The 416513-nt window shown below is 41.3% G+C and overlaps 1 protein-coding gene across 1 annotated transcript; it reads left to right on the top strand.

Annotated features, from left to right (window-relative positions):
• Positions 1-47671: 47671 nt before the first annotated feature.
• On the top strand, positions 47672-324597 carry ANO2 (anoctamin 2). Its single transcript, XM_089669916.1, has 24 exons — positions 47672-47686; positions 48137-48586; positions 121935-122033; positions 139841-139995; positions 142299-142353; positions 145963-146014; positions 155640-155695; positions 157725-157766; positions 163890-163954; positions 168390-168524; positions 169954-170114; positions 177746-177828; positions 187153-187224; positions 212187-212258; positions 213352-213553; positions 218502-218613; positions 222157-222214; positions 222962-223062; positions 257048-257196; positions 289726-289878; positions 290756-290808; positions 296441-296622; positions 313401-313506; positions 323331-324597. The coding sequence occupies exons 1-24, from the start codon at positions 47672-47674 to the stop codon at positions 323610-323612; spliced, it is 2910 nt and encodes a 969-aa protein (XP_089526042.1). The 3' UTR covers positions 323613-324597.
• The last annotated feature ends 91916 nt before the right edge of the window (positions 324598-416513 follow it).

Here is a 416513-nt window from a genome sequence, read left to right as displayed (position 1 = left end):
GCTTTCACTTTTTAATACTTGGTTGCAAATCCTTTGCAGTCAATTACAGCCTGAAGTCTGGAACACATAGACATCACCAGATGCTGGGTTTCATCCCTGGTGATGCTCTGCCAGGCCTCTACTGCAACTGTCTTCAGTTCCTGCTTGTTCTTGGGGCATTTTCCCTTCAGTTTTGTCTTCAGCAAGTGAAATGCATGCCCAATCGGATTCAGGTCAGGTGATTGACTTGGCCATTGCATAGCATTCCACTTCTTTCCCTTAAAAAAGTCTCTGGTTGCTTTTGCAGTATGCTTTGGGTCATTGTCCATCCACACTGTGAAGCGGCGTCCAATGAGTTCTGAAGCATTTGGCTGAATATGAGCAGATAATATTGCCCGAAATACTTCAGAATTCATCCTGTCAGCAGTCACATCATCAATAAATACAAGAGAACCAGTTCCATTGGCAGCCATACATGCCCACGCCATGACACTACCACCACCATGCTTCACTGATGAGGTGGTATGCTTAGGATCATGAGCAGTTTCTTTCCTTCTCCATACTCTTCTCTTTCCATCACTCTGGTACAAGTTGATCTTGGTCTCATCTGTCCATAGGATGTTGTTCCAGAACTGTGAAGGCTTTTTTAGATGTCGTTTGGCAAACTCTAATCTGGCCTTCCTGTTTTTGAGGCTCACCAATGGTTTACATCTTGTGGTGAACTCTCTGTATTCACTCTGGTGAAGTCTTCTCTTGATTGTTGACTTTGACACACATACACCTACCTCCTGGAGAGTGTTCTTGATCTGGCCAACTGATGTGAAGGGTGTTTTCTTCACCAGGGAAAGAATTCTTCGGTCATCCACCACAGTTGTTTTCCGTGGTCTTCCGGGTCTTTTGGTGTTGCTGAGCTCACCGGTGCGTTCTTTCTTTTTAAGAATGTTCCAAACAGTTGTTTTGGCCACGCCTAATGTTTTTGCTATCTTTCTGATGGGTTTGTTTTGTTTTTTCAGCCTAATGATGGCTTGCTTCACTGATAGTAACAGCTCTTTGGATCTCATCTTGAGAGTTGACAGCAACAGATTCCAAATGCAAATAGCACACTTGAAATGAACTCTGGACCTTTTATCTGCTCATTGTAATTGGGATAATGAGGGAATAGCACACACCTGGCCATGGAACAGCTGAGAAGCCAATTGTCCCATTACTTTTGGTCCCTTAACAAGTGGGAGGCACATATGCAAACTGTTGTAATTCCTACACTGTTCACCTGATGTGGATGTAAATACCCTCAAATTAAAGCTGACATTCTGCAGTTAAAGCACATCTTGTTCGTTTCATTTCAAATCCATTATGGTGGTGTATAGAGCCAAAAATGTTAGAATTGTGTCGATATCCCAATATTTATGGACCTGACTATAGATAGATAGATAGACTATATGAACAAAAGTTTGGGGACACCTGATAATCTCATGTACTATATGGCAAAAATTACTGTATGTAACGCCCCCTCCTAATTTTTGAGTGCAGGTGTTTCCAATGAAGGTTCTTGTTAATGTTACAGCATACAAAGAAATATTAAACAACTGTGTGTTTCCAACCTTGTGATGACAGTTTTAGGACGTGACTGTGCCCAAAAGTCAGGTCCAAAATGATATGATTTGATGAGCTTGTTGTGGAGGAACCTGAGTTGCCTTCACAGAGCCTTGACCTCAACCTGATTGAAAATCTTTGAGAGATACTCGAATGCCTATTGCGTGCCAGACCTTCTTGTTCAATCTCAGTGTTAGATCTCACAAATGCTTTTTTTTACTAAATGGGCCAAATTTCCACATACATGCTTTCCAGTGGAAACTGTTATAGCCCCAACGTCTTGTTCAGTTGTGTATCAATGCTTATGGTTTTGGAATGGCATATTTAACAAACTCATATATTGTAGATGTGATGGTCAGGTATCCACAAACTCTTGCTCATATAGTATAGATAGATAGATAGATAGATAGATAGATAGATAGATAGATTGAAAGTGTTCTATTTGAATGATAAATCCAAAAAATACCTGCTAATTCTACAAGAAATCTAGTTAACTCCCTGTGCTCTCTGCTTGTGCTGCATTCTTACCAGTTAAATTGAGTAACCAGTTAGTATGAAGTACAGAACATCTCCCCTATGTTTTTGAGAAGGGGAGAGGGTGAGGTGTTCCGTAGTCCTTACACACTTCCTGACGTCGGGTGACAACATTGTACCTCCATAGGAACAGCACAGTGAGTGAGCATAATTCAAGGGAAAAAAATAAAATAAAAACGAATTTAGCCACCAACTCTGCAATATATTGCTTTTTTGTTCTTGGGTTTAGATGCCTATCTGTGGACAGGCATATGCTTATTCCAACCAATTTTAATGTCTATTTACAGTTTCCACAGGGATAAATGTAAATACTTAGACAGGTTGAGCAATGCTGTTTATGTGCACCTGCCAGATAGTAGCTCTTGAGCGTGGTTGGATTAGATCTACACATCCAACTGCCCTCCTATGCTCCTATGTATATAAACACCTTTACTGTTCACCTCTCATAAGCCGGCCATACACTACTTAAATTTCATCCATTTACTGCTGGCTTGGCTGACATTCGATCAGTGTACAGTTGCAAGAAAAATTATGTGAACCCCTTGGGATTACGTGGAGTTTTGCATGAATTGGGCATAAAATGTGCTCTGAACGTCATCTAAGTCACAATAGAAGAACACAGTCTGCTGAACATAATACTACACAAACATTAGATGTTGCCATGGTTTAATTGCACATAACATGTAAACATTCACAGTGCAGGGAGGAAAAAGTATGTGAACATTTGGACTTAATAACTGGTTGACCCTCCTTTGGCAGCAATAACCTCAACCAAACATTTCCTGTAGTTGCAGATCAGACCTGCACAATGATCTGGAGTAATTCTGGACCACTCCTCTTCACAAAACTGTTTCAGTGTAGCAATATTCTTTGGATGTCTGGTGTGAATCGCTCTCTTAAGGTCATGCCACAGCATTTCAATCGGGTTGAGGTCAGGACTCTGACTGGGCCACTTCAGAAGGCGTATTCTGTGCTGTTGCAGCCATTGTTTTGTTGAATTACTTGTATGCTTTGGGTCATTGTCCTGTTGCATCACCCATCCTCTGCGGAACTTCAGTTGGCGGACAGATGGTCGTGCATTTTCCTGCAAAATGTCTTGATAAACTCTGGAATTCATTTTCCCATCAATGACAACAATCCGTCAGGCCCTGAGGCAGCAAAGCAGCCCCAAACCATGATGCTCCCTCTGCCATGTTTTACAGTGGGGATGAGGTTTTGATGTTGGTGTGCTGTGCCTTTTTTTCTCCACACATAGTGTTGTGTGTTCTTCCCAAACAACTCAATCTTGGTTTCATCTGTCCACAGTATATTTTGCCAGTAGTGCTGTGGAACATCCAGGTGCTCTTTTGCAAACTTCAAACATGCTGCAATATTCTTTTTGGACAGCAATGGCTTCCTCCGTGGTGTCCTCCCATGTACTCCATTCTTGTTTAATGTTTTCCTTATTGTAGATGTGTTAACAAAAATGTTAGCATGTGCCAGAGATTTCTGTAGGTCTTTAGCTGACACTCTGGGATTCTTCTTTACCTCATGCAGCATTCTGCGTGGTGCTCTTGCAGTCATTTTTACAGGACGACCACGCCTAGGGAGAGTAGCAACAGTGCTAAACTTTCTCCATTTGTAGACAGTCTGTCTTACCGTGGACACATGAACATCAAGGCTTTTGGAGATACTTTTGTAACCCTTTCCAGCTTCATGCAAGTCAACAATTCTTGATCGTAGGTCTTCTGAGAGCTCTTTTCTGCGAGGCATGATTCACATCAGACAGTGCTTCTTGAAAGCAGTAAACCCAAAACAGGTGTGTGTTTTTTAAGGGCAGAACAGCTGTCAGCAACACATCCAATCATCACACTGATTGGAGTCAAGGTTGGCTCACTCCTGGCTCCAATTAGCTCTGGGAGAAGTCATTAAGCTAGGACCTCACATACTTTTTCCTCCCTGCACTGTGAATGTTTACATGTTATGTGCAATTAAACCATGGCAACATCTAATGTTTGTGTAGTATTATGTTTAGCAGACTGTGTTCTTCTATTGTTGTGACATAGATGACTTTCAGAGCACATTTTATGCCCAATTCATGCAAAACTCCACGTAATCCCAAGGGGTTCACATACTTTTTCTTGCAACTGTATGGCCAGAACTGCTCCATTTTTTAGAAGGAGCCTTTGGAAAATCCAGTCAGATACAAGCACTGTACAGGTATGTGGGCATCTGATGCTGTCAAAGATTTGGGTGGTGTATTGTACAGCATGTTAACCTCTTTCCCGCCATCCTATAGTATAACTATTGCTACAGGGCGTCAGGGTTGCACAAAATCACGTATATATACCTGATTTGCATTTTGCGGGTAGGGGGGGCGGCCGCCTCCCTAACCGCACCGCCATAAGTGGCTACAGATGTCAATCACCAGATCCCAGATGGAGATTCCCATCTGGCACCCGGTGATCGCTAAGTAACATTGACAGGGGAGAGGCCTGTGTGTAAACACAGCAGAGAAATACACAGCAGCATGATTCCCTAGTAAAACACACACAGCAAATTTTGTTAAACAGCACACAGTTAACCCTTTTATTATCAAAGATGTTAACCCCTTCCTGCCCAGTGTCATTAGTACAGTGTCAGTGCTTTTTATTAACACTGATTACTGTATTAGTGTTAATGGAATGTCAATGGCAGTTAGTCAGTCCCCACCCAGTGTCAGAATGCCCACCACAGTCCCGCTATAAGTTGCTGATTGCTGCCATTACTAGTATTGAAAAAAAAAAAATTTCCAGCATATATACCGCCATTTGTAGACGCTATAACTTTCACATAAACCAATTAATTTACATGTATTGTACAAAGACGTAGCAGAATACATTTTGACCTACATTTATGATGAAATTTGATTCAGGTTATGAACATTTATATTAAGCAGTAATAGGTTTTATATTAAGCAATAAAAATTTTAAAATAAGCCTTCGGACCTCTGTGGCTGCTATGTAAAGGCTTTAATGTCTGTCTAGCCACAGGTTTACTTTAACTGCCTCCCGTCTGGCCACTGTACATAAATGGCTGAACGGGAGCAGCGACAATGCTTGTGGATATACCAGGGGCGGATTGACCATTTGGAAACTCGGACACTGCCCGAAGGCCCGGGGTCAGTAGGGGGCCCCATGAGATGCCCCTGGTACCTTTTTCATAGGCTTTTTTGGGTTTGGGCAAGGACACAGGGGCCCCATGATCCCCTATTGCCCGGGGCCCCATGAGTTGTCAGTCCGCCCCTGGGATGTACCCATTCATTCTCTTGCATTGGCCGCTTATGTACGCTGTCTAGAGCGCACAGCAGTGCAATCACCGATTATTGTACAGGGCCACTGTGAGCAGCCCTGGTACCACGTGATTGCTGTGACCAATCACAGCGATCACAGTTACAGTAGTAAGCAAGGCTGTCATTCATGAAATCTTGACTACTTCTGTGTGATCTCTGGGATTGGTCACAGCAATCACATGGTACCAGTGCCAATATCCACAGCCCTGTACCATGTGATAGCTGTGACCAATCACAGCTTCACTGTAGCAAGCAAAGGTTTCATGGATTAAACCTTTGAAGAGTTTTACAGATTGCCTATACAGTAATCGTCACTGTAATAAGCAAAGTGTAAAAAAAAAATCCATGATACATACTATCAGCAGTCAGTGTCCCTGATCACCGCCACACCAGTCATATTGTCCCTAATCACCGCCACACAAGTTAGTGACCCTGATCACCATCACACCAGTTACAGTGTCCCTGATCACCCCCACACCAGTCACAGTGCCCTTGATCAGCACCACACCTTACAGTGTCCTTGATTACGAGCACACCAGTCACAGTGTCCCTGATCACCACCACACCAGTGGACAATCCCTGATTGCTGCTTGTGCTGACCCTGGTCTGTTTACTGACCACATTTCTGCCTGTTGCCTGGTCTGATCCTTTGCCTGTTTGCAGACCATGTCTCTGCCAGTGCCTGAACTGAAAACCAAAATGAAAAATGAAAATAGGCTACACACCTATAAGGCTTCCCTCAAACCAATATTTATTGTATAACAATATAACATAAATTGCAAAAGCTTATGACATCGGGGATACAAAAACTGCTCCTGACCATGTCACCCCCCGCCCACACAGGAGGGAACCTCCCAAGATGAGCACCCCTAAGATGGCAAACAGGGAAGGTGCCTAATTCACCCTGGTGCAAGGACGCAGCAACCGCACTGCACTGGGGGGTTGGTTTGGAACGGTGGTGCGGGAAATCTTCCCTGTTTTCCATCTTGGGGGATGCTCATCCCGGAGGTTCCGTCCTGTGTGGGTGGGGGATGATGGGGAGTGACATGGTTGGGATCAGTTTCTGTATCTCTGATGCAATGTGTTTTTCTATTTATGTTATATTGTTATAAAATAAATATTGGTTTGAGGGAAGCCTTCTAGTTGTGTAGCCTATTTTCTTTTTCTTTTAGTTTTCTTGAATTGTTTTTAGGCAACATCCTACCAGGTACATCTGGTGGCACCTCATTATATTTTATATTTTTGGTGGACTCCTGGCCTCTTTTTCTTTTTGTACAGTGCCTGATCTGACCCTTCTAAATGTCCAACTGACAATTTCCTGTGAGACATCAGTCCAAGCATTCCCCTGCAGCCAACTGCACTTCTGAAACCACAGAAACTCTTTTGTTCTTCCTTTCTTTAGCCTACTGTATATCCTGGCCACAGGCAGCCACATACCAGTAGGCTAGGCTTGCTTTACTTATAAGAACTGCTACATGGGATGCCAGGGCTCAAAGTATCAAGTCCTGAGCTACTAGCCAGGGCTTAAGAGTTATTCGCCACCAGTTGCCCCACCCAACCCCTACCCTGCCTCACCCCTAATTCTGCCCCTAAACATGCCCTCGTAAATTACAGGTACACAAATTAATATTAACAACAACAACTTTAACAATATCAACATAAAGCAATGTAAGCATAAAAGGAAAATAAGTGCTTTACATCAATAGGGAAACAAAATGACGGTGGTGTGTATTTTAGTGTTGTGATGCATAGTTTAGAGAGAGGAAGGAAGGAAGGAAGAGAGGGAGGGAGGGAGGAAGGGAGTGTGACGGGAGTCACTTTGGGTGGGTGGCCCATGGAACCCAGCTTACTTTGGAGAGGTGGGAAGACCCTGTCTCAGCTCCCCATATCCCTCTTAGGTGGAAATCATCCTGTGCCTGTTAGGGGTACAGGGTGATCTTTCCTAATATTGAGGTGGGGGGGTTGTTGATTGTTTAATATTATGTGGCTGCATCCCATTTTTCTATTGGCTTGGGAGCAAACTATTATGGGATGTATCTGTTTAGTGTATTAGCTTAGTGGGGGGGGAGGGAGGTCTCCAGCCGTCCTCCCTCCTGATGGGACTGTCTGCTGGTGTGAAGTTTAAATACCTGTGTGTCTCTTCTTACTAAATGTAGATTGCCCCGCCCTGTGTCATTATGCAGGGAGGGGGATTGTCCCCTGAGTGTATATATCTTGTATCTGTGTTCAAATAAAGTAGTCTACTCTGGTTTACTTCACGGCTGGTGTTGTCTAGTCTTGTATGGTCGGCTGTGGTGTCTGTTGTTGGCATTCGGACGGGGAAGCGGTAGTCTAACGGAAGTACTCAAGCACAGTCTGGGTCGGTTCTGTTACATTGGGAAGCGGTAGTCTAACAGAAGTACTCAAGAGCAGTCTGGGTCGGTTCTGTAACATTGGTGGCAAGCAGTGGGATTGTGCTTTCTGGCTGTGAACGCGTCCAAACCACCACCGGGATTCAAGATCAGGAAACTAGACGTCGATCACCCCAGTGGAGATATGGACCTGGCATCAAAGTTCCCGGGGCTGCTGTGGATTGTTCTTGCAACATACCCCAGGACTGTGTCTGCGGTTGAGTACCTGGAGCTCAGGCAGCGGATTCGGGTGGTGCTGTGGAGTGGAGCTCTCCAGGTTGCTGGTATGTACAAGGGCAAGTGCTATCCAACCCCAGGGGAATGGGCCAGGGACCAATGGAAGTTACGGATGCCATTCCTGGGAGAGCAACCCCAGGAGCAATGGGTGACTGAGTTGGACAGGCTGGTCCAGCAGGAGATAGAGCTGGACAACCGATATTGGCCTCTGCAATGGCACACAGAGCAGAAATATTTAGGGGTGACAACAGAATGCTCTCTGGAGGGATATGACTTTGGTGGCCCTGGATTGCTGTGGAAAAGCCTTACAGATCATTTTGTGTTTGGAGATGAAGGAGAACCTATCCTTGAGGACCTGCGAGAAGACAGAGAGGCTATGTTTGGTCTCACAGGGGTCTCAGAGCTTGAATCAGATCTGGAATACCTGCTGATGAAAGAACAGCATCTGGAAAGGGCATACAGGCAACTGCTAAAATATGTTCAGCAGCATGCCCAAGAATCGGCAGTGGAAATTCCAGAGATTGCCGTCCCCAAACCTTAAGTGCTAACAAAAGGGCAGAGCTCTGCTAGCCTCTGCCCAGCACTGGTAACATCTTCTGGGTTCCACGGACAGGAGATGGTGAACTCTATCCCCAGACACCAGTTCCAGAGACTGGGGATTTGATTGACGTCTCTGCTGAGGAGGAACCAGCCGGTGTGCCTCCAGCAGAAGAGCTGGCATCAGGGCATGGCGTTGTTAACCTCTGCCCACAACAAACAGCACCGCAGGAGCTAAAGGAAGAGGATGCAATCAGCACCTCACAACTGCAGCTTGAGCTGATGTCCGTAGATGGGACTTCGATCTCCACTGACCTTGAATTGTTTTTAGGCAACATCCTACCAGGTACATCTGGTGGCACCTCATTATATTTTATATTTTTGGTGGACTCCTGGCCTCTTTTTCTTTTTGTACAGTGCCTGATCTGACCCTTCTAAATGTCCAACTGACAATTTCCTGTGAGACATCAGTCCAAGCATTCCCCTGCAGCCAACTGCACTTCTGAAACCACAGAAACTCTTTTGTTCTTCCTTTCTTTAGCCTACTGTATATCCTGGCCACAGGCAGCCACATACCAGTAGGCTAGGCTTGCTTTACTTATAAGAACTGCTACATGGGATGCCAGGGCTCAAAGCATCAAGTCCTGAGCTACTAGCCAGGGCTTAAGAGTTACTCGCCACCAGTTGCCTCACCCAACCCCTACCCTGCCTCACCCCTAATTCTGCCCCTAAACATGCCCTCGTAAATTACAGGTACACAAATTAATATTAACAACAACAACTTTAACAATATCAACATAAAGCAATGTAAGCATAAAAGGAAAATAAGTGCTTTACATCAATAGGGAAACAAAATGACGGTGGTGTGTATTTTAGTGTTGTGATGCATAGTTTAGAGAGAGGAAGGAAGGAAGGAAGAGAGGGAGGGAGGGAGTTAGGGAAGGAAGGGAGTGTGACGGGAGTCACTTTGGGTGGGTGGCCCATGGAACCCAGCTTACTTTGGAGAGGTGGGGAGACCCTGTCTCAGCTCCCCATATAACTCTTAGGTGGAAATCACCCTGTGCCTGTTAGGGGTACAGGGTGATCTTTCCTAATATTGAGGTGGGGGGTTGTTGATTGTTTAATATTATGTGGCTGCATCCCATTTTTCTATTGGCTTGGGAGCAAACTATTATGGGATGTATCTGTTTAGTGTATTAGCTTAGTGGGGGGGGGAGGGAGGTCTCCAGCCGTCCTCCCTCCTGATGGGACTGTCTGCTGGTGTGAAGTTTAAATACCTGTGTGTCTCTTCTTACTAAATGTAGATTGCCCCGCCCTGTGTCATTATGCAGGGAGGGGGATTGTCCCCTGAGTGTATATATCTTGTATCTGTGTTCAAATAAAGTAGTCTACTCTGGTTTACTTCAAGGCTGGTGTCAGCACCTCACAACTGCAGCTTGAGCTGATGTCCGTAGATGGGACTTCGATCTCCACTGACACAACCCCAGAAAAGGGTCTGGCATTGGGACAGAAGGATGTCAGCCTTAATTTGCGAACACTGGGGGATGTCCATCAAGTCAAAGAGGATAAGACTACTGTCACCACCTGGATACCCCAGGGATTCTGGGCAGTCGGCCCAGATCCCTAACAGCATGATGGAGTCGGCCCAGCCACCCTGTCTTCTCTCCAGCGGCTGAGAGGACTTCAGAGAGAAGGACCAGTCTGTACTTCTCCCCAGTGGCGGGTTTGTTCTACAATAGAGGCAGAGGTTGGCTGGGTGAGTAATGTTTTGTGTGCGACAATTTGCTTGGGGTTCTGTGTGGGTGCTGGCATTGGGGGACTGGAAGTGCAGACTAACTTCGGAGTCAACCCGTTTGGGGTCTCCTCCTATGTTAGTCCCCTGCCGAAAGGGAGTCACTTTGGGTGTGGGGCCCATGGAACCCAGCTTACTTTGGAGAGGTGGGGAGACCCCTTTCTCAGCTCCCCATATCCCTCTCATATTTAAATCACTCTGTGCTTGTTAGGGGTACAGGGTGATCTATCCTAATATTGGGGTGGGGGGTTGTTGATTGTTTAATGTTATGTGGCTGCATCTCATTGTTCTATTGTCTGTCTGGCTTGGGAGCAAACGATTATGGGATGTATGTGTTTATATGTATTAGCTTAGTGGGGGGGTGTCTCTAGCAGCCCTCTCTCCTGATGAGACTGTCTGCTGGTGTGAAGTTTGAATATCTGTGTGTCTCTTGTTACTAAATGTAGATTGCCCCGCCCTGTGTCATTATGCAGGGAGGGGGGATTGTCCCCTGAGTGTATATATTTTGTATCTGTGTTCAAAGTCTTGTATGGTCGGCTGTTTTGTCTGTTGTCAGTGTTTGGATTTTGAAAGCGGTAGTCTAATGGAAGTACTCAAGAGCAGTTTGGGTCAGTTCCGTTACATTGGGAAGCGGTAGTCTAATGGAAGTACTCAAGCGCAGTCTGGGTCGGTTCCATTGCAGGAAGGAAGAGAGGGAGGGAAGGAAGCAAAGGAAGGAAGTAAGAGAGGAAGGAAGGGAGGGGCTGAAGGAAGGGTGGGGAAAAAGAAAGGGAGGAGAGGAAGAGAGAAAGAGAGGGGAGGAAGGAAGGAAGGTGAGACTCACATAGATGGTTCCAGTCTTACTGGCTCAATCAGAAGCATCACAGAGCAACCAGCTGCTCTGTATAAAATTTGCCACCCTCATATCCCCTTCTGATAAGCTGCACAGACTGGAGTCTGGGCGGGCACAGGGGGAGGCAGAGCAGATCTAGCCTTTCTCCTTCCCTGTGTGTTTTGGAGTGTAATTCTAAGTATGTCTAAGCTGTGTATCTTACTAAATTGACACATTTTTGTGAAAAAAAAAATTACTTGAATTTTAATTCTTTATTTTCCAAAAACTTGTGACAAAAAAATGAAGTCTTCAAAAGACTCACTATGCCTTTTAGAAAATACCTTTGCGCGATTGCTTTCAAAAAATGTGGTCATTTTGTGGGTTTTTACACTTTCCTGGTGCTCCAAGGCCTCCAAAAATGTGACAGGTAATTAGGAAATTAGATGTACAATTTATGCCCTTGGATTTTGGTCCCTTCTGTGTGACTGTGTGACCCTCTGTGGCTGTGAAAATCTTGGAAGGAGGAGCGGAATTCTAAGTATGTCTATGATAACTGTTAGAAATATCATTAATTGACAGGTTTGTGTAAAAAAATACATTTTCATTTTCTTTCCTGCATTTTCCAAAAACCTGTGGCAAAAAATGACATTTTCAAATGACTCACTATGCCTACAAAATATGTTGGAGTATTTGCTTTCCAGAATGGGGTCATTTTGTGGATGTTTCCAATGTACTGGTGGTCCAGGACCTCCAAAAATGTTATTATTTAATTTCTTAATTTCCCCAAAAGTGACAAAAATTATAACTTCAAAAAAACTCACCATGCCTTGGAGTCTTTCAGGGGTATTTGTACTCTTTTGGAGTTTTAAAGCCTCAAAAATGAGACAGGCCGTCAGTAAATCAAGATTGATCAGTTTTTAAATATATATTACCATAGTTTGTATACATTATTTTTGCCAAAGAAATGTGCAAAATGCATTTTGGCTTACATTTATAAAGAAAGATTATTTATTTGCAGAATTCTGTAACAGAGACTAAGAAAAATCTATTTTTTCAAAATATTTTGTATTTTTTGTTTATATAACAAAAAAATAAAAAAACCCCAATGGTGACTAAATACCACCAAAAGAAAGCTTTATCTGTCTTAAAAAATGATAAAAATCTCATTTGGGTACAGTGTTGCATGACTGAGTAACTGTTATTCAAATTGTCACGGCGATGAAAATTGAAAAATAGTCTGGACAGGAAGGGGTTAAAAGTGTCTGGACTTCAAGTGGTTAAACAGTTCACCAGGCCAAAATAATAAAAGCTTTCAAAGACTGCAATTTAAGTATTTTGGATGGACAACCCTAAGTCGATTTTTCCTGTGTTTAAGAATAGAATGGTTTCATCAGCCCTGCATGAGCAGGTGATTACAAGGTAAGCCGTTTAATATTTAAAAAAGGTATGCGTCTTTGTATACCAAGTGTAACCTGAGAATTAAAAAAAAAACAACTGCGCCTTAAAAGGCTTCTCTCTTTATACTCTATAGTAGATACTCTCTTATGAATTACGGAGAGCATTGTTCTCAAATCAACAATACCCTTGCATACAGGGAGCAGGAATTGAGCATTCATGCTTATTGGATTACTTTGTCCTGTGGATTTTCCATCCTATTTTCTTTTTGTGTATTTTTGCCTATGAAATGGCTTTTTATGTGATGTCTGACAATTGTTCCCCTTTATGGTCAAGTCTTCAAAAATGTTTTGCTCCTGATTGTCAATAGGTGCCATAAGTGCTGTTTTTTATGTCAGTGGTCTTTTTTTTTTTTTTTTTAACTGTTATTGTTCCACGTTGATTACGTAGCAGAAGGCCTGGCTAATTACTTTTTCTACTGAAATGAGTTTCAGGCTCAGATGGATTTAGCAGCCAGCACCATTGGAAAATTAAGACGGGTTAGGAGCAGGAGCAGATTGTACACTGTAACAGCACATCCCCATCATCCTATTAGCTTTGTCTCCACTTCAAACCTGCAAATCCCTTCGAGCAATATGGAAGCTCCCTCTCCACAACTAACTGGTGAGTTTACCCTTCCTAAAGTATTGATTATAGGTATTTTTTTTTCTTTCCTTCATAGAAGATACTTCTAGAGATCCTTCCTGATGAGAAGGTTTCATAACTGTTGCTTGTTGATCCAACAAATGATATCTCTTTGGAATTCTGCAGCAGGTGCAACAAGTATATAAGATATTACTAATTTACTAAGACTCTGAAGGTAGATATCAGACTGTAAAATGTTTATTCCTTTAGTCTTGGCACAAAGACTTAAAAAAAAAAGATTTACATTTTTTTAAACACATTTTAATGTGTCAATATAATATTTTATATCAACAGGCTTAATATTTCTGTGAACAGGGGCAAAGACTATGTTTATATTAAACACAATATAATCTTTGTGGTACTGTAGATAATGCTCTGTATTTATATACTATAAATTATGTGTAAATGTATGAAATAACTCTTTGTGAAGGCCAAAACTTAAAATGCAAAAAAAAAAAAAAGAATATTTGACCAAGGGTGATTCTTACCTTAAAGTTCTAACTTTAATAAATAACAATCCATGAAAAACAGATAATAGGCAGATTTAAAGCAAGATGTTTTCTGCAGCAGGTGGTTAATAAAAGGCTGTTTCTTTCATAATTAATGGGGATGGATTTTTGTATGTGCTTACAATGGCTGAGGATAATGTTATGGTTGTGTCTCCTGACCTGAAGGAATTGTTTAAAGCTATTAGAGGTATTGCATCGTAAAAGAGCTTCAATTTCAGTTCAAATTTCAGGATTTAGGCATATATGTTAAAAATTGCTTTAAAGCCTTAGAAGAAAGTTATAATTCAATAAAGTGTTTTCTAAAAAATCTATATATCATGTATAATTAGTGGACTATAGACTATATGTAAGTATGTGAAACATGTGCCTGAATGTCTTTAATCCCAGTCAATTTCCCCAATATCACCCCTAATCTTTGATACCTGTGCAGGGTTCTATGGAACACTAAGGTTCCTTCAGAGATTTTCATGGGTAGGGGTTTCCTTAATCCTTGGCTGATTTACCTCTCATGTGACGGTGCCTGCAAAGTTCCAGGACCAATGTTACTTGGCAGAGCCAACTGCAAGAAGGCAATGATCTTTTTATCTGTCTGTAAGTGTGGCAATCTGACCATCACAATAAGAGGGGTGTAAATCCCAATGGCCACCAATTCAAAGGGGATTTTTGCCACTGACCTTCGATAAATTGGAGTTTAGAATAATTTTTATCAGGGGTTCCCCTAGACCTAAAAATTATTTTTCCCTAGACCCAAATATCATTTACAATAGCCCTTACTAATCAAGCATGCCAAGAAAAAAATTATTGCATTTTATAAAAGGTTGTATTTCAGTGCTTCTCTTTTAACCTTGTGTATAATGATGTTGCCTGAAAAAGAAATGATGCCTGAAAAAGTCGAATGTCCCAAAAGCTTGCATCCTTATGAAATCCAGGCAAATACAAAAGAAAAAAATTAATGCAGTTCTGTATTATTTAATGCATCAATAAATGTATTATTTTTTAAGACAAGCAGTGTAAGTACATAAATATGATTTGATATCAGTGTTGTGCAGCCCTTGTACAGCAGATCACAGAATGAAGACGGGAAAAAACATAGAGTCAATCAGCTGTGCTGTAATGAAAGGAACATGCTGTTAGGATGAGAGAGCAGAGTTACAGATGAGATCATCAACCTGCTTCTTTCACTGTCCAATCACAGGCTGAGTGAGGGACAAGACTTGTAAGTGTTACTTAATTATAGTAGAGGAAAATAAGGTCTCTTGCTTACCTAGACTAGGTTGTGCTGGGTAACAGAACAGTGTAAATCTCAGGACTGGACAGTCAGAATAAAAAAAAATAACTGATAGGTAAAACAGCTTCCTTACATGGGCTCCATCTGTGTATTTAGCTGTTTGCCTGGAGTTCAGCTTTAACTTAAGTTAGCCCTAATGGGTATTCTAGTATCTAAAGGCACAATTTTTGGAGCTTTAACTGCAGTGTGTTAGAACCCCTGTCGGGTTTTATTGCCGTATATGTCCCTTATTATTTACCCTCTCTTTTAGTCATTTTGAGAGCTGTCACCAGGAGTGAAAGTAAACCTTTGAGCTGTCATCAGAACAGAAATAGAGTAAAATCTTCCAATGAGGACACTTGGATTGGTGACAGGAAGTGAAGGAAAATCTCTTAATTGGGACACAGACAAAAAAAAGAGGTTTTAACCATTTCCTTAACTATACAAAATTTGAAAGCATGTTTTGGTTTTTGACATTTTTTACAAGAAAATGTAGGACAGCCATTTTTTGCTAAAAAACATTTTGTGGTTTATTTATCCTACAAAACATTTGTGATTTATTTTTTTCTTAAATTGTTTTAAATTAATATATGCAGTGTAAAAATTGTGCACAAGTAGCCTTGCAGTGCTACACAACAATGACAATGTAGATGTAACAAATACTATATGTAAAAAGGGCAATTATACACTTTAGAAGTATTTGCAAACTAAACTTTGGGCAAATAGACATGGGCAATTATCATAAAACTGTGGTGCTCAAAAAATAAAAAATTTAAAAAAATATTTTATCTAAAAAACAAATTTATCATCTGTTTGTATGTTTTAATAATGTTCATTTCAATGCATTTGTTTTTTTATTTTAATCCATTTTAATAAATTAATTTGTACAATCTGTACCACTAGAGAATGTTTTGATTTTTTCGGGGGATATGTATATCATCCTTTGTATGACATGATTCCTGTAGAACATGGTGGTTGGAGCTCCTATATCCCGGTATAGGTTTAGTACCATATAAAAGTGATTTATGACCTCTAGCAACAGGGGTCCATAATTCTGGTAAGCCTTGATCCACATAGGATGACATTGCTTGTACTGTGTATTGTGTGTACTGTGGACTATATTGTGGAATTTAACAACCCATATCGAAAAGACCTCTGGAACACTGTGTTCTAATACTTGGAGAGTCATTTGTGAACACATGTGATGAATATCACTTGGTGAACAAGAATTTATATATTTTTGCATGAAATAATTTTTAATTTTTTTTGAGAGATGCAGTCTTTATGAGAAGTTATATACAGTAGATGTTTCACACATATGAATTGAACATGAAGGAACTGTGATTTTCAGCACTTTGATTGTTGCTTAAAACTATTTTGTTATATTGTATATCAGTGGATGTGGGAGTAAACATTGCAGTTTGAGCGGCAACATCATTTTATATATAATCACAACAAGTTTTATATATAATTGTTTTTCTTTAGCACATTTTGGAGTTGCACAGAGAACTCTATATAGACTCTGTATAGACAGACTCTATATACAGTTGTGTATACCCCTGGAGAACTGGTAATATACAGTACCATTTTTAAAGAAAACATAAGTGAGTAGGTAAACATATTTCTTTTATTTCTATATTAGGGTGTAGCACTACAATATACCTCCCCCACTTATTTTAGTAAAGATGATTCCCAATATTATGTTAATGTTGTGAAAAGAATTCTTCTGTTTCTCCTACTGCTATTTTCTTTTACTCTATATGTGTTGTATACCATATACTATTAAACACCTCCCCTCTTGTGACCGTTAATTATATGTGATTATTGCACCTTCCTCAATATATTACTGGCTATACTGTGTGTACACTTTAAATAAACAATAAATATTCACAATCACCAATAAATTAAACAAAGTGCTTTGGAACAGTGCAATCCTTAAAAAAGTAGTGCAGTCTTTTTTATTAAATGCTTCAATGTTAAAGTGCCATATCCAAAGTTTTGTGACTCTCTTGCTCCCCTTCTTTTGGACCCCACTCACCGAAAATCCAGGACCCCTTAGCAAAAAGTGGGTCATTAGCTATTTACAACTACCTCTCTCCTCCAAACAAGTGTGCTCCACCAATGTTGTATTCTCTCATTACTCCTCTTCTCCACCGTGGAAATATATAGAAGGAACCAGAGAATATATGCCCATAACGTTAAACCACTTATTAAAATTCACATAAAAGTAAAACTTTCACTTACAATATACAAAGGCTTACTAAAAAACGTGGAGGAGGTGTATTGTAGGCCTATGCCCTAATATAGAAATTGATATAATTTATATCCCTGTGATAGGGAAATAAAAGTTGGTGTTTCAACAGCTGCCCCTTTATAGACCTGGGTATTTCCATCAGCGTGATATATAGCACTAATTTTGCATTTCTTTTATTTCTCATGGGATTCATATTCAACTGTAGGTCATAAAAGAATGGCACAATCACACTCATATAAAAATGTCAACAAATAAACAAATTAAATGACCCTTGTTCAAAAGTCTGCATACCCTTAATTCTGAATATTGTGTATTTGCCCCCTTTAGCATCATTTTCAGCATGCAGACCTTGATGACCACTCCAGAACCTTCACCTTTTCCTGCTGTAACCACCGGAGGGTCAATTTGGCCTTGTGCTTAGGGTCATTGTCAGGCTGGAAAGTCCAAGTGCGTTCCATGTGCAGCTTTTGTACAGAAGGATGCAAGTTATCTGCCAGTAATTTCTGATAACATGCTGGATTCATCTTGTGACCAATTGTCACAAGATTCCCTGTGCCTTTAGAGCTCACATACCCCCAAACCACTGTGAACCCCTCTCCAAACATAGCGCTTATGGTTGTGACCATAAAGCTCTATTTTGGTCTCATCACTCCAGATTACAGTGTGCCAGAAGCTGTGAAGCATGTCAAGGTATTGTCAGTCATATTGTAACCGTACATTTTTGTGGCATGGGAGCAGTAAAGACTTCTTTCTGGCAACTCAACTATGCAGCTCCTTTTTGTTCAAATATTGTTGTGCTGCTTGAAACAACCACATCATCTTTTTCCAGAGTAGCCTGTATTTTTTCCAAGGTTACATGTGGGTTTTTCTTTGTATCCTGAACAATTCTTCTTCAGGCAGTTGTGGCTGCAATCTCTTTTGGTCCACTTGACCTTGGCTTGGTATCAAGAGATCCCCAAATTTTCCACTTCTTAAAAGACAAGTATGGGCTTTCTTTTTTTCCCCCAGTTATACTTACATAGGTGGATGCAGCATCGGTCTGATGCTGCCTCTGTCCCCTGCCGGCTGTAAGTGTGAGAACTCAGCAATCATATGACCGCTGATTGCTGAGTTCTCACAGCCAATCTGAGCAGAGAGTGGTGACGGTCAGTCACCACTGTCTGCTCTGTGCTGGGCTGTGCTGTGGAGGGGGAGTGAGCCGTTGAGAGGCTGAGCCAGGTGCCGCTCCAGACTCTGGAGTGGATCCCGACTTTAGAGTCAGGATCCTTCCCCAGCGTGGACCGACTGAGTGACATCAGTCGACAGCATGCTTCAGCCCGCTGTCAGCTGAAAATGGGTCACAGGAGTGCAGAGCAGACAGCAGTGACTGACACTCTCTGCTCAGAGCGGCTGTGAGAACTCAGCAATCAGCGGTCATGTGATTTGGCTATTCTTCTCATTTATTAAGTGATTAACAGTACTGACTGGCATGTTCAAGGCTTTGGATATCTTCTCATATCCTTTTCCATCTTTATAAAGTTCCATTACCTTGTTACGGAGGTCTTTTGACAGATCATTTCTCACCCTATGGCTCTGGATCTAGCCTGCTAAGTACGTCCACATGAGAGCTAACAAACTCATTGGCTACGTATTTATATACAGACACTAATTGCAATTGAAAAAGCCACATATGTGGGAAATTAACCTTTAATTGCTATTTTAACCTGTGTGTGTGTCACCTTGTGTCTGTACCAAAGCCAAACATTCCAGGGTATGGTATCTTTTGATCAGGACCATTTGGGTGATTTCTGTTATCATTATGATGCTATGCTTCATATAATCACTATCCTTAAATAAAAGACAATGCTTTTGCATGATCAGTCATATTTTCAATTTCAATGCTAAAATTTCCTGATTTCTGCCACGGTATGCAAACTTTTGAGCACAACTGTAACAGTCAACCTGCAAGCCGCTGGATTATTTGTGTTGTTTTAGGTGTGTTACAGAGCAGATATTTGTGTTTGTTGTCAATATGCGTTGACAGTTTATAATTTTACCTAAGCATCAAGTTCATCATAGCTTTCTGGAGGATCTCTAACTTCAGCTCCTGTTTGGGAGTCTGAGACAATATTGATCTGAAAGGGTCACCGTGGCTTCTTGTATCTCCTGGGGACTCTAGTAAGTGGTAAGGACTTTCTACTAATATTCCTGGCTCTGTTCCCACTCTTCGTGGGGTATTGCCACTCTTAAGCAGCAGTTTCCATATTATAAAATAGCTTAAAAATTAGATACCAAGACTGGGACTTCTAAATCAAACACAACAGGTGGCCTAGAAATTCAAGCAGGCAGATCTCATTGCGGAAGTCACTAAGGCAAATACAAAACTGTTAAAGTAGATGTAAATGAAATGAATGATGCATATTTTGCTAAAGCCTGGTGAATCATACATAACTGCCATTTTTTAAAACTTTACCTTTTTTCACAGAAATCAAAACACTGACTGAAAAAAGTAGAATGAAACATTTAAAGTGTAATAAAGGCAATTTGTTTTTTTGTTTTAGATAGGGTGGAGAGGGAAGACAACACAGATTTTTATTGATATATGTACCGGCACTAGAAAGATTCACCCTCTCTATATGTCCTGTTCACAGTTTTAATTGAAAATGAAAGTAAAAGTAAATTCCAAATTTGGGGTTGTCGCCAGAACAGTAATAGAGGAAAAATCCTCCAATGAGGAGACTTGTTTTGGTGACAACCAAAGATTCCCTCACTTTCGAGACTTTTCCTCTCACGTCTTGTTTTGGCTATGAGGCAGGAAATTAAGAGAAATTTCGTCATTGGGACAGGGATGACAAAAAAAAAGCTGATGGGCTATTACCTTCCCTTACTCTATCTAAAATGAAGAAAAAAAGATTTGCCTTTAGTTTTACTTTATTGCAAATAATGATCAATACACATAAAGAAATAAACTAAAAATGCCCTAAATACAAAACGACCCCTAACTATAGAAGGAAGAAAAGCAAATTGTGCCCAAATTAGTGAAATTGTTCCCCTTGGGTATTTTTTGCAGTAAAATCTGTTTCTTATAAATAGTTTTTCTACTCTCTAGGCATGACACTAGACCACGGGTCTCCAAGCTGTCCCACCAGCTTTCGAAGTACTACAAGTCCCATCATGTCTCTGCCTTTGGGAGTGTTGCAAGGCCTCACGGGACTTCCTCAGTTCCTCAACACCTGGAGGGCCATAGTGTGTAGGCAGGTGCAGTTAGCCATTTTGCTACTAGGTGACTCTGTACCAGAGTAGTGTCTGGTTACAGCAGACAGTGTCATAGGTGCTAGGCCCCTTTTAGGTAAAGTCCTCTTATAGTGATGTCAGGGGTGAGTCAGCACCCATAAATATGTCAGGGAGTGAGGAGCAGTTTCTTGGCTCATGGGAACTAAACACCACACACCTATGTGGATGTAGCCAGCACATGTAGACCCTGGACACAGCAGGAGGCCTGGTGGAGTGGACATGTATGCAGGAGGAGCTGCCTGTAGTCTTTCTGTCCTTTATGGAGATTGGGGCTGGAGTGGATTGCAAAAGGCCTTTTAGGCCAGGTCGGCGAACCCTACATGAGGCTGCTTCCCTGGAGGGTCCCCAGAAGAAATGTACCTAGCAAGGAGGTGACTACAGAGATCACAGTCATGTGGGTACTAATGACCCTGGGCAGAGGAGAGACTGTAAGGGAGATGGCTGCTGAGATGTGGCATATGCTTTCAATTGTGAACAATGTGGACCTTCCACTACATGTTATTGACTGTGTAAAGTTAAGTTATTGCAAAATGTATGTCCTTGTGATGTGACTGTAATGCCATTTCCTGAACAACATCAGAATGTGGACATTTCTTCTTTGGGGATACAAAGGTCTATGGCTGGGAATGCCAAGTTGGAGACCTATGGTAAGGAACAGGGTACAAGATGGCAAAGGGTTTGGCCTCAGCAGGAGGGACAGTGTTCTTCCAGGGATGGAGTGGGGGTAGGGACTTGTGCTTTGGCACCAAATTCAGCAAACCACAAAGCCCCTCTTACAAATGTCTCTCCTTGAGCATTTTTGGGCATAGGACAGTAATCTATAGCCACCCATACTTATATTTTACATTAGGCCAGAAAAAAATTAGATACAAATAGACGAAGGAATCATGGATCCAGACACCACAGAGAAACAAACCTTACTCAAAATTCATATTATCAAAAACTATTAGATCAAAATAAAGAATTTCATGCAATGTATAGAAAAAAACACACCCTTCCCAAACTCATTAAAAATCATACATTGTTGTTCCCCACTTAAAATGTCCCATCCTCTCCCAGTTCTGACTACCTAACTTTGCTGATAAGTTATTTTCTCCTGCCTAACCGAGTTACTTCTAATAATATTGGGCTACTCTGTATCAAAAATCAATGAAAAATGAAGCGTAGCTAGAAAAGCTGCAGTTGCTTGCAATCCAAACTTCCAAAGGTATTTAAAATACATTTAAACTATACTGTGAATTAAAACAGGCACTTGAAGTCTCCATCAGAAGTCTTTGTTACAGGATGACAAGCACAATTGGTAAACAAGGACATTGTCACCCCGTAACAGGTGTAGCCTCTCTTACTTCTTCCCCCGCTGTTTGAGCAGAGCAGGCTGTGTTCTGCTCACCCGTCACTTCCCTGCTGTATGAGCTGAATCATATGTGTGCATTTCAACACTGAAACAATTAATGCAATAGAGACTGCTCCTTACTTTTCACACACTTAAAGGGACAGCTTCATGTGCACCACCTCACAGAAGGGCCCCAACATCAGCCGGCTTAACATTTCAAACCAGACGCCAGGTATCTCTGCAGAGTGCACTCCAGTACACTTTCTTTGAATTTATTAATATAGAATACTGTGAGACTTCATTTACTGCTGTTACATACTTCACTATTTATGTGGTTCCTTATTAATGCCATGGAATCCATGTTAGTTTGGTTTAGCATTAATGTAGTCTAAGCCAGTGTTTCTCAACTTTTTTTCGGTCAAGGTACCCTTTGAAGTTATGAACAATCTTGAGGCTCCCTTTAAAATTGTGGACAGTCTGAAGGCAACCCATTCTAAAATGTAAAAATCTATTCAAATAGTTTTACCTAATGCAGCAACACCCACACATGTAAGCCACCCAACGTTATAGAGGGTTTATTCTTACAAATCAAATACACGTTTGCACACATCTTTCAAACCACTGATGGCATCATTGGTGGTTAGGAGGCTGGCAGCTAGATGGTTATAATAATAGTAAAACCTCCTGCGCTTATATGGATGTGCCTAAATCCAAGCTGCTCTCACCCAACCTGACCCAATTGGTATGTTCAAATCAATATAAATGAAAATGGTGAAGTGCTATATAATAAATAAATGACAAAGATAAACCATAAACATACTATATTCCACAAACAGTGCTCTGATCCAATCTGGATTCAATCGGTGAATATTCAGGTGCAAAATGGTGAAAAAACAGGAATGACCTGTTAGCATACACACTTAAAAAGTGACTCAAAATAAATATGTATATATAAATATATATACTCTACCCCCCCGTCCCAATAATGGGACTATTCAAAACCAAAAAACACAGTGTACCAAGTGAATCTCCTCCCGAGGTAAAATCAATGATAGTGATGAGTGCCACTCATAATAAATAACAAAGAAACCCTCTAATAAATCATCCTCAAAAAAAAAAAATATATAAAATGTATATCACAAATGTAAATAAATCATAAATAATGTCCAAAACATATAGCCGTGATCTTCAAACAATTCGTGCAGGTGATGAAGTGAAATACATGATCTCCACTCTTGTGAACAAATCCTCGAATAGCAGAAATGGCCCCTCACCTCCAAACCATAACCACAAGGGCCAGCTCACTTTTTAGGATCACCTCACGATCCTTATGGATGTTATCTCATCACAGGAGAAAGATGTCACATAAGCTCCCTTCAGCAATACCACTTACTCCTCTAAGGTCCCTCCAGGTTCAAGTACCGCAATACAGCTCACTCCCCACCAGGGGCGGACTGACAACTCATGGGGCCCCTGGGCAATAGGGGATCATGGGGCCCCTGTGTCCTTGCCCAAACTGAAAAGGGTACCAGGGGCATCTCATGGGGCCCCCTACTGACCTCGGGCCCTTGGGCAGTGCCCGAGTTTCCAAATGGTCAGTCCGCCCCTGCTCCCCACTCAGGATCATATTAATAAGACAGAAAAAAGATCCTCCATGGTGGAATAACGTTTATTAATCAATTAATCTCATAAAAAACAAATTGCCCACTCACATTTTCTCCATAGATATAAAGCCTCTAAACTTCATGCTGTGGGTGTACTGCATGGGTTTGTTGGGTGTACCAAAATGGTGCCCACGCCTGGAAGTGCATCACCACGTCACCGGTTTTGCGTATCAACGCGTTGCGTCACGTTGTCACGTGACTTCACCGGGGTATATGACGCATCACTCATCACTATCATTGATTTTCCCCGAGAGGGGATTCACTTGGTACACTGTGTTTTTTGGTTTTGAATAGTCCCATTATTGGGACGGGGGGGGGGGGGGGGGTAGGGTATATATATTTATATATATATTTATTTTGAGTCACTTTTTAAGTGTGTATGCTAACAGGTCATTCCTGTTTTTTCACCATTGTGCACCTGAATATTCACAGATTGGATCCAGATTGGATCAGAGCACTGTTTGTGGATTATAGTATGTTTATGGTTTATCTTTGTCATTTATTTATTGTATAGCGCTTCACCATTTTCATTTATATAGATGGTTATAATGGCGCACAATGAAAACCTATGGCTTTGTGTAACTAAAAGGCAGGCTTGATCCACCTACTGGCTTGTATACAATTTTTAGGCAATTTTTAGGCATATTGCCAAGGTACCCTTCAAAACACTTCAAGGCACCCGGGTTAAAAAAAGGCTGGTCTAAGCTAATTGCCATACCTATAGCTAGTATTCAAATTAGTTAGCCTAATGTATTCTAATGGGATCATTTCTCATTTATTGGTTTGAGCCTCTTGTTACCTAGCCTTGCCTTAATTCATTGTGAGTGGCAGCATACTGTCGCTTAAGTTACACAGGTGCGAAAAGCCTCCAATTTACAAACCAGGTGTGTCAGTGGGGGCCAAGTTGTGGCAAAACAAAGAACCCATCATGTCCAGCAGCTCCTGCGGGGGCAGGGGCGGACTGACCATTTGAAAACTCGGGCACTGCCCGAGGGCCCAGGGTCAGTAGGGGGCCCCATGAGATGCCCCTGGTACCTTTTTTATAGGCTTTTTTGAGTTTGGGTAAGAACACAGGGGCCCCATGATCCCCTATTGCCCGGGGGCCCCATGAGTTGTCAGTCCACCCCTGTGCGGGGGTAAGCTCTTTGCAGGAAATGCCTAAACAAGACCCCCCATGATAGGATCATCAAGATTATTTCAATGAGTGTTGCAGAATTAAAAAGATTGGAAATGACTTTTGAAGTAGCATTAACATGCCAAAGCTTATATGAGATTTTGGTGTTAGGTCTTACTTCTACTTTAATATTTCCACTGTGTTTGTTTTGCAGAGATTCCGTTATCTGCGACTCAGCTAAACAATGGCCAACAACAGAAAACAGCCGTTGGTAATACCTCTACTACACAGAAAGCTAAATATCTTACTGTTAATCAGTACCTACCCAGCACCTACCCACACCAAGGAAACATCAATGGAGCGTTTGATTCCTCTTGTGTGGACAGCCACAGTAACTCAGTAAGTCATACTTTATGTTCTGGTATAATCATTATACTGTTTGGATTTTCATCTGTTGTCTGATATCTGCAATATCAACAGAAGTCTACTATTGCCATGTTTATGGAGGAAAAATTGCCTACAACTGACTTCAGAAGAGTTTGGACGTCTATCACACAATGCACGCTATGGGGGGAATTCATAAACAGTGTCTATAGCCAGCCATATATGGATTGCATTTCGGCCAGTTCAGCAGGGGCCAGTCGAATTTCGATCCATGTATGGGGACAGTGGCTGTACAGAAGTCGAGCCCCTTGCCATATTTCACATACAGAAAAAAAACACAGTATGCTGTGGTCAGGTGGGTGGTAAAATAGGTAGTTGAGCTGTTGTTTTACGACCTTCTCAACCCAGAACAGCGCTGAAAGGGGTTGAAAGGGGTTGTACAAGTAATGTGGCAGAAATGATACCCCCTGTCACATTTCTTGAGCAGTATGGCTGCCATATGCAACCCATTCAAGTGAATAGAACCTTGCAGCACGGTTGTGCAGCTTTTTCGGGGTTGAAAACAGGCAGTGAGGGGGCAACATAATGCCTGTCAACTGCCCTCTGATTGGTGATCAGTGATGAAACAGTACGTAAGCACAGCAGGTGAATCTGAAGTTTTCACTTCCTGAATATTTATTGACAATTTTTATAATTTGCAGAACAGCACACAATTTTTGATACATGATTGCCCGGATTTCCGGAACTAAGTGCATCTTATAATGTTATTGAAATTTGAATGTAAATAATTTAGTGAATTTAATGTATGGGGTTATTAAAAACATGTCATTCACCACTCTCTGCCCATCCAGGGCTCACTGGGCCGCCAGGTTTGAGAGGGGCGGGTGCGGCTGGCTTCGGCTCTCAGCCACCCGATGAGAGCTAGAGCTAGCTGCCAATCAGGCGGCGAAATGGACAATATGGTTGGGATCCATTCAGTGCCTGGTGATGTCAGCCGACATTGGGTTTTTGCATGCTGTCAGTTGTCAGTTGATCCTGGGTCACAGGAGTAAACAAGCAAGTGCACTCATGTGATCTACCAGAGAAAAATACCAAAAAAGCTTTGGCCATTCTTCTCTTTTAATAGAATGGCCTTCTTTACAAAGTACTGTGTTTGCTGGATTCTAGTAGAAGTTCATGGATTGATTTCACTTTTTGCCTCGAATTGCTTGCTAATGCCACTCCCCCCGTGTCAAGAATAAAAAATTTAAGCTGGACACAGATCTAGATATACACAATATTGCCAAAATTATTGGGATGCCTGCCTTTACATGCACATAAACTTTATTGGCATCCCAGTCTTAGTCCACAGGGTTCAACATAGAGTTGGCCCACCCTTTGCAGCTATAACAGCTTCAACTCTTCTGGGAAGGCTGCCCACAAGGTTTAGGAGGGTGTCTATGGGAATGTTGACTATTCTTCCAGAAGCACATTCGTGAGGTCAGGCACTGATGTTGGACGAGAAGGCCTGGCTCTCAGTCTTCGCTCTAATTCATCCCAAAGGTGTTCTATCGGGTTGAGGTCAGGACTCTGCAGGCCAGTCAAGTTGCTCCACTTCAAACTTGCCCATCCATGTCTTTATGAACCTTGTTATTATGTGCACTAGGGTTTATTACTAAAATGGTCAAAATGATGCAATTAAAATATTTACAGAAAAGGATGTTACAAAGAAATAAAGAGAACAATAAAGCAACAGAGAAATAAAAGGAAGGAGTTAAGAAAGCAGAATACTTGCAAAGTCCTTGGTTTTAGCAGAGTCCAATTGTCTGAGCAAAAATGTTGCCTTGGCTCTCAAGTCCATTAGATGTTTTTTGATTGATGTTAAACGAGAGCACTCTTACTAAATCCGGTCAGTCCCTTTTATATGATATCTAAGGGGTGTCGTCTGAGAACAACTGACCAATTATCTGGTTTAGGGGATGGGTGCTAGGAGGTCACCAAACTTATAGAGGTCACCAACTACATTTTCATGCTAATATTAATAACTTCCCGTATGCGCAGGTGGTATTCTGGCAGATTAATATTCAGAATTATATTTCAAACCCAGGGATACCAAACACAGCATACCTTTGTCACCCAGGATCCCCTTTCCTATGTACTAACATATTCATGTATGACCTTGATTTGTTCGGTATGATATACCCTATTCAAATATATACCTACTATTAATTTGCCCTGTTCCTGTTGAATTCTATGAATTGTATGTGGAATTGTTACATGTGGAATAGATGTTTTATGGCACGCTCTGCATTCCTATAGCCTTTATGGCCTCACAGGTCATTTTTGACTGCTTGACCGAGTTATTATTGTTTTATGATAGGGTAGAGGAAAGTGTTTTTCATGGTTCCTGAAAACAGACATCCTGCCAAGACTAATTAGTTGTTTACAGCTCTGGAGCTGGCCTCTTTTTGTGTTCTAATTAAGATAAGAGGCTCTTTTGAAGTTCATTACAACTTACAGCTACAAATATCAGTTTCAGGAGGAGGGAGAAGGGAAGGAAGATTACTGTTCATGAAAAACAAAAATGGCTGAGACCTTAACAAGATGGTGTACAGCTTCCATGTCTATATTGCGCCGAATTGTTACAGGGGCCATCCCCAAACTGTTCCCATAAAGTTGGGAACATGAAATTGTCCAAAATGTCTTGGTATGCTGATGCCTTAAGAGTTCCCTCCACTGGAACTAAGGGGCCAGGGCCAACCCCTGAAAAACATCCCCACACCATAATCCCCCCTCCACCAAAATTTACACATGGCACAATGCAGTCAGGCAAGAACCGTTCTCTTGGCAGTCGCCAAACCCAGACACGTCCATTAGATTGCCAGACAGAGAAGCGTGATTCATCATCAGATTGCTAGACAGGGAAACGTGATTCGTCACTCCTGAGAACACATCTCCACTGCTCTAGAGTCCAGTGGCAGCGTGCTTTAGACCACTGAATCCAATGCTTTGCATTGCACTTGGTGATGTAAGACTTGGATGCAGCTGCTCGGCCATGGAAACCCATTCCATGAAGCTCTCTACAGACTGTTGCTGTGCTAATCTGAAGACCGCATAAAGTTTGGAGGTATTTAGCTATTGACTCTGCAGACAGTTGGTGATTTCTGCACACTGTGTGCTTCAGCATGCGCTGACCCCGCTCTGTCATTTTATGTGGCCAACCACTTTGTGGCTGAGTTCCCAGTTGTTACAATACCACTAACAGTTGACCGTGGAATATTTAGTAGCAAGGAAATTTCACAGATGGACTTATTGCACAGGTGGCAACCTATCACGGTACCATGCTTGAATTCACGGAGCTCCTGAGAGTGCCCATTCTTCCACAAATGTTTGTAAAAGCAGTCTGCATGCCAAGGTGCTTGATTTTATATGCCTGTGGCCATGGAGGTGAATTAAACACCAATGATTTGCAGGGTTGTCCCAATACTTTTGGCAACAATAGTGTATCTCTATAACCACCATAAGGTCCATAAAGTACATTTTATGTAAGAGAAATCTTGGGGCAGTTGTTCTTCTTATCAGGGATTCAGTGAGGATTCAGTGTCAGTAGGTACTGTAATGCCTAGTACACACAATGACAATATCGGATGAATGATCATCCATTTTTGTTTTTTTTTTGCATGCTAGTCTCATATCTAAAAAGAATAGGTTACCAGATTTACGAAAATTCCCATAACACAGAATACAACTTCCCACGATGATGTAAAGTATTGCATTGCATCGTATCACAATGTATTCTTTGGTTTCCGAGCATGTGTGATCTTGGTTATTCAATTTGTATACATACAGTTGCAAGAAAAAGTATGTGAACCCCTTGGGATTACGTGGAGTTTTGCATGAATTGGGCATAAAATGTGCTCTGAACGTCATCTAAGTCACAACAATAGAAGAACACAGTCTGCTGAACATAATACTACACAAACATTAGATGTTGCCATGGTTTAATTGCACATAACATGTAAACATTCACAGTGCAGGGAGGAAAAAGTATGTGAGGTCTTAGCTTAATGACTTCTCCCAGAGCTAATTGGAGCCAGGAGTGAGCCAACCTTGACTCCAATCAGTGTGATGATATTGGATGTGTTGCTGACAGCTGTCCTGCCCTTAAAAAGCACACACCTGTTTTGGGTTTACTGCTTTCAAGAAGCACTGTCTGATGTGAACCATTCCTCGCAGAAAAGAGCTCTCAGAAGACCTACGATCAAGAATTGTTGACTTGCATGAAGCTGGAAAGGGTTACAAAAGTATCTCCAAAAGCCTTGATGTTCATGTGTCCACGGTAAGACAGACTGTCTACAAATGGAGAAAGTTTAGCACTGTTGCTACTCTCCCTAGGCGTGGTCGTCCTGTAAAAATGACTGCAAGAGCACCACGCAGAATGCTGCATGAGGTAAAGAAGAATCCCAGAGTGTCAGCTAAAGACCAACAGAAATCTCTGGCACATGCTAACATTTTTGTTAACACATCTACAATAAGGAAAACATTAAACAAGAATGGAGTACATGGGAGGACACCACGGAGGAAGCCATTGCTGTCCAAAAAGAATATTGCAGCACGTTTGAAGTTTGCAAAAGAGCACCTGGATGTTCCACAGCACTACTGGCAAAATATACTGTGGACAGATGAAACCAAGATTGAGTTGTTTGGGAAGAACACACAACACTATGTATGGAGAAAAAAAGGCACAGCACACCAACATCAAAACCTCATCCCCACTGTAAAACATGGCAGAGGGAGCATCATGGATTGGGGCTGCTTCAGGGCCTGGACGGATTGTTGTCATTGATGGGAAAATGAATTCCAGAGTTTATCAAGACATTTTGCAGAAAAACGTACGACCGTCTGTCCGCCAACTGAAGCTCCGCAGAGGATGGGTGATGCAACAGGACAATGACCCAAAGCATACAAGTAATTCAACAAAACAATGGCTGCAACAGCACAGAATACACCTTCTGGAGTGGCCCAGTCAGAGTCCTGACCTCAACCCGATTGAAATGCTGTGGCATGACCTTAAGAGAGCGATTCACACCAGACATCCCAAGAATATTGCTACAGTAAAACAGTTTTGTGAAGAGGAGTGGTCCAAAATTACTCCAGATCGTTGTGCAGGTCCGATCTGCAACTACAGGAAACGTTTGGTTGAGGTTATTGCTGCCAAAGGAGGGTCAACCAGTTACTAATTCCAAAGGTTCACATACTTTTTCCTCCCTGCACTGTGAATGTTTACATGTAATGTGCAATTAAACCATGGCAACATCTAATGTTTGTGTAGTATTATGTTCAGCAGACTGTGTTCTTCTATTGTTGTGACTTAGATGACGTTCAGAGCACATTTTATGCCCAATTCATGCAAAACTCCACGTAATCCCAAGGGGTTCACATACTTTTTCTTTAAACTGTACGAATACTGTACAGAATAAACAAAATTCCCTTGGTCTGTTATCTTACAAGAAACATTTTTGTGCTTCTTCTTTCGGATAATTTTGTATGAACTGTAGTGATTGGCTCTCAAAAGCTATGTACTAACGATCAGATTACTGGGTGATTGCTCCGAAAATGTTTTTTGTCCAGTATTCGCATTGTGTGTATTAGGCATAAGTCTGGCATCTAGTGGCCAAGGTTAGAGATAGAGAATGGTGTTAGAGTTAAGACTTAGGTGAAAAAGTGTTAGACTAACTGTTAGGGTTAAGTGAAAGGTTAAGGACATGTTGAGTGTTAAGGTTAGAATGAATATTAAGAAGTTGTAGGGTTGAAGTTGAATCAAATATTAAGTAAAGATTAGGTGTTAAGGGTTAATTTTAGGGGTTAGTTACATTTTAGAGTTTAGTTGAAGTGGGACTAAGCATTAGGCTAAAGGTAGGTTAAGGGTAAAGGCATATAGAGTTGTGTTTTTTTTTCACATTTTTGAAAGCCTGTGCCAAATACTACCAGTGCCAGGTACTCAGCAGTGAAAACCAATGCAGAAGGGAAATCCCCCTTTATCTGTCTGCAAACACCCAAATACCCTTCCAGCTATGTAGAAAGCAGACCATGTCCTTCCCCATCCTACAGTTTAGTACCTAGTGTTTGAGTGGCCGATCACCAGGTCTCAGAGTCATTAGAAGTATGTGGAAGGTCCATGCATACACCAGAAGTTATTGTTTGCATTGGAAATTTTGTGGGGTCCAATGGCTCAATCAATGGATGGATCTTCTCTAATGTCTGTTACCCTGCACTTTTTCAAAGTAGAAATGAAGGCAAAACTTTTATTCATTTTGTATAGAGTAAGGGAGTGTTTTAACCCTGCCAGTTTTTTTTTTTTTTGCAGCCTTTTCCCATTGGGGAGATTCCCTTAACTTCCTGTCCTGTAGCCAAAACAGGAAGTAAGAGGAAATCCCTCCAAAGTGGGGAAAATCCCAGATAATCACCAGAACTAGTGTATCTGTTGGCAGATTTCACCTCTATTCCTGTTCTGGTGAATACTCAAAATTTGGGATTTTCTTTTACTTTTACTTTCAGTGATTATGGTCTCTAGGACAAATAGAGAGAGAGAATCTCCCCAGTGGGGATCCAGACAATAATAAAAACCTGATAGGTAGTCTAATCCTTCTTCACATTTTCTAAGACTAAAAAATGGTTTTCCCTTCACTTATGCTTTACTTATTTCTTTACTCCCTATACAAATTGATTTTAAAAGTGAACCTGTACTCTATGTGGAGCAAAGTAACAAGGGTTGGTAAGCATATTGCATTTACCTTTCCGACACTCTTCCACTGCCAGGCCACCTGAGATGCTTGAGTAAGTTCTTCCATAGGGCTATGCACACTTCCCACTTCCACCACCTCCATGTAGATTGGCTAGTCAGGTACTGAGCTCTGGACAGGAATCTTTCCATGTGGTGGCCTTCTGCTGAATTTACTTCCATTACCTTAGCAAATTCCACTTCATTACACAATTGAAACATGGCCCTGCACTTATTTCAGTTTTATTTATGAGGGATAACATTATGAGCAGTGAGCTCTTTTTTTAATTATTTCTAAATGAAGGTGGAAGTGATACTGTTCTACTTGAGCAGTATACCTACCTGGGCTCTGTTGGAGAAATCGAAAAACTTTATAGTCAAGTTTTATGTTTCAGTTATTTAAAGGTACAAGAGGCAGGTTATATAGTACATCTATAGATAAAATTGATATTTTTATTTTTTTTCACAGGAGGTTTGCCTAAGAAAGACAAAAGGCACTCCCCCTTTCCCTGAATTCTTGACACCCTCATACTCAGCCTGTGTTTCCATCACTGCCACTTATCACAAATTGATCGCACAATGAAACCGACACAGATGTCCATCCTGTGCAGAGTTTCTCTAGACTTATTATCACATTGGTCTCTTGTGTTTGTTTCTGTTGTGTTGTGGAGTTATAAAACCTCAGCTGCCTGGAGAGGCTCGATCCTTTCTCCAGCTTAATAATCACTTCTCAGGTAAGATTGTCTCCATTCCCAGGCCTCATACCCCTGGGAGCTAAGAGCTGCTTCATGTTCTCAGTGTCTCTATGGAGATAGCTTTACCTGGGAAGATTAGGTGCCAAGGCAATGAGCGAACATCGCCCAGATTTACACTTCTTCAACACAGAAGAGAAGACCTTTGGCTGATCAGTTACAGCAGAGCACATCCTGCCATTGATGGTTACCAACTTCCACAGCAAGCTGAAACTGCCAGGATCCTGTTTCATCTGACAATGGATCTCGTTTCATGGGTTCCATCTCTGGTAAAACCGAGAGGATGACACAGGCTGAACTCCCTGTGCAATTGTTTTGCTGATTCTCTTTCGGAGGAGGGTGGGAGGAGATATTGCCTGTTTGAATTTCGATTCTAAAATGGATCCGGAAAGTCTACAAGGACTTCCAGTAAGTATAGGGGGTGAGAGGAAAGGAGATGCTTTGGAATAATTTATAACGGCGAACCAAACAGATGTAGAAAAACAATGTATAATTATTGGCTTAGCCTAATTTCCTAAATACGAATTCTCTCTATGTTAAAAATAGTTTCAAGAGTGCATTGAAGGTTCTGGATTGGAACTTGGTTCATCTGTACTAATTCTGTACAAAATAAATTCAATCTATGTGCCAATAGCATATCTGTTCAATGCCAATTTATGGTCAAGGTGCGAGGTGCGTAAAGGCTGTAGTGAATTTTATGAAGACACTGACAAGAGCACAGAATTTGTACCCTTCAAAATTAATGTTTTCAGAAATAGCTGTTGGCTAAGCCACAACTGCCAGATTGCCAGTCATGGCCTGAGTCTTATTAATAAGGTCTTAATACAACTAAATACAATACTAGGCTTATTTAAAGTAATTTCTAAACCCTAACTAGAAGACAATTAGTTTGAAACGCTGCGTATTAAAGAAAAATTCCCATTTATTTAGTAAAAATATTTTATTGACCTTTATTCATCCTTCCGTGCATCCCAGTGCTGCTGATCTTCTTCAGCTTCTTTCAGTCACCTCCTGTCTACATGCGCTGTTTCCAGTGTTGACTTCCCATCATTGCTTTGGACCAATTTCCTGACAGGGACAACAGTGGACCATGTCTGCACAATGCGTGTCATACTGTATGTCAGCATGGCTACTTGTTGTCTCCTTCAGGGGTACATGTGACAAGGTGACAATGAAAGTCAAAGCATATATTGCAAGCACACCAGTCGAAAGTGTAATAAAGTGATAACATCACAACAGAGGATTGCAATGTTTGGGAACCACGCATTAATCGGGCATGTGATGCGCGATGAAGGGCTCCTGCGTGACCCTGAAATGCCGCAATCATCTGCTGTAATGTGATCACTTTAATAAACTTTTAAATACTATTATGATGGTCCATTGTGTTCTGACGATATACTCTTTGACTTGATACTGGTTCCCAGCTGGTAAAAGTCCTTTCCCTCTAGATAAAAGCCTTTTCCAGGAAAATGTGCAATGGGAGTATTCTACTTGAGGGTGACAACACAGAAGCACATTTGATAAACAATTGTCACTAAATAGTAGGAAGTGCCTGAACAAGGCCCTTCATGGCAGGATCACCAGTTATTCTTTAAAGTAAGTTGCAGATTTGAAAAGATTGCGAACCTTGCTAAAGTTTATATGAGATTTTATTGATTGGTTTTATACTTTATTAATCTTATTCATAAAACAGTGTGTGTATGTATATCCCAGGTAACTATCCTAACCAATCACACTTTTCTTTACTGTAGTCAGTAACAATAGAAAAGGCCTATAAATTAAAGGATAAGTTCATCTTCGGGAAGATGTTACATATTCCACTCGTTTTTGTGCAACATGTTCCTTCTGCTGAAGCAGCTCGGTGATCTGAGCATTTGCGTGTGACAGCAGTATGGAGAGAAGTTCCCAGAAGAAGTCACTTTTGAAAAGAGCGCGGCTGTGCAGGGCTCCGCCCACACGGTCGCGCCATTCATTTACTGAGTTCTATGAATGAATCAACTACAAGTACTGACATCCTTTGTGGATGTCGGCTTGTAGTTCTCAATGAACTGCCACAATGCTGTTGAGCGCTATGGTAGTTCATTGATTCTTCCTGTCAGTGCAAAACTGCCTGCCCATACGATGTAGACAGCTTACACTGACAGTCTGCAGGAGTTATGCATGGCACCGCAATCTGCTGATTCCTGGTGCCTTGCTTTCCAGGCTCCTACAAAAAAAATAGTAAATGCACATTTTTTTTACCTGCAAAACAATATGCATTTATTATTTTTTTTTAAAGGTGACCTTATCCTAAAGGACATTTGTATGAGAGTTACCCTACCTACCAAATTCTTATAATCCTCATAATTTATTCTGTCCACATTATGTAACCTGGAGATGACATGCTGTTGAAACCCCTTTAGCTCTGCATCTCCCTGTTTCACATACCTGCCTCCAGTCTGTTTAAGGGACTAAGGTCCCCAACTAGCTCCCAGGGCCTGAAACATGTAAAGATACCAGTATTTTCAGTTCAGTAAGGACATGCTTGTCTTGATTCAGGTGTACAAGGGACTGTGGGAATTTAATATAAGGATATATTTTGGGTAATTATATTTGCTGTATCAAATTCTGTCATTTTTTTAACTCTTTAATTAGAATATGCATGGAAATCTTTAAGATGGGACACAACAGAAACAAAACAAAACTTAACAGAAATTCTAACTATTTGCTACACTATACAAGACTAAAAAACATTTTTTTTGGTTGGAGATTTACGTTAGATCAGGGCTCTCCAATCTTTTTTTAACAAAGGGCCAGTTTACGGTCATTCAGACTTTGAGGGGGCCAGACTGTGGCCAGTGTAAAAAGAAAATACTCTGGTGTCAATGAGAGTATAAAATGCCTCATAATTAGTGGGAAAAATCATGCTCCATCTTTTGTATCAGTGGGAGGAATGGTGCCCCATCATTGGTATCAGTGTGAGGAATAATGTCCCATCATTGGTGTCAGTGAAAGGAATAGTGCCCCATTATTGTTATCAGTGGGAGGAATGGTGCCCTGTCATTGGCATCAGTGGGAGGAATGGTACCCCATCATTGGTATCAGTGGGGAAAAAAAGTGCCCCACCATTGATGTCAGTGGAACGAATAGTGCCCCATCTTTGGTATCAGTGGAAGGAATGGTGCCCCATCATTGGCATCAGTGGGAGGAATAGTGCCCCATCATTGGCATCATTGGGAGGAATGGTGCCCCATCATTGGCATCAGTGGAAGGAATAGTGCCCCATCATTGGAATCAGTGGAAGGAATAGTGCCCCATCATTGGCATCATTGGGAGGAATGGTGCCCCATCATTGGCATCAGTGGAAGGAATAGTGCCCCATTATTGGCATCAGTGGAAGGAATAGTGCCCCATCATTGGCATCATTGGGAGGAATGGTGCCCCATCATTGGCATCAGTGGAAGGAATAGTGCCCCATCATTGAAATCAGTGGGAGGAATAGTACTCCATCATTGGTATCAGTGGGGAAAAAGGTGCCCCATCATTGGTGTCAGTGGAAGGAATAGTGACCCATCACTGGTATCAGTGGGAGGAGTAATGCCCCAAGGGCCAGATATAAGCAAGGAGAGGGCCACATCCGGCCCCCCGGGCCACAGTTTGGAGACTGCTGCTTTAAATAATGCCCATCTTATGTAAATAACTAAATTAATAAGCGTATCATTGCAAAAAATGTATATTAGCTTTTTAGGAAAGTGTGTGCATTGTTTTAATATGTCAGTTCATTTGAAATGGAAGCAAAATCAAAACATCTTTCATGATTTGGGAAGAGAATTTCAAAGAGAGATTGCTCCTCTTCCTCAGGATTATGGAGGAAGCTCCACAAGTTGCTGTAATACAATGTACAATTCATCTCTTTTACAATGGATGTCTCATAGTACGAAACAGTAATGTTTAGAATTTTGTGTTCTAAGTGAGTTGTAGTTACACCACCATTTTAAGCCAAGCTGTGTCACATGGTCTGTTGTTCCAATGCTGTTCCAGTGTTTCCTTATGCTGTGGTCTTTCAATAGTTAAAACAGGTGTCCAGGAGGCCACATATCGCCTCTGAGCTGCCTGTCAAATCCACCATGAATTGCGTTTCAAAGGGAAGGCAATGACAGCCTCAGGAGTAAACAGACTTGAGACTTGAAAAATCATGCTGTTGAAACCCCTTTAGCGCTGCATCTTCCTGTTTCACATCTCTGCCTCCAAGTCTGTTTATAGGACTAAGGTCCCCAACTAGCTCCCAGGGCCTGAAACATGTCAATATACCAGTATTTTCAGTTTAGTAAGGACCTGGTTGTCTTGATTCTGGTGTGCAAAAGATTGTGGGAATTTAATAAAAGGATATATTTTAAGTAATTATATTTGCTGTATCAAAACCTTTGATTCATTTTTTTAGACTCTTTAATTAGAATATGCATGGACATCTTTCAGATGGAACACAACAGAAACAAATCAAAACATAACAGAAACTCTAACTATTTGCTACACTACACAAAACTAAAAAGCATTTTTTTGGCTTGAGACTTACTTTTAATAATGTCCATCATATGTAAATAACTACATTTCTAAGCTTAGCATTGCAAATCTGCAGCCAGAGAGTTTGTCATGCATCACCGATTCCTCACTGGTGAAAAGCTGTAATTGGACTCCTAATATTTAGTTCATTATTGGGTTCCCTTTATGCCATATGCCCACCCGTTTGATGTGAAAAATGTATACTAGCCTTTTAGGAAAGTCTAGTTTTTGACATTGCTCAAGGCAGAGTATCCCACCCCGTAATTGCCTGTATATACAGTGAAGGAAATAAGCATTTGATCCCCTGCTGATTTTGAATGTTTGCCCACTCACAAAGAAATGATCAGTCTAAAAATCGGATGGTAGGTGTATTGTAACACTGAGAGACAGAATAGCAATTTACTAGAAATGCATGTCTAACAAATGATGCACTGATTTGCATGTTCATGAGGGAAATAAGTATTTGCTCCCCTTCACAAAACATGACTTAGTACTTGGTGGCAAATCCCTTGTTGGCAATCACAGAGGTCTGACGTTTCCTGTAGTTGGCCACCAGGTTTGCACACATCTCAGGAGGGATTTTGGCCCACTCCTCTTGGCTGATCCTCTCCAAGTTATTAAGGTTTGGTGGCTGGCTGACATTTGGCAACTCGAACTTTCAGCTCCCTCCACAGATTTTCTATTGGATTAAGGTCTGGAGACTGGCTAGGCCACTCTGGACCTTAATGTGCTTCTTCTTGAGCCACTCCCTTGTTGCCTTGGCCGTGTGTTTTGGGTCATTGTCATTCTGGAACACCCATCCATGACCCATTTTCAATGCCCTGGCTGAGGGAAGAAGGTTCTCACCCAAGATTTGACGGTACATTGCCCCGTCCATCGTCCCTTTGATGCAGTGCAGTTGTCCTATCCCCTTAGCAGAAAAACACCCCCAAAGCAGAATATTTCCACCACCATGTTTGACAGTTGGGATGGTGTTCTTGGGGTCATAGGCAGCATTCGTCGTCCTCCAAACACAGCGAGTTGTGTTAATGTCAAAGAGCTCAATTTTGGTCTCATCTGACTACAACACTTTCAACCAGTCCTCCTCTGCATCATGTTCAGTGGTAAACTTCAGACGGGCCTGGACATGTGCTTTCTTGAGCAGAGGGACCTTGCGGACACTGCAGGATTTCAATCCTTGTCGGCGTAGTGTGTTACCAATTGTTTTCTTGGTGATTGTGGTGCCAGCTGCCTAGAGATCATTGACAAGATCCTCCATTCTTCCATTTGCGAATGATTGCACCAACTGTTGTCACCTTCTCACCAAGCTGCTTGGCGATAGTTTTGTAGCCCAGTCCGGCATTGTGTAGGTCTACAATCTTGACCCTGACATCCTTGGACAGCTCTTTGGCCTTTGCCATGGTGGAGAGTTTGGAATCTGATTGTTTGATTGCTCCTTTGGACAGGTGTCTTTTATACAGGTAACAAAATTAGATTAGCAGCACTTATTTCCCTCATGAACATGCAATTCAGTGCATAATTTGTTAGACCTGCATTTCTTTTGAATTTTTTTGTTGCTATTCTGTCTCTCAGAGTTACAATACACCTACCATTCAATTTTTAGACTGATCATTTCTTTGTGAGTGGGCAAACATTCGAAATCAGCAGGGGATCAAATACTTATTTCCTTCACTGTAAGTAAATACGGGATCGTCATTTGATCCTGCTCACTTGCTGATCAGTGATACCCCTTTCCTTGTTCACTATACACCAGAAGGACTGTAGATTTTGACCAAGCACAGCAATATTTCCTCATCACTATTAGCATCTAAAGTGATCTCAACAGAGCATAACTCCAAGATAGTTTAACCACTTCAAGTCCGGACACTTTTACCCCCTTCCTGTCCAGGCCAATTTTCAGCTTTCAGTGCTATCACACTTTGAATGACAATTGCGCGGTCATGCCACACTGTACCCTTATGAATCTTTTAGCATTGTTTTGAGACAGATAAAACTTTATTTTGGTGGTATTTATTCACCACTGGGATTTTTATTGTTTTGCTATATAAATGAAAAAGTCCAAACATTTTGAAAAATGTTCCTTATAAACTTTTTGCAAATAAATAATCTTTCTTCATAAATCTTTGGCAAAATGTATTCAGCTATCTTTTTAGTAAAAAAAAATAACCCAAATTAATTTATAGCCAAAAATTATAATTTTTCAAAAACATTTTTTCAATTTTTCATTTTTTTTAATATTATTATTTATGGGTTTTTTTTTTAACAGACTGTCACCCTAGCAGTACAGGGTCACCATAGTGATACTGTACTACTTGTGGGGGGGTGATGAAGATTTTTTATTTTTTTTTACACTGATTGATTGCTTTTACACCCATAAAGGCTGTAAAAGCAATAATTTCTCCTTTTCTCTGGCTGCATTCTTGCATCCATTGAGGAATACTGTGAGAGCTGTGTTTGGTCACAGCTTCTCACATGGTACAAGGCTGTTGTGAATAGTCTTGTACCATGTGACCTCTGTGATCCTTCACAGATTTCACTAGTAGTAAGCAATAATGTCAGGAAGTGTTATCTTGCTTACTACTATTCACGTAATCACTGATTGGCCATGGGAGCGCGCACAGGCAGGGAAGCAGGAGGATGTTTATAAACAGCCACCCGCTCCTGCACTGCACCCTCCGGCCGTTTATATACATGGGCCGGACGGGAAGTGGTTAAGATAAAAAAAATCCCTGTCTGTGGCAGTTTGGAATTTTTATGGCTTTAATAAGGAAGCAAATGCATGAGTGGCTTTGGGAAATCATTGGCAGTTGATCCACGGTTTTACTTCCCTGACCACCCAGCCACAAATAAACATGTTTGTACACACTCTACAGTGGCTGCAGTGTGGCACTGCAACAAAATTATAGCACATCCCAGGTTTGGCAGGCAGTACCACCACCAAACACGGCCCAGTGAATGAATCAGACCACACTGTCACTATCCTGCAACTGCGTGTAATGCATACGGTTCCTGCTCTGTGCTGTGGGATTTCAAGGGTTAAAACAGGTGTCCAAGAGCCCACATACTGCCTTTGAGCTGCCTGTCAAGACCACCCTGAATTGCTTTTCAAAGGGGAGGCAATGACAGCCACAAGTGTAAACATACTTGAGGAACATTTTTTAAAAATGAGGGCCTGACCATTGCAATGTTTTAAAATGTCAGTTCATTTGAAATGGACGCAAAATCAAAACATCTTTCATGATTTAGGAAGAGCATTTCAAGGAGAGATCGCTCCTCTTTCTCAAGACTATGGAGGAAGCTCCACAAGTTGCTATAATACAATGTACAATTCATCTCTTTTACAGAAGACATCTCATAGTACAAAACAGTAATGTTTAGAATTTTGTGTTCTAAGTGAGTTGTTGTTATACTACCATTTTAAGCAAAACTGTGTCACATTATTATTTATTTATTTATGGTACTTATATAGTGCTGTCAATTTATGCAGCGCTTTACATATATATATTATACATTCACATCAGTCCCTAACCTTCAAGGGGTGTACAATCTAAGGTCCCTAACTTACATTCATACATACACATACTAGGGCCAATTTAGACAGGAGCCAATTAACCTACCAGCATGTCTTTGGAGTGTGGGAGGACACCGGAATACCCGGAGGAAACCCACGCAGGCACAGGGAGAACATGCCAACTCCAGGTAGGTGATGCCGTGGCTGGGATTCGAACCAACGACCCTAGTGCTGCCAGGCGGAAGTGCTAATCATTTAGCCACTGTGCTGCCCCATGCAGGGGTGTCCCTAGGGTTGGTGTCACTTGGTGCGGTAACACTTGGTGTCACCCCTCTGACGAACCCCACAGGATGGACCGGACCTGCAGATTGAGCATAATGGATCGGAGGCGGATCCATTATGCTCCCCAATCCGCAGATCCGATTCTTCCTGCGAGGATCGTCGGCTTGCAACCTATATGGGGTTAACTGATCTCTCCATGAGCTCCACGAAAAGGAAAGTTTTAAAGAAAGCCGACGATTCCCGCAAGGTCGATCAGATCTACAGATTGGGGAGCATAATGGATCAGACTGCGCTCCATTATGCTCAATCCGCAAGATCCGATCTATCCTGCGGGGATCGTCGGAGAGGTGACACCAAGTGTTACAGCACCGGGTGACACCAACCCTAGGGACGCCCCTGCATGTGACAGAGTTTTGCTAAAAATGGTAGTATAACAACAACTCACTTAGAACACAAAATTCTAAACATTACTGTTTCGTACTATGAGACATCTTCTGTAAAAGAGATGAATTGTACATTGTATTATAGCAACTTGTGGAGCTTCCTCCATAGTCTTGTGGGGATCGTCGGCTTGCTTAAAAACTTTCCATTTTGTGGAGCTCGTGGGAGGGTCCAGTGTCACACAGTGCGATAGGTGTCACCCGGTACGGCGTGCACCCCCTGCACCTGCCTAAAAATTTGGACATTTTCCCTTAGGGGTTTACTCACTTTTGTTGCCAGCGGTTTAGACATTAATGGCTGTGTGTTGAGTTATTTTGAGGGGACAGCAAATTTACATGTTATACAATCTGTACACTCACTACTTTACATTATAGCAAAGTGTCATTTTTTCAGTATTGTCATTTGAAAAGAGAGGATAAAATATTTACAAAAATGTGAGGGGTGTACTCACTTGTGTGAGATACTGTGTATATGTTTATTTCAGGTACTTATATAGCGCCGTCAATTCAAGCAGTGCTTTACATATATATTGTACATTCACATCAGTCCCTAACCCTCAAGGGGTGTACAATCTAAGGTCCTTAACTCACATTCATACATACACATACTAGGGACAATTTAGACAGGATCCAATTAACCTACCAATATTTCTTTGGAGTGTGGGAGGAAACCGGAGTACCCAGAGGAAAATATATATATACGGGATTCTGCGCTGCCTGGTTAAGGGGGCTCACGCAGAAGCCAATCAGCGTGTGCCAACCAATGGATGACCACCGGCACACACAGATCGGCGAGGAGAGAGACAGAACATGGCTCTGCCTATGTAAACAAGGCAGAGCTGTGTCCTGTTAGTGGCAATGTGCCGGATTTTGTTTCCCTGCAAATAAAATCCAGCGCATCCCCTTGTAAAAACACAGGAAAATAAACACAAAATCACTGGTTAGGCACACAATAAACTCTTTGATATCTCTAGGTGTTTAACCCCTTCCCAGCCAGTGTCATTAGTACAATGGGAGTGTATATTTGTAGCACCAATCACTGTATTAGTGTCACTGGTTCCCGCAAAGTGTCAGTGTCAGATTGTCCACTATAATATCACAGTCCTGCTATAAGTCGCTGATCGCCACCATTACTTATATTAAAAAATAGAAAATTCCAGTATATATACCATAGTTTGTAGATGCCACAACATTTGCACAAACCAATCAATATATGCTTATTGGGATTTTTTTTACCAAAAATATGTAGCAGAATACATTTTGGCCTACATTTATGAAGAAATTAGATTTTTTAAATTTTTTATTTGGATATGTTTTATAGCAGAAAGTCAAAATTTTTTTTTCAGAATTGTTGGTCTTTTTTTGTTTATATCACAAAAAATATTAAACTAAGTGGTGATCAATACCACTAAAAGAAAACTCTATTTGTGGGGAAAAATGACATAAATTAAATTTATGTACAGCATTGCATGACAGCGCAATTGTCAGTTAAAGTAACACAGTGTTATATAGCAAAAAATGGCCTGGTCATTGCGGGGGTGGAGTGGGGGGTAAATCTTCCGCAGGTTGAGTGGTTAAGCAAAACTGTGCTGTTCCGGTGTTTCCTGCTGCACTAATGGACCATAATGCTCATGTTTCCATTTACTGGAAACCCACACAAGCACAGGGAAAAAAGCAAACTCCATGCAGATAGTATCCTTTTAGTGGTTTATTTTTATTTAGGTAAATATTAAATATTATTTTGAAAAAGCAGGAGTGCTGAGAGAAGGCACACTGAGGCTAAGCACACAGGATCTAATGTGCAGGGCAAATAATGAGGGGATTTCATCCTGCAAGAGGACAGGAGGGATCAGGATGGAAGGGACACATATACAGTAACAACTGTTTGTTAGAGTTCCCATAATTCATAAAATAGGAATCCAGGGGTGCAATCTGGTATTCCATTGCCAGCAATAACCATGCTCATGTTAGTTGTAGCTCTTACCCCTGAAGGAGTTGCTGCAGTTTGGATTCCCTGACTCTGGATGTTAATGAGATTCCTGGCAATGTTAGACCCTCTGGCATAACAAGGCTGTAGGTAACAATACACTGCTCAAAAAAAATTAAAGAAACCCTTTTAAATCAGAGTATGGCATCAAGTCAGTTAAACTCCTGGGATATTGATCCAGTCAGTTGAGTAGCAGAGGAGGCTGTTAATCAGTTTCAGCTGCTTTGGTGTTAATGAAATTAACAGGCGCATTAGATGGGCAACAATGAGACGACCCCCAAAACAGATATGGTTTTACAGGTGGAGGCCACTTACAATTTTCCTTACTCATCTTTTCTGACTGTTTTACATTAGTTTTGCATTTGGCTAGGGTCAGTGTCACTACTGGTAGCATGAGTCTGTTTAGCATGGATCCTACAGAGGTTGCATAGGCACTCCAACTCCTTCAGGATGGCACATCAATACATGCCATTGCCAGAAGGTTTGCTGTGTCTCCCAGCACAGTCTCAAGAGCATGGAGGGGATTCCAGGAGACAGGCAGTTACTGTCTGCACAGGGCTGAAGAAGGTCTTTAACCCATCAGTATCTGCTCCTTTGAGCAAGGAGGAACAGAGTGAGCACTGCCAGAGCCCTACAAAATGACCTCCAGCAGGCTACTGGTGTGAATGTCTCTGACCAAACAATCAGAAACAGACTTCATGAGGGTGGCCTGAGGGCCCAACATCCTCTAGTGGGCCCTGTGCTTACTGCCCTGCCCCATTGAGCTCGATTGGCATTGAACACCCGAATTGGCAGATCTGCCACTGGCTCCCTGTGCTTTTCACAGATGAGAACAAGTTCACCCTGAGCATGTGACAGACGTGAAAGGGTCTAGAGAAGCCGTGGAGAATGTTATGTTGCCTGTAACATCGTTCAGCATGACCGTTTTGGTGGTGGGTCAGTGATGGTCTGGGGAGGCATATCCATGGAGGGACGCACAGACATCTACAGGCTAGACAATGGCACCCTGACTGCCATTAGGTATCGGAATGAAATGTTTGGACCCACTATCAGACCCTACACTAGTGCAGTGGGTCCTGGGTTGCACGACAATGACCGGCCTCATGTGGGGAGAGTATGTAGGCAGTTCTTAGAGGATGAAGGAATTGATACCATTGAATGGCCCCTATGCTGACCTAAATCCAATAGAACACCTCTGGGATATCATGTTTCGGTATTTCTGATGCCGCCAGGTTGCATCGCAGACTGTCCAGGAGCTCAGTGATGCCCTGGTCCAGATCTGGGAGGAAATACCCCAGGACACCATCCGTCGTCTCATTAGGAGCATGCCTCTATGTTGTCAGACATGCATACAAGCACATGGGGGTCATACAAACTACTGAGTACCATTCTGAGTTGCTGCAATGAAATTTCAGTCAAATGGACTAGCCTGCTGCATCATTCTTTCACTTCGATTTTCGGGATGGCTTTGAATTCAGTCCTCTGTAGGTTGATAATTTTCATTTCCATCAAACGATGGGGCATCCTTACATTCCTAACACATTACCCAGTCCATATCACTATAGATATCCAGCATGGTATTTTTCCCCAATTTAAGTCTGATGTGTTTTCAAAGTGTTCCTTTAATTTTTTTGAGCAGTGTATTTATTTGTGCAAAACACAGTAAGAGCCAGTTCACACCATAGCATAGATCAGAAAACCCACGTTCCATGAACGTTTCCTGTACCACGTTCAAAATGCACTGCACTTTTGATCGGCCGCAGGTGTCAGTGTTAACTTAAAGTGGACCTTCAGTCATTTTTTAAAATCTTTATTGCTATTAAATCTTCTGTCCTTGCTGTGTTAACTTTGGGAGTGGAGTAGGGCTGAGGTAAGTCACAGGAAAGCCGAGGAGGGCTGTGGGGCTGGAGAGGATCAGATGATTGCAGAGATAGGAGTAATGCCTCCTGGTCATGCATGAGTAGTAAGCAGAGCACTTCCAATCTGATGTGTACAGGTTAATAAAGCAGCTGCTGCTATATCAAAATGTAAAACACATTGGACCAGATTGGATTACTGCGCATGCGCGACTGGGAGGCATTATACTGTAGTACTGTAGTACTTGTAGTGTGCGGTATGAGAAAGGAGCAGTAAGATTTAAAACAATATCATTCCACACTGCACCTGAAACACATGTGAATTGCACAGGAACACACAGTGCATTTCTATGCAATCCATGGTGTGAACTGGCCCTTAATAACCAAATATTGGAAAAGTAGTAATAAACACTTAAAGAAGTACACAGAAACAGGTACAAAATAATTTGTGAGTAAATACCAAGGGGACCAGTGACATTACCCCAACCCGTACATTAAGGGGGTTGCTGAATTAAGGATAATGCAAAAATTGTGGTCCTACAGTCTCTGGCAAACTCTTTCCTCCTGGCCAGTGCATTGGGGCCCAAATTGGGTGTTGGAGTACTCCAATGTGAGTTCCACAAACCAGGGTGTAAGTTCCTAAAGAGTGTCCCAAGAGGGAATACTGTTCCTTTAAATAATATGCAGAGGGTACAGCCAGTGGCCTCTCACCAACACACAGGATGATAATTTGTCTCCTCCCGCTTTCTGTCTGGGTCTCAGCAATGCCAACTGCTATGACATCCTCCCCTCAACCAGATAGTGACACCAGACTTAACTATGTATGGTGTTCCACAGACCAAAGGATGTTAGTAAATCTGCCTCTCTGTGTCCCCAATTCTGCAGCAAATCATCCTATCAGCAGCCTGCTGTACGATGTGTGCTGTACAATGTCCCTCCAGGGATTGCCTTGGAACAGTCCTTCCTTACCTCCCTCTGCAGAGCTCTGGTAATGCTGGGATCTGTAGTTCCAAAACACTCTGTAGCACCAGCTAAAATTTCTCTGGGAGCAACATCTCCCAGCATTGTTTGCTCCTCCTGGCAGGCTTGGTCCTTTTCCCAGGCTGCACAGCATTGCAATGTCCTTTGTTTTCCCAGGTGGTTGGCAGGGCTTCCCAATGTAGTCAGGTGCATGGCTACAACAAAACGGGAAAGAGACATAAGGGTCAATTCACTATTTTAACAAATGTGTGGTATTTCTGAAAAATTTGTCATGTGACCTTCGTGAATTGACCCCAATGCTCTTTATTTGCCTCCCTCTCTCTTCTGAGATACTGATGTTGTGCTGCACCATTCTCTTCTAGCCAACAGGGGGTGAGCAGGAGCCAAGCATGCTCATAAACTTTATTGCAGGTGACCTGGAACACTGGGAGTTGTAGTCCAACGTGGCAGCCATGTAATACAGGAACTAAATTTCTGAACTACAGATTTCAGTATGTCCTGGGCAGCAGGAGGAGTTAGCAAAGGATTTTTAAAAAATTAAACTGCCTGGGAAAGTGGGCTGTCTTGGGGGTAAGGAAAACAAGAGGAGCACAGCTGCTGCAGGCTTAAAAACTGATGAGAGGCCATACTGGCGGGGACTGAGCCTGAGACCCAGGGAGAGACACCTGGGGCTGCGCAGCATAGACCACAGCAGTCAAACGTGTACCATTACAACAGGGAGACCAGAGTGTACTCTCACCCACTTCTTCCCACTGCTGATTTTCTGAGGCATCTGAGAGAGAGGGGTCCCCTTCAACAGGGAGAGTTCACAGCTGCATCACAGGGACTGCTGAGAGGGTTCATTACTCATCATGCACACTGTTAGCAGAAACTGAGTCACTGGAGACATGGCATTAAAGTACAACTAAAGACACATTTGTTTAAAGTTTTGGGCAGAGTGGAGAGTGATTAGAAGCACATGCACCCTTGCACCTGTGCCAAGACTATACCTACACTGTACGTATGCTGCATGCATGTTAACTGGGGCTTTTGTTAAGTGCACTGATGCTCTTAAAGGCCCCCAACGATAACGGGCAGAAGGACATCAAACAAAGGACTGCCCCTTCCATAATAATTATTCTTCAAGCCCCTTTTTGTTCCCCTGCTCCCTCCACCACCATCCTCCTTTTCTTTTGAACAGTGCATACCCAGTCAGTCTATGCCTATCATTGGCACCATAAATGTGTTCTGGCAGTATAGATCCAGCACTCAGCAGATTAAACTTTACTGCTGGTCACTGCTGCACTTGAGGGGGCTTTGCTACTGTTTATGCTGATCTGGGCAACCAAAGTCTCACTTTCGCAGCATGTGAACAGCCCTGTCGGGCTGTAATGTTAGCATTTGGGTACGCGGCCAGGGGGTAGTGAAACCACAGCTCAATCACCTGTTTTTACCACCCACTGAGTACCTGTATAGACACATCCCTTCCTTTCCTAGGAAAGACTGGACCTGTCTGAATAGCCAATGTGTATTGAGGAAGTACTGGTTTTCCTTATTAGAAAACCTAGCTCTACAAATTAAGTTTGATGAAGGCACCCTATACAGTTGTATTTGTATAATAAACATTCTATACAAATAATGAACAAATTATATAGAACGTGAGTTTATAAACACACATTTAACAAACATATAATAAAAATTGTCCAGAAACCATTATATCTTCTCTTTAGGATAGAGATGATTTAAATCATAGTCTTACTGAATAGTTATCATTTACTACCAATATGTTACCTTTTCTTATTTTGGCTGGACACAGTTACAGTTTTTGTCCCATAGGCTTAGTGTTAATAGGAATGTAGAATGTGATTTGGATTCTGTTTGTTTATTGGCTTCTTTTTAGTCACCCAGGTAATATTCTGGATCACTTTTCTGTTTGTGCATTTTGCTCTCGAGAGGCTTTACTCATTAATTTTTTCTTCTTCTTTGCAGGTTGTTAACAATTATGTGGCTGAAAATCAGGAGATTGCAACTAGTGGCATGCATTTTAGTGATGGCAAAAGGAAAGTTGATTACGTCCTTGTCTATCATTATCGACATCGGTCAACACAACACAATGGATCCCCCACCAACCCCCGGCCTCCAGCAGTTATTGTTTCCAATGGGAATTCAGTGACCCCAGAGGAAATAGGGAAGACACCTCCGGAACAGCCTCTTCCTGGGGAATCACACAATCAGCAACAAAAACTTAAAGAACATAGTCAACAAAAACAACAGGACCATCAGCCTGCTAGAAATGGTAACTCATCATGTCATCCACACGAGGTGGTGGTGGTAGAGATGAGCCCCCAGGATGCACTAGAAGGGGAGAAGAAGTGTCAACGGGATGAGTTTGAGCGTGGTCTTATAGAAGCTGGACTGGAGCTGGAAAAAGATATCGAGGTGAGTGGGGTCTTGCCTGCAAGATATACTGAAGTGCCCTTTATTTTTTTTAAGTTACATAAGAAGTCTACCATGATAAATCAGTAAAGACAATGGAAAATACAACAAGCAAGTTCTCTTGGATACATTACTTGTTCATGATGGGTTCATAGATCAGTATCAGTCTGTTTAATGGGAACCTTTGCAACTTATTTATTGTAAGGAATTTTGTTGGAATTGCAATATTGTTGATTGGCTATAAGATGATGACATGTTATCAAGGACAACCCAGACATAAAGGTAGTGGCGTAATAATTGTTATACCTTTGTCTCACGTTCTTAGCTTTTGCTTAAACTTTGGTTTACAGTGTTGATGGTTTAAGCTTGCAGCACGTGGTTTCTCTTTTTGTGCCCTAGTGCATGAGGTCTGCACTATTCCAAGTATTCTTCCCTTGGCTCATCCCAGCTGAACACTCCACTCCACACAAACAAGAAAAAAAGAAACACTCCAGAATACGATCACTCAGTAAAACTTTTTTGAAGAGTCAATACAAAGCCTGCTTAGACTCCTGCTGTTGACACACTCATTCAGAGATTAATTGATTAAGCCTTGAGTAGTGAAATGCAAGTGCGGGCTTCATTCTTGTTTGCTTAAAAAATATATGTTCTTTGGTTCATAACTTATGTATTAGAGAATATTCCTGGAGAATTTGGAGATTATTTGTGGAGATTATTAATGGGGGCAATGATTCCTCTTGTTGATGCACATCACTCACTCAGAGCTTAATCGATTAAGCCTTCAATAGTGAGATGTGACAGCGGGAGGAGCCTATGCAAGCTTTGTATGCACTTTCAATTCAATAAAGCTTTACTGTGGGAAAGTATTCTGGAGTACAACTGCCATTCCTGTTTGCATAAAAAAAATATAATATATCAAAATTCTTTAGTTCATATTTTATGTACTGGAGATTATTATTGGGGATATTTGACAGGGAGAATGCAACATGTTATCTTGTGAATTTGTTTTAAAATAAGGATTAATAAATTATCAGGTTGGATTATCCACCACAGATTGTTGGCATTTAGTAAATTCTTAAAGATATCCTTGGACCCCTGACCAGTATTCATTCATTCCTGTCCCACTTTCTGTTTTTGAGTACAGGTTCCTCTCTGGCTTGTGCTCAGGACAAGGGGTAAAAGTTGTAGTCTCGTTTTAAAGTGAACATATCAAACCCAACCCCTATGGTCGGTACTGGTCTGATTGTTAGCACCCTATATCTACCTATTAGCCCTCATCACATTACAGCCAAGTAGCGTTGTCAGCCGTGCATGAGTTCTCCCTGATGGACTAGAGAACACTTCCCTCTAATATTACAGAGATTAAAAAAGTGAGAGGTGTTCTGTAGGTCTCCTTCCCACAACCTTGGCCTGGTGCTTTTGGGGGTCTGGGGGTGGGAAGTTTATGAGAATCTGGAAGCCCCCTTCAACAATAAGGGGACCCAAAAATACCACTTCCCCCATCTATGTGAATGATTATGTGGTACAAAATATCCCTATTCATTTAAAAAAAAATGTAACAGTAAAAAAAAAAACACAGTTTTTGACAAGTTCTTTAAAAAGGTCACATCATGTAAGTTGACCATCAGTCGCATTGTCCAACTATATAGATCCACATCAGTCACAATGAACAGCATCCACCTAAATAAAAATATCCCACTGACCAACAGACAGGTCAGATACCATTGCTAGCTGGAACCAAATTACATCTCCTGGGGCTCCATGGGTGTTAAAACTTGTGTTTGAACCAAATCCTGAGCTCATCCCTGTTGGGCAGAGTTGGCGTTTATGTGAAGGGGGAAGATACTGCTTTTTTATCTTTTTTGGGGGGCATTGGTCCCACATTGCATTCCCACACTTGCTATACCTTTTGTTTGACATTAACTTGCTTATTATCCCTACAAATGGCTAGAATAGAAGAAGAATAAACTGTTGGTGAACCAATTATGGACAGATTCACCTATACTTAATCACATACAAAAGAGGGAGGGTTGTGAAGGAAAGAAGGACAGAGGTAATAGGATTGAAAAGAGGGACTGTGTTAAAATAGGGACATTTGGTAGCTTTGACAAATACTAAATCCAAGAGTCAAAGTCTTATTGACATATGCACAAAGTGCTCATACGATGTATAATGAAATGTTACTTACGTGCATTCTCAAAGATTGACACAAAAAGTAGAAAAGATTAAAAAACATGAAACAGTATACTAGCCATCTTAAAATGAGAGAATATCTAAATCCAAGAACAAAAATGTAGTGCATTGCAGCTTCCTAGGATGTGGTGGCTGCATTAGTTCTCATTTTTCAGGTTTTTCCCTTTATTTTTCCTGATGATCTTCACAGTAACACACTTCCTGTCCTGAGGTGCCAACGCTCAAACATTCCACTGTATCTATAGAGGAGCAGCATGCATTGTCACCATAGGACAGGCCTACAGAACAGCCTTCCCTTTCTCTATAACATAGGTAAGGCAGTTCTGGGAGAGAGGGGAAGGAAAGGTTAATAATATTGAGATGAGATTAGTGTACAGAAAGTTACAAGGACCCTGGAATAATAGTGGGGTCAATAGGTTTTGTTCTGTACTTGCAAAAAATGTATTTAGCCTTACAAAAAGAAAACTAATGCAATCACCACACTGGTAATCTGCAATATATTACATTTTTGTTTTTAAGTTTAGATATACTTTAATAATAGATAAATATAGTGTAAAATGCAGGGAACAACCTGTTTGTCAGCCAGGATATGGGTGTGTTTTGGTGAAATAAGTGATTGAAGAACATAAAGCCCTGGAATAGCAGAGTTATCTCATAAAGAGAAACCTTTCACCTTCACATTTGTAGGATGTCTCCCATTTACTGTAAATAATGTTGCAGACACTGTATAGTCAGCGATCTTCTCAGGGAGTGCTTGCATCAAAGCTCGGCTCGCTGGGTCTCAGCTGCGCACAGTGTTTCTCCACTGACTGTCACGTGACTTTGCTGTAATTTCCACAACATGCAAAATACATGGCAGTAAATGTGTATTATTATGACCCGGATGGCCTCTCCAAATAATGATCAGCATAACCATTTTGTTGACAATCTGTGGCTCTTCAGATGAAGCTCCATGGCTAAGCCAGGGCATTTTTACATCTGGTGTGGAACATAGTTATTAAAGAATAAGCCCAAACAAATGCATGGAGAACTGGTATGTTGCAGTCTGCTAAATGCCTCTTTAAGCCTGCTTAATGCCTTGGTTAAAGCTACAGCCAGCTCTCCCATTAACGAATAAGCACAAGCAAAAGCATACCGCCACACTATGCTGAAGTCTGCTAAACACCTCCTAAAGTTTAGTAAATGCTTTGTCAAAGCAATAGCCAGCTCTCCTATTAGGGTAGGTTCACAATACACGCAGAGAAAAATGTTGCGTTTTTATCTGGAGGTAGTGATCGAAGGTGCCGTCAGAGGAGGGGGGGTGGTGCCTCTTTCATTTTTACATCACCGTTTCCCTTTTTCCCTGAACGTTGTTGGAATGTCACAAGGTGACATTCCATTCTTTTGTATGTGCGTTTTCACATAAAAACGCAGGTGACAGTTGCGGGGAAGTGTGAACAGGGCACACAGAAAAGCATTCTTTTCTGTGTGCCCTTGCAAAGAGCTGCGTTTAGTTTTAAGAAGGAAAATGCAGCTCTCTGCTGGAGTGTGAACGGGCCCTAAAAGAACAGACCTAACAAACGAATACTAAGACACTATGAGGTTGATTTACTAAAACTGGAGAGTGCAAAACCTGGTGCAGCTCTGCATGGTAGCCAATCAGCTTCTAACTTCAGCTTGTTTAATTAAGCTTTGACTAAAAATACTGGAAGATGATTGGTTTCTAGAGCTACACCAGATCTTGTACTTTCCAGTTTTAGTAAATCAACCCTTATATTGCAAGTGCCTCTGATTCACACGTGTGGTGCGGATGGAAGCTCAGGTCTTACTGCTAATTGACACAGTAGTTGTTCAGCGGTTCAGGTCAGGTTTACATCAGGTTTAGATCAGGTTCAGGTCAGGTTTACATCAGGTTCAGGACAGGTTTAGATCAGCTTCAGGACATGTTTAGATCAGGTTCAGGTCAGGTTTACATCAGGTTCAGGACAGGTTTAGATCAGCTTCAGGACATGTTTAGATCAAGTTCAGGTCAGGTTTACATCAGGTTCAGGGCAGATTTAGATCAGTTTCAGGACAGCTTTAGATCAGTTTCAGGACAAGTTTAGATCAGGTACAGTGCAGGTTTACATCAGGTTCAGGGCAAGTTTAGATCAGGTTCAGGACAGGTTTAGATCAGGTACAGTTCAGGTTTACATCAGGTTCTGGGCATATTTAGATCAGGTTCAGGACAAGTTTACATCAGGTCCAGGTCAAGATTGTATTCTGTTCACAACTGATGACATATGCGGTTCAGAAACGGTTCCCATAGAAGTCAATAATCTGTAATCCACACCGGAACCAGACCACACTGCTCAGAAACTGGACAGGACTCTTTTTCAATCTGCACTAAATCCACACTGAATATGCACTGGATATACTGTATGTGAACAGGCACCATAGAAAGCAATATTATTTCACATGTCATGCGGATTGGATGTGGTTCAAGCCACATATATGTGAACCGGCATTTAAAAGTTTAATAAATACTTGGTTAAAGCTAAAGCCAGCTATCCCACTAGGATCTGTTTTCAGAGCTCTTAGGCCTTATTCAAAATTCCTATATCAGCCATGGTGCAGCAAGTATTCTACAGATACCTGTGGCCAAGAAGCCAGATTTACCAATCAGTGGTGGCTGCTCTGCATGTACAACTCAGTGACAGGCTAAAAGGAGCCGGGGACATTTACAGCTGTAAGCAGGTATCCATATGTATCTGCACCAGGGGCGGACTGACCATTTGGAAACTCGGGCAGTAGGGGGCCCCATGAGATGCCCCTGGTACCTTTTTCATAGGCTTTTTTGAGTTTGGGCAAGGACACAGGGGCCCATGATCCCCTATTGCCTGGGGGCCCCATGAGTTGTCAGTCCACCCCTGATCTGCACATACAGCAGTTAGGGACAGATGTCCAACCCTGGATGCAGACAGAATATATTCAGGGCCAAACATCTGTCCTTAACTGCAGGTAGTTGCTGCATGTGCAGAAACATGTGGATGCATGCTTACACCCTCAGACAGCCCCAGCAACATTCAGCCTGTCACCGAATTGTACAGGCTCAGTGGTCAATACTCTTTGCAACACCTAAACACAGCTGCACGTATCCAAAGTAAACTTGATGCACCACAGTCAATTTAGGATGAATAAATGAGGCCTTAGGCTAGAGATAAAAAATATAAGCCCTCAAAAAACATTTATTTGTTTTATCTCACATCTATTAAGAATATTGTGGTATACATATTTTCTGATTACAGGTCCCACAAACTTTGTATCTTAAGCTAAGCCTAATAAGACTTTTAGTCTTATTAGGCTTAGCTTAAGATACAAAAGAAATTCCAGTAACCAGTAAACCCTAACAAGATGGCATGTAGTTTGCTAAAGCATTATGTATCATAAATAACAGCCTTTTTTTTACATAAAATACTGTTTCAACTTTTAAAATCATTTTCCTCATCTCAGTGCTGCTGATCTCTTCCAAACGTATTAGGTTTACTCCTGTCTACATGCACTCACTCCAACGATTACACGATTGCTCTGGATATGCTCTGTGGTGAGATAATGGTGATCTTTACCTATACAATGTATTTGGGGACAGCCTCTTGTAGTCTCCATCAGGGGCGGACTGACAACTCATGGGGCCCCTGGGCAATAGGGGATCATGGGGTCCCTGTGTCCTCGCCCATGCTCAAACCACACCCAAAAAAGCCTATGAAAGGTACCAGGGGCATCTCATGGGGCCCCCTACTGACCCCAGGCCCTCGGGCAGTGCCCAAGTTCCTGAATGGTCAGTCCACCCCTGGTCTCCATCATAGGACAGGATGACAATGCAGTAGTACAATTGTGAGACAGTTTTCAACTCTAAGGCTCCATGCACACTAGCGTTTTTTTAGACGCTATTATCAACATATGTTTTTTCTGCTCCTAGAAGCTAAATAGTGTTATCCTATATCAGGGGTCCCCAAGCTTCCTAAATAAAGGGCCAGTTTACTGTCTTTCAGACTTTAGGGGGGCTGGACTGTGGCCAGCAGGAGTATCAATTTTCCTGGCATCAGTGGGAGTAAACATCACCACATTTGGTGGAATAGTGCTCCATTGTTGGTGTCAGTGGAGAAAAATGGTACCTCATCGTTGGTGTCAGTGGGAGGAATAGTGCCCCTTTGCTGGTGTCAGTGGAAGAAATTGTGTGGTGCCCCATCATTGGTGTCACTGGAATGAATAATACCCCATCATTGGCATCAGTGGAAGGAGCAGTGCCCCATCATTGGTGTCAGTGGCAGAAATGGTGTCCCAATGTTGATGTCAGTTGGCAGAATCATTTCTAGTATCAATGAGAGGAGTATTGCCCCAAGGGCCAGGTAAAGGCAAGCAAAGGGCCGCATCTGGCCCCCAGGCCACAGTTTGGAGACCACTATCCTTTATGTCCATGCATACTAATTTTGGCTATTAGCATTTTTTGAGCTTCAGAGTCTAGAAGAAAAAAAAATAGTTTTTAGCTTTTGGATAATTTTTCCAGCAGAACAAAATGCTAAACACTACTAAAATGTTCCTAACAGCTTTTTTCTAGCTTTTTTCCCTCTACATGTAGTGTAAAGATGCTAATAAAACGCTAATGCTTCTAAACGCTTCTGAACGCTACTACAACACCACTAAAAATGATATTACCAGCATTTTTATCCAGCGTTTTTCCCAGCGTTTTCTTGAGCTGGAAAAAAAATGCTAGAGTGCATGAAGCCTCAATATGAAATTCGTTAAAAACAACTTTTGAAATTGCATGGTAAAGCTTAGTGAGATTTTAGTGATTTGGTTTAGATTTACTTTAAATGGTTGACTGATAATGGGTTTATGAAAATCTTCATGTAAAGTGTTAGAAACTGACTTAAACCAGACTTTAGAGATTTTATTGTGGTGTTTGAGGATCTATGAGAATTAATTGCTTCCTTGTACAAGCAGCTAGAGAGGTCAGTGAATGTTTGTTTTGAAGCTTTTTTACTGCTTGTTATGTGTCATTAACCCCTGACTTTGAAAAACTCTCATTATAATACTACAGTGTATATTAGAGTGTGATACTCACAAAGCCACTAGCATTTATTTTGTGTACAGTGAATTATACCTGGCTGATCCTTCCTTCAGCTGTCCTTCCCGTTTTCTCTGTGTCCCTATTGCAGGCTGATATTGTGCAGACCAGCTGGTGTCCTCTGCTCAGCATGCTCAGTTCTATATTTTTTGTTTCCTCCTTCTTCATATCTGTGCTACCCTTGTGTCACACATGTGGGTGTAAAAAAAATGTTGGTAAATGACACTCCCCTCCCTCCACTCCTCCTCTATGTCATCCTATTGCCAAACACTATGGGGGTGGGATATAGTATCCTGAGTGATTACATTCACTAAGAAACTCACAAAAAAAAATTAGGTTTAATATAAAGTACATCAGTAGTAAATATATCAAATATAATTTCTAATACCTGTAAATTTAAAAAACAGCCTTGGATGCAGAACAAAATGAAAGCTAGTGTCGGTCATCTTTGACTCTGCATACACCATATAAATGCACAAAAGTACACATCTGATGTTCAATAAAGATTTATTGAGAGCTATAAAACAGTTTTTTTTAAATTTAATTCTTTTTTTAAACTTTTTTTTCTATTACAAAAGCACAGCAAAACATAATTTACATCCAAAATACAAACATTCCCCTAAATTTTGCAATCCCACCTCCCTGCTACCCCTGCTCACCCAAATCCCCTAACGATTTACCGCTGTCCATATAGCTCTTCCCTTCTCTTTCCAACTTTGCATTTTATACCTATGATATTTCTCAATCCTCGCTTCCAACTCTTCCTTTTTCTTACTTATCTTTCTTTCCCTCCAACCTTTCTTTTCCCTTCTCCTATTTCTGCTACTGCCTTTTAAAACATTCCCTTTATTCTCCTACCTCCAATCAGATCCCTGGGCCTCCCACTACTTCCGTATATTTTCCAGATATCTTGAAGTCAGACCATCTTCCCCAATCCTTTCTAAATTTACCCATATTACCTTCATCTATATGGTATAACGCCTCCATCCTATTTATATATTCCACCTTGTCTAACCAGTCCCTCATTGTTGGAGGCTCCTGTAACTGCTAAAATTTTGGAAAAAGCCCTTTAGCCGCACTGATACACTGTTTTTATACTGCTTCACTGGTGCTTCTGTTCTATAAAGCAAACACACCAACGGATCCTTCTGTATAGCTGTCCCCAAAATCTCTTGTATGAGCTGCATTACATCTTGCCAAAACCCCTGTATTTTGGGACAATCCCACCATATATTTGCCATTGTTTCCTTAGATCCACATCCTCTCCAACATAACGGTGAGACTTCTAGTCATTGTTTATGTACAACACTCAGTGTCAAATACCATCTCGTTAAACATTTATAATTTCAACAAGTGTTCATGTTAATCAACCCATGTGTTAATTTAAACATTTTATTTTTCTGTGATTCATACATTTTTGTTCCCAGTTCCCTTTCCCATTTCTATAAGAACAGTGGAGAACTTGCCCCCCCAATTCAACAAGAATTTTATATATCCCAGAAGTAACATGCTTTGGCGCCATCCTGGAGCCCAAAATCTTTTCAAACGGGAGCATGTCCTCAGTGGTTGGGGCCACTTTGCAACAAAATGTCTTAACTGACAATATTTCAATTCATCTAAAGACACAAATAACTCTTTTTTAATATTTAAATCTTGAAACGTACCCAACTTCCCTTTAACTACTATATGCCCCAAACGTGCATCTACATCTTTGAACCATTTCCCAGAAACGTTATCCTTCCCCGACAGCAAAAAATCGGTACCCACCAGGGGAATCAACAGTGAATTATACTTCCAGTCCATTTCATTATGAATTCTTTCCCATACTCTTAATACCTTGTGTGTCAATGCACTACTAGTCTCATCCATAGTACGAAACTTTCGTGGTATCGAGATAATCCTCTCTAATCGTGTATTACCTAATATACCTTCTATTTTAATTCCAACTCTTCCCCTGTGAATTATATGTCCAATCTACAATTCGTGACAATATCACCGCAGTGTAATGGTTCTTAATATTGGGCAGGCTTAACCCTCCTTTCTTTTTCTTATTATGCAGAACTTCATACCTAATTCACGGTTTCTTATTAGCCCATATATATTTAAGTATTAGCTTTTTTATTATCCCAAAGAAGGATCCTGAGATATGGACTGCAAGCATGTAAAATTTATATAAGATTTTTGGGACTATCACCACCTTAACCAGGTTTATACATTTGATACAAGAGACCCTTCCCCTTGAGAGTCTTCTCAGCTCATCCTTTATTTCATTTATTAATGGAATATAATTTGCCCGGTATATATTATTTATAGAAGGAGTCAACTTTATGCCTAGGTAACCTAATTCCTTCTCCCTCCATGAAAATGGGAAGTCTTTTTCGTAAAGTCTGCATCCCATTCTTTGAAACACTGATGTTCAAGATTTCTGATTTTAAGGGGTTTATTTTTAAACTTGAAAGCTCTCCGTACCCTTTTAGTAATCCCAATAGGTTAGGCACAATTAACCAAGGGTTCACAATATAAAACAACATATCATCAGCATGTGTCGCTACCTTATGCTCTATCTCCCCTATCTTAATTCCTCTTATATCTACACTCTTTCTTACCGTCGTCAGCAAAGGTTCTAGGGGTTATTACAAGTAATAATAGGGATAAGGGCCATCCTTGCCTTGTACCGTTGTGCATCTTAAAAGACCTCAAGAGGGACCCATTCACCTCGGCGGACGGGCCATTATAGAGCTCCTTTATCTAACTCATCATCTTAGTTTCTATTCCCAAGACCTCTAGGGTATTTATCATAAATCCCCAATCTACTCTGTCAAAAGCTTTCTCTGCATCGATCGACAATAAAATTGTTGGTAACTTTTCTCTCTTTGCCTTCTGTAAAACAAGCAGTGTTCTCAAACCATTATCCCTCCCTTCCCTTCCCAGGACAAAACCCACTGGATCCGAATGTATCAATTCCGGCTCAACTCTTTTAACCTCACAGCTAGCACCTTCGCAAACAGTTTTGTGTCTGTATTTAATAGTGATATAGGTGTATAGCTAGCGCATTGTGAACTATCCTTTCCTTCTTTTAGGATGATTGTTATATACGCTTGCAGCGATTCTGCACTTATTCCCATTCCCTCTCCTAAGGTGTTCATATATGTACATAATTTAGGGACCAATAAGTCTCCAAATTTCTTATAATAACCCACTATATACCCATCTGGTCCTGGACTTTTCCCTCCTGCTGTATTCTTCAGGGTCGTATTAATTTCTTCTTGGGAGATCGCTTGTTCTAACATTACTAATTTTTCTTTTGATATTTTTGGGAGGTCTGCTGCCTTTAAAAATTCCTGCCATTTCCCCCTTTTTTCTTCCTCTGAAACTTTCGTATTCCTAGGTTTTACATCATACAACCTACTATAAAATTTTTGGAACATTTCAGCAATATCAGTGGTAGAGTATACCAGTTCTCCTTTTTCATCTTTAATGTTTTCAATATAATTCTTTGATTTCTTCTCCTTAAGTCATTTCAGCAAATATTTTTCCGGCTTATTCCCCCCCTGATATTTTTCCTTTGAATCCCTATTGAAGATCTTCCTTGATTCCTGTTCCAATAGGTCTGTTAACTTTTCTCTTTTAACCGTTTCAATACCGTGCAATTTTACACCTTCCTGCCCAGGCCATTTTTCAGGTTTCAGCGCTCTCACACTTTGAATGACAATTGCGCGGTCATACAACATTGTACCCAAACTAAAATTTTATAATTTTCTTCACACAACTAGAGCTTTCTTTTGGTGGTATTTAATCACCGCTGGGGTTTTTATTTTTTGCTAAATTAACAAAAAAAGACCAAAAATTTTGAAAAAGAAACACATTTTTCTTTGTTTCTGTTATAAAAGTTTACAAATAAATAATTGTTCTTCATAAATTTAGGCCGAGATGTATTCTGCTACATGTCTTTGGTGAAAATAACCCAAATTAGGATGTATTTTTTAGTTTGTAGGAATGTTATAGAGTTCACAAACTATGGTATAGATCTGAATATTGATCAATCCTGAAGTACTGACGGCCAATCTAATTTCTTGAGGTCCAAGAATGTCAGAACAGTACAGATATCCCCCAAATGACCCCTTTTTGCAGAGTAGACAGTCTGACGTACTTCATAAGAGGCATGGCGAGTTTTTTGAAGTTGTATTTTTTTGTCATAATTTTTCAGAAAATGAAAAAATTAAAAAAATTATTTTCACTATTTTTTTTTTACATACTGTCACCAGTGCAGTACAGCGTCATCATATAACTGGCATGGCGGTGAACAGCGACACTGACTGGTGACAGTATGAAAAAAAAATATATATATTTTTAAATTTTTTTAAATTTTTTTATTATATTTAATTTTTTATTAAATTTTTTTTATTTTTTTTAAGATTTTTTTTCATATTTTACTATGACCAAAATAGTACAATGTTACCATAGTAACACTGTACTACTTTGGGGAAGTGATCAGTATTTTTTTTTTTTTTTTTACACAATTTGCTTATAGCAAAGAATTACTTTGCTATAAGCAAGCATTTACCTGAATGAAATCGATTCATTCAGCTTTTTTTTTTTTTTTTTTTGTGCTTAGCTGTGATTTGGTCACAGCTAATCACATGACATGTGCATGTGATTAGCTGTGGCCATTCACAGCTAGGCACTAGTATACAATGGATGGCATCATGAATGAAGCCATCCATTGTATACAACTGTCATGTGACCTGCTGTGATTGGTCACAGCAGGTCACATGGAACTGGCAACGGGAGCCGGTACTCGGATCTGTCATCAGCCATGTCCGAAGTGCACGGGCGGTGACAGATCGCACTGCTGCGTCGCTCTGCAACCGCGCAAACCGCGCATGTGCGGGAGCACGCCAAATGGCGTGCACCCGGAATACAGGAGCACATTTGAAGCCGCCAAACGGCCATTGGCCGGGCGGCTAATGGTTAAGTATGATCTTCGAATAAACCTCTATATCCTGTCTATTTTTATGTGCCTGTTCTAACCTATATAACTCCTCCGCCACCTCCTTTATTTTGCTCTCCCGATCTTTTTTTTTTTTTTTTAGATCCTGCGGCTATCAGGATTCCCCTCACATATGCGTTATGCACTTCTCAAATGGTGGCTATAGAGACTTCCTCAGTTTAATTCAGCAGAAAAAATTGCTCTATTTCCTCCCTTAACCTCCTCTCTACTTCAGGGTCCTGTATAAGCATCTCATTCAATCTCCACATTACCCTTTTGTTCCCTTCTTCTCCTATCTTTAATCTTGCCATGACAGGAGCATGATCTGAGATAGACATAACATCTATATTGGATTTAACCAGTGAGTCCAGTTGTCTATGCTCGATCATAATATGATCCAGCAATGATAATGATCTATGCGCCAGGGAGAAGGTTTAATCTCTTACTCTGGGATGCTTCACCTTCCATACGTCCATTAACTGACTTTGATGTAACCTCTTTTTCAACATTCTTAATTTTTTACCTCCTCCTCTCTGCGCACTCGAACACGTATCCATCCATGGATAAAGACAAAAATTAAAATCTCCTGCCAAGACCAGAATTCCCCTTTTAAATTCCGTAATTTTCCCCAACACTTTCTTTAGAAATACCTCTGGATTTTGATTCTGGCAGTAAATATTAACCAAGGTATAGCTTTGTCCCTGCATTTTTCCTCTTAAACATAGAAACCGTCCCTCTGGGTCCACCAATCTCTCCTCCACATCAAAACCCACCTTTTTTGAGAACTCGATTGCTACTCCTTTAGCCTTCCTTATTGGTAAGTCCGCATAATACCGAGCTGGGTAGTAACTTGAGTGTAATTTCACATTAGTATCATATAATATGTGTGTCTCTTGTAAGAACACAACGTCTGCGGAGAGTTGATGAACTTCCCTAAGTATCTTATGTCTTTTGGTAGGAGAATTTAAACCTTTCACATTATATCTCATTAAATTAATCAGGCTCATAGCTGTCTAATATTTCCCCTCTCTTTCTTGTTCAAAGGGAAAACGGTATAGACTATCCATCTCATGGACCTTCTTCCAATCCCGCCCCTCCCACATCTCCTCCCTCCTCTCACCCCTCCCCCTCTTCTCTTTCTCTTCTCTTTCTATTTTCTTGGTCCTCCAATTTGTATGACAACTTCTAGTGTTCCCTTTGCATCTCTTCCAACTGCGTTTCCAGGTTACATATCTGCTGGGCCTGTGTCTCCATTTTCTCATCCACTTCTTCCACCCTTGATAACATTTGTCCAAGATCCTTATGGATCACCGCCATTTCCTTTTTCATAGAAAATTCCAGTTTTGCAAACATTTCCTCCATCTCTATTTTTGTGGGGATTTGTGATATGGCTCCCTGTTGTTCAGGGGTGTTTTCATCGTTTATACTGTCAATATTTATAGATTCATTAGTCTGATTTTCCCAAACTCCAAATGACAGTATGGACTGCTCCCCATCATGTTTTCTTCCTCCTTCCTGTTGTTTCTCCGAACATTGTATCTCTGGGCTTTTTTCCTGTACTGGCAAGTATTTCTTTATTGTGCTAGTATTTGCGCTGGATTGCAGTGTTTTTCCTCCCCCACCTTTCGTGGATCTACTCCTCATGTTAACTACACTTGGTCGCAAATATTCTATTCAATGTTCACAGTACAGTATTCTTACACCTCCAGTGGAGCCCATCTCCAGACATTTTTGCAGTCCCAAATATCATTTATAGCGCATACATTATTAGTAGCAATGCTTGGCCCCTGAGATACCCCAACTCCTTAATCTTCTAACCGTCCAGCTCCACAACTCAGGTATACAAATTACTTAGCAACAGAGAACAGTAACAGCTTTAAATTTCTTGCTGTTGCCCATGGCAACTCACCATCCCTTCCGAGCCTGAAGTTCCGGGTCCGTCTGTCTGTCTCTGTGTTATGCTTCTGTCCCCATTGGGTCTTGTGTCCCAGATTGTGGTATCACCTGTGAGGGGGTCTGGGCGGGAGCTCAGGGTGTCCTGTATCCAGGTGTATCCCATGTCCTCTGGTATCTCCTGGCCTCTGGATCTCTGCAGTGTACCTTCCAGCCAGCCTGCCCAGAGCAGGCCCTGTACGGACAGCCTCCTCTGTTGTCCTTCTCCACTCAAGCACTTCCTCCTCTCTTCTCCCAGGGCCTCCTATGCTCCGGGACACTCTCCCGGCAGCCGGCGACTGCTACTCTGAGGGCTCCGGGATCTGAGCCTCCCGATCCCTCCGGCAGGGCTCACCACCGCAGCTGGCCACCAAGTGACCAGCACGTGGGACACACGCATGGCTCCGACCAGGAGGCAACAGCCGGCCAGGTAAGCTTGCGGGGTGCGGGGCAGTATGGTAAGGGTCAGGCCGCAGGCAGCTTGTTCCTGGTGGGTGTCGGGAGCTCCTGCACCTATGAGTCTCCCAGCACCATGATCAGGCTACTCCCTCAAAACATAAAACAGTTTTTGATATTTATAATTTAATCTGAATTGCTCTTCTGCAACAGGTTTTTTATAGTCATGTGACTGGCACAGAACCAATCAGGGTTGTGCAGACAAACTCATACTGTAGTAATAGAAGCCCCTCCCAAGGATCTTTGCCTGCAGATGCCAAAGAACAGGGAAAGATCATGTGACCACACAACAGTGCTGCAGGAATAAGGTACTTAGAGGATTGTTTTTATAAAAAAAAAACAAAAACAAAATACAGTGGCATGATATACAGTATATGGTATATGTGACTTAATTATGGCAATTCACACTACTCTGCTTTGTATCACTTTAAGAATACAGAAATACTTTAAAGTAGAACTTTACCCATAACAATTTGATAACAATGTTATTTAACAGAACATTCCACATTAATAATATATGCTATCAGAATTAGTGTGTGCTGTAAATTGCCTCCAGCTTTGCTCCTGTTTCTTCTTGCTGGAGGCCATCATTTTGTTGAAGCCCAGAGCAGTCACTTCCGTATTGGAAACTCTCTCCCTCTCCTTGGTCTCAAAATTTCTATGCCAATTTCTGTGATTACAATATGCACATTTCCAACCTTGCTTGTATGTCTTGGCTTAGCTAGAGAGGAAGGCTGACAGAAGCTTTACAATGGTGAAGTTGCAGATTTGCTGAGGGAGAATGGAAAGCATATCGGATAGATAAGACACTATTCTTGTAAGTTTAACTCTTTTGTGACTCCCTGGCAGCAAAGTTTGTTGTGTCAACTCTCCTGCTTTTCTCTTCTCCCTCCCATGTCTATGTTCCCTCCATACAGTCTGCGTTATTCCTGTTGCTTTCTTCCCCCTTCAGCAGTAGAACAGCTGTGAGCTGATTAGCCTCTAGTGACTCTGATTTTAGGCACAGTGCCGATAAGAGATGGCAACTGAGCATGTGCAGACCGGGGCATGCCTTACTGATATGTAAACAGTATAGTCACTTATTTTTAATGTTTTTACATAGCAATACCTGCGGAAGTGACAAGCCTGAAGTTCATTTTCTGACTAAAGCACTTTAATGTCCATGGTCTTGGCACAGGTGCATTTTAAACCATTGGCCTCTACCCTTAAAAAGTTAGATGACAAAACTGCAGCAATACAATGATACTGGTGGAGGACTGGAGGTTGATGTGTTTCCTTAATTTATCCCTTAAGGGCCAGCAGGGTCAGGAATGGTTAAGTCTTTTTCTGACTGTGGAGCTAAATCTATGGCGCTAATGATGCAGGTCGTGTTTTGTTCCATCATTTGAGAAATATCTCACCTGCAGTCTAATTATTCCAGCATCTTACTGACTGCCATTCGTCTAGTTGCTTTCCCTTTGTTTAAATGGATAGTTATCTTCTGTCTCAGGAGACCCCTTTGCATGGCAGGATAGGCTTTTGATTCAGGATTACTGCTTTTCTGTTTGTACCACAAGAATACAACAGTATGATTGACATAAGATGTCAACTGTCTGTGTTGCAAGAAGCAACAAATCAAATGTTTAAACATCAGACTATAATTTATTTTTCAATATTCTCTGACCACCAATATGAACTAAATGTATGGTAACTGCTAAACCCTGTACAATTGTATTACTTTCCGCATGTATAGGGCGGTCAATCCAAAATGTACTTTATTTGGTTGCATAGTACGCTGATCATAGTGATTTGAATAGTAATGGGATTATTCTGGGCTGTTTACCATTGCTGACCAAACAGAAACATAGAGCATGCAGATCATCATGTGGTGTACACTCACCAGCCACTTTATTAGGTACACCTGTTCAATTGCTTGGTAACACAAATGGCTAATCAACCAATCACATGGCAGCAACTTTAGGCATGTAGACATGGTGAATACAACTTGCTGAAGTTCAAACCGAGCATCAGAATGGGGAAGAAAGAGGATTTAAGTGACTTTGAGCGTGGCATGCTTGTTGGTGCCAGACTGATGGTCTAAGCATTTCAAAAACTGCTGATCTACCGGGATTTTCACAACCATCTCTAGGGAAATAAAGACTCATCAGACCAGGCAACATTTTTTTGCAATCTTCTATTGTCCAATTTTGGTGAGCCTGTGTGAATTGTAGCCTCCTTTTCCTGTTCTTAGTGACAGGAGTGACACCCAGTGTGGTCTTCTGCTGCTGTAGCCCATCTGCTTCAAGGTTCGACATGTTGTGTGTTCAGAGATGGTATTCTGCATACCTTGGTTGTAACGAGTGGTTATTTGAGTTACTGTTGCCTTTCTATCATCTCAAACCCGTCTGCCCATTCTCCTCTGACCTCCGTCATCAACAAGACATTTTCGCCCACTGCTGCTCACCGGATATTTTCTCTTTTTCGGACCAATCTCTGTAAACCCTAGAGATGGTTGTGCGTGAAAACCCCAGTAGATCAGCAGTTTTTGAAATACGCAGACCAGCCCCTTTGACACCAACAACCATGCCATGTTCAAAGCCACTTAAATCCCCTTTCCTCCCCATTCTGATGCTCAGTTGTCTTCACCACATCGTCTTCAACATGTCTAGATGCCGAAACGCATTGAGTTGCTGCATGCGATTGGCTGATTATCAATTTTGTTACCAAGCAATTGAACAGGTATACTTAATAAAGTAGCCGGTGAGCGTATATTAGGATGATCATTGTGACGAGGATAGTGTGCAAGGAATTGGAATGGATACTATTGCACATTGTAGCTATTTTGTGTAATGATTGCTTTAACTATACAATGTTTTTAATGCTTAATTGTGCATTAAGCTAGTCATTGTGACTGTAAAGCGTGATGTGCCGGTCAACCTGAATGGTATCCCAAATGTGGTACGATTTTGCCGTCCATGTCACTCAACAAAACTCACAAGAAACATGAGTCTAAAAATCCTGGCTCAGATGCCCGGTCCGAACCTGACTGCCCAAAGAGCAGAGCAGGCTCAGTCTGTGTCTGCTCTGCATAAACTCAGCGGGCACAGACCTGTCATCTGCCTACTCTGCTGTGCTCAGCAAGGGATCACCGGGCAGATCCCCTTCTGATCATAATGTAGCCCACCCTGTATGAAAGGGGCCTAGAGCCTAAGTTTAGATAAAACTAAAAACATAAAAACCAGCACAAGGGACATAACTTACAGTTAGTATGATGTGCTCCTTGTGTTGATTCTTCTACTTTCAGTAGAAATTGTTATCTATCAAGATCTCTGAATGGAGAATGGGTAGATGATTGATAGCTCCATTCACTCCATTCAGATATTCTATGTCATTCATAAAAGTTGTAGTACAACTTCTATGAATGGTGAGACAAGAAAGAGCGGGCATAGTCAACCTCTCTTGATGAGAGCTCCTGACGGCCCTTTAGCTGTATTAACCCCAGTGGCACCAAAAATATTGTGGCAAAAGATAGGACAGATGAAGATTTCTACTGAAAGAATAAGAATCAACACAAGGGGCACATTATATTAACTGTGAGTTATGTCCCTTGTACTGTTTTTTCTGCTTTTAGCTTTAGCTAAACTTCGGACAAAACCCTCACACTAACCCTCCTTATAAACTTACATCAAACCTCCCTGTAACCCTTACACCAGCCATACACTAATCCTTCCTTTAACCCTAACATTAACCCTTCCTGTAACCCTAACACTACCACTCCTTATATGCACAACGCTAATCCTCTCTATAATGCTAAAAGGAACCCTCCCTGTAACCGTACCACCACTCTGATGCTAACACCAGCCTACCCTGTAACCCGAACACTAACCCTCACTCACTGTAACTCTAACTCTACCATTAACTCTACACCGTGTGCACAATTATTAGGTAGTTGAATATTTTGACCAAATGATCATTTTTATTGTCAACATATTGTCCAAGCTGTATAAACTTGAATGCTTATTGGATTTAAAGCGGAGTTCCAGCTGAAAAAAAAAATAAAAGTCACTTATCTGTCCCTCGGTCCAGCGGTGTCATCACGGCTGCTTTCACTGGCTATCTTCTCTCCCTGGCGCTGGCATCTTCAGTGTGGGCACCCGGCTGTGACAGCTTGTGGCTTCACAGCCAGGTGCCCCCTACGCATGCGAAAAAGTGCTGCGCTTTGTGAATGGCCCTGTAGTCTTCTGGGACCTGTCACGTGTCCCAGAAGACTATGGGGAGGGAGGGGGGAGGACAACATCCGCTTCCGCAGCGGAAGTGGGAGTGGGTACCTGTCAAATTTGGGTACCCGCTCCCCCCCACTCCCGAAAGGTGCCAATCCTTAATGGGGAGTGAGGGACAAAGACTTAAAGCGGAAATTCCCCTTTTGGGTGGAGCTCCACTTTAAGCATATCAGGTGATGTGTATTTGTGTAATGAGGGAGGGGGTGGCCTAAGGATATCAGCTTAATTTCCTCAGGCAAAATGGGCCAAAAAATTTAGAGATTTAACTGACCCTGAAAAGTCTATTAAAGAGATGCAGCACTCTTGAAATTGCTAAGATATTGGGGCGTAATCACAGAGCCATTAAATGTTGTGGTGCAAATAGTCAACAGGGTCGCAAGAAATGTGTTGAGAAAAAAAAATACACAATGTAACTGCCAAATAATTGAGAAGAATAAAATGTGAAGCTACCAGGAACACATTATCCTCCAGTGCTGTCATATTCCAGAACTGCAACCTACATGGAGTGCCCAGAAGTACAAAGTGTGTTCAGTGCTCAGAGACATGGCTAAGGTAAGAAAGGTAGAAACCTGACCACCTCTGAACAAGACACATACATTGAAATGTCAAGACTGGGCCAAGAAATATCTGAAGTCAGATTTTTCAAAGGTTTTATGGACTGATGAGATGAGAGTGACTTTTGAAGGACCGGGCCGATGGGTCCATGGCTGGGGCTGGATCAGTAACGGGCACAGAGCTCTGCTTTGACTCAGACAGCAGCAAGGTGGAGGTGGGGTACTGATATGAGCACGTATTATTAAAGATGAGCTAGTTGGACCTTTTCGGGTTGAAGATGGACTCAAAATCAACTCCCAAACCTACTGCCAGTTTTTAGAAGACCCTTTCTTCAAGCAGTGGTACAGGAAAAAGTCTGCATATTTCAGGAAGACCATGCTTGATTGCATCCATCGAAGTACTCCACTAAGTAAAGGCCTTAAAGTGGTTGTAAAGGCTCAAGGTTTAGGTAAAAAACCTTCTGTGTGCATTAGTGCCCCCAGCCCCCTCATTATCCCCATCATGATCCATCGATGTGCACAACAGCCTCAGCTGTCAAGGGTCTCTGCCTCCTCATTGGCTGAAACAGAAAGGCTCCCTCTGCTGTCAATCATAGCCAGTCAGCCTATGAGGAGAGATACACACAGAGTAGAGGCTTGGGAACAGCCTGCTCGGGTGCCCCATAGCTAGCTGCTTGCTATGGGGGCACCCGGCAGAAAGGTAGAGCGCTGGTGGGAGATGCGAGAAGAGGAGGATCCAGCCTGCACTGTGCAAAACCACTGCACACAGCAGGTAAGTATAACAGGTTTGTTATTTTACAAAACAAACAATGAACCTTTAGAATCGCTTTACAGATTAAATAATATTGACATGGCCCCCTTCCTCACCTGACCTAAGCCCTTTTGAAAACTTGTGGGCGCTTCTTAAATGGGATATTTACGTTAAAGGAAAAGAGTACACCTCTCTGAACAGAGTGTGGGAGGATGTGGTTGCTGCTGCACAAAAAGTTGATCATCAACAGACCAAGAAACTGACAGACTCCATGAGTGGAAGGCTTATGACTGTTATTGAAAAGAATGGAAGCTATATTGGTAACTGATTTTTTTTTTAATGTAAGAAATATTTATTTGTTTATTATTCTCACAACAAATGAAAATAAACAAAACCTCACTTTTACTTTCTTAAATATTTAGGTTTGAGGTTTATTAACATTTTGGATTGACTGAAAAGCACTATTGTTGTTCAATTATGAAATTAATCCTCAAAAATACAACTTGCCTAACAATTGCTAACAGTGTAATCCTTACAATAACCCTTCGTGTAACCCTACCACTATCCTTTATAATAACCCTTCCAATAACCCTCACACCAACCCATTATGTAACAGTAACTCTCCTTGTAACCATAACCTTTGAAATAAACCCCATAAACCCTTTCTGTAACCCTTAAAGTGTTATTAAACCCACAACAGTACAATCAGTCTGTATATGCAGTAAAGCATGCTTGTTATACTCATTGTGGAACCTAAGGTGTTAATCCTCTACCTTGTGTAAAAAAGCTGTTTAATCCTGACTTCTCTAATCCTTCTCTAAGACATACCGTGTGGAGTCACTCTGCACATGCTCAGTTAGGTGTGTATTGCTAGAGAAGTTTTTTTCTTTCTTGGGAGAGTACATGTGATCACTAGACACAGATAGAAGTCACAAGACTGCTTTAACTGCTGATGAGAAAAAGTATTTAGCAGTTCATATTTACTAAATAAATTGCACTTCCATGTAGTGTGTACTGTGGGATACCAGATATAGGGAATGCAGGGTCCTGGGTTTAGTAACACTTTAACTTGGCAGTAGACTGTAATATACCACTTGATTCCCACATCAGTGATAAATGATCTGGATGGACCAATATCGCCTACTGGCTATTGTATCCGGAGGGGTGACAACTGTGGCTATCAGAATACCCGAACTGTGGCTGCATCTCATTGCATGCAACTGTCGTTAGGCTGACAATTTCCTGCCTGGCTCCACTGATTTTCAGATTGCAGCATGTTGCGCGGATGCCAACAGAGCCATCCATAGCTCAAATTTCGATGGTTCATCAGAAACTGTCAAAAGATTTCTCTTGTATGGCCAGCGTTACAATGACTTTGACCCTCTATAACCCTAACACCAACCCTCCCTGTGACCTTAACACTAACCCTCTCCATGACATTAGCACTATCCCTTCCTATATACCTATAACTAACCCTCCCTGCAATCTTAACTCTCTAACACTCACAGCAACCTTTCCTCTAACTCTAACACTAACTCTCCTGATAACATTAACACTAGCCCTCTCTGTATTCCTGGCCCTAAATGCCACACTAACCCTCATTATAACTTTAAGGTTCCCTTTACTTCTAACCCTGACAATAAACCTCCCTGTAACTCTACCACTAGCCTTTATAATACCCCTTCCTATAACCCTAACACTAACCTTTTAGGTAACACTAACTCTCCTTTTAACCCTAACCTTCAAAATCAACCTACCTGAGTTATTGAATTATCATTTACACTAACACCAACCCTCTCTGTAACCTCAACACTAACCCTCGGTATAACCCTAACACTAACCCTCTGTATAATCCTAACACTAACCCTCTGTATAACCCTAACAATAACCCTCTGTATAACCCTAACAATAACCCTCTCTGTAAACTCAACACTAACCCTCTCTGTAACCCTAACACTCACCCTCTCTGTAACCCTAACCCTCTATATAATCCTAACACCAACCCTCTGTATAACCCTAACACTAACCCTCTGTATAACCCTAACACTAACCCTCTGTATAACCCTAACACTAACCCTCTGTATAACCCTAACACTAACCCTCTGTATAACCCTAACACTAAACCTCTGTATAACCCTAACAATAACCCTCTGTATAACCCTAACAATAAACCTCTGTATAACCCTAACAATAACCCTCTCTGTAACCCTAACATTAACTCTCTGTATAACCCTAACACTACCCCTCGGTATAACCCTAACACTAACCCTCTGTATAACCCTAACATTAACTCTCTGTATAACCCTAACACTAACCCTCTGTATAACCCTAACACCAACCCTCTCTGTAACCTTAACACTAACCCTCGGTATAACCTTAACACTAACCCTCTGTATAACCCTAACATTAACTCTCTGTATAACCCTAACACTAACCCTCTGTATAACCCTAACACTAACCCTCTGTATAACCCTAACACTAACCCTCTGTATAACCCTAACATTAACTCTCTGTATAACCCTAACACTAACCCTCTGTATAACCCTAACACTAACCCTCTGTATAACCCTAACACTAACCCTCTGTATAACCCTAACAATAACCCTAACAATAAAGCACCCTGTAACCATAACACTAACCCTCTGTATAACCCTAACAATTTGCATTACATTTGCAAACTGCATTTGGGGTTTTGTGAACTGCGTTTGGGGTGTTGTTAAGTTAACATGGACACCTACTGCAGATCGTAAGTGTCGGAGTATCCCATACCTATTGCCCTCCCCAGTTACAAGCTATTTAGCAATAAACTTCAAAAAGTCATCTCCTAGAAAAAAGTCATGTGATCGCTGAATTTGGCGGGGGACAGATGCAGCATTACCATCTAGGTAAGTTATAATTGGAAAAAAAAAAGTCCATACTTCTCTTTTAAACTATCCTATGATCCAAACCTTAACCTAAGGGCCCATTCACACTGCTCTGGACTGCTACCGCACACTAAACTGCAGCTGTTTTGGCTGCAATGAGCTGGTGTTAGGGGGTAGTGTGATGTGTGTTTTTAGCACATCACAAAGTTCCCTTTTTTGTGTTGACTTTATTTGAAGTGCACAAAGTGACACTTCATTCTTGTCACTGTACAGCAGTGCAATGCATAGCGCTGCCTTACAGTGACATGTGATCTTGTTCTGTACGCTGTGATAAAATGCAGCATGTCTGCATTTTTTTGCAGCTCACTGTACTGCACGTCCGGGTTGTGCTGCAGTGTGAATAGGATACAGAGAAAACTATTATTTTATGTGTGTCCTAACAGTGACCTGCATTCATTCAGTGCAGTAAAACGCCAGTCACTGCCAGTACTTGAATAAGTTCTAACTGTTTAATTATATATACTTCCCTCCCAGCTTTAGAACTTGAGAATGAGGGACAGTTCAGGGAGCTAGTGACCTGTAGCCGTAGCAGAAAAGTGGGTGTGAAAAAACTTAACAGTGGGAGGGGCTTAATGGCATGGTTAAACAAAACTCGAGTTTCCTTGTTCCTTTAAAATATTATTTGATTGCTGTGCCAGAAACAAGAGTTTGACTGACACAAACAATATAGAAAGAAATTACGCTGGTAAAAATAAAAACTGTTCTCTTTAAACTGTACTGGCCAATGGCAAATGACTGAACCCTGAAAGATGTATCCCAAAAAAGTCATGCAGAGGGCAAAGGACTAGTAACCATTATTGACTCTAGCCTCCCTGTAGCTAATCTTCCACATATGCTGACTTACAGTGCCTTGTTCTGCAAAGTCTCTTTGTATGGAGGCAGTCATCTTGGTAAAGGCAGGGCTTTGCTTCCTCTTGACAGAGCCTTCAGCAAGGAGAACAATGAGCAGCACAGTAGTGTAATCACCAAATGTGACTATAATTCTCCTGAGACTAGTGATTAGAGGCAACAGTGTCTTAGATCTCACAACGCAGATATACAGCTATGAGTCTGTATGCACAGGAGAGTCTAGGCACGCTCACATACCAGGAAGTGCACTGCTTTATTTTAGGAGGAATTCCAGACAAAAGGTACAAGTTTTAGGGCACTGCTTAAGCACAATTAACATTTTTAAATTTCCCCTATAATATACAAAATGTTCACTTTTTAAGATCAGTTGCAATTCATGAACTTCAAACAGATACATTTCCATGTAGAAATATGAAAATTTTCCTACCTGCCAAAAGAAGGGTAATTCTGTTCAGTAAGTCTTGTGATCCAGCCACCCCTGCCAGACAGCATAGCCACATTAGTGACTTCACTTTCTCCACAGCAGTTAATCAATACAGCTTTGTCACTGGCCTGCCTCCAACCTAAAATATGGTCGGCAAGCTTTCAGTATTAAATTGGCACCACCTTGCAAAGCAAAAGAGCCCTAGCTGAGAGGGTTGCTCTATCATCTCCTAATCTACAACTCTATATTACCTTACTGGCAGCTTATATGAAGGAACTTTCACTAGATTTATTTAAAATATATTTATTTTATACTCAATTTAATTAAACTGTGTTTTCTTTATGTACTGTATATGTATTATAATTAATAATAATACCATTATTATGGAACTTTAAATCCCAGGAGACTATTCTTATAAGAACAGTTGTAATTTTTGTTAGTACTGGTATGATTGTTTCCCTTGTGTTTTCCCCCCTATTATAATTCAGTTCTTCAAGACCCTGAACTGCTTAATATTTCTCCTAATGTTTTAGACTGCTATTAGATGTCAGTGCATAATACATTCACTTGGTCATTGTCTTTAATACCCCAATATCCTTTTATTGAATAAAAATCTCAGTTTATAAGAAAAAAAAATGTAAATGCTCCGTTTTCTTCTATGTGCCCTGTGTAATAAAAGGAGTATTGCCATTAAAAATAATATCTGCATAAATACTTAAAAGTCAACTTATGATGTAACTCAAAAGTGCTCAGATGAAATTACCTTTCTGAATGATTGTTTTGGGGTCAGTCTTTGTTTTATATATGGAACAGAATGAAAGTTGTAAAGACAAAGGTTGTTGTGAATAACCCTAGGTTCACATTAGGGCCATTTTGCAGGCTGCAGCACTACAGCCTATTTATCTGAATGGACTGCTGTGCCTCACAAAACGCAGGGAAATGGTCCCTGCACCTTTCCAGAAATGCAGTTCCCAGTGTGGGTGCAATTTCCAGTGGGTCTTGCATTTTGTGTGCGGGTGGTGGCAGCTGCGGGACGAAGCGTGGGTCCTGCAGTGGCTTCCACCCGCACTAGTGTGAACCAAGCCTAAAGGTTTACACAGTATTTCCAACATGCAAAAAGGTAATTGCGTAAAGCTAAATGCTAGGCTGATATAAAACACACACATTTATGTAGCTTTATATTCATTACTGTATCACTAAATGTACACTTTGAATGTAAGCAACATGAGGACCACAGTATATGGAAGGTGGTCCTGGTGTTGCTGACACATTTTTTTCTGACAATCAACCATTCACTATGCTCATGTGATGTTGTGGTTGGAAGGCGTTAGTTGCAGTTGCTTGGTGTGCATGCAGTATGCTCCAGTGGCTACATTTTGGGGCTGAAATTGGCCTGTGAGGCAACATCCCATTGTGGGGTTGAGAGCTGGCTGCTACATCCAAATTACCACAGATATTCTGAGATTCATCTCCTGAAGAAGAGGCATGTATTGACTGTGAAATGCGTAGTGACAAGACAATTGATGAATAACCCTTCTGTGTCTTCTCACATATTGAGGAATCTATCTGCAATAGTGAATGTCAAAACTCATGTGCAGGGATTACCAGTTGATTATCCTATGTATGATATATAGTACTTAGGATAGAGGGTTGGAGGCTTTGATTTATGTGCATCAATATTATATGTTTCAGAATGTTATATGTTTATCTGTTTTATATGTCTCAAATTCTCTCTCATTATATAGTTTTATTGTGTGTCTAAAAAAAGGACATTTTAAGGTGTTAAAAATGTCTCTGTATCTTGTGCCATCAAAACCCATGTGCGCTTTTTGATTTGTTATACACAATTAATTAGATATTAGAATGTGGCATCTTTTCTTCTGCCCTTATTTGATCTCATTGTAAATACCTAATTTTGACTTGGTATTAGTCTCTTGCAAATCCTCCAGTAGAGTGCAGACTGGGAGAGGGACAAGCACCATAAGGAGCCAGTCAGTTGTGTTACAGTGAAGAAGCTACATGCTGACAGTAGCAGAGCGCAAAGTGACAGAGGGATTAGTTCATCAGTGTACTGCTTCTCCTTTTACTGTCCAATCACAGCCTGTGGCAAGAACAAGGCCTGTAATTGTTACTTAACTGCAGCCGAGATAGCTCATGCCTGCAGCCAGGGCTGTGCTGTGAGACAGAGCTGTGTATATTTCTGGAGTGGGTGTGAAAAAATCAAATCCTTTTTCAGAGGTAAAGCAGAATTTTATCGATGAATTTAGCTGTTTGCCTAGAATTGATTTTTAAAAGATATGTGTACTTTTAAAGTAGTTATCCTTTTTGTCTACCCCTTCCCCTGCACCAAATGTTTGCTTACATGAATCAGACGCCCTGCAGGAATCTTCAGAGCTTCCTATCAAAATCTTCTGAGTCTCTGGCCGTGAATGCACATTTGATCCCCATAGACTTCTCTAAAGAAAAAAAATCCTATGCAGAACATATACACAAAACAGATAATATTTATCAGTTAACGCTTTTGATAATACTTTTGCAGCTGGTGCATCAAAATAGTGAATAGTTGTATTGCAAAATCCATGAATAATATTTGTTATACCAGATATAGCATACCCCCAAAACAGAGCGAAACAACGTAGGCAAACTATATACGTAAACATTTCTCTCATTCAGCCCAGTGGACTGAACAAAAGAAATCAATAGATTCCCACATCAAAGTTAAAGTGGTTGTAAAGGCTCCAGGTTTTATACCTTCATGTATTTGAGCCCCCTTTGGTTCAGCAATGTGCACAAGACCAGTGGCTCTCCAGGGACTCTTTCTCCGAATTGGCTGAGACAGCAGCAGTAGCCATTGGCTCCCGCTAACATAAATCACAGCCAGCGAGCCAATAGGGAGAAAGTGGAGCAGAATTGCGCTAGTGTGTGAATGCACACACAGAGCAGAAGCTCGGGAGCAAGCCTGCTCGGGTGCCTCCATAGCAAGCTTCTTTTTCTGGGGCACTTGGCAGGAGGGAGCACTGGCAGGGGACCCAAAAAGAGGAGAAGCGGGGCTGCTCTGTGCAAAACCACTGCACAGAGCAAGTAAGTATAACATGTTTGTTATTTTTTGTTTGTTTGTTTGTTTTAAATTTGCCTTTAATATCACTTTAAACAGTGTGGATATAGGAATCTCCACTGCTGGCTATTATATTTTGACAGCCTCTGATTCTGTGGCTGCCACAATACTCAAACAGGTACTGCATCTGTTTGGCTATAGTCATTGCTCTGCTGAGAATTTTCTGCCCCGTTCCTTTGATTTTCAGATCAAAGTTTGTTGAGTCAGGTAATGCCAACAAGATCACCCACAGCTCGAATTTCAGCTAATGCAGCAAGAATTGTAAGAAATTCAGTCTGCATATGGCCAGTAATACTAATTTAGCCAGCATGAATTTGTAAAAGGCATACTACTTTTATAATTCTTCAACTGCCAATACAGCTTTTTGCCCACGATACCCTCTTGATGTTTTAGACTGTAATTTTATGCTGGTTTTAGCAAGATAAGAATGCTTGTCTATTCTGTATAATATTTTAAAGTATAAGTAAAGGCAAATGTATTTTTTTTTTAGTATTGTATAGAGTGGAGATGGATTACAACACCTAGTAGGTTTTTATTGCTGTCTGTGCCCCCATAAGGGAGATTCACTCTCTCTGTTTGCCCTGTTTACCATTATCATTGAAAGGGAAAGTAAAGAAAACCCCACATTTTTTGAGTTTTCCCCAGAAAAGTAATACAGGGGAAATTTTCCAATGGGGACAATAGTTCTGGTAACCTGGGGGCCCCCAAGGAATTCCCTTAATTTGCGGAGATTAACTCTCACATCCCGTTTTGGCTATGGGGCAGGAAGTGAAGGTAAAGCTCTCCAATGGGACACAGATGTCAAAAAACAAACCAGCAGGGGTTATAATCCTCCCTTATTCTATCCAAAATGAAAAAAAAGTTTTGCCTTTAGTTCTACTTTAATTCTCTCAGATTTCTTTTTTTTTTCAAAGTTCAGTCACTAAACTACAGCCTGGAAGAATTGTATTTCCAATTCCCTTTAATAAATTTACAGCTAAACTCTAACTTGAAGAGCTCTCCAACTTTACACTGTCATTCTTGGCCAACAATGGCACTTTGTATTTTACACACTTACTTAAGTGACCTGCCGAGTTTGTGAACTCTGACCTTGTTTGACTGTTGTCCCGCTTCCAGGTGGAATCTGTACAAAGCTTGAGATCTGCAAACTGTTTCATGGCTTCTAATCTTACTGTAATCACCAATTCTGAGATTCATGTTGTGTCTGGAAAATGAAGATGAGATATTTAGTTGGAACAAAGAACAAGCGCAATTTATTAGGGAAGAAAGGAAATTTTCTGCTGAGATACAGAAATGAGAGAGGTTTGACCACAAGCATATGGAAACGTGATTATTAATTTCTTTCAAGTCTGACCTACAGAGAGAATACTTCTGGACACTGGTCTTGAGAGTGATAAAGCAAGACATAACATGTTAAAGTGTCCACTAAGTATCTCATACCGGAGCAGATGGGTGAAAAAAGTTGAGAATAGTGCTATAGTAACCTCTCCAGCAGTTTATGTCTCCTAGCTTTCCTCTATTTCAGTGATGCAGCCTATATAAACCTCTTTGGTGCTGTGAATACATCCTCTAACTCCTAAGATCCTACAGGAGTAAGCAGTTACCTAGGGGGTTGGAGGATAGAGAGGGGCACAGGCATCTGACACTGGCAGAAGCATCAAATAATGAAGCGGTTTACTGAGGCTACAGTGCTGGGACAAAGAGAAGGTAGAAGGCATAAACTGATGAAAAGGCAAATCTATAAGCTTCTCTTCCAACATGACCAATCACTCAAATTTGATGGCAGCACGAAAATCAGCCTATGCTGCAGTCCACTAATGGTGTGAAGATTCTTAAATACAATTTTTGAAAGAAAATTCTTTTAGAATTTGACCCATGTATGGTGGCTTAAGAGGATCCATCATCAACCAAGATAAACCCAATTCTGTAATGGACTAACCATTCAAAATGTGGGACTAACTGATACATGAGTAATCAAGGTTGAATGTCCAAACTATCCTGTGTACCAAGAGGAGAGGTAAAGTGGGAGATAGGAAAGAAAGGAGTAATAAAGCAAACAAAAGGCATGTAGGGGGAGGAAAGGATGTAGGAGGATAAAGAGAGAGAGGAAGGGATATAATACACAAAAATTAATAAAGAAAAAACTGAGACCAGTGGATGAAAAATGCCGCCCAAACGCTTCCTGAAAGGGCATCGCCCAAATGCACCGTCAACAAGATTACCTACTTGTTGGTACTGATAGGGCACTGCTGCTATGAGTGCGAAGCGATGACCACAAGAAAAAACAGGATTGAGATGTAAAAGACAGCCCAATATGGGTCAATGTACCAGGTCTATCCAAGGAAGCATGTTTGATGGCAGGTCATCAACACTTTCTCAAGCAAATTCCTTGTGGTCATCGCTTCGCATTCATAGTAGCACTGCCCTATCAGTACCAACCAGCAGGTAATCTTGTTGACGTCGCATTTGGGCAGGGCCCCTTCAGGAAGCGTTTGGGTGACATTTTTCATCCACTGGTCTCAGTTTTTTCTTTATTAATTTTAGTTTCATAATTTTTGCCTGAGATATATGAGAAATGCATGGCTGTTCAACCATAACAATTTGTTCTTAATAATTCCTGGTGGTTTTTACCTCACATGGAATCATACGTCATGCCTTCTTGAGCACTTCTGAAGAAGAGATTTTTGTTGATCTCGAAATGCGTCAAGTGCGAACCATGAATGATCCATGATTACATTTGCAATACCATCTCTGATGACACCGTCGCAATATGTACTGTAGCTTTATATTTATTTTTGAAGATTGTAAAAAATAAAATTTCATACTGTTTTTATAAAAAATCTCTTTTGAATTGTTGAAATTTATCATACAAGTAAATTGTGCCGGTAAAGTCCCACCAAAAAAGATGACTTTTAACCCCTTTTAGGGGGAAAAAGAGAGGAAGGGCAGCCACGGAGAGGGGTAGCAACAAAGCCTGGTTTATGGGGTAGTGATCAGAAACTTATTAGAAGGTTTGTGAAGTGTTTAGAACTCAGGTACACAATCCAGATACCCCAGGTGAAGATATTTTGCTCAAATTTTTGTGTAACTGAGCTGTCAATTCCTCCATGTTCTGCAGATGAGTCATTTTTGGGATCAACAAGAAAAAATACAAAAGATCCTTTATATAGTATATTGATATATAGTCTTACTTTTAGTTTTCAGTTATTAGTATTATTCGTCAACCACAGCTGGATTGGTGGCGAAGGGTTTACCAGACAGGTCACCAAGTCTGTGCGGTAGTTGAGGCATAGGCTACACATAGAAGTCATTAAAGGATCAGAAGATGTGGACCAAGTCCTCAAGTTAAATCAACTACAGTATATAGCATTGGGAACACGTATTGAACCAAAAACATGCTGTATCTCCAGACAGCATAGCCATTTTAATTACTTTCCTTTTTCTACCCTTCTGTCCTGCTGTTAACCAATAAAGCTTGCCCACAGATATATCATCACTATACTAATTGAGGTAGTCACTTGCGCTCTTTCAAGCACCAGGCTTCCAATCCTTGCCTAAAGTGTTACTATACCCAGGACTCTCTATTCACTATATTCGGTCTCCCACAGTACACAGAATATGGAAATGCAATTATTTTAGTAACTATAAACTGCTAAATACCTTTTCTCATCAGCGGTATATAGCAGTCTTGTGACTTCTCTTAGTGTCTGGCTGAGCACTGGTTAATCTGTTAGGAAGTGTTTTCATTATCTTCTGACTGTCCTATGAGGCTACATGAACCTCTGTCTGGACAGCGCTGATTCGCTCTGCTGATCGCACGCACCTTCCACCCCCGAAAAAAAACTTTCTAGCAATACACACCAAACTGAGCATGTGCAGAGTGTCTCCTAGGGCTCTGAACTATCAGCAGATGAATTGGGGACAATGGAAGAAGGGGATGATCAGAGAAGACAGGATAAAGTAGCATTTTTACATAATGTAGAGGATTAACCCCTTAGGTTCCACAGTGAGTATAACAATAATGCTTTGCTGCATATACAGACTGATTTTACTGTTGAGGGTTCAGTCAAAGTTTAATATCTCTGCAGTAAAACCTTGACTGAATCATAAAACCTTGACTGAATCATAATGGTGATTCTTAAGTTGGTCTTATAGTTATAGATTTCTTTTTTTCAGCCTGCAGACTGAATAAAGGAAATCTAACCAATTCCTCCATCTATGTAACAGCACCAATGGAAAAATTCTCCCTGCTGGGCTATTGTATAATAACAACTGTTAATGCCACTTGTCAAAACACTCAAACAGTGCCTGCATGTGGTTGGATGCCGACAATTTTCTGCCCAACTCCTTTGAATTTTCAATCAAAGCTTGTCAGACGGAGAATTGCCGAGAACGTCATCCACTGATCGAATTTCATCTGATTAATTAGGAAGGAGTTTATTACAGGAGGTGACAGAAAGATAACATAAGACAGGTTCAGGTAATTATACTAACTGAGCTTTAACAAAATGATGAATTTTGTAGCATATAACTTGAATAATGTGCATCTTTTATAATGTGTTTAGCTTTAAAATCTGCCTGAAAAGAAATTTCTCTCTTTGACAGCTGATCACAAAAGGCACTTAAGGACTGTGCGGTCGGAGTAGAAGGAAACACAATCTGTGTTTCATTAAGTAAATAAACCAGACCAATTTTGTTATGCGGTTTCAGTGGAGCACAACTGGTGCTCTGATAGCCTGAGACTTGCTGAACTTCTGGGTAATAGATACCAAAAACCCTGATCATTATGCGGAAGTGATAGTTTTCTGGATCTAGCTTGTCAGGGCAAAGGTTAACACATTGACATCAATAATTCATTGTAATGTTTGTAAAAGCATGAAGCCTCACACTATTCAGTAAATGTAGCCTGCAGATAAACTCAAGCATTTGTAGCAAGTGCTTAACTGTACATTTTGAATGGAAAACCTCTTCTTGGTGCCAAATGTACAGTCCGTGTATACACCACAGCTTTAAAAGAAAATAGGAACACAGATAAAGAAATGTAGGCTATTCCTATTGTATTTCCAAATTAAAATTAGGCTGATATCTAAAGTGGACCTAAACTTAAATATAGAAGATTTGGTATCCTTTTTTTTTTTTTTTTTTTTTTTTTTTTTAATTTAAATATTTATTAATTTTTCATATTATTACAAAAATCCATAAGAAGAGACACAATACATATAAATATCCATACATTTCTACTCTGTCCCTTCTATTTACCTCTTTTCTATTCCCTTCCCTCCCTCCCCACCATTTCCCCTCTTCTCCCCCCCCCTACCCTCTGCAAGATCTCAAACCTCTCTAGGCCCAGTAACTTCGGATAACTTCCTAGATTAGAGTTTTCTATATTTCTCTTTCATTTCCGATTTTTCCCATTTTTCCCATCGTGAATAGTATATTTTCATCCTATCTTCCTGAATATGATAAGATTTTTCCATTCTGCTAATCTGGTTTACCCTATTGATCCAATCCTCCTCCGTTGGTATCTCAACCTTCCGCCAATACTTGGGGATCAACCCTTTTGCAGCACTTAAATAGTGCCATATACCTGATTCCTTATATTTATTCACTGTTGTTTCAACACTATGTAGGAGACAAATGGTTGGGTCTAGTCCTATGTCATTTCCAGTTATTTTTTCTATTAATTTGACTATTGTCTTCCAGTAAACCTGAATTTTTGGACATTGCCACCATATGTGAAACATCGTGCCCTCTTCCCCACATCCTCTCCAACACATGTTTGAATTCTCCCCCCTCATCCTGTGCTCAGTGCTCGGTGTAATATGCCATCGTGTCAAACATTTATAGTTAATCTCAACATCTCTCATACTAACATTCTCGTGAACCAGTCTAAATATCTTATTCTGTTGATCTTCATCTATCACCACCTCCATATCTCTTTCCCAATTTGTTATAAAAATTAACTTTGTGTCTGTGTCTAGTTCTGTGAGTATTCTATACATTTTTGTAACTCCGTGTTTTCCGTCTCTACGTGTTTCTAATAGCCTTTCAAACATGTTCCATTCCTTTTTTAATCTCAAGGGTTTTGGGAGAGTTCCTATAAAACATTTTAATTGATGATATTTCCACTCATCTATTTTACTAAACATATCTCCTACCATCTCTTTTAATTCTCTAAATGTTCTCAATTCCCCCTCTACCAATACATCTCTCAGTTGGATATCTTCCTTTTTAATCCATCTCCCTGATATCTCATCTTTTCCCGGAGGGAAGAATTCCGTGTTTGCAAGAGGCATTAATATAGAGTTGAATTCCCATTTCATGTGTTTATGTAAGTTGTCCCATATCCTTAAGACAGTTAAAGTGTAAGTGCTTGTGCCCTCTTTGGTTCTCCTATAGTGTGCTGGAACCCATATCATCTTGCTCAGATTAATTCCACTCATATCATTCTCTATTTTTACCCAACTTTTCCCCTTATGATTAAAAGTCCAATCATAAATTCTTGCTAACATTACTGCTTTATAATATCTCTTGACATCAGGTAGTCCCATCCCCCCTTTCTCTTTAGTCCTACTTAGTGTTTCATATGATACTCTTGGTTTTTTATTCCTCCAAATATATCTTGTTAACATTTTTCTCATTATCTTAAAAAACACCTCTGGGAGTTTGATCGGGATCATTTGAAATCTATAGAGTATTTTAGGTATAATTACCATTTTAATTAGGTTCATACGTCCTAACCATGATGGATTTCCTCCTTCTAATCTTTTTAGTTCGTCCTTAATCTCATTTATCAGAGAAATATAGTTTAATCTATACAGTTGTTTATATGAGGTAGCGAGTTTTATGCCTAGGTATTTTATATCTTTTTCTCTCCAAATAAAGGGGAATTCTTTTTGTAGCCTTTCTTTTTCGCTCTTTGGTATATTAATATTCAAAATCTCAGTTTTTGTTGGATTAATTTTTAGATTAGATAATTCCCCATATTCCTTCAGAATCTTCATTATATTTGGTAATGTTATTCGGGGGTTGCCTACATAAAACAGTAGGTCGTCCGCAAAGGCCGCTACTTTATGTTCTATATTTTCTATCTGGATTCCCTTTACCGCTCCACTATTCCTTATTATTGACAGCAGGGGTTCCAATGTCAATACATACAGCAAGGGGGACAATGGACATCCCTGTCTTGTTCCATTGGACATCCCAATGGATTCCGACCTCTCCCCATTTACCGTAATGATTGCGGTGGGCTCCTTATATAGTTTACCTATCCATTCTCGCATTCTCTCTCCAATCCCCAACCCTTCCAAGTTGTCTATCATAAAGCCCCAGTCCACTCTATCAAACGCCTTTTCGGCATCGATCGACAAGAGCACCACCGGGGCTTTCCCTTTTCTACTTTTCTGGATAAGCATCAGAGTTCTCAAACCATTGTCTCTACCCTCTCTCCCCTGGACAAAGCCCACCTGGTCTCCATGGATCCAATCGGGCATTAGATCTTTCAGCCTGTTTGCTAGGACCTTTGCGTACAACTTAGTATCTGTGTTTAATAGGGAAATGGGTCTGTAGCTAGAGCACTGAGAGGGATCTTTTCCCTCCTTGTGGATGAGAACTACATGGGCCTGAAGGGATTCCCTCCTCACCTCCATCCCGTCTCCCAAGTCATTCATATATTTCTTTAACTTTGGTAACAGTACTTCACTAAATTTTTTATAATACTTAACGGTATAACCATCCGGGCCTGGGCTTTTCCCTCCCCCTGTACTTCTCAATGCCACTTCTATTTCTTCCTGAGAGATTTCTACCTCCAGGGAGTTCAGTTGTGTTTCACTAAGCTTTGGCAATCCCGCATTTTTTAAATATATCCTCCTTTTTTCATTAATACCTTCTCTAATTTCTTTTGATGTTCCTTGGGGGCTGATGTTATACAACTTTCTATAATACTCCGTGAATACTTTTATGATTTCTTTAGTTGAGTGGGCTATCTCCCCCTTAGGGCTTTTTATCTTTTCTATATAATTTCTGTTTTTTTTCTTATTCAGGGCTCTCATTAAGTATTTTCCTGGTCTATCACCCCATCTATATCTTTCACTTAATACTTTATTATATACTCTTCTCCTCTCCTCATCCATCAATCTCTCTAATTCATCTTTTTTATCCCTTAACTTCTGTCTTGTTTCTATTGTTATTTTTTTCTTGTGTATATACTCCAATTCCAGGATTTCCTTTAAGAGTCCACTAACCCTCTCTCTTCTTTCCTTTTTTTTCCTTGCTCCCATCGCAATCAGGATTCCTCTTATATATACCTTATGACTTTCCCATACTGTAGCTGTCGATACTTCCTGCGTTTCATTCTCCTGGAAGTATACCTTAATCTCTTCACTGATCCTCTGCACAATATCCTCATCAAAGAGTAAAGCCTCATTTAACCTCCAACCTAAACCTCCCGTCCACCTTTTTCCCCATCCCATTTTCATCACAACTGGGGCATGGTCCGAAAAAGTTCTTGTCTCTATTTCTATTTTAACCAACATTTCAATGAGTTGATGATCTATTAAGATGTAATCCAGTCTCGAATACATCTCGTGTGCATTAGAGAAGAAGGTATAGTCTCTGTCCTTCATATGCATTATTCTCCAGGTGTCCACCAGTTGGTATTCGTGGATCACCTTCCTCAAAGCTCTCAGGGACCTACCCCCTTCTCTCTGCACAAGGGAGGTTACATCCATCTGTGGGTCCATACAGAGGTTTAAATCTCCTGCTATTATCAAACGCCATTTTTTAAAATCGATCAATTTTTTTAACAGACCCTTTAGAAAGATCTCAGGTTTCTTATTGGGGCAATATATATTGGCTAGTGTGCATTCCATTCCCTGTAGTTTACCTTTCAAAAACAGGAATCTCCCTTCCGGGTCAGTCCTTCTATCTTCCAGCTCAAACCTCATATTTTTTGCCAATCCTATTGCCACCCCCTTTGCTCTTTTAGTTGGAGAGTCGGCATAATACCATGTAGGATAATATTTGGATTTTAGTTTCACATTAGATTCTATCTCAAAGTGTGTCTCCTGCAAAAATACCACTGACGTTGCCCTATGATGTAGCTCTTTAAACAACTTGAATCTTTTCCCAGGGCAATTTAACCCATTCACATTATATGTTATAAACTGTATTTCATCCATCCTTCTTAATTTTTATTATCTCTCTTCTAATTCGTCTCCTCCTATTAGGCCCAAATGACTTGCAGAATATTAGCCCCACCCCCCCCTTCCCCCCTCCTACCACCCCTCCCACCCTCTCTTTTTTTTCCCCTTCCCATTTTTAGGCGTATAAGCTGCCTACAAATCATTTGTGGATCCATTTCCACCATTGATTAAAATTTAGGGCGTAAGCTCCACCTATGTACGGCTCACCTCATCTCCGAGCCACCCGATTCCCTCTCTCTATAGTCTAGACTCAGCGAGAGTCTTTACTCTTTACCTCCCACCCTTAACCGTATCCTCTAAGCGGTTCACGACCTCCTGAGGAGGAAGGCCAGTGGCGAGAGAGTGGAGAGAGAAAAAAAAAAAAAAAAAAACTCAGTCTCTACTTAATTCTCCCTCCCCCCTTCCCCCCACGTGCTGCCAGTCCTCTTTTCTTGCATTAGTTATATTTCCTTTGTCTTCTTTTTCTTCTTCCCACCCAGCTATCTCCATTCTATGCAAGTCCAGTCTATCGCAAAAATCTCTTAAATCTTCCGGAAATCGCAAATACGCTGTAACCCCATTTTTCCAGCCAGTTAGAAATGCTGAGGAACCCCATCTATACTGCACATTCTGTTTTCTCATCTGCTCCAACAGGGGTTTCAGGGATCTCCTTCTCCTTAGGGTCTCTACTGTTAAGTCCGCATAAATTTGGATACTCAAGTCTCCGAACTTAATTAATGATCTTCCCTTGGTCTTCTTCCAGATCTCCTCTTTGACCCCAAATTTTTGGAACTGGACAATTATGTCCCTCGGTCTTTCCTTCTCGGTAGCCTGATTGAACTTTCCTATTCTAAATACTCCGTCTAACTTGATCCCATCTGTTTCAGGTCTATCTCTTATGGAGTTTAGAATTTTTTTAACTAGTTCGTATAATGTTTCCCCTTTAGCAGTCTCTGGGATTCCTCGTAATCTAAGATTACACCTTCTTTCTTTATTTTCTTGAACTTCCATCCTATAGATCATTTTTTTCTGGTTATTTTCTAATTGGCTTATTTTTTTCCTTAGATTATCTATGTTCTGGGCCTGGGTTTTAACTTTCTCCTCCGTTTCTTCCATTCTTGCTAGCAGATGTCCTAAATCGTTTCGAATAGCTGTCATTTCATGTTTTATCGTTTTTTCCAGATTTTGAAACATTTCAGTCATCTCCTTCTTATTTGGTACCTGTAGTTCACCTTCAGATCCTTTCCTTCCCAGGCCATCCACTATTTGTTGGCTACTGCTGCTATTCAAGCCCATTGATAATCTAGGACTACTTCCTGAACTAGTGTCCATTTCCCCCTTTGTACCTTGGGCCCTTTCTGGCGTAGTATTTCCATATGATGTATATTTCTTTATTGTTCCTGTTTGGGACCCTTTGGGCCCTGCTCCCTTGGGACCTTTATTCTTCATATCCTTTAAATATCTTGGTAGACTTGCAATTTTTCCTATAACCTTTACTCTCCTAGGGCACCTGGGCCTCCTCTCTTCTTATCTTCAAACCCCTGGGAATCCTCCCCCTCCTTCACCCCTTAGTAGCCTAAATCACTCAGGGGTTCACCACACAATAAGCTCCCAGCATTTTTCACTCACCCTTCCCTTCTCAGGACGGTGACTCCATACTTGTGTGGGAGGTCTTCACTGCTGCTCAGTCCTGGGGGGGGATTCCTCAGGGTTTCCGATACTGTTTTTCTTTCTTTCCTCCTCCTTTCTCGGTCCTTAGAAGTCGACTCAGGGAAGGAGGGTGGTTCGTCTGGTATTTATGGGTCTCCCTGCCCCAGGGTCAAACAGCCGTCCAGGGGGTACAGGCAGCTATACGCCGGCAACACCCTGTCACATCAGGGCGCCAGCCAGCATCCACTTTCCCTCCAGGGGTCCTCCGTAGCTGGCCCCTTACTCCTGCAGCATCTCTCCTCCTCTAGCCGCACGGGTTTTCACTCATGTGGTGCCAGGGGAGCCGACCTGTCACTACCTCTCCACGAGGGGACCGGCCGGCGTCTCTACTTCCCAGTCGTCCTTTGCGGCTCACGCCTCCCAGCTTCGTTTCCACGGCAACCCGGCATCTGCGCTGGATCTCCCCAGCAAGTTCACCTCCCGGATGTCCGTACACGCTCCGCTCTCTGCTTCTGCCGCTCGCTCCCCAGGTCCCTCCACAATCAGGTAGGGCTTCACTTCATGAGGGTCTCGGGGTGGTCGGGAATGAGATTATCGGAGAGCACTCACATCGTGCTCTCCGACGCCGCCATGTCTAGGCTCCGCCCCACGCATGTCTAGGCTCCGCCCCACAGAAGATTTGGTATCCTATGAAGAACATTTGGAAATTCTAATTTGGTCCTAAGCAGAACTATGCAAAATCTACCTTTTGTCTAGTGTTCATACTGAAAAATAGCAATGAACCTCCTTTGCCTAGGCTCTCTTGTTCTGTAATCTCATACCTGTACATCTACAGTACGAGATCACCTAAGTCACTGCTGCCTTTGACTAGTCTCACCAAATTTGAAGTGAGATTTGGTGATGTCACTATTGTGATATCAGCTCCCTGTTTCCGCTTTATTCAGTCTTTAAATATTTGCTTCCTGCACCTCTCCTGTTGCTCCCTATCTTTCCAGTCATTAGATCACCATTCACGGGGGAAGCTGAGGCATAAAAAAATAATCTGCTCCTCTACCAAGATATCTACCTCCACATAGAGATTCAGTGCAGGACAAAGCAAGGTAATTCAGTATTGGGGAATAAATTAGCTGCAGGAAAGCTACAGACAATACAAGCGACAAGGGAAGAGGGAATCATGGAGAAGATCTCATCAATGTTCTTGTTCTTTTTTGTCCTATTACTGGCCATAGAAGGAGAGGGGACCAGGCAACCAGCACTTCAATAGCCATTTTTTTCCTTTAGTCACCTAAGAGGTAGATGAGTATCACTACCATTATGAAGGAAATGTTGGGAGTACACTTTAACCTCTGGTAATAAAATTTATATGCTGTGCATATATATAGATAGGGTAATAGGATGTCTTGCCTATTACTAGGAACAACAAAAAAAACCCTTTAACATACATATTATTGGCTGCCCTACACCCCAAAAAGAAAGTCATCCTTATCCTCTTCCTGTTTGAATTGAAGCTTTTTTAGGGGGGTGAGGAGTGGCTATCATTTTTGTTGGTACTTGCTCCTACTTCCTCATCCCTCACTAAAGTGAGGAGGATGTCACCTCATCTGTACTCCCTTCCATCCTTCCCCATGCCCGAAGCCTCCTGCCACAATGTCACACATCCTGGAAAGCTGCAGGGTCAGTCTAACTATGCCTGTTGATCCCACACATATGCACAGTGGGGAGCCAGCTATAAATCATCACAATGTACTTCTAACTAAGGGAGACCATAATAGAGGGAGTTAGAATAATTTAATCTACAGTGCATTCATAAAGTATTCAGACCCCCTTCATTTTTTTGAGTTTTGTTATGTTGCAGCCTGCTACTACAGTTGTTTAAATTAATTTTTTTCCATTAATCTACTCTCAGTAGTCCATAATGACAAAGTAAAAACAGAATTTTAGAAATGTCTGTGAATTTATTAAAAAGAAATAAACTGAAATATCACATGTACTTAAGTAATCAGACCCTTTACTTTTGTTGAATCACCTTTGGTAGCAATTACAGCCTTGAGTTTTTTTTGGGTATGACGTGACAAGCTTTGCACACCTGGATTGGGGGATTTCCTGTAATTTTTTGGACATCCTCTCAAGCTCAGTCAGGTTGGATGAGGACCATCGGCGGACAGTCATTTTTAGGTCTCTCCAGAGATGTTCAATAGGGTTCTAGTCAGGGCTCTGGCTGGGACACTCTAGGACATTCACAGAGTTGTCCCTAAGCTGCTTCTGTGCTGTCTTGGTTGTGTGCTTAGGATAGTTGTCATGTTGGAAGGTGAACCTTTGGCCCAGTCTGAGGTCCTGAGCACTGTAGAACAGGTTTTCATTGAGGATATCTCTGTACTTTCCTGCATTCCACTTTTCCTCAACCCTGACAAGTCTCCCAGACCCTGCTGCTGAAAAACACTCCCACAGCATGATGCTGCCACCACCATGTTTCACTGTTGGGATGGAATTGGGCAGGTGATCACCGATGCCTGGTTTCCTCCAGACATAACTTTTAGAATTGAGGCCACACAGTTCAATCTTGGTTTCATCAGACATAGAATCTTGTCCCTCAGGTGCTTTTTTGCAAACTGCAAACGGGCCTTCATGTGTTTTGCTCTGAAGAGAGGTTTTCATCTAGGAACTTTGTCCCATCTCCACACAGGATCTTTGGAGCTCAGTCAGAGTGACCATTTGGTTCTTCGTCACCTCTTTTATTAAGGCCTTCTCCCCTGATTGCTCAATTTGGCTGGGCAACTAGCTCTTGGAAGAGTCCTGGTTGTGCCAAACTGCTTCCATTTGAGATTTATGGAGACCACTGTGCTTTGGGAACCTTCAATGCAGCAGAATTTTTTGTAGCCTTTCCCAGGAGGCCTTGTCTTGCAATAATTGTAGGCAGTTCCTCATGTCCAATCAATTTAATTTACCACAGGTGGACTCCAGTCAAGGTGTAGAAACATCTCAGCAATGATCAAGAGAAATGGGAGGCACCTGAGCTAAATTTCAAGTGTTGTTGCAAAGGGTCTGAATACTTAAGCCAATGTGATATTTCAGTTTTTCCTTTTAAATAAATTCACAGACATGTCTAAAATTCTGTTTTCACTTTGTCATTATGGGGTACTGAGTGTAGATTCATGAGAAAAAAAAATGAATTGAAACAATTGTAGTTTTAGGCTGCAACATAACAAAATTTTAAAAAAGTAAAGGGGGTATGAATAGTTTATGAATGCACTGTAGTTGTTCCAAAAGCATTGATTAATTTTGATATATCCTCTGCTGGAACCTGATTGATTCTTCATGATATGGAAGAAGAAGGGCTTGATGACAGCTAATACCTGTTGCTTAATTAATAGGTCAGAGTCAAGGATCAAGTACAGGCTGTGCACATAGAGAACCTAAAGTTTTTATTCCTAAGACTTTAAAGAGAAGTATTGCCAAAGCTTTCTTGCTCATACCTGTCTTTAGGGTCACAGGAGTGCACTTGCTTTTGCTCTCCTATGACCCAGAAGCAGCTAATAGCAGGCGTTTCTGGTATCAGCTGACATCACAGAGCCACTCAAGGCTCTGAAAGGATCCAGACTGTGGGGATTGTGACGATCGCGCGTCAGACCCCAGTCCTTCTCATCAAACTCGTGACCGAAAGACTAGCCAATCTAAAACTGCGATGTTACGTGCGAACAATGCCACGCCCAACTGAACTCTGCACAACGATTTTCCAGCTAATGGACCACAAATCGATGTATCGGCAGCCTGGGAGCGACTGTTACTGGGTCAGGTTAATTAAGCAATTAACCCTTCACACTGCCACCACCTCCTTTTTGTACAGAGAAAGAGTAAACTCGGCAATATCAGCAATAACACTATGATGGTTGAGATAATCATTTGTATAGCACTGTCACCGCAGACAGGTTATACAGAAGGTTAAACACACACAGTAGCGCTCTTTTAGAGGCAGGAATTCGTAAGTTGCAATAAGGAGCTTTAGAAACAGTTCAACACTTTCAGAAAGAAAGATTTATTACTAAAAGGTCAAAAGGGTGCAATAAAAATATTTACAGAGAAAAGATGTAACCAATATATATATAAATATACAGAGAATAACAGCACAGCAAAGAGGTAACAGAAAGGAGGTTAAAGGGTTAAAGTACTTGCCAATCAGCCTTGGGTTAAGCAGATCAAGTTTTAGAGCAAAAGGGCTCCCAAGCTGGTTCTGATGTTAAACGGGAGAATTCTCCAACTTCTTCTCTTAGGCCTGACAGCCTATTTTGTAGTCCACTAGCAGGGGGTGTCTCTGAAGCCAAGGACCAATGCCTCATTTGGGGAGGGATTGTCTGGGCGGAGACCCAAACTAGAACCAAAATCTCTCATAGCTCATATTTTGGCTCATAACTTTTCCTAGGCACAAGTACCATTCCACCCACGGGTAGATTAATATGCAGACGCATCCGAGAAATGGTTAGATATGAAATATATAATACAGACTTGAATGGTTCCAGAGATGTAATTGTCTGCTTTCCTATGTATTCCAGTCAGGGAGTGTGACATATCAAATGATTTGTCTGATCGTAAGCAATCTGAAGATATGCCTGGTTTTTATGTAAGTCTCTCATATTCCGAGATATGAGACATAGGGGAAAAATGGATTTTAAAAGTGTTTTCTAGTTTCTTACTCCTCTGGAATGTCTTTGAACTCAGGGGAAGGCTTGGGTTATCTTTTTACGAGGTGCCAGATTGCTCAGCTTCCCAGCCAGCCCGGCACACAGCTCAGAGATGGTTTATAGCTCGGAGCTACCTGCTGTGCCCTGGCTGGCCTGTGACACTTCCAACACACACACACTGACCAAATGTCACTGTGACTCTCAGAGAGGGAGGGGGAGAATGAGGGGAGATACGTTTGAACAAGATGGATGATCCTTTGCCAAGATGTAGGTTGGAGCAAAAATGGTTGAACCGTGTCCATCTCTGTGGCATGATTGCTACAGGGACCCACACAGGTGCCTGCTTGATAGCTGGCTCCAGGTGTCAAGGTTTGGCTGAGAGCTGAAGCCAGCTGCACCTGTCCCCTCATCAGCCTGGCAATCCAGTACAAACTGCAGAGGCAGAGCTGAGAGCAGTGACTGACAGTTACGTCTCTCCACTCAGAGCTGACTGAGAACTGATCAATCATTAAGTTCTAGGGCTTAAAGATGGCAGGGCACAGCTGCAGCATGAGAAGATATGCTGCTTCATGGAGGTGAGTATGTATGTTGGTTTTTTTTACATAGCCGAAACTTCTCCTTTAAACCAGCCCTGCGTGTTTGCTGCCACTTTGTTAGCCTCTGTCCTCTAATTACAAGCACTTCTGTCTTGTGTAGGTTCATTTACAGCCATTTACAGTTCATCTACTGTGTATGCCAATAAGACACCTGCTGATCTTGGTCACAAGGTCACTGGTGTCTAGTTTGAAGGATAGGTAGAGTTGTGTGTCATCTGCATAGCAATGGTAGCTAAGACCATGGTATTGGATGATCTTTCCCAGTGCAGTCATGTATATGGCAAATAAGGCTGCTGACAGAATGGAGCCCTGTGGCACCCTTTAATGTAATGAAAGTGAAGGGGATGAGTGTATCCCTCCTGTGACTGTTTGTGATATCCCTGACAAGAAAGATTTGATGGAGCTGAGCACTATACCCTCTATGCTACAGAGCAGCTGAATACATATATGTGGTTAAGGGATGGCATAACAGTTGCTTGTCTTATTAATAAATACTGGTCTCTCTTGCTCTCCTTTTCTCTATGTATAGGGGGGTCATTAATTGAATGTGTGCTCCTTTCCACTAAATATAATGTTCTATGGCTAGAGAAACTTATCCTCCAGTCTATCCAAAGGACACTGCTGAGAGGGAGAAGACCTGTGACTGAGAAGTGAGTCTCTTTTCCTTGGGGAACATGGAAACATGTCAGTATGTTCCCACAGGAGTAACTAAGAGATGGAAGAAGGAGATGTGAGAGACTGTTATGAAGACAGTGTGTACCTACTTTTATCTCAGGCTAAGAAAATAAGTGTACCTCTTGTTAGTTGTGGTAAAATTATGATGGCCTTAAAAGAAAGTACTCCTGCTGTTGCCACCATTTATGATACAAGATTGTCATAGTTCTTGATGTTTGTGCTGTTGAAAGTAAAGAGCAGTTATCTTGTTTAATGATTGAAAGGTGTGAGGACTCATAAAACAATGGAAGTAATGCAGGAAAGAAAGGGGCTTAACCAAAAGGTATAGAGAGGATACAAATGTAGCTATGGCCATGACTACTTGAGAGATAGTTTGGGCCAGAGAACCTGGGTGTAATCTGACAGCATTAAAACCTTCATGTTGGGGAAGTGCACAGAAAGAGAATTATTAATCTGTGGCTTGTGTTGTTGAGGCACCAGTGGGATGCCCATAAACCCGATTCCGAGAGATGTCCTGTCCATTACAATCTTGGAGGAACTAAAGGAACTGTGCTGTCACATGCAACCTATTTTATTGTTGCTTATTGTTATGTTTTGTGCCTTGCTACATTCCACTGTTTATCCCTCCTGTTATGCATTAGTCAAACTAGCCTGTTATTTGCGACTTCCTACTTCTCCATACTCTACTTTTGTTTTTGTCCTCATGGAGAAATAATCTCCTTCCATAGAGTTAGAAGGTATATTGTTCCACGATGCTCTTTCAACATTAGAAATGCTCAGAAAACATGCCTGTAGCTTCCAAAGTCTAGAATAAGCTATATTAGATTTTGGTGAATTGATACTGTGGATTTCTTGTCAGGTCAGCAAGTTGTCATACTGTTTGCACAGACTGGGCATCAGGAGGTATGTTCAACTGCATAAAGTAGCGTTTGGAACAGAACAATAAGAACCTAGTAAGGTCCTGCCTATAGTAAAGGAAAACATGTAGAGCTGGGCACACCTAGAGGGGTTTTGGCCCAAGAGTTTGTTAGAGCCCTTTTGAAAAGCTGCACCATGCGGTGTTTGCGGAAAAACATCTAGAGAAAAATTCACACTCTTCTGTAGCATGATCACTACCTAAAGGACCTTTACTATGTTCTATGTGCCCACCCCCCCAGGTGAAACACTATTTTGTCAAAAGTATGTGGACAGCTCTCCAAATGAATAATTGCAGGTGGTCCCAATGAAGGACTTGTTAATGCTACAGCATACAAAGACATTTAGACAATTGTGTGCTTCCAACCTTGTAATGACAGTTTGGGGAAGACTATTCTCTGTTCCAGCTTGACTGTGTGCACAAACCCAGGTGCATAAACACATGGTTTGATGGGTTTGGTTTGAAGGAAATGAATGGTTAACACACAGCCCTGACCTCAACCCTATTAAACACCTTTTCAATGGATTGACTGTGAGCCACATTAATGCTTACTGTTTTGTAATGAATGTCTCATAAACCTATATACAGTAGGTGTGATGATCAGATGTGTTCCTTTAGTCATTCAATGTGTGTTTTAGATTGGCCTTGCCATTGTGTGCAAGTAGGAAAATAGGGACACAGGTTTCACATGAATGCTGAGTATGGGGCTCTGAAAAATTGATTTTGGGTAGTATTCTCTGTTTTGGTATTTGCAGATTGGGTTCTGGAGTTAGGGACTTTGAAGAGCTTTAGGACAGAAGAAATCTCCAACCCAGTGTATAGGTGCACACAGCCCTTATAATGTCAGGCATGGACATAGTTCTGCTCAAGAGACAGCACTCCATGCTGAAGACAGGAGGTTCTGAGTTTGGAAGACCCTAGATGTCTCAGAGGACTAAGAGAGCCCCGGGTGCCCTAATCAAGAGGCAAAGGGCATGGACTGTCCAAAAGGGAGCTGTGACTAAAAAGACTGAGAGAGCCAGGAAAGCTGGGTGAGCTAAGAGAGGGGCACAGGAACACAGAGGTACTGTATGGCAGTCTGAGGGACAAGCTAAAAGCCAAAGGCCAGGGTTTAAGGCCTAAACAGGGATATTGCTGAAGAGTTGAAGCCAGGAGGCTTTAGGTTATTTACACAGTTCCTGTTTTGATGATGAACAACCCCTGCATAGGCAACTACTTTTTGTTGGACTTACAAGCCTCCCGACACCTCTGACACTCTGGGTTCAGACATACAGTATTTCAATAATAGAGAATAATAACAAGGGAGACACAATTCTTTAGTACCACCTCAATATTATTGCTTGCTCAAAAGATCTCAAAAGTGTAGACTAAAGGAATAATAGGATTTTGTATGCACAACCTCAGTTAATGCAGGAAAGCAGAAACACTAGTACAATAGGAACAGTCAATTAGCAAAGTTTAACAAATTATACAGTTATGTGAAGTAAGCTTCGACCATTTAAATGCAACCCCGGCAGTAAGAGGGGGAAGAGAAGGCTTTTTTGCTTATCAGCTCCCTCTGGGCCACCAGCATTATAAGGAGCATGCAGAGAATCCTATATAAATGTATACTCCTGCATAAGTATATTATAGGTACCCTTGTTTGAGTAACAATGGCTTTAGAAAGGAAGAAGTCCCTCTAACTAGAAACTGCAGCTTGAATCCTGTGATGCTAAAAGTTCCCAATATGGCGTCTTTTGCTAGCAATGGTTGGGCCCATAAACATTATTGAAAACTGGTAATTCAATGACGTTAAACAGATAAGTTGTGGTACTGCTCAAAGTAAAGGTCTCCTGGTCACTGAGGTGTAAAGATGTCTGCATGCAGTATTTCTAGAGTGATGACAGAAAGAGCCTGGGCATCCACCAATCCTGTTGATAGCACAGCGTCCTAGGAACAGAGAATTAAGGATCAGGCTCTTGAATGTCTGCAGAGATGTGAAGAGTGGCTGCCTGACAGCCTATTGGCACAGTGAACAGCAGTGTCTGTGTGTGGCCAGACAGTGGCAATCCTTGTACAGAGAAAGACAGACTGATATGATTCCAGTGTGGCGATCGGCATCACAGCAATGAAGATCTGCTGCCCAAAGTCCCACAGCCGCAGGCCCACAGTCTTTCTTTCTTGAGAGGAATGACAGTCTCCCTGCATCCAGCTCTGAATCCTACACCAAGAGAGTGAGTCTGACCCTTGCAGTAGAATATATCTGCTCTCTCAGAATCCTTCTGGTTCGCCAGCTCTCTGGTATGTGTAGTACAGACAGCACTCAGGAATACAGTATGCATTGCCTGTAGGACTACAGGTCCCAAGATCTTCTACTGCCAGGAGAATTGGCTCTACTCTGCTAACAGGAAGTGATAGGAATCATAGTCCCATCTGTAAGTGTCCCTGAACTGCTAGTGATAGAGCCATCACTTGGCTACATCTCTCTCTCTCTCTCTCTCTCTCTCTCTCTCTCTCTCTCTATATATCTATCAATCTATCTATCTTTTTTTAACAGCAATCATCCTTTGCTCACCATCCAAAATATTAATTCAGCCATAGAACAGGAGTTTGCTGCACCAGCTGTTGAACTGGGCGTTAAAAACATGCAGAAGCTGCGGTGGTAAATATTTACTCAAAGTAACAATTGGATCTCAGAGAATTAGTTTTAAAGTACAAGGTAAGGAAGCCATATTGCATAGGAGACAAATGACTACACAGAAAAAGAAAATATATTTCAGGTAGTAAGTGACGTAATTGGCTGATGGAAAATATTTTTACTTATTTCACTAAAGTGTCTTCTTCCAGCGAACACAGAAATATATTGCAGGGAAAGCCACAGCTCCCGATCTGTGCTGGTGGGGGGAGTATATTTATAAATAGCAGGTTCTTTTTCTTTTGTTCAGGTTGGGAGATTTCATGGCACATCAGGAATGAATTTGCAGCTGTTGACAGCAGTTCTGTCTAGCCAGCTCCATGTCATCATAAGAATTTTCACTGCAATGCTAAAGGTCTGAAAGCCATTGTGGCTGCACCATGGTCTGCCTCTGAGACATACAATAAACGCCTAGACTGGCCTTTCTCAACCTTTTTTTTATTGTGGAGGAATCCATGAAATAATTTTCAGATCTCTGGGAAGTCCTGTTAGAAATGGGCAGCACAGTTGCTAAGTGGTTATCACTTCCACCTAGTAGCACTGTGGATGTCGGTTTGTTTCCCAACCATGACACTACCTAGACTGGACTTTCTCAACCTTTTGTATTGTGGAGGAATCCATGAAATAATTTTCAGATCTCTGGGAACTCCTGTTAGAAATGGGCAGCACAGTTGCTAAATGGGTAGCACTTCCACCTAGTAGCACTGTGGTTGTCAGTTTGTTTCCCAACCATGGCACTTCCTGCCTGGAGTTTGCATGTTCTCCCTGTGCCTGTATGGGTTTCCGCCCATATTCTTGAAATTAATAAATTATTCCCATAGCTCATGCAACATTTGCATGTCCCATAATTTGAAGAAAGTTTTAAATAAAAGAATATGATGTACTTAGAGTACATGACACCACTTGCTTTATGCCACAAAATTGTTTTCAGCAATAATCCTGAAATTCAGTGAATAATGGTATGAAAAGGAAATACAGATGGTGAAAATGGTGGTGTCCACTAGCATTAGTTATTAGTGTAGAAATCACCTTTTACATTGGTAGTCAGTGGAAAATTTAAATCTTCCATTGCTGGTCAGTGTAGATAGGAGATCAGTTCATCATCTGGCCTAGCCTATTCAGGGTTTCACAAGTTGGGAGTTTGATTGCTTCCCCCTGCTTCTGGAAGAGGCTTCCTGATCTTAGAGCAGGAGATTTAAAATGACCAGCCTGAATATTTATATGGTTCCACCCAATCCCTAGGGAGGAATGTCCAGAAAGGGGTGGAATGGTGATAAATAGTATAAAGCACTGGGGAGCGGGGTTCCTCCCCCAGTAAAATGCTGTTGTCTAAAGGTATCTCTGTTGCTCCTCCATAGAATGGAGTCATCCTAAGACAGGAAATGTGTTACTGGCCAGATCACTGGGTGAAAATAAAGTAAAAAAAGCTAAACAATAAAACTAATGGAGCCACCATATTTAAGAATTGGTAAGCTGCAATATTTGTTTTTGGGTTTAATATCGCTTTAATGACCTCTAGTGATCATCTCATAATCAAATAACAATATTCTGATTTCTTGTTTATTACTGAGTTGGGGGAGGTGGTATCCGCAGTCCCCTCTAGGAGGGCACTACATTTGCCCCTGTGTTTACCCAGCACCAGGTGTATGTTACATTGCTCAAGGCTGGCAATCGTCTGACAGAGCACTCTGGGCACCCGAGGGTTTTGTGCTGCAGTTTTATGCATTGTGCTGACGAGACATTTGCCTGTAAGATGATTTCAAGCAATGTTTTTAATTGCTGGGGAATTCTAAGCCTTCCTGACGTCAATTCTAGGTTTTTCCAGTCTGGATCCATCCTTGGGGATGTTTTACATTTATATATTATTTTTTTTTAACAGGATCTGAACTATAGGAGGAACCCTGCTACTGTATTACTAACTAGCTAACCTAAACATACTATTCAGATCAAATTTGAAGATATTGCATTGTAAATTTACCTGTATTAATAATAGTATAACATTAATACTTGAAGTGGTTCTAAAGGCTCAAGGGTTTTATCTTCATGTATTCTATGCATTAAGGTAAAAAGCCTTCTGTGTGCAGCATTAACCCCAGCCGCCCCCCCCCCCCCCCCCAATACTCACCTAACTCTTGATCCAGCGAAGTGCACTGGAGTCTTGCTTATCCCGAGACTCCCTCTTCTCATTGGCTGAGACAGAAGCAGGAGCCATTAGCTCCCACTGCTGTCAATCACAGCCAGTGAGCCAATGAGAAGCGAGAGGGGGTGGGGCCGAGCAACAGCTCTGTGTGTGAATGGACACATGGAGCAGTGGGTGCCCCCATAGCAAGCTGCTTACTGTGGCAGCACCTGACAATAGGAAGGGGACAGGAGAGCCTGCGGTGGACCTAAGAAGAGGAGGATCCGGGCTGCTCTGTGCAAAGTCACTGCACACAGCAGGTAAGTATCTATTTCAGGTACTTCTATACTGCTGTCAATTTACGCAGCGCTTTATGTACATATTGTACATTCAAATCCGTCCCTAACCCTCAAGGGGCGTACAATCTAAGGTAGTATAGACATGTTTGTTATTTTTTCTTTAAAAAAAATAAGCCTTTAGCAACACCTTAAAACTGAAGTTTAATAGTTTCCAATTTCATTACATACATTTTACACTCAATGATGTCATCACTGGGTCTCTGAGCTTTTCTAAGCAATCCAGGTGGATTGTGGCTGGTGGAAGGGGCTGGCAGGATTCTGTATATAACTTCCTGAAAACACCACAGCTCCCTGCCTCAATACACCTCTCAAGAGCCCTCAGTCCTGATGCAGGAAGCGGGCTGACTCTTGGGAAGTTATGCAAATATCAAAATGCTTTGATGGAAGTCAGTCTGGAGGGGAGGGTGTTCCTAGGCAGGCTGCATTTGCATGCAGTTATGTAGTAGTAGTTCACGTTGTAAAGAGCTGCGCAAACTGTCGGTGCTATATAAATCCTGTATAATAATGATAATAGTAAATGACCACAGTCTGATGTCGAGTGTCCATGATTTGGGACTTGTTTTCACAATGTGCATTAAGCTGGGTTGATCTGGATTGATTAACACTCAATTCAAGGATGCTGAAAATACAATGGTTCTCTAGGTGCCCTGTTCACGTCATACAAGTGAGCTGGTGTGCAATGTAAAAAAATGTTTTGTTTTTTTTTATGCAATGCAACGCACCAAAACTAAATGCAATGTGCATCAACACAATCTACCTATCATCATTTCAAAAAAAGATCATAATTTCAAAAACAGCGTTGTTGCGGCTTATACATAAAACAACAGTTCAAAGCACAGAAAAACAAAGTGCACTCATTACAAAAAGACATGTAAAAGTATTTGACACAGTCGACCACCCGCTCCTCCTTAGTAAACTCCACTCCATTGGCCTCCATGACTCTGTTCTCTCCTGGTTCTTCTCTTACCTTTCTCAGCACGCTTTCAGTGTCACATACAACTCCTCCTCCTCCGTTCCTCTTCCTCTTTCTGTTGGGGTACCCCAATGTTCTGTTCTTGGGCCCCTCCTTTTCTCTCTCTATACCTCCTCCCTGGGCCAACTGATAACCTCCCATGGCTTCCAATACCTCCTCTATGCTGATGACACCCAGATCTATCTCTCCACTCCCCAGCTCACCACCTCAATCTCCTCACGTATCACAAATCTACTAAGCGACATATCAGAATGGATGTCACATCACTACCTCAAACTCAATCTTTAAAAAACTGAGCTTGTAATATTTCCTCCTCCCTGATCCCCCACTCATGACTTTACCATTAAGATCAACAGCACAACCATTGGTCCTTCCATTGGTCCTTCCCCTTATGCCAGGGTGCTAGGCGTAATCATAGACTCTGACCTCTCCTTTGGGCCCCACATCCACTCACTGGCTAAATCCTGCCACCTCAATCTCCTGAACATTTCCAAAATCTGCCCCTTCCTGACCAATGACACCACAAAACAACTTATCCACGCCTTGGTTATATCCCACCTCGATTACTGCAACTCCCTCCTCACTGGTCTACTGTTACGCAGGCTATCCCCCCTTCAGTCTATTATGAATGCTGCTGCCATACTCATACACCGTACCAACCGATCAACGACTGCTGCCCCTCTCTGCCAATCCCTCCACTGGCTTCCACTAACCCAACGTATAAAATTCAAAATACTAACCACAGCTTATAAAGCCATCCACAACACTGCCCCTAGCTACATCACCAACCTCATCCACAGATACCGCCCAAATCGCCTACTCTGCTCCTCCCATGATATCCTCCTCTCTAGCTCCCTCATTGCCTCCTCCCACGCTCGCCTCCAGGACTTCTCCAGAGTCTCTCCCATCCTCTGGAACTCCCTATCACAGCATGTCTGGTCAGCCCCCACCCTGTTTGCCTTTAGGCGATCTTTGAAAACTCACTTCTTCAGGGAAGCCTACCCCACCTCCACCTAAGAACTGTACTTGAATCACCTCCACCAGATCATCCCCCGCAGCTATCACCTTTTGTATCACCTCCCCCTTCCTTTAGATTGTAAGCTCCATGAGCAGGGCCCTCCTATTCCTTCTGTACTGAAATGTATTGTAATTGTACTGTATCCCTTATATTGTAAAGTGCTGCGCAAACTGTTGGCGTTATATAAATCCTGTATAATAATAATAATAATCAACACACATGCACTTTCTGTGTACATTGTGGGGTGAAGGAGCCCTAAAAGAACTGAAATCTGATGAATGAAAGGGATGGGCCAGTTACAGTCAGGGTGGAGAGGAAAGGACTAGAGAATGCTGAACTCCAGCCAGGAAATGAGGCTGGCTTTATCTGCCCTGCTGCAGCTTCTAATGCACATTGTGAGAAGTTCACAGTATGCAGTGAAATCAGAGTAAGCAATTTCATTACTGGAGAGGAGCCAGTACAACTGTGCAAGACTGGAGTTCAGCTTTAATACTTAAAAGCTGATTCTGTGACATATACAGTAAGTTGTCTTTATACCAGTCCCATCCAAAATATGCTGAAAGTTTCTGAAAATAAAAAGATTACAGCAAAACTAAACAATATCTGAGCACCACAAACTGAAAATGCTATTTAATTCGTTTTTAATATTCAAAGCAAACTCACCAATCCATCTGTTGGTTATGTGTTAGAGAAGACACTGGTAGCTTGTGATGAGGCAGAACTTGGTTTACTTGTGTGGCTTAAGTTGCAAATATACAGAACACTTCAGTAATGTGTAACAGCAGACATCTTGGTTTTGAAGAGAGAGAGAGAGAAGAGAGAGAACCAACAAGTTTTCAGATAAGCACAACTGGTAACCTTAGTGTACAGTGCCATCTACTGGTCAAGTGATATTAACACACAATACTGTATATAGTACATGCTGTTGTATTCCCAACACCATCCATGTCTCCATGTTTTATTTTGCTGAGAAATCACTTTGGAAAATGCCTTCCCAGCTTTTCGATAGGGGCCATCTTGAGTAAGGGCAGATAATTCATGATGTATTTACTTCCTGGAATCCAGGGCCGGATCTAGCATGTCTGATGTGTGGGTGCAGTAAAAAATGTCAGGGGGGCAGAGGATGCAATGTCAGTGGGGCAGTGTATAGGAGTCTGCTGGACAGAGGACAGGGGGTTAGTAGGGAAGTGTACAGGGGTCAGCAGAATGGAGAACAGGGTGTCAGCAGGATGGAGGACAGGGGGTCAGCAGGATGAATGTCAGGGGGTCAGCAGGACAGAGATCAGGGGGTCAGCAGGGCAGTGGACAGGGGTTTACCATGGCAGTTTACAGGGGTCATCAGGATGGAGGACCAGAGGATCAGCAGGATGGAGAACCAGGGGGTCAGCAGGGTGTAAAACAAGGAGGTCAGCAGGACAGGGTACAGGGGGTCAAATCCCCCCCATTCCCTCTCTTAACCAATGTCCCACCAGCCTCTCCTAGCACAAATTACCCCCCCCATTTCTCCATGTAGCTGCACAAACCCAACCCCCCCAAAACAAATTGCCATACCCAGCACAAATAGCCCCCCCATCCCTCCTCCTCCACAATCCTTTTAATTGAACCCAAGCTGGTCCCAGTACAATTCCCAACCTGTATGTTCCAACCCCCCTCCAAAAAAAAATTACAATAAGGGAAAACGCTATAGAGCCGAAGGAGGTGTGCTACGCTGGGCTGTACTCTCCTCCTCCTGTAAGAACAGCGATTCTCCATGTAGCAGATGATGCAGGGATAGCTCTTCATCAGGCTGTACACACAGGTGCTTGCCATCAGATAGATAGTATAGCCAGGCCCTCCATCACTCTCTCCTTGTAGTATGCACAAAATCTCCCTTTAAGGGAGACATCTGCCATTAAACACAATATTGCAAGTTCTGTTTGTGTGAGTTTTATTTTGAGGTCAATAACCTCTTTTTTTATCTGTAGAGCATTACATGGTCCTCTTATATCTTTTCATTATCAAGCAAGGAGACGCCTCCCTAAAAGGAGGATATTATGCATCAGTTGGCATTCTGCAAGGAGAGTGTGATGGAGGGCCTGGCTATAATATCTATTTGATAGCAAGCATTTATTGACCTTCTATGCATATATATAGGGGTCAAATCCTGACGCCAGTGCATTTTTTATATATATACACACTATCACACTATATTGCCAAAGGTATTGGGACGCTTGCCTTTACATACACATGAACTTTGATGGCATACCAATCTTAGTCCATAGGGTTCAATATTGAGTTGGCCCACCCTTTGCAGCTATAACAGCTTCAACTCTTCTGGGAAGGCTGTCCACAAGGGTTAGGAGGGTGTCTATGGGAATGTTTGACCATTCTTCCAGAAGCGCATTTGTGAGGTCAGGCATTGATGTCGGATGAGAAGTCTTGGCTCACAGTCTCTACTCTAATTCATCCCAAAAGTGTTCTATCGGGTTGAGGTCAGGACTCTGTGCAGGCTAGTCAAGTTCCTCCACCCCAAACTCTCTCATCCATGTCTTTATGGACCTTGCTTTGTGCACTGGTGCGCAATCATGTTGGAACAGGAAGGGGCCATCCGCAAACTCTTCCCACAAAGTTGGGAGCATGAAATTGTTCAATGTCTTGGTATGCTGACACCTTAAGAGTTCCCTTCACTGGAACTAAGGGACCAAGCCCAACCCCTGAAAAACAACCCCACACCATAATCCCCCCTCCACCAAACTTTACATTTAGCACAATGCAGTCAGGCAAGTACCGTTCTCCTAGCAACCGCCAAAACCAGACATGTCCATCAGATTGCCAGACAGAGAAGTGTGATTTGTCACTCCAGAGAACACGTCTCCACTGCTCTAGAGTCCAGTGGTGGCGTGCTTTACACCACTGCATCCGCATTGCACTTGGTGATGTAAGGTTTGGATGCAGCTGCTCAGCCATGGGAACCCCTTCCATGAAGCTCTCTACACACTGTTGTGCTAATCTGAAGGCCACACAAAGTTTGGAAGTGTTTAGCTATTGACTCTGCAGACAGTTGGTGACTTCTGCACACTGTGCGCTTCAACATGCACTGACCCCGCTCTGTTATTTTACGTGGCCTAGCACTTTGTGGCTAAGTTGCTGTTGACCGTTTTGGTGGTGGGTCAGTGATGGCCTGGGGAGGCATATCCATGGAAGGACGCACAGACCTCTACAGGCTAGACAATGGCACCCTGACTGCCATTAGGTATCGGGATGAAATCCTTGGACCCATTGTCAGACCCTACACTGGTGCTGTGGGTCCTGGACTCCTCCTGGTGCACAACAATGGCCGGCCTCATGTGGCGACAGTATGCAGGCAGTTCCTGAAGGATGAAGGAATTGATACCACCTAATGGCCCCCATGTTCACCTGACCTAAATCCAATAGAACACCTCTGGGGTATCATGTTTTGGTCCATCCGACACCGCCAGGATGCACCTCAGACTGTCTAGGAGCTCAGTGATGCCCTGTTCCAGATCTGGGTGGAAATACCCCAGGATACCATCCGTCGTCTCATTAGGAGCATGCCCCGATGTCGTCAGACATGCATACAAGCACATGGGGGACATACAAACTACTGAGTACCGTTTTGAGTCGCTGCAATGAAATTTCAGCAAAATGGACTAGCCTGCTGCATAATTTTTTTACTTTGATTTTTGAAGTGTCTTGGAATTCAGTCCTCTGTAGGTTGATAATTTTCATTTCCATCAAATGGAGCATCCTTACGTTTCTAACACATTACCCAGTCCATATCAGTATAGATATCCAGCATGATATTTTTCCCCATTGAGATCTGATCATTTTTGTATGATGAAATAAATATTCTACGTCCAGAAACCCTTCGAACTTCGAAAATGCATGTATACACTGTAACCATATTTTTAACTAATGTTAAGGGAATGTGTATCACTAATAATTTTTCTATACTAGTACATTTTACTATTGCACACATCCAAATACATTCCAATGCACTTATGAAGCATGATCTTGACTGTCATGCGTTATTATTCTCTTGGCACAGTACTTCCCTCCTTTATTGCACTAGATATCAATGAACTTATTTCCTGAGCCATTTATTTGGTGCAAATTGTATGACTTTTGTCACACTTTGGGAGTTTATTTTATATTTGGTGCATCCTACTTAGTCGCATCCTACTTTCCAAACCCTTCAGCTTTTGATAATTCAGTTTTTTGTGCACCATATACGTACTTGAGGCACCATTATTATCAGACCGGGTATATTTTGAAATGCTTCTCTGAATGGGGTTAGTGTGAATGCTAAATGGTTCCCGGTCTCTTAGCTTAGCTGATAATGTTTTTTGTTTTGCTGCTATTAGTGCTGTTTGTTTATGTTGGCTGCAACTTTCGTAAGACCCTATTATGTGTTGTGATGGTTTAATGTGACATCGGTATTGTCAGTGGTCCACAGCCCTAATGACATCTTTTTCATTGTGGAGTACAGGATGATCATGCTACCAAGCCAATAACACCTTTCATGGCTTCACTGGATGCTTTTGAATGGGGAAACCTGATACCGGTCTATTTATAGATCGCTTCATTAGAACCTGCATCAAATGGGTCAGAAAAATATAGAGATCAAGTCACACTTGTCAAGATATACTTTATGAAATGCAAAGGTGGACATTTCAGTGAGTTTGTATTTTGTTTTATTATTTTATATTACACCTGAAAGTAATATTAATGCGTTTTTTTTGGCTGGACCATATATTCACAATATTTTAAGTATTGATGTGAGTGCATTCATTTTTGTGGTTATGATTATGTCCAACAGTGCAATGACTGCTTTGTTAAACTACAACCACAATAAAATCACTTAATGCAATGTGTATTCAATGCATCATTTGGGTCTGGGCAGAACAAAAGGACATAATTTAAGTAGAAGGTTTACTCAAATGGATGCTGATCCTTGGCAAATGCTTAAGAAGTGCCTTTCATTGTATATGAGAAAGAAAAAAACTTTACAAAATAAACAAAGTAAATGTGTTTATATACAAATAATTTCAGTTTTTAAAGAGACACTGGAGGGGATTTACTAAAACTGGAGCACTCATAATCTGGTACACTGTGCATGGTAGGCGATCAGCTCCTAACTTCAGCTTGTTCAATTAAGCTTTGGTAGTTAACCACATGCCTACCGGGCACTTATACCCTCTTCCTGCCCAGGCCGATTTTCAGCTTTCAGCGCTGTCACACTTTGAATGACAATTGCGCGGTCATGCAACATTGTACCCATATGAAATTGTTATAATTATTTTCACACAAATAGAGCTTTCTTTTGGTGGCATATACTCACCGCTGGGTGTTTTATTGTTTGCGTTATAAATAAAAAAAGAGCAAAAATGTTTTTAAAAAGTTTTTCTTTGTTTCTATTATAAAATTTAGCAAACAGGTAATTTTTTTTCCTTCACTGATGTGCGTTGATGAGGCTGAACTGATAGGCAGCACTGATAGGCAGCACTGATAGGCACTGATGGGCATTGATAGGTGGCACTGATGAGGTGTCACTGATAGGTGGCACTGATGAGATGACACTGATAGTCAGCAGTGATAGGCGGCACTGATGGGCACTGATAGGCATCACTGATAGGCAGCACTGATGAGCTGGCAGCAATATGCAACTATGATGGGCAATGATAGGAGGTACTGATGGCACTGATAGGCTGCACTGAGGGGCAGCACTGATGGGAACTGATGGGTGGCACTGATTGGTGGCACTGCTGAGCACTGATTGGTGGCACTGCTGGGCTGCACTGATGGGTGGCACTGATGGGCACAGGTCAGTGGCACTGATGGGCACAGGTGGGTGGCACTGCTGGGCACAGATGGGCGGCACTGGTGGGTGGCACTGATCAACCGATCCGCCCTCTGACAATTGCCGGTTATCGGCAGTACTTTCCTCACGCTGTGACAGTGTGGGGAAAGTGCAGCCGATAACTGGCAACTGCATTTACCGGTGATCTGCTGTGTCATTGGACACGGCTGATCATGTTTTAAAAGGCTGCTGTGATTGGCCTTTTACCACATAGTGTGATCAGCTGTGTCTGTAGGACACAGCGATCATGGAGATCACTGGGTGCGCGCCCCCGGGGGCGTGCTGGAGGGCGTGTTCTGGGAGGACTTTATATGATGGCCTCCCGGAACTGGCCAGCTGCGGTGAAGCCGTCATTCAGCTATCTGCGTTCACCAAGTGGTTAAACTGGAAGCTGATTGGTTTCTCTGCAGAGCTGCACCAGATTTTGCACTCTCCAGTTTTACTAAATAACCCCCACTGTCACCTTGCCAATTTATGACAAAATGAAGGTATTTTTATATAGGGCCCAAAACCTCTATTATAATTAATTCATTAGATATCTAATTAATAAATATTTATCTTGCCAGTGCTCCCTCGTTGCTCCAGCCTTCATCACAGCAATAAAATCCTTGCTTTTGACTGGTGTCAGAAGCTGAAGGGAGTGGTGACATTATTGTCCCTGGTCATGTGATATTGCTCAAATGGCTGCTAGACCTGAATCCTATCACATGACCAGAAATCCCACGGTTTTCCATGCTCAAAAGTATTGGCAAAAGCTGTGACAAAGTATGAGGAGTGCTGGCATGAGAGTAAGGGAGATTCGGGTGCAGGGGGGGGAGCCCCTTAACCTCCCTGGAGGTATTCCCGAGTGTAGCTCGGGGTAATGTTTCAGCACCACTCGGGAATACCTTGCAGCCTTGCTCCGGGATCTCTTCACTTACCTTGTCCTTCACTCCCGCGATGTCCCCCCTGCAGCATCCCCGGCAACGTCCTCCGTCCGATGCCAGCAACTGTCTTCTGGGTTCCGTTCCCTGCGACGATTTAAAAATGTCAAAAAGTGACATTCACTAAATACACTAAAATCACATAGTAAAACATTACTGTATCAAACCATTTCACATACATTTTGTCCCGAGTGCTTTGTCCTGTGCCCTGCCTGCATTTTTACTGTTCTTTCTGCCTTGAAACTTAGAAATGTCCATGGCGTCCAAAAAGCGTCCCTTTATGTCAAAAGCGGTTTTAGACCAGCTAGAGAACAGCGATAGTAAATCAGAACCACTTGCAGAATTGAGTGATAATGATTCGTGGGGAAATTCGTCATCAGACACTGAAAGCGATTTTGTGACTTTGCTCAGTGATGTGTGAACTTGGCGCTATATTTCAAATTTCAGTGTTTTTGGTTTGATTATATTATTGAATTACATTTATTATTATATTATTATTTTTTATGATTATTTATTATATTATAATTTATGATTTCGTGTTTCAAATTTTAACATACCCGGGATGTTTACTAGACCAGGGGCGGACTGACCATTTGGAAACTTGGGCACTGCCCGAGGGCCCGGGGTCAGAAGGGGGCCCCATGAGATGCCCCTAGTACCTTTTTCATAGGCTTTGGGCAAAGACACAGGGGCCCCATGATCCCCTATTGCCCAGGGGCCCCATGAGTTGTCAGTCCGCCCCTGTACTAGACAATTGTTCGGACAGATTTCAGTGAGTTATTCCTAAAAATTACAGGCCTACACTAAAAAAACAACATATTTCCATGCAAAAAAATATACCGCTTTGAGCACAGAAATACTGACATAATCAGACCGCTAGGGAGGTTAAAAAGATACTGTCACTTTGCCCTGAATTAGCTTTGGATATAATTTGGTGGCACTAAATATTTATTGCTGTCTATGGCCACATTGCTGATATTCACACTCTCTAAAGTTCCAAATTTTTGAGTTGCCACAGGTGATTGTAGCCATATTAGTGCACTTGCGACATAAACAATTGAGTACTGATGTGATACTTTTTTTATTTGCACTAACATATAATTTTGAGGACAAGCTTTCAGGGTATGTCCCCTTCTTCAAGGTTCAGGACTTTGAAGAAGGGGACATTCCCCGAAAGCTTGTCCTGAAAATTATATGTTCATGCAAATACAAAAAGTATCACATCAGTACTCAATTGTTTCAGTTGCCACAGAAACAGGAAAAATGGGAAAATCTTCCATTGTCCATCCATCCAACTGTGTCTAACAGGGTATTACTCTCACTTCGGAGAGATCCCCCTCTTACTTCCTGTTTTGTCTCTGGAGCAGGAAGTGTAGGGAAATTTCCCTAAAGAGACACAGACAAAAGACAAAATAGACAGGGGCCTAAAGCCTTCACTAAACCCTGAGCCTGGGTTCATACTTCTGCAGTGCGGCATATTGCATGTGATTCCCTCAGGAACCGTACCACATTCCTGTGCAAATCACATGCGAATTCTGTGCTATGCATTTTGAGCCATACATTTGGTATGGCTCAAATCGCACCACATCTGCACCAAACAGGTGCAGGACCCTTTTTTTTGGTCCGCACTAGAATTGGATCACATGGGTATTCACACCTATGCATTCCTGTGCAAATCACATGCGAATTCTGTGTGGCGCGATTTGAGCTATTCATTTTGTATAGCTCAAATCTCACAGCATCCGAACCAAAAAGATGCAGGACCCTTTTTTTGGTTCCCACTAGAATTGGATTGCATGGGTATTCTCATCTATGGGATCCTATTCTGCACATTGCACTGCGTTTTGCAGACGGATTTCGGGGTGTTGTTAACTTAACATACACACCCGCAGAGGTTCTCATGAACGGGGTGCGATTATGATGCGGTGCGGATATCGCACAGTAACCGCTGCAAATTCCACATGCATTAGTGTGAACCCAGGCTTAAGGGAAGGGAAAACGTATCATTTTTTTACTGTTTGCCCTGACCTAAAATAACTTCCCCTCCCCCTGCACAGATGCATAGTTACCTAGATCCCCCATTCCCAGGCCAAAATCGAGTGCTGCTCAGCCATCCAATGGATCTTAGTATTTTATCAATGAATACAAGGCTTCTCATGAATGGCTGAATAGCACCAACTCCATTTTGTGGTGGGGAGTCCCAGTACTGCTGCCAGAACACAGTGCTGTGTATTTAATGGAACTGATGCTACATACAGTTCATACCAGGGGCGGACTGACAACTCATGGGGCCCCCGGGCAATAGGGGATCATGGGGCCCCTGTGTCCTTGCCCAAACTCAAAAAAGCCTATGAAAAAGGTACCAGGGGCATCTCATGGGGCCCACTACTGACCCGGGGCCCTCGGGCAGTGCCTGAGTTTCCAAATAGTCAGTCCGTCCCTGGTTCATACACTGCTGAAAGAAGCCGCATGTATTAATAAAGGAAATACTATAGTTCGTCTGGACCAAGTGATAGCAAAAGTGGACTCTAACCTCTTCACGCCGTCCGAACGCAAATGTGCGGCCTCCCGGCGTCTGGTCCACCAATGCAAAAACGCTTTAAAAAGCTGAAAAACTCAGGTTTTTAACGTGACTTTACACAGCTAACATTACCAGTGTTATCAAAACGTATGTGTGTATGTGTGCATGAGGGCTTACTGGATTATAAACAGTAGAGGAACTAATTTTTAATGTTTTACATAGCTATACCTGCAATAGGGGCCAGCCTGAAGTGATCTAGCAGGACTTAAAGTGTTATTAAACCCCGGACCCTGCATTCACTATATCTGGTCTCCCACAGTACACACAACATGGAAATGCATTTATTTTAGTAAACATAAACTGCTAAATACCTTTTCACGTCAGCGGTATAAAGCAGTCTTGTGACTTCTATCAGTGTCTGACAGAGCACTGGTTAATATTGTAAGAGAATTTTTCATTGTCCTCTGACTGTCCTATCAGGCGTCATGACTCCTGACTCTCTGGAAAGTTCGGATTGGCTATGTGCTGATCACATGCACTCTCCCCAAAGAAAAACTCTCTAGCAATACACACCAATCTGAGCATGTACAGCGTGTCTTCTAGGATTCTGTACGATCAGCAGATGGATTGGGGACTGTGGAAGAAGGGGAGGATCAGAGAAGACAGAATCAAACAGCCTTTTTACATTATGCAGAGGATTAACCCCAAGCATGCTTTACTGCATATACAAATTTATTTTACTGTTGTGGATTTAGTAATACTTAAATTTTCTGACTAAAGTTCCACTTTAAGCCCACCATACACATATACAGTAGAGTTTAACCATTCGACCTGTAAGCTGAACAGAAAAAATCTAACAGATTTCTCTTGGTACACAGCACAGATGGATAAATCTTTCTAAGTGGCTATTGCATTTTGACAACTGGCTGTCAAAATACCCGAACAACTGCTGCTCCTGGGCGGATACAAGTGCAGTTTGGTCAACATTTTTCTGCCTGACTCTTTTGATTTTCAGTCAAGGGATGTTGGGCAGTAGCTGGCCACCAGGGCCACTCATTGATCAAATTTTTACGAAGTTATTAGGAACTGGGCAAAATTCGAACAGTGTATGACCAGCTTTAGGAGCTGAGGGTATTGAGAAACATCAGACACATCCATCATAGAGAAGAATCATAAGCACAGGTAAGGGAATGTGCTTTAACCGTTCAGACATTGTTACAGGTGAAATATATGAACAATCTGTAAAATACTGCAGAATATGGTAGAGCTGTACAAAATACAGGAAGTAACAAAAGAACTGTGAACTTTTACTTTAAGTTTCACAGCCACTGAAGAAATAGTAAATGAAAAGGAAGATGAAATCTGAACATACAGTTGGCTCATTAATAGCAGTATTTCTGTGGCACTTTAGCAGTAAAATGTTATCCAAAACACTTCGTTTTATCGACAGAGTGAATTTTATTAGACCGAAAATAAACCGTAATTGTTCTGGAAGCAGAATGGTGCCTTGGAACGCATGGAATATAATAAAAATATACGACCCTTTTTATGCTTCATTTTATTCCTTAAATCTGCACATACCAGCATACTCTCCCAATATAAATATTATGGATTTGTTGGTCAGAACGTGTAGAATATGAAGCTTCATATGGTAGAAAATAGAAAATGCCTGTTAAAACATGTTAGCTACAGGCCTTGTTGTATAGTTCCATCTACCTTGGGTATTAATGTAAAATTTCACCTTTAAAAAAAATAAAATAAAACCTAGATGGTTTCCATTAAAGTATATTAAATCCAATACCTTTTTTTGTTTTGGATAGAGTAAGGAAGGGTTATAACCCTTTCCATATTTCCCCACAGATTTTCTATAATTTTCTGTTTTTGGAGATCCAACAGGAAGTGGGTAGAAATCTTCCAAAGTGAGCAGAAATCCCCTCTTGGACAGTTGCCACTGAAACAGGTGTCTCCATTAGAAGATCTCCTCTCATCTCCTCAACTGTAATATGTTGGAATCTCACTGTCTGTACTGGAGACAATGGGCACTAGGACAAATTAAAAGGCTAAATTTCCCCAACAACCTCTCACCACTCTATCCAAAACAAAAGAAAAATCACTGATTACCGACTTGAATTCATTTGAGTCTTATATTTGACTAGAGCAGGGGCAGACTGACAACTCATGGGGCCCCCGGGCAATAGGGGATCATGGGGCCCCTGTGTAGTTGCCCAAACTCAAAAAAAGCCTATGAAAAAGGTACCAGGGGCATCTCATGGGGACCCCTACCGACCCCGGGCCCTCGGGCAGTGCTTGAGTTTCCAAATGGTCAGTCCGCCCCTGGACTAGAGTTCAGTTTTAAGAAGGAAAAAAGAAAAACTCTACTTTTTCAAGAAAGTACATATTTTATAAAATTGTTGTAAAGCAAATAGGAATATGGAATGAAGTGTTCTTAAGTAGAGTTAGTCATGAAAAACTTCTAAATGCATTTCAGTCCTGTTAGTATAGCAACCTGTTCTTTTTAGACCCCCTATAGTCCTGAGCAGTAAAGTTAGGCTAGGTTCATACTACTGAGATCTGACTTTGATTGACTTTCAGTTCGGTTATATAGTGCTACCTGGATGCAACTTGAATGCAACTTTATCTAGCTTTGTATATTCAAAAGGGTCAAAATTGCTCTGCAATCAAATTAAAGTAGTATAGGAACCTTTTCTCTTGTTCCATGCTGATTCACATTGATGTGAACAGACACCATTGAAAACAATGTGATTACCTTTGTCATGCGATTATGTGTGACTCAAGTTGCATCTGAGATTACACTAGTGTGCACCAGGCTTAAAGGCAAAAAGTGTGTGGTGATGCACATTGGCACAGCCACACTCCACAGGACCTCAGAAGTGTCCTCATTTTTAGACCATGGAGCAGCTGGTAAGTGATACAGCTAGTTCAAAAAATTCCTGTGATGCCACTTGGGAAACCCAGCCTCTTTTTTTATGTTTTCTGTTCCACCCTGTCATTCGCACCCAAGCAGTTGTTGGGATCAGATTGTGTTGGCAGTCGGGAGATTTTGTTTCTTTTGGCAGGAGGTTGGCGGGTGTCGTTCATTGTGATTGGTGTAGATCTGCATCACTGGATGATGTGATACATGATTGATTTATACCATGGGACTTTTTTTTACCTAAAATATTTTTTTTTACTTGATTTTTACTTTGGGTTCCACTTTAAAATCTATACCAGACCTGAAAAGTCTGGTATAGAATTTTTGGAGACCCCATAATGTTTTTGGGTTTTTCTTCCAGCCAGGGATTCTCTCATTCCTGTTCTTTAGGGTATTTTCTCTTGTGAGCAAATGTTCCTAAAGTAGAATTCCAGGCAAACCATAACTTGTCTCAAAAATGTTTCTCCCCACCTCCTAACATTCAAGCTGAATAACCTGTGTAAGAAAAACGTATATACTGTACTTACCTATTTTCAGCTCGCTCTGGTCCAATCATGTGATCTGGCTCCCCTGTGTCAGCCAGTAGAGGCTGCTAGAGCAAAGAGGGAGTACTGACAATGGATGGGCCATAGGAAACTTATGGGTTACGTCATGCTCCCAGGCATAACTAGCTCTCTCATCTCTGCAGCCGTCGCTGGCTCACACAAGGGAGAACATATGACTGGACAAGAATGGGTAGAATATTTTCTCTTCTGATGTAATATCCCACATGGAAGAAAAATATATTTTAAATATATGTTAAAAATATTCTTCCCAAATATATTGACATATATTTGAAACACTGTAATTTTGGCCATATTCAATATATTTAAAAAAAAAATGTATTATTATTATTATTTTTATAAATACATTTTCAAATATACTGTGTGTCTTTAAAAATACATTTAATCTACATTTTTGGAATGCATTTACAAATATATGTAAAAGCATATGTTAAAATTACTTTTTTATATGTAAAAAAAAAATCTGAAGAATATATTTAAATAATATTTTTTTAAAAACTTTTTCATATATATACTATATAAATAATAATAATGTATAAATATATAAAAAACGCATTTCAACATACAATATATATATATATATATATATATATATATATATATATATATATAAATATATTTTGAAATATATTGAATATGGCCAAAATTGTAGTATTTCAAATATATGTCAATATATTTGGGAAGAATATTTAGAATATATTTTTATTCCATGTGGGACACCTTGTGTATTATCTCTTATGATCAAATGTTCTTAAAGAGGAACTATACCCTCCAATACTTTTCAGCCAAGGAAGTTGCCATCTTAGCCTCTGTTTGATCTGCAGCTGTTATGGTGCTGCACTTGTGATTAGTTATGACTCCAACCATTTGATGGTTTGACAATTTGGTTGAGAACACAAGAAAATGTAACAATTAGCATTCGCTGCACATGCCGGAAATGTAACTGTTCTTTTTTTAAATTTTTAAATCGATGGGTTTAGTTCCACATTAAAGCAGAACTAAACCTAATGATTTAAAGGTCTCCCCAAAACAGTTACACTTAAAGCTGTATTAAACTCTGAACCAATAATCCCCGGCAATCATAAGGCTATTATGTATAACATATATAAATGTACCGCCATGCTAATTAGCCTCATGGTGTCTTTCTTATGCCTAGTTCACACCATAAGTGCAGAAAAACTGATGGAAACTTATGCGCAGATTTCACTTGTACAGACATCAGTTTGTATCAGTTTTCATGCACGCTCCAATGAGTTTTATACACGTTGCAGATCGTCGTGCAGAAAAAAATCTGCACATGATACTAGTGTTTTGGTGTGAACAGGGCACATAGAGAACAATTATTTGATTACTTAACGCGAGCAGAAAATTGACGTCTCTCCCCTATGGTGTGAACGATCCCTTACTTTTTCTGCAGCTTGGTTTCCTATTTATCTGCTGCAGCTGAAGCCAGCACCATCTTTGCAGTTGCCTCCCGATTCCATCTCCAGCTGAACTTTTGCCCTTTCTACTCATCATAGCCATAATCTTGTGCATGCGCAGCAAACATCAACCAAGCCTCATTTTCGTTGATTGATACCATGGCAACATTGCCCCACGTAACCAATAAGAATACACAAATATTCGGCACACTCCCGGAGTTGATCATGAACGTCATTGTACACAGCCCCTGTGAGGTAACTAGTCACATGGGGTGTTTCATGAAATCTTCAATGGATCAGCAATCTCTGATTGAGGGTGATGTGGCAACAGGATGTATTGACTGACGGCACACTGTGCGTACCATGAGTGGGAGGCAAAATGCCATGTGCCGGTTGTAGCAATCATGCACAGAGGGATGGATGCGAACCTCCATTTTGCTAAAGGATCTTCCATCTTGTATCATGTCTACTCCCAAATCAGGCTTCCTCCTCCAATTTCCCCCCTCCCTCAGGAATGTGGTCTGTGTTAAAAAGGCAACAGGCCCCAGTGGGAGAGCTCCAGGGCTATAAAATTCCAACCGAGCCGGGGCCTAGATGTCTGTTAACTTCTCAATCTGGGATATCATAAAGCCATAAACCAAGTCCTTCACTGAGCTCAAAGACATTCCAGATAAACAGTAAACCAGACACCACATTCAACATCCATTTTCACCTATGATTACATATCTTGGATTATGAAAGACTTACACAAACATGGAGCACATATTCAGATGGCTCACTTTAATACAAATCGGTTGATATATTACATCCCCTAGCTGAGATCAACAGGAGAGCAGAAAATAATATCTCCTTCACCATCCCAGCAGGTATGACATATTTCATATGTAGACATTCAGCAGACGATTCTGCGTATTAATCTACCCGTGGGTAGAATGTTACATGTACCTAGGAAAAGTTATTGACCAATGTATAATTTCTGAGGGCTTTGGTCAGAGCCTGAGCTCCCCGCCTACAACTCCCTCCCCAAATGAGGTGATTGGTTCTGTGCTTCAAGGAGACACCCTGCTGAGTTGCTAGAAAAGCTGTTATCCTTGGAGCAGAAAGCTAAGCTGAGTTGAGCAAAGTTGAAGATTCTCCCTTTTAATATCAGAACTAACTTGGGAGATAAGGCATCCTTTTGGCTCTGAAACCTGATCTGCTTAAACCAGGTCGTTTGGCAAGTACTTTACCTCCCTAAATTCCTTTCTGTTATCTCTTTGCTGTGTTATTGCTCTTTGTATTTATATATATATATTGGCTACATCTTTTTCTGTAAATATTTTTATTGCACCCTTTTGACCTTTTAGTAATAAATCTTACTTTCTGAAAGTGTTGAACTGTTTCTAAAGCTCTTTAATGCAAACTAAGAAATCCTGCCTCTGAAGAGCACTACTGTGTGTGTGTTTTAAACTTCGGTATATCTATGCCTGCGGTGACAGTGGTATACCGACGCTTATGCAAACATCATAGTGTTATTGCTGATATTGCTGAGTTTCCTCTTTCTCTGTACAAAAAGGAGGTGGTGGCAGTGTGAAGGGTTAATTGTGTAATTAACCTGACCCAGTAACAATCACTCTCAGGCTGCAGGTACACAGGTTGTGGTCCATTAGCTGGAAAATCTGTGTGCAGGGTGCAGCTGGGTGTGGCATTGTTACGCACGTGACAGTGGGGTTTTAGATTGGCTAGTCCTTTGGTTATGGGTTTGGTGAGAAGGGCTGGGGTCTGACGCTGTGATCATCACACCGGTGATGTCACTACACTACACTACATATCGGGCTATTTCTACTGAAGGATGCAGGTTGGGACACTATAAAAGACAGTGACATGTAAGTTATATCACAGTGCTTATCATGGGCAAAGTATTGTTTGAGAGTTTATTACCGCTTTCAGGCAGGTCTGACTGATAACTGTCACAGCGTCTTTATGCTCCCAACCAAACTATTAAACCATCAAATGGCTGGTGTCAAAGTTGGTTCAGCACCATGGAAACTGCAGATCAAACACAGACTAAGATGGAAGCTTCCTTGTATGTAAAGGATAGGAGGGTTTAGATCCGCTTTAATGTATTTTCTCTCACGAACAAATATTTTTAGGGTATTTTCTCTTTTGATCTTCTTTTCTGATCAAATGTTAATAGGGTGTTTTCTCTTCTTATTAAATATTCAGGGCATTTTATCTTCTAATCAAGTGTTCTTAGGGTATTTTCTCTTCTGATTAAATGTTCTTGGGGCAGTTTCTCTTCTGATCAAATTTTGTAAGGGTATTTTCTTGTTGATTGAATGTTCTTAGGGTATTTTCTCTTCTGATTGAATTGTCTTAGGATATTTTCTTTTCTGATCGAATGTTCACAGGCAATTTTCTTTTCTGATTGAATGTTCTTAGGGCATTCTTTCCTCTGATTGAATGTTCTTAGGGCAGTTTCTCTTCTGATCAAAATTTTAAGGGTATTTTCTCTTCTAATTGAATGTTTTTAGGGTAGTTTCTCTTCTGATTGAATGTTCTTAGGGTATTTTCTCTTTTGATTGAATGTTTTTAGGGTATTTTCTCTTCTGATTGAATTGTCTTAGGGTATTTTCTCTTCTGATCGAATGTTCACAGGCAATTTTCTTTTCTGGTTGAATGTTCTTAGGGCATTCTCTCCTCTGATTGAATGTTCTTAGGGTTTTTTCTCTTCTGACTGAATGTTCTTAGGACATTTTCTGTTCTAATGAACTGTTTTTAGGGTATGTTCTCTTCTGACTGACTCCTAGGGCAGTTTCTCTTCCGAACAAATTTTCCTAGGGTATTTTCTAATTCGATTGAATGTTCTTAGGGTATTTTCTCTCGTGACTGAATTGTCTTAGGGTATTTTCACTTCTGATCAAATGTTCTTAGGCAATTTCCTCTTCTGATTGAATGTTCTTAGGGCATTCACTCCTCTGGTTGAATGTTCTTAGGGCATCCTGTCCTCTGATTGAATGTTCTTAGGGTATTTCACTTTCTGATTGAATGTTCTTAGTGAATTTTCTTTACTGATCATATGTTGCATTAACCCCCCTGGTGGTATTCCCGAGTGTAGCTCGGGGTTACCTTTCAGTACCAGAAGGGGTAACCCCAAGCTACACTCGGGATTACCCTGCAGTGTTGCTCAGGGATCCCTCGAGCACTTACCTTGTCCGGCGCTCCCGCGATGTCCCCCCTGCAGCATCCCCGACCATCTCCTCCGGCCGATGCCAGGATCCGTCTTCCGGGTTCCGTACCCTGCGAGCTTCGGGACGTACCGGGGCTGGAGCCGGCGGGAAAATAAAAAATTTAAAAATTTGACATTCACTCAATACACTAAAATCACATAGTAAAACATTACTGTATCAAACCATTTCACATACATTTTGTCCCTAGTGCTTTGTCCTGTGTCCTGCCTGCATTTTTACTGTTCTTTTTGCCTGGAAACTGAGAAACGTCCATGAAGTCCAAAAAGCGTCCCTTTAGGTCAAAAGTGGTTTTATCCTTAATCTCGGTGACCTTTTACCCCTCCTAAGGTTATTTCTGGGGAGTGTTATGACAGAAATATGTAATGTATGCTGTCTGTTTTATTAGCTTTTGTACATTTAATATGGTGATTTGAAAACAATAAAATATTTAAATAAAAAGAAAATTGGTTTTAGACCAGCTAGAGAACAGTGATAGTAAATCAGAACTACTTGCAGAATTGAGTGATAATGATTCGTGGGGAAATTCGTCATCAGATACTAAAAACGATTTTGCGACTAAGCTCAGCGATGTGCGAACTTGGCGCTCTATTTCAAATTTCAGTGTTTTTGGTTTGATTACATTATTGAATTAAATTTATTATTAATATATTATTATTATTTTTTATGATTATTTATTATATTATAATTTATGATTTTGTGTTTCAAATGTTATCGTACCCGGGATGTTTACTAGACTCTTGTTCAGACAAATTTCAGTGAGTTATTCCTAAGAATTACAGGCCTACAATAAAAAAACAACATATTTCCATGCACAAAAATGTACCGCTTTGAGCACAGAAATATTGACATAATTAGACCGCTAGGGAGGTTAAGTGCTGCTTATGGCTGACAGAGAAATTCATTCAATAACATATATACTTAAAATATTTTAAATACATTTGTTGTGACAATAAAATATAAAGGTTGTCCTAAAACATTACAGTGACCCTGTGAAAGACAACATAAAAATCAGAAAATAACATATTAAAAACAATTAACCAAGGTATCATTCATGTGTCTAATAGCTTGGTCCCTGTCATGTTTTATAGCATTGTGCTACTTCATTGTGACTGCTTTTCACTTGCACATTGTTGTTTCTTAGGTTGTACATTCATCTATTTACATGCTGCCAGGCTACTTGCGTAGTCAACTCCCTCCTCACCATTTCCCTATGGCATTTAGGGCATGGTGCCAAGGAATAACATACCAAGTCACAATCAGCTAATCAATTTAATATCTCTCACTTTTCAAGATGAGACTTCTTTCTTCTCCCTCTGGACCGAGAACCATTTCTCAGAGCTTTTAGAGAGATCTCTATGTGAGTAATCTGACTACATTGTGCAACTTTGGCCTAAACTATAGCAACCAATAAGGAGCTTGCTTTTATTTTCTTTTTTCATGGGACGTTTGACAGATGGTGAAGAGACCATTTGCCATAGCATGAGTACAGCCTTGAGAGGCTGCAGTTCTGTGTTTGGGTGGGTGGTCGGGTGCAGTAAGGCCAGGTTCACCCTAGAGCAGACAGCTGCTGGAGTGGGTTACCTACTTAATGTGCTAGGGGGCAGTGTGGCGTGTGATTCAGTGAATCACACAGCTCCCTTTTGTTGTTCTTTTGGACAAACTTTATTTATAGCGTACAAAACGTACAGTTCATTTATGGTACTGTACAGCAGCAAGATTTGCTGTACTGCTGTAGAGTGTCATGCAATTCTGTACAATGTGCTGTGATAAAATGCAGGATGTCTGGGCTGTGTTGTGGTGTGGTGTGAATGGGACACACAGAAAACAATTGTTTTCTGTATGTCCTTGCGATGATAGATGTTTTACAATGAAGGCCCCTTGATCCCAAAGGGGAAGAGAGCCTTGACTGCAGGGAACAGTGATTGGGCGTGGACATCAGTTTTGGGTTTGAGCTGTCTTAAGACAATTAACTATTTGGGCAGCACAGTGGCTGAATGGTTAGCACTTCCACCTGGCAGTACTAGGGTCATTGGTTCAAATCCCAACCATGGCACCACCTTCCTTGGGTTTGCATGTTCTCCCTGTGCCTGTGAGGGTTTCCTCTGGGTACTCCGGTTTCCTCCGACATCCCAAAGACATGCTGGTAGGCTAATTGGTTCCTGTCTAAATTGGCCCTAGTGTGTGTATGCATGAATGTAAGTTAGGGACCTTAGATTGTACACCCCTTGAGGGTTAGGGACTGATGTGAACATACAATATATATATGTAAAGTGCTACGTAAATTGACGGCGCTATGTAAGTACCTGAAATAAATACAATTAGACACGGGGTGAGGGGACACAGCCTGAATTTTAGAAAAGGTCTACTCTGAGGTAAAATCATCGCTCCTCCATGGAATAGCAGCTACAGAAAAGTTGCCCGTCCCTTTTCTGTTTCAGGTTGGTTGTCACAGCTTTCTCAACAGTTTTTACCTTTAATGGCCTATGCCCTGGAGTGGAAGTTTGGTCAGTCTAATGTCTCTCCACCACTCATGGTAACTACAGGCCTTTAGTCAAGTTAATGTTCAAGGGTGCTCATAATACAACTGGTCTGTCACTGCTTCAAGCCTAGTACACACTATGAGAAAATCAGATGACTGACCATGAAAGTGCATATCATAATGTAGCCGGAAAATTCTTGGCTGACAAAAGCAAACGTAGCTACGTACTAGCGTAGTAGAAGAGGAAAGTGTAGAGTCGTTCATTACTTCTGATCATGCTTGTTTTTTTGTATTCAATTATTTCAGTCCAGGGGCAGACTGACAACTCATGGGGCCCCCCGGGCAATAGGGGATCATGGGGCCCCTGTGTCCTTGCCCAAACTCAAAAAAGCCTATGAAAAAGGTACCAGGGGCTTCTCATGGGGCCCCCTACTGACCCCGGGCCATCTGGCAGTGCCCGAGTTTCCAAATGGTCAGTCCGCCCCTGTTTCAGTCTGATTACTGTACACATTAACCGAAAATTGGACATTGTGTTCACGTACAATAACAATTTTCTAGCTTGCACCCTCGGTTTTTGTCATCCGAAAATTTGAATCAGCCGTCAAAAGCACTGCACTAATGATCAGTTAACCGGCCGATTGTTCCTTGTATGGAAATTTTCGTATGATTTTCTTATTGTGTGTACGTGCCATAAATGTTCGTGTTGTAAATTTCAATAAAGCTGTGACCTTGCCCTTTCCAACTTAACCTGTCTTAGTGTCATTTATTGGGCAAGTTATTGGTTGATACGCTTACTGGCTTTAGGCCTATGCTCCTCAGCAGGAATGCAGTAAAAAGTCCAAAACAGGAGCAGCTAAGACTCTACAAAAACATTATCGAAAATCCTTGCAATGTATGTAGTTCACCTAAAATGGACCTTTTCCTTAGCACAACTGAAGTTCGTTCCTAGGCTATTGCTGGATTTTAAATCTATCAATAAAACTGTTATTACTATTATTCACTTGTAATATAGGTTTAATTAGTAATTACCAATATGTTTCTTCTGTTCTAGAACAAGACTCAGGGTCTAAACTTCGTAAGGATTCATGCGCCATGGCAAGTGTTAAGTCGTGAAGCAGAATTCCTTAAAATCAAGGTGCCCACAAAGAAGGTATGTATAGACTAAATAAAATATATATTAAAGCGATATTAAACCCAATACAAAAAATTTAATATATTGCAGCTTACCAATCATTATATGTGGTGGCTTCATTAAATTTCTTTTCTTATGCAGGCCACAGACGGGTCGAAAACTGTCCGTTTAAAAAAAAAATAAAAAAATGAAAAATCGGTTGTTCAATAGGCCGACGTTAACACCAATGGTAAAAAAAAAAAACGGCCGATTTTCATCTCGTCTACGGCCGGCATTTAATTACTTCTGTCCCTGCAGAGAGCTCCGCTATTATATTTGACATGAAAAAGTATTGCGGTTGCAACAATGTATCCATTTGTATCCATTTCGGATACAGATGGTTTTATTTGGATACAAATAGATACATTGTTGCAACCGCAATATTTGTTCATGTCAAATATAATAGCGGACTGGAATTCTTCTTCTTTTTATTATTCTTTTACTTCTTTTTTTCTTCTCCTTTTTCTTCTTCTTTTTCTTTTTCTTGCAGGCCATGGCTCATGCACAGATTTTTTTATGGGTAAAGAGATCGGCCGATTTGCCCATCATTCCCGGGAAAATTGGTCGATCGACAAAATCGGCCGATTTTTTTCCAAATTCACAGATAAAGAAAATGTGCCAAAACCCAAAAAACGGCCGACCAATTAACCCATTAACGGTGCGAAAATTGGCCGATTTTCGACCCATCTATGGCCTGCATTAGGCTTTTTTTCTTTCTGTTTTTACCTGGTGATCTGGATAGTTATACACCTCCTGTATTAGCATGCCCCCACTCTGGATGAAGGAGCACAGGGGGCACCTTTGAACAGTAGCAATGTCAGTCTGGGGGAAGGGGAGTGAGTGTTAGATGTACTATTTAGATACACTAAAAAATTGAAGCTGAACTCCAGCTAACATTCTTAAGCAGTTGGAACAACTGTTTTTACTTTTGGGATAAAGATTTAACATAAAAAATGATAACTGTAAGCACCCCTGTAAGTGTTAAATGATTTATCCCATCCTTGTAACTGCTACATCTGCAGGACAGCTTGTTCTTTTGAAAAACAACAGACTAACTAGTTGGATCACCAGGGGAAAATAAATCATTTGTTTACACAGGTGGAGTTTCCTGGACAGCAAATAGAGTACAGAAGGGCCCATTCACACTGGTGTATCAAAGATAAGGTTCATTAAAGCTGAACTCCAGGAATTCAGCTACTTTGTAAAATGTGCTTGATTAGTAAGGGTTAAGCCCAACAAAGTTCATGCCACCTCATTTACTTATCTCTTTAATTTACAATTTACAGTTCTTTTCTGAGTTTTAGGAGCATAACTGTTGCTATGCTTCCGGTGCTCCAATACTGGACCCTGTGGTCTCAGCTCCTGAAGCTTCAGAGTCGCATGCAGCTGCTGTACCCAACTCCCCTCCTCCAGCCCAATCACAGAGCGCTTTATATTATGAGAACCAATTATCAAAATATGAAGGCTTCTTTGAATGAACAGTGGAGGGGTGGGCATAGATTATTTTGTGCGAGAAGACATAACATTTTTTTTTTAATACATTAAACGATAATAAATTAATTATTGATTTTACATACACTTATAGTACCAAGGAAATCAATTTTCTTGATCTTACTTTATTGAATTTTAATGGAAGAATTACTACTAAATCGTTTTTTTTAGGAAAGCAACTGCCTTACGTCATCGTATAGCGCCCAATGTTATTAATCCGCCAGAAAGAATTTCCTTTTTTTCCAATCTCAGTGGTTTCTTTCCATGCAATAAATGCATTATTTGCACAGTTAATAACAATAGGAAATATAAGAAATCTACTTTCATTTCACAAGTGACAGGGAGATTCTACAATATCGATAAATGCATCACATGTAATAGAAAATATGTCGTGTATCTCCTGGAATGTCCTTGTAATCTTCGGTACATAGGACGTACCACCAGACGTTTATGGGTTATAAGGGTTATAAGGAGCACTCCTGTCACGTACCTGATAGGAGACTGAATTGACGAGGTCGACCTCACTTGTGTCACTAGCCCTGACCCCGCTGAGGTTGGAACAGAGGGAGTCTAGGGGACCAGGGGGACAAGAGCGCCAGTGGTTGTTGGTTGCGGCTCTTGCAGATGATGACCTTGGTAGGCAGAGTATCCTCTGATTTGAGTACCGTAGTAGCAGACAGAGCAGGTTCTGGGTAATGCCCGATGTGAGGTTCTGGGTAATGCCCGATGTGCAGCAGAGCAATGTAGGTAGCCACGACACAGGACAGAAGCAGGGTCATAGGATAGCCAGGGTCATCAACAGTCGGGCAGCGCGGTACAGAATCAGTAAGAAAAGCCAGAGTCGGGAGCAGAGCCGAAGTCAGGAACCAGGAGCAGGAGAGTAATCGGAGTCGGGTCAGGAACAAGCCGGGTCAGCAACAAGGAAACGCATAGGAGCAAGCAGGACACAGGGGGGAGCTGAAGACCAGTCAGCACTGATCCAGAGCAGAGGCCCTCTTTAAATAGCCTGTCTGGAGCCAATCTTCGCTGTGCGTGTGCATGTGTGCATGTGCGCGATCGCGTATTCCTGCGCGCATGCGCACAACCGGCAGCTCTTCTGCAGAGTCTCTTTCGCGCATGCACGTTCCCGAACGTGATTCTTTTAGCCGGAAATCCCTTACATTGCCCCCCCTTAGACGACGTGTGGGTGACATCACGCTGCTGGATGGGGAGTATTGGTTTTCAGACATCCATTATCCAGTCTCCAGAGAGGGAGTCTCTTTTACACCCTGTGAGCTGCACCCATCCATCCCTTAAGGGGAACTCTGGAATTTCCTGAATCATCATTTAAAGTCCCAGGACCTATCCATCTTGATACGGAGTTAATCCTATACCTGGCCCATCTCAGATGACCAATTGATGACATCAGAATTAGAGATGAGCGAATCGAAGTATCCGAAGTGGAATTCGAGTCGAATATCGGAAAAATTTCGATTCGTGCCGAATCCGAAAAACAGCCTAATTCGGACGCGCGAATCGAAATTTTTCCGAAAATGGCGGCTGACATGTGCGGCGACGGAGCGGGGATGTCGGGGAAGGCGCGCAGACAAGGCGCGCTGCCCCATAATGCATTCCTCAACGACATGTGATCGCATCAGCCAATCAGCAGCCAGCCAGCCAGCACTGTGTAATGGTCGAGGTATATATAGCGGCCATTTTGGAAATCTTCATTTGCCTGCAGTCATTGAACAGAGGCAGACCGCTCTGTACTAGGGACAGGGACAGAGTTAGGGCCACAGAAACGAGAATTGGGGACAGAGAGAAGTTACTTAGGGACAGAGAACCATTACTCAGGGACACAGTCTTGTTAATGAGGGCCACAGAATCGTTATTTAGGGACAAAGAAACGCTAGTTAGGGCCACAGAATTCATACTCAGGGACAGACAGAATTTTCACTCAGTGCCAGAGAATTGTTACTTAGGGCCACAGAAACGTTATTAGGGCCACAGAATTTTTACTCAGGGACAGACAGAATTGTTACTGAGTGCCAGAGAATTGTTACTCAGGGACAGACAGAATTGTTACTGAGTGCCAGAGAATTCTTACTCAGGGCCACAGAATTCATTCTCAGGGACAGACAGAATTGTTACTCAGGGACAGACAGAATTGTTACTGAGTGCCAGAGAATTGTTACTCAGGGACAGACAGAATTGTTACTGAGTGCCAGAGAATTGTTACTCAGGGACAGACAGAATTGTTACTGAGTGCCAGAGAATTGTTACTCAGGGACAGACAGAATTGTTACTGAGTGCCAGAGAATTGTTACTCGCACAGACACAAAATTGTTATTGCACAGACACAGAATTGTTACTCGCACAGACAGAATTGTTACTCAGGGCCACAGAATTCATACTCAGGGACAGACAGAATTGTTACTGAGTGCCAGAGAATTGTTACTCAGGGACAGACAGAATTGTTACTGAGTGCCAGAGAATTGTTACTCAGGGACAGACAGAATTGTTACTGAGTGCCAGAGAATTGTTACTCAGGGACAGACAGAATTGTTACTGAGTGCCAGAGAATTCTTACTCAGGGCCACAGAATTCATTCTCAGGGACAGACAGAATTGTTACTCAGGGACAGACAGAATTGTTACTGAGTGCCAGAGAATTGTTACTCAGGGACAGACAGAATTGTTACTGAGTGCCAGAGAATTGTTACTCAGGGACAGACAGAATTGTTACTGAGTGCCAGAGAATTGTTACTCAGGGACAGACAGAATTGTTACTGAGTGCCAGAGAATTGTTACTCGCACAGACACAAAATTGTTATTGCACAGACACAGAATTGTTACTCGCACAGACAGAATTGTTACTCAGGGCCACAGAATTCATACTCAGGGACAGACAGAATTGTTACTGAGTGCCAGAGAATTGTTACTCAGGGACAGACAGAATTGTTACTGAGTGCCAGAGAATTGTTACTCAGGGACAGACAGAATTGTTACTGAGTGCCAGAGAATTGTTACTCAGGGACAGACAGAATTGTTACTGAGTGCCAGAGAATTGTTACTCGCACAGACACAAAATTGTTACTTGCACAGACACAGAATTGTTACTCGCACAGACACAGAATTGTTACTCAGGGCCACAGAATTCATACTCAGGGACAGACAGAATTGTTACTGAGTGCCAGAGAATTGTTACTCAGGGACAGACAGAATTGTTACTGAGTGCCAGAGAATTGTTACTCAGGGACAGACAGAATTGTTACTGAGTGCCAGAGAATTGTTACTCGCACAGACACAAAATTGTTACTTGCACAGACACAGAATTGTTACTCGCACAGACACAGAATTGTTACTCAGGGCCACAGAATTCATACTCAGGGACAGACAGAATTGTTACTGAGTGCCAGAGAATTGTTACTTAGGGACAGACAGAATTGTTACTGAGTGCCAGAGAATTGTTACTCAGGGACAGACAGAATTGTTACTGAGTGCCAGAGAATTGTTACTCGCACAGACACAAAATTGTTACTTGCACAGACACAGAATTGTTACTCGCACAGACACAGAATTGTTACTCAGGGCCACAGAATTCATACTCAGGGACAGACAGAATTGTTACTGAGTGCCAGAGAATTGTTACTCAGGGACAGACAGAATTGTTACTGAGTGCCAGAGAATTGTTACTCAGGGACAGACAGAATTGTTACTGAGTGCCAGAGAATTGTTACTCGCACAGACACAAAATTGTTACTTGCACAGACACAGAATTGTTACTCGCACAGACACAGAATTGTTACTCGCACAGACACAGAATTGTTACTCAGGGCCACAGAATTCATACTCAGGGACAGACAGAATTGTTACTGAGTGCCAGAGAATTGTTACTCAGGGACACCTAATCGTTGAATTAAATAGTATGTCAGACAACATGCAGAGGAGTGGCAGAGGAGGCAATGTTTTAGGAGCGAGCAGACGTGGCAGCAGAGGAAGGGGTCGAGGCAGCAGTATTCGCAGCCAGAGGCCAGTGCTCCCGGTGTCATCCAGCGGTCGTGTCTCCACCGACAACCCTGCCGTCATTGATTGGTTGGCTCGGTCGTCTTCCTCTTCCCAGGTCACCTCTGACACCTACAGCCAACGGTCGGTGGGTACGTCAGACACAACCGTTAGTTGGCATGGCCCGGGAGCAAGCCCACTGAAATCACGTGTCCTCTACCTGCCCCTGTCCTTTGCTGTTCCCTCACCAAGCGAAGTATCGCATGCTGTGGGCTCAGCCCCACTGTACAGTGAGGAAGAGCTAACAGAGGGCGGTCAGGAACGGGGGGAGACATCGGCCTTTTCAGCAGCCAAGCGAACAAGTACTGGCGAGGAGAGTGGCTCGGTAGCCGGTCTAGAGACAGGTCTGTCTCCTGACCCAGACGCAGCCGAGGGGGCTAGTAGTGAGGCGGAGACCCTACTTGATGATGAGGAGGTTGATCGCACTTGGCAGCCTCGTCGTCATCAGGCAATTTCTTCCGCATCATCAGGAGAAGAGGGTGGCAGCTTGGCAGCGAGCAAAACAGTCGGTGGGTTGCCCAGGAGACAGCAGCAGGGTCGCATCAGTGTCAGTGGAGCCAAACGTCCACGGAGTAGAGCACCAGCTCCACTGCAGCCTACCACCACGGCCAGTAGTGGTGCCGGTGCGCACGGAGGAAGTAGCAGTCAGCCAGTGAAGAGTAGCGGGGGCAAAGTTTCCTACTCGGTGGTGTGGCAATTTTTCCTCAAGCCGCCCGAGGAAGTAAACGTAGCCGTATGTCGACTATGTGGCCAGAAATGCAAGCGTGGCCAGGGGGCCCATGTTGGGACTACAGCGTTGCGTCAGCATATGCAGCGTCACCATTCGGTGGCCTGGGAAAACCGTGATAAACATACGGCGGTTCTGCCTGCCCCAGCCCCCGCTCCATCACCCGCTCCGTTACTTGCTCCGTCACCCGACGTCGTCAATCGCCCTCTATCAGCCAGTCAAGGCTCCAACACCTCTGCTGAGGGGAGTTGTCGCTCGTTGGCATCTTCCGCTCGTTCAGATGCTCCTTCTCCTGCTACTCCTCTTCTCGGATTCCGTCAACAGTCTTTCTTGGAATCCGTATCCAAGAGACAACAGTTTGCGAGCACGCACCCGACGGTGCAAAAGCTGAACGTCCTCCTGTCCAAGTTGCTGGTGCTGCAGTCCCTCCCTTTCCAACTGGTGGACTCAGCACCTTTCCGAGAAATGATGGCTTGTGCCGCGCCGCGGTGGAGAGTGCCAAGCCGTCATTTCTTTGCCCAAAAGGCAGTGCCAGCCCTGCATTCACATGTAGAAGAGATGGTGGGCCAGTCTTTGAGCATGTCGGTCTCTGCCAAAGTGCACGGCAGCGCCGACGTGTGGAGCTGTAACTACGGTCAGGGACAGTACATGTCATTTACGGCCCACTGGGTGAACGTGGTGCCGGCACAGCCGCACCAGCAACTTGGACAGGTCACGACGCTTTTGCCTCCACGTTTGCACGTCCTTGGTCCAGCAAGCATGTCCGCCTCTACCACCTCTTTTTCCGCCGTGTCCTCAGCCGCCACCCCCGTGCCAAGTCCCATTACCCGACCGGCATATCACATGTGCAGGGCGCAACGGTGTCACGCTGTGCTGCACCTGGTATGCCTTGGCGAACGTAGTCACACAGGGGAGGAACTGCTGAGTGTAATGAACAGAGAAATCGACAGATGGCTGTCTCCGCGCAAACTAAAAATCGGAACCATGTTGACTGACAACGGAAAGAACATGGTGTCTGCTCTGCGTCAAGGAAGGTTGTGCCATGCGCCATGCATGGCTCACGTGTTCAATCTGGTTGTCAAGCGGTTCCTAAAATCCACCATCCCACTGCAAGACATCCTTAAAATGTCACGTAAACTGTGCATGCATTTCAGCCATTCCTACACCGCAAAGAACACCCTCATTGAGCTGCAGCGGCAGAACGGAATTCCACAGCATCGCCTGATCTGCGACGTTGCAACAAGGTGGAATTCAACCCTACACATGTTAGACCGCCTTTACGAGCAGCGAAAGGCCATCACCGATTTCCTGATGTTACAAGCGGATAAAGGTACTCCCCTGTGTAACTTAGATGTCAGCCATTGGCAGCTCATGCGTGACACCTGCCGCTTGCTCAGGCCCTTTGAGGAGGCCACGCTATTCGTGAGTCGGCAGGACTATGGGATGAACGACGTCATTCCTCTGTTGCACGTCCTGGAACAAATGCTGTTAACAATGGCTGGTCAGGGTGCGGTAGACGTGGCGCACAGATCTCAACGCCACATGACCCCTGTGGGGGCAGGACAGGAAGAAGAGGAGGAGGTAGAGGAGGACATTTGTGCTCAGGAATTATTGAGTGAAATGGGTGGTTTTTCCACTCAGCGGACAGGAGTGGAGGAGCAGGAGCATCTGGTAGAGGAGGAGGAGGAGGAGACAGAGGACCCAGACGCACCGTGGCAGTATGCTGTGGAGATGGAGGCAGGGAGTCCCTCGCATTCCTTGGCACAAATGGCCCATAGCATGCTCGGTTGCTTGCGTAGCGACAGCCGAATAATAACCATCAGACAGAGGGATGACTTTTGGCTGTCCACCTTGTTGGACCCTCGCTACCGGTCCAAAATGGTGGCCTTTTTCACACCTGCTGAGAGGGAGGCCAAAATTACGTACTATAAAAACCACCTATGTAGTCAGTTGGTCTCTGCCTTTGTGCGCCAACGTCCATCCTCAGACACTGTGGGCCCTGTGCGCTCGCGTTCCGCTGGCATGGCAGCAGGGGAGGGGTGGGGTGGTAGGAGCAGTGGCAGCTCCACCAGCAGCGGCTGCCTCAGTCTGCAGTCGATGATGAGTAGCTTTCTTCACCAGCGCAGTGAGGAAACTACTAACCAGCCGCAGCAGCAGCAGCAGCATCAGGTGGACCTGGAGCAGGAGCTCAAACAACAGGCTTGGGCCTACTTGGACAGCACCCTGCCAACCGAGGTAGACAATCCCCTTGACTACTGGGCAACGAAACTTGACCTTTGGCCCCAACTAGCTGAATTTGCCCTTGAAAGGCTGTCATGCCCGGCCAGTAGCGTGGCATCGGAGCGCGTGTTTAGTGCGGCAGGAGGTATTGTAACTCCGCGGAGGACACGACTGTCCACCCAAAGTGTGGAGAGACTCACGTTTGTGAAAATGAATCAGGCGTGGATTAGTCTGGATTTCAAACCACCAGTTCCTGACACAACTGACTAAATCCGCCATGAATCATGCCTCAAACATGTGCCACTTTCAGGTCTCCTCACACTGCTGGTGCGTTTAATTTTTTGACATAGGGTGCTGGCAGATTACGGGCCTCCTATAGCTGCTGCCAGGCCCCTAATCTGCCATAGGCCCCTATATACCGCCTCCTCATGCTGCTGCTAGGTCCAGAGTCTCTCATGGGTCCCTGTACGGCCTCCCATTGCTGCTGTCTCCATCGCCACACTCTGCTGCCATGTGCCACTTTCAGGTCTCTTCACACTGCTGGTGTGTTTAATTTTTTGACATAGGGTGCAGGCAGATTACGGGCCTCACATAGCTGCTGCCAGGCCCCTAATCTGCCATGGGCCCCTATATACCGCCTCCTCATGCTGCTGCCAAGTCCAGAGTCTCTCATGGGTCCCTGTACGGCCTCCCATTGCTGCTGTCTCCATCGCCACACTCTGCTGCCATGTGCCACTTTCAGGTCTCTTCACACTGCTGGTGTGTTAAATTTTTTGACATAGGGTGCAGGCAGATTACGGGCCTCACATAGCTGCTGCCAGGCCCCTAATCTGCCATGGGCCCCTATAAACCGCCTCCTCATGCTGCTGCCAAGTCTAGAGTCTCTCATGGGTCCCTGTACGGCCTCCCATTGCTGCTGTCTCCATCGCCACACTCTGCTGCCATGTGCCACTTTCAGGTCTCTTCACACTGCTGGTGTGTTTAATTTTTTGACATAGGGTGCTGCAAGATAACGGGCCTCACATAGCTGCTGCCAGGCCCCTAATCTGCCATGGGCCCCTATATACCGCCTCCTCATGCTGCTGCCAAGTCCAGAGTCTCTCATGGGTCCCTGTACGGCCTCCCATTGCTGCTGTCTCCATCGCCACACTCTGCTGCCATGTGCCACTTTCAGGTCTCTTCACACTGCTGGTGTGTTTAATTTTTTGACATAGGGTGCAGGCAGATTACGGGCCTCACATAGCTGCTGCCAGGCCCCTAATCTGCCATGGGCCCCTATAAACCGCCTCCTCATGCTGCTGCCAAGTCTAGAGTCTGTCATGGGTCCCTGTACGGCCTCCCATTGCTGCTGTCTCCATCGCCACACTCTGCCATGTGCCACTTTCAGGTCTCTTCACACTGCTGGTGTGTTTAATTTTTTGACATAGGGTGCAGGCAGATTACGGGCCTCACATAGCTGCTGCCAGGCCCCTAATCTGCCATGGGCCCCTATATACCGCCTCCTCATGCTGCTGCCAAGTCCAGAGTCTCTCATGGGTCCCTGTACGGCCTCCCATTGTTGCTGTCTCCATCGCCACACTCTGCTGCCATGTGCCACTTTCAGGTCTCTTCACACTGCTGGTGTGTTTAATTTTTTGACATAGGGTGCAGGCAGATTACGGGCCTCACATAGCTGCTGCCAGGCCCCTAATCTGCCATGGGCCCCTATATACCGCCTCCTCATGCTGCTGCCAAGTCCAGAGTCTCTCATGGGTCCCTGTACGGCCTCCCATTGCTGCTGTCTCCATCGCCACACTCTGCTGCCATGTGCCACTTTCAGGTCTCTTCACACTGCTGGTGTGTTAAATTTTTTGACATAGGGTGCAGGCAGATTACGGGCCTCACATAGCTGCTGCCAGGCCCCTAATCTGCCATGGGCCCCTATAAACCGCCTCCTCATGCTGCTGCCAAGTCTAGAGTCTCTCATGGGTCCCTGTACGGCCTCCCATTGCTGCTGTCTCCATCGCCACACTCTGCTGCCATGTGCCACTTTCAGGTCTCTTCACACTGCTGGTGTGTTTAATTTTTTGACATAGGGTGCAGGCAGATTACGGGCCTCACATAGCTGCTGCCAGGCCCCTAATCTGCCATGGGCCCCTATATACCGCCTCCTCATGCTGCTGCCAAGTCTAGAGTCTCTCATGGGTCCCTGTACGGCCTCCCATTGCTGCTGTCTCCATCGCCACACTCTGCTGCCATGTGCCACTTTCAGGTCTCTTCACACTGCTGGTGTGTTTAATTTTTTGACATAGGGTGCAGGCAGATTACGGGCCTCACATAGCTGCTGCCAGGCCCCTAATCTGCCATGGGCCCCTATATACCGCCTCCTCATGCTGCTGCCAAGTCCAGAGTCTCTCATGGGTCCCTGTACGGCCTCCCATTGCTGCTGTCTCCATCGCCACACTCTGCTGCCATGTGCCACTTTCAGGTCTCTTCACACTGCTGGTGTGTTTAATTTTTTGACATAGGGTGCAGGCAGATTACGGGCCTCACATAGCTGCTGCCAGGCCCCTAATCTGCCATGGGCCCCTATATACCGCCTCCTCATGCTGCTGCCAAGTCCAGAGTCTCTCATGGGTCCCTGTACGGCCTCCCATTGCTGCTGTCTCCATCGCCACACTCTGCTGCCATGTGCCACTTTCAGGTCTCTTCACACTGCTGGTGTGTTAAATTTTTTGACATAGGGTGCAGGCAGATTACGGGGCTCACATAGCTGCTGCCAGGCCCCTAATCTGCCATGGGCCCCTATAAACCGCCTCCTCATGCTGCTGCCAAGTCTAGAGTCTCTCATGGGTCCCTGTACGGCCTCCCATTGCTGCTGTCTCCATCGCCACACTCTGCTGCCATGTGCCACTTTCAGGTCTCTTCACACTGCTGGTGTGTTTAATTTTTTGACATAGGGTGCTGCAAGATAACGGGCCTCACATAGCTGCTGCCAGGCCCCTAATCTGCCATGGGCCCCTATATACCGCCTCCTCATGCTGCTGCCAAGTCCAGAGTCTCTCATGGGTCCCTGTACGGCCTCCCATTGCTGCTGTCTCCATCGCCACACTCTGCTGCCATGTGCCACTTTCAGGTCTCTTCACACTGCTGGTGTGTTAAATTTTTTGACATAGGGTGCAGGCAGATTACGGGCCTCACATAGCTGCTGCCAGGCCCCTAATCTGCCATGGGCCCCTATAAACCGCCTCCTCATGCTGCTGCCAAGTCTAGAGTCTGTCATGGGTCCCTGTACGGCCTCCCATTGCTGCTGTCTCCATCGCCACACTCTGCCATGTGCCACTTTCAGGTCTCTTCACACTGCTGGTGTGTTTAATTTTTTGACATAGGGTGCAGGCAGATTACGGGCCTCACATAGCTGCTGCCAGGCCCCTAATCTGCCATGGGCCCCTATATACCGCCTCCTCATGCTGCTGCCAAGTCCAGAGTCTCTCATGGGTCCCTGTACGGCCTCCCATTGTTGCTGTCTCCATCGCCACACTCTGCTGCCATGTGCCACTTTCAGGTCTCTTCACACTGCTGGTGTGTTTAATTTTTTGACATAGGGTGCAGGCAGATTACGGGCCTCACATAGCTGCTGCCAGGCCCCTAATCTGCCATGGGCCCCTATATACCGCCTCCTCATGCTGCTGCCAAGTCCAGAGTCTCTCATGGGTCCCTGTACGGCCTCCCATTGCTGCTGTCTCCATCGCCACACTCTGCTGCCATGTGCCACTTTCAGGTCTCTTCACACTGCTGGTGTGTTAAATTTTTTGACATAGGGTGCAGGCAGATTACGGGCCTCACATAGCTGCTGCCAGGCCCCTAATCTGCCATGGGCCCCTATAAACCGCCTCCTCATGCTGCTGCCAAGTCTAGAGTCTCTCATGGGTCCCTGTACGGCCTCCCATTGCTGCTGTCTCCATCGCCACACTCTGCCATGTGCCACTTTCAGGTCTCTTCACACTGCTGGTGTGTTTAATTTTTTGACATAGGGTGCAGGCAGATTACGGGCCTCACATAGCTGCTGCCAGGCCCCTAATCTGCCATGGGCCCCTATATACCGCCTCCTCATGCTGCTGCCAAGTCCAGAGTCTCTCATGGGTCCCTGTACGGCCTCCCATTGCTGCTGTCTCCATCGCCACACTCTGCTGCCATGTGCCACTTTCAGGTCTCTTCACACTGCTGGTGTGTTTAATTTTTTGACATAGGGTGCAGGCAGATTACGGGCCTCACATAGCTGCTGCCAGGCCCCTAATCTGCCATGGGCCCCTATATACCGCCTCCTCATGCTGCTGCCAAGTCTAGAGTCTCTCATGGGTCCCTGTACGGCCTCCCATTGCTGCTGTCTCCATCGCCACACTCTGCTGCCATGTGCCACTTTCAGGTCTCTTCACACTGCTGGTGTGTTTAATTTTTTGACATAGGGTGCAGGCAGATTACGGGCCTCACATAGCTGCTGCCAGGCCCCTAATCTGCCATGGGCCCCTATATACCGCCTCCTCATGCTGCTGCCAAGTCCAGAGTCTCTCATGGGTCCCTGTACGGCCTCCCATTGCTGCTGTCTCCATCGCCACACTCTGCTGCCATGTGCCACTTTCAGGTCTCTTCACACTGCTGGTGTGTTTAATTTTTTGACATAGGGTGCAGGCAGATTACGGGCCTCACATAGCTGCTGCCAGGCCCCTAATCTGCCATGGGCCCCTATATACCGCCTCCTCATGCTGCTGCCAAGTCCAGAGTCTCTCATGGGTCCCTGTATGGCCTCCCATTGTTGCTGTCTCCATCGCCACACTCTGCTGCCATGTGCCACTTTCAGGTCTCTTCACACTGCTGGTGTGTTTAATTTTTTGACATAGGGTGCAGGCAGATTACGGGCCTCACATAGCTGCTGCCAGGCCCCTAATCTGCCATGGGCCCCTATATACCGCCTCCTCATGCTGCTGCCAAGTCCAGAGTCTCTCATGGGTCCCTGTACGGCCTCCCATTGCTGCTGTCTCCATCGCCACACTCTGCTGCCATGTGCCACTTTCAGGTCTCTTCACACTGCTGGTGTGTTAAATTTTTTGACATAGGGTGCAGGCAGATTACGGGCCTCACATAGCTGCTGCCAGGCCCCTAATCTGCCATGGGCCCCTATAAACCGCCTCCTCATGCTGCTGCCAAGTCTAGAGTCTGTCATGGGTCCCTGTACGGCCTCCCATTGCTGCTGTCTCCATCGCCACACTCTGCCATGTGCCACTTTCAGGTCTCTTCACACTGCTGGTGTGTTTAATTTTTTGACATAGGGTGCAGGCAGATTACGGGCCTCACATAGCTGCTGCCAGGCCCCTAATCTGCCATGGGCCCCTATATACCGCCTCCTCATGCTGCTGCCAAGTCCAGAGTCTCTCATGGGTCCCTGTACGGCCTCCCATTGTTGCTGTCTCCATCGCCACACTCTGCTGCCATGTGCCACTTTCAGGTCTCTTCACACTGCTGGTGTGTTTAATTTTTTGACATAGGGTGCAGGCAGATTACGGGCCTCACATAGCTGCTGCCAGGCCCCTAATCTGCCATGGGCCCCTATATACCGCCTCCTCATGCTGCTGCCAAGTCCAGAGTCTCTCATGGGTCCCTGTACGGCCTCCCATTGCTGCTGTCTCCATCGCCACACTCTGCTGCCATGTGCCACTTTCAGGTCTCTTCACACTGCTGGTGTGTTAAATTTTTTGACATAGGGTGCAGGCAGATTACGGGCCTCACATAGCTGCTGCCAGGCCCCTAATCTGCCATGGGCCCCTATAAACCGCCTCCTCATGCTGCTGCCAAGTCTAGAGTCTCTCATGGGTCCCTGTACGGCCTCCCATTGCTGCTGTCTCCATCGCCACACTCTGCTGCCATGTGCCACTTTCAGGTCTCTTCACACTGCTGGTGTGTTTAATTTTTTGACATAGGGTGCTGCAAGATAACGGGCCTCACATAGCTGCTGCCAGGCCCCTAATCTGCCATGGGCCCCTATATACCGCCTCCTCATGCTGCTGCCAAGTCCAGAGTCTCTCATGGGTCCCTGTACGGCCTCCCATTGCTGCTGTCTCCATCGCCACACTCTGCTGCCATGTGCCACTTTCAGGTCTCTTCACACTGCTGGTGTGTTAAATTTTTTGACATAGGGTGCAGGCAGATTACGGGCCTCACATAGCTGCTGCCAGGCCCCTAATCTGCCATGGGCCCCTATAAACCGCCTCCTCATGCTGCTGCCAAGTCTAGAGTCTGTCATGGGTCCCTGTACGGCCTCCCATTGCTGCTGTCTCCATCGCCACACTCTGCCATGTGCCACTTTCAGGTCTCTTCACACTGCTGGTGTGTTTAATTTTTTGACATAGGGTGCAGGCAGATTACGGGCCTCACATAGCTGCTGCCAGGCCCCTAATCTGCCATGGGCCCCTATATACCGCCTCCTCATGCTGCTGCCAAGTCCAGAGTCTCTCATGGGTCCCTGTACGGCCTCCCATTGCTGCTGTCTCCATCGCCACACTCTGCTGCCATGTGCCACTTTCAGGTCTCTTCACACTGCTGGTGTGTTTAATTTTTTGACATAGGGTGCAGGCAGATTACGGGCCTCACATAGCTGCTGCCAGGCCCCTAATCTGCCATGGGCCCCTATATACCGCCTCCTCATGCTGCTGCCAAGTCTAGAGTCTCTCATGGGTCCCTGTACGGCCTCCCATTGCTGCTGTCTCCATCGCCACACTCTGCTGCCATGTGCCACTTTCAGGTCTCTTCACACTGCTGGTGTGTTTAATTTTTTGACATAGGGTGCAGGCAGATTACGGGCCTCACATAGCTGCTGCCAGGCCCCTAATCTGCCATGGGCCCCTATATACCACCTCCTCATGCTGCTGCCAAGTCCAGAGTCTCTCATGGGTCCCTGTACGGCCTCCCATTGCTGCTGTCTCCATCGCCACACTCTGCTGCCATGTGCCACTTTCAGGTCTCTTCACACTGCTGGTGTGTTTAATTTTTTGACATAGGGTGCAGGCAGATTACGGGCCTCACATAGCTGCTGCCAGGCCCCTAATCTGCCATGGGCCCCTATATACCGCCTCCTCATGCTGCTGCCAAGTCCAGAGTCTCTCATGGGTCCCTGTACGGCCTCCCATTGCTGCTGTCTCCATCGCCACACTCTGCTGCCATGTGCCACTTTCAGGTCTCTTCACACTGCTGGTGTGTTAAATTTTTTGACATAGGGTGCTTGCAGATTACGGGCCTCCCATTGCTGCTGCCAGACATGTAATCTGCCATGGGCCCCCGTACCGACTCCTCATGCTGTGACGTTGCAACAAGGTGTAATTCAACCCTACATATGTTAGACCGCCTTTACGAACAGCTAAAGGCCATCACAGATTTCCTGATGTTAAAAGCGGATAAAGGTACTCCCTGTGTAACTTAGATGTCAGCCATTGTCAGCTCATGTGTGACACCTGCGCTTGCTCAGGCCCTTTGAGGAGGCCACGCTATTCGTGAGTCGGCAGGACTATGGGATGAATGAGGTCAAATCGGCCATGGGCCCCCGTACCGCCTGTTCACGCTGATGCTGGTCCCACAGTGTGACCTGGGTCCCTGTACGGCCTCCCATTGCTTCCACTCTGCCATGTACCTCTTTGAAATCTCCTCACACTCCTGCGGTTGTCCATTTTGTCATAGGTTGCTGGCAGATTAGCGGCCTTCCATAGGTGCCGCCAGGCCCCATATCGACCATGGGCCCCCGTACCTCCTGGTCACGCTGCTGCTGAGCCCACAGTGTGACCTGGGTCCCTGTACGGCCTCCCATTGCTTCCACTCTGCCATGTGCCACTTTGAAATCTCCTCACACTCCTGCGGTTGTCCATTTTGTCATAGGTTGCTGGCAGATTACAGGCCTTCCATAGGTGCCACCAAGCCCCATATCGGCCATGGGCCCCCGTACCGCCTGGTCACGCTGCTGCTGGGCCCACAGTGTGACCTGGGTCCCTGTACCGCCTCCCATTGCTCCCACTCTGCCATGTGCCACTTTCAGGTCTCCTCACGCTCCTGCTGGTTTCCATTTTGTCATAGGTTGCTGTATGGCCTCCCATTGCTGCTGCCTCCACCGCCACACTGTGGCTCCAAACACTGGTTTTGGCCCCGTGACTGGCCAAAGGAGTGAAGTGTGCAGTGATTCTAAGATCGACGGCACTCATCTGCATGTCATACTGACAGACAGTATTATTTCTCTTCCCCAGCAGACTCCAAGGGCATTTAAATTAAAGGTACAGTGTTCTGCACTAATATTAAGTCTCTCTGAAGCCTAGAAACACCCTTTTTTAAGTTAAATTCACAGCGAATTTATTCGACTCGAATCGAATATTGTCCACGAATTCGCCGAATCAGTCGAATCGAATTTTTCATTTCTTCGCTCATCTCTAATCAGAATATATTATTCAAACGCGCATTATATTGCGCGTTCTGGTGAGTGCGCATTTCTTCCATATCTGATAGCACAAGCACCGATTTTTGGATAACGCAGGATATATATGAGCACCTACAGTTTATGAACTTTCTATATATTTTATATTTATTTGTACCTTTTACTGTATTTTAATATTTTTAGCGCTGCACACTCTTGTTTATATAGTTTGTCCTGTCAGAGCCCTGGAAGTGTAGCAATAGCTGTACTCCTGGAGCTTTGTAAAACTGTCATATGTAAACTAAAGAAATAGGTCCAGGAGGTGGCATGCATGCCGTTGGACTTAATTCATAGTATGCCAGCACATTTTACAAAGTAGATGAATTCCTGGAGTTCAGCTTTAATGCTTATAAAGCATGCACCATGCAACACACTGTTACAGTAGTGGGTAAGTCACCTGCACTGTAGCGATCCACAATGCACATGCTGTGTGTTGTGGTACAATTTAAAAAAATTAATCCTGTCCAATGATTTTCAGTTGTTCAATTGTGTATTCCTAATTGGGGAGATTTTTCATTATTTCCTGTCTGGTGACACTCAGACAGTAAGGGAAAATTACATTTCTAGGGGACATAGCACTAAAAAGCATGTTGGGATTCTAACCTCCCCAAACTCTACTAAAAAAAATGTAATTGCTGTCTATGCCCATTTTGGATATTTGCCTTCTCTTACTGTGCTGATAACAGAGAACATAACAGGGTTCCAAGCCTACTACACTTTTTTCAAAGTCGCAGTTGGGTCGGAGATACGCTTTAGGGAAAATCTGTGCAAACATCTTTCTAATGGCCTGCTAATGTCAATGAATTTTGTTTTTTTTCAGATGTATGAAGTGAAACAAGGAAGTGGCATCGTGGTCAAATTAAACGCTATATGGAACAAATGTACAAAGCCTTTACAGCCCAAAGTGCCACAATTAGGTGGAAACGCGAAGATGAAACCTTTGTCTTATCCATTCTCCAGAGACAAAATGCATCTGTAAGTGCCATGAGGCCATATCCTCCTACGGAATCTGAGGAGACGGACCATTGGGATGGTTTAAATTATCCTAACTCAAAGAATATGTGAAATAAGATGAAATAGTTGCCTTAGTCACATAGATAATATACTTTATACCAGCATTTCAGTTCTTAACCTCTCTGTGTCTGCAGTGAGATCATAAAAATCCCATATTTGGTCAATTTGCACAACTTGATTTATTTCATTTATAAACAATATTGGGCACTACAGAGGTTAAAGACTCTTTCCACCTTTCAAATTATTTTTTTAAGCAGAAATCTATCTAAATACGCAATAGAAATTCTTAAATAAGAACTATTTCCATTTTCAGAGGATGTGTAATTCTGTTAAGCTGGTACTGTGATCCAGTAAAATCGGTTGAATGAAGGGAGCACCAGACATATGGTTGACAGTCCGTTCAGTTTTTATTTGAGTTAAACAAATAGAAATTGAACTGGAATGGCAACCATATGTCTGGTGTTCTCTTTTCATTTTACCAAACTTACTACTGTCATTACGAGACCCCCTCATTGAACCTATCGGATGTCAGAGCGCAGCCTCTTTACTAATATATCAAAAGATCAACCAAAATCTTGACCCAGCACTCTTCAACATATCTTCATCAAGTACTGTGATCCAGACAGTCTTGCCAAACAGCACAGACAGGACAAAGGCCTCACTGTTTCAGTGCATGTAAGCAACACATCTTGATTACTAACCATCAACAGGCAAATGAGGAAGATACTCTTTCCACCTGTAGGCATCACATTGTTAGATTGATAGCACAGCACAAAACGTAGAGCCCTCATTATCACAGACCCTGACTCACCCACCCTTTTTACTTACATACATTACAGTGTACTTTAAAATGAAAAAAAAAAAAAACAAGGATCTGTTTCAGTAACTACAAAGGACTATATCCATTCAAAACGTCTATCCAATATATACATGAAAAAAAGTAAATTCAACAATTACTAGAGCTGTGTCCTTATTTAGATCTTTGCATTTTTTATTTTTGTGACCAACAATTTTGAGAAAAAAAACTATATTTTTGACTTTTTGCTATTAAACATGTTAAGTAAAAAAATTAAAAAAATCAAATTTCATCATAAATTTACACCAAAATGTATTTTGCTAAAAAAAAAAATATCCCAATACGTGTAAATTAATTGATTTACATGAAAGTTATAGCAGTATATATACTGGAATTCAAAAACTTTTTTTTTTACTTGTAATTGCGGCAATCAGCAACTTTTAGCGGGACTGCGGGACTGCGGCGGACATTCTGACACTGGGGGGAAGTGATTTGGTGTCACTGACATCCCCAGTGACACCAATACAGTGATCAGTGCTAAAAAAAAAGCGCTGACACTGTACTAATGGCACTGGGCAGGAAGGGGTTAACAGGAGTGTTTTACTAGGGGGCGGTGTCTCTGTGCTTCACTGTAAACAAACAAGATATACCTATGCTCAGGTATATCTTGTTTGTTGTATTGTGGGTCAGTAGCCAGACCTAAATCTGGTAGCTCTCCCCCACTTTGTCTTTTCCCCTATATTGGCATTGTGTCCACAGTAGCATTTGCATAGGCAGATCAGAGTAGGACTGGCCATAGAGGGATTACTTTGATGCAGTTGGCCAGCTTAAACATGTATTGCAATATGTGTGAACCAGATATCCCTATACTTTATTGCATAGTCTGCTTGAAAGGCTATATACCAGAGTGCAGAGGGCCCTTCATAATTTCTGTGCTACAGTGTAATCACACTGCTCTGGATGGCTGTGCTATGCACAGCCATCCAGAGCAGTGTGCCTGAACTGACAGGGAGGAGGACTGTTAGTAAACAAAACAGTCCTCCTCCCAGTTGGAGTTCTTCGGAAATCACTGGGCGCCGGTGAGTAATTACTGGCCGGGACTCGGCGATTGACAGCTGTGGCTGCCAATGAACGGCTCGCGCACACCCCCATCCGGAAATACGAAATTACGTATATATACGTGATTTTACGCACCCGTGCCACCCTGTAGCAGTACTTCTGCTATAGGGCAGATGGGAGGCAGTTAAACTGAATGAGCTGTTTTACAAGGTGAGGGTTTACAGTCACTTTACCATTCACTAAAAATACTTATGTGATAATACAGTACATACAGTAGATAGTAGCATAATTACCTTGACGTTACAGTTATGTAAATGTTGACAAACTACAGTATTATTGTATATTGCTGTGTATAATGTATGCTCTGTTAACTATATCACTAATTAACTATTAACATTTTCACGTTTAGGTACAATATAAAAGACAAAGAGACATTTTTTGACAATGCAACACGCAGTCGAATAGTAAGTATGTCTAAAGGACAAAGTCCTGAAGTTTGATGTAGCGTGCTGTTTTTTCAGACACTTCACATTCCTTTGTGTTGGTCTAGCTTGTTAGATATTTGTTATGGGTAGCGTAGCAACGTAACAATACAACCAGGTGCTAGTTCTTCTGATGACTGACAACCACGTACTAGTATGATGGCTACAAGCGGTGTGTTTTCTCTCTGTTAGGGTGCCACCTCTACCACTTTTAGAATACGCTTGTTGTGTACAAGAACTCAGGACGTTCTCTACGTGTGTCCTAGAGGTGCCTCTGCCTCTCAGGTGGGGCGTCTGCATGTTGGGGCTTATCCACACGAGTAATGGCACTTGTATGAGAACATCTTGTGATGGGCTGTAATGTGCTGCATTCCTGGGTGGTCATAGTAGTTAGAGGTCCAAGATATGTATTAACCAGTTCAGCTGTCACTCCTGTATACCCCCTACAGAGGAGAGACATTTTTAAATATCCTGTTGAGAATGTTTCTTTAGCAATAATTTGTCATCACTTAAGATAACAAACTAATAAACATATTAATATTTTTTAAGACAAACAAGGTTTATATTTGGTGACATTGGGATTGATTTACTAAAGGCAAATAGACCATTGAATTTACAATTGAAGTTGCACTTTGCAAGGGAATTTTTCCCAGAGTTTAGAGAATGAGCACTGTTGGCTCCCATCATCCAATCATATGAAGGCAAAAAAAAGCAATTCGCTTGCAATGTATAACATGTCTTGCAAAGTCAACAGCCTATATGCTTTTAGTAAATCGACCCCTCATCTTCCAAAAATTATTTTATTTTAGTTGTAATTCACAGACAAAAATTTTAACAAACATAAAAGAACACACTTTTTTTCTATTTTGATCAGTGTGAGTAAAAAAAGAAAAAAAAAGTAAAATTTTATTTTACAATTTGTCCTGTGTACAATGATACTAAAAGCATTGCAAGGATAATTACAAATTAAATAAAGTTTTTTTGCACCATTTTTTATGCAGCAAAAAAAAAATTAACAGACAACAAAAAATAAAAAATGTAGATATTAAGGCTCTGTTCATACCAATGCATTTTTTAGTGCTCTTTGCTTTTTGCAGACATGTACTACAATCCACTTAACATGGTTTCCTATGGAACATGTTCACATCTATGCTTTATTGAGCTGCTGTGTTTTTGGAAAGGGTCAGGGACTTTTTTTAAAAGCAAAAAGCAGCATTTTTGCTACAATAGAGCTCAATGGAGAATCTGCTGAAATGCATGGTAGTGCATTTTTGCCACGCTTTTGCGGCATTTTGCATGTTTATTCTGCCCAGCAAAAAAAAAAACACTTTAAAAAAAAAAAAAAAAAAGGGCAGAACAAAATGCAAAACGTGGTAAAAATGCATCAAAATGGCATGTAGAAAAATGCAAAATGAACTGCAAAAAGCAATGCAAAATGAACTATAAGCAAACTGCAAAGGTGTGAACGGAGACTAATAGTTAGCAAAAAGGAAATAAACAAAAAAAAATCAGCAATAAAATAATATCTGCAGGGAAAGGGAGAATAAAGGGTTAATCATGTCTTATTAGGATAGGGTGTACTACACGTGCCCTATGTACTTTGAAGAGGTTTTTGGGTGTACCATGCCCTAGATCCACAGCTGGTTAACATGTACCTAAAGTCAAAACTTTTTTTTTTAGCTTTGAGTAGATTAGAGAGGTGAACTCCTGTTAGAATTTAACTACTGTCTGTTTCCTCCCTGGGGAGATTCCTCCACTCTGTTTGCACTGGAGATCATTGTCACTGGGACAGCAAGTGATAGAAGATCCTAAATTTAATCACCAATGGGAACACCTGATTTGGATTCGGAGTTGATGCGATTCTGCCTGAGGTCCTAAATTGTGTGACAATTACAGCACAATGCGCACGCATCATCCTTCAATGGCACTCCAAACGCGATGCGATTCTGCTGTGATTATTGTTGACAGGATCACATGGCAAACTGTGACTTCACAAATCACATGAAGCTTGTCGCCTGAAAAGGAGCAGGAGCTTCTTTTTGGGCAATAAACTTGCATAGGGAAGCTGCCCTATGCGACATGCAAAATCGTGTGAAAATTGTGATGTCACAATTGCTCGTTCCTGTTACAATAATGAGCACAGGACCTAAGATTTTCTCTCACACTTTGAAGAAATCTTGTGTCCCTTTCTGTTGTGTCTCCATGAGTATGAGCCATGTGTATTGAACAGTTTTTTGATTCATTGATCATCAATCAATGTATGGACATGAGCTGGAAAAACTGAGAGATACAGTTGCAAGAAAAAGTATGTGAACCCCTTGGGATTACGTGGAGTTTTGGATGAATTGGGCATAAAATGTGCTCTGAACGTCATCTAAGTCACAACAATAGAAGAACAGAGTCTGCTGAACATAATACTACACAAACATTAGATGTTGCCATGGTTTAATTGCACATAACATGTAAACATTCAGAGTGCAGGGAGGAAAAAGTATGTGAACCTTTGGACTTAATAACTGGTTGACCCTCCTTTGGCAGCAATAACCTCAACCAAACGTTTCCTGTAGTTGCAGATCAGACCTGCACAACGATCTGGAGTAATTTTGGACAACTCCTCTTCACAAAACTGTTTCAGTGTAGCAATATTCTTGGGATGTCTGGTGTGAATCGCTCTCTTAAGGTCATGCCACAGTATTTCAATCGGGTTGAGGTCAGGACTCTGACTGGGCCACTCCAGAAGGCGTATTCTGTGCTGTTACAGCCATTGTTTTGTTGAATTACTTGTATGCTTTGGGTCATTGTCCTGTTGCATCGCCCATCCTCTGCGGAGCTTCAGTTGGTGGACAGATGGTCGTACGTTTTCCTGCAAAATGTCTTGATAAACTCTGGAATTCATTTTCCCATCAATGACAACAATCCGTCCAGGCCCTGAGGCAGCAAAGCAGCCCCAAACCATGATGCTCCCTCCGCCATGTTTTACAGTGGGGATGAGGTTTTGATGTTGGTGTGCTGTGCCTTTTTTTCTCCACACATAGTGTTCTGTGTTCTTCCCAAACAACTCAACCCAAAACAGGTGTGTTTTTTTTAAGGGCAAGACAGCTGTCAGCAACACATCCAATATCATCACACTGATTGGAGTCAAGGTTGGCTCACTCCTGACTCCAATTAGCTCTGGGAGAAGTCATTAAGCTAGGGTCTCACATACTTTTTCCTCCCTGCACTGTGAATGTTTACATGTTATGTGCAATTAAACCATGGCAACATCTAATGTTTGTGTAGTATTATGTTCAGCAGACTGTGTTCTTCTATTGTTGTGACTTAGATGACGTTCAGAGCACATTTTATGCCCAATTCATGCAAAACTCCACGTAATCACAAGGGGTTCACATACTTTTTCTTGCAACTGTATTTAAAATGGTTAGACCTGCCATGCAGAACTTGGTACTGGTTTTCAGACTTATTATTGAGTGTTGGACTTAGGGACTGCCTGAGTTTACCCAGTAATTCCCCACTGTCTCCTTATAGGCAGTACAGTGTAATGTAAAAAATGAAAGAAGAATCTGATGGCTTGCTATTTGATTTGCGTTTCAGGTTCATGAAATTTTAAAGCGAACGTCTTGCACAAAGTCCAAATACAGTATGGGTATGTATTAATATTACACTTTTTTTATTCTGAATATACTATGGTTAAGTTAATGGCTGACCTACCTTTACAAAAACATTATGTCAGTATAAACAGTGTACCAGCAATGTAATAAAATCTTGTATAATGGTCCAGTCATGTTGGCTTTGTGTAGTATTGAATATTCAAATGCTATTCAATATTGAATTTGTGTAGTATTCAATATTTGTATATTCTAAATCACTGAGAGGTAGAGTTTTCAGTCATGCTGCCTGTGAAATGTTGGCATAAAAGAAGAACTTTGTGGTAATGCCATGTTTTATATGGATGATGGATGAAGGGGGGAAGTGCACTGGAGGGGGGCAGAGCTGTAGTTGGTGAAGGGGGGGGGGGGGACTGTACTGTGGGGAGAAGTTTGGCTTTGGGAGGGAAATCATATTTTGTTGTACTCTGTCCACTAACTTGTGCATTATCCACTCTTGATCCCAGCACTTTGTACATTATCCACTCCCAACCCCTGCACTCTGTACATTACACACTCCTGACCTATGCACTCTGTGAATTATGCACTTCTGACCTCTACATTCTGTGTGTATCACACTCCTGACGCCTGCGCTTTGTATGATATACACTCTTGTCCAGTGAGCCCTGTACATTACATACTCCTTACCCCTGCACTCTGTGTGTTATATACTCCTTACCCCTGCACTCTGTGTGTTATATACTCCTTACCCCTGCACTCTGTGTGTTATATACTCCTGACCCCTGCATTTTGTGCAATTATCACTCTTGACTCTTGCACACTGTGTTACACACTCCTGATCCCTGCATTCCATCCCTATACACTATGCTGTGTTTTTCATACTCCTGACCACTACACTCTTATTGTACCTTTATTATATAATAGTTGCTGGTTACTCAGTAATCACAATATTAATAAAGTTCTTCCTGAAGGTAGGCTGTGTACAGAAAAACATACCATATGTAATGGAATAATTTAAGTTTTTTATACAAATGATTGTGTTGAGGCTTGAGGGTGTTGTTTAGACTCAAGTCCAAAAGAGTATAAAAAAATTAGCTGTATATTTATTACCATTATCATGACCAACCACCAAAATAAAGTTTCCTTTTAATTTTTGTGGCAATACAGTAAATAAAAATAGTACACATTTGTAGTTTTTTTTATCCTACCTAAAATACACTGACGCTATATAAATTTTTTAAAAATCCTACCCAAAACATACTGACCCTGCCTGACCTTCAACCTGACCTTGACCTTCGACCCTGGCACATACCCTAACCTAGATCAAGCCCTGATCAATATCTCTTTTATCTTCATTTATTATTGTTATTGTTATTAATAATAATAATAATAATAATATTTCATTTATTTACACATAGACCTGTGTTTTGTTGATAATTTTCTGCTCTGACTGGGGGAAAAGTTAATCCCCGTACACATGGGCCTAATATGGTTCAACAGAAACTGTGAGTACATAAACCTGTCCGACAGAAGCCAGCTTCAGAATGCCAGTATCGTATCAACATCCGATCAGTGCTGGCAGCCAATGGCTGCAAGTGCTGACCAGTGTGTTCCCCCTATCAGAACACAATAGCTCAGCGGGGAGATCACTGTACTAACATGGGATACAGCCCGCTGGGTCGAAGAAAAATAAAAACTGATATTGTGTACTAGGCATTAGGGTGAGTTTATCAAAACTGGAACAGACAGAATCTGGCATAGCTGTGCAGGGCAACAAAGCAGCTTCTATCTTCAGTATGTTCCCCTAAATACCCTTCATTGTGTTTTAAATATCTTACTCCTGACCATTGCACTCTAAGTACATTACTCCTGAAGTTCTTTTGTAAGGCCATCTGTGTCTAGAACATCATATGTAATGGAACAGTTTCATTTATAAAAATGAATGTGCTGAGGTCTGTACGTCTGTTACACTCTTGCTTGCAGCACAATCATTTAACTATATTTTATGTAAAGGACTATGGTACATGCTTTCTGAGTATAGGGGTGTAGGCGCAGATTTTATTTAATTGTGCCCCTTTAAACCCCTCCTATTCCCTATGTGATGATTTTTTTGGTAACAGGTTCTCTATATTGAGACTTCCGGGGTCTAAAAGATTCTGGATGTCTCCCCTGTTCTTCGTTGAATATAATGCGATGCAGATTGTATTGCATTACATTCTTTCCAGGCCATACTGTCCGGGGAAACTGACATGGGGAACCGGAAGTCATGTTTTACACTTCACTTCTGGGTCTGTGACAAGAAGGGGAGGAGAGTGGAGACATACCCTCCCCTCTACCCAGAGGCACCCACTATGCCGGTCGCAGGCTCCTCTTGTCTATCTGTTACTGGATGTCGGAGGCGCCAGACTGCTTTTATCTGACAGCCAGAAGGTGGCATGTCAGATGTACACACAATCATGTTTAAAGTGCAAGCAGTGTAAGTATCTGAACTTTGCTTGGTGTCAGCCTCTTGCAGTTCCTATACAACCACATTCAACCTTGGAGAGGGAGAAGCAGCACAAGTGGCCAGTTATGCAGCAGTGCTCATGTGCTAAAAAGGAACATGCTGAAGTGAAAATTGAAGAATGGCAGAGGAGTGAGCACATCCGTCGGCCCCTCTTTCTTTCAATGTCCAATTACAGGGTGAGGCAGGGTAGGGGACCACTAAGTGTTACTTACCTGCAGTAAACAATAAATACCTGGGTCTACCAAATCAGGTCTCCCAGACATGACTATGCTGTGTGACAGAGCTTTGTAAATCTCAGTACTGAGTGGTCAGTACAAATCTCTTAATACGTTGATCAGTTCCAATATATGTTTTTATCTTTTTATTTAGCTGTTTGCCTAGAGTTCAGCTTCAAAGTTTAAACTTATTTAGCACTTTGAATATTGCAAGATAGGGTTATAACCCCTATCTGAATTTTCTCCTTCAGTATCCCATTGTGGAGATTTCCCTTTACTTCTTGTCCCATAGCCAAAAAGGAAGTGAGAGGAAATCCCTGCAAATTAAGGGACCCCCCAGGTCAGCAGAACTAGTGTCCCAATTAGATGATTTCTACACCCTATATCTTTCACTTTCAATGATAATGGTGAGCATAACAAATAGAGAGGGTGAATTTCCCTGATGGAGGCACCAGGGCAGGATCTAGGTAGGTGCTGGTGGGGGCTGTACCTGATGGGGACAATCCATGTAAGGGGGCCTCTGATGGGGATAACTATTCATATGTAAGTGGACACTTCAATGGGGACATCGATATAAGGGGGAACTCTAATGGGGATAACTAATCATATGTAAGGGAGTACTCTGTTGGGGGCAATTGATGTAAGGGGGGACTCTGTTGGGGACAATTGATGTAAGGGGGGACTCTGATGGGGACACTGATGTAAGGGGACTCTCTAATGGGGACCCTGATCTAAAGGGGCACTCTGGTGGGGACCCTGATGTAAAGGGGTACTGTGATGGGAACCCCACGTAGAGGGGCACTGTGAAGAGAATATCAAAATCCAATGTTAGGTTAATCTGCGTAAGTAAGGTATAATGTATGACAAGCTAGAGAGGTATATCAAACACCCTTAAGGTACTAGGGCTAGAGGGAGGAGCATATAACACATAACAATATTCATAGAAAAACAAACAAACAAACAAGATACCTTAAGTGATAGAAAATGGGCTGAGAATCAACTAAAACATATAGAAGAGAAAGTATTAAAAAAAACAGAGAATACTAGTAAGAGGAGAGAGAAAGGAGAAGGAGCACAGTAGAGTTCCCCTCGAAAAGTCGAAGAGGAACGGAGGGTGGGGGAGAGGATAAAAAAAAAGAGAGAAAAAGAAAAGAGAACAAGAGGAGACCTAGGTGTCCAAGGAAAGAAGGTAGTGCGTAATCACATCTGAGAAGAAGGTAATGCTATCTTCATAAAGGATCCCACGGTGGTTCCCATGTGAGTTCAAACATAGATTGTTTATCATTAATCACGCTAGCAACCTTTTCATGGATCATAATCCAGGATATCTTGTGTTCCATGCGGCTTACAGAAACAGAGGGCCTCTTCTATGACCCCGCAATGGTGATTTTGGCTGCTAACGGGACAAAATAGACCAAGCGGCGGATGGGATGTGGTAAGCCTGGTGGCGGCTAATTCAGAAGCACTATCTGAACTCACTGCTGTATTGGAGCCTCAGATAACTTGCAAAAGCATGGAAAAGACCTTGCTCCAAAAACTGCGTATTCCCACCAGATGTGAAGCATTGAGCCACTCAATGAGCAGCCCCTGAAACACTCAGATGATGCCATTGGGAACATTCTAGCCAGAAGGGTAGGTACCAGATACCATCTGGTAATAACCTTAATGCCAGCTTCTTGTTCAAACATTTTTATTAACAAAAAACCATAATGACACAAACAAGGAGACTTTGTTAATGTACATTGGACATTGAAATGGCAGTAGGACATAGAAAAAAATGGATGAGGATCATATTACAAATGTCTATACTTTTCTAGCAGAAACAGGTACATAAGAGTTGACAACAGATGACATTATTGTCCCAGCCAGTCAGAGTAACGTCTCCCAAATGCATTAAAGAAATAGGGGGAAGTTTGGATGGGGGTCAGACGGGGGTGGAAGGGAGGGAAGGGGAAGAGGAACAACAACGATGACTCCATGAGCATTCATCAAGTTTACAGCAGACCCCACGTGTTGCCTGCGAAGGGCTATTGACAGTATCCTTGGCGCACAGTATACAAATCAAGGGAGAAGGAGTGATTCATCAAAGTTAGGCGGGAGGAAGCGCTCTACCCAGGGGCTCCATATACGCAAGAATTTAGGAATCTTGTCTAGAATTGTGGCTTCCACCTTTGCATGTATCATGGCTTGTGTTATTCTGGTTTTGACAGCCGCAACATTTAGGGTGGGGGATTTCCAGGATTTCGCTATAACCTGCTTAGCTGCCATCGTAACTTGCATAAGGAGCTTGAATTGCGAGTTGGAGACGCCAGGGGGGCACTGACTGAGTAGGGCTGTAGTTGGGTCGGGTCGTAAAGTGATAGTGCTAAGTGTAGATATCATGGTGAAAATTTCATCCCAAAAGACTCGGGCCACTGGGCATTCCCACCACATATGGAAGTGTGTTCCTGAGTCCGTACAGCCTCTAAAACAGTTGGGCGAGTAACTAGGGGTAAATTTTGCGATTCTCGCTGGGACCAAGTACCAGCGGGTTAAAACTTTATAATTTGTTTCCAAAGCTACAATGTTCTGCGAAGATGATTTTGTGTTGGCCCAAATGTGATCCCAATCAGATGGATTGAGTTTCTTACCTAAATCCACTTCCCACTTATGAGTATACCGAGGGGGGGACGTGGTAATCGAAGTAGTGAAGAGTGAATATAAGCAAGAGATAAGCCCACGTCTATGAGGGTCTTTGTAACACGCTCGTTCGAAGAGAGACATGGCATCTGGCCTATTGGTTGTTGTAGTGTAGGGGGTGTAAAAGTGTTGTAGCTGCAAGTATCGAAATATCTCGGAAGCTGGGAGGCTATGCGTTTCCCGCAGCGAGGCAAAGGATTTAAACTTATTCCTCTGCAGGAAATGATGCGTGCGGAGCAAATTAGCAGAGGACCAGGCTTTGAACAAAATGGGTGTCTGCCAGGCCGGGGGAAAAGCTGCGTTTCGTAGAAACGAGAGCAGGGGATTATGTAGTGATTGGAGGAGATATCGGGTTTTCAGTTTATCCCATAAGGATAAAAAGTGAGAAGTGATGGGGTTGGTTATAGAGCGGCGGTCTATTGGCCTCAACCAGAGTAAGTTAGCTGTAGATAAGGTGTCACATTCTATCGATTCAAGTGCAACCCATTGAGGGATTTCAAACCCATTGAGGGATTTCAAAGGTTGCATGATATTTAGGTAATTGGGCTAAATGCGCTGCTTGATACTATTTGCTGATGTCGGGTAAGCCTAGACCACCTGATGCCAGCTTCTATGAGAGAAATATCCCCTGACATTTTTTACTGCACCTCCAGATTAGATAGGCTAGGTCCAGCCCTGGGGGACACAGACAGCAATAAAAACTGACAGGTGTTCTAATCCCTCTCCATTCTTCCAAAACTAAAACCCTTTAGTTATACTTTAATCATTCAAACTTTAATAACACAGATACTGTTTCATTTATAGCATTCAAATCCTTTCCACACTTCTATTTTATTATTCAAATTTCACAGCACTATTTATATTATATTCCAAACAAACTCAGTATTGATGAAGAAGAAAATAATCTTTGTAAATTTCTGACTGCAACCCACTGTATGTTCTTTTCTTCTACCAAATCTTTTTAAGTTGGAAAAAATTCTTTCAAATTAAGATTTTCTCCCAAGTGCACATTACTGCGAATGACTGTGCCTAGTATTTTATGATGTAGAAATTACTTTTTCCAGTAGTTCAGGGTACTTGGACCAGTAATAGTATTTTTTTTGCTGACACAATATTAGAAGTGCAGGTAAATTTAGTGGGCAGTGGGTCTTTCCATTATTTTTGCTCCTATTTCAAACTGTATTTATATTGGCTTTACACCTACTAATTGTGAGCTGAGCTATCCAAAGGCAGTTAAGATATTGGCGTAACGTAGGGACACATGGGCCAGCTCTACCTGTGTGGTTGAATATAATCAGAATTTGCTGAGTGAGTCTTTCTTTTTCTCATTATGTTTTGTATTTGTAGAGAAAAATATTTTCTAGAGGCATGTGGTGGAAAGTAAAAAACACCAAATTTTCCTATAGCTGGACAGCACATGCAAAGCAATGAAATCCCCTGCTTGATAATTGCTTAGACTTTAATCTATAAGTGTGGGGAATTCAGTATGATGGCTGCTCAGTGCGCAAATTTACTCATCATTACGCTTGTTTGAAGAAGTAACAATACCACATTGGATCAGCAGGTGGAGCTGTGGGTGAATAGAAATATGGTGGCTCTAAATAGCAGCAGATCTGGGCATTAGTAGAAGAGGAGGAATCCCTCTATATAACTAATCCCCTATGAAGCCTACCTAGGGCCAGAGATAATGAGTGGCAGGGAAACACAGGTTTACAGTTCCTAACTCATGTTCCTGTACTAAAAACATCAAACAACTACAAAAAAGATTATTGTGTCTTAGCAAAAATGCAGATTTATTAACAAAAAGGGCTTGTTCACACTTGACTAAATTTCTAACCCTTAACAAACACTCCCATAGCATTAGTATGAGCGTTAATGAGCTTTAGTATAGGCGTTAGACTGGCATTTTACTAGCATTAAAAATGCTCCCCATATGCCCTATGTTTTGACGCATCTTACAAGCGTGAAAACCGCACCACAAATACCTATAATAAACTGTAATGTTCTTACTGCCTGGCAACCGCACTGCTAACGCCCCGCAAATACCTGCCAGCGTGTTTGCGTAGCATTACCATACACTTGAATGGGAGGCGTTGAAAGGCTTCAAACTCCTCCAGACTCAACATGAGGTTTCAATTTTGAAGCGAAGCAACACTTCACGTTTTGATAATGTGAACAGCACTGTGTGCTGTCCATAGTATCACTTGCATAGGTGTTTGAGGAGCGTTAAAAACTGCTTTCAATGCTAGTGTGAACAAGGCCAAAAGAGTGATGAATTGTATTGTGATACTCTAGCAATGTGTCAGTGAGGCCTGTTTTACACGGGTTTCGGCTTGTATAAGAGCAGTGCGAGCAGCAAGCTTTGACAAAACATTTGCAGAGCTTTCAGCAAGCTTTGATGAAGCTTTTAAAGTGTCCTTCAGCTCCAATTTGTAAATGTTGAACATAGATCTAATGGGAGTGCTGATTGCTACTTTCAGCAAGCTGCTAGCAGGCTTTCAACAAGCTTTAAGAAGTGCTGAAGCCTGCTAGCAGCTTGTTTAAAATGACAGTCAGCACTCCCATTGGGATCTATGTTCAACATTTACAAACTGGAGCTGAATGGCACTTTAAAATCTTCAACAAAGCTCGCTGGAAGCTCTGCAGATGCTTTGTCAAAGCTTGCTGTTCACACTGCTCCAGGGGTGGACTAACAACTCATGGGGCCCCTGGGCAATAGGGGATCATGGGGCCCCTGTGTCCTTGCCCAAACTCAAAAAAGCCTATGAAAAAGGTACCAGGGGCATCTCATGGGGCCCCCTACTGACCCCGGGCCCTCGGGCAGTGCCCGAGTTTCCAAATGGTCAGTCCGCCCCTGCACTGCTCTTATACAAGCCAAAGATGGTCATTGCTATCAAACATTGGGGTAGATTTACTAAAACTGGAGTATTCAGAATATGGGGCAGCTATGCGTGGTAGCCAATCAGCTTTTAACTTCAGCTTGTTCAGTTAAGCTTTGACAATAAAACCTGGAAGCTGATTGGTTTCTATGTTGAGTTGCTCCAGATGTTGCACTCTTTGGTTGTAGTAAAGGTCAAACAGAATGGTACTGTATCTCTGTATCTGCACTACACCTTTTAGATAAATGTGAAGGTGCTGTCCTACATTTGACATGTTTTTAAATGTGTATCAAATACTGGAAATCAGTGCTTGTCTACACAAGCCCTTAAACATTAGAATGCAAAGTCCACTTATTACATCACCCCCCCAGCTATGGTTAAATAAAAAAGGCAAAAATATATATTATATGTATGGGGGGAGCCAAGACTGCCACCCAGGCTGTGTCCTCCCACATGAAAGAAAGATATATTTTAAATATATTCTAAAAATATTCCTCCCAAATATATTGACATATATTTGAAATACTACACTTTTGGCTGTATTCAATATATTTATATATATATATATATATATATATATATATACATATACTGTATGTTGAAATACATTTTTTATATATTACAAAATATTAAAAATGTTTGTAAAAATATATATTTTTAAAATATATTCTTCAGATTATTTTTAACACATAAAAAAGTAAATTTAAATTTGTAAATGCATTCCAAAAATGTAGATTAAATGTATTTTTAAAGACATACAGTATATTTGAAAATGTATATTTTAAAATATTTTTCATATAGTTTGTAATATATGAATAACGCATTTCAACATACAGTGTATATATATATATATATATATATATATGGCCAAAATTGTAGTATTCCAAATATATGTCAATATATTTGGGAAGAATATTTTAAAAAATATATTTAAAATGTATTTTTCTTCCATGTGGGATTTGCTGATCTTCATTACATAGGGCAAGGGTACGGAAAGAATTTTGTAGTTTACAGAAGAAAGATATTATTTTCTGTGGCTTTTTAGCAAAACATTACATTTCTGAAAAGATTAACAGGTATTTTCTATATTTGCTGGAAATGTTCTTAGTCTGCAAACTGAAAACTAACACAACCACCACATCCAAGGATTATTTAAATGGAATCTAATACATTTTTGTTCTTGGATTTAGTTATCGTTTAAGCTGTTTAGTACTTGCAAGACTTCAAAGTGCCAATTATCTTTTTGCACTTTTTTGGGTGGTAGTCTGAACCCAATCTAGCCTCATAGATTCAGGTACCCCCCAAATGTCCATGACCATTACAGCTGTGTATGCTATGAAATACAATGTATTAAATATTAAATAGTATTTTGTTTGTTTTTAAGGTATTACCACTTTGATAGCGAATAATGTATACGAATCTGCCTTTCCTTTGCATGATGTAAGTTTATTTATTTATTTATTTAATATATAAATGCATGTGTTGGGATATCTTAGTACCCTTACCAAAATCAATAATGTTTGTAATATATAAAAAAATGCTGTAAAGTTCAGGGGTATAGCTCTGTGGAACCAAGTGCAAAGCCGTTTGTTTAAGCATAAAGGTGTATTTTTTTTTTCAAAACAAACAAAATATAGCTTCCAGGAGCAAAAAAAACTTCAGAAAACACAACTGAAATGTCTGCTTATCTTCAGCACAAATAAAAATATCAAACATGTAAAATTCATATAAGGGGCTTTACCCCAGGGTTAGCAGCATCCAGCCTTGTTTTTCCAGCACACGTACAACACTCAGCCAAGTCTTCTCACTACTCCTACTCCACCACACCCAGGACTAGGAACTCCCTGTCTTTTGTGCTGCTTCCCGGAGGCTGCCTAACCCTGTAGGAACCTGAGTTCCTGTAGTCAGGAGTGGAGGTCCTTTTCCCACCCCAATTTCACTCTGGATCTCCAAAAATCCCGGGTCCCAAATAAACCAGAAAATGAAGAGTGGTAATCAGCGCAAATACTAGCACAATGTCCTGGAATAGTCTGGTAGTGGGTGACAATGGTACGGGTGACTGTATTAGGGGGGTCCGTGTGGCACTAAGGGCAAGCTTTCAGTACTGCAGCAGAATCTGTGTAGATGAGATAAAGAAAAGAAGCGCCTCTAAGTGCAGCATAACACTTTAATGAAAATCAAAAGTAGGAACACTCATATTTATGAGGTTAAAATAAAGCATCACCGATGACAGTCCACTCCTGTCCGATGCTACACCACACTACTTCATTTTCATGCCTTATTTTAACCTCATAAATGTGAGTGTTCCTACTTTTGATTTTCATTAAAGTGTTATGCTGCACTTAGAGGCGCTTCTTCTACTTCTCCCAAATAAACCAGTACTAATGACGAGAGGACTACGAGTCAGTCCTCTCCTTTTACTACTACCCCAGAATTCTTAAGACACCATGCATCAAACTCCTGAGTACACAATACATTTAAAGGGACCATAACCGAAATATTGGGCAACATAGCATCCATCCAGGACCCATCCTGTCCTATAAATAAACCAGTTCACCCTTACAAAAAAAAAAAAAAAAATGCACAGTTTTACAGGTAAAAAATATATGTATTTAATATTTTTTTGTAAGGAGCTTATAAAGCATTGCACCCACGATCAGCAGATCATGGGTGTAATGATGTGGTCCTCCAGACTGTCTGTGTAGCTGACTGCCCATACCTCCAATACGGGCATGCAGTTACACAATGACAGGAAGCTCAGTGAACTAGCTTAACAGTGCCATGGTAGTTCCCTTAGAACTACAAGCTGACAGCTGCAAAAGCTGTCAAAACTTGTAGTTTCCCATTCACAGAACACTGAATAAATGACAGTAGGGCAGAGCCTTGCATGGCTGCATTTTTTTCAGATTGTGACAGCCAACAGGGGAGAAGATCTCCAGCTAGCTGTCAAAACAGGGGATGGGGAGGGGAGCGGAAGCCGGGGAATCTGTAACATGTTACATGTTACATCCTGAACATGTTACAAAAGGTGAACTTATCCTTTAAATGCAGAACAAAGAAACTGGCTCATTTAATGCTGTAAAAATCCTCTCTTGAAGTGGGGCTGCCCCTGCACTGCAAAGGTCAAATGCTTGCTTAGGTCTAGGGGACGGGTAAAGGTAGTTTTATTTATCTGATCCTACTGTCACAAAGGCTCCATCAGACTGAAAGACCAGTCCTTGCACCCTCTTTTCCTCTGTACCTCCATGTTTGTAGGTTTTCTGACATCATGAAATGCAAAGCAGACCCCATGGCTCTGCACTGGAGATGAGGATGCCAAGGTGAAGTCCACTTCCGTAGGGAAGAAGAGGAGATTTAATCCCTATTTGTGTTCTAGACATTACCCACATTTTGTGATTTTAAAATTTCAGAGCACTAGTATGTAAATCTTTGAAAATATTTTTGGTCTAAAGCTTGTTTTGTTTCCCAGGGGGATTATGACCACAAAACTAGTGAACTAAATGAGAGAATGGTAAGTATTTTTTTAATGTAATCTGTTATTTCCTAATACCTAATTTACAATATTATTACATATAAATTATTAACTTAATTATAATAATACTCTATACTACTCTAGTACAATGTACAAGAAATACTGTGGCAATGATTGCACAAACAAAAAAAAAAACACTATCCATTGCATCACCTTAAAGCGGAGTTCCACTCAAAAGCGGAAGCTCAGTTTATTTGCCTCCTCCTCCCCTCCACTGCCATAGTTGGCACCTTTTGTGGGGAGGGTGGAGCGGATACCTGTTTTGACAGGTACCCATTCCCACTTCCAGCTCAGTTCACTGTGGTGAAGTGAGCCGGAAGTTCGGCCCCCTCCTCCCTCCCGCAGTCTCCTGGGAACTTTCACAGGCCCCAGAAGACTGCCAGACCAATTCGGAGGCGCGGCACAGCGCAACTCACGCTTGCGCAGTGGGCACCAGGCTATGAAGCCACAAGCTGTCACTGCCTGGTGCCCACAGCTGAGATGCCAGCGCCATGGAGGAGAGAAGGGGAGAAGGGATGGCGCGGGTGAGAACATCGCTGGACTCTGGGACAGGTAAGTGTTTAATAAAAGTCAGCAGATACAGTTTTTTGTAGCTGCTGACTTTTAATAAACACAAACCTGTCTGGAGCTCCTTTAATCAGTGAAATTAAAAGACAAATTCAGTTTAGTTGTCCTTCATGCACCCCCCATTTTCACTCCTGAGCCCTTCACTGTGTGGCCTTTCCTGGTACCACGCAACCTTTTCTTTAAAATGCCCTGACCATCAGGGTGAAATGTATACTTTGTGTACTTTATAGCATTTGTATTACCCCATCGTATCCTAGTCTAATGGCTAGCCATAGTATCACACTAACAAAAGCAGATGACAAAGCCACACAAGGCACACAAAGTCTTGAGGTGGAGAGGCAAAAGATCAGGCTTCATCTCCTGCTAGACAGGGCTGTGCAGTGTAACTCTCAGGACTGGACAGACAGATATACAATACTTTGGCAAGTAATACAACTCTTACGTATGTATTTTATCTGTTTATTTAGTTGTTTGCCTGGAGTTTAACTTTAAGATAAAATTTGGTTTCCCTGAGTGCAGTGCACAATTTCCATATACTGTAAATCATGGGATTCATCTTATTCTCTAGAGCAGTGGTCTGGGGGCCGAATGCGGCCCTTTGCTTGCTTTTATCTGGCCCTTGGAGCACTAATTTATTCACTGACAGCAACAAAGGAGCACAATTCCTCCCAATGACACCAATGATGGGACACAATTCCTCTCAATGACACCAACGATGGGACACAATTCCTCCCAATTACATCAAGGATGGTGCACAGTTCCTCCCAATGACACAAACAATGGGGCCCAATAATACTAGTGACAGGGCATAATTCTTTCCAATAACACCAGTGAAGGGGCACAATTCCTCGCAGTGACTTCAGTGATAGGGCACAATTCCTCCCAATGACACCAACAATGGTGCCCAATGACACCAATGTTGGGGCACAATTCCTACCAATTTTGGGACACAATTCCTACCAATAATGGGGAACAATTCCTTCCAATCAACACCAACGATGGGGCATTGCTTACTCCAACTGTGACGGGACATTTTCTACTCCCGATGGCCACAGGCTGGCCCCCTTAAAGTCTGAAGCACAGTAAACTGGGCCTTTGTTTAGAAAGTTTGGAGACCCCTGCTTTAGAGTAATTACTGTGTAGCTATATGTGTTTAATCATTGATTCTTTTTATTAATTTTAAACAATTTACACATTAATACATCACAATACAGAAAAACAAGACAGCAATTATGAAAAATGGAACATTTAAAACTAATATACATCACACCCACTAAATAAATAAATAAATAAATAGATGTGCATCCTGGAATCCAGTTCAGATGTCATGACAACCATCATTATTCCCCAAAGAGGAGGAAAGAGACAGCAGGAGAGGTGGGGGCCCCCATATCTGAGTGTATATGATTCAACTGATCTTCACCAAGATAGATCTAGTGACTACCTAGCCCCTCTACCTAATCCTCGCTTCTCACATCCTTACTTCCCCTCTCACTTTCTTTCTCCCCCCTCATCATCTCCCATCCACCCCCTACTTCATGTGTTATAATGTGAACAAAATAAACAAAAACAAAAAACAATCCAATAATGATATTAGGGGAGAAGAAAAAGAAATTGCTTTTGACTTTCTCTTTATACCTTCCCTTTTTGTCTTCCTTCTCATCCCTTCCTTCCAATTCCACACCCACCCTTCTCTTATTACCCCCCCCCCCTCCCTCGTTATCACCCATTTAGGCCCATATTCAGTGAATTAATAACCTCCATTCCATATTACTGAAAACATATATCTTGTGCATCCTTAAAAATAAATTCTCCCACTCATTTACCCCACACCCTAAAGGAGATAATGGGGGGAGGGGGGGTAGCTCAACATTGAGAGGAAAGGATGTGAGCTTTCTGAGTCACCAAAATATTATTTTATCCAAACTAAAATAAAAAGGATGGGGAGCAAGTACCTAAACCAACCTCTCTCCTTTTCTTATCTACTATCTCTTTTCCATATTATGGGGATTCCTTCACCCCTCCCTCTCTCTCCTTCTCCAATGCATTTTCATTACATGCATATCCTATATAAACAGAAGACTGTTTAATCTTGTATAGGAATCATTTTGTAAATGTATCATTAGTCTGATTCTAGCTACTTCTCTAAACCATTCCGACATAGTTGGTATTTCTAAGTAGGATGATTAATAATTTTGAACTTGGGCAAGATCCTTGGCAATACTTATTTCATGCTACTAGTGAGTCAAGGAAAAAAAAGGCTATATGTGTTTATGTGTGCATTATTTTTCAGGCTACTACTTTTATGCTCATATTAATTCATAATTACTTTATAAAAAGGGGCTATAAGTCCTCTTAATTTTTGTCTATATCTGCTTGGTAGAAAAAAATACTAGCAATTGTGCGCTGGCCTTTCCCCTTACTAGCTCCTGGTGACACCACCACTGGCCATGTACCTTTGAGGTTCTGTGGTTCCATATGTAGACTTGGAGGATGAACATACTGTTTGTATTATTTTCAGTTTTCTTCCCTTTTTGCTTATGTCAGACCTAGCATTGTTTTTGTCCTGGAGGTATGTATGTATTTATATACAACACTGTATAATCACATTCCTGTGGCTTCAAACACAGGAAGAACCACAGGCACATCCAGATCTATTTTGGTGTCTTGTGTTTGGGGTTGCATTAATGTGTGTACATCATGCGGTCTCAAAATTAAGCACAGCACCACACGGCAGATGCACAACAGCATGTGCGTACTGTATGTGTCCTTCAGTTAATCATTAGATGAGAAGCATATTCCACTATCAATCCCAAGGAAATGATAAAGTTTTTAGGACAGCTGTGTTTATATATTTTTGGAGGTTTACACATTTATTAACTAAAGGCTAACCCAGCCTTCTCAATTTCCTATTTGTCTATTACTATAAGCTGCATGAGTAGCTAGTAAGAAGTTGGGGGCAAGGCTAAGGAAAACGCCCAACCATTAGGCTCCATGCGTATTGGCTTAAACTACGCAAGTGTTCTTGGCAGAAAAAAAACACTCATTTTGAGTACGTTTTTGTATTAGCATTTTGCACAATTTAGGAGTGGGTAGTGTTTTTTCTCTGCCAGAAAAATGCTCTCAAAAATGCAAAACAGAAGGGTTCTTTTTCTGCCTCTTGATGCTGAGTTTAAAAAACACCTCTTGACTGCTTAATGTGCATGGACACATAGGGGTTGATTTACTAAAGGCAAATAGGCTGTGCACTGCAACAAAGGGCCAGTTTATTGCCCTTCAAACTTTAGGGGGGTCGGATCATGGCCAGTGGGAGTAAAAAATGCCCTGGCATCAGTGGGAGTAAACAACACCCTAGGCTTGGTGGTCAGTGGGAGGAACAGTGCCCCATCGTTGGTGCCAGTGTGGTAATTAGCTCCACATTTCTGATATAAGTGGGAGGAACAGTGCCCTGTCGCTGGTGTCAGTAGGAGGAACAGTGCCCCATCGCTAGTGTCAGTGGGGGGAACAGTGCCCCATTGTTGGGATCAGTGGGAGGAACAGTGCCCCTTCATTGGGATCAGTGGGAGGAACAGTGCCCCGTCATTGGGGTCAGTGGGAGGAGCAGTGCCCCATCATTGGTGTCAATGAGAGGAATAGCACTCAATTGTTGGTGTCAGTGGGAGGAATAGAGTTCAATTGTTTGTGTCAGTGGGAGGAATCGTGCCCAATTGTTGGTGTCAGTGGGAGGAATAGTGCCCCATCATTGGTGTCAGTGGGAGGAATAGCGTCCCATCATTAATGTCAATGGAAGGAATAGTGCTTCGTATCAGTGGAAGGAAAAGTGCCCCAAAGCAAGCAAAGGGCCACATCTGGCATGCGGGTCGCAGTTTGGAGACCACTCTGCAGGTGTTGATAAAATAAAGTTTATTTTTTATTGAGAAACAAAAAAAAAGCTGAAAATGTTACTGTACATTGTGTCATGAATGTATTTTAGAATCTGTGTTTAGGTAGCTTTCAAAGATAATTGTTAATCCAAAGTAAATGTAGGGCTAAGAATGAGCAGAGAATATTTATAATACTAATATAGAGAAAAATATGTCAGCTATGAGGTGCAGAGAAGCCTTGTTCCCTTTTATCCTGCCTGTTAGGTCCTTTTATGAAGTGTTAAGTGTTAAAAACATAAAAAACAGGTCTTTCCAAAAATACAATTCTGATTATTCATACATGGCTGCCCATTTGCAGAACCTGTCTTACCGTTCCTCCATCCTTCATCTGCTTTCTATCTGTATAATAGATTTGGTGTTTAATTTCCTGAAAAACACTAATCAGATTGCAAGGAATGGAGGAGTGATGCTCGCTTGTGTATCTTATATGTAGGGCTGTGCCTTTAACCTTTACACAAAAAATTAATCTGTAAGGGAAAATGGAGTGGATGTTTTTTGTGGTTCCCTGTTTTCGCCCACCACTCTTTGGAGTCTGGGCTACAAAAAAATTACATTAGATGGCAAAGCTGGCAGCTGAGGAAAATCCAATCCTTAATCATTCCAAGTCCCATAATATAAACATGGAAGTAAGCACTTCTGGGTTCAAGGTTGTCAGATGTTGCCAGAAAAACAGCAGATCGAGGACTCTTTGTCCTCAGACACAGTGCAGGGGACGTATCAAGAGTCTAATAAACCCCTGTTGTCTGCATAAAGAATACCTATTATCTGCACAATGCTATCAAATAGGGGACTTGGAATTCCCATGTCATAGCAATACAGTTAAAGTAGTTTCATTTTGGATAGAGAAAGGGAGGGTTATAACCCGTCAGATTTTTTTTCACCATCTGTATCCCATTGAGAAGATTTCTCTTCTCTTCCTGTCCCATAGCCAAACCGGGAGTGAGAGGAAATCTCTGCAAATTAATTGAGTTTTTGGGGGCCCCCAGATTATCAGAACTAGTGTGCCCATCAGAAGATTTCCCCTCTATTACTTTTCTGGGGACAACCCAAAATTTGGGATTTTCTTTTACTTTCAATTTTCAATGACAATGGCAAGCAGGACAAATAGAGAGGGTAAATCATATTGGGGGCACAGAAAGCAATAAAAATGTCACAAGTGTTCTAATCCCTCTACACTGTATTCAAAATTTAAAAAAAATGTTTTGCCTTTAGTTATATAATAATAATTTAGTAATACATATTTGGTATTGCCAAGAACGCCAAAGTGAGAGCAGTAATTCTAGGACCATCATTTATGGTTAGGATATTGGTTGGGTTTTTTTTTTGCTTGGGTATTGTAGTTTGTTGGCATTTTGTGGCTGCTTATTTGGTATCTAATTATTCGATGCAGTGTCATCTTTTATATTTTAATTTTAAAAATGGAGGCTATACTGTGTGTGCCTGCACTAAAATAATGTTAATATATTTTTCCTGAAAAAATAAAAGTAGATTTGATCTATTATCACTTTTTTTCACAGTGTTAAATGTTTTTTTTCTCTACTGTAAAGTAGCTTGAGATAATGTGTCTTTGACAATGTTTGAAAATGAAACTTGTTTTTTTCTTTTAATATAGTTGTTACACAGAGAATGGGCAAGATATGGAGCATTTTACAAATATCAACCTGTTGATCTAATAAGGTAACATAGGGCTTGCCATTTGTTATTGATTTAATAATACAAATTCTAATTGTTACCAAAATGGTATGTCCTAGTTTATATCAAATCTTTTTTTTTGGTGATCATTTTGTAGCTGAAATATGTTTTCAAATTGCAATTCATGCTACAGTTATATTTTCTTTATTTTCTTTTTTTCTTTACTGAATGTATTGATACTGTGAGTAAATTAAAATGGTTGTAAAGGCAAAAGATTTTTTTATCTTAATGGATTCTATTCATTCTATTCTATTCAAAGTGTTACTAAACCCCGTAACCTGCATTCTGGTCTCCCACAGAACACAGAACATGGAAGTGCAATTATTTTAGTAAATATAAACTGTTAAATACCTTTTGTCATCAGCAGTTAGAGCAGTCTTGTGACTTCAATCAGTGTCCAGCAGAGCACATGTTAAACCTTGTAAGAGAGGTTCTCAATCTGCTTTAGGAGGATGCAGAACCCCTCTCCTCTGTCTGGATAGTGCTGATTGCCCATGTGCTGATCACATGCACTCTCCTAAAAAAAAAAAACAACCTCTCTAGCAATACACACCAAACTGAGCATGTGCAGAGTGACTCCACACAATATGTCTTAAGGAGAAAAGAGGGGGGCACTGAATGAAGGAGAGGATCAGAGAAGACAGGATATTTTTACACAATGTGGAGTAGTAAAGCATTAGGTTCCACAGTGAGTATAACAAGCATGCTTTACTGCATATACAGACTGATTTTACTGTTGTGGGTTTAGTAACACTTTAAGGTAAAAAAAACCCCTTCTCCAAGCAGAAGGCAAGCAGCCATTGGCTCATGCTGCTGTCAATGACAGCCTGTGAGGAGGAAACAGGGGGCAAGGCTGAACCGCGCTATGTATGTCTATGGACACACAGAGCTGGGAGTGAGCATGCAAGATTACTCCTATAGCAAGCAAGTAAGAATTTTTTATTATGGCATAATGTCACTAAGACCAACTCTGAGCTGGTGTACAGAGGTACCACTACTCAGAGTGGGTTCTGCCTGTGCTGGGAATGTATGTAATGAATGCATGTATGTGACAGCTTCCTGCACAGTACTGTAACCCCCACCTCATTCAATGCAGTAATCATATTTTGGAAATGACTTGTCACTGGATGGGCTAAGGCTGGTAGGGAACTGAGAGTCTAATTCCCCATCAGGCCTACTTTACTTTTGATTGACAGTGCATTTAGGAAGATGCACAGTGTGAATGCTTCATCCTCTGTGCAGACACGGACAAAATCGGGCACAAGCACCAACACTTTCGGTGCTGCTCTCCAACAGGATTCTAAAAGATGTCTATCAAGAAGAGGAAAGGAGGAGGTTTTTGTAGTCCTGTCATATGATGACAAATCTGCATCTCCATAGACACAGTATAGTGAATGAGCTTTGTCACACGAAGACAGGAAGTGTGTTTCTGGCAGGATCATCAGGTTAAAATAAAGGGAATAAAAAGCCTTAGAAAGTAAAAAAAATGCAGCCACCACATCTAAATATTGATAAGCTGAAATATATTATATTTGTGTTCCAGGATTTAGATTTTTTCCTCTACCAGTGTCTACTTCTAGGTAAAATTTAATTTTTTGGGGGGGACTGCTCCTTCAAACCAAGAACAAAAGAGTTTGTGAGACCACACAAAGGCCATAACCCTTAGTTTTAGGAACTACAGCTATTTAGGAATTTACCTTACAATGAATCCCAACATCCAGAGCTTCCCTGAAATTACGCTCTACTTGCCTTGCCAAAAAACATGAGAAAGATTTGCAAAAAAAGAGACAGACTTTTATTTCCATGAGCTTAAGGGGACATTTTAGCAGATGCAGAGGCTACAAACCTAGCTGGGAAAAGTACCAAAACTGATTTGCATGGTTAATCATTTGGGAAGCTGGCAAGGAAACAATGACATCTGTCCTGCGGAAACATTATCCGTTGTTTCAAGAAAGATAGATAAGATCTGAAGTGGAAAGAGGCACTAGAACATTTTCGATGACAGACAAGTTGAGATCTTTAACCGCGACTCTTGATCGTGTATCATGTGATACACAGCTAATGAAAGATAGAAAGTTTAAGGAGTTAGCTCTCTCACAACAGCCTGCTACTCTATATTTTACACGTATCATTGACTTTACCAGCCATTTGGAATATCCATTTCGTCTATCCATTGAATGGATATCGGCATGTCATGGTTACCCAATCTGCTAAATAATGATAGCTTCATGTAGCTGTTTAATACTTATACATTGTTGCTATTTAACAGATTTTTTACAGGGTAATGCAGTAATGGCAATTTATAAAGTGCCAACTTAGCTGTTAATCAAAAAACGACTTTATAGCTCAGCTCTGGGCTAAATTATATACATTTTTTTTAATGGCCGCATTTTCATCTCCTTCCCAGTGCTGTCTCCCACAGTAGTTGCTTTTTGCCACTAGATGTGCTCATAATTATACTTAGGGCACCCTGTGATTGCAGGTCCTCATAAACCTGCACCCACATTGCTCTGCATCCATGGTATTATGATGCAAAGAGGAGTCACCACCCGGAGGAAGGAGGTCCTGATTTCCCTATATAGCTCTTTAGTTAGACCTCATTTAGAATATTGTGTCTAATTCTGGAGACCTCACTTACAATATTGATAAGATAGAACAAGTTCAAAGACGGGTAACAAAAATGGTGAAAGGTCTGGGGGATAAAACTTACACTATATTGACAAAAGTATTGGGACACCTGCCTTTACACGAAAAAGAACTTTAATGGCATCCAAGTCTTAGTCCGTCGGGTTCAATATTGAGTTGGCCCACCCTTTGCAGCTATAATAGCTTCAACTCTTTTGGGAAGCCTATCCACAAGGTTTAGGAGGGTGTCTATGGGAATGTTTGACCATTCTTCCAGAAGCACATTTGTGAGGTCAGCCACTGATGTCAGATGAGATGGCCTGGCTCTCAGTCTCCACTATAATTCATCCCAAAGGTTTTCCATCAGGTTGAGGTCAAGACTTTGTGCAGGCCAGTCATGTTCCACACTGGAACTAAGGGGCAAAGTCCAACCCCTGAAAAACAAACCCACACCATAATTTCCCCTCCACCAAACTCTACACTTGGCACAATGCAGTCAAGCAAGTACCGTTCTCCTGGCAACCACCAAACCCAGACACGTTCATCGGATTTCCAGACAGAGAACCATGATACCTCACTCCAGAGAACACATCTCCACTGCTCTAGAGTCCAGTGGCGGCATGCTTTACACCACTGCATCCGCCGCTTTGCACTGCACTTGGTAATATAAGGCTTGGAAACTGATGCTCGGCCATGGAAACCCATTTCATGAAGCTCTGTATGCACTGTTGTTGTGCTAATCTAAAGGCTACAAGAATTTTGGATGTCTTTACCTATTCACTCTGCAGACAGTTGGCGACTTCTGCGCACTGTGCGCTTCATCATGCGCGGACCCCGCTCTGTCATTTTACGTGGCCTACCACTTTGTGGCTAAGTTTCTGTTGTTCCCAGTTGCTTCCACTTTGTTATAATACCACTAACAGTTGACCGTGGAATATTTAGTAGCAAGGAAATTTCACAGATGGACTTATTGCACAGGTGGCAACCTATCACTGTACCATGCTTGAATTCACTGAGCTCCTGAGAGTGACCCATTCTTTCACAAATGTGTGTAGAAGCAGACTGAATGCCTAGGTTCTTGATTTTTATGCACCTGTGGCCATGGAGGTGATTGGAACACCTGAATTCAATGATTTGGAGGAGTGTCCCAATACTTTTGGCAATATAGTGTATCAGGAGAGACTTCAGAAACGTAATGTTAATGTACATCTTGGAGGACAGAAGGGAATGAAGAGATGTGAGTGAAACCTATAAATACATCAAGGGTATGAATAAGGTTTGGAAGGGCAGTATTTTTTTATATGAAATATAAAAGGTGCAGCGCTAAAGTAATGAATGAATCAAATATACTTCTAAAACATGTACATATACATAAATAAATAATAAGGTGAATAGAAGCAGCAATAAAACAAATAGCAGCAATATTAAAAGGCAGACACAGTGAGGCGCTCTGATCAGCGCTACCAGTCTAAGTCTAACTCATGAACTCTCGCACTTTAGACTGGTAGCGCTGATCAGAGCGCCTCACTGTGTCTGCCTTTTAATATTGCTTCTGTTTGTTTTATTGCTGCTTCTATTCACCTTATTATTTATTTATGTATATGCACATGTTTTAGAAGTATATTTGATTCATTCATTTTTTTAGCGCTGCACCTTTTATATTTCATTCACTAGTGAGGATACCAAGGGCAGTCCTTTAGTCCTGCTCACACTTTTTTTCATGTACTGTATTTCAACAAACTCACATACTACAAAAATAGCTGTTCTCTTTGTCTTTACCTTGTGTTCATTTCAGAAAATATTTTGGAGAAAAAATTGGACTGTATTTTGCCTGGCTTGGACTTTACACATGGCTGCTAATTCCTGCCTCTTTAGTTGGGATAATAGTCTTTCTGTATGGATGTATAACCATCGATGGTGACATTCCTAGGTAAGGTTTAAAGGGAAACTTTCAAAATTTTAGATCAGTTTTATTAGTCTATGTTTTTAGCCTGCCTTTTTTGTATTTTTGCATATGTATATAAAATCTTTATTTTACAAATATATATTTTGTACTGAATGCACCCATGAAAATGATGTCAAAGCATTATGTTTTTTAAAGACAATAGCAAAGCAGAAGCTGTTTGCTTTCAGACTGTGTCTCTCTAATTGAAAGTCTGTGCTAGCCTGTACAGAGGAAAAGAGAGTGAGTCACTCTTTCAATCATTCAGCTGTCTGTATGTAATCTGAACTTAAGCTATTACATTCTGTAACAGTAGATATTTTTATGATCTCATGCATGCACTGTATTTGATCTGGGGTGGCTTGTTATCATTAAATAACAAGTCACCTCAAATTTTGAGCAGCGCATGCACCAGATGAGGCCAGGTCTCCTTGGAAGGCATTAATGGTGTGACCTTCTCAGGGTGCACCTGTGACATCAGTGTCTCAGGAACTACAAAACTAAAGTGTAAGTTTAAGAAAAATTAGTTGATTGGACAAATTACATTTATGAAGTTTATGGATTGGCTTGCAATGCTGCATGCACCTTGTATTTTTGTGTTTGGGGGTTAAAATGTCTGCTTGAAAGCTAGCATAGGTGAAAAGGACTTTGGAGATACCTTTGCTGGCGGGGAATATTTATATGAAAATTTTCCTACGTAGTTGAATTTTTGCGAACCAAATATACATTAAAGCCTAATTCCATTTTGGGCATTAACAACAAAAATTGATCCCCAAGCAGCCTGTCTAAATAAAAAAAGTAGGTCCATACATACTGCGTTGTTCTCCTCAGACTCCTTCCTGCAGCTTCCAGCTGCCAATCTTCTTCCAGGCTGGATGACACCCTGCATCATTCAACCCACTCACTTTGAGCCCAAGGTTTCAAGGCTGTGTCCCCTGCCCTGGTCCTACAAGGACATGCTGGGGTTTATTTACTAAAGCTGGAGAGTCCAAAATCAGACTCCCTTCTGCATAGAAACCAATCAGCTTCCAGGTTTCATTGCCAAAGCTTCATTGAACAAGCTGAGGTTAGAAGCTGATTGGTTTCTATGCAGAAGGAAGTCTGATTTTGGACTCTCCAGCTTTAGTAAATAAACCCCGCTGTGTCCCAGGTCTCTGCAACCCTTAGCATGTGATTCCACTGGAGGTACAAAAAAACACTCATTTGAGCTTCCAGCTATCCCTAAAATAAGGAGTACAAGTACAATCATGGATGAGTAGCTACACATGAATATGTATTTATTTATTAATTACACAAGTGCAGTTTCAGGGATGCCTTACAGATGATAACCTAAACAATAACAAAGTCTATATATTGAGCCATAAATCCATTTAAATTTAGTGTGAAAGTGACAATGGTCCTCTTTGTGCTTCCACAGCAAAGAAATGTGCAACACAGACCAAACGTTCACCATGTGCCCACTATGTGACAAGGCGTGCGACTACTGGAATCTAAGCTCTGCCTGCGGTACAGCACGTGCCAGCCACTTATTTGACAACCCAGCCACTGTCTTCTTTTCTATTTTCATGGCTCTCTGGGGTAAGTAAATACATAGATTATTTTACAAAAGTAATATGAAAATTCAAAGCTACAGCCCACAAAGGATGATTAAATACACAAAGAAGGGGTAAAAAAAAGACAAATACATACACTTAAACAATATGTTATCCCAGCATTTCATATTCCTGATATGTGCCTGTTGTACCATGTACTTGTGTTAAAAAGCATCCTATTCTCTTTGTATTGCTTCCTTTTTGTGAAACCCCTGGTTTTCCTGCCAGTCACTCTGCTTTCCTATTAAAAACCAACCACACTAGGCATGAGAGCGCATCCATCTCAGCATGGTCAGTTTTCTGAACCTACAGCCTACCTGTCCTCCTATGATTAGACTTATGCTGACAGACCCCCCCCCCCCATCCTGCACAGCCATTTACTGGGAAGTCCAGTGTGCTGCTGTTTTCCCACCCCCACCTTAATAATCTCCTTATGCAGTTGAGAAAATAGGATATGTGATCACTTATAAAAGAAAAAGTATTTATAGTCTTTTTTTTATCAAAATACAAAGGTTTTGTCTTTCATTCCTATTTTAAATTGAATGGGTTGTTTTAAGAGGTAAGGGTTGACATATACTTTAATGATACATAGTACAGGTTCATAGATGCATCCTTGTGGTCACCATGAGTGGTGGGCTAATGGAACCCAGCTTACTTTGCAGAGGTTGGGAGACCCCTGTCTCAACTCCCCATATCCCTTTTATGTGCAAGTCATCCTGTGTCTCTTAAGGGCACAGAGTGACTAATGGACTCTGAGAATGCAGTTGGAATTACTTCAGATGGGACTGTAATATTTATCAGCCATATGAAGACTATTCCTGGTTGTTGATTCTGAACTAGACATGTGAATTGAAGGAGCAGGACCATCTGCTCTGTAGTGAGATCCTAATTCCTCAAACCATTGTCTAGGTGTGAATTCCCATTCACCTTTTGTTTTGGTCACCCAGCTAGCTAACCTAATTAACTTACTGTTTAGTGTTAAGTCTATTTCTGTATATAGCTGTGTTTACATATGATTATGTGATCAGTCTCAGTGTGTATTGTATAAAAGCCAGTTTGAGTTTAAAATAAAGAGTTCAATGTTCAGACAGATTGGTGTCGTCTAGTCTTGTATGGTCGGCTGGGGTGTCTGTTGTCAGTGTTCAGACGGGGAAGCAGTATTCTAACGGAAGTACTCAAGTGCAGTCTGGGTCAGTTCCATTACAACCCCTATTTATACTACCAAATATGACTTAGGCTTAAAGGGGTCCACCAAAAACTAATATTTATGGATGGATCCCAATGAGTTCACACACCGACAAGTTTCTAATACATTATAATGTATGAATGTAACAATAATATACACAGCACATTAATATGTATGAATGTGAGATCCCTTTGTAAAGGTTGGTAGCTGGTGCCTGGAATCTCAGAAATTTAAAGGTCAGCACACAGGCATTTACTGAAATGTCCATAATAGTAGGCTAACAACGTCTATGGGTGTCTTCTATAGACTTCTGCTATCTCTGGGTAAATTGCTGCTCTCATCTCCACTCTAAACTGTTACTTCAGACTTTCTGCAAATCTCAGAACAAATAGTCTATATATTTTGGTCTGTGTTAATTGATTCTCACCTCTTGTTGCACTTCTTTCATGGCTCTGGCCTGTGTCTGGTCTGTCTTTGAGAAACATCCCCCCCCATTCATGTGATCCTTATCAGTTCCTAATTGGGGCAGAGAAGAGTTGCTCATTTGACCATCTCCCTATAAATTAAGACCAGCATATGGGGGGAGGTCACAGTCACAGATGGGGTGAAGGTCTATGTGTGAGTGTGGATTATGCTGGAGTGTGGAGCTGCAGTTGAACACAGCAGTTTAACTAGAGCAGGATAACTCATGCAGCAGGAAGATACAACAAAGAACTCTACTGCACTCTGGATGGACTGCAAGCAAACACCCTGGGAAACATCTCCTACAAGTCTGATTGCCACTCCATCTACCTTTTAATATGCCACCTCTACTCCTCCTTTTCATATTACTATCCTCTGTTCTCAAAATCTCATTTCTTTACCCCTCTGCTCCACCCCAAAGCTTATATATCTCACCCTCACTGCTACCATCTCCCTACTACTGCTCTCATCACCTCCTGATGATACTTTACTCACCTGCTGACCCAAACACCAGGACAGGAAGGCATGTGCACTCATATTCATCCCGCTTCCATCTTACTTTTCTCACCCTCCTTCTTCTCCTAACATCTGGGGATATCTCCCTGAACCCTGGTCCTCCACATTACTAACCGTTCTGTATCTGCCACCCCTCTCTGCCAATCCCTCCACTGGCTCCCTATTGCCCAACGGATAAAATTAAAAACATTAACAATAACATATAAAGCCATTTATAACTCTGCCCTAAATTACATCACCAATCTTGTCTCCAAATATAACCAAAACCGTACTCTCCGCTTCTCGCACGACCTCCTGCTGTCTAGCTCCCTTGTCTCCTTCTCCCATGCTCGTCTCCAGGACTTCTCCAGAGCATCCCCCATCCTCTGGAACTCTCTACCCCAATCTGTCAGACTATCGCCTACTCTGCTCACTTTTAGGCGATCCCTGAAAACCTATCTCTTCAGGGAAGCCTATCCTGCCCTCAGCTAATAATGGAATCTTCTACTCCTACCAATACATCCCCCACAGTTACTATCTTTTGTACCACTAGCCCCTCCCTCCTAGATTGTAAGCTCCAAGGAGCAGGGCCCTCCTATCCCTCTTGTATTGAACTGTATTGTTGCTGCATTGTGTCCCTTTACTCTGTAAAGCGCTGAGAAAACTATTGGCGCTATATAAATCCTGTATAATAATAATAGTAATGTCCCCAGAGAAAGAGCCTACCATTCCTTTCTGGCCATACATATACTAGAGAGTTACCAACCAACACAAGGAAATGCAAGTGAAATAAACTATGTATAAAGTTAATTATGATCCCTTCATGCTTTGCAATATCATATGCTACCTAAAACTATAACTGGCCTTTTATGGGAAACCCTAAGATATTATTTAGGTTACGGGTGGATCCTAGTAAGTTTATACCCACAAACCTTTAATATCCCAGAGTGATTTAAAGTACAGTTAAAGGCTCCTGTATCTATGATGGTCTAAACAAGTACCAAATCTAGTAACTATGCAATGCACTAGCTTTATAGAGTAAACACAAGACTTCCTTTACCACCCATGTTGAACCAAATCTTCCCTCATTTGTGTCCGACATGTTCCCCCTCCCATATCCTTCAGTGGGAAGGTTTCAGCAACAGAAGCCATGTTGTCAATCCAGAAAGCAGTGGGCAGGACTAGGTGTGGCCAGGTGCTGATTAACAAGCTACAGACATGTGAATCAGCTGTGAAAATGCTGATAGACACACCCCATGCAACATCTTCTTATCCCATTGTAGTGGAAGCAGATACACAAGAATGGCAACTCTACTCTGAATTCAGGAGCAGTGAAGCATTAAATATTCAAGCAAATATATTCCTAATTATAGCAACAACCTAGCAACAAGGCAGAACGGTGTGATGTAATCTTTGGGAGTTTTTCACTCAGGCTTTGGGAGGTAGGTAAATGGCCCACATCTATAGCCAAGGCCTTATCCAACATTAGTCAAAGCTATACAGTTTGTTTTTATCCACAGGCAACCCTTAACTGCATAGGCATTTTTTGGAAAATTTAAAATAATCCTTTAAGCAGTCAGCTATCAGACTGCCAAGTTCATATGAAATACTTGAAAATCCATTACTGAATGGTTGGTGGGTGGAGCCTGGAACCTGAGCGATCACTCAGCCCAGGCATCAACTGAAAAGTCAGTATTGGGTGGACTGACCCTTTAAGACTTTCAAGAAAGTTAAGACCAATGATCCTTTTTGTGCATCTGAAACTGAGTAGAATAAACCTTTCCAAGTCAGACACTGGATCCTTATGTAAGCCTGACTCATCTTGAATTTGAGCATCCGGTTACAATATGTTCTCTGAGCAGAATACTCCGCTTATGTTGGACATTCTGTGTGTTGATTGACACTCCCATTGTGCTGAGCGAAGCAGGGTCATCTACTCTTACCCATCGCTAGCAGACAGTGCATAGATTGCGGGGAAACTGTCATACATTATTACTCACATGTACATTTCAGGAATAGGACAATGAGCAATCTATGCTCCATTGATTCGGTCTAATTGGGGGAGGGGGTGCATTTATCCTCAGTGACTTTATTGTTCTTTGAAGAAGCAGGCAATTTGTTAAGAGGCTGTGATAATGGCTCCTGCTCATATTCCACTCTGATATCTGATTGGAAAAATTCCCTTTTCCTGTGCAAAGGAAACTCTGGCTTGTGGGTATAGCTAATTGAATCTTATGTTTGGCTAGAAATCAGAATTAAACATTGTCCTGTACCCCTACCTAAAAAATAAAGAAAAGGTTTATTTATATGATATTTTTCTCAAAAACACATAATCCGCATGGCCAAGGTTAGGCTCTAAAGCTGGCTACAGATGGATCAAAATTCGGATGGTTCAGCAGGGACCAGCCAAACTTTGATCCATCTAGGGGCAGTCTGCTTGTACAGAAGCTGACCTTTTGATTGACTTCTGTACAAGCAGACTGTTGCAAATTATTTGCTCGATCAGTGCCATTGGCTATAGTGAATGAATGGATTCTGACGGTGGGGAAGGCACCCCACTTCTCAGACTACAATAACTCTACAGGAGGGATCCCTCCATGCACCTCAAATGCATGGATAGGGGTATTGATTCATTTTCTTTTGTTCAACTTGCTGGTTGAACCAAAGAAAATGACTCATGTATTGCCTGCCTAAGGAACAGGACTGTTGTAGGTGGTGTTTCCTGCTCAATATGGACCTCATTGTATGGTTGCACTTTATTATTTCTGCCCTTAGTTTGGATTCTTTTTGGTATTTCACACCAAGATTTGTACCTCTGATCTTTTGTGTTCACTTTCATTTTTGCAAAAAAATTAACTCTTTTCAGAAAAACCTACTAAAACTAAAATTATAAATATCTTTTTACTGTAGTACAGTGCAGCTTAATTCTTCTACTTAACTCAGTTGTGACTTATAATAAATGTCCAACACAATACATAAAAAATTACATAAAAGATAAAAATGTAAAAAAATTTAATTTATTGCCTTACATGTTGGAAATGAAATGTAACGGTACTTCATAGCGTATTATAACATATTCATATTGCATTTATATGCATAATATTTTTCCCTTACAATACCATGGACAAATAGGCTGTGCACTGCAAATGCAGTTGCTTTAGATCCGTGAGGAAGCTCCAAAATGAGGCGAAGCATGGCTGATTTCTTTCATTCAATAATGTGCAAGTAAAATGCTGTTTTTTCAAATTTTCCTTGCATGTTCCCCTGAGAGCTAGAGCAACTGCATTTGCAGTGCACAGCCTATTTGCCTTTAATAAATCAACCCCCATGCCATCTGGTGAAATACAGTCCACTAACAATGCAGTCCCTTGTATTATTCCAGTGCTAAAATTATTACTGATTGGAGCAGCCGTTTGCACAATGGCTGCCATTCCTACCCATCCACTTCTGGAAATTCTAGCTCTCTGGTTGTTATTCTGGTTCCCTGTCTTTTGTACGTTTTGACTCACTAATTCAGAACAAAATATGCAGAATAGGAGCCCTGACTCCACTCTGAGTTTTCCTTTTCCTGACTTCATATCATTGGTCCAAAGAAAGAAGGAACTGTACTGGACATAATTTTGGCTTGGCTTCAACAGCTCTTCACAAATGGGGGCCTGAAAGACAAGGGTCATCCAAATTGAGAAGTCCAAGTGAACATGAAAAACTAGAGAGAGGCAAAAGATTCCAAGACCCATTATTGATATTATCTCACCTAACAAAAGGAAGGCAAAGGACAGCCAAAATGTTTTGGGGGCCAAAAATCCCCATTCATCAGGGCTTGGGCAATGTAGCATAAAGGTGTTTACTGGTCTCAAAGCAAAAACTCCTGGATATTAATCTCTGACAGGAAAAAGTACTGTGCAATTGTGCCTGCCTTTACAGCTGAGGGTTGAGAGGCTATAATTTGGTGCTCTCATTTATTTTTTCGTTTTCATGTGGACTTTACCTGATCTTTAGGTCACAATGTAAAAGTACAGAAACGTCAGTCCGGTAACTAGCATTTTCAGAAGAATGTTTGAAATGTCAGCTGAGGACAAAGGTTTTTTTAAGGAAGGTGGAAAGAGGGATAGGCATCATTGCCCTCGAGGGGTTACTGCTCTGAGCGGAGTCACTGCTCCTGGAGTCACTTCACTGGGTATAAACTTCAGTTTGAGCTCCTTAGCTCTGTAAATAAAAATTTTTCAGCAGGAGGTAATGAGAAACTTGAAAATACACTAAGCCTAAAGTTCCACCTACTAGTTAAAAAGGAAAATGCAAAATATTATTAAGCAATAATTCATATATACCTGAGCAACCAGTAGAAATTCCCTACGTGGTTGGCCCTGTTGGCTGCCTCCCACCCACAAATCGGGCAGTAAATTGTTAGCTGAACAGCAGCTGCATCCCATGAGATGCAGATGCTATTCTTGTTTTCTGACAGGTGCTGGCTGTGGCTTTCAAAATGCAATAGCTGCAGCGGGAAACTCCACCATCTGCACTGTATAGTGTGTTACATTATCTGTTACATTATTTTCATCCACAGGATGGATGAAAATATTCTGTGTGTACAGTGTACCCAGCTTTGGACTTGCATAAGAGCAGTAAAGCACAACCATTGGGTAGCAAGACAAGCCAGGAAGTAAAGCCTAAATATGTATTGTGCATATATGGCTGCATCCATGTACTTGTTGGGTAGGTGCTGCGTAGTGTGCAGTAAGCTCACAGAGTCTCAATTTGCAAAGAACAATGTACTGAAACAGTAGATCAACAGTACAAACAGGCCCAGTGGTGAGGCTCACCCCTTTGGTGCTACTTACAGCCGCACAGTGGGGAGACAGTGGTCTGAAGACTCAGGGATGCCAACAGTGTCTGCCACGAGGAGTGGAGTGCGGTCTGGCTGGTCCAACCCAAAGGGGAAACTTCCTGAGAAGGTAGAAGTAGTTCCTGCTCTCTCCCTACTCCACCGGAACCTTTCCCTATCATTAGCACTGTCCCTGACAGATGGGGAACCTGTCCCTACACTATCCACTCACATAATGTGCACCAAACCCAGGGGTCAGAGTCTTAACTAGAATATGCTGACCCAAGATGGCCACCAGGGTCACCTGGGACATGAGCTTCCAATTGGATCACTGCCCTGGGTGACCAAGGAAATAATAGAGTTTCTCTCAACTTCCTCTCCCATCTGCAACTGAATGCCACCTACAGTGGAGAACACAGACTGCACCTACCTACATACTTATACAATTACAAATATACAAAATAGACATAACAACACAGTTTTTAACAAACAAATCATTATTTACATCAAGCTGAGCTCTTAAATATGAATATTTGATCATTAAAAAGACTATACATTCCCCTACATATGAATTATAGATCATAAACTATCATGTCTCTACTTTCTATTCATGTTGGCTTCACTTTAACTATTATTCATTTTTGACTTTCAGCTACCTTATTCCTTGAACACTGGAAACGCTTGCAAATGAGGTTAAGCTACTTTTGGGACCTTACAGGCTTAGAAGAAGAAGAAGTAAGTCTTCCATATTTATATATTAAGAAATTCATTTTAAAAAAATTGCTTAATTAAAAGCAGAGGTGACTTTCAAAAGAACACGCAGAAACTGACAACCTGGCACCAGTACTGCAAAATGCTCTGTAAAATTCTAAACTTGTGCCTGCATACCTGTGTTCCACCACTGATTAGAAGCAATTTTTAAAGCCAATGTGATTTAACTGTCAAAAGCAAAACAAGATGTACAGTACAAAATCCGAATTTGTAAAGTGCTAAGGCATGTAGTGCTTGTGCTATATATGTGCATTAACATTCTTTCTGAATAGTAACACCATGCATCTGTACAGTAAAAAAATGCATCTGCCCTTTAGTGCACAACAGTGCATGATGAGAATGCAGTGGGAGTTGTGGTGCACTGCATTGGCCAAAAATAGTGCAGGTCAGATAAGAGTGTTTTTTGTTGTGTTTAGTTAAGAACCTAATCAAAGTGATGGGACTGCCTTAATTCAGCTAAAGATAGGTGTGAGTTCACTTTTGGCTAAGGTTAGTAGGTCTGATGGATGTATGATAATGATCTTGCAAGAAAAAAATACTAATTTGTTATTCATTGAATGGAACCTAGGAGGAGACAAAAGCTACTTTATCATTTCACAAATAATTTTTTAAGGAATTAGAGAGGAGCCCAAAGAGTTCAGCTGATGAGAAGTATATGTAAAGTCAGTGCCACAAGGGCTAATGCATGATGTGTTTAATGGTAGCTTCTTTGACTCTCCCCTGTGCAATCTGTTGATCAGTCTGCAATCTGCAAATAAGCCTTTGTACACCTAAATCTAAAACTTCTTTGTCCTATAGAAGCTGTAATTTCAGATCACGCTTAAAGATCTTTAAAGCTGGGTCTGAGAAGCCAGAACACAAGTCACAAATTTAGTTAAAGGAAATGTACCTCTGAAATGGCCATTTAGTCTTAATGCTTTCTTAGTTATTGACACAAACAGCCATGCATATTGGAAAATCAGTGCAATCAGAGCTGCAGATCTGCCTACCTGTTCTAGGTAATAACTGAGAAAGTATTGATGCTACATGACAGCCAGGCAACTAGTATTTTCAGAGGCAGAGGTAAAAAATGGCTGCCATGCAGTACAGGTTTCCTTTAAACTTGGCAGAGCAGAAAATCAAAATAACAATTGCCAAGAAGTAATGATTTAAAACTGGGTATAATGAGATTTTCATGTCTTTTTGCCTTTTTTACTATTTAATACAATCACATGGAAAAATGTAGTTTTAGTTCTTGAACGTACTTGCACGTAAACTGCATAAAACACTAAATCTTAAGGAAAAAGAAGGGATATCATGAGTCGTTCAAATAAAAGCTATTAAAAAGAAAACAGTGACACAAGTACAAAAGGTTGAAGCTCGGCCACTATTCCTGTCCCCCATGTATTCCTATTGACTCATAAATTTGATGGGATATTTCTAGATATAAATGAAATTGAGTGTTTTCATTTTCCTAATATTTTGGTGAAAATAGTAAAATTTACCATTTTGGTAAAATGCTTGGAAGTGAATGGGGCAGGTGAAATAAAGTGGTTTTGGTGGTTTTTAAAAGTGCAATGGTTTTTAAATAACTCGTGAGGGTTATAAAAGCTCCTTTCATCATCCTGCACTTGTTTTGTTCCAAAAAACAAATCTTTTTTAGTCTAATTTTTTACATTATTTTTACGGAGAGAAAAAACAGACTGAAAAAATTTAAATAAATTTAAAAAAAAAGATTACAAACAACAATTAAATATACATAAGTAAAAGTAAATAAAAACAGCATGACTACAAAGAATGCTAAGAACCCATTTATATCTACAGTATGTGTGTGCATAAAGGTGTGTTTTTTAATATTGTTAGGCAGGCGCGTTGTCATGCATCATTGTGTGTTTCCTTTGCTCATTGACCTACTGTTTGTTTTGATACATGTTTTCTAAGTGTTTTTAAAATTTAGAATTTAGAGTGGATAGGGTCAACAGCCATTGACCAAGGCTTGTTAATGCCTGTTGCCATCACATCAAAACTCATTTTATATGTGTTTTAATGCACTACTTCTATGGATCTCCCAATGCACTAAAACACAGGAAAAAACAAACAAACATGTTTGCTCTACAGTGCTAGGATGGGAGCATATGCTATTTTTGTTATGGGAAGAAATTTGCAGTTTAGTACATCGAAATATGTGCATTAAAAAAACTATGTAATGGACCCTTTAAAGTGTTATTAAACCCACAACACTAAAATCAGTCTGTATATGCAGTAAAGCATGATTGTTATACTCACTGTGGACCTAAGGAGTTAATCCTCCATACTGTGTAAAAAGGCTGTTTGATCCTGTCTTCTCTGATCCTCCCCTTCTTCTACTGTCCCCAATCCATCTGCTTATAGTGCAGAGCTCTAGGAGTCACTCAGCACCTGCTCAGTTTAGAATGTATTGTTAGAGAGGTTTTTTTCTATGGGAGGGTGCATGGGATTAGCACAGGGCCAATCAGCACTGTCCAGACAGAAGGTCAAGTGTTTTACAGCCTCATAGGACTGTCAGAGCAGAATGAAAACTCCTCCTGCAGGCTTTAACCAGTGCTCAGCTGGAAACTGATTGAAGTCACAAGACTTCTATATACTGCTGATGAGAAAAGGTATTTAGCAGTTTATATTTAGTAAAATAATTCCATTTCCATGTTCTCTGTGCTGTGGGAGACCAAATATAGTGAATGCAGGATCCTGGGTTTAGTAACATTTTAATAAAATCTTCAAAACTACAATAAATACACCCAAAACATCCCAAACCCACTGATAAAAAAGTATAAATTATCTCAAGCAGTTTAAAGGATTAGTTCACCTTTACAGAAAAACTCTAAAGGTGCCCTAACATCAGACCCCCTCCTCACTCCCTCCCCTTCCCCCAGTCCCCGCTGTACTTACCTCCAGCAAATTTCAACTGTCACATCTCCCCTGGTCACGCGAACGCTCTGGGGATCTGCTGACTCTCTCCTCCATCCTGCAGTGACAAGATGGATTCTAAATGAGAAAGCAGAGGAGATTTTCAAACCTGGATCGATGGAGTGGCTGTGGGAGCCATGACAGCTGAGGATCTCTGGTAGTAAGTATAGCGGGAACCTGGGGTTTAATGTTAGGTCACCTTTCCTGTTTTCTGTAAAGGTAAATGAACCCTTTAGTGAGGGAAACTGAGAATGTCTACTTTGGCAAATGTTTGCTATAATTTCTCAGCAAAATTGGTAATTTTGCTGCAAAACCATGAAATCACTCCACTGGGGACCAGCTTTTTCATTGATCAGTAGGAACATGGGAGAAGAGGAACAGTGTGGGAAAGTTTCAGCTCTACCAGAAAATACCAAACTTAGCTTGGCATTGGCATTGGCATTTGGGCATAGAGTATGTACTAAAATCTGCTACAGCTAGGTGCAGGACCCTCAAGGCAACAACACTTTATGAACTTTTTAAACTTTTAATTTATTAGAATGCAAGAGTTACTTTATAATATACCTATTACAAAATAAATATATGTACTATATCGTAGGCTTGCTTTTGCAAATGCTATTTGGCAGAATGTGTTTACTGTCAATACTTTGAGTCTCAGACCCGAAAAAGCCAGAGAAAAGTCAAAATTCCTTATTTGCATACTCATTCTTTGCCAGTGAAATACTGAGACCAAAGCATTGACATACCAACCAGGCAAGTAGATTTTTTGAAGGCAAGGTCAGCAGTGACAGGTTTCTATTATAGATCTTTAGAACCAACCCTAAAAATAAGTTTGGTTGCTACACTCAGCTCTGCATTGCTTCCATTTTTCATAATTCAGCGTGTCTATCATTATTATACTGTAATTATATAACTTCTAATGTGTTTATGTCAAATAAACATTTTTCACAGTGAACACTATTACTAATTCAATGTGGGTTTAGTTCTGCATTAATTTTAATGTACTTTGAATGGGCTTTTGTTTTCTCTCATAAATTATTAGACATGCACATGCTCCCATGCCCCGGGATGTCTATTAAAAGACAATATTTTCTTACTGATGAGAAGATATGAACTAGTGAAACTTTCAGTCACCTTGTTTTTTAACATTAAAACTTTTTCATGCTTAATATAGCTAAAAAAGACACATCCATTGAGTTTTATAAAAAAAAAACAGAAATATATGAAAAACCTTACATCCTCAGAACCCCAAACCACAGTTTAGAGGAAGGAACACAGCAATTTCTAAAACATGGTCAAATTTGCTCCAACAGGTAGAAAAATCCTCTGTGATGACTAAAGGCAATTGAACACTCCCTGGAGCAACAAACTACAGTTTTATTGTAAATATTAAAGCAGAACTATTTAAAAAAGACAACCCCCCCTCTAAAAATAAATAATAAAAAAATACACTTTATATATATATATATATATATATATCCATAATGCCATCAGACAATGCATTGAAAAAGATATGTGCACACCTTTTTTACAAGAGTTTTCTACTTGGTCCAAAGTCGTGAATGGTCATCCCTTCCACAAAATGATATGTGAGCACCGCTCAGTCAGTGAAGTAATACTCTGAGCCCAGGCTGGCATGATGATGCTGCAGATACAATGGGGTGAATAATTGGGGTGAATGAAGACTCTAGAGGACCTCTAGTGGAGAAAAGGAATGACTGCTGAAGATAGGTCTGAATTCCCCCCATTTCCCCACTTTCTCAAATATCCGGTTCAGTGTTGCCAACCTCCAACAACATTTTTACTGACAAAACATGGAAAATTTACTGACAGGGCAAATTTTTACTTACAACCTGAAAAATGATATTAAAAACTAAGACAGTCAATATTTAAACAGTATAAACACAATATGGAAACACCGTCAATACATATAACAAGTAATTTGACTGGTTTACACTTACAGTGTCAATTCAGCATGACAAATTATCAGCCACTGATATTTACAGACAGTAGCAAAAATCACTGAGTTTTACAAATGTTCCATAAGTTTACTGACGGTTGGCAACCCTGATCTGGTTCTTCCTTCTGGTCCTTCCTCAGAAGTGGCAATGCTGTTTGCCTGTGTGGCCAATCACCAGGCCCAAGCACTACAACATGGGAAGGGCCCTTACTCCTGTATAAGCACCAACCCAAACCTAACAGGAACCTACAGGGATTTTGACATAGACTGCAAAGGGTGAACAGGTAGTGGGAGAGCAAATGGAAGACAAGCATCACTGTTGTAGAGGGCGTGCTATTCCATTGCAAATTTCACTGTGAGAAAATGTTATTTTAGGGCATTGCTGGGCAAAAACCTGTTATGATCACAAATCATGGACGGAGGGTACAGAACTATAAAGTAATAGAAAGGGGAAAGACAATGCATTCAGGTCCATAAATATTGGGACATCGACACAATTCTAATATTTTTGGCTCTATACACCACCACAAAGGATTTGAAATGAAACGAACAAGATGTGCTTTAACTGCAGACTGTCAGCTTTAATTTGAGGGTATTTACATCCAAATCAGGTGAAAGGTGTAGGAATTATAACAGTTTGCATATGTGCCTCCCACTTGTTAAGGGACCAAAAGTAATGGGACAGAATAATAATCATAAATCAAACTTTCGCTTTTTAATACTTGGTTGCAAATCCTTTGCAGTCAATTACAGCCTGAAGTCTGGAACGCATAGACAACATCACCAGACGCTGGGTTTCATCCCTGGTGATGCTCTGCCAGGCCTCTACTGTAACTGTCTTCAGTTCCTGCTTGTTCTTGGGGCATTTTCCCTTCAGTTTTGTCTTCAGCAAGTGAAATGCATGCTCAATCGGATTCAGGTCAGGTGATTGACTTGGCCATTGCATACCATTCCACTTCTTTTCCTTAAAAAACTCTTTGGTTGCTTTTGTAGTATGCTTTGGGTCATTGTCCATCTCTACTGTGAAGCGGCGTCCAATGAGTTGTGAAGCATTTGGCTGAATATGAGCAGATAATATTGCCCGAAACACTTCAGAATTCATCCTGCTGCTTTTGTCAGCAGTCACATCATCAATAAATACAAGAGAACCAGTTCCATTGGCAGCCATACATGCCCACGCCATGACACTACCAACACCATGCTTCACTGATGAGGTGATATGCTTAGGATCATGAGCAGTTCCTTTCCTTCTCCATACTCTTCTCTTCCCATCACTCTGGTACAAGTTGATCTTGGTCTCATCTGTCCATAGGATGTTGTTCCAGAACTGTGAAGGCTTTTTTAGATGTCGTTTGGCAAACTCTAATCTGGCCTTCCTGTTTTTGAGGCTCACCAAAGGTTTTCATCTTGTGGTGAACCCTCTGTATTCACTCTGGTGAAGTCTTCTCTTGATTGTTGACTTTCACACACATACACCTACCTCCTGAAGAGTGTTCTTGATCTGGCCAACTGTAGTGAAGGGTGTTTTCTTCACCAGGGAAAGAATTCTTCGGTCATCCACCACAGTTGTTTTCCGTGGTCTTCCGGGTCTTTGGTGTTGCTTAGCTCACCGGTGCATTCCTTCTTTTTAAGAATGTTCCAAACAGTTGTTTTGGCCACACCTAATGTTTTTGCTATCTCTCTGATGGGTTTGTTTTGTTTTTTCAGCCTAATGTTGGCTTGCTTCACTGATAGTGACAGCTCTTTGGATCTCATCTTGAGAGTTGACAGCAACAGATTCCAAATGCAAATAGCACACTTGAAATGAACTCTGGACCTTTTATCTGCTCATTGTAATTGGGATAATGAGGGAATAACACATACCTGGCCATGGAACAGCTCAGAAGCCAATTGTCCCATTACTTTTGGTCCCTTAACAAGTGGGAGGCACATATGCAAACTGTTGTAATTCCTACACCGTTCACCTGATTTGAATGTAAATATCCTCAAATTAAAGCTGACAGTCTGCAGTTAAAGCACATCTTGATTGTTTCATTTCAAATCCATTGTGGTGGTGTATAGAGCCAAAAAAGTTAGAATTGTTTCGATGTCCCAATATTTATGGACCTGACTGTATGCCAAGGACAATTCAGGATGTTTGGTAGAATATATCATGTCCAGTCGGTGACAGAATACACATTGAAAAATGATATCTCATGTAAGCAGACTGGCTCTTTAATTCTAGAACCACCTTTATATTTGTTGATTTAATAATTTCTGACCTTATTTCTGTATTAAACACATTGGGTTACTTGCGATCAAAATATGCACGCTGCAAAAGAAACATTTAGAAATTCCTTAGATTCCCTTTGTAACAGTTTACATCTGTTCTCTCTTTAATATGTCTTCATAGATCAGACTGGATTAAAAAAAGGCAATATCTGAAAATGTTGGATCTGCATTGTGACACTAGATTGGTTTCTGGGCCTATAACAAGAGTACACTTTAAGTTTTCCAATTGTAGTTTTATCCCCATGCATTCTATGTCAAGGCATTTCCATATTTTGTTGGCTTTCAAACATACAATCTGAAAACAGTCCTAACGTATTCACCCCTTTGCTGCCCTATGTCTTTGGACAGATTTCTTACACTGGTTTACTGCTCCAGGCTCCTTCCTGAAATGGGTCTCAGAGAAGGACCACTGCGGGAGCTGAGCCAGCTTGGCACAATCAAATTATTTAAAGCAACAGTAAACATGGAAACCAGCTTTAAGGGTTATAGAAGCCCCTTTTAACTATCCTGGACTTGTTCTTCTGACAAAACATTGACCCCTCATTAGCCTTATGTTTACATAGAAAGAGAAAAAAAGACTGTGGAAAAAGGTAAAATAAAAAATTTAGAGCAAGAGTAACAAATAATAAGAAAATACATGAAAAAAATATAATGAAATAACCTAAACTATCCTAAATACATAGCAAAGCCAAATCCTAAACTGGCAGCTGGTGAGAATTCCAGGCATGGACAACCATGTGACCTGCTCCTTATTGATGCTGTCCAAGCCTAGCAGTAGCCAACCACTGGGCTTGAACACTGTCACATAGCTGGGAGAGTGTGACCACCACTTTCTCTGACACAGCCAATTTTAACACCAGCTGCAGCAAATGTATGAAGGAGTGGAATTAAGGTGAGTATAAGGAGTTCACAGATGCCTTTCTTAGGGACACTGTCAATATGCCTCCATGGACAAAGTGCATGATCTGTGTGCGATAGCGCTGTACTGATAGAAGTGAAAAATGGTTCCAGTGAATTTTTCCTTCAAAAAAGTAGATCAGTGGTTGAAATATAAAATAGGTGGACCTTGTTTTGGCCCTAGGCTGCTACCTCTGTCAAAGAAAGCACTCACCAGATGGTACATTTTTGGATTTGTACTGAGGAGCACCTGGTACAAAAGTTCATCCTGCTTGAAGGACTCTTTGAAACTTTTAGTGGTTAAGAGCAGCAAATACCTCCAACGCGTTTCAAGGGAATAACACCCCCTCCTTCTTCAGAGCTTGAGCAGTCAATATTAAAAAAAATCATGTCAGAATACACTAGGGGACCTTTATTAAGGCATAATGAAAACAAATGTTTTTATCAGTGCTAAAGATAACCGGCCCTTAGTACCACCAGAAGAAACTCTCCCCAAAGTTGTTACAGTCCGAAAAAAAAAATGTCGGAGCTTTGGATCTATCCAAAAATGTTTTACAAATTAAAACTTCTCTAGAAATAGTATTTAAATATACAGCATATCTGCCCTGCTGTTATGCATAGGTCATGGTCATTGACAAGAAGGAGGAGAGCAGAGAGATTGCATACTAGGCCCCCTATGCTTTTGGGGTCTGTAGCACCTATGTGAGCTGCTATGGAAATAATTCTGGCACTGGTCACCATAAAAATTCCCTAATGCAGTCAAGCCTAGGTAGTCCCTGGTCTATTCCTTTTTTTTTTGTAGGCTGTGAAACCTTGTGTGCATTCCAACTCTATACATATTGTGTTCCAAGCTCAAATTGACGAGGGTTTTGCTAACAAAACAACTTCTTATTGAATAAACCTTGTGGTTTTTGTGAAAAAAAGAAATATATCTGGCTTTTTCCTCTTCTTGGCGTATTTTATAATATGTTTTCTCTCCTTTTCCACCATCTAATATGCACCAAGGAACGTATAAAGGTTTGACTTGTTTCCCTTTTGTTAGACCTTTGCGTGTCCTCAAGTGTTTGATCCCTCCAATTCTAGTGACTGTGTTTAAATGTGTTCTATGGTACCAAATTGTAAACACCACACTCGGCTGTGACTTGGTGTATTGTCCTCTATTGGTCGTGTTTGACGTCTGCAGAAAAACAGAAAACAAATACTAACATGATGCCCTGGGTTTTATTATTCCTGTGTAGGAACACCCAAGGCCGGAATATGAAACTAAGCTGCTTTTGATGAAAGAGAAGAGCAAAGCTTGGAAGAATGGGGTAAGACTCTTTTTATTGTTTTTACATTTCCTCTTTATATAAATTTTACAAACTGTTTTTTAAAAGTAGCAGTCCTGTAACAAATTAAAGTTAAAAACCAAACAAAACCCTTAGCAAAGTGTAGGGTTAAAACTTCTACCAAGTATTTAATACTGTTTGGGTACTTCCTACTGTGTCATTGGGACAGGTAAGGGTGAGAGGTAAGGGGAATCTTTTAAATGGGAGTACATACAGCAACAAAAACTATTTTGTTAGCTGAGTGGGGAAAGGAATCAACACCTTTATTGATAGTTGTGTAATCACCATTTATCAAAATACCATGCTTCAATTTTTTATTTTTTTTGTAATGGTATCAGTTCTTATTTCTTTACTTTTATCCTCCATTTACTAAAGGGTGGGGTTTCTGCTGTGAGCCCACATAAATCTATTTTTCTCCTGCCAAACAGCTTATGCAGCAACTATACACAATCAGAGACTGATTTAGCCTTCAGGTGGTGTGCTAGATCAGTATAAAGACTCGTTTGGGTAACGGTACTAGCTAGATAGCTAGCTATAGGCAAATGTTGGATAATACTTCTACCTTTATAACAATAATAAGACAGAGACAAAGGCTTTTAAGTTAATTGTTAATCTTGACTTTTGTGAAAGTCAAGCTTGACCACACCCACTGCTGCCTGAAAGCATACTGGTTGGTCTTTATTGTTATGACAATTGACTATTAAAAAGACTGCGGACATGGCATTGTTGAACATTTTAGATTTTCATTTAACTTCACCTGTCTATAATTCTGGATCAGCTGATCATTTTCACTTTGGCATGCATATTTTACATCTAATATTCTGTTTGAATTACCCAGATTTGTGAGTTATTCACTTTATTTACTTTTAAAAACATACCTAAAGTAGATATAAACCCCAACTGCATAACATTTAGTTCAAAATGCTCCTTTTTTAATTAAAATACTTGTTTCAACTTTTTTTTTAATTATTTAAGGCCAAACTCCAGCTTTCTGTCACTTTATAATAGCTCATTTGGACCAAGCTGGTCCAAATGAACTATTACCTTCACCAACAGATGCATCTGCTGTGAGCACTGTATAAACTGTATGTAGCGTCAGCTACATGCAGTATAAACTGCTGTGTTCCAGCAGAAGTACGGGGACGTCCCGACCCGCTCCTGGAACAAAATCGGGTCAGGTTTAGGGCTGCTCAGTTATTCACAGGTTTGTATTTTCTGTACAAGACAACTTTTGAATGGCTGAGGTGTAGAGGTGGGCAGATGACATCAAAATCTCCACCGCAGCCATTTAAAGGAAACCTTGTACTCCCTGTCTTGCTGTTGGGACCCAGCACTGTATACTTTATATAGCTGAGGCTACATACAGTCCATACAGCATTCACAGCAAGCACAATTATTAGTGAATGTAATAGTTTGTTTGGACCAGCTTTGACCAAGTGATAGATAAATGGAGTTCTGCTTTAATTCAGTCCCACTGCTCTTGATCTCCTGCAGCCGATCCACATGCACACCAGGAATGGATGCATGGCATTTTTCTGCATGGGATTCTTATTAGTGACATTAGTGAACCATGCCTGCATAATGTATGCTGAAATGGCTGCATGTAGGCTTTCTCAGAAGCCCAGGTGAAAAGCTGACAATACACAGCACAATTGAAAGACAAAACAAAGAGTTGTCACCTTATAAGGGGAGTGCCTGAACAGTGACTTTTAAGGCAAGATCACCAGGTAATATGTTAATAAACACAGTAAATAAAAAAAATAAATAACATTTAGAGCTAACCTCACTGATATACCTATTACTGCTGCAATAATGGATGCAATGCTGTAACTTATTAAAAGACAAACAAAACTTTATAGCAAAGTAGAACAAAAATCAAGAATTCCATATGTCATATACAGTATAGAGTATTATATTACCTGATAAATCCACTTCATTTATGTTACATATGGCTTTGTGTTTCCAAAAAATTTACAACCCCAATCTGGGATATTTGGATTTCACTCTTATACATAACCTGCTCCCATGGTCCAAGATTTAAAACGAGGGAGTAGTCTAAAAAAATAAAAGCACAACTCTGATCAGGTTTCCTTTATGACCCAAAGACATCTGGTAGCCTATTAGAGAGATCAGCACTGAGTCAGTATGAAGTCATCACTATGGGACGACATCCATATCCAGACATGTGGGGAAGTGTAACTTTTTTACCCGAGGGAAGCATGGACAAAGGCTAGGGTATTATCAATGTATCAATATCTACAAATAACATTTCACATTTAAAATGGGATTAAGCTCCAAGGGAACCTGCAGGGCATGTAAACCTTATATAGAAAAAAAATAAAGAACATCAGCAAATGATGCCTAACAAACTCATGTTTTCAAAAAGTTTTTTCACTGTAGCTTGATTTTTATTAAATTAGATACCGTATGAGCCTTCCTGGGTTTAACAAGTTAGTCCATGGTGCAGATAGGAATACAATGTCATTAACATTTCTGGAAAACTAATCTGCCACTTACTCAATGGGTTTTGCATCATATACAATAGAGGTTAGAAAAAAATGTGCTACTAAAGCCATCTGGGCCAATGATGCATTTGGATTCCAAGTTCATAATGTAAAGAACTAACATTTTGTTTCATTGAATAAATAATACATTAGATGCATTGAATCTGACTGAGCAAATGTTATTCAAGAATCGCCTCTGATGTGAGGTGTGAATTTAATATTGTAGTTATCCTCCTGGGTCAACCTCCTGATTTATTTTATAACTGTGTTCTAAATTAGGAAATTCAAATCTCTGAGGTAGAGGCTTATTGCAAGAATGGATCTAGAGGCACTAAAGGTGCTGTGTCTATACTAGTGATTGTCAACTTACGAGGTGGAGGGGACCTCAAATGTGGCCCTGACATCACCAAGGGGCTGCTCTAATGTTCAGTAAATTTAATCCTACAGAAGACTGTTATAGACACTGGGTATATTACAGGATGTTATCAAAGACTGCAGACTTACTTCAGGAGATGATCAGAGACTGAGGTTTTACTACAGGAAATAGTCGTAGACATTCTACAGGATTGTATGGTGACTTAATGTAGTAGTTAGTCAGAACCGGTAGACTTTCTAAAGGAGATGGTTAGAGACTTTGGACATGCTAGAGGTGTGGTTGGACACTGCAAAGGTGCTGTAGGAGAAAGTCAAAGACAAAGGAAATGTTACTTGATACTTGACTAGGTCAATGCTATTACAGTACCTTTCTTAAAGCACAGATGTCACACCCGCTACTGACTACTCCAAGAGCAAGAGGGCAAGCAACAGAGGGCCACATGCAACCCTAGGGTTGCAGGATCAGTGCCAAGGGAATATATACACTATATTTATAAAGGCTTGAAATGGCTGATTGCCCTCTTTGTTATATCAATCCACAATGTTCTTTAAAAACCTTAGGAAACTCTAGCATATTCCAACCCCTAGGCCCTAAGACCAAAGGGAAGGGAGACAGCTTACCCCACCTTCCGCCTAGGGTCTAAGCCCAGGAGAACTAAACTACATGGCAGGGAACTTCCCAAAAATTTACCACCTCCCTAGCTTGCACCACCAAGCCCAGACTCAAGGTCATTGGCTGAGAGGCTAATCATTTTTAATACTGACTGTTAACACTCTTTGCACAGAAGAATGCTCAACAACTTCTGGCAGAAAGAATAACTGTCTGTAGTTAGGGAACACTTAAGGAGAAACATATAAGCTGACTACTTCTCACTGCTTCCTACAGATTAAACAAAAGTACAAAAAAAGCTTCATTTGTACAGAAAATACTGCTGTCAATGGTTTCCTTTTAAGCAACTGCTGATTTTGAATTAAACCCCAAGGAAACATTTAGGCTTGGCAAATTGAATTTTTAGGAATTCAAATGTAGCACCACCACTGCAGGGGGTGCGGAGATATGGAACACTAAAATGATGTATTGGAAAATACAGGACATCAACCATTACTGACCTAGCAATAGATTTTAGATTCACCACATGAAGCCACTACCTTGTTCTGTGTTTCCTTATGCAGGAGAAAAATATATCAGGCCTGAGCTATGAAAAGTTGAGGCTTCCTAGAGTAGAGTGAGCAATACACACCAGGCTGGCCTAACAAACACATTATGCAATGATTAAGAGCGTGTTACAGTCATGTGCCTGGCTCTGTGTACAAACTTAGTCATACCAAGGTTCCCCCAGTCTGACTCTCACACGAGACGCCTTTTGTCAATTTCCGCGCTTCACGAGAGGGATAGAGGAAAATGCTGTAATCCTGCAGCTGTTGTCCCTGGATCTTTGTGATTGTCATTTTAAAAATGCCAAGATTTCCTCGAGGGTAGCTGTAATTGGACACAAATGCAAAGATCACCACAACAAATTCACAGCAAATCTGAATTGTTGTGTGTGTATTAATGATATTTGATTTGAATATGTGTAAAAAAAAACAGATTCCAACATTATAGGATATGTGCGCTTTCACAAAAAACATTATGCATTTGTTCTTATCTCTGCATCTATGACATGCCAGTATGATGTAGGTTAACTTTTGGAAAGGTCAGCCTTGATTTGAGCAGCATGGATGGCTCTGTGTTTGCATCCATCTTTGCATCTACATAAGCTACTCCTGCCATCAGTAGAGGGTGCTGCTTGCAGACAAGAGATCTTCTCTGCATTGAGTTGATTGATCAATCTGTGAGTACAACTGCATGTACTCAGAGTAAGGAGACTGCAGGCAGTATTGCTGGATACAGGATTTCTCTTCAGTTAGGTAACCCTTTATAATGGCATTTTTTCCTCAGAGGTTATTGGTAGAAATCCAAGTGCATCTCTTTTTAGTAAAATAGCATTTATGCTTTAAAGTACAACTATAAGCAATTTTTTTTGTTTTGGATAGAGCAAGGGTTATAATCCCTGTCAGATTTTGTTTCACCATCTGTGTCCCATTGTGGAGATTTCCCTTCACATCCTGTCCCATAGTCAAACAGGTAGTGAGAGAAAATCTCTGAAAATTAGGGGAAGTTCTTGGGGATCACCAGGTCACCAGAACTAGTGCCCCCATTTGAAGATTTAACCTCTATTACTTATCTGAGGACAACCCAAAATGTGGGATTTTCTTTTACTTTCACTTTCAATAATAATGGTAAACAGGACGAATTGAGAGGGTAAATCTTCTTAACGGGAGCACAGGCAGCAATAAAAAACCGGCAGGTTTGCCTTTAGTTGTACTGTAAAACAGAATGTTGGTAGTGTGTTGTGAGCACTTGCCATAATGTGTGAGAAGAAGAGTTAAAGTTTCTTCTAGTAAAAGAGTACTAGTCACCAGTATTACCAATGGATTGTTTCCCATTACTGGCTTAGTTTGCCTTGTTCGGCACAGTGTCATCTTTGTAGAAGAGCAAGGCTTTGCTCCCCCAGGTCAGAGCTACCCTCCAGATGACTGGTGATCTGATAACTGGTGGGGGTAAATTCAAGAAGCAGTCAGAGAGGTGCAGAAACTATAGATCCACAGAATGAAGGAAGGAAGCAGACGCACGAAGGACCCTACACTACAAGGTACACTAAGACTGGTGTAATAACACATGTTATGCTAGTCCCAGTGAATGATTGTTATGCCTAGAGCAGACTGATTGCTTAACATTCCTACAATGCACTTTTCAGGTAGATATAGTTTTAAAATGGAGGCCAAGAGCTATACTTTTGGTGCATTTGTTACATGGTAGAAATGTATTTAGTACATATCTGCAAAATATATGCATTTCCCTATGTTTTATTACTTTATGAACATTGCAAGTACACAAGAATGTTTGTTGATCTACAAGTAACCAAAAGTGCTCCTAGCACTGTATGTAGTGGAGCTCTTGGAAGATGTAGTTCTGGGTGTGTGCCTCCATTAGTAGATATTGCATGAAGTAATACATGCAACAGGAACAAGTTTTAAATAAATAACGCCGGGACATATTCTAGAAGAGGGTGAGGGAGGTGTGGGGTAATTGTGGATAATGCCAGAACATATACTTTAAATGATTGTGTTGAAATTTGGGATAGTTTGTATTATTAGTACAACTGGCTATAAGATGTTAATTCTGTGAGAATGAAAAATGGAAGGATGTATACAGCTAGAACACAGGCAGCGAAACACAAATTTAGTTCCATACTGTATCTGTTAAGATATAGTTTTGATAGGTAAATGACAGGTTCACTTTAAAAGACCACACAGTCATTCTATGCTATTTCTGGTACACTGCCCAGAACTGAGACCTGTCAAATTTCATTTATACAGATCGTTAGAACACATTGGTCTCAGTGCTGGAAAATAGTGCCAAATGACTTGTGAGATACCGCCCATTTGTGAAGAGTTGCTTAGTTGCATCCAATCCCCTAACCTACTCCACATAGTTGTAAGCATGTAAGCTTTCACTGAGGGATTTCAGTTATGTTTCATAAAGAAGATGTCATTTTAGTTTAATTACATCTTGTTCTCATAGTTCCGTCCTGCTGATTCCCTTCTTCATATTCCATAGCTTTTTTATGACATAGGAAACTAATGCTTTTTTGGAGAAACATGCAATCTGTGGGTCAGGACCTCAAACATTGGTTTCTTGGGTCCCTGGATTACCAGAACTTTTAAAAATCATATGTGGAATGATACCTTTCAAGGTTCCAATACAATAACAAATGTGGCATTTGGTAGTCAATGAAGGATGGCACAATAGCATTTTGAGGTGCCACTTGATCACTACCACAGAGGATGTAGAACTAGATTAATTTTATGCTTGGTGGGCAAGCTCGGAAATATCTAGATTCTTGACAGCAATACCACACCAACATTTGGGGTCTACATCTGAGAATGATTAAGCACCGCTGCTTTAGATATTGAGCATTGGGTTGATAAACCAAAAGTTAAACAACAATGGCTTACCAGCATTTTGGGTCCTTTTGTGAATGGTTAAGCACTACTATTTAAGAGAATTTGTAAAATTAGGTTTGTTCCATATTTGGTGAAAAGCTAATTTCTAGATTCTTGGCAACAACACAATAGCTTTTGGAGTTCGTACCTAAGAACGGTTGAGCACCACATCTTTGGAGAATGTGAACTATTGGATTAATTCCATACTTTGTGGAGAGGTTCAGTGAACTCTAGATTCTTGGAAACAGTTGCCCATGTGACATGTATATTATTTTCATCCTTTTTTTTCAGAAAAAAGTTTTTTTTCCACAGGCAGAAATAAAGTTAAATACTGTAAGTGTATAGGCTAAATCAGTTGCTTGGTGCATTAGCAAGAACTCACAAAAATGAGGATGAGCTAACCATTAAACACACCAGACACTAAGGGGTATATTTACTAAAACTGGTGCACAACTGGTCCAGCCGATCAGATTCTAACTTCAGCTTGTTCAATTAAGCTTTGGAAATAAAACCTAGAGACTCTTACCTTCTAAAGTGAATGAAGTCAATCTTTGTTGAAGTTTGAGTCCAGCCCAAACATTTTTTTGTTTAACACAAAACAGGAAAGAATTAGATCCTCAGTTTGGTTTTACTGCTATCAAGGATGCCATTTGATAAATGTCTCCTCACTTACCAAGGTGAGAAAGGTTTCACCAGACAAGAATCCGTAATCACTTTGACCTTACTTTCTTGTTTGAGCTTGTTGGAAACTTTCACTCACTGCTTGTTTGATTGTCTCTGTAAGCGTGTTTATGTTAACAGTGGTTGACCCAAAAAATTTGACAGGGCATGGAGTTATTGGACATCTACATCTGACTCTATTGGGTAGAAATGTTTCCTCTTTCAACTTTTGGATATAATGATTTTGGTGTTATGGTTTAGGTGGTATTACAACTTGTATTCTGCAGTGCATGTTTTCTCATCCTTTTAGAGGGGATTGGAGGTGCTAAGGATGTGCATTAAAAGTGACTGGGAGGGTAGCGTTATATATTACGCTCCAGACGAGGTAGGGGGACTGCACATGAGTTATTTATCTTGTTTGGTCCTTAACCCACATGTTTTAAGTAAGCTGCATTGGCTGTGGTGTGTTGTAACACACAAGTCTCGGGATGGGATGCTGACCTACAGAGAGAGAGGCGGGGGTGGGGATGGGAGGGGAGAAGGACTATTTTGGGGTGGTGTGGTCCTGCATGACCCTGGAGGATTTTTGTATTGTGGAAGTACGTGTATTGGCACTTTTTTTTTTATTTTTAACATTTTTTAAATTTTTTATTTTTTTGTTACAGAGATGTCACTTTGTTGTACTTTTTACAATATTAATAAAATAGAATTGAAAAAAAAAACATTGTCACTGCAACAGTAAGTGAGAAGAAATTTCTACAAGTGAGACCCATATAGCAGTAGAAAACTGATGGGGGCAAAATCTTTCCTCACTCTCCAAGACTAAAAAAAAATAGATGAATGAATAAATACAATTTTGGCTGGAATTGCACTTTAGTGCTAGTCAGAATTTTGCATTGTGTGTTTGTGTTTCTTTGTGTCATACAAAATAAATAAATGCTGAACTCCAGGCAAACAGCTAAAACAGACATGAAATACATACAGAAGAGCTGTTTTACCTGTCAAAGGTGTGGTATCTTTGTCCATCCAGTCCTAAGATTTACATGACTCTCCCATACAGTGCAGCCCTGTCTGGCAGGGGAGCGGACTTCATTTTTTCTGTAGCAGTTCTGTTACAGTTAGAGGTCTTTTCCCCTCTCTTGCCCTGAGACTGAACAATGAAAGAGGAAGCAGTAGACTGATGAGCTCATCTTTCCGTCACTCTACCCTCTAATGCCATCAGCATGTTTCTTGTACTGCAGCACAACTGATTGGTTACTTGTGTTGCTTCTTCCTCTCCTGGTCTGAGCTATGCTGTACTGCAAGAGGCCTATACCAAATCAAATACAGGTACCCTCGCTGCTTGCAAAATACACTTAACCACTTGAGCCCTAGAGGATTTACCCCCCTTAATGACCAGGCCTTTTTTTGCCGCCCTGCACACGTATATACACAGTGGCAGGGCGGCAAGCGGTTAAGGATGAACACAGAATTCATTTGTGGCTTTTATAATATACTGTATATATGCAGTATACCTAGAAAGCCTTTCGAGAAATTTATTTCAGAACCCCTCAATGCAATGACAGATTGAATAACAAGAAGTATGGATCAAAAAACAATGTCCTCTTAAATTTAGAGTAAAAATTAAGATATTTGTTATGAAGAAGAAGTTATAAGAGCTGGGATGGCTTTGATTGACATATTTATACTGATACTTTGTTTTGTTACACTAACATCACACTTTCATCTTCGACTCAGTATATTTCTGTTTGTCTCTCCAAACACTGCTGTCATTGCATGTTATTAGTCACTGTGATTCGGAACATATGTACAGTATTTATTTGTATTAGAACATTGTTGGTGGTCGATAAAACATGCAAGAAATATAAGCCTAGTATGGCATTTTTTGTACATTGATAATCTGCATCTTAGTCTGATACTTACTACAATGCCTGACTGTGAGTTACTATAAATGAAAATGGGCATTTTTGTGTTTATGTACTGTACAGGGGTGGACTGACCATTTGGAAACTCGGGCACTGCCCAAGGGCCCAGGGTCAGTAGGGGGCCCCATGAGATGCCCCTGGTACCTTTTTCATAGGCTTTTTTGAGTTTGGGCAAGGACATAGGGGCCCCATGATCCCATATTGCCCGGGGGCCCCATGAGTTGTCAGTCCGCCCCTGGTACTGTATCTTATGCATGAATTCCTTTTTTATACAAGTTGTATGTTTATGGTTTACATATGTATATACAGTATCTGTACAGTCTTTCATTAAAGTGATATTAAAGGCAATTTAAAAAAAAACAAAAACAAACATGCTATACTTACCTGCTCTGTGCATTGATTTTGCACAGAGCAGCCCAGATTCTCCTTTTGTTTTCAGGTCCCCATCGGTGCCCCTGGCCCTCTTATTCTGCCAAGTGCCCCCAGAGCAAGCAGCTTGCTAAGGGGTTACCCAAGCAGGTTTGCTCCCGAGCGAGCACACAAAGTCCATTGACACACAAAGCCACAACTCAGCCCCACCCCCTCTCACTCCACATTGGCTAACTGGATGTGATTGACAACAATGGGAGCCAATGGCTCCCACTGCTGTCTCAGCCAATGAGGAGGGGGAGCCCCCAGAGAGCCAAGGCTCTCAAGCACATCACTGGATCCAGAGAGGGCTCAGGTAAACATTGGGGGGGGGGGGGGATTGTTGCAGACAGAAGATTTTTTACCTTTATGCATAGAATGCATGAAGGTAAAAAACCTTGAGCCTTTACAACCACTTTAAATCTATGGGCCAGCTCTCTGGGCACCATTTTGATAAACTTGAGATCCTCTTTTCATAAAAATTTTCTTGGAAATTTGTTTACATGTTAGGTAAAAAACACTAGGGTCAGTTTACCTGGCAATGGGGTTCATTTACTAAAATTGCAAAATCTGGTGCAGCTGTGCATGGTAGCCAATCAGCTTCAAACTTCAGCTTGTTCAATGAAACTTGGAAGCTGATTGGTTTCTATGCAGAGCTGCACCCGATTTTGCACTCTCCATTTTTAGTAAATCAACCCCAATGTGTCTTTACAATGTAAGAGGAACTGCACAAACACAGGGAGAGCATGCAAACTCCTTACAGACATTTTCCTGCCCGAGGTATGAATCAAGGACCTCACTGCTGTATGACATAAGTGCTAACCACTAAGCCACTGTGCTGCCCATTTATGGTTTATACTACTAAAATATAAATAGAAATGAACAAAACCATTTATATGTTTCTGCTCCACTGCTAATTACTCATGTCAATATCACTCCCTGAAGAATTCTAGTCCTACCCTCCAGGTGTACAGATCTGTATCATCATGGTTTTAGGCCCTTGAACATCCATAGTCCCCTTTCCACCATCACATTGACAAAAGTCCTTATACCCTTTAGCACTGGATGGGTAGGTGATTAGAGGGGCTCAAAAATGGCTCCTTCACAATATATAAACACAATCCAGTTCTCAGTCTGTAACCTTCAAATGCTTCATAAATTAATTAATGAAATAATTAACCAAAAAGGGCAAGGGAGCTGGAATGTGGGAGTTACTGTATATAGTCCAATCGCTATGAAGAATCACTATTAGATTCCACCAGGTTGGAAAGCAAAGCCAGTTATGAACCTTTACTTTTTGACAAACAATTTTAAGACCTGGCTTGAAGCAGATAACACAGGAAGACCCTCCTTGAATGAATGTAATTATTAATCAATGAGGGCAAGGCAACTGAACTGTGGTAATCTCTATGAATTGTATGATGAATCTCTGCTAGTTTCCATCATGCTGGTGGGCCAAGCTAAAAAAATTACCCCATTTAATATTTGACAAGATGTTTAAGAGTCTGTTTGAGACAGATGACACAAGAAAACCCCTGTAGAATATTAATTTAAAAAAAAATAATGACATGGTTACATTTAAACTCATACCTGCTACTTTAGTTCCTCTGATCTCCCCTGAAAATCCTAATTCAGTGCTTAAAGTCAACTAGAAAAAGACCACTGATAGGGTCAGTGAGGGAACTGCCGCACTTGCAAAGATTCAGATCCAGAATACGAAAATTATCTTTACATATTCTCAACATATTGGTATACTGTACATAGGCTATTCACTTTAAAAGCAACCTTGCCACCTAAGGCCTCAGTCACCCCTGTTATGTCATGATTTTTTGGCACGTTTTTCAGGCAATGAGCTTTGAATGTTTTTTAAAGAGCATTTTGGTGTTTGTCACTCGCTTCCTTGGCGCAAGACGCTTGTTTTTCATATGTTTCTGTGTACATTCTTGGAATGCACAGGTGTGAATGGGCCTAAGGGAAAACTCCCAATAAACCACTGATCTCCTAAGGAGATTTTCTTGTCTGTATTTTGGGAGTGTTAATCTCCTGTGTCCCCCACTGTACTTAGTGGTTCCTCCCACGGACCCTTTGTCACTACAGGACTTCAGTAGTGAGGTGGAGGTGAGCAGGAGAAACTAGTGTGTGCTCCAGGGGATACAAGAGATCAGCAATCCCAGATGTGTTGGTTTCATCACAGACTTAGGTCAGGGATTTCTCTTCAGTGAAATGGTTTTCAGCAACACTGACTGCAGAAATTAATATGTATTCTCATTATTCTTAATGGTATATGGTTTATTGGGAGTTTTCTCTAATGTTACAGGGTTACTTTAGATTAACATTCAACTATAGGTTTTGTTTATGTCCCTTTAAAGCTCAGCCGAACTTTCAGCTAAATTCAACCCCAATTCCAAAAAAGTTGGGACGCTGTGTAAAATCTACATAACATCAGAATGCAAATCTCATAAATCCATATGTCGTTCACAACAGAAAATAGAAAACATATAAAATGTTTAACTATTATAGTGTCCCTTGTGAGCTTCTATGATCAAATCCCAAACTCAGTACTAAAAAGCTGCCAACACCAATTACACTCTCATATAAGTGTGTAAAATAAATTAACTACAAAATGGCGTAGCACTTCATTATCTGCTTGTCCACCATATCACTTAGTTAAACAGCAGCAGAGCGGTTCTGCTGCGCTGGATCACGTACCTAATATGTGATCCAGCTCTTCCCGGTAGGGGGCACATGCACACCCACCCACCTACCTGGCTGTGCTGTGATTAGTTACAGCACAAGCCAATCAGCAGGTTCTGGCCAGTGATTGACAGCTGGGACCCGCTGTTTGGCTCAGTGATTCAAGGACAGAGCTCTGTGATGGTAAACACCACAGATTTCTGTATAGGAAACAGGCGATCTTGTTTTTTAATGAACTGCTAAGCAGGGAAAAAAAAAACAACACGATCCCTTAAAGCGGAGTTCCACTCAAAAGCGGAAGCTCCGCTTATTTGCCTCCTCCCCCTCCACTGCCATATTTGGCACCTTTTGGGGGGAGAGGGGAGAGCGGGTACCTGATTTTGACAGGTATCCGCTCCCACTTCCGGCTCAGTTTGCCACGACGAAGCAACCGGAGGTTCAGTCCCCTCTTTGCTCCTGCAGTTTTTTGGGAACTGTCACAGGTCCCAGGAGACTGCTAGACCAATCAGAAGGCGCTGTGCAATTCGCACATGCACAGTGGGCACCAGGCTGTGAAGCTGCAAGCTGTCACAGCCTGGTGCCCACAGTAGGGATGCCGGCGCCGTGGAGGACAGAAGGAGAGAAGGGACTGCATGAGTGAGTACATCCCTGGACCCCGGGACAGGTAAGTGTGTGTTTATTAAAAGTCAGCAACTACAGTTTATGTAGCTGCTGACTTTTAATACACACAAAAACGGCTGGAACTCTGCTTTAATAAAATCAGGACACACATAAACACTTCCTAGGCACACAGTTAACAAAATGATTTCCCCAAATGTTAACCCTTTCCTACCCAGTGTTTATATTAACACCGGTCACTGAATTAGTGTCATTGGTGATGTCAGTGGCAGTTAGTCATTTCCCACTCAGTGTCAGTACCTGCCAAAGTATCACAGTCCCATGATAAGATGCTGATCTCTGTTGTTACTAGTAAGTAAATAACTAACTAACTAAATAAAGAAATAAATTAAAATTCCAATATATAGAGTATACCATCATTTGTAGACGCTATAACTTTCATGCAAACCAATTAACATACACTTATTGGGATTTTTATTTTTTACCAAGGACATGTAACAGAATATATTTTGGCCTAAATGAAGAAATTAATTTTTAGTTTGTTTTATTGGATATGTATTATAGCAAAAACTAAAAAATATTGTTTTTTCTTTTTTCATTTATATAATAAAAAAGCAAAAAAAAGCAATTGTCAGTTAAAGTAGCACGGTACCGCATAGCAAAAAATGACCTGGTCATGAAGGTGGGTAAATCTTCTGGAAGGCAAGTGGTTATACAACAAACAACCACATATAAACCAAATAATATGAAGCACACATGAACACTTCAATATACTGTATATCTCTTATCATAATGTGCTCACATCTTCTTCATTTGTGCTCTCAGCTGGGTTCAATGACCTTACCATTTTTATAGGGCCAAGTAGGCTCATGCCCCCTTCTAAATGGACATACAGTAAGTACACTGCAGAAAAGCTATGGTGGTCCTCAGTGGTATGGCACCTCCTTATGCACCTATGAAATAGGGGGTCCTCCTGATTATTGCAGAAACTTCTTTATAATGACTACTCCAGCTCTTTCTCTTTTCTCCTCCTAAACTAAGCCACATATAAAGGAAACAAACTAAATAGTGTTTTATCTTTAAGTTTCACTTTATTCACACGTTCCCATATAAAAATAGCACTCTCATTGTTTAGGTGCTCACAAGCACCAAGATACAATCGCTTGCATACATTATGTGCATATCACATCAGTCACAGTGCTCGGATACCAGTATTTCCTGTATTTCCTGAATGTGATGATGTCATTCATTAAGCTCCACCCCTACACAATTTGTTAACAGGTCATATGACTTCCTCAGAGGTACTTTGTATTTTGATGACCTTAGGTACTAGATTTCGAATGCCAGTCAAGCTGGGGAAGCAAACTCTCATGATCACCAGGTGGCAGGGTACAGGTTGCCAAAAGTGTTCATCCAAAGCGATGTGTTGGGATCAGAAAAGCGCCACACTCCCAACCAACCAGCCTATTGTAAACTTGAAACTGGCTTCAGCCCACAAGGCCATACTGCATGACACACTAAGCTCCGCCCGAAGCTTAATTGTAGCTCTATGATTAAGCTCAGGTGGGCGGAACGAAACACACCAGAGGGCGTGGCCTTGGTGAAGACTTAGAGGCTGAGGCCATTTTCAATTTTACACTAGGCTGGCTGGGTGGGAGTGCATCTCTCTGCAGAGGTTTGACATGCCCCTGGCTAGTGGTCTCCAATCATTAAAGCTCTTGCTCCCTGCTAATTGGAGAGGTGTAGCTTTGATTTAGCAACAGCTTTTAAAATCTGTAATGACGCTTTCATAAATAAACCACTACATTCAAAATGAAAGGAACTTGAACAGGAAGGAAAGGATGCCTATAAAATAATAGCTTTGTTTAAAAGTCATCATACGAATGGAAAAAAAGACTAATATCTAATGATTTTTGTAAATGTAACTCTGTAAATCTTACAAGGTCAAAGCCTTCTCTCATGGCGATGGATCTGACAAAATGAAAACCTTCTTTAGTATTGCTCAGATTAGATGCTTCAATTTCATTACCAGGGTCAAACGTTCTCTTACACATATCTTAAATGACATAAAGTAGCTCAGAACATGACAGGCAATCATGTGTAAGCATGCAGTGGTAATACAATGCTGGAAATGGGTGACCATTTCTGATAATAAACGACAAACCTAATTTACTTAAGTTGCTGGAAAACCTTTGACCTTGATAAAAATACCTGATTTTTTTCTATGGAGAAGCCTTCCTGGTCTACAAGAATGATGTCAATATGGTAATAGATTGTATGTAATATTGTTAGCCACAGTGATATAAATTGATAGCCTACATACTGTACATTTAACTAAAAAAGGATACTAATTTCAAGTATACAATAGTAAGTTTCTGAAAGGCTTCAAACTCCTAGTATAACAAATTATTTAAAATGTAGCAATTAACAGCTCGTTCACACCATGTCCATTGGGCTGCGTTGACCTTCATAGATCAACGCAGGCTCACACCAAGGGCACGCAGAAAAATGTTTTCTATGTGCCCTGGTTACACCATCACACTGCTTTAAGGTGTACATCTGACTGCACCGCAGCACTTCACAACATACTGTAGTGTATTAAGTTGACTAAAATGTATTTTTTGACACTTTATTAAAGTTTTAAAAAAGGAATACAAAATAAACAGTGCAATGTACTGTAAAAGCACATCGCACTGCACCTCACAGCTCCTGCACAATGCACACCTGTGCATATGCATTATAGCATGTTGGCTGGTGTAAAAGGAGTATTTCAGTTTTTTTATGATTATTTTTATTCAATTTTGCATGAAAACATATATAAAACTTAACATTGCACTTTGCAGGGCACCAAACACTATACAGGCCTAGCAGCGCAGTGCCCTGAACAAGTACAAGAATAATATAGCAACAACTTCCATTGGAATTTAATAGCAGAGACCAAATAACAGAACTAAAAGAACCTACCCCCCTTCCCCATTACACCCTCCCTTCACCTTCAATCCAATGATTATCATTCAGAGAGATCCCTCCAACAGTATAACCTCCTCCAGTCAGTAATGAATAATAACACAAGAGTGAAATAAGCAGGTAAAATCTCATATACATGTCCTCACGAACATTACTATAAGAGGGATAGTTATATGGTGAACTGGTATGTTGGAATTTGTAAGAGATCTCAATATAATACACCATGTGGCCTAACCCATTGTATCAGAAGAAGAAAGCCACGCTTGCAAGACTTTATTAAATGTCTTCATACAACCCCTCAATAGGTAAGTGGCCTTGTAGTATGAGATCATCGTATTTACTAGACCTTTCCAGAAGATAACAGTGGGAGCATTGAGTTTCTTCCAGTGCAATATAATAGCCTTGTGAGCATAAAATAATAAACTGTTGAGAAGGGTTCTATGGGCATTGGTCGGAACAACCGCATCTACCAGGCCCAAGAGGCATACAGAGATAGTCAGAGGAACCGAGGCTGGGAGGACCTCTGCGATACACAATGTAACGTCTTTCCAGAAAACAGTAACGGGCTGGCAGTGCCAGAATATGTGGTGAAGTCAGCAGGGGAAAGGGAACAACTACAACACTCCACTGAGGAAGTGGAGTATATTCCCACCAGCCTTGCCAGGGTATAATAGATTCTGTGCAGGAATCTAAAGTTAGTCAATCTATCTTTAGCCAATACCAAATGTTTGAATGGGTGGTCCCACATATCGCAGTCCTCCCCCTGGATACCCAAGACTTCCACACTTCATTTTTCCCTACAGAGTTGCAGCTGTATTGGGATGTTTGGAACAATTCCTTATACACCACTGATAAGGTATTTAAAAGCGAGTCATCTGTCAGCAGACTTTCAACGACTGAAGGCTGAGTCTCTATGGTCAAATTGCTAAATTGAGATTGGTGCACGTGGAGCAGTTGAATATCTTGGAAATAATGATTTGGAAGATTATATCTTATTTATTATTATTATCTGATGAAATGTGAGCAGGTTGCCATCTCTCACTACGTCACCTACCCTTTTGATGCCTGTAGTCGCCCACAGCCCCAGATCTGGTATAGTGTGGAAGTGAGACAAACGCGGATTCATCAGGTGATTTAACGCGGTATAAAAAAGACTTTTTTTAACCTATGTTTTCCAGCAGTTTCCATCGTTCAGAAGTGTTTTCCAAACGTCCCGAGTACATAGAGTCTAAGAGAAGAATTGTGCTGAAGAGCGTAGACAAGGCAAAGAATATCCTCTGCTTACTTAATGCTCTCATTTTGAAGTATCCCAAAGCTCACCCTATCCAAATTCTATGAACATTAAATCTTATAAAGACATTCCATGCCTGGTCCTTCAGTTGTGAGACTGTTTGTGCTGCTTTGTGCCTGGCTGCCTTTACACCCACACAGGAAGAAATCCTGAGACAAATCTGCTGTGCCATTCAGGGGTCTGTGCTACACTATTTTATCCTAAACTAAAAAAATTAATATATGTGTCCATATAGTATTGGTTTATAGTGTGTAATGGTATGCTGTAAGAAATAAAGAGGTATTGAATACATTTTTCAGCATTTATAGCCGCATCACTGGTGTATAGTAATTGGCAAGGCTGTATTTTAATGCCTAGTACTTATGGGTAGGCCAGCATTCAGCATCTGACCCTTACTGACCCTACTGAAACTATTGGCACCCCCTGAAACTAAAAGAAAACAAATTCTACTGAAATTGCAGCAAGATAAATGTTAATGCGGTAATAACATTGCTCAGCGACAGGCGATACTACAGATAGCACATAAATTAGCTGCTGTGCCTTGAACCTTAATGCTTTAAATCTGCAGATTGACATCATATAAGGCACTGATGCCTTTGATTCGGAGGGAGATTTGGTCATGTATCTACTGTACTGCTTGCTGTTCTCTTTGCTGGAGAGGAAGCTGTACCTGAGAATATGCAGTGCAAGGATCTCTACTTCTGCTTTATTTCATTTTGTGGATCTGTGCTTCCTCTACCTCTCCTGCTCTGGCTGTAATCCTCATCTCCTCCTCTCCAGTGCTGCCCCCAGCTATAAGTCTTTTCTGCCACTAGATGTCCTCTGTCATTCAACTCAGAAAACTGTGTGTACAGGGTGTTATGAGCCCGCCCCTGAGGAGGCATCATCCTAGTGCTCTGCACTCACATATTATGAGGCAGATCGCAGTGCTCATCACATCAGCGCCACTCTCTGCATTATTAAGGACAGCTGTATTTGTTTGATAGAAAAAGGGAAAACCCATTTAAAATAACAGCAAGCTACACCAGCATTTTCATGGATGAAGTGAATCCCAATTTTTCTCCATCAATCCACAACTCTAGTCCGTGACTCACCGCAGTATTTGGCTCATCTTCTGGAGAGTTACTTGAGTGAGTCATTCTTTTTTGCTTTTCAAAGTTATGGTTCATTTCAGATTGCACATTAACCAAGCGGACATCCTGGTAAACATTCAAGTTTGATTTTCATAGCTTCCTTGCTGATGTGACATTGTTTCCAAATGGGAAAAAATAAAGTTGCAGGTAATATTCTGTCCTGTGCTGTATTTGTATCTGCTGCGACTCATCTTGGAATTTTTCCAGCCAAGGAAGGGTTAAGGCTGGCTCAGAACTTACTGCTGACCTCCGGTCCCCCTCTGAAAAATAATATGACTCTCTCAAGACTCAACAAGCTTTTAATACACCACAGATACACACAACTGTAATAAAACATACACATGTTCCGATGAAATGAAATAATTCTCTGAGCAGTGAGCTAGAAGTCCACGATGAACTTGTAATTTATAGAGAACATATAGATACCACACAAGTTTTGGATAGTAACCCCCAATGGCTGCATAAATTACAAATGTGAAGTTGTTTCTTTATTTCGATGTATGTAGCTCTACATAGTGCTATGTCATAATGGCAGTGTCATTTATTTTTCATATAAAGCATGCGGTATGTAAACCCAATCACTAAAATCTCATGGCCGTTTAAAATAGAACTCCGGACAAAATTTAAATAAAATATTAGCCCATTAAAAAATAAAATAAAATACGTTTTTCCTGCTATAGCTGTCACTCACAGTGCTTCTTTTCAACCACTAGATGTCCTCAGTCGTCTTGGTTGAATGACAACCTGCATCATGCAAACTACTTCCTCTGAGCCTAGACTGTCATTGACCTGCCTTTATGCTAGGTTCACATTTTGTACGTGTTGGTAATGTGTGCAGACTTACGCACTTTCCCTACACTCACAGATATGTACTGCTCTTCTCCTAATGGCAGCCCCATCCGTCTACTACCATGTGTCAAAACGCATGGTGCCTCAGCAGTTCACAAGCAGTCCAGCACAATCTTGCAAAAGGGTCAGAGACTTTGTATGTGAGCTTCTCACACATAGGGCAGCCCATTGAAATGAATGAGCTGCCGTACATGCCACATGCAGGAATGCATGCACCTGAATGTTTTGTGAACGGAACTTGAGTCATACCTACAGGTGCGACCAAGTGCATGGCTACCCTATGCACAAGAAATGCAGAAAAGAAGTTCCTGACTCCTTTACAAAAATGCTTCATGTGTTTGCAGATGTGTGGGGGTGCCATTAACAATTAGTGTTTGCAGATGTGTGGGGGTGCCATCAACAATTAGTGTTTGCAGATGTGTGGGGGTGCCATCAACAATTAGTGTTTGCAGATGTGTGGAGGTGCCATCAACAATTAGTATTTGCAGATGTGTGGGGGTGCTATTAAGAATTAATGGCACCGCTGCACATCTGCTAAAGTTCAACACTTTTCTCTGTATGTCAAGGAAGCATGTGATTTTACGTGCATTCCTGACATGCAAAGATCTGAGTCTAGCCTAAGCTTGTTAAAGAGAAACAGCATAGTAATTTGTTCATTGCTCTGTTACTCTGTATAATCCCCCTATCAGCATGCTTTCTGATAGTATCTGAGCTGACTGTGCTGCTTCTCCTTTCCATAGGACTTTCTTAATGGGAGCACCGGTTCTGATGATAATTGTCTAAGAGGGCATTAACCTTCACTTAGACCTCATGCACACTCACTTGAACACCTTTCTCCAGGCAGTAGGAAAGCAAGGTCAAAAACGCACCTAAAGTTGTGTTTTTGTAAACACGTTTAAGTGTGTCAAGCATTTTGTTCTGCACCGCATCAGTGTGAACCCGGGCTTAGACTACTAAAGAAAATACAGTAATTGCGCTGGCTTTTGTCAGTTCAAAGGTTAGGTTTGTTTCCTTTACAACCAAACACATAACTGCAACTATGTAGGTTTGCTTATTAGGGGAAAATGTCAGGTGCATAAAGTGACCAAAAAGACCATATACACACAATAGACTTAGAGCCGGTTCACATATATGCGTATATTTCTCAGCATATGAGAAATATCATTGCTTTCTATGGTGCCTGTTCACATATGTCCTCTGTACTGGCAGTGCGGATTCACTGCGGATTGAAAAAGAGTCCTGTCTGATTTTTAAGCAGTGCAGTCCAGTTCAGATACAGAAAACAGAATCATTGACTTCTATCGGAACTACTTTTGAATGATTTCAGGCTGGTTTTCTCTCTTAATCCTGATGTAAACCTGACCTGAACCACAGAACAACTGTTGTGTCAGTAAGCTGTGAAAGCAGAGCTTCAATTCACACCACACATGTGTGAATCCACACTTAGTGCTTGAGAATCTGAATGAGCAGTGTGTCTGGTTAAATCAGAGACATAGGGATCTTTGATAATTTAGTGTGGGGGGATAATTTAGTGGATGGTTGGGAAGTTGGAGTGATCACTATTACATACAGTAGGTGCAGTTATGTGTTGAATTGTTACGTCAATCATCTTAAGGGAAGGTGTTATAACAAAGCAATCCCCTGGGAAAGTGTGCACCTTCCTTGTATACTGTACTATCTTCTATAACATATCTATTTGGAGTATTAAATGTGGTGACACAAATTTTATAAGGGGGCTATAGAGAAAACAAATGTGGGAGCATTCATTTGTAAAGGGGCTGCAAAATGATCTGTAACAGTCTCATGCAACACTTCAGCAGTATCTGACCGCCTCCTGTAGCATGTTGACAGTATTTGACCACCTCCTGTAGTATGTTTGTTATCTGTAATAGTCTCCTGTAGCATGTCCACAATCTCTAACCACCTCCTATAGCAGGTTTGCTGTCTCTGATAGTCTCCATAGCATGTTTGCAGTCTTTCATAGTCTCCTGTAGCATGTCCACAGTCTTTGACCACCTCTTGTAACATGTTGACAGTCTCTGACCACTTCCTGTAGCATATTCACTATTTGTTTCAGTCTCCCATAGCATGTTTAATGTCTCTGATAGGCTCCTGTAGTATGTCCACAGTCTTTGACCACCTCCTGTAGCATGGTCACTGTAAGTTTTAGTCTCTTGTAGCATGTTGGCAGTCTCTGACCCCCTTCTGTATCTTGTCTGCTGTCTCTGATAGCCTCCCGTAGCATGTCTACAGTCTCTGGCTACCTCCTGTAGAATGTTTGTTGACTCTGATGTTTTTCTGTAGTTAGTCCACAATCTCTGAGCTACTTTTGTAGCATGTTCACAGCCTCTGACCATCTCCTGTAGCATGTCTACCGCATTTAACCATCTCCTATAGCATGCCTGTAATCTTTGACCATCTCCTGTAGCATATATATCCGGTCTCCTACTATTTCCTTTAGTACATTCACAATCTCTGAGAGTCTTCTGTAGCGGTTTATAGGTCTAGGGTTGTGCCTGAAGTTCCTATATCTAATAAACTGACCACTACTGCATAATCTACCATCTAAGGTGTTCTGTCCTAACATATCCAATGTTTTCCTGTAAAATCTAAAAAAAGTTGGAACTTTAGTGATGCTCTTGATTGGCTAACTGAAAAATATCAGGATGCATATGAAAAGAAAGGTTTTTGGAAAACCTGTCTCTGAATCTTTTTAAAGTTGTAAATAAACAAAATTAGGCACCAAATCTAAGGCGAAAGAGTCTAAGAAGATTTTAATTGTTCACAATAGACCATATGAATACATCCAATTCATTTTGAGGGCAACCACATTCCCCATCTCCAGGGCTTAGAATAATGGAGGATGGAGTGTTGTTGCACCTGATACATGTTAGTTAATATGGTCAGATTGTGAAAGATTAAAATCTTCCTGTATTCTTTTACCATATGGTTTGGTGGCAATTTGGGTATATTTACATTTAATTTAATTTTGAGCTACTTTCTGGTACCTATTGAGCTGACAGCTTGTTTGTTGGGGAGTTGCTTTACTAAAGCCAGTGTGCTTTTTTTTTTAAAAAAACTTCTTTTTGTTTGCTCATTTGAACATGCATTCAAATGTCAGCCCCTCTGAAATATTTCTTCCCAGGGGCGGACTGACCATTTGGAAACTCTGGCACTGCCCGAGGGCCCGGGGTCAGTAGGGGGCCCCATGAGATGCCCCTGGTACCTTTTTCATAGGCTTGTTTGAGTTTGGGCAAGGACACAGGGGTCCCATGATCCCCTATTGCCCGGGGGCCCCATGAGTCATCAGTCCGCCCCTGTTTCTTCCTAAACATTTTAATCAGTCAACTGCTTTTAGGGCCCACTTGTGATCTATGTGTTGTGGTGATCAACAGTAAAATGTGAATTTTACAGTGCATTACTGCAAAGTACTCCAAAGTACACACTTTTTCAGTTACATTCCCCCATATTTCCATTCTGCTGGTGAAATAAAGTTTCTGGATCACATATGATATCTTGGCTGTGGAGCCCACGTGTGCAGCATCTGCAAAATTGTAAACAAAAATATTTTCCTAATGATAAAATGAAAATGGAATTCGTCATAAAATCACATTCCATGGAAACATTTTTGTTTAATATCTTCACACATTAAAAATGTAATTCATAATGTCCATATGCATGATCTGCTGCTAATTTTACCATCGTTAGCTGTACTCCAATGAATTTTTATTGGCATTGAAGGTATGAATCATTTCTGGTTGTAGTTTTCATTGTCTGATTTGAATGCTAGGAAAGAGGACTCTGGGATATTAAAAAGAATGCTGAATATATTTTTTTAGCAATATGTAAAAGGGTCCACCCAGACGTTATATTTTAGTTATAGTTTGAGTACAAGGAACAATTTCATTAAGGACGTGTCCACTCAGAAGTGATCTATAATTTAAAGGCTGAGCACAGTGAACAATTTCTTGAAAGATATGTCCACTCAGAAGTGATATTTTAGCTATAGGCAGAGAATTCTGGGCTGGAAAGTGAGATCTCCCTGTCATTATCAATTTGTGCCTGGCTACCTGGATGTTCTGAATGTTACTGCCCACCTACTGACAAGGCATAAAAGCAATCAAGGTACATGCATAAGAGTTGCTAGACATGCAATTGTATGTATCCAGTATTGCTGTGAAAGGCCATCTCACTGATCAAGCTGAGTCACTTTGGTAAGGTTTACCCAATGTATTCAAGAATCCCAGGTAAAGGGGGCTTTTCTGAGCAAAGTGCAACTATATAACCAGTAGTAAGAATGCCACACACATAGGTCAAAGTGTCTGAGTTGGTAATTTACTACATATTTAGACTTTAAAAAATAACCAATGCGTTTTGGGGTTTTTGAACACACAACCTTCATTAGAACTTGAGTTTTCTATCACCTTAAATATGACTTGACTCAATGGCATTATCAATCCTAATTGTGATATCTGTGGTAAGAACCACAGGCAGCTTTTTCAACATGGAGGTCATTAGTGATAATGCAATCCAGTCCAGCCATATATAAACTGATGTAAGACTCAAGGCTTGAGGAAAGGGGGCATGTTAGAATTGGATACAAATGGAGAAACAGAAAAAGGGCGCACTGACCTAGTGCATTATCATTTAAAATAATTTATTAAAGAAACAAAAATAGGTATCATACTCACAATGGACATAATAACACTGGCATGTCAAACTGAACAAGCCTGGCTCTGAGGAAGAGGTTGTGTCCTTGAAACACGTTAGCCAGTTGGTCATCCAGGGTTCCATCGTATGGACTCAGATGTTGTTTGGATCATACATCTTGTTCAGTTTGACATGCCTGTGTTATTATGTCCATTGTGAGTATGATACCTATTTTTGTTTCTTTAATAAATTATTTTAAACGATAATGCACTAGGTCGGTGCGCCCTTTTTCTGTTTCTCCATTTGTATCCAGTGTATTCGGACCACCTCGGTCTGTTGAGGGCAGCAAGCAGTGCATATTCCAGAAAATTCCAGAACATTCCTATTGGGTCTACTGAGTCCTTTCCTAGCGCAGGAGTAAAGTGTTTGTTGTGTTGGGCATGTTAGAACCCCTGATGTGCCCAATCACTAAAATCTCAAATAGGGCTTAACATGTTAATGTAAAGTAAAAAAAAACAAAAAAAAATGTATTTTTTAACTGCAGTTTTCGTTAAGATAATACTTGAAAATCGTTATGAAGGTCCTTATGCAGGTACTTTCTGTGACAACGCTCTGTCCCTGGCTCTCTATTGTTCTCCTGCGTTGTCACCCTGTCACACACTTTCTCAGTGTAGACTTCAATTTGCTCGTGCTAATACACATTACACAGGCATGTTCTGCTGTTGTCACCCATCAGGAAAATAGAATTTACATGTTCTTTTCTTGTAAGTATTATTTTTGGTCAGATCTTTCTAATATAATGTTTTGTTTCTGTATATTTTAGAAAAAAGACAAATTGACATGGAAGGACCGCATTCCCGCCTATTTGGTTAATTTTGGAGCTATTTTATTTATGGTAGGTGAATTATTATGACATTTTAATATTCCAACTTAACACAGTTTATTTTGTGATGTGCCATGTGTTTGTGTTTTTTCTTTTTTTTTTTTTTTTTTTTTAATTTTCATACTGTGCTGATACATAAAAGTGTAACTTCCCTGTTAAAATAAACAAATGTGATGTGAGCAATGACATGGATTTTCAAGGCATAATGAAAGACTATCTAAAGTCAATGCTTTTTTTTCTATAGTTCTGGATAGAGTGGAAAGGTGATAAACCCCTGTCAGGTTTTTATAGCTGTCTCTGTTCTTCCTGGATAGTTTTCCCCTCTCTATGTGACCACATGGGCAGAAAGTGATGGGGAATCCCCTCTCAGACAGTTGTCACCAGAGCAGGATATAGGAGGAAATATTCCAATGGAGAAACCTGTTCATAAGAGTCTTAGAGAGGAAATCGGAAGGGGAAGAAAAATTTCCCCTTGCTTTGAAGAGTTTTTTTTTTGCTTTAAGTTTTCACCCCAGCTAAAGCAACATCTCTCCTTAAAGTGATGTAAAATCTTTGCTTTGTTTTTTTAATAACAAACACATCATACTTACTTGCTCTGTGCAGTGGTTTTGCACAGAGCATCCCTGACCATCTTTTTCTTGAGTCCCCCCCCAAACTCCTGGCATAGAATGCATGAAGGTACAGAAACCTTCATCCTTTACAACAACAAGCTGTCACCCAGAGTTTCCAGTCATTGTTTATAGTTGGGAGCTTGGGAGAGGCTCATCAAGTGATCGCTCTGATAGCCAGTCATGGTGACTGCATGATCAGGAAGCCAGTCCCAACTCAGTTACATGTCAGTTAAAAGGTAGGTGGCAAGCTACCTACTAGCTAAAGTTTTATTCAACAGTTTTCAATTCTGCAGTTCGAAAAAATTGTAGCATTTCAAATACATGTCAATATACTTGGGAAGAATATTTTTAAAATATATTTCAAATATATTTTTCTTCCATGTGGGTTAGTATGATGGAGAAGAGATTAATTCCTAATAGACTGGTACTATACACAACAACTAGAAAATAAAACATTTTTTATCTCAAGCTGACTGTATTTCTTGCATTTGCAGATTGCGCTAACATTTTCAGCAGTGTTTGGAGTCATCATATACCGTATCACAATTTCAGCAGCCTTGGCATTAAGCACAAATGAAAGCACAAGAGCAAACGTTCGTGTGACTGTGACAGCAACTGCCGTTATCATTAACTTAGTTGTAATTCTTATATTAGATGAAATTTATGGGTCAGTCGCAAAATGGCTTACAGAAATAGGTAAGTGGATTACTCAGCTGTCATTAAGGAGTATCTGCAGTGTATAGCAAATGTAATTCTCTGAAGGAAAAAGCTAAAGAATGTAAACTCTGTGCTTGACTTCTTCTAATATAGTTTCTAGTAATTAGTAAATTTATGATTTTTAGTAATTTGGAAGATTCAATGTTATGTATGTGGATTATATTGAACCTTACTAATTCTTACAGTAGATCTGTTTCCTTTATTGTAATTTGGTGATCTTACCACTAACACATTTCCTGTTCTAGAGTAACAACACTTGCTCTTTGTACTGTATCTACAGAGAAGTGTTGTCACCCAGGGACAACCCCAATCCCATGTTGGAGACATGGAGGTGTTTTGTAGTTTACACAACCAAACTGGGCAGGGCTGATAAGACTTGAGATTTGCACAGGATGTTAAGAACTCACTGAATTTCTAGCAGGATCATCAAACTAAACCCTATAATACTTACCTCCGCTTGAGTGATGCAGCATCCACCAGCACCCTTGTGGCCACCAACATTTTCTCCCTTTGCTTCTTTAGGGTTTGGGGGTATTTGGATCACTTAATTAGAAAGACTGGTTTGTGACTCCGATTCATGTGCATGGGAGATCATATATCCTGGCACTGAGGTGTGCCAAAACTGTACATTGAAGCTGCGTATGCACAATTCAGTATGCATTCTAAAGCTTCTTTCAAGGAGGAAGGTAAGTAGCCTTTATTGCAGAAGAGCCATAGTATGTTTTTTTCTGCAATAATAATCCTTTCTGCTCATAAGTATTTCAGATAAGCGCTAAGTTCTTCTTTAATAGTATATTTAGTTAGTTAACAGCAATAAGCAATTACTATGAAAACATAGAACACAGAAAAAAAGAGTTTGGATTGAAGTATTTGTAGATCTGCATGCATTTGAGTCCACTATTAATGAAAGATGGCAGTGCCCAGTCTCAGCACTTTTGGATGTCTACAAAAGGGAGGCCGTTACAGGTAAATAAAATGCATAAAATATCTTAAATCCACATATCTAAAGGGTAGATGTTTATTGAAATCAATGGTTTGGATACAGGGACTCATTAAAGTGACTGTATGCCTTGCCTATGAAGGAGAAGCTTCTTTGTGTAAGGCCTGTCCACTCACAACTTAAGCTTATGCAGGCCCGAGGACTCTCAACCCACCCACATATAACCGCACAATTCCCTGGCACATGGCATGACAAGAGAGTAAAGGGATAGGAAATAAAAGCAGCTTTGGGGGGCGAAAGCCACACATCAGGATTATCAGTAGATCCAGAGATGTGGGTAGATAAAATTTTATGAATATAATCAATAACACAGCGCAAAAATGAAATATATACAAATGATTTTAAAAAGTGATAAAGTCCATTGTCCCAAAGAAACCGTGATCAAGTACTCCAATCAAAAAAAATCTGTGCCAAAACAAATAGTGTTCTTTAAATGATATCACCACACAGTGCTCTGAGATCACCTTCCAATACAATCCACACTCACCAGATTTGATGGACTCTTAGCTTGTAGGGCTTAAGAGTCAACAAGGCTTTTACTGGTGAAGTGTGTTCCCAGGAATAACCAGGATTCAGAATGGGAGTACTTGCTCAATCCTTTCCAACAATCCAGATTTGATGCACTTTTAGCTTGTAGGGTTTAAGAGTCAACAAGGCTTTTACTGGTTAAGTGTGCTCACAGGAATAACCAGGATTCAAAATGGGAGTACTTGCTCAATTCTTTCCAACAAAACTCAAGCAGGCAGAAGAGATGCAAAAACAAGGGGGACACTAATAGTGTAATACTGCAACACTTCTTTATTAAATGTACATATTACAGAGTACATATTGCACTCACATGTTATGAAAAATATATAGGCCTTAAAATGGTATATGCTCCGTGACTTCCCACATCAATACAGTGCTTAATTGGTAACAAGATATACCCTGCCATCACTACTGCCGACCAAAAACTAAATTTAGATAGTAACCCCTGTTCAGGACAAGAGGGCTACAACTTATAAGGATTTGGCAGGGTAGAAGGGCATGTCTGCAGTCACTGGTCTGGGAACAAAGTATTTTTTCTATTCCCTGTATTGAACCTGTCCAGAGCCAGAATGTAGTCAGGAACTTATGGACATTTCCCACTTCAATTGCACTCCCATCTGTGGGAATACCAGGACATCATATAACCCACTGCTAGTATGCAGGTCTCATCTCTTGTTACCTCTGTGTCTGAAAGGGTATAAACTGTTATTATTTGGTTTAAGCATTGTGTGGCCACTATCCTTTACAGCAGAACATACTCACCCTAATTCATCAGATAATTAAATATCCTTTCAGAGGACCATAGTGTGGACTCTTTTCTATTCCAACAGGGAAATACTGTTGGACATGGGTTTGTGCTCAGGTACAGGAATGGGACTAAAGCTGGCAGGCACAGTGGGCTGAATAGAGGTCCTGGATTCTGGTCAGGCCAGACTGGGTCACCCATAGATTGCCTATGAGGGGCAAAGTCTCTAACTTTCCACACAGTACCCATGGTTGGCCCAATGCTAGTGAACTCCAAGCATGTTGTAAATTTCAGTTGAATGTGACCAACTATTACTAGCGTGACAGGTACTTGTTTAATAGGCATTAAATTGGTGCAGCTAATACAATAGCTTTTCCTTGCTTTCATGGCATACTACTCAGCTGAGGTTAACCTTAACTGGAAACAAAGAACAAATTTATTATTAACACAGCTTACTAAATTGATGAGGAAGGAATCCAAGCATTTGTGGCATTGCTTGCAAATAGCTGAGCGGCATGCTCATACAAATCAACACACTGTATAATGTTCCTCTGTTCTCATATTCCATCTATTGAGGGTTGCAGGGGAAACAGACAATCACATATTTTTGTTCTTTACATGTCCACAGACTGGATTGCAAAGCATTTCTGGGCAATTGGGTGGTCTAGTCATCTGGCAGATTGTTACATGATCGATCTTGTTATAGTTAGGCCAGGTAATGATCAAGATGTCCACAGGTACCCAAAAATCATAGTATGTATTGTACGTGTCTGTTTAAAAATACCCTATCACCAGATCATTCATTTTAAAAACAAACTTCCCATAAGATTACATGTGCTGTGAATGTAGTTCAGCCATGTTGTTTACCTGTAATATCCTCCCTTGTGTAGACATTCAGAAGTGCGGAGACTGTTGCTTGGAGGTGATGTCAGCAGTCCCAGTAGATGCAGAACTGTCACTTAAGGGACACTTTGTAGCAATCCTCTACTAGCTGCTACAAACAAAGTTTATGTAGAGAGGTAGGGGGAAGCTGGGCCAGCACAGAGTAATTATACACTCCCAGAAGAGGAGAGAGCTATGACATACATAGCAGGGGCAAGGGAGGTGGGGGACGGGGGTGGAGAAGGTACAGTTGCTTTGGGCACATGTGGGGATGATGGGGGGGCATGTGCTGCCAGTACCCACACAGACCCCGTCAGCACAGAACCAGCACAAAACCTTACAGTTCACCCTATTGCTGCTGTCATTTGTAAACACAGAAACCAACAGATTAATTTTTCCTCTGCTGATCAGTCTGATGACAACTATTGCAGTGCACAGCAGAAGAAAGCAAGTAGTGGAAACTGTCCTCTGCCAGATTCAATGTATACAGATGACAGCGGCGATTAGGTAAGCTGTCTAGACTTTCTTGGGTCCTGTGCTTCTGGAGAAGTAAATGGGGTTGGGCAGCCCAATGTTACTGACAGAAGATCTCTCACCCAATACTTCTCGTCCCCTTCCTCCTCTTCCTCACATATTGGATGGGGAAGGTGTGCACAGTTTGTCATCTTTGCTCTGAGCACTGGATGAGCTTTTTCCGGCACTGATGACATGGCAGGAGTAAGGAAGAAGTGCTAGGGAATCGACTAGACTAGCAGGTTCAAAGGTACATTGCGAGTTAATAAAAAAATATTTATGGAAAGGAAAAACACTGCAAGTAAGTATTTAACCCCTTCACGTTTCCACTTCCTGGCCCCTTAAGGGGTTTCTGATGCCGGGAGGCGGGGCGGGGTTTAGGGTCATGTGACTACCATGATTGGCTGTCACGGCAGTCACATGATTGGAAAGGTCCTGATCACAAGGAGAGATTGGGACCTTTCCGTGGGACGCCGACACATGTGCTGGGCACACGCTCACAGCACATGTTTCTTTACATATGGTATGCAAATATGTGGCCGCTCGGCGTTAAGGCCCAGCCACCGAAATGTCGAATATTTGCATACTGTCAGTGTGAAGAGGTTAAATATTTATTTTTTCTGTGCATTTAGCTGTTTTTTTAAGTTGGTGACAAGTCACTTTAATGCATTGACCTATTTGCTTGTCTAATATGGTCAATTCACCAATCACAATAAAAAAAGATGGTCAACTTATGTTTGTGGCAATCTAAGATGAATATTGAAATGATACTATATAAGTGGCATTAACTGTAAAATAGTATCTGGAGTGGATATGTTGTATATGAATGTATACCTTCATACCAATCAACATTTCTGATTTCTAGCAAGTATATCCTTATACTCTGGGTAAAAGTTACAACCAGTGGCAATAACTGTGAGTTAGTGTATTGCATTTTTTAAACTGGTTAAATCATTGTCTTAGAAGAAAAACAGTGTGCATATGGGTTTTAGCTCTATTGAGCAGAAGAATTAAGGACATCATTTAAAGTGGTCCTTAGTTACCAATGCAGTTTTCATTTTTTGTGTGCCTCCGCTATCCACCACCCCATTTGTCCAACTTGAGTGGCTTGGTAGTGCAGGAAATGTAGGAAGCATTGGTAGTGGATGGTATACAGGTAAGGTAAAGTGGCATTTTACTGTATACTGTTGTTTTACTTCAGCTTTGTTGCAATATGTCCAGGCTTTCACTAACAAAAATCATTTCTGTGCTTTTGCCAGAGATACCAAAAACAGAAAAAACCTTTGAAGAACGGTTAATTCTCAAAGCATTTCTCCTGAAGTTTGTAAACTCCTATGCCTCAATTTTCTATGTTGCCTTTTTCAAAGGAAGGTAATTATCCATTTCAGTATTTTTTAAAGTGCAAATCCAACCAAACAGCTAAATACAAATCTAATCTATCTTTCCAAATGAACTGTAAAGAAATGCACATGTTATTGAGATCTACCCACCATTTCAGGGCCAACATTGAAAGCTTATGCAACACATCACCCACTCTTCTAGCTACTTGAAGACCAAGCCTTTTCTGACACTTTTTGTTTACAAAAAAAAGAAAATTTACTTTGAACCCCCCAAACATAATATATATATTTTTAAAGCAGAGGCCCTAGAGAATAAAACAGTGAGTGTTGCAATTTTTTTATGTCACACAGTATTTCTGCAGCAATTTTTTTCACACGGAAATGTTTTGGCAAAACTACACTTTTTTGAATTTTAATGCACAAAAACAGAATATATTGCCATATTGTTTGATAAGGTATAAAAGATGATGTTACACCAAGTAAATAGATACCAAACATGTGCACGCCTGTGCAACAATGACAAACGTACAATCTAAATATCCATAGGCGAAACTTTGAAAGCCTTTACAGGTTACCACTTTACACAGGAGGTCTAGTGCTAGAATTACTGCTCTCAATCTGACATTCGGGGTTATACCTCACATGCGCGGTGCAATCTTTGTCATACCAACATGGAACAGACGCTGGCGTTCGCCAAGCATGGGAGGGGGAGGGGGGGTTATGCTAGTGTAGGGGTGCAGGGTTTTTCTAAATGATTTATTTTGCTTTTTTTATTTTTACACTGTCCCTACTATTTATTTTTGTATCACTTTTATTGTTGTCACGGGAAATGTAATATGTATGCAAATATCCAATGTGATTGCAATAGTTAGTGACAGGTACTCTTTTCTGAGAAATCTGGGATCTATTAGACTCTAGATCTCTCCTCTGCCCTCTCTGGTGTGATCAGATGCTTTCCCTATTTAAAAATGGCGCTGTTTATATCTGGCAAGACCAAAACGATGAAATGCTGGTTGCTACCGGTTTCTTTGACCATAAAGATGATTGGCGCCATTCCTTTCTTGGATCAGCTCTATAGTCAGCCGGTGAAAGTGCTGGCTGCATTCTCAGGTTCCCCGGTGGAATGAGAGAGCCCAAGAAAGCCGTGAAAGGTGGCGGGAGGGGGGGAAAAATACTTTCATCAGAGTAGCTCAATGTTACCATAGTAACATTGTACTACTATGCGAGGGTGATGAATTTTTTTTTTTACACTTTGCTTTACAGGAGCAATAAAGATTATTGCTCGTGCAATACAATGCTCGCTTTGAACTCTCATGAATGGGTTAAGTTAATGACAGTTCAAAATACTAGTGATTGGCTACATCTAATCGCATGGTACAGGGTGCTTTGATTGGCTCATGTATCATGGGGGAGCTGTGGGACAGTCACAGTTCCCTAGGAAGAGAAGCAAAGCTGTTATGAATCAGATTGATTCATAACAGCTTTGCTAGCATTGTGATCATGTGATCGGTGACACACCGGTCAGGGGAGAGCACTGTGCACCCAAGCAGGCGAGCAGCGCCCCCCCCCCTTTCCTGTGTTAATACAGTCAGAGTGATGTACTGGTACGTTGCTTTGTCTGTACATGCCACCTGTCTGCTGTGCAAGTACTGCGGGCGGGCGGCAAGTGAATAATATAGACTATACAGTGCGGTTGATTTACTAAATGCAAAATAGACTGTGCACTTGTAAAGAGCAGTCACACTAATTTTCCCCAAAGCTTAGTAAATGGGGTAAAGCTCTATTGATTTCCATCATCCAATTGTGCAAGCAAAAGTGCTTTTTTTATTTTCCTTGCACTTGATTGGGTATTCTTTACAAAGTGAAGCTTTGCCATATTTACATTTACTAAAAAAAAGAGTGCAACTGCACTTGCAAAGTTCACAATCTATTTGCCTTTAGGAAAGCCAGCCAGTATGTTTGTTGCAAGCAACATTACCTTTTATTGTGTTTTCTCCACCGTTAATACTGTTTCCAACACTTGTATAGTTTTTACTGACTAGTTCCATTGTTTTATTTGGGGTTTTTTTGATGGTCACATTTGGTACTGTATTAAACATTCCTACACAAAATAAAATTGATATATCTAATTCATAGATCTGGTTAAGAAATGGATTGGGCTCATATAGGACAGAAGAAGCACAAGGCTGGGAAAACAGCACATTTTATAGTTCTACATTGTCAATGGTCATCCATTAATGTGAAGTATTGTAGTAGAAGTGGTCTAGTGATGATATATGACCCTGCAGGGACTAGTTTTCCTGGGTTGAATTAATTTTCTGTTCCATCCCCCTGCTGGTAACTGGAATGAATCACATGGTTTTCTACCTTTCCCACTGCAGGTTCTAAGGATTTGCAGCTGTCAGTTTCAATACTCACCATTGTTAATAAGGCTCAAAACCCACACTACTGTTTATTAAAATATATTGTTGCTTAATGTATTTTCTTTAAATTGAGTTATGGGCTATGGTACTTTTTGGTTTGAATTTTAATTTGATGGAGTGCATTTTGATGGAGGGACTGCCATAGATGTTTGCCCCCTAGCTGGTCTTCCCCAGTGTCCAGTATCCCAACAAAGAAAAACAGGCTGCATATTTCCACCTGGGTTCAAGAGGCAGAAAGTTTAGCTTTTTAATGAGTCTCCAAACATCACGAGGCAGTAAAAGTGATATCAAAATTAACTTTTAGAGAATATAGGCAACAAAAATAGCATCAAGTGGATTCTTCATAGGAATATAAGCAGGACTTACAGGCTAGTGAAACAAGTAACAAGTGCTTTTTCATTTTTTTACCATACTATTGTGCTGCAGCACAGCTGGCATCATGCTGGAGATCTGGACCACTACTGAGCACAGAGCTCCTCAGAGATTATGAGCACTTTTGACTGGAGCACTGGGTAGGGAACATGTCAGACCGATGGAGACCCAGACCGCTGCTCCCTGTATTGTGCAGGGTACTTTAACTCTTGCTGAAGCACAATAGTATACTACAAAAAAATGCTCACATTTATAATAAGTTGATAATTTAGTAACATCCCAGATATGCTGGATCTGCTTATCCATCTGGTACTTACTTACTCTAGGATATGATTCTTCTTGTCCTCCCACCCCAGGTCACCTATCTTGTGTCTTGTCAACTGGCTAGCTTTAGTAAAACACACAAAAACTGATGCCATAGCCACACAAGACATCTTGCAGCTGGAGGACATAGCTTTGTAGACAGTTTGGCCATTCATGCTTAGTACTTCTAGAACCCTCAATGGTCACCTTACCCAGCTAGCAGTTTACTGTGGTGTATGGACCTAGAAATGGTGAACTGCATCAACACCCTGCACTGTTCCATAAACAAAATGGGCATTCTGTTCAGGGACAGCAGAACTGACTACTAATTTGGACTGTATGTAAGTCAAGTTATTAATACCATCCTTTCCAAAATAGCCGTAGAATCCTTAGTAACTGAAAAATCCTATAAACTGGGAAACTCAGCAATATTTAACAGCATTTGTCTAACAACATTTTATCCCCTTTTTAACTAGGTTTGTTGGAAGACCTGGCAGCTACAACTACATTTTCAATGATTACAGAGTGGAAGAGGTAAGTTACACAGCTAATGCATATCTTACATTTAGAGTTGAACTCCAGGCAGATATAAAATACACAAAAGTATATATAATTACCAGTTTATAGCTTTTATACCTGAATTTGAATTGCTCTCAGCATCTTGCAGCACAGAGACTGAGAAAGGGATGTCCAGAACTGGATCAAATCAGATGTCCTGCATGCAAATGTGTTGACAAGGATTATATTGATAGGAGTAGAAAGCATAGTGTGCAGAGTGACGTTCTCATCATTCTGCTACTACTCTTTCACTGTCCAATCAGAAGGCTATAGGTGCAGATAGGACACCACTATGTTTCCTATATGTACAATAAGTGGTGAGATCCCCCTAGATCTCCTGTGTGAGGAGACTGGGGAAATCCCAGCGGATGGATGGACAGAAATACAGTTTCTTTGGTTGGTATTTTATCTGTCTGTTTACCTGCCTAACTTCAGATTTAAACACTGCTCAAATGACTTTCATTAGCCCCATTAATGGAAAGAATCACATTTTGCATGCAGATACTGAGTGATGTTACAAATTTAGTGAAGTGCCAAATCTGCTGGACCTCATCACTCATCTCTGCCCACTTTTAGTAGTAGGTACTCCAAATATTCTATTTGAGTTGAACTTACTGGCCCCTCTCCAGGCAAAACCACCTCATGCTGTCACTAAACTTAATGGAAGCATAGACAAGTAAAGAATGATACCCATTTAATTTCATGATTTGTTTTTGCTTGTAGTGTGCTCCAGGAGGATGTCTGATGGAGCTTTGCATTCAGCTCAGTATCATCATGTTGGGGAAACAACTGATACAGAACAACTTGTTTGAGATTGCAATACCGTGAGTACCCTAAAACTGTACAATATTCTTTTAGCTTGTGTATCAAAACAGAAAACAACAGTAAGGTTATCATCCATTAACATAATCTTAAAACTTCACATATTAAGAAATATACCAGTGGAAAAGTGAAGAGTGAAATTAAGAGTTTTCAATTTGGGCAAAAATCTTTGCATTTCAGTGAAATTTGCAAATTTGGCAAATTCATTGGAGACAATAGGAAACATGAATTACAGTGAAGTAAATCCTTCTATTTTTATAGTATATATTTGCTATTTATGTTTTAAGTAATTGTTTTTGTGAATCTATTTTAAAGGTTTTTTTGGTGGAAATCCTGCCAGTAACTGCATTTGCAGTTTCAGGCTGATAAAGCTAAGCCACTGCCTTGCAATTACTATTAGTACTGGCAGCCTGCCATGCAAGCTTCTTCAGATGGTTCTTGAGCTGCTCATACATGAGAGACCTGTCCAACAGCCGACTGCAAGAGCACACATGGCAGCCATTAGCTTAGTGTTGTCAGTCTGCAACAGGATGAGTTGTTAATGGAAGGATCTTTAGGTAAGACAACAGCTTCGCAAAAAATATTTGCTTGAGGAAAGTGTATACAGTGAGATAGGATGTCAAACATACTGAGAAATAGATTTTTGGTACACTTAAGGGCAGTTTTGAAGGCTGTAAATTGCTTTAAAGCAGACCTTGCAGTAAAATGCAAGGCTTGTCATGAATCAAAAATGACTGGTGTAAAAAAAAAGATCAATAGGGAAATAAAATGAATACACATACCTACCTTTCCCCCAGTTTCTGCACTGTGTGGGGTGATGTCACCATCCTTTCAGCTCAATCCTGGGGAAAGTACACAACATTTCAAGAATGACACCTCATCACAATGCAGGAGCCAAGAGATATAGTATATTCAGCATTCCCTGGCATCTTGCTGGAAAATGATAAGCAAGATCACATCAACAAAGACAGAGTTAAGGTATATACTGTATATTTAATAACATTTTTCTACCATTTTTTGTTTGTTTTTTATACTTTAAATTGGTCCTAAGGCAGTCATAATCTGTTGTCCAAGATCAGTGATCTTCAGCCAATTGTTCTTGAGACATATGTGGAATTCAGATATAATTTATGCTGTTCACTTTAGTCTCATAGCCAGCTTTTAAGTAGCTCTGTAGCTGAAAGTAAACTTTCCCAAGCTTAGTTGGGTCACGTACTACTATCATGTGCTACTACTATCATATGTTTCCTATGAGGCAGTTCTACCTGGCTTGTTAAACATACTACAACTGCTTATCTGGACAGGCCGTCACTGGACTATCTTTTTTTTTCAACCTTTACTGAAGTTTCTTTAACAAACAATACAGTTTTCTGCTAGCAGCATGCCCTAAAATAGCATACCAAGTTATCCTCCAGTAGACATAATATAAAACTGGATCACCGGACAATCTTTACCAGAGATACAGCCTCAAATTCATACTTCACACCTCCCTCTTATTCCCATCCTAAGGCAGTCAGAATCTGTTGTCCAAGCATACCGTGTGAATTAAAGAGAACCATCCGTTCCAAAAGGGCCCTGGAACCCAGGGGACAGACATACATTATCTTTAATTCCTTGAGTTCCCTCCACTCTTAGCTGGCTCTAAGTAAGAGTAAGCTTTTCTGTGTCCTACCTACAATGGTGTTGACCGCTAATGCTAATAAATTGCTTTGCTCAGTCAAACACTCCAGTTTGCTCACTTCAGCTTCATCTTCCTTCTGCTGAGTTTCTAAGAACAACACTCTCAATCAAACTTAAAGTAAACCTGTATCAAAACATTTCAAAAATGCTTAGGGGTGAGTATTAGAAACCATAAGGTGCCAGACTGTACCTGCCCTGGGTGTAAAGTCAAATGTACATTCCTGCTAAAGCCTGCAGTTGTTCCTAAACAAATACTGACTTTCTGAAAGTCAATATTTGCATAGGTGTAGGCCCAAAGAAGGGTGAACGTATACTGGGAAAGGCTCCAAGTTGAATTCCCACTTGGGTATACCAATTCACTTATATTACTCATATTAGGTTTTAAGAATGACAAAAAAGGCCTGCACTGAGTAAGTGATTCAGAAGCAACCTCAGATGTAAGTATAGGTGAGTGATTGTGGGATGTGTTTATCACAGATCAAATATGTTTCTTTAGAGGAGAGGTGAGAAAAGAGAATTAGGGAACAAGATGAGTTTCCCTTCAGAGAAGGTTCTTCAGAGAGCACTTGAGTATATTATATAGGTCTGATGACAGAAATAGTCCAACCTTAGCAGGACTACAATACACACCTTCCTGTCTTCATTTTTTGTAGTCCACCAAGGAGAACTACACAGAGCTGACAACACTGCTTGGGATTTCAGTGCTGCAGAGACAGTGTTGTCAACTCATTACAGGAAGTTAAAAGCTTACTGGATTTCCGGCAGATCGAGAGGCACTTCTCTGTACTTGGAGCATTTGCAAAGAGAAAAAAATTTGAGGATGTATGCATGTATTGCAGAAATGTACTACATAAGTTATTTTTTGTTTTTTTGTGGGTTTTTATGCTTTTACATACACTTAATATAGATTTTACTGACTCAACAGCATCCTTGCACTTTCACCCAACCCAGTAATCTTCCTTTTACAATATCTAAATCTAACTTGTACTGTTTATTTATGTATGATTCAGAAGTTTCACTTCACTTTTGTATACATATTCGTGGATTAACATTCTGTACACAACGCGTCGTAGATGTTTTCAAAACCCTTAGATTAAAGACGAAGAAAGGGAGATTTAGCGATTAAATGAATCACAAATGGAATGTCTTTATACAATTATGACTAGCGATACAAGCATTCAAGCAAACAGAATCGTCTTTATCTTACTGCACAATATTTGGTTTGCTGTTTTAAAGTGCTTTTTGACCCGAGCTATGCTAGAAATTATAACAGAGACAGTTTTATGGGGCGTAAGGCAAAACAGGTGGCGAGGGTGACATTGCAGGATCCAGTCCACGGTCTTCTACAGCATTGCTCGCCTTTGGTTTGTTTATAGGGTTTTGCACAGTTGCCAGACATCAAATATACAGACTAAATCTCTGGCAGTCCTATTAGGAGCTGAAATCACTGGGCAATAATCGTGCTACTCTTGTGTGATGTCAGTTTTCGAAAGCAGCACCGTGACTCTTGCATTCCATTGTGGTTACAAAGGAACTCATTTAATATGTTGTTATATATCCACGTGGTTATAAAAAACAAATAGCGCATATAAAGGAAAGGCAATGGAAGACAGGCAAAGCCCTTTTAATCAGTTATTCCTAGTGTAGGATAGCTCCTAGTATAGGGACTGACACTGGTCTGTAGTAATATTGTTGGCATTCACAAAGTAATAATGGATTTTTAGGGGGAACACTAGTGCTAGTGTCAGCCTAGGAGATACATTAAAGTGGTTCTAAAATCAAAAGGTTTTTTTTACCTTAATGCATTACCTACATTAAGGTAAAAAAAGCCTTCCACTAGCTGTTCCCCTGAGCCACCTAACTAAATATTTACCTGAGTTCTGTATAAACCCAATATTGTTACTGCCTGCAGCAGAACTGGTTCTCTCTCTTCCCTCTCAAAGGCTCAGATACAGCAGCAGGAGTCATTGGCTCCTTTGAGCCGAGAGCAATGGGTGGAACCAAGCCATTCTGTGTGTGTCTACGGACGAGCCATGCTGTGTGTCTGTGGATCCCTTTCCGGTGTCTCCCAAATGCTGGCTTCACTTTATGTCCTCATTTGTCATTTAGAGATGCCAGACATACCCAGAAAGAAAGCGGGGAAGAGCCTCTCATATTGTAAAAATGTTTATTAAATATATTACACTTACAATATAGTATGTAATCTCATGTGCACATCTGGAAACACTGCTGTGCCCTCTAGTGTGTGTTCCAATAAGCAGAATCACCTGAAGTCCTTCCCTATACATTTCATCAGCAAATCACGATTTCCTCAGGAGGATGATGATACACCTAGAGTGGGACTTCTGGTAATGTAGCTTCCACTTTTTGGAACTCTGGAGGGCACAAGCTTTCATACAATAATGTAACATAATATAAAATAAATTGAAGCCAGCATTCGGGAGACACCAGAGAGTGATGCACCAAATAGGACATCTTGGGATTTTGTTCTTGTTTTTTCAAGAACTAATTATAATCTGGTGAGTGTGCTGTGAAGTGGCAGAACATTTAATGGACCAAAATTCAAAACATTTGACAGGTAAAACTATTTCCATATATGTAATTTGTCTAAGTATCTTGCTGTTTGCCTGAAGTTCAACTTCTACAATATCTGCTAGAGTAGGTTCCTGTACTGTACATACACTATGCATATTGATTTGAATGGGCACAATGGTATAGACAGGACTGGCTCGCTCTCAAATCTACAGTTATGTTGAATAAATTCTCTCCATAGATGAACAATTAAGCTGTTAGGATTACTTCCTAGAAAGTGATTAGTGAACCAAAGGAAGGATTTAGGCAAGTCATGAAAAGTGGACCTGAGGCTTTGGCTAATACAAAGCATTCTTCAAATTGTAATCATTGGACTATAAGCTTTGATAAGTCAATAGCAAAGCCTTTGGGATTTCAAACATTTTCAGCCCTTGGGTCCTTGATACCGATACATCATTATAACAAGCATTTATATTCCCATCTGTGTGATTTGTCGGCTTAGGATTCTCTGGTCCAGAACATAATGTATCCTTTCTATTAATGGCAATTTAAAAGACACAGAATGCTTTATTTAAAGTGTTACTAAACCCACAACAGTAAATCAGTCTGTTATACTAACTGTGGAAACCAAGGGGTTAATCCTCTGCATTTTGTAAAAATGCTGTTTGAGTCTGACTTTTCTGGTCCTCTCCTTCTTCCATTGTCCCCCTCTTATCTCCAGATAAGACATATCGTGTGAAGACACTCTGCACATGCTCAGTTTGTTGTGTGTTGCTAGAGAGGTTTTTTTTCTTGGGAGAGTGCGTGCGATCAGCACAGGGCCAATCAGCACTGTCCAGACAAATGTCAGGGTTCTGCATTCTCATAGAGCAGAAAAGAAACTCCTCCTATAAGCTTTAACTAGTGCTCTGCTGAACACTGATAGAAGTCACAAGACTGCTCTAACTGCTGATGAGAAAAAGTATTCAGCAGTTTTTATTTACTAAAATAATTGCATTTCCATGTTCTGTGTACTGTGGGAGACCAGATATAGTGAATGCAGGGTCCTGGGTTTAGTAACAGTTTAAAGGCACCTTCCTGTTAAACATGACTATTTTTTATTTACTTAGACACATGGTACATTGTCTTCCTGCTTAGTAGTGTTGCATAGTGATTGTGTTTTACTGTTCCTCTCTGAGCTCAGACAAAATGAAACAACAAATGTTCTGTGTGGTAATATCACTAGTTGCTTTGCAGAGGGTGCTGACTATTATGCAACTGCAGTCTGCAAGTATTTGTATGCAGGGTGGGCAAGGGCAGAAAGGGAAACTGCCTTGAAAGCATTGTGCTGTGGGAATTGCCTCTGCATCTGCCTGCACTTTGCAGGACTGATTTGTCAAACAGTTATTATTAATATTATACAGTATTTATATAGCGCCAAAGGGTTTGCTCAGCACTGTACAATAGCAAGGGGGACAGAATATGAGACAAGACAGAAACAATACAATACACGAGGGGTTCGTGGAGATTACTCAGGGAGAGTTGGACTCCCTCTGCATAACCAATGGCACTCTGCTCTGCTGTAAGTGTGACATCCTACCGCTCTGTGTCAGGATCTCTGTGTGCTCCTGATAAACATTGCAGAGCCCGATTGTCACAGAGCTCTGTTGTCATGGAGAGCCATATTCTTCCTGTGCATTCTGCATTTCTCAAATTGCCTTATTGTTCATAGCTTTGAATTAAAGAGTTTGGGGGAGGAAGAGACTTTTTGGCATCCTTGCTTTGGGTGGCAGAGACCTGCCACTATTTGTATGCAATACCAATTTAAATACATAGAACAGGTAAACATAACAACAATTTAGTGAGATTCCTGAAAATATAGTACAATTCCCTTTATGTTTGCCATAAATGGGTCAAGTTTTATTGAACATTGAGCTGCAAAAGAAAATGAGCAAAATCTATTTGAGGTTAAGGAGTCCTGCCTTGTTGCTGGTGGTTGAGATAGCCCAAGAGGGTAAACCTAAAGGTTCAGAATGTGTGGTAGTAGTAAATAATTGTTTTGTTATACAATCCTCCTCATCAATGTAACAGAAGGGAAGTGATCTGGAGTACAGCAGGGGAGAAGTAAGACAAGACTGACAACACTTCAAGAGAATTTGGTACAGCTGAGTCAGTATTGGGGAGATTAATATGTTGTTGGTTTTTTTGACCTGATAAGCACTTTCAAGCTAAATTCCAGACTAACAGCTCAATACACCCTTGAAAGACATACAGTATATGGGAACCTGTTATACCTGCCAAAAGAATATGTAATTTTGTCCTTCCAATCTTCCACCTGTCATACAACATCCCTTTGATACAGTCCTGGTTGATACAGCCCTGTGGCTGACCTTTTTTTACTGCAGGTAAGCAATGCAGTGTGGCCATCTCCCTGCTGTACAGTCAAGAACAGCAGCTCTCACCAACCTTTAGTTAATTGCCCTGTAATGAAAAACTGAAATAATTGGGTGAAATACTTAACTGAATCTAGGGTCAAGAGTCTCCTTTCTCCTGGACTGCATATTGGAGGGTCTTTCTTTGGGTGCCCACATCACTGCCTGGTGACATCCTATTGGCTGTACATCAGTGGGGTTCTCACAGAATCCTGAAGGCTCCAGCAGTGGCACAATTACAGGATGATGAGGAATGGTTAAGGAACCAAGGCTGCTCAGAGGTGGGCCTAGATTTCTGCACTACATCACCAATCTTTACTCCCAAAAGAGGTTCCTTGGAGGAGCACATGATAGTGGACTCTAGTGAGTAAAAACTGGCTTTGGATAGAGTATTTTTAGAATAAATTTGTGAATAGATGCAAGCAAGTTAGGCAGGAGTATTTGAGAGTGGAAAACATTTGCCCACATGTGAGCTTTAGAGCTTCTGCTTTAACATCAAACATTTGGATTCACATGCCCAGCTGTGACTGGTTCTTCATGATTTTCAACATATTGCTGCCGTTTCACCACCTAGAGTTACCGTCCATATTTAATGAGGGACTTAAGGGCCTCTTCCAAGTAAACATATGTCAGTAATACTAATGTTGAATAATACCAGAGCCAAAGGGAGACAATTAATGCACGCTAAACATTAGAACCTATAATTTCCATATTTATACAGAATGCTGTGGCTTTTACAAGTGTCATATAAACACCAGATTTCTGAAAAGTACACAAATCTGAGCCGGCTGGCAAAAAGTGTCTCTTTCTCTGTGTGTAATTATCCCATTACATTAATCTTGGGCAAGTTGAGTGCTTCATTCACTACCATTTAATTTGGATGCTGTAAACTTTCAGTCGCTTGTAGTCCTAAAGCTCTTTGATGTTCTCTCCCCACTGTTTTTTGAATTGGACAATATGGGTATATATTTTGTAAGGGAAATTTAAATTCCTCAGCGCAAAGCAGGGAACATTTGTATCATAAATGATTCAGTCTACAGCTTACTCCTTTACCCATGTTAAGTTTATTATGGAAGAACCCAAGATAAATATAAATAACACAGATAATGAACTCAACTATGTACTATTTCAATTTATTTTACTCCGCTAGTGTTAGGACCTGAACAATATGGTAATTTTGACTTGCCACTTGCTAGCTCAAGGTTAAAATCTGGTGTCCACTGGGTGTAATTCTGCTCTGCAAGAGAGTGGGAAGAAAATGGAAGTATTTGAATGATCATAATAGACAGAGAGAGGTCAGATGTTACATAGTTACATAGTCGGGCTGAAAAAAGACAAAAGTCCATCCAATTCAACCGTTGAAAAAAAAAAAGTTATAATCCTATACCCACAGTTGATCCAAAGGAAGGCAAAAAACCCAGCAAAGCATGATCCAATTTGCTTCTGCAGGGGAAAAATTCCTTTCTGATCCCGCAAGAGACAATCGGATATTCCTTGGATCAACTTTACCTATAAATGCTAGTAGCCAGTTATATTCTGTGTATCCAAGAAAGAATCCAGGCATTTTTTAAAGCAATCCACTGAGCTGGCCAGAACCAACTCTTGAGGGAGTCTATTCCACATTTTCACAGCTCTTACTGTGAAGAAACCTTCTGTGTTTGGAGAATAAATTTCTTTTCCTCCAGATATAAAGAGTGCCCCCTTGTCCTCTGTGATGACCTCAGGGTGAATAACTCTGAGTTCACTATATGAACCACTGATGTATTTATACATGTTGATCATATTTCCCCTTAATCTCCTCTTCTCAAGAGAGAATAAATTCAGTTCCTCTAATCTTTCCTCATAGCTGATCCCCTCCATGCCTTTTATCAGTTTGGTTGCCCTTCTCTGTACTTTCTCCAGTTCCCCAATGTTCTTTTTGTGAATTGGTGCCCAAAACTGAACTGCATATTCTAGATGAGGTGTTACTAATGATTTGTACAGGGGTAATATGATATCTCTCTCTCTGGAGTCTATACCTCTTTTAATACAAGAGAGGATTTTGCTCACTTTAGAAACCGCAGCTTGGCATTGCATGCCATTATTAAGCTTGTGATCTACCAGAACTCCCAGATCCTTCTCTACCATTGATTCCCGCAATTGTACCCCCCTAGTATGTATGATGCATGTATATTCTTAGCCCCAAGTCCAGAACCTTACATTTATCAACATTAAACCTCATTTGCCACATAGTTGCCCAATTAGACAGTTCATTGAGGTCAGCTTGTAAGTTGAAGACATCCTGTAAGGATGTTATTCCACTGCACAGCTTGGTGTCATCTGCAAAGACTGAAATGGGATTTTTAATCTCAGACCCTATATCATTTATAAATATATTAAAAAGTAAGGGTCCCAACACTGAACCTTGGGGTACACCACTGACAACCCTAGACCATGTAGAGTATGAATCATTCACCACTACTCTTTGAATACGATCTTTTAGCCAGTTTTCTAACTATTTACATATGGATTTTTCCAAGCCTGTAGACTTTACCTTACACATTAGCTGTGTGTGGGGAACTGTGTCAAACGTTTTTGCAAAATCCAAGTATACCATATCCACCACCACCCCTCTGTCCAAGGTTTTGCTCACTTCCTCATAAAAGAGATCAGATTTGTTTGACAACTTCTGTCTTTCATGAATCCATGCTGTCTGTTGCTTAAAATATTTTTTTCCAGCAAAAACTCATCTATGTGGTCTTTTATTAAACTCTCCTGTATCTTCCCAACTATAGAAGTTAAACTAACACTTTTTACTAATTACTTGGTGGAGCTTTTAACCCCTTTTTAAATATAGGCACAACATTGGCCTTAACCCATTACAATGATATTATGCCAGTCAATAAAGAGTCCCTAATAACACAGGTCTGCAAAAAACATTTTTTCAAGAGCTGTTTTGGTTATTCCACGTAATCTTTATGTTTTTTGGTGCGTTGAATCCGAAAATGACCTCCATTTTGTCATAGGACATCACGTTTCCTGACAATTTAGGTAACTATGTTAAATAAGGCAATACCTTAAAATAAATGGAAATAGACTGATAAAATTAAAGTTTTATTACAATTTTTCATGAAAATCATTTTTTGAACTGAAATGAGCTCACCAACACACACTAAATTCTTCCCTGTGAGGCTCCTCTTGGTGCATTTACGCTTGTGAGTAGCATCTGGAATGTCTCTCTGAAGCATCCAACAGTAGTCTGCCATCATTGTAATGCTCCATTTTCCCTGGTATCTCCTTTCCATCTCTTTAATGTCTTGGTGGAATCGTTCACCTTGTTCCTCACACACAGCTCCCAAATTTTCAGGAAAGTAGTCAAGGTGGGACTGGAGGAAATGCACTTTCAAACTCATCAGGCAACCTAAAGCTTGAAATGCTTTCAGCATTCGTCCGACAATCTTTTTGTAGTGAGGATCTTTGTTATTGCCTAAAAATTTCTGTACGACTTCTTTAAATGCAATCCACCCTTCTTTTTGAGGATCCGTCATGGTATTGACAAACTCTTGATCAACTATAAGCCTTCTAATGTCTGGTCCGACGAACACACCTTCCTTCAATTTTGCCTCCGACAGGCCTGGAAACTTGGTGACCAAGTATTTGAAGTATTCTCCATCTCTTGGAAGTGATTTTACGAATTGCTTCATCAATCCCAATTTTATGTGGAGAGGTGGTAGAAGAACTTTATGGGAAGGTACCAACGTTTCTCGGAGGACATTTTTTCACCGACTGTTAGCACCCTCTGCTGCCAACTCTTCTTGGTCCAGTGATTTTGTCGGTCTCAACTGTCCCATAGACACAGAAAATAAGGGTATTTGGTATCCCACCCAATGGATTCTTCAGGAAAGATTAACCCCTTCTACCATTAGAAGCACAGACTCAGGGCTGAGGCTTACACATACAGCATACTGCTCAGTATCCCAGTAGTCAGACATGTCACTCAGAGCAGCACTTGTATTCACCCCCTTTTCAGGGGGGGAAGGGCAGAGATTGTTTACCTGCAAATAACAACAAAGGGCCAGAAGAGAACAAGGGAAATGAGCAAATAGAATTTTTTTCCCTAAAACTTGCTTAGCTTACGTATATATTGCTGACCATCAGATTTACAGTGCTATTTTTTTTTTTTACATAACTCGGACAACCCCTTTAAGGTTTTTTTGGCATTTTATATCTTAAATGCACTTATGTGAATTAATTAATAGTAATTTGGACTTTAAATTTGGTTAAAAACCCATAATATAAAAAAAATACCAACAAATTAAAAAATTTCATAAATTTGAAGACAATTTTGCATTTTTTGGCAAATCATGACGTCTAGGAGTTTTTTCAATATTTTATTTGTTTTCAGCACACCAAAATACATGGAAATTAGATGAAAATAATCAAACAGTTTTTTAGTCGCAGACCTGTGAATTAGAAACAATGGCTTTGAAATGACAGAGCTCAATTCTTTAAGGACCCGTGGGTGTATGCCATCCGGTCCAGGTGCTTTATTCACCTTTATACTGTCTAAATATTTTTGGATCATATCAATTGTGATCCAATATGGATCATCTGGAGCTGTGTCAATACCATGCCCATTATGGACAAGAGCTCCCCCATGTTCCTTTGTATACACAGAGCTGAAGAAAGTATTTAATAAATTTGCCTTCTCTTTGTCCCCAGCCACCCACTCTAGATTATTTTGTACAGGGCCTACATGCTCGGACCGAACCTTTTTACTATTAATATATTTGAAGAATTTTTGGGGGTTGGTCCTGCTATCTTTTGCAATCTGTCGTTCGTTTTCACTTTTTGCTGCCTTTTTTCCCTTTTTGCATATTATGTTATATTCTTTGTAATGTTTAAACGATGATAGCTTTCCTTCATTTTTATATTTAATAATATTTATATTTAATAAAAGCTTCTTTCTTATTATCTATAGCTTTTTTAACTTTGGGTTGATTTTTAGCCTTTTAAACTTGCCCATGGGAATATATTTTGCAGTGCGTTCACATACAGTCTTTTTGAAGAAATCCCATTTCTGTGTTGTGTGCATTACTGCCATATTCCTTCCCAGTCTAAATCTTGGAGAGCAGCTCTCAGCCTTGGAAAACTAGCTCTCTTAAAATTGATCATTTTTATTTTTCCTTTATGTGCTTGCTGTTTACAGCTAACAATAAATTAAATCATGTTATGGTCACTGCTACCCAGATGTCCTTTTATATGGACATTCATAATAAGCTCTGCATGGTTTGAGATTACCAGGTCCAGCAGAGCATCATTCCTAGTTGGGGCCTTTATGAGCTGTACCATAAACTTTTCCTGTAGTAGGTTTAAACATTTTTGCCCTTTAACTGTTCCTGCAGTACCTTTACTTCAGTCAATTTCCAGGTAGTTAAAATCCCCCATTATTTTTATATTAATATCATCTGTTTAGTGGCCTGGGTCTCTGTCATTCCAAAACTTCAACCTGCACACTGCTCTAATCAACAGTGCTGCTAGGGGATCTAGAGTGCCATTGATTGGAGCAGCATGCATGGGGCATGATGTACCGATGAAACCCCAGGCTCCTGCATTGTGTGTGAGAGCAGTGGTCAGACTCTCCAACATGCTGCTAGCATGGGGTGTTTTAACCCCTACTGCAGCATTTAGCATGTAAAAATGCACAGAAATAAAAGTGGAATTATCAGCCCCTTAATGTCCCACTTTTTACAAGTATGGGACTCTACCAAATACTCCAGTGTCCTAATTTCCACCCACCTGCTGCTTCTCCCCCTTTTGGGCAACCCACATTTTCTGCCAGGCTTTGAGTCCCCCAGAACCTTCCATTGGTGGGTCTCCCACAGTCTTCATTGTGTCCACTCATTCCTCATTGGTTGTCCTGTCTGTCCTGTCACCTGGGTTAAATTAAGGATAAATACCAAGCTTCTCACGCTGAACTATTCTGATTCCTACAAATTAAACATTGGTTGATTTCAGTGCTTGCTGACAAAGACCCAACGACCCAATAGTCATTGTTTGAACAAATTTGTCATCGGACACCTTTGACCCCTAAACTCATATCCATTCTTTTTTCACAGCTAAATAACCTCAAAAACCCTAATACTAACACTTATGTTTCCAGGTGGGACAGAAACCTTAAAAGTACCAAAGACAGGGGCTGCTGGTCACAAATCTGGACCACATTGGCTTCTTGCCCAGTTAATATCCTCACCATGGAATCAGCCTTCAAAATGTTCATGAGGTGTATCTAGTCCGCTTGGCACATTTCTACCCTACTGCCCCCGGTACCTGTTTCAGGGGATGCGCCACTTCGGGTGACACTCTCCACATTTGGTGGACATGTCCTTTGCTCTCTCGGTTCTGGACAAAAGTCCTTAAACTCCCGCATTCCTTATTATCCTGTTCCTTCCCAAGGGACCCATGGCATGTCTTGCTACATTTGAAACCTCAGGGCCTTACTAAATATCCATTTAAACTGGCTACCTACATGTTACTGGCGTTAAAACAAACTATAGCGAAGGCTACAGTAGTTCATGCCTTTCGCGGAAGTTAGTAGTCGCTTAGATTTTTTCTTCATCAATGAAAAGCTACCCAGTATTCTTTTAGATACACATGACAAATTCCTTAAAATATAGACTCCATGCATCCAACATGCCCGCCCCTCTATGTCAACTGTCAGCTATACATAGTTATAAACACTGAGCTCTTGAGGCTTGGATTCAGGCGCTCTTGATGTCCCTCTCCACTCCTCCTTTTTCTATCTTTCACTTCCCCTCTTAAATATTTATTTTTATTGTGGGCTCACCCACAGGGATGATCTGTGAATTGAGATCTGATACTATATATTTTCTCGTTTGTCTTTTGAACAGTGAAGTTTATTTATCGCCACTTCACCCAAATATGCCTGCTTTTGTGGTACAGACGTATGGACTTTTTCTTGTTAATCACACTATTTCTTTGTTAAAAAGTGATCAATGTACCTTTGTCATGACAAATGTTTTATCGTCTACCATGGTTTATGTATGCAATTTAATACCGCCCTTGACTTACAAGTCTTTGACCTTGTCCCCCTATCAGTACATATCATAACGGTAACCATTGTACCTTTTACAAATTTATTTCAATAAAAGTTATTGAAAGTGAAAAGTGGAATTATGCTTGGCTCTTTACTGCAATAAATACGGAGGACTTTACGTCAGTTTTGTTCTATTCTTGAAATAGTTCTCAATGAGTCCTAAACCCAGCAAAATGCACATGTTTTTCAAGTCATATCAGGTTGTAATTGCTTCAGACTTACAGCGGTTCCTCAGCAGGTTCAGGCTTGGAAGGAGAACATGATATTTTCCTGCTTTTTAATTACACCATTTACACAAGAATGCTACTATAGTAAATAACAAGCCTGCTTCTCCATTCATAACTTTATCCAGCATGTTATTAGGGGAAAAGACATCAATTTAAAAAAAAGTATGTTGGGTAAAAAAAAAATGAAACAAAAAATTGATATAATTTATTAAAAAAAAAAAAAAAAAGAATAAGCCTGAAAAACAAACAAACAATGTTTAGTAGTTTTTTTTAGATTTACTTAAAGTGTAAAAATAACACTTTCATTCTTTTTAGTTTTGAATGGAGTGGGAAAGTGATAAAACCCCTGTCATGTTTTTATTGTCTGTGTCTCTTCTAAGGAGATTAACCCTCTCCTAGCAAAGAAAGTTAAGGGAAATCCAAGTGTTCTCCAAAACGAACATCTGCTGTAATGGCAACTGTCCAAGTAAGGACTTCCCCTTACTCCTCCTGTTGTATCTCTTGGACAGGATGTGAAGAGAAAAATCCCCAATGGGACATTGTAACATTTATTTCCTGGAATCCTTTAGCTCAGGCATGAAGGCAGGAGCTGTGATTTGCTAAAAAAAAACCCTCCTCTCCTCCTCCAGATGAAAGAAAAGAAAATGCCAATGAAGACTCCTGGGATGTAAGACATCATTGTGACCTAGGCCAGAAACCAGGAAGCAACTCAAGAAATGTAAGCCATGGAGCAAAATTGGACAAAATGTCATCAGGCGTAGAGCATGGGGAAGCCATAAAAGCGTTAATGTCACAATGAGTGCACAGTTAGGTTAGTTCCAAAAGGACCCAGAGAGGAACATCAGAAGAAGTGTGCAACATAGACAATGGGGCAATCTGGCTTGACCTGGTAATACTTAGCTACATTAGGCAATCCAAGACCTCCTTGCAGTCTATGGACAAAAAGCGTATTTCTGGATACTCTGGGGAGTCTGTCAGCCCAGATAAATAGCATAATACTAAAACAACCAAAGGAAATGAGGAGGAACCCGCTCTGGGAGGGTGCGAAAATAATACAACAATTTAAGCAGGATAGTATTTTGAGATATGAGCTCTAAGCGCATCTGGAGAGGGTAGAGAACCTTGTCACAATTCATTGAAATAACCAGCCAGGAAGGACGCCAACAGGGTTGCAAATTTCTTGTAATAGAGACCTGAAATACCGTCAGGCCCCGGGGCCGCGGTGGACCGTAAAAGTGTGAAAGCTTGAAGTACTTCCGATACGGTTACACACGCATTAAGTGCTACCCGTGCAGCTTCAGACAATTCAGGTGGAAGAATGCTTCCACCTGACCTACTGTAAAGGGATCTGGTTTGGCGTACAGGTGTGAAAGGAAGTCCACGAAATGCGAGACGATCTGCTGGGGACTGGAGGTGCAGCCCCCTGCAGAGAGCCACAACTGAACCAGTTTGTGGGGTTTCCCCACAGAATTGGGTTTTCTAGCCAACATCGGACCTGGTTTATTAGCGCAGGTATAAAATTTATGTTTTGTCTAACTCAAGGCCCGTTCAGCCTCTGAAGATGCAAGTAAGTCCAATTCTGCAGCCAGGGTATCTCACCTTCGTTTATGGGCCGCGGACGGGTGCAACTTCCAATGAGCATCTGCAGAGGCTAGCAGAGAGTGAAGGTTTGAAAGACGACACTCCCGCTCCCGCTTCCGAGCTGCAGCCAGCTGTATAATGTGACCCCACACCATAGCTTTATGTGCCTCCCACAGGGGCACTGCCGAAGAAACAGATCCCGATTTCTCTGTAAAATATGTTTGTATGAAAGATTCAGTTTTCTAGCAGGTGACCTGAGTGGCCAGTAAAGATTCATTAATGCTCCTGTGAAAAGGGTGCTGTGTTGACCCGGAAAGTGCAAGAAGTAGAACCAGGGGATAGTGGCCTGACCAGGGCAAGGAAGAGATAGATATCCACCTGACTAAAGGAAGCTGTTGGACATGCATAAATACGTGGTCGATGCTACAGAAACTGTGATGAGGATTTGAGTAGAACGTGAAGTTGCGCTCAGTTGGGTGAAGTTCCCTCCCACAGACTGCAGGAGGGAACGCATGCGTTCCTCCTGCACTAAGTCATGAGAAGTGCCACCCCCCGTGCATAGCGCCTCTCTAGGGCAGAATCCAAGGTAACATTTGAATCCCCCAAAAGAAGAAGGAGGCCCTTGGAGTGTCAGGAAATGATCGTACAGAGATGTGAGAAAAATTTGTGCTGAAAGCGATTAGGAGCATAAGAGACAAAAGTGACCTCCTGGTCTCAGAGGGTGCCCTGCAGGAGCAAGTACCTGCCCGTGGGATCCGCTATATCCTGAACAAAGGTAAAAGGGAGAGTGCGTTTGAATGCGATCAGAACACCCCGTCGTTTCTCAGGAGCTGAGGTCATGTACAAAACGGGATAATGAGGTGAAAGATATTGTGGGGCGGAGGACTGGGCGAACCTAGTTTCCTGCAAGCATACCACGCCAATTTGTTGCAATTTGAGGTGATGAAAAACTTTAGACCCCTTTTGAGGTGAATTAAAGCCTTGTATATTTTGTGAATTACTTTCAGAAGGGGCGAAGCCATGGTGGAATCGGTGGAATCTGCTCAGCAGAAAAGGCATAAGTCAGCCAACAATTTCCACTGCCAAAGACAGTCGGTCCATGGCGTCCCGCAACCCTGCGTAAAACAAAAACTGAGAAACCAGAAAAGAAGAGAAGACAACCGAACACATGGCTACAAATGGATACATCAAAAACATAGGCCCCCAGCGGGCAAGGAGGCAACAAACATAACATAACGGAGTCCCACATTAGTAGATATACGAGTCCCCGGGAAGTGGGTCACACCCATGTAGACCCTCTCATAGGAAACCCAACTAGGCTTTGGGGCCCAACCCCCTCCGGGGGGATGACTACAGGGCACAACGAAGCCTAAACAACACAGCTCAGATGGTCCCTCACCCCAGTGCCCCAGCAAGGCTGACATCCTAGCACCGAATAAGGGCTCACCTGAGCCAGCCTCCCTCCTTAGAGCCCAAAGGAACTATCGGCCCATTCCACCAACCTAAACCCAACCAATGTCGCCAGGACCCATGTCAGTCTTCAGTGGTGAAAAGTCACAGACCTCAAGTCCAGGAAATTACCCCCCACTCAAGGACGGAACCCCAAGGGAGCAGGACCTAATTCTAGAACACTATCAATATTGGGAATGCCGAAAAGGCCAAACTCACGGTCCCGTCAAAAGGATTTAACAGTGAAGCCCAACAGAGGAAGTCCTGGACGCAACTTCAGCCTGGGGAAGAGCAGGTAGGATTTGGGTCGTAGAGGGGTCTGAGGGAGGGCCCTCTTCTGGATGGATGCCTTCTCCCAGATGCGGCCCATAGGAAGCGCTCCCGCTTGAGATCCAGATGAATGTGCCGGACTCTGCGCAGTGCCTCCCGGCGGGATGAGGCGCAGGCATTCCAGGAGAGAGTGGGCCTCCTCCGGAGTGGCGACAGAGTGTATATGACCTTGGTAGTCGAAGGTGAGGCAGAATGGAAAGCCCCATGCGTATTTAATTCTGAGATTTGAGGTGAACTGGCGACGCTTCTGAAGAGTGATCTGAAAGAGATTTGAGAAGAGCTGGAAACTGAGATCTGGGTTGTTCCTGACCGCCAAGAGAATGGTTTCCTTAGTGCGATAATAGGTAAATTTGATGATAAATGTTTCTCAGGGGCCCCTCCGGTCGTCTGGAACCCAATCCATGGTGTATGTGGTCAAATTTGAGTTGGTCATTCAGAATGGTGGGAGCCAGCTCCTGAAACAGGGCAGTAGCAGTTGAGGTGAGATTCGTAACGGTTTCCGAAATATCCCGTAAGCGTAAGTTGCCGTGACGGGAACGGTTCTCGAAATCTTCAAGCTGGAGCAGCGTGTCCACCAATTATTTCTTAAGGTCGCACAGATCTTGCTCATGGCTTTCAATGACCATGACTGCAGCGTCCATTTTATCCTCAAGATTGTTCGTCCGCGTTTCCAGCTCCCTGATTTCTCGTGAGAGATGTTCTGCCAACCTGGAAGTAGCGGAGGACAATTTCGTCTACACCATGGACTTGAAGCAACCCAGAAGCTCAGCATCCCACAGAGCAGGTGTGGGGGAATGCAGGGGTGCTTCCAACGCTGTGTCCATTCCATCAGCGGGAGCCAGTGCACCCACAAGTAGCGGCGGCGGCGGGTCCAAAAATCAAGGCTTCAGATGCAGCCTCCGGCAGGTAGGCCACAAGTTCCAGCGTGGCCAGTCAAGCGCTGGTGGTGCAGGCGGAGCTCGTGTTTTTTCCCATCTAGGCGGAGAGAATTTAGTTCCACTTTCACTATTCCCTACTCTGTCCAAAACTAAAAAACAAAATGGTTTGACTTTGCATACACCCTAAAGGGGTTTCTCAATTACCTGCTTTTGGGTCTTTGTTAGTATTCTAAAAGAGTTTGCTTTCTCCTGTCCTCTGGAAGTGAGTTCCTTTAAAATAACATTTTCATAGAGCACCTTTATTTCAAATTGCATGAGCTGAAGAACAGAGTAAGCTGCTGGCACTACAGGCAAATCAACAAACCATCTTTAATAATGGTGGTGCTACAGGTAAAGCAACAAACTTGCTTTAATGCCAAAACCCCCCACCCCCAAAAATGTAACTTCCCTTCACTTCCCTACTTCTCCAGTAGCAAGGAGGAATACCTGCTTTCAAGAGATAGACACCAGCACTGACATGGGGGTTGGGAAGAGCTGCCAGGCTGGAGAGTGTTGGTAATGTGAATATAATCAAGCATTGAGAAACTAGCTACTAAAGTTAAGTTAGTCTAGTTTTTAATGTCCCACTCCCCCGAGTCCCCCCCCTTCTGCCAAACTAAAAAAAATTATATGTACAGTACATATGTATATATTCTCTTTCCATAAAATTTCTTGCCAGCTGATGACATCATGACTACTTTGTTACATCTCTTTAACCAAACCTAAATACATGTAGTGAGATATGACTGCTGTTAAATTGGAACTTCACGCTCACAATCAACATGAGCTATTTGTAATCCTTATGCTGCCAGCGTTAGTAAATAGATAGAAAAGTATATTATATTTTCTTGTTTTAAACAATTTTTACATTTAAGTTACTTCCTGCTTTCTGTGCCTAGGCAAATAATGTCATACATCGCAGAAGTCTTCAGGAGGGGCGGGAGGGTTCTTAGCTCAGCCTATGCAGTAAATGATGCATGAATTCTCTACCCTTACTCAAGATGGCCACTGCCAGAAATGCCAGTGGGTATTTTGCAAAGTGAAAATAGAGCATGGACACATAGATGGATGGGTGAGTTTGCTTTGGTTATTAAAAATGAATCAAATAGCATTTTTGGTTTGATGCTCAGATGCAGTGTAGTTCCACTTTAATGCACTAGTACATGCTGTGATAATGCTGCGGCAAGGGGTGTGTCTATGACAACCTGGGCTCAGTGAAATCTCTTGAAGATATGGGGGATTGACGAGGGAATTGACGAGGAGCTGCCGGTCCCTCCCCAGGCGGTTGCCTTTTGATCCATCCCTTCTTCCATCATCAGCCTCAGGACACACCACCTGTGTTCACACTGCCACCACTCCAGTCACATAGGATCTTCACCATTCCCGACGAGGCTTGCCAGATCCCATCCAGGTGCCCTGGTTCCTTGGTCTGCCTTCTCCTCCTATTGCTTATCCTATGGACCACTCCACCCAGTGACTCTTCTCCATCATTTTCTGTGTTCTAAGTCAGTTCCCATTTTTCCTTCTACTACACCCTATATCACCATTCCATTCTATGTCTTGTGAGTGCTGAATTTGTGTTTTTTATCTAATGACCATTGCATGTACCTCAGTGAAATCTACCGACATTCAACCTAATAAACTAAGGACATCCTGTGGTGGAACAAAAGTGCTGCAGAAGTGTTGTGCTTGCCAAGCAGATCTTGGGTTCATTCTCTCATTATTAGCGTCTTAATTCAAAAGTCCCAATGAGCTTTACATCTTGCTTGTGTTTAATGCAGAGTTAGTCTGTTGTGTATATTGTTAATTATCTTACCCAAATATGGAGAACAAGACACAGCTGTCCATGAGGACAAAGTGTAACTGGATGCCACATGTACTCCACCACACTATTCAGGGCATCACCCTGCATGTTATACAACGTTCTTTGCTTCTGTTTAGTCTGCGATTCTGCAAGACACTGAAGCAAATGCAAATCAAAATATCAATAGAAATCCCCTGTAGCAGGAATAGGACACATTGTACTAAACCATTCCAGGGGCCAGTAAGGAATAAAAGAGCTTACCGGCTTGACAATAGATATTTTGTCATGGTTATTATTCGGTAAATTTGGTTTAAGTGGCTAAGAGTTCCATTTCAAAACGAACAAAGTGTTGCTCAAGAGAACAAATTGTTAGCATGAAAACAAAGATGTATTTTCAATCATAGCGTGCATGTATGTCATAGCTGCTTGAGGGGCATGACTTGTGTTTTATAGCAACACAGCTAATAACACACAAAGCTAAGGGCCCTCAGAGGTTTTTCCTTTCTCTTCCACCTTTTGTTTTGTTCCAGTTGATGGAGTGAAACATATATGTTGCTGGTATAAAAGAAGCGTTTAAAAAATAAAAGGGTTTTATTTTATAGCAACCAATCAGATTTTAGCTTTTAATATTCTAATGCAGCCTAGAAATCCAGAGAGAATTATATTGGTTGCCTCAGGCATTGCACACTCTTTCTTGTCCACAACTGCTAGTCAAAAGTAGATATGAAACAGTTCCTGCTATCCTTTTTTAACCAGTTGACCTCCTGAGGATTTACCCCGCTTCCTGACCAGGACATTTTTTGCATTACGGCGCTGCGTTATTTTAACTGACAATTGCACAGTCATGCAACGCTGCACCCAAATTCAATTTACGTCCTTTTGTACCCACAAATAGAGCTTTCTTTTGGTGTTATTTGATCGCCTGTGCGTTTTTTATTTTTTGCGCTATATAAAAAAAAGACCGACACTTTTGAGAAAACAAAACAATGTTTTTGACTGTTTGCTAGGCACACTGACTGAGACCGGGAGACGATTGCTCCCAATCCCACAGCGAGAAAGAAAGAGAAGAACCATCAGCTCAGTTGTGACGTGACGCTCAGCAACTACTCGTATTGCAAGACCTCGCTCGTTTATCAAGCTAAAATTTAAAAAAATGTTTTGTTCGTCTTGCAAAACATTCGCAGACCAAGTTACTCGTAATCCAAGGTTGTACTGTACCTGTAATAAGTATGATTCAGAAAATAAGCATGATACAAAAATACAATAAATATATATATATACAGTCATGGCCGAAATTGTTGGCACCCTTGATATTTCTCCAGGAAATCATGTATTTCTCACGAAACGTATTGCATTAACACATGTTTTGCTATACACATGTTTATTCCCTTTGTGTGTATTGGGACAAAACAAAAAAAGGGAGGAAAGAAAGCAAATTCGACATAATGTCACACAAACCTCCAAAAATGGGCTGGACAAAAGTATTGGCACCCTTTCACAACTGCGGATAAATAAGAATGTTACAAGCATGTGATGCTCCTGTAAACTCACCTGGGGCAAGTAACAGGTGTGGGCAATATAGAAATCACACCTGAAAGCAGATAAAAAGGAGAGACGTTCACTTAACCTTTGCATTGTGTGTCTGTCTGTGCCACACTAAGCATGGACAACAGAAAGAGGAGACGAGAACTGTCTGAGGACCTGAGAACCAAAATTGTGGCAAAATATCAACAATCTCAAGGTTACAAGTCCATCTCCAGAGAACTAGATTTGCCTTTGTCCACAGTGCGCAACATTATCAAGAAGTTTGCAACCCATGGCACTGTAGCTAATCTCCCTGGTCGTGGACGGATGAGGAAAATTGATGAAAGATTGCAACGCAGAATAGTCCGGATGGTGGATAAGCAGCCCCAAACATGTTCCAAAGACATTCAAGCTGTCCTGCAGGCTCAGGGAGCATCAGTGTCAGCGCGAACTATCCGTCGACATTTAAATGAAATGAAACGCTATGGCAGGAGACCCAGGAGGACCCCACTGCTGACACAGAGACATAAAAAAGCAAGACTACAGTTTGCCAAAATGTACTTGAGTAAGCCAAAAGCCTTCTGGGAAAACGTCTTGTGGACAGATGAGACCAAGATAGAGCTTTTCGGTAAAGCACATCATTCTACTGTTTACCGAAAACGGAATGAGGCCTACAAAGAACAAAACACAGTACCTACGGTAAAATATGGTGGAGGTTCAATGATGTTTTGGGGTTGTTTTGCTGCCTCTGGCACTGGGTGCCTTGACTGTGTGCAAGGCATCATGAAATCTGAGGATTACCAAAGGATTTTGGGTCGCACTGTAGGGCCCAGTGTCAGAAAGCTGGGTTTGCGTCCAAGATCCTGGGTCTTCCAGCAGGACAATGACCCCAAACATACGTCAAAAAGCACTCAGAAATGGATGGCAAAGAAGCGCTGGAGAGTTCTGAAGTGGCCAGCAATGAGCCCAGATCTAAATCCCATTGAACACCTGTGGAGAGATCTTAAAATTGCTGTTGGGAAAAGGTGTCCTTCCAATAAGAGAGACCTGGAGCTGTTTGCAAAGGAAGAGTGGTCCAAAATTCCGGGTGAGAGGTGTCAGAAGCTTATTGATGGTTATAGGAAGCGACTGATTTCAGTTATGTTTTCCAAAGGGTGTGCAACCAAATATTAAGTTAAGGGTGCCAATACTTTTGTCCAGCCCATTTTTGGGGTTTTGTGTGACATTATGTCATATTTGCTTTTCTGCCTCTGTTTTATATTTGTTCCAATACATACAAAGGGAATAAACATGTGTATAGCAAAACATGTGTTAATGCAATACCTTTTTTGTGTGAAATACTTGATTTTCAGGAAAAATATCAAGGGTGCCAACAATTTCGGCCATGACTGTATATAGTATATATACATACAGTACATATATCATATTCTCAGAACCTAAGTTAATAGAAGGTAGGATCACAGTGGCTAATTGGTTAGCACTTCTGCCTGGCAGCACTAGGGTTGTCAGTTTGAATCCCAGCCATGGGACCACCTGTCCGGAGTTTGCATGTTCTCCCTGTGCCTGTGCGGGTTTCCTCCCACACTCCAAAGGCATGCTGGTAGGTTCATTGGCTCTTTTCTAAATTGGCCCTAGTATGTGTATGTTTGAATGTGAGTTAGGGACCTTTAGATTGTACGCCCCTTGAGGGCAGGGACTGATGTAAATGTACAATATATATATAAAGCACTGCATAAATTGACAGCGCTATTTAAGTACCTGTAATGAGTATGATTCAGTTTGCTTTAATAGGGAATACATTTCTTTCCTGATCTTTAAATGCAGTTGACAGTCTACAGTGCTATTTCCTATAGATAATAGTAGCCCTTCCTATATATGTGCTTTTAGAAACACTTATCTTTTTTTGAAACAATTTACTGAGTCATCTAGAACTGCTTTCTATAGAAGTCTGTTCCACATTATCATATTTCCAAAAATGGAGAAGCATTACGATAAAGCACCCAATTTTCTCCAGTCACAAAGAGTGCACTGATAGCTTAATTACCTAAAATTAACAATTTTTCAGTTAATTTACTTATAATTTTATGTGTTCATGCCAGGTGATCAAAACTTGGCTTCTCTTTTGGATGAATAAATTAATTTCAGTTAAATGCCAGTTTGAAGGATTTTTTTTAATCCACTAAAAAGGCCTGATCTTGTCATGTATGGGCAGCATTCCGTTTTTCATCTCACTATGCAGGCAAGTCAATAAGCCATATAAAATAAGGAAGACACTCTTCCCACTCTTAGAGAAATATATATACAGTTGCAAGAAGAAGTATGTGAACCCCTTGGGATTACGTGGAGTTTTGCATGAATTGGGCATAAAATATGCTCTGAACGTCATCTAAGTCACAACAATAGAAGAACACAGTCTGCTGAACATAATACTACACAAACATTAGATGTTGCCATGGTTTAATTGCACATAACATGTAAACATTCACAGTGCAGGGAGGAAAAAGTATGTGAACCTTTGGACTTAATAACTGGTTGACCCTCCTTTGGCAGCAATAACCTCAACCAAACATTTCCTGTAGTTGCAGATCAGACCTGCACAACGATCTGGAGTAATTTTGGACCACTCCTCTTCACAAAACTGTTTCAATGTAGCAATATTCTTGGGATGTCTGGTGTGAATCGCTCTGTTAAGGTCATGCCACAGCATTTCAATTGGGTTGAGGTCAGGACTCTGACTGGGCCAGAAGGCGTATTCTGTGCTGTTGCAACCATTGTTTTGTTGAATTACTTGTATGCTTTGGGTCATTGTCCTGTTGCATCACCCATCCTCTGCGGAGCTTCAGTTGGCGGACAGATGGTCGTACGTTTTCCTGCAAAATGTCTTGATAAACTCTGGAATTCATTTTCCCATCAATGACAACAATCCGCCAGGCCCTGAGGCAGCAAAGCAGCCCCAAACTATGATGCTCCCTCCGCCATGTTTTACAGTGGGGATGAGGTTTTGATGTTGGTGTGCTGTGCCTTTTTTTCTCCACACATAGTGTTGTGTGTTCTTCCCAAACAACTCAATATTGGTTTCATCTGTCCACAGTATATTTTGCCAGTAGTGCTGTGGAACATCCAGGTGCTCTTTTGCAAACTTCAAACGTGCTGCAATATTCTTTTTGGACAGCAATGGCTTCCTCCGTGGTGCCCTCCCATGTACTCCATTCTTGTTTAATGTTTTCCTTATTGTAGATGTGTCAACAAAAATGTTAGCATGTGCCAGAGATTTCTGTAGGTCTTTAGCTGACACTCTGGGATTCTTCTTTACCTCATGCAGCATTCTGCGCTGTGCTCTTGCAGTCATTTTTACAGGATGACCACGCCTAGGGAGAGTAGCAACAGTGCTAAACTTTCTCCATTTGTAGACAGTCTGTCTTACCATGGACACATGAACATCAAGGCTTTTGGAGATACTTTTGTAACCCTTTCCAGCTTCATGCAAGTCAACAATTCTTGATCGTAGGTCTTCTGAGAGCTCTTTTCTGAGAGGCATGGTTCACATCAGACAGTGCTTCTTGAAACCAGTAAACCCAAAACAGGTGTGTGTTTTTTAAGGGCAGGACAGCTGTCAGCAACACATCCAATATCATCACACTGATTGGAGTCAAGGTTGGCTCACTCCTGGCTCCAATTAGCTCTGGGAGAAGTCATTAAGCTAGGGCCTCACATACTTTTTACTCCCTGCACTGTGGATGTTTACATGTTATGTGCAATTAAACCATGGCAACATCTAATGTTTGTGCAGTATTATGTTCAGCAGACTGTGTTCTTCTATTATTGTGACCTAGATGACGTTCAGAGCACATTTTATGCCCAATTCATGCAAAACTCCACGTAATCCCAAGGGGTTCACATACTTTTTCTTGCAACTGTAATCCACATTCATAAGCAAACAAATACATATAACATGTGATTTTTGCTACTATAAACCAATCAACATAAATCCATTTTGTATAAAATGTCCATTCATAAGAATAGTCCATACAGTATATGCAATGATATTCTCTCAGCTGCATGCCCAACACCAGTGTAGAATCCTATCAACCAAATTTATATATATTTTTACTAAGAAGGGGATATAGCACCTTTCTTACTTTTAATGATTTTTACACAGAGTGTTTTCACACTGTAAAGAGCGCTTTTCCTGTATCCTATTTAGATTTGAAACGGTGCCTCTTTTATTTTTTGTTTTCTAAGTCAATAAGCCAAACAGCTGGTCAGAGACAAGAAAGGTTAGTTGTGTAGGCATGGTCGAACCATCTTGTACCTTACTTTTCATTCCGTCTCCCCATAAATATGTACTCTAATGGTAGACATACACGGGTAGAATTTTGTTTGAATGTTGGTATGGAAATTCTGAAAATCGTTTGTTAGAGCATGTGATAGTATCATCAATGATAAGACAAATTTCGTAAGAAAGCCCTTAAAACCTTTGCTCAAAATTACAATGCCGATTGTTCAAATATTAACATTTGACTTCATTCTGTAAGGAAGTGATGTCATGTTTATGCCAGAGACCATACCCAATATTATATATATGCTATATATAAATTTAACTAATGTACATGATAGATAATGAAAGTTCTGCTTCCAAATAAAACGTTACCTACCACATGTTCATTACAGTAGACACAATTTTTCCTAATGGAAACCACATTCAGAATTAGAATTTTGTTAGTTCAGATAAGAAACGAGAAACATTTTCTACCCTTCGCCTTTGATTTTTCTTGTTACTGCCATCAAAAACATTCATTGAATGAAATTAAAAAAATAAAACAAAAGTTCTGAAAATGGCCATGTTTGAATTAAATTCCAGTAGCTCTGATGAAGAAGCATGGCCTTCGAAACGCGACAGTGGTACTGAGTGTCTAACCCCATGATGGGATTCGCACTGGCTCCTTATCTTTGAAGTCCCTTTGAGGACTTACATGCCTGATTTTATTCGCTGTTTGTGAGTACTATTTTCTAGTTAATACATTTTGGTTACAGAGGTAATGCGCAAGGTTGGTGCGCTTCTCGTTTTTGTTTTACTTTGCAGTATTTGTTGGGTTTCCCCAGCCTTGTTTGGAGCTGCACAAGCCTATGTGCACTGGTGGTCGCTTTTTTCAGTTCTGGTTCCAATTATTTGCCACCCGCCTGGGTCCCACAGCGCAGGAGAAATCGTGTCTGAATTAAATTCCATCCATTGTATGACTAGCTTAAGACTGAGCGTAAACAGCCCAAATTTTAGCCATTCAGCCTGTGAGAGACAGAGAAAAAAATCACTTGATTCCCTCATCCAAGCTTCATAGTGTGGATGGAGGAATCTCCATTGTATGCAGATACCTGTTGCTTCTGCGGCTGCTGGTGCTGCTGAACAGTGATTAATCTTATAGGATGCAGTAACTGTTCAGCCAATAATTTTCCACCTGCTCAGCTAATTTTTCCATGAATTACATGAAGCTGGGTGAAGCTTGCAATGCCCCATGGCTCGAATTTAGGTCACTTTAGCAGAAATCAGTCTAAATTCAAGTAATCTATGGGGAACTTTGATTGTTGTAAGTATAGGAAGGAGAAGCCAAACACTCAAAACACCAAGTACTCTTGGGGAGTAAAAGGGCAAGGTGTTTTGAAACTTCCCCCCAAGTTTAGCCAGAGGTTTGCGGCAGTGCCAATAAATTAATGGAAAACAGCTGGATCAGGTGATTGTTATCAGTTACCTTTAACACTTACTGACTACTCCCATTCTTTGGGACATTTTGTAGAGGAACAAGAATGTTTAGTGTCTAAAGTTGTTATCCCTAGACTCAGCAACTCAATAGATTTCTTCATGTTGAACAGACAGCTGGGCTGTTCTCTAACATGCCTAGAGAGCTGAAGAATCTCATCTGATTATCACTTATGTCACACAGAGAATCTCAGTCTTCTAAACCAACTTCATACAACAACACAGGATTAGGGGAGTTTTCTGTTCACAGAAGAGTGATGATAAGTTCAGGATGATACTAGATTCATCGGTATGCATTCCATTCATATCACAGAGGTCAATGATTTACTCTATTCCCACCATTGACGTCAGGGATGGCAACATTAATGCATATAAAAGGTCTAAACGCATTACCAATGTACAGTATTTACTGTGTAAGCATAGTGTAAATATTTACCTTCATACAATATTTAATTTAAAAAAACTGGCTGAAACTTTGTCTTGTAGCAAGAAATGTATTTTTGTGTTTGTCAGTTTGCCGTCTGCCATTATCACAGTTTTGCCACTAGAGACCGCTGTTTCGACAACGCAATGTACTTTCTTCTACCCTAGTCAATGTAAGATGGCTTATTCCAAAAATATTAACAAATGTTATTGTATGGAGCAATAAAAATATTTGTGCATCAGGAATATGTCTGCATGTTCTACTGCGCACTTACTGAATTAAAATAAACCTTGTTTTAATAAAGAAGTGGCAGTGAAATAGTTAACATTGGAAACAATGTTATCTGCTAATTCATGTTTGGACTCTTTCATTTCCAGTTCCACCCAATAGAAAATGATAAACCATGTCTTTTGGCATGCAAAAAATTTAGCATTTTGTGCACTACTGTAGACAGCTATCAACGACTGTTTCCAAATCGATGGACCTGGTTTACCAAAGGAAATGTGCATATGTCAGTACATCTGTGTTGCGCTGACAAGCAAAGCCTATCCTCTCCAGATTTATAATATTTCTGTAAGACCTCAGTCACACTGGGTGAAACTTTGCATGCAATTTGCATGCCCTACTGTCCACAATTACAGCAGTCATATCGGTGCAGTTCCGACTTGATCGGAGCAGCACCAATTTCTAAAGTAGTGCATGCACTACTTTTGGTGCGATTTGCATAGACATCTGTGTCAGATGTCTTACAAATCGCCCCTAAAATCGGCATGTCATCTGACTTTGATTTCAAAGTCGGGATCGGTGTGACCGGGGTATAATATACAGTCAGGTCCATAAATATTGGGACATCGACACAATTCTAATATTTCTGGCTCTATACACCACCACAATGAATTTGAAATGAAACAAACAAGATGTGCTTTAACTGCAGACTGTCAGCTTTAATTTGAGGGTATTTACATCCAAATCAGGTGAACGGTGTAGGAATTACAACAGTTTGCATATGTGCCTCCCACTTGTTAAAGGACCAAAAGTAATGGGACAGAATAATAATCATGAATCAAACTTTCACTTTTTAATACTTGGTTGCAAATCCTTTGCAGTCAATTACCGCCTGAAGTCTGGAACGCATAGACATCACCAGACGCTGGGTTTCATCCCTGGTGATGCTCTGCTAGGCCTCTACTGCAACTGTCTTCAGTTCCTGCTTGTTCTTGGGGCATTTTCCCTTCAGTTTTGTCTTCAGCAAGTGAAATGCATGCTCACTCGGATTCAGGTCAGGTGATTGACTTGGCCATTGCATAACATTCCACTTCTTTCCCTTAAAAAACTCTTTGGTTGCTTTTGCAGTCTGCTTTGGGTCATTGTCCATCTGCACTGTGAAGTGGCGTCCAATGAGTTGTGAAGCATTTGGCTGAATATGAGCAGATAATATTGCCCGAAACACTTCACAACTCATCCGGCTGCTTTTGTCAGCAGTCACATCATCAATAAATACAAGAGAACCAGTTCCATTGGCAGCCATACATGCCCTACGCCATGACACTACCACCACCATGCTTCACTGATGAGGTGGTATGCTTAGGATCATGAGCAGTTCCTTTCCTTCTCCATACTCTTCTCTTCCCATCACTCTGGTACAAGTTGATCTTGGTCTCATCTGTCCATAGGATGTTGTTCCAGAACTGTGAAGGCTTTTTTACATGTCGTTTGGCAAACTCTAATCTGACCTTCCTGTTTTTGAGGCTCACCAATGGTTTACATCTTGTGGTGAACCCTCTGTATTCACTCTGGTGAAGTCTTCTCTTGATTGTTGACTTTGACACACATACACCTACCTCCTGGAGAGTGTTCTTGATCTGGCCAACTGTTGTGAAGGGTGTTTTCTTCACCAGGGAAAGAATTTTTCGGTCATCCACCACAGTTGTTTTCCGTGGTCTTCCAGGTCTTTTGGTGTTGCTGAGCTCACCGGTGAGTTCCTTTCTATTAAGAATGTTCCAAACAGTTGTTTTGGCCACGCCTAATGCTTTTGCTATCTCTCTGATGGGTTTGTTTTGTTTTTTCAGCCTAATGATGGCTTCCTTCACTGATAGTGACAGCTCTTTGGATCTCATCTTGAGAGTTGACAGCAACAGATTCCAAATGCAAATAGCACACTTGGAATGAACTCTGGACCTTTTATCTGCTCATTGTAATTGGGATAATGAGGGAATAACACACACCTGGCCATGGAATAGCTGAGAAGCCAATTGTCCCATTATTTTTGGTCCCTTAACAAGTGGGAGGCACATATGCAAACTATTGTAATTCCTACACCGTTCACCTGATTTGGATGTAAATACCCTCAAATTAAAGCTGACAGTCTGCAGTTAAAGCACATCTTGTTCGTTTCATTTCAAATCCATTGTGGTGGTGTATAGAGCCAAAGGTTTTAGAATTGTGTCGATGTCCCAATATTTATGAACCTGACTGTATACAGTGAATTTACGAACAAAGGTGGTATGCTAGGGAATGCATGTGCCAGCGCCCAAAAGTACATCCGTTAAGCCATAACGTGTAAAATTAAACTGTGAGCTTATCTAATGCTTTTTTAAATGCACATACATTGTAGAAATAAAACTGCAAGTTTGTTCAGCCGTCATTAAATGAAGACTGTACCTGTATAGGGTCTCAGAAAACTATAGACAGAGAGGTATTGTACTGCACATGCACAGACCTCCTTACAGTAGAAAGCATATAAGATTCCATACACTGGTGCTTAGAATAGATTTCAACGATAGATACCTGTTCATACAATTTTTTATAGGACAGCATAGCTTACAGGATGTTTTGACATGTTGTTTAGCTTGGCGAATACAGAATGCATTTTACTAAGTAAGTCAATCACATTGAAATAAATTGATGCATGCATCCTGTAGTGCTCCAGAAAGTACAAAAGCAGCAAAGTTGTTGGTGTTCAGTGTGCACAGCTAAGTAGTATTGCAGTGCACATATTGCAGGATAAGTTTGAAGATTGTTATTGATATTGTATCCCCCAACACTCCGCACCTTTGACCTTACTACCATCGAAGAAGTCTCCAAAATCCTCTCTGATGCCCGCCTCACCACCTGCCCCCTTGACCCTATCCCCTCACAACTCCTACAACCTCCATCCTTCGCTCCCTCACCCACATCTTCAATCTCTCCCTCTCCTCCGGCACTTTCCCTTCCCCTCTGAAACATGCACACATCACCCCCATACTTAAAAAGCCCTCCCTGGACCCCAATGACCCGAACAACCTCAGACCCATCTCCCTACTCCCATTTACATCTAAACTCCTCGAGCGCCTAGTCTACGCCCGCCTATGCTCTCACCTCAACGACAACAACCTCCTCGATCCCCTACAGTCCGGCTTCCGTCCCCTACACTCCACCGAAACTGCCTTACTCAAACTCTCCAACGACCTGCTAACCGCCAAAGCTAATGGCCACTATTCAGTGCTCCTACTCCTTGACCTCTCTGCGGCCTTTGACACAGTCGACCACCCCCTCCTCCTCAAAAAACTACACTCCCTCGGCCTCAGAGATTCTGCTCTCTCCTGGCTCTCATCCTACCTGTCACAACGCTCTTTCAGCGTTACCTATAATGCCACCACCTCCCTCTCACTCCCCCTCTCTGTTGGGGTCCCTCAAGGCTCTGTCCTCGGGCCCCTTCTCTTCTCCATCTACACCTCCTCCCTTGGCCAACTCATACACTCTCACGGCTTCAACTACCACCTCTATGCCGACGACACACAAATCTATCTCTCAACCCCCCACCTCACCCCCTCGGTCTCCGCCCGAATCACACACCTGTTGAGCGACATATCAGACTGGATGTCGCTCCACTTCCTTAAATTGAACCTCTCCAAAACCGAGTTTCTTGTCTTCCCTCCAGCCCGGACACCACCCCCCATTGACTTCTCCATCATGTCCAACAACGCCACCATCAAACCCGCCCCGCAGGCCAGAGTACTTGGTGTCATTTTGGACTCCAACCTATCCTTCCAGCCCCAAGTCCACTCTTTAACAAACTCGTGCAGACTCCACCTCCGCAACATCGCCAAAATCCGCACGTTCCTAACTCCAGAAACCACTAAACAGCTCATCCACTCCCTCATCATATCACGACTCGACTACTGCAACTCCCTCCTCACTGGCCTGCCTCGCCGCTGGCTATCCCCGCTTCAGTCCATCCTGAATACGGCTGCCAGACTCATTCACCTTTCCAACCGCTCCGTTTCCGCCACCCCCCTCTGCCAATCCCTCCACTGGCTTCCGATTGCGCAACGGATCAAATTCAAAATCCTAACGCTGACGTACAAAGCTGTCCACCATACTGCCCCGAACTACATCACTGACCTAATATCCAAGTACCGCCCAGCACGCACACTCCGCTCCTCACAAGACCTCCTTCTCTCTAGTTCCCTGGTCTCCTCCTCCCATGCCCGCCTCCAGGACTTCTCCAGGGTGTCACCCATCCTCTGGAACTCCCTGCCCCAACCCATCAGATTATCACCTACTCTCCTCTCCTTTAGGCGCACCCTGAAAACCCATCTCTTCAGGGAAGCCTATCCCGCCCCCTGCTAACTTGCCGACCTCCTCCACTCTTCCTACCACTCCATCCCCCACAGCTATCTCCTCCTGTGCCACCATCCCCTCCCTCCTAGATTGTAAGCTTGAAAGAGCAGGGCCCTCGATCCCCTCATGTTTTGCATTGTATTGGTATTGTTCTGTCACATGTTCTGTCCCCCTTTGTAATGTACAGCGCTGAGCGAACTATTGGCGCTTTATAAATACTGTATAATAATAATAATAATAATAATAATTGTATAGACATCTGGGCACACACATGGGCTGCCGATGCAAGCATAGTGTTCAATTTCCTTAGAACATCACTCTCAGGGTGGATATTGTATTGACCAAGGCAATTAATTTAAAGCTTCATAACAAAACAAGACAATTACATATACTGTTTGTAAAGTTATACAGTATGGCTCTGTTGACTCTGCTCCTCCGTCCCAATGACTGACCTCGTAAAACCCCAGCTACAGGTGCTATGCCCTTCTGAGTCTCATCAAATAAAAAAGTAAGGCTACCTATCGCTGCTCCGATTTGCTTCAAAGTAACTTTATTGGAACACGTGGACAAAGCACTCATGGGCTCTCTTCCCCTGGTGCATTTCGCCCCCTAGTGGGACTTAGTGTAGTGCTTTGTCTGTTTTTTCCAATAAAGTTACTTTCAAGCACAGTAGAACGGTGGTGTACGGCCTTACTGTTTTGTATTTGTAAAGTTGCTGACTTCCCTATCAGGCCTTATAGAGCATGATAGGGAAGTCAAAAAACTGGCGTACATAGAATCTAGTGCAGCTGTGCATGGTAGTTAATCAGCTTCTAACGGCAGATCTGGCAATACAACCTGATAGCTGATTGGTTTCTATACAGAGTTTCACCAGCGTTGCACTCTCCAGTTTTAGTAAATAACCCCTATAATGTCCTTTGAAAGTACAGTATCTTATCCATATGCGTGTATTATATATATTTCCTAGGATCCTTTGCACCCAGATCAAGCAGGACTTTCCAGTGCCTCTAGTGGAGACTCCAAAACCTTCTATACTTTTTGTGTTTTTTAAAACACCCATGTTAGGTGCTACATGCCTTGCACCCATAGATTACTGTAAAATGAAGTGATTGTGGAACAGTGGCATGTACTATTTATTAGTAATCAGGTGTAATTATTTGAACTGTGAAGAGCTTTTGAGGTAGAAATCCCTTCCATTCTCAGAATTTGGTGTTCCAAGGTGAGCAGATAATTTAATTTAATAGTATGACCTTATATATGCACACCGTATCAGGATGAAAAACAAAAGCCCTTGGCAGGTAAACTGCATCCCTTATCCATTAGTCCATGCTATATGTTCAAGTTGAACTGGGAGTGTGCCTTTTAAGGATTTGTTAAATATTCCTTTAATGTTGCAATGGCCGGAAAATATTCTGTACTCAGCATTTTGGATTAATTAAATAATTTGTGATTCATTGACATTCTTCTTTGTACGATCAGGATATGAGTCATTATCATTTTATGGATTTTGTAAAAGATTTAACTTTTCCAATAAGCCTTTACTAAATTTTCGTTTATTAGCTAAAGCGGTTGTTGCATGGCCACGAATAGAGCAGAGCAAACTACAAAGTTTTATTTAAAAGCTGCCGCAATATGATTTTATGTTTCCTTCATTTCAGGAAATTGAAGAAACTGTACAGAAAGTTGAAGGATGATCGGACAGACTCACGGGAGAATAGTTTGCACAATTCTAGAGAACATCAACAATGGGTCCGTGACTATGCTTTGGAGCCTTTTACTGGACTGACACCAGAATACATGGAGATGAGTAAGGGCTTGCCTATGTGCTATTTTGTATTGTTCTGAATATTAGTGGTGTAAGAGTATTTGTGTAGTTATGGCAATACACTGTATGGTTAAATGTTTGTGGACAACTGACTTTGATACCTATATAAGACATCCCTTTTCAAAATAATGGGCATTGCTTTGGAGTTGCACCCCCAATACTTTGTTGCCTCTACTCTTCTAGGAAGGCTTTCCAATGAATTTTGGAAGGCATCTGTGGAAATATATGCCCACTCAGCCAAAAGAGAATTTGTGAGGTCATATACTGATACTGAAGGAGAAGAACTGGCTTACAGTCAGTGTCCAGTTGATCCCAAAGGTGTTCAGTAGGGTAGAAGTCAGGCCATTCATGTTCCTCCGCGCCAAACTCATCAAACCATGTCTTTATAGAGCTGGTTTTGTTCACAGAGAACTGAAAATTTCAACTAAATCTACAGCCAGCTAATTTTTTACTAAACTTAGGCTTTAACTACTTTATGAAGATAAATAAAGAAATATGTTGGTGGGAAAAAAAAGTGAGGATTACTCACATCTTGGTAGGCTGCTGTAAACTATTGTTATGGTCTTCAGCATGACTTTACATTTGTGGAGAATATGTCTGTCACCACACAGACCTTTTTTCTTAATGCTGACCACAATTAGTGCATTGTGGGAACCAGACCTCTATCCCCTCTGGGTGGACTTTGTATGGGATTGTATATAAAATCATGAGGAAAGTTTCCCAGTCCACTCATGGCTTCCAGCACTGACAAAAGATTTGTGATGCATCTTTTCTGAAAAAGTGGCAGTTTAGCCATGAAACACATTGTATGGTGTTTTAGTAAAATAAAGGCTCATTCACAGGGCAATGTCTGTCAATGCTGGATTTTGTTGCCAGAAGCACTAACCAGTGTATGGACACTGTATGGACATTTTTTGTGTAACATTTACATATTCATATGCATACAAGTAACATATGCACTATTGGTTGCTAGGATGCTAGGCGACTAAACCATATGCTCATAGCAACACAGATTGGTAGGCAGCTAAAGCTGCCTGCATCCTAGCAACAATGTAGGCAAAGATATTGTTCAGGCCTTTTTTTGGCAATCAGTTCCTCATCAGGTCTACTCTGGCGGCCAGTGGAAGGGGACATTTCTGCATGTGTATAATCTGCTAGGCTTGGACCAATGTAATTATACAAAGGCAAAAATAGCTCCTCCCACCAATCAGAGCAGACTTGATGGGGAACCACAACACTCAACCATGCTGGCTCCACCTCCCTCATCTTTTCATGTTGACCCACATAGGTTAACTAATCATTGGCTGAATGATCAGTTCCACTGCATGAATGACTCATTCATTCAGGGCCCGCATGTAAAACCCAATTGTGTCTAACCAGCTGTGGTAACACCCGCTGAATACACAATATTATTTACCTATAGGCAGCAGCCATAACCAATAGTGCTGCCTGCCTCCTAATAATAGGACACTAGAGGACTTGAGCTTGCCTCCTAGCTCCTGCCACCTGGTGTCTTTCAGAGATCAATTTACACTGTACACTTTATGCATGCAAACATTAACACAAATGTATACATGTGTACAATGTAAAAATGTGAAAATACTTTACCCTGAGCACAGACAGAACACAAGACAGAGATAAAAAACCTTCATATATGGACACATTTAATAGTTACATAGTTGGTAAGCTTGAATAAAGACACCAGTCGATCCAGTTCAACCTGAATGGGTATGTGTGTGCATTTCCCATATTCCTATACATTGCATTCGACAAGATGCCCATCTGAACATTTTTTCTATGCCACCAACTGTGGAAGGGAGTTCCACATCTTTACCGCTATAACAGTAAAGAACAAGAAGGTTAAAATGCTTCTTGTCCAAATTTATTGAGTGGCCACATGTCTTCTTAAGAGACTTGAGACTGAATAATTTTCTTCCTATGCTAGAATCACCATTTAGATATTTGCGATCATATCTCCTCTTAAATGTCTCTTCTCCAGGGAGAATTCATTTATTGTTTGTAGTTTTCATTACTGAGGTTCTCCAGCCTCCTTATTAGCTTTGTTGCCACACTATGGACTCTCTCCAGTTTCAGCACATCCTTTCTGAGTAGTAGACTAGTGACCAGAACCTCTATATCATTTATGAACAAGTTAAACAGAATTGGTCCCAGGACAGAGCCTTGAGATACCCCACTTACAACTCGAGACCATTCAGAAGATACACTATTTATCACTACCCTTTAACCAGTTTTCTATCCAGGTACATACACTATCGTCAATGCTCACAAATATCAATTTGTAAATTAACCCTTTATGGGGTACTTTATCAAATGCTTTGGCGAAATCTAGATACACTTCCTCAACAGGCCTTCCTCTATCCAAATTACAGCTTACCTCCTCATAGAATCTTTACAGGTTCATCTAGGAAGAACGATCTTTCATTACTCTATTTTCTCTGGTTACTACTAATAGTATTACAATTTTCATCAACAAATTCTTGAATAAGGTCCCTTATCATCCTCTCCAATAGTTTACATACTATCGATGTTAGGCTGACTGATCTGGAGTTTCCAGGTATATATATTGGCCCTTTATTGAATATCGGTACCACATTAGCTTTTTGCCAATCCACTGGTACCATACTTTATGGGGCCAATATGCTCTGACCTTGCCTTTTTGGTATTAATATATTTAATATATTTAAAACCTTCTTGCCCTCACCGAAACCTGTCTCCAAGCAGCTGACACTGCCTCCCCCGCAGCACTCTCCTATGGAGGCCTCATCTTGACCCACTCACCCAGGCCCAGCGGTCAGAAAGGAGGCGGGGTTGGTCTACTTCTGTCACCTCTAAGCACCTTTCAAGTCCTCCCTAACCCTCCCTCTCTATCCTTCTCTTCTTTTAAGACCCACTGCATCTGGATCCGGATCCTCCCTGAGGATTGCAGTGATCTACCGGCCTCCTGGCCCCGTGTCCCGCTTTCTCGACGACTTCGCCGCCTGGCTACCCTACTTTCTCTCCTCTGAGCTACCCACTATCATCCTCAGAGACTTCAACATCCCTATTAACGTCAATAACCCGGCTACATCCCAACTCCTCCACTTAACCTCTTCTTTTGAACTAACGCAGTGTATTCAGTCCTCCACTCATTCCGACGGAAATACCTTAGACCTTGTCTTCTCCCACCACTGTACTCCCTATAACCTCTCAAACACCCCATTTCCCCTCTCTGATCACAATCTCATCACCTTCACAGTCTCCTCGTCCTCAAACACCTATCCCTCCAAACGTCAAACCATCACCAGCAGAAACCTCCGCAACTTGAACCCTGCCCCTTTCCACTCTGCTGCTGACCAACTTTACAACAGTATCCTTACCCTGTCCTGCCCTGACCTGGCTACTACTGCTTATAACAACTCCCTATCAGCCGCTCTAGACTCGCTAGCACCCCCAACTACACAAAGCTTTGGACCCCGACCACTACAACCCTGGCAGACTGACCATACCAAAAATCTCAAACAAAGCAGTCATGCGCTGGAGCAACTATGGCGCAAAACCAGATCCCAACAAGCGTTCACCTGATATAAATCTACCTTCCTAACCTACACTTCCTCCCTTCACGCTGCCAAGCAAGCCTACTTTGTTACCCTCATTAATACCTCCTCCAGTCCTCGCCAGCTCTTCTCTACTTTTAACTCTCTACTCTCTCCGCCCCCACCTCCACCCAGTACCTTACTCACCGCCCATGAGATTGCTAACCACTTCAAAAACAAGATCGATGCAATTTGTAGGGACATTGCCACTGCTCAGACTTCCACCCCACCTAGCATCCCTCACACTAAAACCCCATCAACACTCCACTCCTTCGACCTTGCTACCACTGAAGAGATCGCTAAGGTCTTCTCTGAAGCCCACCTCACCACCTGCCCCCTTGACTCTGTCCCCTCACAACTCCTACGATCACCGTCTTCCTCCATCCTACGCTCCCTCACACACATCTTTAATCTTTCCCTCTCTACTGGCACATTCCCCTCCCCTCTAAAACACATGCACATCACTCCCATACTTAAAAAACCCTCCCTGGATCCCACCAACCTGAACAACTTTAGACCCATCTCCCTGCTGCCATTTACATTCAAACTCCTAGAGCACTTAGTCTATAGTCGCCTGAGTTCCCACCTCACCGACAACAACCTCCTTGATCCCCTACAGTCTGGCTTCCGCCCCCTACACTCCACCGAACCTGCCCTACTCAAACTCACCAATGACCTGCTAACCACCAAAGTTAATGGCCACTATTCAGTGCTCCTACTCCTCGACCTCTCTGCGGCTTTCGACACGGTTGACCACCCCCTCCTCCTCAAAAAACTACACTCTCTTGGCCTCAGAGACTCTGCTCTCTGCTGGCTCTCTTCCTATCTATCACAGCGCTCCTTCAGTGTTACCTATAATGCTGCCACCTCCTCTTCACTCCCCCTCTCTGTTGGGGTCCCTCAAGGTTCTGTCCTCGGGCCCCTTCTCTTCTCCATCTACACCTCCTCCCTTGGCCAATTGATACACTCTCACGGCTTCAACTACCATCTCTATGCCGACGACACGCAAATCTATCTCTCTACCCCTCACCTCACCCCTTTAGTCTCCGCCGGTATCACAAGCCTACTGAGCGCCATATCGGATTGGATGTCACTCCACTTCCTCAAACTAAATCTTTCCAAAACTGAGCTTCTAGTTTTCCCCCCAGCCCGCTCCCCCCCTGACTTCTCCATCAAGACCAACAACACCACCATCAGTCCCTCCTCTCAAGCCAGAGTACTAGGTGTCATCCTAGTCTCCAATCTGTCCTTCCAACCCCAGGTTCAATTACTGACAAACTTATGTAGACTTCACCTCCGCAACATCTCCAAAATACGTCCGTTCCTAACCCCGGAAACCACTAAGCAACTCATTCACTCCCTCATTATATCACGCCTCAACTACTGTAACTCCCTCCTCATTGGCTTACCTCACCGCAGGCTATCCCCGCTTCAGTCTATCTTGAATGCTGCGGCCAGACTCATCCACCTTACTAACCGCTCCGTATCCACCACCCCTCTCTGCCAATCCCTCCACTGTCTTCCGATTGCCCAACGGATAAAATTCAAAATACTAACATTGACGTATAAAGCTGTTCATAATACTGCCCCAAAGTACATCACCGATCTGGTATCCAAATACCACCCAAAACGTACTCTCCGCTCCTCACAAGACCTCCTACTCGCTAGTTCCCTGGTCTCCTCCTCCCATGCCCGTCTCCAGGACTTCTCCAGGGCTTCCCCCATCCCCTGGAACTCCCTACCCCATTCCATGAGACTTTCACCTACTCTCCTCACCTTTAGGCACACTCTGAAAACCTATCTCTTCAGGGAAGCCTACCCCGCCCTGAGCTAATTACTGAACGCCTCCACTCTTCCTACCATTCCATCCCCCACAGCTATTTCCTCCTGTACCACTATCCCCTCCCTCCTAGATGTAAGCTCCAAGGAGCAGGGCCCTTGAACCCCTCGTGTATTGAATCGTATTGTTACTGTGCTGTCTCGTGTACTGTCTCCCATTATAATGTTATAATATACAGTTGTGTCCAAAATTATTCAACCCCCACTGAAATTGAGTGTTTTGGCCAGTTTGACATTGCTTTTGATCATTCAGTCATCTTGCTTACATTTACATTAAAGAGGCACTTGTAGGTCAGACAAATATAACATAACAGTTATAATGAAATAACCACAAATGTCTTTTCTGTGCTCACAGCATTATCAGTTTTATTCAACCCCCAAGTGACATTCAATCTTAGTACTTAGTACAGCATCCTTTTACAGTTATAACAGCTTTTAAACGTGAAGCATAGCTTGACACAAGTGTCTTGCAGCGATCTACGGGTATCTTCGCCCATTCTTCATGGGCAAAGGCCTCCAGTTCAGTCACATTCTTAGGCTTGCGCACTGCAACTGCTTTCTTTAAGTCCCACCAGAGGTTCTCAATCGGATTTAAGTCTGGTGACTGCGATGGCCACTCCAAAATGTTCCAGCCTTTCCTCTGCAACCATGCTCTAGTGGACTTGGAGGTATGCTTGGGATCATTGTCCTGTTGAAAGGTCCAACGTCTCCCAAGCCTCAGGTGTGTGACGGACTGCATCACGTTTCCATCCAATATCTCCTGGTACTGAAGAGAATTCATGGTACCTTGCACACGCTGAAGCTTCCCTGTACCTGCAGAAGCAAAACAGCCCCAAAGCATGATTGACCCTCCACCATGCTTCACAGTAGGCAAGGTGTTCTTTTCATCATAGGCCTTGTTCTTCCTCCTCCAAACATAGCGTTGATCCATGGGCCCAAACAGTTCTAATTTTGTTTCATCAGTCCACAGAACACTATCCCACAACTTTTGTGGTTTGTCCACATGGCTTTTGGCATACTGCAGTCGACTCTTCTTATTCTTTGGAGACAGCAAGGGGGTACGCCTGGGAGTTCTGGCACGGAGGCCTTCATTACGCAGTGTGCGTCTTATTGTCTGGGCTGAAACTTCTGTACCCACATCTGACAAATCTTTTCTCAGTTCCTCAGCAGTCACACGGGGACTTCTCTCCACTCTACGCTTCAGGTAGCGCACAGCAGTCGAAGTCAGCATCTTCTTTCTGCCACGACCAGGTAGCGTTTCAACAGTGCCCTTTGCCTTGAATTTGCGAATGATGCTTCCTAAGGTGTCTCTTGGTATGTTTAACATCTTTGCAATCTTCTTATAGCCATTGCCCTTCCTGTGAAGAGAAATCACCTCTTCTCTTGTCTTCCTGGACCATTCTCTTGCCTTCACCATGTTTGTAACCACACCAGTAAATGTCTAGAAGGAGCTGAGTATCACAGTCATTTTAAAGCTGCCTAATTGGTGCTTATTATGCTTGATTGCTGCTCGGTGACATCCACAGGTGTTTTCAATACCTGATGGAAAGCACCTGTATGAACCTCTGTTCTTCAGAGTGGTAGTCTTTAAGGGGTTGAATAATTGTGGCAATGAAGAAACCACATAAGAACCATTTACTACTGTATTACATAAACAATTGATGTCATTTTAGTTGCATTTGGGTAGTTACAACGTCCTTGTAGGATTTGATTCTGAATACAATTCCAAATGTACACTATAGTCCCTAAACCCCTTTACAGCATTGGGGGTTGAATAATTTTGGACACAACTGTACAGCCCTGAGCAAACTGTTGGCGCTATATAAATCCTGTATAATAATAATACATTTTTGTGACTTTTTTTTTCTCTCCTCCGCTATGTGTTTCTCATGGTCATTTTGACTGTGCTCTTACATTTTTTATTGCATTCTTTTGTAGTGTTGAAACACCAATGGTGAAGACTCAGCCTTATATATTTTAAAGGACAGTTTTTTACTCTTTAATGTGCCTTTTTTCTTGAATTTATCCACTCAGATTTAACTTGAGTTCTTTTATATTTGCTGCCCGTTGGAATGAACTGGCTAATGTCAATATTTAGTATATTCACAAAGAACCCCCATTTTTGCTCAGTTTTCTTTGTCTCTAGAATCTGATCCCATTTAATAATGCGTAGCTTGCTATGGCAGCATAGTAAAGTTGGCTCTTTTGAAATTTAGTGTCTCCTCTTCCTGTTATTTACATTGAAACTACTATGTGATCACTGGTAACAAAACTATTCCTTACTTCCACATCTGCAATCAGCTCTGCGTTGTGTAACTAGTAGGTCTAGCAGAGCATTATTCCTATTTGGGGCATCCACTTATTAACACATGACATTATCCTGCAAGGCATGCAAGAAAAGATGAGCCTCAGATGATTGAGCAGTTCATCTGCCCAGTCAGTATCCAGACAATTGAATAATAACATGATAATAACATTGCCCTGCTTCTCTGCTATTTATAACTGTGAGAGATCAGTATCCACTTCATCCTTCAGGTTAGGGGACCTGTAGAATACATCCAATTAAATTCCCATTTGTTTCTGTCCTTTGAAGCTCCAGGTCAATAATTATACCTCCTTCTTTGCCCTTTTAGCAATATCATCCCTCATATTCATTAGCAAATCACTCTTGGCACACCCCTCCCCACCTTTACCTTCTCTGTTCCTCCGATACAGGGAATACCCCTGGACAGTCACAAGCTAGTCATGTGAGCTGTCAAAACAGGATTTCTGACACTTCCACAAAGTCGAAATCCTCCTTTTGCATCAGCAGTCCCAGTTCTCCCATTTTATTAAACAAACTTCTAGCATTAATGAACATTCCTTTAAATTTTGTGTAAGCACATATTATTTTCTACTTGTTTGTTCTGAGGCAGCAATAGATTTCTGCCAGCCAATGCACATGGGTCTTAGGTACTCTAGTTGTACTGCCAACATTGCTCACAGCAGTACACTCTGACCTTCACTCACTGACTGGTATACCCCCCTCCCCCCCATCAGAACCTAATTTACCATTCCATCAGAACCTTTTGGCCATCTTTTCCCCCAACAAAGCTGCACCCTCCCCATTTAGGTGCAGTCCATCTCTGCTATAGAGCTGGTAAAGTCAGTCCAATTCTCCATGAACCCCAAACCCTCCTTCCTGCACCAATTCCTCAGCCACTTTTTAAGTTCCATAAACTCCTGCTGTCTTTCTGGTGTGGTTTGAGATACAGGCAGTATTTTTGAGAGTACTGTCTTGGAGGTCCTAATCTTTAATGTAGCACCTAAGTCCCTGAAGTCAATTTTTTTTTAAGTAAGTTTTTATTGAAGATTGTCAAGTTAATCAGCATAAAAAGAAAGTCATATGTGACATATTCCTCACAGTGTCATTGGTACATAAACATATGTTGAGGATATAAATAATAACAGCCCAAGACAGGATGTGTACAAAGACAAAATAATCAAAGGTAATATGTAAACCATCATAGATCAGAAATGGCAAATAAAATAAAATATTTAACTGTAGGGTGAAAAAGGGGAGACAAGTCCTACTCCCTCGTCAAGAGAAGTTATAGGATAACCCCAACAGACATTACTTTCCAGTGCTAAAGTCTTGTGGATGATGCTGAGTTGTAAAAATCAGATCAGCCAAAATGACATTGACATCCACTGTAGAGAAAATGTATGTCACAGTGGCAGATAAACAAAAGAAGAAAGAAAGAAATCAGAGAAAAGAATCAGAAATCCAATGGAGATCATTCCCCACCTGCATCTGAGACACCATTCATGATGGTGATACCTGTTAATAGTGAAGCCATGGATCCCAGATCCTCTCAAACCTGGAATGTTTGTCCTGAAGCAGGCTCACCTTTTTTTCATTTAACATAATCTAGTGATAGGATGAACACCCCCCGTTTATTTCCCGGTCAAACATTTGAACCTAACGAATGTTCAACTGCGAACTTCGAACAGGGACAATTCACTAAGCGGTATTTTACCACTTCTGAGTATGTGGTAAGATACCGCACAGCGACTAAAATACCACATGAGTTATATTATTAAGTCATGCGGTATTTTAGTTGTGAAAACATTCTTTAATGTTTCAGCTGTTGGTGGGGTTCCCCGCTGACAGCTGACTGTAAAAGGAATTGCCGGCATTGCCCGTTGATTAAAATTTTTTTTTTCAAAAAGGCGTGGGTTGCCCCCTCCATCCATACCAAGCCGTTCGGGTCTGGTATGGATTCTGAGGGGAACTCCTCATGCCAAAATTTAAAAAAAAAATGACGTGGGGGTCCCCCCAAAATCTGTCACCCCCGCCCCCTTGTGAAGTCATCATGCTCTGTGATTGGCCAAAGCATTGCACCTGACCTGTGGTGCAGTGCAGTGTGGGGCACAACAGGCCATCAGCCCGCCGAACACCCTTACCATTCGTGTGTTCGCCGAACACACGAACGGCCAATGTTCGAGTCAAACTTATATTTGACTAGAACATCAAGACCAACCCTAACATAATCCTTGTGAGTTTAGACTTCATGACAGCTATGTCTACCAGGAGGGACTGCCAAACAGTCCTAAAGTAAATTTATAGGATGCTCTATCTAACAAATAAGTACCATGATAACTGGGTCCTCCCCAACCCCACCCAAAAATCTGTTCATCTGATCTGCGATGTGTCAATCCAGTAAACAACATACTGTTCAGCGATCACGGTCTTTGTGACAGATTGCCCTATCTGCCCTTCTAATAATCCTCTACCACATATATTTGTCTAATCCTTTTCTGTAACCTTGGCCTCATCTTCACTGGAGGAGTTGTTCCCCTGGCAGCTATGGAAGGCACTCTGCTCCAACAATGCTACACCTGAACTGATACCCCCAACATGATATAACTGGCCTCTCTAACACTTTTCCCTCTACCCCATCTTCTATCTGTCAGCCAACTGCCATCCTCTGCTTGAATCTCCATATCACTACCACCTTCTATACTGGCCCCTGCCAGCACCTGACGGGTACAGTCCAAACTCCCTTTCAGGTTGACGATGCTTTGAAGTTTTATGGATCTGAACACTAAAGTTCAGATCCAAAGAAAAGAAATGCTGTATGGATCTAAACAGCATTATTTGCATCCATATGCATGAGGCCTTAAGGAACTGTGAAATCTCCTGACTAATCTCCACACATTGATGCCGGATGTCTCTTCAGCACAAAGCCGACTGCGATTTTTGAGATACTTCCCTGACAATTTAGAAAGAAATACTACTTAATAATTTCCTTTAAACTGCAACACCAGTCACAGAATGTAAAATGTTATGATATAAAAGGAACATATTTCATGTCCACAGGGATATTATTACCTATCTTAGTTTACATCCATAAGGCACAGAAGAATGGCCATTAGTAAAACATGGACTGGATATATTTAAAAGTCTGATGCACCCAATAGACATTTTGCCACTATTGCAACGCAGATCCAATATATTTTGTAAGCTGTGCGCCCAGTGTTCTACACTTCTTCTATGTATTTTGATTAAGGCTGAGCAAATTTCAATCATGCCACCAGAGATCGCCTCAGTACAGTTTGACCTGTAATTACTTCAGATTTTAGGAGGACAGTGTTGCGGGAAGAATAAAAAACAAAGACTGTATCGTGGCATCCTTGTTCTCTAATAAGGGTTAATATTAGTAAGTGGGAGTCACATGTAATCCATAAAGGAACCATTGTCATCTTGATATCTGTGATGGAGAGTGAGCAATAGATAATTAGACATGGTATCACTGTGGTTTCCATCAATCACAGCCATTGTTTAAGTTATTTAAAATCGTTGACTATATTTTAAAGCTGAATCCCAGGCAGATTAAAGACACAAACATATAGAGCTTTGTCAGGTAAAACAGCTTCCATATACAATTTACATCTGTGAATTTAGCTGTTTGCCTTGGGTTCAGCTTTAAGCTGTTTAGCCTAGAGGTCATCTTTAATGAGCTACTGACCTGTAGGATTTAGGCACTCCAGGAGTTCCAAACTGACTGCTTGCATACTTGTTCCAAATAAAGAATTCATAGACTAGTGTAACAGCGACACTGACAGCAATAAATAACTGACCATACAATCTGACTTTCCCAGTCAATCTAAAGCTAAAATAAACATTTTTCTATTTACATGCGAAAGGTTCATATTTACATCAGTGGTATATCATCCATGTGTACAATGTTTGGCCCAATGTGCTCTTACACATTGCGCAACAAAGTAGGGAAAAGTCATTTGGTTCCCCCTCCTCCTGTGTCTCCACTACATCTGCACTTGTCATAGGCAGCTACAGCAGAAACACCATTTACTTATGCCAGGGAGAGGGCGGGTACTAGAGGTTGGTGTGGGGTGTGACTGTGATTGGCTATGATTGGTAAGCCAATCACAGCCAGTCACGCACCCATTTTTGCTGCCCAGGGGTCTCAACTTATAGTCTTGCACACAGGCCCATGGCTTTTACAAAAGGCCCCTGATTTAGGTGACATGCAACACTAACCCATACACCCATTCAGTCATTCAGAGTAGAGCTCACAAACTAGTAAAAATCACATCATGATTGCTTAGCCTTCTATGGTGATGAAGAAATGTCAAAATGTCCATTTTAAAGCAATAAAAAGAATAGTATCTAGATGATGTTGGTATAAAATTAGCAAGTGTCGAGAAATTAAAATACTGTCAACACTGAACAATAAGCTGTGCTCTAAATTTTACACATTTTACAGAATCCAAAAGCAATTAGCACTGTGGCAAAAAATTACCCACAATGACTTTTCTGAACTACAAAAGGGTCTTTCAGTGGACATGTTAAAGCACGGTGCTCTGTATTAAACTGTAATTAAAGTATTAAAGGGAATAATAGAATGATTGTTTCTGAATAAATGTTTATTACAATGTGGAGCTTAAGAAAAAGACCGAAAATGAACAGTGAGATTAAAGCGCAACTCCACAGAAGGAAGATAACTCAGAGTGCTGGCTTGCTAAGCAGAGCTGAGAGTCCTTAGAAGGGCCGAGGTTCAGATTCTATGGGTTTTGCTGCTGGTAGCTCTTAGGTCATGGCCTTCTGACTTATCTAACAGGTAGCTACAGAGAATGGAGCACAGATACATTGGAGATAATCTTTTGTATTACGAGGGTGCTGGGGACACAGCACCGCAGTATAAAGTCTTTAGCAGCTCTGCATTGCTTGGAGGTCACACAGGAACACTAGATGCTGGCTGCAGTGCATGGGGTCATATATGGACATTGGATGCAGGCTGGATTGCATTGGGTCACACAGGAACACTGGATGCATGCTGGAGAGCACAGGGTCATTGGGGACATTGGATGTGGACAGGAGTGCACATAGTCCCTGTGGATACTGATTGCAGTCTGGAGTGCATGGAGTCACTGGGGACACAGGGTGCAGGCTGGAGTGCACAGGTTCACATGGAACACTGAATGCAGACTGGAGTGCATGGGGTCACAGAGGAACTGAATGACAGGAGACACTGCAGATTACTGGAGGGTTCACAGGAGCTGAGGTGCAGAAGATACTGGGGATTGCTGTGGAATGCTGGAGGTATCAGAAGAAACCGGGATGGGGGGGTCAGTTGATAGTGTGTGGACCACTGAGCAACGTGTATGCTAGACCCGGCTAGGCTCTGATTGGTGCAGTAATTATTTTAGAACTTTAGGAAAACAGCTTAATATGCAGTTAAAATGTAAATATGTGTACTGTTTTTACCTGCCAAAAGATTTGTAATTCTGATATGTACATCTTGCGGCTCACACACGCCAACTAGACTCAGTGACGTCACGTTTCTCCAAAACAGATGAGAAAAAGAACTTGGACACTGAGATTACTGATTGCCAAATGAAGGAGTATCATCACATTGATGACAATGAGGTTATCATTTTGCTTTCTTCTCCATTCAGCAATCCTGACACAATACATTGGTGCCCTTCGCTCTCCCAGAATAAGTCAAGGCATTGCAGGAGGTGAAAGTAATATGGTTATTTAAAAGTTCATTTAACTTTTTTTTTTTTTAAAAATTGGCTAAAATGGTCATATTTTTATCTACATGAGGTTAATCTGTAAGTCTTTAACTGCTCACAATAGACTAAGACAGCCCAAAAATGAGTCATTTTTTTCTTTTTGTTTAACCTACTACAATGTGAATAGGGGAATCCTCCCTGCTGAACTATCGTATTTTGACAGGGTGGTTGTACAGATGAGATACATGGATTGAAATTCGGCTGGTCCCTGCTGAATTTCGATACATGTATGGCTGTCTTTAGTCTTCTCACTGAGGGCTGCATTATATTATACAGGCCAAACCACTGATTAAGGATCCCTGCACACTACTGTTTTTTCTAAATATGTGACTTACATTTTCAACTCCACCCTTGTGCAAAACCTAGATAATAGTAGTTTGAGTGAACCCTTTTATGGGTTTTAGGCAACAGTATTGCCTATAGGTTTCTTGCAGCTAATCTTTACCCTGTGACTGACTTGCCATGTCACAGGGACTGGGCACTGCATTGACTCTGTGTGGAGGTGGCCATCTTGGTAGAGGCAAGGCATTGTTTTGTTTTGTTTTGTTTTTTTTTATGTCAGAACTGCCTCGGGATCTGATAGATGGTGGGGTAATGATCAAGAGCAGCAGAAGAGGTGGGGCAAGTACAGATCCACATAATAAATTAAGCTGAAACAGGAGGATCCTTACACTTGAGGTATTCAGTAACAGCTTCCTCTCCAGCAAGGGAAACAGTAAGCAGCACATAAGTGACATCACCAAATCTGGAGAGACTAGAAGTCAAAGACATGTCAACCATAGATGATCTCACACTGCACATACTGTATACAGCTATGAGGCTAATGAACAAGGTACAGGAAGTGCAGTGCTATTTATCAGGGGGTATAGAAGGTAAAACATGAATCTTTCAGGGTACTGCTTAGACACAATTTGCATTTCTAGATGTCAACTTTACTTTTTTGTATATTTTTGGATTGCCTGGTATATAGACCGGCAATGGGAGAGTGACTATCCTATCAATACCCCCTGATGAAGCCACGTGACCAGTGGCGTAACGCGTAGGGGTGGGGCTGCAACGTCACTCGGAGAGAGCCGGAATACTACACGGACGGCAGGTGCATGACTCAATGGTCGGCGGAGGACACGCTACATTTTTGGATTGCCGCATACCGTCTTCACTATATGTGAGTGTACTACTTGGAAGGAATAAAGCAGTGTTTTAAAAAGATAAAACACTATGTCTGGCATTTGTTTTCTGCATGTGGAGAAACGCATGGAGAGGAGAGTATAGGGGACTGTATCACTGTGAGGAGTGATTAACTCCAGAGAGGATAATCAGCTCTAAAGGATATTCCTGCTCCGTAATCTAAAGAGGAGAAAATTCTTACAAGCAGGTCCCAAAGGAGGTGGACCAAAAGTGTATATAGCCTAATTGCAGGCATATCAGGAGGTGAGCTTACATCTGCACTAATTGGAGGATTCACAAATATTTTTGTCACGGATTCACAATCAGTCACGGATTCAAGATTTTTAGGACACAGAGTCACTTTATATATATTTTTATGATTAATGGGACTATGCTTTTGCACTAAAAATTAATTTATTTATTTTATGAGTATTTATTCACGATAATTTTTATATTTTTTCACTAAATTATGATTCACAATTAATCATTATTTATTTTATCACGAATATGGATTAACATTATACTCTTTTATAAGTTATTATTCTATATATGAATTTATGATTATTTATGTTCAGATAATATTATGAAATATAAATTCACTTTGTCACTATAATTTAATAAGGAGCGCAACACAAGATGATGAAATAATTTGTGTACACAGTGGTAGTTATGTGTTGGGTGTTTGCGATCCAGTAATATCAAGGACATATATTTTTTGTCCTGAGTTGTGCCACAAGGTGGCTATTTGCCACATACTATTTGGCTCGCAAGATATATACAGATATACCCTGTTAATGTACTGCCATTTTTATTACTTGTCCTAGTTTAGCAGACAGCACCAATTTATACTGATCAGAATTGTGTATTTTTTTCCTTTCCCCCAGGCAGCTCTAAGTCACACAATTGTGTTTGTAAGAATAGATTTATTGGATGTTGGCGGTGTGGTCAGTGATGTCTTCTCAACATGGACTCATTTCTAAAATTAAACTCCTCTGAATCATTATTGTTCATTTTCCTGCAGTTAAAGAAAAAAAGACAAAGAGATTATTATGAAATAACAAATGTGAGCAAGACAGGAAGGCAATTGTTGCAAGGCCTGTCCATCTTCCCTCAAGCAACCCTGTTTTTAAGAAAAAAAATTGCAAGCAGGGCTACCTGCAAAAGAATATAGTAAACCCTGATTTCTCCCAATGCCCACACCAGATTTAGTTTTTTTCTCTATTTTCTATTGTCTGCTTCATAGATTATAGGTTTATCATTTGTCAGTTTATGTCAGTTTATGTTACTGCTTGACATGACATTTCTTTGCAGTCAGAAAGCAGTATTTTATTTTGTTTTTTTTGTATTTAGCACATGATTGTAGACTCCAGATTGGTGTAAGGTTTGTTGTTGTTTTGGTCTAAATATTGACAATTCCCACTGATCACACCATCAGAATGGCACTCCTTTCACATGAAATCCTCCACTTAAGGCCACTGGTTCCAGCACTGAATTTCAGCGCTTTGGAATGGAGGTGGGGAGAACAAAACTTGCATGACCTTGCATGTAGGCTGGACCCTTGGAGTCTGATATGGATTTTAAAGGAGAGCTCCACATAAAAAGCAAGAAAAAAAAGCTTGTGGTCCCCCCAAAATTCATATCAGGCACTTATCCAATCATGCAGCCTGGCATGTGGCCCCACCACCGAACTATAGCGGGCTACATGGCACCTCCCCCGAACCCTACCAGGCACCATGCCCTTGCCAGAGCACCCCACTGGTAAAGCACCTTGTGATTAATAGTGGATTTACATTGTACTCATTTACATGAATGAGGGAAGTATCTGGGGTCCTTTTATTATTAATTATTGGATAAGTCCCCTGACCCCCACAACCACTGGGCTAGAGTTGTAGGTAAGAAGCCTTTGCCCTCATCAACATGGGAACAGGGTGTTTTGCCAGGCAATGTGGCCTCACTCATGTGGGTTGGTATGGTTCAGGAGGGGGTGTGCCCCCTTTCCTTGCCAACCAGGCTGCATGCTCAGAAAAGGGTCTGGTATGGATTTTGAGAGGGACCCTAAGTTTTTATTTCTGGTTTTATGCATGGGGCTCACCCCTAAACTCCATACCACACCTGAGGGACCTGTTATGAATTTTATTGGGGGATCACGCACCATTATTTATTACACTGTCCCTGTCCATTTTTTTATATTTACCAGTCATCTGGGAATTCCCACAGTGAGTCATTGGTTGTTAGGACACCAGCAGGTGCCAGCTTCCTACCAAACAGGAGCCCTGAGCAGGAAGCTTTTGCATTTAGCAGTGGTTGTAGTATTTGCTGGTAATTGTTTAATTTCCTGCTGCAACTGAAGGTTCGGTATGGCCAAATTGCCATTCATTCATTTTACCATTTGTTGAACCTCTTTTACAGTGAATGAATCTACAGCTTATAAACACTGCACACAATGCAGAGAGCTCCTATTATTTCCCCTTCTGGTTGAATGTTCTTTAAGTCTATAATGTAAGGCTATTTTCCCTGTTGGTTGAATGCTCTTTAATGCCTCTCTTCCTTTTAGGATTATATATTAGGAAATGTTGCATTCACCCTGTGAAAGGCGATAGAAGCTGACATTTCACACATATTACAAACTTTATGGGTTACTATCATTTGCATACTGAGATATTTTCAAAAAACATTTTTTATATACATAGACCATTTTTTGTTGCCTTTAAATTTTTTTTTAAATTATCTTTTACTTCCCTTGAAAATATAGTGTTGCTTCTCTTTTTTGCTTCTTTTTTTGTTTGTGGGTTCTGCACTAGAAATAATTGATCTTGCTATGAAGTATTTCCACATTTTCTACCCTCCCTGTTTATAAGTAATGTGAAATATTTTTCCTTTCATGTTCAAGCATTTTGTTATTCTATGTAAGTGCAGAGGTTGTAAAAGCTCCCCCAAGTTCTTGAAAGTCACTCTGAATAGAATGTTGTTTTATTTCTCTGTGTTGAGTGACAGTGACACTGATGGATGATGGTTCTCACAAATACATCAGGTATACAAGGAAAAGAGATGTATCAACACATCTGTTCTCGGAGCCTTTTAGCTGAGTAACAAAATTTGATGGTGAAAAGCTTTGAGGAGGCTGCTGTACAGCCTTCACCCTTCAACACACTAAGTGTTTGATGACACAAGTATCAAAGGCAGCAACTGCTCCTCAGAGGGTTGTGTGGTACGAATATCACACAATGTTTTATTTATCCAGCAGCTGAAGGCATGTCCTTGCATTATGTAAACTCATCATATGCTTTTTTCATCATATGCATTTTTTTTCTTTTTGTTTCACTTTTTCTTATTTCTAAAAATTCTTTGCCATCTCACAGTAACAATATCATTTGGAAATTAGGAATTGAGAGTATCGTTCATTAGGGCACTTAAAACCCAACTGAATTTCCAGTGTCAACCATCTATATAGATTCCAGGTGCATCAAAGCAAAAGGCATTCAGTATCTTACAATTCATAGCCTGGTAGCTTGAAAAACATGTCTCCTGCCAACAGCTGTAAAGTGGCACCCTTGCTCTCTGTGGGCAAGTACTGGTCTAATGCCCGTTGCTGATTGGAGAGCTCTAGCTTTGACTCAGCTGTTGGTGTGTCAAGCCTGTGCATAGAGATCAGTGCTTCCCCACATAGAGCAATGATCCCACTCTACAGCATGCTGGCAGGGGACAGGTGTTTTACTGTAGCTGTAGCTGCTTTAGAAAGAAAACAATCTGTAAGACAATGAATACCTTTCCAGATGGATTTGGTATGTATTTAGTTAATTTAAACTGAGAACTCACAAGGGCTTTAATATTGAAGTTATATCTACATCCAGAGTTTTACTAGAATGATTCTTAGTCAGTGTTGTCTCCTTGCCAAATGAATGTACATATTATGGCTACAAATTTATGGACACCCAACCATTACATTTACATGAGCATGTAAGATCCCACTGCAAAGACATTGGCAGTAATGTACAGCTAGCACACATATGCGCACACATTCTGCATCTATGACAGCTTCCAGTCTTCTAGAAAGGCTTTCCACAAGATTTTGGAATGTATCTGTGGCAATTTGTGCCGATTTAGCCAAAAAGGGCATTTACAAGGGCACATGCTCATTTTGGATGAGAAGACCTCGCTCACAATTGATGTTCCAAATGATACCAAAGGAGCTGTAGAGTTGAGGTCAGGGCTCTTTTCGGGGTCACTCATTAAACCATGGGGTAGTTTTAATAAAACTAGAGAGTGCAAAATCCAGTGCAGCTCTGCACAGAAACCACAAGAATCAGCTCCCAGTTTTTTGTCAAAGCTTAATTGAACAAGCTTAACCATTAGCCGCCCGGCCTATAGCCATTTGGCGGCTGCAAAAATCCTGTAGCTTTCCGGGTGCGCGCCATTTGGCGTCCTCCCGCACATGTGCAGTTTGCGCGTTTGCAGAGCCGCGCAGCGGCGCGATCTATCTCCGGCCGTGTACCTCGGACACGGCCGATGACAGATCTGAGTACCGGCCCCCGTTGCCGGTACCATGTGACCTGCTGTGACCAATCACAGCAGGTCACATGACAGTTGTATACAATGGATGGCTTCATTCATGCCAGCCATTGTATACTAGTGCCTAGCTGTGAATGGTCACAGCAGGTCACATGCACATGTCATGTGATTAGCTGTGGCCAAATCACAGCTAAGCACAAAAAAAACAAAAACCTGAATGAATCAATTTTATTCAGGTAAATGCTTGCTTATAGCAAAGTAATTCTTTGCTATAAGCAAATCGTGTAAAAAAAAAAAATACTCATCACTTCCCCAAAAAAATAAAAACAAATGTAATATAAAATTAAAAATAATAAAAAAAATAAAATATATATATAATTTTTGTTTCATACTGTCACCAGTCAGTGTCCCTGTTCACCGCCATGCCAGTTATATGATGACGCTGTACTGCACTGGTGACAGTATGTAAAAAAAAAATAGTGAAAATAATTTTTTAAATTTTTTCATTTTCCGAAAATTTATGACAAAAAAATACAACTTCAAAAAACTCGCCATTTCTCTTATGAAGTACGTCGGACTGTCTACTCTGCAAAAACGGGTCATTTGGGGATATCTGTACTATTCTGACATTCTTGGACCTCAAGAAATTAGATTGGCTGTCAGTACTTCAGGATTGATCAATTTTCAGATCTATACCAAAGTTTGTGAACTCTATAACTTTCCTACAAACTAAATAATACATCCTAATTTGGGTTATTTTCACCAAAGACATGTAGCAGAATACATCTCGGCCTAAATTTATGAAGAACAATTATTTATTTGTAAACTTTTATAACAGAAACAAAGAAAAACGTGTTTTTTTTTTCAAAAGTTTTGGTCTTTTTTTGTTAATTTAGCAAAAAATAAAAACCCCAGCAGTGATTAAATACCACCAAAAGAAAGCTCTAGTTGTGTGAAGAAAATGATAAAATTTTAGTTTGGGTACAATGTTGTATGACCGCGCAATTGTCATTCAAAGTGTGAGAGTGCTGAGACCTGAAAACTGGCCTGGGCAGGAAGGTGTAAAATTGCCCGGTATTGAAATGGTTAAGTTAGAAGCTGATAGGCTACCATACACAGCTTCACCAGATTTTGCACTCTCTAGGTTTAGTAAATCAACTCCACATCTTTGTGGAGCTGGCTTGGTACACATAAGCACAGTCAGAAAAGGGCCTTCCCAAAACTGTTGCCAAAACGTTCAAAGTGCCAAGCTATCTAAAATGTTCTTGTATCCTGCATCATTAAAAATACTCTTCATAGGATATTTATTTATTATTTTATTTCATGTACTTATATAGTGCCTTCAATTTACGCAGCGCTTTACACATATATATTGTACATGCACATCAGTCCCTAACCCTCAAGGGGTATACAATCTAAGGTCCCTAACTCACATTCATACATATACATACTAGGGACAATTTAGACAGGATCCAATTAACCTACCAGCATGTCTTTGGAGTGTGGGAGGAAACTGGAGTACCTGCAGGAAACCTATGCAGGCACAGGGAGAACATGCAAACTTTAGCCAGGTGGTGCCGTGGGTTGGGTTTGAACCAACGACGCCAGTGCTGCCAGGCAGAAGTGCTAACCATTTAGCCACTGTGCTGCCCTGAACTCAATCATTAGGAAGCGTGTCTTCATTAGGAAGGTACATTTGACCATATAGACAAGTAGGATGGGTAGGTGTCTACAAACTTTTGGCCTTATACCATATTTCTGTGACTTGAATTATGTGCTGTTTTCCTGGCAGCAGGATGGTATGGAAATTTCTATATATTTTAAATATTTTTCAGAAAACAGTTAGCATTACTTTCAAGTGGAAGATAGTTAAAGTGCCTGTGTAAAATGATATTTCTGTGAAGACACATAACTGCAAAGTTCCTTAGTCAGCCTCTGTCCCTTATTGCTCTTCTTCTTGCCTGTGGCAGAAGATGCTGAGGTGCCATAGAAAGACAGGATAGATAACACAGGCTGACACCTCTAACAGCAGTAACTAAACACTGATCACGTAAACACTGAACATTTGTTATCAACAACCCACCCTACTCCTGACTGGTAATCTGTGTGGTACTTTAATTCACAAAAAATAGCTCCTAGAGCCTCTTATTTGTTTTTTGTTTTTTGTAATCAGCAAAGAAAAACTCTTCTTTGGTCAGTCCCTTGAGACCCAGTTATTCCCTCATTGAGTATTACCATCTTTTCTCTGTCACAGAGAGGGTAACCCAAGCTATCAGACACAACCCTTGCATCAGCGATAGCTTTGCACTTCTTATGACACTCTATGCATATGTCAATGACCAGCAGGAGTGGTTAGAAGTTAAGACGTGGGCTTAGCTACTGACTAAAAGTCGAAATTTGCATAGATAGCATCGAGTAATCTACTTTGGCTGGAAATAGAAAGAGTGTATTTGAAACAGCTGATGGAGTAGAGTATGAATTCAAAGGTTTACTATAGGGCAGGTTGCTTCAATTTGACAAAGATGTTCTTGCTGGATCCTTTAACGTGTAGCTAGGAATGTTGACACTTGACCTGAGAAATTGCCCATATCATGCTAGGCCATACATTTGCTGATGGGTTGTTATGTAGCCCCCAAAATATGGGCATATACACTTTTCACTAGAACAGACTATACATTTCATGATTCAACCACAATCACACTTTGAGTTATATACTACAACACTTACTGTATATACTGCAGCTAACTGCAGGAACAAAATTACAGTGGCTGGTTTAAATGCCAGAGAAATGTCCTACCACTGAGATGAGCAGTGAAATGTATTTTAACAATCAGCATGTCCAGTTATGCTTGATTTACAACTACGAGATGTCTCAAGACTGAAAATCTTTATATACAACGGAAGAAAACATAGTCAACCCTTGACTTGTCTCATAAATTATATAGAAATATGAACTCTACACATTCCTCTAGGCTAGAAATACTTTAAAAAAAAAAAGTATTTGGCTAGCCAAAACTAAGTACTTGAGATCCTTTAAGAGGACCTGGACTGTGTAAGGTGTGCCCAAAAAAGTCAAGCAGAGGGAAAAATACTAGTCACCAGTATTGCCTGTGTACTACCTGCAGCTGAATATTTCCCCATTATTGACTTACCATGCCTTATTTTGCATTGTGTCATTGTGTGGAGGCAGCCATTCTGGTTGAGGCAGAGCTATCCAGCTGATGAATAGTGATCTGATAAATGACAGAAAAATAATCAAATAGCAGAATGAGAAGTAGATAAAGCAACCAATCCACAGAATGAATGAAACAGAAGCAGGGTGATTATTGCATTATAGGTCCTCAGGTACAACTTCCTCTCCAGATATGATGAGACTAGCTGTCAGAGGTAGCAGTGCCTTAAATTCATACTGCAGATAAAAAGCTAAGGGATCTAATGTGTAGGCAGGCTACTTTTTTTCTTACATCTGACCTCACATGCAGCTGAGCATCTTCATTACACAGGTCTGTGTCTTACTCATGGTCCAGGCCAAGGCTCTGGGAATCTATCCTAACACCCAGGCCCATGTTACACTGGGGCTTGGCTCACCTAATGCATGATTCCTAAGGGGGGGTCTTCTCTCGCAGTTAGGAGCCAATTCCTGAGCCAACCAGTTTTGCACAAAAACATCACAGTTTAACTCAACTCCACTTGAAAAATAATCAAATAGCAGCATGAGAAGTATATAAAGCAATAAAACCACAGAATGAATGAAGCAGAGGCAGTGTGATTATTGCATCACAGGTCCTCAGGTACAACTCCCTCTCCAGGAAGGAGAACAGTGAGCAATATAGTAGTATCATTACCAGATCTCACTCTAGATCTGATGAGACTAGCTGTCAGAGGTAGCAGTGCCTTCAATTCATACTGCAGATGTTACACTAGGGCTTGGGTCACCTAATGCATGATACCCAAGGGGGGGAGGGGGGTCGTCTCTCACAGTTAGGAGGCTAATTCCTGAACCAACCAGTTTTGCATAAAACATCACAGTTTAACTCAACTCCACTCTTAACTGAATTTAACTCGCCACCTTTAATAATGCAGTCCTTTTTTTCCACATTAACGAGGCCAGGAATTGCTTGTGTAAACTTTACTTAACTTTTTGTAATAATAAACATGTTACAAATATCCACTATTTGGAATTTCTTTAGTGTTGCATTGCTTAGAACAGTCCAGAACATTTGGCAGTAAATAGGCAATATTATCTCTTCCTCATCATAGAACACCAATTGGTATTCAATGCTTAGACCTTAGATATTTCTCCAGGTGGGGTGCAGTGCTGCTCATTGTTAGGGCACACTGTTTATGTTCTAGTAGGCCAGAGGCCTCCGATGGTCCTTCCCTGGCTTCCCCCCAAGGCACAGTGAGGAAAACACTCTCTTCTTATGTGCAGACATCCTCAAACAGCCGATATTTCCCCAAAAGACCCTGGGTTGACTCCACCCAAACCCTAAACAGACAGAAGGCACAACCAACTCAGAGGAAATGAGAAAATATGGAGTGCCCAAAAATGTAAAGGGGTACCATAAATCACCACTTGCCTACAAATGCACAAAAAGTGCACTGCTATGCTTCTGGAAGAATTAAAAATAAAAGATAGATTTTTGTTCATGGTGTTTCTTAGGCACAAGTGACATTTCTAGAAGCCCCATAAAAGAAAGAACATCTTCACTTTTTAAGTTCAGGTCCAGTTTAAAGAAAACTTTTCCTTGTAAATTGGTACATGATATATTAAAGGGAAATCTGATACAAAACTATTATATTGATTACTTGAACTTTAACCCAGTGTAGCAGACGGCAGAAGGATATATAAGTGTTATTGTGAAGTCTACAGCAAGAGATAACCTCCTTCTGTGGAAATCTGGAGCTTTACTGTGCTGTGTTTATCTCACTACACCCTCTCACCGAGTATTACCACACTACACTCTCACTGTTACTGGCAGTCACAAGCATGTTATTTACTTAGTTAAGTGAGTGTGTCGGTACAAGAGGTGGAGGAACCAGCTTGAAATTTCTTCCCTGAGGGCAGCATGTCTCAGTGAAAGGGAACGGGACATATGTCAGTGCATGAGCAAGCCTGAAGGGTAATAACATAATGCTTAAATATCTATTAAGAATTTTACCAGTGATTAGGTATCTTGAAGATGTAGGCGTTGCTTAGGTGTAAGAAGTACCTAGTGACAGGATGGCTTGTCACAGTTCTTGAGTGTTGGGATTTTCCATGGTATGTGTGATATGAGGAACATCTATGGCTACTATAACAGGCATGGAGCACTTAATTAATAGGGACAGGGAGTTGACCCCACTGGTGGGAATATTCAGCAAACAATGGAGTTTGGAGCTATAGTTTGTTTTAAAGCAGCAAGGCATAAGGCAACTTTTTAAAACTCCATCTCCTCGTGGTGCAGGTGTAAATGTTAGGGGGAACCACTGAGGAGGTAGAGAGTTGGTAAACATTTGTATACATTAACAAGATGTAAGGACATAATTTCAATGTCATTGTAGAAAAAAGGAGGAAAAATATTAAAGCATCCAGTTGGATAGCAAACAAACATAAGGAATCTGCTTTGTTCTGCTTGGATATATACGGTAACTGGGTAGATATAGGTAGATAGATATGTAGATAGATAGATAGCCAAAGTTCGGGTGAAGGATTTCATTGCTAGTAAATTACTTCCAGCCATATTCCTTAAAGCGGAGTTCCACCCAAAAGGGGAAGTTCTGCTTTAAAGATTGGCCCCCGCTCCCCATTAAGGATTGGCACCTTTGGGGAGTGGGGAGGAGAATGGGCACCCGAATTTGACAGGTACCCGTTCCCACTTCCACTGCGATCTCCTAGAAGTTGTCCTCCTACTCTCCCTCCCCCAAGTCTTGTGGGACATGTGACAGGTCCCAGAAGACGTTGGGGCCATTCAGGAAGCACAACAAGCTATCACAGCTGGGTGCCCACACTGAAGGTGCCTCCTGGAATACAGGACAGCTGGTGAAACGGGCTGCGGCGGGGGCAATGCGGGACTGTGGGACAGGTGAGTGGCTGTTTTTTTTTAAAAGTCAGCAGCTACAGTTTTTATAGCTGCTGACTTTTATTTTTTTACAGCGTGAGTGGAACTCTGCTTTAAGAAATATATGGACATAACTCCCAAATAAAAGTTAGGAGCACAAACTTTTACAACTCACTAGAACACAATATCCAAAATCACAAAGCATATACAAGGTCATCATCAATATGAACTTTGAAAGTGACTCTACTTGTGAAAGGAAAATCACTCAGGCCCTCTGGTTTGATGTACTATAAATGTTAAAAATTAAGGACCTTGGCAGTTCATCAAGACATAGTGGTTACACAAAGGCCACAACAGGATCAATGAATGCAGGAAAACAAGTGTGGGAGAACAGGGACCACTATAATTGATCCTAAATGCAGCAGGAAGTGGCTCCTCTGTAGTATTTTCCTCTGAGCCCAAGGATCGGGCCTGGGATTTGAAATTGGGTTAAATGGTACTGGACATCATTCAATCCAGGTCAAGAGTTACTCTGTGTTGCTGGATTGGTGACTTAGTAGGGTACAGGCCAGAGAATTCAAATACATATTTAAACACTTATTGTAATAACAGAAGACATATTTAGGGCTCTGTTGCATTTTATGTGCCCATCTCACACTTGAAGACTTCATTATTTTGGTGTTGCTGCTCCTTCCTTAAACAGTCCACAGGCTTAGGTGGGGGGAGACCACGCTGTAAGATCTGTAACAGATAAAAGTGAGGGCAAACACCTAGCTATGCAGTAAGGTAGAGTGTGAGAATTACAGTGCTTTTGGAACAGAATTGCATGTATGTATTTTATTGGTGTATTTATCAGTTTGGCCAGAGTTTAGCTTTAACATTAAGGTTAGCTCAGCATTCTGGTTTTAGTAGGCTCAGTTTACATGGAAGTGAGAATAAGCAAGTAGTCATTACATCAACACCTTCTGTAATGAGAGCTGTAAAAAGCACCCTTGCTTCAGGCACCTTGCATTTACATTCCTGGCCTTCTTCATGACATACATTGAAGGGCCGAGGCTGTGTCCAGAACCAGATTGCTGGGGTGCCTCTAGTATGAGTCACTCCGCTTGAAAGTGTAACCTGACTCATAGGGGTTTGTTTTACCAATAATTCCCCTGAGGCCTGGGACTGATATGGGGCTAGCCTTACTTCTGTCTTTACAAGCATGCTTGGAGATGGCAAGTAACTTCAAACAGAAATGTAAAGCACACGTTCAGCTTTATTCATGTTGTTTCTGTAACACACTTTCTATGCTCTTTTTATAATTACCCATTACATTAATTTATTTTTATCTATCCCATTTTATCTTCTTTTGCATTTTTTAGCCATACCTCATTTTTCAAATTTTGCCCAATATCATGGGTGATATGTAGGTGCCAAATTCTTATTGTGTGCAGTGCATAACTTTGTACTGAATTCATTCCAATCTGCTTGTTCCTCCTAGTCAAGCTCCATTCAGCAGAGTGAAGCAGGATGCTGAAATCAATCTAAGGGCCTATTCATACTTTAGCACTGCAGTGCGGTACATAACTGAAAACGTTTTAACACGTGTAGTGTTGTGTGTTAGTACGCATTGCATTAAGGCATTTTGAATAGGCTGGCAACGCATCTTAAAATTTAAAATTGAAGATATACAGCTTTCAGGCTTGATGTGCAGGAGTGCCTAAGCATTCGACATGCACTGGTAAATTTTCACAAAGGGAATCAAAACAAAAATTTGATTTTTTTAAGCTATTGCTTAGGCGCAACTAACACTTCTACTAGATGTTCCCTGTAAGACGGCAAACCTGCATTTTTTTTAGTTCAAGTGTACTTTAATCACTTGAGTTCCGGTGTTACCCTCCTCATGTTGGACCATTTTTAGCTGTTGGGCACTGTGCTACTTTACCTGGTAATTGCGCGGTGCTGCAAATCTTTACCCAAATGAAAGTTAGAGCATTTTTTTCACACAAATAGAGCTTTCTTTGGTGGTATTTGATCACCGCTGGGTTTTTTTTTGTTTTTTTGAATATAAACAAAAAAAGAATAAAAATTTTGAAAAAAACTCAACCTTTTTTTACTTTCTGCTATAAAACATATCTGATAAAAAATTTTAAAAGATCACCTTTCTTTATACATTTTGGCCATAATGTATTCTGCTACATATCTTTGGTAAACAAAAAAATCCCAATAAGTGTATATTGACTGATTTACATGTAAGTTATAGTATCTACAAACTATGATATATATAATGGATTTTTTTTATACTACTAATGGTGGTGACCAGTGACTTATAAAGGGGCTGTGATAGTGCAGCAGGCAATCTGGCACTCACGCTGGGTAAGAAGTGACTGAATGGCACTGACATCTCCAGTGACACTAATACAGTCATCAGTGCTAATAATATACACTGTCACTGTAGTAATGACACTGACTGGGAAGGGGATTTCATTTAGAGGCAATTAAAGAGTTAACTGTGTGCCTAAAAATGTTTACTGAGTGGTGTTTTCACTAAGCAATGTGCCGGTTTTTACTCCCTGTTTTGCAGGGACCAAAAAACCCTGCATATATCCACTGTCTGTAGAGAGCCGTGTTGTTTACCAACACAGGGCTCTCTTCTGTCATTCGCTAATCCCATTAGTGGGTCCCAACCATAAATAATTGGCCAGGACCCACTGATTGGCATGTGCTGGAGCAAACTGAAACACCGTCGGGGAGCAGACACATGCACCTGCCCTGAAGAGCTGGATCACGTACATGCAAGTGATGCGGCGCAGTGAGACCCTTCCACTGCAGTATAGGTGGTTTGGTGCCAACCATGGATTTCCTCACTTTGGAGGGATTTCCACTCACTTTCTCTTTTGGCTATAGGACAGGAAGTGAAGGAAAATCCCACTAATGGGGCACAGATGGGGAAAAAACATTACAGGGGTTATAACCCTTGATTACTGTATCCAAAATGGAAAAAAAAAGTTTTGCCTTTAGTTCTACTTTAAGGCTTGATGCTGGATGACTTTTATTTTTAGGCATAATGTTACAGTCACAATTCTAAGAGATAATTGTTCCTAGCTGACACATGAAATATTTGACATCTTAAAACCATAACTCAACATTGGCAGTTTCAGCATATAAAAGTCTATAGGACTTATTCTGAAAATCCTTTTTTTGTTCTGCTGACAGCCGGCCAAATTTCAACTTGTCAAGTGGTGCCCTTGGCATGATGAAGAGATGCCAACATCCTTAGCTCTAAAACATAGCCTTAATAAGCTCATGAAATAATCACACGGGATGCCTCAATTTTCCTGTGTGCAAAGAGATAGAGGCTAGATTAGGAAAAACACTTTTGTTAACCCAGCGAGGTTAAGATAAGTGGTTTGCATAATGTTCACAAGTGCGCTGCCTTATGCAGAAAATTCCTTTGTGTCTGCCAGCACAAGTCTATTGGTGCCACATTACATTTGATCTCACATGTTGTGCCGTTCGTGCCAAAATGATTTACTGAGGCTCTTTCAGGAAGTGATGCCAAGTTGTTGTTTTTTCAGGTTCCATATCAGTTGTAAAATAGTTTCTATATAGTAACTGTCAGTCTGCAATGTGCTTGCTTTAACATGTTTAAATACTACTTGCTATTGGTGCCATTAATGTGGGAAAACAAAAAAGCTTGTGAAAAAAAAAAACTTTTGAGTATGTGGTTGAAATTTAAACTTTAATTTTTAGCAAAGTTTTAAAACTGTTTCAGTGTTTTGTTTTTATTTTTTATAATTTTAAAGTCCATGTTGGCTCCTGGCCTCTCCTGCTTCTCACACATCACCAGGACTGTAAAACCAAATTTCATCTGCCACCTGTAGGTAAAACCTGATATGGACACCTGACCATTTTAACATTACACTGTTTTTTCCCTGTCAAATATGCTTAAAACTCTGCCCAAAATCCTGCCTAAAAGCATACAATATGCGGGACAATCCACATCAGGATTTTCTTCTCATATGGGATAATGTAAACAATAGTACAGCCCTGGCCAAAAGTTTTGAGAATGACACAAATATTAACCTCCCTGGAGGTATTCCTGTGTGTAGCTCGGGGTAAAGTTTCAGCACCTCAAGCGGTAACCCCGAGCTACACTCGGGAATACCCTGCAGCAATGCTCCGGGATCTCTTCTTCACTTACCTTGTCCTGCGCTCCCGCGATGTTCCTCCTGCAGTGTCCCCGGCAATGTCCTCCGGCCGATGCCGGCATCTGTCTTCTGGGTTCCGTTCCCTGCGAGCGTCAGGACGTATGGGGACGGAACAGCAGGAAATTTAAAAATGTGAAAAAGTGACATTCACTAAATACACTAAAATCACATAGTATAACTTTTCTGTATCAAACCATTTCACATACATTTTGTCCCGAGTGCTTTGTCCTGTGCCCTGCCTGCATTTTACTGTTCTTTCTGCCTGGAAACCGAGAAACGTCCATGGCATCCAAAAAGCATCCCTTTAGGTCAAAAGTGGTTTTAGACCAGCTAGAGAACAGCGATAGTAAATCAGAACCACTTGCAGAATTCAGTGATAATGATTCGTGGGGAAATTCGTCATCAGGCACTGAAAGCGATTTTGAGACTTTGCTCAGTGATGTGCAAACTTGGCGCTCTATTTCAAATTTCAGTGTTTTTGGTTTGATTATATTATTGAATTAAATGTAATATTATTATTTTTTATGATTTTTTATAAAATTATACTTTATGATTTTGTGTTTCAAATTTTATCCTACCCGGGATGTTTACTAGACTCTTGTTCAGACAGATTTCAGTGAGTTATTCCTAAAAATGAAAGACCTACAATAAAAAAAATACATATTTCCATGAAAAAAAATGTACCGCTTTGAGCAGAGAAATAGTGACATAATCAGACAGCTAGGGAGGCTACTTTATTTGCAAGGAAACACGTGCAATCATAATTGCTTTGCACAAAAAGGGATTCACAGGCAAGGATATTGCTGCTACTAAGATTGTACCTAAATCAACCATTAATCATCAAGAGCTTCAAGGAAAGACGTTCATTTGTTGTGAATAAGGCTTCAGGGCACCCAGGAAAGCCCAGCAAGTGCCAGGTCCATCTTCTAAAGTTGATTTACCTGTGGGATCGGGGCATCACCGGTGCAGAGCTTGCTCAGGAATGGCAGCAGGCAGGTGTGAGTGCATCTGCATGCACTGTGAGGCGATGACTTTTGAAGGATGACCTGGTGTCGAGAAGGGCAGCAAAGAAGCCACTTCTCTCCAGGAAAATCATCAGGGACAGACTGATATTCTGCAACAGAGATCGGACCGCTGAGGTCTGGGGTAAAGTCATTTTCGCTGATGAATCCCTTTCTGAATGTTTGGGGCATCTGCAAAAAAACTAAGAAGAAGAAAAGGTAAGAGCTACCATCAGTCCTGTGTCATACCAACAGTAAAGCATCCTGAGACCATTTATGTGTGGTGTTGCTTATCAGCAAGGAGAGTGGGCTCACTCACAATTTTGCCTAAGAACACAGCCATGAATAAAGAATGGTACAAAAACATTTTCCGAGAGAAACTTCTCCCAACCATCCAAGAACAGTTTGGTGATGGAGCACCTTGCCATAAGGCAAAAGTGATAACTAAGTGGCTTGGGGAACAAAACATTGAAATTTTGGGTCCATGGCCAGGAAACTCCCCAGACTTTAATCCCATTGAGAACTTGTGGTCAATCCTCAACAGGCGGGTGAACAAAAAACCTCCCACAAATTCTGACAAACTCCAAGCATTGATTATGCAAGAATGGGCAGCCATCAGTCAGGTTGTGGCCCAGAAGTAGATTGACAGCATGCCAGGGTGAATTGCAGAGGTCTTGAAAAAGAAGGGTCAACGCTGCAAATATTAACTCTTTACATAAACTTAATGTAATTGTCAATAAAAGCCTTTGACACTTATGAGATGCTTGTAATTATACTTCCGTATACATAATAACATCTGACAAAAAGATCTAAAAACACTGAAACAGCAGACTTTGTGAAAATTAATGTACCATTCTCAAAACTTTTGGCTAGGGCTGTAATATATTTAGTCTTTAAGTAGAAAAAAAAGCATTACAGAGTAAATACTTTTTATAGTCTGGTCTGTTGACATGACTTTCACGTTTTTCTTGCTTGCTATGTACAGAATTGTGAAGTTCATGTAGTGCTTGAGTCCAATGAGTCCACCCATCAACTTGCTGAACACCTGCTTAGAAAAGAAAACAATTACAGTAGATGTTTTTGTAATAACATTGCTTCTTAAGCGGATTAGTGAATAGCTTTGAGAAAACAGGACCAGTATAGCACAATCACCTTGTGGAAATTCTAATAAGGAAACAGTAGAAATTGGGATATATTTAAGAATCATTTTCATTGGCTATCCTCTGATTTAAGGCCATTTTTTTTATTTTTGTAGCTTTGTGGTATATATTTTTTTATGGCTATTTATTAAAAGGATGAGAAAATTCTAAAGCGATGAATAGTAAAACCAAACAGATCCATGTTTATTTTATACTATATTCTATTGAATATAGGAATTGTTTTACATTCTGTGTAATTCTGTGTAATCAGGTTTGTTATCCAAGCACCACTGGCAGACAGAGCATCCTGGCCATCAACCTTTGTAGCAGCAGCATGGCTTGGACAAATTCTTACTTTCATGTTCTGATTGGATAGTGAACATGCAAAGAGATCAAATAAAAACAAATGTTATAGAGATGAATTGTAAGACCAATTTTAAGCATTCTGAAGCTCAATCCATATTTATTTTACACCAAATTCTATTGACTATTTGAGCTGTTTTACCTGTAAAAATAATTGTAATTCCATGTAATTAGGTTTGTTATCCAGGTTTGTTATTTGTCTACCCCTGGCAGCACATTCTGCTGTAGTCCTTCACCTCCACTACAGCAGCAACATTGATTGGTCAAACTCTTATCCCCAAGTTCTGATTGGACAGTGAATGAGCAGCAGCACAGTGATGATGTCATTGCTCTGCTCACTCCAGCACATGTACACTGCAGCTAAATCTGATTGGGATACAGCTGGCCCTTCCTCTCCAAGTCTGAGTCCAATCGAACAAGGATTAGCTAAGGCTGGTATAAAAAAACATTAAAGTACTGACTCTAGCTGCGCATTAAAATGTATTTAATTATGTTTTTAAATAAATACATAACTGGATGGTGTATTTTTTTTCTGACTGGAATTGATTCTTAATTGCTCTGCTTCTCGTCTGTCTTTTGTCTAGTAATCCAATTTGGCTTTGTGACTCTGTTTGTGGCATCGTTTCCTTTGGCTCCCCTCTTTGCTCTGCTCAATAACATTATAGAAGTGCGGCTTGATGCAAAAAAGTTTGTAGCGGAGTTAAGAAGACCAGATGCTGTTCGCGCTAAAGATATAGGTACGTCTTGATATTAAAAACACTATTAAGTGACTTTTTTTTTCTAATTCCAGATAGAGTGGGCAAGGGATGGAAGTGTAGTAATTTTTTTTATTTATTACTTTATCTGTACTGAAGTGATTTGACTAAATAAGAAAGGGAGAGGTCAGAGTAAGGCAAGATTCAATATTTCCCCTCTACAATTGTTGGAATGGTAACCAAAACATTTTAGATTTTCTTTAATTTTCTGTCCCAATGAAAATGATCTACAGGACAGAAAGTAAGAGAAAATTTCCTAAGTGGGAACATAGACAGCAATAAAAATCAGACAGAAGTTCAAATCCTTCTACTGTTTATCCAAATCAATAAAAAGTTGCAAAGTGTCACTTATTTGACAAAAAATGGTAAATTTGCAAAACAGATGCTCTGCAAATATCGCCCAGGTCTATGATGTTTATATATATATATATATATAATTGTTTATATATCACTGCTTATAGGGACTTGGAAGGAATGGAACAGGTGCCCCAGAGATAATTGTTTTGTGGTGCCGATTCTGGGTACAGCATTGGTACCTGTCCAATTGACTGATTCTGCTGGCCACACCCTCTGGCCTTTTATTGGCTTTTTAGAACCAATAGGAATCAAGAAGACATTTCTGCAAACAGTACTGGAACCTGTGTGGGCACACACAGGTTTATTTAGAGAACAGTACGATGACTGTGCAATCTACTCTAATCTATAGAAAGTGATCACATTTAAGTTTTCTATAGTCAAATGACTGAAAGGACAAATCCAGCTGATATGGGTTACCACTTTTTGTATGCAGATATTTACAGGTCAGGTTAGGTTCTGAATACATAAAACCTAAGTGTATATATTTTCACTTCTATTGCAGGTATTTGGTACAATATTTTAAGTGGAATCGGGAAATTTGCAGTCATCATAAATGTGAGTATCGTGGGATAACCACTTTGTGCTTTTCAAAGTAAGCTTCTGTAAATATCAAGACAAGAATTTTTAGGTTAAATACGGTATGCAGCAGTGTCAGATTCATCAACAAAAATATTTTCGTCATAGTTTTTGTCAGTTGCATGTTTTCAGTGATGAAAATGAAATGAAAATAAAATTAGAATTAAGTCAATTGACGAAAGCTATGACGAAAATCAATTCCAATTTTCAGTTAGTGGACTAAAATCTCCAGTAAATTTTAGTCGACTAAAATTTAATGGCTAAATTGTAATGCATTCATTAACTCCTTTGCGCTGAGATTACGCATATATGCAGCCTGTCAGCAGGTGGGCCTTGACGCTGAGAGGCCACATGCTGAGAGCGCACACGCTGCACGTCACAGTTACCGGCCGGCCCCTAATGGAAAGCCCCTGAACACAAGTAGCAATCGGGAGCTTTCCGTTTATGTGACCACTGTGATAGCCAATCACGGGGGTCGCATTATCAACCCTGCCCCGCCTCCCGGCATCAGAAACTCCTTAAAAGGCTAGGAGGCCTTGGCATTAAGGGATTAGGCATTTCCGTAGAATTATACAATCCTGGAGTAAAAAAATCTTATAACGTTATTGTTTATAGTGTTAAGGGTTTGAACACGCACTACAGATTTTGTCATTGTGATATATAACATCTTTATAAATAAAACCAATTTCCATAAACAAACAAAAGTATTTCTTTTCGACAAACAGAGGTGCAACTTTAAAATATAAAACCCCCCCCCAAAAAACTGTAAACTCTATTGGCTGTAATTCCGGGCTGCATATGGGGATAGGGAAATAAATGGGTGTGAGGAGTGCACAGGGCAGAGAACTGGATGGCCTGGGGAGGCTGTTACTTTACAAAGTACCTTTTCGGGAGGGGAAACACTCATCAGGTCACATCCAGACAGACACAAATCCAATGGAGGAGTTCCTCTTCTGTAGTTTGCAGGGCATTGTTCTAGAACTCCCTGGCAGCAGGCAGACAGAGGGAGCCTGCGTCTCTCAGCCAATACAGCTTGCCGATAGAGTACTGGAGATTTTAGTCAACCGGAACCGAAGTGAAGATTTTACTTGACTAAAATACGAATAAAACAATTCAGATGACTAAAATATGACTAAAACTAAAATGGCATTTCAGTCAAAAGACTACGACTAAAACTAAATCAAACTTTGACAGCAAAATAACAGTGGTATGCAGTTGTTTTATAACAAAATTTCCCCAAATTACTGCAATTATGGTATGCTCTGTAATCACTCTTTGGAAAAAATACAATTTACAGTCAAACCTCACAGCATAAGTATGGTTAGTGGATGGAATGCAGGTAAACCTACTGGTGTAAGCCCACTTATTGGATGAGATGCAGTCATAGCATCTAGTGACAGCATCTGCTTATTAGGCTCCATGTACACGAGACTTTTGGAAAACACTTCTGAATGATGGCAACTGACTGCTGGAAACGTAGGTTAAAAAACGTCTGTTTAGCCACGTTTGCATACCGCGTTTATGCTCGTTTATGTGCATTTGCGTATAGAAGTATTTTTTAAAGATAACCTCAGGAGACCTTCCAAAATGCCCAGAATGCACTGAAAAACAGTAAAAAATTAATTATTTCAGACATTTTGAGAGAAGAGAAATAGAGAGAGTAGAAGCAGGGAGAGCAGTATGTGTTGAGATTACTGGTCTTTTCTGGTTGTATTCACTATGGATCCCATCATGAGCATAATGCAGCACGTTCTAACATTTTTTCCTTCACGCAAAACCTGGAACTGACTGCGCTGGTGTGCTAGTTCCATTTGAATACATGGAAAACACTTTGCATGCATTTATGATGATGAAAAAAGGCTCTGGACAGCATTTGGATATGGAACAGTTAAAAAACGCTTCTAAACGCAAACGCTTATAAATGTGGTTAGCCGCGTTTACACGTGTGTACAAGCATTTGGCGTTTGAAACGCTGATAAAATCTACTCCTGAACGCAAGTTTGGTGCATTCAAAAAAATGACTGTAAACTCAACTGCCTGTAAACGAATGTAAACAACATAGTGTACATGGACACATAGGAAAACATTAGGGAGAGTTCAGGGGCTGCTGAGAGTTGGGCCCCCCAACTCAACAAAAATCGCTAGGGGAAGGGAATAAAAATAGAGTTTACTAAGGGTTCATAAAGGGCTAAAATGTTGTTTTAAAAAATTTTTTTTTTTAATTTACACATAAAAGTGATTTACTCAATGAATGATATAATGATATGATTTTTTTTTTTTTCATTTTACAAATTAAAAAACTAAGCCGGGTGAACTACAAATTTTATTATGCAATTTGTTCCATTTATAAAAGCATTTGAATCATGTTTTTGCTACAATTCTTTTTGATGCTACAAACACGAATGAACAGAAATTTGAAAAGTGTGCATACAAATGATCAAAAAAAAACAAAAACAGATAACTAAAGGGAAGCAGGGGATAAAGAAGGAGTAATACAACTAATTAGGGTTTACTACAGGTTATTAAAGGTCTATTTTTATTGTAAGTAAAATGTAAGTAATGAATGAATGAAATCGAATTTAGTGACTTTCATTCATAACTGAATGTAGAGCAGGACCCAAGCTTTCAAACTGACAGCAGGTTTACACAGGGAGAATGCGGCTCTGAGCTTTGTGACAGCCAGGTGCAAAGAGCTCTGGATACACTGACAGCGGTGCAAAGTACTGCTAGTTACACATGAAGAGCCCCAATCTTATAGTGTAATCTGCAGGAATGAACTATCGACTGGGTGATGAAAAGGCAGAAAAGGATCTTGCCCCAGCTGCACCCTCCACCTCACAGTGCCCAAGGTGGGTGCCTTTTCTGCCTTTATCTTGTCCCGCCACCAGGCACAGTTATTGGATGGAAGTGAATGGATGGGATGCATTCACACTTTCTACTGTCAGCACCATTACTGGATGAGATGCAGTTACTCCTCCTACACCAGTACAGTTAGTGAACGTTGTACATCTAAAGCTGTCATGTGAAGTTAATCATTAAAGTTCAGCCACATCTGTGTGCATCATTAAAGTGAGGGGATGTTGTATATTCACAGCTGCTCACAGTACAAAGAACAAGAAGCAGCCATGACTCCTAACCAGGGTCACCAACCCATCCCTGCAATTACTGACATCTATTTGTGAAACACGCAGGTTCTGTGGTTTGTTAAATGCATGTAGGGAGTGATTGAATCTAATTAAACATGGCACTTGCAGAAGATAGATATGTGGGAGATTAGCTGGCAGGTCTGCTTCCATCATCAGCTAGTGAATGTATTACAGTAACACCTGCTAACCTCTAACCTCAGCATAGGAAGTGGCACATCTTTTAAAATCAGAGAAGATAGTGGATGAGATACAGACAGTCATGTCTGGAAATGGATTGTGTATAACTGTACTTCATAAACAGTAATATCATTAATGGGTACTTCTCAACATCAGTAGCAGAGTTAGTGGATGCCTTACAATTATTTAGTAGTACATTTAGTAGATGGGGTACAGTCAGGGGCGGACTGACAACTCATGGGGCCCCCGGGCAATAGGGGATCATGGGGCCCCTGTGTCCTTGCCCAAACTCAAAAAAGCCTATGAAAAAGGTACCAGGGGCATCTCATGGGGCCCCCTACTGACCCCGGGCCCTCGGGCAGTGCCCGAGTTTCCGAATGGTCAGTCCGCCCTTGGGTACAGTCACAGCTTTAGATAGATATAGTTACCAGAGATCACAATAGCTTCAGTTATTAGATACCATAAGGATGTATTGGAATTTTGCAGTATCCTATTCTTCATATCATACCCTCCTGTAGTTTGATCTCATATGTTCTCCACTACAGCAGCTATGGCCATCTATGGCGTTCCACATAGATGGGTGTAGTTGAGTCATCAGAGACATGTTAAGGGGAGAAATGTAGGTTTAGTAGTGTTGGTATAGCAGTTGAGCAGATCCTAAATAAGAGATATAACCTACCCATTGAGAAAAGAGAAGTAAAAACTTAAAGTGTTCCTAAACCCAGGACTCTGGATTCACTATATCTGGACTCCCACAGTACACACTACATGGAAATGCAATTATTTTAGTAAATATAAACTGCTAAATACCTTTTTGCTCATCAGCAGTTTGAGCAGTCTTGTGACTTCTATGAGTGTCCAGCAGAACACTGGTTAAAGTAGGAGTTTTCATTCTCCCCTATGAGGCTGCAGGACCCCTGACCCTTTGTCTAGACGGTGCTGATTGGCCCTGTACTAATCACAATACACACCAAACTCAGCATGTGCAGCTTGCCCCCAAGGCTCTGTACTATCATGGATTGGGGACAATAGAAGATCAGAGAAGACAGGATCAAACATCCTTTTTACTGAAGATTAACCCCTTAGGTTTCACTGTGAGTATAACAAGCATGCTTTACTACATATAAAGACTGATTTCACTAATGTGGATTTAGTAACACTTTAAATAATATAAAAAAAGGAGCGCCTAAAGTGATAAATCAATGAGACAGTCAGGTGCAAATGATAATCATATTATGAGATGATAGACAATACAGTATGTTCCATGGGCAACAGAACCCCCCTACTTCAGACCTGTAAACACAGGTGCTGCAAACTAAATTGTAGTTTTGTCATTTCAAGTAGACTTCAGTAAGGCATTTACAGCAGCAGCTGTACTTCACACTGATAACCATTCTCCTACATTCAAGCCCTGGAGAAAGGAGGTTCTGTTGCCCCCGAAATGTGTTGGCTGTCAGCTTCTAATAAAAGATGATTAGTTGCTCCTAACCGCATTATTGATTCCTCTTTTTGGTACTTCTGTTCTTCTAGACTTTTTGATGGTTCCCAAAGGCAGGCAGAGGCTTAGTGAGCTTGGAAATGGGCAACCACAATCCTCTCCATAGGTACATTTGGCAGCTAGAGCATTGGCCTCTGGGGCTGATATGAGTACAGATAATTGCATGGAACACCTAGCTCTTGATGTATGGTAATGGTTCGTGCCAACTGTGTGCGCTCTCCTTTCAGATAACTCTATGCCAGGCATGTCAGTATGTTATATACGTCCTGGTTTAAAATGACTATACTTTAAATGGACATTTTTTTCTTTTCTACAAACTTAATTTTATTTTTTAAATGAATCACCCTGTTTTGTCATTTCATTTTTGTCATATCATATTTGTCGCTGTTGATTTTCCTCTTCAACTTTGGCGGGCCACACCCAACTCCATCCATAGGCTATGTGACTACTGGACAATATAGTTTTAGCAGCATTTTGCATGTCACATGGGAATGACATGCAAGCGCTGCTTAGTCCTACCCTTTCTCTCCTTCCCTATCTGCTTGCAACCAGCTTAAAAATACATTTTAGACTAAAAAAGGGGTAAATGTCAGTTGATTTGCCTTGCAATGCATGATCATTTAACAGACAACAAATGCTAGAGCATATAGATGAACTTTATGTACATGGTAATGTTTTGATTGACAAGTTTCTTATCGGACCATGATCTGTCCTGGAAAATCTCTAAACACTGAAAAATCACATGCTAGCTTTCCTAATTCTTACCATTTCTGTCTCTCTCATTCTCTAGGCATTTGTAATATCTGTGACATCAGACTTTATTCCTCGTCTCGTGTATCAGTATATGTACAGTTCAAACGGATCCATGCATGGATTCATCAATCAAACCCTTTCATACTTCAATGTCAGCCATCTAAAACCCGGAACCCAGCCTGAAAACTCACAGTTTTCTCAGGATGTTGTTTTCTGCAGGTAACGGCAATCAACCATTGTTTAAAAGAGGAACAATAGTCTGTAGTGGTGTGCTCATAGATGGTTCTGTGTCATGTTGGTGCAAGTATATTGGCCGTGCTGTGGGCAGGTTACCAGCTTATTTTTCTGTAACAATGTGGGCTCTATTCAGCAATTTCACAAACATTCCAAAGTATTTTTTGCTTAAAAAGTTTGTGAAGAGGTGGTGTTAGAAAAGGGGTATAGTATGCAGTAGACAAAAAGACTGTTATCCATGGAGGGTAGCCTCCAGATGCTGTTTTCTCTGAAACAAACCTCACATCTAGGGTTGGATTGTTTTTTTTCCCTTAAAATATGCTATTGAGTTAAAAAAAAAAAGAAAAAAAAAGATACATAAGTTCAAAAAGAAAAAAAACCACAAGTGATAGAAAAGAGAAACTTGACAATTACAAGAAAATAAAAAGCTGTTTCTCAATACTTTACAATTCACACCAGAGAAACAGTAGAGATGACATATTGGATTCTATGGATCATATCAAACAATAGGTCATAAAACACAGTACGGAAATACATTATCAATTGCCTGGAGTCACAGAGGCAGGATTAGAATAGCAGCAATCGCAAATAGCATCAAACAGATTAGGTTTTTTTCAAAGCTCATACGTAAGCTTATAAAATGGGAGGCTAATGTTGATCAACTGCAGCCACATGGGTATAGTGGGGTCATCGGCACCTTTCTACGTAAGTAGAAGGGTCTTTTAGCATAAAAACAGCAACCCTGTTAGTGCCAAATGTCTCCAATGGGCCATCGTTCTTTCCTGTAACTCTGCCTTGACGTACTTTTAGTCATGATACCATCAGGGGCACTAACAGGGCTTGCACTTGCTATAGTGAAGCCATTGTTGTGTGATAAAAATGCTCCATAACCCAGGTGCAGGGCGGAATGCACAGTCAAATGCAAATATGATAGCCTATAGATTTTAGGTTGTATATGTCAGTCGCCTAAATAAAAAAGTTTTTTTTACACTATTGGAAAGCGCTGACTGGCCTACTCTAGCAGGGGGTCTATTCTGTCTGGTGGGTTTTCAAATGTGGTGGTGGCTAACTGCTGAACAGGAGAGTACTTTCTGAAGGACACTTTATGATTAACAGCATTTGATTTGCACAGTTTGCTTGGAGCACTTTATGAACTGTATTGCACAAGATAAAGGAAAGCTGCAAGCAGCACTTGAAGGACGTTGATAATTAATGGACGCTTGTATTTAAAGTTGAACTACATGGGATATTATATATTAAAAATTAATAATTTAATAATTTAGCATTTTGCACAATTGTTGGTTGTTGGTTTAAAACACTGTGATTAAGGATGAAATTTTATGTAAGCACACATAGGGGTTTATTTACTAGAGCTGGAGAGTGCAAAATCTGGCTCACTTTACATAGAAACCAATCAGCTTTTAAACTCAGCTTGTTCAATTAGGCTTTGGCAATAAAACCTGGAAGCTAATTGGTTTATATGCCAAAGCGAGCCTGATTTTGCACTCTCCAGTTTTAGTAAATAAACCCCAGTGTGTTACACACAGCAGCTAACTTTTTTTAGGTATTTAATTAATAATTGTAGTCACCGAGCGCAGGTGTTTAATAGGTATTTACAGTTGGAGTTCAGCTTCAATACCACAGTCTGTGGTATTCTGACAGATACTTGGGTTCAGAGGAGGACCTCACCCTTCAGCTCTATAGCATGACATTGTGACTTCTAAAACTGTGGCAGGTATAGTACAATTTATATTTTAGTAGATCTAGTGAAAAGTGAACCCTCCAAGGAAGGGCCAAACTCCTTCCAAAAACTCAAAGAGGTTGGCTCCTTGCTAATCTCCAGCCAATTCAGTAACTTCTATGTGCCAAGGAGTGTGTGCGGTCTGAGCCATTATTGGGCCAAATTGGTATATGTAACAAAACAGACTTCCAGGTATGATGGCAGGAATCACCCTCAATTAGACCTTTACATAGCTGAACAGCCTTTCTTTTAGGTGGAAATAATTATAAAGATGAAAGCTCAACTCCATTTAATCTTTTTATTTAGTTTTGGTTGGCATGGGTAAGGGTTGAAGACTTCCTCAGGTTTCTATTGTAATTTGTGTCCCTATTTGGAATATTTCCCTTCACTACCTGTTAGGACAGGAAGTATTGGCAAATCTCTCCAACAGGTGCACTGACAAAGCAAAGACCCATTTATGGTAGAAGAGTGATGAAGGGTCAGAACATTACACAATATTTTTATTTCTTTCCTTGCCTTCCTGCCTTATTAACAAACACACCAGCCATTTCTTGTAAGGGAACCAGGGACAGGAAGTGAGGGAAAAATCTCCCCAATGGGGCCAAATTCAGAAATAAAAACAGCAATGGTAACTCTTCCTCACTCTTTCCAAAACTAAATACATCATTTTAACTAGAGTTAGGCTTCAACTGTGTCCTAGGCTTGAGATCAAGCAATGTTTTTGAACCTTTTCGGAAGCAAGAAATCTGCTGAACTCCGAACATTATCCAATCAGAAAGTCAGAACGAAGAAATCGTGATGCAGCCATTAAGAATTTTTGGAATATTCACTAGTCTAGACCAACCTGCGGTCAGTGGGAACAGTAACAATTTTATAAGGCTAGACCAGCTCTTCCCCGGTCAGAACATCAAGCCTCAAATAGTGTGAACTTTTACAAGCAATAACATAAGAAAAACCAAAAACACACGTCCTGCGTAATCTCTAGCCTAATGCCAGCTACTAGCTGTATGAGTAATTTACGGGAGCTTCTTGCTTCCTTTACACGTCTTGCTATATTAATTGAAAAAAATAGGAGTACAAAACTCTGACATTTATTTAATCCCCTTTTATATAAATTCTAATAATGCCAGATAATGCAGTGTGGCTGACAAGTCCATCATCGTAATTAGGAATGAAGTGCTAGAATATGCAGATACATCTAGAATGAAGTCTAAATAGTTCCGTGAAACTCTCCCTCTATGTGCAGAACATGTGACCAGTCTCACACACCTCCTTTAATTAAAGTAGCAGAGCAATAATGCATCTGACTCAGTCCCTCCAGGATAAGGAAAATAAGATCCACTCTATTAAAACCATCTGTTAGGAAAAAAACACAGCTTGAATTCACTTCTCCACATTCAGTATATTTTATTTTGAGGCCTATTTATAAATCAGTGAAATCAAGAGTTCACTGTTTTTCATTGGCTATAAGTTCCTAATGTTTTGGCTATTTATAAGACTGTTTATGGCAGTTAATAACATTCCTTCAGTTGAAAGAAATGTAAATAGCTATGAGGTTTGATGCTGCTGTGCACACTCAGAAGCTTGGAGACAGTCAGTGTTGGCAACATGAGATGAAAACATTCACAGGTTTGTTAGGCTTCTATGTTCTGATGCACCTTTTTACAAAGTAAGTAAAGCTAAATAAGGGAGCAAATACCAATTTGTCATAATTATGCCTGTAAAGTTACAGCTTAGGACGCTTGTATAAAACATATTATGATTGGTTCTCTTCAAAATCATTAGAAGCCAAAGAAAGCCTTGTTTATCTGTGCCCACCATGACCAAGGATAACATGCTAAGGAACAGCAGGTCCCACATATCGCACTTACTTTTTTCTTTATTTAAAAAAACGATGTATTTCTGATATGGCGGCTGATTTGCTTAGATGTGTTTGCACTCACCGGCCACTTTATTAGGTACACCTATTCAATTGCTTGGTAACACAAAGTGCTAATAGGCCAATCACATGGCAGAAACTCAATGCATTTAGGCTCATGCATATAGGCATCTAGAGGTGGTGAGGACGACTTGCTGAAGTTTAAACCGAGCATCAGAATGGGGAAAAAAGAGAATTTAAGTGACTTTGAACGTGGCATGGTTGTTGGTGCCAGATGGGCTGGTCTGAGTATTTCAAAAACTGCTGATCTAGTGGGATATTCACGCATAACCATCTCTAGGGTTTACAGAGAATGGTCCGAAAAAGGGAAAATATCCAGTGAGCTGCAGTTGTGTGTACGAAAATGCCTTGTTGATATCAGAGCTCAGAGGAAAATGGGCAAACTGGTTATTGCAACATTCAGATGGTAGGGTCAGAATTTGGAGTAAACAACATGAAAGCATGGATCCGTCCTGCCTTGTATCATTGGTTCAGGCTGGTGGTGGTGTAATGGTGTAGGGGATATTTTCTTGGCACTAGCAAGGTGTATCTAATAAATTGGCCGGTGAGTGTAGGTCTTTACAGCTATTTACATATGTGCGGTCAGGCCGTAGTGCAATTTAAAAAAGAGTCCTTCACATTGGAATCCCACCTGAACCACTGAACGAAAACGCAAAGGACTGGACTTTAAAGTCACACTGCAAACCGACCCACACGTATGTGAACCCAGTCTAAAGCATATGCCTTAAAAATAATTTCTGAGCATAAGTTCATAAGTTAAGTTAAGATAAGTTCACCTTTTAGACAAAAATAATAAATGCACATATTTTTGCAGGTGAAAAATGCATTTATTATTTTTGTCTATAAGAGCCTGGAAAGAATTGCACCAGGATCAGTAGATCGCTGATGCCATGCATGTCTCCTGCAGACCTGTCAGAATATCTGTTTGCCGTGCGGTATGTATGAGCAAGCAGATATTCTGACAGGAAGCTTCAATGAACTACCACAGCGCTCAACAGCATCGTGGTAGTTCATTGAAAACTACAAGTTGACAGCCCCTAAGGCTGCCAGGACTTGTAGGCACTCATTCATAGAACTCTGTGAATGAGTGACACGGCCGTGTGGGTGGAACTCCGCACAGCCTCGCTGTTTTCAAATCTGACAGATAGTATGGGGAGACTTCTCCCTGCACCATCTGTCAGAGGGAGGGGGGCAGCAGGCTATGGGAACATTTTACATGTTCCACCCTAAAAATGGGTGGAACATGTAACATGATAAGGTGAACTTATCCTTTAATTGTGTAAAACACACAAGTGTTAATGTGCATTAAAAAATGTTCAGAAACGTTTTAATGCATTTTAAACATAACCAATTTAGCCCTCATTCACACAGGACATATTGTAGTCTATGCCCCCGCGAGGGCTGCGTTTATCCGCACAGGGCTGTACTGGTGTTCTGTGCTTCCTCATGCATCTGTGCGGGTGCAGGCGTGTGTCCCTGAATGCACACTGTGCCTGTGTAGCCACTGCGTTCCAATTGACATGAATAGGACTGCCTGCATGGGGATGCACAGAACATCAGTATAATCCTGTGCTGGTAAACACAGCCCTCACACTGGCATATGCTTTAGTATGCCCGGTATAAACAAAGCCTAATTACTTGCAACTGCAGAACAGCGGATATGCAGTGAGGCTAATACAAGTAAAGTATCAGATACTGCAAGTGATACTGAACTCTGGTTAAATAAAATGTATTCTTAGCGGCCTCCAAATTATTATTTTTTTTGCTGTTGTGATGCGATTTCCTTTTAGTGGGTGTCTATGTCTGTTCTCCATGGGCCCACTGTACTGAGATGGCCTATGGTCTATGAACTCTGGGATTTGTAGTGTGCGTAGGGCAGTGCATATGATCCCATTTAAAAAGGAATTGTTTGTTCTACACAAACAGAAATGAGTGGAAAAAGGAGAGGTTTGGAGAACGTTACAAGGAGGCAGAAGAACATAGTAAAAAACAATTTAATGAAAAATAGATTACAGGGCCATTAAGTGGTGGATGTTTATGGATTTGTTTAGGAGACTAAGGATATAAAAATGGGAACCGCTCTAAACCCAAGCCATAAATAGAACAATGGCGTAGCCTATACACCTCGCCCTTCATTTGACAACTGTCCTCAAAGTGGTTCTTAAAGCTGAAGGTTTTTCACCTTCATGCATCCTATGCATGCAGGTAAAAAACCTTCAGGGTGCAGATTTCCCAGCAGCCCCTCTTATACTTATCTGAGCTGAAGATCCCATAGACACATAGAGGTGGATTGGGAGTGTGCACACTCGAGTGCCCCCAGAGCAAACAGCTTGCTCTGGGGGCACACAGCAAGGGAGAGGGGCCAGAAGCGCCGACAGGGGACCCAAGAAGAGAAGGGTCAGGTCTGTTCTGTGCAAAACCAATATACAGAGCAGGTAAGTATGAAAAAAAACAAGGCTTTAGAACCACTTTACCACTTTAACACTAATGTTTAAGCTGAACTCCAAGCAAACATCTATATACACAGGTTAAATACATATACTGTAAGGGAGCTGGTTTACTTGCCAAAAGATTTGGACAGGACAGGAGACTGGATTATTCTCTGCTTCACTAATGTAACACATACAGGTCATGTTCCAACTCCAGCCTAAAACTGAATAGTGAAAGGAGAAGCTGCACACTGATGAGCTTATCTTTCTTTCAGATGAGGTTCACACCTATGCAGTGTGCGTTTGATCCATTTCTGCAGTGCGTTTTCAACATTCATTTTTTTAAATTTTTTTTAACTTGTTGCTGGGCAGAATAAAATGCAAAATGCATAGAAAATGCATCAAAAATGCATCAAAAACACACTACATGCTTTTCTGCAGCACCTCTATTGAAGTCTATAGAACCAAAAACGCAACATTTTGCATTTTAAAAAGTCCCTGACCGTTTCCGAAAACCACACCAGGTGAAAGGTCCCATAGGAAATCATGTTAAATGTACTTCTGTGTGTTTCCGCAAAACGCAGCGGAAAATGCATAGGTGTGAACCTAGACTCAGTCTGCTCTCTGCCTTCTATCAGCATGTCCCTTGTTAGAACATGAGGACTGCAGTAGAACTGATTGGCCACCTCGTACTCCTGCTTCCTCTTTTAGTCTGAGCTCTGCTGTATGGGGATTGCAAGAGTCGTTTTCCAGGTTAAATTCAGAGGCTTACTATACACCGCTTGCCTTTAAAAGTGCGTGCGCTGCATTGGTTTGTTTCTTTTACATCTGCTTTGATGGCAGCTTTTAGCCCAAAGAGACATTTATACAATCATGCTAATAAATACTGTATTATCTTCCCAATACATGCTATCACATTCAGTGAACTTTATTAACACTAACTGTGCCAAAAGCTGTCTGCCAAAGTGCCTAACAGTATTCATTAGAGATGAGCGAAGAAATGAAAAATTCGATTCGGCTGATTCGGCGAATTCCAGTGTGAAATTCGATTCGATGCGAATTTCTCCGCTACGAAGATGACTTATTTAAAGGGTTTCTAGGCTTCAGAGAGCCTTTAAATTAGTGCAGAACACTGTACCTTTAATTTAAATGCCCTTGGAGATGAGGAAGGAGAAGGAGAAGGAGAAGGATGAGAAGAAGGAGAAGGATGAGAAGAAGGAGAAGGAGAAGGATGAGAAGAAGGAGAAGGATGAGAAGAAGGAGAAGGATGAGAAGAAGGAGAAGGAGAAGGAGAAGGATGAGAAGAAGGAGAAGGAGAAGGATGAGAAGAAGGAGAAGGAGAAGGATGAGAAGAAGGAGAAGGATGAGAAGGAGAAGGATGAGAAGAAGAAGGATGAGAAGAAGGAGAAGGATGAGAAGAAGGAGAAGGAGAAGGATGAGAAGAAGGAGAAGGAGAAGGATGATAAGAAAGAGAAGGATGAGAAGAAGAAGGATGAGAAGAAGGAGAAGGATGAGAAGAAGAAGGATGAGAAGAAGGAAAAGGATGAGAAGAAGAAGGATGAGAAGAAGGAGAAGGATGAGAAGAAGGAGAATGATGAGAAGAAGGAGAAGGATGATAAGAAGGAGAAGGAAGAGAAGAAGGAGAAGGAGAAGGATGAGAAGAAGGAGAAGGATGAGAAGAAGGAGAAGGATGAGAAGAAGGAGAAGGAGAAGGATGAGAAGAAGGAGAAGGATGAGAAGAAGAAGGATGAGAAGAAGGATGAGAAGAAGGAGGAGAAGGATGAGAAGAAGAAGGATGAGAAGAAGGAGAAGGATGAGAAGAAGGAGAATGATGAGAAGAAGGAGAAGGATGAGAAGAAGGAGAAGGATGAGAAGAAGGAGAAGGATGAGAAGAAGGAGAAGGATGAGAAGAAGGAGAAGGAGAAGGATGAGAAGAAAAAGGATGAGAAGAAGGAGAAGGAGAAGGATGAGAAGAAGGAGAAGGATGAGAAGGAGAAGGAGAAGGATGAGAAGAAGGAGAAGGAGAAGGATGAGAAGAAGGAGAAGGATGAGAAGAAGGAGAAGGATGAGAAGAAGGAGAAGGAGAAGCAGAAGAAGAAGGATGAGAAGAAGGAGAAGGAGAAGGATGAGAAGAAGGAGAAGGAGAAGGATGAGAAGAAGGAGAAGGATGAGAAGAAGGATGAGCAGAAGGAGAAGGATGAGAAGAAGGAGAAGGATGAGAAGAAGGAGAAGGATGAGAAGAAGGATGAGAAGAAGGATGAGAAGAAGGAGAAGGATGAGAAGAAGGACAGTTCTGTGACAGTTTCTGTCTATTTCTGACAGTTCTGGGACATTCACTCCATACAGCGGTTTCAACCGCTGTATGGAGGGAATGTCATAGAACTGTCAGAAATAGACTATTAATGACAGTTCTGGGACTGTCCTTCCATGCAGCGGTTGAAACATTGTATGTATTTGTTTCCATAAATGGATCCATTTATGGAAACAAATACATACAATGTTTCAACCGCTGCATGGAAGGACAGTCCCAGAACTGTCATTAATAGTCTATTTCTGACAGTTCCATGACATTCCCTCCATACAGCGGTTAAAACAGCTGTATGGAGTGAATGTCCCAGAACTGTCATAAATAGTCTATTTCTGACAGATCTGGGACATTCACTCCATACAGCTGTTTTAACCGCTGTATGGAGGGAATGTCATGGAACTGTCAGAAATAGACTATTAATGACAGTTGTGGGACTGTCCTTCCATACAGCGGTTGAAACATTGTATGTATTTGTTTCCATAAATGGATCCATTTATGGAAACATTTACATACAATGTTTCAACCGCTGCATTGAAGGACAGTCCCAGAACTGTCATTAATAGTCTATTTCTGACAGTTCCATGACATTCCCTCCATACAGCGGTTAAAACAGCTGTATGCAGTGAATGTCCCAGAACTGTCATAAATAGTCTATTTCTGACAGATCTGGGACATTCACTCCATACAGCTGTTTTAACCGCTGTATGGAGGGAATGTCATGGAACTGTCAGAAATAGACTATTAATGACAGTTGTGGGACTGTCCTTCCATACAGCGGTTGAAACATTGTATGTATTTGTTTCCATAAATGGATCCATTTATGGAAACAAATACATACAATGTTTCAACCGCTGCATTGAAGGACAGTCCCAGAACTGTCATTAATAGTCTATTTCTGACAGTTCCATGACATTCCCTCCATACAGCGGTTAAAACAGCTGTATGCAGTGAATGTCCCAGAACTGTCATAAATAGTCTATTTCTGACAGATCTGGGACATTCACTCCATACAGCTGTTTTAACCGCTGTATGGAGGGAATGTCATGGAACTGTCAGAAATAGACTATTAATGACAGTTGTGGGACTGTCCTTCCATGCAGCGGTTGAAACATTGTATGTATTTGTTTCCATAAATGGATCCATTTATGGAAACAAATACATACAATGTTTCAACCGCTGTATGGAAGGACAGTCCCACAACTGTCATTAATAGTCTATTTCTGACAGTTCCATGACATTCCCTCCATACAGCGGTTAAAACAGCTGTATGCAGTGAATGTCCCAGAACTGTCATAAATAGTCTATTTCTGACAGATCTGGGACATTCACTCCATACAGCTGTTTTAACCGCTGTATGGAGGGAATGTCATGGAACTGTCAGAAATAGACTATTAATGACAGTTCTGGGACTGTCCTTCCATGCAGCGGTTGAAACATTGTATGTATTTGTTTCCATAAATGGATCCATTTATGGAAACAAATACATACAATGTTTCAACCGCTGTATGGAAGGACAGTCCCACAACTGTCATTAATAGTCTATTTCTGACAGTTCCATGACATTCCCTCCATACAGCGGTTAAAACAGCTGTATGCAGTGAATGTCCCAGAACTGTCATAAATAGTCTATTTCTGACAGATCTGGGACATTCACTCCATACAGCTGTTTTAACCGCTGTATGGAGGGAATGTCATGGAACTGTCAGAAATAGACTATTAATGACAGTTGTGGGACTGTCCTTCCATACAGCGGTTGAAACATTGTATGTATTTGTTTCCATAAATGGATCCATTTATGGAAACAAATACATACAATGTTTCAACCGCTGTATGGAAGGACAGTCCCACAACTGTCATTAATAGTCTATTTCTGACAGTTCCATGACATTCCCTCCATACAGCGGTTAAAACAGCTGTATGCAGTGAATGTCCCAGAACTGTCATAAATAGTCTATTTCTGATAGATCTGGGACATTCACTCCATACAGCTGTTTTAACCGCTGTATGGAGGGAATGTCATGGAACTGTCAGAAATAGACTATTAATGACAGTTGTGGGACTGTCCTTCCATACAGCGGTTGAAACATTGTATGTATTTGTTTCCATAAATGGATCCATTTATGGAAACAAATACATACAATGTTTCAACCGCTGTATGGAAGGACAGTCCCAGAACTGTCATTAATAGTCTATTTCTGACAGTTCCATGACATTCCCTCCATACAGCGGTTAAAACAGCTGTATGCAGTGAATGTCCCAGAACTGTCATAAATAGTCTATTTCTGACAGTTCTGGGACATTCACTCCATACAGCGGTTTCCGGCAAAAAGTGTATGTGCAGAGTTCCTCTATTCTGCAGATACACTTAGAGGAGCTCTGCAGATACACTTAGAGGAGCTCTGCACATACACTTTTTTCCGGTTTGGAATTATTCTTATTTTCATCCTACTTCTTCTTCTTCATCCTCATCCTCATCCTCTTCTTCTTCTGAGGATGAGGATGAGGATGAAGAAGAAGAAGAAGAAGAAGAAGAAGAAGAAGTAGGATGAAAATAAGATTAATTCCAAGCCGGCAAAAAGTGTATGTGCAGAGCTCCTCTAAGTGTATCTGCAGAGCTCCTCTAAGTGTATCTGCAGAATAGAGGAACTCTGCACATACACTTTTTGCCGGCTTGGAATTATTCTTCTTTTCATCCTACTTCTTCTTCTTCTTCTTCTTCATCCTCATCCTCAGAAGATGAGGATGAGGAAGAAGAAGAAGAAGAAGAAGAAGAAGAAGAAGAAGAAGAAGAAGTATAATGAAAAGAAGAATAATTCCATGCCGGCAAAAAGTGTATGTGCAGAGTTCCTCTATTTCTGACAGTTCTCTCACAGCTTCTTCACATGTACAGCGGTTGAAATATCTGTATCCTAAATGGAAACTAATAGATACAAATTGTATCTATTAGTTTCCATTTAGGATACAGATGTTTCAACCGCTGTACATGTGAAGAAGCTGTGAGAGAACTGTCAGAAATAGAGGAACTCTGCACATACACTTTTTGCCGGCTTGGAATTATTCTTCTTTTCATCCTACTTCTTCTTCTTCTTCTTCTTCTTCTTCTTCTTCTTCTTCATCCTCATCCTCATCCTCTTCTTCTGAGGATGAAGAAGAAGAAGAAGTAGGATGAAAAGAAGAATAATTCCAAGCCGGCAAAAAGTGTATGTGCAGAGTTCCTCTATTTCTGACAGTTCTCTCACAACTTCTTCACATGTACAGTGGTTGAAACATCTGTATCCTAAATGTAAACTAATAGATACAATGTTTCAACCGCTAAACATGTGTTCCTTCTGTCAGAGAACTGTCAGAAATAGCGGAGCTCACTGCAGGGACACTTTTGCCGGCTGATCGGGAAATGTTCGATTCGCGCACCCGAAGTAGGCAAAATTTCGGTTTCGACACGAATCGAATATTTCCTGAAATTCGACTCGAATTCCGGTTCGCCTAGTTCGATTCGCTCATCTCTAGTATTCATCTTTAGCATATCCGCGTTCATGTGATTTTTGTCCTATTGATGGTTCTTTTATAAAAGTAAATCCCTTCTGAATACCATCACTTGACTATCTATATATTTTCATCTCCTTCTTTGGCTTTCTCTTCTCAGAGTCTGTCTGCGATGTTAATCTTCTGTGATTTATTGGAGATGAGCTATTTTGGCAACATATAAATGAAAAAAAAAAAAAAAAAACTTTACCATCGGAATATCGTCTACATGACGTTACCTTTCTGGCTAGGAACGGCTGATCTAGACACCCATTATTTGGCTGCATGAACATGACTGTCTGAAATCAGTTTAAAGTTTATTAGCACCTGTCACGTTTACTGAGATGAATAATTACATTGACTGACTGAATGACATCTAGTTTAGACAAGAACTGTCCTGTGTGTCTTTGAATGTGAAAATTGTGTATAATTTAATACTAGCTTTGCTGTGTTTTGTGCTTAATTCTGGTTTTAATAAATGCTATGACATAATTTTACATGACTTTTCAGACTTGTCCGCATACGGCTTTTTTATGAAGCTCTTCAGGGTGAGGAGTGGTGTGTGTAACATTTTACAGTCACACAAGATTTTTACATGCTTAGAAAAAGAGAGAGTACAATCAGACTGCAAGGATACCTTCCGGCATTCTCACATCATGTTCTCCTATATTATTTCCTTTGGTTTCCATCTTCAGTTCTTTTGCACCTCTACTCCACTTTTATTTTATGTTCTTTTCTCTACCTGTACCCCTTCCTTTAACACAACCCTTTTCTTCCATCCCCTCTTCCAGTTCATCTCTTCTCCTCCTCTCTCATCTCCCTGTTCTCCAATCCTTTCATCTCCTTCCAGCCTTTCTCTTTAATCTCCTCTTTTCTCTTCTCTTTTCAATTAATCTCCTCTTCTCAACTGATGATGCCTTCTTGTCTTCTCTACTGCCAATCTCCTTTCACTCCAATACCTTCTCCTCACTCTCCAATCTTCTTTCCTCTTTTTTTCTCCTACGATATCTTCTCCCTCTAATCTCCTCCCCTCTCCCTCCAATCTACTTTCTTCTTATTTCCTCTCCACCAGATCTCATATGCTTATTCTTTCTCCTCTATCTCTCCAATCTCGTCCCCTCTCCACCCATGCTCTTCCCCTGCCAAACTTTTTGTCCCTCCTCTCCCTTCAGTCTCCTCACCTTTCCTTTCCTTTCTCTCTAATCTTTCTCTTCTCCTTTCCTTTTTTTTCTTCTCTTTCTCCAATCTCCCTTCCCTCCAATATCCTCTCTTCTCTGTCCAGTCTCTACATTTTTCATCTTCCCCATGCTGATAATCCCTTCCATTCTCTCTCATATCCTCCCTCTAATCTCTTGCCCTCCTTTACTATCCTCTCTCCTTCAAAAATCTCCTCTCCTCTCCCTCTTCCTCCCCCTCGCTTCTCCTCTCCTCTTCCTCTTTTCTACCTCTCCCTTTTCTGCTTCCTCCTCTCTCTCTCTCTCCCTTCCTCTCCTTCACACTCTTCTCTCTCGCCTGCTCTTTCTCATTCTCCTCTTTCTCCTTTTCCCTCTACTCTTCTCTCCCTCTTCCTCTCTCCCTCTCCCTCTTCCTCTCCTCTCCATCTTTCTCTCATCTTCCACTTCCTCACCTCTCCCTCTTCCTCTCCCTCTCATCTCCCTCTTCCTGTCTCTCCACTCCCCTCCTCTCTTCCCCCCCCTTCTCTCCCTCCCCCTTCCTCTCCTTCACCCTCTTCTCTCCCTCCTGCTCTTTTTCCCTCTCCTCTTTCTCCTTTTCTCTCTACTCTTCTCTCCCTCTTCCTCTCCTCTCCATCTTTTTCTCATCTTCCACTTCCTCACCTCTCCCTCTTCCTCTTCCTCTTTTCTCCCTCTCTGTGTCCCTCCACTCCACCTCTCTCCTCTCCTTTCCTATTTCTCTAACCTTCTTAACCTCTCCCTTTTTATTCTCTTCTTTATTTCCACAACCTCCTCTCCTCTTCTCTGTTCTTCTTTCCCTCTCTAATCTTCTCTTTCCCATCTTGTTCTCAAAGCTCATTCTTTCTCCTCTATCTCTCCAATCTCTTCTCCTCTCCACCCATGCTCTTCCCTTGCCAAATGTTTAGTCCCTGCATACTTTTCCCTCCAATCTGCTCACCTCTGCTTTCCTTTCTCTTCATTTTTGTCTTCTTTCTTTTGCCTCTTTCTCTTCTCTTCTTCTCCCTCTCCCTCTTCCTCTCCCTCACTCTCCTTCTCCCTCTCTTTTCTTCTCCCTGTCTCTCCTCTCCTTTCCGTCTAACCTATTCTTTCCTTCTCTAATCTCCTCTCCTTGTGTTTCTATTGCCCTTTATAACCCCCTCTTCCTACCTCCTCTTTCTCTTCTCTTCTTCTCCCTCTCCCTCTTCCTCTCCCTCACTCTCCTTCTCCCTCTCTTTTTTTCTCCCTGTCTCTCCTCTCCTTTCCGTCTAACCTATTCTTTCCTTCTCTAATCTCCTCTCCCTGTGTTTCTATTGCCCTTTATAACCCCCTCTTCCTACCTCCTCTTTCTCTTACTCCTCATGATTATGTGTTATATACTGAAAATCCTGCAATTGAATCTGCTTCGAACTGGAACATTTATAAAAAAAACCCTTTAGTAGCATATAGCAATTTACTCTCATTATATACAACAGTTCTGAATTCTATGAACAACAGTTCCAGTAATCTGCTAATGTGTAAATATGATTAACAGGATGGTAAAGTAAAGTGAAAACCAAAGACACAGATGCTATCCTCAGGGTTATCCTGTCAGCAAATTCCACTCAGCTATTGACAGAAGACCAGATATTCGATCGCTAGTCATGCAATAAACAGCTTTTCCAAAGAAAAGAGGTGAAGGGAAATCTAGTAATATTTTAGCATTTCTAGTATTCATTTTATCTTTTAAAGCTGAACTCCAGGCAGATATGCAAGAATACAAATAATGCAACTCTGTAATCATTAAAACATCAAACATTATTTTTTTTAAATGGAAGCCATGTAATTACCTGAATTTGACTTTGTTGCAACCTCTTGCTGTCCAATGTAATCTATAAAGTAGAGTTCAGAACGTCAGAAGGGAGAAGCAACCTATTGGGGGAGATGCTAAAACTGGTGCACTCAGAATCTGGTGCAGCTGAGCATGGTAGCTTATCAGCTTCTAACTTCAGCTTGTTCAATTAAGCTTTGACAATAAATCCTGAAAGCTGATTGGTTTCTACGCAGAACAACTGCACCAGATTTTGCACTCTGCAGGTTTTAGTAAATCTCCCCCATTGAATCAATTAGGTGTGCTGCAATGCAAGGAGCATTCCAATAGCAGGTGAAAGCAGAATGACAGAGAGATGCACTCATTGGCATGTGGCTTTTTTTTTCATCAGTCCCCAGTTGGGGGGTTGGAACTAGACCTGTAAGTAGAAATGAAACTGCAGCCTCAAAAAATCATGTTCATGTCATTAAAGCCCAACTCTGGTAAACCAAAAAATTATCCCTTGCATTAGGGCAGCACCTGCACTGTGTGGGTTAGTTGCTTATTTTTTTCTAGGGGACATAAAAAGAAAGTCTAATTACCCAATCCTCTGCATCTCTGTGCTGCTAGACTGGTCCCTGCAGCATCTTCTCCCTATGCTCCAGCAGTCTAAGGTCCTGACATCATCAAGACCATTGCAGGGTCCATAGGTCTGCAATGGACGTGATGATGCTGAGTGGCAGTCCACCATTGTAATATGGGGAGTGCCATCTTCCAGGGTAGCGGACGATCAGGCAAGTTAAACTTTCCATTGAACTAAATGAGCAGTGTACCCTTATAGTGCGGGCACAGCTCCACTGCAAGGGATCATTTTTAAGTTTGTTAGAGTTTGGATTTAAGTTGTTATAACTAGAGGGTGCACTTGCTTGCCTATCAGAGAATGTAGTCAACAACTCAGCATACATAATAAACTACTGAGGAAAACAAGACAAACTATTTTTTATTAGCAAATTACATAATTAGCACTTTATCTGTAGCTGGAGATGAGATTATTAAAGTTTGAGTCCACCTCTTATGATCTTCCACTGCAATATGATCTGCTACTCTCACACATCTTTTAATCCACCTGTATTTTAGTACACGAAAAATAAATATGAATAGCCATTGCTGACAAAGAAGAAGAAACATCTTGCCATTCCGCCCATTATCACAGTCCTCTGTTAAGTGATTTGGTCCCTTCGCCTGAAAGGGACAGTCTTTTGTTGTTATTTGATTTCAGTATTCACTGTGTAATAGATTAACTACATATGTGTATATATAATATTTACTTGTTGTGACTTCATTACTTTTTAGTTACAATATGTTGGTATTGTTATTATCCAATAATAAAGGCCAATTCAAACCACTACTACTATGGTTTAATGTTATTATTTATTTTGTGTTCTGTCTACCATCCCATATTTTCCTTTCAGTGCAGCGCTGTGTATATTTACTATCTCACTTCCAATCAAAGAGTGAATCAACCAATAAGATTTCACTATTTAGTTTAGTATTCCTGTTGGGTAGTTGATTAAAATATGAATAAAAGCTTGGGAATTCCCTAGTATTCCCTAGGTGCTTACATTTTTAAAAACATTCATTCATTCTCTAAATAGAAGTAAGAAAGGAAATAAATGGACAAATATGTTTTGAGTGGAGATGGTTTTGCAAAATATATCCTGGTCTCATGGGAAATTATCAAGAAAATATTATAAAAATTATACTTTTTATGCTACTTATGTTATGACGCAATTATGGTACCTCAAAATGTAGCAAGCACTCATACCTTACTGCTATATAAAATAAAAATGTATTTTTTATTCCCAGATATAAAGATTATCGAGAGCCTCCTTGGTCTCCGAACCAATATGACTTTTCCAAGCAATACTGGACAGTTCTAGCTGTACGATTGGCTTTTGTTATACTCTTTCAGGTAAATACAGGGTATGATAACATGCAATCAGATCCTTGTAAAACTCATCCTTGAAGGGTCAGTCCAGTTAAAAGTGATATTTTCCATTCTAGAAGGAATGTGGTGAGTGAAGTCATCTTCTTTTTACCTCTCTAGGGGACTGCAATAGTGAGATCTCTCCACCACAGTTCTTAAACAGCATTTTGCCACTCGTCCTGTTGTGTTCACCATAATTTAGAACAAATAGTCCAATAGGATTCAATTTCAATGAACATGTGAATTTTTGTTCAGACAAGATTTTTTTCTTTTTTTGTGGCTGTTTTACTGATGTCTGACACTGGGGGAAACAATATGGTACAAGCAATACTTCAAAATTAGGCAAGTAGCTACACTGTATCTGTCATAATGGTGGGAATTCCTGTCAACACAAATGTCCTGGAAAAAAGTGCTAAAGTTCTAAAGACAACGTGGTCATTGCCAAACGTGTGAAGAGTATCATAAATGTGATTTGATAAAGATTTAGGTGTAGTAAAGTCTGACTTTATTGATTAAAATAACTTACAAGGAAACACATTTCAGGGATCCTAGAACACTCCCATTCTCAGGGCTACAGACAAAGAATATAAACAGGGTACATGAGTGCTCATATTAAATAATGTTTATATTCTTTGTCTGTAATCCTGGAGAAAGGGGTTTTTAAGACTCCCCAGCTACTGACATATTTTACCAATGAAGTCAGACTATTTTATTTTTTCATTACAGGTACTTATATAGCACTGCCAATGTACGTAGCGCTTTACATATCTATTGTACATTCACATCAGTCCCTAACCCTCAAGGGGCGTACAATCTAAAGTCCCTAACTCACATTCATACATACACATACTATGGGCAATTTAGACAGGATGCAATTAATCTACCAACATGTCTTTGGAGTGTGGGAGGAAACTGAAGTACCTAGAGGAAACCCATGCAGGCACAGAGAGAACATGCAATCTCCAGGCAGGTGGTGCCGTGGTTGGGATTTGAACCAACGACCCTAGTAGTGCCAGGAGGAAGTGCTAACCATTTAGCCACTGTGCTGCTCATTACTATATTTCACCTGAATTTCAGTTGGATGTAGCTTGTGGTAGCAAAGTGGCTAAGCGATTAGCACTTCCACCTAGCAGCACTAGGGTCATCGGGTCAAATCCCAACCACGGCACCACCTGCCTGGAGTTTACATGCTCTCCCTGTGCCTTCGTGGGTTTCCTCTGGGTACTCCAATTTCCTCCCATACTCCGATTTCCTCCCAAACTCCAAGGATATGCTGGTAGGTTTATTGGCTCCTGCCTAAATTGGACCCAATATGAATGTGAGCTAGGGACCTTAGATTGTAAGCTCCTTGAGGGGAGGGACTGATGTGAATGGGTAATATATATGTAGAGCTGTGTAAATTAACGGTGCTATATAAGTACCTGTAATAAATAAATAATAAAATAAATATTCACAGTTTAGCTCTACTGGTTTTACCCAAGGCATCATGTCTGGCAAGGGTGACTCTGGCTTAAGAAATGCCTTTATTACTCTTATTGTTAGAAGAGTGGGTGATATGTGGCATAAGCTTCTAATGTTTGCCCTGAAATGCCAGGATAGTAGAATCACCCCCCCCCAACTGACCCTTTTTTGGAAATTAGACACTCTAAGGTATTTACTAAGGGGCACGGTGAGTATTTTGCAGATCTCATTTGTTTCCACAAATTTTTGGAAAATGAAGAATGCAAACAAAAATTAATTTTTTTTCTATTTTTCTTTTTCAAAACCTTGTAACACAAAATGATATTTGCAAAATACTCACCATGCCTCTGATCACATTCCTTGGGGTGTCTGCTTTACAAAAAGAGGTCATTTGGAGGGTATTTGTACTATCCTGGCATTTTAGGGCCTACAAAACTGTGATAGGTAGTGATGAAGTGACATGGGGATGGGGACATATGCCCTTTGAAAACCTGAAGGTGGTCATTGGATTTTGGGGGCTTAAATGTGGCTAGGCTGCCAAAAAATCTCTCAGATATGGTATCCCCATATTCAGGAGAAGTAGCAGAAGTGACAACTTCTGCTACTTCTGACAAAAAAACGAAATAATTTTTCTCATTTTACAAAAATTTGTGGCAAAAAAATAAAATCTTCCATGGACTCCACATGCCTGCCAGCGAATACCTTGGGGTGTCTAGATTCCAAAAAAGGGTCATTTGGAGGGGGTTTGTACTGCCCTGGCATTTTAGGACATCGTGAAATGTGATAGGTAGTCAGAAAGTGAAATTTGCATAAATTCCAATAAATATATATATATATATATATATATATATATGTATATAGTTTGTAGCTGCTATAACTTTCACGCAAACCAATTAATATGCACGGCCTAGTCAGGAAGGGGGGAAGCCTTCCGGGGCTGAAGAGGTTAATAAAATTTTTACCCCTATAAGAAAAACAAATGTAAACCATCAATTTAAAATAACAAAACAGTTAGTTAAATAAAATTGATCAAAAATAAGTTACAAATCAGGATATCAGTCTAGGCACAGTAGTTTACAGCGCATGGCAGTCTAGCCTGTTTGTCTTATAATCATGCCTGCTTGGCTCCCAGGGCCAATCAGAACTGAAGTGGCAGAGCTCAAGGACCACCAGAAAGCTCTTCCTGTGGATGCATTGCACTTCCTTCAGATAGATGGCCCTACTGTCCAGTTCTCTTTACATATTTACCATATTTTACCAATGTCAGAGCTGTCACCTGAAACTGACCACTAGAAAGCAACAATTTGTATACAATGTTTTTTTAGATAATGTTTTATTGACATTCTTATTGTGCAGAGTCTCTGCTTATGTTTTGCAGTGTGCCCAGAGAGTTTAGTTAGGTGTTACAGTCAGTTGTAGTGTTTTTGTTTTAATTGCAACAAATCATTTGGATCTGTCTGAAGATTTATTATACCATTAGTATATTTTCTCATTAGACATCTCAATTTAAAATTTGTATTAGAATTTTGTGTATAAGACAACAAATCCGCAAACCAGCCCAGGAACCACAGCCATCTCTGGAATGATTGGGGACAATTAGCATTTGGCACCGACTGTCGGTCACATTTTATGAATCGAATAGTTTTGTGTTCTTGTGTCTTGTGAACTCTCTTCACACGTCTGTGCATACTTGCAGAGGCTTTGTCTGTGCGGCACAGTAAACTTGAATTTAAAAGTTTAATGTCATAAGCATAGCCAGATACCCAAAAAACTGCATGGTGTGAAGGTCACTGCCAATACACACATCGTATAAAACAAAGAAGAAAAGGAAAGTTGTGGCTCTGCCTATAGAGAGATTTCTGGGAGTTCTAAAAATTGTAAAATTATACAACAGACTTAAAACTGTATTAAACCCATACTTTTTTTGGTACTTTTTTGTCTGAGTATAGATCTGTTTGTACCAAGCATATTTGAAGCCGCTTACTGCTGGCTGACTGACTCACCACCTCAGCTGAAAGTCTATTCCAAGCATCAACTATGTTTTTAGTCAAATAAAACTGTCTAAAATTCAACTTTCCTCCAGTTAGATTAAGGTCATGTCCCCATATATCATGATTTTATTTTTATATTGAGAATACTGCCCTCTTGATCCTTAATCATGTATTCATGTATTTAAATGTTTCCGTATCTCCTCTTTCCCTTCTTTCCTCCAGACTGTACATACAGTATAACGTTCCTGAAGGCTCTCCTGATATGTTTTATCCCCCAAACCTTTCACCAGTAAACATTTATTATATTTCAGCTTAGATGTTGATGCCAATTCTTAGATGTGATGGCTACATTGTTTTTCTTTTTTAGGCTTTCTCTTAGTTTTAACTGGTGATCTGGCCAGTGATCTGGCCAGTAAGTAATTTTTCAACAGAACAAGCTGTCCTGGAGATGTAGACATTAGAGGGTTGAGACAAACCATTTACCACTTAGACAGGTTCTTACAAATAATCAGCTTTCATTGATATTCGTAAAATCTTTATTTGAAAAGGAAGAAAAACTATTTGCTGAAATTGCTTATAAAGTGTGAGCTGGAGTTTGGCTTCAATTTGTTAGTGTATCTAAAACTGCTAGTAGATATAACACTACCTTGCCCCCAGACTGACAGTGATGCTGTCCAAATGTGTTTCTGTTGCTCCTTCATCCAGAGTGGGGGAACTCTAATACAGGAGCAGGGGCGGACTGACCATTCGGAAACTCGGGCACTGCCCGAGGGCCCGGGGTCAGTAGGGGGCCCCATGAGATGCCCCTGGTACCTGGGCAAGGACACAGGGGCCCCATGATCCCCTATTGCCCGGGGGCCCCATGAGTTGTCAGTCCGCCCCTGTACAGGAGGTGTATTACTGACCAGATCACCAGGTGAAAATAGAGGGGAAAAAGACTAAAAAAACAAACCTGAGGCAGCCACCACATTTAAGGATTGGGAAGCTGCAATATATTACATTTTTGGTTTTGGGTTTATTACCGCTTTCATTTGCTCACCACTATACTGGGACAATAACACTTCCAATTTAGTTGCTATTGGCAACTACTCTATTCTTTCTGAATTAACAAAAATATATATTCTGATAATTCACATATACAGGTGATCAGGTTTCTGTAAAACAGACACAAGTGTGATTAAATGATCTAAAGCTACATTTAGAGGTAATTATCTCTATCCATCTTAAGGGATATGTTTCCCTAAATTTGTCACCGCTGCTTCAGAAATTTAGATCTCAGAGTAACGTTTGGTGTAAACTGCCAATCTCTGTTAATCTCTTGAAAATGATATGGATGCCACAGTCAATGTATTATTTACCTAATTCGCCTTGCTGGATCCCAGAAATATTTCAAGAAATTTGGTATGATTTTTTGGGATTTTAAATTGGCGTAATAAGCCCACTAGAATTAAATATTAATATTTACAATATCCAAATGATCAAGGGGGCTTTCGTTACTGAATCCTTGGCTATATTTTCTGGTGCCTCAACTTCAACATCTTGCTGGATGGGAAAATGGTGGCTTGCATATATTTTCTTTTAATATACTTAGTTCTGTATTTTATGATGGTAACCCTTTATTGGCTTTGGACTCCTCTACTCCCCCTTCAATCAATAACCAATCCCACATTAAATTTGATTTCTAAGGTCTGGCAATTCACTAAAAAATGACTGGGTATCACGAGGTACACTAGATTTACACCATTATGGTTAAACAGAGCATTTCCTGAAATTTCCCGGTTGGAGTGTTTTCCAGGGGGAATGTGCGGGGATCGCCACTTTGATGCAGCTGTACTCCAACGGAGTGTTGAAAACCTATCAACGGTTCTGTACAGACTACAATTTAGATCAAAGATGCTTTTTCTGAATACTTATAATTAAGACATGAAGACTCAAGGTTTGGCCTGGAATGCATCTTTTTTTTCAGTTCCCATTCTGGATAGCGTAGTTCAAACTAATAATATAAAGGGCCTTATTTCTAAAATGTATATGTGATTGCTATCTGACTTGCTTCCTAAATTTCCTATTCCATGTATGCAGAAATGGGATACTGATGTGGCTTTAGGAGATACTGTATATGGGATCAAATAATGAAGAATGTTCAGTTGGTTTCTTTATCTCTAACTCACAGAGTTACTCAAATTTTTATCCTATAGGGCTTACCATACCCCGGAGCTGATGTGATAGGTCTGATAAAATCTGTATACATTACTCTGTTTATTCCAGACCCCATTATATACCTCCTTGGGTGTATAAAGTCTAACAACCTGAAACATGATCAGGCAGTGGCCATTGTAAGATCACTTATTATGGCCCACAGATTATTGGCTTTTTGTTGGGTCTCACCCAACTCTCCAACTCTTGGGGACTGGATTTGGAAAATGGATAAATACATAGTGTTCGAGAAATATACTTATGCTCAAAGAAATGCTTTTTGGAAGTTTGAAAAAAATATGGAGAAAATGGATAGATGCTCCATGCTCTAGTTTAAGTCTACAGTAAAAAGTGGGAGTGTCCGTGGAGTGGGTTGGCCTGTCTTGAAAAATTATTTTATATACTGTTGATGACACAGTGTAGCAGTTGTCCTGGAATAATAATAATACCATAATAGAATAATAATAGAATAATATTATATAATATGAACTTTTTTTACTTTGAATTTCTTTGACCTTTTTGTAATACTCATTTGCAATGAACTGATGATGCTATGGTCTTAAGAGCTAAATTGATTGTTTTTTGTTGTGTTTTTCCTTTTTTTCCTGTCTGTTATGGGAAATTTAAAATTAAAGATTCATAGATTAAAATTAACCTTTCAATATAAGTATCATTTAAGAGTTAATAACCTGTATATCTTTACTTTTCAGAATATTAAGTAGACAGTCACTGCTTTTTGCATAAATTCCTCCAAGTTTTGTCTCTTTAATCATGCTGCAAATAGAGAAAAAATACCTGTCAAAACTACCAGAAATTTAGTGAGCTCTGAACTCCCTCTTTGAGCTGAAAGCTCAGTAGTTGATTTATTAAAACTGGAGAGTGCAAAATCTGGTGGAACTCTGCATAGAAACCAACAAACGTCCAGGTTTGTTTTGGTAAAGCTTAATTGAGCAAGGCAAAGTTAGAAGCTTATTGGCTACCGTGTACAGCTGCACCAGATTTTGCACCCTCTAGTTTTTGTAAATCAACCCCACAATTCCTCTACTAAAATGTCATGCCTAACAAAAGTCTCTCTCAGCGTCCCTACAGTGAAATGTCCCTATCATATGAAAAAGTATTCTCCTTCTTCTTATTCAGTGTTCAACCACACATGAAGGAGAATAATGTCAAGTAAAAAGTTCCGTTTCTGAAATTGAAATTCAATGCCATGGTTAAGCTTGTACTGGACTTAGCCAGATAAACCTAATCACAGACATCTGTTTCTGAGTGCAGCTACTCATTTGCATATAATTACCAACAATCACCAGTTTTTTTACCAACTGCATTATGAGACCTTCAAAGGAGACATTTGAGGCTGTTTTCAGACAAAATGTCTCATTGAAATCAGTGAAATACAAGAAGCTAAAATTATGACTAATCAACTGGGGGCTCCAGAGGTCACTAGAAAGGACATTTCTGACAGCTACCATAGCCGCCTGTGGTTTAGATGAGTAAGGAAAAAGACATTTTAAATAGTCAAAAATATTACAGAAAGTAAAAATAAAACACATTCATTGACACCATCAAATGAGCTTTTCCCAGTAAGGTAAAATTAGATCCCTTTATTTCGATGTAGTAAAATACAAGACTCTACATCTTGCATCCTGCTGGGTTGCCAGCTCATCCCTTTGAAGCAAATCTGTACTAAAATTAAAGGAGAAACACAGCCAAAGCTCATTTGGCTGTTCTTCTCCTGTGGATCACGGAAGTGCAGTTCATTCTGCACACCTGTGACCCGTTTTCAGCTGACAGCGGGCTAAAATCAGCTGTCAGCTGACATCACTCAGCTGGTCCAGGCTGGGGAAAGATCCCGACTTTAAATTCAAGATCCACCCAGAAGACTGGACCGGCACCTGTCTCAGCCTCTCAGCGAAGTGCTGAGAGCTTGAGAGAGCCGCTCCTGCCCCCTACATAGCCCAGTGCTCTGGTGAGCATTGGGAGGCAGAGCAGACAGTGGTGACTGACAGAGTGGTGACTGAGCGGCAGGGAGAACTGAGCGATCAGTGGTATCTGAGCTGGCCGGGGACAGATGCAGCATCGAATCGATGGTGCATCCACCTAGGTAAGTTTGATTTTATATATACATATATTTTCCCATACTTCTCTTTTAAACATTAAAGGTATCAGAGTTCTAAACCTTCACCACTCTATCCAATTAAAAAAAGATTAAAAAACTATAGAAACACTTTAAGACCAACACTAAGCCCCACACATTCAAATGTCAAAAGCCATAAAGTAAGTGGAGAGTAGATATTTTGTAACATAAGAGAATTCCCCACCCTCAAATACAGAAAAACTAAATGCATGTTTGGCAGGATCCAAGTGTAAAGGAGGAGTGAGAAACTCAACAGTTCATGTTGTTACTGGAGTAGATTTTCTATAGGAACATGTAGAAAACAGGTAACATGAGTAGCTTTCAACCTCACAGTCATGCTTGGAAAGTGAGGTTATCCCACTATGTCTGGGACCACTGTGTACATTGACCACTGTGCGAAGGATTAGACTCTTGTCCTCTACACAAAGCAAGAAATCTATTAGCTAGAAATAATTTCATGTGTATACCAGGAAATCTTTGCTTATGACAGCTTATTGTGATAGATTATCCTATACCAATATGCCTCCTAGACGCCACTGGGGTTTATTTACCAAAGGCAAAGCTTTAGTTTGCAAAGAATACCCAACCATGTGCAAGGAAAATAAAACATATTGTGCTTCCACATAATTGCAGTATGGAAGTCAATAGAATTTCACCTAATTCACTTGCAAAGTCAGCAGTCTATTTCCATTTAGTATATCAACTTTACAAATAAGCCCTTATGGGATGGAACACTTCAAAGAGAAGGGCCAGTTTGTTGCTTGGTTTTCTGTTACAGTGAACTGTCATGATTAAGAACTCCCTGGTATATGACTGAATGTACATTTGACACTGGTGGGCAAGGCAAGCCATGCGACAACCATAGATGTAATGCTGCTGACTATGGCAGGGCTAAAAACAGTGAGGTTCCCTGGAAAGAAATCTTTTTGAGTGGAATTTCGCTTTCAAGAATTAGCATGATCAGATGACAAGGACTGAACTTAGCATATAAAAAGAGTGATTTTGGTTTAGTTGACAGGACCTGAAAACAAGGGGCATTTTTAGGGGATACATTTTCCAGGAACACAACCTACATATGTCTTTTGAAATCATTTAGCAATTGGTTGGTTGAATTCAATGGACAAGCGTTTTTTCAACCTGATCGCATATTCTTAAAGGTGCCCATGCAAAAGCCGATTGGGGCAATTAAGACTTCTCCTTATCATTGGCAGCTCACTTGGCAACAGATTTGACCTATCTTATGAATGTTTCCTTTGGCAGGTGTACTGGCCCAGCAGATGTTGCACATCCATATTGTGGTGTGGGTGATAGGAATGTATCTGGATAGTCACTGATGCAGCTGACAAAAATGTGCAAATAATATCCAGTAGTTGATAAGGGAAATATTAAACTGCAGGCAATGGGGTTGATCGACTAAAGGCACATAAGCTGTTTACTTTGCAAGTAAAGTTAGTTTGCAAGGGCATTTGCCCCAGAGTTTAGTGAATGAGGTGAAACTTCACCTTGGTATACCCAGTCACTTGTTTGCTTGCACATGATGGATGAGTGATGGAAATCACCAAAGCTTCACTTGATTCACTAAGCTTTGGGGCAAATTTCCTTTGCCTTTAGTAAAACAGTCTAGTTCTCTTTATTAAATTAACCTCAATTCGCCAATCCTCAGCAGGTAAGGCCTAAAGTGTGCTCTTTTTATAGGTAATGGAGTAAGGAAGGGTCAGGTCTCCCTTTAGGCTTTTACTGCCTCCTGTGTCTCCATTGGAGGTGTGAAGAGAAATTTCTCTCCATTCTCTTTTATTGCTGTCTGTATAACTAATGAAACAATGTTTCTTACTTCCTGCGTTGACGACGATGGTAAACGTAAAGAGAAATCCAGAAATCCCACCACAAACCCCCTTCCGCTGGGCACACAGCACAGCAATAAAAAAAGATGGACAGTCTGACTTTCCTACTCTATCCAAAACAAAAAAATATGCTTTGATTTCAGTTCTTCTGTAATCCAATTTGTATAAAACATTTTCATTTTCTTCTAGAACTTGGTTATGTTCCTGAGTGCGGTGGTGGACTGGTTAATTCCCGACATTCCCAAGGACATCAGTGAGCAAATCAAGAAAGAGAAGAGCCTGATTGTCAATGTCTTCCTCAAAGAGGAACACAAAAAGCTCCAACTCTTAGAGAACTTTATTATGCACGATAAACAGCAATCAAAGACAGAGAACAGGGGACGGCGGAGCCGAGCAGCGAGCTTCTGCCAGTTCAGCCGCAGCCAACGTGGCAGCTTCACATCCTTCAGCTCACACCACACCGACGTGTGACTCCTTTTAAGCCTGCTAGATATACTGCAAAGAAAATACTTATACAATCAAAGTGTATAATATTGAAACTGGAGATGGAAGGACGTGTGAAATGGCAGAATGGGATGAAGGCAGACATTTTTTTAAAAAGTTCATTTTACCGCAAACGTCTCCAAAAATGATCTTAAGCAGGCATTGTAATAACGAATAGTCTGGTGCTCAGTATGGCACAGACAGGCTTAAGTACGACTTGGTATAAAATAATTCCTGCTGCTCATAATATGCATGTGGCTACCAGAACCGAATACAGGGCAAGGAGTAGGAGTAAAATAAGGCCACAACTTTTTGTTTTTCACTTTTGATTTTTTTTTACACACTAGTTCTAGCCAAGCTCATACATTTTTCATGAGCAATGACTTCAAATCATGTGAGAACTCTTAAACACTGCATGTTACAGAGAATCCTGCTGCTGTGCTTTAAATTGAGACAGTGTAAGCTTATCAATATACATCAGATTCACACAATCGCTAGACTGCACATTGTACTCAAAAGCATATTTTTATTTTTTAATGGATTAAAATAAGAAAAAGGTTTATATCTTTTAACGAAGCTGCTCAACTTAAACACAAAAACAAACAAAAATGGATGTATATCTTTAAATTAAATTGCTTTACTGGGAATGTGTATATTTGCTTTAAACTAACTTCCTTTACTACCGTTGTGCTCTCCAGATGACATGCAATTCGTGCCCTTTTAATTGTGTGTGTATAGCTGGGTGCTCTTGAAAACTTTTTGAATGTATAGCCAGAAGAACCACAATCTCAGGGCTAATTTTATATTGTTTGTTCTTTAGGATGATGTATCAAAGATGTTTTTGATACCTGGACATTAAAACACATATAAATGATCCAACCACAAATTATAACCAACAAATCTTGTCTCTGATACTGATAAAAGAAAGAAATGACTGTATGATCAGAGGTGATAATAAACATTTTTTTCTTGAGTGTTGGTTTAGATGTTTATTTTCTTTAAAGGGCAACTGGTAGGGGAGAAGCTAATTTATAGGCTAAAGCTGAAGTCCAGGCAGATATGAAAGACACAATTTAATGAAGCTCTATATTCTATTAATACATCACTAGGAGTATTATTTGTAAAACAGCTAGTATGTACCTGAATTTGGTTTGGTATCAGCCTCTTACAATGGACAGCAAAGCTGAAACTGGGAGTCTGCATGAAACATGCAGATAGGTGAATGGGGCAGAATGACTAAAAAAAGACCTTACTAGTTTGCTGCTGCTCTTGTACTCTAACTGTAATGCAGCTTGTACATGTGGCAATTTTCAGTCAAGTTCCACTTTTGAACCACCAGAAAATGCAAAACTGATAGAAAGTAATAGTCAGAAAATAATCACTCATGAGTTTGATTGACCATCAAAATGAAATCAAAACTGGGCAATAAATAACAGCAGCTTTACTTTATTGAAAGATTGAATTACTGTAATATTAAATCAAAGCTTGAAAGAACTAAGGCAATTTTGCTGAAAGCTATTTGATATTTTCATCCTGTTCAATCGGGGCAATTTTGATCCCATCAATCAACACCACCGTTTTTTGTATTTGAAAGTTTTTCAGTTTCAAAATAGAATTAAAATGTTGATTGCTCTATTAAATTGCTATGATTATGGCCAGCTGAAGTAGTGTCATCCACCTGGCTATGCTGTGTGCCAAGTAGATGACTCTTGGAATGGATGGACAGAAATACAAATTATTTGTATCCAGTACTTATATGTATTTTTATCAGTGTATTTAGCGGTTAGTCTACAATTAAGCTTTAAATTGTGCTTCTTGATTCCGTTGATTTTCTTTTGTTGATTTAAAACTGAATTCTGGGAAAACTAATTTTGTACATTTGAACTAAGTTAGGAAAGATTCAAACTTTTGTTAGATTTACAGAATATTGTTTTTTTTGGTTCCTGTGTGGAGAACTTCTCCCCTTCCTGATATGTCATTGGAAAGGGAAGACAGGGAGCATGCCTTTCTAACAAGGACCACGATATCACAAAAGTAACACTCTGATAGAGTGGGGAAAGATTAGCGGTTCTCTTTTAATCACTGTCTTACCTTACGTCTCGCCTTAGTTTTCCTTAAAATATATGTCAGGCCAAAAGAATGGAAAAGATTATTTTATATAAAACAGTACTTTATGGATGTTTTTGAGCTATAGTTTTGGTTTCCAGGTAAAACATTTATGATACTCTGCAAAATTTTTCGTCCAACCCTGTGCCCACCTCCATCCTATTGTGATGACTGATGGTACTGTCTCCTATAGCACCATTAGAGCTGAGATTAGCTGAAAATGTTATTTTTGGTTTAGATATACTGTGGTGTGACATATCAAGAGATGAGAAAGACACTGGCCTGATTTCCTTGAATTTTTCCATAAGGACTTGACTGCAAATGAATCTCATAAAAAAGCATTTATCTGTAATACAAAATGGTTGGTATGAAATTGTTGGGGTTTATGTCATGTGGCAAGTTTTAATGGAAATAGGGATTAGTGGTGTTTTCTTTAGAGACCCTGTCAATCTCTAAAAAAACATAAGTCTCTTGCAATAGAAGTATTGTATTCAGCTCTTTGGTAGGCTGTGTAACTTACCTTCCCACCATTTCAGAGCTGCAGCCTTCATACGATTCTTCAGAATTCATTATTTCCAGGACTGACAGATGTCTGTGTCCCTTAACTGCACACTTGGATTCCACCCTCCAACACTGCAGAAGTCATCACTGTCATAATGGGCAGGAGGAAAAAACCAGGGCTCATGGTGGGGAGACACAAATCTCCAGGAATCTGAGAAATATTTATTGTCAAAGAGCCTTACAACGGCTACAGTGCTGGAATGGAGTAAAGGTAGAAGATATGATCCACCTAAGAGGGGAGTATGACAGATCTTCTTTGCAGTATACTTGCACTACAATTTTCTTTAGAGATTGACAAGGTCTCTTTTTGGGAACCTTAGATGAACCGATTCCCGGGATATTAAGCAAGCCTACCAGCATACTGGCAATGAGATAAATGTGAGGCATGCAGTTTGATATGAAATGAATTATAGAATACCAAGCTGTTTCTAACAGACATTTAGCACCAATTCGAAGCAGCCTGAAAACATTAATTGGAATTCCCCTTTGCAGCTGCAAGCTCAAAATGACCCCTAGGGCTCGAGCATGTGCTGTACTACAGCCAAAAGTGTAATATATGCTGGCAGCCTTTGTGGGAGGTTGGTAAATTGTCCAAGGTCAAACACATTATATACTCCAGGAGGTCCAATAAATTTTCCTAAGCGTGTTGATGCTCTTATGCAATTAGAGGAGAAGGAATCTATGTAGGTGTTTATAAAGAAAAAACATGTTGTGTTTATGAACTTAGCTCCACGCTGCACCAAAATCTGTCTTTACTGGTTTGAAAGAAGCATCATCTCAATAGTATGAGTTGCTGAAGCACCCTTTCCACAACCTGAAATAGTGACCATACAGGTAGGGCTATTTCAATGAAAGACCATTCCATGCCATTCTTCAAATAAACATGTATTCAGGTATCATATAAATGTACATGCTCATGTGAATAGCAAGCACTCCAAGAGCCTCTATTACTTTGAGGGAACAGCGGGGCTAATGTTAAAAAAGTTGTTCTGTTTTGCTCTTTCATTGTTCTGTTCAGTTACCAGAAACAAAGAGAAATACTATATCTTGTAACTCAGACCCATTCCTCCCATGTGGCACATTGGTGCTTGGCCACTCAGTCACCCAGCACTGTCAGTCAGGGGTGGAGAAAGAGTTGTCATCTTAACCTTTTGGCCGAACATGGACAAAGCATAGGTTCACTCTAAAGAAACCTTATGATCAAGGAGCTAAGTAGGAGCCTTTGCTGACCTTTATATTAAAAAATACTTTCTGATCTGAATTCATACTAAAGATTACGGGGTTGATTTATCAAAACTGGAGAGTGCCAAATCTAGTGCAATCAGCTTCAACTTTTTGTTTTTAATCAAAGTTCAAAGGATAAGTTCACCTTTGGGAACATGTTACACATTCCACCCATTTTTAGGGTGGAACTTGTAACATGTTCACAATGCTGCAGCCACTGCCCGATTGCCCGAGAAGTTCCTCATACAAGCTGTCACATTTTAAAAACAGGGCCCCACCCAGGTGGCCACATCATTCATTCACAGAGTTCTGTAAATGAATGAACTACAAGTCCCGACAGCCTTAGGAGCTGTCGGCTTGTAGTTCACAATGAACTACCACCGTGCTGTGGAGTGCCGTGATACTTCATTGATTCTTCTTGTCAGTGTATCTGCTTGCCCATACATCCTATACATCTCATAGGGACAAGCAGATACACTGACAGGTCTGCAGGTGACCTGCATGGCACCAGCTGATCGCTGTGCAATGCTTTACAGGCTCCTGCAACAAAAAATAATAAATGCACAAAAAATGTGCGTTTATTATTTTTTGGCAAAAGGTGAACTTATCCTTCAATTGAACAAGCTGAAGTTATAAGCTGATTGGCTACAGTACACAGCTGCACCAGATTCTATTTAGTTTTAGCAAATCAATCCCCATGCATCTGTTCAGCATACTCATTCCAGGACAAAAAATATAGACGCTAACGAGCATGATTGCCAGTAAATGAGCATTTGGTAGACGTTTAGGAATGGCAGCTTACATTTCTTTTCCATAGCAAGTTACCTTTAACAATGGAGATCAGGCCTCTGACTCTCTTTCCAGGGTATTTAATAATTTAGAACCTTAAAGTGCATTTTACCTCAAGAACAAAAATTTTATATATTGCAGCTTACTAGTCCTTAGGTGTGGTGGCTGCATTAGTTTTCTTTTTCAGGTTTAGTTTCTTTTATTTTCACCTGGAGATCCTGCCAGTAACACACTCCCTGCTCTGACAAAGGGGGACAACACTCACTAATTGTATTGCCACCATAGGACAAGAAATGGGTCAGCCATACTGAACACCTCCCACTACCATCATCTTCATAACATAGGGAAGTGTTCTATAGCCTACAAAGAGATCTCTTCAAAGTAATAACAAAGCAGATACAAGTTACAGGACAGCACTTAATATCTGGCAGAATCAACAGGCGTCTGTTAGAACCTATCAAACAGATACAACAAAGCACTTTCAAAGGTGTATTTCACAGGCCAAAATGGAGAAAATATGAGTCAGCTGTTAGGATTTACACACTTTAAGAGATAAGATTGTAGTTAACCTCAAAAAGATCAGTCCTGCCAAAAATGGATCAAGATACTAGAGTAAGCCAGTGGATCATTCTGAATCACAATCAGAACCATTGGTCATCAGATGGCCAATCAGTGTGAGGTTTTGGCACACACAATTGGGGTATATGGTCACGGTTATGAGCCACTATTTATTGGCTGTACAAATAAAGCATTGCTTTCCTCATTAATACAAAAATGATAATATTCCTTTAGAGAACATAGAGAGAAAAAAAAACTTTTCCTAAAAATGGCAAACTTTAAAAGCTTAAGAGGTCACCAGTGAAGTTACAATGAAAGCTTTCACCCACGGTGAGTGTTTCTGTGATTACAAAACCCTAAATGCTGCAAAGGCTTTGCCAGAAATGAAGTTCCCACCCTGAGAGTGGAGCTAATGTAGATTAGTTGCTCATTGTTGGATGGAAGCCTTTTATGGAAAACTGCAATATTAAGTAGAAGAAAACAGGATAATTGTGTTTTACACTAGGGAAAGTCCATCAGAGCAAACATCTCACATTCAGCATTCCATTTTTGTGTTTCCTATAAAATCTTCAATATTACAATGAAACAAATATGCTTTTTTTTGTCATTATGTACTTTGGATTAGTAAAATATGGCCATTCCTCCAATGGTGCTCAGATGGAGCAGGTAGGCTAGCAGAATGACTAGCAGAAGATTGGATGGGCGTGAAGATGGTGGAGGAAAGTTAGTTGTATCAGACAGAAAGGACTTGGAGCAGGTTGAATGAAAGCAGACTAACAGAACTTATCCGGATGACCTCATGGACTATGCCTTGATACCATGGACTAAGTATACCTTGAGGTGTGGGGGAGGGCACTCTTACTTTGCTATGAGTGGATAAAATGACAGTGTTTCTTTAAAATGAAACTGTCAGGCACTTTATAAACTTTAAACAATAAAAGCTGTACTTAAAAGCAAATCCCACAGGATGCCTGCTATTACATATGCTACTATTGGACTTAGCCCTGCCAACTGTGGTCCCCTATCTAATGTGGGCCCCTCAGTGGTCACAATACTGTGTCATCATGATTCATGCAATGTACTACAATGACCTGCCAACCAACTCTCTGCATTTTCAGGATGAAAAGCGTGAATGGCAGAGACTGAAGCACGTCTCCAAAAACAATATTTATTTATTTCAGGTACTTATATAGTGCCACCAATTTATGCAGCACTTTACATATATATTATACATTCACATCAGTCCCTAACCCTCAAGGGGTGTACAATCTAAGGTCCCTAACTTACATTCATACATACACATACTAGGGCCAATCTAGACACATACTAGAGCCAATTCACCTACCGGCATATCTTTGGAGTGTGGGAGGAAACCGGAGTACCAGCAGGAAGCCCACGCAGGCACAGGGAGAACATGCAAACTCCAGGCAGGTGGTGCCGTGGTTGGGATTTGAACCAATGACCCTAGTACTGCCAGGTGGAAATGCTAACCATTTAGCCACTGTGCTGCTGAATATGTTTCATTCTTTAACAACTTTAGCTCTGGAAAATTTTACCCCCTTCATGACCGGGCCATTTTAATTTTGCACTGTGATACTTTAACTGGTAATTGTGCAATCATGCAATGCAGTACTCAAATTATATCATATTTTTCATACAAATAGAGCTTTTTTTTGGTGGTATTTGATCACCACTGGGTTTTTTTTGTTATTATTTAAATCATAAAATACTAAAAAATAAAAAAATAAAAATATTTTTTACTTTCTGCTATAAAACACATACAATAAAAAAAAACACATTTCTTCAGAAATGTAGGACAAAATGTACTGTATTCTGCTACAAGTTTTTGCTAAAAAAAAATCCCAATGAGTGTACATTTTACGTTATAGCATATATACAAACTATGGAAAATATACTGATATACTGAAATTCTAATTTATTTATTTTTTTATACAATTAATAGCGGTGATCAGCAACTTACAGTGGGACTGTGGTAGTGTGACAGGCAATCTGACACTGACACTTGGTGGGAACCGACTAAATGACATCACCAGTGACAGTAATACAGTGATCAGTGGTAATACTATACACTGTCACTGTACTAATGACATTGGCTGGGAAGGGGTTAACATCTTGGGGTAATCAAGGGGATAAGTGTGTGCCTAATAAGTGTTAATGTGTGTATTATCTGCTGCTTTTTACTAAAAATCTCTTTGTTCCTTCTCCCTACTTTACTGGGAGAAGAAACAAATAGATCATTCCCTCTGTACAAAGCCCTGTGTTGTTTGTCAACACAGGGCTCTGGGCTGTGATTGGATACAGCCAGTCAGTAGGTCCCGGCCATGAGTCATTGGCTGGGAACAGGGGCGGACTGACCATTTGGAAACTCAGGCACTGCCCGAGGGCCTGGGGTCAGTAGGGGGCCCCATGAGATGCCCCTGGTACCTTTTTCATAGGCTTTTTTGAGTTTGGGAAAGAACAAAGGGGTCCCATGATCCCCTATTGCCCAGGGGCCCCGTGAGTTGTCAGTCCGCCCCTGGCTGGGAACTGCTGATAAAATCTCGCTGTGTACAATCAGAACGGCAGTCCACGGGCAGGGGCTTGCGATGTACAGGTACATTGTTGTGCCTGTAGGAGCCACCCATTTACAGTGCAATGTGGGTGGTCCTGACGGGGTTAAATGTGCCTAAAGTTGCACATAGAAAGTGATTGATTAGACTAGTGTTTCTCAACATTTTTCAGTCAAGGCACCCATTAAAATTCTGCACAATCTCAAGGCACCCCATTATAAAATGTAAACAATCTTTGCACCATGGTACTGACTAGAGATGAGCGAATTATTCAAAAATTCGATTCGGCTGATTCGCCGAATTTGAGGAAGAAATTTGATTCGATGCGAATTTATTCGCTACGAATTTAACTTATAAAAAGGGTTTCTAGGCTTTAGAGAGCCTTTAAATTAGTGCAGAACACTGTACCTTTAATTTAAATGCCCTTGGAGATGAGGAAGGAGAAGGAGAAGGATGAGAAGAAAGAGAAGGAGAAGGATGAGAAGAAGGAGAAGGAGAAGGATGAGAAGAAGGAGAAGGATGAGAAGAAGGAGAAGGATGAGAAGAAGAAGAAGGAGAAGGAGAAGGATGAGAAGAAGGAGAAGGATGAGAAGAAGGAGAAGGAGAAGGATGAGAAGAAGGAGAAGGAGAAGGATGAGAAGAAGGAGAAGGATGAGAAGAAGGAGAAGGATGAGAAGAAGGATGAGAAGAAGGAGAAGGATGAGAAGAAGGATGAGAAGAAGGAGAAGGATGAGAAGAAGAAGAAGGATGAGAAGAAGGAGAAGGATGAGAAGAAGAAGAAGGATGAGAAGAAGAAGAAGGATGAGAAGAAGAAGAAGAAGAAGGATGAGAAGAAGGAGAAGGATGAGAAGAAGAAGAAGGATGAGAAGAAGAAGAAGGATGAGAAGAAGGAGAAGGATGAGAAGAAGAAGAAGGATGAGAAGAAGAAGAAGGATGAAAAGAAGGAGAATTCCAAGCCGGCAAAAAGTGTATCTGCAGAGCTCTGCTATTTCTTAGCGGAGCTCTGCAGATACACTTAGTGGAGCTCTGCAGATACACTTTTTGCCGGCTTGGAATTCTTCTTATTTTCATCCTACTTCTTCTTCTTCTTCATCCTCATCCTCATCCTCTTCTTCTTCTTCTGAGGATGAGGATGAGGATGAAGAAGAAGAAGAAGAAGAAGAAGTAGGATGAAAATAAGAAGAATTCCAAACCGGCAAAAAGTGTATCTGCAGAGCTCCTCTATTTCTGACAGTTCTCTGACATTCACATTTACAGCAGTTGAAACATTGTATCTATTTGTTTCCATAAATGGAAACAAATAGATACAATGTTTCAACCGCTGAGCTCTGCAGATACACTTAGCGGAGCTCTGCAGATACACTTTTTGCCGGCTTGGAATTCTTCTTATTTTCATCCTACTTCTTCTTCTTCTTCTTCTTCATCCTCATCCTCAGAAGAAGAAGAAGAGGATGAGGATGAGGATGAAGAGGAAGAAGAAGAAGAAGAAGTAGGATGAAAATAAGAAGAATTCCAAGCCGGCAAAAAGTGTATCTGCAGAGCTCCTCTATTCTGCAGATACACTTAGAGGAGCTCTGCAGATACACTTTTTGCCGGCTTGGAATTCTTCTTATTTTCATCCTACTTCTTCTTCTTCTTCTTCTTCTTCATCCTCATCCTCAGAAGAAGAGGATGAGGATGAGGAAGAAGAAGAAGAAGAGGAAGAAGAAGAAGTAGGATGAAAATAAGAAGAATTCCAAGCCGGCAAAAAGTGTATCTGCAGAGCTCCTCTATTCTGCAGATACACTTAGAGGAGCTCTGCAGATACACTTTTTGCCGGTTTGGAATTCTTCTTATTTTCATCCTACTTCTTCTTCTTCTTCATCCTCATCCTCATCCTCGGACGAAGAAGAAGAGGATGAGGATGAAGAAGAAGAAGAAGTAGGATGAAAATAAGAAGAATTCCAAGCCGGCAAAAAGTGTATCTGCAGAGCTCCGCTAAGTGTATCTGCAGAGCTCCGCTATTTCTGACAGTTCTCTGACATTCACTCCATACAGCGGTTGAAACATTGTATCTATTTGTTTCCATTTATGGAAACAAATAGATACAATGTTTCAACCGCTGTATGGAGTGAATGTCAGAGAACTGTCAGAAATAGGCTATTTCTGACAGTTCTCTGACATTCAATACTCCATACAGCGGTTGAGGAGTGAATGTCAGAGAACTGTCAGAAATAGCCTATTTCTGACAGTTCTCTGACATTCACTCCATACAGCGGTTGAAACATTGCATCTATTTGTTTCCATAAATGGAAACAAATAGATACAATGTTTCAACCGCTGAGCTCTGCAGATACACTTAGCGGAGCTCTGCAGATACACTTAGCGGAGCTCTGCAGATACACTTTTTGCCGGCTTGGAATTCTTCTTATTTTCATCCTACTTCTTCTTCTTCTTCTTCTTCATCCTCATCCTCAGAAGAAGAAGAAGAGGATGAGGATGAGGATGAAGAGGAAGAAGAAGAAGAAGAAGTAGGATGAAAATAAGAAGAATTCCAAGCCGGCAAAAAGTGTATCTGCAGAGCTCCTCTATTCTGCAGATACACTTAGAGGAGCTCTGCAGATACACTTTTTGCCGGCTTGGAATTCTTCTTATTTTCATCCTACTTCTTCTTCTTCTTCTTCATCCTCATCCTCATCCTCAGAAGAAGAGGATGAGGATGAGGAAGAAGAAGAAGAAGAGGAAGAAGAAGAAGTAGGATGAAAATAAGAAGAATTCCAAGCCGGCAAAAAGTGTATCTGCAGAGCTCCTCTATTCTGCAGATACACTTAGAGGAGCTCTGCAGATACACTTTTTGCCGGTTTGGAATTCTTCTTATTTTCATCCTACTTCTTCTTCTTCTTCATCCTCATCCTCATCCTCGGACGAAGAAGAAGAGGATGAGGATGAAGAAGAAGAAGAAGTAGGATGAAAATAAGAAGAATTCCAAGCCGGCAAAAAGTGTATCTGCAGAGCTCCTCTATTCTGCAGATACACTTAGAGGAGCTCTGCAGATACACTTTTTGCCGGCTTGGAATTCTTATTTTCATCCTACTTCTTCTTCTTCTTCTTCATCCTCATCCTCAGAAGAAGAAGAAGAGGATGAGGATGAGGATGAAGAAGAAGAAGTAGGACGAAAATAAGAAGAATTCCAAGCCGGCAAAAACTGTATCTGCAGAGCTCCTCTATTTCTGACAGTTCTATGTCAGAGAACTGTCAGAAATAGAGGAGCTGCAGATACACTTTTTGCCGGCTTGGAATTCTTCTTATTTTCATCCTACTTCTTCTTCTTCATCCTCATCCTCTTCTTCTTCTTCCGAGGATGAGGATGAGGATGAAGAAGAAGAAGAAGAAGAAGTAGGATGAAAATAAGAAGAATTCCAAACCGGCAAAAAGTGTATCTGCAGAGCTCCTCTAAGTGTATCTGCAGAATAGAGGAGCTCTGCAGATACACTTTTTGCCGGCTTGGAATTCTTCTTATTTTCATCCTACTTCTTCTTCTTCTTCTTCATCCTCATCCTCTTCTTCTTCTTCCGAGGATGAGGATGAAGATGAAGAAGAAGAAGAAGAAGAAGTAGGATGAAAATAAGAAGAATTCCAAACCGGCAAAAAGTGTATCTGCAGAGCTCCTCTAAGTGTATCTGCAGAATAGAGGAGCTCTGCAGATACACTTTTTGCCGGCTTGGAATTCTTCTTATTTTCATCCTACTTCTTCTTCTTCTTCTTCATCCTCATCCTCATCCTCAGAAGAAGAAGAGGATGAGGATGAAGAAGAAGAAGAAGAAGTAGGATGAAAAGAAGAATGAAAAGAAGAAGAAGAATGAAAAGAAGAAGAAGAAGAATGAAAAGAAGAATGAGAAGAATGAAAAGATTCTTCTTCTTCTTCTTTTCATTCTTCTTTTCATTCTTCTTCTTCTTTTCATTCTTCTTCTTCTTTTCATTCTTCTCATTCTTCTTCTTATTCTTCTTTTCATTCTTCTTCTCATTCTTCTTTTCATTCTTCTTCTTCTTTTCATTCTTCTTTTCATTCTTCTCCTTCTTTTCATTCTTCTTTTTATTCTTCTCATTCTTCTTTTCATTCTTCTTTTCATTCTTCTTCTCATTCTTCTTTTCATTCTTCTTTTCATTCATTCTTCTTCTTCTTTTCATTCTTCTTCTTCTTCTTTTCATTCTTCTTTTCATTCTTCTCATTCTTCTTTTCATTCTTCTCATTCTTCTTCTCATTCTTCTTTTCATTCTTCTTTTCATTCTTCTTCTTCTTTTCATTCTTCTTTTCATTCTTCTCATTCTTCTTTTCATTCTTCTTTTCATTCTTCTTCTCATTCTTCTTTTCATTCTTCTTCTTTTCATTCTTCTTTTCATTATTCTTCTCATTCTTCTTTTCATGAAGAAGAAAAGAAGAATGAGAAGAATGAAAAGAAGAATGAAAAGAAGAAGAAGAAGAATGAAAAGAAGAATGAGAAGAAGAATGAAAAGAAGAATGAAAAGAAAAATGAGAAGAATGAAAAGAAGAAGAAGAAGAATGAAAAGAAGAAGAAGAAGAATGAAAAGAAGAAGAAGAATGAAAAGAAGAATGAAAAGAAGAAGAAGAAGAATGAAAAGAAGAATGAAAAGAAGAAGAAGAATGAAAAGAAGAAGAAGAAGAATGAAAAGAAGAATGAAAAGAAGAAGAAGAAGAATGAAAAGAAGAATGAGAAGAATGAAAAGAAGAAGAAGAAGAATCTTTTCATTCTTCTCATTCTTCTTTTCATTCTTCTTTTCATTCTTCTTCTTCTTCTTTTCATTCTTCTTCTTCTTTTCATTCTTCTTCTTCTTCTTTTCATTCTTCTTTTCATTCTTCTTCTTTTCATTCTTCTTCTTCTTTTCATTCTTCTTCTTCTTTTCATTCTTCTTCTTCTTCTTTTCATTCTTCTTTTCATTCTTCTCATTCTTCTTTTCATTCTTCTCATTCTTCTTCTCATTCTTCTTTTCATTCTTCTTCTCATTCTTCTTTTCATTCTTCTTCTTCTTTTCATTCTTCTCATTCTTCTTTTCATTCTTCTTCTCATTCTTCTTTTCATTCTTCTTCTTCTTTTCATTCTTCTTTTCATTCTTCTTCTCATTCTTCTTTTCATGAAGAAGAAAAGAAGAATGAAAAGAAGAAGAATGAAAAGAAGAATGAGAAGAAGAATGAAAAGAAGAATGAAAAGAAGAATGAGAAGAATGAAAAGAAGAATGAAAAGAAGAATGAGAAGAATGAAAAGAAGAATGAAAAGAAGAAGAATGAAAAGAAGAAGAAGAATGAAAAGAAGAATGAAAAGAAGAAGAAGAAGAATGAAAAGAAGAAGAAGAAGAATGAAAAGAAGAATGGAAAGAAGAAGAAGAATGAAAAGAAGAAGAAGAAGAATGAAAAGAAGAATGAGAAGAATGAAAAGAAGAAGAAGAAGAATGAAAAGAAGAATGAAAAGAAGAAGAAGAATGAAAAGAAGAATGAGAAGAATGAAAAGAAGAATGAAAAGAAGAAGAAGAAGAATGAAAAGAAGAATGAAAAGAAGAATGAGAAGAATGAAAAGATTCTTCTTCTTCTTCTTTTCATTCTTCTTTTCATTCTTCTTCTTCTTTTCATTCTTCTTCTTTTCATTCTTCTTTTCATTCTTCTCATTCTTCTTTTCATTCTTCTCATTCTTCTTTTCATTCTTCTTTTCATTCTTCTTCTCATTCTTCTTTTCATTCTTCTTCTTCTTTTCATTCTTCTTTTCATTCTTCTCATTCTTCTTTTCATTCTTCTTTTCATTCTTCTTCTCATTCTTCTTTTCATGAAGAAGAAAAGAAGAATGAGAAGAATGAAAAGAAGAATGAAAAGAAGAAGAAGAAGAATGAAAAGAAGAATGAGAAGAAGAAGTATTCCAGTACAGCAAAAAGTGTATCTGCAGAGAGCTCCGCTATTTCTGACAGTTCTCTGACAGTTCCAGCGGTTGACAGCGGTTGAAACATTGTATCTATTTATTTCCGAATAAAAACATCTGTATCCTAAATGGAAACAAATAGATACAATGTTTCAACCGCTGTACATGTGAAGGAACTGTCAGAGAACTGTCAGAAATAGCGGAGCTCTCTGCAGGGACACTTTTGCCGGCTGATCGGGAAAAATCCGATTCGCGCACCCGAATTATGCAAATATTCGGATTCGACGCGAATCGAATTTTTCCTGAAATTCAAAACGAATTCCACTTCGCCTGGTTCGATTCGCTCATCTCTAGTACTGACCAATATTCCTGTGTTTCTCTTTGCTGTCAGTTTCCGTCTCTTACTTTCTCTACTTCACACAGCTAATGTGACCCCAGTGCTGACAGAGCAAGGCCGGGGAGTGACAAACAAGGATACGGATTCTCAACATTTTCCTTATCAACCAATGGCATCATTGGTTGTTAGCTGGCCAGCACAGTGCCCGAGGTTCTAATGCTGCACAATAAAATCCTGTGGCTTTGTGGAACAAAAATAACAGCTAGATCCACTTGCTGGCTTGTTGAGAATTTTTGGGCAATTTAGGGCAATTTTTAGGCATTTTGCCAAGGCACCCCTGAGAAACCTAGAAGGCACCCCAGTTGAAAAAAGGTTGCATTAAACCATTAGACCACTGACCATCAATGTGAACAGCACTACAAGTTTCCGTGTTTACACTAAGACCCCCCCCACACACACACACACACCTTGCTTGTAGACACCGCAATGGTTCATTAAAATTTTTTGAACAAGTCAAGTAGATTATAAATTCTTCATAACTAATGTAGACAGTTGAGTACAACTATAGTATCCAGTAATTCATGTACATACACTGGAAAAAATGTGTTAATTATGCAGATAGCACAGTACAAAAGAGCCGATAATATAAAGAGCATACTCCTAATTGTTTCCCTGGGCTATTAAAGGGTGTGTTACATTTTCCATTGTACATTAGAAGAGGTTGTTACATAAAACAATAGCTGGAAGCTACAAATGATGGCTGATCACAATATTGATGAAGACAAATTGTCATCAATTAAAGGCCAAAGCAAATAGTGTTGGATAGACTCCAAGTTGCAGATATTTAAATGAGTTTCTGCTTAGCTGTGAGGCTACAGCAATAGGATTTGATGGCAGGAGTATCCGAATTATCAGATAAATCAGGGGGAATGCTGTCTGTATCTCTATTGAAGACATTTTCTGTAAGATTTTAAATGCTGTCAGTGTCCCCATACAGGAGATGTCTCTGCTCCTCCTGTTCTGCCTCAGAGATCAAAGTGTCAGTGAAATGTTGGACCCTAACTAGAAGGATAGTCATCGATTCTGGGATAAAGGCATCTCTCTGTAGACCAAAAATGTTCAGAGGATAAGCATACCACAATAAGTTATTTGCCAAAAAAAAGTCACAGCTGTTTCCAACATGTTTCAGAAGCTCTTCAGTCTCCCTTCATCAGGATTTATTGTGGAGAGCAAGGGCACAGCAATACACTGGACCAGGGAAAATTGCTTATAAGGATTTCTAAGGATTATAAATGTGGCAGCTTCCCCCTAAGCTGGTTGTAAGGAAGTTGGCAGCTGAACCTAGCAATTATGAGTCATTTTGGGTATGGTTCATGCATGTTCCCCTCTACCTTTCCTGGCCAGCCATGCTGCATGAGTCTGGTGTGGATTTGGGGGAGAGCTAATACCAGTCCATTAAAGATTTAGTATAGACTTTGGGGGTCCATGATGCTAATTTTTTGCACGGGATTCCCCTTGACATCCATACCAGACCCTTATCAATGATAAGGGCTTAGTATGTATCTCTAGTGTAGGGGGACCGTTATCATCTAGGAAAAGAGTCTAAAATAGATGACAGGAATCCCCAGCTGCTTTCCTTACAAAACAGAAGTAAGTGGGTGGGAGCTATCATCTGCTGGCAATTTAAACAGCACTTTTTTCTTTAGGTCATAAGGTAAAAAAGACACAGGGCCATCCAGCTCAATGTGTGTGTGTGTGTGTGTGTGTGTGTGTAGCCCTGTATATTATGTTTCCAGAGGAAAACATCCAAAACTTTTTTGAAGTTATTGACACTCTTGTAACGCTAGTTACACTTCCTTGCTTGAAGGAGTTGCAGTGTTACTGCTCTAACTGTAAAGAACCCTTTCCAAAAATCTAAGATTAAACTTTCTTTCTTCTAGGCTTAAATCGTGGTCACAGGACCTCTTCAGGGACTTTAGAATAAATGGTTACTGGAGCCACCTACTTTTGATATCCAGGTACCTAACTTTACATTTCTCAGTTCTGAACCTCATCTTCCATGTAGCTGCCCACAGCCCTATTTTATCATGGTCTTCCTGTAATGAAGCTATACCCTGTGCAGAAGTTATTTCTCTGCTACTTTGGTAACATCAGGTAACACTGAAATGAGCCCTTAATCCCAAACTCTATATCATTAATAAGTAAATTAAACAGCAAAGGCCCCAAGAAAGAATCCTGAGGTATAAGTTTAGACCATTCTGGAAATAAGGCATTTATCACTACTCTCTGGGTCCATTTACGTAACCAGTTTCCTATCTATGTGCATGCAATTTCATCAACTCCAACAGACATTACTTATAGTTGATTAAATGTTTATGAGGTACAATATCAAATGCTTTAGCAAAATCTAGATAAACTGTGTTCACTGGCCTTTCACCATCCAATTTCTCACTTCCTCATAGAGTGATAACACATTTTTGAATAGACTCACATACCAATCCTTCAAATACCTTACATACTATTGGTGTTAGACTGACTGATCTGTAGTTTCCTGGTATACATATTAATCCTTTTTTGTAAATTGGCAGCACATTTTCTCTATGTCAATCTCTTGATACCATTCCAGTTATCAAGATGTCTTTAAAAATTGCAAATAATGGTTTGGCCATAACTGAGCTAAGTTCCCTAAGGACTCTTGGGCGTACACCATCTGAACCTGGTTATTTGTTCACATTACGTTTCTCTAGTCTCCTTTTTACCTGGTTTTCTGTCAGCTACAGAGGTACCAAAAGTGAAACATATTTACTGTTATCAATATGACTATCAAACTTGTCTTTTTCATCTGTAAAGACCAAAGAGGAAAAAAGATGTATTCCATCTGCCTTTTCCCTGTCATCTGTGACCAAATTCCAATTTTTATCTGTTATGGGACCTATATGTCATTTCCTAAACTTTTTATTATTGTTAGATTTGAAAAATTTTTCGGATTTGGTTTTCTTGCTGTAGCAAAGTGTTTCTCATACTCTATTTTGGCCTGCCCTGAATGGTCCCTTGTATTTATTGTTTAATTCCTTTTAAATATGGAATGCTAAGGGTGTCCCTTCTACTTTGTACTATTCAGAGGTCTGTTTATTCTCATTTATTTGTGCTTTTACACTAGAATTTAGCCACATAGGTTTTACTTTTGTTCTTTGATGTTTGTTACCCACTAGAACACAATGACTAATGCACTTGCTTAATTCATTTATAAAACGCTCCCTCATGTCTTGTGTGTATTTTGTTGCAACATTTGGCCCCATTGAGGATCCTAGCTTATTGGTTAGCTTTTTTGACATTTACAGACCTGTCATACCAGCAACATGCCTCTCTTACCTGCAACTTTTGGAAAACATGCTTACACCATGATCACTATTACCCAAGTTGTCTTTAATGTCTCATTCACTTGGCTGCTTAAGCTGTAGTCTGTGAATAGGCAATGTTCACACATTTGGCAAATTCACCAGTAAGTGCAAACAAGTGTGAAATAAACCGACAAAATTCATATCACACTAATAAAGAAATCCAAATTAAAAAGTTCTTATTTTTAATTTGGATTTTTTTATTGATATGAACATTTTAATTTGGATTTCTTTATTGGTGTGATTTATAGTTTATATGAATTTTGTCAAATTATTTCACATGTGTTTGCACTAACTGGTGACTTTGCCAAATATGTGTACATTCATGATTTAAAGAGACAGTGCACTTTTTATTTTGTATTGTTATTGTGTCCAGTATTCAGGATATCCAAGTTGCAGCAGTCCTTATATATATTTCTTGGCTGAGGGCAGAGAACAATCTATACATAATTTAATGGGCAATGTTCGCCAAACCCACCTCGAACTGAACCCAGGTGTGTTTGGCTCATCCCAACTAGTCAGTTATACCTGTTAACCCTTCCAGAAATCAAGTAAACTAATAGCTTCATGTGCTCTCTGCAGTGTTACTTCAAGCAGTCAGCACTACCCAATTCACCTCTGTGGACTATAGAACATTTCCATCCTATCTTATGGAGAGTGAGGTGTTTTGTAGTCCTGAAAGACTTTCTGTCCCAGAGTAACAACACTGCTGCTCTATGGATACTGTGGAGTCAGTGAGCATTGTCATTGTAGCAATGGAAACTACTCACAGAATCACTAGGTGAAAATAGAGGTAAGAAAATCCTGAAAAAGGAAAACTAATGCAGCCACCATATCTAGGGACTGAAATATATACAGTAAGATAAAGTTGTTCTTGGGATTGGTACACTTTACGTACATACACTTTAACAAGAGCAGAATTAAATTGCTATGGTACACCTGCTGGGCAGGTTTTGTGAAGTGAATGTAGTGCTGAATCTAGCATACACCTACTGTGTGTTCAATGTGTTTGAGAGCGGTTCTAGTTTATTATGTGTGTAGAACAACCAGATGTTGCTTTTGTGCTTTCTCTTCTGATAGGGTACACCAAGAATTGTGTCATCAATATTTTAACTGAAAAAGATGAAAAGAAACATTAGCAGCAAAGCAAAAAAAACTGTACATCTTGTTGTCAAAAGGTAAAAAAGACAGCATATGTTCATGTATTTATTACTGGAAACCTGTTCAGAGGCAGCAGTGTGTGAACTAGTATAAATGTTGAATAAAGCCCTGTCTTTCACGCTGTTGATAGCTCCTTCAAGTGAAGGCAATGTGTTGATCTGTAGTGCCTTACAATACAACACGAAAGAAGCAAAAAATAAAATAAAATAACTGTAATAATAGATCAGATATGCCACCATGACCATGACTAATGCAGGCAAAGAGAACTGGCCAGCAGACAGATTTATGTACTGGAAAGAAATTCATTCGATTACTGTAATTAATGCAGATATTTTATGTATGAATGGTGCAGATAATCATCAAGGAGAACTTTGAGAGGATGTAAAGAGACAGATAAAAGGGCATTGTGTTTCAGTGTGGTATACTGGATTCTTATAAAAATGTTAAATAACTCTGAGCTCTTTAGATTGGTTTCAGGAAGTCCCCATGTGAACTTTGCTTTTATTTGGAATTATATAAAACACTTATTATAAAAGGCATTTCAACTTAAAGTGAACCTTGCTTTGCCCATTCAGGATGAAGCAAGAGGTTCACTTAAATGCCTCCTCTCCCACCCTTCTGTTTATATGCATGCTCCCTATTGCTCCATTCTCCCACGGGAGGAAAGACAAAGAAGAAGGAAGAGGAGGAGAAGATGAAATACTATATACAGTATGTTTCAAGTTGCTCTGGTCAGAGCTTACACAGATGTAAGGACTTTCTCCCCACCCCCACATTACAGTACTGTGTCTGATGATTGGCCATTCAGGCACCTATAGTTGCATTGTGAGTAGAAAGTAGGGAGTCATGTGCTTGTTCATACACAAAAATACCAGGTACTTCTCTTTGCTCCAGGTAGGTGAACAAAACAGCAAGGGACCAGTAAGCTGGTCTTGTCCTGTATATATTAGTCTGGTTCTAACCTCTTTTTTTGGCTTCCTTTGGAATTTGGTTGTTTTATGTATTTAACACTTTATGGTGGTGTTTAATGTATGTCACCTTGAGAAGGACCACTAATGTACCTCAACATCAGTTCCTGGTATTTTATATATGCTATGATGAAAAGGCATACATTTCTTAATTCAAATGTGATGTGCTGGCACCATCTGCATGTTAACAGTCCTATAAGGTCTATACATGGGATAGCATAATCACACTACGTTGACCTCCCAGTCCCCTATGCCAGTTTTGATTATTCTTTCACCTTTGCCTCTTTTGTCTCTTGTCCTGTGAACAGCTTGTTCCCCAGTCTTCCTACTTGTTTCTATACCTCACTATTGGTCCATCACTTTGATGGACAGGCTCACTGAGCAATAGAGTGGCATAAGAGAATGGACACGTATGTTGAGCCTTTAGAACCAATACTGTGCCTGTGATCAGGTGTCAAGTCATGTCCTTCTTATCATGTTTCTGGTTTTTACTGGATCACTAGGCTGGCTTTCACTTCCAACATCGTCGCTGGAATTCCATCTTATCTCAGCCATTTGGTTTCCTCCTTCTAGCATCCCACTGGATGGTTGCCAAACCTCACTATTGGTCCATCACTTTGACAGCCTCTATATATATATATATATATATATATATATACATATATATATATGTGCGTGTTGAGACCATGGAACCAAAATCCATGTCCATTCTTGTCTCTCCTGGATCACAAAGCTGGTTTTCACTCCCATTGTTGGCTCTGAAATTCCATCATACATCAGCCGTTTGATTTCCTTGTTTTAGCCCTAGGAGTTTCCGGACAAAACCTTCAGAGCTTCAGTAAAAGAGTAAACGTCTTTTGTATTACTATACGGGGGTCCCCCAACCACTAGCCACAAGCAAATAAGGGACTTCTAATTAAAATGTTAATCCTCTTTAAAACAGAGCCATTTCTGTCTTTTAAAAAAGAGCACATTGTTTTATTTCATCTTCTGTAAACATATTATTTTCTGTACAACTACCATGGGCTAATTTGTGAAAAAATACCATCTGGGGAGCATTTTGCTTCTAGAAAAATTAAATGTTTTCCAGAAAGCCATAAATAGCATTACTAGTTGGAAGTAGAAGAGAAGAGAATAAATACTCTTTCATCATTGTTAATAGATCAATAAAATCAAGACAATAACATTGCATTAATCATGGTTAGACATGGATTTGTTATGAGTGGAAAATGTGAAAGAATATCTCTTCTTAATTCCTCTTGCTGCGTTCATCAGCTTCAGGTGATTTACAAAGAGCATAAAATTCAGCGCAATTAGCATAAACAAAAATCACAGAATAATACAACTAGTTTGATGCCCCTACGGTTCACTACTGCAGATAAAAAACACAGCCTGGTCACCTCCCTGCCCCTAGCCTGTGAATGGACAATGACGAAGCAGCAGGTGACTAATGAGCACATCCCTCTGCTCTCTCCTCCTATCAGCATGTTCCTTTTCAGCACATGTGCACACAGTAGTGTTTAACTGATCTGCGCTCTCCCAGCTCCGTTGCTGACATAAAGAGGATTACAAGTAGTAAAAAGACACATTCAGGTACTTGACAGTTTATTCAAAGAGATCAACAAGGGGTGTCTCATAATTGCCCCAGAGGTTACATATCAAACACTGACAACATGTTAAAGGTAAACTCAAGGCAAATACACAGATACAATGCATACATGAGACTTGCTTTACCTGCAAAATTAAAGTGAAAGGAGAAGCAGCAGACTGATAAAGTCATCTTTCTGTCACTCTGCTCTTTCCTTTTATTAGCATGTACTTTGTTAGCACATGAGCACTGTAGCACAGTTGACTGATTCCTTTTGCTGCTTCTCCCTCTCCCAGTCCGAGCTTTGCTTTACAGAGGATTGCAAGAGTCTGAATCTAAGTTAAAGTCACTACTTGCATTGTAAAAATGACATTAACTTATATATGAATTGTGTCTTTTATATCCGCCTGGAGTTCAGCTTCAATATTTGCCTGGAGTTCAGTTTTAAGGATAAAGGTTCAGTTTCTTGCTCAATAGTTCTCTTCAAAGTGAACAATTATTCACAGAATACTTATGTATACTTTGTCAACCGGTTGATTTAAGGAAATGATGGTGTTGTAAGATTGCACTCCATACATCAGCCACCCTCATACTGACACCTCCCATCCCCCCCCCCCCCCCCCCATAGCTCATATCTCCCACACCTTCCCCAGCACACTCCCCTCTATGCCAGACATTTTGGCACATCCTACAGGCTTGTTTGATCTATGTAAATCTTTCAGAAAGCCTGGATCAGTGAAATGCCAATGTAGGTGTCTATATCAGCGGAACATATTTAGCCGATGATGGACTAGAAGGAGACGTTGACTCAAAGGGAAAGTTCAGGCAAAGAAAAAAAATAAAATAACTGGATAAATAAGGGTAAACAGTACTGCTGTTTGTTTTTGCAACAGACTGTAAAATCAGCTTTGAAAACTCAGAGGTCGAAACCTGAAGCGAATGAGCACATATTGCTCATTGGCAAGGGGTTAACGAAATTGGAAAGAGAAAAAAGAAAACATAAATTAGAGAATAATTGCACTTTTAATGAAAATTAAACTGACTCATTATAAACTCTCTGACACCCTGGAGAAAGAGATAAGCTGCGGATGACATATGCAGGTGGGTAGGGTCTGCTACTGGCTGGCAATCCTGCACTATTAGTTAGCCTGATAAAGAAGACCCCACCACCCACCTTTATTTTGCATATATTGTGTGTTAACCCATTGTAGTCTCACTTGGGTGATACACGTGGTCCCCAGGGTCTTCTACCATGGAGCTCCCAAGGGTTCCCAGCATTTTGCCTGTAAGAAGGACTCTCTGAGAACAACCCAGCCAGCTGTGATCAGTACCAATGGACACTCTTTCAACCTGCTACTGCCTTACCATCAACAGAACCTTCAGGGACCCCAGTGCACAAGGCTGTTTCCGAGAGAAACTCCCTTGTAGGCTAGAACCAGTAAGGAGTCCAGACATGATTTTACAAGGTTTACTCAAATCAATTATTCATTTATAACAATTCAGCCTCCCATGGGGGAAGGGGGGTGGCACATAGCTTTTGGTGGCAACAGTTCACAACAAGTTGATAATGTAGAGAAAGAACAAATACGAGATGAGAGACCTGTTATCTTTAGTACTTGTGGCCCAGAGTCCCAGTTTCCCACCAAACGATAGTGCAAGTAGTTCCATGTACACGTCTTTCAGCTTCTCCTTAAGGGGAAACTATACAAGGATGGCCTTCCGCCTGCATGTTGCTCCAATCCTGGCCCATAGACAGAGAATGCACTAACACTGTCCCTTCTCACCTGTACAGGCATTCTCCTTCCTACCAACTTCTATATATCAGTTTTATCGAAATGCGCATATCCTGACAGTGACAAACTTACCATGTCACTCAATTGGCTCCAAAATCTGAGGTTCCCAATATTAGTGAAGGGGGCATTGAGTGGGCAAAACCGAGGAACTACACCAGATACCTTACCCTACACATATGTTGCCTGCTATCTGCATTACTATGGAGTAGCACTGTAGGACACAAACATCACACTGGCCCTGTACAACATGATTGGTTGGAAAACCCAGATCTGCATCTTAAAGGCAAATGCAAACATACCTTTTTTGCTGACTTTGCAGCCACACAAGAGCCCTTTGGGTGCCCATTTATACTACATGAGATGGGACACCTGTCACCTAGACCTGGGCACTCCCTTCTAGAGCAGGAAAGAAGCAATGACATTATCAATCTAATCTATCTATCTATCTATCTATCTATCTATCTATCCATTATTACTCTATATTACTCTAAATCTGTAGATAAATAAGAGAAACGGAACCTTTGCTATGTGAAAGTGTGGGATTGATAATAAAGCTGGCAGTGCCTCCACCCAAGACAGGGCCTCTGTGAATGAGGGATTCCCTTCCTGGGAAGTTAACCAGCAATCTGATCAAAGTAATTGGAAGCAGGAAACTACTACAACCAGCAAATAACCTTAACCATAAGCATATAGATACACACCAGTATAGAAATAATACAAGCTTTATATAAAAAAAAGAATGAATAACTAAATACATTCAAAGTACAATAGAGATAACGCCAGATGAATGCTGCAGCAAAGTCCTGTTGCAGGGGCCCCTGAAGATGATGCAGCGTCTGTCTTTGTGTCAGAGACCTGAAGACAAATTCTGTGATGTTACCCAACCAGTCTAAAACGCAGTTCTAGTTATCTGGCAATAATCATCTCTTCTGATTGGGCATTAGTAGTATGGGTAGGACACGTGGCTGAGACCTTCCTCCTTCCAGGATCTTTTTCCAACAGCCCCCGAATCAGGAAGGGACATACATAATTTTACATTACAGTGTGATACTAGCAGCTGACAGTAGAGGGCAGTGGATCCCAACACTGTCTGTCTGTCCTCAACATCTCTGTACTTGGGCCATATTAGAATGAGGAGGGCCCAAATACTGTTATTAAATGTTCAGTATTTACTTTCTTTATTTTATTTTTTTAAATATTCTGTTAATTCACTCAGTATCACATAGGATCGACAACATTACTAGTCGAAAATTATACATGATGAGGTTTGCTAATTAAATGCCCAGGGGGGAACAAAGGAAACAGTACTGGTCAATGAGGCAGAAGTCTCAGTGACAAAGCCAGGTGTCGAGACATCTGCCTGTCCTCGAATGACCCTTCACAATCTTCCTCCCAAGTTGTCCTATAGATTGAAGAGGCACTGAGTGAAATTTTGGTTATCTTGCATCCATACTGTAGTGAATATTTGACTGTCAGAGGAATGAATAAAAAGATTGACAAACTCAACCAGTAAATATTTTTTCTGTTCAAGCTGTCTAAATGTATTCACACAGTGATGTCCAGTTCAGAGAAATATATCTTATTATACAGTTTCTAGTTATTTATTTCACCCTTTGAGACTATCATTTGAGGAAGTACTGAATTGTGTAATTCTCCACAGATCTGCCTATAAACATTCAGAGCCATCGGAGATGTGATTTCACTGATCTGCAAATGGATTTGTTTCTCCTTACTTGTTTCCAACAATTAGAAGTGATAGTTTTTCTACATAGAGTAGCATGTCTTCAAGGTTCATCCTAAAGTGGAAGATAAGGCTAAATATAAGTATTCTTAACAATGCAGTCCCCCACCTACCTATTATACATGGTCTGTATAAAAAAGATCTGTGTACATACCTTTTTTTTAATCCACTCGATGCAGACATGTGATCCAGAAGCTCCACCTCCCCTGTATCAGAGAATTGCTACTGCAGGGGAGAGGTTGGGGGAGACAATGGAGGGGCAATGGGAGCAGATGGGTATTGTTATGGCTATGGGAAATGAGAGACATTTTTGAGCGCTCCTTTACAGAGGGAAACTGGAGTTGCTAGATCACATGATTGGACTGCAGATCCTGCTCCCTGAAAGACGTCTAGTCCGTGACGAAATGTGTTGAGGTGGGACTTCTGGTCACATTATTTCTGCTCCATGAAACACATGGTGGCTCCAGAGAGGTTTTCTAACTCTTGATATGCTAGTTTATCCAGGTGTTGGATGGCCATTGTGCCACTGTGAGTGCATTTCTTCTATTTTATATTGGGCAGTTTTAAATAAATGGTACGTAATGATACTTTTATTGATCTGTGTCTCCCATGATTTTAAATATACATGGTTGGATACACCTATGGATGTTCGGTACTGTGCCTTTTGGAGGTGACCCTTTCTGGAGAAGTAGAACGTCATACTAAGAGTGTTGATAGACCTACTTATTGAATTTAAGGGGTCAACTAAATATGGTGGGTGTGCACTTTTAAAGTTGCACTCCAGAGCACAGCTTGGTTTTGAAGGTGGTGAAGAGTCAGAATCTTAGAGACAGCTGTTGAATCAGATTGGACACTGCATTCACATTAGACTCTTGATGGAACAAATTGTACATTTTATTCACTTTCTTGATATATAATATTTCAGTCATGGATCTTATGTATATTTGAGCTTTTAGTTTTTTTGGGGATGTTTCACATTTATGATGACTGTGGAAGCACATTTAAGGGGTCATTGTATTTATTTGCATCTTACACTTTGTCAATTCAGCACTTTATCATTGTGGATTGGGATATGTCAATGACTACTATATTAAGGTATTATTATGTGTGGGGTACATTTTCACCTATTACTTCTTAGATAGCGCAGCTCTCGTTTTGCAGTTTTTTACTAAAATATTAAGCTATTTTCTGTGCTGTTTAAATATTTGTCATTGATTTAAAAATTGTCATAGGAATTTTCATATTAAATTAACAGAAAACTTTTGTCCAGCACAGGAAATAGCCTAATAACATAAATTTTTGCCTAATCGCACAGATAGAATGTACATGCACTTTCATGGGGAGAGATGGGGGGGCTGCTATGCAAATTCTTGATCATTTCTCCTGCTTGTGCTATGCTATATCGTTCAACACTAGGATAGTGAAGTGACATGCCCAGCACTACCAAGTATGGGGAAGCATATGATTACCCCCTCATCCCCATGACAGTGTTGGTGTTTGGTGATGCAATCAGCGTTTGTAAAATAATACAGGGGTTGGACAAAAAAATGGAAACACTACATGATTTCCAGGTGTGAAAGTGACTACATGTTTTACCTTGAAAGTGGAAGTGATATAACACTCTTTTTCTTCCACTGTGTGATGAGACACCTAGCTTACAGGTGGGAAGCCTCACTTTTGTATTTCACTGCGCACACTCAGAGTTTACTAAGCTTCAAAGAGGGCAAATTGTTGGTGCCTGCTTGTGATTGAAGTTACCAATTTATTTGACATGTTGCAAAGTACAGTATCAAAGGTTATGAAGGCATATACAGGAAAAAGTCTTCACGGGACTGAGATTGAGGTCTGCAGTCACTTTTGTAGCAGTTGTTTTCTTATTCACAATTGTGCACCATGTTTTTTTTGTCTCTTTTGGTCAGATGACCATGTTGTCCAAGCTTATGCTTATCAGACGTGAGTTGACATTGTTCTGGAAACTGTATATGCCGGCATAACCTTTGATACTGTACCGCGTGACACTGCAAATAAATTGTCAATTTCAGTCACAAAGACCCCAGCTAAGCGGCACCAACAATTTGCCCTCTTTTACGTCTGGAGGAAAAGAAATTTTATCTTAAAACAAGAAAACGTTTCTTCACAGTGAGAGCTGTGAAAATGTGGAATAGACTCCCTCAAAAGTTGGTTCTGGCCAGCTCAGTGGATTGCTTCAAAAAAGGCCTGGATTCTTTCCTAGATACACAGAATATAACTGGATACTAACATTTATAGGTAACGTTGATCCAGGGAATATCTGATTGCCTCTCAGGGGATCAGGAAGGAATTTTTTTCCCAGCAGGTGCAAATTGGATCATTGCTTTGCTGGGGTTTTTTTGCCTTCCTCTGGATCAACTGTGGGTATAGGATTATAACTTTTTTTTTCTATGGTTGAACTGGATGGACTTTTGTCTTTTTTCAGCCAGACTAACTATGTAACTATGTAAGCTCAGTAAGCTCTGACATGACTCCATCTTACTAGCAGTGCACAAAGTGAATGACGAAGGTAAGGCCTCAAGATTGCTTCCACAGCCCCCATGTGTCCTGCCATGCTTCCCAGGCTCCACACTCCCATCAGCAGACCTGGAACCTGCATGGTGGGTGACACTGGTAGAAGAGAGGGAGATCAGTGAATACATGTTCACTGATCTCCCCTTTCTGTTAATGACCTGGAAGCAACGTGTAAAACATCACTTCTGGGTCCTGGTGTCACTGCCCACAGACAGGATTAGATGATGTTAGCTTGAGACGAGTAAACTTCAGCCAATCTGTGAAGAAGAGGTATCCAGCCAATGAGGTGCCGCGTAAGTTGTGCTGTGCGCAACATCACTTCCTTCCAGCTCCCCAGTCAGTCTCCACATGGAGCTAATGTTGGCAAGGAGGTGAGAAAGCATCCCTGCACAGGCTAAAAATGTTGAAGTTTTATTTATTTATTTTTTGGGGGGGAGGGTGCAAGTAGCTGGTCTTGCCTAGGGCGCATAATAGTCTAACACCGGCCCTGGTCATCTGATAAGTATAAGCGCAATCGACATGGTCAACTGACCAAAAGAGACAAAAGGATATTGCACAGGATTTTGACCCACAATAAGAAAACAACTGCTGCAAAAGTGACTGCAAAGCTCGATCACGGTCCTGTGAAGACTTTTTCACAGACTCTGTATATGCCGTCATAACCTTTGATACTGTACCTCGCGACACGACAAATAAATTGGCAACTTCAGTCACAGAGTCACCATCTAAGCAGCACCAACAATTTGCCCTCTTTGAAGCTCAGTAAGCTCTGACATAACTCCATATTATTAACAGCGCATGCAGTGAATGATGAAAGTGAGGCTTCCCACCTGTTAGCTAGGTGTCTCATCACACAGCGGAAGCAAAAAAAGTTACATCACTTTCAACACGAAACATGTCTTCACTTTCACACCTCCACATCATGTGGTGTTTTCATATTTTTGTCTAAGCCCTGTACATACTTCATTCAGGGAAGAGTACAACTCTGACATGTGTGACCAGAGAAAAGTGTGTGGTTTTTCTTTAGAATTAAGATGCATAGTTGGTAAAGTCAAAGCATATGTTAAGCATGATTGTGTCTCAATATTCTTGTTGAATCATGAATGCAGCTGCCAAACTATAAGCAGCCATAGACTAAGAGTTGTAATTACTCTTTCCTAGCTATTAATTTCCATATGGGGGATTAGGAAATCAAACACAAGTGACTTGAGTACTTAGCCATTAATATATATTAAAGCAGAAACACTTGTGTCACTAAACGAGAGTTTCCTCTTCCACCAAGCTTATTGCTAGGAATGGTATGAGTGGTGTAAGAAGAACGGTCAAACCTCTTACATCGATGACAACTGTAGTGGAGTGCTTATGTACTCATCATTATTTATTACAGGTACTTATATAGCGCTGTCAATTTATGCAGCGATTTACATATATATTGTATATTCACATCAGTCCCCAACCTTCAAGGGGTGTACAATCTAAAGTCCCTAACTTACATTTATAAATAACATACTAGGGACAATTTAGACAGGATACAATTAACCTACCAGCATGTCTTTGGAGTGTGGGAGGAAACCGGAGTACCCGGAGGAAAACCACACAGGCACAGAAAGAACATGCAAACTCCAGGCAGGTGGTGCCGTGGTTGGTATTCAAACCAATGACCCTAGTACTGCCAGGCGAGAGTGCTAACTCACCATGCTTAAAAGCAGGTGCAGACCCCTTTAACTCTTTTTCCCACAACTATATTGGCAGCCAGGTGAGAGCCCCTCCACTGTCAGAACCAGCGTGCAGTTAACTGAGCCAGAGGCTATGGGAAGCCCCTCTCAGATTGCTGACTGTCTGCGTCCAGAGCCAATCATTCACAGGTAATCACTTCTTGAACAATTACATGTGAGTGGCTGTGATTAGTTGTGGGAGCTTTAAGCTTCCTATTGATTTCAATAGAGCTTCCACCTGCAGGTAATTGCTGAGAACCCCTGTAGGCTGGGTCAGGAGGTTGGCACCTAGGTTCAAGGAATGACACTTACACATCAATTTGATGACGTGATGGCACAAGCAACACTCTAGAAAGAGGTAATTCTGGAGGCTGGTGGATGGCAAGTCATACAGCGGTGTCCCTAACTTCTCCCTTCTCAGACAGGAACCTTTCCTAAGGACTAATTCACTGTCCCTGACAAGAGCAGAACCTCTCCCTACTCTAGCCACTCACCAATGTGCACCAAATACAGTAAGGCACTGCTGTTTATTAGCACTGCCCACACTAAATATGGCTGATAAAGGTCACCCAGTGTCGCAGTGTCTAATCGGACCTACGAAGTCTGCAGAGGAACAATGTTCCCCCTAGTCTCTACTGCATCTGCACAATGGCACAGCAACACAGGGTCGAATGGAGGATAAACTGCACCTGCCTATACCCCTGCTGGGTCTCCTGTCTCTAATCACTAATGAACCCATTCACAAGTGTGAATGGGGCCATAAAGTGGATTTAAAACCCTCAATGCTTAGCACTTGGGTACTAGGGTAATTGGTTTGAATCCCGACCATGGTGCCACCTGCCTGGAGTTTGCATGTTCTCTCTGTGCCTGCGTGGTTTTCCTCTGGGTACTCCGGTGTCCTCCCACACTCCAAAGACATGCTGGTAGGTTAATTGGACCCTGTCTAAATTGGCCCTAGTATGTGAATATATGACTATAAGTTAGGGACTTATGAAAAGTGCTGCATACACTGATAGCACTATGCAAGTACCTTTAATAAATAATAAATAAATAAATATACCCAGTAAGTTGAATGACCTCAGGTGATACAAAGGGATTAAACAAATCCTCCTACATACATTGTACCTGTTTATCTGCAGCCCTCTCTCCTCTACAGCTGTTCAAAATGCAGAATTTATACAGCCTGTCAGAGCTTTCAGAAATCAGGGGGTGTGGAGCTGCTGTTACACTCTGCAGAGTTCAGTGAGGAGTGCTGATAGCTGATTGGAGGGCAGGGGCACCCCCCTTCACACAGCAGGCAGCAACAGAGATGAGGCTGTCAGTCACAGGCTGTGTGCTGGAGATCCCTCCCCTGTCACCTTTTTAGCTCTTGGTGTCAGGAAAACATGTCATAAGAGACTCATGCAGATAACAGAGGAACGAGGCAGCAGACAGAAATAAAATGTAGTGCTCTGGATTGAGGCTTGTACACACTATAGAGGGATATACTTTGCTCACATTTCATGTCTGAGGTGTACAACCACTTTAAAGTACAGTAAAGTTTCCTAACTGACCCTAATCTCTCCATAGACAGTTTGTCAGCCTTCCCGTTCTTTTCCCTACAGCGACTTCCAGTTCACTGACACTATGGCTGATCTGTGCCCCCTTTATAGTAAGGGAGCTGGCTAATCCAAAAGCCCCCTTATTGGTCCTCCTAAGCCTGCTGGTCTTGGTTCAAAGGCTATGTAGTGCATTATGGGTAGCCCAGGGCAAATCTGCTTATAAATTCACGGGGATAGTGAATCTGAATCCAGAGAATTTGCTTTTAACCCGTGGTAGCAGCGAACATGAGCCTCATCCCCACTGCCAAAACCTGACCATAAGCAGGTAGATGTTTCCCAAAGAAAAATGGCTATTGAAGTATCTGTGCATTCTTACACCTGCCTGGACCCACTGCAACATACTTGAGGACTAGAAGTGTTTCTTAAAGTCTTGTAGCCCAATTCCAAGCCTCAATAACTAAAGACAGGCAGATCAAACTTAACCAGGATTGTTTGTTGTTTCTAGAGATGAATATCCAACACATTTTAGCAGTTATTGTCTTCATTAGGACTGTTTGTATGGAAATGATGTTTCCAAAGCAAGAGAAAAGTAATTTAAAACCAACTTTATACTAACAAAGTCTGTTTGTATGTGCAACAGATTTGCAACCAGGATTATGTTCATAGCAGAAGTCAATCTTTCAGCACGGGAACGGGAAATGGCAATATATTCTTTAAAACACATTTCTATGAGGAATTTGTGTTATTTTTGTATTTTTAAAGTTTATACATTTTCAAACGGTTGATATCTATGTTTACTGTATATATAGTATTTATTTAAACATGCTTCCACAATAAAATGTGTGTTATCCAATCACGTGAAAAGGAAACCCCTGTTTACTTATTTGACATACACAGGATTGGATAACTGAAGCAAATAGGTACACAATTTATTGTTTGATCATTCTCAGATCCATTAGTAAATAAGCCTTTCTGTCTCAGAATGAATCTCTTTTTTTGTAACCAGCTTAACAGCAAGAGAATAAAGGGGAGAAGTCACTGCTCTGTGTGTATATTTCAGCTTAAGTTACTGGGCTTTCTAAACAATTATATTTTTACAGCATAAATAAGCTCAGCCACTTGAAAAGAGATGCCTCTTGTTGGATGGATATTGGAATACAAAATGTTTATATGCAATATTTCAGTTGGCTAAAAAAATTGATTATATTTTTAAACTCAAACATTAAAGCCCAACCCTGTGCTATACTTTTTTGTGAAAAAAAAGGTGGGAGTTTAAAGAAAGTTCAACTCAGACTGCTATATCCACATCCTCTCCAACCCTATCGATAAATAAAGGGAAATGCTGTGAACATAGATAATTTCCAATATACTGGAAAGAAATATAACTAGTCCTAATATTAATCACAGTATATATAAAAACCTTCCACATGGGTAAAAACTATGTCTCAAAATCAGGCCCAGACTGGGGCAAAAAACAGTCCCGGGCATTTTGGACTGAGCAGCCTAAAGCCCGGGACCCTTTCCTCGGAGCCTGGTGGCAGAACATCAGGGCCTGGTTGCAAGAGCGACCTTTGCAACCCTGGTAATTCTGCCACTAGTATCAGTAGGTTTTTATTTTTAATTTTTTACAATTTTATTATTTTTTTGTAGGAATAAAAAAAGGAGGGAAAGAAAAAGAAAGAAGGGAAATAAAAAAAAGTAGGGAAAGAAAAAGAAAGAAGGGAAATAAAAGAAAGTAGATAAAGAAAAAGAAAGGAGGGAAAGGGAAAGAACGGAAGGAAAGAAAGAGAACGGAGGGAAAGAAAGGAGAAAAAGAAAGGAGGGAAAGAAAAAGAAAGGAGGGAACGGGAAAGAACGGAAGGAAAGAAAGAGAATGGAGGGAAAGAAAGGAGAAAAAGAAAGGAGGGAAAGAAAAAGAAAGGAGGGAAAGAAAAGAGAAAAAAGAAAGGAGGGAAAGAAAGGAGAAAAAGAAAGGAGGGAAAGAGAAAGGAAGGAAAGAGAAAGGAAGGAAAGAGAAAGGAAGGAAAGAGAAAGAAAGTATAAATCCTGTATAATAATAGGAGAGAAAGAAAGTAGAAAAAGAAAGGAGGGAAAGAAAGGAGAAAAAGAGAGGAGGGAAATAAAAAGAAAGGAGGGAAAGAAAGAAGAAGGGGGAGAAAAGACACAAGGCTGGTGGAAAGTGTGGGTGGGGGAGACACAAGAGGAGAGGGCGGGAGGAGGAGGGGTATCTTTCTCTCTCCTCTCCCGTCTGTGGTGGGTGGGGAACTGTCAGTACTGCTGACAGATCCCGCAGTGCTTTGGGGGATGGGGGGGGGGGTGGCCACAGGGAGGCATACAGGAGCCCAGGGCAGGCAGCCTGCAGGAGATGGATAGGAGAGGCAGCTGGGTGAAACATAGAGGAACCGAGATATGAACGGTCCTCTATGTGCCGTTCGGCTGCCTCTCCTGTCCAGGCAGCCCTCGGCCCACCAGGCAAATGCCTGGTGTGCCCTATGGACAATCCGGGCCTGCTCAAAATAAATGAATTACACATACACGTCTCAATTTACATATTGCACAAACTCTCAATAAATAAATCAGTCCAACTCCATCGCTCCCGAAGTATAACTTGCTCAGTGATGTAAACTCAAACTCATTCAAGTGCTTTACCTTTAGTTTCTTTTAAAGGTCAAATATGCTCCATCCACTTTATGGGATGATCATAGCCCTGCTGTTTCCTTATTTCAGGAATCCTCTTTTTTCCTCTGACTTTACTTTCTACCTTGTATGGTAATTATATATATCTTTCCCTTTAAATATGTAGCAGCTCCAAATTCTACCATACACTGATCCACCATACTCAGCTCCAAGATAAACACATAGGAATCATAGTGCCTTGTGTATAAGCCTTTCCTTTATTAAAATCAATACAAATACACTCACTTGGGGTTGTGCACTGATCCAGTGCACTATGGTTAAAAGCATTTGTACAGTACATCCGCTTAAGGCCTTGAGCAGATTGTGAGCAGCACAACTCAGCATGCTGCCTGCTCACTGCCTGATGATGTCACTAGCTCCACCCACTCCTCTCCAGCACTGTTCACCACAGTTATCCCTTTCTTCCACTATATGCATCATTCATCCCAGAAGACGTGAATACAGGGTTTCTTCCAAAAGATGTCACTACGATGTCCTGTCTTACTGTGTAATGAAGCAGAGTGGTGCTGACGTCATCATGCCAGCACCTCAAGGAGCACCCAGCATCAGAAGATTGAAGAGACAAGTATTTAAAATAAATAAATAAAGGTAAGTAAATAAAAATTATTTAAAAATGATGTGTGATTATGAGTGTGACTTTTTTTTTCTTGTTATAATTCAAGAATTAAGAATAAACATCTTTAAGAAAAAAAAATCTGTTGTCTATTTCAGATCTAATCCATCAACATCTGACAGCTTTGGGATACATAATACTCTCATAATATGGGTAATATAAAGCAATAAAGCATTGAGTCTTTTATCAGTTTCCACCATTCCAATCGAGATTAAGTCGAGATTTATACCCTTATTTAGGTTTTTAAATTATTCTAAGACCTCTGGCTGAAAGGGGTTTAGCGGAGTAGGTCTAGCCAGGACTTAATTCAAACCATAGTGCTTTCCTGACATATTTATTATAATATAATGTAACTCTTGTTTGTCTACAGTAGTCATTTTCTGGTTACAGGAGCAAGATGTACTTCTGCATGGAAAGCAAGTGCATTTATTTTCCTCTAGACTGTTTACCTAGTTTGACATGATTTTCAAACACATAGTAACTTTGCAGAAGTTCATCCATCAGAAAACGTAAATGTATAACAGAACCCGCACACCATACATGTTTCCGCAGTGCATGTGGTCCTGCTCAAACTCAGCTACTTCCATTATTGCACTGTTGTTGGGTTTTTTTCTGTTTTAGGGAAAAACTTCATGCTAAATAAAAATAAGGATGTTGTTTTAACCGCTTGACCTCCAAAAGGTTTTCCTCCCTTATAACAAGGGCATTTTTTTGCTATTCAGCACTTTGCTACTTTAATTTGCAATTGCTCGGTCATGCAACACTGTACCCAATTGAAATGTTTATAATTTTTTTTCACAAAAAGAGAGCTTTCTTTTGGCGGTATTTAATCACCACTGGGTTTTTTATTTTTTGCTATATAAAGGAGAAAACCTGAAAAGTTTCTGTTATAACTCTCCAGGGACACAAGCTTAAAATAAGCTCCTTGCAGCTACTTGTGAGCCTTTTTTTTCCGTCACTAGAAGCAAATAGTGTTATCCTATGTGTCTATGCACACTATTGTAGACTAGAAGCGTTTTTGAAGCTTCAGCTTCTAGGAGCATAAAAAATAACACTTTGTTTGCGTTTTTGGGAGTGAATTGCCAATAGAAAAAAATGCTGAATGCTCCTAAGTGCTCCTATATGCTGATAACCACTGCTAAGAGACAGTTTCCAGTGTTTTTTCTTAGCGGCGGCCTTAACAACCAGTGAATAGCTGGTTGTCAAGGAGCAGGCTGGCAAGCAAGCCACCACGTCCTTAACAATGGATGAGTCATCAGCTGGCAGCGGGGTTCCCCGCTCATGGCTGAATGTAAACACAGGAGCCCCCCTACCCCAAAGCACCCACCCTCATGTTGAGGGCATGGAACCTGGTATGGTTAAGGAGGGGTGGGATGCTCGCTTGTCCCACCCTTCTTTCCTGGCCTGGCATGTTTGGATGAGGGTCTGGTATGGATTTGGGGGGCCCCCATGCCAATTTAAAAAAATGTTGATGTGGGGTTCTTCTCAAAATCTCTACCAGACCTAAGGGTCGGGTATGGATTTGAGGGGGGGGCACAGTTTTTTTCAATTTTGGTGTGGGGGGTTCCTCTTAATATCCACTACAAACCCAAAGGGCCTGGTATGGGTTGGGGGGGGGGCACTGCTGTTTTTTTTCCTCAAGTTTTCATTTGTGCCGATTCTGACAGCTGATGACTCATTGGTTCTTATGGACACTGTAGCTGGCTTGCGGGCCTGCTCCTTAACAACCAGCTAAACACTGGCAAAATGCCAGAAAACAAAAGGGTAAAACACCTAGGGCCATCTTTAATATTGATTGGATCCCGGGTAAACATTTGCTTGGGCCCATCCATGCAATTGTGCTCTCCACCTGCTCTGAGATACAATAAGTAGCAGCTAGACTCAAAATCAGTTTATTTAGCAGATTAAGCATGCTACAATTGCAATTGTTTGCCAGAGGTTACAGCATACTATTATGGCTCACTGATTAGTTGCTAGAGGTTATTGAACATCATTATTACTCACTGATTGGTTGCTAGAGCTTACTGAACATCATTTTTACTCACTGATTGGTTGCTAGAGATTACAGCAGATCACTACTGTTCACTGATTGGTTGCTAGAAGTTACTGCACATCATTACTGCTTACTGATGGGTTGCTTTTGGTCACTGTGCATCATTACCACTTACTGTACTTATTGATTGCTAGAGATTACAGCACATCATTACAGCTTACCGACTGGTTGCTAAAGATTACAGCACCTCATCTCCTCATTGCCTGCACACCATGGACTGGGAAGGCGGTGGACCCACTAATAGACATAAAACTCCTAGGGATTCTAGGACTCCTGAAATTAGTGGTAGTGCTAGGGGGGGGGGGGGGTTATGGGATTAGTGGCAGTGGTGAGGGGATGGGATCAGTGACGGTGCTGGTGGGGGGATGGGATCAATGGCAGTGCTTGGGGTGGACGGCATGTGACATTTCTACATCAACTACCAATCTAAGAGGGGATTTAAACTGACCACAAGTGTGAGGGCATAATTCTGCATTTGCCACCAATGTAAAGGTGACAAGTGGTTAACATGTGAAGCTTCTGAATTAACTGACTATTGAATGAGGTTTGGACAGAGCTGTTTAGTTAGGATCTTTCTGTTTAAAAGAGAAATAGGAAAATGCAACACTTCTTTCTATTTAAGAATCAGTCCACCAAAACACTAGTGTTTGAAAAATGCTGGAGAGTTAAACCACCTGACAATCTCTATTGGTGAGATCTCGGTGCTGAGTTTCCAGGTCTGCACACCTGCTGTGCATATTTTGAGTATCCTCACCATCTCTGCTGGATGTTATTTATTTTATATGATGAAGAATGTAATACGAGGTGCTGGAACAAGCAAAGGTGGGTGGAACACCGAAAGCTCCTAGATTGACAGCATCAAGGAGTTATGGCAGAAAGATCTTGCTGCTTGGGTATCCAAGACATATAAGAAGACAGTGGATGACTCAGCCCTAAAATACATATTTTGGGCCAACTGGCCCTTTGAAGAATGTATTACTTGTTAGGACACATTTAAAGCCAAACTATGGGCACAGCATCCAACCCCAGAGCTACTCACTCTTGGAGCAACCACTTCTTCCTGCTTTATTTTTTATTTTTTTGTGTATATATACTTACATTTTATTGAAGACCTCAGGTAGTCAGATGATGCACAAGATCCTCTCCCACTTTAGATGCTTTCCCTGTGGTGGGCTGTCCTCAATGATGCAGAGAGCAGCATTGATGAAGTGCAGCTTTCTGCATCATTACACTGTAAGTGCAGGGGGCCATGGTAATGCACCCCTTAGGGGGTGGGTCTTTGATGACCTGCACTCACAGTATGACTTCAGTCTTTGGGGTTGAATGACATTGGGTAGCAGATTCTTTCCCCTCCTGGCTTATCTGCCTGCCCTCTACATCAGTTTACTGTGTAAACATCTGGCTGTAATTTGACAAGGGAGAGGTAAGCTTCAGGTTATCTGTGTAACTCCCCGCTGTCCCTCCTCTTGTCAGCAACGCAGAGTTTACCCACAAGAGAGGACTGTGTGTGCACTCTTTTCCCCCTCTCACAGCAACAAAAATAGACCAATCAGCAATAAGGAGGAGAGAACCAGATGTTGGGAAAAAGGATTCACCTCAGAGTGTGACAGGTGAGTGATGTGACAGGAGTGTGACTGAATCGTGTCAAGGAAACTCCACCTAGGAAATTGATGGCTCCTTGAACCTCCTTTAGGGTAAGGGAGCTTTGACTGCTGGAAGCATTGCATCACTGTGGATGTGAACCTAAATGGGAAGTTAAGTGGCTCTGTATAGGATTGGCTACAAAGAGCTTAGGTGTCTGGGTGGAGCCTGAACTTTAGGAAAAGGGTATGCTGGGGAATGTCCAACTGCTCTGAGGAGATTCAGCTGTCACCAGAGTTGCCCACTCTCCCGCCCGTTGTGATGTTTTGTAACAGCTTTATTGGCGGTTTTGACCTTGCTAGTAATTGATGTTCTTTATTGGCTGTGCCTTCAAGTTATATTCTGGGGTCAGTCCAATGCCTGTCTGGCACTGATGGCAAGGACAGGCCTCTTGTGAGTTTATGTCTTATGGGTGCTTACAGTATAAATGTGACTGGCATTGTTGTTTGGCACATTTGGAAAATTGTTACATTTGGAAAGTTCAATTTCCAACTTAATCAGCTTCTGTGTCTTTTTGGGGGGCAAAGTATTGGTTTATTGGTCATGCATGAGCCTATGCTTCTCAGCAGTCAAGAGCCTGGTCAGTGGAGCCCACAGCCGGGTGAGGGACAGCCAGAGGGATGAAGCTACTTACCAGATTCCTCACGGGCAACTCAGAGTGAGCGTGTACCTGATCAGAGAGACCACTGCTGCTGTGTTGCTGGGTCTAGTGAGAGGGCCTTGTGGCCGCTAGTTGTTACCACCATTAGTAACTGAGCCATTAGGAACTACTTTCCAGTTGTTCCATAGATCTAATACTGCCTGCAGGTCTTATTGACTGCCTGAACGCGTGCCAATGGGTACCCAACATTTAGCTGGCTGAAGAGTCAGGACTAAAGACTGTTCCTAACAGTTGCTGCCCTGAGGCCTTGTTTTTTTTGTTTTTTGTTCGTAAAGGAGGTACTTTTTAAGAGACACTGTATCCCAGCCAATCCCTTAGAGTGCACTGTAACCTAGTTTAGTGTTATCATCATCATTTATACTGCATTTGACGTTTACTAATATTGTTTATTGCTGATTTACTAACTTACCCTCCTCATTCTAGTTAGTCATTTATGTTCAATTCACCATTTATTCTATCCCTTATCAGTAGATTAGAGGCATTTATCACTAAATGGATGCGTATCTGTCTACAGGTAGTAACCCACAGCCAGGTTAAATGTATTTTACACTTGTGTACTTATCCATGCTTGCAGCGATTTTTAGTCACCCAAGTCTGTCAGAGGGGCCGAGGTTGTTTTTGGAATCGAGGCACAGAACAGTGAACCCAAAATTACCAAGCGGCTCCTTTGGGGTGGCGCTACATCAACACAGTACACAGTACACGTCAGGGGAAACAAGTATGCCGCAATCCTGATATGCTGCATGCTGAAGAGTCTGACCGAGGCTGCAGTGCTGAAGCAGAGGGAAGGTAATAGACACATACCACTGGACAGGTGACTATAATACCTTTTCTATTGCAAGGACCTGTCATTTGGCTTTTTCAGAAACTGGCACTGTCTTTTTAACTAGGATAAGACCAACATCTGGGGTATCTGCTTACTGCATGAACATGCATGCTCTGCAGAACTGTTTGTGCACATTTATGACATGATTATTCAGCAAAACAGTCGTGCAGTAATCTGTGGTCAGCCCTATGATAAATTTACTATGCCACATGAAAGTAGTCCCTGATTCCTGTATAAGCACTCCCCTGGGGAATATTTGCCATTTTACAAGAACCAGTGGCATAGTGCATAGATCTGAACTGTGAATTACTATAAAATATAATATGCAGAGGATCATAGGTACTATTGGAATTTGGTGACTTTGAATATTCTTTCAATGAATGAACAGATATGATGTTTCATCAGTTCTACATGTCATATAGATAATTACTGGATATGTTATGAAGCAGAGAAGACTCTGTCTGGCTAGCCCCTTTGGTATAATGTTTCACAAATGTTTGCTGTAGTTCGTCTGCAATGTACAGATACAGCCCCAGGAAGGGAGCCTGCAGAGGCACATCAAGAATGCTGGACCGCGCTTACATCAACATTATTCCTATCCCCCCATCAACAGAAAATATTTGAAAGAATGTTGTGTTATTAGGCAGGTATGGGGCATCTGGTGCCTCCCTAGCTGCTAAAAAGTCCCAATACCCTGCAAACTCAAAGATGTCCCCTACTTTTTCCTGCTGACAAATTCTGCAGTGTTTACTTTGTGGATACAATGTTGTATCTCCTGTGTTTAGAATGCACTGATATATTATGCAGGGTTTTGCAGAGTACATTGAGCTGTTTACATCAGTCCCCTGCTTACATTAGTCCCCTGTCGTACAAAGCACAAACCTCTGCATATGCACATAAACACATGTGCACATACACAGGGACAAATGTGTTTCTGTAGCACCCTCCTGGATAGCTGGGAGGAGTTAGATTCTAATTATTAGACAGAGGCTGACTAGCAGCCTGGTGCAACAGTCATAGGGAGGGCAAATTGTGGTCAGGGCTGAAAGGTTCTGCAGGCTAGCCCCTCTGGAACTTCCCCCTGTTCTAGAGCTTTGGAGAAAGGTCTAGAAGCAATGGGTGGAACTAAGGAGTGGCTGGCTTATACTCTCAAGGGATCTTGGCCAATCCCCACAGGAGGCTTGGCAAGAGGCCAGGACAACCCTTAAAAGTGGGAGAGCCTGCTCCTCAGCAGGAGAGTTGGAGGAGAGTTGGAGTGGAAGAGAAAGAAGGATGTGAGACTGGATGCAGGAGTCTGTGAAGGGGCCCAGATGGGAGAGTTGCTCACCTGCACGCAGAGGATCTTGGAAGGCTGAAAGCTTGGACCTTCACCAGCCCCTTAGATCAGCCGTCAGTACATCAGGATTTATCAATTTTTAGATACTGTATATACCATAGTCTGTGGAGTCCATAGCTTTCCTACCAACAAAATAAAAAACACTGAATTGGGCTATTTTCAGCAAAGACATGTAGCAGAATATATTTTGGCCTACATTTTTGTAGAAAGATTATTTATTTGCAAAATGTTATAACAGAAACAAAGAAAAATGCATTTTTTTTTCAAAATTATCAGCCTTTTTTCGTTTATAGCTCACAAAATAAAAAACCCAGTGATGATTAAATTCCACCAAAAGAAATCTCTATTTATGTGAAAAACATGATCAAAATGTCATGTGGGTACAATGTTGCATGACCGCACAATTGTCATTTAAAGTACAGCAGTGCTGAAAGGTGAAAATTGGCCTGGGCAGGAATTGAGTAAAAGTTGTTAACATATTTAAGCTTACTGCATATGAGTTTATAGCCATTTGATTTACACTTTAGGCTAACCTTTTTCAAAAGGATAATCAGAACACATTGACTAATGGTCCATTCATATTTGTGTGTTATGGTAACACAATATTTAGCAATGCACCTGTTCTATGTATGGTGTGTTGCAATGACATCTATTGCCAGTGGCACACCAATGCATAGTACAGGCCAGCCCAATGCACAAGACGCCACAGTGCATCACAACACATACACCATGTTTTATTGCTCTCTGGCATGCACTGTACATTCATTTGCTGTGATGTTTTGACAACCAATTCATAATGAATAGGCTGCCTTAATGCAACGCATGTTAATGCATGCCATAATGTACATTGCTGTCTGTGCATTAATACTCTGCAACCGAACCCAAAATATAGCTCCACTTTAAATTGTGTCCACACATTATAGGCACCCTCTAAAGGGAATGCTACATTACTGCCATGAGAAGGGTTTTTCTGCTTTTATAAAGAACGTCGACTTGTAACAACCACACATGTTACATTCCATATTTATTACCTGGTATGTGAATAATTGACCGTGACAACAAACAGGGCACCCCAGGATTATCAGCTAGAGTGACAGAGGCTATCATGTATCAAGGTAAAAATACACTACTTACTATGTACATAGCTGCTGGCTTACTAATCAAGGCAGAGCTATGCTGAATGGTGTAGATGGTTTGCATGCTAGCCACATACGTTGGCAGCAAGTAAGGAGGGGTGATGGAACATCTAGAATAGATTAATATAGACAAACACAAATAGCAGTGCTGGTACAGTACACAAGTCTGTGTGAAGATACAACACGGTATTCTGAAGCTGGCCACAGCCACAGCCACAGTGAAATGCTAAGCGCCCAAATCTGGGCATTTTCAGTGGGTTTGGAAACCTTAGATCTGGTTTTCCAGTTAGTGATGAGCAAGTTGTTTTGAAAACCAGGAAAATACACTCACCGGCCTCTTTATTAGGTACACCTTGCTAGTGCCAAGAAAATATCCCCCACACTTATACACCACCACCACCAGCCTGAACCGATGATGCAATGCAGGATGGATCCATGCTTTCATGTTGTTTACGCCAAATTCTGACCCTCCCATCTGAATGTTACAGCAACCAGTCTGCCCATTCTCCTCTGACATCAACAAGGCATTTTCTCCTTTTTGGACCATTCTCTGTAAACTCTAGAGATGTTTGTGCGTGAAAATCCCAGTAGATCAGCAGTTTCTAAAATACTCAGACAAACCCGTCTGGCACCAACAACCATGCCACATTCAAAGTCACTTATATTCCCTTTTTTCCCCATTCTGATGCTCAGTTTGAACTTCAGCAAGTCGTCTTCACCACCTCTAGATGCCTAAATGCATTGAATTGCTGCAATGTGATTGGCTGATTAGCAATTTGTGTTAATAATCAATTTAACAGGTATACGTAATAAAGTGGCCAGTGATTGTATAGGTAGTAGTCTTGTTCTATGTTAATTTAGATATTTTGGAGCTCAAGTGATACATTCTCTCTGCTAATTTAAAGGGACACTAAAGCATGTTTTTTTGCTAAAATAACAAACATGTCTATACTAACCTGCTCTGTGCAGTGATTTTACACAGAGCAACCCCAATCCTCTTCTTTTTGGGGGTCCCCTCTGGTGCTTCTGGCTCCTCCTCCTTGAGCAGTGCCCCCAGGGAAAGCCGCTCACCCTGGGGGCAACTCTGCATGCGCGTCCATAAGACACATACAGCCGTGGCTCGGCCCCGCCTCTGCTCTCTCCTCATTGGATCACTGGCTGTGATTGACAGCAGCGAGAGCTAAAGGGGTCCCTTACTGTTTCAGCCAATGAGGAGGAAGAGTTCCAAGACAGCAGAGCCTGTCGAGAACATTGCTGGATCTAAGGGGGCTCAGGTAAGGAATGGGTGGGGGGCTGGGAGACCACTGCACACAGAAGGTTTTTTTCCCTTCATGCATAGAATGCATGAAGTTAAAACCTTGAGCCTTTACAACCACTTTAAGTTATAAAAGATGTAGGCTTTCTGAACCTTCTGTAGGCATTCTGAACCTTTCTCAGGCATTATACATATGTAGGTTTTAGGCTAATATAAAAAGTTTATGATTTTAATTTTCAATATTTCTGCATAAAACAAGATCTGTTTTTTCAAGTCCTAAAACTAGATAAAGAGTTCCCAATTAAACCAAAACATTATACTTGTTCATTTATGTATTGAGGAAAATGATGCAAACGTACATGTTTGTGTATGAAAAACGTACATAATAGGATTCTTAATTCATTTGAAGACAGGCGAACACACTTCCTGGAGTCAAAGAAAGTGACTGTGTTCCTACACAACTACCCAGTTGCTTTCATTAGAAAGCCAAGAATTGGCTAGTGAACTACATTGCTGTCACCAGTGTAAGTTGTACATTGGTGTCAGTAAGTGGGTTAGAGAAGAACTCTGGATAGGCAAAGAATCACCCATTAGTACACTCTGCTGCACAAAACACTAAACAGTTAATGACATTTTGAAAATTCTTACCATTTAGAATAAAAGTTTCATTGAATTTTTATGACCTTATCTCTGTAACTCCAAAGATAACAGCATCTGCTCTGCCAAGGAGGAGGTGTAACAGCAGAGATTACATCATATCCTCTCCTCCCTCTCTGCAGTAACAGGAAACTACAGTTTCCATCACCCACAGGGAATTGTAGTGAATGTAGGCAGGTACACTACTCCTGTACATGTTGAATGTGTCTGAAAGTCTCGGTCCGCCCACCTCTGCAAGTGGGGATCAATTACATCACTGCTTCCTGGAGGAAGAACTACAGAAGGAATGTGCCAAGACCAGCGGCTGGGGGGAATAGGAGGCATAGCTGGCACTGGTCTTACAAACAGAAAACAGTTTGATATGAAAATTAATTTAGGTCAAAATATATTTTGCTACGTATCTGTCAGGGCTCCAGGGTATGACCAGAGGTATGTGACTGACGCAGGGAAACGCAGACTTCAGATATGTTATAAACAATATAATTTATTAAAGACTAACAATACAAACATAAACGCAATGCACCAAACCCCAAGCTAACACAAATACATACAAGGTGAAACAAACCCAAACCTAAACTGATACAGATACACAGGTACATACACATATAGAGCACAACGTGATCAGGCAGGCCGGGTCGATAACTATCGGGCAGGTAGGTACAGGAGGAGCAGGCGGAGAGAATGGTCAGGGTCACAAGCCAGGGATCAGAACAGGAGAAGTCAGCAGAGATCAGGATCAAGCAGGGTCAGCAACAAGACAGGAACAGGAACGCAGGTTTACAAGATACAGGGCCCAGGAAAAACACACACACCAAGGCAAAGACTGCAGGTCTGGCCATCACTTAAATACACCTGCATAAGCAGTTTCAGGTGTTTGGCTGGCTGCAGGGTTGAGTCTCTGATTGCTGGGAGCACCCGCTGGCCAGCCCTGGTACTGCAGCCCACAAGGCAGGTGAGTCCCACCATTACTGGCAAGTCCATTCCTGACAGTATCCCCCCTCAAGGAGCGGCCTCAGGACGCTCCAAACAGTCTTAGCTGGGCAAAATGTTCCACCGCCCGGGTCTGGTAACTGGCGGGATATCAAAGACTGCCACATCGGGCTGGACTCCGAGCAGCGGCACATCGGGCTGGACTCCGGGCAGCGGCACATCGGGCTGGACTCCGGGCAGAGGCACATCGGGCTGGACTCCGGGCAGAGGCACATTGGGCTGGACTCCGGGCAGAGGCACATCGGGCTGGACTCCGGGCAGAGGCACATCGGGCTGGACTCCGGGCAGAGGCACATCGGATCACCAGGCGAAGCAGCAGGCACCGGGCCACCAGGCGGAGCAGCAGGCACCGGGCCACCAGGCGGAGCGGCAGGCACCGGGCCACCAGGCGGAGCAGCAGGCACCGGGCCACCAGGCGGAGCAGCAGGCACCGGGCCACCAGGCGGAGCTGCAGGCACCGGGCCACCAGGCGGGGCGACAGGCATCGGGCCACCAGGCGGGACGACAGGCATCGGGCCACCAGGCAGGGCGACAGGCATCGGGCCCCCAGGCGGGGCGACAGGCATCGGGCCCCCAGGCGGAGCGGCGGGCGCCGGACCCCCAGGCAGAGCGACAGGCCTCGGGCCCCCAGGCGGAGCGGCGGGCGCCGGACCCCCAGGCGGAGTGACAGGTCTCGGGCCCCCAGGCGGAGCGGCGGGCGCTGGACCCCCAGGCGGAGCGACAGGTCTCGGGCCCCGAGGCGGAGCGGCGGGCGCCGGACCCCCAGGCGGAGCGACAGGTCTCGGGCCCCCAGGCGGAGCGGCAGGCGCTGGACCCCCAGGCGGAGTGACAGGTCTCGGGCCCCCAGGCGGAGCGACAGGTCTCGGGCCCCGAGGCGGAGCGGCGGGCGCCGGACCCCCCGGCGGAGCGACAGGTCTCGGGCCCCCAGGCGGAGCGGCAGGCGCCGGACCCCCAGGCGGAGCGACAGGTCTCGGGCCCTTAGGCGGAGCGGCGGGCGCCGGACCCCCAGGCGGAGCGACAGGCACCGAGTCACCAGGCACGACAGTGGGCTCCGAGTCAACTGGCATGACCGCTGGCACTGGGTCAGACATTGGATCGTCTGGCTGGACAGCGGGCATCGGGTCACCAGGCATCAGGTCATTTGGCTCGACAGCGGGCACCGCGTCATCTGGCAAGGCAGTGGGCACCAAGTCACCAGGCACGACAGTGGGCTCTGAGTCAATTGGCATGACAGCGGGCACCGGGTCATCAAATACCGGATCGTCTGGCTCGACAGCAGGCACCGGGTCATCTGGCGCTGGATTGTCTGGCTCGACAGCGGGCAGCGGGTCACCAGGCATGACAGCGGGCACTGGGTCATCAGGCATTGGATCGTCTGGCTCGACAGCGGGCATCGGGTCCTTAGGTACCGGATCGTCTGGATCGACAGCGGGTACCGGGTCATCTGGCGTTGGATCTTCTGGCTCGACAGCGGGCATTGGGTCACCAGGCATGACAGCAGGCACTGGGTCATCAGGTACCGGATCGTCTGGATCGACAGCGGGCACCGGGTCATCTGGAGCTGGATCGTCTGGCTTGACAGCGGGCATCGGGTCACCAGGCATGATAGCGGGCACTGGGTCATCAGGCATTGGATCGTCTGGCTGGAGACAGAGAAGAGCTGGAGGATGGAACAGGGGAGGGAACAGTTGCTACAGAGGGCTTCTTTACAGGGTTAAAGGCAGGATAGGTGCAGCGAGTGGGAACAGGGTACTGACATGTGGTAGATAGCAGGGTATACTGGGCTGTAACTGGAGGTGCTGTTGGGAGTGCAGGAATAGAGCTTTGAGGAAATAGATTAGAAGCAGTACTGGGTTTTTGTAAGCTGACTGAGGCTGGGTGCAACAAGTCTGACCATGTCTGCAGTATGGGTTGAACAAAGCTGAGCTTACACAAAGCCTGTCTGACCAAAGACTGCACTGTGTTTATACAATCCCTTAATACCTGTGGTGAACATGCAGCATAATGCTCCAAGAAGCAATCCACATCATCCTCTAATAACCATACCAGGGACTCTACCTGGTCTGCACTAAATGGCGGCAAAAAGTCATTCCTGCTTTCAGGGGCACCAGATGAAGCCAACTCTACACAAACCTGAATCAAAGGTTGCACCTCAGAGAACTCTGTGCCCTGATCTACTAGAACATGAGCGATCCGTATACATTCTAGCAGTTCATCCCGGGTATACTCCCTCAGAGCCTGATAAGCATATTCTCTGTCATCAAAAACCAGCAGAGATAAATACACAACCTCATCAAGATCCATCCTTCCCAGCAACAAGCCAAGATGGCTTCCCTGTGCAGCCACTTCTGGTCAGGATTGGCCTTGGTGTAATGTCAGGGCTCCAGGGTATGACCAGAGGTATGTGACTGACGCAGGGAAACGCAGACTTCAGATATGTTATAAACAATATAATTTATTAAAGACTAACAATACAAACATAAACGCAGTGCACCAAACCCCAAGCTAACACAAATACATACAAGGTGAAACAAACCCAAACCTAAACTGATACAGATACACAGGTACATACACATATAGAGCACAATGTGATCAGGCAGGCCGGGTCGATAACTATCGGGCAGGTAGGTACAGGAGGAGCAGGCGAAGAGATTGGTCAGGGTCACAAGCCAGGGATCAGAACAGGAGAAGTCAGCAGAGATCAGGATCAAGCAGGCTCAGCAACAAGACAGGAACAGGAACAGGAACAGGAACGCAGGTTTATAAGATACAGGGCCCAGGAAAAACACACACACCAAGGCAAAGACTGCAGGTCTGGCCATCACTTAAATACACCTGCATAAGCAGTTTCAGGTGTTTGGCTGGCTGCAGGGTTGAGTCTCTGATTGCTGGGAGCACCCGCTGGCCAGCCCTGGTACTGCAGCCCACAAGGCAGGTGAGTCCCACCATTACTGGCAAGTCCATTCCTGACAGTATCTTTGCTCAAAAAATCCCAATACATGTAAATTAATTGGTTTACACGAAAGTTATAGCGTTTACAAATGACAGTATATATACTGGTATTTTTTAAATTTTTATTTTTACTTGTAATGGCGGCAATCGGCGACTTATAGCGGGACTGCGGCAGACATTCTGATACTGGGGGGAACTGACTTGCTGTCACTGACATCCCCCGTGACACCAATACAGTGATCAGTGTTAATAAACAGCACTGTATGGAGGTGCAATCATATCTGATGAAACGCATCGGATGAAGCTAGGGCGTATGTCACCACGCCCGCGGCCATCTTTGAAGTGGTACACGTGGTCTTTTACCCTAATACAACGCTGTCACATTATTTATCTATTTATTTTTGGTTATTTTAGTGCTGCACCTCCATACATATATGTTTTTATATTCACAGTATCAGAATATAGTGCTGACAGCTTGTATATTTTATGTTTGATGTAGGGGCGTCCCTAGGCAGGTGCGGGGGGTGCGCGCTGGATCGGATCTGCAGATTGAGCATAATGCATCGGAGTCCAATCCATTATGCTCAATCCGAAGATCCGATCCATTCTGCGGGGATCGTCGGTGGGGGTGTCACCAAGTGTTATCACACCAGGTGACATCAACCCTTGGGACGCCCCTGGTTTGATGTTATATTGACCAGCGCAGATTCTAATACTATTTTTACTAATAAAAAGCAACTGACACTATGTACTAATGGCACTGGGCTGGAAGGGGTTAACATGTGGGGTGATCACAGGGTGTGCTGTTTTACTGGGTGCTATATTAGTGCTTTCAAATGTAAGCACACTGCTTAGCATGACTGTGCTATGCAGAGCCATGCAAAGCAGTGTGTAGGAGCTGACAGAGGAGAGAACTAGGGCACGCTCACGGTTCGCACGTGCCCCCTACCCGGAAATGCAAAATCATATATATATATATATATACATGATTTTGCGTACCCCTGCCGCCCTGTAGCAGTATATCTGCTATAGGGTGGTGGGAAAATGGTTAATGTTTGTGTTTTGCTTTGTTTTACATTGGTTTTTTATTTTTTATTATAATTTCTGACTGTTATTCCCACATGACTTTTATAACAAAGAGTTAAAAGAAATAATGCAACGCATTTATTTGATTCATATGTTTTGTATTGTTGGTGTTCAAACAATAGTGAGCGCTGCTGTCTTACATTTACAGGTGTATTTGTAGTAAGCACTTTAACACAGTTTTTTACTCTGTAATGCACTATTTACATTTCATTTTTGCCCGGAGTTGGGCTTTAATATTATGCAATAACAAGAACATGCTACCATGATAGTTTTAATAGCAGAACAAAACAAACATATAAAGTGTGTCATTATATTATGTTAATGATTTTATAATGAGCACAGACTAAACAGTGAGCTAGACAAAGGGTTGTTACTTTGGTTTCTGGAAAGTGAAGTCCAAACTGTAACTGTAATAAAGAGTTCCCATTAAAGGGTGTTTGTGATGATGACAGTTAAGTGGATTTTCCAAAACAGTAACATGACTGCCTAGACACTGAACTGAGCCGGGGGAAGTCCATGGAGCAGCTCAGCAGATTGGGGGAGTACAGTACCTGTTGAGATTTTAGCATAATTCCTTCGGCTTCTGTGAGTTATATCCGCAGGGCTTCTTAGCTACATAGTTTTGAAAGACCCATAAACATTTACAGCAGCTTCCCTTTTTAGCTGTCCTAATTCGCTCCTTCTCAGGAAAATGTGTTTGCTGAATTTGTTCCAGCTAAATGTTACTTCACCAAAGAAACAAAACAAACAAAGATGAATGAGCAAAATGAACTAATATCACAAGTTATCAAAACACGATGGCTTAAAATTTATCCAAATCCCAAAACAAGAAAGTTATATTGCAATTTACCAACCATCAGTTGTGGTGGCTGCATTAGTTTTCTTTTTTTTAGACTTTTCTCTCTTTATTTTCACCTAGTGGGCCAGTAACGCTTTTCCTGCCCTAAGGTGACAACACTCACCATATTGCATCTATGGAGGAGCAGCGTTGTCACCCTAAGACAAGACTTAAGATGATCTCCACCTCTTCTACATAATATTGAAGGGCATGGTTCTATAGTTCTCTGATATAGCTGGGAACAATGTAACTGATAATAGAATAGCACAGGATGTTATCCGCTCACAAGATGTTTGGCAGGTATTATTTACACTTATCAATCAGATACATCAAATGCTTTCACTGGTATAAATTTATTTATTTTAGGTACTTATATAGCACTGTCAATTTATGCAGTGCTTTACATATATATTGTACATTCACATCAGTCCCTAACCCTCAAGGGGTGCACAATCTAAGGTCCCTAACTTATATTCATACATACTAGGGCCCATTTGGACAGGAATCAATTAACCTACCAGCATGCCTTTGGAGTGTGGGAAGAAACCCATGCAGGCAAAGGGAGAACATGCAAACTTTAGGTAGGTGGTGCCATGGTTGGGATTTGAACCAATGACCCTAATACTGCCAGGCGCAAATGCTAACCATTTAGCCACTGGGCTCCAAACTTTCTAAACAAAGGGCCAAATTACTGTCCTTACTTTTGTGGGGCCAGACTGTGATTGTCAGCTCATGGGCAGTAATTTTAGCAATAGACTGTAAATCTAAAGTGGTAACCTTTAAAGGCTTTTAAAGCGTCGCAGTTTGAGGCATGACATGTTTGGTATCTATTTACTCGGCGTAACATCATTTTTTATATTTGATTAAAGCGGGGTTATATATTATTTTTTTGCAATAAAATTAAAAAGTGTATATTTCCCAAAAACTGTGTTTAAAAAAACCCTGTGCAAATACATAAAAAAAAAATGCAAAAACCACTAATTTATTCTCTGGGGCCTTTGCTTTAAAATAATATATAATGTTTGGGAGACATTTTTTAGCAAAAAATACTGATTTTAAAATGTAAACAAAAAGTACTAGAAATGGCCTGGAGCTAAAGTGGATAGTAAAGGAGAAATAATCAGTATATACGTAGAAGATTCAAGGAAAGAGGAGGTGTAGCTGACAGAGAAGAGTATAAAAATAGACAAAAGGAGGCCAAACACGTTATCGGTGCTGCCAAAGCAGATAAAGAAGAGGGAATTGCTAAATCTATTAAGAAAGGAGATACAGTAAAACATTTTTAGGTACATTATTGATAAAAAGAAAAAATACAATGGGATCAATAAAATGAAAACTGGGCACAACAATTATGTTGAGGGAGACCAGGATGTAGCAGACCATTTAAACAATGACTTCTGTTTAGTCTTCTGAGAAATAAATTGTACTAGCAATACCAAGATGGGGAATCATACTGGTTCTAGTAATGATGGTTCATCTTTAGGATTTAGGAGACAGAGGTAGCAGAAGAACTGCCTCGGTTACAGTTTAATAAAGCAATGGGCCCTGATGATATTCATCCCAGAGTTCTAAGAGAACTTTGAAGTATAGTTGTTGGACCATTAACAGATCTTTTTAATCAATCCCTTCTAACAGGAGAAGTCCCCATGACTGGTGGACAGCTAATATTGTACCTATCCACAAGTAGAGAAGCAAGGTAGAAGCTGGCAATTGCAGGTCATTGAGTTTAACATCGGTTGTAGTCAAGTTAATGGAATAACTCTTGAAAATAAGGATTGCTGATCACTTAAAAATACAAAACTTGCTGGACCCAAAGCAGCATGGCTTTTTTGAGGGCAAATCATGCCAGACTAATCTGATTGAATTATTACCAATGTTTTGGTGCTGTGGACATAGCATATCCCGATTTTAGCAAGGCATGTGATACGGTTCCACATAATTATCTAATCCAAAAGTTGTCCAGGCTAGGACTTTACCGTTGGGTGGTTCAGTGGATATGCAGTTGGCTAAAGGATAGATACCAGAGTATAGATGTAAATGGAGTTCATTCAGAACAGAGACCAGTCCAGGGGCGGACTGACCATTCGGGCATTGCCTGAGGGCCCGGGGTCAGTAGCGGGCCCAATGAGAGGCTCACTGGGCACAATTCACTAAGTGGTATCTTACCGCATCCGAGTATGCACTAGGATACCGCATAGCATTTGGTTTGAATTCACCAAAAAATACTACTAAAATACTGCATGAGTTATTTTATCAAGTCATTTAGTAGTGAAAATTGTGCATTAATGTTTCAGCTGTCAGTGGGGTTCCCCACTGACAGCTGAATGTAAAAGAAAGAATTGCCAGCAATAAAAAAAAATTAAAAAACGGAGCGGGGTCCCCCCTCTATCCATGCCAAGCCCTTCGGGTCTGGTATGGATTTTGAGGGGAACCCCCAAGCCAAAATGTAAAAAAAATGGTGTGGGGGTCTCCCCCAAAATCCATACCAGACCCTTATCAGAGGATACAGCCCAGCAGGTCAGGAAAGGGGGGGAACGAGAGAGCGACCCCCTTCCTGAACCATACCAGGCCACTTATTCTCAACATGGGGGGTGCTTTGGGGTGGGAGGGCTCCCCCCCCAAAGCACCTTGTCCCCATGTTGATGGGTACAAGGGCCTCTTCCCCACAACCCTGGCCGGTGGTTGTGGGGGTCTGCGGGTGGGGGGATTATCGGAATCTGGAAGCCCCCTTTAGCAAAGTGGCCCCCAGATGCCACCTCCCCCATGTGAATGAGTATGGGGTACATGGTACTGCTACCCATTCACAAAAAAAAAGTGTAGTGTGAAAAGACAGGAGACAGTTTTTGACAAGTCCATTATTAAAAGATGAAAAATAAAAGAATGTCCCCCGAAGTAGATCCATCGTCTATCACTATGCCCGCTGCTACTCAAAAAAAATCTCTGATCCCGATTCTGGCTCCCGGCCGTCTGACTGCTCTGCTGGCTTGGCAGCTCTTGAATATGTAAGGGGCGGGGCCACCAAGTGACATCATGCATGTGGTGTGCCTCCTTGTGACATCATTGACCCAGAATGCCCGGTTGATGACGCCACAAGGGGCAGGGTCACACACGTGATGTCCCTGGATGGCCCCACCCCTTACATATTTAAAAACTATCAAGCCAGCAGAGAAGTCAGATGGCCAGGAGCCAACATCAGACGCAAAGCCTTTTTTTTCTTTTTTTGGGTATCGGCGGTGGCAGGCATTGTGATTGACGTTGGATCTACTTCGATGGACATTCTTTTATTTTTCTTCTTTTAGTAAAGGACTTGTCAAAGATCGTCTCCTGTCTTTTTTCACACAACATTTTTTTTTGTGAATGGGTAGCGGTATCATGTACCCCATACTCCTTCACATGGGGGGGGCAGGATCTGGGGGCCCCCTTGCTAATGGGGGCTTCCAGATTCCAATAAGCCCCTTGCTCACAGACCCCCACAACCACAGGCTAGGGTTGTGGGGAAGAGGCCTTTGTCCCCATCAACATGTTGAAGGCATGTGGCCTGGTATGGTTAAAGAGGGGGGGCCCTTGCTTGCCCCCCCTTTCCTGACCTGCCTGGCTGCATGCTCAGGTAAGGGTCTGATATGGATCTTGGGGGGGGGGGACCCCACACAATTTTTTTTTTTGGCGTGGGGGATGGGTGATGCAACAGGACAATGACCCAAAGCATACAAGTAATTCAACAAAACAATGGCTGCAACAGCACAGAATACCCCTTCTGTAGTGGCCCAGTCAGAGTCCTGACCTCAACCTGATTGAAATGCTGTGGCATGACCTTAAGAAAGCGATTCACACCAGACATCCCAAGAATATTGCTACACTGAAACAGTTTTGTGAAGAGGAGTGGTCCAAAATTACTCCAGATCGTTGTGCAGGTCTGATCTGCAACTACAGGAAACGTTTGGTTGAGGTTATTGCTGCCAAAGGAGGGTCAACCAGTTATTAAGTCCAAAGGTTCACATACTTTTTCCTCCCTGCACTGTGAATGTTTACATGTTATGTGGAATTAAACCATGGCAACATCTAATGTTTGTGTAGTATTATGTTCAGCAGACTGTGTTCTTCTATTGTTGTGACTTAGATGACGTTCAGAAATTCTGAAGGGCCCTCTGCACACTGGTATATACCCTTTCAAACAGACTATGCAATAAATAGGGATATTTAGTTCACACATATTGCAATACATGCTTAAGCTGGCCAACTGCGTCAAAGTAATCCCTCTATGGCCAGTCCTACTCTGCTCTGAATACGCAAATACTACTGTGGACACAATGCTAGCATAGGGGAAAAGACACAATGGGGAGAGCTACAAGGTTCAGGTCTGGTTACTGACCCAACAATACAACAAACAAGAGATCCCTGTGCTCAAATCCCAACAGCTAGTGCATGCATTTATCCATCAGGTGCTAAAGGGGTGTAACCACATATTAAATACTAGAAATTCTGAGGACCCTCTGCACACTGGTGTATACCCTTTCAAGCAGATTATGCAATAAATAGGGATATGTAGTTCACACATATTGGAATACATGCTTAAGCTGGCCAACTGCATCAAAGTAATCCCTCTATGGCCAGTCCTACTCTGCTCTGCAAATGCTACTGTGGACACAATGCTAGCATAGGGGAAAAGACACAAAAGATGACGTTCAGAGCACATTTTATGCCCAATTCATGCAAAACTCCACGTAATCCCAAGGGGTTCACATACTTTTTCTTGCAACTGTAGCTCTAGTCTATGCTGGTTATTGAGCCCTAAGCTAAAACTAGGTATATAATCCCAGACCAGAAGGGACAGGGTTAAATAAAATAACAAGAGCTGTATAAAAACTTTATTGCAATAAACAGGTTCACCTATCAATATTCTGGAAGGTGACCACTACAGACATACAGTAGCACAGACCTAGCTATCTGGCACAGTGCTTGTAAGATAATAACAATAGGACAGAGCTAAGCATGTCACAAGGATTTAAATACACAATCAAGAAGCTGCAGTTAAACAGAACATAAGAATGCTTGCCTAATAGTCTCTGCTTCTGGTCTGGATAAAATACAACAGCAGCAGCAGTTCCTGTGTATAAGGTCATGAGACTCATGAGACTCACGTCTGTGTTTCTTCTTGAAAACTCCCCTTTATATAACATCACAACCCTCCAATTGGGGTTCTGACCCAACTAGCATGAAAAAGAAGTACCTGTCTGTAAACAATTAACTATGTGGTAATAGCAAAGGCTATATACAAATAGAGACAGTAGAAGGCAGCAGATTACTACACAAGTTAGCTCTGATAAAGATGGTATATCCCTAAAACGTGTTAGTACTTGCATGAGATGTGGAATGTTGGAGCCCTTTAAATGACCATTGGGGCACTATTGGAGATAGTCCTTCTAGCCTACAAGCAGTAGGAGGTGCAGCTCTGTCCAATGCAAGGCAGAACCGACATGAGTCAAGGAGTGCACAGTAACGTTGAAGTATGTCCACAACCCTGAGTTTGCAATAGCGTGGTATGAGCTTAAATGGCAAAATACCAGACGGCTGTGGCTGGCTGCAGGTTGAATGCTGTGTCCTGCTCTCAGTGGCTTGTCTATTGTACTGGTATCGGTGGGCCCAGGAACTCTCACCAACTCTCTGTCTTGCCAATAGTCTTGTGATGGAAAGGGCCCTTTTGTGGCCTGGTCCCGATGTAACTGAATGGGTGTACCCCTGAGGACGTGCATGCACACAGAATGTGTTGAATGGAGCCTACGTGCTGATGTCACACCGCCGTGTCCGTAATCCGGAACGGTGGCCATTTTGGTATGTCATTGTATACATGCTACATTTCTTCCACGTGGAATGTTTTTATTTGATTTCTTAGATTGTAAGCTGCAAGGAGCAGGGCCCTAAACCCTCTTGTATTGAACTGTATTGTTGTTCTATTGTCTCCCATTATATTGTAAAGCGCTGAGCAAACTGTTGGAGCTATATAAATCCTGTATAATAATAATAATTTGCCTTTTAACAAACACTACACTATGAATCACTTTCTGTGCTCCGTGTGGTGAGCTTTTTCCCTAGGAAGTCTTTTGGGTTAAGGACTCTGAATAGTGAATTTGATTGACCGTCGATTACTGCTACTATACCGGCAGCATTCTGGTGAGTACATAGTGGTGGCGGAATGTTCACTGGATCCTTGTCAAGGTCCTACTTTTCCTCAGAGCTTATGCTACTCCATGTGCTGGCATCCATCTTAGGTTTCTGCAAAGCATGGTGGGAGCCTTTATGCTTTCAGGCCTCTGCGGCTCCTCCTCCAGAGGGGTGTGGTTGATCACATTTAAGCCTGCTGTCTACAGTTGCTCTTTGCATTCGTGTCCTGTATGATTGTGCTGCAGCAAGCTCTTGTTCTACTCTTGTTGCTTTCCTGGAAAGTGACTCGGCTTTGGCAAGACTATTCTCTGCCTTATCCCATTACCTGACCTTCCGTTGCTGAACCCGGCCCGTGACCTGAGTATTCTTGCCTACCGTCTTGTACCGTCTGTCCCGCTGTTATCGACCCGTCCTGTCCCACCATGCTATCGTTTCCCATCTGGTTCCCACCAACTTACACCATTGGCGGCGGCCATTGCCGCAGCTGGGGTTACTCGGGGGCCGCGATCTGGTCTCTGGCTACGTCAAGTCCATCCCCACCATCAGGGGCCCTGGTCAAAGGCAGCCTGGGATTTAGACTCTGCGCCCTGAGGGACTCCGGTCTGCGGGTGGTGGCTGTCGTCAGTTGGTGCGTGACCGTAACATTAGGCCTGCCTATCCATTCCACCGCTCCTGCCCTGACAATCCTCAAGCACTTTGTGGAATTGTTCACTTTGCTGTTGTGTCTTGCAGTATCACCGATACACAGTTTTCACACTGGATGGACTACATTTATTGGTCATTTCACCGGATTATATGATTGCATTTGTTTTGCACTAATGTGTATACGCTTATCTATTTCTTTATAACATATTTTTATGCAATATAATTTTTTAGCGCTGCACTTTATGCACATTGAATGTATAGGCTTGTTGTGACTTGGATCTCCCTCTGCTGGCTGGAGGACAGCTGTGCAGCAGCGTTAACAACTCAGCAGAAGGGAGAATAAAAAATGCATTCTGAGCAATCTTTGTCTCATAACATCGTAGTCCAGTACCAGGCTACAAAGAGACACTTACCTACACTACTTTTGCAGTACACCACAACACCCAGATCATTCTCATGTGTACACTGTAGATGGGTTTGTTTGTTCTGAGGTGCATTGGGATGCACTGCAATAAAACATATGCAGCACATTATACTGCATTGCCATTACACATGTTAAAAAACAGGTTTTAATGGTTGTTCCCAGATGTGGAGCTAGCTGTGCACAATGAAACCCTGCTAAAAGCAACAATGGTGTGCAAAGTGCATTGGCCCATAGCAACCAATCAGAGTTCACCTTTGCATATTGTCATTGCTCTGTGCTAGCTAAGCCTATAAGTCAGTGCAATATAAAAGCAGTACAATTTGTTCGACATGCTATATTTGACATCTGACTTAATATTACAAAAGCACAGAATGGCAGCCTGTGTCCCCCGGGCACAGGAGGGATGTCAATGAACACTTAACTAAATTGATGTGAGTGTAAACAATTGTGATGCAGGATGGATAGATGGAAAATGTGCAATAATATTCCCTTCAGAAAATGCATAATTCATAATGTGCAAACATCCCATCTGTTGTGAGTGGGCCCCTTACCTTCTGAGTCATGGTGTGCGGAGCGCATAATGGCATTTTGATTTGCCAGCAGCAGTTTGTTCTTGTCTTTATGATCTTCTTTTCACTGACTATTACTCTTTGGCGTGACTATTTGAAATACTAGTGGAAATAGTAAGGCTGGGTTCACACCTTGCAGTTCTCAATGAACTACCACGGCACTATTGAGAGCTTTGATAGTTCATTGATTCTTCCAGTCAGTGTGTTTCTGCTTGCCTGTACGTGATATAAGCACACAGATACACTGACAGGTCTGCTGGAGTCTTGAATGGCACTCATAATCTGCTGATTGCTGGTGCAATGCTTTACAGGCTCCCAAAACAAAAAAATGGTAAATGCACATTTTTTAACCTGCAAAAAATGTACATTTAATATTTTTTGTTAAAAGGTGAACTTATCCTTTAAAAAGAAAACAGAAGAATGACATAATGGTGCCCCTTTTTTACCCTTTTTTGGGACTATACTGTATTTCGAAGAGGTTGGCATCTGGTGGCTGATATAATAGTTACATAGTTAGTCTGGCTGAAAAAAGACAAAAGTCCATCCAGGTCAACCATTAAAAAAAAGTTATAATGCTACACCCACAGTTGATCCTGAGGAAGGCAAAAAAACCCAGCAAAGCATGATCCAATTTGCTCCTGCAGGGAAAAACATTCCTTCGTGATCCCCCGAGAGGCAATCGGATATTCCCTGGGTCAACTTAACCTATAAATGTTAGTATCCAGTTATATTTTGTGTATCTAGGAAAGTATCCAGGCCTTTTTTAAAGCAATCCACTGAGCTGGCCAGAACCAACTCTTGAGGGAGTCTATTCCACATCTTCACAGCTCTCACTGTGAAGAAACCTTTCCGTGTTTGGAGATTAAAGGAGCCTTTTTGAAAATCTGACACACCAAAACTTAAATTTAGATTTGTATTTAGCCACCTGAATTTGTGAAACCTGCTCCACATTTGATATCATGATGGAAATTAAATTCTAGTAGTCCTGACAGGTTTTGTTGCTTTACCTTATATTCCTGTTCCAGAGACACAACAGGAAGTAAATGTACCTCTCACTGAAACACAGGAATATTTACACTCTACTTATAGTCACTGCCAAAAATATTGGCACCCCGGCATTTCTGTCAGATAATGCACCACTTTGCTCATAAAATTGTTGCAGTTACAAATGTTTAGGCATTCTCATGTTTATTTTGTTTGTTTGCATTCGTACAATACAAAAAAGTGGGAAAACAAAAAGCCAAACCGACGCATTCCGCGCAAAACCCCAAATAATTGACTGGACAAAATTATTGGCACCTACTCAAAATTGTAATAAGTAATTGTATTCCAAGTATGTGATGCTCTTGTAATTTGTAATTAAACTCACCTGTATCAATTAACAGGTGCTGACAAAATAGAAATAACACTGGCAGCCAGTTAAAATGGTGAAAAATGGACTCAACCTTTCTGTTGTGTGTCTCTGTATGCCATATGGAGCATGAAGAAGAGAACGAGCTGAAGAGAATTGGCTGAGGATTTGAGAACAAAAATTGTGGAAAAGCATGGACAATCTCAAGGTTACAAGTCCTTTTCCAGAAATTGTAATGTTCCTGTGTCCACTGTGTGCAACATTGTCAAGAAGTGTACAGCCCATGGCACTGTAGCTAATCTCCCTGGATGTGGACGAAAGAGACAAATTGATCGAAGATTGCAACAAAGGATTGTTCGAATGGTAACTAATGAACCTAAATCAACCTCCAGACAAATTTAAGCTGACCTTTAGGCACAGGGTACCCCTGTGCCAGCTTGTACTATAGGTCACCATCTGAATGAAAAGGGATGCTATGGTAGGAGACCCAGGAGGACCCCACCCAAAATCCTTTTGGGAGAATGTGCTGTGGACAAACAAAACAAAATTACAGCTGTTTTGTAAAACCCATCATTCTACTGTTTTTAGAAAAAGCAATGAGGTATTTAAAGAAATGTCCTACAGTCAAACATGGTGGAAGTTCACTGATGTTTTGTGGTTGCTTTGTGGTTGCTTTGCTGCTTCAGGCACTGGATGTCTTGATCGTGTGCATAGCATTATGAAATCTGAAGACTACCAAAGAATTCTGGGGTGCAATGTAGAGCCCAATGTCAGAAAGTTGGGTCTCCGTCAGAGATCATGGGTCTTACAGCAGGACAATGACCCAAAGCTCACATCAAAAAGAACCCAGAAATGGTTTAAAACAAAGTGCTGAAGAGTACTGAACTGGCCAGCAATGAGATGACCACTGACATCCCCAGTGACACCAATACAGTGATCAGTGCTAAACAAAAGCACTGACACGTTACTAATGGCACTGGGCAGGAAGGGGGTAACGTGAGGGACAATCAAATGGTTAACTGTGTGCTGGGAGTGTTGTACATGGGGGGCCGTGTCAGTGTACTTTACTGTAAGCACACTGCTTTGAATGGCTGTGCTGGAGAGATCCCAAAACAGCAGTTGGGAAAAGGAACTCTTCCAATCTGAAAGAGCTGGAGCAGTCGGCGAAGGAACAGTGGTCCATAATTCCAGTAGAGAGGTGTAAGAAACTCACTGATGGTTACAGGAAGCGATTGATTTCAGTTATTTTTTCCAAGGGGTGTTCTACCGAATATTAACCCCTTCACGCCGACATCACACAAATATGTGTTTTCACAGAACTGGGCTTTTTTCCGCGGGGCCACTGTTTTGATTACCGATCTTTGTGCTGGGAGCGTGCCACACAATGCGTGCCAAGCGCAAAGACTGGGGTGTCACTGAGAGCCCTGGTCCCATTCTAACGATCATTTCCGGGTCACATGATCGCTGTGATAGCCTCTGATTGGCTAACACAGTGACCAGTCACTGTACAGCCCACCCCGCTTGTTTTTTTTCTCTCTGAATGGAGGAGAGAGATACATATCATCTTTCTCTCTCCTTGCTTAGAGGGGAAAAAAACAACTATTTGTTTAAAAAAAAAGAAAAAAAAGATAAATAAATATTACAAAATAAAAGAAAAATAAAGAAAAAATACCTAGATCAAGGTTTGATCTAGTTCAGTGCCAGAGTTAGTGTTTGAGTCAAAGGTCATGTTTTTTTTTTTAAATTGGTATCAGTGTCAGTTAGTGTCAGTGTGTTTTAGGTAAAAAAAAATAAAAAAACAAAATGCATACTATTGTTTCTGGGCTGTAGTACAAGTACAAACAACAAATAACATACACATATATGGTATCACTGTGATTGTCAGGAGCTGGAAAACATATTTTGGGTTGTTCTTTGGTGGTAAGTTATGGTAGTAACAAGAAACACACAGCTAAATTTAAAAAAAAATTTTTTTTTACTATTTTGGGCCAGTTTTCCTTTGATAATAAAAAAAATCAGGAGATATCCATTACCATTTAGCACCAAATGAAAGCCCAATTTGTCCTGAAAAAAAAAACACAGTATAATTCACCTAGATGTACAAAGTAGTTGTGATGATATGGACGGTTTTAATAACACATGTCAAAGTTGCAAAATTGTGTTTAGGCATTAAGCTTTGTTTTACCCTTAGGCGTGAATGGGTTAAATTGAGGGTGCCAATAATTTTGTCCAGTCAATCTTTGGGGTTTTACTTGGAATGTGTCAGATTTGGCTTTTGGTTTCTCCACTTTTTTGTGTCCAATACAAACAAAAGTAAAAAACATAAGACTGTCTAAACATTTAAAATTACAACAATTTTCTGGGTGAAGTGGTACATTATCTGAAAGAAATGCGGGGGTGCCACTATTTTTGGTCATGTATGTTATAAGATTGTAATCGTCCCCATACGCTATCCAAAGCCAGCGAAAACATTTTGGACTGAATTCTACTTTAAAGGATAACTCCAGATAAAACTGAAAAATATAGATACAGTACTTACTGCAGGCTTGATGTTTTGTCTCAAATAGACAGAGACAGTTCACAGCTCCTATACTCATTTCCTATACTAATGTAGCACCCTTCTAGGTAGGTGCTAGGATTAGATAGATAGGATTAGTAATGTTTTTGTATTTCAATGTTTTTATTAATTTATAAACAGTTTACAACAGGAGCAACAAAACACACCCAATCAGGGGCTATCAATTGCACAGAAAGAAAATAAAAAAAACAGTGCTCTAACACCAACAGAGCAAAAGGTGCGCCCACGCAGGGGCTATGAATGGCACTTAAATGACAAAAATATTGGTATAACACCGACAGTAACTCAAACCAAAGTCAACTATCCACTGCCACACCAAAAACAAACATAAATAGAAAAGGAAAGAGGAGTACAAAAGGAAAAAGATAAGACCAAGAGCAGGGGTCCGAGAACGCCAATACCAAGCAACCTCACAACCCCAGACTAGCCGGGGGGAGTGTGGGAAAGGCATATTGCAACCACGGCTCCCATATTTTCAAGAACTTCCGTTGTTACAGATACTCAACATCTGTTCATTGAGCATCATAGTGGTCATATGGTCCCTGAAGAGGGACAAATGGGCTCTTCCATACCTGAGCAATTGTTCTAGTGGCTGACAAAACAAATAGGAAGCCAACTTCTGCTGGTGAGCCAAGAGACCTGGTATGGGGCAATGAAGCAAAGCATACCATGCATCTCGGTGTATGGAGAGATGGAACAAGGTGAAAAGGAGGCCAAGGATTAGTAATGTTTTTAATAGGTAAATTAGGTGTCACTCTGTAGGCAGTGTGGGTGTAATGATTGCTAGGTAAAAGTATAATTAACTCACTGTAATGGGTGATAATTTAGTTAGGTCTGCTCTGTGTGCTCAGGTGCTGCTAGTCTGCCTAGCTTCCTGTGTGTCCAGGAGACTATAGAAATTTCTGGATGATAGGTGTGCAGCTATGCAGATGGGAACATGAATATTGATACAGCCTCAGCCTATTACAGAGAGAGGGGCTCAAAGGCTTGATGGGTAACTGTACAGTCATGGCCGAAATTGTTGGCACCCTTGATATTTCTCCAGGAAATCATGTATTTCTCACGAAACGTATTGCATTAACACATGTTTTGCTATACACATGTTTATTCCCTTTGTGTGTATTGGGACAAAACAAAAAAAGGGAGGAAAGAAAGCAAATTCGACATAATGTCACACAAACCTCCAAAAATGGGCTGGACAAAAGTATTGGCACCCTTTCACAACTGCGGATAAATAAGAATGTTACAAGCATGTGATGCTCCTGTAAACTCACCTGGGGCAAGTAACAGGTGTGGGCAATATAGAAATCACACCTGAAAGCAGATAAAAAGGAGAGACGTTCACTTAACCTTTGCATTGTGTGTCTGTCTGTGCCACACTAAGCATGGACAACAGAAAGAGGAGACGAGAACTGTCTGAGGACCTGAGAACCAAAATTGTGGCAAAATATCAACAATCTCAAGCTTACAAGTCCATCTCCAGAGAACTAGATTTGCCTTTGTCCACAGTGCGCAATATTATCAAGAAGTTTGCAACCCATGGCACTGTAGCTAATCTCCCTGGTCGTGGACGGATGAGGAAAATTGATGAAAGATTGCAACGCAGAATAGTCCGGATGGTGGATAAGCAGCCCCAAACATGTTCCAAAGACATTCAAGCTGTCCTGCAGGCTCAGGGAGCATCAGTGTCAGCGCGAACTATCCGTCGACATTTAAATGAAATGAAACGCTATGGCAGGAGACCCAGGAGGACCCCACTGCTGACACAGAGACATAAAAAAGCAAGACTACAGTTTGCCAAAATGTACTTGAGTAAGCCAAAAGCCTTCTGGGAAAACGTCTTGTGGACAGATGAGACCAAGATAGAGCTTTTCGGTAAAGCACATCATTCTACTGTTTACCGAAAACGGAATGAGGCCTACAAAGAACAAAACACAGTACCTACGGTAAAATATGGTGGAGGTTCAATGATGTTTTGGGGTTGTTTTGCTGCCTCTGGCACTGGGTGCCTTGACTGTGTGCAAGGCATCATGAAATCTGAGGATTACCAAAGGATTTTGGGTCGCACTGTAGGGCCCAGTGTCAGAAAGCTGGGTTTGCGTCCAAGATCCTGGGTCTTCCAGCAGGACAATGACCCCAAACATACGTCAAAAAGCACTCAGAAATGGATGGCAAAGAAGCGCTGGAGAGTTCTGAAGTGGCCAGCAATGAGCCCAGATCTAAATCCCATTGAACACCTGTGGAGAGATCTTAAAATTGCTGTTGGGAAAAGGTGTCCTTCCAATAAGAGAGACCTGGAGCTGTTTGCAAAGGAAGAGTGGTCCAAAATTCCGGGTGAGAGGTGTCAGAAGCTTATTGATGGTTATAGGAAGCGACTGATTTCAGTTATGTTTTCCAAAGGGTGTGCAACCAAATATTAAGTTAAGGGTGCCAATACTTTTGTCCAGCCCATTTTTGGGGTTTTGTGTGACATTATGTCATATTTGCTTTTCTGCCTCTGTTTTATATTTGTTCCAATACATACAAAGGGAATAAACATGTGTATAGCAAAACATGTGTTAATGCAATACCTTTTTTGTGTGAAATACTTGATTTTCAGGAAAAATATCAAGGGTGCCAACAATTTCGGCCATGACTGTATATATTCACTGAGTAAACCTCTGGGTCTTTCCTGGCTAGGATTGCCCAAGCCTGGAGAGAGCATGTTGCCTTCCTAGGCAACTGCTGCAATAGGCCTCAGGTGGGCTACCTGAGGGCCTGAATTGCTGAGACGCAGGTTCTACTATGCTGAATGAGGGGCTGTCTCAAAATCTGGTCTGGTATCACAGAGGAAGGCGTTCAGATGAGCCTGGCAGTAGCACTCATGGTGGACTAGAGAGGGGATATCCTATGTAAAGGTAAGCCAATGAGGAAGGAGTTGAAGTAGTCAAGGTGAGCAAGAGATACCCTGGGAGTGAATTAGGAACTTTGTGGTGTCATTGGTTAGGAAGGAGCATATTTTGGAGATGTTGCAGAGGTTGACACAGCAAGCTTTGGAAAATGATTGGATGTGGAGCCAAAAGGAGAGTTAGAGTCCAGGATTACACCTAGAACCCTGGCATGCAGGGTCGGGTTGATTGTTTTGCCATTGATCCTGACAAAGAAGTCAGAGGAAGGGGCACGTATGGGAGAATATATGAAGAGCTCAGTTTTGGATAGAATGAGTTTGAGGAAGTGGTGTGACATCCAGACTGATATGTCGGTCAGTAAGTTAGTGATGTGTGAAGAGACTGATGTTGTGAGCTGAGGGGTAGCTGAGGGGTAGAGAGATAGATTGGATGTCGTCAGAGTACAAATGTTATTGAAAGCCATGGCAGGCTATCAGCTGAACAAGGGAAGAGGTGTAAATTAAGAATAGGAGAGGTCTAGGAACAGAACCTTGGGGGACCCCAACAATTAAAAGAAGAGAAGAGGAGGGAGTAGAATTATGAGTGAAAATGAAAGTGCAGTGGAATAGGTAGGATGAGAACCAACGAAGAGCACAGTCAGAGACCAAAGGAGTAAAGTTTTTTGAGGAGGAAGGAGTGGTCAACCGTATTAAAGGTCCTGATAGTAAATCGTTTCTGAGTTTTAGGAGAGCAGTTTCTGCAGAGTGTTGAGGGCGAAATACAGATGGTTATTGGTAATGAGGTGATCAGGTACAGACCAGGTGTTCAAGAAGTTTGGAGGAAAAGGGGAGCAAGGAGGTGAGGTGTAGATTGTTAAGATTGGTGGGGTCCAAGGAAGGCTTTTTTAGTATAGGGATGACTAATGCATGTTTTAGGTTGTTGAGGAATATGACAGAAGAGAGGAAGAAATTTAAGATGTGAGTTAGAGAGTGTAGGACAGGGCCAGAGGGTGATCACATTATTTAAGAGGGAATAGGGTCCAGGGGACAGGTGGTTAGGTGGGCATTAGAAAAAACTTCATCTATAATAGCAGGGTTGAATAAGGGAAGTGTTGAGTGTACCTATGGACATGAGGGGGGGTTATCTGCAGAGTGGAGAGGAGTGATAAAATAGGTCTGCTTGGCAGTGTGAAGGCAGGAATTGTATTTTTGGAAAGCAGTTCTATATTGGATGAAATCTTTGTGAGACTTCTGGTGTCATCTGTTTGCCAGGGTTGTGGGGGTCGGGGCCTGATTCTGTGTGCAGTGAGGGGGAGGACAGGGATCTATTGCACACAGAAGTTACTAGATTGGGGTAGGACAGAGTTGAGATTTTGTCATAGAGGTGGTCAGTAGCAAACTAGAGAAGAGAAGGATTAAAGTGGCGAAGGTCTCTACGGGTAATTGTTAGGCGGTTGGAGGGAGAGGTGGTGGAAGACAAGGAGAGAGCGAAACTAATAAGGTGGTGATCAGAGAGAGGAAAATGATTGTTGGATGGAGTGCATAGGAAGGAGAATACAAAGTCAATGGTGTTGACATCAGAGTGAGCAGAAGCATATACCCATTGCTTCAGGTCAAATGAGGAGGCTAGACTAAGAAGTTTAGAAGTAGCAGGAGTGTTAGTATTAACAGGGATGTTGAAGTTGCCGAGAAGACTGTGGGAATTTCATAAAAGAGAAGGTAGGGTAGCCAGGCAAAGAAGTCAAATAGGAAATTTGATATTGGTCCTGGGAGCTGGTAGATCACAGCAATTCTTAAAGAAATGGAAAAAAATAGACGTATACAGTGAGCTTCAAATGATGAGAGGGACAGAGAGAAAGGAGAGTGAAGAACTAGAAAGTTACTCTCTGTGAATAGGAGAGTTTCCACACCACCTCCCTTGTGTCCACTAGGTCTGAGGAAGTGAGTCCAGAGAAGGCCACCATGGGAGAGCTAAGCAGGAGAAGTAGTGTCAGATTCGTGAAGCCATGTTTTGGGGATTCATGAAGCCATGTTTCGGTGACAGCAAGTAGATTAAAGGGGGTGACAAAGAGGTCATGAACAGAGGTGAGTTTGTTGCAGACAGAGTGGGAATTCCAGAGGGCACAGGAGATGGATAGGCTGGCTTTGGGAAGAAGAGGAATGGACACTACATTTTGTGGATTGCAGTTGCAGCCAGAGGGTACAGGGTGATTGGTGCATTGGTTACAGTTAAATAAAGGAGGCTCAGGGTTTGGGGATATGTCACTAAAGAGAAGAGGTAAAGAGAAGCAAAATGGAAAGGGAAGTAATATAAGAGTGCGATTTATATGAGGGGACATGCTTAAGCATCCTGGATGGAGATGATGAGTGCAGTGATAAGGGGAAGACACAAGTGAGGGTGATATATACAGATTATGGGGTGGAGAAGAGGGGTAAAGAAAACATTTCAGGGAGAGAGGACACAATTGTTAAGAGGAGAGGTAGAAGACACATGTCACATGAGAGGAAGGAGAGCTGAATGGGGAAACTAGCTCACCTACATTCTGGTGTTTTGCAAAGTAGCTTGCAGTAGATTTTCCCTTTGTACAATCGCTTTGTGCAAGAGCAGAAGTGCTACTTAACTAACAAACCTCACTTTATTGGAAGAACCCCAAAATGCACCACCCTAGCATGTTCCCTGCAGCATGTGCCTCCCCCATAAATGTAATCTAGATTTATACTGTGGTGGTGGTGGGGGGAATTTGCCGATGAATCAGTCAGAAGTTAGTGGCACACAGATAGCAGAGCAACCTTTTCACACCAAAATCAAACTTCAAGAGGACCAAGAGGGCAGGGTTGTAAAGATTAGGATCAGTCATAATTTAGTTAAGAAATTTAAAGACAAAATAAACATCAAGATAATGAAAATGGCTACAGATGTATGGGAAGCAGCAGTACCATAGATGCAAGTTTACTAAAAACACATTAAGAGCAGTCAGTTTGTATTCAGTTTAAGGTGGATGGAAAGCAGCAGTAACATAGATGCAAGTTTACCTGTGAAGGGAGAACAGAGATGTTCAGAAGAGCAAGAGTGGAAGTGCCACATAATTAACGAACCCCACTTTAGTGGAAGAACCCCAACATGCACCAAACTGGCATGTATCCAACAGCATGAGAATGCATGGAAGATGGGGGGGAACAACTGAAATTTGGGGGGGGGGTACAGCCTTCACCAACACCTCCCTTTAGCTCCAGCCATGTCCATACCACTTATATAGTTTTCACTTTTATGCAGAGGAATAGCACAGTCCCTGCTATTGTTTACTGCTCAGGTGTGTGCCTCTTCACTAAGCGTGGCCACCTCTTCCAGTGGAGGAGGGAAAAAAGAGGGGGTAGATTCAGGGGCGTATTTACCACAAGGCAAACAAGGCATTTGCCCAGGGGGGCATATTTCAGGGGGAGCAGCACCTCCCCCCCAGAAGAAGGGATGAAAGAAGGGACACGCGTGCCATAGGAACCAGGTGGGATCCGAGAGAGGCTGAGGGCTGCTTGATGGTGTATGTAGAGCCTGACTCCCGTTCCCGGGGATGTCCAGAGCTGTGAAGATGAGTGTCTTTTTCTCTCTATTGCCAGGGGGGGTTAGTGGAAAGCTCTCCCAGGTGGGGGGCAGGGGTGTTGTTGGTCAATGTCAGGCTCTCTCCATAGGAGGGGGAAGGGGGGGGTGGTGTTGGTCGGTGTCCGTGGGGGCAGACGATTTTTGTGTTGCCTAGGGCAGCACACAACCTAAATACACCACTGGGTGGATTGCTGAAGTTGTAACCACCCCCTCTAATTTTTTAAATGGCAAACAGACTGTTACTGGGACCTACATGACAGATGAAGTGCCCCTGCTGGAAAAACAAAAGGAGGGAGGAAAGAAATAACATGTTAATTATTTAGCCTATCCTATACTTCTCCATTAATGATATACAATTAAACACAGGGCTGCATAAGATTAATATCTGCCTGGAGCGGGGCTTTAATAAATATCAATGACCAGTAGTAATTCCTCATAGCTGGTGCATGAGAAATAACATGATGATGAGTGAAGTGCTTCGCTACTAAACTCTCAAAGTAGCCGCATCGCTCTGCTTAAGCTGATATGCAAAGTATAGGTGAATTCTGAAGTTACAGTAAGTGATAGCGTGAAAAGCTCTGCCCTAATTTGGAGAGTTTATCTTTTCATTATCTAAAAGGCTCTAGGGATGTACAATGAAACAAATCCTTTTTTTTATTTTCGATTTTAACTGAAGTTCATATTTAAAACAGAGAAGCAAAGTACAGTAAAGCACATATGGTTAAGTGACAGGGATTAATATGCTTCCCACATCTGTACTCAACTAATGTGATCACTTTAATAAGTCCCCGAACGCCAGATGAACCGAGACCACGAGGAAACCGGACTCTGTTTGGATATATTTCTAGCGATCAAAGCCAATCCATCATTTGCTCTCCAACACCCATTAAAATTCTGTCTGCAAGGGAAACCAAGAGTAGCCATTGACAACCAACGCACATCGCCTTACTTTTCAATGGCAGGTTATAATTTTATGGATTCAGTGAACTTCTTCCCCGCACGGCACTAAGTGCATTAAGGAAACATTAAAAAACCACTGAAGATTATTCTTTATCTGGTGTGGCATTAAGCTAATCCTATAAGAAATTAAGTATCTTTCATAATAACCCGTGTCTGATTTACTGCACGTTTATCGTACCAGCCCACAAATCATTGTTGTGTTAATACTTCAAAGAGGTTCTGTGCTTTGTGTGTTGGAGCTGAAAAGCTTGCCCTAATTAATTCCAGTGTTCCCTCAAGTGATGCATAACCGTGAATCTTAAAGATGGGCAATTTCATCCAAAATGGATGCCTTGGTTTTTGGTGGAGCACAGAAAGATTTGATATGAATTTTCGAGGAGAGATCTGCCCACACCCCAGCAGAGCCATGACAAGATGTAAGCTACGTTCCTTAGAAAGTCCTCTAAAGCAGTGGGTGTCAACCTTATTGAGACTAGATCCCCATTAATTCTTCCCAAATGCCCCAATATCCAGCACTAATACCCTTAGCACACACTACCAACATCATGCTCTAAAATGGGAGGTGGGATAGGTTTCGGTTCAGGGAGCACCTGCCCTGTACTGCTGCAAGGATGCTGTGTGGTACTCAAGGTACTCATCTGTAAATTCTAGCAGACTTGAAGCCAATGGACTGGCAGTTGAGAAACACTGCTCTGGAGGGCTCTGACATATAATAAAACACAGAGAACACATGGACACAAGGCAACAAAAAAAAAGGCAGCACTAACCAATAGCACATAAGTGAACCACATAAATAGAATGAGTTCTGTCAGTTAAAGCTGATGTTTAGGCAATTTTTACATAGATACATTGGCCCAGCTTGGACCAGTGGAAGTATGTATGCGCCATACCTATGAGATCCCCTTCGAAGTTGCAATTTGTTGTAGTAGGCACCTCAACTATGGTGATTGTCGCTAGTTCCTGGGTGCCATGCTGAGTGCCTGCCCTGCTACATTATTAATACAAGAACTATAAAAAGAAGAATGGGAAGGAGGCTGCACAAGGCAGACTCAATGTCCATATGGTTTTACTGGTACCACATCCTTTTATATAAGACACTGAAGCAGAAAAGACCCTACCGGCTAGAACTACTAGGACTTTAAAGGTATCACACCCAAAATTATACATTACTATTATTATTCAGGATTTATATAGCGCCAACAGTTTGCTCATATAACGGGAGAGGATACAGCAACAATACAGTTCAATACAAGAGGGTTAGGAGGGCCTGATCCTTGGAATATAAAACATATACATGTATTTTATTGTACAAACCTTTTTAAAAATATGATTAAAAAACATCACATTACAACAGCGTAGGTGTCACACAAGAAGCTGTAATGAATGTAGTTGATATTTTGCTAATGGTCATACCCCCAGGTAATTATATTTATGCAGATGTCTCCAACACATTTTGCAGGGAGAGCTAATACAGGGTTCTTTAAAAATGATAAGCAAAGTACATAATCAAAAGAAATACAAAATCAATGTCCACATAATACATCCATAAACAGGTAAATATATGCACATAGTGATACACATATCAAGATGATAATATTGATAATGTTACCTTTTGTGAATGCTTAATCGTAAACAGTCTGAGCAAAAGGAGCAAAAAATCACAACCACCATCTGGTAAGGATGCCAAAATACACCTTATATGAAGTATAGGTTTAAAAGGGAGACAAATGATATATATCCCTTCAAAAAAGGGGGATAAAAGGAAGCATAAATATGTCATATACAAAAATACATAAACATAAAAGGCTTCATATAAATGTATTCTTCTATTATCTTTCAACCCAAGGGATCCAAAAATATAAAGGAAATATACAGCATAGGAGGATTTATATACAAATCATAAGTTATAATTTTTTTAAATTAGTTAAAAGGTTGCCACCCCCATAGGTTATCAGGTTACTCATCTTATTATGTGGGAAGGAAGGTTTTTTTACAAACTAAACCCCTGCTCCCCCCCAAATAAAAAAATACAGAAAGGAGAGTCAAGCCAAAAGGGTAAAAAATCTAAAATGCTTCAATGGTTTTAGCCAAATTCACATAAAACAGTCATTATGTTTTGGTGGCTCACAGCACACAAAACTGGGAGACTACAAAAATAAATGAATATGGATTATTATGAATATGTACTCTTATATAATGTCTACAATATTCTTAACTTTTTGTTTTTATTTTTGTAGCTGTGATGAAAGGGTGTGCTGTAAGCCCCTGAAACGCGTTGTCTGCTTTTTTGTGAGTTTTGGTAAAGGACCATTAAAAAATGTTGGACCCTATAGCCCAGGGGTCTCCAAACTTTTCAAGTAAAGGGCTGGCTTTCAGCCCTTCAGACTTTAAGAGGGCTGGATTGTCAATGGGGTAGAAAATGTTCCGGGCCCAGCATGTCAAGGTCCTACCTTTTCCCTGAGGTTATGTTACTCCATGTGCTGGCGTCCATCTTGGATTCTGCTGTGCATGATGGGAATCCTTTTATGCCTTCAGGTTTCTGTGGTCCATCCCCCAGAGGGGTGTGGCTGATGACATATAAGCCTGTGGCCCGCACATGCTCTTTGCACTTGTGTCTTGTGTCTTGGTGTTGCTATTACTCTGTTCTGACTCTCGTGACTCTCCTGGTATCTGATTCGGCTTGTGACTTGACTATTCTTTGTATTCTCCTTTGATCTGACCCTCTGCTGCTGAACTCGGCTCATGACCTGAGATTCTCGTCTGCTGTCCTGTACTGTTTTGTCCTGTTGTTGTTGACCCCGGCTTGTCTGACTACTCTTTTGTCTCTTCCACCAGCTACACGCCATTGGCGGCGGCCATTACCGCAGCTGAGGTGTCTCGGGGGCCGCGACCTGGTTCCTGGCTGCGTCAAGTCCATCCCCACCATCAGGGGCCCTGGTGAAGGGCAGCCTGGGACTTAGACTCCGCGCCCTGAGGGACTTCGGTCTGTGGGTGGTGGTTGTCGTCAGCCAGTGCGTTACATTGTTAGGCCTGCCTGTCTGTTCCTCAGCTCCTGCCCTGACACAGCATCAGTCAAAATAGACATGGCCTCAGGGTTGGTGGTCAGTAGGAGGAAGAGTAGTGCTCCATCAATAGTATTGGAATAGTACCCCATCTTTGGTATCAGTGGAAGAAATAGTGCCCCATTGTTGGTGGGGGGAATAGTGCCTCATATCATTGGGAGGAATAGTGCCCCAAGGGCTAGCAAAGGGCCACATCCGGCCCTTGGGCTGCAGTTTGGAGACCCCCAGCTATAACCTATAGTCTTGGCACTCCTGTTTTGTTTTGTTTTTTTACTTTGAGCTTAAAAAATAGGAACAGTCTGTGGACTTTTTTTCTCATCAAGTTTTCAATCTTTTTTTTTTGTAGCAAGATAGCTGAGTTTACGTGCAATCCAGTATTCCTAAACAAACAAAAACTTTGTGATATGACTGTATTTATAACCTCTAATTGGCAGCTGAATAAATGCAATAATAAACTATGAAAAGGATAGTGTCTAAACATTCCAATCAGCAAAGTAAAGTATACAAGAAGTATCCACCATTATTTGAACAGGGCAAAGCCATGTGATGTCACATGCAGACAGCTGGGAGTGAATGATATGAAGTGATGAGCATTTTATCCTTGGTGCCAGGGGAGCACTTGTTTTTGTAAGTGATATTGCGCATTTTAAATAATTTTTAATGCACTACACAACCTTCTTTTTACCTCTACATATGTCGCATTTTCTTCAAATGATGATATCTGGAATCTTATTATGGGATGATTGGATCGGATTTTAGGGGTCTTGGATAAGTGTAAGGCTGTCCACAAGGTTTAAGAGTGTATCTATGAGAATGTTTGACCATTCTTCCAGAAGCACATTTGTGAGGTCAGGCATTGATGTCAGACGAGAAGGTCTAGCTCGCAGTCTCCGCTCTAATTCATCCCAAAGGTGTTCTATCGGGTTGAGGTCAGGACTCTGTGCAGGCCAGTCAAGTTCCTCCACCCCAAACTAGCTCATCCATGTCTTTATGGATCTTGCTTTGTGCACTGGTGCACAGCCATGTAAGAACAGGAAGGGGCCATCCCCAAACTGTTCCCACAAAGTTGGGAGCATGAAATTGTCCAAAATGTCTTGGTATGCTGATGCCTTAAGAGGTCCCTTCACTGGAACTAAGAGGCCAAGCCCAACCCTTGAAAAACAACCTCACGCCATAACTCCCCCTCCACCAAACTTTACACTTGGCACAATGCTGTCAGGCAAGTACCTTTCTCCTGGCAACTGCCAAACCCAGACACGTGCATCGGATTGCCAGACAGAGAAGTGTGATTGGTCACTCTAGAGAACACTTCTCCACTGCTCTAGAGTCTAGTGGTGGTGTGCTTTACACCACTGCATCCAACGCTTTGCATTGCACTTGGTGATGTAAGGCTTGGATGCAGTTGCTCGACCATCGAATCCCATTCCATGAAGCTCTCTACACACTGTTGTGCTAATGAAGTTTGGAGGTCTTTAGCTATTGACTCTGCAGACAGTTGGCAACTTCTGCACACTGTGCACTTCAGCATGCACTGACCCTTCTCTGTCCTTTTACGTGGCCTACCACTTCATGGCTGAGTAGCTGTTGTTCCCAGTTGCTTCCAATTTGTTATAATACCACTAACAGTTGACCGTAGAATACTTAGTATCAAAGAAATTTCATGGATGGACTTATTGCGCAGGTGTCAACCTATCACGGTACCACGCTTGAATCCACTGAGCTCCTGAGAGTGACCCATTCTTTCACAAATGTTTGTAGAAGCGGTCTGAATGCCTAGGTGCTCGATTTCATACACCTGCGGCCATGGAGGTGAATGGAAAACCTGAATCCAATGATTTGGAGGGGTGTCCAAATTCTTTTGACAATATAGTGTGCATATATATATATATATATATATAGTATATATGTTATACTTTGGACTGTATATATATCCATACATACAGTGTATACAGTATTTACATATACATGATATAAATGCATAAAATGTATTTTATTAGAGGGGGAAGAATTTCAATTACACTTGTATAGGTAGCTCATTGGGGCATCTCAGTTCTGTGCTCACTTCCCACCTCAGCAGTTCAGGAAGTGATGTCACTTCCTGTGCTTGGGAGGAGACACCAAGATGCAACAAACTGCTTTTGGCACTGAAGCTTGAATGCTTTTGTGGTATTTTATATTTGACCAAAATTGTCTTTGTATTTGACCAAAGTTCCTCTTTATAGAACCCTTAGTAGCCAAGGAAGAGTGGACAATGAAGGAAACCCCTTTACCAGCCATAATTTGATATAGACAGGATATACACATTTTAGTGAAAATAAAGCAGGAATCCAAGCAAAAGCCTGAAGCCGCCATGCCCTGCCATTAGAAAGCTCATATTTAAATCCCTGTTTTTTTTTAGTGCTTGGTGTCCATTTTACATGGCTCACACTGTTATGGAGAGAGCACAGTAATTGTAAAAGTCAAAGACGACATTAAAGAAAATAGTCCATCCTTTCAAGGTTACAATAAAACTGAGCTGAACATTTCTTTGTGGGAGCTGGGATCTACGTGATGAATTCCGCGAAGTCTAAGACTGTCATGCAAACATGATTGGATTGAGACCCAGAGCGGGGCCTGGAACGTTTCCAGATTAACTGGGATCAGGCAGTCCTTCAGGTCATCTCAACTTTCTGCTGCACAGTGGACTTAAAAGGGGCTAAACAACTTAGCTTATTTTTGGGTCTAGAAGAAAACTGAAAAACTGCAATTACATTGTGTGCCGCTTGTGGGAAACAGTGCTCACTGCTCACCTGTCCTCTGTGAAGCTCATGTAGGCAACATTAAATGAATCGACCTAGGGACCTTACAGAATGTTCAACACCATGTAACTGCTGATGTCTTCCAGGAAATGCTACAATAATGCTAAAAGCTTAATGTGCAACCAATTTTGATGGAATACACCCTTAAAGAGAAACTGAACTCTAAATGTTGTATCCAGAAAAAGGCAGTCAAAGGGCAAAGAGTACTCACCAGTAGTGTCTGTGGTCTCCATGCAGCTAATTTTTTCCCATTACTGACATACAATGGCTTCTTCTGCACTGTGTTTCTTTGTGGAGGCAGCCATCTTGGTAGAAGCAAGGGTTTGCTTCCTCATGTCAGTGCCTTCAGCAAGGGTAACAGTGAGCAGCACAGTAGTAACATCAACAAATCTCATTTTAAATCTCCAGAGACTAGCAGAGGGAGGCAGCAGTGCCTAAGATCTCACTATGATCTCAGCTATGAGGCAGTAGGCAAATTCACAAAGTACACTGCTATTTTTTAGGAAGAATTTCAGACAAAAGTTACATTTTCCTGTGACTACTTAGGTATAATTAACACTTCTAAATGTTTCATATAACATAGAAAATCTTCACTTTTTTAATTCAGGTCCACATTAATAGTACCAGACATTAGTCCTAAAAATGCTTCTCAGTAGTGAAAATAAAAGCCCCCCTTCCTTATTTCTTGGGTACCATTTCAGTGTTCCTATTTTCCTTTTAGGACCAGAAAGATATTGGAATACTGGCAATGAAAGCAAGAAAGATAGTACCTGAGACAAGGGTATATACTGTTTTCGGGACTGTTTATAGTTTATTAACTGTTTCTAACTATTAAACTATAAATTGAATTATATATATATATATATATATCCATCACTTGGAAAAACAAAGATCCTCCCTTGCAATGGGGCTGCCCCCACACTGCAGGTGTTAGATGCTAGTTTATGTCTGGGGGACTACAAAAAGCACTTTTACTTACCGGTCCTCCACTTTCCTCTACCCCAGTGGATTATTCCTCAGTTTCCTCATTTTCAGTGCAGGGTTATGGGCTCTGGGTTTGATGAAGAGGCTGTGGGGACTGGTCTTACAACCCAGTGGAGCTTGCAGGTGCAGATGATCAAGTAAGCAAAAGTGCTTATTGTGTTTCCCTTGACCTAAATGAGCATTTAATATTTGTAGTGAGAGGGCAGCCCCACTGCAAGAGATCATTTTTGCTTTTCCCTGAGTTCAGTTTTAGGATATACTGTATATATATATATATATATATATATATATATATATATATATATAATTTTTTTTTTCTAACATACTTTAGAACTGTACTGCTACCACTGTAGGAGCCACTGGATAGGATGGGTCCTCTTTTCTGTGTCTCAGCCTTCTCAAAAGCCTCAACCCCTCTGACACACCAGGTTGAGAGTACAAAAATACAATATCTTAGGAAATAACTTTAGTAATACTTAGTACCCAATAGTAGTGCTACGTCAACAGGTAAGAAAACAGGTACCAAGCCAGGTAGCAAACTTTATAAACAGCAGGTAAGTATTGAACATGTCACCATTTTCCTTGGTAAATATATTTCTGAAGGTTCTTTTAACATGAAATTTTCACCACATGTCAGTAATAACCCATGCAATCCATACATACAAAGAAACCAAAAAAATAAATTCAGAAGTTAAGTTACGTGTAATAAAATGGAATGACACAGGAAAAACATATTGAACACATGAAGAAAGGAAGGTGCAAAAAGGCATAGAAAGCCAAGACACCTGTGGAATTTTATCAGTAAGTTGGAAAACAATCCTGCCCCTTGTCAGTGCAAATTAATATCAGGTGATTGAGTTTCAACTGATGGCCTATAAAAAAGTGTCTTATTACCAAGGTGTCATCTCATGATGGGTAAAAGCAAAAAGCTCTCTCAAGACCTTCTCAACCTTTGATGTTGCAAAACATACTGATGGCATTGGTTACAGAAGGATTTCAAAACTTCTGGATGTTCTAGTGAGCACTATTGGGGCCATAATCAGGAAGTGGAAAGAACATAATTTCACCATAAACCAGCTATGACCAGGTTCTCCTAGCAACATTTTTGACAGAGGAGTGAAAATAATGATCAGAAGAGTTGTACAAGAGCCAAAGATCACTTACTTGTAGAGAGCTTCAGAAAGCCCTAGAATTAGCAGTTACAATTGTTTAAAAAATACAATAAGTAAGGCACTCAACCGCCATGGCCTGTATGCACGCTCACCAAGCAAGACTCCATTGCTGAATAAAAAGCATGTCGAAGCTCGTTTAAAGTCTGCTGCACAACATTTAGACAAGCCTGTGAAATACTGGGAGAATATAGTCTGGTCAGATGAGACCAAAATTGAACTCTTTGGATGCCATAATACACACCATGTTTGGAGGTCAAATGGCACTGCACATCACCCCAGAAACACCATACCATCAGTGAAGTTGGGAGGTGGAAACATCATGGTGTGAGGCTGTTTTTCATCATAAGGTACTGTCAAACTTCATATCACTGAATGAAGGATTAATGGAAAGATGTATCGAGACATTCCTGATAAACATCTGCTGCCATCTACCAGGATGATGAAGATGAAAAGAGGGTGGATATTTCAGCAAGACAATGATCCCAAACACAAAGTCAAGGAAATTCTCAATTTGTTTCAAAGAAAAAAAATACATCTGCTAGAATGGCCCAGACAATCACCTCACTTGAATCCAATAGAAAATCTATGGAAAGGCCTAAAGATCAGAGTTCATAGAAGAGGCCAACAGAACCTTCAAGATTTGAAGACTGTGTGGAAGAATGGGCCAAGATCACACATGAGCAATGCATGCGACTAGTTTTTCCATGCAGGAGGTGTCCTGAAGCTGTCATTACCAACAAAGGATTTTGTACAAAGTAATAAATAAATTTCAGTTAGCGTGTTCAATACTTTCCCTGTGTCATTCCATTTTATTACACGTAACTTAATTTTTTAATGTATTTGTTTTGGTTTCTTTGTATGAATGGATTTCATGGGTTGTTACCAACATGTGGTGAAAATTTCATGTCAATAACACCTTTAGAAATATATTTACAGAGAAAAATGATGAAGTGTTCAATACCTATTTTACCCACTGTATATACATTGTACACTATATTGCCAAAAGTATTGGGACACCTGCTTTTACACGCACATGAACTTTAATGGCATCCCAGTCTTAGTCTGTAGGGTTCAATATTGAGTTGGCCCGCCCTTTGCAGCTATAACAGCTTCAACTCTTCTGGGAAAGCTGTTCACAAGGTTTAGGAGTGTGTCTATGGGAATGTTTGATCATTCTTCCAGAAGCGCATTTGTGATGTCAAGCATTGATGTCGAACAAGAAGACCTGGCTTGCAGTCTCCACTCTGATTCATCCCAAAGGTGTTCTATCGGGTTGAGGTCAGGACTCTGTGCAGGCCAGTCAAATTCCTCCACCCCAAACTTGCTCATCCATGTCTTTATGGACCTTGCTTTGTGCACTGGTGCGCAGTCATGTTGGAACAGGAAGGGGCCATCCCCAAACTCTTCCCACAAAGTTGGGAGCATGAAATTGTCCAAAATGTCTTGGTATGCTGATGCCTTAAGAGTTCCCTTCACTGGAACTAAAAGGCCAAGCCCAACTCCTGAAAAACAACCCCACACCATAATCAAACCCTACCCCAAACTTTACACTTGGCACAATGCAGTCAGGCAAGTACCGTTCTCCTGGCAACCATCAAACCCAGACATGTCCATTGGATTGCCAGACAGAGAAGCGTGATTTGCCACTCCAGAGAACACATCTCTGCAGCAATTGTACGTACAGATATAGACACAGACATCCATTTTGCTAAAGATCCACCATCTTGTGTAATTCTCACTCCAAATCAGTCCCCTTCCCTTTTTGTTGAATGGCATGTGGTCCGTGTGTGTGTGCTGAGTTCAGGAGTGCTCAGGGCACAGCTGGATACACTTCATGGTTGTAAACCCAATTAGCTGGTTCCCGGGTGTCTGTCAGCCTCTTGCACTGGCCAGATCGTAAAGCTATAAACCCGTCAGTCACTGGACTTGAAAGCATTCCGGAACAGCATTAAAACATACATCCCACTTGAAAACCACTTTGTCATACAATTTCATAACTCCCGGCAGGAAAAAGGTACAATAGAACAAAGCATATATTCAGATAGGTCAGTTTAATGCGAGTCACCTGATACCTTACATCCCTAGATTACGTCTACTCGAGAGCAGAAAGTGATATCTCTTTAACCGTCACAGGCAGATATGTCATATCTGGTGTCTGGACGTTCAGAATATCATTCTGCATATTATCCTACCAGTGGATAGGATGCTGCATGTACCTTTGGAAGGTTATTGACCATGATATAAACTTGGGAGGAATTTGGGTCACAGCCTGGGTCTCCGCCTAAACCCCCTCCCCAAATGAGGCGATTGACCCTTGGCTTCAGTAGACCCCCCCTGCTGGGGGACTAGAAAATAGGCTTTCAGGCCTGGCGAAGTAAGATGAAGAGATTCTCCCTTTTAACATCAGGAACCAACTTCGGGAGAAAAGGTATCCTTTTGTTCAGGACACTTGAACTCTGCTTAAACCAGGACTTCTGCAAGTATTTTACCTTCTTAAACTTCTTTCTTTATCTTTCTGTTGTGTTTTTGCTCTCTCTATTTATATATATATATTTGTTACATCTTTTCTGTAAACATTTTTATTGCACCATTTTGACCTTTTTAGTAATAAATCCTATTTTCTGCAAAGTATTGAATTGTTTCTAAAGCTCTTTAATACAAACTAAGAATCCCTGTCTCTGAAGAGTGCTACTGTGTGTTTTAAAACCTCTGGATACATCTGTCTGTGGTGACAGTGTGTATTCAGACGATTATTCAAACATCATAGTGTTACTGCTAAGATTTGTGAGTTTCCTCCTTCTATGTACAAAAAGATGGTGGTGGCAGTCTGAAGGGTTAATTGCATAATTAACCTGACCCAGTAACAATCGCTCTCAGGCTGCGGCACATAGATTGTGGTCCAGTGAGCTGGAAAATCGTGCAGGGTGCAGCTGAGCGTGGCATTGTTACGCAAGTGGCAGCGCGGTTTTAGATTGGCTAGTCCTTTGGTCACAAGTTGGTGAGAAGGCCTGGGGTCTGACGCCACGCCCGTCACAATCTCTACTGCTATAGAGTTCAGTGGCGGTGTGCTTTACACCACTGTAAGGCTTGGATACAACTACTCAACTACTTGCCATGGAAGCCTATTCTATGAAGCTCTCTACGCATTTGGGTTGATTTAATAACGGTAAATATAATTGCACTGCAACTGCACCTGCAAATGTATTTCAAGTACACTGCAGGTGCAGTTGCTTTAAATCTGAGGGGAAGCTCTGAAATGAGGCGAAGCTCTGCTGGTTTCTTTAATTCAATCATGTGCAAGCAAAAATGTTGTTTTTTTTATTTTACTTGCATGTTCCCCTCAGATCTAGAGCAACTGCACTTTCAGTGCACAGCCTATTTGCCTTTAGTAAATCAACCCCTATGTTGTTGTGCTAATAGGAAGGCAAGCTTGGCGGTCTTTATCTATTGACTCTGCAGACAGTTGGTGACTTCTGCGCACTGTGCACTTCAGCATATGCTAACCACGCGCTGTCATTTTACGTGGCCTACCACTTTGTGGCTGAGTTACTGTTCCCAGTTGTTTCCACTTTGTTATAATACCACTAACAGTTGACCGTGGAATGCTTAGTTGCAAGGAAATTTCACTGATGGACTTATTGCACAGGTGGCAACCTATCACTGTACCACGCTTGGAGTCACTGAGCTCCTAAGAGTGATCCATTTTTTCATAAATGTTTGTAGAAGCAGTCTGCATGCCAAGGTGCTTGATTGTATACACCTGTGGCCATGGAGGTGTTTGAAACACCTGAATCCAATGATTTGGAGGGAAGTCCTAATGCTTTTGGCAGTGTGTATGTGTGTATATATACAGTTGTGTTCAAACGAATAGCAGTCAGACATCACTAACCTGATCAATCACTGTTTTTGGTAGAAATTATATTTCTACATGGCAAATAATTTACTAGCAGGTGTAGTAGAGTAATATAAATCCAACAGACCCAACAGTCATGACATGCATGCTGCTGATTCTGTGTAATTGAATCACTAATTGAAAAGGGCATGTTCAAAATAATAGCAGTGTGGAGTTCTATTAGTGAGGTCATTCATTCTTTGAAAAACAGGTGGCAATTATTGCCCTTATTTAAGGAAGGAAGGCAGCAAATGTTGTACATGCTGGTTACAGTGCATTTCTCTCTGAAATTCTGAGGAAAATGGGTCGTTCTAGACATTCTTCAGAAGAACAGCGTGCCTTGATTAAAAAGTTGATTGGACAGGGGAAAACATATAAAAAAGTGCAGAAAATGATAGGCTGCTCAGCTAAAATGATCGCAAATGCTTTAAAATGGCAACCAAAACCTGAAAGACGTGGAAGAAAGTGAAAAACTACCATTCGAATGGATAGAAGAATAGCCAAAATGGCAAGGACTCAGCCAACAATCAGCTCCAGGAAGATCAAAGAAGGTGTAAAGTTACCTGTGAGTACTGTTACAATTAGAAGACGCCTATGTGAAGCCAAGCTATCTGCAAGAAGCCCCCGCAAAGTCCCACTGTTGAAAAAAAGACGTGCTGAAGAGGTTACAATTTGCCAAAGAGCACATTGACTGGCCTAAAGAGAAATGACGCAACATTTTGTGGACTGATGAAAGTAAGATTGTTCTTTTTGGGTCTAGTGGGCGGAGACAGTTTGTCAGACGACCCCCAAACACTGAATTCAAGCCACAGTACACTGTGAAGACAGTCAAGCATGGTTGCGCAAGCATCATGATATGGGGATGTTTCTCATACTACGGTGTTGGGCCTATTTATCACATACCAGGGATCATGGATCAGTTTGAATACATCAGAATACTTGAAGAGGTCATGCTGCCTTATGCTGAAGAGGAAATGCCCTTGAAATGGGTGTTCCAACAAGACAACGACCCCAAACACACCAGTAAACATGCAACATCTTGGTTCCAGACCAACAAGATTGATGTTATGGAGTGGCCAGCCCAATCCCCGGATCTTAATCCAATAGAACACTTGTGGGGTGACATCAAAAATGCAGTTTCTGAGGCAAAACCAAGAAATAGAGAAGAACTGTGGAATGTAGTCCAATCATCATGGGCTGGAATACCTGTTCACAGGTGCCAGAAGTTGGTTGACTCCATGCAACACAGATGTACAGCAGTTCTCAGAAACAGTGCTTATACAACTAAATATTCATTAAGTGATTCAAAGGAAAGCAAAATCTTCAAACATTTTTCGGTTTATATAGTGAATGTTTGAGTTTGTAAAGAAGAATACAAACACTGCTATTTTTTTGAACAGTCTAATATTCACTTTTCTTAAATTTTTTTAGAGGAAGAACACAAATTTGATATATTTTGCTTCATTTTTTGATTTGGAATAGAATATGTAATGTTCCCAATGCATTTGTGTGTATGGAAATAAAAGCTATTAGAAGGATTTTGAGCTTTATTCACTTTTTTCAACACACTACTATTATTTTAAACACAACTGTATATATATATATATATATATATATATATATATAGTATATATGTTATACTTTAGACTGTATATATATCCATACATACAGTGTATACAGTATTTACATATACATGATATAAATGCATAAAATGTATTTTATTAGAGGGGGAAGCATTGGTATAATTGGTAACTGAGCAAGCACAAATTGGATTAACAATGGTACAAGCACAATTTTGCATACAGACTGATTAACAGGAAGGCCAATGAAAGTGCAGCAATGAGCAGTAGTAAAGTCTAATCTACTGCCAGAGCATATTTATGGTGGTGATGCTAGTCCTAGACAGACTGGGTATGCACTGTTCAAAAGAAAAGGGGATTGTAGGATAGGTATTATGTAAGGGGCAGTCCTTTGAGATGTTCTTCTACTGGATATTGTTGGGGCCCTTTAAGAGCATCAGTGAACTTAACAACAGTCTCATTTACCCTGCATGCAGTGTAGGTACAGTATAGATACAGTATAGTCTTGACACTGGGCAAAGGTGGGTGTGGCTCAGATGCTGTAAAGGTTCAGTGTAATGCGATATAGATTTGGTATAGGTGCAGTATAAATGCAGTATGGGTGTGGTATAGATGCTGAATAGGTGTGGTCAAAGGTGCAGTATAACTGTGATAGACTTAATGTCCTGTCTCCAGTTACTTGATTACTGCAATTGGTGGGCGATGAGCCCTCTCACCAGTCCCTGTGGTGCAGCTGTGAACTCTCATTGTAGAAGGGTCCCCCTGTCTCACTGTCAGGTGCCTCAGATGATCAGAAGTGGGAAGAACAGGGTGAGAGTACACGCGGGTCCCCCTGTTGCAGTGGTTCAAGTTTGATCACTGTGGTTTATGAAGCATGGTAATGGGTGTGTCTCCCTGGGTCTCAGGCTCAGTCCCCACCAGTCTGGCCTACCACCAGTCTGGCAGCCTGCAGCAGATGTGCTCTTTGTGCTTTCCTTGGCACCAAAACAACCCACTTCCTCAGACAGTTAAAAAAATCCTTTGTTAACTTCTCCTGCTGCCCAGGGCACATAGAAATCTGTAGATCAGAAAGTCAGTTCCTGTATTACATGGCTGCTGTTTCGGACGACAACTCCCAAGATTCCAAGCTCCCTACATTGAAGTCTAGAGGTTGCTTGGCTTTAGATCTCCCCCTGCTGGTGAGAGGAAAAGAGTGCAGCATAACATCAGTATCTCAGCAGAAAGTGAAAGTAAACTGATTGTAAAGAGGGAAAGGTCTCTTTCTCCATGTTTCTGTTGTCCAGCACCTACAGTGGGGAAAAAAAGTATTTAGTCAGCCACCAATTGTGCAAGTTCTCCCACTTAAAAAGATGAGAGAGGCCTGTAATTGGCATCATAGGTAGATCTCAACTATGAGAGACAAAATGAGAAAACAAATCCAGACAATCACATTGGCTGATTTGGAAAGAATTTATTTGCAAATTATGGTGGAAAATAAGTATTTGGTCACCTACAAACAAGCAAGATTTCTGGCTCCCACAGACCTGTACCTTCTTCTTTAAGAGGCTCCTCTGTCCTGCACTCATTACCTGTATCAATGGCACCTGTTTGAACTCGTTATCAGTATAAAAGACACCTGTCCACAACCTCAAACAGTCACACTCCAAACTCCACTATGGTGAAGACAAAAGAGCTGTCGAAGGACACCAGAAACAAAATTGTAGACCTGCACCAGGCTGGGAAGACTGAATCTGCAATAGGCAAGCAGCCTGGTGTGAACAAATCAACTGTGGGAGCAATAATTAGAAAATGGAAGACATACAAGACCACTGATAATCTCCCTCGATCAGGGGCTCCACGCAAGATCTCACCCCGTGGGGTCAAAATGATCACAAGAACGGTGAGCAAAAATCCCAGGACCACACGAGGGGACCTAGTGAATGACCTGCAGAGAGCTGGGACCAACGTAACAAAGGCTACCATCAGTAACACACTACGCCACTACTACGGGACTCAGATCCTGCAGTGCCAGACGTGTCCCCCTGCTTAAGCCAGTACATGTCCGGGCCCGTCTGAAGTTTGCTAGAGAGCATTTGGAGGATCCAGAAGAGGATTAGGAGAATGTTATATGGTCAGATGAAACCAAAATAGAACTGTTTGGTAGAAACACACTCCTCGTGTTTGGAGGAGAGAGAATGCTGAGTTGCATTCAAAGAACACCATACCTACTGTAAAGCAAAGCATGGGGGTGGCAACATTATGCTTTGGGGCTGTTTCTCCGCAAAGGGACCAGGACGACTGATCCATGTACAGGACAGAATGAATGGGGCCATGTATCGTGAGATTTTGAGTGCAAACCTCCTTCCATCAGCAAGGGCATTGAAGATGAAACGTGGCTGGGTCTTCCAACATGACAATGATCCCAAACATACCACCCGGGCAACGAAGGAGTGGCTTCGTAAGAAGCATTTCAAGGTCCTGGAGTGGCCTAGCTAGTCTCCAGATCTCAACCCCATAGAAAACCTTTGGAGGGAGTTGAAAGTCCGTGTTGCCCAGCGACAGCCCCAAAACATCACTGCTCTAGAGGAGATCTGCATGGAGGAATGGGCCAACATACCAGCAACAGTGTGTGCCAACCTTGTGAAGACTTACAGGAAACATTTGACCTCTGTCATTGCCAACAAAGGATATATAACAAAGTATTGAGATGAACTTTTGATATTGATCAAATACTTATTTTCCACCATAATTTGCAAATAAATTCTTTCCAAATTAGCCAATGTGATTGTCTAGATTTTTTTTCTCATTTTGACTCTCATAGTTGAGGTCTACCTATGATGCCAATTACAGGCTTCTCTCATCTTTTTAAGTGGGAGAACTTGCACAATTGGTGGCTGACTAAACACTTTTTTGCCCCACTGTAGCTACAGAACTAAATCATGGTGCTTACTGAAGAGATCTGGATTGCTGCGCTTGCATAGAGTTCAGTTGTTGAGATCTCCATTGGTCTGGCACTTCCCCTGAACATGCTACAATCAGCAGGCCGGACCGTATTTACATTTCAGGAGCCTATAGGCAGAGAATCCTGAGGCACCCCCTGTGATGAAATGCGGTTTCCAACCCCTGCCCATCTCACCAACTCGTGACCAAGGACCAATCAATCTCACACCACGCTGTCACTTGCGTAACAATGCCACTCTCAGATGCACCCTGCACAAAGATTTTCCAGCTTGCAGGACCACAGTCTATGTGTCAGCAGCCTGAGAGCGATTGTCACTGGGTTAGGTTAATTACGCAATTAACCCTTCACACTGCCACCACCACCTTTTTACAGAGAAGGAGGAAACTCACAAATCCTAGCAATAACACTATGATATTAGCATAAGCGTCTGTAATACACACTGTCACCACAGACAGGTATATTCAGAGGATTATTATATACAGTAGCACTCTTCCAGAGACAAGGATTCTTTAGTTTACATTAAAAGCTTTAGAGACAGTTTCACCACTTTGCAAAATAGGATTTATTACTAAAACGGTCAAAACAATGCAATTAAAATATTTACAGAAAAGATGTTACAAAGACCTAAAGAGTACAATAATGCAGCAGAGAAATAAAAGAAAGGAGTTAAGAAGGCAAAGTCCTGGTTTATATCACAAAAATAGACTAAAGGAAGCCACCTATAATGACACTGATAGCTAGTGTCATAATCATATCTCCGACTCACTTAACATGTAAGTGTGGATCCATAAACCCAAAAAGAATTGCATACTAAACAATATGGTAGTGTGACCAGAGCACCCCTACCCAAGGAAAGGAGGTTATTAAATGATCCACGCGGAGTAATATGGGTTCAAAGATTACAAACAGTATTTTATTCGATCACATGGATCATAGGGAGGTTAAACATGAGCACGGTGTACATATCAAACAAATAAAATCATTTTAAAAGCACTTGGCGTCCTCATTTCTGGGTCATTTTGGCAAGTAGAGTACCATATAAGGCAATGTAAGGTAGTGGTGTGGCTTTTGTTCTAGGTTTCCATAGATCTCCAGCTTGTATTAGGATAAACCATATATTCGGTAAGTATATTTTCAGTATGAGCCAGGGTGTGTAGAATAGCCTTCTGGCCCGTGGAAACTGGAACATAAAAATAGAAATAAGTATATATGAAGATGTAGGAGCTAATCACAGCTAAGCCCCACCAGACCTCCCTATAAAGTGGTCAGTGAACACTTCATTACCTTCTCAGTTGTAAGCCTGTCATACCCGCTTCTCAATTGTGGAGACTTCCTGGGTAGCCACCCCAAGTGAAAAAAAGTCCACAGTACCAAATGATTCTGGGGATATATATAAAAATTATAATATGGATCACAAAGCATCAATTAAACCCTGAAAACAGAAACAAAATATGGGTATATTACCATCAAATGAGGATCAAGAGGACTCCCGTCGACTTGAAATAGGATCAGGTCCTTGATGCTTGTTTAAAGATGCATATGGGGGTGGGAAGCCAGGTGGTCTCAATACCTAATTCCCAACACATATATTATGTATGTAGCAGGCCGTGAGTACCTGAGTCTATATACCCAATGAAGGGTTTCAAAAAACTACTCAATCTGAGAAAAATAAAGCGGTTTATATAGGATATGGCTTTGTCACAGCAAACAGTGCCTCAGTAGGATTGCATATGTATATATATATATATTTTAAATCCTCTAAAGAGGATTTCCAAAGAAAATTCCCCGAAAAAATAGGGTAAATTAGGCACATATAACATACCCTCTTAACTCCATATATGCTCTATGAGTCTAAACAGCAGTGAGCTAAAATAACTTGCCACCGGTGGAAGATATATTCCCATAGGGGATTGCCGTTTGCGGACCGCTGTAATAGTAGCCTTATGGTAGTTTTCAGAGGGCCTCGTGCCTTCCTAGCAGGGAGCTGTGACACCGCCGTTCCTTCCCACCTCATGGGCGCCGCACCCTATGAAGACGCCGAACGTAGTGACGTCATTACGTTGACGCGTTTCGTCCGCCAATCACCGCAGACTTCGTCAGAACTGGGAGGGGACTTCATTCCTTTGCCTTATATAGTGCACTGATTGCATACCAGCGAGTCTCCACGTCGCCCTCTTGTGTTCAAAAAATATCACTACATTCAAAAAATCAAAAGTGAATTAAAAAGCATGTATTTAAATTTTAAATTGACTGCTGGCAATAAAGAAGAGGGACCATACTAAAGTGAACCAGATCATCTTTAAAAAGGATAATAGAAAAAGGTAATCATTGTAATTCAAGGGGTGGATCATCAAGACCCGGTTCAAGATCCTAATTTCAATATTATTCTAATTATTGTAAGAATTCAGTCTATGATAGGGAAAAGAGAGAGGGCCCCGGGGTTAGACTCATACTCTGTCCAGGTACGTCCATATTTCCTTCCCATACATAATAACTCAATGCAGGCTATAGCTCAAAGGATAATAAGGATTCCAAAAACTCAGTTTAGAAAAACGTTAAAGTTGAGTTCTGTATTTAGTCCGTATGGGACAAGTGCACCCAGGGTATAAATCCAAAATTTTTCTTTTTGTAGGAGGACTTTGTCAAAGTCACCCCGTCGAGCTGAAATATTCAGCAGAAAGATCCCTTTCACTTTTAAGCCTTCTGTTTTCCCCCCATGTACTTCTCTAAAATGTTGTGCCAGTGGGTTCTCTTTTTCTCCCTTCCCTACGTTCCTATTCTCATTCCTAATATCTCTCAGGTGTTCACCAATTCTAGTTCTGAGGTTCCTTTTCATTTTTCCTATATACATCTTCTTGCATGGACATTCTATCATATATATTATTCTTCTGCTAGAGCAATTAATGAAACTTCGTATCTGAAACACCTTGGATTTATCGTTATTAGAGAACTGATTAGACTTATGTACAAATGGACAAATTTGACAGTGGCCACATGGAAACATACCACATAGGCCTGTCCTCCTAGTTAACCAATTCCTTTTTGGAGCCCTCTGAAACTCTGATTGTACTAGTATGTCATTAAGATTCCGAGCTCTTTTTGCTACCATTTGTGGGCTCTCACCTACCACTCTTGCTATCTGTGGGTTTTGAGTTAGTAAGTGCCAGTGAGAGTCCAGGGCCTTCTTGACTTCCCCCCATTGTTGTCCAAATTTAGTTATGAATCTTATCGGTTGGTTTACCGAATTCGCCTCAGTCTTTGGTTTAGATTTATTTATGAGCTCCTCTCTTGTTTTACCAAAAGCTCTTCTTTTCGCTCTTCTTAAGGTTCTATGTGAGTAGCCTCTCTCTCTAAATCTCTTATAGAGCTGAATAGATTCGTTTCTATATTGGGCTTCTTCTGTACAATTCTTTCTTATTCTCTGAAACTGACCGATAGGTATTCCCTGTTTTAAGCTCCTAGGATGATAACTATTAGCATGTAAGAGTGTATTCGCCGCTGTTTCCTTCCTAAATGTTTTAGTAGCTAGTTTATTACCTTGTATTGAGATTGATAGATCCAAAAATGTTATTACCTCTCTATCTACTGTATAAGTAAGTTTGATATTCATTCTCATTTAGGAATTCCATGAATTTTTCCAACTGGTCCATACCTCCATCCCAGACCATCAGGACATCATCAATATATCGTAGCCATTGTTTTGCATGTTGCTTATAGGGAGTGGAGGGATATACCCACTCCTCTTCCCATAGGCCTAGATGTAGACATGCAAATGCTGGGGCCCATGGTGCTCCCATGGAGGTACCGCATATTTGCTGGTAGAAAGAACCCAGAAACTGAAAACAGTTATGCGTCAGCATAAATTCCAGCAGGTCCAATATAAATTCATTCTGAGCCTCCATCTCAGGGAAGTGTGTCTCCAAAAAATAGGCCACAGCTCTCCGTCCCCAAATGTGTGGGATGGAGGTATATAGTGATTCCACATCAATACCCACCAGAAGTGCACCCTTAGGTACTTTTACATTTAGAATCTTTTTCAGCACATCTCCCGTATCCCTTACATAGGATCTAAGTCCCAAGACCAGATCCTTAATTAGGTCATCCACAAATCTACCTATTAATTCCAGCGGACCACCAATAGCAGATACTATGGGGCGTCCCGGTGGTTGAGTAGGATTTTTATGTATTTTTGGGATTACGTAGAAGGTGGGGATATTAAAAACTTCAACTGTCAACATGTCACATTCCTGTTTAGTTAAAAGATTTGCTTCACGTGCCAATTCCATTTTCTTATTTAGGGCAACAACAATTTTGGGGAAAGGATTGGTATGTAATTTACGGTATGTGTTGAGGTCCTTCAGCTGTCTAAGTACCTCCTTTTCATATTCCGCACTCTCTAGTAATACTACATTTCCCCCTTTATCACTTTTTTTAATCACAATATTTTTAGCGTTCTTGAGTTCCCTAAGGGCTGTTCTTTCACCTTTAGTCAGGTTATCAGGGTTCCTCATTGTCCAGTTGATTTTGCCAAGATCATCGTGTACTAAGTCTAAAAAAGTACTTAACCATTTATTTTCCCTAATATTAGGCATTCTTCTAGATGGAGTTTTAAGTCTAGTGTGGTCCTGGTTTAGCAGAGTCCAATTGTCCGAGCAAAAATGTTGCCTTGGCTCTCAAGTCCGTTACATGTTTCTGGATTGATGTTAAAGGAGAGCTCCCTTCATCAGGCCTGTCATTCCTTTTCTATGATATTAAAGGGGTGTCGCCTAAGAACAACTGACCAGTCATCTGGTTTAAGGGATGGGTGCTAGGAGGTCACCAAGTTTATGACCAAGTCCCAACTACAGCTTCATACTAATATTAATAACCTCCAATACGTGCAAGTCGTAGTCTAGGAACTGGCAAATTAATATTCAGAATTATATTTCAAACCCGGGGATACCAAACACAGCATACCTTTGTCACCCAGGAGGGAAGAGTCTGCTTTCTCCCCTCTCCTATGTGCTAACATAGCCATGTAGTAACTTGTTTTGTTCAGCATGATATTCCCCATTCAAATATATACTAAATATTAATGTGCCCTATTCCTGTTGAATTTTATGAATTGTATGTGGAATTGTTACATGTGGAATAGACGTTTTATGGCATGCTCTGCATTCTTAGAGCTCTAATGGCCTAACAAGTCATATGTGATGGTTGAACTGAGTTATTATTTTAAGATAGTGCAGAGGAAAGTGGTTTTCATGGTTCCTGAAAACTAGACATCCTGCCAAGACTAATTAGCGGTTTACAGCTCTGGAGCTCATCTATTTGTGTTTTAATTAAGATAAGAGGCTCTTTTAAAGTTTGTTACAAGTTACAGCTACAAATTCCACTTTCAAGAGGAGGGGAGAAAGATGATTGTTCATGAAAAAAAAAATGGCCCAGACCTTAACAAGATGGCTGTCTTGTACAGCTTCCATGTCTCTGTTGCGCATAATAGTCACACTCCCCCCCCCCACACACACACACACACTCACACACACACACAACCAAAAAGAGACAGCAAGACCAACTTTTTTTCCTTGATAAAATATTTTTATATGTGTAAAGAGGAATGCTGTGGACTTTGATGTAAAGGGGAACACTGCGGACTGTGATGTTATGGGGAACTCTGATGTATGGGGATCTCTGGTCACCAGAGCCCACCTTACACAAGAGTCACCAGAGTTCCTCTTACATCAGAGTACTCACAGTTCTCAGTGACTGTGGACACTGCACAAGAGATTAGAGACTGCAGGCATGATGCTAGAGATGGTCAAAGACTGTGTACATAGCACAGGAGATGGTCAGAAACTGTGGACATGGCACAAGAGATGGTCACAGACTGAAGACATGGCACAAAAAATGGTCAGAGACTTTGTACATGATACAAGAGATGGTCAGAGACTTTGTATATGATAGAAGAGATGGTAAGACACTTTGTACATGATACAAGAGATGTCACATATTTTGTACATGGCACAAGAGATGGTCAGAGACTGCGGACATGGCACAAGAGACGGTCAGAGACTATGGACATGACACAAGAGATGGTCAGAGACGGCGGACATGGCACAAGAGATGGTCAGAGACTGCGGACATGGCACAAGAGATGGTCAGAGACTGCGGACATTTGCAAGAGATGGTCAGAGACTGCGGTCATAGCACAAGAGATGGTTAGAGACTGAGGACATGGCACAAGAGATGGTCAGAGACTGCGGACATGGCACAAGAGATGGTCAGAGACTACGGACATGGCACAAGAGATGGTCAGAGATGGCGGACATGGCACAAGAGATGGCTAGAGACTGTAGACATGATACTAGAGATGATCAGAGACTGGTTTAGCAGACCTGCCCAGTTTACTCACTGTGTCTGTGTCCCTCTTCTCAGCATGCTGTGTGTCCTCTGTGACAGTGCTGAACCAGCTCCATGTCTTTCTGTTTTAGTGTCATCCTGTCAGGCTGGCGGGAGGAGACTGCACCAGAGGGCACAGCGGGACTGTGAGCAGCTACTGGCAGAGTATGGAGAAGCGGATCCATACTCCATATGGTATGGAAACTCAGGTGAAGTAGATTTTCTCATGACAAGCTTAGTCGCCCCCCTCCAGTCCTCCTTAGTTACTTGTAAAAGGTGGCAAGCAGCGCCGTGACAACACTGCTGCATGCTGCTGCTGCCCACCTGGACAGACGTTTGTCAACCCTGCGTCAGGCCCCATACATGTGTATGGGCTGTCCCGCCATGATGGCGGCCCTGCAGATGGGCTCCCCTCTAGGAAGGGTGCCTGTAGGCACATGCCTACAGTGCCTATTGGGAAATCCAGCCCTGTCAGCAGGGATGTTCAGGGAGATGAGTGTTGTTGATTGGAGCACTGTGTAGGGAGTGTGCCCAGCCGCTGATGCTCCGGTTCCCTATGCTCGGTGTGAGAGCAGCCGTTCAGATCTCCAGCATGGCACAGGGCAACCTGATATATTTCTAAAGCACTTTTAATTCATACAAAAACATATTCTGTACTTTTTATTCAGCTTGACTGCATAACAATAATAAAAAATTGCTTCAGTTGGGCTTTAATCTAAGAGTGTGTGGTCTTCTAAGGGCCTCAGGGAGTGAACAGAGCTGTGACTGCAGCTTAATGTACGCTGGAAACTGGATGTAACTTGATATGTCACTTTCCTATGAAAACTAAGACCATATAACAAAAGTACAGTTTGCCAGGTGGAGCTCTCAGCAAACTCTTGTACCAGTCACTCATTTGAGTCTTATTTAGCAGCCTCTCTGCTTTTCAACCGTAGCGGATATTGGAATGTTTCAAAAAAGAATACAATGTTAGCGGGAATGTAAATCCTTGTATTTATAGATAAACATGTACAAGAGATTTTCTTGATGTGAATAAGATTATTAATATGTGTTAATGCTTTAACAACTCTGTATCTGTATATAGCATGTAAATACATGTAGGGGATGATTTACTAAAACTGGAGAGTGCAAAATCTGGTGAAGCAGTTCATGGTAGCCAATCAGCTTCTAACTTCAGCTTTTTCAGTTAAGCTTTGGCAATAAAACCTGGAAGCTGATTGGTTTCTGTGCAGAGCTGCACCAGATTTTACACGCTCCAGTTTTAGTAAATTAACCCCATGGTCTTATAATGAGCCTCTGGGGTTCAATCAATTCTGAACCACTGACTTAGTACAAAAATGCAAATCAGAAAACAGGACTGCAAATAAGAAAAATCACAGAAAAACCTGTAGTTATCATCAGCATATTTGTTAAAGGAATTGAAGTAAGAAATCAAACAAGTACCAAATCCAGTTACTATGTGATGCACAAGCCTCATAAAAAACACCTTACTTTTTAATGTCCTCTTCATGACCAGGCCATTTTTTGCTACTTAGCACTGCGCTACTTTAACTGGTAATTGCGCAGTCATGGAATGCTGTATCCAAACAAAACTTATATCATTTTTTTTCACACATATAGAGGTGATATTTGATCACCACTGGGTTTGTTATCCTTTAGGTTATAAATGAAAAAAGACCAAAAAGTTTGAAAAAACA

The sequence above is a fragment of the Staurois parvus genome, unplaced genomic scaffold (genome assembly GCF_062004578.1).
Source record: "Staurois parvus isolate SC_StPar_1 unplaced genomic scaffold, SC_StPar_1.0 ptg000010l, whole genome shotgun sequence".
NCBI lineage: Eukaryota > Metazoa > Chordata > Amphibia > Anura > Ranidae > Staurois > Staurois parvus.
Note: the sequence above shows the minus strand (reverse complement) of the source record. Positions and strands in the feature narration are given on the sequence as shown.

Excerpts from the sequence above, each read along its gene's own strand:
- ANO2 (XM_089669916.1), top strand. Across the intron at positions 146,015-155,639 it reads AAAGTCCAAATACAGTATGG|GTATTACCACTTTGATAGCG; the intron begins GTATGTATTAAT and ends TTTGTTTTTAAG. Across the intron at positions 157,767-163,889 it reads GTGAACTAAATGAGAGAATG|TTGTTACACAGAGAATGGGC; the intron begins GTAAGTATTTTT and ends CTTTTAATATAG.